The sequence below is a fragment of the Solenopsis invicta genome, chromosome 6, assembly GCF_016802725.1.
Source record: "Solenopsis invicta isolate M01_SB chromosome 6, UNIL_Sinv_3.0, whole genome shotgun sequence".
Taxonomy (NCBI): domain Eukaryota; kingdom Metazoa; phylum Arthropoda; class Insecta; order Hymenoptera; family Formicidae; genus Solenopsis; species Solenopsis invicta.
In genome coordinates, this window is record NC_052669.1 from 6,708,168 (window position 1) to 7,284,883 (window position 576,716).

The window sequence follows — 576,716 nt, forward strand, 5'->3', positions numbered from 1 at the left end:
TTATCCTTATTGTTCACAGAATATTAAACGAAGATAAAATGATACGTGGAAGCGCTCGGGTGATGTTTTCAAACGCAGCTACGGGGCGGCCGTATGGAGAATCCCCCTTCGACCGCTTCGACGAATACGGGCCTGGCGTCGTCGTCGTTGTCAGCGGGGAAGTGCGCGACGGCGCCCTGCGGCGCCATCGTGCCGCGAACGGCGGCGGCGGTGGCGACGGCTACGGCGGCGCAGAGACCCGGAGATCTTTTTCCCGTCTCTCTCTCTCCCTCTCCTTCTCTCCTTCGTGGTCGGATCGGATCGCGATACTCGCCTCCTCCTCGACGCGGCTCCTTGGAAAGGCGCGAATGTCTATGCGCGGCGCGTCACCGCGGAATCTAGAACCCGGCTAGAATCTGGAATCTTTTTCCCCGACCTAGGACAGTGGTATGGTAGGACAGTATACGCGAGATCACGTTCTCTCTTTCTCTTCCATTGTTCTTCTCTTTTTTTCGCTCTCAGGAGCTTAGCGGTATTTGCATACTCCGATGGTTCTTGAAGCCGTTACCGCGCGAAACTCAACCGAAAGTTTCCAAGCTTTTAAATTGTCGCGCAAGCACTTTCGACGCGCTGACGCGTTTGATGCGTAACTCGTTGTCAGCGATACAACGTCGTCACGAAGCGCGCATCAACGTTAATGGAATCTTGTAATGTTTATCGATAAGGCAAGTTTCTCGCGATAAGCAACAACGAAAAAGAGAGAGAAGGATGGCCTTGATATGAAAAATTGTGCTCCACGGAGCGTAGCGTATGAAGCGTTTCTCCGAAGAGAGTGCTCCCTTCGTTCGTTCGGTAATAGTTCTCACACTTGTTTTCTATGTCTTTTCTAGAAGGGAAGCCTGCGTATCAGACTACGTATTGAAGGTTGAGGATTACAATAGTTCAAACGAAACGGGACAAAAGAAGCTGAGCAGGAGCAGAGATTGAAATTCAAGAAGTTGATCGAATTCGAGGATCTTTACAGGGTCGGATTAGCGCCTAGGTTAACCTAAGCTATAGCCAGTGTTGTAAGAGATACATATTTTTAAACAAGATACAATTATAGTTGCTTGAAGGAAAAGGTAACTACGTATAACGAGAGAAACAATATCTAGAGACAAAAAAATTTTATTAAACGCAAAAAAATTATTTACTCGGACGCTAATAGCTTATTTTTACTTGCAGTCGAGTTTAAAATTTCTTAACTGAAATATTTATGTAAATAAAACGAAGAAGTAATTTTTTCTTGCAGTCGAAAATATTTTCTGAACTATTTTTTTACTTAAGATAATCAGATTTTTTAATTCATGAAAACAATTTAATCAAGTTTAATAATATCATTAGGTTATTTATATAATCATTATTTAAATGTAAAAAATGTAAAAATACAAAATTATATACGTAAGGTAATATGTCTACTTAAAAGTGAATATTTTTATTTAAAACAAACAAATACTTGCATCAAAATGATTGTAAAAAAATGTATCTTTTTCATTAAAAAAAAATGTTCTCTCAATGTACAGATATAGATACATATTTTCTACGAATAACTAGATAGATTTACGTATTTTAAAAATAAACTAGTAGTTAAATACTTTACTGGCTATAGCTCAGCAGCATTTAAAAAAGGAATTTCTAAAAAAATGAACTTTATAATTGCGATAATACACATAAAACAATGCGAGGAAGCAACCAACCGAATACTGTAATTTGATTGATTTACATAACGTTATATCTGAGGCTCAAACAAGGGCGGCAACGATTTAATTGCATAAGGGCGGCATGAGTCCTAATCTGACCCTGGGTCTCCGATTCGTAGTTCTCGAGCGTATTCTACACCCGGGGTCCGTGGTACTTGAAAGAGAAGCGCGAGGAGGCGTAACTGAAGGGCGCGGACCCTCACATTTTGGCGAGGATCGAGAGAAGCGACGGTCCGCGATCAAACGCTACGGGGGTGCGCGCGCCACGCTGCGCTTTCGAGGTAACGAACGCGGCGCAAATGCATCCGCTCGCACAGTGCGGTCCGGCCCGGTTCAGCCTGAGACGCGACGTGCGAGCATATACCGCTATCGATATCAGATTACCGGTTAATTGCCGACGGCGCGGCGCGCTCCGCACCGAGGATCGCTGCGCTCGAACAGTAATATTTCACGCTTCGGGAGGGCGACTCTCGCTACCGCCTTCGGGACGACCTGACGCCTAATTACGCGGCGCGATTTCAACGGAGCATGGTGAGAGCAGCGAAAACTTCATGTCTGCTAATACATTGAGAAGAAGACACTTTAAAAACTCATTTGTGGAATATTAATTTATTTCACTGAAATAAATATTTAAATACAGTGAAATCAAATTTTATTCCTAATAAATAAATCAATAAAAAAAATAAAAAAAAATAAAAAACTTCACAGAAATAATGTTTTTACATTTTGTTATCACAAATTTTTTTACAAATCAATAAATATCGAAGAAAAATGTAACATTTGCTTGCTAATCTTTTGACTTTTTTCTCAAATTTTGTTTCTTCATGTAAGTAAATTATGTTTAAGATTATTAAATTCTTTCAAGAGGATTCTTGCTTGTAAAATAATGAATTGTTGATTTGATACTATTTTTTTCTGTATAACAAAATATTTTCGACTGCATTGGAAAGGGACGTGCATGCAAGCGACCCCCCAAAATATTTCATATTTCACGCCGGACGTTTCTTTTCACGATGAAAAAGAGCGTGCGTCTCGCACGCGGCTCTCCCGTGGAAGTGAAAAACAAATTCATAGCGCCGCACCGCTCAGACGCGGTGAATATTAAGGTCCAACAAAAGACGCACTGTTCGCGGGAGAACAAAGCCCGTGGTAATTCTTTCAGCTCCACGGCACGACGCGCGGCCGGCAGCTGCCGGCTGCCGGACGGCGGTCGTCGGGCTCGTCATCACGACGACCGACCGATCGACCGATCGACCGACCGACCGGCGGACAGGCCGGAGAGCAAAACGCGCGCCGGCACGCATCGAGATTAGGTCGACGGGCGGCAGAACGACGGCGACGATGCGGCGGTTGCCCGCGCGTGTAACCTGTTGCGTGTGTGTCGCTCGCGCGTGAAGTCGCGCGAGCGATCCAGATTGAAGCTGCGACCGACCGTCTCGTTTCGCGCGTTAAAGGCGTCAGTCATTATATTTTTAGAGATGATCTTCGGCACTTTTATGGAAAGACGTCCATACGCGCCGATCCCGTTCCGAGACGCGGCAAAGCTGCGCGCGTGTTGCAGCACGCTGGACCTTCTCTGGTGAAATTGTCGCTGATTTTTTTTAACGATTTGTTAAAAATGTCATAAATTTTTATGTATTTTTTAAGTTAAACATTAAATTTAGAGTACATTAAATTTAATGTATTTATAGTTGAAAAGTATATGCATGAAATTTAGTGCACTTTTTGCCAAAAGTAAATGTTTTTAATGTATCTCTCTACTTGAAATTTGCTTCCGTTACAATATATTGAATTCTGCTGCCTATTTTTAAGAGTGTTTAACAAGACTGAGAGTAAAATGTACACTTAGAACAATATTAAATAGAGGCAAATGTTACTTGTGACATGAATTATAAAATATTTGATGAAAGAATATACGTTTCTGTGAAATATGTCTCGTTTGTCTCATTAATTGATACTTATTTGAATGGGATTTTATTTCACCATATATAAATATTTATTTTAGATATAAATTTATATATCACAAATAAATTTTTACGTACTTTTTTCTCAATATAGGAGAATTTCTGTTATACTGATTGTGAGAGAAAAAAGGCAATTATCATAATTTAACTATAATTTGTACATTGAGAAAAAATATATATCCCATTTCTGTTATATATTAGCTAGCAAATGTAACGTTTTCTTCGATATTTATTGGTTTTAAACAAATTTAATTGAAATATTTTTTATGAATCATTGCTCATTTTTCTTATTAATTTATTTGTTAAAAATATATAATATTTTATTTTGCGATATTTAAATATTTATTTCTGATTTTCGATGGTAACTACATATTTATAATTGTTTTAACAATGAAAATGATAGCTTTCAGTTATTGTTACTACGATAATGGCAAGCAAATATTGAAAGTATAGTTCTATTTATGATATTTTATAATTGTTGTATTTATTATATAGAAATGTTTATTTTATTTACATTTGATATTTTACTATAGCAATATTTGATATTATAATTTATATAAACTTATAATAAAATCGCATAGTAAGTAGAACTACTCTGAGAGATAAAATTTCTATATTTTAATAAATATTTATTCGAATAGTACTAATGAAATATTTACTTACAGTACATAAATATCTATTCTATAAGAAGAAAATGATACTTAAATTAAATTAGTATTTTTTTGTATTAAATAAATATATATTTACATTTAGTAAATAATTTATTAGTACTATTCGAATAAGTATTCATCAAAAACTTAATTTTTCCCCTCAGTGTAAACATAAAATTATTATTGCTAATATTGTAGCAATAATTAATATATAAAAATGGAGTTTCTATTGTAACCATAATTATTTTACCATATGCAATTACAATCACAATTTCTTTCCAAACACTTTTTTCTCAGTGTAAATTTCAGTCTCGACGATCTCCTTTTTTAATCCCAGTGTGTTAATGTGTCTGCAGTACCTGAGAAGTCTTTCTACCTGCGTTTAACAGGATGAACACATGGAAAAATACATGTAGGTAAAAGAAAAACACACAGAAAAGGTCGTGAAAGTTATTTCGTCGACTGAACATTTTCGGTGAATTTAAAATGTTCCAATTCTCCCTAACAGCTCGCTTTAGAATTAGTTTATGTTACGTGCAGCGTAAACGCGTCTTTCGCTTTGAAAATTCCACAGTCGCGTTCGCTACGTTCTCGCACCTCTCTCTCTCTCTCTCTCTCTCTTCGTAAATCGCTAATATCGCTTGCGCTTGGCGTTGTCACGTGAGAACGCGTGAACAGGATGACAAGTAGTCTCAGCGATTGACAGTAAATCACTTAACATCGCTATTAGGCGGCGCGGGGTACGCAGCGTGGAAACTGTTAATGCGCGCCCGACTATTTTCTGCTCTAAAGCAAACGGCGGCTCTTCAAGCGGCTCCAATACACTTCACCGATCTTCGGTTACGACGTAGAAATTATTCTAGTCCAGCGTGTACATACTTATAATGATTTGCAGATGCTGGCAAAAGAGAACGCAATAAAAGTTGTTCGCTCGCTCGCTCGCGAGGGGCGTGAAAGCGCCCGTAAAGACGACGTTAGAGCCTCAATGGCAACGTCTTACGCGCAATTTCTTGCAATTAGCCTACTTGAACGAGGGGCCTCGCCTACTGTCGTTCTACCAGCGATCGGCCGGAAATCGATTCGATCCGGTGACCGCATCGCGGAGACATGCGTGTGAGATAATCGTCGCGCGAGACGAATAAGCGTCTCGCCGAGAGGAGAGGAGAGGAGAGGAAGAGAAAAATCAATCACCCGGCCGTGATCTGTCGCGCGTCCGCTTCGCGGAAAAAGTCGCGGCTCGCGCGAAGAAACGATTAATTCGTCGTTTCGTCGCGCGCCGCCTGCGGACAATCGACGACTGTGGCTTTCATTAACGCTTAATTATGAATTATTATAGATCGCCGGAACGTGCGGCGACGGCGGACGTTGTTCGCCGAGAGTATGACCGGCCGAATGAATATGCATCGTCCCGTTCCGCGAGGCGAATATAACGGCCGCGGTTGACTAACGAACGATTGCTAATTGCGGGGGATAATTACCGGCCGTCTCGTTAAGGATATATCGGACATACAGTTCCTGCATAGCAAGTCAAATTTGGAAATGTGTTCAATATTAACACTTCAAAGTGTATATCTAAATATGAAAGTTGTATGAGTAAGATTATATTTTTGTTTAATAACATATTTTGTAGTTTATTTATTCTACTTGTTATTACAAAAATTAAATTGTTTTTTTACAACATTAAGAAAAATTTTACCAAGTACTTTAAGTATTCAAGATGATTTATATATAAAATTTTACTGTGATGGTTGAATTATTTTATAAATGAATAAATGAATAAATTTTATTTTATAGAACTGATTCCTGCATCGCAATGAAGCTTTGCATAAATAAATTGAATGTTTAAAGTACTTAAATAACAAAAAGTTTAGATCTTTTTTCATTATTTCATTATTAATTAAATTTTCATTAAAGCACAGCTACCAATTTGTTTCTATTGCTTTCACACGCAATATAAAACAATCTGTAATTTTTTAATAATTTTCTCAATGTTTTGAGAAATGTCTTATACATCCTTAATTGTCTCCGCGGCAATTCCGACAAGTTTGGGAGGCTGATGTGGTGTAAATGGCAGTGCGCACGACGCTGCATCATCGCGCGGTGATTTCACGACCGTAAACGGATCTACGGATTGCGGAGTGTCATTCTCGCGCCGTTTCTGGCGAGGCAACGTTGAAGAACTCTGGCGCGAGCTTGACCGCGCGGATCCTCTCGCAGTGGATAAATTGGAACTCGTCGTGTCTCTTTCGATTTTATAAACAACCGTATAAAGGGATTTTATGCCAAGTCCCGCGTCGCCCATCTCTTATTCATGAACGCCTCGGGACGGTCATGTCGCGGGCCCCCGAGACCTTTTTAAGCGCCGTGTTAACGAAAAAGGACGAGTATCGCGCCGACAATCCGGAGCTTCGAACCGGATTTCGGGATTAGAATCAGATACCCCTTCTACGAAAGCCGCGTTCGTTTTATACGGGCGAGAGAGCGACGGGCGATCTCGCCTTCGTGTGTACCGCATCACTTGTCCGCCCGGGCTTCGGAGAAGAGCGACAATGGATAACAAAGGAAACCGTCCGCGTGCCCCGTTCCTGCGGCCACGAAATCACGATCCATTCGTCTCGCTTGAAAATATATTATGCTGGCAGGCAACGGACGTGCGAGCTGCCAAAAGGAAGAGAGCTCCGCGGCTTGTTGTGCACGGACGTGACGCGGCGGAACACAATTACCATGATCGGCCCCCGTCGACTTTTATTGTTGTTATTTCACGTCACCTCGAACGGAGGAGAAGACGAACGTTCGGTGCTGTTATTTTTGTCAATCCCCCTCGACCTCGGCAAACACATCGAGGTCTACGAAAATTATTGTTAACAAAATTGCGAGTCATCTCGCTCTTCTAACGTAAATCAAGTCGAGGGACAGATTCTTCGAAGAAGAGTGTATGAAAACAGATGAAAATAACAAATTTTTGTTTTCGTAAATTGGACTTCGGAACAAACAATTGTGTGTCTTAGTCAATTTTAATGGATTTTAATTTGTCAATGGTTCCACTTGAAACTAATTTATTAAAATAAAGAAGATAGAAAATTTTTTCGCGTTGCTTGCATTTTTGCCATTACAACAGAATCTTCGTTTATGCCGAAAATACATTTTCGTTTTAGACGTACACTGAAAAAAAATTTGTTAACTAAAATTTTAAACTTTGTTTAAATTTCTTCAAGTATTTATGTATTTACTTAAATATATAAATACTTGAATTGAAAAGAAGTTTAATCAAGTTGAAAAACTTAGCCAATTTAACAACTTTTTTCCTCAGTGTAAAATCTTGAGATTTTAATTAATGCGAACAAATCTAAAACTGGAAAGATGAAAAGACTTTTATGACTTTGACAAAGAATTTAGAGTTAATTCTAATTCTTGTTGAATCCAGCTTATTTTATACATTGACCGAGTTTCTCTGTATAGCACAGAATATAATACAATTTCAGCATTGTAGAAACATTGCAAAGTTGCAACAACATTGCATTGTAAAAATTCTTAAAAAAAAATTATCCTCCGTCGAATTTATTCCCGTGGATTTCTTTTTATTAGCCTTTAACGGACAATGGGCTGAAATATAAATGAGGGATTTCGAATGAATCGTAGTGATAAATAGGATTCTTCTCCGAAGAAACCGGGTGTGTGCTTACGCCTCGGCGCATTGTACGACAACGGTCGAATGCAGCGAGGTCAGTGAGAGCGAGCGAGATGGTCGGGGCCCGAAAATCCCGATCAATTCGGCGCCAGCTTCGAGGGCCGTTCTCCATAGAAGTATATTTCATTCGTCGAGAAAGAGACGAAGGGGCCTGGACGGCTCAACGGCTGGAGCCACAAAAGAGCGAGATCCTCGTCTGGCAACTAAATGCGCCGTAGCGTCCGCCAGGCCGTTCAGGCCCTTGGATCTCGGTCTCTCCTCTCCTCTCCTCTCTCGTCTCTCTCCCATCCTTCCTCTCCGTACGACATAAACCTCAGTCCCGTACGCTTTACGATGCGATCCTGAAACTTTCAGAAACTAGGAATGAATTTGCGTTCGCCGTATTATCAACACGTTTACAGTTCCTGCGAAACTTTTTGCCAGATACATGTACTGCAAATTTAAACGTCTGTAAAACTAAAGTTAAAATTTCGCTGGAGAAACCAGTTATTATAAATTTACTGCCGCGCGTTAACAAAGGATTGAATAATATATGATCTTTTTTGAGATCACGGGATGCTGGCTGACTCAACGCACACGTCGACGATCATTTGAATCTTCATCGTTTAAGCGAGGGACTATAATAATATATTTTTTGTTTGAGAGTACACATACGCACATACATACACACACATTGTACTCTTTCTTAAGTGGCGGTCAAGATTAGTCGGTGGAAAGTTACATTGGATAATCGATCGTAATTGTGTCTACTTAGCCGAGGGGTCCTCGAAGTAGCTCAAATAGCGAGTTCAACTGTGGTAGCACTATCAAACGTCAAAAAGGAGACACAGGTACAGCAAACGATTGAGATAAGCGGTTCGATGTTGCGGTTTGTAATGCTATTATTAGCCATCGAGTAATTCTAGTATTTAATCGCGCGATAAATGAAAAAATCGAGATAACCGGCAGACCAGGTATATTTCTTGTTAATTTTCTTCAAGGATTTCGCAAAGATTTCTCATCATCTTCTTCTTCTTCTTCCTCTTTTCTCTCATTCTTTCTCTTTCTTGATGCTGGATCTTAATCGACCGTCGTTACCTTCATCATTGCTGTTTGGCGCCGAGATAATTAATCGTCCTGTTCACTACCGCTTCGAGTGGTCGGCGAAGGATGCTGCGGCTGCAGTGGTTTATCACGAAAAAGAATAAGGAAGAACAAGGGACGGAGAGAGGCGGAGGAAGAGAGAGAGAGAGAGAGAGAGAAAGAGAGAGAAATGGTGGTGGCTTCCAAGAGACGAGCGCTCAAATGAATTCGCTCGATGATGCGCGCCGTAAGAGACGACTACCTGCTCTACGATAACATTCGACTTCCTCCGAGTCGTAGGAACGGGACTCGTGCCTACGCAAAGAAGCTGGATAAGGATATCTTTAGAGGCGGTTTTTATCGCTGAGAGTCAGGTGTGAATTGGGGCCACTGGTGGCACGATCAAAGTGAATGCACCGCCAAGTAGAGTCGCGGTCTGGAGAAAACAGTAGCCAGCAAAGATTAATTGATCTCTTTCGTCGATCAGAAATGTTTCTTCTTTAATCCTTTAAGAGCCATGCCCTTGGAGTGATACGCGAACTCAGTGCCACGGATAAAATTTTATCTCGAGTGGAATTCAATTGGTTATCACGAAAGCCGAGATAGATGATGTTTAAGTTGTGATTTCTATGTTCTAGATTTCTGAACGTGCGCGCGCTGCGAATTTGGCGCTACAACAACAGATGTGGAAACGATATTTAATTGCCAACGTTGTGTAGTAACCAGTTAAAAAGTTAAAAGATGAATACACTGAGAGAAAAATGTATCTTAAAATAAAAACATTTTACTTAACACAAAAAAATAATTTTTTTACTGGGTCCTAATAACTTATTTACTTGCAATCAACTTCAAAATTTCTTAATTGAAATATTTACGTAAATAAAACGAAGAAATAATTTTTTATTGCAGGGTTTTAGAAAGTATTTACTATTAGATTATTTTTATATTCAAAATAATCGGATTTTTTAATCTAAAAAAATAATTTAATCAAATTTAATATTATTAGTAAAATCATTATTTCAATATAAAAAATGTAAAAATAATATACGTAAGGCAATATATCTATTTACTTAAAAGTACTTTTATTTAAACAAAACAAACAAATGCTTGTATCAAAATACGATTTTAAGAAAATGTATTTTTTCATTCAAACCAATTTTTCTCTCAACGTAATAAAGGTTAAAAAGTTAATGACTTTTAATTTAACTTAGTTAATTTTAAATTAATTTTTAACTTCAAATAATTATTTTTAAAACACATATAAGCTTTAACTTATTAACTTTTTCCTTAAGTTAAAAATTTATCTATGTAAAAAAAAATGACAAAGAAAAACATTCTCACATAAAATTACATACATTTCTTAGTTATTTTGTATAAACTTAATTTACTAATAAAATCTAAAATTTATTTGACGATTCATATTGTAAATTTAGAATAATCTAATTTTAAAAATTTACGACATACTAATTTAATATAAATGTATAATGCTCTTCAAAATAAACATTTAATTTAATTGAATTCAATCTTAATTTAGTTATAATTTTTTTCATCATAATTATTAGAAATTGAACGATTCCTCTCGACTTTTTTCGGCAACATTTCATTACAAAACGCTCACGCCCAAGCATGAGCCATTACGATGAGGCATCCTCGACTCGTGAGAGCTACGATTTACATTCGATTTTAATCGAGAGTGATGTAATCGAGCGCTTAAGCTAATGAACGAGAACTCGCCGCATTTGGTGCTCCGTTGAACACGCGAATTCGTAACGGCTATATTTAATTCCCCGGCATTGAATGGGCATTGAGATGAACCACCAGTTAATAACCATTTGTTCTCACAACGGAACACTACCGATAATATCAAGAATAACATGAAACGACACGCGTCTTATTAAGATAATTTCAATGACTTGTCAGTATCGACTCTGATTTTTTTTCTTACATTATGGAAACGATCGTAACAATATATTTATTGTTATTCTAAAGCTGCTCAAATTTTAATGTTAGATAATAATAATAATAACATGCGTTAAGACGCTTTAAGAGCCGACATTATCGAATTGTATTATTAATTGAACGTTAACTGGAGATGTAAGGAGCAGGTGTTTTTCTTAGCGAAGTACGGTCCTGAGGCTAGCCGCTTCGTCCTTATAGGCACACGCAGAAGGCGGCAAGCGATATGTGGGGGCTTCATATAACAAAGATTCATTGGGACCGGTTTCGTATGCCACCCTTTTTTACATTCTCCCGAGAGGCCCCGCAGAGCCGCGGGTGTGAAAACCGACACCCACCCACTTGTTATTTTGTCAAACACGAACGCTGGAAATTATAGGAATCATACGCTAACGCGCATCTTCTGAAACACTTTTATGGCACAAATTGCTTCTAATCTCGTGCACTGCGCTTTACATAATTGCGTAATGTGGTACGCACGTGTAATCAATTTTATGACATTTATATAATCTATAGTGTGACTATGTGCGCGTTACAATGCAAAGAATATATAATTTAAACGAGTATTATAAGCACATTATGCACTGTTTCTTTCTTTATAGACAAAGAATACATTTTAAAACGTACGTGTTATGTGTTAGAAGACTTGTTAACTTGACTTAAAGACTTGTTGATTAAATTTGTTGACGTAAAGTTTATACACTGCTGACGAACTTCGCGTGTATTATTTCGAGCGGTACTTAGGCAATTTCTCCTCAAATAGCAACGTAATGCGATGCACAGCACGTCGATCTAATAATAATGTCGCGAAATGATAGGGACACGCGTATTACGACACCTACCCACTTGTCGTTTCGCTAAACACGATCCAGAAAATTATAGGAATCACGTGGCGACGCATCTCCTCTCCGAGAGCGTGGCTCGCGCGCGTCTCACGCCAAATTATTCTCGACTGCACACACGCTCGCGCTACATTTCATAACCGCCAATTAAACGTGACACCGGACAATTGCTGTTTGTGACCGATGTATCCTCCTGTGTAATTGCCGAATGGCGGCGCGAAATTTAGCGGTCAGCCTCCCCCGTACGCTGCCGCATCTCCGTCGAAAGAGAACCGCACGTGTGCCATTCAGATCGTCGATTGTCAATTAAAATTTAATTTTATGAAAAAAAAACTTTACATCTTTTTCCTGCGATAAATTAAAATATAAATAAGCGTACAGAACTTATTTCGAAAAACTAGGATTGGAAACGTTACTTTAAAAAAATAACGTGTTAGCGTTACTGTTACTTGCTCTCAGAGAAAAGTTAAAAGTTAATAAAATTTATTCGATTTCAAGAAATGCCGGTATTAGCAATTTTCCAAAGTAAATAAATTATTTGATTATTTTAAACAAATAATTTTTTAATACATACTGCATTGTAACATATTACGAGAAAAAAAATTATTCATTGCGTGATATAAAACATTCCATGTTACAATTAAGAAGATGATGCTGTCACTGGATCTTATTCTACAATTGCGATTAAATATGAATAATGGAGTGATGATTAATCAAATATCATTGATCAATGCATCAACTTTAAATTAATGATTAATCAAATGTTTAAGAACTCTTTTCGATTATACATAGCGAGATATTTTAATTTTGTAAAATTCATTGCTATTTGATTTTAGTAGAAATATTCCGAATAAATATTTATGTATGGTAAGTATTTTATAAGTATTACTTGAATAAATATTCATTAAAATTTAGATTGGAATTTTTCTCTCGGTGAAGTAACGCGATACTTCCCAACCCTACGAGAAACCCTTATTCTTTCTCTTCGCAAATGCATTCGCCGGAGAGCGATTCGACTTGATAGCGGCGACGCATCTCGGCGCGCTCGAGGGAATCGAAAATTGCAATGCGCGTGAGTAGGTGTACCAATCTCGCTTACAACTCGCAGCTGCGGTGGTTGCGAACGATTCCGAGGCAATTGAACCGAGACGAAATGCCCGTACCGCCGCCGCCGCCGCGCCGGCCACGTCGGCTAACCGCAGCGATCATTCTCGTCGATACGGCCTCGAGAAGGATGTTTTGCGCCGCACCGGTGAGAAAGATCCTATGGAAAACTCGAAATTCACGGTCGGAGAAGAACGCTGTTGTCGGTCCCCCGGCTATCGTCCGTAAGACTCGTTCCATGAAATCGGATTAGCCTCGTGGCATCTGACTTTTCGTCGCGCCGTTTTTTTTACGTTGTCGGCCCATCGTCGACGTTCCTACTCTTTTCGAGCTACTTGCTGTCGTAGACGGCCGTTACGCAGGAATTTTTAACTCGAAAAGGAAACGACGAGATCGCCTTCTAGCCGTCCGGTCACGTTCCGCAGTCGATCGCGACGAGATCGCAGAGATCACGAACACCGAAAGGATGCGGCTCTTTTTTAGATAACATCGCGCGAAGCGATAAAAATATATATTTCCCGTTTTAATTCCTTTTTTTTCTCCCATTTACATTTGACTAAACTTGCCTGCCTTTACGTTCAATCTAATCGAATATCAAACTGTCCCGTTTTTACTTTTAAATAAATTCTTGGAGCAATTTAGAGTTGCTTCGTTTCATAAAAAATATTAAGTCATCTTTTCCCAAACTAATTGATGAATTAATTCATTTCCAAGTATAATTCGCCGAAAGCGTGTTAGCTTCAGCTGCTTGAAAGTTGATGCCAGCCAGTCTTATTAAGAAATAATCGAAAACGGTTTAAAGGAATCATCAAAATATAATACGAAAGAAATAAACAACATTCTATGTATACGCATAAGGATAAGAGTGCAAATATCAATTATACATTCGCCGTTTTCATTTGGTTGCGACGGTGTCGTTCTTATCGCGGGACCGCGAACGGGTTGACAACGGCAAACAAAAATCCGGCGGGTTCTGGCAGTAACATTTTTCAGGACACGGTTAAACGATAGGCGCAGCATAGGGGAACGCCAGGCATTTAATGCCAGCTCGCCGCGCCGTCCGCATTCTCAGGTGACAAGCCTTGCAGCAGCTCTCACCGTTCGCCGACGCGACGTTTCTGCACCACCACCGGTGGTGGAAACTATAGCGCGCTCGTACATTCGGTCCCCCGTCCGTATACGTCTGTACGCGTGGCCAACAAATAAGGTACTTGTTAAGGCGCTCCGAGACTGGCGAGACTCGCAACGGCGCCCGCGGGACGGGTTTTGCGGGCAGCCCTTTTGCCATATGCGGCAGCACAATACCTGTCCGCTGGACTGCCTCCCTCCGAAGAACGTTCTTGCAAGTATATCGCCATACGCGGCGAACGAGTCTTTCACGCGTACGCAATATCTTCGAAACCATTAATGCAATTCTGATTACCAAGCGTTTCGCGAACTTGAAATGAACGTTTCTTTTTCAAGCTTCCAGAGAGTCGGGAAACTTTTTATTCATTTATTCCAATTCATCTTGAGACGTTCTTTAGCGATTCACATTAAATAAAATATAGAGTTAAAACAGTATATTAACAAGAAATTTTATTCGACGATTTAATCATCATTTTCATTTTTGTCATTATCAAAGATTATTTTACTTCGATATCTTATTGATTAGTAAAGAATTAATTCAAAATTTAAATTGTGCAGATTTACACAATATTTCAAATTTATTAGTGATAATTCGTGGCATTGCACGTTTGAGCAATTTTGTGTGATTAATTTTAGACATATCGTATCGAAACGTGCGCCTGTCCAATGCAGCCACGTATACACCACGTGTGGAATGAGTTTACACTCGCGTTTTCTGCGCACGCATTCGTGCACCTATATTACTAACTTGCGTTTAACATTACCTGTATTGCTTTTAAAAATATCTGTCGTAATAATATACTGACAATTTACATATAAAAATATTGTAAATTGAAAAAATATTGATATATGTAAAAATGCGTCATAACTTTTCCCGATAACCTAATAGAGTAAATAGATCAATATAAAAATGGAGTTGTAAGAAAAATTATACATTTAAATTAATACAAATATTAACTGTGGAATTAAGCATTAATTGTACAACTGTCAAGTAGAGATGTGAATTATTAGAATACGAATTGAAGGATGAGATTTGATTAAAAACTCTCTATGATTCAAATCCAATTTGGAAATTTTAAATCTAAGAGGTTTGAATACAAATCACACCAAGCTTGTTCTTTTTCCATATCTCAAGACTGAACTTTTTCGCATGGTTCATCTTCCCTGTTTTTCTTTTCACATTGAAAAGGAAATAGGAAAAAACCGCGTAAGAAGTTCAATTTTAGGATGTGGAAAAAAACGAATGTATGAATTGATAATCTTACAAAATCATATTTAAAATGATTTTACACCATATAATCAATATTGTTTTTTTTACGCAAAAAACTTTTTTATTACCTATATATAAAATTCAATGTAATACTAATTATGTTAATTAAAAGTAACGTTTTAATATTTCAATTTGATTAAATTTTCAAGTAAATTTTATTCATTCAATTCATATTAGAACTAAAACATTTGATTCAACTCTGTATCAAAAATTCTTGATTTGCACATCTCTACTGTCAGTGTTCTTTCAAGTCAATTGGATATACGAGAACAGATAAAACGTTTAACATTTTATCTACTGTATATCCTGGAAAATTCATGATATGATACATCTTCAGGATTTTTTGTAGGATTTTTAATTAAAAAAAGGTCTTACTATATAAATGTCGTGGAATTTGTTCACAGAGACAAAGTCAAAATACAAGTTATAATAAACGAAACATACCGTAATAATGTAGGCAACAGCAGTTTTGCATTTTATTATATTTTATTTAATTAATAAGATGCACAGGATTACTTCTCTGCTTTTTTCGTTTTTGCCGAAGCTTGCTGTGCTTTCATAACCTTATACACGATCTTTTGTTCCTCGATCAAAAAAGCACGCACAATCCTGGAAATTTTATATAGTTGAATATATTATATAAAACTTAATATGGAACTTACTGCATTTTTGCTTATTGAAATAATAAAAAATTTTGCAATTTTGCTTTAAAGACAAATAGTTGCCAGATTATTTAGCAAGAGTATTTGAAATATTCACATTTTATGCTATTGTTGATGCTTGAATACTTTTACATACCTTTCTTTTACACATTTATGGCAAAGCACTCCACCGTAGACACGTTTGACAGTCTTTTTGCGTCTACACATACGTGAACGCTCCATAGGTCTTGCAGGCTGAATACCTCTAAGCTTATCTTTGCATTGCCCACATCTGGGGATCTTCTTAGGTTTCTTCAGGTATTGATAGACTAATTTGCCACCTGGCGTGCGTACGCTACAAACAAAAATTCACCTTGATCAGTTCTCAATAATAATATATATTATACATCATTTAGCAAAAAATTCTAAGACAACTTTAGATATTTTAAAGAATGTAAGCTAAATATTCGCAATAATAGTTAAATAAATGCTAATGAAAACAATAAACTTAATGATTGTCACTGTTCACTGCACGTGAATTTTACGCTTGAACGAAAACATAACTTAACCTCAAACTCCGAAGAGTTCATTACGACAAACATTACAATCGCAACAATGAAATTTCACTGCGAACGGAAATAAATGAATCTCGGCTTAATTTACTATTTACTATTATTCGCATAGATACTCACACACGCCTTCTGTTGCTTTTTGTGTTGTACGACAAGCGTCGTCGATAGGTTAGTCGCTGTACCATTTTGATTCTGCAACATAAAATTATCTCGTCAGCGAAATCGATCTATATAAGATCGTGTCACACAACCGCTTGCCGCAGATTACTGCGGAGCTCGCATGATATTAATGCATCTTACGATTAATACACGCAATGTGGATATTATAAAATTATATGAAAACGCCACGAACCTGTATCAGAATCCGAACGGAAAAGGAAACGGCATACGCCGAAAAGAGACGCTTTTACGCAAGCGTGGCGAGTACACTGTTAATGCCACCTGTCCTCGAAAGTTCGAGTCAATGATAAAGACGTTGAATACCTACGATTGATATTTACAGAGACACAGAGTCGAGAAGCACACGCACGACGCGCGCCTGCGTGGTGGCCACTACAACCACGTCGCTTACTGCGTAGGGTAGCTCAGACGGTTACGGTCGGTGGGTCAAGTAGGACGGCGCGTAGTCGCGGCGCGTTACTGCGCATTTCAACTCGCATTCTTCGTCGTCCCGTACGAGTCTTTGACTCGAGCTAGTGCCGGGAGTGACGAAAGTGAAGTGTCGTGCATTCGTGCGAACCGGAACGAATGAAGTGCCACTCTGGCAAATGCTCGTTTCGGTCGAGATACAATTCGCATCTTCGTCATCCCGTATGAGCCCCGAGGCGTTGATCCTTCGTCAGAAAGCAGATGTCCCGCGTCGTTTATGTATAATATATCATCCTTTATATCCTTTGGGATTGAAACGAGAGGAGGATCGCAGTACTAAATTAACGTTTCGTCGATAACGAATTTGAGACTAATCGGATTGACGCTCTGGCGCCGGCCGCCGAGGGCGCGGAGTAATACGTGAGTAGAATCACCTGCTTTATATGTAACGGAATACGCAGCTTGTCGAATTAATATACTAACGAAGGAAAGGGATAAATATATCGGCTGTTTAATTGCTGGAGTTGTATCAAGCTGTTGCAAGCGGCCTCGAATATATTGTTTTCCGGACGATTCGCTCGGCTGCCGACTCGACTCACGTTGTATCCGCGCGCAGCGTCGGTATGAAGTTGCCGATGTTCGAATCTCTCGTCGAAGGAACGCCATGACCCATCGGTCGTTTCGTTTCGGTAGTGTTCAAATCGCGAGTGTCGTATTACAACAATGAATTCGATCGCGTCTTCGCGAGCGCGTTGCCTTGTGCATGAGACGATGGGGGCACGAGACAACGACGAGGCCCGAGACTCACCTGATTCATAGGCAGGACAGCTTCAATCGAGGTTATCTCGAGAACATTGGTGAGTTTAAGTTTGCAGCAGTACAGTTCGCTCGATTCAATCGGCTGTCGTAACGCATCAGTTGTTTCGTTTCAGGAGTTGTATCAAGCTGTTGCAAGCGGCCTCGAATATATTGTTTTCCGGACGATTCGCTCGGCTGCCAACTCGACTCACGTTGTATCCGCGCGCAGCGTCGGTATGAAGTTGCCGATGTTCGAATCTCTCGTCGAAGGAGCGCCATGACCCATCGGTCGTTTCGTTTCGGTAGTGTTCAAATCGCGAGTGTCGTATTACAACAACGAATTCGATCGCGTCTTCGCGAGCGCGTTGCCTTGTGCATGAGACGATGGGGGCACGAGACAACGACGAGGCCCGAGACTCACCTGATTCATAGGCAGGACAGCTTCAATCGAGGTTATCTCGAGAACATTGGTGAGTTTAAGTTTGCAGCAGTACAGTTCGCTCGATTCAATCGGCTGTCGTAACGCATCAGTTGTTTCGTTTCAGGAGTGTTCATTGCAATGACGATTGTCGTATTGTAACAATTCGAGTTCGATCGCGTTTTCGTGAGTGTTGCCTTGCGAGTGTGCGACGAGGGGGTGTAAATCGACGACGAAGCCTGGGAGACGTCGGGGCGGCTTCTTCGGGGCATCGATGAATTTGAATGTGCAGTGATGAGTGGACTCGAAACGACAACGGTCCGCCTTTTTGTGAATACAGTATTACATCGATGGAATTGATAATCCAAACAATCTGAGGGCAGGAAGAAAGGTGAGACATCGGGCGCCGGCGGAGCAACTTTGCGGTAAGTTAAAGAAAATAGGTCATAAGTTATTTAAAATAATATGTTGAGTCACATTCGAGCTCTGCTTTAATTGCTTTTATTTTTTATGTTACAGAATCAACGTAGCTACGTGGCAGATATAACTCCGCTGTTGCGCATCGAGTTTGTGAGTAATGAATTAATTTTTTATTACATAATAGATGATTTAGGTAATGCACATGCAATGACAAACTGGCGAAATTAGATTCTCATTAGATTGCATTTTGCCGTTTGATCGGGAAATATTCGCTTTAATTTAAATATATCGAGCTGCTCGTCTATCTATACGTTCCCTCATTTCAATAAAAACCTATTGCCGATTAATTATTATTGATACTATCTGGCATATAATACAAATATAATATTATTATCATGCAGAAAAAATAGAACGTTTGAAAACAAAATAAATACTCATCGTTAAAATAATTGTTATATGTAATCAAGGTTGAGTAAATAGATTTTTTAATTTATATATAATTATGTCTGAAAATTTTTTTCCCAAGTATGTGGGAACATATAATTTCTTTTATAATTTTTTTCTTTTGTAAAGATAAATTTTCAATTTAGTAAAATATTAATGAATTAAAGTTTTTATATTTATGTATTTCAAAAATAGTCAAGTTTATATATTTCAAAAATAACTAGTTAAAATTAAAAATTCAATCATTTAAAATTATCTAAGTTAAGTTAAAAGTTATTGATTTGTTAACTTATTTTTAACTAATTACTACTCAACCCTGATATATATATATATATATATATATATATATATATATATTATGTTGAAAAAACAATTTTAATAAAATAGTTAATGTTTTAATAATAGCAGATATTGTTTGATAAGTTAATTACCAGTTAATTTAATTAGAGTTTGGTCGAAATCCTTTAGAAATCAATCAACTATACAAGATAAAAAAAAGTGAAGAAAATGGATAAGTTAAGAATGTATGAATAGTTTCAACTATTTATTAATTAATGGTTGAAACTATTTGTGTAATTTTCTTGCGGAGTAAAATTATAATCTTGGAGTTACCTTACATCGTCCTGATCTTTGTATAAAATTTGTCTCGATTATAACGCAATGTTTGCATAATTATCAATTAACAGATGACGCATCTTTCATTCTGCAACGATTTCTATAAAAATGACATAGAAATATTATTAAGATTTTTTATTTTAATCCGTTAACAATTACATAATTATGGGAGGGACAAAAACTGAGTCGCGATTTACATCGTATAAGGTATATTATTTATTATATCTTATGTACATTCAACATCGTCTTGACAACACCATAGGAAAAATTATTTTTAGACACGTTCCAAAATTTGTCGACAGTAACTCCTTGCTCGCACTTTTTTTCCCCCCTCCCCCTTTGCATTTTCCTTTATACAATTGAATCGAAGACACACGGAGGTGATTCACTTAACCAATTTTGTCTTTTCCTTTATATGAAAACTCAGTTCAGCGAGTGTATATAAATTATCGTACGTGTGTGTATGCAAGATGGTTACGCGACGCGCGTGTGTGGTACGTGTGTGTCTGTCTCTCTCTTTCTTTTCCTTTTTCTCTGTGAATTATGTATAATATATGGGACGGTACCTGTAATGCTTTGCTTTTCCTCGCAGATTTTCGTTTTTCGAAGCAGGTACTTTGACAGAGTTCGCTGTAAAGAGAGTCGTAAGAAAGTAAAAATAAAAAAAAAAACATGAAAACAACGCGCTCGTAAGTCATTTAATTAACGCTTAATTAAAAATAATATAATATAATAGCTGCGTACAGATTCGATACGACGCTCGTATTTATCACTGTAGCTGTTAGCTTCGTTTCATCTTCTTTTTACAAGATAGAGTTTTCCGGTTCTCGAAAACTCGGAAAAATAGGGGAAGAATACGTCGTTCTGCCCTACGTCGTCTCGCCACTAAATAGTAATAGATAACTTATGATAATTAGAACGTTTTGCAATTTAGTCAGATCTCTAAGAAATAAATAAGTTTTTCTTCTTTTAATAAATAGTAATAGAGTTAAAATTGATTACACAGGATTAAGCGAAACGCGAGAGGCGATTTTCTTTCCTCAGCCCCGCTTGTCGTTCTCGCTTCCTCTCTCTCTGTCGGCAAATTGAAAAAAAAGCTAAATGGGCAAAAAAAAGAGTAAAAAAATTCACCGCAACGGAAACATTCGGGCGGATTGAAGCAATTTTGATTTCTCAGACTTTTTCCTGCTGCTCTTTTCTCTCCGAAAGCTTTGAAAGTGTGTGACGCGTAACTACGCTCTTTTCTAAATGAAAAAGAAACAAAAAGAGAAAAAAGTTCAACCTGTAGAACGAGAACCCAAGATTTTTGCGGAGGATCGAGGGAACGAAAGAAAAAAATCGGAGAAGTCCTACGCAACTAATATATTCTCGGTTTCGCGCATTTTTTCTCCCCCTGTGCTTAACACATGGCCGTGTGTGTATGTGTGTTTCTGTGTGATATTGATAGAGCTCTATGAAATCTAAATATTGAAATTAACAGCATCCGCAAAACTTCAGGTTGCACTCGCAGACTCGTCGCTAAAACACAGACAGTTACAGCTTGAGAAAGTTCTAAAGACCTTTTCCCATCCGCCCGCGGAATCCCGGCCGTATTATTATTACCGGAGGTTTATTACAGTCGTAGTCGCAGCGCGAATTCGCCTTGCGCGCGGCTCTCCCATCTTTCGCTCACCCTTTCGGCCGAAACTCCGCGCGCGATCACGCCCTTACGTCTTATCGTACCTTTTTTTTTTGTTTAATCTTTAATACGAACATTTAGGAAGATAGCGCTATCGATAATTAATATTTTCTGAAATTTGTTAACATTCTCTATATAAAAATCTGCATTTGCGTGTATTCACTTATTGCTTCTTAATCATCGCCTTTTTTTCAGTAGCCTTCTCTCTCTTCTTTTTGTTTTTTTTTTCCTATTTTGCTCTCGCCGCGCGGCCCTCCGCGATGCCTTTCGCACTTCCTTTCCGTTTTCTTTGTCTCGATACGTACGCGGAAGAAAGTACGGCGAGTCGAAAGACATCAAAGCGTATCCCGGCACTCATCGCTTGGAGTACGACTTCGAGCAACATTTCGTTTACAAGGGAAGCATCGTTGGATCGCGCTTTGCGATAAAAGCGAGACCGATCGATTTTAATCACCGGTTTGGCGCTTTGCAGACGCAAGACTTTCGCCTCTTCTTCGATTAAAAGGAAGGGGGAGAGCGATAGGTAGAGAATTGGCTAGGACTGCGCGAAAGACGTTCGCTTTGTCGTTGTCTTGTATTTTATCGAGCGCGAGAAATCTCGCCTGCCGAAGCGCGTCTACCGCTTCTGTTCGACGCGATCCAACGCCGCCTCGTTATACGCCGCCGACTACATTACTAGCGTTAAATTAGAAAATAAAAGAATTTCTCCGTGGCTCGCCGGACTCACTTGGAAGCCGTTTTAATCTCACGCAACATTTCCGTACGCAATATGTCTGCCGCTTCGTTGGTCTCTTTTTAAGACAAGTCGCCAGTAACGTGTGTATCCCGGGTGTAAACGTACCGCGACCCGGGATGCAGTCTTTATGATTAGTGAATGCGGATGTAACGAGATACGGTGAAGCAAGCCTCTCGTCCGCCTTCTCTTTCTTTCGTCTTTTAAAGAAAAGAAACGGTTTTCTTTTATATGAATACATGTATATTGGAATGGACGTTGCTTCGCGAGGAAAACTCCTCGGTCGGACTGTGTGTGTGTGTGTGTGTGTGTGTGTATAAAAATCAAAAAGAGCTACCCCGTGGACGCGCGTGCCTCGTATTAGTCGCACGCATCGTCGCTCGTACGTATACGTGAGTATTTTATCTGTGTATCTTACACCATCTGACTTCACGTTTATTCTCTTTTTACGTTATTCTCTTTTTTCCGGCTGACTTTTCTCTTTTCTTTCAGTCGTTCGCTAGAATCCGAAGACTCGAAGATTAATCAGAATAGTTTCGACTACTCTTGAATTCCTTCTCGCGCTCGCGTTGCATCCCGCGATAATGTTGATATGTTAACGCATTGCTTGCTAATAGGGGACGCATTTGAAACCGTTTGTCTTCACGTCACTTCGCGCTCTTTTGTTCTATGACGCGAACAGATGTCTCTTGTGCTTTTTCTCATCGAGAGAGATTTACTCCCGTTCGTCCCTTTTCACAATGTTATATTTGTAACACAATATCTATCTTTATATGTAATAATATATATATATATAATTATACAGAATAATTTCGTGATCACACGCTCGTGTACATACAAATATAGCGCGAAAAATGGGCCGTGACAGATTCTCCTCACTCACCAACGCAATATCACTCGCACTCGCATTCACGCGCTGCTCTCATATTTTTCTCTCATTTATTCCCGTATCACGCAGTCTCGCGCTAAGATAACTTCTGCACATTCGCGTTGGCACATGTCCGCTTCGTTCGTTTCATTGTTTATCGTTATAATCGAAAGGTATACCTACCGATAAACAAGTTTACATATAATCAAATATATATAAAATATATGTTTCACATATTTCCCTTCTTTTATATAATTTACAAAAAAAAAAAAAAAAATGCAAATGCAAAAAATATTAAAAAAATTTTTTAATTATTTTTATTATTATTTCTATGTATATATGGTTAAGACATGTATGGAATTTCTATAATTATATGTATTTATATTTGATTATATGTAGACTTTTTATCGGATATATAAGGTGAGGAAAAGTATGAAGACAAAAAATATAAGTTTAACAAAAAAATGTTTCAGATAAAACTTATAGTGTTTAAAAAGTTCTATTTACTCGACTCATCAGTTTGACCTCGGACGGCGTTGTGTCAGGATAAAATCTAGTTGAATTTTTAAAATGTGATCTCGTGTTTTATTGCACAATTTAATAGCCCTTATTGAGAACACTCTAATAAATTTTCAGAACACTATAATAAAGCTTCTTTCAATTAAAAATTTCCTGAAATATTTTAAAATATGTAATAATACTTTTTAATGTTAAATATCAAATAACTCGTAAAGTGAAGGAAAAAGATCCGGCTATGTAATGCAAGATCGAATAAAGATTCGACCACCTAAAGCGAGATTAGACGAGAATCCGGCCATCTAAGGCAAGATCGGAGGAGGATCATCCAAACTTGTCTTAGGTAGCTGAATCCTAAATTTTATCTGAAACACTTTTTTGTAAAACTTATATTTCTCGAGATTTATCAGAGTTTCCATACTTTTTCCTCATCCTGTATATAGGCCGCGTGTACGACGTTCTTATATAGGTAACGCAAAGGCATGAATCGTAATTCAGCGTAAAGAGTTAATAATGACATCTCGCTAATGTTCGCCCTTGCTCTCGATCGTGTACATTGACGAGGCGACATACGCGTAATAGTGTAATGCACTCGCTACATTCGCTACACGAAATAATGAACCTACACTGTTGCCACGCTACCGATTTCGGGATCTTGGGAACTATTACGATCCGATTTTTGGTACAGTTCTTTCGTGATACGATTCTCTATTTTTCTAATCGTCGTTTTCTCCTTGTCAGATGCGTATTGCTATGTCGATTGTTAGACAAACACATAACTTTAGTACTTAAAAAAAAAAGAGTCCAGGAACAGACATATTCGAACGGCATTTAGGCCGATATGTTCGCCGTTCAATGTCCTATCTATATCGCAGATAAAATACGTATCTACTAAAATGAGCTGCCGTTCAGTACAAAATGTTACAAAACTTAGCAAGCGCGATTATAGAATAGTAAAAAAAAAATTTGCTGTAAATCTCAATGAAAGTCTCCGAAGAAAAATATACAATGTATACAATCCAACAGCTGTCACACAAGTACTTTAAACTAACAGAAGGGCGTTTATTAGTAACGAAAGATTTTTGTGGCAGTGATTAGGGATGGCTCGTTTGTTTCCGTTGTCAGTCTGATCTGCAGGTAGATCGGTCACAGAAACGGCCTAGGAAACGAAAGAGTATTGGTGCTCGTTGTTCGTATAGGGGAGTCTTTCGGTTACGTATTGATCCCGTTAAGAGCCTTTCATCAGCGATCTTTCAGGATCTCTTTGACACTTATAGATCGCAGAAGTTTCGTAATAGTGTGTCGTCCTATGAATACGGTAAAAGTCGTTGCATGTGGCAGTAGATGCGAGATGGCGAATGTGTGGTCCTCGTTTTCCCTCTCATTCCTGAGGGGAAATCGTAAATGCGAAAAATGGCTTTTCTTTCGACTCTCGCTAACGTGGAATGTCTGCAGCACGAGTAGTTTAAATCTCTCTGGTTAAAGTGAGACGGCGTCTCGCTTCGGTGGTATCGTGAAAGCTTCGCCTCGAGTCGACCACCAGTTAGCTCATCGGATCTGTTTGCGCGCGAAGAGATATTCTCTTGAAGACATCGTCGCTCTGACTAGGTAATCACGAGTCCTAGATGATACATGAGGGAATCGTCGTTTCCCTCCTCGCGGAGGCGACGCGTCGGGGCACCTCGAGTAAGCGGCAATTCGTGAGATCCATGGGGGTAGCGATGTGTATTCCGATGTGCCGATCAGCCGATTTCTACATACGATTTAATCTCCGTTTACGGAATTTGAGGTCGCGGTGGCGGTTACACGAGGAAACCCTGTGACGTGGCGGACATTTGCGCCCGTAACGCCGTAACGCTGTTCATGATCTTCTTCTGGTGTCCCACGAGTGTTATGCCAAGGGCCGTGAGCTCCTGGACGGTGACGCGCGCCGCCGCCTCCAGCGTCGTTACGCCCGCCCGCTCGAAGCTCTCCGCGTATCGTGACATCTTGATGGAAGCCAGCCATTCGCCGACGGAATTCAATTGCGTTAGGTCCACCGCATCTGGCGCCAGTGGATTTGTGCCCCTGTCAAAAACAACAAGTTAAGAAGTGTCTTTTTGTACGAATGAATAACGTTCACAGCGGGGAATAATACGAAGAAGTTAGGGTACAACGAGATTTCAGGGTTCCTTAATTGCGTTCCTTTGCTATCCAAATACATTCACATTCGCATAGTCCAAATGTATGTTTTCGATGCTTTGCTCGTTTGCTATTGTCTACGTCACAAGTTAATGACAGAGAAGCTATGAATGAAATAAAGAAGATTATCGTTAGGTTGTAGATCGCTCGACGTTTTTCATCGTCGTTATTGAAGTCACTAATGTCTTCGTTATTTCATGGGATATCTTGGTTACAAAGTATCGTGTATGGGATATCGTTCCATTGTCACTAATATATTCCTAAACTGTGAAATTTAAACAATCACGTTTATGTAGATTATAGCTGTCGGCATGTATTATTGGCTGTAAATCGTGTGGTTTCCTGTTTTCATGTACATAAAGGAAGAAGATATATATACAAATATTTAGATGTGATAAGTATGTACAAATTACAAAGAGGCATGTCAAATATATAAAATTGTGATTAGCACGTTGATTATAGGGGTGGAAAGAATAAATTAAAATTCAGGAATCTAAATTTTAAAATATCTGCGAAAAAATTTTAAAATGGTTATTCAGCTCATATAATTTATTTGACAAGTTTCTAAAGATAATAGAATGTATAAAACGGGCCTTAACTTATATTAAAAAAGAAAATGGCTATTAAAATGTACACCGTTGGCTTCTGAGTTGGTTTTTTTTCCCATGGATTATGTCTAATATTTATCGGCCTTATATATAAATTATAAATTATGAATTATACTTTAGAAAAGTATAACCGATGTCAACGTATATACGATTAATTCGTAAGTTTTGAAGATTTTTTGTACAAGTTATATACAAACGCTACGAAACTTAAATACCAATGCAAATAAAATACAATCTCTGTTCGTCTCAATAATAATAATCCTAAAAAATAAAAATTAAAGTAATAATAATATTTAAGTAATAAAAATAAAATATAATAATAATAATAATAATGATATGTCAATAATAAGTATAATAATAAGATAAATACCGCAATAAAAGTAATACAGCTGCTAGTAATGATGGTAATACAAATGCTTATAATGACGACACAATGGCGATGTGATGACAATAATGAGGATGGTAACAACGCTAACAATAGTACTGTTGACGAGAGCGGATGTATCATATGTAGCGTGTTAGTGATACATGGTTTACAGTTTAGGTGTACGTACACGTGAGTGGATTTACGGTGCGTATGAAGGCAAGCAGTGCAACACAAACTAAGAGGTTTACCAAGCAGAGAGGACTGCTGTCTACGTGGCGGTGATATTTCGTTATTGCGTTAAAGAAGCAGAGAGAACGTGAAAGCACAGTCAGCATAATCGAATCGTCGAAATGTTAAAAGGCGAACTCTGTGTTATCTAGGGCACTGGACGAAAGCAGAAACGATTGCGCTTTGCGATTCTTCTGCGCTTCTTTCTTTCTTTTATTTTCTCTTTTATCCACAAAGAGAATTCGGTGCGTGTGTGTGTATGGGAATGCCGCTTTTGACTCTCTTTTCTTTTTTTTTCTTTACCTGTTTCTCAAATGCACGTTGAAAGTTTCCGACGAGGCGGGTGAGGGTGAGGGTGGAGCACCCCTTTCCCTGATTCTGACAATTGTTAGCATTTGTTAGTGCGATGGAGGTCGTACTAGGTGTGTGTTTCTATTTGCAGGCTAGCTTCGACCTATCTGGCTTTGATTATTGTATTTTATTCTCCTTTCTATTGTTCACGCGCGTGTATCGATGCGAATCTACGCGTTATCCTTTTGCCAATACTACTGAATAATTTTCTACTTTAAATAAATAACAGTCTACGTTCGATTTTAAAATTAAAATAAAATGAATAATATTTAAACGCGATTATAAGAATTTCGGCGAATCGTTTTCCTGTCATTGGATAAATGCCTCACCTCCAGCCTGTAACGCCGCGACAAATATTTAATATAACATTTGCAGCCAATATAAAGAGATAGCTTAAATAATGAATTTCATAATTAATGAGTTACGTAGATCAGTCATTTCTTTTAGAATGGCGTGTCATCGTTTTAGCATATTTTGTAAATATTTTAGAATTTATGATTACGATATCAAGATGGATTTATCGATGTAGAAATATGGCCTAACACTGTTAATCGTTAATTATATCGTCCTTTGTTTAATATATTACGTATAAAAATACTATTCTAAAATGGTCAACCGGTTGCACGCGTGCTGTACATATGCTAATAAATCTTTATAGCTTTCGCTAAGATAAAACCGATGGCTTTAATAAATTACACGTTAAGTACTTATATTCACTTATAATAAATGATGTACGGGGGTGTCGTAAGATTATGGCTGTTCTTTTGAGCAATTTGCAGGCGACTTTTTCCTATTAAAAACCTTGTCTCGTCGAGTTTAAATTGACCAAAGAATTCCCAGCCGAGAGGAATGGCATTATTTTCGGGACACCCTCTGCAACTGTATGTGTGTGATTTTGTGTGTGTGTGTGTGTGTGTGTGTGTGTCCCTGCCGCAAATTTACTTTAGAACACTATAGAAATGTCTCTAGTTCTGAATGTGTTTTTTGAAACAAGCATTGCATATACGGAATGGGGTTCTCTTTATACGACTTTTATAATTTTTAATAAGGTAATACGTAAGAAAAAATAAAAACACTTTTATTATGCAATTCGTTCCCAAGCTATCGATTGAGACTACTCAGAACTTGATCGGTTCAGCCGTTACTGAGATCTGTTAATCTCGTTATGCTTGAACTCGCTGACTCGCGTAAAAAAGGCGCTCGGTCTTTTTAGCTTTCTTTCTTTCTTTTTTTTTTTTTTTGAATTGGCACGAGACACGACCGCGCCTCTTGATGTTCATTACCTTATTAAAAATTATAAAAGTCGTATAAGGAGAACCCCATTCCGTATATGCAATACCTGTTTCAAAAAACACATTCAGAACTATAGACATTTCTATAGTGTTCTAAAGTAAATTTGCGGCAGGGATGTGTGTGTGTGTGTGCCTTTTTTTCTTTATACGTATATCAATGAAAGCTATGATTGCTAATATAGAATTATGAAAACACCTGAAAGACTCTAGCTGCACACGTTTAATCGCCTTTTACTCCCTAAGCTCGCGTTTCAATCTATATTGCTATTCGATGATTGAAGTTATCCTTTATAAAATTTGGAAACACTCTTAAACTCTCAATTTATATATCTCGTTTCAGTTTCAATCGATAATATAACTCTGTACGGTAAAGTTTATTGCTTAGTTCAACGTAGAGAAGTTCTCTGTATTAGCTAACATATATATCTACGCTACATCCTCGCGTTTGTCGATAATTCGTAGTAAAAAGACGGGAAAGAAGATTCTTTTACGACGGTACTACAATTGTACATACAGTCTATAGCACAACGTATTATCGGCTAGATTATATTCTTTATATTCGTCACATCTACTATTCCGTCCGACACGACTTGGATTATACTATTTTCTACTATTTCGCTGGAAGAACGCCTACGATTTTCCTACGACTAGCGCGATAAAAGATAATGCGAATCGTAACGATATAGAATGCAGTCTTTTGAGATTACGTCCGGTTTAAATTCCAGGCGTTAGGTCTGATGGCTAGAAAGACGGGCGGAGATGGTGATGACGATAATGAACCTTTTTCGCTTGTTTTAATTCAAGCATTATTATTCTCAGCCAAAGTGAGAGAATGGGACCCAGTTGGGATAGGTGAGCGATGATTGTTGGTGTGGCATTGCGTGTGTCGCTGCGTGTGTGTGATAGTGTAAGCTACGGCCGGCTCCTGGTGGCATTACTGGAACGGCAATCGCTGACTGGGCTTGTTGATGGGCCTGATGGCCGACTATGTCTACGAACGGGCTCGCCGTGTTCGCGGCCGGGCCTGGTGGCATCGCAGCCGCCGCAGCCTGGGCGGCAGCAGTATGGCTTGTGACATAGTACGGATTGTGTGCAGGCGGCCTCACGCTGTAGGCGGTGGTTGTTGTCGTGGACGATAGTTGTCGCAGTTGCGTTGCAGTTGCGGTAGTTCGTAGTCAGGTACCAAAGGACACCACAAAACCAAAAGCACAAAGAATTAGCCCAAGGGGGGAAAAAAGAGGCGGAACGAAGGAATAGACGAGAAACTAACGAGAGATTTCCAAACGCGACCCATTGGCACAGAGAGTTAAAACGCGAACCGTTCCGCGAACGAAAGATATGCGAAATAATGCAATTATACATATAACGTTTCGTTCATGCCAATGGAATACTTGCAGAATATGAGGGAAGAGGCTTACCCGACTTCATATTGCGATTACAGGTTTCGACTCGTAGGAAACACGACAATTAGACAACTTGCTGTATAAAGAAATTTTTACATCTCGTAGATAGAGTTTATAAATACTCTACTTGATTATGGCAAAACTCAATTTTGTCAAAGGAAAAAAGCAACACAAAGTACAAAATTAGCCCCTATTAAACATAGTGCATTGCATCTTGTAAAGAATAACTGAAATGCGAGCCATAGACTCTTAAGGAGTGTAGAAACGATAAGCGGCGAAAGCAATTGAAAGCTCTGTTGAAGTCGTCGCATAATGCGTGGTCTCGATTAAGTCCCCCGGAACGCGATAAAAGTATTCTACGCAGCTGATGACGTAGACTTTCGTCCATAAATTAATTTTCCCGCCAGCTAACTCTGGTAACCTCGCTCAGCCAAGTGTATTTTGAAGCGTAAAGCAGCGCCCGTTTACAAGATATAGAAATGTGACTCTACGGTATCGAGATAGCGACGTCGTGCGAAAAGTGTATGCTACTGCGAGAAGGAGAAGAGAGAGAAACTCGAATTTTCGAGGTGAATCTAATGATTACTTCCTCTCTCCTCTTCTCGCACGTGTCGAAAAGTAAACGTCGAAGTGGTATAGACACAGTAGACAATTTTGACAACTTACTTAGGGGATATATGTCGAGAGAGTTTTGAGAAATACTTAAAAAAAAAGAAAAAAAAATCAGAACAAGCACGAACATAAAAAGCAAGTGCGTATAATGACAGTCCAGTGTATGCCTGCTTCCAGTAATGCCAATCAGGTCGAGATGTCACGATGGCGCGAGTACGAGTATGCAGACATTGGCCTTCCTTCTGAATACATACGTACGCACGGACACATCATACGTGTACGTGTATGCGATTGTAGGCTTGTGCGGGACGTCATACATCAATGAGCCACAATGCCAAATCCCATTCTAAGTGGCGTGAAACGGATGTAGCATGATCCACGCGTGAGCGTTTCGGCGAATGAATGAAAATAATTATTAGCTGTCGAGAGAAATTAATTTATGGACACGACATATAAGTCACGTAGCATGCGGCGTGATTCTTAATAAGATATTAATGAACGAGCGACGGGAGATAAAATGAAAAGGAAAAAGAACGTTGAGAGATAATGTCAATGAAAACAATGATTAACTATTTGCAAACGTGCGCACGAAGCACTTAAAACAAATTTCATTCGTTATGGGCCGATTATGCGCATTCCGTCGTATTTCATTGATTTACGTTGAACGATGATTATAGTTACATGTTGCAATGATAATTTGCTAGACATTTGATCCGTGAGTTGGATTTCCTAATACCGTTTTTGCGACTAGCAAATCCTAAAAACTCGTTTCGCAATCCTATCACGTATCGACTTGACGATTACAGTAATAATGACAAGTGAATGTAACGGGCGCTTTACCTGTTCTGAGCGATTTTTCTCAGCGTGTCTGGACTTCGTATGAGCTTGTCCAAGGTTTGCGTGAGATTGGCGAAGGTCGGCCGATGGGTGCGCTCTTTCTGCCAGCAATCGAGCATCAGCTGGTAGATAGCCTCCGGACAATCCATCGGCGCTGGAAGCCTGTAGCCCTTCTCGATCGACTTTATCACATCTTGATTCGACCAATTCCAGTACGGCCTCTCGCCGTACGACATCACCTCCCAGCATACGATACCCATGCTCCAAACGTCGGAGGCGCTCGTGAATTTACGGAACGCTATCGCCTCCGGTGCTGTCCACCGTACCGGGATTTTACCGCCCTGAATATAAACGGTAGATTAAGCAAGAAGTTATGGATACATGTTCGAGCCTTGTACATGCTGCTGGCTTTAACACTTTCGAGAAAAAGTCGAAATGAAGCAAATGAAAAAAGCTAATACTAGTAGAGATATTTTTTATATTTATTGGCTATTAAGTTTTTTGCGACGAAATAAAATTTTTATTCCTAACAAATAAATCATTTAATAAAAAAAAATTAAATGCATTTCACAGAAATATTATATCATCATACAAATTTGTTTTATAATCAATAAATACAAAAAAAGTCACAAGTAACATTTAAATAAAAATTTGTTTCAGCGAAACAAAAAAATAATATATTTCACAAGTGAATTTTCAAGTATCTTTTTCTCAGTGTGTTAAGTTTGACTTCGCAAATCTATCGCTTGAATCTGTGTGACTCACCCTAGTCGTGTAAGCTCCCTCTGTGGCACTCTCGATCTCTCTACTGAGTCCAAAGTCGGCAATCTTGCAAACCAGGGCGGCATTGACTAACACATTCCTCGCAGCGAGGTCTCGATGCACGTAATTCATCTCCGCGAGGTATTGCATGCCGCTGGCGATACCGCGCAGCATGCCCACTAGCTGGAGCACTTGGAATTTGCCGTCGTTCGCGCGCAAGAAAGTGTCGAGGCTACCGTTCTCCATGAACTCGGTGATGATCATCACCGGATTGCTTTTCGTCACGACGCCTTGTAGGAATATCACGTTGGGGTGCTCGAACTGGCCCATTATCGACGCCTCCGTCAGGAAGTCGTTACGAGCCTTGTCCGCAGAGCCCGGCTTCAGGGTTTTTATGGCCACGTCTATTTCCGTCCGTCCGTCGGGAGGCAATTTCAATTTCCCTCGGCAGACGTCACCAAACTCTCCGCCACCTGTAGTCGTAAAAAAAAATCATCAAGAGTATAACCGGGTTACCGAAACTGTCTTGTATGACAACAGCTCTCGCGTGATATGATAATGTATAAAATCGTACCTATGATGGCTTCTATCGTGATATATCCGGCGTCTATCTCCCTGGCGAATTCGCGTACCGCTTGATTCGGATCCTCGTAGGTGTGAGGATCCACGTAACTCCTTGCACCTGCACCGCCTGCGCCGCCTGCGCCTGCCGCGGCGACCCCCACTGCAGGTGTGAACAGCGGCGTGGTCACTGCAACGTCACGAAAACAGAGTTCATTATATTAACACGAGGGCCGGTGGTGCGAAATTTTGACAGAACTCTAGACCGCGCGTCCCAACATTCGCTCTATCGCTCGGCCAACCGTGTCAAATCCCGCAAAAAAGAAACACTCACACATTCTCTCTCGTCAGCGAGTTTAAAATTTCCAAAAAACAAGACACAACCAAGAAAGCCAAACGCAGGTGGATTCTAAAATATATCTCTTCTTTTCTTATCAGTCCCACTTTAGTGAAAGAGTCATTTTTTAACTTGTATGTGTTTATCTAGTTTAGAATCTGGTCTGTTTAATGTCGGCCGAACGGCGGTGTCTATGTATACGCCAGGAAAAATTCGCGCATAGCCAATCAACATGCACAAAAAATGCACAATTTTTGCATGCCATTTCACGATTATTGCGATACATCTGAAAAATCCAGCGATTTCTTCCTTTACACCGCTCGTCCCGGACGCTTCAGACGACTCAAACAATTTCCTCTCGTCGGTTTCTCCAATTTTACTCTTTAATTCAACCCAATTTATTACAGTTTCTATTTGAGCCGTCACGGAACATCCAAGTATTTTGCATATATCGTGGTAGGAGGAAAAGCGATCGCAAGGCACGATCGTCTGAAGAAAAATGAAAAATAAGATAAAAAAAAGACTAGATGCAAGAACATGATGCAATTACGTGCGAAACACGGGGTAGCGGCATGCTTTTTATTACTTCCGAACTTTTCATCCATATCGCACATCTAGGACAGTGAAGAAAGAAGAGAACGGAGCGTAGCGTAACTAAAGCTAAACTATAATAAAACGTGGAGAACTCAGAATGAGTGTATACGGGTGTCGGTGCGTTCGATTATGCCTTAGATATATCGTATATCCGGCGTTGTTTTCAATTATTTATTTATTTCTTCACTCGCGACAATTTTCGCCGGAGATTATTTTGGGAAACAAAGGACTTACGCGAGGACTTGCTCTTGTTGTTGGTATGGGTTGTCACAATCGGTGAACTGTCCATTTTGCAGTGCACTGTGAACAACACAACAACCAACATACTAATTGACAAACAGCAAAACAAAAAGAAGCGGCGGGTGGTACGATGATGAAGTCTTTTTTTTTCCCCCCTTTAATGACGTAAAGCGAGAAATGGTACAGAGATATATTGACCTGAATGAGGCCGTTTGTGAAAATATGTAATCGAATTCACAAAACAAAAACTACTTTCGTCATTAGAAAATCAACACGTTGAAAAAGATACGCTTTTTAATCTCTATTTTTTTTTCTTTATTTTTTTTATCGTTTACTTTCTGATATATTTCGTGACATCAAAATCAGATGTAAAAAGCATATACGACATTAACATCGACACACTGAAAAATACGCATGCAACTAAAACGCGAACAATGCAACGCAACAAACATACGCAAGCACAATGCGCACATACGCATAACGTATCTATGAAAACATTAGGTGTCGTGCAAAATTGTTAACGCGCGTACGCGCGCCCGTGTACGTATGTTTGTCGGTGTGCGTGACGTGTGATGTGTGTATACGTGTGTATATGCAAAAGCGTCAAGTCTGATTTAGACTGAGAGTGTAATGCATGTACAGGGGTTGCAAAAATAATCTACACAAAATTGAGTTCCTAAAAAACAAAACTTGAGGTGTTTGGAGAAGACTTACTGTAGGTCACAACTAGTCCTGTAGTAGCAGGCGATTGTGTACATTGTTTCATTGGATTTTTTCATGGATTTTTTCATGGAGGCAGGTTCGATAGATTAGGGGAATCGCACATGAAAAGAAAGAATTGAAAGAATTTAGTTAGAATAATCTGCACTCAGGCAATGGACCAGATCGGTGTGAATTTTGGTTGGAAAGCGATCGTTTCTCTTTAAGTCCCTCTCGCGGACGTATTTCAGAGCCCGACTGCTTTCTCTTCGTTCATTTTCTCTATGGCGTTAACGGTCAGCTATCTCTCTTTCTCTCACTCTCATCCGCAAAAAAATCTTTTTTCTGAGGGGGGTGGGGGGTGGGGGGGTGTTTAACGTATTATCGTGGGTCTGTTTGTATACGGGGTATAGTTTTGATACTTGCTGGATCTAAGGGGGGGTAAGGGGGCAATGATTCCAAAGTTAGTCACAAGACACGAGGGCGCAATGAAACAATTATAAAAGTGACAGCGTTGTGGGCGGGGCGGGTAATAGCAATAATAAATCTTAAAGAGAGAAATTTCGAGCAAAATGCAAAACGTACCTTCGCCGTTTCTGTACTCCAGGGTGTCGCAGTCGCTCGGCTGCTTCTTGTTGCACTCGTCCGAGGCCCTGCTGCAACGAAATCGCATAATATCAGCCGAATTGAGCAAAGCGATTGGAAGAAGAGTCACTCCTCGCGCATAAGTATACGATATAGCTCGCGATACACAAGATATATATATATATATTTAGTATTGAAAATGATTCAATTACCTTCTAAGGATCAGAACGGTCATGATGATAATAATCACGAGAAGTACGACCACAGCAACGATCGCCCCTGCGATTATCCTAACTTGCATGTTGTCGTCTTCGCCGACGTAATCTGCGTGAAATGCTCGTGTTAGAGGCGCGGTATAAAAGAGATTGCGAAATATGAAATCTAAATGCCGCTGAACGCGCTTACCTAGACCCATCGCGTGGGGTGTCTTTTTAAATATCACCGGCGTGTACTCGCCCCAGCCGCGGGTGGTCTTAGCGCGAACCTGTATCGCGTAATCCGTGGAAGGCTTGAGACCTTTGAACGTGGCGGACAGCTCGGACGTTTGAATGACGGTTGCATTAGTGGCGTCGTCGTAGCGCGGGTAACACCTCACTGTACCAGATATCGAGACGATTATTAATCCCTCCGCCACGGCACCTCGCGAGATCGAGTGACAATTTGGAATTGATCTCGCCGTACAATGGCGTAGCAATACAATGTTGTTACGGTTCTTTAGCTTTTTACCTTCGTATCGCTCGACGAGATCGTTGTCTCCGCCAGCTCCGACGTCCGGCGCGTCCCAACTGATGCTGAGCTCCGAGCTCTTGACACTCGTGATCCTGACGTTGCTCACTAGACTCGGCACGCTCGCCTCCGTCGTAACGGTAATGTCTACGTATTCCGATTTGCCGACCAACGACGATACGCCGTTCTCGGCGAACACTTGGAAGCGATAAGTAGTCACCGCGTTCAGGCCGGTTATCGTGATCTTCGTGTCGTTGAAGATCTCCTGTCGCAAAATCGAAGCGAATCCGTGCGTAAACTTTTTGGTCGAGAAATTAACTCAACTACCGCGCAATCTATATATTTGCGTATATAACATACGACTTTTAGGGAAACTCACGGTATTGGGAATGTATTTGACGCCCATGCTGCAGGAATCGCAGTCCACTCTGTAAGTCGTGTCGGACCTGCCACCCTGCATATGCGGCGCGTTCCAAGAAAGGATCACCGTGGACTGATCGACAAAGTTGACAGTCAGGTTTTGCGGCGCCGAAGGTGGTTCTGCAAGAAGTATATTCTTGAAGATTTTCGTGGAACGTCGCCCTCCAAATTCTTTCCGTCTTTCGCTTAGGCCAAACATTCAATTTAGCGTAATACACAACATTATTGCACAAACATTACATTGAATAATTAATATGACGTGTATAAATAACAAAATTCAATATTTTAATTAGACACTAGAGAGATCGTTATAATTTGTTCTTTGAAACTCTTAGACACTGTAGTTATATGGATGATTATCAATTCTAAATTTTAAAATAATGACGAGAATTCATTCTGTCGAAATTGCTAGTTTAGTTCAATTCATACTTACGCGTGCAAGGCATTTTCTTAGGATCCTTTTCCGCTCGATAATAGCCCGGATCGCAACGACACTCCGTGAAGCCGTAATCAGGAGCTTTGCTGTGCTCGGGGCATGGCTCGCAGGTGGTCAAGCCCGCCTCGTGCTTGAACTTGCCTATCGGACACTCCTTGCACTCTTGCTTCGCTTCGTCAGGTTGGTAGCCGGGTTTGCAGTGACATCCACCCGACGCGAGGTACCATTTGCCATCACCCTTGCAGAGATAAGTCGGCTGGGCGATTTTGACGGCGTTCGCGACACAAACGCCGCGCGATTGCTCGATAAGCGCAACCTCGCGACCAGTCGGCGTGGCCGGGAAATGGGCGAAGTTCGCCGAGACCTCGGGGCAGCTGATGTAATACACCTTGATGGCCAGGATCGATATGCAGGCGCCTTGGTCACGAAAGGCGAAGTAGACGCCCTTCTTCGTCACTGGGATCGACTTTACTTCGGTGTTTATCATCACTTCGGTGTTCGTGTTGAACCTACCCTCACCCGGAGCTATACGACCTGCAAGTACGTCAAATCGACGTGAAAAGCTGTTCTAGATATTGAGATTGACGAGTTCAGTCGAGAAATATGAAATTTATTAATTATGAATTATCTATATATAACTTTTTACTTTTTTAAAATATTCTCAGAAATCATTCTTAATGTCTTGTTTGAAGGAAGAAAAACTTTTAGATTTGTTAGTCTCGAAATAATATCATTATCTTATTTCCGAGGTGAATCCTTCAATTTACTAAGCTCTGTTTCATCATCACTCACCAATAAGTTTGTAACTGTCTGGTTCCCACGGGGGTGGCTCCTTGGTGGCAGCGTCGAACTCGTAGTAGAGTAGACTAAAGGTCTCCTTACAGCTGAGAGCGTTCCCGGGGAATAGCGAACAGTCGCGAGTCGTGAAATTGATTTCTATGTACATGCGGTTCGCCGGACCCCTCTCTATGAACGGTGTCCACAGCCAATTGTTCACGTTGGTGTACGCTACGTCGCATACGACGTAACTCCGCCAATTGATACCTTTGTCGAAGTTCGTGAAAGACTCCTCGACCCACTGTAGGACAGATCACAAAGAAAAAAAAATCACGTTAGCATGTGTTCAGGGAATTCCACTTTTTTTCTATTTTAGTTCTTAGTTGAAGTTAATGAGACCGGCGTGGACAATGGTCGAAAAGCGAAACCCTTCAAAGGTATCGAAAAGAGAGAAAGAGCGATCGCATTTCGGGCAGGAAGGCATCCGGCACTTAAAATCTGCGATGCTAACCCAATTTTACCATGTTACCACCAACCGCGACGAAAGCGAGAAAGCACCACCCGTCGTCATCATTGTCGTCGTCGGCCGACATTGGCCGTAGAATCCTCCCTCGGTAAATGACGAGGCGGAGAGGCCAGGTCGTCGACTTGCGACAAACAGACCGCAAGGAATTACCGGCGCGCGTTACCATTAGTTTTATTGCCCCCCTCAGCTCTCGGGCTCGTCCCAAGAGTGACCGCAAAAAGTTCCGACCAGGGCAAGAAGGATCCATCGCCGTCGTCCTCGCCCCGTCACCGGAACCCATCTCTCTCTCTCTCTCTCTCTCTCTCTCTCTCTCTCTCTCTCTCTCTCTCTCTCTCGCTCTCTTTTCTTCTTTCTTTCCCTTTCTCTTTCCTTTCGTTCTCTCTTATCCCTCCCGTTACAATCTCATCTCCTCTCCTCTCTCTCTCTCTCTCTCTTTTTTTTACGGGCCTCCCCGCTCCCGCGTATTTCATACTCGGACCAGGAAAGACTCGGCAGGTAAGGAGTGACAAAAAACGGTAGACCGTGGTAGAGCTCGTGAGCCTCTTATCCAGAAGATTTCCTCGCGGACGTGTTTCCGGCAGGCGGGCTGCAATAAATTCAGCCGCGCCGGCTCTACCCGGTTGCAAAAGGGAGATTATTACGGGGACGATGACGAGGTCGAAAAAATTTCATTAAAGCGCTGCCGGTGGAAAAAAGCTTTTTCAGCGGTCCGCGCGCCCGAGAGCACCAGTAGCCGGGAACCACGGAAGAGCAGCACGGTCCCGCAATTCGCCGTCGTCCGCGCATCGAATTACGATCCGGTACCCTTCGCACGCCGCCGATCGCAATTAATAGTTTTTAGCGGGGTTTGCGAAACTGGATTCGCGCCGCTTTTAAAGTAAGCACGCGGCGCGCTCTTTTACGATAAAATACTCTTGCTCGCTCGCAGTTGTAATTGGATTAATGGATATTATCGCTTTGTTACGCGGATCGAGAATGAGAATTCGAATCTGTCGCGTGCTCTCTTTTATCCTACGGTTATTTTCCCTATTTTCCTGACATTCGCGCGCGGTATTGTTACGTTTCGCCCCCGGGATTATTAGAGAAATGAGAAAACGCGCCACTATCATCGCACAGCGTATTTATTTCGACGCCTCTCCGCCGAGGTTCTTCATCGTCCGGGAAATTTCATTAGGACGGCAAAATCCGTTCTCCCTTTCGCCGGGGCGGTGTCTATGCCTCCTGCTTTCATCCTCGCTGCAAGCTGCGAGGAAAAGACGAAGGAGAGACGTGGCGTCGTTAACGCCGCCGCCGCGCGGCATTTAATTGGATTCGCGTCGAGAGTCGTTCTCGTTTTAATGCGCCGCGTCGATTTTTCGGCGAGACGGATTTCCCACTGTGGGGAACCCATGACGGCGTGACGGATCCCATGAAATTACTCATTGAAACTGAGAAAAAAGGAGATTAGCCACTGCATTTTATCTCATTGCAATCCCACATTTCGCAATCGATTCTGCGTGCACATTTTTCTTTTGTTTTGGCTTACGGAAGATCACGAGTAACTTAGGGTAACTTCGGCATATACACCGCACCAATCAAAAACTCAATTCATCAAGTAGTATTTATTATGTTTAATGAAAATGAATTATACCAACAAAAATTTCATAATGTTTATTACTAAAAAAATTAAAAATACGAAATATTTATTTTTTTTATATTTGGAAAAAAAACTTAAGAAAACCTTCCATTTTTGACGTATAGTCTATCAAAAGTGGGATTCATGGTCACTCATGAATAGCACAATCAAGTTGGACAAACAATACAAGAGCTAACCACATGTATTTTCGTATACTCTATGCTTTGCTATCTCACTTGTGTATCATGAATAAATAATCAACAAACCTATATTTCCTACAAAGAGAGAGAGAGAGAGAGAGAGAGGGGGAGCAATCATTTTAATTTACGTAAATCGTTCATTTACGTAAATTGTAATCGCTGCGCCGCTCATAACATTGACAAATTGATTCAACGCACAATGATTACGTCGTTAATATTAAGAGTAGGAAACTAAAATTACAACACAATACATACATATAAAAGCATATAATAGAGTGGTTGAAAGCAAGTTATCTCCACTACTTTTATTTTTGCTCGCAAATCTCTGGCGCAAATATCGGAGTTACTCTACTTATTACAATTTACGTTACAAGCATGATTTGTAGAAAAAAATTCATAGATTTTGTAATTTCTCTTTATGAATTTTTTAAATTTTTAGTAAATTGTCGAGTTTTCCACGCGGAGTGAAGACTGAAACTATTGAAAGTATATAACAATACTGTGGCCTGATGTAGAAAATATCATTGGGATTAGTAGAATGGCATACGATAAGTTTCTCGGACGTATAGTTTGCATTAAGTATGACCCGTAAAATCGTACATTTGCATATCGCGCGATCGATCGATGGCCGTTCGATGTCGATGAAAACTATGCCGTGGTTAGCGTCTTTGTGGTCGGGTATCGATCGCACGCCCTCGTCTCGCCGTTTTGCAGCAGGTAGACGTGTCTCGCTATTTTCCGCATTGGCGGCGAAAGCACGGAGCGAAAGACGGCACGTGCAAACTGCCAACTGGGTTTTTCTCAGTCCTTTGCTTTTTAGGTGTAGCGACGGATGATAAATTGCAAAATTGTATTAAAGCGTGACATTCCATTTACGTTATTTTTCGTACGCATCCTCACATCGAAGTAAAACTACCCTGACTCTCTGTTTTGTGCATCGTAAACCATTGTCGAAGATCACAGCAAATAGTACCCTCGTTCGGGCCAACTCTTACGACTGTAACTAGCTATTTGTCCCCTTTTTCTTTTTTATAGTTAGGCTATAATTTGCTTGAGAAAAACATGACAAAAGGTAGCAACACTTTGCAAGTCATGTGGTTGACGCGGTCGAAGGTACCTGCGAGCCACCCTGTGGTGCTTTCCCTGTTATGTCGAAGACAAGAACCTCTTGCCAGTCATTTCTCCGGCTCCATTCTTGCACAAAAATCGTGGCAAGTAAATGGATACGAGTCGATGGCACAGAAGTAAAGTCAATAAGCTCAGAATGCGTGCGCGCGCGAGCAAGATGGGCGGAAAAAGAAGGGAACTATTAGAGAGATGGACGTGGGATGCTGCCACCCTCGCGGATCCCCGCACTGCCCCTACGCCAGTAATATCGCCACCATAATCGCAATTCCGACGGCGTAGCCGTCGGATAGGGAGGTTAGCGAGAGAGTCTGTAGGAAGACTTCCACGAGCCAAGCAGGGGAACGTTACGAACTTTTAGATCCGAGGGGTTCGCGGATCTTAATATATATTGAGCTCTCTTCTCGTGCCGGGGGTTAACCCTCACCCTCGGGGTGAGGTTGCATCGGCAGGCACGTAGGGGCTCTCTCCTCCGTCGAGCTACGTGCATCCGGGGGCACTCCTACGGACCGCTCTCGCGACGGACACGTACCGCATTCAGACGCGATCGAGCTTTCCTCCGTTCTTCTTGCCGTCACTTAGCCGACACCTTCGGGAGAACCGAACCCTAATTGCGTTCATGATGAAATTACGTGGAATAAAAGATCGTTATTTCAAACTGTGTACTTAATATTTATTAAAATTAATACTTTCAATATAATTCATATTAGATGTACAAGGAAGAGAGAGAGAGCGTACGCGAGATGTAAACAACGCTATTGTAGTCAGAATTCTACGAATACGAGTAATTTCAGTAGATAAGTATAGAGAGGCGTAGAAGTAAATATATAGTAGCGAACATTCCGTCAATTATCCTCTCGTAGGAAGTTCATTAACTCGAGTACGGTCCGACTCGTGAAATGGTCGTCGCTTTAAATACAATGGCACTGATATCGCCGGCGATATAATACAGAGCCCGGACGAGGGTAGTTCGTCCGTTACGGGCGAACAAGTGCACATATGTGTATCCCCGGGAATGGGTGGGCGTCCGTCATTCCCCTTCCCTCCCCCTCGGACAGGGGTGGTTACGCCACGCGCCAATCGAAAACTTTATGTAACCGTTTATTCCGCGCACCCCAAAGCCGATATAAACCGTATTTCGGGGCAAAAGATTGGCAGGAAGGACGTTTAAGGAGCATTTCCACGGCACCTCGACACTTGACTGAGCTTCCTCTTTCTCTCTCTCTCTTCCGTATATATGCAAGTGCGTGCGAATATGCGTGTATGTACGCGTACGAGGGGAGAAGAAATCGTCGGTGAAATAAGGAAGTCCAGGGAGGGTGAGAGAGAAGATGTCGGGTGAGAATTTATTCCTGGATTATTCGAGCCGGGGAAATGCTTGCGGGGTGTGGGATCTTCCTTCCAGAAAAGGACAAATCGTTCTCCTCCGCGGGATCGAAACGCCGTTGGAAGAAGCAATTTCCAGCCGCGAGATTTACGACGCGAAGATCGACTCCTTGCGAGAAGGGGGAGGGGGAAGGAGCGAATTGCAAAATTCGACTATGCCGATATATCCGATGACCTGATGTTTCTATTTGCCGCGCGGGTCTGAATTGTATCGGGGGATTGGTACGGTGCCTTCGTGAAAAAGAAGAGGTTCCGTATCTTTCTTAACGATAGAATAAAATATCCTCCAATACAGGCAATATCATCGAAGAAGACGTCATTCTACCGCTTGATTTATGTACATATATTGAACGGTATATTATACACGCTTTTTGTTCGAGAATTCGTAATCATATTCATCATAGAATCACATTTCACGACGGGCAAGAATTCAACTTGACGCTACGGCATGAGATTATGACATTTAATGGCCGTGTGGTTATGCCAGCCTCATTTTTCCCGCTGGGATCATCTCCCTAGGATTCAAGATTATTTTAGAGAAACGGGTTTTCGAGCGTGCCATCTCTTTTTTTTTCTTATTGAAATCCGTCGTCAATGCACTGCTCGCTACTTGTCGAGCGGCCGACGACGGCTCGTGTGTCTTGCGATAACCACCCATCCGTAATGAGCTTAACCGTCGTCGTAATATTTCGAGTTAGCGCGGTGCACGTCGTCGGCGTCGCGTGTCAGGGGGGGCTGAACGTCCCTGACGAGACAGCGCACGTCATGCGGTAACGAGAAGGGCCGTACGGGGCCACGTGGACTGAATCAGACAAGCTTGAATTTCCCCTCCCTCCCGCCGCTCGGAAATTTTTCGGAGATTGAAGCGGGCACACACGATAGTTCAAACACAATTATTGGCTATAATGAGAGACATGAAAGAGTTAAAAAAAAATGCGATAAAATTACAAAAGAATTCTCGAGAATTAAAAATTATAATATTTGAAGAAGACTAATGAGAGTCAAGTGTGGTTACAATTGAAAAAAAATGCAAAATTTTGAACCGAAAATCAATCAAACTAAAAATACAAACGTTTTGATTCACTTTGGAGTCTTTCTTAGAGTGGTAATATTGCCGAGATGCATGCCAACGTTCACTCGTCCTCGGTTGAGTCACTAGCGGGTACCATATCCGAAGTGGCATCAAATAAAAATAAATTAATCCCAGTGGAGGAGAAATACTCTCACAAAAGTAACTGCGAATGATAATCGAAACTTTGGATCCTAGTGATATCCGTTAGTGTATTAAGAAGTAATACCGATTGAACCAAATTTCGCAAAGAGACTCGACATGCATTTCAGCAATATTGTTACCTTGAGGATGATTACAAAGTGGAGCGAGTCGAAATGTTCGAAACTTAAGAGGAGCACTGCACAAGGACAGTACAGCAAACTTGTAGCTTTATTTTCTAATATGATACACGTTATCCGACTAAATATCTAAATATATATTCTATCATCGTCCGTAGTATATTGACTCTATCGTAACGCTCTTTTATTACTCTCCACCTCGCGTGATTGCTAGTCAAGGTTAATATACCTAATCGTACCCCGTAGTCGACAACTTTTCCTATCGCCTCGCAAAAGGGTCCGCTCGAACTCGGCGTAGTTTTATGCTAATTCGCACATCGCTCGGGTTAGCAGGCGAAGGGGGCGAGGCGTCAGCTTTATAAAATCGTCACGAATTAGCCGGAGGGTCCGCGCTCTCGTCGGGGGTTGGGTTTAATATCGAAGGACTCGGCGGACTCTCGACACACGCCCCTGGACCTGTCAGTTTGACGTATCGCAGTCGCAGGAATCCATTATATAGTCAATTACTCCTCGTGATAGAGAACGCGGCGCGCAACGGACTGCCGCATCTCGCCCTCTCTTTCTCTTTCTCTTTCTCTCTTGATATTCTACAGTGCATTCACGCCGGAGCCCCGTCGCACATATATGTACATAAATTCGTTCCACGCACGTGAAACACGTCGGTCAAACGAAGAATGCGACCCGAATGCTCGTTGCATCGTGGATGATTATCGCCGAATGGAATCTAGTCCCGACGATTTCAGTTAAAGACGCGAATCGTTCGGCCAATGAACGAAAATGCAAGCTTTGTATTCCATCGTAGCGTTGCACTGTCGTGAATCTGTCAAATGCGGAACAGTAGATGGAAGGTATCTTTCACCGTTCGCGCCCCGTCTACGTCTCACACAGAAAAAATGAAATTAGAATCAACAATCGTCTTCTCATATATAAGCAAAAGTATAAAATCTTGAAAGAATTTGATAATCTAAAAAAGTGAAGAAACAAAATGTTTCATACAAGAAACAAAATTTCTTTATGTAAACAACTTGCGTCTGTTTAAGATTCAAATTCTTTCAAGAAGATTTTTGAGAATATGATTGTTGATTTGGCAATAATTTTTCTTCTGTGCACCGAGAGATCAAGATTTCATTTTGTAACAGTATCGAAATAGCTTTTAATTACAATTTGAAGATTTGAGACAGCTTCTGCTTTGAAAGTATGGAAGACCCAAGATTCCTAAATTGTTCATCTAAAATGATTTACATGGACAATATGATATCTTTGATAAGGTGGGAAAATTTCGCGTAATCTTCTTTGTGAGCGAAACTGAAAAGTGATCGTTTCTGTCACTCAATATAGAAACAAAGAATCTGGGACGTCGCTCCTAGGAAATTCGCTTAGATCCGTCCGGCCAGTCCGGTTAATCCATCCGGTCCATCCCTTGTCTTGTACTTTTCTCTCTTGTACTTTTCTCCGCCGTCTGACATCTCAACGACTGTGTCTCGCGGGGGAAGTTCGGCCAACTTTAATAAGACTTAGAAACAAGCCTCGAATCTCACCGTGGTCGTTTCTTCTCGCCTACCCTCTATTTTGTACCGTCGATATATATTCCGCTGTCTTTCCCCCGAGTCCATTATCTCTGATCCCGCGGTACGAAATTCTCGTGGAAAGACGCGCGTGGCACCGACGAGATTTCAGATGAAAGCGCATTAAGCTGCGAACACATATACACACACACACACACACACACACACACACACACACACACACACACACACACACACACAGTGTACATCACAGCGGTATATAGACACATTCGTACATTCCGCAGACGGTAAACGGCACCAAGGCATCGAGGAGGAAACGAGGAGCAAGGAGCCACTCGAGGACTCGCGTCAATAAACAGAGTCTCGTCTAACGACGGTCCGGATGACGGATATACGGATCTGAAAGTAGAAGAAGGAAGAGTGACGGAGAGTGAGTGCGAAGGAGAAAGAAGGAGAGCGGTTGTGCGTGCAAAGAGAGAGACGGAGCGCGGCAAGAACAAGAAGCGCGCGCGAGAGGGAAAGAGAGAAAGAGAGGCAAGATAGGAAGAGAAAGAAGAGGAGGAGGAGGAGGAGGAACGAATGCGGAGGCAACGGCCTGCAGAGGCCCCGAAGGCCGTTCACATGAATACCAGTCTTTCCATTAGTACTCGAATGGAGCGGAGGAGAGCCCCGGCCCAAGTCTCATCTCGATGCATGATCGATACTCGCAGATCCAATCTTACCCGGGCTCCGCGATGCTGGCTGGACCACCGCGAGATACAATGTAACCGGTGGTACACGCTTAACCCTGTGTGTTACTCTCATTGCGCGTGTCTTACAGGTAGGATATCCGGCGCGGTAACCACCGGCCGACTCTAAAAGATCGTTAAACACGATCTTCTTAAGATTTCTCTCTCTCTCTCTCTCTCTCTCTCTTTCTTTCTCTCGATCCTGGCACCGTCTATAAACGAACGCTTTACCGATACCGATCGAGATATATCTCTGGTCTAGATGGACTTCGTTCTTTGTACGCGATACGACGAGCGTACAACGCGAACTTCTTTACTCAGGTTACACACAGCGGGCGAATATAGCACAGAATTTCGAGGTCAGCAGTAGAAGCGCAGCGAGGCGCACACGTTAAGTAGAGGTATTCGCCGGGGATAGAATCAGGCCCGGTATGCACTCGGAACGATTCAATACGTGAGTATCGTTTCGTTGAAACTATACTTAGAGAAAGATTGCTACTTCATTGATGCGTTCGCGAGATACTTGTACGGAATGATTACATGCAGGGAGCACGTCAAAACTTTATAGAAATCGCATCCTGTGTGGCAATAATTGAAAACGTTTGCAATTACCCCAGCAGTTTTTATTATCATAATTAGTTCCCGTTCTATAAAATCCCCGTAAAAATTCTATCAAAAAATATTTTGTTTTTTTACTGGGGATGATCCAAACCAAGAGACAAAACGTCTGAAGAAGCTTAATTGTTAATAAAGAATTAAATTGAATTGGTACGCACTTGTGTTAGTTCTTATCGGCTTTTTATCTCACTGACTTAGTGTTTTTAGAGCCTTAATTGTCTTAGTAAAAAATATATATATATATATATATAATTGAAAATATCATGTACAAGTAAATGAGATGAGCGACGAGAAAGAACTATATTTTAATATGGAATGTATGTAGAATAAATTTTTAAAAGATCGATAAGAGCCCCATCTCAAGATATTTGTGAGTTCTATCGCATCTCTCTTATACATCTCATCGCGGTGTAATTCCAAGTTCGCTTCCTCAATTTTCTCGAGTTTAGAGTTAGAGCTGGCTTTCGAGCGCGCAACAAGCTGACGTAGACGTAGAATAGCCTTCTCTCCGGAAAGGGAGGGTTCCAATACGTGATGCCGATACACGACGAGATGTCGACGGGAAATCGTGAAGGACCACGCGACGAGAAGAGGAAGGGTCGATCGGCGTTTCTGACACCCGTTCGGACGGAGGCTCTCCTCCTTGCTCGCACCTTTTCTTCCCTTCTTTCCGAGTCGCACAGTCAGGCTTTCCCAAATTGACTTTCGCTCCGACTGTCACTTCTATTCCGCTTCCACCGCACGACCCTCGGCTACCAAAGAACGCTTGGTATGCGCGTCTCGCGCCGAGGGAAGAAAAGCTCGGCAGAATACACCTCTCTCTCTCTCTCTCTCTCGTTGCTGCTCTCGGTCGGTCGGTCGGTCGGGCTCCTTATTTCAGGGCAACGCCGGCTCCCCGGGATGAATCATCGATCCTGCGTGCGTACGTGCGTGTGGATTTTCGTCTCGCGTGCGCGCGCGCACACGTATACGAGCGGCATGCCGAGAGCTCGAGATATAGTTGCTCGGGGTTCTCGCGCTGCTGGCTGGAGGTTCTTTGAGGGGGTAGAGAGAAGTGCACGGATGCGGATCCTACCGTTCGACCCTCCGACAAATTGGCAATCCACCACTGTGAAGAGAAAGCGAGAGAGAGAAAGAGAAAGGGATGAGAGAGAGAGAGAGAGAGAGAGAGAGAGAGAGAGAGAGAGAGAGAGAGAGAAAGAGCTTAGACCAAGGGTCGGTCGATGTTGGCGTTTCATTCCGCTCGAATCGTTATATTTTTCCTTATACCTTTTTGCTCAATGTCGCGTGGTCAGCAATTACGAGGTGAGTTATTAGGGAAGCGCCTTCACATTCGAGATTCCTGCGTATCATCTGATCGCGTAAGAAAAGTTATGCTTCACGAAGTTTAATGATACGACTTGCCGATAAAAGTCTCGGCTGTGCGTCACACCGATAGCGCAATGACATTAATTACTAATAGCGCAGCGTCTAGTACTATGACGGTATTAATTGGCACTAATTAGTAGAAAAGGTAATGTCTGTAAGTAGTAGCCTCCTAATTATTCACGATGATGTGACACAGCCGAAGGTATCTCCGCTACGGGTCTCCCGATGTCGAGATCATTGGATAAGCAAAGGAAGAACGCACGATCGATCCCTCCGGCTTCAAAGCGACACCGTCCCACCGACAATTGACGAATTCAATCCCGGCAACTCGCGACGATTCGTTCCGCTCGACTAACGGACTTCCGGTGCCCGGCTGACTGCAAAGTTTTCTGAGAAAAGCGGTCGTGCTTTGCACGTGAGCTCACGGTTGCTTTAACCGTTTCCCTTCTTTTTCTTATCTACGCATCCTGTATCCATTTATTTGTCGTCCTCTCTCAGTGCGGAGTACAGGGTCGATGAAAGGGAGACGAGCAGGACGAGGAGAGGACGCGAGACGTCGGTGCGCCCGTGACACTCTCGCCGTCCCGCCGTTCATCCTCTTCCCTCCCCTTTCCTGCCTGCCACCCCTTTCTTTCCGCTGTTTTCCCCATGGGCAACGTGGTCACGTACCGGTCGTCATGGAAACCCGCGCCAATCGAGATGGAAACTCAACCGTGGGACGCTCTCCGTCTCCCTCCCTTTCTCTCTATCCCGCTTTCTCCCCCGACATCGCTTTTCGCTCTCTCTCCGTCCCACTTCCTCTTCGCCAACGTGCCAACGTATTCGTATCCCGCTCTCTCTCCGTCGTTTCCAAATTATCTCTCGTTCCATCGTGCTCCTTCTTACCATCCGGCGGCCTCTCTGTCCTCTTCCTCCGATCACCCCTCCCCCTCTTTCCCCCCTACGAAATCCTCACCCTATTTCCCTCGCGCACCCTCGCTTCCCAGTCGCCCGGTCTCGTTAGTTTAACCCACGCGCGCCGAATCGTAATGGGAAACGTACAGATGCATTAGGAGAGGCTTTGCCATCCTAATAGATATCTCGTCGGTAGGCAGGACGCGCTCGGAAAAGCACCGCCGCGCAGTGCCGGTCTCCGCGAAACTTTTTCTACCTATCCTTCTTGCAGTCAAAGGGGTTGAAATTAGTGGTAGAAGTACTTCCATCCATCCACCTTCCATTATATTTAGGTATCTTTTATAAAGATACATATACTTATAAATCAATTTACAAATTTTATTAATTCCATTTTACTGTCGATTTATTGATTAATAACAGATTTATATGCATGTACAAATCCCGGATGGGAATGAGCGAATTTTGCGAACGAGTGAAAAGCACCAGGTGCATCGGTCGGACGAACACATCGCGCAGATCGATAAAGACGGCGGACGATCGCGCGCGGTAAAGAAATGCACGTATGTATGTACGCCATGCCGTCGGCGGCGTACACCAAACGCGACATCGACTATGCAAGTAGAGTCTGCAACCTGGCTCACGTACAATTGGCGTCGTAAAATGCGGCGACGGCGACGGACGAGACCCGCCCGTACATCTTCCGGTCCGCGTTTGACCTCACCGCGGTCGGTGCCACGGCTTCTCGACCTCCTCTCCCTGCCGTATTCCGCACGCGATCCCATTAATTCATCGTGAATTCGAGATCCGTCAAAAGGGGAACGACATCATAAGCCTGGATTTATAAGCGCCGCTGATGCGATACGGCCGAGCCCGTACCTGCGGCGCGCCCGTCTTCGCCTGGGAAACAGATGGTAGCCGCAGATTTCGTATTCACCGTGGCCGCCCGCCTTTATGATTTTAATTCCTAGAAACGGCTTTCGGAGCTCGGGTGCGCTGCGTCTTGCCGGTAGCATCCACGTTTCTCGAATACGACCTGTTCCCGTTCGTCCGGCGAGTCCGCGGCGTGAAAGTTAAGCCGAGACCGACGAAACGCTACAATTTCATCGCCCGGTGACGGTGCATTTAAATGACAGAGGACAAGAATGTAAAGGGACTCCTGAGAGAGTCTTTTTCCCCTCTCAGTCCAAAATAACGTGAGTCGAAGACAATTTTATTGACGTCTCGTTGAAAATTGCCCACTCTGTTCTGTTAGCTACGCTTTCTGGACCACTTTTCTCTCTTTCTCTCTCTCTCTTTAAAGTACGATTGTTCCATTTTATGTGCAAAAAGCGGAGGGTAATGCGACGAAAAAGACGAGATTACTTATGAATCTAGTCGCGCGTGGTAGCATGTAATAATCGGGGAGGGTTCATAGACACGACACTTGTCCCTGTCGCAAGCGACATGACAGCTCGATGACAGTATCAAACGCCTAAATTTCTGGTCGTACAATTTCAGGGGGCGATAACACTGGGAATCAATATTTACACAAGACGATCTATATACAGTTCTCGCCGTTGGACGAGGCTTTTATTAATCCTCGTGAAAACGGAAGGCGACCGGCGATGGAGATTGACACGCGTACATAATGCCGCGCGTGCGCCGGTTCCCAGGAACCGTATACGACTGTTGTGCAGTCGTCGCGTCGGTCGCCGGTTTGTGACCTGGCTACCACTTGGGCTAGGTCAGCCATTTGTCCACGATCTATGAGGGTCCACGATCGATTCTGCAACGATAGGGTAACGCATAACGACCCTAGAATTTCTTTTCTCAAAAAGGGGAAATTTCGCCCGAAAAGGAGCCCGTTAGAGAAATCATTAATCTTTCACAAGAAAGAAATGCACTTTTTGGGGCACTCCATTCTTCATTTCAAATATTTTAGCTGATCGCACGAGAATTTCTCATCCTAGCTCCTCTACGCGGTTTTGACGTTTTCAAATTGAAAACCAAAATGTGCGCGTTATTACACTTGGCGGTTGCAAATATTTGCCCGAATGGTACGAATCATTTGCCCAATCGAATGTAATCGCTGAAGCACATCGACCAATCGTCAACCGGGGGGTTTCAGCCATCTGTTCAGCCCGAAATCTCGCCCCTGCAGGAATAAACACCGCCGGATAGATATTGCGGTCGTAGAGAATGGCAAACGAAGCGCAATCACGTTTCGCAGGATGGCACGTGTCCTGGCAATCATGTAGATTCGTGCAGAGCGAACGGTCGTGATTTAAAAATTAAATCTTAATCGGACGGAATTCAAGCCCACGCGCTTCGCGCTCGTACGCGCGTATAATCCACGCAGCACGCACACCGATGTGCGGGCGCACATATGCCTTCGGACTGCTGTGGATAGGCTATAGATCTCTTCTCGCCCCCCTCCCCCTCCCCCCTTCCTCGGCTTCTCCTCGTCGGTTCACTCACTCGCCTGAAATATCTCAGCCAGTTAAAACGCTATCAGTTCTAATAAACGATCATTCGTCTGCTTCTTCGTCCTCCCGTCGCGCCGCGTCCGCGCCGTCGCGTCGTATCGTTAATGTCGACGAGGTGAGGGTGCGGGAGGGACGACTTTTTTTTTAACCTGCACAGTCACTTCGACGCGCGAGAGAGGAAGAGATTTAGGCAGAGATCGGTCATCCGCGGATGCCGAGATCGACGGCGATGATTCGGCGAGCGAGCGCGATGACGATCATTGATGCGCGGGTTAATGTCACTATCAATAAATAGATAACACCGCGAGGAGGAGCTTACGCGTTTGTCGATGTGAATATCGCCCGAGTCATCCCCGTAGTTAGTAGAAAAGATAATCTCCCGTTATGGGAACAAAGGGAGCGATTATCGACAATCGAAGTTATACGAGGATGCGATATTAACGCGGCTTAATAATCTCGCCGCGTGCACGATTTCTATAGTCGTCCTTATCTTAAATTTAACATAACGCGATTTACAATGGGAGCTCGCGCCGCCTAATGTAATCCAATGAATAAAATAAAACTCTCACCGATCCAGTACCCTTAAAGTTAGAAAAAACTCGGATAAAAGATTATTGATAGTATAAGCTTACGTATCTAATGTCACTTTCATTTTTTTTTTTAATTAACTTCGATAAAACTTTACAGTCTTCGTGTAATAAAATTTACATCACAATTTTCACCCTTCTATGGAGCTTTTATTATTGGAGAAGATTCGATTCTGCCCATAGCCTGTGATAATTTGAGTGCTACACCGCGACATCGACACTCAAATTATCACGGTGTTACAATCGAGGCCAGCTGCCATAATCTCGCGTCATAAAAAAAAAAAAATGACGGTGTCGATTGACATTTGTCAGCACTGGCGAAACTCTGAAAAAAAAGCCCTCGTGAAATGCCTCACGGGCGGCGGCAGGCGGCCGGGAAAAATCGTGCATTATTTGTCAAAGCGCACGGTGGCGCGCTTTCAAAAAAGTCGATAGTAATCCACCCGCGAGGTCATAAAATGCGGAAAAAAGCCCCACGACCGGGTAGGAAAAGAAGCGCACCGGGGGTGATTAATCCCGTGGAAACGGCTCGCCGCGCCGCGCGACTCATGTGACCGATGGCGCGGACCAGAATAATCCAACCTCCATTCAATCATTCGGCCCGTGGGATTAATTCCAAGGGATTAGCATTAATTTCGTTCTGCGCGCGAGGTCACTCGACTATCTCCGAGGTTCCGTCGGGTGGGAGGAGAAAAGAGCACCGACGAAAACGAAAACGGAATTCCGGAGATTTTCTGACCGTTCAGCGCGATGACGGAGGCAACGCGCGGCAGGAATTCCGTCCTCGTTGCCAATGGATTGCTCATGCTATCAGAACTGACTGTTACATGTTCTTAATAGTAGAAAAAAATGCAGATACCGGATGCATTTTTCGTAAAAGAGTAGAATAGTATACGTGTTTGAGCCCTTTTATAAGTAGAAAACAAAAAACAGTATCAAATTAAAACTAATATAATCTTTTCAACGATCATTCATATACAGTGCTGGACAAAGTATTGATACAGCGCAGTAGCTACTGTAAAGTATTTTTAAAGAAGATGTCACTAAACTATTGTTTTTTTTTGTAAAACATTTAATTTTTTTCTTTTACATATAATTGCATGTAGAAAAGAATAAAAATGAACGCAGTTAAGAGTTAAAAATATCTCCGTAAAACGTTTCATTCTTGGACAAAAATATTGGCACAATTGATAAATTATTCATGTTGATAATATAATCTATTTTTTATTAAAGAAAAGAGAAATATTGGAAGTCCCGATGTTCAATTTGTTTATCGTTTAGATTAATTTTTAACCGAGGCGCAGCTCATAATAGACTCAGAAAAGGTTTTTATTTATCTTTTATAAACTTTATATTTGTTTATGTCAATTACGTAATATATTGTCATAAATAAAGCTTGAAATAAACATTTTTACATTTTTCCTAACAAGTAATATTTCAAATAAATTATTTTTTACTACCTTTCGTGCATAACAAGACTTTTTGCTATGTTAATGAGTTCGTCAACGCCGTTTTGTACTTAATGTCGAGGAGAGTGCTCGATCCCATTTTGCGTTTGCGCATACGAAGAAATTTACGAGGCGGATTCCCGAAGGCTCACGATTTTCTGCACGGCTCTGGATAAATAGCTTTCAATCGTCGACAATGAGTGCTGCTGGTAGTAACCGATGAAAGCAAATAATTGGATTGGCTTCCGTATAATTAGCAGGATTTAACGAACACATGAAAAACGCGTCTGGCTCTGGAGAAGTCATACGCAAGTAAAGTTTATTACGTGCATCGCGTTGTTCCACCCTTTGTACCTTCGATCGTTTTTCTCTAATTAGAATCATATTGAACGATTATTTTCTCCCCGTCGCATCGTACGGACGAGAGGTGTACTTCAACCGGCTGCTCATGTTCGGGGCTATTAATTTTTAATAATGGCTGGCTCTTTTTATTAAATACACGAAAAGTGCGTGTAAACGACCTATCGGGTTCTCAGTAATTAATCCAGAAATGCTTAATGATCACTTCGCAAAGAAACTTGGCTTTACGACTCGCGCGTCAATTTAATTTAATGGTCTTATGTTGCGTGATAAATAAATTGGAGGCAAATTTTCTTAAACTATCTGACGAGTGGTTAACAAGAGAAGTAAATAGAAAGAAAGAGAGAAAGCACAGACAAAAATAAATTTACCTTTTACGACGCGGTTCATGTTCACTGGATATGAAATTTTATGATTCTTGCTTTTTATCTTATCAAATTACACGCAGGCCATATATGTCTCGTTTCTCCAACTATATAGCAGCGTGACCTTAATTTCTCATAAATACATGTATCTGTAATTTGCCTTAATAAATTTGTTCTAGAATAAGTGAATTACATTTTATGTATAAAATATAGATTCAATTTAATTATATGTTGGACACTATACATAACTCGATAAATTCCAATTGGTTTTCTTCGTGAAAGTGTTAAAAATGTTACTTATCCAATTCCAAATTCTCTCATACACAGAAAAAATACTATCAAATCAACAATTCATTGTTTCATATATAAGTAAGAATCTAAAATCATGAAAGAATTTATACATCGAGAAAACAAATTTGTTGAAAATATTTAGTCCGATACGTGCAACTAAATATTGAGTTGGTTTAATTAAGTTTTGGTTAAACGTTTGTATGGTTTAATAAATGATATCTTTTTTGTGCAACTAAATAACTGTTCAATTAAGCCAATATTTAGTTTAGATCATATTGGATTAAATATTTTACTACTTTAACCAATTTTTTATCTCAGTGTAATTTTAAACAGACAATTTGCTAATAACGAAATTTTCTCTCTTCACGTAAGTAAATGTTTGTTTAACATTATCAAATTCTTTCAAGAAGATTTGATATTCTCGCTTAGATATGAAACAATAAATTGTTAATTTGACACTAATTTCTTTTCTGCAACGTTCTTTGATTTAAAAAGTGATAATGACACATTACAGTTTTAAATGTTTCGTACAACTTCAATGGACGGTTTTGAGAACATCTTAAAAAACAAAAAAAAAGGAAGAAAAAGAAATGCGTGAGAAATAACAAGAATCTGTCATTGTCATAACTTTTGCGAAATTTGCCGTCGAGTAGCGCAATTAAAAGGCGCAGGCGATTTGTTTCTGTGCCGCGGAGACTCGATGAGAAATCTGTAATCGATACTTTTCGTTCGTTTACGCGAGCCTCGCCTGTATGCAAAAGAGGCTCCTTGATTATACGGGGTGGTCCCGATGCGCGCGGCCCTAGTGACACTTTACGAGGCGGTGCGCGGCCGTTTTGCAATTCGAGAACTCGCCGACACGTTTCCGTGAGAACAAGTTTTACTATTTCCCGCGCGTTATTCGCGCGCTTGATACCTCCTCCGTTAAACGTGCGTGCGTGCGTGTGCGTGTGTGTGTGTGTGTGTGTGTGTGTGTGTCTGTGCACGCGAAGCGATCGCTTTAAGTACCAGAGACATATTTCTCCTTTCACATTACGTCGTCTTGATGCATGCGTAACGCATCGCAGCCACATAAATACCGCGATGGCTTACGTTGTACTACAGGTTTCCGTAATACTTAACGATAAGAATAAAGTGTCTCGATTCTGCAACACCTATTGAATAAATTCGAATCGCTAATACGCGGAGAAAAAGATTGCATTGCAATTAATATTTCCATCTATTTGATTGAAAGTTGTTTCAGTGAAACAAAATATATATGCTTATGTAAAACATTTATTTGTTTGAATAAAAATGTTATTGTTTCATTCGAGCAACGTCTATTGTTTGACAAAAATAACATTTTTATTAGTCGTAAATATTGATTCAAACATTGGTTTGTTTGGATGCAATAAAATTTATTAATTTCAAAGAAATCGTTTTCTCCGTGTACGGAATCGTTAATACGAAATTTCCATTTTGTAACGCGCGGCTTCTCATTACTTGGAACACGGTATCAGAAATATGATTCTATCAACGCGCATACCTATATTGATAAAAAAGATGATTCATCGAAGAAGGACAAATCACCTATACGTAAGACGTTCGACCGCTTTCTTCGTTATCACTCGCACAATGGCGACATGAGACGATAAATCGAGGTGAAAGGGAACGCGCATCGAGGCACGTCTACTCGGAAGAAACGGAAATGCGATTGCACTAGCGCGAAATTGAGGTCTCGATTGACGAAATCACGGTGCACGCGCGCGTTTCCTGCTACGAAAGCCAAGGTATGCAATCCAAGGGGGAAGAGGAGGGAGATATACGTGCAGCAAGTGTGTCTTAAATTTCCGCTCGAGATGATAAGTTCGACCGACACAGGAGAACTTTGTCTCCTTTCTAATCACGATCGTGATATAAACGGGCGATGGAAGAAGAAGCGGTTAGGGGAAAGGGGCCTAATAAGAATCCGGATGGGTGGCGTCACCGATAACACGGTTTTAAATAATCAATCGCGTGTCGTTAATCTGTCCCGTGAATCGTGCCACACCGGCGGACGATGAAGACGTTTTTTATTTTTATTTTATTTTTTTTAAATACTCGTAGACGGATCGTAATGTCGATGCGGGGCGCGGTCGACGACTTTTCACAACAGGCCGGGAGCGAGGGGGAAATAAATCAGGTGTGCTTATCTAGCTAATAAATATTTAGCTAATAGTCAGTTAGTCTATTCCAGATACAGCCCGAAAAGTAACCCGATATTTATTATTGCCACTCGACGTCCGTGGAATGCTCGCAGCTGTGCGTTGACTTTTATACGCGCTCCTCCACACGCACTCGACCGCGTGCTTGCATACGTTCCTTCTTTCCGCGTACACATATTTAGTTGTCTACAAGATATAAAGTACAGATATGCGTGTACAACGTGCCTAATGCCTGCTCTATCGATTTTTGTAGCGTCAAAAACTGTTGCTCCAAAAAAAAAAAAAAACAGACAGATTGAAAAAATTAATTGCTTCGGAGTCTCATAGAATTACGTTACGCATTCTCATCGATGGTGATTAACGTTCTCGCGGGCATCGTGTCGCGTTCTGCGAAGGTGATTTTCTGAGTCCTCGAAGGAGACACCGGTTACCCGAGTCCGCATATCACTATGTGAATTTCGCATTCAGGGAGCGCATTTAGATGCAGATACGGGCGCGGTTAAATAGCCCGAGCCACGGTGAGGAAGAGAGAGAGAAAGAGAGAGAGAGAGAGAGAGAGAGAGAGAGAGAGAGAGAGAGAGAGAGAGAGGACGTCGATGAGAAAGAGGAGCCGGTGGTACGAGAGGCGGTAAGAGGAGAGATAAAAGAAGAACGGTAGAAAAGACGGCTACCGGAGAGTAAGACGACGAGAGAAGGGGGTGAAAGACGAGGATGGATGAAGATGAAGGAAGCGGAAGATGAAACGGTCAGATAGAAGCCTGAGTGCCACGTGCGAACCATGGCGGGCAGGTCTTTTCGTCGGAACTGCGACCGCGATCAGCCACGTTTCATCAGCTGCAGACTGAACCCGGCTTTGCCATGAGCATCCGATGGAAGCGGAACGGCAAGAGGGTATTCTCTTTTTCGGCAGATAAGTTGCCGAATACTTTGGACGAAAGTGGATTGCTGTTCATCGAAAGTTGGATCATCACCGTTATTATTGTATTATTATATTATAAAAGTTTCGCCGTGAGGTTCACTAAGCTCTCTATATCGTTTGCGTTTGTTCTCGCTACGTAAATTGCCATATTACAACACGTATATGTAATCGCGAGTTGTTATTCGACAATTCGAAATTGTAGACGATTTTATTTTAGGCGCACAAACTTTGTTGTCGATTTGCAATAGGGTTTTTCCCAATCGAGAATACCGAGGCCCTCGGCAATTTTCGAATTACAATCAATTGAGAATCTAAAGATCGTCGGGAATGAAGTCTGGAATTAAGACTATCGGTTCTTTCTATCTTCGTAGAGATAAATCTTTCGGCGCACCTATTTGGAACCTATTACCAGTGGATTTTCCCCCCGGTGTCCTCGGTGTTCTTCGACGATATTTGTATACATGCCTTCGGGTCTTCAATAATTTACTTTTAATGAGACATTACACATGAAAGTACACACAGATCAGTATTTCCCTAAATTTGTTCCATTCTTGTTTATTAGACTTTCTAAATGTCGGCTCTTCTCTCTGTCTCTCTCTCTCCCTCTCTCTCTCCTCCTTGCAATCGATGGTGGCGTTAGGAAATGAGCTCGGCTCGCAGTGGAACGACGATAAATTTTTTTTGGATAAAAAGAACGGCGAGATCTCCCGGCGGAGATCCATGGAGAACCAGCAGCATTCGCCTTCGACTACTCCGCCTTCGACGGACACTCGTGGAAGGAAGAGACCGTTACTCTCAATGGACCAATGGCCTCTGTGTTTCTCGCCTTCCTATTAAGCGAGCGCGCGCGCGCGCGCGATCACATCGTATCCCGTTTTCCTATTCATAGAATAAATTTCGACGAAGCGCGCGAGACGAAAATCTATCCGATTTCAGAGTCGTTACGGGTAGAGAAATCCGACTCGACGATTGACCCCCCGCGGAAATATCGAAAGATATCGAAACGCGCGCCCGCTTGCTATGGAAACAGCCAGACCGGAGAATGTTTCTCCATCCAGTTGAATTCTCGAGTCGCACGACTTTATCGAATTTCAGCCAAGTGCAAGTCGATATTCTCAAAGGGTGAGCGAAACTTCTTCATTTCGACGGTCATGATCGGATTACGACTTCTTAAGCATGGAAATTAGCTTGAAGTAAAGTGGCGAGAACGAAATCAAAGAGCGCCGTCGTTAGTCTTTCCTAAGTGGCTCGGAATTTCAACGGAAAGTTTCCCGATTCCTTCTTTCGCTCTATTTTTCTTAAGATCCTACCTATCGATATTTCGATATGGTAAATTCGATAAATTTTATATACTTTTCGAAGCTTAAGGAGAATAATAGTTAATACGATTTTTTAAAAAAGTCAGAATTACAGATATTGAAAAATTCTTTCTCTATTTCTCTCTCTCTTTTTATAGTCCATACTAAAAATCGAGTTACAAGCTTGGGACAGGATTTAAATCAATGTGAAGTAAGCTACGGGGTCAACAAGAAGGACGCGTAATTAATTCCAGCGGAGTACGTTTCCCCGGCATCTTTCATCATCGGAAGTCGTCGTGGTCGGTAGGGCACCGAGATAGAATATATAATACGATGATAAAGCATAGCGCATCTCTTCGACCCTTTATGCGAGTTTTGACCCTCGCCGCCGGCATCAAAGCGTCTTTTCGCTCGGAGCGTTGTCCTCCCTCTGCCTCGGCTTGTCCAAATACTCCCGAGTTCTAATTCCGTTTACTTGTGTATTATTAACAAACGTCCTAAATCATCTTCCCGTTATCAGTTGTAAGGGCGCGCGCTTATCGCGTTTGGGATATTAACGCCGATCGAAGAGAAGAGTGATCAACACGACGGGAGAGAATCGATAAAGTGGTTTGATCGCGATCGCCTTCACTTACGTGTCGTTAAAACGTAAGCGAGCCTTTGATCTCCGCGCTCACTTAAGAGTTACGAGGATGTCTGAATGTCTCTTAAATGATGGATGCGTTTGTCAAAAAACTAAAGTGCATTCAACTGGAAATAATTTCGTACTCTCCTTCGCTCCTCGCACCGCGCGCGAAGCCGTTCTTGCCATTCTGCTAAGTACAGTGAGTTTTGGATACACGGCGTGCGGCTAATTGGACCCGGATCTTCCCGGGAAAATTATTCATCCTCGGAAATAAATTTCCTGTCACGTATGATCGAAGGTAATGGCGTGTGCGTGAGAGGGGCGCGCGCTAATCTCTCTGCCCGAGAAAACTGATTGCGGGGCGAGAGTCGTGGGAACATTCTCGTTTTTATCAATCTTGCTTTCGGACGACGCGACTTCCTTCGGAGTGGATCCCTCCGGGGATGCGGATCAGTACGGACTGACCTAAGAGGATTCTCCACTTTAGTTTGCGCGTATATAAGCGTCGACGCATTCCTCGTGCAGCGCGGAGAACCACGTGAAACGTGAATTCCTCGACCCGGGAAATCGAACATCGTCCACGACCGTCATCTACGACCGTCGGGCAATGGACAAATCTTGTCACCCGTCCGATCGATCTGCGGAAGACGTGTAAGACGTGGAATTTCGAGCGGGCGTCTTGTCAAGATTGAGTGAGGCAGATCGCCGATAAGCGGAATTCGGATGGGCGAAACGTTTGAAAAATCGTGAAACTGTGAAACAGGTATTATTAACGCACGTTTTAACGACTAAACGGTCATCCGTGCCGAGTTTTATTTGTTCAATGTGAAGAAGACGTTCACAGTGTCAATAGGCGACGAAAGTCGTACGGACAGCAACACTTAACGCCGAAAGTGCGCCGAGAATACGAACCTTTGGGCTTTTGGGAGGAACTTTAAAGGCTCGTAGGTGTAACTAATATCGCAGCCGTTTTTACGAGGAGCACGTGCGCTCGAGAGTCCAAGGAAGAGTAAAAGAGACAGAAAGAGAGAGAGGAAGGGAGAACGCGTGTTTGAACGTAGGCACTTCCGACGGGCGAGATGGAATGGGAGGTGCAAAGTGAACTCGAGTGGTTCACGGAGGACGAAGCGCGAGCAGCGAGAGCGTTCTTTTTCGGGTCATTCCTGAAAAAAAGAGAACCGACTCCCGTGCGTGGTCCGCTGACGCAGCTATCCCTCTTCAGTCCGTTTCGTCCAGGGGGAGGGAGAGGAGGTGCGTCGAACGTTTAGCACCCAGAAAAATCAACAGCAGCCTCAAAGAACCTTTTCAAACAGAGCGTTACGCTGGCCGATTAGCGCTGCGACACTAACGATCGACGTTGCGAGAGAAAGGAGAGGAAAAAAAGGAGGACGAGCACGCGTGTAGTCGTCGCACTCGATCGTTTCACGATCGAGGGCAAAAAAGAGAAGACTTTTTGATTAAGCAAACACAAGTAAAAAATAGAAAAGCTTATAGCGATGGCAAGAGTTTCTAAGATCTAATGACGATAAAAAGTGTCTGAATCCTCTTAAAAAGAGACTACCTCTTCTGTTAAACAGCGATACCCTGTACGAATATTAGTATTGAATAAAGATAACGTAGAATAAATATGAGTTGGAAAAAAATTAGAGGGATAGAATAACAGTTTAATAAAAACGACAATAGGGTAGATCGAGGTGAATCGGATCATAGGGCGAATTGGATAATTATAAGTTTTGAAACAGCTGTCATAGGTTTTATCATGCTAGTTATTTCCGCGCGTTCCTCTGCAGTGAAAACAATAGACAACAATTCTGTATTGCGCGTGTGATTCAGTACCAGTTTACGATACAAACGTAGAGATCATGAATGTACAAAGAAATTTTAGAAAAAAATTTATTTATTTTTTTCATTTTTTTTTTAAACTGATGATCCACTTCGCCTGAATATTCTCTTTCTTGATTTTTTTCATTGTGCAATAAGAAATATCATAGTGTATAAAACTCGAGCCAAAGATGTGAAGATTAAGAATTTATAACAAAATTTAATAATAAAATTAGTTTTTTTTTTTAATTATTTTTATCCGTTTTCAAAAATTGATCCGATTCGCCTCGGTGTACCCTATAATATAAGTTGCGAGATGTCCGACGAATCGGTCGAGTCGCCAGAAGAATCGAAGCCACCAGTTTATCGTCATGATCGAGCCGAAACCTCGGACGCGAGATACCCGGCCGACACCCACGTAAGGTCACGGAGGAGGATGTCCCCCGTGCGCGAAACTGCACTCACGGTGCATACGATGTTTAAATAAAACACCGCGTGTCTGTCCCGTTTCCCCTTTCTCTCGCCCGCTCTTTTCGACCGGCACCTCTGCCGTGCCGGCGCGGTCGTATCACTAATTTGTCCGTTCAAACAAAAAGCAATTTGTTACCCGGTCGGACTGACTCACGGACCGAGCGGTGCATACGGGGTCCGGCTGTGGAGCGCGAGGGAGGTGACGGGAGGTGGCGGATGGTGCTGGAGGAGAGAATCGGCAGAAGAAGAGGAGAAAGAGGAGGAGGAAGAGGCGAAACGAAGAGAGAGGTGGAGAGGCTGATTTAAACCTGTCTGGCGGCCCGCTGCGCGCTTAACAACTGAAAAACAAACATGGCGCCGAGTGAGCGCATCGGCCAGCGGGAGCCCACGTATGTGCCGCGCGCGTACTGAGACTATAAAGTGCTTCTGGAACCACCGGAACCCGGCCAGTCGAGTTCCAAAAGATTTCTCCTCTCCGTGAAGGGAGAATAAAAAAATACAGAGAGAAGAAAATGTCGGGAAGTCCTGGAATTTTTTTCCATCTAGGCGTCCCTTTGTTATACGATCGTCGGAGGAGAGAGAGAGAGAGAGAGAGAGAGAGAGCGCTCTCTTGAATCGCGTGCAACGACCTCGCGAGATAGTATTAATTTATGTTTGAGACATTTTTAATATTTTCCTTTGGCCGCGCGTGGAAAAGGATGCCGAGCGTGCGCGCGAGCGAGCGAGCGGAATTCCTACGTCGACGGGAATTTCTCCGTGTTGCTGTTGGCACGTCAAATATTTCCATGGAAATTCGCGATATTTAAGAAATTGTTTCATCTTCCCATCGAGGAGGGGCGGCGAATCTGATTTTACTTTCGGATTCTCGACGCTTGAGGAGTCGAGGAGGATCAGAACCGGCTATCGGAACGCACAGTTTTCTTTCGTATCGAAGAGAAATTTTTTGTTTCGCCAACGTTTTAAGAAGAGCTTAACGCCTTCTATACGCAAGTTGGAAATTTTTCAATGTACTTACGCCAGGAGTGTTAGCTTGAGGCCCGAACGGGTATCTTGTCCAGTCGAGTTTCTCCTCCGTTGTCGTGTCCAAGAGAATAACTGCAATCACAAAAAAAAAATGCGACGTGAGTATGCGCGTGAGATGTCGTCAGTAACTTATATCACAATAATAGATTTCTATCTCTATTTGCGTTTTCATTCATTTCTCTTTTCTTCCTAAACTGTAAAATTAAAAAAATGTATCTAACCTTTTGAAAACCAGTGAAAAATTGCATTGTGGAATTTTTTTAAAATTTTGTTTCTACATTTTCACCTTTCTCGTTACAGTGCGAGCCCTTCCTCTCTCATTTCATCTAATCGCACAGTTACATCTGTCAGATATAATTACACGTTCTAACGTTATATTACATCGTACAAAATTAAAACTATGGCCAGACTTGCTTGACATAATCTGAAGGAAGACAATAAGTACGTGCTAAAGTCACTGTGAGGAAATCGACCCACCGAAGGGAGATGGGAGCATGTTTCCTCTCAAAATGGCGGTTCGTCGAGAGCGAGGGGTGAAAAAATATCCGGAGATGAATACGCAGCTAGATGACGGGAGAGAGGAAGTGAAAGAAAGAGAAAGAAAGGCACGTTATAAGTTCGAAAAAAAAAGCAGGAAGAGATTCCGCCGTGTATCGGTACATTCGCGAGCGAGGAACCAAGTTTCGCGCTCTGTCCTGCCTCGTGCTCGCCGTGGTAGAGGTGGTAGTTGGTGGTAGTGGTCGTATCGACCGGGGTCTGGGCCACCGCCAACCCTCGATTCTCCTCTCTCCCTTTCGTCGAACCGTTCTTCCTCTCTTCGCCTCTCATCCACGTGCCTGGCACATTCCTCGCTTCTCCACCGTCCCATTCGTCTCTCTCTTCTTTTCGCCTCGCGTTCTTTGTATCTCTAGCGCCTTTTCTCTCTTCAGCCTTGACAGCACGTCCGTCCTTTCTTCCTGCATCTCCTTTTCATCGTTCCGTTCTCATGCTCTTTCTTCGCCTCTTCCTCCCTCCCTCCTTCCTTCTCTTCATAGTCACTTTATTCTTTTCATTTTCCTCCATTTCGCGATATTCGCCCGAACTCATGTCGAACTGGATTGGCTGCATTGCCAAATCTAACAACGACTGTCCTCTTATCTAGATACCGAGCCCTTGGCTTTCCAGAGCGCGACGCGGATGCAACACACCCACCCGTCCATCCAACCACCCACTCATCCACCCATCGCCAACAGGCGGTGAATCTCAAAGATGAAAACTGCACGCTGTAAAATCCATTTTTATTTGTATTATTTTTTTGTATTTTTCTCCTCCCTCCGCGCTTCCATCTCCTCGTCCATCGATCTCTCATCCCGCCACCGATCGTTTCGACAGAGGCACTCGCGCGAACTGCAATTATCTCGCTGCATCCAAACCGATGCGGAGCAGAGTGTGAGCGACAGGTCGCGTGCTCGAAACGGACAAAAAAAAAAAAAAAATTGTGCCGAACGTAACTTTGGAATTAATTTGGAACGAAGTTCCGGTCCAGCAGAGACCTAAATAAATTTTTAGGCGATCCCACCCTAAATTGCAAAAATAAAATCCTTCCCTCTGTGTGTCGCAGTGCATACGAGCATTTTTATTTTCTATCTAAATGAAGGAGTGCAACGTACGAACGTTTCACGGGATGCGCGAAAGTTTTAGTAACGGCGAGGCATTAGTATCACGAAAGGATACTCCGTTTTAAGCCGCAGGATCAGTTGCCCTCTAAGCCATTCCATTGTGAAGAGTATCTCGCAGGAGTGGAGTTTGCACTGTGGAGCGTGCCGATCTAATTCGAGTGCTCTCGTGAAGAACTTTGGGATATATAGGCACGCGCGCGTTCGCGCAACCGAATTCACGGAGCAAGATCCAAGAGAGTTTGCCCTTTCTATATCGCGTCTATCGCTCCTAATACACTTCGCGGAAAGCCTTAGTAGATTGACCTCGGGATTACTCTCCAACGTCGGCGAGATTTACTCGACGAATATCCGGACTCGATCCGTGGCTTTATAATCGCGTATTCTTCAAATTCGCATTTTAGACAGCGTCGTTTCCGCCTTCTCGTCGGACGTTACGTCGAAGATATTTATTTCCCAAAGGCCGCTACGTATATACAAAGAAACGTAAGAATGAATTATGGGATGACAAACCTCTCGGGATCGATCTGACGTAGTGACACGAATGAACTTGAGCCACGTAAGAAAGAAAGGAAAAAAAAGAGATGTCTCCATATGGAAACTACCTAGAGTTTACTCTGAACCATTTCCACAAGCAATCTATATATGTACACATAGCTATATCACTGTACCAGCTGTGTTGGATAATTCCGGGATAAGATAACTATAGTTACTGGCATAGATGACCGCGGAAAGAGACGCGCTAAAGTACTCAATAATAATTTCGACGAGCATGACTCCGGCAACAATTTCAATCGACAGTCATGACGCTTTAATAACTATTCAACCGTATCACTATGCCGGCTATTAAAGGAACCGCAAGCGCTGGCCATTTTCATCCTCGTTTAAAAGGCTGCAAAGGTTGCATTTCCTTTTACCCGTCCGCGATCGATTGTAACGGTCGATTTGAAATCAATTTTATGTTACTAAAAATCAAAAGCAAAATTTTATTTAAATAGAGGAGAAAGATGGAGATTGATCGATCGATTGTGCGTTTATTACTGTCCTACGGCAAGCCCTCTGTGAACATGCATGCGTTGAGAAAAAAAAAATGAAAATGAATGCAAATAAAAAAATCATAATTACCAAAAAAAGAATACAATAAAATAACCACGACAGAATAAAAGAAAAGGAAATAAAAATAAAATTAAAATGAGATGAGAATAAAATGAGATGTGAGAGGTGCATTGCAAAAGGGAAATAAAATGGAGAAGAGAAAAATGAAAGAGAGAGAAAGAGCAAAATTAATCTAAAGTTTTAAAAGTGCATGAAATATAAAAGAATTTAGAACGTCCTATATGTATCTTTATATATTCATTACACATATATCATGTCATATTTTCCTTAGCCGTGACACTAGCTTTTTAATACATCTTGATTTATGTATTTTGACTTTTATCCTTCGAGGGTTCATTTTAGGGCTAGCACATAAATTTCAGGACTCTTTGTTCGACTAATGCTGCACCTCGGAATTATCTCGCCACACGAGTGCGTGGCGTCACAACGGGGGAAAGATAACGGTGCGGTTTGAGGGTTCTATGCCGGACGGCCGCATCTACGATGCGCGATCATCGACGCAAAAAGAGAAAGTGCAGCAGCCCGTTGCCGCGCCGCGCCGGTGCGAGATGACGCGACGTACGGCGGCGGTGGTAACCGTCACATGCCGGTGCAGCCGCTACGCATCGTGCGTGCGACACGTGCATTATGCGCCTTCGCCCGTCGGACACGTGTCACATGACGCGAGCCACTCGCGGCGTGCGTCGTCGTGGAATGCTGGGAAGAGGAGCGGCGAGAACGGGAGAGAAGGAAAAAAAAAAGGTTTACGGACGTGCTCTCCCTCTTTCTCCCCCCCGTGACTTGGATCATAACCGAGGAAAATGCGATTACGTACGTTCGGTAAAAGCCTGCAGCCGAGCGAACAGGAAGCACGGACGATGTCGCGACGCCGCCGCGCCGATAATCTCGCGGGCGATGCCAGCGCGATGTAACCGTTATTTTGCAGGATGTTCTGCGGTCGCGGGACGTAAAAGTAACGCGGGCGTTTAAGTATAGTCCATGGTACATCAGATAACTTTCCATTATAATAAAAAAATTTCAGAATCGTGTAACGCTTAAGAAAGTGATCGATAAACAACACGAGTGTTTTTCTCAGTGTAGACGTTGAAATTGGAATTATTAAAGTTTAAGAATAACTTTCCTAGAGAGAGACACGTCCGATTGATTCTGGAGACTTTCCTCGTCGCCGCGCACACTGCGTCTTTCGAGAGCGGTAGCTGCACAATGCATGAGACGCAAGGTGAAAGAGCACGCTCCGATTTTCGGCTGACATCCGAGAGAAAACAGGTTCATCCTGAAAGAGCGTTTCCCTCGCCCGAATTTGACGCGATTGTGGATCGACAGCGACAAGCAGACAAGCAATCATACACGACTCGAGACGACTTCAGCAGTCGTGGGTGGAATTGGGTAGAGCGGAGGGCAGACGGGAGGTGAAAGGACACACGGCGCAGAGCCCCTGTCTCGAATTACTATTCCCGCGTGTGTTTACCGACGAGCGGAAACGACTTAACGGGCAGGTCGGTCGTCGTGAAAACGACGATACATCCTTCCTGCCTTTTGCCTCCCTCTCTCGCAAATATTCCGATTCGTTTCGTCGCACCGGGCGCGTAGCACAGGCCGTCTCAAAAGGGACAATTTGACAACTGCGAGTATTCTACGTGAGATTTCAACGCGATCTCTCCTCGACGAAAATTTTACGCGACACGCCGCGATAATTTTTAAATATTTCAGCACGAGGTATATATCTTGAGGGGTAACATCTTTCCATAAAAATTCTATTACTGTAGGAGCACCGCCGTTGAAACCAGCAAGAAGTGAAACTTTACAATTTGCCTCACTTGCTTTTGCTCGAGAAAACTTGTTATTTTTCAATGTTAAGTAACTTTTAATTAGAGAGAATTTTCATCATAGGGCGTCCAAAACTATTTTGGGGCGTCCTGTATGCACGCTGGCAACGTGCATAGAGCTTTCATCTACGCGCGCGCGCGTGTGTGTGTGTGTGTGTGCGCGTGTGTGCGTGCGTGCGCGCGCGTGTGTAACCGGTGTACAACGTGGTCCCGCGAGAGGTACCGAATTTAAATTTCAAATTTGGAGCGTGTCGCAGGGTGTGACGGTATGCATAGCGTTGCCCGCCGCCGGCTCCAACTCACTCCACCGATGGTGCGTCTTCGACCCCTCTGCCCCTCCTTCCCCCGTCCCTTGTCCTCGCCGCCCTCTCTGCACGGTCGCCCCCCTTTTCTCGAATCCACCCAGTACATACATCCAGCGCGGTTCCTCTTATTCCTTCCATTTATCTATCCATCTCGATTTTTCATATTATTCAAACGAGAGAGGAATCTGATCTTATCGATCGGCGAAAGGAGTTCCCGTTTATAAACGTTATAAACGTTTCTCGTCTGAGATGGTGTACGCCGCGCCGTATCGGTATCCCGGACGTGCGCCGTACATGCACGTGTTTTGAGTTTTCGGTTTGGGGTTCTCGACCCCGTTTTAACACAAATTTGTTTCGATACTGTCTGTCGGGGTAAGAGCCGATTCGTCGCGGTATACCTATGTCACATCTGCTGAAAGTGAGTAGAAACCGTGTCACGGATGCAAAGCCACTATTGAATGGTTTAACTTCGATTAGGTACGGTGGTGCAGTAATTAGTTAGCGTCAGATTTCAAGCTGTTCGCGTAATCTACGACAACGAAACCGACTTAATCAATATAAGCTCGGCGCTTTAGCGGCAAAAGCATTCGGCAAGACCAAGGGAGATTTCATGATACGAGTATGATAAGTTTTTCTTTGATCGCGATACTCTCTGTTTTCTTAAAGGAAGGAAATTAAATGTAGCGTTAAGTATTTTTCATCTGTCAAGAAAATGTGTTAGTGTCACAGAGACTACAACCTCTCGCAATTAAGCTCAGGTAACTTATATCCGTTACATCGAGATTCGAAAGTTCGGTATCGAAGAAATATCGAAATTACGCTTCTGACATATAATAGTGTTTCAATCCCGAACGATCGCGTCGAGTAGTTAACGAGCCAAAAGAGACACCGCGCGGGAGACTCGAGAGGTCCGATCTCCTCTCTCTCGCCTCACAGGTCTCGAAACCTTCGGGGATCTGTCGACCCTGAATGATCGGCTGGTCAGCTTATCTCCCGTGGCTTCCAATCCTAGCTTGCGTAAGGCGTTCTGTCTTTCTCTCCTTCTGTCCATCAGCCGTCGATCGATGCACAATGCATACCTCTAATCAGAGAACGACTCGCGCGCTCGCGCGTTCGCCCTCTCTGTGCGACGGAAGAAATCGTATGCTTACTCGCGACGATAAATCAATAGCCGAGGTCGTCAGAAGAAGGAGATGGATGAGTGACGTAACGGGCCGTTCTTTCCGTACGGTCCACGCATATAAGGAGGTCGTATACCCGAAGAGACGACGCGCACACGATTGAATCGCGAGCGCGAGAGAACCTGTTGCCCGTCACGAGGACGATTAAGATTACGATTTCGTCTTCCGCACGCGCACGCACATACGGAGAGATCAACGAGCCTGATCTCACGACGATATAATATCGTTACCGTTCCGCGGTTATCATTCACCGAAACCCACCCGCGGTGCCGGTTCCCGCTAATGCCCGACTCTCACGAGCGGCAACGGAGATTTCGTACGCGCAGCTTCCAGGATCGTCTCTCTCTCTCTCTCTCTCTCTCTTTCGCCTCGGAGCGGAGCGAGACCTGCTGCCGCCGCCGCCGCCGCCGGTTTCATCAAGATCGGCACGGACACGTAAACGCGAACAGGCGACGTTACGCTCGCCATCCCGCGCGTTTCCCATCGTGCTCGCGCATCGAGGAAGTATTCCAGATTTTGATACCGTTATCCAGATTCCATCTTTATCCCGGGCGATTTGCATTTTGTACGTCGGAGCGTCGGGCGAGGCCGCTCCGTATCTCGCCTCCATCTTCGCTTTACGATTCTTAGGGTTTAACGAAATATCCGGTTGAGACAGTCGGTCTATTCGATTGTACCGCTCGATTGACTTCGACTGTTGTTGCATCTCTATGTGATTTCAACGATAGTACATAACGCGAAACATTTAAAAGTAGCAGCAATGTAAGCCAGTGAACGAGAATATAAGCTTTCAAGTGGAACACGCGGGAATTAAAGAAGCAATCGTGTTTCTTTCACGATAAGTAATTTGAAAAAAATTAAATTACAATTGGCTAATGTTTCTCCCTCTTTCTCGTAGTTAAGTAAATTACATTGTTAATTATCTCAAGTTTCTCTTAGATAGAACATCTTGATTACTCCGGTCGTTGGCCGCAATCGCGACGCTAAACGGTTGGCCATAGCGCCGACGTTGACGAGTTGAATTGCAAATCGGGGATCGCGCGCGCGTCACATACGCGCGGCGATCGATCAGCGGCAGCGAGAGAGAACCGGAATGTGTCCGGACGGTCTTTGCGAGCGAGGAAGTCACGTTTCGCAATTCCGCGCCTCGAAAAGCCCAACTGTGCGCTCACCTAACCGCCGGCATATGGCGCTCGCTCGGCTCGTTCGGTAGATCAACCGCGTGGTACAGACGAACGCGAGAATGGAATGGACGAGCGAAGAAACGAACGAACGAACGAGAATGAGAACGGCGCGACAGGAGAGAGAGGAGGAGAGAGAGAGAGAGAGAGATGGAAAGAAGGACGCCAAGAAGAGAGACCACCTACGTCTTACGACGCGCGCCCAGCGGATATTCACGAGACGGTGTACGTTCGTTCCTCCACTTTATTTCGGCTCTAAAAATGCTGCTACGAAGCCCATCGTGACAAGAGTGTCGCGCGACTCGTCTTTTTCCCGACTTGTTCTTTCTCTCTTCCTCTCGCTTCTCCCTCTTTCTTCTGCGTTCTCTTTTCTCCCTCGTCGAGTATCGGGATCTTCCTCTCTCCTTCAGTTTCCAAGTGACGCCTCCGTGCCTTTGCTTTAACAGCCTTCCAATTTGTCACAATCTTTCTCTCTCCCTCTTCTCTCTATCAATTATCTTTTACCTTGTCTCCTTCTCTCTCTTTCTCTAAATCCACGATCACCCATCCATCCGTATGCATCCCTTCTTTAGTACTGATGTATCGCCGCATCTCGAATCGTTCGCCAGGGTGTTGTTGACTCATCGTGCGAGTTTCAATATGGCCCAATGGGGATCTCCAGTCTAATCCGCATTGCGCAAGAGAGATCGCAATAGAATCAACGCCTTGTTTGATATAGATATATTGACGACTTTTATCCATGACGCTATCTGTGTTCTAGCCTAAATAAAATTACTATCCGATGAATAGATTGAGGAAGAAATCTCAATCTTAGATCAAGATCTTAGATCGAATTTTGTTGGAAATTTTGTTGAATTATGTATCATCTCTATTTAGGAAAATAATTTCTAATAGAGATGAATAAAAGGTAATTTTGATCTTCGAGTCCTTGTTAAACATTAGCATATATCTAATAATTACATGTTCTCTTCTTTCAAAAAACGAATCTGATAAATGAGGCAGGGATTAAAGAAATGTTCACGTATTATAGTCGTCACTTAATGGAAAATTTAAATGTACACAGAGCCTCAATGTATCATATATCAAAATTTCCATCTCGAAATTTATTCCACGGCTTTATTTATCGCGTCAGGTTTCGTCACCCCTTCTTAATCTTTCCGATCGCGGAAGTGGCTCTCTGAATTCGTAGACGGAATTACCCTTCTCGAATGATGAGAGGAGGGAGCGAGGGGGACAAAGTAACGTGGGGACGAGGAAAAGGGGAGGATTCCCCGAGAGAATGAAAAAATATATATGAGGTGCTCGGTAACTTAACCCCCGGTCTCCCGTCTCTGCGGGGTCCCGTAGACCCGTAGACTCCGGCTTACCATCGTGGGTCCGACTGGGCGGCATGAGAAAGGCGACGGTGGCGGCGGGAAGGCGAAGGGGGTACGGACGCGACGCGGATGGTAGACGTGCATGGTCCTGGACTCTCGGCCCACGCCACGGACTGGGCCCAACGTCGCATGGGTGGAATTACCATTTACATAGCGTTATTATGTTTGCGTATAATGTATGTACACATGTTAAATCAATTATTTAGAGAATACAGCTCTCTCGATATTGCGGGAAACCTCGAGAGAGGAGAAAGAGAGCGAGCAGGGTTAGATTATACGATATAGAGTCTCTTTCTCCTCTTTTCTTTCTTCGTTTCCAGCTTTCTCTTCCTCTCCTGCCAGCGGCGCTCTTTGCATATAGATCTTGAATTTCAATTGTGCTTTTCAAGTACGGCCCTCCAATTCTTTTGTTTCCCGTCAGCCGCCTCGGCACTTTCCAAACCCACCCCTTATTCTTCTTTCCTTCCCGTGGTCTCTCCTCTCGAGCCCGTCTTTCTTTTTTCCCACTTTCTCGTTCTTTAGCGCGCTAGACATGAAAGAGAGAAAGACAGACAGACAGACAGAGAGAGAAAGAGAGAGAGAGAGAGAGAGAGAGAGAGAGAGAGAGAGAGAGGAGCGCTTATTAACATTTTAGAATAAACGTTCGAAAAAAGTCATGTGAATAATTTACGTGACAGAAATATGGTTTCTCATAGGTAGTTACACAAGTCCAGATACAAGATACGAAAGAAACGTGGGCAGAATGAAAGTATTAGCCGATTAATATGTATGAAAACTAATGACGTAAATAAAAAAACATAATAATAAATGAATTTCTTGCTATTGTAAATAAACGAAAAAGTTGACGAGAGTTAATTACAATAGTTTAGCTCTCTGAATGTAAATTAGCTAACATATTATCATAAATAAGAATAAAACGAACGACAAAAATAAACGATTAGCGAACGAGAAAGAAAGAAAGAAAGAAGAAAAAAAAATCAGGAGCCAAGTCGTATCAATCATTTGTGTTGGGATAAGGCCAATTCACCGAAATATTTATTTGTTTCCGTGGCCCCACCGAATTCAAATAAATAAGAACCATCACCCTCCCCTCATCCTCCCCTCATCCTCCCCGTCACCCGTTCATAAATTTTCCCAATGGTATTAACGGTGGATGATACGTGCAGCCGTGACGATGCAGCTTTCATGGTGCGAAGCGCGCTTTAATTTATCTTACGACCCCCGTGCTGCGGCGCGTGCATGTGCCTGCGAGAGAACGAGAGCGAGAGAGATAGAGTGATGGGAGAGAGGAGGTAGAGAAAGATAGAGAGCGGTTTCTGTATTAGCATGTAAATCACATCGTGTGAGGCTTTTTGGAATAGAAACCTTCCGTCCCAGACGCGACAGCGATAATCGAATTCTCTAATCTAAAACAACGAGGAGACGCGTGTAAGCGAAGGATTTGGCGACCGTGTGACTACGAGAGCTCGTCTCTCTCCCTTTTGCTACTCCGTCAAGTATATACCTTCGGCCTCTACCGATCTCCTTTCTCTCTACTTTCTTTTTTTTCCTCGCGATCTTAAATCGCGTATTACTATGTAAATTGCTATCAGATCACGATAATCAAATTAATCGTCCCAAACGATCGTCGGATAAAGTGAACCCGTACGACCGACCCGACCGTTTTCTTTGTCTTTCTCACTCTCCACGCTCGCGTCATCGGGGAAGAAAAATAAATTCGTTCGACAACGCGCTTCGGTCCCGATTTCGCCTCGTTCCCGATCATTTCTCGACGTTGAGCGCAGGGATGATACGGTGTCTCTTCCGTGTTTGCGCCGCGCGCTCTCCGTGGTCCGGTTTCTCAAACGGCCGAGAAAGAGAGAGAATCTCGCATCACTATGTAAATTACTGCGTGATCTCTACAAGGAGGCATCCCTATGTCGTGATCGCGATAATTAAATTAATCGGTCTAAATATCTGCCGAAGTACCGTCCTCTGTCCTGTCAGGAGGACCGAAAACGGGAGAGCGAAAGCCGAACCGGACCGACTCCGATTCGGCCGATTATATTTCTCGTTATTCTTTTTAATTGGCCCGGCGCGATCTCGCCGGCGCAGCGCGACCGGCAAAAAAAAAAGAGAATAAATATCTCGTTAGAATCGGGTGGGCCATATCGCCGCGGCCGTCCCGTTCCTCTCTCTCTCCTATGCTTTATTATTTTTCTATCGCATCGTCGATTCGCCGAAGCGATCAGCGAAAATCATCGGAAAATTGCCGCTGCCCGGCTGCCGCCGCCGCCGTCGCGACGCTCTACCTTTATCCGAGATTTATGCGGGTCAGTAATCCCGCATACCGATAATCCCCGCATGCGAACGAGACGCGATCGGCACCTATATATCCGGCTTAATCAACAGCGCCGAGGGGGAACAAAAAAAAAATATAATTCTCAACCGTCGCGGTTGCCCAGGTTGGACGAGGAAATATTCCGGATGCGTATAAGGCAGGAGGGATGGGGCCACGAGAAACATTGCGAGAGACACCCCGATATATTTCCCCTTAACGCGATTTGTCGGCCACCTGTCCGATCGGCAGTTTATATGCGGCTTGGTAATTTCCACATACTGAGAATATTAAATATACGCCGAAGCGTTCCTGCGACACACACACACACACACACGCGCGCGCGCGCGCGCGTATTCGCATGTGTGTTCGCTGTGTGTAGGTGTGTTGTGCCTATGCGTACATATGGTCGGTGCCCGATCGCGACGTGCCACGATTTTGCACGTGTCTTGCACGCGTGCGTAAGCGCACGGACCGTCTTTCTCCCTTGCCTGGTATATACACGTTGCGAGAGCGATTTATCTCGAGAAGGAGGAAGAGAGAGAGAGAGACCGGTTAATGCGTTCCGAGAATCTATTACCGGGCTCCCAATATTATAATTATTTTATTAGCGGATCGCTCATTATATTCCTTTTTACGGGCGAGCAATGGTAATTACGATTATTTTTTTTCCCCGTCTCTTTTTTTCTCTTTGGCGTCCTTTTTTTGTCCTTTTTTGTTCCCTATGCCACTGGCTCTTCCGCGTAACGACAACGTCTTCCATAAAAGTGTCCGCTTTGTCGGAGAACGTATCCTTGGAATTCGGATGACAAATCAGGCTTCAGTCTACAAACGTGTTCGATTAATCGTACAATGTGTTCCAAGGAGGTACTTGTTTTATAAATTATTTTAGCGTGCCACTGAGAATGAATATAATTAAGCGTGTGCGTGTGTGTGTCGGAGGGAGAAAGAGAGAGAGAGAGAGAGAGAGAGAACTTGGAAATGAGAAACAGATAAAAATCAAGATTATCGTTTTGATATATCCAAAAATAAGCAAAAAGCTGCTTAATTGCACGCAGCAAAAAGTCTCGTGCAATAAATAATGCACGGCAATGCCATGATTTTTGCTGACGGCATATGAAATTTTATTAGCGACTTCCAAAATGCGCGGACGAGGAGGATACCGGCGATTCGTAGAAATAATTTATAAAATAGAATCGTGAGATTTCGATTGAGTCACGTCGACGGCCATTCGCGCAGATGTAATTTCCTAAAAAAAAACGTGATATTGATCAGCGCGCGAAGGTTGGTCGGGTTTCTTCGAGGAGTCGTTAATCAGCACGATGAGGGCGATGAGAGGGTTCATTAGCAAAGCGTTCGCTCTCGCGGTCGAAGGAGATATTTGCGGTTTCTCTTTCCTTTCGCTATCTCTATCTCTCTTTCTCTCTCCCTCTTTCGACCGGCCGGCGTTCCCAGGAATCTTTCAATTCCAGCTTATGCGGAGTGGGGTGTATCCTCGCGTGCGTTGTTAAGATCGAGATTTTATGACATGATCCGAAATAACGAGGAACCTGAGTCAGCGGCGCGCATAAGTTATCTCGTTTCATTTCTCGTTCGAATCACCGGTCGAGTTCCATCGACGTTGACCTCGGTGTGGTCCGAACGGTGGAAATGGCGAACGATCTTGTCAGAGTGTGCGCCCCAAAACTCGGGTCATCCGAAGTGTCCTGATGCCTGATAGGCCCGATGATGGCTCGTCGACGCGGTTGTTAAAGACTTTCTCGCAATGCGCCGTACACGAATAAATAAACGGGACGATAAACGTCACGTTTCGCAACTCTCGGTGCATTAATCCCAGATCTCGCAGAAAGTATCGATATGACAACGACGTCATTTTACCTGACGCGACATGAGCGCGGTGGATCAATTCGCGCCAAAGTTTTAAGATCGACCTACGGTCGGATCGGCGGATTTTGAAACACGGCTCTGCGTTTCCGAAGATCTCGTACGCCCCCTCGCCTCATCGGCTCGCTTTCTCCCGCACGCGGGGCACTTATGCTCGCACGTTAAATTCATCGCTAACGTTTATTACCGCGCGCGCGCGCGCGCGCGACATTAAATGCCTTCGTCCGCGTTAAAGGCGCGGGCCCGCGAATGCGCAACCAACCGGCCTCGCCACTGCACCTAAAGTCGCGGCGCAGGCTATTACGCAGTCTTAGAAATGCGCTTACGCGCACCTGATCGTGTTCCGCGCGAATACACGGCACGCTCAAACTCGTTCCGATAGGTAACACACGTGAGACCTTCGTGCGTACCTGATCTGGCCGTTCCGCTTATTCGCTGAACCCGAACCTTATTTAGCCGTATATCACGCTAATGCCGTTCAACTCGTCGCCCTCGATCGCGGAGCTTTTCATCTCGATCAGGAATCGCTTTCGGTATTCGCTTTTGTAATGCACACGCGAGAAAGAGAGAGAGAGAGAGAGAGAGAGAATGTTCTATACAACGCTTCTCGCGACATACATAACTCAAGACTTATCCCGATGATAAGAAACCCGACTTGTAAAGTATAATGAATTATTGAGAATGCCAACTTTTATTCGTTTGACGCGCGCAACCGACTGGAGTCACAAAATTTTCTCACGCCAGTCGTACACGTTCATTTTTCAAGTATCGCTCGCTTTGAAACGAAACGTACGAAACTACGCCTCATACTTTTATTTACGGTGTCATTATAACGGCGCTGGTGGTGCACTGCACACAAAAGGAGCAAGAGTCGACCGCGTCTATCCAAAGGGATAGACGCGGTCGCGAGAAGAGATGGAGGATCCAACAGCGGTGAGAAATCACTCGTTTCTTTTTCCAGCTCTTCCTTTTTTCGCAGGTGCGACGGCCGCAGCAGCGGCTGCTGCTGCTGCTGGATGACGGAGGGAAGTCACAAATTTTTTCATTAATATGCAGCGAGACACTCCTAACTCCCTGCTGCTCGGAAAAGGTAATGTAGTGGCGGGGGCAAAAAGGGAGGAAATACCCGGACTGCTCGCGCGGTGTCCGTGTACCACGCTGATTCCCTCTCTCTCTCTCTCTCTCTCTCTGTGTGTGTGTGTGTGTGTGTGCGCGCATCACTGTGGAGGAGACGTGTTTGCACGCGCGCGTAGGTGTAAGAGAGAAATAATGGTCTGCTAGGAAATGTAACCAGCCGACGCTCACGCCCTCGTCGCGACGCCTCGGGAGACTTTATGGGGATGAAGAAGGGAGGAGACGCACGGAGAAGAAACGAAAGCGCGCTGTTAGACGACGGCGCACACGGGGATGTAAAAACCAGGGAGAATAGCTATATAAAATGCCGCGCTCGCGCCGGGTACATACACCACGCCGATGTACACCACTTTCGACTTTCGAGAAGCAATTCGTCTCGTTCGATCCTCGCATATTGTTCCCGTGCTCGACAAATTGCTACCTTGCTCCCCTGCCTCGTGCATTCCGTAATGAAATTATTGAAAGTAACGTTTCGTAAGATTGGTTTGCTCTCTCGCAGGAATAGCACTGTACCAAATTAAAAATATCTAACCAATAATCGATCGTAGCAACCGAATGTTTTACACGTATAAACAAATTGAAAATTATAATTAAATTTTTTCAAACAAATCTTTTAGTTTTCGGAATGGGAAGGAAAACTTAGTATCAAAATTTTTGAATTGATTAGCAATTTAATTTCGCGATGTTATATTTCTGGTTCTACTCGACAGCTGTGTTTTAAAAAAGTTCGGCAAATGTGCGGCGCGCAGTTTGGGGAAACTTGTAGTAAATGTACATAAAATATAAATCTACCTAGGAAATTATTGTCGAGTATTAAGATCCGCTTTTGATCGGTATAATCACGTTCTTGAATTAAATGTGTCGATACACTTTGCGGTCATAGTAGGATGACTTGATTAAATCTCAATTGATCCTAAATTTCTTTTTTTAACACGGCGTTGTCAGTTTACGTATATTGAACTCGCAATTAATTTTATTCTTCTGTAAAAACGAAACGACGTATCGACAGATCGTTTAGCAATTAATTATCAACAGATTTACATGGACCGCGAAAGAACTGAGCTTGACACTCCTGGCCTACAGCATCGAAGCTCGCGGAAATTATACCGGCTCGCATACCCGTCTGAAATGGGAAAGCACGTAACACGGGGCTAATGCAAGTCGTTCGTCGTTGGTGTACTTCGAGCGCCGCTATTCGAGGCGTTTTACTGGGCGGCATGCCTAACTTCTCTATATATCTCTATACCTGTCTCTTCCTCTTCTTAACCGACGTCCTTCTTTCCCCTCTTCTTTCTTCCATCTCGCTCGCGAGATTTTTCTTGGCAATTAAAATTTATGCTCAGTCGTGTACCCGGTGCGTGCATATCGCGTTTCGTCTCGCGCAATGCTCGTTTTGCGCCGAGTTACGCACACATTTAAAGCGCATTTACACACACATGCAAATGTGCATGTGCATGCATATGTAAAAAGACGTACACATATGTATCGCGCGGTCTCTCTCTCTCTCTCTCTCTCTCGCGCGCGCACGCCGCACGTTTTTCCCGCCTCGCTCTGAGTTTGACAAGTTTATTTGTCTCTGCGGCGCGATCAGGCCGCATCTCGCCGTCGTCGTCGTTGGAAAATCTACGAAGAGGAAACGCGCGACAAAGGGACCACCGATGACGGTTTCCTTTCAGCGGAAGCGAAATTGCGGTGGTCCAGCTGCGGAAAGCTCCGACCCGGTGTATTTATAGGAGTAAGATTGGCATTAAAAAAGGGGTAGAGCCAGGGGGACGAGTGGGGCGCGGTTTCGTCCAATCATCCAACGAAACAAAAACCGTCGGGATGGAAAATACTGATTTTTATTCTGGCAGGTTGTACCGGATCGCGCCCCTTTGTGGCCCGTGCCACAGCTTGGGCCACCGAGAGCAGATATTGCACGTCGCCGATGATATTGAATATTTAAATCGCATTGATATTTCACTAGAGAGCGGGAGAGGGAGAAGGAGAGAAAGACTACACGACAGCGTCCAGTTAAAAATATGAAGTTTTTACGGCGCGCCACAGAGCCGATTTGGAAGATCGACCGACAGTGTGATCGAACGTGAACGGTCCTGTCTGTCCACGGATATCGATCGAATCATCCTGCGACACGATATAAGTGAGACGTCGTATCGAGAGACGCTGACAGATTTTCGATAACGACGCTCGATAGCTTGAATATATTAATTTCTCGAGCTCGCCACACGTTCGTTTTCATTCCTAATTGATGACAAAGTCGAACAGGTGATTCGCGTAATTGTATTGTAAAATTTTTATATCACGCTCGGGCGACGTTCAATTCTACCGCAACGTCTCTTATCGAATCTTATTACCTTTATTTATGGAGTATAACGTTTTCCCTAACGTCTTCAGTCGGATAAACGCGTATCTCTCCGCGTTGCGTAATGGTGCAGAGAGGGGCGCATAACGCTCGGATCGTAAGACGGTCAATTTCGCGATAGATGCATTTTCGCCGCGGTGCATCGATGCATCTGGAGAGATACCAGCGCGAATTCCTCTCGCCCTCTCTTCACCTTTCCCCTTCTCTCTCTCTCTCTCTCTCTCTCTTATTCGAACCACGATGCCAATAGCACTGTCGAGTTCGGTCAATGAGAGTAGCCTACATTCGTCGTGTGATCTTTTCCTCGCGCACGGACGGCGCACACAGGGGGGCCGGAACCATAAGCCTTCGCTTCCACCTTCACGTATACGAAGAGAACCAGGTACAGTCCTTCCCTCTCTTTCTCTCGCGCTCTTTCCTTCGCTTCTCAGACGATAGGGGACAAGTCCTACTCCGTCCTTGTCGGGCCGATAGGATGCTGCCAGGCTTTCTTCGCGTACAGTTGGGGCCCAGGATCAGAGTAGTAGGTTGTACAGGTATGCATGCGGTGGGTTGGCCGGGGGCATTCCTGCGGCGTTGCCGCGTCTCTTACTCACCGTGCCCTGAGAGAGTAAGAAAGAGAGAGAAAGAGGCAACAACCGGGAGAGAAAGAGAGAGAGAGAGAGAGAGTGAGAAAGGACGAGTGAAGGAGCCGAAGGAGGAAAGAGTGGAAGTGGGCGAGCTGAGCTCTCGCACGGCCACAAGCGCAGCTCGAACGAGTCTTTCTGCCTTTTCGCAGAGGCAATCGAGTTTGCTCGGGAAGAGAGAACTGCCTCTCGCGAGACCCGTTCCCGGCTACCGCCCGTCACCGCCGCTCCTTGCTCCCGATATCCCGATGCCGCCTCCTGCACCGGGGAATCGCTAACTTCTTCCTCGTTGCTGCCGAACAGGAAAACTCGTCTCGTCTCTCCCGCGAAGCGCGCGAGACGCTACGAAAGAGCTTCGGAAACTCTCGCGCGTGATGCGACGAGAGACGCGGGACGAAGGATCGTTCTCGTATCGGGATTAGCTGAAATTTAATCAATCTCCTGGAAGGTTATTCGAGAAGAGAGAAGAGTATCGATTAATGCAATTTACGTCAAAGGAATCCGTGGAGAAATTAGCGATGAAACGAAGGACGGAAGACAATTTCGTCTGTCGTCATTTCGATTTCGTCCACTTCTGATTTCGCATTGGCTCTCGGCTAATGTCCACTAACGTGCAACGGAATCGAATGAAAGGAAGTTTCGAGTCTTGGGTGGGGTTTCGCAGTCTCTCTCTCTCTCTCTCTCTCTCTCTCTCTGTCTCTCTCGGCGATCGCATCGTCAGGGAGCAAAACGATGGACTCGCCTCTGCAGTAAATGAGTTCGGAACGCGAGTGGACGGTAGTGGCAAACGTGTTACCGTACAGTCGCTCGTGGGCCTCGCTCCGAGAAAGTAATTGAGTTTCGACTGCCGTATTACGGAATTCGGTTCGTCTAAAATCCTCGAAAGTACTCTCGATCGAGAGCGCACGAGGAGGCGAGACTAAACTACTACTATAATTGGGAGATTTTTAGTAATCTGAGAAATTATGGGGCGTATACCATCGATCTTTTCATTGTGTAAAGAACGCGCGATAAATCACCGATCTCAGTCAGCGAAGAGGGAAGGGATCGGAAGCACATGTGCATTCGGAACTTCGGGAGGTAGTTTAGGAATTCGATCTCGCAAGATGTCACGCGTCGACGAAGAATTTTAAGTCCCAGTAATCGCGAAGAAGCTCTCTCTCTCTCTCTCTTTCTCTCTCGAAGCGAACGATGCTCTCGGATACTACCGGCTGCATGCGTATACCTGTAAAGTTCGGGAACTAAGGTAATGGACGCGCGTCTTAGGGATCATGAGTGCGATCGAAGGCTAAAGTTCGCGGATGTTAGCGGCGGCGATGGCGGAAGGAAGAGAAGCGGGAAGCGTAAAGATATCGCGGGGAGGAGTGGGAGGGGAAGGGAAGGAAAGGGTAAGGATAACGAGGAGCTCGCGTTTCGTGCGAGTCGGGGGAAACGAAGTTAGCCGCCTCCATCGGCAGACATGGTCTACCGGGAACGGATCCTTGGCAAGTTCCATTAAACGCGTTACGTACCGTGGGAGGGGCGGGAGGGAGGGAGGGAGGAAGAACTCCCGAGGGGGGTCGCCGGGGAAATTTGCCGCGGCTAGTACGCGGTGGCCGCGATCGCAGGATGTAACCCGGAGATCTCGAAACCGAGGTAGAGCCGAAATTCGCATTCGCCAAGAGCGAGGAGAGCACGGGGGGAATGGGACCTTAATCGCGATTATTATCTGTCTCGAGCATGTAGAGGATAGCGCAGATGGTTCTCTACATCCGGGACACTTAATGTACGCTAATTATAAATTGACACAAATTATATGTTTCACATATTGTAAGAAATGTATTCTTACAATACATCGAAAGTATATGTGATAGGTATTTGGCTGAGGAAAAAGAGAGAAGGAGAAAAGAGGGGGATTAATCAATGCGAAAAGTTTTATTTTCTACTAATTTCTAGTGTTTAAATTCCCCGCCCGTAATCGAAGGGTTTCAACCGGCCCCAGTGTGCATTTTATTTTACATAAACGCTCCGTATAAAATAAGGCGGGACACCGATGCGCCGCGCCGGCCGCGAGTTTGCTGGCCGAGTTCGTGAAGGCGTCTCTACGTCTCGAGTCGCGCCGACCATCCCCAAAAGCGCGACGAAACGATCCCCTTTTAATCCCTGAACGTTAACTACCGGCACCTCGGACGATCTTGCAATTCGGAAGATTGGTCCGCATTACGAAATTATCGTTATTCCCCTCTACGAAAGGGGGGAATGAGAGGGGCCGCGGAGAGGGCGAGCCATCGGGACGCCCGAGGCGCCAGGCTTTTTTTCGGTTAAAATATGGAAAACGTTCCGGGTAGCCCGCGTGGATGATCTTCAAAAACGCATAATGGGACTGGAAGGCCAATCTTGGCTCCGTTAAATCACGTTCGCAACGATCGAGGACGAGGGCAGTGCACACAGAAGAATCCTTTATCCGAGCAAACAACATCCATCGCCTCGGGACACTGCTCGCAAGAAGGGAAAAAAAGGAGGGGCGAAGAAAAAAAGAAAATTAAAAAAGTGCGTCGCCGTGAATCCCGATGCGACGAGGAATTATATCGCGATTAAGGACAGACGAGAAACAAAGAGCTTAGTTAATGTAAGTGGACCTGAAGTTTCTTCCCCTCGTCCTTCTCTCAGACGTCCGAGCGTTACACTTCGAACGCGCCTGAGAGAGATATCTTAAACTACGAGGAGAAAAAGGTTTCTTAAACACAAGCTGTAAAAAGTTTCGCTAATTTAAACACAGTTCTCTAGCATTAAGGACACGAATGTACGTATCGTGATATTAAAAGAGATGTACGGGAACTTTTAGAGACTTTTGTCTTATTCTCACTGAAAAAATAATTTTCTTAATTGCAACCAGAATTATTTGGTAATTGTGATTGGCAATACTAATATTTTACTTGCGTCAATCAAATTTATAGACAGCAAAATTCACAAATTTGTTTAAATTGGCGCAACCAAATTATTTGCTTAATGCTTTATTAACGTCAATTTAAAATTCGTTATTTAATTATATAAAACAATTTGTATTATTAAGTACTTCAATTTTACACAAAATTTGTAATTATGTTCTAATTATATTAATTCATAATATTTTATATTATGAATTGACGCGCGCGCGCGTGTGTGAATGTAATAATTTTTTATTTTATAAAATTATGAAAATATGAAATTTTTTTAAATATTTTAGTAAAATTTTTTTTGTAAAAATGCGTATTTTAATTTGCAAATATAAGATATGAATTTTGTTACGTATAGTTTACTAGTAACAAGATATTTTTTCCAACACTATTAAAATATTATGGTATTAAAAGATTAATTTTATCGGTCAAATAAAATTGTGGTTTTTACAAATAAATTACAAATAGAAATGACCGAAATTTAGCATACAATATAGTAACTTACGGTTATAAAATTTCTGTTTTACGACTCAAATCTTGAAACTGTGATAATTATTTATCAAATTTGGTAATAGTTGCCAAATCCCTTTTCCAGTATACTAAAAGAGTATTGCCGTCACAAATATATATATACTTGTTTTTAAGAAAAAAAAAAAAAAAATTTGCAGCAGAAACTAAATAGAAGGAACCACATTTCTTTATTGCCGTAATTAAACATTTGGTTGAGCCTTTATTAATTAATCAAATTATTTATCTAGGTATATCAAATTATGATTACAACAAAATTATTTTTTCGGTTTGAGAAAGAGAGAAGCAGGCGGATTATAAAATGACAGTTAAATAACAGTTTATAATGTGAGTTGACGAGGAACTCATAGCCGTCACGTGATCGGTCGCTAGGATAGTCGTGTGGGCAAATATAGCGGCGCGTACGCAATTAGTGTTGTGGCAATTTGGTCCTTCTTTCTCTCTCTCTCTCCTCTTCCTTTCGTATTCAGCGTCTCCGTGCAATAAATCACGCCGCCGCCGCGCCGCGCCGCGCCGCGAAATTACGACCAGAGCGTCAGGAAACGTCGGCCTGATGCGAACTAACGTGTCTCTTACGTTCGCTTCTCCGTTAGTCGAAAGAAGAACCAATGTCTTAGATCGGGACAAAGGAGATATAGCGCAAATTACTCCCAGTCGTATTAAGTTCTTTTCCGCGATTAATTAATCATATTGACTTGTCTTCGCAATATTACATCACAGCGCTCTTTCCGCCATGCAATCTCAATTATTCGCGAAGAACTTTGTTCAAAGTTCTTCGAAGATAATTGAAGATACTTTATATTAAATTATTTCTCTTAACGAGCCGCAACGATTAACGAGATTCAGAAATACTTAAATTCCCGGATCGAAAGAAGTAGTGGGATGCGAAGCTAATTAAGTCATTCACGATTCGAGTTGACGATAAGCGGTGACCGAGGAACTCCGCCTTCTCGAGACGATCGACGGATCGGTCGATCACGGCGGCAGTGAAGGCGCGGGCGATATAAACCGCTTCGATCCTTCGATCTCACCTAGTCCGATACATCTGGCTATAAGTATACATCCGAGAGTGGCAATCGGGCGAGACGTATCGCGACCCGAGGTGTCGCCGCGGACTATCATTTCGGCTCGATTAACAGCATCGGCCCTATACGCAGATAGCTCGGTAGAAGAAGATTAAAGTAACGAAGAAGAGAATAGAGAGACGAGCGAATGAGCGCTTACCATGTTCCGCCGGGGTCCCTCGCGGGTAGATTAGCAACAGCAGCAACGGCAGAAGGCGGGCAGCGGAAGCAGCAACGGCGGCGCAGGTGGCTAGGAAGCCTGCTACCCCCGCCATATTGAAGGGGATCATCCTTATCGCCATGTGGGCCCCACTGCCGCCGCGGCGGTGGACGGCCGCCGGTCCTCTCACGATCCGTGCGAGAGGATGCAGCACACCGGCAGCGTCGTCACTCTCGCCTCCTCATGCCTCCTCTCGCGCTTCTTCGCGTCACGGCAGCCGACGACGACGTGCAGCCACCGATCGCCACCGTCGGATTCCTCCACCCTCTTCGTCGACACCACCTCCGCCTTCCTCAGCGGCCGCTACTTTCCCTGCCCGCTTGTGCTCCAGCTTATTGCTCCGCGACGACCGTTCCTTGTTTATCTTCGGAATTCTTCCACCTCACACGCCAGTGATGCCGATCACGTGCCTCGATACTTCTTGTCCCGGTGACGATCGAACGATAACGTTATAAATTCAATGTTTCTCAATAGTTTATATCACAGAAAGAGAGATCGATATTTCTTCTTTGCTTTACATGGCGACAACGGTTTTATGACTGCTGGATTTCACTAGCTGCTGCGTCTGAAAGAAATAAAGATAAAAAGCTCGTGTTAATTAAAATTAAAACGTCACTTTTTCTGTTTGATCGTGATTTACATCTTCGCTCCCTCGCTACGTAGGCAAGCAACACCGTTTCTATCGCTCACGCGCAAACGGAAAGACTAAACTAGTTGGTTTATTTTCTCTACTCTTCTAATAACATCTTTGAAAGGATGTTGTATCATCTTCGTAATTCTCGTTGTGAGTGAAGCATTGTTTTAACTGTGCGATGTTGCTGGTCTACGTAAAATACTTTTACTATATACTTTTTTAATAGATTGACGCATGTCAAATCATCCGTTGTGTTTTTCGATAATATGATAATATGTAAATAATAATGAAACGACGTGCACATTAAACCGTGCTAAATATTAGTGTATAAAAATTTAAGAATTAAGTTACGATACATTATCCCTCGCATCACTGTCTCTTTAAAAATGCTAACCTTCAGTTACTGATCTAGGCCTAACAATGGCGAGAAAAATGGGTCACACATAAAAGAAGGAAAGTAAACGCTCCGGACGGCGTGTCTCGAGTTCAAGGTCAATTTGCGTCACATTGGCGAAGGGTTCCGGCGGCACCGACCGAAACTCGTTATTCTCCAACGGCCAATTATCGTGTGTGGAAAAGAAAATATGTACTAGTAACGAGAGAACACTAGAACGGCGAGGGGGATAAAGGAAATAGGAAAAGGGACGAAAGCCCCGTACAAAACTTTGGGGTTTATCATGATAGTGGAAGGGTGCCGGGATAAGGCAAGACGGGAGAGCAAGGGGTTCAGCTAGGATCAATACCACGCGTTTATCCATCTCCCTCTCGCTTCTTCGATCTCCGTCCTTCTCCCACACTCGTAGGAAACGCGACACGGTAGGAAGAGAGAGAAACAAAAAGAGAGAAAAAGAGATGGAGGGAGGGTGCGAAGCATCGACCATCCCTTTTCGGCCAACTGCGTCTTTTGCTTTCGCTTCGGTAGATTCTAGGGTCTGGCTGGTGTCTCGCCATTCTTCGACGAAACGAAAGAAACAGGACAGAGGAGAAAAGACAAAGGGTGCCGTCCGTGTACGAGGAAGCGCGGGCGCGAGGCTCAAAGTAAGAACGAAATTCTAGAGCAGTGATTCCCAAAGTGGTCCAGGTGGACCCCCAGGGGTCCACGGGAGACTCGACAGGGGTCTACGTTGGCGTGAAAAAAAAAAATGAGGGTTCACAAGTTGTAAGTGAGAGTCCACGAAAATTTATCTGGTTTCGATAGTAAAGAACAAAAATGTTGGCTTAGCTTTATCTATCAATATAGGCAGATAATACACTACTCAAAAAAAAGTTTCAAATTTTTCGGTGATTTTTGACAGGCTGTATTTCGGTGAAAAATGATCGTAGACTTTAAAAAAGCATTTTGAAACTTTAAGATTCTAATTTTGAGAATATGGTAGAAATGCAGCAGCAGGGGGTCCACTGAAACCAGTAAAATTTTGAAAGTGGTCTACGAGAAAAAAAGTTTGGGAACCTCTGTTCTAGAGTGTCGAAATATAAAGGGGTGAAAGAGAGAGCGAGGGGAGTACGTGTCAAAGAAGTGTATAAAAAAAAAGATAGAAAGAGGGATGAAAGAAGCGAGGAACAAGGATGGCGGGAACAAGGATGGCGGAGGAGAGACAGAACGAGAGAGAAAGAGAGTGGCGGTATAGGCGCGCTTTAGTTCTTCTAAAGCGGGCAAAGACCTTCTCTCACTTTTTCCCCTTCTCTTCGACTCTAGTCAGGTCAGCCAAGATGCATCCGCGAAATTGCAGACTTCAGTGTAACGCCGCCACCGCGGCCGCCGCCGCCGCCGCCGCTGTTGCTACAGCTTAGCACAAGCTCCGTTCAGCTCGGCTCGGCGGACAGCGCCTCCTAGCTCGGCTACCAACCACTGCTGGTTGGTACCACTCGTTTTCTGTCGTTGCCATTGCCCGACGAGCGGTCTCGTCAAAAATTTAAGATGTCCTCCTTCTACCCTGCGGGCGCACCTCTTCGAGTCTCTTCCATCGTCCTTCCTGTTTCGTCCCATCCAACCTCAAACCAACAACTTCCTCTTCGACACGAGCTAGAAATCCATAGTGCACCTTTTCATCCAACCTTCTCTTTTATTTTTTAAAAATAAGACTCGCTAAAGGAATTGCCGAAAATAGCCCCTTTCGTCGAGAAAGAGAGAGAGAGAGCACAAGAGAAAGATAGAAGTGGCGATGAAGGATGGCTGCCCGCGGGCGAGTACCTTTGAGACGCTATTTCCCATTTTTTCCCCTTGTTCAATCCCTGCGCGTCTCGTTGCCAGTTACTTTTTCCTTCCTCCGAAAAAGCAGCAGACGTAAACACGTTGGAGATCGTCTCTCCCGCTAGCGGGTTGTTCACCGGGTAGGTGGTTACACCCACCTCCTTCAAAAGCCTCTCTCTTTCTTTCTCTTTGTTTCTCTCCATCTTGTCTCGCGTCCTCTTTCGGACTAGACATCTTTTCGTGTATCCACCACCCAGGTAGATACGTCAAATTGCAGATTTCGGGAGGTGGTGATGGCTTCCCGCGACTCGAGTAGCTCGTGAAAAGTTTAAGCCCCGCTTCTGTGCGATGTCGCATCTCCACCAACGAGTTTTGCGACACTCGTCCGTTGGATCGTTGCAAACTCACGGAAAAGGGGAGGGAAGACAGGAGGAGGCACAACCGAGAATGCGCCTCCGATATACACATACTGTGTACAATGGCTCTCTTCGGCTTTCGGGAATATCTTCGAGTGCACTTGCTTTCTTTCAAGGTGAAAAGCTCTCCCTCTCTCTCTCTCTCTCTCTCTTTTCTTTCGAGTTTTGCGTTTGCGCTTCCACCCATCCGCCGCGAAGCCCTCCGAACCACTCTTTGCGCACAATCCCGCGGGAAAGTTTCGCCAATATAGCCAGGTTGGATGTTTTTATCCAGATTAAGGAGTTTCCTCCGTCGTCACTGTTTCACGGGACTTATCTCGGAAAAGTTCGTTATCTAAGGGAAAGTCTATCAGTATCTTCGAAACATGATGGATGGCATTTTGATAGTCACGATGTACGGAAAGGTAAAAACACATAGTCATACATAACGGAAGCCTGTCGCTTAATTTATGCCGCTCAATCTTAGAATTCTACGCTCTATAACGGCTCTTTCAATACTATGCTGAGACATCACGTTCTAGCGGGAAATTTTTTTATTCTTATCAATCACTTTTTTTTTTATTAAAAAGTATATAATAAAAAAAGCTGAAAACTTTTTAATAAAAATGATAATGCAGCGCATTTCTGTTTTTAGTCAATTTAAGAAATATCTCTATTCTTATTTTTTTTATGAAGCACATTCAGCTTTTTTATTTTTCATCCAGCTTTTTTTGTTTGTTTAAAGAGGGAGCATTAAAATAATCTCGCGTAGCCACGTGCGAGTTCTCGCTCATCTTCTTCCTCCTCTTCTTGTTCTTCACCTTTCGGCGGCTCGGCAGGCTTTCGTTCGATTCTTCTTGTTTCCTACGTTTCGTCGGACTTTCCTCGCGCCACCGCCGGCTCCCGTGTCCGCCCCGGGACAAATTCTATTTCCGGTTGAATTTAAGACCCCCCGGAATACACGGATTTATTTCACCGGCGTGCCGCGTGCAGCGGGCAGGGATGAAAGGCAGAGGAAAGAAGGGTGGGAGGGGAAGGGGAGAGGAGGAACGACGCGGTTTTACTCCGGATCCGACGAGGCTCGTAAACGTAACAAAGAAAAGATGTATACTCGGGAGACGAGAGAAGCAGCGCAGACACGGACGCAGGGCGAGGAGCGGAGGAGGCCTGCGAAGGGCGTAGGAGAAAGAGTAGGTTCCTCGAAATTATTATACCTTGGACGATCGCCACTCTCGGAGCGATCTGGGCGCTATTATTTTTCCAAAACTACGTCTTCTACCTCGAACCCGACCTCCTCTTTTTTCCCTCTCTCTCTCTTTTTTTTAATTCTTTTTCTTCCTCGCCTAGTCGACTTTTACGATAGTAACGATCGTCCGGTTAACGAGTGACGGATAGACGCAAGAAGCGAGACAACTTCCATTCTTGATAAATGAGAGAACATCGTCGTTAAGGCGGCCATCGCGTGATCGGGTCTACTTTTTTAGAATCTCCGTCCACGATCGTTCTATTCGAGATTTTTATTGCGATGCGTTTGTAGCGATAAGCATTTTAAAACAATTCCTTGAGACATTATGTCATCTCCTTTTCTCTTACGTCTTCTTCCTCTGAATTCTTCTCCTCCTCTGCTTGTTTCGATTAGATCTATTATTTATTTCCGTTTCTCTGATTTATGCCGCTTGCATCTCGTACGTTCAGGCTTTCAGTTTATGTTGGCGATAAAGAGGAAGAGGAGATTGAGAGACGCAGAAGGGAGGGTGGAAAGAGAAAAAATTTTTTTTCAACACATTACCGGATTCCCCTCTTTTCATAATTAAAACTCATAATACCGTCCGCCAAGCGCTGCTTGCAATTACCGCGTAATAAACCTTAATCAGTTTTCTTTTGTTACGAAACTATCGCGCCGCGCGCGTTAAATATTCAAGTGAGAAAAAAAAACTGAAAGCCGATGCGATTTAACTGCTGCTATTCGCTACAAGCCTGTAAATTTCATTCGCCTTCCCTTTATGCAATTATTAGCCGCAGCATCGCGCGAATTAAATGCTCGCGCAAAGCGCGGCCGGACTCGCCGAGAGAGAGAGAGAGAGAGAGAGAGAGAGAGAGAGAGAGAGAGAGGAAACGCGAACAAATCCGCGGTATCGATACACAAAACCGCGAGAATTTCGCAACTAACCTGGCCGTTTGCGCCAGGTGAAAGTGAGCAGCAGCGCGAGAGCTCCCGCAATACCGCAGCGAGCAGCAAGACCGTGGTCCGACCGGGAGACGCAACGCGTCGATTCTCATTCATGTTTAATTAAGATTTCGCGCATCACAGGCCACACCGCGCGCACCGTCATACACCGCTGTCGCGTCAATCGGATTCATTGCGCTCGATCGAATCTAGCTTGTGAGATTCTTTTGTCGTCGTCGTCGTTGTTGCTGGAAACGCTCGTCGCACGCGATAACGCAATCGTTTAAGGATGCATAGGACACACATTTCTCAAAGCATTAAGAAAATTATGAGAAAATTATAGAATGTGTGTTGTATTGCATTTGAAAATGGTAGAAAAAAATTTGGCAACTATTTTATATCTAGATAAAAAATTAATTCAATAAAAAATAGACATGTGCTCTGATAAAAATATAATTAGGAATGAAATAATGAAAAAATCTGAATTTTTTAAAATACTTTAAATATTTAAGACGATTTGTGTAAAGTTTTGTTACGATGCAGATATCGATTCTGTAAAAAATTAACAAAATTTATTTATTTCTAACAATACTGATAATCACAATAAAACTTTAAGTCATCTTAAGTACTCACACACACAAAATTGAGATTTTTTTATATTGTAAAAAATAATATAATTTGTAATAACAAATAGAGTAAATGGACTATAAAAATATGAAATTAAATAAAAAACTTATTCACACAACTTTCATATAATTTATTCGAGGTGTTAACATTAAACACATTTCTTATTTCATTTACTTTGTAGAGACTGTATGTTCAATACATCTTTAAAGGACGAAACATCCGTTCGATTCGGGTCGTTACGACCACGTTGAGATGATTGAAATACAAAGATTGTACGCGCGCGTGTTCAAGATTCGCATGATCCATAAATAGTCTTCGTGATCGAGACACCGAGAGATTATCTAAACGAAACATCCGCGTGAGGGAAACTGATGTTTATGCGAGCGTCTGAAATATAAGAAATATAAGACTCGCCACACATTTATTGGCATTCCGTTATAATCAACGGCGTTGGCATCGACGATTATGTTTTTATGCTTCCTCATTGCTTACAAAGAAGCACACGGAAATGTCTCTCTTTGAGTTTGATAAGCTTATAATATATGTTGAAATCTATAACAAAATAAGGAACACGTATCTTTTTGTACACGTAATGTTTTTCTATTTAGTACTCTCTAAAAACGCGTACACACAATTTTATGTTTCTATTTATTTTCTGTTTATCTGTTTTACCGTTAGTTATAGGCCTGGAGCTTAAAAAGATCTAAAAATTAGATTAAATGAGATTAGAATAACTGACGTAAGATGTTCAAAGTGCAGAAATATATTTTCAAGATTTGTGTAAGGAAAGTATGTACTGTCCCAGATACACAAGGTCAAATTTTAATATTTAATCTAATTTTAAGCTTTTTTGCACTATTTCAAACTTCAAGTCTGATGGTAAGAGCAATAGAACGGATAAATAGAATAAAATAGTTTAAAAGACTACTTTGTATTTTTAAGACGTCTTATACTCCGATTTTAGACTTTGTGTTGCCTGTGGTAGCACAAAAATAAAATAATAAAAAATGAAAAACTTCTTTTCCAAAAACATTTTAGTTTAGAAAGCTCTTTTTAAAAAGCGCGAAACAAATATTGAGAGAAAATATTCTTAAATTTTAACAAACACATTTATTCGAATAGTACTAATGAAATATTTACTAACGGTACATAAATATTTATTCTATAAAAGAATTGATGCTTAAATTAAATTAGTGGCTCTTGTACTAAATAAACATACATTTATATTTATTAAATAGTTCATTAGTACTATTCGAATAAATATTTATTAAAATTTAGTAATTTTCCCTCCTCACTGTATCAACAGTCTCAAAATTAAGAGAACTTCATAGAACTTGTACGATATACGACAAGTATATACGTGAACGAGAGTACGAAACTAAACGGCGCCATCTCCGAACGATATATCGTGAAACTTAGAGAGACAAATACGAGTCATTCGGGCGTAACTGAAAGGAAAACCAGAGGAAAAACCGGTAGGTTTCTTATCGTGTGTCGTCCAGCATGCAACCTGGACACCCGATGATAAAGCTAATGGCCCCCGTGGAGTTCATCAGCGATCAGTCACGCGATCCTGACCTCCATTCCTCTTCCCGTTCACGGGAAAGGATCTGCTTCGACGGAATCTTTATCGCGTTTTCGCCAGGAGGGATAATCGAAAAATAAAGGAGGACGGAGGAGGAAAGCCGCGTATAAAGGGCAAGAGGAATCCCGAGAAGGCAGACAGGAAGACAGAATCTGGGTCTGTCGCCAGGTGATAGCCTAATCCGCGCTTCCTCCGCTTATCCGTGACGCCGTGACAAACGTTCTGTACGACGCTCGCATACGTCAAAATAGTTCGGCCATTAGCGGTCGCCTCGGCTTCTCTCCCGTGTTGCTTCCCTCCCGGCGCAGCAGCGCGATAGAACTCCTTTCCTCCCTCGTTAGATGAGACGAAAAGAGCGACGAGGAGAATATGTGCGCGGATAAGGAGAGAGCCGTGTGCTTACGCCTCGACATAATTTATACGTCTCTAATCTTGACGATAAGCTCCTCGTCGTTACTGCGTGTCCCCGGATTGCATTAAAGTATCGTGAGCGATCCTTCGAGAACACGCACACGCGCGTGCTCGAGTGCGTGTGTGCGCGCGATGATATACTCGCGTCTTTTCGGGCAATGGGCTCCCCCGAGGACGCTCTCGCGTGCCTCGTAATTTTACTCACGGGGCCTCAACGGTTCTATATTTCACGAGAGGGCTCGAACGAAAAACTTTCGGAGTCGTTGTTCCTCGACGTTTCTTCCGCTGCTTCTTTCGTGGACGCACATCACATTTAGGGCCATATGGCTTTCGTTTCCCCTCCCTTCCCCTCTCTATCTTCTCGAGCTGTCCCTTTGTTGGAATATCTCGCGCCCCCATCCCTCTTCCCTCCTTCCAAGTCCTTCTCACCGTTGGAGATTGTCTCTTTCCGCTATATTTAGTTTTATGCTTAGCTCAACGCGAGGTATAAGTCCATCATTCCCGAAAGGCATTATACAAACTATGTTTTTTTTTTCACGAACTAAAGAGAGATTTCTAGATATATTGTTAACTACATAAATAACCGTGATACATCGTCCGGCAAAGATAGGTGGATAAATGTGACGCGAGCGAACGATGGGGGGGGGTGATTCTCTCTTTTTTTAGCATACGCATAAAATTTTAATTAATTTTCATCGTGTTTGAAAAAGGCTTTCGTGAGATCGAGACACGGGCTCTCATCGCGTCTGCTACTTTTTAATAATTAGGGGCATTAATACTCCAAGTTAAATTACAACTGACTACGAAGCGAGGGCGGGGATGGGTGGACGGGAGGGTGGAGCTCGTATCTTCGGCCGTCGTCGTCGTCGTCGGCGAAACGACGCGTACTTACTTTATCCAATAAATAACAGGCGCGGAAGGAGAAGTTCTCGACTGGAAAGTTTGAAGCTTCTCACGGGCTAAAACGCTTTTGTCAGTCGCCGTCGCGTCGCCGAGGCGAGTTCTCTCCCTCGGAACGAAATTATTCCTCAAAGGACTACATCTCTGTTTTGTACCCCGAGGCATTATCAGCCCCCCTCCCCCTCCCCCTTCTCGTTTCTGTCTGGTTGAGGCTGTACGCGAATCCCAGAAATTATCGCTTCCTACTCGAAGGCGACACAATTTGCCGTTCCGCTTCGTTCTCCTCGGTTTTTTTCTTTTGTCCGGGTGATCTACCGCGGGGCGAAGAAGGAAAAGAGAAGAAAAGAATCGCTACGGAAAAAAAAAAATCGTGTGTCCTCCCGCGTATTCCAGCGCAAACTTCCGGCTTATCCAGACCTCTTTCTTTCTCTCTCTCTCTCTCGCCCTTTCTCGCTGTGCGTCTTTCTTCTACTCGAATCTCCCGCACTCCCACAATTCTCCTCACAAGTTTGCGCGGACCGGACCATGCTCCGACATCAGGGTAGCATCGTCCTCGTGACATATGGAGGGTCCCTGAACGCCCTGTTTTCCCCGCGCGATCCCTCGGGGTTTCTCTCTCAGGATGTTCCTCCTAGCTGACCGAGCTGATACTTTACCCTCCTGTCCCTGATGCGTATACGATCTCACACTCCTGCAAGAAATATTTTCATCTGTATCCCGTCTCCGTTTACTTTCTCCCTCCCAAGGCACGCCGGCCGGTTACCAGCACGATTTCGCTCGTATACTGATCCGGAATTTGTACAGCCTGCGATCCTATTGTGACGGTATTCCGAATGAAATTCCAGTTTACTTTAATACTGTGACAAACGAAGCAAATATCTGGGAAATCCCACATATATCTAACAAAGCGAATTTTTGTTTACTCCGTAAATGTACGGGAACTATAGTAACTCGGTGCATTACTCTTCGCATTAGCGCATTGCTGGAACTGGTGCAGATGTCTACAAGAGATCATACCACAGAATTCTAAATATATAAACTCTCTAAATTTAAACTGCAGACTACGGAAATCGTTACAGCGCACATTCAACACAAACTATCATTGGTTTAATTTTTCTTTTGCATAATATTAATAAATGTAATAATTAGAATTCAAGTCTTAAACATCTCATCAAATTACCAGCTCAGATAAATCTTGTTTTCAAGACTTGGTAAAATTCATTGCACCATTTTCGAAATATGCATATGTAAAACAGTGTCAGCAGTTTCTTATCTATTACAGCGGCCCATTGTCCTAAGTACACATCGTGAACAAAAAATATAACAGGTTAAATCATATTACATGATAAACACCGGTTACAAGTTGTTTCCGTTAACGTTGTATCAAGTCGGAACATTACCTCAAGTCCGTAAACAACCAATCATGAAGGAAAAACAAGCGTTTAAAAGTTGGTTTATTTTTCCTAATTACGATACAAAACTAACGGGATCGTGTTGGGAATCATATTCGCGTAATGAGAGAGGAAGGAAGGGAGAGAGAGAGAGAGAGAGAGAGAGAGAGAGAGAGATTCGGAGATTGCTCGAACCGGTGTCGTGCTCGATCCAAAGGAAGCGCAGGCAGCATGGGGTTTCCGTTCGCAACCCCACACACGGTGCCACGGATGATCCTCAATGGGGGAATCGTTCCATTAACAAGTAACCGTTCGTTAGACGTGCACTCGATCGTAATGATCCCGGCGAGGTCCGCCATTTTAGACGGTGTCCTCTTACTACCAGTTTACGAGGGAACTTTAATATAAGGACACAATTCCCCGAGCTAAGATCACCCACGTATCGAGGAAAATAAAATGGATTAAGGATTCATTCTATTTTCTCGCTATAGATGACGAATATATTTAAATATGTACGAGAACATTTTAAAAAGTAGCATTATATGTAACTTTTATTATTGCAATTTTTGACGAAGTTATTATAAACGTTAGGAAGATTAAAGTTGTATTGATCGCTAAATATTTTTTTTTAATAGCGATAAAGCCTAAATATTTCGAAACTTTTAATTAATATTATGGCGAAAATTGATGAAGAAGAGGAGATCGAGTTTCTCGTTGATTGGAAGTTAATTCCTTCCTTTTTCTCGTACGTAAGACGAAACTGGAGGAAACTGAGAAAGCGACTTGGTTAAGCATCCGGCGCTCGCGTCTCCGTTAAGAAACAGAAAGAAACAGAAGGGAAATAGAAACGGCAAACGGGGTGTCTCGGAGGAAATTAGTCGCGAGTGAACTTTCCTTCGTTCTTTCTCAATTTTATCTCTCTCTCTCTCTCTCTCTCTCTCTCTCTCTCTGTCGTCGATGTTGCTGCTGCTCGCGTTCACCAGCATTCACTCGCTCCCTGTAAATGCGGTGTCTATTTTTCTCGTTAACCGCGACCCCGACGCTTCCGGCGTCGCCGCGCGACAAATAACAGTGATTAACGACCTCGATTACCAGTACAATCAGAACGCCGCGCCGCGAACAGTGCAGGGCCAACGATGACGAAGAATGGAGAGACCGGGGAGGACAAAAAGAAACTGCTGAAAAATTCCGAAGGAATGTTATCTAGCTCCAACGTGAGACTGTCCACGTGAGACGCGCATCTTACACGTCGAAGTCGCTCAGACTCAACGTCTGCGACAACGGATATCACTCCGGCCGGAAGATATCGATGAGAATATCGCTCTGCGCGCTTAATCACATCCAGGAACAAAGGTTCGACTGCGCGTGAATAGATGATTAATTTCTCAGGAACGAGAAAGAGGACGTGTACATATTGATACGCGTACGTATTATTCATGAGTAATGCGCGATCGTTCGTAAAACGATCTTGCGGCAGCGACTCTTGGTGGTCTTCCGGACGGTTTTCAATTAAACCCACGGGCCACGGTACGGTTCAGGAAGACTTTCACCGGATGGCAAATAAAACTCTATTACGAGTGGGATCGCTCGTCGATCGCGAGGGAGGACGATGAAAATGAACTTTCACTCATTGATAGGTCGCTCATGAGATGTCGTGAACTCGCGGGACGTTTCTCGACCGCGCCGGGATGCCTTTCGCGTCGTGTGATTTTCATATAATAGAAATTCACGTTCGAATGCCGTGACGTCAAACATCGTTATTTTCTATGCGACCTACATATTGCGTTGCCTATTGTTTCCATTATACAACTTTACACGTCCGAAGGATCGAGGCTAATGTACCTCGGCAACAGTACCATATAATCGTATAATTAACTGCAACTATACGATATTGATTAGCAGCTATTGAAAGGATATATATTATCTAGTTACTGAACGGATTATCGACCATTCGAAGCGCCTTCGCGATAATTATCCCGAGGAAGACGTCATGGACTAACTGAAAGAGAGACAGAGAAGCGAAATATCTATGCGTCTAGTATTATAATCCTTCTATCAAAGGTGCTGTTTCTGAAGAGAGAAAGAGAGCGTACGGAGCTCCTTCTTCCCCCCCACCGTCGTTCTCTCCTTCGTTTCGTACTTTTTTGTACGAGAGTCGCTTAAGACGCCACCTGCTACGCTCGCGGCCGCTTAGTTTATATTTAGTTTCCCGAGTTTGGAAAACTCTTAATGGATTCTTAATGACCCTGAAGGGCCGCGCGAGCGCGCGCACGGCGAGACGAGCGAGAAAAGACAGCCCGGGAGAGCAGAAGCCAGGGGAAAGGGGGAGAGAGAGAGAGAGAGAGAGAGAGAAAAGAGCAACAGCTGATACCTGCTACACTTCGTCGTCTCTCCGACGACTGATGACGGCCGCGATTACTGGGTCGTGACGGGTAAGAGACTTTGCCCAAGTCTCTCACGCGCTCGATACCGAAACGACGACTTCGTAGGACGCGAGTTTGTCATGTCGGACTCGTGTTACGGTTAATCCCTCCATCGAAAATCTTTGGTCGCACGGAGGGTGAGTCTTGAGGGGGTTCGAGAGACGACTAGTCCCTCGGGCGTTTTCTTTTTTATATGTATCCGATGTACCTCAACTTGTTACAAGTTTCTCGACAGCGTCTTGGTTTAATCCGTGGCGGCAAAAGGTGCAAAATTGTTTTCAGATTTCAAAATCAAAGTTGAAAAATATATAGAGTTTTATGCAAAATGCATTTTCCAATTCCGTATGACACGTACGTTGAAAGAAAAATTTCCTAAATTTTAATAAATATTTATTCGAATAACAAATAAAATATTTATTTACGGTACATAAATATTTACTCTACAAAAAAGGGTATTTAAATTAATGGTTCTGTACTAAATACAATTGTTTATTTATATTTCGTAAATATTTCATCAGTATTATTCGAATAAATATTTATTAAAATTTATTAATATTTCCCTCGAAAATTTTTATGAATTAAAGAAATAAATTGTGGAATTGTGTGAGACACGAGAATTGTGGAATTGTGTAAAAGTCTATTATTCTTGGCTGAGTTATTATTTCATTGTTGCAATTCTCTTCAGCGTCTATCCTAATCAATCGGCGACCTCGTTTTCACAGATTTATCTAATTGTGATCGGTTATTCTATTTCACTTTCCATCGACGTCGATCTTACGCGATATATCGAATCATCGGTTACTCGCTGTGAATCGGGCAGCGATGAAATGGGAAGAAAGAGGTGATGGGGGGGGATAAAGAAAAGTGAGTAGAGCGGAGGGTAAATGCGCGCGGTTATTCAGACCGCGATACAGACGGTTAAATAATGCTGGACGATTGACGAGATGCAATTCACGTCGGACGCAGTATCGAGCACGATATTTTTTCCCGTCGCCGAAAAAAGCCGAAAAACCGACTAGATGGCCCAGTCGGAACAGAGTGCCGGTGGGATGAGGGTAGTATAGTGACGGATCGATCGAGCAATTATCGGAAATCGAGCTATCGTTTTGGCGTCGCTTAAGCCGATCTCGAATGCATGGCCGTGCATGGAGAGAGGACATCGAAGAGAGTTTCTCGGAATAAATTACGGGCCGATCATACAGACGACTTCGCGACTTAATCCGGCCCCGGATATGAGAGGAAAAAGAAACCGCGCGCGGATCACGCGACAGCGTATACTCGTGCATTTAAGAAGCCGGGGGGATACGATGGGAAATAATGCAAAGCCCGTATACGTTATAATTTGCAGTTGGAAACGAGGTCACGACAGTCTCGGTCGGGTCCGGTCGAGCGAGCGAGCGAGCGAGCGAGCGCGCGGTTTCGCGGCAATCTGCACGGCTCGATAATTAATGGTTTCCTTCGAAAGTCAGCCCGCCGTTCATTAATAATAAATCATCGAGAGTTTCGCGCGCGAAAAAAATCCGATCGCGTAGCCACGGGAAGCGCTCTCTCGCGTACGCGTGTCGCGCACGTCCCTTTCCGCGATATTAGAGGAGGAGGGGGTAATGTGACTCCCATTTTCATTTTATTGAATAACTTTGTTAATAATCAATATTTTATATTGAAACGTGAACGATTATATATTATATTCGTCAAAGTGTCGTTTAGCAGATTCTAGGCTCAAAGTAATGAAATATCTATTATTTATGACGTGATTTATAAAAATGTGACGCACCGCATAATTGATAGAAAAGAAAAAGTGATGGTAAATGGCTGTCCCAAAAATAAATTTAAAAAAAATGGTTCAATTTAAAAAACACAGTATTTTGTTACAAAAGTCATTTAGAATTTTCTTGCGTTCAGAAACATTAGAGATATAATTTTATCCTTGTTTAACATTAAACAACAAGCGAAAAATAATATCTCTACACTGACAATGCGAGGAAATATTAATAATGTAAATAAATATTTATTTAGTACAAGAACCACTAATTTAATTCAACTATTATTTTTTTTATTGAGTATATTTATGTACCGTAAGTAAATATTTCAGTGCAACTATATTCAAATAAATATTTATTAAACTTTAGTCATTTTTTTCTCTCAATGTAATATTTCTGAATACAGGCTAGAATGACATTCGATTTATTGAAGAAATATTTCGATATAAAAATTTCGCTTAAAAAGCCGTATTAACAAAATCCCGTGTTATTGTTTAACTTTGCATAACTCTAAATGCGTACAGCCGAATAAACAGTTAAATAACAAGAACGTACATACATTCGTGTGATAATACGTTCAAGTTTAAAAACAGTTAGAAAGTACATGTAATTAAGTGCTAAAATGTATTTTTGAAAAAGTTTCAAAGTGTTCCAAAGTAAAAACGCTCTGTAACAATTGTCAACTACTGCGTATTGGCACGTTAGCGGCACTGAAAAACTGCGAACTGCCAAACGAATGATTCCATAAGCAATTGTTGGAATTCGTCACTCAACAACGCAAAGATAAGAGGAGTAGCCGTAATGTCCATACACAGTAGCTAGAGAAAATTGCACGCAAAGTTTTTAACGGCGCGTATCTCTCTCTCTCCGTGAATACCGCTCGTTTGCGGAATTAACATAAACGTGAATAGGGGCCCGATATAGGGGGAGGGGGGTTATGGGACGCGGCGACACAAAGCAGTCGTTGTGTATACGGAAGGTATGCAGAAACTCTTCTCCAGAGGAAAGACTTAGAATTCATCTCCGGCATCCTTCATTACGGATTTCGCTATTTATCGCCGAACTGAATTACGCGGCTGGTTTATGTCGCAAATTTCTTTAGCGCGCGATGAATTCGCTCTTCCCCTCGTTTTTGTCAGGAATATTCCCAGGAGGATATCACCGCGGTTCCGTCGGATGCGATAAATACATTTCAATGCGGGACGGAGCGAAACGTTCGGAGGGATCAAACTTTTCCGTATCCGTCATCGGGGATACGACGCGTACATACATCGGATCGCCGCTAACCTTGGCATCGCGTCGGGTCCTCGAGGACGCGGGACGACGTCGGAGTGTATCGCCCCGTACGCTCCGCTTCTCCTACGACTTATAGAACGAAGGAATGGGAGAGCGTGTCACGCCAATTACGAGAAGCATCGGAAAGAGAAGATCCACAGAGGGAGAAAGACAGAGGAGGAGACGTAAAGGTGCGTTTGCATTATCGCGAATGAATCCCCCTGACTGTCGCTCAATCCTACTCGCGACAATGCGCTATGACGTGAAGAATAACAATTGCATCTCATTCCTCAGTCATAGTGCATATCGCAACTTGATTGGTTTAAAATTCTATTGTATTAAAATTTTATATAAAAAAAAAAATAAAATAAAAAAAAATGTATAAAATCTCGCAACGCACACCGAGGAAAAGAATTGTCACTTGACTAAATTTTTCAACTTGAATTTCTTCAGTTCAATTATGTATTTTAAAGTTGAATATATATGTACACTAGCAAAAAAATTACTAAATTTTAATAAATATTCGTTTAAATAGTTGCATTGAAACATTAATTGGTTAATATTTATTCAGCAATTTTTTTTTCTCTCAGTGTAATTAAGCTGAATATATAATTGTTTAACTGAAGCTCAAGTATCTTAAGTCAAATACATGAATGCACTTGAACTGAAAAAATTTAATCGCGTCGAAAAATGTAGTCAAGTTAACGACTTTTATTTTCTCAGAGCACGAATCTCCGTTTCAAATTTTTTTAATTGGATCGAGAAAGTTACGTTTACTCCGCCGCCTCGTAGAGACGAATCATTTTGATTAAATATAATGCCGTGATATTATAATAATATAAAATTAATAAAGTTAAAAATTAGTTGATACTCAAATGTATAGTTTCAAAGCAATGTACGCACAAACATCTTTTGATAGTTTATCGGTTTATCGCCCTTCTAGGAGAACAAATTGGTTCGCCCTCAATCACATTATCATCTATTCGTGTGCTCGCGTAGTATAAACGCACCTTTAGACAGAAGTAGAGGGTAGCGAAGCCGCAGGAGAGACTTCGGCGAGTCAGGTAGAACTAAGTCGGTTAGTGCGAGAGGGACGAAGAGAGACGGGAAGAAGAGGGTGAAGGAGCGAAATGGGAGAGGAGGACAAGCGAGGAGGAGACGTAAGGGAGGCGCGGCGAGTCGCCGGTCAGAGAGAAGAGATGCTGGAACGCAGCGACGGAGGAAGAGGAAGAGAGGGCAGAAAAAGAGCGGAGGAGCGACGAGGAGAGGAGCTAGGCGGAGGAGAACGGAGGACGAGCGACGAGGAAACGAAAAAAGAAAGGATCGAGCTGCTCCCGACTCAGCGGCTCTCATATTTAATGATATACTCTGCCGTGCCGGAGTCCCGCTAATGCACGGACACTACAATATGCTTCTCTCTTTCCCGCCCTGTGTCCCCCCCTCTCTCTCTCTCTCTCTCTCTCCCCCTCTGTCCGCTATAAGGGACGCGTGCATGCGTGTACACCGTGTGCGATTCTCTCCCGTCTGCTTTTTCCATCGGGCCGGCGTTCTCCTCTCTTGGTGTTCCACCGAGGCAAGTTAACGAGCCATCGAAAGTCGCGCGCGCGTCTCGTGAAAGTACGCGATGCATTATATATTAATTTATGATCCGCGCAATACACGAGAGATCAATATCGAAGGTGCGCGTGCGCGCGCGCGCGAGTGGCGAATGGCTAAATCAGGCATAAAAGCGAAAAAAAAAGAAGAAAAACTCGCCTCTCGAGATAACGCGATTATGATCTGCGCGCTGTCGAAAGATCTTTGCTCGCTCGTTCGCCGTTCTCTCGTTTCACCGGTGCGCCTAAGAGAGTATAACGCAGGATTATATATTCTTATCTCGATAATTATTAATTATTATATCGCGACGTCCGACCTGCGCGCGTACCGAATTAACGGTACAAGCGAGCGAGACAGACATCTCGTACACCTTGAACGGGATTCGAAGGTAACCTTCGGTTACCGGCCACCACCTCCCTCCGAGCACTTTCTTTCCGCGCAATTTCGCGCCCACGGTAGAGCGAATCCCTCGAAACGTACGTTCCTTTTCTCCTCGTGCTCTTTCTTCCGACTTCCTCGGCCCTTTACCTTTCCTGACCCGACGGTGAAATACGTCGAAACGGCCTGTACGTCGAAAGAATAATCCTGACAATGAAGCGCACTCCTCCGGGCGATAATTAAGGCCCGGGATTAGTAACCAGATCGACGCAAAATGTATAAATTTTTAATTACCGACAGCATAAACCAGGTCTTCTCCTTCCGAAGCAGTCTTTCTTCCGCGTCATATACGTCCCTCCAATTAAGGATGCTAGGGCTATACAATACGAGCTAAAAGTTTACGAGCCGAAATTTAAAAACTAAAGACTTGTCTAGGTTTATATATTTTTTGTTAATCAACAATACAAAATTTTGGTCGCGAATGCCTGAATTTTGGCCCTGAAACTAACTGCAAAGAAGAAAACAATAAAAAATTTGATTTACAATGATTTTTGCAATAAAAGTTAATTTATTTTGCTGCAGTTTTAAATAAATAACTTTTAAGCGAGAGTAAGTGGATCTGAATGAATTTTTGCACGAATATTTATTAGAGTTTTATCAGTATATGTAAAAATTTTAATTTATTGTAATTGGTGATGCTACTTCCTCTTCTCATCAAAGCTGCAAAACGCGATTTTACATAAGAATCAAGAGCAAATAAAAAATTAAATAACTTTTAAACCAAGTGAATTGTGCTCAAATGTTATATAGATACTTAAACGTAATATTGTAGAATATTCTATAAAATTTATATATATTTGGTAATGTTTTGAGATACCAAACATACATCCTTAAGAGGATCGATGACCCTCATGCTCGTAAAAACTTCAATATGAATCAAATCATTTTAAATTTATTCAGAATGTTTAAGAACCGTACTTGCGTTGCGTTCTGAGTGTGTTAAATATATATATATATATATAAATAAATCGATTCATTGTAATATCACGGTTGGAGAGAGGGAGTTTAATCGGGAAAACGAGACGAGTTATGTTTACGTAGTTCGATGGGAATCGGAAAAACTGGAGATGGATAAGAGTAACGCATTTCAACAAATTCCGGATTTCAAGTTAAAAAGCTCGCGTTTTCAAATAGCACGATATTTTTTACGATATTTTTATATTTTTATATTTAACATACACTTGATAAATATTTAACGAAATAGCTACTCGTTCCACGTCACAGTGGCAAATTCATTATAAGCTGAAAATATCGCCTTAAAAATATCACATTATCAAAATCTCCTTAACTATAAGTATCAAACTCGCGCAGCAAGCTACAGCTTTGTTGAATCGTCCAATCTACTTTTTCTTCCGTGGTACGTAAAATAAAATATGATACGAAAGCTAAGCAAATCGACTGCTACTCTTCGTCGTAAAGATAACTGTGAGATTTGCGGAAGACGTATACATTTCTGAACGCGTGCCTTCAGAGAGATCACGGAATAAGCGCGTAGAGATAAAATACGAGATTTCTTCGATTAGCACGCGAGAGTCAGCGGCGCTCACGCCGCTACATTTAAGGAAGAAACGAGGCTGGAACGAGAAGGAAAAGTAATCGTAACGGCAATGCGCTACACGGGAGTGCACTTTGGCGTTGGCCGAGGGGGATGGAATTTCGAAAATAGACCGAGTCACCGGGGAGTGATCGCGTATACGTGGTTCGAATTGCCTCTGGTCATACAGATGTGTATATGCGTACACAGTCGCGCCGCCGCGCCGTCCCAGGAGCACTATAAAAGACACTTTTAACGTGTACCCACGAAGAAGCTGATGCATCTGTAACGCCAAAGTTGTAAAAGCGATAGAAAAAAAATCAATGCGCCCCACAACGATGTCGGGCGACGGCGAGATAAATCTGAAGGTATGCGCGGCGCGCATACGTTGAAAAACATTATTTTACATTATGAAAATATTAATCCACTTCATATTTCAATTTTACGTATAAATATAATTCGCAAATATAATTATATCTCGCTGGTGCGCGGAAAATATTACATTATATCGCCGCGTAAAATAAATTTCAAATATTTGTAATATTTGAATGTAATTACGATGATACGCGGGAAGGGGGACGGGGGAAGTGATTAAATTTTTGATGACAAAAGCGGCGAGAATTCGACGTGAGCAGAATTGCGCTTTTCGACGCGAGTAAACCGTGCATTACCGCCGCGCCGCGACGCCATTTCACCGTGGATTCTTTTCATTAAAACGCAAACGAAGGTGGCAGAGACGAGACCGCGCCGCGCGCCACGCCGGTCGATCGTCAAAGCCCATAGTTCGTGGACTTCGTCGTTACGGTTTTAGCGTCGTCCGGGTATGGTTTTTACGACCTTTTACCGAGACTTTTACGAGTCGCGTCGTGCCTCCACGATTTTTCTTGCCGCGCACCACCCGCCGTTTGTTTTCGTTGCACGCGCGTTTCATGCCTCGCAACCGTCCAAATTTTCGACGTACAAGCTCGAGATAGGCGTTTTATACACCGGATCCTCCTATCAAGTTCCGCAGTCACGCGCATCTTAAAACGTATGAAAAGCAATAAAGTACGAAGAAGAGTATTTTGGCGTCCGGGAACCGTTTCCAGCGTCGAAACCGTTTTCCCCTCCCAGATTTTATTTTCTCCCCTTTCGCGCGCACTCATTTTTTGTTTCTCCCCCTCCCCCTCCCATTGAACGCTCTCATTATTCGCTAGTTAGGCTGACACAAGCCCTCGGAATTGCTGGCTCTCATTATTGTCGGCAAGGGGAGATGGAGATCGTCGCGCAGAAATGAAAAACCGCTCGCGGATCATTGATCAGGTGTGTGCGCGCCGGTGCGCATCGTCGCGCCTGGTTGTTGGAAATCGCGGTTGCCCCTTCCCTCCCGCCCCCAAGGGACGACAAGCTCTCGTTCGCAGTTACGGGGACACCGCGCGTATTATACATACATACAATGGCCAGCCGCTTTACATATAAGATTACAGTTCCGATGCGTGACACGCGCGTATCTCGTTGTTTCATTTGGTACCCGACATTGTCATTACGTTTTATTAACTTCCACTCGTTACGGATCGCGGCGCGAGAGATAAATTATTAGTTCGCACGTCTCAGGTAGAAATCCCAGGTAAGGGCGAGGCGAGGTACACATATATATACACGTATATATATGTACCTCTTTCAGACAGATTGTGAGAAAAGAAAACGAGCGATCGCTCGTGTATACCGAAAAATGTGTCGCGTCTCGCACGAATGACGAGAAAAGTGCGCGATCCGTTCGGATGGCGGAGATTATACTCTAACACCGGAGGAGTGGCAGCCGCTACCTTTCTCGCGCCAATCGTCCATTTTTCATTCAAGCTCAATAATTGCTACATTCGCGCGCGGCCGAGTCTCCCGATCGTATTATCCGGGGTACTAACGTCGGGACGGGCGATACTAATGACTCGCGCGCGCGAGAAGGCCGATCCCGAGAGAGGCGAAAGGAAAAAGTCCCGTACTCGCTAGAATTATAACGAGTGTAATCACCATTATTTCTACCAGAAAGCGATAATTAGTTGATTTCGCGCGCGAGTGCGTCCTCTGATGATTCGTGCGATTTCAAGGAAAATCGCACTCCCGATGAGAGAGATAAGCAGTTTCTTTTTTTTTAACAAGCCCATCAAAACAAAGAAGAACCAAGATAATTTCTGTCATGCTAACTTTGTTACTCGTTATCATTCGATGTTTCATTGATATTAAACGAAGAGTGTTCTTTTCTTATTTTCAGATGTACACAGAGAGAAAAAGATTTCATTGGAATTAGCTTCCCATTTATTTGTTTGATTAAAACAATTATACTTATACAAAACGTTATTTGTTTGAATAAAAATGCCGTTGTTTCATTCAAGCAACATCTATTATTTGACGAAAATAAAACTATTATTAGTCGTACTTATTGATTCAAACATTGATTTTGTTTGGACCATTCCAAATAAAGTTTGAATACAATAAAAATTATTAAGCTAATAGAAATCATCTTCTCTGTGTATATGTTGCAAATCTCACTTTACACGATCTATAATTTACAACGGAATTTAAGACAGAATTCTATTTATTAAACAAATAATTTAATTACATTAAAGAAGGCTAACGTCATTTCTTGAAATCAAATAATTTTTTATTTTTTATTTTTATTTCAACTTAAAAAAAAAACAAATTAAAAAATGATCTTATGAACTTCAACATAACTTTTCTCTGGGTGCATGAACTACAACAGCCTGCTAGCATACGTGACAATACTATAATGTGATAATATCTTGATCCCGGGAGCAAGTTACTCGTTTATTAATCAAATATAAGAAATATCTTTGTTAATATATAGTAAAATCAATTACAAAAATAAACACGCTCGTGCCGATGCATTAGAAAAGATTCTTTCTGAACTAAAATATTACTTAAGTAAATCTTCAAATTATTTTTTATTCGATCTTAAAAAAATTTTGATATGCCACTTCGTCGACTAAAAGTTTGTTAAGTAGCTTGTTAAGTACACTTTTTGCTCTCGTTTAATAGGCCATAACTTACACTAAATATTTCTATTACTTTTACGAAGTTTATTTCTACGAGCAGATCTTGTTATAAACGTGGATATTATTGAAACAACGTGATTATTAAAGAATTCTCCATGAGATATACTTTATATTATTTAAATTATATAATACTGGCATGAGTTTCTTAATATTTTTTAACAACTCAATTTTGTCAAAGAAACAATCAATTTGATGTAAAATTCTGTCTTAAAATTCTGTCTCTGTGTTACAAATTATGGATCGTGTAAAGTAGGCTTAAGTATGCTTGCAGTACAAACATACTTTTCATAAGAATAAATATACTTGAAAATTGAGCCTTTGCAATTTTTCGAGTAATCTGTTACTCTAATAGAGTAAAAGTTCACTCTTGCAGAGTAAAAATTAAGTTCGTGCAATTTTTCGAGTGATGTTTTTGTTGCACGAGATTTAGAGTGATAAAACGCCCGATATACGGCCCGTTTCGATTTTTCACTCCGTAAAAATTGAAATAATTATTTTCTCGATCTCCCGTGCGGAATCTCTCGATGCGTCGCCGATCGTGTTTGAGCAACGTGCGGTGCCCCGAGAGAGGAAGCGATTTCGGAGGCCACTGGTAGTCGTCGAGCCGGGCACCCGGGCTCGTGTGATGCGGAGCTCGCACGTACCGATATATACCGAGACAGCTGGATCCGCCGACATTGGCGGGCCTGGATATACTCAGGAGCACTTAACGCTATCTACAAAGGCTAATGTAGCCGCCCGATAGGGGAGGAAAGGTGGACGTGTTCTCTGTATATAACCCAGCCCAGACGGACGTCAAGAGGAGAGGAGGACAGGCGGGGAAAGAGAGAGGGGGGGAGGGGAAACACGCATACGGCGTGTGCACGCTCTTCCCGTACGCACGTTCCTGATTTCTCAATTTTCGAGAGGATCCACTCGGATGCCGATTAAGCGTTTCACTTTGTCGACACGTACAAAGGATCGGGGCTCCCCGTCTGCGTCGAAACTAATCGAGGAGTAAAACAGCTAATTAAGGATTTGTACACTGATTTCGTAATGCATTAGACAGAGAGACCCTCTTCTGCTAATAAACGAGCGTGTATAATGCACAATAATAATGCTATTATCACATTGTTAGATAATTATTTCAATAACGTCAAAATTACCTCAAATTATTTGTAGTATTTTAAACTCTATTACTATGAGAAGTGCTTCTGACAATTTTAGATACTTTTCGCGATAATATTCATGATTTTAATTAGCCCAAGTAAATTTTCATAAAGTCGAAGACTAAAAACGACAACGCAAAAATAGATGACTGACTGAAATATTAGCAAGACCGTGTCAAATACAAATCGGTATCTTTCTGTTCTCATTTATAAAAGCGTAAGGCTCGCGTGCATGCAAATGCGAGTGATTTTAAAGAACACAATCCTCAGCATATTTTAATCCTCTGAATTATTCGTTCCGTAAATAACGAATGCTTTTACGGCTGTAAGATACTTATATTGTCAACGCGTTCGATCGGTGCGAGCAAACGGCGATTGCGAATCGGCACCGGCACGCTATAAATATCAGATCGAATTATTCATGATAAATAAATCACCGGCGGATTATTCTTTTTTAAGGAAAATGTCGCGAACTCCTCGCACAGTCGGCACGAACGCGCTTTTACGCCTACGCGTAAATCATGACGCGATGATAACGGCATTCATAAATCATATTTAACGAAGCGTCGAGATTTCTCCGATGCGATACCTCGATCACGCAATAATTATATTAAACAAATAGAAGAGGGATGCGGGTACCGTTATTGCGATAAGACGAAAGCGCGTGCATATCTAAATAGCAGTCGAGATGTATGCACACAGAAAAATGTCAATTCTATCAGCTAAGAAAATCGTTTACTCATTTTAATTCTTCTCTTCTCGTAAGTAACGATTACCTTTAACAAAAAATACTTTCGTGATAATTAAAATTGTCTTAAATAATATTCGTTACAAATTTAAAAAAAATTATTTATATATAAAAATATTATACTGAGAAAAAGGAATTAAAAATATTTTCTAAGTTCCAAAATAAATTATTTTATACTAATATTTTATTTAAATCGAGGAAATGATTTAAACATAAGAAATTTATTTTTCAGTGTATACAATTGTATATTTTAACTTAACATTCTTGACTGAAATAATAAATTATTAGAACTATTTATTCACAACTATAATGTGAATAAATTTGATATTTATGACAAGGGATTTATGATAGAAATTTATGAATATATAAACTTATAAAAAATATTTGAAATAAGAATATTTACTTACTTCGAATATGAATATTTCTGTATGTTCGCAGAAGTTTATTTTAAGTAAACTTGACTTGTTTCAAAAGTAAATAATAAGTGAATTTTAAATTATGATTAAAAAAATATTCTTTGTTAAGATAACCGTTAAGAATAAAAGAAAAAAAATTAAAGATTGAGTAATCGCTTTTCTTATTGTTAGTAGGGGAATGACATTTTTCTGTGTGTGCGTTCCTTCACACGTACGCGTTATATAGTTTTCTTTCATCTTTCTCTTTGAACGACCTCTGCGAGGTCTGAATCATTAACCTTTTATGAGAATTACCTGTCGATGAATGGCTGCTATCGCAATCATCTGAAGCCCGAGTGTTCTTATCAGACACTGCAGAAAAAAAAGGGATGAGGTAGAAAAAGTAGAAAGAGGCAAAGAGAAGAGAGAAACGCACATAATACGTCTCGGTCGGAGGAAAAATTCAGTAAATACAGCTTTTTAAATCGCCTCCCTTCGGACATTGACTTAACCCACTTTTGCATCGCGCAGGCAGATAAAACCAAAAAAGACGAGAGCGCGCGCGTAATGCCGCGGTCGATCTAACGAACCCTATTTCTTCTCACGAACTGCTTTTCCCCCCTCCTTCCCCTCCCCCCGCCTCTTATCTTTCGCAATATTAATGATAATAAACACGATAAGAACAAGAACCTGATTACTTTGTAATGCCGGTTCTCCGTATTAATAATGCCGCGATGCGCGATACAAAAAGTTGAGTCACCGTTTCTAAGAAAACTCGTGGCAATGAGATACCAATCTATCTCCAATACCGTGCCGATACCCGACTTCAAACGTTGCATCGAGTATCGTTCTTGAACCATTGTTTGACGGGATAAAGAGTTTGACGGGTAGCGATAAATCCATCTCTAGACGAATTTTAATTGAGTACCTTCTATTGTAATTTATGCGCGATTGCATTCCTATTTTATATCTATATACTGATTATGGAAGAAAAAATTTTTTAATGAAAGAAAATTTACATTTTCTTAATATATTTTGATACAAGCATATTACCTTAAATATGTAACTTTGTATTCTTATTTTTTTTACATTTACATAATGATTTGGTAAATAAGCTAATAATATTATTAAACTTGATTTGGTAAATAAGCTAATAATATTATTAAACTTGATTAAATTGATTAAATTTCTTAGCTTAAAAAATCTGATTAGTTTGAATATAAAAATAGTATAACAGTAAATATTTTCTAGAATTGCAAGAAAAAAATTTCTTTGTTTTATTCATCTGAAAATATTTTAATTAAAAGATTTTTAACTTGACTGCAAGTAAATAAGCTATTGGGGACAAACAAGTAAATAATTTTTTTGTGTTGAGTAAAATTCTTTTCTTTCAGTATAACGATATCAAACTTATTGTAACTTTCTTTAGAAATTATTAACATAAAAAGTATTAGTATTTTTTTTCTAATATTTTATATGTAGAAAGAGAATATTATTCTCTTCTTCCAGGTATTTGTTCAGAAATTCTTGTTAAATCCAAAAGATATCCAAGTTAATTATTAAAAAAAATGAAGCACATTTTACGGAGGGAAATCGAGTGTTTAGGAAAAAATGAAGGAGCCGCGGACGTGAGAACACATGGATGTCGGACAGTTAAAATCACACACGATCGATAATCGGTATGTATTCCGTGTTAAACGAGAGGCTCCGATATAACAGCGTTACATAGCGTTTGCTCTCAGCGGGAGAACGTTACATAGCGCAATCCACCCCATGAGCTCTCCAAATCGTGCGGACAAATTGACCCGCCCTCTCTTTATTTCCGATCGGCTTTTACACGAGCGGATGGTCAACGGCTTTCAGCGGACAGAGGTGTCGAATCGGTAGTGTCGTCTTCGAACCCGGAGAAAGAGAGAGAGAGAGAGAGAGAGAGAGAGAGAGACCCCAGGTGTCCCGCGTCGGGGCATAAAGGCCTCGAATGCGATACGTGTCTGCACACACGCACACGCACACGCACACGCACGCATACACGCTCGCTGTGAGGCTGGCATCTCAGCGTCTCTAAACGTGACGCTCGATATTTCCGGACGGTGCACGCGCGTTTTACTGACAAAGGAAAACTATCCGCTTTATCGAGTTTGTGCGTTAAACGATGCTTTCTCACACGCCATCGGCCACTGGGCAGGTGATGGACTGCGGCGATTGGTTAAACACCATGAAATTTTCGGCAATATCGCTCGATATTCCTCTCAAAAGACGTTCCCGCCATGACGCTCTCCTTTCGAGTGAGCGTCAATTATACAGGTCGTTTATTTCGATTCGACGCTTTTTCATCAGTTGCACGTGGTGACCGCGGGATGAGCATTGACTTCATGTATGTTAGATCGCATGAATCTCCTTTAACGTGGATAATTTATCTTTTGGTAGAGCGACGATATATTTATTTAGCAAAAAAAAATTTAGCAAAAAAAACTAGAAAATTAAATTCGAGGCTTTCAATCTTCTCTATTTAATTGCCATTGAGAATGACTTTGAAATAAGCCAACTGAAACGCATCTGGCAGGAAATTAATTCTAATTTATGTATCAGTTGTTAATTATGTACATGTGCGAAATTGCTCATTAAAATCGTTCGACTTTTATAAATCGCTGTTGTCCTAAGCTCTCCCATTTTTATATTACTTTTTGTCATTTTTTTTTAAATTAAATTAAAAGACTTTTAAAAAAATGTTAATGCCGATTTACATGTAAATTTCTTTAAAAAAAAACTTGGGCAAAAACCTTTCGCTTTTTTTCGCAGATAATAAAATAATGTTGCTAAAATCGAACGGGAATAGTGTTATCGTAAGTGGTCTGTTGAACGAGGTTCGAGCCATAGCGTTCGCAAAGGAAGGAGTCTCTGTCCTCTGATTACCAGGTGGAATTTCATAATGAACGGTATCTTTGCCGATCCCCAGTCGTTTGTTCGGCGTTTCGGAATCCCGTCGCAGCTGCGAGCGCTCGCACGTCAAATATTTAGCCAAGGATTCTCCCGAGGTAGTAGAAGCTCAGAAGGTCCAGGGAGAGAAGGTCCAGAAAGAAGGAGAGAGAGAGAGAGGGATAGAGAGAAAGAAAAGGAGGAGGCAAGAGCTGACACACGTTACACATCAAACGCGCACGATTATAAAAAAAGGAGAAGCAAAGACGGTGGGGGCCATCGAAAGCCTTTGGATCCTCCTGTGCAGGCTCCTTTCATCCCGATAGACGGTGCAAACTGGGAACTAGCGGCGAATAAAGATCCCGAACAAACATACGCGGGGTTCCGCCGATGTCGTAAGGATCGATTAACGTGCCGTTTGATCCGTAAATTTACACACTCGGCGGAGGGCTTGCGGAGAGCATGGAGCAAAGAGAGCGCGGCGGAAGATAGATCGCGGAAGAGGAAGAGACGAGAGCGAACAACGACGTACAACGGCGGCGGCGGCGGCGGCGGCCGTCCTCTTCGTCGATCGTGAACATAATCGCGCGCGTCTTACGTGAAAAAATGCCCCGACGTTGCGCGAATCCCGCCGCCCGGGCGGATATTCTTATGGTAAATATTTACGCGCAAAATTACAGGGTATTAAGATGTGCGAGAGTCGAGGTAAATTGGAGCCCTCGTCCTCGGACTATCGTGAACGCGTTTCTCGTCCTTTTTCTTGAAAATCGCGTGTCCAAGGGAGGGAGGGGGAGGAGGGGGAGAAGACGAAGAGGAAAGACGGGGAGAAGAATATCGAGGAACTGGAAGAAAAGGTACGAAATTAATCGCAGGTGCCTGTCGGACGACGAGGAGGTAGAGATTAACCTCGACCCGAATCTTTTGATCCTCTCGACGAGATAACCGTCCGCGCGCGCGCGAGCAGAAGGCCAAGAGGAGGAAGAGAAGAAGGAGAGGAGCACTAGTTCTAACGGTTTCTACCATCTCGTGTGGCCCCGTCCCTCTCGCGCGCGGAATCCTTCATCAAAATGCGGCACGCTGTCGTCATTCTTCAATATCTATTTGCCACTGAACAGTTAGGCCGGTTGGCTATTGGCAGCGCGCTACTATTAACCGTAGACGGCATAAATAGGTAGCCGTTTAAATCTTTCCGGTTCAACGGCTGTGCTCGAGCGTTATATACTTATGGCGGCGATATCTTTTTATTAGAAAATTCAGAAAGCGGAGCGCGATCGCTCGAACGTGCGCGCTCGCGCGATAAAACTTTAAGCTCGAAAGCCCATGGGTCCGCGTAAAGATGCCAAGGTAGATACATGATTTATGGCGGCTCGGGCCTAATGTCACGCGCTTGTGATCGCGATTAATAGGTCGATACGTTGAGTAACGCCTAAGCGGCGAGATTGGTATTTGAGTTTACGCGAAGAAATTAATTGTTTCGCATACAATTCTTTTTGACGAGACAACCATTACGATATTTAGCAAACGTTTAAATAGTCGTTTGAATAATTATTCTAAACAACTTTCCTACACAAGTTGTACAACTTTTTAATGATGTGAGGATTAAGGCTGGAAGAGTAGAATAATTCTTCGGTATATACGTCGCACAGATCAAAAACTTAATTTATCAAGTACTTGTTATTTATTACGTTTAAAGAAAATAAATTATATCACTGAAAACTTTATACTGTTTATACTGCTTTAAAAATATTAGAAATACGAAATATTAATTTTTTTATATTTGGAAAAAAACTTTGAAAAATTATTGTATTTTTGTATATCAAAAGTGATGAGATTTATAGCCACTCAAAAATGAGAATCAAATTGGACAAAGAATACGAGAGCTGGGCACTTGTATTTTCGTGTGCTTCATCTTTTACTATCTCTCCACACTTATGTAATATCATGAAATAATCAATAAATCTTTTACATTTTAAAGAGAGAGAGAGAGAGCAATCATTTTACGTAAATTGTAATGCATCGCTGCGTCACTCATACACACGGAAAACGATTTCTTTGGACTTGATAAATTTGATTGTGTCCAAACAAATTTATTTGGAATGGTCTAAACAAATGTTTGCATCAATAAATTATAGCGTTATTTTCGTTAAATAACATATGTGAATGAAACAGTATTTTTGAAACAAACATTTTGTATATGCTGTATCAATGAAACAACTTTCAATCAAATAAATAGAAATATTAATTCCATAAAATCTTTTACTCTGTGTAACAGTGACACATTGATTCAATTCGCGATGATTTCGTTAATATCAACAGTAAAAAAACTAAAATCGCAACACAATACTAATATGACAGAGTGGTTTTTAAGCAAGTTATCTCCGCTCTTTTTATTTTTTCTGACTTTTGCAGCGTAAATACTCATGCAGTGTAAATACCGGAGTAATTACCATAATACTTTTTGAAGCGACGCTAAAAAAGAGAGTTCTATATGATAATTATACCGAGAAAAAAAATTATTAACTTGACTAAATTTTTCAACTTTATTAAATTTTCTTTTAGTTCAAATATTTATGTATTTGATTTAAGTATATAAAGTACTCGAGCTTCAGCTTAAGCTCGAGTTTATATATTTAACTTAAATATACAAGTACTTGAACTAAAGAAATATAATCGAGCTCAAAAATGTAGTCAAGTTAACAACTTCTTTCTCAGTGTATCAAGAAGGACGGCAGGCGATGTCCAGTTATATTTAAAACTTGCATGATAATTTTTAAAATTCAGAAATTGACGTTACGAAATGAAGGAAACAGTGTAATAGATTTTACGTCCTTTATCGTTACTATGTACAGATGCATTTTGCGAGAGTGGATTCGACTTTTCGAGTTTTAATCATCGCGGCGGTGTTAAGCGAAACGAGTTGCCGCGTGTGTTCCAACGCGAAAATACCTCTCTCCCGTACGACGTATAGAAAACGCCGCGTACCACGGCAGGCGCACGGGCATCTGTGTGTACGTGCGTGCACGGCAGGGAACAGGTAGGGATAATCCGGTCCTGTGCCTGCACGCGCTCGCGCGCGAGTGCAACGTCGTCGTCGTCGTCGTCGTCGTCGTCGTCGTCGGCGCGCATTCTCGGAGAAGCGAGCGGGCCGAAAAGAAGCAAGCACTAAGCAGGCAGGACGGAACACAATGGACCGAAAACCGGAAGAGGTACGCCCACTTCCCCAAAAATGGCCCGTCGCCGGTAAGAAAAAAGCAAAAGAAAAAAAAAAACGCGACCATATGTGCGATGCAAGACGCGCGTAAGAAAGGTAGAGGTACGCAAGAGAGGGCCCACGACCATTGGCCGGATTCCCATGAAACTCGAGCAGCGGACGGACGGAGGAGGCGAAACTCTTCCATTCAACGAGCGAGCCGTCAACAAGAAAATAAACCTAGATCCATCACCCCCGACGAGCGAAATCCTGGTAATTATCGCCGCTAATTTGTCCCGTAGGGTACTTTCCGTTGGCGCCGGTTTTCTTTTTTCTTTTTTCCAGAAAATACGACTCTTCCGGCCTTCATCCTTTCGTCATTAACAAGCCGTACATATCCTATTACACTTTGCTACAAAAGGGGTGTTCCTCTTTTACGACGATGTATAACTTTCCTTCTGCCTTATTCTAATTAATTTCAACGATATCTCTAGTGGAAAATAAGAGCGTGAGACTTAAGTAACGTATTGCAGACAAGCGAGTTTTAAAATGCAATAAGTCTTTCCCTAAAGATTTATCGTTACCCCCGAATTTACGGCGATTCCCGAAATTCCATCCGTCGAAATGATGCCGGGGGATTAAAATGTAAAAAAGGATCGCACCGTTACGTGCGTGGTGCGAAGGACCGCGAACGATATCGATAATCGGAGCCAGACTTCTCCATTCGTCGCGACGGCTGCCACATTTATCTCCTCCAGTGACAGTGCGAAATTTATTCTTCACCTACCAACCAAAAGAGCTCCCCTTCCCTCACCCCCTCTAGAACCGCTATCGAATAATAATGCAACGCAAGGGCCCTCCCTGAATCGGCGATCGGATCTTCGTTTCGACGAGAGACGAGAGTCGAATATTTTTTCACCGAATTTATCGCCAGATCGTTATTTTTTTCGTCTCTCTTATTTAAGAGAAAAATAAGAGTCCGGTGACTCCTTAATTTATCACCTCTAGGTATAAATCTACTTTTATTTCACTTCTTAATTGGTTTAATTGCTCCTTCTTTTTTTCCGGCGCCCTTAAAATAAATGGAATAGACGCAAATATTGTTTATTTTTAGAGAATAAAATTGAAAAAAAAAAAATATATATATGTATACATCTCGCTGACTCTAACAACCTGCAATTGTCAGTTCCAGGCGTAAGTGAGTCTTCACAATGCTTCTGATCACAGTAATCGTTATTAAAGGGATGCGCGCGTGTCGATCGTTAAAGCGGAGAGTTAAAGCGCGGTCGGCCACGTGGACACAATGAAGCCGCGTTTACCCTCGCGAGAAATTCATGAGCGAAAAGAAGGACGCACCGTATCTCCCTCCCGTCGATCTTGCTCGCACTTGGCCGGGGTGACGAATGACTCTTTCGCAAAGACGATAACGATCGCTTTATCCTTCTCCCCGGCGCGGTGCTGGCGATGATCGGCGCGGGAGAAAGTACGATGAATAAAGAGACAGGAGGCGGTCTATCGAAAAATCGGAGATAACGTTTACCGACATTCGTATCCGTCGTCCCCCGGCGTCGTTGTACGTATACGCCGTAATGTATGTAAATGCGAGTTGGCCACGCGAGAATCCGCTTATAAAGCGCTCGAGCGCCGAACAATTAGGTCGACGAAAGCATTTGTCTCGCGGCCGATTTCGCAAATTAATATCGACGGGCACTCGAATATCGGGACGATCGGTAAAAGGCGCCTGCCGCCCGAACGTTTTAATTAAATCGGCCGTCATTGATAAACCATCCGTGAATCCCTAATAATTTCACTGTCGACTTTGCACCCGGGTATATAACGTATATAGGTACACCCGTACGCTAACACGCAGGTATATATACGGTACACGCGATAAGCTTCTTATAGATATCTAGGTGGGGAGACCTTTCACCCCGCGCGGCGCGCGGTGTCGCGATATCCACGAGGAGTTTCGCAACCTAGCGCGCGCGAGTTATACTGTCGTAATTATTATTGCTATATCACACAGGTGCTCTCGACTCTAGGCTCCCGATCGTCGCTCGATATCTCCCAAGTGAACCCGCACTGAGAAAAGATTCGAGTTATTGATTCGACATAATGCTTTCAACTTGTTTGAATTTCTTCAGTATTTATGCATTTAAGTTAAATGTACGTCAATGCTTGAATTATGTATTTAAGTCAAATACTGAAAAAACTTAATCGAGTTTATTCAGTCACTTTTTTTTCTTGGCGTGCCCGAGTGCAGTTTTCTAATTATTTTTTTTCTTTGGCATAAATGTAGAATTATATAAAATATTTTGTGTCTTTCTATATTTTGATCAAAAAGCGGTTTTAAGGGCAGTTATTACCTATTTAATTTTCACCTCTTATTAGCTTATTGTAATAATATCGATCAGTTTAATAGAAGATGAGTGTTTTGATTATTCATCACTAATTAGATGCAAGATTATTCGCTTAAATAAAAGACAATGCTTAAACAAATTAGCGAGAAAATTGAGAAAAATATAGTGACTTATCTCATGTACAAGTTATTCGAATAAGTGATTTTAAACATGGTAAATCTGAAAAAAAAAAACTTATTCCTTGTATTTAAACTGTTTGTTAGTTAGGTATTATTATTCCGTTTACAGGTAATACAAGAAAACATTGAGAGGATAATAATTGCCCATAAAACCGCTTACGGGCCGAAATGGAAAGATTGGGTAAAATTTTTTTCATAGTTTATGTCAAATTAAAAAAAAAATTGGAGAGTTACACTTGAGTAGATTTATTTATTTGTCTGTGGAATCGACTCGCGCCCCATCGTTGTTGCACCCGCGACTCGAGCGATCTCCACCGCTTCGAAGATCGCGGTCCAGCGAACACGGGCGAGCATGAACACGACTGTAATTAACCCACGCCCCGTGAGCATTTCGACACGCTGTGTATAAAAGCCGAAAAATTAACGTCTTTCTCTTTCGACGCTCATAACTCCGCGAGTAAAACTCGGCGAATAAATCAAAATTACGTAACCGGCCGGTACTTTTTCATTCTCCTTTAACTGCATGCGGACTCTTCTTTTTCTTCACAGTCGTCGTCGGATCGTTAACGATGTATGCGCGCGATGGGGAACGCACCGGGAGTTTTGTAAGAGAAATTTGATATCGAAAGCGAGCATTAAGAAAAATCGTGCTCTTAAACGCCGTCGGGAGTATCGAGATAATCGCGTTAATCTTTGATCACGATAAATATTTTTGCTTTAGACGGGAATGAAAATCCCCCTTTCCCCACGATCGACCTTTCTAACGGGACTTATTAATTCCAGCGGGATAATTATCAATTCTCCATGCTGTTGCTTGTGTAAGCGAACGTGTCGTTCGATACGAGGCAGTAAGTCAATTCGTGGCAGATGTTACGGATGTATGCAAATAGCCGTGGGCCTATTAAAAATTCCAGTAGCTATACGAGAATCTCGTGTCGCGTGTAATTTGTTGACTGAAGAGACGAAGAGACGCGGCCACATCTCGGAGACACATTGGCCACGTCTCGTCGACGACTCTTTCGTAAGCAGATAAGGTGACGTTTCTATTCGTCTCGTTTAAACGGCCATGAGGAAATCGCCGATATCAATCATCCAACAAAGATCTAAGCGATCTTTAGCGCGCACACCGAGATCACCGTGAGCGGCCGTGACGTACAATTTTAAACGGCGGGGATTAGCAACTATCAGGGGTGTAATTAATCGTTCAAATGGTATCTGATGACTGTAACAAATGTACGGACGCGTACAGATAATGCTCACACATATTAAATTGTAACTATGCACGATCTTTCTTATTTTTGCTATTTTTTTTTCCCCCGAATGGAACACGGCGCACGAATCTGTATCGCGGATCTGTACGTCTGATCAAAATGTTATCAAAGATATAAAAATTTCATAGAATATTTTAGTATTACGTCAGAGAAATGTTACGGAATTTAATTTTAGCTAGACACAGATCAGCAGAAAATAATTTTAAGCGTTCGACCATTAAAATAATTATATTATAGAACGTCCAAGCACGATAACGTCGATGCGAACGCTTCTGACGTTGTAGCAACCAAGTTGAACATCCTACAGTTTTTTAAACGGTTCGACACAATTATTTTCAACAAAATTGCGCAAATAATCCCATTGGAAGCGCGACTATAGTATTTCGTAGGTAGCGATGTATTATTGAGAGCGCGATAGAGAGGTTGGACATCTCGAAAGTCTTCATAAATATAAATAACCGGCAGACGACCTGGAAAATTGAATTTTCACGGGCACGCTCGTCGGCAGCGATGCGACGCGACGCAACGCAATGCGACGATCTCAGAGATTCTATCTCGCCTCGTAAGTATTTTCCGCGTCCGGTCGAAATGGAAGCCCGCGAACGCAGTAATATCCCTCGAGATGCACGCGCGCGCAATATGCGCACGAGGGCTACGTGCAATCGTCGGTCGCCGGCGACGACCACCAGGTAACCCTAGATCCCAGATGAGCGAGCGAGATTACACGCGGTTGCAGCAGGACCTGTCGGCGTGGTCGGGCATGTAAAGCGAGATTATAATCGACCGGCTGGTCCATGACGACGCATTTCAAGGTTTTGTGGAACTTCCTTAATGCCCCGCATAATCCCGGATTGTTTCGGAATTTTCGAAAAACCACTGTTATTTCATGGATTTATCCTGACCCTTTTAGAGGCTTAAAAGTGGAAAATGAAAACAGACGACGTAAAAAGCGATAATGCCTGTATACAGCGATGAATAATGATGCTCTTATAATAACCATATAGAATCCATGAATAAATAAAAATGTTGTTCACAACAGCGTAATTTTCGGCTTAAACACTTTGAGAGAATGTGATTGCCGTCAAGTGTAGATTAAAAAAAAAAAATAAAAATTATTCGCTTATGGATCTTTGCGCGTTCTTTGGATCAAGCTTTTTTCGAGGGAAGAACAAAACTTTCTTCTCCTCTCAGAGCGTGTAAGAAGTCGGACTCGCTAATTCGCGGGACTAGATTGGCGCGTGCATGCCCAAGGTATGCAGCATATATATATATATACGGTTTGCAGGTTTTCAAAGGACGAGCCAGGTGGTTGCACTACTTTCACTGCATCTACAAGTCCGCGGCGGGTGCGCTCGATCGAGCGACGACGACGACGACGGACGCGAGTCGACGCGAAACGACGCAACGCGACGCGTTTTCACAGGGCCGACGGGAATCGCTTTGTAACACTTTCACGATGCAATTACACCAGCAGCGGCGAGTGTGCGATCGAGCGTGTGCGAGAGAGCGAGCGCACACAGTCCGACGACGAACGGGTCGAGTCAGCGTGTGCCGCGAACGAACGCACATTCACGCGCACGCACACGCGCACGCACACGCGCACGCACACGCGCGGCGCTGCGCCGACCGTCGATAGACACGCCAGTACGCGTCTCTAATAATACCAGTAATCATAATTAATTGCTCCGATCCTCGCCACGCCGACGAGATTGCCTCTCAGGAACGCGGTGCAGTGAAGTATGATGAGAACTCTTCGGAGGTCTGAGGACTGATCACATTTCTGGAGCGTGTGCAAACACGCATAGGGTAATTCCGATATTTACATCGCGCCGGGATTTATGTCGCAAAAGTTAGAAAAAATAGAAGGAGCGGTGACAACTCGCTTGCAACCACTCCGTTATATTACAGTGGGAGAAAAAATATTATAATACGGAAAGAACAATTTACTTAACACAAAAAAAATTATTTGCGCTCGGTGGTTTATTTACTTGCTGTCAAATAAAAAATGTCTTAAATATATCTCGAAGTACTTATGTAAATAAAATGAAGAAAAGATTTTTATTCAAGTAATTTTATACATGGTTTTAAAAAATTGTATTTTTTATTAAAAAAATTTTTTCTCTCAGTCTAACATCGTGTTGTAATTTTAGTTTTTTTACTCTTAATATTAATGAAAACATTACGAGTTGAGAATCAATTTGTCACTGTTATGAGTGGCGCAGTGATGTATTACAATTTACGTAAAATGATTACTCTCTCTCTCTCTCTCTCTCTCTCCCTTTCCTCCCTCCCTCTCTCTAGGAAGTGTAAAAGGTTTATTGATTATTTCATAATATTACATAAGTGTAGAGAGAGATCGTAAAAGACGGAGTACATGAAAATACAAGTGCTTAGCTCTTGTATTCTTTGTTCAATTCGATTATCTCACGCATGAGCATGGTCATAGATCCCCGCCATTTTTTGTATACAACAAAAATGCATGGATTTTTTTAAGTTTATTTTTCTAAATGTAAGAAAAATAAATATTTTGTATTTCCAATATTTTTTATAGCAGTAGACAGTATAAAGTTTTTACTGGTACAATTTATTTTACATGCTGGAGTTATCCTACGTAGCGTGAAAGCTTTAACAAAATGACACAGTGTTGAAAATAGGACGTTTCTCTCTTCTTCAGTTAAAGCGTGATTTAAGAGTGTTGGCGAATTTACATTTCGTCAAGAAAATTATTATGCGAGGCCATGTGCCCGTTCTCGCGTCCTGGCACGCTCTGTCGAGTCTAGAGTCATGTAACAGCAAAATCGGTACAGCGATAAGTCGTTAATAAGAAACGTTTATCCTAATCTTGGATTATAACGCTAATTTTTTTCCATTAAAGTAAATGAGGGGATAATATTTCGGATAACGTTTCGTCTCGAGTTCCAAGTGCTTCAAGAATGTGTCTATATAGTCTCTCGATGGCTGAAGGCTTAGGTTTCATTCATTTCCACGCGATTCGCCCCTGGGAGCGTACGTAAAGTACACAAGTACGTACATACGCAAAGCGAGATGAGGAGCGAGAGAAGAGGGGAGATATGGAAAGGGGGCAATGCGATATCTCAGCGGGGCTCGCGATCGTTTTCGTCTAACGGTTCGCCGACGATTATCGGACAAGATCTCGACGACCGGATAGCGCCACGAGCACGGAGACAAACATCGAGGATCCGTTCTCACGTTGCCGGCGACATTTTCCCTCTCTCCTTTTCTCCGCTCTCCCGACCCCTCTCGCCGTATCTTTGACATGTGAAAGACAGTAGTTACGCTCGTAGACGCGTCTGAGGCGAGAAGACGAAAGAAGATACGGGACAAATTAGCGGTCTTTATTACACTATACGGCAAATTGAGGCTAATCGCGGCGAGCTGGTAAAAGGAGGGAGAGACGCCGAAAATGGAATTACGCCCTAATGACGGAAGCGGGTCGATTCATTTATGAAATTGCGTAAGCTTTGGAGTCACGTCGCCGTAAATACGAGGGAAAACCGGGGGACACACGGGGTAGCTCGCTGCGGGTCGCCTGTATTCTACGTGCACGCGCGATTAACCCTCTGGTGCACCTTGGGGTCTAAAGTCGTTTGGATATACCTTTTGTATAATTACACTATCACATGCATATAACTTTAAAGACATTATGAGTACATATATATTCGTATATATTCATGGAAACTCTATTCTGCTCTAATTTATCAGATTACGGTACACAAGTAATATACGAAGTATATTTGCGTTAGCTTAGATGTAATAAGAAATATTATTATGAGCCGTTCCAAAAAATGTTTTACTGATGCAGGTAGATTTCTACACTGAGTGAGAGAGAGAGAGAGAGAGAGAGAAATTTCTAAATTTTAATTAAATATTTATTCGAATAGTACTAATAAAATGTTCATTTTATTCACTTTATTAGTTTTATTTTATTTACCTTCGGTACATAAATACTCTATAAGAAAAAATGATACTTAAATTAAATTTGTAGTTCTTATCCGAGGGGGAATTCACAACCCAAAATTTTGTACACCAATGCCGATTTTTGGCATTGCTGTAAAACACTGCCGACATTTTTGTACACTGCCGACAATGCTTATTGTTAGTCAATGCCTACAATGCCGTCAATCCTATATTAAAATTAAGGCAATGCCATGCAATTATGAACACTACCGCGTGCCCATTATCATACGCCAATGCCTGCACAAGAATTCTAAAGCTTTCCCGAAGTATTCTACACAATTATACAAAAAACTTCCAAAAATTTTATTTACGAACTGTATCTATACATTTTTATGTAATTGCACATTATTATGTGCTGTCTTATGCATATAACTTCAAACAATAGAACACTAAAAATAATAATAAAAATGATCGAAAAACCGACTCTGAAGTGAGCTCACCACTCCCCAACCACTGACGACAATGCCGTCAATATTATAGGTCACTGCTTACTTTTTTCGGCAGTCCACTGCCGAAATTTTGTACACCAATGCCGGCTGTGAATTTCCCCTCGTTCTTATCTAATAATTTGCAAGTGTTACTAAATTTGATAATACTTGCTAAATATTCAGAAAAGTAAATTTATTTTTGATTGTATTAGCCAAATATATAATTATTTCGTTATTTCAACTCAACATTTGGTAGCTATTACTAAACTCTTTTTCCAGCGTGGGTGTAGAGCATTTAAGAATGGGAATGTGCACGTGATGCACACCGTTTAATGCTTAAGAAATGCGATTCGGCATTTTTACTTTGCTTTATTAATCTTGTTTCCTTGCGATTCGAATGCACTTGTGGATCACGAGGGGCGATTCAGTCGTTACCAAATCGATTACACGATTATATCGCGAAACGAGGCCACCGTCGCTACTTCAACATGCCTGCGAACGAAGCGGAAACCGTTTTGAAACTGTCGTGTTTTACGAACGCGCGAGAGCGCGATATTGCATGTGAGGCCGCTAAATGCTACGAGTATAATGGTTAATAGTAGACGGGTTAATGGTTAATAAACTAGGTTGTCGTTATTTTGCGTGCTGGGCATACCTTCTCTGTTTAGCCCCTTAGCGCTGTGATTATTTTGTAAAACGAGGAGAACATTTTGCTACGGGCGTGTTAAATAATTACGCGTTTTCCATCGTTACACTCGTGTTTTCCTCTGCGCCAGACAGAAATTTTATGAATGTAAAAATACGGAAAAGTTATGTGTGCCACGGCCGAAGATGTAAAAGGTACATCAGTTGCGTATAATTACGAAAAATCGAGATAACGATTCACCCTACCGGGTTGATATTTGCGCGTGAAACTGCTTCTTATTGTATTTTTTTCTAAAGCACAATTCACATTCAGAGACGCAATTGCACTGATACAAGTGAGAACTTTGTTTAAAAATTTAATGACAAAGTAGTTTTTTCAAATATCTATAAAATACATTTATCGATATTCATCAAAACAACTTATCGAGATTGGCTATTCCGATTTTCAAAGCGCAATGCATTTTAAAGAGCACGTACTTTGCATACGTGAAATTTTGGAGTGCACTCGCACACATGGTCGGCTATCTCGCGCTTAGCGCGATCGTCATTGGTGAAAAAACATTGTTACTACGATTCGGTCGCGTTTGAAAACGCGACACGTTCCGCAAACTCGAGGTAAACCTCCGTGTATGGGATTCACGTTACCTAGCCAGGTCAACAACAGGTAGAAGAGCGGAGGGTTTCAGGGCGCCCTCTCCTTTTTTTTTTATCGAATAGCCGAAGAATTACCACACTTCCTAGCTTGCTAAACGTCCACTGTCAGCCGTGCGATAACGATCGGCCGGTTCGCCCGTCGACATATTCGTGATGTGATCGCGTCACGAAAATTCATTTCCCGCCGACCGATCTCTCGAGTATTTACGGCCGTTTTCTACGTCCATTACGTGGATTTATTGGAATTTAAGTTGGTCAACAATTTTCAGTCGATGTAGATGGTATACGTGAACTATTTTCATTCGAGATAAATTTATTGTATTTACATCGTGTTTATAATACTGCGATTTATTTCGAAACGTCAAATATTAAATAGCACAGAATGAGGTCGTGACAAGTAATACGCAGAGAAAAAGATTTCATTGGAATTAGCATTCCCATTTATTTGACTGAAAGCTGTTTGATTGAAACCACGTATGCTTATATAAAACATTATTTGTTTGAATAAACATATTGTTTCATTCAAGCAACATCTATTATTTGACAAAAATAACATTATTACTAGCTATATTTATTGAAACTAATGATATGTACTCGTAATTCAAGACTCGAAAATCTAAACAACAAACAATTGAGAATAAAGCTACTGAGAGTCAGCGCGGATATAGGTGCGCAATCAAAATGATTAATTTTCTTACAATAATTGATTCGTCTTAAGCAAAATAACAATTTTAAACGAACGTTTCGACTCGCTTTGAAGTCATCTTCAGCGTATCAATATAAATCAATAAAAATCGCGATAATATTACCAAACGTCAGAAATTCTGTATCTTATTTTAACTTTATACGTATGACCTTTGGAATTATCGTGGTTTTTATTCTTTATATTGAGACGCTGTGAAGATGACTTCAAAGTGAATCGAAAGGTTCGTTTGAAATTGTTATTTTGCTTAAGATAAATAAATTATTGTAAGAAAATTAATTATTTTGATTACGCACCTGTATATCCGCGCTGACTCTCAGCAGCCTTATTCTCAATTGTTTTTTATATTTATTGATTCAAATATTGGTTTATTTGGACCACACATTCCAACAAAGTTTGAATACAATAAAATTTATTAAATCCAAAAAATCGTATATTCTCAGTGTATAATGTATAAAATCGCATGCATGAATATCTAAAATAAATTCCTCGAATATAACGAGACCAATTTTTGAGCCACGCCCAGAGAAAAGTTTCTTCGAGTCAAAAAATATTTGTTGGAATCAAAAGAATTTTTGCTGTATTATACGATTAAATAAAAGTTGTGTTGATTTTTTTGGTTGTTTCTTTTATTTAGAATTAAAGAAATAGTTCGATCGTGCAATGCAAATTTATTTAAAAAGATTAAAAATTTCTTACTTCAAAAAACGTAATTTCTTGAAATCAAAATAATTTGTATTTTTTTTTAAAGTTGGAAAATTTATATTAAATTTAACATATATCACATACCTCAAACGGTCCACTCAAATTTTTATGTTAATTTTATATAAGATGAATATGTTAGAAAGTAACTAATAAATATTATGTAAAAAACTAAAACAAAAAAATGTAACACTTCGACACAGTTTCGAAAAGAAATATGGAAACATATTTCTTTAGTAAAATTAATATTTATAACATGTTGACACATTTCATTCGTCTATCTTAGACTTTCTGATTTAAAACTACATTATTTTTATGTTATTTGTTTATTAGGTCATAAATTGTCATTTTAACACTAAGAAATATTAAATTTAATTTAACACAAAATGTTCGAATAACAATCGCGCTATGATAAAATAACAGTTGGCTATGTTAAAAATTTAACACAAAAATTTGAACAAAGACCGATTTTAAAATAAATACAAAATGTTTTCTGCTGTACATTTTCACTTCAACTTCAAAAAATCAAGTTAAAAGAACGATTTCATTTATTTAAACATAACTTTTCTCTGGCTGCAGTACTCTGACTTTATTACGTATCCATCGCTAAAAGGTCATCGCTTATTGGCGAAAGATAAAAAATTCACGGTAACGGTCGCGAGGCAAAATTGCTGACAGTGTTTGTCTGACCCGAATCATGAGGAAGATACAGAGGGGAGATTTATCAGTCCGTAGAAAAAAATTAGACTAGGTGGACACACGACGAGGTAGTAACCCTAAACCGCTCGGCAGTGCGACCCCCGGCGCGGAACCGTTTTGACATTTGATGAATTACGTAACGGAACGAGGAAGAAAATCCTCTCGCTCGCGCGCGCGCGCGCGGGCCGCGAGGGAGCGAGAGGGAAACGATACGATCCGTCGCGGCGAATGTTTGCCCGCGTAAAATATTTGCGCGTAGAGTCGAGCTCAAACACGTCGTGTCCTGTCATTTCCCGTGCGGTACGCGGCCGCGTGCATATTTGTGCGCCGCTCGCCGGAGCCGAGGGCGCGTTCCTCGGCGCGTTTGGACGACGGCGACGCGTGCGAAAACTTTACGCTCGCGCTCGCCTATGCACACACGCATATTACTTGGGTATACACGCGGCCATATCGCGTGTCGCCGAGCGACCTTCGCCGTCCCGAAATTTCTTTGCGTTCAGACAGCATCGACCACTTCCCTTCCCGGATATTTTTTCCTCTTTTTTTTTTTAAAGACTGACCGCAAAACGTCAAGTTTCCTTCGCGTTGTTTACTTTGCGTTTGCAAATTATTTTATACTCTCGGTAAATCTTACCGAATAAAGTACGTTGTACTTTATTCTCTGTACATATTGTTTTACGATATATTTTACATTCTAAAAGAGGTACGATCTAAATAGATCCGGACTAATCGGGAAAGTGGTCGAACGTGACCTTCGAAATGGTCGTAGGAGACGGAAAAGTTATGATTGCATTATTAATTAATCGACCACTTTCCTTCCCGGATATATAATATATACATCTTTTTTTTAATTGACCGCTATTATTTGCGTCAAGTTTCCTCCGTTCTTCACTTTGTATTTGCTAATTATTTTATATTTTTAGTAAATTTTACGATTAAAATGTGGTGCGCCCTTGTATATATTTTTATGATATGTTTTACAATCTAAAAGAGATACGATCTAAATAGATCCGGACTAATTGGAAAAGTAGTCGAACGTGACCTTCGAAACAATCTAAGACGTAAAAATCGTAATGATTGCAAGCATATTAATTAATCGACTATTTCTCTTCTCAAATATTTTCTCTACAAAAAAAAAACAGACTGTATATAACACATCAAGTTTCTTTTATTATGTACTTGTTGTTGATTATTTCATATTCTTAGTAAACTTTAAAGTACAATGCGTTTTTGTGCATACTTTCGTGCTATATTTTACAATAAAAAAAAAGAGATACGATATGATACCTAAATAGATCTGGACTAATAGAGAAAAAAATTGAACGTGATCTTCGGAACAAAAAGATTAGAAATATCATGATTGCAAGCGTTATTAATTAATGGATTACTTTCCTTCCTGGATACTTTTTCTTTTTAAAAAATTGCCTGCAATTAAAACGTCAAGTTTCCTTCGTTGTTTACTTTGTATTTGATATGATTATGCTAATCCCTGCAATTAATTTTACGATTAAAATACGATACGTTCTTGTAGATGCTTTTTATGTTTCACATTAGACAATCTAAAGGAGATATGATATCTGAATAGATTTAAACTAATCAGGAAAGTGGTTGAACGTGACCTTCGGAACGATCTTAGAAGATGTAAAAATCACAATAATTGCAGGTTATTATTAAACAATCGATCACTTTTTTCCAGGTATTTTTTCTTTTGAAATTAAAAGATTGCCAAATATCAAGCTTCCTTTATTATTTCCCGTTAATTATTTTATATTTTTTAGTAAATTTTACGATTGAAACACGACGCGTTCTTATATATATTTTTTTATGATATATTATACAATCTAAAAGAGATATGATATCTAAATAGATCCGGACTAACATAGAAAGTGGTTGAACGTGACCTTCGGAATCTTAGGAAATTAAAAATGCTATAATGATTGCAAGCATTAATCACCATTAATTACCGTAATAATTACAAATTTAATACACGACGTATCAATTAAGAGAGCATAAATCAACTCGAGTTAGTTGAATTCGTAAGGAAGGGGGGAAAAAAAGTCAAACGAGAATTAAGGAAGGAGTTCATTAAACGCACTCGTTCGTTCGTCAAAGTGTTCTCGAACCGTTCTAAGGCTTTTTCAATTTCGCACAATAAACGTGTGTGGCGCAACGCGAGGAGCGCGAGGAGCGCGAGAAAAGGCGCTGGAGAATCGGAATTCACAGGACCGACGGTCGAACGAACAAGAGAGGCGAATTAATGCCTTTCACCGTGATACCGATCGTTAATACCTCGCCGTTACGCGAGGTCGTCCCCGTGAACGGCGGAGTATCGCGCGGGGTTGTCTCGCGACTCCGCGGTGCATCTTCACAGTGCAACATCTCGCGTAACGGCGCCTATTACAAAAGCAGCAGCGGTGCAGTTCCACGAAATCTCGGGAAGCCCGCGCGACGGGCTTCTATCTACAGACTACACCACGGGGCGTCACAGATTAACGCGTCGAGTTATCGCGATACTCGCTCCCGATACTCCCGGCCATGGCGAATTATCTATCGCGAGAATAAGAGAGAGAGAGAGAGAGAGACTTATGCTGTCCCCTCTGCTATCGCGCGCACACGAGTAGCGCAAAACACGCGATTCTCGCCCGTCACAGGAATTTATCCCTCCCGGGCATCGTCAAGTATATGTATGTACGGCGATATGTACGACTTGGACTCACCTGGAACTCGCTCCGGATTCGCTCCGCTCCGCTCCGAGATCGCCGTGACCGTGCGATGACACAGGCTCCCGACGATGCCTCCGACACTTGTGCACATACACACGGTGCCCCGACGGGCGAAGAAAGGGGCACGATAGAGAGAGAAAGAGAGAGAGAGAGACGGTCACGACGGGCGCAGCGTCGACGCAGCGTAACGCGACGGCGAACGACAAGGACGACGACAATGCACGACGGGACGGACGACGCGTCGCTTGGCTCCCTCAGAGGACGAAGGGCCGCGGCGAACGGTGGTGCCGACGCGATTCCGCCGAACAGTCCGTCACGGTCGATAGAGGTGCACGGACGAAAGCAAGCGCCATTTTATCCCGTGCACTCGCGGCAACGCGAAAGGTGGACGGACGGCGCGGCGCGGTGCACCGCGCGCGCGGCGCGAGACGCGACGGGGAGGGAGAGAGAGCGTGTGTATACGCGTTCCTCTCTCGTGGTATGTATCTCGCTCGCACTCGCCACCTCCCCCTCTCACTCTCTCGCTCTCCCTCTTTCTCTCGAACGCCACTTCGCGTATACTGTACCGACGCGAGTTGGCGAATCAAGAATTCACCCGAACAAGAATTCACCCGACAATATGCGCCACGACAACGACGACGTTCGACGCGCACTGGATTATCACCACTTTCACACTGCAGACTACTTCACACTGCTGACCGGCGGCGCGACCGACGTGAACGCGACACCTTCTCGCGAACGTTCCTCGCGCTCCGGCGGCGAGACTCCGACGAGAAAGGAAAACAGAAACTGTATACAATATACGTTTACCGTCCCGACGGTTTGTTTATTGGCCTCGCGCACTACGCGTTTTCTTTTCTCACGCGGAAACACACAGTCCGTCGTACTCACCCCCTCTGTCTCTCTGCTTTCTTTCCCCGGGTTTTTTTCCCCTTACTTCTTTTTTTTCCTCTCTTTTTCGTTTCAGTTTCTGTTCCGCGAGACGCGAACGTAGCCAGGACGACGACACGCCGGCGCGACCGCAACCGTCGTGTGCTGCGAGAGGACACGAACTGAGCGCCGGAGCGGCAGCGCCGAGCGGTGGAGGTTGCCCGGCTGGTTTCGCCGCGTACCGCTATTCGGCCGTCTTACACTAGCGCCGCCATCCGAGATATCCGAGCTGCACCCTCGCCGCCGCGCCGCGGCCATTTTCTCTTCTCCTCTCTCCGCGTTCTCGTGCCTTTCTCCGTCCCTTCGCCCCGTCGCGCCGTCGCGCCGCGCGCCGCGGCCCTGCGTGCGTGCGCTCGGCTCGTGGTGTGCGCGTCGTCCGCGTCGTCCGCCGTCGCCGCCGTCGCCGCTGTCTCGACGGAGCGCGTCGCGACGCCGCCGATCTCTCGATCCGAGGTAGATCGCCGAGAGTCGACGTTTGCGTCGTTTATTCGACGACGAGCGGACGTAGCACGCTATTTCGCGAGATCGCGAAGCGCGCCGGCGAGGTCATTGATTTTTTGAGCCCGTCAAGTGTAATCCGCGCACATGCGCACTAATGCCGACGGCGTGACATTGCCGGTCGTTCTCTCGTACTCATCCGGAATGTCCCAGGCCACACGAATATATCCCCGCCACACCGACTTTCGCCGCCGGCACCCGCGATCTCCAGCTGCCGCACGAAATCTGCTCGAGTTTCCGCCGCCGCGACCCACCCCCGCGAGGATCCCTTTGAATCTTCGATAACAGATTAATCCAAAAAAAAAATTGTATTCTCGATTAATAGCTTGTTATCCGTCACACAAGAAAAACTAGTGTCAGACATTAGTATCAAATTAAAACTAATACGTTCTATTGTTTCAAGAACATGATTTGTTGCTTCTATATAAAACAACAATAATCTTGATTATATACAATTTAATCTTCTTTAAAATTTTGATAATTTTATATTTCAGCAAAACATTTCTTTTTGATTTTAATATGATACAAAGAGCATAATATGATCGTTTTGTTAATAATAATATTAAAAAATTCTAATTTTTAGTTTGAAAATCGTTATTTTTATTCAATATTTTTTTCTTCTCAACTCTTGAAAATTATTATTGCGAATATTTTTCTTGATTAAACTATACAAAATTGTTTCACATAAACAAATATATTATGTCTGTTTAAGGTTATTAATTTCATTTAAATATTTAATATTTCGACATTAAAAATGCTTTAAAATAATTCTATTTTATCTATACATATATCTTTGCACGCTGATTATTATTATATTCTACAGTTTTAATAATTATCTAAATATTCATGCAATATTTCTCTCTATCTTAAATAAAAATAAATCTATATTTTAATCTATTGATTTAAATATATATATTTAAATCATTTTTTTCCAAGTTTTTTAATACTAAATATAGATTTAATATAAATTTATTATTGATTTATTATTATTTAAATATAGATTTAGTATACTTAGGGAAAAATTTTAATAAATATTTAATACAAGAACTACTAATTTAATTAAATTATTATTTTTTCTTATAGAATAAATATTTATGTACCGTAAGTAAATATTTTATTAATACTATTCGAATAAATATTTATTAAAATTTAGGAATTTTTTTTCTCAGTGTATAGATTATTATAGATTACATATATTATAGATTACATATAGATTATTATAGATTACAGTTTTAATATTGCTTTAAATATGGATTCTAATTTAGAAAAATAAGTGGAAAATACGTAAATATTGTGATAAGATAAAAGTCATAAATAAAAAGAAATAATTAAATTACGATTACTAGATTAAGGACTTAGGAATGTTCGGGATGTGTGATATTTCAGCTTAATCTCTCATGTCGTAAAATTGATCGGTGGGAATTGCGTCCTACATTTAAATCGGCAAAGTGCAAAGTTTGCATTTTGAGCGAAAAAATCGCATGGACGAAACGCCGACGATGTTTATCGATCCTGCTTATCCACACGATCTTTTCGACAGCATTGTCGCCTCTATCGTCCCTGTAGATTCGGTTAACTTCATCGAAAAAAAACGTCAATAAAAAACGTGGCAATCCTTATCGCTTTTAAAACAGGCGGATTAGAACATCACCCTTGTGTGAAAAATGAACCCACTTGACTTGAGGTATAATGGGCAGACACGAAATTTCGATCATCGTGGCTGTTCCCACCCGTTCTCTACTTTTTCTTTCACCCCCTCCCCCTGCCTATCTATCTTTCTAGCTGCAACTGAATTACAATTTCCGATAACAGAGGAAGATTAGCGATCTCCTTCGATCCCGCCCGATACCTATATTCGTCGGGCACGCCGGAAGCATTAAATTAGTTGCCATAATTGCAGCAGATACGGCAGGGGAAAATTGTAATCGTCGCGGACGATACGAGTTATTAGGGGCTCGTAAATGTTGCCTAGTGATAGCTCGGCGATCGATATAAATGTCGAGGAAAGACATGATAGCTCAGGTAGAATCGCGAATGTTCGCGATCAATGATTGTTGCAAGATGCACTGTGTATTACACTTGTATCATCGATTGATAACACTTTAAGATAATCTGTATAAAAAATGTCCTTCTATTGCGCGATAAAATGTTTACTCAATTTCAAATCATTCTAATTTGTTTCAAATCGAGTTGTTAGTAAGTCGATGGGTTTTGTGAGAGATTAGAATGATAAAATTGACGCTATAAGTGCAATCGATTATTATTTACGTGTTTTTTATAAAATAGATTAATTGGGTTATACTATAAAATATTTTATATCAAATGATTGTAAAAATATGTTGTCTTATTGCTTATTTATTTACTTTTTATTGTCTTACTGTTTGTAATATAGGCACAGGATCTTTAATTTTAAATATCATATAATGTTTAAAAAAGATGAAAGATATAAGGAAATCGTACACAGATCTCTAATTATCGAAAAAGAAAACGAAAAAGAAAATAATACTTCTAAATATTAAGAATTTTTCCTTACTGTATGCTAGATATTAATTTATTCCTATTTCACATGCAGATACAACAAAAAAATTTCGATTTTCGATTTCCATTCATAAAATGGAGCAAAGGATTAAAAAATCTTTCTAAGGAAATAAATTTTGTAAGGAAAATTAAATTGAAAAGCTATGGTAAAAATGTATCCATTTATCATATATATTTGTTAGTCTTATTTTATTTCTTTGTTTCTTATTTTTCTCGCTCTATTTGTATGAGCAATTGTGTCAGAAATTTAATTGTAACGTATTTGATAATAAAATCAGATAAGTAACATTTGTCAGTTGAAGCACTTTTTTATTTTTAATAATATTTCTATATTAGTTATTAAATACATACATATTTAAATTCTATAAACTGTGTGCACTGGGACATAAAATATGCAATCGTAAAAATAATATTAGAAATTGAATTGACCGTCGATATAATAATCATGCTAATAAACACTTTAAAAACCTATTTAAAAAAACCATTTATCAAAATTGTCAAGACCTATTTATTGAACTCGAAAGTGTAACAAATAATATAAAAAAATTATTAAATACCAAGATCCGCTTCGATCAAAAAATGTGGTATTTCTCGTGTTATTTACAGTCGTGTTTACTCACAATCTAATTATCAGTCTAATTGTTAACATTATTAATATATTTTATTTTCTCATAGGATCTCATAGATCTTTAAATATATTTCTGAGAATCATATCTATATCTGTACAAACTATTGATATATACCTGTATCTATCACAGATCCGTTATCTCAATGTAAAAATAAAAGATAGTCTCTTACCAATACGATGCGCAGCAGCGGAATAAACTACATTTAACTGTAAAATACAAAACATATTCATATTATTACAGCGCTTACAAAATGTAACTGTAATATTAAGAAAAAATTATATTATAATTTCATTTTATCTTATAAAAAAATTCATTGAACATGGAGGGCAATGAATTTTTTTTATTCGTCCTCGAATTATTTAGATGCATAACCTTATTTATACAAGCATTGACGGAAGTTTCTTTTAGACTTGACCTCTTTTAAAATTTCATAAACAAAAGTTTTTCTCGAATTCTTATTTAAGTCATCGAACAGTCCAAACGAGAACGGAAAAATAGACTATCGATAATAAATAATTCAACGAGAAATAAATTATTTACCCCGTGGTTGCTCCGCCATTGTTCGATGCCTTCCACACACACACACACACACACGCGCGCGCGCGCGCGCACGCACGCACGCACACATATAAGCCTCCTTTTCCTCTCGGATTTCCTCGTTGCACTCACGCTCGTTCACAAAGACGATTGATTACGCTTCATGCACTAATCACCGGAATACGATGATCGCGCGACACTTTATACGGCGCGTCTCGAGACGGAAAATTAAGTGCGAGGGAGGCATTATGATCCTCTCGGCGTCACGCAGCTTCGGGCGAATGTCGGGCGGCAACGGCCGCAGCGCGGCGTAGGGAATTCGTAAATTCGCGCGGCCAACTTCACGCACCAGAGAGAATTATCGCGGCGCGGCGGCGACGCTACACCTGTTGCTCCTCGCTGCACCTTCGCACACTCCCCGCACTTTAAATAACGTACGTTTTATAGCGATGTATAGACGAATAAACGTACGAGTCGAGATTAAAGACACAATAAACGTACGAGTTGAGATTAATAGACGTTCGTGAATAAAAGTATGCGGAAGTACAATTGTCTTTTCGTCGACTGTTCGCGCGATAGATTCTGGTATCCCGCAACAAGAGAACATGAATTAAAATGAATAAAAATCAATTCGTATCAACACATTTGAATTTGCGCTTCAGATTCTTCGAATCTGAATTCAAAGTATAATAAGGCAGGAATCCGAATTCAAAATATAAATAGCTCTCATTTTATGTGTAGTTCTATTTATGTATCTATTTGAATCCAAAAATACTTCAGGGCTCTAAAGCGCGGACTCGGATAAATTTAAATGAATTGCAATTTTCAATTCATTTAAATTTATTTTTGTTTGCTGGGAATATAAAATCAGACGATCGGACAGAAATTTTCGTATATAATCATATATTATATAATATTTAATAATCACAGCCAGATATCATTACACATGAAAATTTGTATCGGTTATACAATTGAAACTAAATGTTTTTTATATTGTTTAAAAATAATTTTTTTGAACTTTGGAGCACAGGTTCCCGTCCGATCGAGTTGAAATTTGGCAAAGAATATTTTTTTGTAGATTGGAACCATTTTAAAGGATCTCTTGCAAAAAGAATTCGAAAAAAAATTTTGATCAAGAGTAAAATAAGAACCATCTTAATATATATGTATATATAATATTTACATCGAATAAAACCACCGAAATACGCGTATTATTAATGATTATATTATGCATACATCTAAATCGATAGAATGTAATTGCAATTCCAATCATTTTTACATTCTTTTTTTAAATAGTTAAACCGCGAAACGTATCAATTCCGATAAAGTTTTTCTCATCGTCTTAATACATTTACGAATCGTCACAGAAATTTAATTAAAATTCATGATCGCATTCACGCTCTTCTTAGATCTCGTCGTGACCGAGAATAATACAGGCAATGCAAAGAGAGAAAACGAGAACAGAGCGGACGGTGTATCGATTGTAAAGGATCTAATTTTGAATAAGAAATGTTTGAAATATTTTTTCGACGCACTTTTTTTTCTATTTTACATGAATTTTATCTCAAAGAACTTATGATCCCGCACTGTGTATTTATCTTTTAACCAATTCAATTACCCTCTCTCGAAATGTAAAACAAAACGAAAGAAAAGTAAAAAGGAAGTGAATTAATTTCCGTAAACGCTTTTCCGACTAAGACGAGGGTACAACGTCGATATGTAAAAACGCAATTAGCGTCGGATATGTTTTTCCGTGGCTTTAATCTCGAAAATTGGACCCACGGAAATTATACCGGTTTTGACCCGGCGTTGTGAGCTATCGACTCTTCTTTCGTAGCCGAGGCGAGGAGGTAATCGTTCGCGATCGATCGAAATCGGTCTCCCTCCTCTCTCTCTCTCTCTCTCTCTCTCTCCACTCTCGTGTGGTTGCGATGACTGCGGATGTGTTGGCGCGTCGCGTCGACGAGTAGACGGACGACTATTTCCGCATGACATCACACCGCCCGCATTTAGGGAGCACCACGATTTTCTATTTTCTCGACGGCTCGACATTGGTGGCCCGCAAAGGCCCGGCCCCACCGAGATGCGTCCTCCCGATCAGTTTTTATTGCCCCCCTCCCGCACGCCCTGCCCTCCCGACTTCCTCCCAACGACACGCATCGCGTTCGCCGCTCGAAGCGATGTTCTTCCCACCCCGTCTCTTCCTCCTTCTCGGAAGTCTATAATCATTTACCGCTGTTAGGAAATTCCTAATTTAGTGCCGTATGAGATTGCGGGTTTTTAGTTACACCACGATAATGTTAAGTGTTAGATTAGATTGGGTTCAGTTAGCATCGTTATTCATTTTTATTGTCCCATCTGTGACAAACTTTCTTTCTCTCCTCCCCGTTTCTGTCATCAACTCATATTTTATGAAATAACATATTGCCCGAAAAGAATCATGTTTCTAGAACGTGCATCCAGAGAAAAAAATAAAAGTAATTGTAAATTTGTGAATGAATAGCGCCTTAACTATATATTACCTTATAATAAAAACAATAATAACAAATTATAAAAATGGAGAAAATCCAATAATATTAACTATTTATGGTAAAGTTGAATAAATCATAAAAAATACTAATTATAATAATGCAAATGTACACTGAAAAAAAAAATACCAAATTTTAATAAATATTTGTTTGAATAGTTGCAATGAAATATTTACTTACAGTAATATACATAAATATTTATTCAATAAAAAAAAGATAGTTAAATTAAATTAGTGGTGTACTAAATTGTACTAAATAAATATTTATTTTTATTTAGTGTAAATATTTTATTGCAACTATTCAAGCAAATTATTAAAATTTAATAATTCTTTCTCTCAGAGTAGATGATAGAAAAATTGAATTGACTCGAGGTTCAAACTCACGACCCCTTGTTCTCATTCTAGCACATCCAGGGCTCTGCACTGCTCCACATATCATAATTATTTCGGTCGTATACTTAATCGACCATAGACAAACTTTAAGTAATTGTCATAACTTATTTGTAGAGTAAAGACTATATAATGTAATTATAGTTCAGATGCTGTTTCACTGTAAACTAATAATTGCACAAGTATGTTGGTGATACAAACTATTTTATACTTGTTGAAACTAAAACTTTAGTTAACTACTATAATAACTATTTTAAGTGACAAGTGAACCGTATTTTGTACACAATTAAACACAATTAAATCTATATCTTGGCCGAGGTAATATTTTTCGCAACAGATTTTTCATTTTTTTCGGGGTAGGAGAATCTTAAAAGATGTCCTTTTAGTAATTTTTTAATACCACGTAACCAATTTTTGTCATAATTGATTTTAGTACCAGTAACATGAAACTGACTTGTCAATTTAATTCTGTAATATTTATTATTGATTCCATCTAAAGCTGTGTTTGAAACCGAAAGTAACGGCACACAATTCGAAAAAAATCAGAGATATATCACAAAGAATATTATTTTAGCGCCAAGATCCTGCTACGACCGTATATACAGTCCTGTCTCGTGTTTCATTATTTTAAGTGACAAGATTTATACATTAAATTAATGTACACGGTTCAATAAACTGTTTTATATTTTATAATTTTTGTAACCACCACCATCAATTTTTCTCTGAGTGCGACAAATCGCGCAATTTCTCTTTCTATCTTACGACAGATCGGAGGAGATGTTATTAATTACGGAATCGCTTCCGCAATTGGGCAAAGTACTCTAAACGAGACGTACGATGAAGAAGAGCGTAAAACCTCGAGCGATGTGAACATACTTGTCCCGTTAACACACCGGTGATCTAATCTCGAGCACGCCGGCTCGCCTTCCCCTAATCGAGAAATAATTATACGAATTTGTACGGGACGACCGTCGCCGTCGCCGTCGCCGTCAACTCCGCCGAGGAGATTCGTGCGCGTTCGCGCGTCGTCGTCGTGTTGCTTCTTCAAGTTTTTTCTACGCACCGGCCGGAACAATGGAATCGACGTCGAGACAAAGGAGCTGCTCTACTCTTTCTCTCGTCCGGTTTCCTGCGGTACCGTTCGACCGGCGCTAACTCGGTTAGCCATTCGTTAGCGATATTAGAAAAGATCGCGCAAAAATAACGCGCTTTAAACGGGCCGCGGCCGCTTGATTCGCCGACTCGAAACGCTCGAGACGCAATTAGCTTAGGAAAGCGAATGAATATTAAAATGGAAACCGCTCGCGTGAACTACCCTGCCGTCGGATATGTGTAAATATAGATCACACCTGCGCTTTTCTAGAAGTGCGTGCTATACATATAATGTAGACTTTGATTGGTCTATAATTAGTAACCGATTATACGGGGAAAGTGAATGTCTACGTTATTGGAATGTACGTACCTACGTGGCGCGATGCAACTTGTTGGTTAGGGTCGGAAAGGACGCGCTAATTGCGACGCGCTAATTGCGACGCGCCGGGTGATTACGATTACCGCGACACGCGTTAACGCGATTGCCTGTCGTCGAATCCAATACTAGACGAGGCACCTCCGATTCAACCGCGGAAATCGCTCGAAATAATTAAAGCGAAAAAGCTGGAACGCATAGTCGCGAAGCGGCTACTCGCCGACGGCAACGATATGAACTGAGCAGCTGTTTCGCGCGGCGCGCTGCTGACTCGCCTGACTTCACGCGGTTCGAGAAAATTCCTTCGCGGCATCCCGAAAACATTAATGAGAACGCTTTGGTATTTATGACGTAATTACTTACGATATGATGCAGCGATAAATCGGCGCTCAAGTTCAGCTCGTTTCGATATCGCTCCTTGACGAGCCACGACGAAATGTGTCTCTACGTGACGCAACCAACATGTTGGTTAGGTTGGGAAGGACACGCTAATCGCGACACGTCGGGACGCATTAACGCCATTCTCGTCGTCCCGACGATCGCCCGGCACTTCGCACATCACTGGCACGCGACGCGATGAAAGAATAATGCAAAACGTGAGAGTCGTGCGACGGACGGACGACGAACGACAGTCTCGAGAGCGACGGAAACTTTTTGTAAGTCGCGGAGATGATGTTACGCGCCACCTGTCGCGAGACACCCCTACGATCGATAATCGATTACGATTATCGATCGTTCCAATTCGCGAGCGTACGCAATTGTTTTACGTAGGGGTGTCCCGCGACAGGTGGCGCGTGAAATTATTTGCGGACCTACGATAACCTACGCGAAGTTTCCGTCGCTCTGAAGCACTCCGAAGCTCATCATCCGTCTCACATTTCGCATTATTCTTTCATCACGTCGCAGTGATATCGTGACAAAGTGCCGGACGATCATCGCAACGACGGGCAATCCCGTTAATGTGTCGCGATAATTGTAATCACCCGGCGGGTCGCAATTAGCGCGTCCTTCCCGACCTAACCAACAAATTGCATCGCGTCACGTAGGTGCATTTCGTGGCTCGTCAAAGAGCGATATCGAAACGAGCTGAACTTGAGCGCCGATTTATTGCTGCATCATATCGTAAGTAATCACGTAAATGCTAAAGCATTCTCATTAACGTATCGGGACGCCGTTTGCACCTTGGAATTCAGTCGATTGCTCAATGCCCGCGTATAATACTCGAGCCGCGATGCCGGCCATCCGAGACGATCTGTCGACTGGCGACGTATTCCCTTTCGATAGGGCAGATGCAATCCGCGGACCGCGGAAGAGGATTTCTGCGCGAGCGATTCCGTAACGACCGATTACGCCCCGTTCGGCATCCGTCAGCGTCTCTTACGCGTTGTAATCCCATTCATCGTTACCTCGGCTGAACGACGGGCGGGCGTCTCTTATGCGAAGCACGAGCGTCGTCGAGGAATCGTCGGACTTTGCAAAATCTGCAGGCGCATTTTTTTAGATTTTTCAGATTTTCATGTGAAATACGAAAATATCAAGTATACGCGGAAAGAACACGCTTTTGTTGTCTAATAATTTAGCTGGCTGAAACAGAGCTGAAAATAACTTAATTGCGCCATCAAACTAACACTAATTTACAAAAGAAAAATACTTTTTTTTATTATTTTGAACCAAACAAGGTGTTTCTTGGAAATTTTTGAATGATGCCGTAAGCCAATTTTTATTAGTTAGGTTTCCTAAATAATCGAGGTTTAATGTGAAAAAATGGTCTTTTTTTCAGTGTACAAATATATAAGTTTCTTAATTTAATCACATAAAAATATTTGACTCTAACGATTCCATCCTTTGCATAATGTTTATAAATTCTTGGTCGAAAAAATATTTTGCAGATTTTACTTGCAATATCTCCCTTTTTTTTAAATACTTTCAGGTTTTAGAAGCTTTTCTCGGTATATCATTATTATGCATGCACTCTTTGCGAGATTATAATATTGCATTTCCGCAGAGAGTAATCGCAATCGCCGCGGCGCGGTGCAATATTTTCTTTTCGCTCTTGTTCCCTGGTTATTCATGCGTCCCTAATAGCTCGTAGAGTTGCGCAGCGACTGCGATTTTCTTCACGAGTCACGGCCGATAAATGATTTTTGCGTGTTACTCTGTTATCCGAGAGACTGAGCGCGGTTCGAGAGGACAACGACGAACTCGATCGCGGAGCCTTGAACAAGGGAGCGATCGGTCGGTCGATCGATTGATTTTTTCGTCACGGCGTCTGGTCGCACCGCTACTGCCCGTTGCAGGTGGAAGCGACTCTTTGCTCTGACCCGAGAGGCTTCTCAGAGTTCTCAGAAATTCTCTCCAGTCATCGAGACGAATTCCACCGAAATGCGGGGCGGACGATTAATGGCCTTTATTCCTTAAAATCTCCGCCGCGTCACAGATTAATTTGTGTTTTTTCCAGCCTTCGTCTCGTCGGCTACGAAATCGAACCGTGTCATCGTGCTTTAATCATTCGACGAGAAGTTCGCGTTAGTGAAGAATCACAAAGGACTCTCCTTTCTTCGGGAGCTCCGCTTGTGTATGTGGAGCATCGAGTGTTTTGCCACGTAAACAAATGCTCACGTGTTATTGCGATCGGCCGATCGATCGATTCGTTTTATGTAATTATGGTAAACCATTGGGGTAAGCGGAGAAAATTTTCTCTTTAGAATTTATCCTCTCAAAATCATGGTAGTCGTGGGACAACATGAGCTCTGAAAACTATAATTTTAGTAGAATTTTAATAAAACTTTAGTAAAATTTAATTAAACTATTTTATATTACCTTTTATTATTTTATATCAGTTACCTATATTACAAAATAATTTAATTGAATTTTATTAAAATTATACACTGAAAGAACAATTTTATTGCAGCATTTAGAAGTTCAGCTCGATACAGATCAGAAAATAATTTTGTTAGGCCGTCAAAATAATTATGTAGGATGTCTAAGCGTAATAATTTTGCTGCAAACAATTTTGACATTCTAGCAATTAAGTTCAACATTCGATACGATTATTTAAATAGGTTAACATAATTTTCAGATTTATGTTTCAGCAAAACTGATCTTTCTCTCCGCTCGATAAAATTTTTCAAAGTCAGTTTTGTCCCACGACTACCATAATTTTGAAGGTAAATTCTAAGAGAAAATTACCTCTGCGTGCAACATGATATAAATTGGGAAGTTTCTATTGTATTTCCCTGGCGGAAAAAATTCTACAAAATTCCACACAAATTTAGTAGAACTACAAAAATTTATATGAAAATGAAAGAATTGGAATACTTTTTCAAATTTGAAAAAAATTGTTCTACTTTTGTGTGTGATGCGTCATCTTTGCAATTTCTGAGAATTTCTCGGTAAAACTATATTAAACTACAACGAATTACACATTCTAAGTAACTTATCTTGGAGAAAAGATTTCTATGAATAAGTACAAAGTTTGACTAAAAATAATAATTTGTAGAAATTATTATTATTCTTTTTTTATAGAAATATTTGTTTTTTTCGTAGAAATATTTATTTTTTGGTTGAAATATATTTTTAATTATTAAAATTAATAAACTGTTCCCCCCAATTCTAACATTTTTTGTAAATTTTTACAACATTTCTTAAAGTTGTATAGAATTTTGAAAAACTTTTTGATTTCCGTCTAAATTTTTGTTTCAAACCAATTGGAGGCGATGTTGAGGCATATCAATGTCCGACGAATAGTAATAATAATACAATAACGATAAATAATCGTTACAATAACGTACCAGTGACACGGTTTCTCGAATAACCAACGTGCGGACGGGAAGCATGCATCATGCCGAATATGCCCGGTACGCGCGCAAATTCATGCGTTAAGATAATTTATGGCCTTGCGCGTGCAAGGGTACAGAAGTGACTCCACTTCCAGCCATTCTGGTTGTAAAACCCAATGCGGAGAAAGACGAGAGAACGGCGTCCCATAGGAGACGAAAAGGACGGAAAAGGGACACGTCGACCGGTCGGGGGTAGGTGGACGTGGCGGAAAATAAAAAACGAGACGGGCGCAGCGTTACAGCGTTCTCGGGCCATAAAAAAGAAATCCAAAGCGCAGGTATAAACCGACCGATCTACAAGTCCGCGCGCGAGGGCGATCCTAATCTCGCGGGGAGTACATAACGCTTGGAAAACCAAAAAGAATACTGTCGAGATGAGGAGTGAAAGGGAGGGGTGATCGGAGGCCGCTAAATTGCCGGGATTCGTTAGAAAATCGCCGGTATGCGGTGCGTCACGCATCCTGGTGGTAAGAGGAAGAGGGGGCAGGTGGCAGGGGGCGATATTAGAGCCTCCAAGGAATTTCGAGTACACGGCATCGCCCACGGCGTTGAAATCTCTCAACCCTTCGAGCTTTAGAGTCCCGGAGTATTTTTAGATTCAAATCGACTCAAATACATAAGATTGAAATACGAAATACGCTATTTCGTATTATATGATTTTAAATTCAAATGAATTTGAGTCCTATTATATTATTTTTGGATTCAAATAGATTCAAAAAATGAATTCATTTCTATCTATTTTAATTCATCTTCGTTTGCTGGTCCTCAACCCTCTCGCGCGCTCGTTCTTCCTTGCCGTGAGAATTCAAGAATCAAGGACCGATCGCGGATTTCTCCTATGAGGAGGTTCCCTCGTTTGTTCTCCTCGCGCTTTGAAGGCTACACGCGCCCGTTTTCTCCGTTACCATTTTTGGACACCTGTCATAAACGCCGTCGTTGCCTGATACATCATTGTTGATTCATGCTTTACACCGACGTTTTTATTTCCGCCGTTCTACGAAGAGACATATTCGTCGGCGGGCGAGTGACAGTAAAAAGCGGAGAGAAGGGAAAATATCGTTCCGCCATACGTGTCTTACGGAGTAATTAATAAACGTGAGTTCGGTCCGTTCTCGCTCGCCCATAAACCGGCGGCGTAAGATCGTGAGAGACGGTGAGCGAATGACGCATAAATTTCACGCCGCCGCACGCATCCGCGCGTAAGGATCCCGCGACGTCGAGTCGCGCGCGGCTCGAGTTAATGATTTCGAATAATTGAATAAATGCGGAAGACGATTAGTCGCGGCGCCGAGACGCGCTTTAATGAGCCGCCGCGCTAAATCACCGCGCTCGACTTACTGCAAATTTAATCTAGAGTTAATCGGCATTTAATTTAAATACTCTCGCCTCCGCGTAACTAACAGACTTACGTTTCCCATTAGTCGCACCTATCAGACGCTCGATCTAACTTTGCGTTAATACGCAATATTCGGCCGTTCATAGTCTAATGAAATTCAGAGTACGATGACTGCGGAGGTGGGAGAGGGGGGCATTTGCACCGAAAAATGCTATTTTTTTTTAGTGTGTCTAGAACAAATCAGTTTATTGCGCTTAAAAAGAATATCGTGTATCTGCTTATTGTACAACTGTGACGGGCAAAGAGCGGAAACGAACGCAAAGAAAATGGGAAAAAAACAACAAAAAAAGAGCTGAAACGCCTGTGACATTGTATTAGAAAGTGGTCATTGTGTCGATTTTATTTTTTCTTGAATCTGGATTTCTTTGCCGCCACCACGGCGTTGGGTAACTTTGGGTTAGACTGATTTTTGTGTTTCTTGCTTTCGACGTGCTGAGCGAACGTGGTCTCCGAGTTTAACGACAGATTGCATGGCGCACAATAATACTGCCCTGCGAAACAAAAGGAAATTTCATTATTGCACCAGGGTTGCGTTAGTCCTTAAACGACTTTTTTAAATCTTTTTATAGCGCGTAACGATTTCTTACCTGATGGTGTCCGATAAATAGAGTAATCTATAGGTTCTGAGGCGCTTGGCGCGTTCTCGTTTTCGGCAGCTGAAACAGAACGAAAAGGATTAGTAAGCTGATGCGACACACATGTATTACACACAGATCATGTTTATCTTGCTGACCGATACTACCGGATTCAGGTACGGGGAGTCCGTTGAGCCTGAGCATTCTCAAATGTCGGGCTCCGCGCTTATGCGTCTCCAACTGATCTTGACGATTGGCCGAGACTCCGCACAAGTCGCACCGCAACGGCGTGGGATACGGCGGAGACGTGTATATAGATGGTACCGCGGCCGGCGGCGGCGGCGGCGGCGGTGGCGGTACCGCGGTTATATTATCAGATGCAATTGGGGCCACGGTCGGAGCGGATTGCGCGTCTGGCAAGAAGGACACTCCAATTCCGAAGCGGCCTGTCGAATCCACCTGATTGTACTGATTCTGAGCTTGCAGCTTCTTCGATGGCCTGCGGGTCGCAACAGTCTCATTATTACAACAACGCGGCCGAACTCGATTGTTACGCGCGTTACTATATTTTTAAATTAAATTAATTATTAAGTTATATATGTATATATAGGATCGTTAATGTAACTGTTATTAGGGAGCTTTGAATGTAGATTCGTACCTTGCACGAGGCCCGCCATTTGCCGCCCTAATGTGCTTTTTGCCCGCGTAGTGTTGCGTGGCGTCTGTTTGCGACGTAAACCACGTTTTGCATATCTAGCAATGTAGATCGTATGCGAGGTACATTAATATGCGACTTATGTACGTAAATACATAACGGTAGGCAAAACATTGTAGGCCTCTTACATCACAGTAGTTTTGCCAGTCGTTATTGGTCGTACTGCTCACTTGTCCGTCTTCAGTTTTCTGTTTTTTAACGCTCTGATTGAGAAACATCGATACCTTTTTCTGGTGCGGCTTGCCGTCATAGTGCAATTTCGCTTGTAACGTGGAGTTCATCTGCAAAGTACGATATCGTCAATACACAACGTTTATCATTTTTTTCAATATGAGATTTACGATCATTTGGAATGAAATTAAAAACTAGATAAACGGAGAGTAATATCTAATTATCCGGATTATCATTAGCCGGGCCTTACGACTGCATTGCACAAATCACATTTCAACGGTTTCATCAGCGCCGAAAGTTCCCTCTGCGCGCTTGCCACTTTTTCTAAAGAATAAAAACACAGAAATTTAATATTTATACATTAATAACTTTCCATTATTTTACAATTTTTTAATTTATATATCACGCACACCCCGATGAAAAAATTTCCTTAGAATTGGAATACTCTCTTTTCAGAAATATTTATAACGAAGTTTATGGTCCGTACTCAGAATGCGCTTATAAAGATATCGTAAAGCTTTTTTGTCATTCTACTTTTATCATTCATTAGACGTAAACTAAAAATAGAATGACAAAAAGCTCGCTATCTTTATTACATCTTTGTACGCGCGTTTTAAATACGGATCTACATCTTTCTTTCAGAATCTTTCATATATGTGAATTTTGAAGTATTCTAAAATTTGTATAAAAAAATCTGAGCAGTTTTTTCAAAAGTTATAAAATTATGCATAAATTCTGAAATTTACATAAAAATTCTGAGAAAAATTTTTACCGAGGAATTCGGACACATTTTAAGAAAATTCTGTTCTCCAATTTACCTGCATCTTGTGCTGGATCGATGAATTCGATTTTGCGTTTGTAGAAGTTCTTGTTCTTGTTTTTTCCCATCACCGGGGTCACCGCGGGAGATGCTACCGGGGCCGGCGCGGTAGCTGCACCCTTGTAACTCGGATCGTACCATGGAGTGTAAAGTTCTGAGGTATCATTGTCAGTGGGTATCCACCAAGGAGTCGGGGTAGGCGGCGGTCCGGGGGTTTGCGGTTGCATCGTTGGATGCATCATGTACGGATTCGGTGGTACCGAGTTCGGGAAGGTGCCTAGAGTCGGCGGTGGAGGAACCCCATCGGCCGCGATTGCCACCGGTGCCGTCGCGACGGCCACGTTCTCGCTCGTTGTCACCGGTCGTTGATGTTGCGTCGTTGTCGATTGTACATTTCCGTTCGAGGATTTGTTCACAGAAGACAGCGGTGGTGGTGGCGGAGGAGGCGGTGGTGGTGGCGGCGGCGGTGGCGGAGGCGGTGGCAAGAAGCATTCGAGCCCTGTTGCGAAAGAATCGAGGGTTAAACCGGTGGCTCTAAGGCATCCCTGTGTGCTCTCGCATGAGAGAGGCAAAAAAAAAAGAAAAAATTCTTGACCAGACCACAATGGTTGCATATTTGTCTCCTCTTAAGGGACGCACGGGAATTCGGTAAAAGTCGAAAGTTATAAATCGTGCGACACCCCGCAGTTTCATTGCGGTCATTTATCATATCATTGTCATCCTATTGTGTGAAAAAAAACTTCTGTGTCGGATTTACAACATGCTGAAATAATTATGCAGCGATACGCAGGGTGGCCAATCTTGTGAACTAATTTCGGGATATTGATAGGAAATTGAGATTCAACAAAAAAGTCGGGATTTTTTTATTGGTGTATTAGATTAAATTATAAAATATAATACCTTGTAATATTAATGTTTATACATGTTTGTTCGTCATTATTATACATACTTAAATATATTTTTATATATTAAAATTTATTAAATAAATTAAATAAAGATCAGACATATATATAGATAAATAAAATGTTTATTTTGTTTGTTGATCAATTAACAAAATTATACATAATATTACGAAATATAATGAAACATAAAATTGTATTTAATATAATCAACGGAATATAAAATATAAAATTATGTGAAATATTTTGTATTAATAAAATCAAATAACAACGGAACATAAAATATATTTCATATAAAAATATAGAAAATATTTTAAAACTACATTTTTTTTAACTTAAATTTATGTATTTTCATAAACATTTAAGTATATTCTTATTTTTCAGTAAAGGAAAGGTAGTATTATGACTACTCTAAGCATTATGGTTACTCTCAATTATAGTTATTAGGTGACGAATATGCAGTAACGCTAATATGTCAATATACAATTAGCTGACAATTATTATAAGGCATTTTTATTTTCCAGCATATCTGAAACTTTTCAAACATTTTAACATTTAATACATATAGTTCTTCATTATTTTTAAACTTGATGCGTATTAATATACGAATGTACATTCGAGTGTTTTTTATTATTTAACTTTTTATTCGATTATACACATTTCCAGTTGAATTATGCAAAATTATTCGATAACATAACATTTTATTAATACGGGTAAGCCATATTTTCATATCGAAATATTTCTTTAATCAATTGCCACTCTGGGCTGCGTCCAGAAATATTAGAGATATAATTTTATCTTCGCTGTTTAATGTTAAACATGTTAAAATGATATCTCACGTTTCTAAACGCAAAAGATAAAATGATATCTCTAATGATTCTGAACGCAGAAAAATTCTAAACGATGGAAAATTAAAGGTATATAATTGAGTAAAATACTGTGTTTTCTAAACAAAACCAATTTTTTAAATTTATTTATGTCCGTATTACTGTTTTCCATTCCATTCATATGTAGTGTCGTCACATTTTTATAAATCACGTTCTAAATAAAAAAACATTTCATAAATCTGAGTCTAGAATCTATTGAACAACACTTTGACGAATATAACCGTTTAAGTTTTAATATAAAATATTAATTAACAAAGTTATTGAATGTAAATGAGAGTGACATATTATTGCCTTTTTCTTCTACAGTCTGAAATCATTGCTCCTGAAGCTCCGTGATGAATCGAGACAATTGATCGGTCCTACCTATAAGGATTCTTTCGGGAAACCTCTACAAAGAGGAAGAGAAGACCCAAATCAGGATGTCCCGCAAAATTCGGGATGATTGGCTTTATGCACGGACGTATTCTGGCATTATTTATACTTATTTTTGTCAATATCATTTTTCTGTGGACCCTAACGGTAAAGTACAGCGAGGTGAACAAAGGCGGACCGCTGGGTGCTTTTTCAACTTTCGTCAAAGGTGTCGGACGAGTTTATTAGTGCACTCGGACTTACAACGGCGGTAAATACTGATTCGCGCCGTGGCAGAATTTTCACAACGCCGCCGCGGCCTACGAGATTTACGATCGCGATAATGATCGCGAACCAGGTGGGAGAGATGGTTCATTTTTCGGCGCGAGAAATGAACGTACAGTAGATAAGTCGGGCGGCGCCGTTAAAACGAGATACCTATCGTACACTTATAATTTACAGAGGAGTCGCATTTAATTGCACTCGTGCACAATATACACGTCGCGTTATACATCTCGCGCCGAGACAGCGATACGTATTTAGCTTATCACATGTCTGCGCCGCAGCACTGACGTAATTTATCCCAGCACACGCGTCACACGTGCATACTCCGTTTTGTATCGTCGATGTCGTTCGCATATAAGAGACTAATGCGATAAGCGATCGTACTAGTTACATAATCGATATGCTATAAGTGCAAGTTGTATGATGACGGGCAAAAAATTTTACTTCATCGCATTTACCTTTTGAAATATTATTTGAATTTGAGGGGCTGAACGTGTTTTCAGTTGTTCAGAATTATGACGTGTTTTACAATTAACAAGATTGGGTGGTAAATAGTTAAAAAGTTAATAACTTTTAAATTGACTTGGTTAATTTTAAATTACTTAATTTTTAATTTTAACTAATTATTTTTTGAACGCACGAACTTCAACTTATTCACTTTTTTTTCCGAGTTAAAAATTTAGATAAAAGAAGAGAGTTGTAAAAAAAATACATTCAAATATTAAAAAGAATATTTCTTAATTATTTCATACAAATTCAATTTACAAATAAAATATTAAAATTAGATGATCCATATTATAATTGATTTATTATTTAAAGTAATCTAACTTTAAAAATTGCGACAGTAAAAATCAACTCATTTAAAATTAACTAATTTAAAATAAAAAATTAATAACTTTTAACTTGATTTAGTTCAGTTAATTTCAAATGAATTTGATTTTTAACTTTAACTAGTCATTTTCAAAACACACAAACTGCAACTTATTTACTTTCTTTTCCAAGTAAAAAATGTATCTATATAAAAGAGAAAAAGTTATAAAAGAAAATATTCCCATAAAAAAAAAAAAATATTTTTTAATTATTTCATATAAATTTAATTTACCAATATTAAATTTATTTAATGATCTATATTGTAATTGTTTTGTTATTCAGAGTAATCAAATTTAAAAAATTATGACACCCTAATTTTATATTAGTATTATAATGTTCTAAAAATTAACTTTTAATTTAACTTAATTTAATCTTAATGCATTTTTTAACTGAGTTAATTTTTTGTTCATAAAACTTTTAACTAAATAAATTTTATTACCCATCAACTTTAACTTAATTTAGTTAAAAAATCTATATCACTGACAATTAATAATCGCACAGAGAAAAAGTTATTTTTTAGTAAATATTTGTTTGAATAGCTGCAATGAAATATTAACTGATTAAAAAAAATAATAATTAAATTAAATTAGTACTTCTAATACTAAATAAATATTTATTGCAACTATTCAAACAAATATAAATTAAAATTCAGTAATTTTTTCTTCTAGTGCAGTATTTTGTTGGCACACGTTTCCGATCATTATTACGCTTTATTTTATTTTCAGATCAGATATTAATGAACAGGAATTCGTTTCTGTTTCATATAAATATATAAATATATACATCCAATTGTCTTGTTCTTTTACAAAGAAAAAGATGTGCTCCGAAATAAGTACCGACTGTTCCGAAATCGTTACTGTTCCTTTCACAAAATCAACAGAACGCCGACGCTTTATGAGCTCGAGCGAAACGATCAAGCGGAAGGATCAAATCATAGTTTACGACCTGGCATAACATAATATTACAACCGCTCACACGTCCGCTGTATGATGATGCTACGACGTACGCGTCTCGCATTTATACTCGTCAATGTATTCACACGCATGATTCACAATCGTCTCGTCCGGCGAGTCACGCGGGATCCGGCGACTTCCGAGGCTTCGAATAATCCCGATTACATATCGCGCATTAATTGTGAGACGATTCCACAGACCCACGAGACATGGCTCCCAGAATCGGCAGCACGTCCCGCGATACTCTGAAGTACATCTCTTCGCCTTCCTTTTGTTTTCGACGTCTAGTCTTGCTGTCTCTAGTTCCCCCTGGTTTCTCTCTCTCTCTCTCTCTCTCTCTCTTTCATTGTCGTTATTACGGAGCGGACGAAACCCCGCCGCTTCGAGGGAAACTGAAAGAGGATTGTCCCCAGGAGACGACGGACGGACAACTCACCTGGCACTTCCGGATTCTCTATGACTTTAGCGCTGGACATTTTCCTGCCGCTGTGGAGTCCTCACTCAGATGCGCAGTTCGACGCGAGGATCCTCGTCGTCGCGGCTCACGTGGACGCCGCGATTCCGCGTATCGGATTCGCCGCCCTAGTCCTCCTCCTCGTCGTCGTCGTCGTCGACGTCAACGTCAACGTTGTCCCCGTTGCCGTCGTCCTCGTCGACACGCACTCGACACCGTCTCGCGTCACGTATCGGCGCGCAACGTCGCACCGTTGCTCGCACGTCGGCATCGACTGTCGCTTGTCCGAGTGCCGGGGGCGAGGAAGTTTGTGAGGTTAATTGAGGCGAGTTTGACACGAGCGACCAGCCGACGACGACATTACGTGAAAGCGCGTGATATTGACCCGTGGCGCAAGATGGCTGCACGCATCACCGCGCGGTTACCGCCGTAACCCATTACCCACTGCCGTCGTCGTCGCATGTGCATAACACAGAATAACTGTGGGAAAGGTTCGATGAGATTCGATTTTGCTTTACGAGGAGTCTGACCCACGAGGCGATGGAGAGCGAGATAGGCGACGACGAGCAGCTGCTCCAGTGTCTCGAGGAGAAAATCGCCAGCGGCCACAGCATGGTCGAGCGGTTGAAGCTCATGGACAAGATCGACGGGATCGACAAGCTGATACGGAGGATTCAGCAAGAGTTAAAATTCTTGGAGAAGGCAAGAGATGTTAATTCAATTTCGATACAGATACTGAAAGGGAATACGTCTCGGGCGAATCTGTTGATAACGATTTAGAGATAAGCAAAGATCTCAGAGTTGAGGATTAATTCTTCTCCATCTAGATCTTCAGCATGCAAGTTGAATTAGTAGGTTGATAACTTGTGTTTTTTTTTGTAAAGGTGCAATGTACGGGAAACTTGAACAAGAAACATCTCCAGAGCTCGAATCTAACTCATCTCGACGCTATGGTGGCCCGACTGTCTTGTGCAAAGGATCCTATCAGTGTGATAAAACCCTTCAAGTATCAGAAATTGCGTCTAGAGGTTGACATAGTATGTAACGGTGGTGCTTCGTGGGTGAAGGTTATAGCGAGAAATGCTAGAGCTTTGACTCTGATATCCCTTGGTAATGGGGAATATGGACAGAAGTCTGTTCTAGACCAGGCCAATTCGTATCTCGTATGTAGCAAGTGTCATCTGCATCACTACAGGCCACCAGATGTGATATTTCATTTTGCTTATGGCGTGGAAGTTCCATTGGCCTCTCAATTGGAGCAAATGGGTATCATAGTGGAAGGAGATAGGATAGAGACAAATGATGAAAACTTAAACAGTCAGTAAAATTTATCTTTAATATAAATATGTTTAAGAAGACATTTTAATTTAAAGTGTAAAAAAGTGGCCTATTTTTAGGAATTTTTTCAAAGAAAATGCCAATTCTAAACTTTTACACATCTGCGTATTTAGTAGATATCTAGAAATTTTGATATAACTATGTTTTTATTGGTTTTTATGTTACATAAATTTAAAAACATTTTTCAAGTCTGTTGACACAATGTCTTGGAAACTACTGAAACTATCGGCTTCAATTTTTACATATATATAAAATACATGTTTATTTACTACCTTAACTATTAACTAGATTTATCTATTATCTCAATTATTAATGAAAAATATTGCAAATTACTCAAACTGTATGATTTAGAAAGAAAAGTATTGATTTTTTGACAAAACTGATTAAATTTAACATGCATGAAAGAATAGTTAATTTATAGATATTGCAATAATTCTAGTTGTACCAATTATTTTTAAAAACTTTTGTACACTCTAAACTAGAATACCTTCTTTAAAAAAATCAACTATAACACATGAAATTAATATGACACATATATACTTATTTTTTTCTATTTATTTTTTGGAGGTAGAACAAGATGAGCTGGATTTTTCCAAAGAATCTACCAGTGATTCAGAGAAGGATTTGGACCTACAGTCATTAAATACATCTGTACTATCAACCGAAATCAAACTTCTGAATTTGGATGTATCGGCGCTATTGGCTTATGTTACGAATATGGTTAATGGATATAATAATTATGTCTATCGGGAGCCATTGCTCACGCAACAAGCAGAGATGGAAAGGAAACATCCCATAAAACCGATCCTGGAGGATTTGTTTCGAGATAAAGAACTTGTGATCTGCCAAACGGCGTACAACAACTTTATGAATATCATTGATGTTATTGGCGGTCCTAAAGAGACGCAGCGTGCTCAAGAATTATTAAAGAGAGTCCGAATCGTTGATGATGTGACCACCGGACGAATTATGGAGCTGCGTTTAGGCGGTAAAATTAAGGATCGCTCGCGATTGATATTCGCGACAGGCGAAAGTATGAAGAGCATCACAGTGTCTGCTAATGAAGGATTCGTAAGAGCAGCGCGCATGCAGGTAAATATATTTATTAGATAAGATCGCTTTGCCATTCTGAGTTGATGTTACACAGATTTTTTTTTTCAGGGCATTGAATGTACTGTTTTCTTACATGAACCAAGATCTCTATCAGAAATTAAAGAAGGTAATGCAACAAGTACAGAACAATCTTGATATTATTCAGAATATCTAGGCAATTACAAAAAAAATATATACTGGTACTAGGTATTTCTATTGTTAATTTATTATAATTTATATATATTATATAAAACGACGTTTATATATTATTCATCTGGAAGAGAAGCTATTATATTTCATCATCATTGATTACCTGAACGTTAAACTTGTTAAATTGAAGCTCTAAACCTTCTTGAAATTCTGTAAAATGTAAAATAAATTGTTATCATATAAAAAACAATGTGTAAAATTAAATATTTGACAATACCATCGATAAATTTGTTAAAATGAGGATTCCTCTCTTTGGCCATCTGTATATATTCTTTACTCTTCTCTCTGTTTCTGAGATTCATGTAACACTTAGCGCTATTCAAAAGAGCTTTTAAATTTGAATCATTCAGTTTCAACGTCCACTCGCAGTCGTGCAAGGCTTTTTCGAATAATCCGAGATGCATATACGATAATGCACGATTGTTCCACAATACGGAGGAATCTTTACGTTGTTCTAAGGCTTTACTGTAATAAGTCACGGCTTTCTCGTAATCACCTTCTTTAAACGCACCATTCGCAATTCTCTTCAACGTTTCCGCCCGTTCGTTTCTAATTTTGCGAGCTTCGGCACGTTTTTTTGCGTCGTCTTCCATGCTCTTCATGAACATCTCTGTTCAATGATTAAATATTACTGCATCGAATAGACAAAACAGTAGCGGAATATATAAACGAATGTATAATGTACCTCGTGACATTTTGTTCGGATCATTGGAAGGTTCGTCTTCTTTTGATGGGTATTTATTAATTACTGAGCGATTGGTTTTGATTTTCACCTCCCCGTCTTCATAGATTTCTTTTTGAACTCTTTTTTCTAAAATTTCATCGGCCAACTTTTTCCCGCATTCCTGTTCTTTTTCATCGGAGGACGCCAATTTCTTCACGATTTTTTCTTGAATGAGGAATTTCATTGATATATATAAAGCAATATAAATATTGAGTGTCACACTTACCTACTTCGGTGACACGATGCATAAAATTTTGAAACTCTTCTTCTGTCGGATTTCTATCAGGGTTCAATTTATTAACAATATGATTTACCTGTTCTGCTTTATCACAACTTACTTTATTCTTCATATTCATATCCATTTTTTTATGTAAAATCGTAGGAACAATTGTAAAAGCCTTTTATACGTTTTGTATACGTCATAAAGAGAAATATCAAGTTTGCTTCCAAGGAAACCACTTAACCACTATACAATCAAGTTGCTATGGTTTGTTATACTATATCTATTACGTATATACATAATAACGGATACTGATTATTAATTAAACTATCACATAACCCGATAAAAGTTTTTTATATAAAAACATATATAATTGTATAAATATAAAATTAATACATAATATAGATACTATATTATAATACCTATATAAAATAATCCCTAATCTTAATTTTATTTTTTGTAAAAATAATGCAAAGAAACTTTCTAATTATTCTTATTTTCTCTATATATAGAGACAGATATTAAAAAAAAGAAATAAATTGATACATTTTTTAATTTTATGATTATATATTTTTATATAAAAAATTGTTTATCGGGGAAAAATGTACAATATTAAATAATATTTATTTTAATCATACAGGTAGAGATATTAAAACATGATTTGCACGCTTGTGAATAGCAGGGTCTTGTAACATAAACATTGAAGAAATAATGAGTAGCTAGTAAGAGTTTAAAACTGCGAATGTCATGATGTGTCATATAAATATCAAAGTATAATATATGTGATGAAAACATGCATTGAGATTTATATACAGTTCTTTATCCATTCATGAATATTAGAGTCACATTAACCATTTGAATCTCTTCTAGGAGAGAATTCTGTATGAGGATGAGTGTTCTTATTCAACGTATGGACAAACATTTGAGAATAAAACTGTTGCGGAGCTTTACTGCTTTCCTTTGAGTTCTCATTGTCGATTTCATCAACTTCTAGAGGATCCATGTCAGCATCTTCTTCCACGTCCGAAGAGATTTCAATTTCGTCTTTTATGTAAACCATATTTAAATTGTTATCTTCACTCGAATTCTTCTTAAGTTTTCTTCTGTCTAACGGGTCGTTGATTTTATTATCTGACACAGAAGTGGATGGTTTTCCAGGTGTGATCTCTACTTCGTCCATAATGCAACGGACTTTTTGGAAAGATAACGGCTTGCTCGCTATCGTGGATAATACAGTTGGCCAGCTGATCTCAGGAGTGGAAAACTCCTTTCTCTTTCGAGAACATTGCTGCATCGGCGACGTTCTCCGCACTCCCCTACTTGTACTTGGCTCGTTAATGTCTATTATACTGATGCCAGAATTGCTGGTTTCTAGCCGTTGACACAGTTCGCTTATGTTAATCTCCTCATTCTTCGACGTTTCCTGAGAAACTTTGGTCGTCGCTTTGTAAGGATTCATCTTCGGGACAAACCTCGTCTGCGTGGCAACTTTACTCTGTTGCGTTTTCGCGCTTGCCTCGTGCTCCGAGGTGACGTTCTTACCGGGTGCATTCCTGCTTTCCTCCAGTTTCACTCGCGACACCGTCGTCGTCTTCTTCGTCGAGTCGTAGTGCTCCTTATTGTTGGAACCGTCGGGCACGGACGAGGGCGGGATGTGTCGCAGTCCGATAACTTCGAGGATCTCGGCGAGCTTGAGCAGTCTCCTGACTTCAGATTGGACTACCTGTATCTCACCACAGTACATAAAGTTCACGAGAGTCTTGAGATCATCTGCCTCGATGTCGTGCAGGACGATCATCGGGTGCGGATGGTCGTTGGCCAGCAGCAACCGGCGAAAGAAGAAGCTCGAGTTGGCCAGTACCATTTTGTGGCACTTGAGGATCGTGCCGTCCTTGCACACCAGGGAGAGATCGACGAATTGCTGTTTCTCGTAATAGACGTCGAGTGAGGTCATCATATGCGTTGGGAAGCTCTGCCACTTGAAGCTCAACACGGAATCCTCCTTCATCGTGGCGTTTTTAAGTCAACCTTTCGAGTCAGATATCTTGCGGTCAGACGACGCGATGCACTCAACTAGCGGCGTTTCTAACAACAGCACTCGCCATGACACCACGTGCCGCTGTTATCGTCGTCACAAAAGCATCTAGGGATGGGGCTAGAGATGGAGCTGGGACAAATCCAACGAATCCTTACGGCGGGACTTTCTGTACGCATGCGTGAGTGTAACGTCACTCGCACGACGGTCACGTGACAGCCTCATAAGTGCATTTTTATATTAAATAATTTTATTATTTATTAGTGAATAATTATTTAATATTAAATATTTAATATTAAAGTGAAGTTTGCGCAAAAAATGGAGTAAACGTGCCATTTATTATTAATAATATATTTAAAGAAATGTTTATTTCTTTAAATTTCAAAACTGCATAAATATTTTTCTAATATTCCGTGGATATTAAAATAATACCTCAAGAATATTATATAAAGCGGACATATAGCATTAACTTCCACGATATTAAAATATATTAAATAATGTTCTCGGAATATTGACGGTAATATTATTTTAATTTTTAATAATATTTGTATAATATTCTAAAAATATTGTGTGCTTACAGGGAAACTTCATCGTGGATTCTTGTTTTCTGACGACATTTTTGAGCTTTCAAACCTCACGTATATCAAGAGGCGTTTACGCGTTTACCTCAAGATGTTAAGAACGCGTAATTTAATTTCGAAATTCCCGCTCGAAATTCGGAGTCGGGCTGCTCGGCGAGATATCGATAATCGCGCGAGATCGACTTCGAGCGCGGCTCGGCGACGACGACCTCTCGACGGCTCCAATTGGCTTCGATAATTGCAAATGGTCGTTTAATAACAGATGATTGAACGCGTATCGCGGCGCGCGGCGTGGCATTCATCTGTCAAAAGCGGTGGCGGCCGGCCGACGAACGTTGTGATGCGCCGCCGGTTGACGCGCGTCCGTTGAGCGGTGAACCGGCGAGGCGCGGATCCGAGGACCCCACCGGGGGACGACCCTTGTTTTTCCCGGCTTGGCGGCGACGACAACAACAACGACGACGACGACGGCGACGGCGAGCGGTGGCGGCGGCGGCGGGCGAAGGGTACGACGGCACACGACGGCGACGGCCGCGAGAGAGCGACAGAGAGGGCGAGACGCGCGAGCGTGCGTAGCGGGCGGCCTTTGAATAACCGACGCGTACGTTTATTATTATGTGATCGCGGGTCGCGCGCGCGGCTTCACGGCACAGGAAGGCAGAGACGACGACTCTTGGAAGAGAGCCGAGGGAAAATGCGGAGCACCGAGCACGTTTTCTGCTATCTCATCGTGGCGACTCTCGCCGTTCTGCCGACGCTCGGTCGCGCAGGTGAGTACCCACGTTGTATGTTCATTCTCGCGTACACGTCGCGTGTACGCCGGAACGGAACGAGAGAGAAAGAGAGAGAGAGAGAGAGAAAGCGAGAGTATCGTGCCAGGCCCGCTGTCTGGCTGGTAAATTGAAGCTCGTCGCGAAATTGGTTCGTCCGAGCGAGTCGTCGTAGTCACCCCAGCTTAGCCACAATGGTCTTCTTCCGCTCTTTCTCTCTCCCTCCCTCTCTCTCTCTTTCTATCTCTCTCTTCCTCCTTCTGCCTTTCGTCTCCCCTCGGTTACCCGTCGTTCCTTCTCGAAATCACGCATCTGAAAGACGACGAGAGAGCACCCTCGTCCGATGCTACGCGGAATTGTTCGGACCAACCCGCAACACGTGTGACGACGCGCGTCGTGTGCGCTCGTGTTCCTCCTTTCCTCCTTTCTAGCGATTCCACGCCACGAGAGAATCGAACTTCGAAAACAATTGCGGTTTTTCCACGGCGCGAGAACCGTCTGTATCCCGCGAAAATATTACCCCTGGTAATTTGCCGCCGGCGTTACCTTTATTTATTTTTTTAAACATTATTTTTGTACTCTGTAATTACGCATGGCTATTTTTTTACACGCACCAGTTGCGACTTTCATGCGCTTCGCAGAATTGCAGGAAGCACGAACGACGATAATTTAGCAATATCGCGCTTTACGATCTCGTTGACGGTACGACGCGCGATGTGATAAAAATGCAAATAATTGGCGCGACAATGCTGCCGTTTCATGGGCGTATCCAGAAAGAGGGAAGAGAAAGGCTCAAATCCTCTGAAATTTTAAAAATTATTTGCGTGACACACAATGGCAGAAGATCGACCTTGCCAGTTGTGCCCGTTCACAGAGACTTACTAAAGATATAACAAATTGCTTTGAAAAAAAAAATCTTTATATATTATAATTTTTCGATTTTGTAAATTTTACTTAAGGATGTATCGAACATACATTCTTTCTGCAAAGTAAATAAAATTTGGAAGTGTGTTAATTTTAACACTTGAAATAAACTATTTACATATGCAAGTTGTGCGAATTAGATTATATTTTGATTTAGTGACATATATTTATAGTTTTGTTTATTCTATTCGATGTTAAAAATTTAATTATTTTTTACAACATTAAGAAAAATCTCAATCTTTTTGTATAAGTGCTCTAAGTATTCAAGATGATTTAAAGTTTAATTGTGATTGACTGTTTAGTTATTTTGTGAATAAACAAATAAATTTTGTTTATTTTACAGAACTGATCTCTGCATCGCAATGAAACTTTACATAAATCATCTTGAATATTTAAAGTGCTTAAAGTACTTAAAATTCAGATTTTTTTCATTATTTCTTATTTCATTATTATATATACCTATTTTCATCAGAGCACATATCTACTTTTAATTGAAATGACTTTTTATCTAGATAGAAAGTCGCCGACAAATTTTTTTTCCATTTTTGCATACAACATAAAATAATCTGTAATTTTTTCATTAAGAAAAAAAGTTACGATTGGCAAAATTTAATATTTTTTTATAGGAAGTAATTAATTTTTTATTAGAAAATATTAATGGTTAATATGATTGAACTGTACACCTTTTTTGTGCAATTAAATGATGAATCAATGTTTACTTAAAAAAAAAAAAACGTATCGGACTACATACTTTTCGGACTATTTACTTTTTCTAGAATTTTTTTCTCAGTGTATATTGAAAGATATCGAATCGCTCTGGAAACGGAGCACGATATTGATGCAAATTGCGCCCGCGCGTTTCTCTATTGACGCAATCGTCGAAATTTGAAGGTAACATCAAAGTAACGAACAAAAATATACATCGCAGTTCATGTCACCTCCTTTCCCTCCTCCGGCGATCGAATAGCAAATAAATACGCTCGCATCTCGATCTCCGTTGAAATATTTTTCTTCCCATCGTGCTCGCTGATTTATCATCTCTCGCATCGTTGCGTCTAGTTAATTACGAAAGCGAATTTGAAACGCTAAATTACGATGGCTCCCGTGTTTTTTTTCCCTGTAGTAATTGCAACGTTGAAAGGAACGGCGAGGTGCTCATTTACAGTAATATACCGTCTTCTTAGGAATATGTTTTTTATTATCTCGTCACACATTTTTCGATCTGCGCATCCGTGTGCCGATTAACTTCCTCCTTTTTTTTTTTATTGCGTGACATAACCGCCGATAGCTTCGGGGTAGAAATCGGACCGTGACGCAATTAGTGCCGTGTCAGTTTATTACGCGAATATTGAATTGCACACTTTTTCTGCACCTAATTAAATTGCGTGCTGGATATTCTCATTACTTCGTGATCATTACTTGCTACCGAGGGTGAACATTTACGTGTAAAATGTGGGTAATCTACGTCACACGTATTTAGATCAGATTTAGATTGAATCGAAAATAGTGAAAATTATATTGCTTATTTTATTTTTATTATTACTTATTATTACGTATTTTTATCTTACAAGTATTTAAAATTTATATTTGAACTTTAAAGTCAAATATATTAATATTATATATTTTTATTTTATAAGTACTTAAAATTTATACTTAAACTTTAAAATTAGATATATTGACAATCTTGTAACCTAATTATTTTATTCTATATTATATTATATTTATAACAATTTAGAACAATTTACATTGTCTGAATTGTCTGTATGAAAAAGATTCATGTAAACAACGCAAACATACGTAAATAATCTATGTAGACGTAATCTTGAAATGTATGGCAGAACCCTGCTCGACATATAATGCTACGATATATTTACCGTTTCTTATGTTTTACATCGTTTTTCATAAAATTTTCTACTTGGAGAAACTGCTTTGCTTTGTGGCTTTTCCATTTCGTTACTACCGACGTTGTTTAGATTCCTTATGGAGGAAACATCACTTTGCATTCTTACTTCGTTTGGATACCGTAACTTATCGATGATAAAGTTTACTTATCTCGGATAACTATTCCACATTTTTACCATTTCTAGTAGATTACTTTTAATCTCGGTTCGAGAGATTATTTTTTATGCCCTTTCAAAATTCTGAAAATTGGAGAAAAAAAATTCTTCTGTTAAGAGAAGATTACTTAATTTTTTAGTTTCTTCTTTTAAATAATTTTTAAAAAATTTTTTCTTTTAAATCTTTACAAGGATTATATTTTTAACAATAATCTTAAATGCACTTATTATTTACTTGAAATGAGTAATATTTATATAAAATAAACTTTTGTGTACAGAAAAATACACTTATTTGAATTAAGTAAATATTATTTATTTTAAATATTTTGCAAGTTGTAAGCGTCAAATTTCAAATAATAAATTCTAAGCATTCAAAATATATTCCGAATTCTAGTAATTTATTATTTTAATCAAGGGTATTAAATGGAAACAAAAATTTTATTTCCTTATTGTTTTAACTTTTGTTTGATACAATTTTAATATTTTTCGAAAGAGTATAAATTCTTTTTTTCATGTCGATAAAATTTTTTTGATGTGCATTTTTTTTCACCTTCAGACAACTATCAAGAAAATATTCTTTGTGTAAGATAATCGTTACTTGTGAAAAGAAAAAAATTAAAATGAGCAAGCAATCGCTTTTCTTGTGTAATAGAGATTGATATTTTTTTTTTGTATGAAAAATACATTAATCCGAGATTAAAGTTAATTCTATCTTGATAGAAACGAACCGTAGAGGTTTTCCGGAAACCCAAGACGATTTATCAGCCAAGTAATCGTACGGATCCGTCGTAATCAGTTTTACGACGTGGACCTTTGACGTTGTTTCATCTGCTATCTGTTTTTATTGATCGTATATCTGTGTCGGCCGTATCGCGCCGCGGACTCAAACGAGACGAGAGCAAGACGAGGCTCGACGATGGCTGCGAGGCCTCTTGCACGCCGTTCCACATTGCAACGGCTCCGTATCAATTTAAATAACCGGAAGGTTATATAAGCTCGCGCGCCCGAAGAATTCGTCGAAAAGAAAATCGGCAGTACGGTATTCGCGGGTCGAATATATCGGCGCGCGCGTTCCGGAGCACGTATTTTAGCATCCTTCAGTGGGCGATAAAATGCGCAATTTCCTCCGCCTACTTAGCTCCTACTTTCATTACAAGTTTGTTTATTTGAGTTACACGTGCATTGCACGTGGCTGCCCGCCCGTGCATTCTTGTAATGCAATTACAAAGTAATGTACACGGTGTTAATAAAGAAACATATTGTCGAAAATACAAATTCGCTTGGCCGGCATCGGCCTCTGGTTACAGCCTTTTATGGGTTTCCTTCCTCCGCTTTCTTCCCTAATCAATTTCCTTAAAAGGATCTAGATATACTGTACGCTTCGGGAAATCCCAAGTAAAGATTTGGCTGCCTTAATAAATAAACGAGAGACGAGCCTGCGAGGGATACCGCGTTACGCGTTGCACGTGAAATCCTTGGGCGAATTCGCGTTTACGTGGCGAAACTCGGTCGGACGAAATTGGATAGTCGACGCGGAATTGAGCGAAGACACGCAAAGCGTATTCTCGTAGCTTTCTTTTCGAGTAACATTTAGTTTTATGGGCATCATCGTAACGCGAGTTTTCACTCCGAGAATATTGAATCCGCGTCTGGACCTGTTCTATACTTTTTATCGTATTTTTAACAAACTCTTTTTCCCGTATCAGTCGATATTATTTAAAAATCGCGATAGCGATAGCAGCAAGTCGATACAATTTCATATCTTCATATTCGCACAGACGAAGTTTGCGGAATTGCATTTCGTATGCGTTGTTATCGGAACATTTTGTTGATCGCGATGTTTTGCAATAATTATATTCAAGATACCGTCTCATACGATGTATCGGATACAAAATATCAGTCACAATTCTCCTTTCTGTTAAATGCTGCAGCTTTTTATGTATTAATGAACAACAGTTTTAATTATTTTTTTATAAACTTGGACTTTTAATAACAAAGACATTTATTTTTCATAATAAATTTCACTATTCTGGACGCAGATAATTTGGAGCTGCTTCGATCTTAGGTGATCGTTCGTTCGCTATGTTTATACCTAGAGATAGAAAAATAGATATTTCTCTCTTCAAAGTAAAAGATCGAGTAAAAAACAAATTTTTACAGAAAAATACTGAAATAAAAATATAGAATTTATTTTTGTCTAGTATTTGTCATTAATTCGTTTAACGTTATGTTACTTATTGAGTTGATAACGCTTGTTTGTTAATAAATAAATAATAAATACAAAATTTTTTATATATCCCTAGTGATTAAATAAATACAAAGAAAGACATGTTTAAAACAACGAGCTTTGAATTTAGTTTTCATTTCCGACAATGATCTAAGTATTCTAAATATAACTTTAGCTATCGCTACTTAAGAATATATCCGACATACAATCTTTGGAAAGATAATAAAATTAGAAATGTGTTTAATATTAACACTTTAAATAAACTATATATATATGAAAGGTGCGTGAATAAAATTATATTTTTATTTAATAACATATTTTTGTAGTTTATTTACTCTATTTGCCATTCAAAATTATATTATTTTTTACAACAAAGAAAAATCTCGATTTTTTTGTCTAAGTATTTTAAATATTTAAAATGATTTATATAAAGTTTTATTATGATTGTTTGTTTTAATATTTTGTAATTAAATAAATAAATTTTGTTTATTTTATAAAACTGATCTCTGCATCACTTTATACAAATCGCATCTTGAATATTTAAGGTATTTAAATTAAAATATTCAAATTTTTTCATTATTTCTTATTTTATTATATCATTATTAATTATATTTTCATTAGAGCACATGTCTAACTTTTTATTGAAATACCTTTTTATCCCGATAGAAAAAAATCACCGCCATTTTTTTTCTGTTACTTTCAAATGCAATATAAAACAATCTGTCATTTTTTATAATTTTTTTATGCTTCGAGAAATGTTTTATACATCTTTAATCATTATGTTACATTTTTTATTGTTTATCCATTATCACATTTTTTTAGATGAATACAAAAACAGATTTCTACAAATATGACATTAAATGTCGAGAGAAAATACATAATCGGGTAAAAAACATTCAGGATCGAAGTAAAAAAACTGTTTTTTACCGAACCTTTTACTCAAAGTAGTCTTTCTAGTTTTTTTTCTCCCTATCATTTTCATCTTTATTTTACCTCTCAATGTCGCTTCGGATCTTATGTTAGTGAGGAGAAGATTGTTGCATAATCCGAATATAATCTTAACCCGTGGTAGGAATGTCTCTTCGAATGGAATTCTCCTTCGATCCTGGCGCGATTTAATGGCGGATCGTTCGCCGTGGGACTTCATGAAAATGAGATGAACAGACTCTTTGTTCACCCGAACGATCCGATTTTACGACGTTATCGCGGAAAAGTGATCCGTATTGTGTGTCGCAGCTCCACGAGACTGCAATAAATGAATCGAGAATACGATATCTCGAAACTCTGAAACTGTTGAAACTTTATGCCAACGACGGCGAATCTGCCGGTCTGAATTACGTGATTATATTCAACCGCGCCTTACATGATCGGCTAACATAAATTGCGACGGCGGCATTATAAAATCGTATTTACGGCACTGGAGATGCGTAATGCTAATTTTATTTGCGAAAGTAAAATCTTGTCATACGAGAAATTTTTTTTTTTCTTGCAACGATATACCTTTCTTTACGACGAAGTCACGTTACTCTTTATTGGCAACAATTTGTGTAATGACGTGTACATTTCCGCGTGTACTTCCACGTTGATATTGCAACGAGCGGAATCACGTAGGGCGACGTTATAGAATTAATGCCATAGCAGCCATTTAAATCAAAAACAAGCCCCATAATACGCTTGATTCAGCCTCAGTGCGGTTAACCCCGCCTCTCCCCTTTCCTCGCCCCGTATATGCTGTTGATAAAACGAATTCATCTCTATTAACTGATTCAGCCAATCATGCGTCACGCGGGCTCGATGGAGTTACGAAAATGCTATTCATCCTCGTGTCTCTTTGTGTCTTCTATTCTGTATGAGGTAATGAAACGTTGGTCGGCGATAACGAGACGGATAAGAAATATAGCGCGTTCGATTAAGCCTCACATGACGCGCGTAATCATCGATGTATGGCACTCGATGTATGGCACGTAGCATTTGGTCTTGACAATTACTTAGCTTTATCTCCTTAAGATTGTACAGGCAGAGTCGTCTCGAACAAAGAGTCGCGCACAGTCCACAAAATCATTTCGTTCAATGTAGAAATTTATTTATAATATTTTATTGCGTTTTGAAACGATACGTGTTTTTCTAATGCTTTCTTAAAAAGATAAAATAATTAATCTTTTTAGAATGTCTCAGAGAGCGATCGTCCTCCTCTTTCTATTTGCTATCGCAAATTGTTATGTTTATATGACCGGATTAAAGTCTAAGTGTTATCTTATCAGTCATAATTTTGAAATTGCTTGCACTATTCGAATATATTATTTACGATGATTGTGAATTGAATTTAGCATTAATTTAACAGCATTACTTCTTTAGCAGCGAGCGAGCGAGGATCAATCTCTTTATTATTTCAGCGGATAACGCAAATATTTTCGTTTGACTAGATTTAACACGTAAATGCTTTATTGACTTTGGATTATACATGTAGCTTGAAAGTTACTACTTGTGTTGTTGATTTATTGTCTTTTTGTGATCTCTTTATGAATTTTTTCAGCGAACACTTATTTTCCGAGCTGTTTTAAAATATGTCGCCGATATTTCTTTATATATTTTCTTTATATTTTTGTACTCATTATATAGTATGTATCACGAAATTTAATATTCATATGAAATATTTAATGATGAATGTAGTAATTATTATTTCTTGACAAGTTTTGTAATTTTTCACAAATGTTTCTTTACGTCGTGAAATGTTGCATTTTTAATTAATTTGCACGTATAGCTGCAACGTTAAACGAAGATCCGGAGATTGCGAGTTTACCGAACGCAAGTTGAAAGAATACCGATGCTGGATTGACTCGTTCTCGGCGTTTTCATCTCTGAAGTATTGATGGCGATTCTTTTCAGAGACCGACCACGAGGCGCACAAGCCGTGTAACACTTCGGAACTCATCGTGCAGTGCGGTAAAAATGAGAGGTGCCGTGTAACCAACACTGGCATACAGCGGTGCGATTGCCAACGAGATTTTTCTCTTGTTAATGGCGAGTGCATTAAGATTACGTCTACGGCGGCGAACGCAGTCACCACCATCAAGCCGGAGCAGAGATCCGAGGCAGCAGGAGGTACGTTCACACCGAGCGGTGCAACGTATAATGCTCTGTCGAATGTTCGTATGATGCTCTCTTTAGCGAAGATTTTACGACGAACAAATTTGGGACACCTGTTCTTCTATTAGATAGGGTAAAGTTGCCTATTATGAGATACCTTTATTTAAAGGCTTATAATTTATTTAATTTATACTATTAACTCCTGTTTTTATAACCAAATTATAGCAAATATATTTAAGTTTCATCTCTAAAAGTAAGCAATCGATAATAGTTATAGTTTGTTGTATATGAAATTTTTTGCCAAAAGTACCGATTTTGCTCATTCAAAAAAAGGATTCCTAATATGAGACACAAAGGTTTTTATATATGAAATTGATCTTATCGACTTGGATATTACTAGGTTTAAATTAGACTTCAGACTCAAACCTAGTTGGCCAATCGAATAACTCTTTCGATACTCAAAAACTTTTGTACGTTATATTTTTCTCCAAAATCAATTCTATTAGAGATATTTTAAAATTTTAGTGCTAATGCTGAAAGCCATAACTTCAAGCCTCATAATACAAAATTCCTCAATGAAAAACTTTGTTATAGCATTTTGAAAAGCTCTCGAAATCAGAATATGCAATAATAAATAGGAATTTTGTAAGCGTCTCATATTACGAGTTCCACGCTTTGCGGTTTCATGATCACCAAATGTAATATTTATAATTAAGCAAATCATGACATTCCGTATTTTTCTATTAATACGACTTTACTCTATCATTGCATGCAAAATTTATTATCAAATATTTGTTTATTTTATAATAAACAAGGTTTAAAGACTCATCTCAATAAAACTTGACAACATCCAATTTCAAAATTTTTTTTTTCAACGATTGCATGCATGATCTAATAATAAATTTTCTACTAAATAGATTTTATCCCAAGAGTAATAAGTTTATGATGGTACTAACCATATGCGTATACTAATGTAACAGAAACCTTGCTTACCTCATATTAGGAACCTGTCCCATAATAGGCGACTTTACCCTATAGTTTCGATAAAGTCGCACGTTATCACGCTTTCAAGAGACATTTCACACGCGGACGCATAAAATTCAGCCTAAGTCAGCCTTACGCTCTCATGGGCGGTCTTAACTTACTATTATTAACTCGTGATTAGATAACACTGTTTAACTTCATTCATTATTCATTCATTATTCTGTGACGTGATGAGAAAGCGACAGGAAGAAAACGATTAATCCGTCAAAGTTAACGAACAGCGACGGCTAACGCCAGTACCGTTGGCGAACTAAATTCTCAATCAATCAATTTGATTCAGGTAACTCCGTAGCCGCCGGTCTGCTAATACCCACCTTCCTCATAGTAGTCGGTGTACTACTGTATTTTGGTGCGAGACGGTACAAATGGCTACAACGATTTCGGCAGTATCGTCACAATCGTTACGGCAATGTCATAGTCACGAGAGACGACGATGACGACGACGATCCACCGATAGCGTAAAATGATAAATAAAGGAACATAAATTCTAAGGATGTACTGGTCGCGTGTACCAAACGAATCGAATTTGAATAGGTGCGATGTATGCTTGTCTGTTGATAGAACGTAGTTACGAGGCTGTAGTGAACTTTGATACGAGAATACACATATATATATATTCGGTCGACGACGCTTGTTTGATTCCTTTCGGAATCGTCACCAATGTAATTCCCGTGCAAGTATCAGCAGGGAAGTACAGCTATTAGGCGCACGAGAGGCGTGGGACGAAAATGAATTACGAGGCCAAATGTAAAGATGCACTCGTGCGAGTAATTATGCTTTTATAATTAATCCGGAGATGAATTATCAAACGCATGACATTGATTGGGAGCATAACGTACGAAAATTATTATTATTATGACTGCTTAATTGTGCATGTAATTATAACGATTATACACTTACAGTTTCGAGAGATGGAATATTTTTCTGGCGAAATTTTAGCGCTTACTTTATCCACCGAAAACGTAAAAGCGTTGTTACTCTCACGCTAGTTGCCGAATCTATATTTATATGTGATGATTGTAAGAAATATAAAGCATAATGGACTTTATAATAATTCTAAGCATTCACTGAGAGCATAATTTTTTACAATTGATATTAATAAGCTGGTCAGTAAATCTTACATAATATTAATAGGTGTATAATAATCAGGTGATCGTTTCTCTCATCACCATCCTCGCTGTAGCTGAAATCTAGGAAAATTATATTAAATGTTGTGTCATTATTGAATAAGAAATACATTTATTCTCTTTTTTAATAATATTCAATTAAGTAATGTGATCGATACGAATTTATCTTTTAAATTTTCGTAAATTAGCTTTTTGATCTCTGTAAGAAGTATTAAGTATAATTAAATTTAAGTATCGAAAAGGAGATACTTAAATTTAAGTATTTAACAACTTCTATATAATATCTTTTACGAGCATAATATTTTTCTATTAATCCATCACATTACTGATGTTTCAATTAATTTCTGGAATATTTCTGGATTATTTCTGGAATATTTTGTTCTTTGTGCCGTTTGCTTTTATTTATCTGATGAATACCAGATGAATCAAATCATTTTTATAGATCCAAATTAGTACTTACTTAAACTGCAGGAAATTCGGAAGCGATTGCATTTATACCAAAAGTATATTATTTAATCTCTTTCTAATCTCTTCAACATTTCTGTAATAAAGTAATGTAAATATTCTTTATTATTCAGGACTGCATGTTCTTGCCAGCAACAATTTCTTCCTATAATTTAATCTGATTGTGATTTGAAGATGTATTATCTATATATCATTTATGATGGACGCGGGTTTTGTCTCGTGTGAAAGATTAAACAAGTAAGCTTTCGAGAATTATACATATTATATACGTATCCTATTCTTGTACTCTATCATTTTTTGTACAGAACGTATTAAAATCCAAAAAGATCGTAGCAGTTATTCAGTGTATAGTAATAACCTTGCCGTCTAGATTTGATATTTTTATAGTTCGCAAGTACAAATCTGAGAGTGGCGAGTGGTACTGGCGAATTATTATTGCAATAGTTTTAATATAGCGACAACTCACGTTTATTATTGATCCAAAGTATGGCTAGTACTGTCTGCTTGTTTGTTACTATATCAGTACATTTGAATAATTTGACTGAATATCCTCTGTTACTATTGCAGCCACGTTTATACAAAAGCCATAACAGATATTTGTTGAATATTGGCTCCATGCCAGGAATATGTTCAGATGTTCTATGTATCTTTTTCCCGTCGGAAAACGAACTATTTACAACGATTGCAATTTGTGTTTGCGTGGCTCAGTTAAGTTTTCAATCATATCTCTGTGATGTATTTTATGTTATGTGACTGAATCTTTATCGTTAATCGATTGCATTTTTTTAGCACAATGAATAATGATCAAGTATTTTCCGTGTAAATATTGTGTATTGTTGCTGATACCAATGTTCGATACATTTTTATTACTTTATGTACAGGACGTTTCTGAAAAATCTGACTAAACTATGAGCTTATTTCACTAATCTTTAATGGATCTTTATTCGAAAAAGAATATTCTGTTCAAAATTAGATTTTTTAAAATAAATTTTTTAAAATTTACCTTCTGGTTTACATTTAATTTGTGATAGAAATTAAATTTAGATTAATTATTGCAACTAAATTCCGGATTTTTTGTAAACATCCTGTATATATATTTTGCACATTAACAGGCAGTGTAAGTAGCAGCATTATTTAAGGTCATTTGAAAACAATTGTCGCTTTAAACTTTATTACGAAATTATTCGATTGCCTTTACGATAACGGATTTTCTCGATTCGACTTTATAAAGTGTATGAATTTCTTATAATGGCAGATATTTTTTTCGTTGTATAATTTATATGTCTCATTTGTATTATACAGTACAAATAAAAATAAAGGTCTTCAAAAGTTCTACAACTGAACGTTTTCAAGTATTGCTATATTTGCTATATTGCATTACAGCTATCAGAAGGGGTAAAGTGGGACCGAATGAATAACAAGCAAGTATATTTCCTCACTCTTTTTATATCATACGTAAATATCGACATAGCTTTAAGACAAGATATACGCTCAGGAAGACTTATCCGCTAGTAATAAACTATCGAATTCGACGATAGAACTTAATGTATAGATATATATTTTTTTTTCATAAAGAATCATGTATTTCAAATCGCAATTTAATTTGAACGAATGTGCATAAGGTATAGAGTTACACGATTATTTACAAGTTTGTTTATAATTAAGGCAAATGAGGATATCTTTTGCGGTACCTCTGAAACTACAGTGACGATTTCGATTAATATGAATGACATGTATTAATATCGTAAGTTAAACTGTTAAAACTTATCACGTTTTAAGTTCCGTTATTGTATCCTCCGTTCAGAGGAAACGAGTTTACTAAGTAACATTTGCTACACTATTCGTGTAGTGCTACGTCATTTTAAATGGATCTAGTTGTCATTCAGAATTTCTCTAGCGAAAATCTCAGAACGAATTATCTATGATCGGTGTTATCGTTGAACATTAATCCTGCCTTTGCTTTGCATCGCAGTACGCGTGAATAATAATGAGTATCGATGCGTATCAGGATGATTAATATCTTATTCTCTGACTATTGTTATGATTAATTTTCCAAAGGCATGGCGTAGCGCCACTTCGCGATTGACAATAATCTCTCGTCCCTTTTTCAATCCTCTAATTTTCAATAATTTATATCGTCTCGAAATCACGCGAGCTATTAATACCTAACTGAATCGTCCGCAGATTATTTTCTACCCTCAGAGCGGCGCGACGGGTGCGTCGCGCGTTCTTTGGGATGAAAGACACTGATCATCTGATTGCAACAGGGCTAAGGGTCGAACGCGATGGGTTCCGTTCGCGGAAAGCCAGTTTCATAAAAGAACGCGGTGTTTCTCTTCCATGAAAGTGTCTTTCCCAAGTCGATCGGTGGCAGTATAAATTAGTCGTTTAGCGCTCGTGAGGCAAGATGATACGCCTCGTGAAACTTCAAACGCATCCTCGTAACATTCGTAATCGGTACATCACGATGTGTATCTCGCTAGTACGCCGTGTAATCTTGCCATGGTCTCTGCTGTCTGTATTGCGCTCCGCTGACCTGTATAGCCTCCGGCGTCCTGTAATATACCGTTCGGCCCCGATCGTTATTGTTGATGCTCGTCGGCAGGAACTGGGGACTCGGAACGAACGATTTTTGTTGATGTTGATGTTGTTGTTGATGTTGCTGTTGCTGCTGCTGCTGCTGCTGCTGCTGCTGCTGCTGCTGCTGCTGCTGATTGATCGGCCTGGAGAGCTTGTAGTTATTCTCGGAGGGCTGTAACACGGTGTCTCTACCCAGTTGTCTGTGAAGAGGTAGGACAAATCCGCTCGGTAAATTGGCTTCCTGAACCAAGGTCGGCGTCAGGGCATCATTCAAAGTAACGTCGTATTCGCTCTCGGGGATATCTTGAAGCTGATGCGTCACTTCGTTGATCCTTTGTTTTGCTCTGTAGCTGCCTGGTCCTGACGGTTGATCCTGAATGTCATCGTTTCTGTACGTTGAGCTGTAAATGTTCGACGTGGTCTCGACGGAAGGAAGTCTCACCTTGCTGCGGATTGGAGAACCTGAAGATGTCTGCGCATTTGCGTGCTTTTCACTCGAGTAATTTTCTATCCACTTTGGCGTTGGATTCTCATTTTGATGATTACGCAAATCGTATGATTGATTTTGAGTGGAGTGTCCTCTAGACGAGTTCAATAGATCTTCCTGACCTCTCGAGACTTCCTCCTCGTTGTTTTTCTCTATCGGTTTTCGTAGCGCTGGTCTGGATATCGCGCTATCGTACTCTTCCTGGCGTTGTTTCTTCTGAAGATCACTCTGGATGGCTTTGTAAGCGTCATAGGTTTGTTTATTGTCCGATCTCAGAGGTGGCTCTTGCTGATTAACGTTTTTATCGTCTTCTTGTTCCTCTCGTATATAGTAACCCCTGTATTCGTTTTCGCTTAAAGTGCTTCGGTGATCGGTTGTCGTTTCTTCGTCTCTTCTGGGCGACTGCAGTGCTTTGGAGCCGACCGGCGATAATCCCCTCGGATTAGGATTACCGCCTCGAGACGGTAGGAATGGTCTCTTCACGATTCGAACGGTGGTTCGAGGTGGAGGAGGAGACGGTGGCTCTTCCAATGGCTCGTCGTAATACTCGGAAGAGTACTCATCCGGGTATGCGATCTGATGATGACTCTGTTCGTTTCTACCTTCCAGGTCTCTATCTTGATAATCTACTTGCTGAGACGGTCTTTGAGATTTCTCGGACAAATTTCTCTGATAATCCTGAGTATCGCCTACTACGCGACCACTTTGAGTCTGAATAGGTCTGGCCGGTCGTTCCGGATAAGATGGCTTTTCCGATCGATCGGTCACCGTATCTTTAGAGTCTTCATCAGGCTTACGAATAAGCTGTTCTGGTAAGCAAGTCGTTGTAGTTGTCGTAGTTGTGGTGGTGGTGGTACTCTTCTCGGTTGTCCGATCATAAGAATTCGGTCTTCTCGTTACTTCAGTGGTGTCCGACAAATCCTTCGATCTCGAGGAAGATCGCGGTCGTTCGGCATCTCTCTCGCGATCGAGAAGTCGAGGCGAGTACGGTCGCTCTTGTCTGTCGGAATCTGGCGATCTTCCTCGTGAATCGCGATCCGAGGATCTCTCGGGACCACGATCTTTTCCACGATCGAGAGTTCGGTCCCTATTTCGGTCCCTGTCTCGATCGTAGTAACGATCCCTCGAGCGATCCTGATGCGTCCTGAGTCGTACCTCTTCTGGCGGTGAGTGATAACGAGTCCTAAAAGTTAATTATCATTATTATCGTTAATTATGTAATTATTGTCAACGATATGAAACTCAATGATTGCATTAAATCCTTGTGGATAGTCACAACACCCTTGTTATTATACTTGTTACAAAAGCAATTTTAGAATTCCATCTGAAAATTTTAATGGAAAAATATGTTATCAATAACTGTATGTCAACGATATTTTTTTTATTTATATGATTATTAGAAGGAACGTAAGATATAATTAGAGTGATTTATTGTGATATTTCGATATTCAGTCACAATGATAGTTATTCTTTTTAAATGTAGCATGTAGTTGTGAATATGATTTTGTTTAGTAGTTTAGTTCGTCAAGTATAACTTTGTCGGTGTTGCGTACGTTACCTTACCTGAGGGGGCGATCCCGGTCCCGAGTTTCATAGAAGTCTCTGTCCCTGTCTCTGTCCCTGTACGAGGGTCTTCTTCTGAGCGGCCGCCTTGGTCTTGCATCCTCTAACTCGTCATCGTAGTAATCGTCCTCCGCCAAATCCGCTGGTCGCCGTCGTGGCTCCTCTTTAATCACAATTTCATTATTATTATTATTTTTTTTTTTAAGTGCGATTCACCAACTTTCAAATGTCGAAAATCTTTTTCAAATTCTACCTGTTGGTTGCATGGGGGTGGTTTTGTACGCGTATCTATCTTGCTCCGAAAGTGGTACCGGGCGCCTAATCTTCGGTGGCGTTCTTGGTCTCGAATAAACCGAACTGCTGGGCGCAGCCGGCTTCACCAGGCCTTCCGCATTGGACGACGCACTCGCCGAAGGTGCGGCGGATTCCTTATCGTCGTAATCATCTCTATATCTATGAACAGAATATAATATCAGGTTTCGTAAGCGTATATCGCTGCGAACAATGCAAAATCTAAAAAGTGGTTGCTGAATATATATAAGATATGTCGAAGTAGTTTTCGATAGGATCAAACATCAGCGTGTGTTCTCACCTTTTATCGGAATATCTCCGTTCATCGGTATCCCTGTTTCTCGACTCCGGGCGTCTGTCATACATATCTGAATCGTCCACCTCCCTCGAGGTAGATCTGATACCTTGATCCGGGTTCCTTGCCCGAGGTCTCGAGTCATCCTCCAGCGGGTCCCTCGATCTAGGTGGGTCTCTCCTATTTCCTCTTGCCGAGTATCTGTCCCTAGCGACGTCTCGATCCCTATCGTCTCTACCGCGCGCCGGCGGATCCCTATCCCGGAAGTCACGATCGTGATCCCGGTCCCTGAACTCACGATCCCGATCCCGCCTGTACTTCCGATCATCGTACTCGTAGTCGTCTCGGCCGACGAAGTCTCGCGGGCGACCGTACTCGTCGTCGTAATAATCTTCGTCGTAGTAATCGTAGGGTCTTCTTCTCGCTGGAGGTCTCCTCCTGGGTGGAATACGATCACGCGCAGCCGCTCGACTCGTCGGCGCAGTGACCGGCGCCACGGTAGTTGTCGTAGACGTTGTAGTCGTGGCAGCTTGGTAAAGGGCATCGTTCCTGTGCCAATACTTCTTGGAGTTGGCGCAGTCGACCTCGGACACGAAGTGACAGATGAAGGTCTTCTGGTCGAACGCCGTGAAATTGGCGCACAGGAAGTCGTAGCGAGTGCCGAAGAGACAGTGATGGTAGACCTTGAGAAGGACACGCGTGGTGACATTAGAATTATCGCGACGCGTCCTGCCATTACCGATGAGAATGAGCGCGTCGTTAATCGCGATAACGGCGGCCATTAAGAATGACGCGGAATGCATGGATTTCGACGCTGGGCATTTACGAAATCGAATATCGCGATCGATAGGTGAAAGTGGACGGCAAATCGGCGCCGCGCGTCAGACTTTCGAGATTTTTGAAGGTGCCTTCTGGCCGTTTTCCTTTTGATCGTCCGTCGCTCGCGAATCTCGCTCGCGATTCGTTACGTCCGCTCTGTCCTCTCCGAGGTAACGAAACGTTGGCGACACGACGATTTCAGCACACTTTTCACCGCGAACGAACGCGGGCGATCTTGCCGCACGCCACCACGTAGCTTTCACACGGCGGCCGCGTGTGTGCGAGTGCGAATAATTGCACACGGAGTCGCATAAATGTGCATTCTACGGTACGGTCACGAATAAAAAAAAAAAAAGAAGACTCGCGTCTGTGTGTGAGGTCTCGGTGGTATTATCTGGAACGTACGAACGCCGTAGAATTATCTAGGGGAATTATCTAGAATCATTCAGAGCACATCCTTTCGATAAATGTCCGGCATTTCACTGAGAGCCTTGTAAAAAGTAGAAGCCAGCTCTGAGATCCCTCTGCCAATAATAGATCATGAATCTTGCTTAACTCGTTACATGTAAATGTCAGACGATCATCGAACATCTAATCGCGTGTATAACGAGCCTCACATGCATATGGCGCGACGTAGAATAATTTCAGTACAGTTAGAATTATTGTAATTTGACTGAGAAAACAATTTTTTTTTTATTATCGTTGCAATTTATTTTCTAATTTTTTTTTTTTACAATTAAACGTCAAACTGATCCAATCGATTGTTGAACAAAACTACTGGTAGAACTTATTTTAGTGGATCACGTGTACCTAATGATACACTTTCGGAGATTCTGAGCCACGATAGTTTCAACTCTGTGAAGAATTTACGGTGGAAAGTCGGTAAAATGTTTGGCCGAGACTTCCTCTATGTCGAACGCCGGAGAATAGATCACGGTTATTTGCATGAGAGTACCAACGTTAGAATTATTTAGAGCGCATCTTTCTTTATTTGACGAGCGTTTCCGCGTACGATATCTCCTCGGATCCTTATAGCGTCGTGAGATACGTCGCGAGTTATTGTCCCCGCACGTTATACGCCGTTACATCGATCGCGTTTGAGAGTATTAATCAGCAGCAGGGTCATTACAATTGTAAATTTCGCCCGAGGCTGGAAAGATTAGAAAATAAGCCAAGCGATCGCAGGTGATTTCCTGGCAGGAAGCCAGTGGCAAATTAATTGCTCATTTCCCAATTTCTCTTCCGCGACAAATCTTTCGCAAAGCGCGCAGGACGACCGGTCTTCCCTCGGCGCGTCCTTTTCTTCTTTCTTTTACTACGCGCCGCGTAGAGCACGTCCTGGCCGGCGAACCCCTCGTTAGATTTGCATGACAATGCTCCATTCGTTCTCCCGCGCTCCCGCGAAAATGATCGATAAGAAAACGAGTCGAGTCCGGTCGGAAAGGGGCTACTTTGCAATCGCTTTCACAATTCTAGGTGTTCGCGCGCGCACGTGAATCGCGGAACGGTCAGGGACGGGAAGCGTAGCGGACCACGAAAGTCCTCTTCCTCGCCTTCTTTCCACGGTGACCTTGTTATTGCGGCCGGCAAAAGGTTTTTCACTTTCGATATCGGCTTCTGCGTTGCTGCGTTGCTGGCTTTTGCAATTGTATACGCTAGCGAAAGATCAAGATTAACGATGTTTGTTGCTGTACCTGCCAATCTGGCGCTCTTTGAGAATATTGCTACCACTAATCGATATACAATAATACGACGATACGCTATGCGGCAGCCTCGTGTACGTGATGTTGCGTTTATTGTAAATTTTAGATTGATCGTGCAATTGCCTGTTGTACGACTATCATCGAGGTCTATCTTCGTCGACGATCTTCGTATATTATGTACTGCATCAAAACTGTATCAGAAATTGGCATCGCGATGATTCAAATTGCAGCGTGCGCGCGATTTTCTCGATTTTGTATAATAAATATTATGCCGGGCCTCGCGCTTGCCGTGTAATTGAAATAATTACCGCCTTATTACCTACGGTAATTACATCAGGACTGTGCAATTTTGTTCGATTTAGACGACGCGATCGAATCTGTAAACGATGATTTCTTAATCGGTTTGTTTTTACGCGCCGAACCCTCCCGTGCAAAATACCCGGCGCGGGATTCGCGGTGAAACCGATCGCTCTCAGCGATGCGATGATTGGTAAAAGTGTGCTGAATCGATACGCATTTTTTTGCAGTCGCGTCTTGCCCGAGAACTCGCTTTCGTTCGTGGTTGCCCGCGCCGATGTCAACGCTTATCAATCAATCAGAACTTGGATGCCGTCGACCGATCGCTGGAATCGAACAGTTGATCGCCATCTTTCGCGCCGACGTTAGAAATTAGAAGGCAACGCTCCTCGGATCATTGACACCTGTTTATTACGCGAAGGAAATATCGGTACTGGAATCTTTCTTTAGAATTCATTCAGGCGACAACCGATTTCCCTCCTGCCGCGTTAGAATTGTGGTATCCCTTTTTCTTTCCTCTCATCGAACGGATAATTCCAGCCTCGTCTAGCTATCGATAATTCCAGCTATCGTCTACAAATTGCAGCAGCGTCGATGTTTTAATAAACGGACTTTTCAATCGGCGTTTGCGTATCGCTCGTTTGCCGTGGAAATCTACGTTGCTTTTTGCCCTTCCCATCGCCATTATTTTCCTCGATTGGACTACTACTTCTACAAAGTGAAATTAAATTTTAATTACCTGGCACTTGTGCGGCACACTGGCGTAGAATCCGTCGTGCAAGCCGTCGCATTTGAAATCGATATCCTCGGGTATACTATTATAGAATGGATAATCGCTCAGATTATAGCCGTTCAATTCGCGCGGTAGATTCGGATCCCATATGTAATCGATCTGTGGAATTCCCGTCAGAGTGTGCCCGGTCGTTCCGTTGGTTTCGGCCGCGACCGTTGTCGTCTGAAAAAAAAATATAATAATAATAAATTGCAGTTCCTCGCGATACGAAACCGACAGCATCAATGATAGGGAACTCAAAACTTTGAATTGACTTCTTTACTACAAATGTATAACTATGTCGGATTTCATAAAATGGCTTTCATTTCCTACGAGAAACACGAGCCCTCGATTCGATACTGATTTTGCCGTAATGACAGTTTCCGTGTTTCGTGAACGGAAAAGCGCGCGGTCTGATTGACCGGTATCTCGTAGAAAAGTTATTTCACGCTTGAAGAGGCCGCCGCGTCGTGCCATAACGATTAGCGATGAGCACTCGAGTTCGATTTGATGATGTCACATTCGCTCGTTTGCGCGCGAAGGTGAACCTGTCGCTCGGGTGAGTTTACTCGAACGTTAATTGATTTGACGGCATACATTAATCAAAGTGCCGCGGCGCCTCCGCAGATTGTAGGTGCGGATGAGCCGCGATGTCAAATCGGATTCACGCAAGTTTGCGCAGCGCCGTCTTCGTGATTTGATACACGACGCGCGATATTTGTCGTATTATCACGGTGATCGATGCGCACCGTCTCGCTTCCCAAGATGTATTACGGGCTAATTTGTGTCGTGTTGCATTTGCGCGATTCCCCCTTTTATTCGCGAAGAAGCGCTCGGCGAAACGAGAGCTCGTTTGGCACACGATCGTCGTGACTGTGGCATCGATTTTGCAACGATCGACGATCGTGCTTCGCCTGCGTCGTGCCACCTGAACAACACGATCGCACGATTCGGTAAAAAGACGTTACCGGTGTAATTTCAGTTCGATAGTTTTGATAGAAATGCGCAAGTCGCATGAAGCACATTTCTTTCATTTCCGTCTGTAATATCAAATATTAAATTCATCAGAAATTATTGATTATAATCGTTCATGTAGAATCGGTCCAGGATAATGCAAAATTAACTGTGCTTAAATTTGAGAACACGATATCAGGATTCATATGATTATTGGATTATCGAAGGCTATTGAATAACGTTTAAAAGTCAATCGTACAGATTTGTAATCTATTTTAAAGAACACGACAGTCTTTTCCACGTACCTCCGAATTTGCCTGATCATTTTCTTCCACGTGAGGCTCCTCGGTCGTGGTAGTCGACGTCGTCGTCGTCGTCGTGGAAGTTGTCGCAATCTTAAATTTTGGCCTGGCCTTGAGTGCTGCGGAGACTGCGTGGGCCAAGAGTATTCCTAAAACGCGTCAAAGAGCGATTTCGTTATTGAGAATGTAGGAATCATCGATTTAAAAATCATTAGGAAGCGCGGATCATGTCTTCCCACATCTGTGTGACTCTAATTACGTTCGAGATAAATATGGTTCGGTTTCCTCGCCCGAGGACTATCGATGGCCCCGATGAGTCGTCTGATACATTAAGGAAAAAGGCCATCACGTATCCGCGGATTGCGTAAATCGCGAAGAAGCGTCGGCGTTGCAAAACTTAGACGAGGAGTGTGGTGAGAACTCAACATAAATGTTGCAATTTTCTCTCGCCGAGCGAGCGCATTCGGTTGGGTAATTGTTCTTAAACGGATCAAGGCTGTCTATTGATCGTTTCCTTTCCACGTTTTGTTGATTTACGATCTACAATATATGAGCCACATATGTTCATATGCGGTAAGCTCGTAATACGCTGCATTAAAAGCCTCGGTCAGTCACAGACATTTCGTTTTTATTCCGTAGGTTCTTGTACGTACGTTTTTCTTTCATTTGTTTCTATTTATGGCTTCTTTAATCAAACGTTTTGTTTGCATCTCACATCTCATATCAATCTCGTATCTTAAAATAAACGAGAGGGAAGCGAAATGCCGACTCCGGTTATTAATGGCTCCGTAAAGCCTTGCTTACTGAATCACATTTGCGACCGTTTTGAAGTAGTCCAAGGTTATTTTGAGAACTAGCAGCTGAGGAAATTAAGACGCGAGGTGTGGACAGTTCGCGAAGCGCGATTTAAGGATGTATGGGTCATATCTTAAAACATTAATATTACCAAAAGTATAAAAATTTTATAGAATAATCTAGTCTTACGCTTGAGTATCCGTGTAAAATTTCAGCACAATTCTCTTATTGATTTAAAAGCTATTTAATTTTTTGTTTACTCTCGATTCTTACGTAAAATCGCGTTTTGCAGTACTAATATTATATTATTTATATACTAATATATTAATAATATAATTATACAATAATATTATATATATTATACTTATTTGCAAATTTGATGGGAAAATAGCATTTCCATTTAAATCAAAATTTTTACACGTCCTAATAAAACTCTAATAAATATTTGTGCAAAATATCATTTAGATATCCACTTATTTGTTTATAGTTATTTATTTTAAATTGCATCAAAATATAGTAATTGTCGTTGCAAAAATTATTACTTGTAAATTAAATTTTTTATTACTTTTTTTCTTTAAAGTTAACTTTAGGTCCCCAAAATTTGGACATTTGCGACTAAAATTTTTTGTTGCTGATTAGAAAAAGAAAGAATGCACTTCAGTTTTTTAACTTTTAGCTCAAATTATAGAGCCAAAACATCCTTAAAGCAGAGAGAGATTGTTTCTCGCTTTTTACAAGGCTTATCTCCCGACGATGTCTATCTTCATGAACGTGGGTACAATCTGGATAATTTCACACGCCGCGAATGTATTCAATTAAGTTTCTCGAAGAAAAAGAAAAGTGAGAATTAATATACATTCTATTGCTAACATTTATCCCGATTAAGCAAGTAAAGCTCATAATGTAGACAACGGTTGCCAGCCAGGCAATCGACAATTAAATTACCATTTCTATAGGACTTACAATCGCCGTTTTTACAACCGTGTCTCTCGCTCCCGTTATTTTCGACACAGTTCTCAAGCGTGGTGCAAGATACATACGGAAAAACGCGTTCGCGCCTCGTGTTGAATCGATTAGGGTTGCGCGACGACGAACGTGAGCGCGGCTCGTGGACCGGAAAGTGGATGTCCTCGAAGGTGATGTTGTAAAATGTGTGCACAGTAGGCCCGGTAGGCGATCGCATAACGGGATTATACTTTTCTAGGCTGCGATCGATAAAGAGCCGGGTCGGCGTTGCATAAAAATGAATTATGGGAACGTGCTCGCATTCCGTTTGTGGGAAATGTTAACGTGGGCGTACCTCCCTCTCCGTGCAAACGTTGTACGATAAATCGGCTTTCATGACGAAATCGTCGACGTTATACTGCTATTTCTACGTCGGTGTACAAACAAATTGCCCCATTCAATTGTCTGTCGGCGACGCGTGGTCTCGATCGAATGGGAATGACCTGACATTTCCTTCCCTCCGAAGGGCGTGACGGAGCCTTCTTTCGCCTTGACGAGGCGATCTTCATTAAGGAATTATGATGCGACGCGAAACGCATTTACGTGCACGTTTTACGCGCGATATCTACGAGGTGCGTAATGATGATCGGACGTTAGTCGTGAACATCGCGTACATCCTCGCGAGATTAATATAGCGTTGCTAATTGTCGTAAAAGTTTTACGATACCGTAAGAGTAGCGGTGAATTATTTCGCCATTTTTTTTATTTTTTTTATTTTTTTAATGGGTTTTCAAAGAACGTTGCCCAACCGGCGAAAATGTCAGAAAGCATTCTAAATGCTAACACACAGCGTCACGTGACTGATGTAAATCGCTCCAGTGAGTATTACAAGCGGTGAACAGGTCGATAGCGACTTGAATTCGTGTGCAAATAGTCAGCTCGGTCTTCTCTACGGCGAGCCAGCTCACGCCGGAATTCCGTCTTTTTTGGATCCGGGCTTTTTTCCGTCGCCACTCGTAAGGTGGATGACGTTAACACCCGAGTTGTGTTTGCCGAGTGTCTTATCCGGAATTTTCGGGCTCTCAAGATTAAACGTTTCATGCCTTCGTGCGACGAGACAAAGGAAGCCTCTTGGCATTCGTGACAGGTCCCTCTTTCTTCGTGCAACTTTTCTGTAAAGCATTTTTGCAATATCGCACGTAGCCGTGAATCGCAATGCGAATACCAAATGTGTGTGTTCGATGTAATTTTTAAAGATCTCTCGTTTCTCGGCTGGAGACGGTACAATCAAAATTACCGTTTTGCCTTTTGTATACACACATATATATATATATATATATATATATACATAACGGTCCGTGAAATTTTATCTTTTACGAGCTTTCAATTAATATTCATGACCGTGAACAAAATGTGAGGAAAGAGATATACGTTTTACAGTTTCTTGATTTATCGCCTCTTCTTTCGTGACACAAAGTGACAAAATATTTTGAGCTGCTGCCAAGTTTTATCTATGCTATAAATATATCAGTAGAGTTGCCGTTGCATTGTCCTGTACAATTCCGTTTGTCCGTCACGGGAGGTAGCCGCTGTTTTGCATTGTAGGTACGAGGAATCGCGTTGAGATTCGATTTACGTGCGCGACGTAAAATTCCCTGGGTGTAGAAGGTCGTCCACTGTCTCTTCGGCATTCCTCCGTGGCCGTGGAAAGTCCAAAAATACTAAGGACGCGGCATCGCCGGGCGAAGAACCGCGAGATGGACAAGGGGAGAGATTCTTTCTTCTCTGCGGAACGGTAAACAGGATTTCAAGAAATAGTAGAAATCGAGTAAAAGTCCCGCGCTCTCTGAGAGACAAGCTCCGTTTAGTATTGGGGAATCATGGATCGCCGAGAAACGAAGAATCATCGGATTTTATAGAAATTGCGCTTACCGTACAGAGCGAGCAGCAGCAGCCATCGTTTCTCCCGCATATTGGCACTGTAACAAATAAATCGATTACATTAGTTATGCAATTATTTAATCAATCCAATTTAATTTTAGGGATAAAATTTGAAAGGGGAATTATCAATTTACTGTTCCATTAAAGTGTCTCAGCACGTAATTTAAAAACAATGAATAATTTCATTGAAATTACAATACTTATGTGCATAGAATAATATTTAAATATGAAATCATGTAATTGTTAATATATATCCAAGGCCTCGATTTCGCGCGAACGTTTTTGGAAACGTTGTCCGTGTCGTCAGTTCTTTTTTTTTTTTCTTGCGCAAGACGTTTCAGAGGGCAAAGAGGTTCTCCACGGTTGCGAAATGCTAGTTGAATTCCTCCCCGGGGTGTTGAATGACAATCGCACGGCACTGCGGATCGGCGAGCATAATCAAAGCGGAGTGCCGTAGCACCGCGCGTAGACTGTAGAGTCGAGGTGCCCGAGCATATGGGAACGGATAGGAACTTTCTCTGTGCTGTCACCACTGCTAACCATATAATGCAAGGATAATGCGGGTGTTATATAAATGCGCGATCACGTAATATCGGGTGTGACTTTGTAGTAGCGATTGCGAATGTCTAATTATTAAAGTCTGCCGATGCTCCTCTCGCGCGGCTCGGGTAACGCTTTTACAGAGTGCACTTGCGGCATCTTTCGCGGTAATCTACTAGTTCGATAACTTATATGTTACAGGCCTCTTCGCGCGAGCGAGTTGCTGCATTCTTGCAATAATAACGGGTTCGCATTCTTATCCCGTGAGGTTCACGTCGCCTTATCACGTTCATAAGGTCTCACCACGTTTAGCTTTTGCACGTGACGCGTAGCATCTTGAGCGTAGTATCGCGACTTTTACTCCTGCGAAGTTTATCGGGCGTGAGCTAAATTCGCCGCAAATTGCCACCTCGTAGATGTAATAGATGGCCTTGATTTTTCCAGAGAGTTTTCACCATCCTCGATATACGCTCCGCGCTTCGTAATATGGCATCGGTGCTTTTAAGATTTTGTTTCTTTTTTTTCCCCTCCCCGTCGCGCCTGGTGAAAGTAACCTTGCAACCTTCCACTACCAAATTAGATTACCAATCGCGGACTTGATGTAGTTACACGCCACGAATGTGCCGTGCTGGTCACATGTACACTTGTTACGACTTGTACGGTCACCAATTAACGAGGTTTGAGTCATCGGATCTCTAATCAATTTGAGAGGCTGGGTTTCATCGTGGAGCATTAAGGTTATCATTGTACGCCCAGTCTTTCATTAATGCATACAAATTAATCCATCGCGATGATCTAAGCACAGCCGAGATGTGCAACAGGATACGAATTCTTGCCTGTCGCCTTTAATTAAGCGGAGAGGCGGCACGTGATTTTTGAACGTAAATACACGCGATTGCTCGACGTTCCTCTCAGTTTTCCGCGCAGAAATGTACCGTATATGCTCGCATTAATTAAGCGCGCTATCGCGCTCCAGTTCCCAAATAGATTCTTATCGTTTCTGTAAAAGTAGGAAAGAAAGAGAGAGGATACCCTCCCGCACGATGCAGCCGTACATGACTGCATTATTCAGTTACACAAGTTTTCGTAATTGTTCCTTTTGTTCGTGTCACAAGGAGTGAGGAACGAGTTCTCAGGCGGCATGGGAAGTCCTCCTCAGATTTCAGATCAGTTTCATCCGGAAGCTGCGCAAACTAGGCCTGTATCGTAACAAAATTTATGAATTTTTTATTCGACACGCGCAAGTTCCACCCAGCAAAATACATTACTTGCCTGCGTTTCGTAATCGCGTCGTTATATAATCTACTGTTTATTCTTTCATCAGTATTTCTTGTATTTACCTACTTCCTGCGGCGTATATCTAAATAACTGACAGGTATTTATTTAATATAACATTTAAATTTAAATGTATGTAATAGCCTTTGGCGCTCGACGGAAGATTATCGCGTTGCCAGAAGGCTCCAATTTATTAATTATATGCACCACGAGAAATCGCGCGAGATGCGATCTGAACGTGATCTGCATGCGGTTCTCTTATCGCCTATCGAAAATTTTTCGAGAGGATCCTCCTTATCAAGATGCACGCGAAATATGTTACGGTAACGTTACCTTACGGTAAACTACTTTATGTTACGACATGCAAGTAACGGTCATCCACACCCACTAAAGGTCACCGGAAGTGATGGCCTGTATCGCCGGTTACTCAATTAATATATTCGTCTTTTCGTTCGAAGTTTGCACGTGTCGTAGAAAACATATTTGAAAGATTCTCACTATTTCTTGAATTATTAATCATTCACTTTTTTTTTAATTTCTTGAATTATAAAAAAGTTTCCAGATAAAATATATTAATTTAAAAAAAAGACTGTATAAAGATATGGATTTGTATTATTTTTTAAATTCAAAGAGAATAATGACATCTTAAAAAAAAAGAAATACGTTTTTAAACTTTGAATTAATTTTGTAAAATAACTTGTAAACTTTAATGCATTTTTTTTACCTGTAACAAACAAACTTTAGCGAATGGCACTACGGATTGCGTTAAGGTGTGGTTACAAAAGTCGATAGCCTTCAAAAGTGTAGTATGCCGAAACAGCAGGCTTTCATTTCCTCATGCGTGCTATTCGAATGCGCGCTCCAAGCCAGTATTATTGAAATCGTCGAGAAAACTATCCATCGATGTTAACTGCAACGCAACGCAACGGGAGAAAGAGTTAATTAAAATACGAATGCATGCTGTGATAACACGGAATTCCGATAAAGAAATATTTTTCTCCCTTTCAGAATGTTGTTCTTTCTCCCTCGTTAACGAGTATTATTGAGTTTTCAATAGAAATAACGTGAGATTATATTTTATGCGCATTATAAATATACAATCTTAAAAAAAGAAATGCAAATTAAATAAGATTGCATAATTAATTTCGCGATCTAATGTATTAATTTTTTCCAACGCCATTCAAAGCTGAAATTTGCATAAACAGCGACGATTGACATTTGTGGAGACACAAAGAGAAAGATAGAAAGAGAGGAAGAGCGAGAGAAAAAGAGAGAAGGTAAGTATTAAGAGGCACTGAGATAAAGATATATCTTGTGAATACAACTCTTTGGCGTTTGAAAAATTTCCGATGAAAGAGGTAAATAACTCATACATTCTGTGATATATTGAGGCAACAAGTTTTTTTGAAAAATATACGGTATATTTTTAGAGCGTATTTCGCCTGTTTTCCCAGAGCAGTGAACAAAGACAGATTAGGTCAGACACGCCTCGCGTATTCCAGTGCGATCCATAAAGCAGATACGCTTAAAATAGATGTAATCTGTCGCGATCCGTCAGATCAGCGGATCGGTCACGAACACTTCACGCTTCCCGCTATTTTAATCGTGCGATCCGTATATAATTGAAAAAGGGTATTTGTTGCATGTAGTTTACAAGCATTGTTTGCCTCGTAGGTAGAAAGTGTGCTATTGTGCAAGGCAAACATATGCAGAACAAACGTTAATAATCGCAATGTGAGCTGTTGGTCATGCGTGCGCGTAAAAAATATATAAATATATATACATGTGTATATCTTTCGCAAATTAGATTACTATATGGTTGCGGAGTATGAAACGTTGAATTTGCTGGACGTACGCCAGGGCCGCATCGGGAAATTTTTCTCAGCGCTACGAGCAGAACGAAATTCTGCACAGCTGTGTCCAGAACGAAGTAAACACGTATCGAGTCGACATTTTCCTTCGCGTATTCATATTTAAATATAGGAGCGCGTCTGAACATGCAAAAATAATTTAGAATCTGGCATCGTGTTGGAGCAAGTGCTCTATAAAGCAAAATTTACAATGCTATCGTCAGAAATGAATCGAGGAAATGCCATAGCATAAAATAAAGTTATATTAATGACATTTTTGCTTATAATTGAACCATGATAATTTTGCTTATACATAATTTAATCTCTTTTAAAAAATTCGATTATTTTAAATTTCAGCAAAATGCATTTTTATTTCAATATTATAATACAAAGAAATTAAAATTAATTTGTAAGGATACGCTGTTAAAATATATTTTTTTTTTAACAGGTAACTACGGAGTATTATTTATCTAGAGTGTTTCTTCTTTTATTCTATTGTTTCTTAAAAAGATGATGGATTTATTTAAAACGTAATAATTTTCATTATCTCCCCAGTACATCGCGTTTCCATATTTCCAAGCTTCCGTTTCTGACACTAGAACGATTTCTCCTATTAGAATTTAGAAATTCTTCCATATTCCATTTACGTGTGCTTTCTGCGAGGGTAGCGTTTCGTTAATTTCACGTTAATTTATTATTAATACCCGCAATAAGAGGCGTATTAATAATTCACGTTAAAGTTAAGGAAACGCGTCTAACGTTCTTCCTCAAGGCGAAATAAAATTTAATTAATAGACAGACAAAACACAAATGGCTTACGGTCACGATAGACTATTCGGAAATTAGCTCTCAACACCTGCATTCCCGAGGTTTAACGTACGCTCCAATGACCACGGAATTGAAATAATCGAGGTCGTTCGTCGTATAGAATAGATCAATCGCTTTCGCAACAAAGCGATAATAAATAATCGTCGTTACTCCTATCGATTAATTGCCGCGACGACCAATTTTGGCACGCGCGAAATGCGTCTTTGAATTTCGACGAGCCGATCGAAATTCACCTCGTGCTTCTTTGATTAGGAATTGTCATTGGGCAACACTCAGAATTCGTTGGATCGAGTCGATCAGAAAGCGTGTTTCGGCCGTTCTTGCCGTTGCTCGAGACGAGAGAACCGGCTTCGGAATAAATGATTTCACTCTCGGCTGAGAATTAAATTTATTCGACCGTAAAAAGCATTCGGTCGCGCAGATTTACCGACTTATTGTGCAAGATTTACTCTTATCGACAAAAGCAAATATCGGCGCGGACGGCGGCAGCTGAAGAAGAAAATTTTGCGAGTTGTCCCCAAATTAGCGATGCAAAAAGTTAGAACGTTTCATAGGTTCTCGGATGTGTATCAATTCCACGGATTAACTATTAATATCGACGCCATTAACAGCCCTGCATGCTTCATTACGAGACTTTTACGTAAGCGCGACGTGCGAATAATGTGCGATAGATGCCGTTTTGATAGCCGAGGCGAAACTATTCGAAAGTTATTATTTAAGAGCGGGCGGAGAGTGAAAAATTGGACGAATCCGTCTCCTACGGAATTTCTCCCTTAAGAAGAGGCCTGTGCTCCGTGTATAATTAGCGCGATTAATGTGTCGTGAAGCCGGTGCACCGCCATCGTCTTCCTACTCTTCCTATTCCGTGCGAACGATTGTTCGTTAGACAGGAGAGCACACAATGAGGGGTCCGTTGGGGTCCATATGAGAGATATTTTACAGTATGACGCTTCCTGCCGCACTGTAAATTCTATTGTACAAGTTATACAATGTCGTTTATTGCTCTCTAGAACAATTCTTCGACCTATTCGTATACGTAACTTGACATCTGCAGCAAAACGAAAGGTACTTTAAAAACTATCGGGCGTTACGATGATTACAATAGGAATGTATCACACTTGTTGCTCATATAATAATAATTACAAATTATTTCATTATTTTTTGTAACCCTGAAATTCTGTTTATAAATTAAATGAGTGTTTATCGAAAGTAAACTCTCGCAACATCGTCGTGTAAAGGCGTTGTGACATACTTTTTACTTGTTGACACATTCGATCGTCGGTCTGGTTATCTTACTATGAAAGTGCTGATGGTCAAAATTTCATTTTGTCCTCGGGCAAAACGTTACGAGCTTTCAAAAGTCCGCCAGACTTCTGCCAGACAATTACTTGTATGGTTCATTTTTCAAGTTTGTGTAAGGTTGTGTTGTTTGAAATAGCGATAGAAGTACTTATATTCGAATTTTATAAACATCAAAACAATCCAAATAGAAAAGAATAATTTATCAATAATTACATTAATTGCAATAATTTTTATGGAGCACACAAAAAACGCAAAATCAGTTACTAATATCACATTAAAATTAATATATTCTCTTTATCAATTATGATGTTTCATATACATATATGCCAGAAATTATATTTTTGCTTATAATTAAACAATGATAATTTTGTTTATACATAATTTAATCTTCTTTAAAAAATTCGATTGTTTTAAATTTTAGCAAAATACATTTTTATATTTTAATATTATAATACACCGAGAAGAAAATGCTGTAATATGAATTAAAACATAGTAATTTGATTTAATTAAACGTCGAATCACTAATATATGTAATTGATTCAACTAAATTTTATTCATTCAACAATATTTTGCCATTGTCTTTCCTTTTAATCTTTTTGTTACGTACTGTTATATAAATTAACAAAATATTTACAATTAGGCTGATGCTGTTTATTCAACAGTATTTTTTCTTCGTGTAATCATTCAAATAACACAATATGATTTTTATACATAAAATTATTTAAAAAATTCTAATCCTTAAAAATACTGTTATTCTTTCTACACAGAAAAAAAATTAATAATAAATCAACAATTCACTGTTTCATATATAAGCAAGAATATAAATCTTCTTGGAAGAATTCTTAATCTTAAACAGACATAATTTGCTTACATAAAGAAAATTGTTTTTCTTTATGTAAGCAAACTATGTCTGTTTAAGATTATAAATTCTTCCAAGAAGATTTTGTATTCTTGCTTATACATGAAATATAGAATTATTATACTGATACTAAATTTTGTTTCTGTGTATTTGATTCTTTTTCCTCTTAACTTATAGAAACTGTTATTGAATAATAAGAATATTTTTTTCTTGATAAAACCATACCAAATTCTTTATAGAAAGCAAGAGAGTTATGTTTGCTTTCTCGTTTATATATTGTATATAATTTTGCATATATACATTTATATAATCTTATTTTAATATTTAATATTTTGAAAATATAGTATTCTCACAACACAAGAATTTTTCTTTCCTATGCATTTATTAAGTTTACGCATATAAAATCTACATCCAAATACGGTGATTATACGATCACGTTTTAGAACGATCCTTTTTTCTTGATAGGGATTAAGGATAAATTATTGCACGTACCGTTACTCTTATTTGTGTGCTGCTCAGAGGTACGTACGTATACACGTTCTCCGAACTTATACGCCTTCTCGCCCGGGCTATCCTCTCATTTATTAATTCTCCTCCCCGCGAATGCGATTATCTTCCGAGAGATTATTTACAGCGCGACTTGCCGGCGGGTACAAGATAATAAAGTAACAGTTACCGTATACCCCGAGACAGTTAAGACGCCTAACGCCATCGTTGGTGATTAAAATTTTATTTATCCCCGCTCGTAAGCGTATTCCTCCGTGCAATTATCCCCAATTGAAGTGTACTTCAGTAATTACTAAAGCGATCAAATAGAATACATTTTATTGCCGCTTCACTTTTCCCCGAGCGCATTCTAGCTTCTTCACGCTTCCCCAGCGTGGATCCGTCCGGCATTAATGACCGATCGAAAACGGAATTCTACTCGCTCGATTATCATCGCGAGTCACACGGATCAGCCGTAAAGCTATCCGGGCGTTCGATTATGGCGAAGTCGTTCGTTTATTTTTCCGCCGGCGTATCGGGAGAAAGCCGACCACCGCTCGCCCGCTTGCCCGCGACGACGGACGTCGTGGATTATGTCGTAACGTCGCGGCCGCGGTGCAACATTGTTTATGAAAAAGATCCCGCAAACGGACGAGCACGTGCCGCTGTCGATGCTGCCGCTGTCGTCGTTGCTGCTATCGCACCGGTCCATCCAGCAGCGACGCGACGCGCCGAGAAAATGGGCCGGTCGCGGGCCCTCGCGTGATTATGAAACTTTTTTAATTACGTAACGACGAAGTTTGCGCGCGGCGAAAATTCTCGCGCGTACCGCGGTATTGCGGGTATGTTTACGAAGGCATATGGATGTCCCGTGGTCCTTACAGCAACGGAGGGAGTGCACGCGAGTTTATTAAATCGTGAACGGTTGAAGGATCGGTTGATCTTCGTGGTTTCCGTCAACGTCTCGATTTTTCCGCTTTGAGAGGGAGCGACGAAACTGCGCGCTGCAACGTGTTTTTCAAGCGCGGTACACTCGAGTCACGAGATAATAATTGAAAAAAAAAGAGGCGAGTTCGATTGAGAAGAGCTTGGCAAGGCGTGTCGCTTCTAACGCGTTCGCCTCGTGTAAATTAAATTCACTTTCGAACGTGTATACAATCGCCTCGCGGAATCCGCAGATTGAAAGTGAACGTGGTGGACGCGTTAGAACGTGCTGGACGGAGCGAGGCGATGAATTACACGAAAAGAGAGGCAGGGGAAAACAGATAGAGAGAGAAAGGTTGATTGGGGTTCCGTTGAGGTTACGGAAAACTTACTCTTAATCGATAAAGTGGTGTCGGTTGTACGAGGTGCATTCTTGATTTAGATAAACCAACAAGGAGAACGCAGCAAATGCGAATGCTATCGTGACTCAACTGAAAGTTAAGGCGCTGAGAAATGTCTTGCCCTATAAATCGATGACTACTATATACATCCGTTCGACCATTGTTTTCTCAAACAGGTTGCGGTTGTCGAGAGATTGAAACGGTTAATGTATTATAGAATTTATGTGAGAAAGACAGAGAGAAGGGAAGGGGACGGTATAATTAATTTTTTCGCTCGTCTTTCTACACTTCGAGAAAAGTTAGAGATTTAAATGGTTGAAATCGTTTTTTTAACTTAATTTTTTCAAGTTGAAGTAAATATCTTTTTTTCTCTAAGAGAGTAAAGAAAATATTTTCTTTTTGAAATTAGAACAACTAAATTAATTTTACATTTATGTCAGTACTTTGAATTAAAAAAATTGTTTGTTTTTTAATAATTTGAATAAATAATTTATTTTATAAAAGACTAATAACGTTATTTCTTGTGAGATCAAATGAAATATTTTTTTAAAACCAGAACTACTAAATTAACTAAATTTTATCAGTGCCTTAAATTAAAAAATTAATTGTTTAATTAAACAAATAATTTTGTAATTTAAAGTACTGACAGAAATGTAAAAATTAATTTAGTTGCTTTGGTTTAAAAAAAAATATTTTTTTCACTTAAAGAAAAAGTTTATGTTGCACTATTTTTTTAATTCTAATAAAGGGACAATCAAAAATTTTTTCAAATCAAAGAAACTTTTCTTTAATCGTTTAGCAATGAACGAATTTCTTTAATTTAAACAAAATTGTTTTGTTCTGAAGAAACTTTTCTTTGCACAGAAAAAAGTAGTATTAAATAAAAACATTCATTGTTTTATATATATACATATTAAACAGAAATATAAAATCTTTTTGAAAGAATTTATAATCTTAAACAGATACAATGTGCTTACATGAAGAAACTAAATTGTTTTCACGATTTTATGTTGTTATTCTTGTTCTTTCTTATTCTTGTTTATATATACATGAAACAATAAATTGCTAATTTGATACTAATCTTTTTGTGGCTGTATCTTCTCAGGATCATTTTTGAAAGCATTTTTTTCATGTGGTTTTGTAGCTACGAATGATTTATTTCCTGCTGGTGGAACGAATAAATTACCATAAGACCGACGAAAGTTTCAATAAGATTCAAGGAGCGAGCGTGCACCGTGCGTACCCGATGCGTGCGTGCCGTGGCTCGACGTGTGCGTGAAGGATGCATGCGTGTGTGCACTCCGTCACACGTGTATACGTCTTAAGCCGAACGAACTCTCTTCTCGTTACTCGCGATTCCCGACGAGCAGATTAGAAATTCGTGACTTCGCTGGAACGATATTCGCTCGCGACCACTATAGCGATATGTAAAAACGTTGCGTAAAAATGGATCAAAATTGCGTTATCGCGCGTGACTTTTGGATGGAATTTCTCGCGGACCCTTTCGATTTTGCTCCACTCGCTCAAGTGGAAAGTAGCAAAATATTCGATGACAAAACCAATTCGTTCTCGTTGTCATTGCTATCGAGATGCAAAAACGACAGGGGCAGGAAGACGCGACAAGGATGCGACAAGTAGCGAAAGTCCTGTCTTTATTGCGGTCTTCGAAGCGACTCGCTTTAATGCTCGCGTTCCTCATTTTTATAGATCCTTTTCTCTGTGCACTCAAATGAATCTGACTCATCAGTCGCGTATTACTCGTGGCAGTATCGCTATGTTTATATAACTAATACACATTGGAACATATAAAGATAATTAACTAAATATTGGAATACATAAAGATACAGCATTCTTGAATTCGCCATTTTTCAAAGTAGGGAGTTTCTCGAAAAAGAAGTCATTTTTTTTAAGCTACCTGGGATCGACGTGCACAAACTGTCGCAAGAGAGCAATGATATTTTGACTGCGGGCTGGAGCTGAGGACTCCTTCTAAATAAACACTGTGATTAGGGTCGATGGGGCAATACAAATTTCATTAAATTCGTCGAAATGTCGTCGCGCTTCGTTTTCTTTGCTTTCGAACAGCGTAACGCGCACAGATATATTCCGATATAACGCTCGAAATTAATAAAACATATAGATACACTGTGCGTTTCACCGAGACGGATTGAAATGTTTTTCGAACGAGGCAACGCTCAACGTTACGTTAAAATTTCGCGAGTATCAACGAGCGAGTCTTGCTCCGAAATAAAAAAAAAGGAAAAAAAAAGAACTGAAATCCATGTATTTTTGAAAACCGTACGGGGCCTCCTCGATTACGCAGCTCCGGAGCGAGAGTGGAGAACGTAATTTGTGCAGCGCGCAACGCAAACAAAGATGAAAAGGCGATCAAACCTGTCTCTCTCGGCTCCGCTCGTTTTTCGCTAATCCCTCATGAAACCCACCGTCCTCACATCGACTGGCACTTGAAATGCAAATTCACAAGTATATCGTGCGATTACGAACGAGAGAGGTACGAAGCACCTCGCGTCGAGCGAAACTTAACGGTGACGTGCGGCCGGAAAACGCCCGCCGTGTGCGGTTTTCGGTAGGACCGTGCGCGCTGGAGACGACGGTTTTTCGTGCGGGTGCGGGGCGAGATCGCGGCGTCCGGTCCGGCCAGAAGACTGCGCGATGGAAGTGGAAAAGCCACCAGCAGGAGCGTTGCGCTCCGACCACCATCGTCAGGTTGAGAGCTTTCTACGACCGACGATGAGGCCGGAGGAGGGAGTCGAACGGCGCATTGGCGTCTTCGGGGCCCGACCGGGGCATAGGCGTAATTCCGCTTGGAGACTTAAAGGAGACCCAGCGGAGACCTGGCGGAGAAAGGCGCGTGAGAGAGAGACTGGGCGCGAGCAGACACGCGGCACGTAGAAAGACACCTGCGTCGCCACCTGACAGAACGAGACGCTCTCGTTCGCTTTGCACGCTCTCGGGCTCCCGAGAGCAAGCCCGGGATTCGATATCGATGCTGTGCCGTAAGGTCATTGCTGCGTGCGGCGACACGCAATCCGTGATATTTGCTCTCGGCCCGCCTGCGATAGTCATCGCCGCGGATAGCTAGTTCGCTTCGCAACGACCCACCCAGACGTATAATTATAATGAGCCCGACATATGTGAATGATTACAGTCGCGATCCGTTTGATTTCAATCTATGGCAATTATGGGTGGCGTGCTGAGGACTGCTCGAGCTTCGTGAAAGATCCAAGCGCGATTGGATGACAGGTAGGAGTGGACGAAGTCGGTCGAGGATCGGTTAAATGAATAGTTAAATTTTTATGACATTTGTAACAGGCGGCGATTCGACACCTATTGTTAACACGACAGCTCCGCGTTGTATTTTAGAGGACGGGGCGGAGGAAACGCGTTCTATCAAAGGTCTCTCGCTGCCCGCAGGGTAATTCCGTATATCCGTCCGCGGTCCCTTCGTCGTCTGTCACTGACCTGAAACCTAATAGCCGGTGCGCGCACACCGCGAAGGATATACGTATGAGAGATCAATCAGAGGAGCCGAGTGAAAGTGGAACGTCGGGCGTTAATATCTTGACAAAGGATGCCGCGAATAGTCGTAGGCGACACGCATGCCCCCCGGGGATGTTCCGAGCGATAATGATTCCGCGTATAGCGACACCGCGGCGAATCCTGGTGAAATGTAGGAAGCTGCTTTTCCCCCGCGTGACCGCGGATCTTTCGTAATCCTCGCACACGGAGACACTCGCGCGCGCGGCCCTCATCAAGTTTTCAATAAATTATCTTCAGGGTCGAGCGCGCGGATCAAGTGGATAGCGTCGTCGTCGCGCGCGATCACCAAAGGGAGTAACCGGATCTCTCCGTGCGACAATCGCGCGCGACTAATGCTCGACGCTAAACGCGCGGAATTTGCGTGCCACTTGTCGACGACGAGTGACATTTGAAGAAAATAGCGATACGTCATCCGCGATACAAGTGCGAACATTTCTACGGGAGAGTAATAATTATTATACAAAGTGGCTGTGAGAGATTGTCATACTCCCGACGTTACGTCATGTCGCGCCAAAGATCCATTCGTCGCATCACGATGAGCGATGAAACGCGTCTGATCGTTAATTTATCTCGATGCATATCCGTATAGCCGTATATCACAAGATTTACTATTTATTCCGCTGGCCGAGTAGAAAAAAATTCTGACAGCTCGCAGCTTCTCGTTTATTTGAGATAAATCGTTAATCGGTTGCTGCGATTGTCCTTGTTGCCAATTGCCGGAATCAAATAAATAAATTACGAACGCTGAAATGGGTTCCGTTGGTTCTCGAAGAATTTGAAGGATTTCATCAATAGTTCTCGTCAATAATTTTCATCATTAGCGAAGTCGGGTGGAACGTTGGTTCCGCTTGCTACAAAGAAAGGAGTGGCCTCGTGTCACAGGTTTGCCCGCTGTACGTACGCGAGGTCCACGCCGCTTTCTTGACCACTCGAGAAGTCGTCGAGTCCTTTCTTCCTCTATCATCAGCCACCAAGGACGACGCTTCGCGCTCCTCGTTTTCTTCATTTTCCTCTTTTTTTGCGACTCACCGCACTTACTCGCAATCATGGGCTCGCTTTCTTCGCGCGGAAGGTCGAGCACGTGAAATCGAGTTTAGCGTTTTTTTTTTTTTTTTGTATCGCTCGTCGAAAGGTTGTCGTCCTTAATGATTTTTACGGTTGAATTTGATTTATTCAACGCGAGAGCGCGGTATTATCTCTCACAAACATACCGTGCGCTTTCCACGCTCCAGTTATCGCAGTTCGATATAGATCTTGCTGCACTCCACTGAGTTTTAATTTAATACTTTTAATTTATGCTTTTCCTATTTATAATTTTTGGATTTTTCTTCTCAATTTACAACAAGGTACAACCGACTGGATGAGGACGTTATAAACAGCATATTAAACATAGAAGCTGATAATTTTCCCATCTTTTTTACTATCGTCGTCGTTAACATTGTTTGCATTTAACGGAATAACATTTGATCGCGTTATCCTTGGAATTCTATAAAAATGCGTTTTTTTTATGCGGAAGAATCTATAATTGAGTCCGAAGAATGGCAATAAAAGTTACATCGGCAATTTAATGATCCCCAGAAGTATTCGCATAAAACAATTGCGCAAACGTGACGAGCTGTAAAGTCAAGCGTATTCCCGGATCAATGAGTCGAAATTACGAAAGAGGCTTAAAGAGCTGTGGGTTGTTCCGCGTAACGAGACACGCATGCAAAGTGCAAACGGAAAACTGTAACATCGAAGTCAGTATCCGAGAGAGAAAGATAGAGAAGAGGGTGGGGTTTGGCTGGTCAGTCACGACGAGCTCTCACTTTCTATTGTCCGATCATGCCAAGAAATTGTTAGACATGAATTGGATTTAACACTCTTGCGATAAACAATGCTTCTCCAGTCGCGACGCGATTTTGCAATTAATTTTTCGATCAAATGGGATTTGCACTTTTTTTAATTTACGATTTTTTTTGCGGTACACATTTGAATGAGCACTTTTCAGAAGTTTCGTGCAAGATGTAGCGTTAGGAATGTGCGGTTAAAAATAATGCGTCTTTTCGGTTTCATGAAAATCATTCACTTTATAGAACCGTAAACAATTTCTAATCCTTTTTTCGCAAAATCTATTTTATTTAACAGCGACAAATACGGCAGACATCCTTGTTACTTTCCTGCATCGGCAAACTAGGGATTCGCGTATTATTTTCACCTACCTTCACAGCAAGTTATACTATCGATAGCGTTACGCGTTCGCGAGAAGCTTATATTATATAAAAGAGTTTATTAATGTACATACAATTATTTATATTATTTATATAAAAAGTATAGGAGTCGTTAAATTTTATTTCCATTCACGTCTCTGTAAAGCTCGTCGTTGTTGCCGTAAAGTCTCGGTGAATCGTTGCAGTCGACCTGTAAAATTCAAATTAATTAAACGAGAGAAAATTTAATTCAAGATAATTATGCGTCTCTAAATGCTTGCATATTATTAATAATAATAGTTGAGGTACCTTAAACCACCAGTCACAAACACGAGTAGTTTGACTAAAGACTGTACCGTTCGGGCAGAGAAAACTAAACTGACGTCCGTTTGGCAAGCACCAGTGCCATACCTTGAATGACAAAAAATATCAATCTTATTATATAATTAATAACTAATAACAAAATTTTCCAATCTACCACAATTTTTTAAATTTATGAATAAATCGTAAATTTATATTTATCTTCCCCCAAAAATATTTGATTAATAATTTTGTAAGCCAAAAATTGTTTAAATTATAAATTTATAAAAGATTTACGAAATATTTATAACAATTTTTTTTAATTTATGAACAAAGCGTAAATTTATATTTATCTTCCCCTAAAAATATTTGATTAATATTTTGTAACCCCAAAATTTTTTAAATTATAAATTTCTAATAGATTTACGAAATATTTATAATATTTTAAATATTTTAATAATATTTACCAAAATATTTTATAAATATTTTTGTGATCTTACATTGAACAGATTAATTAAAGATTTATAAAGATTTATAAAGATTTATTATATCACACACACAAATCTTTATAAAATATTATTATAAACATTAATTTTTTTACTTACTATAAATGCCGTATAAAATATTTAGTATTTATTTTGACAACATATTGACTAAAGATTTTTTTTTAATATAAAAAAAATTATATAAAATATTTATATAATATTTAAAAAAATAATAATAAAAATTTGTGAATATTTATTATAAACATCGCATATTGTCAGGAACACTTTTTAAAATAATCAGCAAATTGTTTAAAAACAATTTAACACATATCAGCTCTCTCCTTTAATTCATTTTTTAATGAGATCAATAAAATCTGTTTAACTACACATTCAATTAATGTGAGGTAGTACTACAGTATTTAAATAATCTCGAATATTGAAATGAGTGTTTGCTCGGTAACCATATGGACGCACCTGACATCTGGCTTCGGGATCGGCATAATATCCAGGTAACTTCCCTCCACAGGTAAACGTAAGTCCGAACGGCACCGAATTGTAAATTGGATAGTCTACGCCAGGTGTGTAACCGTCCACTTGCTGCAACGTATAAATAATTATGCGTGTTATAGATAACTATCGTTTTTTAACAGCTGTTACGGATTCTCTTTCTCAAATCTCTCGTTTCCCTCGGTGAAATAATCCCTCATTATTACGATTTTAATTTTATTTTTAGACAGATTACATAATTATCACACCGTATTTGGAGCACGTACTAATTCTAATTTGCATTGCAAATCTCGGTGGTTGCATCGAAACAATTAGGGGAAAACAGTGGAACTTGGAGAAGCATAACCACGCAGAGCCACTGTTATTGTTCTGTTGGAACAATAACAACACGTTTCGACATACATCATCTCGACAATGGAATATGGCATCAATGTGGATACATGCCGCAAATCGGACTTCCTCTCTCTTTAATGCGAGCACGCAGCACGCATGTACAGCCTTAATTAACACCGATAAATTTCATAATTCATTTCCTTACATTAAGTATTACATGCAAAAAGTGCAGCGAACATATAAAAGTGTTCCTTTAAGTACGCTCTATATTATGGAAGCTGTTCGTTTTGAAACACTAATATTTTAATGTTTTAATGTATTAATTTTCCTGCAAACGATATCATCAATTAATTGGCATTAATTAATATTATTTACAATGTTAATACGTCAACGTTTTCCGGGTCTTCACTTTAGATGCTAGAAATAGAACGCGGTAGTGGATTGTTTTCGTAATTGGCCATCATTCAAAATAAGAAAAAAAATAAAGAAGCAGTTGCGACACGAGACGCGTCGACTCGAAACCGTTCAGTGCGTGCACGTGCCAATGTTTGACCGGAAGTCGGGTTACATTGTTCCTCCCTAGCGGATGCGCATCTCCGCGGCTTTGTATGCGATCTCTTATTTACGATTTCACGTGTACATACGTATGCAGATGTATGGGCCCTTCCTTCTCCACGCGTGGGATTTAACTTGGTGATTCCAACGCTTGGTAAGAAGGCATCGAAAAGGTGATTCACCTAGTCACGTTGCATTTTTATACTTTCGAGGAACGACATGTGCCAAAATTGAAGCAAGTTGAACATTCGTAGGCAGCAAAATTACAATTGTGTATAATTTCGAGAAGATACGATAAATTAAATATTCTAATAATGTAATCGATACCGATGAATGAATTTATGAATGAATTTTGTTTGAATGGAAAAATATCATCAAGTATTTTATTGTTATAAAATAACGCCGTGAAAAATGCATTAGTCGAAGCAGGATAGTGCAAACATTGCATAAATTAATTGAGTGTCTTATCTTTCCGTTTGTTAGCTTCGTGGCATTGAAGCTGCGTTTTATTTCTCGGCTTATTATTCTCTATCCCGATTTTCATCGGTTTCGCGTCCATCATTTCCGGTGAAATATGTCTTCTAGCTGCTAATTGCAGGATCGGATGCGACGAATTCGAATGCTTATGCATTGTTTTCTTCTTTTCATTAATATTAATCAGCATATTTCATAATATTTTACGAATATAAAAATATTTAATATATTTATTGTTTAATATTTTATAGTAATCGTTGAATGGTTTTGAATCAAAATAAAAACAAGTACGCGCGGCTAATTAATCACATGTTACTTTTTTTTCTAGAAAGTTCCTACTATTGTAAAGCAACACCGAAATCACGGACTAAAATTTCGGCATTGTGAAAATATTCATGAGTTGCATTTAGAATTAAATCTAGAATAAGTTTCATCTTCAGCAAGACTATGAGGCGCGAGAAAACACGCTCGTGTAACACGGATTAATTAATGAATTACTTCATGTTACCACCTTAAGAGAAAGATGATGCGTGCAGGCATGGTTCACTCGCAGTTATTGTTACGCGATACACCGTGAGAAGCGACGATGAAAATGATAATTTTAATATACCGCGTAGGTTTTGTAAAAGTGGAGTATTTACGAAATTTTTCCGCCCACCACCACGCGTCACGCATATTGCACAGTTATTGTGCGATAATGACATTGTCTCTTATTAATTAATAAAAAAATATTTTTGCACAACCGCAGCATTACTTTTGAGTATTGAAAAACGATTTGCGGGAGGAAGAAATTTCAACTTACCGCCATTGTTTGATAGAGTAAAACCGCACCAAGTAGCAAGAGAGCGCAGATTACCTGGTACCTCGAAATCATCTGAAAGATTAAACATTTAATTATTTGATAATATATCGGTGCGTATAAATTAAAAGTACAGGAAAAAATATTTTTTATCTCATAAAGGTAAAATTAAATTCACAAATTTCATTATACAGCTTTAAACTGCTACTGCGGATTATTTTTGGAAATAAAAAGTAACTCAGAATTAGCGAAAGAGAGATGAGATGAAGAATGGGTTTAAGGGATGTGCTCACCTTTCCGAAAAGTCTGATCCCCTTAGTCCTTAGTGTCGTGCTGCGTGGTGATCATTTATCTTTCCGTGTTTCCGTTGTCTTTTCAGTTTTTTCGTGTACCGCACTTACTCGACTTGCTTCTGGTTCGTAAGGAAGGCGATGCTACTTCCAAAGTATCTTTCTTAAAGGATTGTTCCACGAGGTGGTGGTATATATATGGCTTTAGACATCAGTCGAGCAAAAAGGGGGGACTCTTGAGAGTCTCTCTTTCTTGGGGCTCCCACATCAGACGAACGGAGAAAGAGAAGATCCCAGAGCGAGGTAGAAGGAGGGATGTTCTTCTGTGGTGCAGCAGATTCCTCTCTTACGCAATCGCCTCGTGCTCTAACACCCGTGAAAATATTCGTAACCATCGTACTTGAACCGTTGTGATACCTATGCTCTTCTTTCTGCCTCCCTTGAAATAGAAGGAAGTCCGAACAGTCAATAAATATTCTTATCTTTTTTACATTTAAATTTTCATAGAAATTTGCTAAATTTTTATAAAATTTTATTTAGAGTTTAGCTTTTGTGTATGAAGCAAAAACAGTGTCGAGACCTCTTTTCTGAGAAACGTTCCATTTTGCAGAATTAAATTTATTTCAACAGTATAAGAGGAGACTCGACATCTCACTCGATCAAGATGCTCTCAATAAATTAGCTACTTTTACTTGGGAGTTATGTGTCTAATTATTCTGGCTGTTGTTAGAATTGCAAACGACTAAGAAAAATGCCGGTTATGCAAGTAAAAATATAGTTCGCAGCTAAAGATAACAAATTACGATAAAGAATTTGCAATTTAAATTTCAACTAGTAAGAAATTAACATTTTTTTTTTATTAATATTACAGTACAGACTTTAAATTGCTATATAAGTATAATAAAGAAGAGAAATACACAGTAGAAAACATTTTGTATTTGCATTAAAAACGCATTTTGAACGTTTAACGTGGAAATTTTTAACATATTCGAGTGTTAAGTTAACATAGTTAAAATATTTAATATTTTCTGTTAAATTAATATTCAACGTTTTACAAAATTACATTACTTTGATGTCATTCGTTCACTTTAAAATAAATGTCAAAATAAGTTTTAAAATAAAACGTGTCAACACGTTATAAGTGTTAATTTTACCAAAGAAATGTGCTTCCATAATTTGTTTTTAACTTGTTAAAGTGTCACATTTTTTGTTATAATTTTACACGTAATATTTGATTTACTTTCTAACGTATTCGTCTCGTGTTAAATTAATACAAAACTTTAAGTGAACGGTTTGGGACGTGTCATACGTGTTAAATTTAACACAAATTTTCCAACTGCGTATCGACTTGCCTTTGTAACAAGTATTCAACGCTTCGTTAGAATGTGATTGACGTATCATTTTGTTACATAAGCGATCGAATACTCTTATCTCGCGGCGATCGTATCGTTAATTACTGTTTTGTGCGGCCACGCTGGAAGGGTTGAGATCAGCGCGTTGATCTCTTCAGTCAGATATGATCTCTCTTTTCTTCCTTTTTTTTTAGATTTTTCCTGCAAAACGGAAATTCCCATTAGCAGGTCGGACCCCGAAATGATTCGTTCTTATCGTACGAGATATATCCAAGGTCGCGCTGTCGCGCAACGCTGGTCCGTCATAGCACGATTCAACGAATATGAATTCATGTCGTTCTGCCTCTTATTGCTCCTCAAAGTTCTCGCGGTGTACAATCGCGATGTACGCCATTCTCGTTTTGGCAACTAACACTTTCACCCCAAATGACACAGTCCCAGTTATCGCGACCTGCTAACGTTCTAATACCGATATTTCCTGATAATTCTTTAATGGTCGCTAATGGACATCGATGCTCGCGATCTATCGCAATGCTGCAATTGCGCAATACGAAGAAGACATTTCAAGATCTTTAATTTCTAAAGTTCTCTTGGGAGGGATGGGAGGGGAGAAGAAGCAGGGTTGAATGGGTCGGTTTTTTTACCTGTGGGATAGCGATGACATTTGCGACGATTCGTCGACGAGCGCGCGAATGGCTGCTTCAAAAAGATATCTTTATGAACTCATCGAAGACACGACCTTGTGATACATCGCAGAATTAAGAATCGCGAATCGCATCTCGCGCGAGGTCGAGCTCGTTCATTTGCATTCCGTTGCACGTGTATCTTCCGTTCCGAGCCCCCTAATTTTCGAAACGCCAATTTTCGTGCCAATTAACGATAGATAATTGACACTTTGTAGTTTTTCCTGATTGACTTGTGAACTCGAAGGAAAATTGGACATCCGGCAGTTACGGATCGCTGATGACTCACGCAAACTAGTGTTTTCCTATAGAAGCAAGAAAAACTTCCACGTATTATAATCGTCTTAGATTTTAACATATTAATTATACGTTTTAATTTTTTAATAATGTACATGTAAATCTAACTAAGAGTTTATTGAAAAGAGGAAGTAACGTAGTGTAAAGAGGAAGGAGCATTTTACGCCGTATGGAGTAACGCTTTAATCGCGTGCGTTACGTTCTGTCGATTTTATATTATTAAAACATTGCGTCACATATATAAACACACAATAATACGGGTATTTCAAGAACAAACAGGAAACAAGCACTAGGAGAGCGCCATCCCTTCCCCTCTTACGGCCAGATTTCACACGGATCGTATTGCAATTCACATTGCGTATGGATGCGTGGTTCCACAGATCGCAAGCCCGAACTCTTGTTCCTAATTAAATTATCTCTTCTGCTGCTGGTTAATTAGATATCGGAGCGATTGCAAAATAAACATGACAATCGTGGGAAAAACTGCTTATTACTTTTACGCACGAACGAGATCGCGGTGAAAAAACACCGGCGAGAAAAACGTCTCTCCTGTTCATTGAATAACCTGTCATTAACACATTGTTTACATTGTAAAATAATTCTGATCTAAATTTACTGAGAACTCCTTCACTTGAACCGCAAAAGATATGAAACACGAGGAAAGATTACAATCTATTATATTATAATCACAGGATTTCCTAAAAAAATGTAGGTCGTGAAAAATTCTTCACCGATGAAATTAAAACTAAATTGCAAAACGAGCTACAATTATCAAACTCCTCGCATGAAAATAATTTAATTATGATTGATGTCGATTGATCAAAGCTGTCATCAATGGAACAATAAGCGCATTCTTCACATCTTCATTATGTATTAGAAGAATAGATTTACAAAATTATATTCAATAAAAAATGAAAAACGTGTGCGAAATAATGTGATATAAAAAAGTAGTTAAATAAATAATTGATTTATCACCGTCTGCCGTGCATTTTTTCATGTCCACCAGTTAGATATTTACCTCTTTATAAAATAGGTCGCGAGCCATACAAGTTTAGGAAATTCTGATCTAATGAATAAAATGAGAAATAAAAATTAAAGTCCGTGATACAGAAAACAATTAAATATATATTTTTTAAAAATTTGTTGCTCAGTGATCTTTTGAAATTGAATCAAGAATTCCCCGTATTGAGAATAGAAACGTTCAGAAAGGTTTTTGCATTTCTTTCTGACAATACATATTTGAAGTATTACGTTTGTGAAATGTAAGAAGATATATTTCGAAGGAATGTTTCTCGGCTCTCCTTCGCAGCTTCTTCGCACGATACGCTCTAGAGTACGTATATAATCCCCTGCAATTTCATAACGCCTTGACTTCCGAGCGTCTTCTTTCCTGTCGCCGGATGCCAACAAAAGAGAAGCATGAAAGTTATTCTCACGTTTTTACCGCTCGCCGAGCATCAAATAATTCATTGCGGATCGGTGATAGTTTCTGGAAGAGAATCCGAGAGATTCCTGGAAGATTCGTTGATCGCCGCCCCGATAAACCGGGTGATATAACAAATAAGTACCTTGTGTATTTCGACATGTATGCCTTTATTAATAGTTAGTTTTAGCTCTCGAGAGAGAAATGTACTCGCAGCAGAGGCATTGTTTCCATCTATGCCTTGCACCGTTCTATATTAATTGCAAATGTAAACGCTCATTTAAATTGTCTCAATTAAATTAAAAAGCCAATTTTGCGTATGTTTTATTGCCTCATATTACGCAATACGATTATGATTGAACGCGTGAAATCAATTCGATACAGCATAGAAAAATTATTCTAAATATTGCTGCAATGTTTCAGCAACATTGCAGCAACGGTAAAATGTCCGCTTCAGAAATATTGATTCGTAATGTTGCGGCAACATGTACAATATTGCATTTACATTGCTGCAAAGTTACGTATCAATATTTCTGAAGCCGATATCTTTTTGTTGCTACAATATTGCTGAAACATTGTAGCGAAATTTTGCAATGTTTCTGCTATTTTGTGCTCTACAAATAGAAAGGAAACGAACCGAGGGAGATACATGAATTTGATGAAGAAAAATATTTTGGACACTGTTAAAAAACAGTTTCGCTTCTCGCGCTTAAAAATTTTCGACACTATTGCGTATTGTTTTATGATATATCGCGAGAATTTTATTCCACTGTAAGAATAAGAATTACAATGAAAAGTGAACGTTGGGAAGTTGCTCTGTAACAGCGTTAATGAGTCCCACTATTGCTAAATTCTATACGCAAAAAAATTAATATTAAATCAACAATTCATTGTTTCCTGTATAAGCAAGAATATGAAATCTTGGAAGAATTTATAATTTGAAAGAGACATAATTTGCATACACAGAAAAAAATTATTGTTAAATCAACAATTCATTGTTTCATATATAAGCAAGTATATAAAATCTTCTTGAAAGAATTTATAATCTTAAACAGACATAATTTTACATAAAGAAAATTCTTTTCTTCGTGTAAGTAAATTATGTCTGTTTAAGATTATAAATTCTACCAGGAAAATTTTATATTTTTGCTTATATATGAAACAATGAATTGTTAATTTGATACTATTTTTTTTTCTGTGTAGAAAAAAGAGTCTTTTTTTATTTAAGCAAATTATGTCTGTTTAAGCCTATAAAATCTTTCAAGAAAATTTTATATTCTTGCTTATATATGAAACATTGTATTGTTTGATACTAATTTTTTCTGTGTAATGAAGGCGTAACTTTAAATACTGTTTGAAAATTTAAAATGTTATTATAATTTATTAATGACTGTATCTACTAATTACTATGCTCTCTATACATGTATGCGCACACGCGCGCGCGCGCGTGTGTGTGTGTGTGATACACGATACGTGACTAAAGCAAATATTTCGTGTGGTACGCACTCTGTGATAATTCAAGATCGAAGCTCTCGATGTTGCAACACCGCATCGATAAGCTTCCTCTTCCCCGTCACGATTGTGACGGTTAATCTTAGCGACATCAGGCTTCATCGCCCGTGTTTATTGCAGGTGTACTAGCCTCACACAGAGTCATTCGCGCGTACGTAACGTGCGTACGTGTACACCTATCGCGGCGCGTTCCGTTTTATCAGTCAACGCGATTTCGAACGTACGAGCGGCGCGGCGTGCTCGCGCTGTCCTACATTTTCAGTCGCGCGTACACGACAGTGCATACCGCAGGTGCCTGTCAATCGTTCTCTCCTAGATATTCCGGTCTTGGATCCGCGCAGGGAGAGAGAGCGCGAGAGAGAAAGAGAGAAATCCGCGGATCCGTCGTGCAGAGTCGCGGCGAGCCTCGTTGCACGCGGATGCACCGTCGCCGCATCCGCGTCGTCGTCCTGCTCGACGCGACGATGTTTCCGGAAGTGTCGGCTTTTTCAGCCGCCACCGCTCGCCGCAGGTGCGTCGAACGGTAAGATCGAGATCGGCCGATTGCACCTGGGTGGAATGCCCGTCACACCGAGTCCACCTCGATTTGGAACGTGCCGTGCGTACACGCGCGTATGCGTGTACCTTCGTCAATCATGCCAGTCGTCGCCGAATGCGGAAAAGTCATGGTAAATTGTTGAAGGTAATTCTCGCTTCGTTTTCGGTACTTAATGCTCCGATCGGTTTCGGATCGCGGCCGCGAGTGATGGGATTCCGCGCGATCTCGCCGCGCAGATCAATCTTTTCGTCCGAATGGATTGTGATCCCCCCCCCCCGATAAAGAGCATCGCGTTTGTGTTTCGCCGCGCGTTGCGACTTGCCGCAACCCGATTTCGATCGGGTCCGACGGCTCGCGACGATCATTTGTAATTAACATGCGGCTATTGTTTAAATTAACGATCGATCGCGCCGCGCTCGGCCGCGATCGTGGCTATCGTAAATTCTTCGCGCGATAGTTTCGCTCCCGTCTCGCTTACGCAATCGCACGCATCCCTGCGTTTGCGCCACCGAAACGATAAGTCGCTTTACGTTGAACAATTGCGCGTGCTTTCACGTTAAATATTTAACAATGACTCGCTTGTAAATCCGCGATACCTGGCCTGTCGCCTTTATCGCGCGCGTTGATTGTGTAAGATATGATAAAAACGTTCGGTTCTCAATAATTACGACGACGCGGCTTGTTATTGTTTAAAAAAAAAAAGTAACAAAGTACAAAATAATAAACTTTGAATCGATGATCGATGAATCAGTCGAGCGCGATTGAATGACTCGGAAGGATTTCTTTTCAACTTCGCATTACTACGTTAATAAACTATCGTTACGATCTCAAAGTGTCTCTTCGCAAGCTTATCACGCTTTGATAACGTTCTCTATCTAAAAGATAACGTTTCTCTGTCTAAAGTCTAATTTGCGAAACGCCATGTTTTATCGCTATGTTTTATGAGCCGTAGCAAAATAGTTTTAATTACGAAAATAAAGCTAAAAAGGAAAAACAAGTGGAATCCACGACGCTGAACGAACGTTTCGTTCCATCCGAGCTACCTCGACGGCCGTTCGCATATCGCATCGACGTAATGAAGCATATAAGTACGCAAATGAGAAGTACTCCAGATAATTTTTATCGAACGCCATGTGGAACGATTTTTTTCCTACGAGTCTACCGGCTTGCTCTATCAAAGATCTCGATACGTCGTGATAAAACAAATAAACATATGCTTGTATTTGGAGGGACTCGCGATAGAACGATTTAATCGTGGCGCGACCACACGGTTTTTCCCCAACGAATTCAATCCGCCGCGCCGCGCCGCCGCCGCACCGTTCGAATTCCGTGAGTGCGTGTGTATGCGTGGCACGCATCGTAGAACTCCTTCGTGACACGACCGTAATAGCTTCCGGTCAGGCATCCAGCGGTGCCCGTTTCCGGTTTCCCACCCTCCCTATCACGTGTACGAAAAGGGGAATGGGTTGATTTTGCGTTGTCAGATATAATCGCCGTCCAAATATAACGTCGCGTAATATTTCCGCGGCGTTTGCGACTTTGTCCTTTCGACTGGCGCGGAATATCGCGCCGATGTCGGCGAGAATGTACACGCGCTCGCCGTCGTGCAACGGGCCGTGCTATACGGGCAGCGCGATTGTCCGCGCCATTAGAATGTTTCGTTTCTGTTTTTTTTTCTTTTTTTAGTAATCTTCTTTATTATCTTTTATTATACAAGAGCCCGGGATTCTGCGAGGTATCGTCGAGGAGTATAACGGAAATCTAGGAAACCGTAATAACGAGCAGCGATTCCATTTCATCTGCTAAGGCTACCGTTACCGAGCGTCCAGAACCTTCTTCTTTTTCTGCTCACGCACATGCACACGGGTGCTAATTAATTATCGAGGTGTCTTCTAATTTCTCGATGGTATGCGCGATAATAATAAGTTTAACATGCAAACGTCTGTTTTACATGTAACGGCGAGTCCGTCCCGTCAAAATACGAGATATCTGTGTAAAATGTATATTCTAGAAAATCCTGTTTTTACATGACACCCGTTGAGTAGTCGCTCTCATTAACAGTCTTGCTATTGTACGCGGGTGTAATTCGACGACAGGTGTACAGATACAGCCACGTATACGGCGTCCCATAAAATACGTGCCTCGTTTGAACACTACCTTTTCGTCCCAGTTTTTTAGATTTGTTTTTTTCTTTTCTTTTTAAATTTCTGCTGTGCATAAGTAACGACTGTAAAATTCCACTTACTTATGTCCGAATATATATCTATTTGCAGTAAAATTATTTATAGTAAGGATATTTTTTTTAATACATATTTTGACTTTAATGCATATTTCATTAAAATTATTTTACTGAAAAAATATTATGAAAGAAAAAAAAATGTGTGAGATTTTATTTACAAAACTTTTGTAACGTAGTGATTCGCGCAATTGACTACGTAATTTGTAGAATATTAAGTCTGCATTTTTTTGCACGCACTTAGATAGTTATTACGCATTCTCCAAATAATGCGGATGCTCTCGTAAGCGCGATCGACGCTGAACAACAGAAACGCGCCACACCTGTAACCGACGGAATACGTTAATGAATTCTTCCTCACCTGACTATATCGGCCGCTCGACTCATTTCCTGTTGACTGAAAGGACCCCCGGTACGTTTTAAAATCGTCGATACAATTGCATCCCGCGCATCCGCTGTCGGGATGTAATCACGGGGACGCGAACAAAAACCCGTCATTGTCGCTACGAAGAGAACAGTGTATTGCCGAGTATTGCAGAGAACAGTGAAAGTTAAAACAGTGAACGTCCATCCGTTGTAGATTTTTTTTTGTACGTATATTTATTCATAATATATTTATTCATAATATAATAAGACATTAAAATTATAGCACATAAATTAATGCACAGAATATATAAAAAGAAATGTGGTAAAGTAATTACAAAGAAAGAGAACGAATGAGTATACAATTGTAATATTGTAAGAAAGAATTTTTTTACAAACAATAATAATCGGTGTGTAACATAAATCTATAAGCAAGATAGATTTATTTATCACAGATTCACATTTCACGTGCAATATAATATTTTCAGAGTGTATATAACAATTTGTAAGATATTTTAAAAAGAAAGAACACGACAATGCAAAAAAGAATAAAATCGGAATAATAAGTACGATTTTTATTAATTCTCTCATCGTGTTATAACGGAATAAATAAAGGTTCTGTCTGAGCGATTTTACTAAAAATAGCACAAATACATGGTTCGGTGCAGTGAAGTGGAAGGAAGGAAGGAAGGAAGGAAGGAAGGAAGAAAGAAAGAAAGAAGAGGAGGCTTCGTGGAACCAGTACGATGCAAGGTGCAACACGTGCTGCCCGACAGCTGTTTTCCGGTTTAAGTTTGGACGTTAAGCCCATTTTTAATTTTGCGCCCGGGCGCACCTCCAAATAATAATAATTATAACGTGACACGGGGGTGAATCCTCCCCGTCTGCCGCAAACTCGCGAGCCATTCATCGAAACGCGCGCGATGTATTCATGTGCATAAAGGTCGCATTCCAGGGAACGCCATAAGAGTCGCAGACATCTTCTTCTGTATTCCATTGTTTAAGGATAATGTATAGGAGCTCCGGACGGAACGCGAGAGAATAATGCGTCCTGATCGGCAAATTATTTGCAGGTAGTCTGTTATTTCTGTCCGATGTAAGAAACGAGAGAGAAAAAGGCAGGAGGAAACGGTGGAAGCGGCAAATTTTGTATTAACCATCTAGCCATGGAGGACGAGGACTTTGGTTTCGCGAAGAGAACGGACAATGTCCTGAAAAAAGTCTTCACCGTTAGCAATGAACAAACGCACAAGAATACAGTTCATAACGTTGAGCATCTAATCTGTTCTCCACCCAAGGTTGGTTTCTTACTCGCGTTCGGCGAGAAAGAATTTTTATAGTATCCCATTACGAGCAATAATAATCAATGTCTAACATAAATCCAGGCGCAAGATAGATTTATCTATCTTGAGAAAATTTTCTCGAGATTCACATTTCACGTGCAATTTGCTCATAACAGTTTCAGCGTACATAACACATTTTAAGATATTTCTAAAAAAAAGAAAATGTAAATTATTTTTATTTTCTATTTTTTTAATATTAAAAATTATTAAAAGAGATAGTATTTGCTTTATAAGCGTTACAATATTTCTAAAATATAATATTTTTTAATATTATAAAAATATTATGTTAATGTTATATGTCCGTTTTATATAATATTCGTGGTATATTATTTTAATGTCCGACGGAATGTTATAAAAATGGAATGTTATAAAAATGTTTTACGAATATTACTTTTGTTTAAAAATTAATGTGAATTATTATGCATAAAATATTCATAAATTTTATAATTATTACATTTAAAAGTTATAATATCCCTGATAATTTACAAGATTGAAGCAAACAATGTGTTATTTACTTCTCATATAATATTCACATAATATTATCAGAAGTGGACATATAATCACTATTTTTCATATTAAATAATTTTTCTGGAATATTATTTAATATTAAATAATACTGTAGCGCTTAAAGGGTGAATACGTTAACAAATAAAGATTCCAGGCAGATATAATTAAAGTAACGTATGATGACAAAGAGGGCATAAAATTTCGATCGCATTGTATAAAAATAAAAGTATAGACTGACGTTTACAAGTTAATGAAATGCAATTAGACATCGGAAGTCGTTGGTGGAGGTGGATCAACGACACCAGCGCCTCTGATCGTGGCCGGAAGCGAGGGCCCTGAACGCGCGTCAACCGCCGCTAGCTCAGTCGTGCCCAACACGCCGAACATACCGAACGTGGTGGAGTACCATCTTAAAATCAAGCCTAGGTCAACGACAAAGTACTGCCGGCTCGATAACGTTTCTGTGAGTAACGTTTTAAGGCTCTCCCGTGAAGAACGTAGATAGAAAGGCGCACTCAGGATTATTGGCTGCGAGAGGATCGATTTGCCGTTTCCATTAACGTTATTTATCATTAGACTGTTTGTCAAATACGAAGAGTAGTCGTCCGTTGAAAATTATCCCGTTAGTCTACCATTCCGTGTTTTGCCTTCTTCTTCATTTAAATTCACGGCGCATTCGCATTCTTTTGCTGTCCTTTAAAAACTTTTAGTCGTCGGTTTGATTAGATTACAAATCTTGTCGTTTCCGGACATTCAAAATATTGATTTTGAAAAATAAAATAATCGCGTGAATCCGCGTGTTAAAAAAAAACGTGAATTTTGAAACAGAAGGATCAGCCTCCGAAAGAGATGAAAAAGGAGAAGAGTCCGGTGTCTTCCGACGATAAGAAGAAGGAACTTGTGTCGAAGCTGTCGCGCCTGTCTATCGACAATAACGTTTTTGAGGGCTCCACTGATCTGCCGCAAGTATTTCAGGTACAATTTTTACATTAAAAGATTTTGAACTTCTCGAGAGTCTATAATATTAATGTTGACTCTATCTGTTCCAATTAAATACAATAATATATTTGCACTTGTGTAATTTATACCGTATACATTTTTTTTTATTGTGCATAACGTAATAATTTTTTTAGAAAAGAGAAAAAGATTTGTGCAGAAATCGTTGAACATTAAATTAAAAGCTCACCAGGTATATTAATTAGCTTTTCAAATGTTTAAGATGAAGTAAAATATAAAGTTTTAAATTAAAAATTAAACTCTAAATGAAATTAAAATGAATTTGCACAATTCACGATTAGTATTGTAATTTTTCAAAATCCAATATTTTTAGAAAATGTTAAAAAAAAATAACGCGTTATTAAGATTTCAAAGCTTTGTTCGCGAATTTAAAAAGACCGTTACGCATTCAGGTCTTTTTTTTAAGCGAACCTTGTTTTCAGGTGAAATATTTGGGGTCCCATGATGCAAGAGGCCTCTGGGGCATCAAACATACGAGAAGGCCCGTCGATAATATGGTCTCTGCCGCGAAGGCTTTGCCGACTAACACAATGCTTCCTCTTATCAAGCTGGTGGTCTCTAAGGAGGGTGTCGCCTTGCTGCCGCTAGACAAGAGGAAGCAGGATGCCAATTTATCCAAGATGTATCCTATCGAGACGATCTCGTACGGAGTGCAGGATCTCATTTACACCAGGGTCTTTTCCATGATCGTCGTTCGCGAGACGGAGAACTTCAGAAGAATCTCGCCGTTCGAATGTCACGGTTTCGTCTGTGAGTCAAAGTACTATGCGAGACAATTGACATACGCCCTTGCTGCAGCCTTCGAAATTTACTCTAAGAACGTGAAGGCTCAGGAGAAGCTGACCGGAGTCATTACCGGGACCAACACCGCCAGAAAGAGATTCGCGATCGATCTGAGGAGCCCCGAGGAAATCGAGGCGGATCTTACGATGGACTCCGAAGCGTAACTTTAAAATCTATTGTTATTTACTGGTTTAAGATGTAGATAGATATAAATTTTTAATCGGAAGAATTTATGAGAGGGAGGAGAGAGGTTTAGGAGAGTTCTAAATGATTGAGATATAAAGAGTTTGATAACGATGTAAATAAAGTTGACGTATATTTCAGAAATCTATTTTGAAATATATGATTTCAAGTATATTTACATAAGGCGATGTAAAATAATTAAATTATTATATACCTCAAATATATATATATATTTTTTTTTTTTTTTTTGAAAAGGACAGTACAGGGTAAAAAATAGTTTTAGGTTTCCAAAAAGGTATCTTTCTTACGACAAAAAGAAGCATTTATATCACTCAAGAGATTTTTAATTTTCCAAATGTTTTATAGTTTTTGCAATGTTTAAAATCAAAGTTAAAGAAATATATATATATATATATATATATATATTTTTATGATGAAATGTATAATTAATTCGATATAAAGAAAGAAAATGATATTTCTTGTTTGCAAATCGATTATTGGAATAATTTAATAAAGATATTACTTACGAATAAATAAAAGAATTAGATAAGTTTATGTAAATAATTGTAGATATAATCGTATTCAATATCGAGTGCATAATTATTTTTATATCATGTAAAATATTTCATATTATATTTCCGGAAAGAAACAATTATCGTTACATGAAATATATTTCAGTATCTAGTTCCTTTTTATTATAAATTGATGATTTCGATTCATTTACTTAATATTCAAAATTCCATCTATGTATATATTACAAATTAGCCAATTCGAGAGAGAGAGAGAGAGAGAGAGAGAGAGAGAGAGAGAGAGAGAGAGAGAGAGAAAGAGAGAAGTTGGAAAAATATTTATTGTTAAAATGTTATTATATGACTATGTGTGTTTGTATAATTGTTATTTTATTATTTTATCGGCATTGCGAAAAGTTAGGTAGGTCTCGACGATTCGAGACATGATAGCTAGCTATCCAAAGATATCGATTAGAAAATGATGGAACGCGAGAGTTGTGGATGATATTTCAAGCGTCGCGACTTGTGCGATTTCATGAAAATTTTATGATGTTTGAATCGGACGATGATTTTGGATCTATTTCTAGCTGTCTTACGTGCATGTGTGTTTCTAATTTAAGTTCATTACTCTAAAATTGCATAACATCATAACATAAGCGGAATCTATAACAGCAACAGAAAACTTATTGTTATTTAATGCACTTTTTATATTTTTTTAAGTTATTTTATATTATGTTTACGAAAGACCAATATCGATACATATCAATCATTGTAAATAGATAGTGCTGCCAACATCATCTTTTTACTATTGTGTACATATTGCTAATGGTCTAATGCTTTAGAAATAAGTTCGATAAGTTTTTTCATTGATTCCTTTTAATACGTTTGCGAAATTATCGCGTCACGATTTTTATATATTTTAGGCTTGGGACAATCGTGTAACGTTTTTTTTGCATAATCGTGGCTTTTATGCTTTAGCTATCAGCATTAGATGTACATTTTGCCTTTAATTATAAATATTATTAATCATAAAAATGTATTTACATGATTTTTACCTCAATTTACAGGATCTTTCATAATGATAACTAATGTACGTGTGTGTGTGTTTTTTCGGAATATACATACAAATGCAATGAATTAAAAGAAATTATTGATTTTTCTTCTAAAATTTTTTATTGTGTTTTATGAACAATTACATGTATGAACATTTAATATATTTTTAACATATTTTTGCACATAATTACCTAATATACGCTTTCTGTTGTACTTGTATTTCACTAGCACAGAACTTTTATTTTACACATATGCGTAATTATGTAAAGTGACATATTTTACACAGTACGTGTAACAATAATTTAAATTTTGACTCTACGTACGATATGCCATTATGAAGGCTCTTGCAAGGCAAGTTTATAAGCGATCTGTAAGCGATTACCTTAAACAGTAAATGAGCGTAGTCAACTTTGCGAGGCAAGTTAAAATTTCTTTTATACTTCAACCGAGATTGGCTAACCGTAATAATCACCACATTTTATATAGCGATCCCTTTTAAATAGAGCCGCGAGAGAAATATACTTTTCTTAACGAAGCCTTAGCATTCTCGAACTTTTCGAGGATGTCTTTTTCGACAACGTTTCCACTTCAGGTTCCAAAATCTTCGTCGCATTTTTCTTCCCTCGATCTTGATCCGCCTCCTCCTCCTCTTCCACTTCCTTTCCAATGTCCTCGTTCAGAGCGTAATATTTTTCCGATTCCTCGCATGGTATCGAGTTTTCCGTGTGCGTGCATACGAATGTCGCCTGTAAATAAATCAAGGCATTAACATGCCTCTGATTTAAGTCAAGCGAGAAATAAATTGCTACTGTATCAAATAACGAATCAGAGCATTACTTGATCCTCTCTTGTTTTCTTTTCTTCATTCTTTGCGAAAATATACTTGTGTTACTGATGAAATATTGGTTTACCTGATTGAAAACTGTCTCGGCTGGGCAAATGAAGCTCCATCTAATTGAGCCCCTCGTTTGCGGCATACACACGTGAAATAGTTGGCACTCGTTCTCCATATCGGCGTAATAACCGTAAATTCTGTCCTGGCACGAAAACGTGTCGACGATATTCTCGCGAATGAGCGTCGCGTTGTCAGGAAGACGCAAGCCGCCAGTTTTAGATACCTGGAAAATTCGATTAAGAAATTCGATTATCGCGAATCACGCGAAGAAGTTCGTCGACGGGAAAATGTCGACGTCTCTAAGGACCTTGAATACCGGAGTAGGCCTCTTGGATTTCGGTTGCTGAGGCAGACTCAACGCTATCGCCAGTAGACCGAGAAGCAACACGGCAAAAAGTTTATCACGCGTCATTTTAATGAGGTATCGCGGAATAAGCGTGTCTTCCTGCTTCGAGTGCCGGTGGTCCCTCGTCACTTGCCGCTGGTTCCTCGGCAAAAGCTTTTATTGTAGCACGATGTTCGGAGATCTTGAGGAGACTGATGATGTGATCCGCAGAAGGGTGTTATATAGTGATCTGCGCGTAAGGATCTTGAATATTGTATGAATGACCGTTTCTCGGTACATAGAAATTAGTAAATCCATCACGTTTGGTCTACCAATGACCATCGTCAGACGTCCACATCATCCTCGAAGGCCCGATGCAAATGCCGCTGCTTACGGCCTGATGATGGGCTTATTTGGCAATTTTTATTTATATTATTCGCATAAGCATAAGGAAGTACTTTGCTGCATGGTGGGGACTTTACATATATGATAATTTTTTTTTTTTTCAATTTATTTTAAGCTTTTTATTTTTGTACCGCTGTTATATATAAATTAACCGAGCATGGTATTAAATTCTCGAGCGTTTTGCCAATGCATCATTAAGATTATACAAATGCCTTTGCACATTTAAATTTGCGAATTTTTTTTTCATAATTATATTAAATTATAATAAATTTTTTGTAATTATACTAAATATATTAAACATTAGAAAATAATTACGTTAACAAAAAACGTTGAAATGTTCGCAACAAATAAAAATTGTCGATTGACAGTTTATCAAGACATTAGCAGTCAGAGAGAGATCCTTCTTCTGAGAAAGGATTATTTCTAAAAGGAACCAGGTGCGTTGAATCGTCTATGAGGGTCCTGAGGAGACGTGCAGCTTGAAGGCTGGATATAAATTACGCGTCAAGCGGACAAAAACGTGCCGAAATTCTTACGTGATGGTCGATTCAAATTTCTGGCTTCGTAATTCTTCGAGCTCACGGACTTGTCGTCTATATACCGTAGTTACCTATTTTACCCCCAAACCCGCGACACGTTAGTCTCAATCCGCGATTGGCTGCGTTCCAATCGAAGCTTCGACGACGGGACGTCTTTCACGCAAATTTGATCGTCGAAATTCGAGGGCAGTCCCGGCCTTACCTTTGCTAAGGCCACGTCGCGAACGGCGATTTCTTCGGGATGTGAATACTTAATAGTAGCAAAGAGATAAATGTATTCCATTATGAAATCGCACCTGCTTTTGGTAATCGATGATATGCGTAAAAAGATTCTCATGTTGGTAATGTGATCTTTTTCTAGAAAAAGCAATAGAGTCTCTCTTCAATGGAATTTCTACGAAAAAATATGGCCTTGCATTTTTATTAATCAAGTCAATGAGTACAAGATAATATTAAAAAATATGTAAATTGAGGCAAAATCTTATTATCACTAGCGTTAAGTTTAAGAGAAAAGTAAACAATTTCACGTCTAATTTCGTTTTTTTCTTTAATATAATTAAATTTTCAGTAATTGTCTTGTATTATTTCAGACGTGTAATTTTCTTCTCTCGTCTCCTTTTAATTTTTATCTCAATTTTTATCTCAAATTTGCGTACAGGTAGCTTTTCCTTATTCTTTATTTTAAGATTTCTAAAAAAAAGATCTGATACATATTTATTTCATAAGAAATTTCTTTCCGCGGTTTATGGCACATCGACGCGCTGCAATCGTTGCACAAATCTCGCGCGTTTATCATTGAAACGATCGGTAGCAAGGTGAACACCCCGAAAGTATCGCCGCTCCTTAAGGATTCCAGTCGCATTGTCCGTCGTGCTATGACGAGGAATACAAAGATTTCAGGATGGTCCACTGGTGCGACTGAAGAAGGTCGTGCGATTCGTGCATCGGAACCGTCAAAGTTTCTCTCTGAAACGACGGCGACGTGACGATTTTTCATCTTCCTTCAGCGATCAACGTAACATCTGCAATCGTGTCTTAAAAAAACCCACTTAAAAAAAAAATTGTATACTCGTATAATTTATTATCAAAAATTTTAGTACGTACATACATGATTTTGTAGAAATTAATTAATAGCTATTACAAATTATTATCATCTCTTATAAAGAAATATTTTTTTAAAGAAATGTATAAGTTTTCTATTATTATTACATATATTTGTATTATAATAAATATTTAGAGAGAGAGCAAGAGCATTAAATTTAGGACTATAAGATTCTAAGTTTGCTGAGTCACGATACGAGTAATAGCACGTTCCTTTAATTAAAATAGTTGGTCCTAAGAAATTTTCTCGTGGCGAGATATAGAACAGGTACTCGTAAGTAACTTTGGTATGACTTATAAGGCGATTAAGGAGAACTATTTTTATATATGATAATTGGAGGTCAGAGTAGAAATTTGCAATCATCCGTCATTAATTAAAGTGAAACTCAGGATGATCGTGTAACATATGCCGGCGCACACGATGCAACGAACTAAATATATAATAAATAAATACTATACAATAAAATGTCGCAAATATTTCCTGACTTTCGGACTAAAACTGTTAACTGTAAAATTAATAAAGGACGATAGAGACGGTAATCATTTGGCGACGGAATTTTCGTCATTGTTCAGTTCTTTCTTGACTTCTCTCGCAAAATGATCGTCCCCTCGGTTAGATTTATCCAATCTCGATGTCAGTTCGTCGGTACGTAACCTCGGTACGCGATTTCCTGAGGCGTCTCGTTCGACGATCTTCCCCAGTAGCCGTGATCGTCGTGATCGTAGTGATGCTGGTGCTGCGCGTGCTCGTAGTAGATAACTTTGGAAGGGTGATTCTTCTTGATCTCTATCCAGAACCTGGCGGCGTTCAGTATCAACGAGATAATGGCAATGATGAAGAACTTGAATTGGAAGTGCGTGCTTATCAGCTGCAGCAATAGGCTGAGTTTCGCTTTCAGCAGCATCGCCAGTCCCAGAAGTTTCTGTAGATGCTTCAACTTTTTCTTACTGAACTTCTTCTTGCGCGCCTCTTCTAAAAAAAAAAAAAAATGTTACGTATTCCGTTACATTGTACAAATTATTTTTTATGGCAAGTTTAGGACAAGAAGTAATTGTAGAACGCGAGAACGTGGTGGATAATTGCAACCGAAAACGAATAGGAAAAGGAAAGCGTCAGACATAATAGCCTTTTATAGAGATGCGATCGTGGGACTTTGGTGAAAAGTTGCTTTAAATATTCACGATGTAGATTGATCTTAATCGTGGCATGCAATCTGGCAAACGTAACACGAGGATCTCCATGCAAGTTGACCCACAAACCTTAACCCGGAGTGTATTTCGTCTGGCTTGCGCGCCACGTAATCGTCCGCAACCGGTACAACTTTCTTAAAAAAGAGTCACGCGGATCGCTTTCGCGACCGAATTTTCTCACAGTAGAGAAAAATGTCTCTTCCGCGTCCTGCAACGGTCAAGATATCCGCAGAATATATCAAGCGAGATGTTGCCATTGATATCTAGTTCTACTCTTGCCCGTCGGCGAAATGTTAAATCGATATGAATCGTCGCGAATTAGCGTAATGCCCGTCAAATTATTCAATTTGTCGTCGGCAATTTACGTCGGAAGTACCACACAGTTTTTGTACGCTCCAAAAGATAACGAAGATAATATTCCCGGTACCGTTATCGTTCATCAACCTAAAGTTTTTTTCTTTTTCTTTCGTTTTTTAGTAAGTCCGACGATTGATCGATCTCGTTAGAGAAACGATCCTAATACAATCGAGTGACGTTCCGTCGGTTCTGCAAATTTAAAATTTTCATTCGCAGACCGATGTTCCTTTTTTTTTTCGCCGTCCTATGATGTCTGTTGACTTTTGCTGGAAAAAATAGCCCAGAAAATGGCGAGTGATGCGATCGGTACCGTTACCGTCGATTTGCCTAAGCCGTGGCATTAAATTAACGTAAGCTACTTTACAACGTCGGCGACACGCGCACACGAGCACAATTGCGTGCAAAACATTTAAACGGCTCGCTAGTGACCCATACGGGAACTTTGTGGGCCCGATCGCGCGTTAACTTGCGGTTTGCCTTGTCTCTCCGTGACGTTAACTATAATGTTTATGTTTCCATTGACACCCGATCGGCGGAAAGTCCGTTCACATTTATGATCGCAATGCACGCTTCCCGAATCCGTGAAACTCGCTCGCCTTGCCGGTGCGATTTACTTTCTCGCTCTCGCATTGATTTAAAATACGTACAGTTGAACGTCGTTCATTCATAGATCCCATTCATAATTACTGTTGATAGTACTTTCTTTTTTATCGCCTCTGTTTCCGATACTATAATTCATAGCTGTCATTTTTTGTATGCTATTTATGTAACGTTATCGTGTAATGTGGCATACAGCGTCGGAGTAATAACTTAAGAAGTTAAATAATAAAATTAAAAAATTAATAATTTTTAACATAACTTGAGTAATTTTAAATGAATTAATTTTTAACTGTAACTAGTTATTTTTAAAACACATAAACTTCAATTTTTTTCCCAAAGTTAAAAATTTACCTAAGTAAAAAAAAGAATTGTGTTAAAGAGAAAAAAGTACATTTTAATATAAAAAAACTTTCTGTTATTTTATATAAACTTAATTTACAAATAAAATATTAAATTATTATTTGAAGATTTATATTGTAAATATTTTGTTATTTGGAGTAATCTAATTTTAAAAAATTACGATACTTCTAATTTAAGATTTTTCAAAATTAATTTTTAATTTAAGATAATTTAATTTTTTTTTAAATTGAGTCAGTTTTTTGTTCATGTAACTGAAGTAATTTTTCAAGTCATTTACTTTAACTTGGGTTTAAAATAGTATTAACTTATCCAACCCTGACATTACATTATGATGTTAAAATCCGTAAATGAAAAAGTTTATTATCGCTGATAAAATTTACATCAAATTTTTTTTTCACGTGCGTTTTCTTATTTTATTTGAGTATTGATTATAATGACACGGTTTCGGGACAACTAAGAAAATAAGGTGCGTTACGGCGAAGAAAATCGGCATGGTAATTTTCAGTGCACTCAGATGAACTGACTTCCTGTCGTTTCATCTCCAATGAAGGAGCCGGTTACGAGTTCGGAAAGAGTTAACCGACTTTGTTCAACAGTGCCTCTCTTGAGAAGCGCGAAGGAAGATACGATGTGCGTGGACGACCTTACACTCGTTCCACGTGCCGTCTCATCGCGATTAGAAATCTGTATTGCAAATCGTCGATCTCGATCTGCGACAGCTTAATTACGCTGCTGACACACTATTTCAGTGATGCCTTGTTTGTACGAAAGTTAGCGAAGAGTCTGTATTATTTTTAGAACAATAAGTGAAGAATTGAATGTCATTACACAGACATTGTGGCAGGAAGAGTAAGAAAATTCGAAATAATTGATCGAATGGAAAGGAAGCGACAATAAAAAAATAAATATGTGTCATGAAGAATTAGAAGACATTGAAAGTTATCTCTTTAGTATAATGATATTCGATTTCTAATTTTCACCTATATTGTCATTCCGAGAACCGTCTCCCTCGACGATTTCTTCTGCGCCGTTCTGCAGGTCATCAACGACTTCAGCAACGATATTGCCAGCCTGTTCAACCACCACGCTCATCGGAATCTCACTCTTCTTCCCGGTAACTTCCAACTCGATCCGGTCCAGGTCACGGGCCAGTCGTTTCCTGAGGCAATTCCCAGCGTTGTCCGTGAATATACACTCCAGGATACTTGTGCCATCCTCATTTGGCTTGTTCTCCGTTACCGCGCAATGGACGTGCAGAACGAGTCCGAGGACCAGGAAAACTGGCGTGGCTATTCTCATGGTTACCCGTCTTCTTCACCAAATTTGTCGATCCTCACCGTTTGGTTCGAAGCGCACCGTTAACACCAATTGAAAATCGCGCGACGGCTTTCCCGATAGCTGGTTACCGCGCCTATCACCCTGTCGTACGCCGTTCTTTTTCCCTCTGAACTTGACCGTCAACCGTGGCCTTGGACCGCGTGTCACAGACTCGAAGTGGTTGTGAAGCGTGCGTGGTCGAACATATATGAGACCGGTGTCCCTTCCAACTCAACTTCCGCCAATAGTGGGTTTGGTTTCAGGTGAGCTTCGCGGGTAATACCCCTCCACCGTGGTGGGCCTTCGTGGGCGCCACAACGAAACGCGCGACGTCGCTCCAGCGGGACTACGGGTTCGCGAATTATTAAACGGGAATGAGCTCGTAGAGTGGGAAATCACACCTCTACACAAAGTGGCACTAATACATAGCAAATGATTCATGGAACGGCAACGAAATCGTGGCAACTTTCATTCTCGTTATCATATGTCGCAAAAGTTGCATTTCTCTCTTATTTTCGTATTCTATCTAACTCGTATCTTTTAATATTCATCATCCCGCTTTCATTTTTTTTTTTTAACCTAAAAGTAGTACAAGTGAGAAGGATAAAAAAATGTACACGTGTACGGTAGATTCGTTAAATAGAAAAAATATACATGGTAATTTTAAACGTTTTTTTTCTTTAAACGATCAAAAAATGAATAAAATATCGGATTATGTAGAGTGTAGCGATTTTAAAGTAGTCACGAGCGACTTGGCACACGTGTTTAACAGTACATGGACCGACGATAAAAATTCCGTTTGATCGACTATACATTAACCCAATTCCGGCTTTCATTGTTTCAAGAATGAAGAAGATGAAGAATATTAAATCGTAGTAAAATCGTTATTTTTAGAGAAACACCTAAAGTATGCGTTCAATACGTTTCAAATATTTCTAATATTCATTATCTCTCCGACGTTTATTATCTCTCTACATTCTTTAAAGCGAGATCTCACTGAAAAAAATTTTGGGATAAGAACTCAGCCACTCTTTCAAGAAGTGGTTGAATTTTCGTTATTTAAAATGAAATTCCACTTTAGAGAATTTACAGAGAACGTTCCGCGTATTCTCATCACGTTTTGATTTATCACATTTAATTATCTCGCGTACGGTGATACGCTGTTTGTTTAAGTCTACCTTGCCTAGAGGCCTTTCACTGAGCAAGATTGAAATATTACTTAAACGTACGTTCAATTACCATAAGACTGGTAATCTGCATTTCAGGAGTTCAGAGCCTCGTATTCGCGCGCCGAGCACGTGTGAGCACAACTCGACTGTCACAACACGTCTCAATGGGTTTTTTTGTGCCCGTTAATTAACACAATACCGAAACGCGTAGCCGTCGGTTTCGTGAACTATGGCATCAATCACCTGGGAATTTTTGCCTTGCCTTTCACCATACGTATAATGATTATATTCGCCCTTTCCGCATTTTGCTCGCGTCGCCGTTTAATCATCAATTACACACGATGTAACAGGCGTTGTGACGCGCGAATATCATTATACGATAAGTCGCGTACACGTTAGATCGTGTGGAACCTGTCATAATGAAACGAAATACGGCATGAGGGTCTGCTCGCGCAGCAATAATTTAGTACGTTTATTTTTAAGTTTCGATTTTTCTCTTTTTTTTTTCTTTTTCGAAGAGAAGTATCCCCCATGCAATGTCTACATGCGTAACTCGAACAAAAGGATAACCGCAAACTGATTGTGAGTGTAACCATGCTTTGTAGAACAGAAATGCTAATATCGTGAGCTTTAACTATCGTTACCGTTATCTCATTACTATTTATGTGACAGTTTTATCACGTATTTTCTATCTTCAAAGATGAATTTCGAGTCATTCTAATAATAATTTCTGAAACATCTGGTCGATGTAAGTACCGAATACTTGACCCAACAACGAGCATAAACAATACATTTATTATTACATTTGTGTAACTGGGAGTATGGAGCATTAGTTAGTTTCTTTGTAAAAAATTTTAAAAATATGTAAATTTAATGATATATCTTTGCAAATTAATCCGACTAATTTTATTGGTCCACCTACATTTTTGCTTTCGCACCGTTTTCAAACCTGTTAGAAATTTAGAAAAGGATCACAACCCATTTTTTAATACTCGGCAAAGGTTTCATTTTGCATAAATCGAGAGAAATCGCATAAATTAAAAAAAAAATTTATTATAATATTTTTGTCATTTATCTCAAATGTAACTTAATCTAAATTATATTTTTATAAGTGCATATAAAAAAGGCCACGTCCAGGAGATAATTGAAAAACAATGAACGACGTTACATTTTCAAAAAGAAATTATTTTAAAGGAGAATATTAAAATATATATTTGTATTTTATAGCAAATTATTTTTCTCCCACCAAATTGTTTATTTTTTTTTGTTTAAAGCGTAGTAAATTATTTCGTTTTTAACGATGATAAACTTTAAAAAATCGAAAATTGCAAATCTCTAGACTTGGCATACGTTACTTAAATAAGTGTTAGCATATATTCTGTAATAATTCTTGATTAGAGTAAAATCGGCATTACGGAAAATCGCAAGTTTACAACCAGTACCAACGAAACGAGTATCCTTTGAGAGCGGACTCTTTGTTAGCCGCGTTCGTCTGCGGAATCAACGTGATGTTGGGCTGGTGCCCGAATTCGTTGGACAGATACCTCACCTGCGTGTCGGTACCGTTTTCGTTTTGAGATCGATAGCTACCATCCTTCCTTCCGTTGCGATAACCGTCCTCGTGATGGCCGTGCGACGTTATCGTATAGTTAAACTGATAGTACAAATCATCGTTCACTTTATCTTCTTCGGACAGCAACTTCTTCGCATTCCGTACCATGCTTTTAGTGACATCTTCCTTCTTGATAATCTTGTTTTTCTCCTCTGAGATATTCTTGGCAGGCAAGTTAGCTGCAAAGTTAAGAAGAGCGGAAAAATTTCTAGTTCTCCAGTTACTTTAGTCACTGTGAATTCCTCTGTCGCACTACCTGATAATATCTTCATCCGCTTCAATATCGGCTCCTTTCTCTGCGGCGGTATTTCCGTGGCTGGCTTTGGTTTCGGCCGATCGTCCTCTTGCTTTATTGGTATTTTACAGCCGCCGCAGGCCCTCATCACGGCTTCGATTAATTTCTTCGCCGCTTCCGGCCTATCCTTGAATATCTCTTGCGCGTCCTTCACTTGTTAAGTCAAGACGAAACATTCAGAGACGTATCGAGAAACCGAGACACGTAAAATTTAGGGTTAACGTTTTAATAATAAGCAACTCACAACTCGTTATTTTCCGGCTCCTCTGTCTCGTGATAATAAAATCCCCATTCTTGTCGGTCTTGTAGCCAGTCTCGTGATAAACACCATCGGCCGTGATAAAGCCGTATTCCCCGGTAATGATCCCATCGGCGTCTCGACGAAGGAAATGGACAAGAACGTCAAACGTTTAAATCGCATTATTTGACGAGAATTATTCGACTAATTAATTTACAATAACGAGACTCTCGCTCGACACTTTTTTCTTCGATCGCTATATACCTTTCTTCTCAAATCTGTGTTGAAAATCGACGATGTTGAAGGAGAACTGGTAGGGCCTGATATCGTCGGCGGCGGCCGCGATCAGGTAGCACAGCAGGCACAAAAGATCGCACCATCTCCTCTGCAACTGAAAATCGTGGCTGCTTTATCTATCGTGATAACGAATATTTTCCTTCGCCGGCCTTGGGTCCTCACCACGAAGGACGACATCCCGCGGTGATCCCTGCGGCTTCGAGTACGCGCGACTGAATGATGGCACGAGCGAATCCTCCGTGCTTGTAGCGGTGATGTAATAAGCGAGAAAAATGTTCTCGTCTTCTCCGCAAATTATCTGTGAAACGATCCGTCGACGAGAGAGAAGAGGAAAACGTGAAAGGGGACAAGAAGGAAAAATCGGGAGGCCTTTGACGTTTTTCTTAGTGCATAGACGCTTTCACACATTTTGCATACTTGGCTGGTAGATAATTGCGCGGGAATCATTAATGGTCATAGATCCTCGTGGATCGAACGTGCCGTGTTGATAGATTGCATTCCGCGCTGTAAGATTTGCTATCTATGACATAATATTGAATCTTATCAACGACGTTCTTGAGAGAGTTACAAACGACACAAATAAGTGGAAAAAGTGGCAAATATTTATTTAGATTCTTAGTGTAAATCATTCGGTGAAACACAGTAAGCTTTTTTTTATTATTTTTATTTAAATTTTCAATTTTCTCAGATATTCCATTTTGCTTTTTGTCTTAAAAATTAAACCTAACATTACAATATATTGATTAACATTAATATTTATTAACAAAAGTGTTGAGATCTCCTTTAACAGAATGTATAAAATTTAAATAATAAAATTAACACAGGTTAATTTATTATTTAAATTTTATTAACAATTGTATCGAAATTAATTCAAATTTGCTGCGCAGGATTAATTTGAATTATTGTTGACAGATGATTTTAAGAGACAGGATAGTGCTTTTTTTTCTAACGGACAAGCTCGAGAAGAGGCGACATTTACATTGATCATGATAAGCCTGTATATATTAGATGACCTTTCGTTTTATTTTCTTACTCTTAACGCTGTCGGATCGATGGTGGTTTCTTGTTAAGAAACGAACGCTCTTAGGTGTGCTGGACGACGCAGGATTATAATAAATTAATGCGCATAGGTCAGCTAATCGAACACTGTGAATAATGTCAGCAGAATCCTGCAATTTTTAACACCATTGTGTGAATAAGCGTACGACATATTCTAGGAAAATCTTGTTACAGCTGATTACCGTTGATTAGCTTCACTTGATTAAAATAAATTGTTGGGAATATCGTGAAAGACCTCGCGATAGGACGTACAAAGATTATCTTAATGGGAAAATGTCTTGCTCATTTTTGGGTGCTTCTATGTAAATGGAACAGAACGGTAAAAATAGGAATGCCAAGGCCTTTCGCAGACGATTCCTCTCAATTCGGAAACTGCGTCTCGAAAATCTCATTTAAATACGCGACGCACTGGACTTGACAAGATTAGAAATCGCACGATCATCGAAAGTGGCACCGTTATAACCGTCTGGTCATGGTGAGCTACAATCTTGGAAACGCAGCCCTGACGTCGAGTAGTTAGAACTGCGCGACACAATCAGAGACGTGTAGGGAGTGTCAACTCTCGCCATTAATGTCGAAGTAGCGAGAGAAAATTCTCTTTGTTTTTCGTAGTTTTCGTAACAATCTAAAAATGCACATTAGACAGATATTAATACTTTTCCAGTCGTAAGACTGGAACTTCGTGTCCAATAATAAAATATTTCTTCAGCTTAACGTATTCGTCAAACGTTCGACTTTTCCGGTCCAATCTGGAACAGGTTGGAATTAGAAACTTTGTTATGCGGAATATCGAATTGCTTCGCGAATCGGCGAAAGAGATCTAAATTCCTCCACGTAATCGCATGTTTACGAGATTCAAGCAGGCCGCGATGAGCGAACGTTTAATTCTTATTTGTCGGGTACGCGCGGTGCATCATGCATTTTGTAGTGCAGAAAACGGCATGCCGATCTGAATTGTGTTGCGAACTATCGATTTAGGAACAGCGCGCGGCGATGCTCGCGGCATACCAATAGTACTCGCGGAAGGTGGGTTTCTAGCACGTATACGCATCACGAATATCGACGTCTCGAAGATTTACTTCGTCATTGACGAAACCTCCGAATATTTGCTCTACAATTAGTCTGTATGTCCTTCTTGTTCGCGCACGGGAACTCCATGCGCGGTTCCGTTACGGGATTTTTTCTTCGTGATCAATGAGAAACACGTTGTAAATCTAATTTCGATTTCGATGTCGAATTTAACGAGAGAGAAAACCTGAATGAATATGTCTGCACGCGAATGTGAGAATCTGGACCAAACTGCCGTTATGTGAAGGCCCGAAGTGGGTCAGCCGACATCTTGATATCGGCACTCCGCTTAATAGGAAGCAAAACGCGAACAGTACGCAGCCGAGAGACCAATAATATATTTTCTCGGATACTAAGAATAGCATTTCTCATAAATAAAACAAAAAAAAAAAATATATATATATGTAACATTTGAAAAGTGATTTAATTTATGTAAAAACACGTAAATAATTTTAAAACTTAATAAATTAATTTTGCATTACGCACGTTGCGATCTCTATATCACAGGTGTTCTTCGTATAATACTTTCGAATGTGTCGCTTGTCGGAAAACCGTAGCCGCAGCTGGCTAGATCTGCATCACGAGAATATATTGTTCTAATTGTCACACTCGTTCGCGTATTTCATCTACCGAACCATTCGTCCTCGACGTTGTCGGGATAGCCGTGGCTATAGTGTTTGTGATAATGCGGTTGATGGACCACCACTACATCCGAGTTCTGGGAGCTCTTTATCAAATTGTAGATCATTATTGCGATAGCTAGTTGCGCCACCATGATACTCCTTAACAGTGATATTTTGATTGTCGCTATGGCGCCCGGTAAAGAGAGTATCTACAAAAAAAAATGACAGGTTTTATCATTCCTTCAAGTGGGAAATGCTAACGAGAACAATAAACACACGATAAACCTGCATAATAAATGGCGTCATCATCATCATAAATCCTAGTCTCTGTAAAGGATTCTGCTTCTCCTTTTTCTTTCTTGCCTGTACTTCCGTCTCTGAGAAGAAGAGAAATCTTAATCTTCCTCTTCAAAGGTAAAGTGCGAGGGTAAATAATATACTGTCAATACCTTGCAGTAAATCTTGAACTCTCACATGAATATTGATCTCGTCCAAGAAAAACTTGATTCCCGGAAAGATTTTTAAACTTTGGCTTTTACTAAAGCTGATTTGGGAATTGTTCGACCTCTCCTCAGCTCGAATTGATAATAGTTTTGACGACGTTACTAGCCAGACGATAATATTGCAAACAAAGAACTTCGACCCATTCATGTCCTCGATTTTACAGTTTTTTTTTTTATTGCTGACTGAAATATACGTATTGAGAATCATTTATTTTCTTTCAGAATAAAAGATATATCTCTGACGATTATATTCATCATATTTATTCACAGTGTTAAAGTAAACTCACAAAATAAAGAATCCATACATTCTTCATAAATATCTCTACGTACAATTAATAAATTTGATGAATCAAGATTTATAGCTCTCATTCCTAAATTACTTTAAACTTACTTCACACGTAAATATATTATTTTGTCTCGTGAAAAAACACGTGATCATATGATGCTAGATCCACACTCATGTAACTTTCACAATAATCCATCTATCCACTATTACTAATTCAATCCGATGTGTTACCAGCGATATTCCTCGCGATTTGATCACAGCTAATTAAATATTTCAATTGAACATATCACAAAAGTGCTAAATTTATTTAAAGACTTTTAATTGTGCGATTTTCTTTCACGCACTGTGCAACGCGTCGTGCTCCTATTAGCTTGCCATGTAGACTGCACTGAGTTACGCGAGGCACAGAGATATTTTACTTTTATCAGATACCCCACGCCAGGTTAAGCTTGGAAAACTGGGTCTCGTTTACCGGAGAATGCTATTTACTCCGGAACAGACTTTATACATATAGTAATGCGACTGCGCTTGCTCAGTGATTCGCTACACTGACTGCGTCAATGAATATTAATTTTAGAAATCGGTAAAAGAAATTCCATAATAATCGTATTTCCGATAATATTTAAATTCGATTTTTGCCGAAGTGTAAATTATTTTATTGACTTAGACAAAGTAAATAAAACATGAATGAATAGAAAATGTACGTGTGAAGTATTAACAAATGTATACATGTTTGAAAGTAATTATATATGTGTATATATATACATATATATATATATATATATATATATATATATAAATTATAAATATACAATAAAAATTATGAGAAGTATTACGTTGTTATGTAAAATACATCCTTATTAATAACATGAGGTATATGTGTAGTTAATACTTAAATATAAATTCTTTTTGTACGAAGAAATGTAGTTCTATACATTACACATACTTCTTATTATGTAAACAAAATTAATATTTTCTATAATAGATTCTATACGATTCTTATTTGGTGCAGATATAGATATTACATTTTTTCTTTTCAATTCGTCTTGCCATGTGCATAAGACATTATCATCTCTTACGTATTTTAAAGGTGCGTAGCGTGGCACATCTCACATGTGTAACAAATGTTATAATAATTTATCAATAAATAATTACATATTTATTGCGTTATAAAAACGCTACTTGTATTTCCTTCAGTAAAGGAACTTTGTGATTGTTTATACTCTGCGATCTTATAATTCTTACTTATAATTATAATTATAATTATAATTATATGTAATGTAAATAATATAATTATAATATAATTATAATTATTATTATAAGTTTGGGAAATTCCTTTGGTATCTTGTACAAATTTAATTTGCAACAAAATATGCGGAGAAATCGGTTAGTATGTCACAGCATAATTTACCTCTAATACGTTACAATCTATTCGTTATTGGTATTTTAAATCTTATTTTTTGCACGAATAAGCGCTACCAATAAATAGCATCTGATGCAGGAAATACAGACATTGTAAATATTAATATCTACAGCCATAATGAGGACTTAACATCATCAGAATAAATTAATGGATACGAGGAAACGAAGATTATCTCTAAAATTCTATAAATAATGTGGCTTCTGTTGACTACGACTATCACGTTTCATCATGACCTTCTTTTCGTTAACAGCTTTTCAATAAAAATCTCTTGATCGAAATAACATGCAATTTATATGATTTTTATCCTTTATAATATGGGTAATATTGGTCCTCCGCGGGACCACTCGCCTCCCAGTTTTGGTATATTTGTGGGTGCATGTGTGGCAAAGTACTATGAACATGCACGTGAACTGGTTGCGGTGAGGGCCAAGGCTGCGGTGTGTGCCATCCGGAATGAAATTTCGCCAGAAAGGTGCTAAGTTTAAGTACCAGCACCATGAGGCCTGCAAATAAAACGCACAATGAGACTTCGGTTTCGTGTTCAAACAAGTCTTAAATTTTACGGGAAAAAATTTTAAAAAGAATGAAAAAACTTAATACATTTTAAAACAACAAATTTAACAAATAGATAAATTAAAAAAAACCGATTTTTGAAAAGTTGTAATAAAAAGTTTTTTGATTACAAATATCAATGAATATTTTTATTTCATTCGTTATGTTGAATAATAAAGATAAATAAATTATTGATAAAATAAACAATGAAAAATTTGTTTAAGTAAAATATTATATGAATAATAAAAAATACTTGGACAAGTAAAATATTTTACATGAAAATACAAAGCTTATTTGAATACTGATCTTACATGCCAGTAAATGGGTCAGTAATGTCACCTAATCATGTATGCAGGTTACGCCGCAAGACAACTACAAGACCGTTATACATTTGTGCGGGTGACACTTTTCACTGTCTGTACAAAAGTAATGATGCTTACCAATAAGAAGTCCTTTCGCTGAGATCGCTGTTATCACCATTAACATAGTCATCATTACTCCCATTTTGTACATCATCGGCATCAGCATGAATTGAAGTCTTTTTCCAGGTCCTCCAAAAGTGCGAAACTCCGTAAGTTCAATTTCTAATAAATAAATATCGATATCAATAATAATAATAATAATAAGTATCAGTATCAATAATAATAAATATCAATATTAATCATAATAAGTATCAATATCAATATAATTAACATTATACACAATCCTTATTGATACATATTGTAATTTTTTAATAATTGTATAGATTTTCTTTTTAATAATTAATATAATCGCTTCAGTAAAAAAAAATTAATATTTAAAACATACTATCGAAAAATAACTTTTTCTACTTTAATTTTTCTAAGTTATATATAAAAACTTTTTATTATTATAATAGACGTAAAAATCGAATTGTTGCCTACCTTGAACTGGTTTGCTTCCGAATGCGTTAACCAGGATACTTCGAAGACCATCGACGTCTGGATTCAGCGGCGCTGGTTTCGAAATCAACTCCAGTTTTGTAGTATTACATCGCGCGATTTTGTTACTGTCCCTTGAAAATTTGACGTTCGCGGCACTCGTTGCATGCACTTTTTTCGTAAATGCAGCTGCCAATAGCACATACGCCAGGATCCGGCCAATCGGCTTCATTCTCAGACCGGTTTACCACCACCCGGACTCATCGACACTGACGATCCTTTTTCTTTCGACCAACCTTTTTCACTCTGTCTTCTCTTGGACCTCCTATGTGAGACTACACGAAATACGTGTTATTCGGACCCGCACAAGCAACCGTATGATTTCCCTCCAACCAACCGAGCGGTTCGAACTCGAAAGAGAATTGCCGGCTCGCTGCGCGCCGCCTTTCTGCGCACCTCTTTCGAATTCCTCGTTGGTACCGATTTTACAAACATCTCGTAGGATCCGGAAAACGACCCGAATTCTAATATTAGAAAGCATTCTTTTGATATATCACATCTATCATGATAAAATTACAGCGACAAGATCCGTCGTAATTCACAAGTGCTTGGAAAACTTGGAAATCTTTCTGATGACTAATGATAATAAAAATTTATGCAAAATTTTTTAAAATATTTAATTAATTAAATTTCATTTCTTAGCACATTTTTTAAAATTTAAAATATGTTACACCTTTTAAAATAAAAGTTTTAGAAATAATCCATACCTGCCGTCTTTCACTTTTTACGTCACATCACATCACTGCCACGGTCATCGTGCAACGACCGTTCACGCGTGGCCATCACCTTGAAGAGGAGTGGCTGAACCAAAGAGTAGTTGGAACGCATTGCTCCACAATTTTCCGATGAAATTCTCCGCGATACGTACACGCGCTCACGCACTTGTATAATTCTTATTCAAGAAATATTTTACTGTACGGAATTCATTTGCGTACAGTATGTAGACACATTTTTTTAAACTAGTTTTCTCCAATACACCTTATTCTTCTTAGATACTGCCGCGTCAATCACCTAAACGCACAGCATCAGCTGACACTTACATGCACAATGTTGCCGCAAATAGGTGTTCTTAACGAATGATGCACAGCGCTTCCAACTAACTTAACAGCTGCTGACTGACCTCATAACGAGACATTACAAGTAACATTATGCTTCATAAAATTCATTAACGGTCTGGCGTCGGTAAGTAGCTCATAGGAAAGTCATGGTCGATGATCGACGTAGTTTACCTCGATACGCTTGTTCTGAAGCCGACAGATATTGCTTCATCTACAGCTAGTTACGTTCTTTTCAATACCATCTTGGAATAATGTATAAAATAAAAGAAAAAACCGTGTAAGATTGTTATCAAGAAATTTGTTCTTCATATCTCTTTCTTGCATCTGTAGGAAAAAAACATTAATAATGTATGGAAATATCTGACGATAAAATTGCTAACGAGAGTAGAATCGCACGAAACGACGCCGAAGCAGTAAAATAGCATTAAACGTTGTGGACGCACCGTAAGCAAGGCAGACGGTAAAGAAAGGCAATACAGGTTTATTGCATCGTCTTTGCGCAGTGAATCCAGTACGGAAGGAGCGAAGAGAAGGAAGAAGTAGGGAGCATCGTGCCGACCATCTTGGAAAATAAAATTCACTGTAAAAATGCATTACTCTCCGTTCCCCACCCCAGAGAATGCTTCCCCCCTTTCTCCTGGCCATTCCTGCGAGTCTCGATTCCTTCAAGGACTAAAAATTCGACCCTTTACACAGGCGCGAGCAGAGACTGCGCGAGCAAGACTGCATTAAATACGAATGCGAAACCTGATCTTTATTAATGCAACGCGTTTAGATCTACGGATTACTATTTCCTTTGCTACTGTCAATTTTCTCTTAAGAACTATGTTCATTGGTCATTCATCGCTAATTAATTTTTTTTTGCATAGTAATCATCGTATCAGCCGTGAACTTTTTCCTTTTTAAGAAAACGTCTGTGATCTCTTATCGATAGTAATCAAAATATATATTTAGACGAGACAGACGATAAGACATTTCTTTCCCCAGTTGAATATGAGCTATTATCAACAATAATTTTCTCGTAATGGTAAACAGCTTACAATCGACATCTATTATATAAATTTTCTGTTGTATAAATTTTTATGAAAATGAAGTGTGAGAGATTCATAGGAGACGCCAAAAGTATTTAATTATGTCCTGGCTTTATATTTTATACTCTATTTCTCGGTACGTCCGATGGCGTGTATATAAATCGACTTTCGCGCTGCAGAAATATATAAGCCGTGCACTTAGCTAAGTTTATGGCGTTCCTCATTCTTTTTTCCTAATGTATTGCTTTTTGTACTGAGAGTGCTTGTAAACCATAATTGTCAAACGATCGGGGTAAATAAACTCCCTCAGCTTCGTGACAAGTAAGTCGTAAACATGATAACGCTCGAACGGTACGGCTTATTTGTACGATTAATTGCGGTAAGGAAATTGCGTGTCGGGATAAATCAAGTGACCGATGCACCTGATGCCATTGCCATTTCCGCGCAGGAAACGCAACCGGTCGGCCACGGCGAACTCGTTAGCTAAGCTCGTTACCCCGCAACCCCGAAGTAGGCGCGTAGAGGGGCACCGCAAAAATGGAAATGCCAGGCTGTTATTCATCTACAGGTTCGCTTCTTCGTCCATGAGCTGGCTGCAGTCGGCGTGCTTTAAGCGATGGTATGTGTATCACCATGCGTGTGGCACGCTGCTGACCATAGGCCGGCTCAGAAGTGGCCGAGACATTCGCCTCTCGACCGCGACCATGAGAGCACTCAACTCTCGACGCCCACGGTCAACATCGAGCATCCACCGGCTCGTACCTCGTTCGACTCTCTGCTTCTTCCTTCTGCTTTGCGTCCTTCACGCACGAGCGCGGAGTGTGCCTCACGATGAAGGCAGCGTCATCGCGGACCAAGTGCACGGCAAGATTTCGATAGAGGTGAGTGACTCCAATTCTGATGTCGTAGACGAGATAGCTCAAACGCAAAGCTTGCCGGAACATGATGGTGACGAAGATGTTAGTCGTTATGAGGAAAGGACGAACCCAGCGGAAGAGATACTCGTCGAGGATCCTGAAAAGATTCAGGCGGAAGCGATTGGTGATGAAGGTAGTGTGGCAAAGAAGAGACGACGGAACGACGTGAACCTTTCCGGTAAGCCTATGTTGCAGGATGGCGAGAAAGACGAAGGTATTCGACGATTTGACGCTCAGATCGACTCCGACGAATCTGAGGAACCGGACCAACGAAAGGTACCAGAAAGTATCACGGTGGATAGCCCAGATTCGCAGGAAGATACCATCGAAATTAATGTCGAGCACTTGCACGCGGATGTAAAAAACGTGAATGTGAACGGCGACGAGGATGGGGCGGAGCCGGAAGAAGAGACGTACGCAGACACTTCCTCGAATATTGGAGAGAATCTGAAGGACGTTGTCCACTTAAAACAGACAGAGAAAATAGATTTAAATAATGAGGAAACGGGGCAGAACGAAAACTTTGACGGGGCGGAACATAATTTGAATGAAGAACGAACAAAGACTATTGAACATGTGAAGGAGGACGTACCTAACGAGCTTAGGAGCTTGCAGCTCGCTCAAGCGGAAGAAATTGAAAGGAATCAAGAAGAACACATCATCGAAGAGGCTTTGAATAACGAAGAAATCAAAGTCGGTGACAAAGATCTGGACTTGAACAGAGAGAATAGAGCCAGTGTTCCAGGTAAGTCTAAATACAAGAGTTCGACTGTCTATCTGAATGCTGAAGAAGGTAGTTTGCCTGGTCGCGAGCAAGAGTCGATTGTAGACGGTCAAATAAAAAAATTGATATCTATACGAAATGACGCCCTTGAAACTGTCCGTAATAACGCGAAACCGTCGGGAAAATTTAATGAAGAAAGTCTTCTTTCAGAGAAATCGATTGAGGTTGACGCGGTTGCTGTTGAAAAAGATGAAGAGATACGTAAGCGTAGCAGCGACGAGAAAGCGACACTGACTCAAAGTGAGAATCTTGATGAATCATCTCCAACAACGGAAGCCGATTTTAATCGCTTTCAAAAGTGGAAGAGTCAAGCCGCGTTTCTTCAGGAGCAAATTAAGAACAGAACGTTCCTCCAATATTTGAGGGAACAGGCAGTCGAGGTGCTCCCTGACATTCCGAAATTCACAGAAATTCAGTTGCTGGATACTTTGAAGAATATCGTTCTAACGCGGAAGTTATCTACGAACGAAACGTACTGGAAGAACTTGGATGCGACTGAATTGACCGAGAACCAATTGGAAATAATAAAGTGCGCCGAACAATTGGTACATACGAGGCAGCGGCAGTCATTTGTGGAGAACATGGGGGAATGTATTCGCGGTCTTAGCGTCTTCAATTGCATACGCATCTTCGTCTGGCCCGTCGTGCTCGACAATCTTCCGGAATCAATCAAGCAGTCTCTGAATAATGTGCCGATCGAGATAAATTTGATCGACCTTTTTCAGGGTAATAGGGCCAAGTCTGCGAGGTCGGAGAGCAACATTCATCCGAGGCTGCTGACGCCCGAGTTCGTTGTCTTCAATATTCTGAAGGGTGCTTTGGAATCAAAAGTCACCTACGATTTGGCGCCGACCTTCATCGATCCAACAAACGAAACTCTGAGGGCACTGCTCACAAACGGTCAACTCCAGATCTTGCAGATGGCTGAGAGACTTCTACCTGGTGAGATACGTCGCGAATATTCCGACAGAATGTTCTCGTGCGTGCGCAGGTTCGAATACTTCAGCTGCGTCAAGTACTTCGCCTGGCCGATGGTGAAACAGTATTATCCGACGCTGCCGGCTTTCCCGGATTATCAGAGTTGGTATCCGTCGATATTATACCCGCAGTATCCCATCGTTCCCTTTCCCAATTTTGTGGGGACCTCGGGTGAGCTTCCCGAAGTCGTTGAAGCCGACGCTACGAGAATGCGAAAGCCCAAGCCGGAAGCGGTGATCGTGAACATCCTTGAGAATACCCTGAAGGAGCACGCAAAGGCACCGCCTCTAGTTCATGACACGGATTCTTACGTCGCTGTACTCCCTCCGGAACAATTACTGTCAATCCACATGGCTGAGCAGCTACTTCCTATCTCGTATCGTCCAGAATTTGTTGAAAAAACGGTTAAGTGTATTCAGGAATATAATTACGTGAGTTGCATTAAATATTCTACCTGGCCGACGGTCAAGCAATTTCATCCTACTCTACCGGATATTTCCGAATGGATGCCGGAATGGCAGTCCGCGGTCTTTAATTTCCCGAATTTTCAGTTTCCCGATTTTTCCTCGTTTTTCCCTAACCTACCCCCGTTTTTGGGAGGGAGTCAACCGACTACACCGACTGCACCGACCACCGAAATACCATCGGAATCCGGCAATTCTACTGCAGAAGAATCGTCCGGTCGTCTTGCTATATTATTATCTCGCCAAAGTGAAGTTTCTTCCAAAGCATCCAACGAGTTAGAGGACAAGGTTACGGACGTTTTAACAAAGGTACATGATTCTTTGAAAGCAATACCGAAAAGTTTGCCTTTGGCTATCAGCGAAAATGTGATTGTTTTGACAACCATAACCGAGAAACAACTTAATATACTGCGATTAGCGGAGAGCCTGGTACCGCCTCAGGCTCGGGCTCCTCTTGTCGCTCAAGTTATGTCTTGCCTCCAAGCGAACAACGACTTTCTCAACTGCACCAGATATGTCATTTGGCCTACGGTCAGTCTTTATGTTGCTAATTTTCCTGAATTTCCTGACTTAGCGCCTACTCAAGAACCAGCAAAACAAGAAGATCAGAAGTTAAAAGATAAGAACGCTTTGAACCAGACTACTAAAAATCAGCAGGAGTGGAACAAATCACAAACGAATTCCAATGTAAAGATTATCTCCAGGACGAAATTTCCGCAGAATAACGGACCTGTGATTAGTGTTACTGGTACTCGATTTGTGCCGATATTCACAGAACATCCCGAGTCGGTGATACTCAACATTCTCAAGGCGGTTCAACTGTCTTCGCCAAATGTACGAGAGGATCAGAGTGTCAAAATCACCAGCACGCAACAGTTTGGCGATCTGCTTAGCGATCAGCAATTGAATATTCTTAAGATAACAGAGGGTTTGCTACCCGATGCCGCTCGTCCTGCTTTCGTCAATCGGATGATAGAGTGCGTTCAAAAGGGCAACTTTCTAGGATGCTCGAGAAGCGTGCTGTGGCCGAGTTTGCTGGAACATTTCCCCAGGCTGCCCAGTTTCCCAAATTTCGGAGGACATCCTCAAGCGTCAAACACTAAGTCTACATTACCGCAGAATGAGTCTAAATTACCTCTGACTGACCCATCGCCATTTTCGGAGACTGACGTTAAAGTTGGCCAACATGGAGACGCTACCGTTACCATCACAGACACTAGATTTTATCCGATTTTTTCTGAACATCCAGAAGGTGTCATTTTAAGAATTCTCAAGGCTGTACAGCATTCTACTCCAGATGCCCTTACTTCGATGGTTACTTCCAAATCACCACAAATTTCGACTGTTTTCACGGAACGGCAAAGTAATATTGTTCAAGCCGCAGAAACTCTGTTGCCGGAATCAATAAGACCAGTCTTCGTTGACAAGATGCTTACTTGTGTTCAACAGAATACATTCCTCGAGTGTACGAGAGATATAACTTGGCCAACTGTTGCACAATTTTTCCCGAGACTGCCAAATTTTCCTAATTTTGGAAGATTTCAGATCCTACCAAGGACAAAAATCGATTTATCATCAGTTTTGCTGCATAACGTTTATTCCGATAACCAGACATCTGGTGAGAAGAGTGAAAATGCACCGAAGACTACCATAGAAACAATAGAAGATAAAATAGAGAGTGTATTGAAGGATCTGCTGAACTCGTCACCGCGTTTGGACAATTCTTACTTGGATGTCAATAATCCGGTAATAGGCTCTCTTCTGACTGCTCGAGAAATGAACATTGTCAGATTAGCCGAAAGAGCAATACCGGATTCGATACGCAGCGAATATATAAATAACATCCTGGAATGCGCGAAAAGTAATAATTTTCTAACCTGTACCCAACATGTCACTTGGCCGACCTTGAAGCAATTTTCGCCGACTTTACCAAACTTCGAAGAATTGTTCAGTCAGCTTCCCGGAGCAGGTCAAATTCCTGGTATCAGTCAGATTCCAGGCATCAGCCAGATTCCAGACATTAGCCAGATTCCTGGTTTTGGTCAGATCCCTGGCTTAGGTCAACTTTTTGGTACAGGTCAGATCCCTGGCTTAGGTCAACTTCCTGGTGCAGGTCAGATTCCTGGTTTAGGTCAACTTTCTGGTGCAAGTCAAATCCCTGGTATAGGTCAACTTCCTGGTGCAAATCAAATTCCTGGCATAGGCCAACTTCCTAGCGGAAGTCAGATCTCTGGTATTGGTCAACTTCCTGGCGGAGGTCAGAGTCCTGGCATTGGTCAACTTCCTGGCGCAGGTCAGATCTCTGGAATAGGTCAACTTCCTGGACAGATTCCTGGTATTCCAGGATCGGGAAATTTTTTCGTCGAGAGTCCCAACTTGCCACAGATTTCTATCTCTCAAATTCCTATGCTACCGAGCGGAATTCAATCTGGCATACCTCAGTTTCCAGGATTGTCTAGCTTTAGCGGTCTAAATTATCCGCAATTTGAAATCTTGTCGGACGCGCCGCAAGAGCCAAAGTCACAGGAGCCGAAGCCGAAGCCTCATCAAGAGACGGTTCAATCAAAGGTCGCGCACACAGTGGAGCAGGTGAACCTAATAAATGGAGAATCGAGGGCTTCGAACACTGCGTCAGTAGGTGAATCAGTCATATCCGTTAAACGCAGACTAATTTTTCTTTTTCTAGATGTTCAGTTTACTAATTCTCAATTTTCTTTTATTTTCCAGGCGAGCAAGGAGTAGTCTTCGGATATCTTGGACAACCGTCAGACATTCTCATAGATATTTCCAAGGAGAAAGTTCAGTTGCCTGAACATAAGCTACAACGAAGTCCATTGTCGGAATCTGTTCCCTCAGGCACATCACCGAAGAAACACGAAAGAAGACGAAGAAGTACTGATCAATTATCAAATACTTACTATGAGACCGAGGGAGAAAATAAATGGCCTTCGGAGACGACGATGGACAGTATGTTCCCTAACATCACGGAATCCGACTTTCTTCAGCTTCTAGTTAATATTTCAAAATCCGAGAAAATTTTAGAAAAAACCCCCGAGGAGAATTCAAAGCAGTATTTCGTAGATACGTTAAATTCTACAATAAAAAATTCTCTAACCGCCGATCAATATGAGATCTTGAAACAGGTGGAAGATTTCAACCAGCATACTGCAAATCGTGGTTTCATGTCGCAGGTAGTCCAATGCGTACTTAGCCTCAGCTTTATCAGATGCATGGCTATTTTCGTCTGGCCATTAATCACTAGCACCGTGCCATCATTGCTCGGTTTGCCGTCTTTACCCTCGTTGCCTCTTCTTGGTATCATTGGAAGATCGACGGAGACCGAAGTTCAGCATTTCTTCGGCATGTCTACGAGCGATTTTGAGAAAGAAATGTTAACGAGAAAAGAATCTATAGAAAATATGCTCCTGGACTGGTACAAGACAGCGATGGAAGAGAAGTTTCAGGTAGATCTAGGTTTCCTGAAGCTCAAGGGCTACGGAAATGGTGAAGTCGGCATTAGCTTCGGTGGTTTCCGCAAGGGTAGAGCCACGAAGATCAAAGACAATAAGAACTTGCCGAGTATTTTGACGATCATCAGCGACATTATGGAAGAGGTATTAGATCAGCGGCCAGACCACGAGAAGCTCAAGAAAGAAAAAGAGAAGAAAGAGAGAAGCTTAGATTTGCAAGAAGCGAACTTTCAGCTTTTGCAAGAGAGCGACGAGTACGCAGATATTAAGCGATCCATTAACGATGATCAGATAATCACTATGTTTCTAGATAAAATCAAGGCCAACGCGACAGATTTTGCTGATGGTGATGTTACTCAGTTCCTCAACGTTGAGAACGCTTACAACGCTTTCAGCGTACTCTTCGGGACCCGTTTGAACGAAAAGTTTGCGGACAGATTCAAGGCTTTTACCGAAGAACATTTGAAGAAAGATAATCCCGAGAAGCAAATAAAGAACCATAATGCGGAGGAATTAAAAGTAATACCTTTGAAAGGAGAAATGACTTATGAGCTTGAGAAAGAATATATGGAAAGTGATGAGGAACGCAAAAGAGAACACCGCGCAAAGAACGAATTCAGATCTCTGCTGGATGAGTACTCAGAGAAGTTAGCGAAGAAGTCGGAAATTCCTCCTACGAAGAAGCTCGAAGATCCAGAAAACGAAAATAGGATCAAGGACACTGAATCATCCTCCGACAAGAGTGTACGTTCGGAACTGAGGATTCAGTTGCCGCTTTTGCGAGAAGACATCATGTCCAGGAAAATGACAAACGCAATAATGCATTTCGGAAGAGCGATGAAGACGAAGATGAGCCATTTGATGCCTGGAATCGGTTTCATTATAACTTTCGTCGTTCAAATGGCCTTGGCTCACGCGAGAGCGGCAGCTACCATGGCTGGTATGATTAGCAACATGGCCCTTATGTCAGCCATGTTCGGCATGTTGCGACAAAGTATATTCGGGTCGGAAAATCCGGAGGTTAAATATGTGTACGACAATTATAAAACGGGTCCGGGGATTACTTGGCCGCATCATCACAGGTCATATTATCATTATGAGAAATAGAACTTTGATTCGCCTGATCAAGTCTACTAATCACTTTCGATGTATACTGTATTAAAACGTTTCTCGTTAAGAGCTTTATATACGTCTCTGTTACAGACTTAGCTCAAAGTCTGAAGCAAATCAGATTATATATTGGGTTAGCTTTAATTTTTTGTATTAATATCACCGTGGTCGCGTTCATGAAATGTAGTTTTGAGATAATTAAAATAAAAATAATAATTTTGCTAAAATATCTAAACATTTAGCTGGATACAAATCTGAATAATTTTGTTAGACTATAAAATAATTATGTAGGACACTCAAACTGATTATTAAAGTATCAAAACTTTTTGCATTTCTAATCACCTTAAACTCAATCATCTTTTAATCATCTAATCATGTTTAAACAGCCTTCATAATTATTTTAATAGTACAATAAAATTATTTTCAGATTTGTATTCAGTTAAATTTTTAAATATTTTAGCAAAACCTTCTTTCCGTGTACGGAAATGTATGCTTATGCTAATAACAGGTGCTATAAAAAAAGTTTTATCCATTCCTGAAAAGATACTAATCGAAAAGTTAGATAATAGTTTCTCTGAATGCGTCCACGTTATCTCTCATGAAACATTTTACTTATATTTTAGTACACAACACGGAATTCGACAAGAGTATATTTTCAAAAGTTAGAATAGATAATATTTAGAATCTGAAGAAACGGTATTTTCGTAGATGGTTTATGGAAACGATCCCTCGCAATTTAATCATAAAACACGCGCCATTTCGCAAGAGATATTTATTTCATTGTCATGGGATTTTACGGTGGTGGGTGACATTTCTTCATATTTTTTAGAAAAATTATTCTATATAATACAAGTATGGCATTACAAATTATATATCATACAGTCATATTGACAGAATATTGAATTAATAGCATAGATCTTAAGACTGATATACTCTTTAATTATATCGTATTAAAAATAAATGAATTGTACCTATCTTGTATAATTACTGTTGTCCCTCCAAACTATTATTAATTAATTTTACTGAGTAATTTTATTTTATAATACAATAAACGTTTTAATATCAATATAGTTATTGCAGAAGTTTTGCTGAAAAGTTCATATTATAATTAATATAATTTTTGAGAATATTTAAATTATTAAAGCTTTTAGAAACATATATTAAACTTGACTTACGGAATTCAATAAAAGAGATAAATAATAAATATAATAAAATTGCATGTGTTTTCATCTTCTGCATTGATATCGAAAATACTGGCGCTACAACTTTCAAGAACCTTGAGAAGTCAACAGGAATAGACCTGAGATTATTCTGGACAACCACGTTGAAGGTCTTCTCTCTCTCTTTTCGAGCATATCTTCCTTCTTTTATTTATTTCGCCAGTTTTATGCGTTGCATGCAGCAAAAGGTGTACTGGGACGCAACAAGAGCACAAAAGAGACCGGAGTCGAGATGATGATACTACACGCAATCGTTAGAACGTTGAACTACTACGAAAGCAAAATAATATTATCTTAGAATCTTAGAAATATTATTTTCTGACATTCCTCACTGCGATTAAACTTTGCAATTTATAGATTTCCATTGATAAAATAGAGCATCAGAGAGAAAAATAAAGCAATCTTTTTCAAAAACCTGACATGGAAAGCAATTAATTGTTCATAAACGCAACTTCGTGTTAATCAGAAAAGAGAAAAATAAAATAAACTAATTCCAATCAAACCCGTTTGATGCATAATAATTTGATGTGTCGATTTTTTACTCTTGTAACGTAATATAAATGTGAAATGCGTACAGCAATATATAATAAATTGTAAGATAAAAAGAGTTTTAGTCAATCATGAGCGGCAAAACGGAAGGCACTACATCCTCCTCTTGAACCACTTTCGATTTGTCTTCCTCTGTGATTTCTTCTGTAATCGTTCTCGATTCAATTTCTGCAGAATAAGTTAGCTCATTCAAGTAGTACCTGCAACAAATAATTATTAATTCTCATACGGCACCGAGATTATTATAGAAAGTTTTTAGAAAGGTTTCAATCTTTTATAATTTTACGTGCAATAATTCCAGAAAAATTTTACCACATGTTATATGAAATATTTCTAAAATCTATTATATATAGTAAATTTAATAACATATTCAAAAGCAGAACAAAAAATCATTATGACGTCAAAATGATTAATAAAAGTTATCGACCAATCACGATTCATTTTTATATCATTTTACATCGTTGTTGTGACTTGTTGCTGTTCTACTTGGGTATGACTTATAATACCAGAGCAATAGATTGATACAGTTATACGTGTTTTGTATAACTATACTATGGACAATAACAGTACTAATGGATTAGATAGTGCAGTAATACACATGTTAAATAGCAAACAGCATTTGTTTTAATGCTTTACGTTTTTTTTTTAATTTAGAAAAGTTTATTTTGAGTTCTTTTTTAAGAGAAAAGTTGTGATAAATGTTATTCAAATAAAATATTATTGTCTTATGCACTTTTTTGTTGAACATATAATATTTCAGATATCATATTTGTATTTATTATATTTTCAATAAACTTTTAGCAATTTTTCCATAAGGTTCTAAATACAAGAATCGCGAACATTTTGCTATTCCAAAGCTGTCTCAGAAATATTTCAGATATATTTTACAACTTTTATAAAAAATCTTTCATTTTTCAGTTGAAATTTCTGAGGTATTTTTTGAAAATTTCGGTGTTGTATGAGTTACATATATCGCAAAAACACTCATGATTTTCAATTCATTTAAATGTCATAAAATATACATGCCATTCATAAGCGTGCTGACAATCGATATTTTCCTCGTCCGTGCATATCCGCTGTTTCTGATCAAACACTGTGTCGTTAGCGCAAATCACTGGGAAACCACGGCCGGAATTTTCGCAAACATGAAATATCCTGCAATTGTAATCTACATCGGCGTAAAAACCGGATGGCATGTTCTCGCAAGTAAAGCGGAACGTTAGATTGGCGAAGATATCGGTATCATTTTGCTCACTAGAAATCTCCTCGTAGGTTTCCAAATGATTTCTTTCCTGTACACAGCATAATAATTCAAAACGTTTAACTTTAATCACACAAAACGCAGTAATATATTATAAATATATTTCCAGGGTAATTTAAAAAGAAATGGATTCTTACGAAATGACCCAAAGTGAATTGATTTGTCACCTTCGTATCTGTATAAAAATATATACATGTATATAAAACAAAACAAAAATTTTAATTTTTAAGCAATTTTCAGCATCACTGAAATTTGATAAAATTAATTGCGAAACTTACTCAATAATAATGAAAACTTGAGCACATATATTACAAAATAATTCATGTTAATCGCAATTTTTTAAATAGTAAAAATTTTTAAATTCTTGAAGTTGTACTCGATATCGGCGGACACTGTCACTTGATTACTCGATGGATAACGCAACCGACTGCGCGACTACAAGCTCTTTGAAACTGCAAAACTTGAAGAGCTCAATGACCTTAATAGCCGTGTAATTTCTGAAAAGGTTCGTCATTCTTTCTCATTATCGTTTAAATAACGCTTAACTGTCACATCCTGCAGTGTTGAACGACGTTTTCGAAGAAGCGAGAGAACATTCTATGAACAAAAAGATTCGAGTATTTTTTGTATGAAACGATTAAAAGATGCTTAACAAATTTGTAAAGAAAAAAAAAGAAGATAAATACAAATGTGTTATGAAGATCTTTTATTGAAATTTTTTGGTATAAGAGAAATAATGCAACATATTTTGCTTAAACCTTTTAGTTGAAAATGTATATTTAAATTAATCTGAGCACCAACAGATGTCGGCTTCATGCTATGAATCGCGTGACTCAGTTGCGTACCAAGGTAACTACACGAAGATACTTTCACTATCCTCAACCAATCCTGAGGTGATGCTCGACTTTCTTCTACACGAAGCTTTGTCAGGATCGTATCACTATACCAAATCAAATACGTTATCTATTAAAATTGCATAAAAGTGTCATTTATTCATTTGTGTAATGTAATTTTTAAAAAATTAAAAATGCAAGAAGAAACAGAAATATAAAAAAAAACAAAAAGACATAAAAAATGACTAAAAAAGAAGCTGTAACTCTCTATGACTCTTTTCATCAATTATAACTTTCATAACTTTCTTATCATAAAAAAAATTAAAATCGTATAAATGTTAAGATTTTTCTATTTGTTAAAATTCGATATAAATTTTTTACATTATTATTATTATTTTTTTCTCATTTGTCAGCTTAACAGAAATTTTTGTCAGATCATTAATGCAGCTAATCAGCCCCGACCTTCGGAGATACGATAGTATTTTATCAAAATGTAATCACGACGGGTCTCTCCTTTTTTTTCGCAATGGTATAAGGTGGGATGTTCGCGAAAGGACAGCGCGTATCAACTGCCAATGAGGGAGGCCTTACTTCTGCGGCTGCCTTTCTCTTTGCCTTCGTGCCTCGGCTCAGTTTTCACGGCAGCTTCATCCAAGAACCACATGCAGAATGTCTTGAAGACACGCGGCGAAACGTGTATTCCTTTCTGTTCTTCTCTCTCTCATCCTTTCCGTTTTTCTGTATGGTGGAAAAAAAGGACAACCCGCTCGGTGGCGAACATGTAACCCTGAGGATACCAGCAGTGCATCCTTGAAGAACGTCACAACGACCTTCGTGCTTTTGAGAATTGTCGGGCAAAGCGAGGTACTACGACTTTTTTGTGACAGATAATAAAATTGTTTTGCACTACTTATCTCGACATAAAAACATTGATAAAAAAATGCTTGAAAATATTTTTTAAAAATTTCGCAATTCGTCGATTAGCATTGAAACAAACACAGGTATGACGTTGACGTTTTGTATTATTGATAAGAAACGACTTGTCAGTGCATTAGGATTATAAAATGACGCTAAATTTCGTAACATTCGCGGCTAGAGATCCACGTGTGCTTAGGCGCGTCAGCGAACGGTGACTTTAATGCGCGCATAGAACGTTACGTTTCTACGTTACCCGAACTAACTATCCCTAATATCTAACTAACTCATGAAATTTCACACGGTTATTTCTGTTTTATTTGTAGCGATAATATTACTTTTAATAATTACTTAATGTGTACTTAAATAAGAGCATAAATTAATTTAATTGGAGCGTTCGTTATCTACTGCAAGATTTTTATTTCTATTTCATAATTTTAATTTTCAGGTTATAGAATTTTTTACAATAATTTTATAAACAACGTTGTTCGTAAGTTACAGAATTTTGTAGAATTGAGTAAATCTTTTATTTAAAAAATTTTTTCCAAATTATCATTTTTTTTTTTTTTTAATTGAGAAAAGGTGTAACGTTAACTATAAAAGAATGCAGGCTTAGAGTGTTATACTGTGCGGCATCCGCAAGGACGACTGGTGAAACAAAAATATTCCCACCTATTATATGTTGAAAATATGGATGGAAAAGTGCATCTCAATTCAACGAGAGAGTTTCTTTTATAATGAGATTTAATTTTAGTACTTAACTGTATATATTACGAGTTTGTAGTGGTTGCACTTTTTTTCTTTTTTACGTAAAGCCGACTGCCTTTGCTACGCTAACACAATAGCTCTAATTGATAGACTTTCAGAAAGTGGAGCGTGGCGCAAGTTCTTTTTCTCTCCGCTGTCGTTCTTTCCGCTTTCGAGAAGCGGAAGTCTCACGTTTGGGAAAGCCTATTCTTTATTGATGGCCCCCATTGAGTTTCTAAATATTTTCGAATCGGTATACAAAATATGACTAAAGGGTAAACGAGTAACCATTCGAGTTTTGATCTAAATAGTTCAATGCAACAAATCGAGTATTGCCGATGCGTGACGTCCACGGTACCAGTACACGTTCGTTTTTCTTAGATCCGATACGAGTTTGGCGTCACGAATGACCAGCGTGATTCGGTCCAGTGGCTAGTTCTTGATTTACAAGGTAGAAAGATCAACTGAAGTAAGTGAAAGGCGCGTGTGTTTTTCTCAACGTAGATTTTGCCTATGAACGCTATCACCTCATCGCTCTCAGAGATTCGTAGATTTTCCCGATGACAACTTAACACTACGCATAAATCCATAAATATACTTTTACTCAGCATGTACCGTACCTTGCATGAGGTAAGAACGAATCTCCCTCGTTCATAATGCAGATGCTACAATTTTTTTTCTAACGTATCGTGCACGTATATATTATATTGCGAGCGTTGTATACTGATGCCTGAACTAGATCACCGTGCCTTTCTTCGTGCCTGCTTGAATTATTAGGGCTGTAATAAGGCACAGTTTTCCATTTCTCAGATCGGCGAATCCCACGATTACTTTAATTATACGCTACCGTTAATTTTGCAGGGAGATTTGCTGCGAGGATCTTGATCAGTAGACATTGGAATATATCAATATAATTCAAATTTTATTGTTAAAGCATAATTGTTAATTACACAAAAAAAATTAATAAATAGGATAAAATTAATTACACAGGAGATTACACAAGATAAAATTAAACAATTCATTGTTTCATATATAAACAAAAATATAAATTCTTCCAAGAAATACCAATTTTTTTTTCTGTAATGTGATAAAAATCAAATATTTTTACACGGTCAAATGTGCTTTTTATATACGTATAATAAAAAAAATGTGCTTAGATTCAATCAAGGAAACATTGGAGATAGGAATAAATAGTGGCATCAAAATATAATTAGTTACTAACGATGTTAATTATATCCTTATTCACGGTTGATTAATCTTTTCACATCGACCCACACCGATCGTGCAAAGACTAGATGATGATCTTTGAAAGGAGGTCAGTTGTTAGACGAAGATTATATTTGCTAATCGTTCAAGTTTCGAAAGAAGGACAATCAATTCGTAATAACTTCGGTGCAGCACCGTTGCACGCAATCTTTAATATTATATCAAAATTTCATGCACGGTTACGCAGGTAGCCCATCGTTTTCACGATAGTACACAGTGAAAACGCATTGGTCTAATTGCGTTAACATTTCCGGATGGACAAGCCGCCGCTTTCGTAATTTTCTTTTGCAAGATGCGCAACACGAGGCAAATCGTGATTGACGTATGAGTTAAACGTCTGTGGGATAGCTTATAATTTGCGACGTGACAGAAAGCACGATCGCCGGAGTTGCGTGCCTCCTTTCTAGAATCGCGTGGGAGATCCTATCGCTGGTACACGAATCAATGAATTAATTATGATTGAATAATGAATCGGCGATGCGTGATCCACGAGAGCATCATCCATGAAATCTTTTTTATTCTTCGCGGCGTGTTTTGTTACGCATCAGTGGCCGGTGCGTAGGTCGCATCGTGCGTGGGTCGCGTCGCGTCGTCGCGTCCACTCGCCTCGTAAAAAAAGTAGAGTCTCATCTTCAAGGACGTTTTTGGGCTGTAATCTTAGCGGTTAGTCACCTCTTCGCGCCTAAGTATCGAGAGATCGCGGGATCTCGACAATTCGCGTGGGATAATAGACGGCGGAGATCGAATCGCGGATTGAACGACTGATGTAATCGCCTCTGCTTAAACACAGACAGCGGACGTCGAAGGGCCGTTTAACAATTCGCTCGCGAAAGCAATTGCGCAGAGCAATTGTGATTTCGAAGCAACTGCAATTTTACGTGCATAAGCTGCATGGTTATCGGCGTATCGATCTGTTGCGTACGCGATTAACCAAGGGAGTTCACGCAGCGAAAACTTTCCCACATTTCTGACGAGACGTGCGTTGCATCACAAAGTGACTAATTCAAACGTTGTTCATTCAAAATAAATGTATCACGAGTTTGAACCTTGTCTGTAAGATAAATATTATTAAATTCACAACAGTTATCTGTCTGTGCCAATTATGTTATTTCTGCGTGAGTTAAATGTCATAGAGAGAGTGATTCTTATAAATAATAAAGAGTAACTGTAGAATCATATATAGTTACTTGAAGAGTTACACTTTTGAAGCTTCGAAAAAAATCAGGTTCTTCCGCGTGTGTGTAATTATTTTCCTTACAAAAAGAAATAAATATGGCAAGTTTTACGAACACAAGTGAATTTTTGTATCTTTGGGAAAGACTTGAAAAAAAAAAAATGGATTGAAACTAATTTTTTCGGAACTTCAAAATTGTGAAGTAAATAGCACATTTAGTTAAATAGTAAATCATCAGTAACTGGAACAAATAATAAACATTAAAGTCAGATTCTAAAAATTACGTAAAGCTACGAGGGATACTTACGTAAAATAAAAAATACATTAATATTATTGTTGTTTCTTGTGTTATATAAATATATAGATTTTTCAACGTAACTTGCTCTTCATTTCTATTGAAGAAGGGACTATGTAGATTATTCCGTGCATAGTTTTTATAAGCCTCTTTGAGGAAAATTTAATGTTACATACACGCACTTAGTTATGTAATTGCAAGATGTTATAAGATGTTACAGGAAGTATATAAGATGTTGTGTAATTAGGAAAATGTTAAATAGATTTCTTTTCGTTTGTGCCTCTCGAGCAGGGATTAAAATGTTATCGCCGCTATTGCTATTGGGCACGGTCGTGTCCATAATGGGTGGCTACGTGCCACCCGGACCGAGGTTCAGGTGCCCGAAAGACGCGATTTACATTTACCCCTGCACTTGTCTTCGGGGTAGTGACAGAGGATTATACATACGCTGTGAGAATACAAATCTGGCCAGTCTCAGCCTAGCCTTCACGAATCTGGGAAACGAGGGCATGCCGATCGAGGAACTGGTTCTGTATAAATGTAACATAGGTGAGTCAAATTAATATCACACGTTCTAGAAAAAAAAAAGAGAGTACGTACAATATATTTCTGCGGAGGATGACGAGATAAGTGAACGGTTAAGTGAACAATTCGATTTTTGCAAATCCACAGTACGATTTTATGGCCCCGCTCTGTATCCGTTGGACGTGCGAGTGCTCAAGTTCGTCGACACGCCGCTGAGAGTGATCGAAGAGCACAGCTTCCTCGGCGTGAACCGAACTCTTCAGGAGCTCTACGTGATAAACAGCAATCTAGAAAAATTTCCACGCGAGGCACTGCAGGTCCTTGGCAATCTCAGTCAGTTAAGCATCACGGGGCATCGGATGTCTACCTTGCCGGGAAATAGTTTCGGTGAAAGCGCGGTGGCTGCGAAGATGGAAAAATTGGAGATTAGTAACGGTAATCACAATCTCATCGCGAGCTATCATTAACAGGATATGCACACCGTCCCATTACCTGCGTCGAGATTTTAAAAGCGATATAATTCCACGACCTCAATTTTTTTTTTACATTGCGCATACAAAAAATATAAACTTTAATTAAATATTAATTCTATGTTATAGATAGGATCTCTGTATAACATTGTAATCAGAAAATATTAAATTATAATTCTTGACCGACTTTTTTACATTTTTCAGGGACGCTCTCCTCTTTGCCTGTGGAAGCACTAACGCCATTAAAAAAACTGAAAGCTCTTGATCTTCACGGCAACAAGATAAAGGATTTGAAGAGGAATCAGTTCAAAGGTCTAAGGGACACCGAATTCTTGGACATCTCTCATAATTTAATCGACAAATTAGACGCGTCTCATTTGGCCGATCTCGTCAAAATGGGATGGTGCAACATGTCGCATAATGCTATTGCCGACTTGAAAAGGTTGACAGGCTTGAAAAAAAAAATATAAGAATCATCTGTACTTTATACAGTAAAAAAATAAAATGTTCCAGAAAGTCTACTCTAAATTTTAAGTTAAAATAACTCAAAAGTTAAATTAAAATAACTGTTATTTTAAGTCATTAAGTTAAAATAAGAGTTATTTTAACTTGAGTTTTGAGTTATTTTAACTTGAAATTTAGAGTGGACTTTCTGGGACATACAAAAGTGTTAAATTAGCATTTTATTTTTTTACTGTGTACATACAATACATCTAAGATCGTTTCTTTTGTTTTAGAGGAACCTTTGCCCGAAATTCCGTCTTGAAGGTCTTGAATTTGAGCCACAACAAGATCAGAAAACTCGATTCGAACACATTTCGCGGCATGCGTTTTCTCAGACGATTGTACTTGAGTGACAATCAGATCGACGATGTAGGTCGTGGAACTTTCAGTTCCATCACCAGGATCGGCACCATCGATCTCTCTCGGAATTTCATTAAGAAAATCGACTTCCAAATGTTTAATCAGCTGCAATTTGCCGAGGTATATTTGATAAACTATGTCTATATAATTTCTTACACAATTTTTCTTCAATAACGAATTCGTTGGGATAGCTTTTAGACGTTTCCGAGAATTTCGTGACGGTCGTGGAGAAACTGGCGTTCAAAGATATCTATCTGGCGAAAGTGAATCTGTCTCACAACGAAATTTCGAAAATTGAGCCGGTCGCTTTCGAAAATTGCGCAAATATCACGTTATTAGATCTCAGCCACAATAAGCTCGAAAATATCTCGAAATATTCTTTCGACAGTGCGTCGTACGCTATGGAGTTACAACTTAGTTATAATCTAATCACGTCTCTAAATCAGGTGAGCAAAACTTTTTTTAATGCGAATGATTAAACGATTCACGTCGTATCATTAAAGTATCATATTTATTTTCGTTACGTTTAGCATCATTAAAAAATGAATTTCTTTTTTTGACAGATACCAATGCACAACATGACGGGGCTAAAAATATTAAACGTTTCCCACAACCTGATACACTCCGTTCCGCGACAGACTTTTCCAAAGCTGTACGAGCTCCACACGATCGACATCTCGCACAATAACTTGTCCGAGATTCATAACGCCGTATTTCAGACGCTCTTCAGCTTACGGTTCTTGAACTTGTCGCATAATTCTCTGGAGAAGATAAAACCATCGACGTTCGGGCCGCTGCCGACCCTTCTGGAACTCGACATGAGTTATAATCAGCTAAACGACGTTGCGCGCAGTAGTCTCACTAGATTGGCCAGCTGCAGGTGCGTCACATTGTTTGTTTATTAATTTATAACTTGAGAAATGTTGCGTTTGCAATATATGACGCGTCTGTCATATTTTAGGAGCTTAACGGTGAAAAATAATCGTCTGACGAAAATTTTCCAATTACCAATTTCCCTGGGCTACTTGGACTTTTCGGAGAACCTACTGGAAGAGATCCCGACTACCGACGTCTGGCCTGCAATGAATGCGCTACTCTCGCTGGACCTTTCGCGGAATCGGCTGGGCGATAACCTGCAAGAAGGGAGCTTCGAAAACCTGCTAACCTTGAGAATCTTAAACCTGCAAGCGAATAACATCACAAAGCCGCCCTGGCAAGCGCTTGGCGGTCTGAGCAGCCTGCAGTATCTTTATCTACAAGTAAGACAAAAGGAATTTTTACGGGGAAATCCGTTCCCCGAGGATCAGCAATCTTTCGGATTTTTGCAAGATGAAAATATTTCAGGATAATCACTTGACGAAACTGGAAAAAGCCGCCTTCGGCCGTCTACCGATAGTATTCGAACTTAACTTGGCGAACAATGAGATAAAGAACGTAACGAGAAGGGCGTTCGAGGGACTATTGCAGCTACTGACGCTGAACCTGACGAACAACAACATCGGCCACATACCGAACGGCGCGTTTCAGGGTCTGGTGTCTCTACGAACCCTCGATCTATCGCACAATAGATTGGAGAAGCTGGATAATAAAACTCATGGATTGCTCGACGATTGTCTGTCCCTGGAAAGGCTCAACCTTAGCCATAACAAAATATCGTTTATTACTCGGAAGACCCTGCCGAACGATCCCTGGATTCCTTACAGGCTGAAGGAAGTCGACTTGTCCTACAATACAATGCCGGTCGTTACCTTCGAGTTCATCGCCGGTGCTAAGAAGATTCAGTACTTGAATCTCTCTCATAATAACATTAATGAGATCAGGAGATGTGAGTAGTAAACTGGCAATGTCGCTTTTAACGGCCCCGACAATTAATCGGGTAGCCGCGTAACGGTCAGTCGGCTCGCGCTTCCTACTGTGGATCGTCGTTTATTTATTAGAACGTTACTCTATTCCAGATGTAATCGGGAATTTAACGGCTTTGCAGACTTTGGATCTGTCGCACAATGACATAAGTGACATGTCCGAGCAAGATGTTTTTCTACCGCCGTTAAATTTAACCAACTTGCACTTGAGTAACAATCATTTAAGCCACGTGCCTCTCGACAGGATTCTACCGCTGCCGAATTTGAAGGTTCTCGATCTGGAGGCGAACGAGATCGGCGTTTTTGATGAGAGGTTCATGAAGATTATCAAGAATGGCACAGTGCTCAAATACTCTGGTAAAAAAAAAAACAGCTTAAATAATTTAATGTCAGCAAAGGATAATTAAAGAAAAAAGATTAAAAAACTTACATTTATGAGTAGGCTTATCTTTATTATCGATATTTAAAAAAAGTAAACTGTATATTTATGTCTCAGGGAATCCCATGCACTGCGATTGTCATGCGCGACCATTGAAAAGGTGGTTAAAGGCTCAAACGCAACTTCCGTCGGAATGGTCAACCGTGATGTGCAAGAGTCCGAAGTACCTCACAAATAAATTTATCTCGGAGGTAACCGAGGATCTTATGAACTGCGGCGAGAGAGACATTCAGGAGGAGCCCGAACTCGACATCACGCCTGATGTGAAATATCGAAGCATTGACTAGTACGTATCACTTTAAATAGATATATTACATTATTAAATTTTTATTATAAATATTCCATCCGAAATTTTCTCACAAAACCTTCGGGGATCACTTTATAAATCACGATTTTCCTTAGCAACACCGAGGATAAGAGTTGGAAAGCGACGTGGTACGTGACGTCGCGCGAAGACATCGGCGACTTCTACGTGGTGGTTCGAGAATCCGGCAGCAGCAAATCCATGATCGAGAAGGACGTCGTTTACAGCGAGCGATCCTTCAGGATCCACGATTTGAAGGAGTCGAGCACGAAATTCGAGCTCTGCGTGCTAGCGCGCGACTCCGAGGGTAACGTCAAGCACTATAGAAATTCGCAGTGTCAGATTTTGAATCAGCATGACCTCAGCTCGTGCGTCAGCCTCAGGGCGAACCTGTACTTCGTGATAGTCGCCGCTTCCTCCTGCATCCTTATGAGATTTCGTTAACCTGCCGAAACTAGTATCCACAATACTTAGGAAGCGCTAGCTTGAGTTCCGTGAGAATGGTAAAACGAACAAACGAGGAAGTGTCTTCAAGTATCGTTAACTAATGAAATATTTCCTTTTTTAGACTTTCATCTATGTCGCGTTGAAGCGCGAAGAAAGCGATGTGATTGTACAATAAATTAATATATTCCTTGAAAAAAAAAAGGGTGATACACTGTGTGCGTTGTACATAGATCGTATTGTATTTTACTCGGAAGTAGGGACGTTGAGCGTCGTGTATTTATTTTTGTAAATTGTAAAATATATATACCTTGTACAAGTCATGTATATATTGCTGTCATTTGCCACTCATATGGATTAATCAGGATTCGGCGCGTAAAGAAGACGTGCCTAACGGCGGCGAGATCTGTGAAGATAATTTGCGATTGTTAAGCGAACGAGAGGGACGATTAGTCGACGATCAGTCAGGACGAATCTTCTTAATAAGGACCGGTTAATCCCACGATATTAAATTGCCATCGCGTTGCGCAGCCGTCCTGTTCCGCGACTAATAAAGCGTTCGCGACCCGCTGAAAAAATTCTCAAGGAAGTCGGCGGTCTCTCGAGCTTTGCCTAGTAAGATTATTTCATTATCTCGCGAGGAGACCGTAATTAGTATCCACGATAAAGCGCGCAGTGCGTCTCGTTGCACTAAAAAAAAAAGGAAGAAGAGGAAGAAGGGGGGTCTCTAATGAGGGCGAGAAATAAGTCGTTGTTTCCGCGAAAGAACGTACCACTCGCGAATTTATTAGCGTCGTTATTGAAGGCGCGCCGATCATGCTCGCTCGCTCTCTCGCTCGACGACGACGACAACGACGACGAAGACGTTGGGTTTTTCCATTACTATTCGCACTCTGTTAACGCAGCCGTTCGATTGGCAATTATCGGTTAACCCCGCGTGATCACGGTATCTTGAAAGAGACAATGCCCCTGCGCGCACGCGAGTTCGGTGGATTAACGGGAATTTAAATTACACGACGCACGGCGTATTTGATTAATATAGCTTCGGTTGGCATACCGGAAAAAACAATGCACACACGCCTCTCTCGCCGTTCTGCTTGGCGGCCTGCTTGGCTGCCTGCCCCCTCGATTGGGATTAACGTCGGTTTAACGCTTAATTAACGGAGTATTCTTCGGCAAAAAGCGTCGATCTTAGTCGCTTCATCATAGTTACAGGCATGATCTCATGACGGTTATGAATACATTTCTGAAAATCTCACTTGATTAATTTTATTACGTACTCATTATTTACATTAGATTTAAATTGTTCTCCCCTCCTTTCACATTACTTTTATTTGCCATAAATCATTTGTAAGGTTATGAATCGGCGGAAGTGGAGGCAGAAGGGATATAAAAAAAAAGAGGTAGGAAGATGTGAAACGTTAAAATAACGCTGTTTCAGAAATTTTCTGTGCCTCGCAATTGTCGAATCAGCGATACTTGCAAGATACGAGATTTCGTTTCGATATTGATATCTGGTTACGAAATCACTAGTCGGACACTTTCACCATAGGCCCAATAATGGCTAAGAAGTATCGTGCACGAGTGGATACGAGTTCTCACGAAGAATCACGAAGATGGTATCCCCGTGGGCCCCGCGGGACTGACATCCGCTCGTCTGGGCCTTGTCGGGAGACCTCGAGGCTCTTGGACACGAGTAAATTTACATTTGTCTCTCCCATCGTCGACATTATTGGCCGCCATCGTAAAAATTGCTGACTCAGGAGAAGACAAACACATTTAAATTTTACATCAATTACTTATCGATAAAAAAAAATTTCGTACGCCTCCTCCTCGCTGACCTCGTGTCAGCTTGCTATCATTTATTTCCCAACTTGTCAAAGTGGTATTAATTCATCGTATTCGATAAACGTCGTCGTTAGACTTTTAATGCCGTTTTTTCTACCCGCGGCGCTGGTCGCCACACAGCGCCTGAGCGTATGAATAAAGTAGGCAGAACACATTTACATACGCCGCTTTGGGCAGTGACTCACGATGCATCCATGTAAGGCCCAGAGCGAGAGGTGCCGTTGGCCCCACACGCCTACGTTTAAAACGTTGCCCGCCCGTGCCACGAAGACAAAGGGACGAAAAAAGAAAGAAGAAATAAAAGATAACCCGTTCTGTAAAAGGCTCCTCTGCGCGATATCGAGTCACGATTCGTCGACCCCCGATATCGAGACCCCGCGTCTGCAGGGCCGAAATCCTGGCGCGGGGATCTCGCGATCGATTACAGGATGGCGGGACACGCCTCTATCTGGAATACCTCGATGAATCTTCCTCAGCCTATAAATCAATTAGCGCGAGGGACTCGTTGCTATCGTTGTATGTACGTTCCCGCAGTTATTCCGGTTGGCCCGCAAGCTCATTCCGGTTACCAGATAAGCGCGTCGCATACATACGTACACGCGAGCGCGGACGCATACGTGAGATCGTACCTTTGCGATCGGTTCGCGGCGGCTGCCACTTTCTCATCCGTGTGTGTCTTTTGTTTCTCGATGACAGTGGCGTACGGGTTCATGCCCGTTACCGGCACCGATGCCAGGCTATAAGGCAATTACTATAAAAACGATCGATTTAACTCCGGATAAATGGTGCTCCGACTCGCGAGGAGATGACCGAGAGAGAGAGAGAAAGAGACGTGGTAGCTTCCATTTTCAATTTTTTCCCATGTGATAGAATTAAACGAAAAAAAAAAAAATAGCTGTAATGTGAGAAAAATTTTGATTCAAGGAAACATTATCAGTACAATAATCTTCACGCGTTACAATGATATTCACTGTGACGTTTGTTCAAGGTTCTCGGCCTGGTTCACCAGCCTGGAGTCGAGTGAAAGAATCGTAATTTGCGTCGATCATTTTTGTCATTGGCTTAAAACTGCGTAAAATCGTCTCTCATCGCGACGTCTGATCCACTTCTACGCCACTGCGTCGATGCTGCAGTCTGGGTTTGCTGGCGGTTCAAACTCTCCCGCCACTCTCTTGTTCCGTCAGTGTCTCTCGCGTGTTCGCACGGGGAACATCGCTCGCGCGCGTCTTCGCCAAGGCCGATTCTAGCGAGTCCTCGGGCTTTCCATTATCGTCGAGAATAATCGCGGTGTGAAATTCCGCATTCGCGGTGAGAAAGAGAGAGAGAGAGAGAGAGGAATCGCGAAACCTCCTTTACAATCGGGCCGAGCCGCGTCGTCCGGCTAAATGAGAGACCCTTGCGGATAATACGAAAATATTCGATCCTCTTCTCTCCCATTCCTTTCCTCTTCCGCGTCCGTCCGTCCGTCCCTCCTCCTCTCTTCACCCCTTTGTTCACCCGTTTCCCCTGACGCAGATCGCGAGTACACGATCCGCGGACGTTTCGCAATTATACCCGGAGAATGGACATGGCCGACCGTTTCTGGAGACTGGCCCTGTGCTGGATATGCATCGTCGGATTCGCAGGTGCCAACGGTGAGCGACACGTTTATCAATCACGATAGAAACGTTCTCCGCGACGACCGTCGCGATTTTATTTAACACGTTAAGCGGGAGAAAGTATAGGGAAATGCGTGAGTTGAGAGAAGAAATCCCAAGTGTATATATACGCAGGACATAGACTACATTATAAGCGTACACCGCAGAGTCCACGCTTATAGCGCTCCGCGGCAATCAGTGACGAGGTGGAAACATGACATGTCGCGAACGAAAGTGACGTTCCTTTGTCCCCAAGTCGATTACGCCGACGATCGGCGGTCGCGACGCGGCATAAATAAGCAGCGTGACGCGTCGCAGAATGCATCGTAAAGTTTCGAAGCACCTGCCGCACGCGCCTATCTTAAGTAGGATGTCCTAGATCGCGGTGCCTACCAGGTATCGCATAGCTACTATCCAAAGCGCCAGCCAAGGTTGCTACGTTCCCTCATGCGACGCGCTCGTTATGACTGACTTTAGGCTCGTTACTGTTGACGTTGGTAGACGTTTTTTTCCTTTCTTTCTTTTCCTCTCTTCTACTCGCTTCACGGTCCGGCTATTTATGAAAATGGCAGTGTCCGACAACGATAGAACAAACCGACAACAAGCACGCACGCACGCACGTACGCACGCAGGCACGCACGACGCGATGGATACGATCATCGTTTTGCGATTCGCAAGAAGCTCCTTCCCTCGGCACCGACGTCTCACGTCTGCCTCGTCGAGCTTCGAAAATCGTTAAGGCACACCCACCCGATGAGCTCACTCCAGCTACGTTTTCGGATCACGTTTAGCGGTCGCGAATTCTCCTCGCGCCATGTCACGCAATATTTACGAGGCATACGGAGTGTATTCTTCTCTCCGCGGCGTTTCTCTCGGAAGTGAAATTGCGAGCAGTGCAAACAATGCGCGCGCTCGCATGGCATCATCCTCATCGCAAAGTGCAATTAAAGAATAACTGCAATCAGGGAACGAACCTTGTAATCGCGCGACACTAGCAATTAGGACGAGGCGGAGGATAAAAGGCTAATTATCCGTTAAGGGCCGCGCACGTCTTGGACAAACGAGAAGGAAACGGAGCGATGGTGTATCGGAGGATCACTGAAATTCGAGTTAATCAGATTTCATTTTCTATTTTCTTTCTTTATCGCGCGTCGTTACATGTCGGTGGAAGCAACCAATTTGCGAGTTCAATCGCGCCTTGGAAATCAGGGTTGCTCCAATTGTTCCGAGCTTCCCTTCGTGTTGACGTGCGATTAATTAACCCTAATAGCAGCCAGATACGTCGAATGAATTGTATGGTTTCGCAAATGTGAAATTAGTGCGATTGCGCGCGGGATTGTGTAAGAGGGAAACACGTGCGTGGAAAATAATTACTCCGCGCGCTGGCTCTCTCGCGCGCGGAAATTCGTGCACACGCGACGCGCATCGTCGTGTGTGAGTAATCAGACGTTGATGAATCACGCCATGACTCCATCGTGATCTCGTGTACGTTTTACCGCGGCTATATTTGTATTGGAAAATTGTGCGAAATTATTACGTAAATTAGAACGGTCGTTAAAAGAGTGTCTGGTATAAAAATAGCACGTAAGAAACCTTGCAACAATTACGTCACGCTTCTTTTTCGCGATGTTTCAAAGTCAGTCTTTTTATCGAATAAAATGTAAAACTGTCAACTGCAAGGAAAAAATGATTTCGCTGAAATATCTAAAAGTTTAACTAAATATTAGGATACATTTCCTTTTAACTAAATTAAATTAAAGTTGATGGTTTATAAAATTAATTTAGTTACGTTAAGTTACACGAACAAAAAACTAATTAGTTAAAAGTTAAGAGTAAATTAGGTTGAGGTAAATTAGAAATTAATTTTGAAAAACATTATTCATATTAAATTACAAAATCGTAATTTTTTAAAGTTAAATTACTCAAAACGATTATAATACGGATCAACAAGCAAACTTAATATTTTATTTGTAAATTAAGTTTGTATAATATAACAAAAAAACCTTGTTTCTTACACGGGAATGTATTTTTCTCTTACAATTTTTTCTTGTACATAGATAAATTTTTCACTTGGGAAAAAAGTTAATGAATTAAAGTTAATGTGTTTCAAAAATATAATTAAAGTTAAAGTTAAAAATTAAGTCATTAAAAATTAACTAATTTAAGTTAGAAGTTGTTAACTTTTAGCTCTTTAACTAGTTACTACTCAATCCTGCTAAACACAGATCTGAAAATAACTTTGTTGAACCATCAAAAATTATACAGGGCGCTCAAACGGATCGCTAGAAATCAATGTCAAAATTTTTCAGAACGTTGATTATAATTATCATACTTAAGCGTTTTATTTCAATTTATTTTGATAGACCAACAAAATCATTTTCTCCCTCTTGCATTTGGCTGAATTTTTAGATATTTCAAACATCTTCAGCAAAACCGTTCTTTCCCCGTACATCAATTATCAGTAATTAAATCATTTTATTCAAATCTTTATAATGGAGAACTTTCACGACGTTAAGGAGAAAAATTATTGTTTCCTGTTGTTTGCTCGCTGCAGCTTCGAGTTTTCTTCGTCAGTAGATAGATCGCAATCGACTTCCTTCCCGGTATCATTACTCCATCGGGGTGGTTACGTCGAATTCTCATTGCCAGTGGGCAAAATTGATTCAGGGGTTCATATAATGGGCATAATTGAGCCGACTCACAATCGCAGGGAAGGCAAACGCGGGAGAGAAGAAATTAGGATTCTGCGATAATCGCGGAAAGAAAGGGAAGGTGAACGGTAATGCAATTTTCTACGTTTGTGATTGCGCATGAGTTCCCACCTGCCCTTCGTTCTCTGCTGGAGAATCCGCAGAAAGATCTTAACGTCCTGGAATTAAAGGGAGAACCTGTGAACACAATGTGAGCCGTCTCCCGCACTAATGTGTCCGTAACGGGAAAGACATGGAGCCAACGATCGAAGATTAAATGTCCGTCAAATATGCGTTGGTGAATCCTCCTTTCGGAGTATACATCTGCATAGAAAAGGCCGAACTGACGCGAAAACAATTTACGACCAAAAATGATTTATGAAAATGAAATAACGCCAATTATTGTATTTCTATTTTAATGACATTACCGTTATCAAGATATTCGTCTGTATCACTTACGCTTTACTAAAAAAAATCGCAGGGAAGGTATTTGAATAATATTTCTCGCGTATTTCCGAGACAACTTTATGTGTAAAAGCACGATTAGTTTTTTATAAGATAGAATTTGACTCAAAATGATGGAATTATTATTATTATTTTTTTTTTTTATAAAATTCTTTATGTGAAGAAGATCGCTTTTCAGAGCAGGGTGCTGAAACGTGTCAGTCCATGCTTGTAGCGAAGGGACGTGCGAGTGGGAGAATCATGAGGAAAGAGAAGGTGAAATTCGATCTAAGTAGCTCACCGTTGTTGCGCGCCTTGCGATCCGTTCTCTTATTTTACCGCCATTACGCCTATTAACATCATACTTAATTGCTAGACCGCAAATGTGCATTGCAGGTATATTCCGTTCCGTCCGCGGACGGAGCCTTCTTATTGTTTTTCGCGTGTGGCCGCGGCGCGTAACATCGATGGATCGACGATAGATAGAAAAAATCGACAATTGACGAAGAGAATGGAGTCATGCAGAAAATTGATGCGCGCTCTGTTAAAATGAAATGTCAGGCCGCACTCGCGCGTGTTCAAGGATAATGAGATTTCTCGCGGTTTTAAATTATTCGCTTCCTAACGTTCTTATTTTTTTAATTTATTTGTTTTTTTTTGTACGATCGTTCTTTAGAGGAATTTTTCTCATGCGCGCGGCTCATGAAGGTCGATTTATTCATTATCCAGCTTGGAAACCGCACGGAGTTTTACGAGAAAGCGAAAACGCTCGCCGAGCGGAAAAGGGATAGGGCAAAACAGTTCCACTGACTCGTTCGTGCTCTCCATAATCGCGCTCAAACACGTGGCCAGGAATGAGGAATAATGCGAGTGCCGAGGAGGCCAGTTGCGTACCCAGGAAGTTGTAAGCCCACCGTTGAAATATCGAGACCCGTTCGAACGTTGAGATGAAAGATCGACTCAAAGAAATAGGAATGCTCGCACTTTTACGTCATCGTTATAAATTCTACTTTACGAGCGCTATAAAAATGCGTGGCTTCCTGATGATGAGAAAATTAAGTTCCCTCGTTACAATGAAAAAGATCTCTCGATTAAATCGAGAAATTGTTTTTCCATCCGAATTACTTTTCCAAAGACAATTTTTTACTCTAATAAAGAAACTTTAGTTTCTCGTCGGGAAGCCACATATTTTTATGTCGCTCGTAAAGTAGAATTTATAACGATGATGCATAAAAGAGCGACCCTGTGAAAAAAGTTGTAACGCGATCGCTTGCAATAATTATGAATAAAATTTAAACACAGCTGTTTAAAGAAAAAAATACTCTGTAGTAAAATTATTTTTATTATTTAGTCAATTTTTGGTCAGAAATCTTCAGTAATAACTCTTCTTTTAACACTTTTTCGAAAATATTAAGAAAACATTGAAGAAGAATGTTAAAATCAGAAGATTACACGTGTTATTCGATACGATATTCTCATGGCAAGATACGTCGCTAATTATTCACATCCTCGGAAACATTAGTTTGAGGAGAGATGTAGGATGATGCCGCAATGTTACAGCACTGTGAGGGATGAGGATGCGGGGTGCGAGGAGTGCACAGGGCTCTGGAATGGGAAACAGAAGTGGGAGTGAGAGTGGGAGTGAGGAATCGGTTGGGAGAGGCCATAGGAAAACCGGTTGCCAATCTGCACGGACGCGTTGGACAGAGCGCTGGGGAGATCATCGACAAAAGGCCAAAAAGGCTGAGCTCCGGTTTCCAGTAAAGCGATCTGACTTTTCCCGACTCATGGATCTTTAGATCGGCTCGCGTTTACCGACGAAGTCCGCCGGAAAGAAGGGAGACATCAAAAGAGATCAAATATTATTCAGATCTTTCTTTTAAATTCAAATGGTATATACAAAATTTAAAAAAAAGGTTTAATTAATGTAAACAGAAATTTTGCAATGATGATAAAGCGAGAGAAATTATATTTTTTAAATAACGTCACTCTAATATCTTATTGATAGACGATAAATAATTCTCTTTAAAAAAACTTAACAATGACGATTTAGAGACTCTCAGATCGGTACAATGCGGAGATAAGTAACAGAAAATTAGTAAAATAAATGCCTGAAGAGATGAGCGTGGGGCGACTGCTCTAGCGAAAGGGATGCACGAGCGTGACTTGATCTATTAAAATGTCATTAATCAAGCAAAGAAATCGAAGTCTCGAGATGACTATCTCGAGATCGATCGCCGCATTGATGTACCAGATAATCGATGTTGCACTGTCGTGCGTGTTTGACGTAACGGCAACACTTTTTTCCGTCAGTCTATCCAGACGTGCTATCGGCAGGGATCTTTTTCCTCCGTCGCCTAGACAGAACCTCCCGTGCTCGGTTTCTTCGGCATTTAACGTATTTCCTTCTCGGCACCACTCGTCACACCTCTCAACGTTCTCTCGCTCGATGACCCTTGTTTCACGAGCTGTTCGCGAACGAAACAAACATTTCCCGTGTAATTATATCTATGCGCGAAAGATAATCGCATGCATTCTGCCGCGGGCACGTTCAGATGCCAGAGAGGAAGTGATCGAAGGTCAATGTGGCATATCGAATGCGCTTGAGGTGGCAACGACAGTAAACGTTCAATTTCTCGTAACTCACAAATTAAACGACGTCTTGAACAGTTATCTCGATGTGGCACGAGGAAAAGAACGTGGATGGATAATGAACCCTGACACGTCATTTTTACGATAGTTTTATGAATGGCGACCCAACCCATCGAGAGAGACGAACCGTCCGTCATACGTTTAATGATTTCAACATATTACAAGCCCCATAAACTCGCCATCTTTTCGCCAATTATTTTTTTTCCCTGGTCCTGCGCAATGTAGGAACGTTAAATTTCCTTTCTAATTGATACTTTGGCGCGTTCGCCGTTAGCTACATCATAGACTTTTATCTATTAAATGGAACGTAAAAAAGTGTCTAATATATTTTCAATTTTAATTATGGCTTTTTAATCAAATGCTTTTAACAAATCTTAAATATACAAATCTTATAGAATTTTCAAGCATTAAATTACAGTGTTTAATACACATTACAATGATGATTCTTCTTACACCATCTGATAGATCAGTTGGATATGCTTATAAAACTACTGATGTTATACTTTTTTTGGAGATACTGCCGAGTTATTGCCTCGGGGAATATCGTATCTCTGCGTCGATATCTTTCGTGAGCATGACCTCTTCTCCCAGGAGTTCCTATGTTTGTACTTTACGCGCGCGCGCGTGTGCGAGTGTGTGTTGTGTATGCGTGGGGCCCAGCCAAATATGGCGGATACCGGTCGAACCACTTGCGTGCACGCGTGTCACCCGGTACATGCGTAGCGTTACGGATTCGCGCGTGTGCACGCATCGTGCGTATCCCGAGTGTCCGTGCATGTGAAGAGATACGATCGGACAAGGGCGCGCAAGGGGACAAATTCTCTGTTTCATGTGAACGGTCACGCTTTTGCGATCTTCGGCAGTAACATGATCTTTTACTGCTTCCTTCCATTTAAATAATTTAAATAACGTGCACGGTTGTTAAAGCAAGAGATTACGTGCACAACATTTTTCAGAGACTGATTGATTCCGTTATACACTAATTAAATTAATGTTGAGCCAACTGTCTTAAAAATTCTTGAGATTTCACGATGATCTTATAAGAAACGGCGCACGAGCGCAATTCGTCGTATATTTTCGTTACAATCTATAAATAATTTATAAATACAATTTTTCGCTCTAACGCCGGAGTTATCAGAGAAACAGCACACCCGAATGGAATGGCTCGATCGGTCGAATCTCCAGAGGAATTAATGAAACAATGTTTCTTTTTTTATTCATTAGCATTAACAACGTGACCTCAATGTATCCAGTTGCCAACAGGAAACGTAAAGCAAAGTATTGCAAAACATTTCCTGGTAGCAACTGGATACGTGCCGGTAGGACCGAAAAACTTCGATTTTACGGTGTTCCGCGTCCGCGGAGCATCAATCGCGATGTAACGAATGATGCGCGGAACGAAATTGTTTGCTCACCGAACTTGCGTCATTTATCACGAAGTGTTATCCTGCTACTTTCCTCTCGGTACCGGTTCGCTTCACCTCGGCAAAAGAACTAATTCGTATAAATCGCTGTTTTCCTTACGCCCTGTGCTCTCTTTCTCACTGTCAGGAGCGTTCATTTTCATGATTGATAATGATCCGGTGAGCATTGAGCCACAGGTTACACGCGAACTTCGTCATTAGACACGTGTAGAATCAGTTAATCATTAATCACACGTGATCGTTTTTTTTTTTTTTTTATTTGCCGGATGCCACCAGGCCGATGATCCGCCAAATCTGTTCACTCGCACTTTATTAATAATCACATCTCACTGACAAATTGAAAGTACATTCGCACGAAAAAGTCTCGGTTATAATCTCCGATTAATTATCAAGGATTTGTTAACATGGAAGGAGGGGATTTCCGGTTATCTGCATGGATTATGTTAATCCAATTACATTATAATCGATGCTCGTGCGTACGTGAAAGCAACGAATGAAAACTCACTAAGCGGTTGTGACGGTTTACGGAACAAATTTCAGAGACAACGTGTTCTGTGATTTTGCAGAAGCACGATTGCTTAGCGCAAGTGCGCTCAGCCGCAAACGTATTTGCGACTATTTTCAATTCAATCGTTTGATAACGTTAATCGAAAATACATGCTAATGCGGACGAATAATCGCGCGGTGCTTTATAAGGAAGGTAGCTCTCTCGTAAAGTGCGAAATAATCTTAACAAAGTAGAAGTAAAAGTTGAAACTTGCAAATGCGCGAGGAGAGAAGCGAACGCTTGCGCTCAAGGCCGCACGAAACGCGCAGCGATTATCGATCGTTCGTGAAAAACGATCGTTGTTACTATAATTGGGGAGAAAATTGCAAAATGACACAACCGAAGCGGGCACCCGATTTAACAATTTAATAACAGCGTCGAGAAGACAATGCCGTACACACGGAATCTGTTTTTCACGAGGAGGAGGGGGGGGGAGAGATCATCGGCATTGCATATTGATTATTGAGCGGCAGATAAAAGCAAGAATGTGTGTCCCGCACGGACGGTGGATCGTCACAGTCTGTCATTTCAGTTTATTACCTGTAATTACTCCTATCGTTCGTCATTTGCACCTGCTCTGATACAGCAGCAACGTATTTACGCACTACGGCCATGCTACCGCGTACCGCGATTCTTCCCCCTTTTCTTCCCCTCGTGTGACGTATTCGTCGTAATTGCAACATTTTTTTATATCTCTTCTCATAACTCATACTCCATAATTATCCCTACGTCTTATCATTATTCCATCAGACGGCGCGGCCTTCGTATACGTTTCATCCACGTTCTAAGTTCAAGTAACGATCGTAGCAATCAATTAGACAAGCGTAATAAAAATGGCTGTAAAATGTTGTGATAAAGTCGTTTCTTTTTTTTTCTTTAATTTTAATTTGTGCAACGAATTATTCTTTTTTAACGGCACTTCTCACTTCGGATTCAGAAACATTTCAGTAGTTCAGTAGTTGCGAAGCGTGAACAATATATCGCAAGGAATATCATTAAACGAGATGTCTATATACATACGTTGTCGTTAAAGAGGAAGAGTAACGAGGAGTGCGCGCGGATTTTTTTATCAGGTGAGATTTGTATTATATTTTATATAATGCATCCACGTAGCATCCACACGTTACCGCGCACTCACTTGCCAAGCAGCTCCGCGGGAAAGAGGGACTCGAGGAAACAATTAAATCCTGTGATCAGATAGCGCTGCGAGTATCCTCTGGAAAATGTATTCCGTGCTCGGGCTGCGTCTAGCACAGTCCGGATAACAAAGCGGTCTGCCGGAAGTCAGATAAACTCGAGGACTCGATTCGATACCTTGGAGATGACAGCCCCGCGCGCGCGCGCGGAAGCAGCCAGGATAACAAAGAATTCAACCCCATTCGAGATTCTATCTCGACCAATCGGTTTACTCTCGAAGAGTAAATCGATTTTAAATGAATGAATATCGGGTGATATTTGTCAGCGTAATACCGACAGTCATTCTAAGATTATAAAGAGAATTGATTGTGGTCACAGTTGCCGATTATATAGAATTACATTGCTTGAATAGAATTTAATCAATATTTAAAAAAAATATATAAAATATATAATAAAATAAAATATATAAAAAAATAAAATAAAATAAAATACTAACAAGCATGATATGCGAAATCGAAAAATCTGAAATATTTGCAAATATATACTCAAATACTTGTATCATATTTTTATGGTTTATGTTTACGTGAATCATTTCTTTTTGCAGTACGTTTTATAATATGTAATTTAAAAATAATCTTACCCTGATAAATAATTGATGATTTCTGCACCACGGAATATCCATGAATGAAATGAAGGAAATTTCACGGGAGGAAAGTTTACATAATTCGTTGCGATTAGCGGATAGCATCTGCGGAATCCGGATCTAAAAAGTGCACAATGGACTATAAATAACGACACGTGCGAGCGCTTTATACAACGCCGTGCCGAGCCATAAAGATTGTTTAAATAATCGCGCGGCTATGCGCCGCGGGACGTCGTCGGCTTAATCGTCGTCGGGATTACCGAAAACGCATGTATAACGGTAATCCTTAGTAGCGCGCATAATTTGTATACCGCGTGACGTTATAAATAATTCATCACTTTTTCGCAGCATCCCGCACCGACACGCTCCGGGAGGTAGGAAAGCTTCAACAGGAAGCAGAATATAAAACATGTTCCGACTGTTACCTTAATTTAGCTTTAATATGCGCGCTTATCTAAAGCGCATCTAATTTCTATCAAAAATATTGCATTATCTAGCAGCAGGGAAGAGTTACTGAATGAGTACCGGTCTCCTGAGTGGTGCATCTTCAATATTTTATATTTTTAATTGACATGAGTAACATTTAGTGACAAAAATATGAAGCAAATGAGAAATGAGTAATATAAGCAAGAATTTACATCCTGTTTTATGTATGCTAACAACACTTTGCACAATCAAGTACAATGTTAATTTCTGATAAATTTATATGTCATCATAAATAATGTAATTACGCAACTTTATATTGAATTTTTACATTTTCAGAAAAGACAGTTTATAGAATATTTTACATTCATTGTACACATATTTGCAATTATTATAAAGAAAAAGAATCGATATTTTTATAAAATATATCAAGTTTTCTCAAGTCACACCACCACACATTTTATTATAATAAGTGATAACAGTAAAGCTAATAATTGATTTGATAAAAAATAAATTCAAGCTAATTTTATCTCGACGTCCTTATCTGTTCATTATTGTTATTTATTAATTACTTAAATATTATTGATCCTTTTTTTCGATAAATTATTAATAAAATTAGTATTGGTTAATGTCTTGAAATTTTAATTACTTTAATTCACATTCGATATTGAAACCATCAACAAGAACGATTTAGACGACTAGTTGACTAAATCGTACTTTTCGCAGCATGTTGCAAAAAGGCTTATAACAAATTAATTTGTTATTAGTGAAAGATTAAATTATTGTAGGTAATTAGATACTTGGAACATCGAACTGCAATTTTCAAAGTTCATTTACATACAAATCAGTAATCCAAATGGAAATTATTAGTTAATAAAGAAATAATTTAAGTTATACGCATTCGGCAACTCTTCCTTACGAATCGTGAATAGAACGTAAGATTTTTCCACAGTTGATTTCTTATAAGTATTAAAAAAACATAAAAACAGGAAGATTGGTATAATTAGTAAAATCAATCATCGGGAAAATGATGTTTCCAAGCGAGCTTGGAAAAAGGTTTGAAGCTTCGCTTCTTGGAGGTTTCTCTGAATCATTCTACCTGCGTGTGACTCGTCTGTCTTCTCTTAACCGTTCAGGTTCTTCAGAAGAGTCGCTGCTGGACGTGATGGACGATCGATCGTTCCCGCGCTAGCGATTACCCGCGACGGCGACGTACGGTAGCGCCGATATTAACGACGCCGCGAGATAGACACCGAATTCCAAAGGCGACCGTCTCTTTTAAAGGAAATTCTCTCCTGCGCGATTTGTAGTCATTCGGTCGATGCTCGCGATGCATGCCTCTTTGGCTTGCCGTGATATCGGATTGCATTACTGTCACTGGACGCACCTCGCTCATGTCACGCGATTTTCCATGCCTTTCGCGTGTGGCGTGTCCATTTTAAAAATAAAAATTGTAAAACACGCGATACCACTTGCAAATTCTACAGATCAGCGGAGTCGCTGTCTTTCTTTGGAAGGGATTGCGAAAAGGATTTGATTTCGCGGTAGGCTAAGATTTTGATGTAGAAGAGAGGAGCAAGTAGTCGAATAAATATATAACCCTATAAATTAGCAATGTTTAATATTAAATAATATTTCTAAAATATTAATAAAAATGATTATATGTGCATTTCTGATAATATTGTATGAATATTATATGAAGAAGTAAATAATATTATTTACTTCAATATTTTTAATTATCGGGAATATTGTAACTTTTAAATAGGTGAATATTTTGTACATGATAATTCACATTATTTTTTGATCACAATTCATAAAATATTTTCATAATATACTACGAATATTACGTAAAAACGCACATTTAACATTAACACAATATTTTCATAATATTAAAAAAATATATAATAATATTCTCGGAATATTGATGGTAATATTATTTTAATTTTTAATAATATTCGCATAATATTCTAGGAATATTCTGCTCACGGGGAAATAATATGATGCACGTATACTTTTTGCTGGAAAAAAAATCATGCAGTCAAGAAAATTGAGATTGCGATTAAATTAAACTGTTCAATAAATGTCTAATGCTAAAATAAATTTTGCTGCGTTAGAATCTTTTATGGTAGTTATTAAATTAATGTTTAAATCAATCACCCACGGAACTTATTACATTATCACATTTCTCGAATGATTTATCTCGTAATTATCATTCGCAGAGAGTTTTGCCTTGCAAACTGTTGGTATCGAATCATCAGACCGTGCCAATCCGATCGTAACCGAAACATCATTCTCCCGATGGGCATAATAGCCCAGTCGGGTCCAGGAAGTCGGCAGAGAAAGTACGGAGGAAGGCACTAACTAGATATCCATCGACGTACGTGCCTCATCCTCCACGTGCTCTAATCCCCGGCGATCTGTACCCGGTCGTAACCGGTCCCCCTTGCCGGCGATTCCGTCGTTTCCTCGAGTTTCGATCGACAGAATTGTGGGCCACTAATGATCACTGATGATCAGTGATTTACCGTGCTGGCGGCCCTTGTAATCGGCGTGCGCGCACTGCCGCAGCAGCCAAAGCAACCGGAATGGAATCACCGTTACCGCGTGTATTCGCCATGGCTCGCCTGCGCTCCTCTTTTATCATCCGACGTAACTTACATTGCATTGATTAAGAACTTTCGATCCTGTTATGCAGCCCCCTTTCCCCCGCTTACGCGCCCTAAAGTCCGCGAACGATAACGCAAGTGATTCATTCGAGTTTATCTGATTTCCTAGTCGACGAAGAAGTTTCGGTCGTTAAAGGCGTTACAATCGGCGATTGAATTTTATCAAACAGCGATTAACGTACGATTTGCAGGTGATACCCACGAATTTTATCGATTTAATTTTATCAGTATATCAGTAAAGAATCTTTTCAGACGAAGGAAAAGAAAACACTCGTAATGTTTGACGAATCGCGATTAAAGTTAATGAGATGGAATATATAAAAATAGGAAATGAGATCCGGTATGCGATTACGTGATTTTTGTGCTTAACTTAAGCAAGGCCGTAGAGAAGAGAATAAATACAAGCGGAGTAATAGCGGTTGAAAATTATACCGTTTAATACGAAGCGTAATTGCACGACGAGAAGGCGTATCATTCAACGATTCGCGGAGTCTTTATGCTCCTTCGCAACCTATATAAACCACAGATATATAACGGGAGTAAAAAATAAGAAATAAAAAATAAATAAATAAAGATCCAAAGCGTTCGTTCTACTCACAAAGAGATTTGCGCGTTCGCGGAAATTAAATGACAAGCTAACGTCACTCGCCGATCCGGTATCACGGCGAAACAGAAAGATAATCGTACTTGTATTCGTAATCTCTCTCTCAACGTACGCAATACACATTTCCTTCATTACGGAAATCATATTTTTCCCAGTCGTTATCACATTTCTATTTGCGTACAGCACGGTCGCTTTTCTTTTTATGCGATACCACCGATCCGGTTCGCGATGACGACCGGCATTTAATTCACAATAGATAATGCTAATAGATAACGTTTATAGGATGTGTCACATTCGTACGAGAATTTCATGTGTCACCGTGTCGCTTTGCTCGTACAATGCGCGAGCGAAAAACTTGCAGCGCGCAGGTTTCGCTGTCCACTTTTTTTTTCCTCGCTCCGATCATTCGGTACTGTTATCCGCGGCCAGCACGCGATAACTCCCCGCGAATATTAATTGATTACTGTAATGTACGACCGCCATGTTTACCGTTGTTCGGTTTGTTCGCTTTCGTACGAGAAAAAATTGGCGGGTCGTTTTAGTATTACGCGACTCAGCTGGTACAACGAGGGTAATTGCGAAACGCGCGAAGAAAAAGAAAAAAGATGAAGAGACTGCGTCTTCTTGCGCGAATATTTGTGTGTTCTGGGACCAGCCAATCCCGGCGTTAGTGTTATTTGAAGCTTAATTGCTTCCGACAACATCGAGGTATTCAAGCGTAATAGGTAGGCATGCGCGTTGATTTTTGCCTCCTCGCCGTGGAAAGCGGGAAAGATATTATTGCACGCAGGACCGCCAATCCTGGTGCATGTTCGATCTCTTCGCGGGAGCCCGAACGCAACCGCGCAGAAGCGTAATTATTCATCTCGGTTCTCATCATAACACTACGCAATAATGGCCGCAAATTATTGTAATTCCGGCGATCGTAAATTAACGCAATTTACTCAGGCTTCTTCGCGGTGGCCGCTCGCGAGAATCCCGCGAGAATACGCCGAAGGAAAATAAAGTGTCATCGAGACGGCGGCGGCGGCGGCGGAGACCTGGCACTGTTATCAGCAGTGAAACCAGTCATCCGCCAGTACGAGTTGCTGGTTTTATAACTGCGGAAATATCAAATGGAAAACGACGACGATTCTCGTCGGAGTCGAGGAAAAAGGATCCTAAATCTACTCGGTACTCTTCTTCATGATCAAGTCGTTATAATTTTTACCATGGAAACGGCCCGAGGTTGAACATAACGCGGTTGGTTTTACTGCGCGATGGACTCGTTACTCTTGAGAGGATTTAGGCGCGTTAACGGGAATACAAGAACGAAAGTAAAGTGGCGGCGCAGTAAGATCGTTGGGCAAAAACCGCGTCGAAGATAATGGAAGCGAGCATAAGACAGTGGGTCGCGTGAACCGGGTCACGAGTTCGGAGGAAAAATTGATTTTGGCCCTGCGAATTGAACGACGAATCGACTTATGAGCGAACGTATGTACGAAAAGCGGGAGCCCGCGCGTTGATGGCGCACGAAGAAGAGAAGGTCGAGGGTCGCGAATCTTCCTCATCAGTCGGGAGGTCATTATCGGTTATCTTGCGGAAATCTTAATCTCGCGAGCTGAAGGAGGCGCGTCGAAGTGCGCGAAAGACGACGGGGGGTGGCCGGTAGTAACGTACGGCAAGCACGTTGTAAAGGCGAAGGAGGAAGAAACGGGGGGGAGGGAGGGGAAGGAAGAAGAAACGGAACTCTCCCAGGATCGACGGGAGGACCGGAGGTAGTACGTAGTGCCTTCTCGAGTTTAATGGTGGTAGAAGAGCGCGCAGGAAGAAGAAATAAGAAGCGTCGAATAATAAGGAAGGATGAAGGGGCGCGAGTGCGCGGAGACGTGGAGGAAGGCGAAGGAGGGTCAGGTTCACGGACCTCGGGCTTCGAGAGATCGCTGGGATTAGCGAGTGCACCACATTTGAAGCTGATAATTACGGCCGATAGTACGTGAACGCGGCGTCGCGAATAATCTCGGGCGGGGTAAATGCGAACTAGTAGATCCGCGATGATCGGGGCGGACAGAAAATAATGCGCGAAGAGATTCTAGCCTACCCTGACATATTTTGATTGATTCGGGGCTAACCTCATCAAGGCAGGTTAGTTTCAGCCTCGGTTTAATTAAACCGTCACATCTCTTTGAAGCTAGGGATTGTGAAAGGAGAGATGAAGAGTAAATTGAAGTACGCTCTTTTTTAAACTCTCGAAAATTTCTTGTGCCAAGAGAAGTAAAAGGTAGAGGTAACGTCGCTAGAAATTTTTCTGTAACGCTGAAACTTTCTTGTTCGAAGATATTTTCCCTTGCTCATCGATCGTTTCCGATTCAGTAGCCGATTTATAGCTTTCTGGCAAAACAATGCTGACGCGGAAGCGTAATAGTGGATCGCCGCGCCGCTTTGGAAGATGCGGTGACCACGCCGCGCCGCGAGGAAAAACTGCACGTTGCCGCGGCAAGCTCGGGAAGAAGGGAAGAACAGTGGGTGAAGGAAGATAAAGAAGAAGAGGAAGAAGTAGAAGAGTGGTAGCTCGGCGGGGAACGGCGATCGGGGAAGGGAAGCTAAGGTCACGGACCTCCTTCTCCGAGATCGGCAGAAGATCAGCCGCGACTCGCGCCTTCGCTACCTTCGCGAGAACGCTTAAACTTGCTAATGGAAAAGACCGCCGTGGCTTCGTAGGGATGTTTAAAAGCGACACGCTGCGCAGTCACGTAATTTACGCGTTAACTGCGCGCGCGGGACGGCCTGACTGACAGACGTTGCATAAAGTCCGCCTAGATAAGCGCCTGTGGGAGACGGAGGCAAGGGTGACGACTGGCGGAGAGTCATTAGCGGGAGGAGAGGAAGGGATAAATATTCGCGACACGTTTTGTGTCAGAGGTGACGGCTGGTGACGGTCTCTGTCGAAAAGAAAAAAAAATGAAAGTCGCTCTTTCCGCTGTGAATACGGAGAAAAATGCGACGCCTCGTCGTCGTCGTCGTCGCGTCACGCTGCTGGCCGTCGACACCAAGCGAGTATGCTGATGAAAACGAGTCGGCGCATATTAAGCGGACAGAACAATTTCAACGAGTCGAGAAGAGGAAGTACCCTTCGACCGTCCTCGCGGTGGCCGTCCTCGTGCGTGACGCGACTGCATCGCGTGGATAAAGATGAGAGACGCTCGAGATTCGAGATAATCTCTCCTACGTTCCGAGAAGGCCCGCGCGACCTGGGACCGAGAGACGTATGGTCCCGTTAAAATACCCAAGTGATTTCCGCAGCCTTATCGTCGGTGTCATTTCGGTCCCTTCCTCGTCTCTCTCTCTCTCTCTCTGTCGTCGGCAACGACGCGCGGACTCGAGGACTTGATCAACGCCTGTCAGATAGTACCTGCTAATCCTCCGGAGTGTGCTGCGGTCCGAGCGCAGCGAGCGCGGCGGACTCCCGACCGGCTGCTGCCGCTGAACATCAATTTGTCTGCCGAGGAAATAAAAGAAAGCACCAGTCTCCCCGTGCACTTCCTGATGCGCGCGCTCGCCTACAATGTATATTAAACATTCTACCGGTCGTTCAGCGTCTGTCAGCCGACGTGGCGCTTGTTTATCTTTGCCTCGCGAGCGAGACGACTCCTGCAGACCGCGCGGAACATGCGTGAAACCCTCTTCTCTTTCCCTCTGAATTCTGGTATCGTCTCGAGCGATCAAATAAGCTGCTAAACTACGTAAAAATTCAGCTCGCGGGTTATTTCTCATTGAATCATCTCGGCTACTAGTTGTATTATTTATCCTTCCATTATCGCTGGCTCGCATTGTGTTCCGCGAAAATGTATAGCAAGTAACTTAAACTGTATGCGTATGCGTGTGAGGATTTTCAATAAAATAGAAAAAAAAATAAAAATAAGAAAGATAAACTTTTAATTTATAATTGGCTTGTTTCGAGCCAGTCGAATATCTGCCTGAAACGTCCAGTAGAAAATTAATGATACCAGAGCGACGTTCGCAGAGCGTTATTAAAACGTCACAGCTCGCGATTGTTCGTTCCGTCGTTCATTATCGGGAATCGCGACATGATGGAGGGCTTGACCGGTGGTTGCGAGAGGCCGACTGCTTATTCCGGGCTGCGGCCGAGGGTCGGATGTATCGCGTGAAACTGCATGGATCGCCCTGTCGTGAGGGAACGTTCGCCACGTTTCCCAACAGTTGCGCACGTGACGATGATACCTCACCGTGAATTATTGCCCGATGCGCGCCGAGCTCGCTGCGAAGCGCGCGTGCGTTAAGTGCGAGGAAAATATCGCCACCTCGCGTATCCTCCGAGATTAATGTTGAATTATACCCGCGACGATATCCCCGGGATTGTTCTCACGTCACTTCCTGCTTTGACGCTCGCGAGAACGCAATCTTCGACGGTATTACAGGTTGTTTGCAGTACCCCAGCGGTTAAGGACTTTTTTTTTCCCGAAGTGGTAAAAAAGTTTGTATAATGTATACATCAGAGAAAAGTGCGATAAACTTGAATCATATCGTAAAAATTATATAAACTTTCTATTCCACATCTTTCGACTTGAACTTTCCTCAAGATTGGGAAGCGTTCCTCTCGATATATACGCTTGACGTCATCCGGTAACGGTGAAAGTATCTATCATGGTATTCCGCGAATAAACAGGGTCTAACCCAGTGGGATATACATCACCGCGTATTTCCCGAGCGCATCGCTGCGCTCTTCGCTTTTCAAGGTCGAGACGTTTACGACTTTATGGGGCAATTACCGTGCTATACGGTAACTTAGTTTGCGGATACGGCTAACTTCTGCTCAACCTTCCATAAAGCAAAATCGTAAATCATCTTGAAAATTTCTCCCCGATCGATTCGATTAATACCAAATGAGCTGATTCCGCGTACGTACATAAAGATCGCAAAGTGTAGAAAATAGCAGAAAAGTTTTTATACCTTGAAGAAAGACCAATTCAATCGTATTTATATTTTTTAAATCAAAACGTTGTACATAATTTTTCTCATACGTTCACCGTGAACTTCCTCGAGAACGTTTTGAACCATTACACATTTTGTAAAAGCCTTTCCATGTCTCTTACAGAATATTTATGCTTACATTTCAGTGCAAAGTAAAGTAAGATGTACCAAGCAACTGATGGAGGTGGATATAGTGAGGAGTAGTCCGCAGGCGAAGATTTATCTTCAACAATTCAAGCACTTTCCGGGTGAGAATATGTTTAAACGTTTTACGTTAGGATGCTCGAGCAATCAAGCGCCTGTAAATCAAAATTATGATTTACATCGAATTTCTACTTTTCCAGACGAGGCCTGCAAGCCGCAGTTTCACGATGGCGTAGCCACCTTTAAATTATCGTTGCTGGAACAGGACATGTTACGGTGCGGCATTACGAGAGTCGTCAACAAAGTCACGGTAAAGACCGTAAATTTTATTTAGAAAAAAAAATACCGACTTAATTCCGGATTGTCGCGTTCATTAACGTGCGTTTCGCTTCAACATCGAAAACACTTCTCGCGTTTTACACAATGCGGGATATAACGTACCGGGATTATAAATTTTGATGACGCAGGGTCAAAAGATGTACTACCACCGGGTAATAGTGGAGGAGCCTGCGGATTCCAGCAAACACACGTTCACGGTGAAATGCGTAATCACCGAAGTTGTCGTGGAGCCAGAAATCGCCGTCGCGGCCAATCACACGGCGGTAAGGCGGAGCGTTCTTCCGGCGGGCTTTCAGGAACCTGAGTAAGTCATCAATCATTCGACATTAAGGCGTTTGATATTACGACACGAAGTATCCGGCATCCGTCATGACGCGAACGCAATCGCATTCGCTTTGTTGTTGCGATAAATATGCGTAATTCATCGCGCGGCGCAAGTAATAACACGCAATAAAGTCGGAGATTGTGAGTTCTGGGTAACGTAAATAGAAGAAATCGCAAGGAGAGAAAGAGAGAGAGAGAGAGGCGCATCCTGCTAATGAGCGTGATATTTATCAAATCTATTAGATTGACTTAGCAGTCCCGGGAGAGTCCTCTCGGACCTCGCGCAGCTTTTCATTTCTCGCCAGTCATCCGACGGTGTTAATCGCGTCGTACCGCGATAGACAAGGCTCTCACACTTCCCTTGTACGAAATGACGATCCCTCTCGGCATGGGCAAACGAGTGGGTTTAATTACCCGGAAGTCGCGCCTATCGCGCGCGAGTGTGAGAGAAAAAATTCTCTCCGTACGGAAGCCCCTGACCTGCCTGCCATTTTGGCGAACGCGACAATCGCATCCTGCCGGATCAGCGAGCATAATTCTATTCGTCGCGCAAAAAGCGGCACTTCTTCTTCTTATTGACTCTAATCATGATTTATTAGCAGATAACTCGAAGGAAGAAAATTCATCGCGCGCCACATTCCTTTTCTTTCCCGATCGATTTCTTTCTCGCTATAAGAAATAACTATGTTTGCTGAATGTAAAGCGGGAATATAATTTGCTAAGTGATACACGCCTTCTTCCGTTCGTCCCCGAGACAGAAAAGTTGGCAGGAGCGGTTCGTATCGCCTTTACATATCACAACGATGATGTGTAATAAATGATTTTAAGATCACTGAGTATAATGAAGTGCAATTACGTCGTATTCCACACGCCACCCAAATGGATGAATACAAGCGTTATCGTTTCCCGCATCATCGTAAGCGTATAGATCTCGTTTACGCCGTTAGTTTCGCAGAACGGGTATTAATACCGCGGGAATATCGTATCTTATTAAATTTGCAATCAGCCTATCTTCTGGAACATGACGAAAAAAAATTTTTTTTTTTTTCAATCGGCAATACGGGCAAGACGGGGTGAAAAAGTAAAACAGGTCGCCGAGCCGTACATGCCTACAAGACAGATATGGCGACGCGGACGGTGGTGGGACTGTTTATCGAGGACGGCGAGATCGTGTGGAAAATTCGATGATTACAAAACGATCGAGCGGCCGATCCACATTCGAGCGAATAAATCGTCCCACCTGACCTGAATACGCACGCAGAAGCGAGCAGCCAGCAGCTAGACCACTGCAGGAGTCATCGTCGGGAGTTCGTAATTTGCAAACGAGTCGAGAGACGCTGCCGCGTCTGATTTATTTGCACAACGGTCGAACGCACGTTGCAGCTGCTGGAAAACCAGTAGCATATTTTAATCCGCGAAGCCTAATCGACATTCCTACTTGTTCCTTCTTCACCTCGAAAATCGCTTGACGGGTCACTCACATCCAGTTCGTGCGAAGCTATTCCAGCCGGTCTGCGTTTACGTGCGGTTCGACGTACGCGAGCACGCAGAAATGGGCGAGAGGAATGGCTGGCGATTGAGATACAGGGAAAATTGCATCGAGCACGGCAAAAGAGACGTTGCGATTTATGGCTCGGTACGGGAAGATGGAAGGCATGGATGGAAGGAATAAACGTTGATTATGGAAATGAGCTTCCGCGACATGTGATCAAATAACAAATTCTTCCTTCAGCCTCAGATTTAAGTGAATTCTATAATTGTATACCATTTGAGCGAATGCCAAGGAATTTGAAGCTGAATGCTAAGGAGCCGGGGCGCAAGTGACGGTGACGGTTTCTCTCTCTCTCTCTCTCTCTCTCTCTCTCTCTCTCTCTCTCTCTCTCAAAATCTCTCTCCGAAGGAAAGACTGACATTAAAAGTGCTTAATAAGCTCGTCGAGGAACTTAATAGCGGAACATCCTGTTGTATATAGTTGAGACACGCGGTGACATTACGAGAGTTGATTTTATGATGCGATGAACGGCGGAGCAGCCAAGTCCATTGCGCAACGGTTCCTTTACAGATGGTGGAAAAGCCACACGCGGCATACGTGAGCGTGAGCGATTTTAGCACGTTGAACGAAGTGCCGGGGAATAAAGAGAGGTCTGCCTGCTGGCAGATCCCTTGCCTTCTCCCGAACGAAAGTCGCTACGCCAGTCGACATTCTTCAAGTGCCCTCCGGGGACGTGCTCTCGAGAAAACACAGCGAGGAATTTTTATCGCGACCGTCGGCCGCCAAGGTACTAATTTATTGGCGTTAATCGAACGTACACTTCGGCGGATCGGTACCTCGCGTGAATTCCGTAGATCCTCGCTGCATCGTCCGTTACCGGCAGGCCGCGAAATCTTTATTGCGTTAACCCTCGTACTCTGTTTGGTCTGGTACCCCTTAATCTTATGTTGAGGATCAAATTTATTCTCGTCCAAATGTCACTACAGAATTATTTTTAATCATTTTTCAGATTCTAATGATACAGTTTTCTTAGCACAGCAAAGAAATTTATGTTTATTTAAAGCAAGGAAAAACGAATTTTATAAGTGTTTATAGTAAACAAAATTTTTGTAATTTTGTAAAAATTAGCAAATCGTAAAAAGAAAAGAAAAAGCCGTAGAGATTTGTTAGCAACTAACGTAAATTTATTGTGCCAACAAAAGCTGTGAATCATTATAATCTTAAAAAATTATTAAATAAAAATAATATTCTAGTGCCATTTGGATACAGGGCAAATGGAACCCTCAACACAAGATTAAAAGATACTAAATTAACAAAGTATGAAAGTTAACAAATGCACTGAGAGAAACATTTTAGCGAGATCAACCAAAATTTGCAAGTTAAATAGTGATCAAATAAACTTTGTAGTTTCTGGTACCAAAAACTTAATTATATTTAACGAAACATTTGATAATTAGTTGTATAAAAATAATTGTTTGGTCAAAACAATTACGTATTTAATAATTGTAACTATAAAATTCATTTGATCATTATTTAACTAAATTTTGATTAATCTGACCAAACATTTTTCTCAGCGTGATATCGCTGTGACTACCTCGAGTTCGAGCTGCACGACACAAGAGCACCCCATTAACTGTTCCTGAATTGTGCATGTTTCCTCCGAGATGAATCTACTTATTAATTCATGAAGGATAATTATTCGATTAGTTCTGTTCTCCCCCGAAGACAATTTGAGTCGCGGGCAGCGGGAAATGCTAAGGATTCCTCCAGTTAACAACGACTCGGACACTCAAGTGAATTCCCCTGCCCCCCGAGCATGCCTGATACATTGCGTGTCTCCTTCAAAGGAAAATAAGTCGCGTAATTAAGTAGTTTTTACACAGCCGTTGTATCGCGTATACGAAAGGTCGTCACGCGTCAGAAAGCGACTTAACAAAGCGCGCTCTGTGTCGGAGATAATGAAAAAGGAAAGAACGATGGGGCAATGAGGAGGGAATCGTGTAAGGTAACACGAGTCACCGTCATAATAATGACTAATGGTTCCCGATGATCGGACCCGTCCCGATATCGAGCTTGTTATCGAACTGCATTCGTCCGTACGCGCGTACGCCTTTTATTTCAGAGCTCGATCCGCCCGTTCTAACTCGCTCCACTTTGCTCCGCGTTCGGGTTCTTCTCCACCTGGCAATTTCACGGTCTAACCATTCTGGCAGGCATTCGTCTTCATTACTTCGTCTGTCACCGCACGTGATTTCGCCGCAAGACGATCTACCACGTCTGCCCGCCTACCCGCGTGGTCCATGACGTCGCGGAAGCGAAAGATGAGTCTGCACGAACTGGAGCCGGCTCGAAATTGATTTGCGTGTTCGACGAAAAATGCAACGAGCACGCACGAATGGTGCGCCGTTCCTTTTTTTTCCTCATTCGATAAAATATATGCTCGAGTCGCGCGCATAATCTTCCGCGATTTTGCATAAAACCGTAAAGTGGGTCGAATCTTCCTACGGAGATAATTCCTGCGGCGGCGTAGTGCGCAGGTCGCCGTGATGTTCTTACGCTTTGGTGTGGCGTGTACAAACTGCCGCTGGTTCGAAATTGCGTATTTGGATACGCAACATTGATCATCGCACTGGCCAGGTGCTCGCCCCCTTGACTTCGTTTTGGAAAGTAGGCGAGTGTGACCTTGCGGTTTTTTTTTCAATTCTGCCCGTTTCTTGTACAGTTTGTTGCGGATTCGATAAATTTAAATAATCCAATTGGACGCGTACGTAATTCAAGGCGTGACACATTTCACATATATTTTTATTATATGTCATACAAGCCCAGAAGAAGACAAAAGTTCAAAAATTTTTTAAAATATTATTCGGAGTTTGGAATCAGCTCCAAGAGCTTTTAATTATAAATATCATTTTTAATCAACGTATCCGTTTGTATGCACTTCGTAAAGTTCCGTTTTTTTTAATCGGATTTTAAAAGAATTTATTTATCTGCTTCAGAGTGATCGATATACGTGAGGAAATTTCACGTCAGGCGCCAGTTCCGATCCTCGGCGTCGGAGTAAGGCAGGGTGGAGTTTTGGTGACCGGCGAGCTCAACGTCAGTCCCGGTACGCCGTTGCAGATGGAAATATTTTTGGACAACGCTTCAGCGCCGATCTACGGCCTGCTGGTGACTTACATGTTGGTCACCGATACCAAGACGCAGGAGGAAACGATTATTATTAACGGGTAACCGATATCGATGCTGTTACAAGTGTAATTGAAGAAAATATCGTTTCACATTTTACATGCCATGCAATATCCGCATAATTTGCGCGCAGGTGCTCCGTCGATCCTTACTTGTTCGAAAACTTCAACACCGTGGACGGCGATTTCCTGACGGCGAAATTCCGAGCCTTCAAGTTCCCTGAAAGCACCTATGTTCAGTTCCGAGGCACCGTTAACGTCTGCTTGGACAAGTGTCCAGGGGTATGGCTTCATTCCGTCGTAATGCACGATTATTAAGCTCCATTTACGTTTTAACTCCATTTACACGATCGTAATTCTTTAATTTTGTTTCTCCATTGGACGTCGCTTCTTCTTGTCCCACCGGCAAATTTATTATTTATATGTGTGCGCTGGTTTCAGATCGAATGTAGCAACGGTCAAATCGGTTTCGGCAGAAAAAGACGAGCCATTGAGATGTCAAGCGCCGACAAGAATAAATTGTTCGAGGTAACCATGTCGACGTTCATCAGGGTCGATTCCACGGATGACGTCATGATCGATCAAGGTATATACATCTTCAACTCGAAGTGAATGAGCATTTGAATAATTACCGTCTATTCATCATGTTTATGGCTCCTGTTACGATGTGTACATCTCTTTCATACTATGTTATTAGTGCTTTCGGGATTCATCAGGAAGGGAAAGAACAGAACGCATACGAAGGAGAGGGCAGTGATCGCCGAAGAAGTCAGGGAGCAATCCGACCCTACGACAATTAGGACGCACGAAAGAGCGTTCCTCGCGGAAGAGATAAAGGAACAGTTTAAATACAAGGTCACCGAGGTGGTACTCAATGGTTCCTCGTGTAGTACGCTGAGCTTGTCTCTCCTTTTGGCCCTTGTTTGTTTCTACTTCAAACTCTTGTAGAGAGACTTGCGTTTCCTGACAAACGATTGCTAATTGTAAATAAGACGCAGTCTGAGTTACAAACGTGAAGAAAAATAAGAGGAGTCGTTTCCTGGATTGATAGTTAATTTGCTCACTAATAATCGAGAGATTTCGATCGTCATAACAGCAGATCACTAATAATATAGATATAGTGATCATAGACTGTGTATAATCAAAATATGTCTAGAAGAGCATTGATGAAGGAAATTTGACTTGCCGACGTTTCCAAGTAACGTAATTTTTTTCAAGAGGAAACTTTGTCAATGCAAAATTGCCGTTCACAAGTACTTTATGCGTGATACTAAAAATTTATTTAATGGGAATAGATTGCTAGGCGACGAATTCGATAAGAATTAAACTATCGAATTTGTGAAATCCGAAGAAAGCTTGGATTGAAAAAAAATGGATTAACTATCTTAGCGCTAACATAATAAACAGTAACATGTATAATTTCTCCGCTCTGCGACCGCCGAATTTTCAATCACGTTTCAGTTTTTAGTTTTATTATAACTTTTTTCTTTAATTATCTCGTAAGCAACTGCCGTATCTCTTGATAGAGTAACTGCCAAAAGAAAATTGGCCTTTGCGAGTGGAGAAAAAACGAAGACCTAGTCGTGCGACGAGGTGTAATATTAAAATGCGACTTAATTACTAAGTAATTATTAATTACGTATTTGTAATCTCAGTTTAATTATTACGTTAAATAAATGTAAAATAAATAAATCGACAGCCGACGCAGCATAGTGACTATTTTTTAAAATCATAATTACAATTATTCCCTAATAGTAATTAAAAACGAACTCTAATAATAAAAAACGCTTTTGAAAAATTTTGGCTTATTTTAAAATATAAATATATAAAATGTTTTGTATTGTTAAAAATTTAGCAAACTTTTGTCAGGTAAGGTAGGGAGATGCATTCGGGAGGAATTATGAAAGAAATTGATATTATATAAATCATTAATAGTATGAAACATAAATATAAATATCAAAAATTTAGCAAACTTTTGCGAGGTTAGGTAGGGAGATGCATTCGGAAGGAATTACGAAAAAGATTGACATTATAAATCATTAATATTATAAAATATAAATATAAACATTACAAATTTTGCAAACTTTTGTTAGATTAGGTAGGGAGATGAATTCAAAAGAAATTATGAAAGAGATTATAAATTATTAACAGCATATATTTAGAATATATATTTGGAATGTATATAACAGAAAAATATTTTAAAAAATATTTCTAACTTTTTGATATATGTATATTGTTTGCATTTATATAAATATAATAAAGATATAAAAAATATGTAAACTTTAACAACAATGCAGGATACTTTCAAGATGTACTTTCATACGTTTTTTACTAATGTTACATTCGGAAAATTCCGAATTTAGTGTCAGGTATAGGCGCGTTCAAACTCGCTGACAAGCTCAAGCCGAGCACGACTCGCGTGTCTACCGGATTAATTACACCATCATCCCATATTCTAAAAGATATCGTAATTTTCGTAAAACAAAATAAATATATTTTTTTTTACGCAACAACAATAATTTACCTAGCACTGGAGTAATATGGACTACCTTCCTTTTCAAATTGTTTTATAATCGGATTCTTGAGATTCTCTTCTTCTTCTTGAGTCCACTACAAAATCGGAATATATACTTACATTTGCACGTTGAAAAAGCAAAAGTTAAATCATCACCTGTTTGCCTTCTCTAGCGCGTTGATCCTTTGTGATTTGCACTAATACGCTCGCTGCTTGTTCTCCTCCCATTACAGATATTCTAGCGTTTGGCCATGAATAGAGAAAACGTGGGGAATAAGATCGACCACACATCCCTATTCAAATATTCGTATTATCTTAAAAATGTTCTTCCTCTTCAGAAAGAAAATATTAAAAATATTAAGACAACTAAAAGACAAATACCGTAATTCCCAGCTCCATAAGACCCCCCAATTATTACTGTAATCTTTGGCACCTGCGCGCATGCTACCGCTGTTACCATTTTAGCACCATTTTTAGCGATTCCTCCCGATTCTGCATCTCTACCCACCATAAACCCTATATTGAAAAATTTGTATAATATTACATAACGCAAATTTTAAAGTAAAATAAAGAATTACTTTTTTTCATTTATCAAATACATTATGTGCAAATGTAGCTTTTACAAAGCAAAGTTATATATCTTTATGCACAATGCAATTGATTAATCAGTGAATTATGCAAAATTCGTCGTAATTATACCTGTGATATTTTGCAGAAAAACAAGAGGGATTTTTCTTTGAGCGCAAAGCTGCACAAAATGAGCTCCCTTCAGAGCACTTTCAGAAAATAATACACCGTTGTTTGCGACTATGCCAACAGGATAGCCGTAAATCCTAGCGAACCCAGTGACCAAGGTTTCGCCATATTGCGCTTTAAATTCATGGAATTTCGACCCGTCCACGATCCTCGCGATGACCTCCTTCACATCGTACGGACGTTTCAGATTCGTTCCGACGATGCCGTAGATGTCATCGACGGCGTGCACGGGCAGCTCGATATTCTTATTGATGTTTACATCCATAGGTGGTTGCAGATTTAACTCTTTCACAACTTGACGCGCAAGATATAAGGCATGCGTGTCGTCTATCGCGTAATGATCGGTTACGCCGGATTGTCTAAAATTGTAATAAATGAGTACTTACGAACGTAGTCAGCATGGCGTTTAAGACAATTACCGACAATGAAGCGCAGCTCCTCCCAAGTCCTCCGCTGAAACCTCTTCACCGGTCGAAGCCTTTACCAGTGGTGGACCAGCCAGAAAAATTGTACCTTGATTGGCAACAATGATATTTTCGTCCGCCATAGCAGGAATGTATGCACCACCTGTAACATAGATTACAAACAATAATGTAGGTTTGTATATAAAATAAAATAAAGTAAATGTATATTGATAAGAATAATGACACAAACCTGCTGTGCAACTTCCCATAACCACTGCGATTTGAGCTATTCCTTTGGCACTCATGTTTGCTTGATTATAGAAACTCCTGCCAAAGTGCATTTTGTCAGGAAACACGTCAGCTTGCTTGGGCAAATATGCACCACCACTGTCAATTAGATATATGCAAGGTAATCTATTTTCCTCTGCAATTTCCTGAGCTCGTAAATGCTTTTTGACTGTGACTGGGTAATAAGTACCACCTTTTACAGTAGCATCGTTTACAATTATCATACATTCAGTACTGGAACAAAAAGAAGATATTTGATTGAAACGTTGATGTCAAAAGAGTCTAATATATTAATTTTGCCATTAATTTGAAATACCCTTCTATTCTTCCAATGCCAGTAATAAGTCCACCTGCTGGCACTTCATCCTTGCCATACATATCGTAACCTGCTAATTGCGAGAACTCTAAGAAAGGCGAATTCTTATCTAAGAGAGTGTTTATGCGTTCCCGAGGTAACAGCTTCCCTTTGCTTACATGTCTGTCCTTGGCTTTCTGTCCACCGCCCTGGACTATCTTCTCCACAGTGTTCTTTAGTTGATCAATAAGATTTTTCATTTGCATGTAATTCTCCTGCAATGTTAAAGATAAAATAATTGCATTACTTATGTAGAGTTTAATTTATTTATATTACAAAATTAAAGCAAGAAACACATGTTCAACATCAGCTAATTATTCTCAATATTCACAATCCAAACGCTGATTTTTATCTACGTTTTACGTATTTATATAGTTTTCGTTTTTAAATTGCATGTTGTATTTCTCAGAAAAGTGGCATAAGTACAGTTTTAAAAAAATAAAGGAAAAACAACAGAATGCACACGTGTGCATTCCTAACCTGATAAACCGACGAGCTGGTATCCGGCGTGCTGCCGATGACGGACCCTTCCTCGTGATAAAACCTCACGAAAGGCCGAAAATATCTCATCAAGTGACGACTTCTGTGCAGCATTGTGCATAAGTATTTTTTACCGCCACAGGAAAACTGACGATCGACAATAATCGATACGTTGTATAATGTGCGCGCGGGAGCTCTCGAGCCTCCTGAGAGTCACTGACTCGCACGGACGATCGTTCGTAAGTTTTGCAACGTGTTTTTCTCTGACGATTCGGGCTCGCACACGCACACACGCGCGTACGATTAAATACACGAGCATGCCACATGGCTGAGCCAGTCAGGCTAGCGCGTACATTTCGCATTATTCGATACATAATCGATACTTAATCAGCTGTGTTTGCGTCTACTTGCAGGCCATTGTACAGGTTAAGGGTGCGCTCACATGAGATGCGAATTGGCGGAACTGCGGAACTGCGGAACGACTGTTGAAGGCGCATCTGGCGAAGGGAGCGCGTAGTGCGCGTACACGAGCTTCAAATCGTTCCTGTTCGTTTCTAACTGCTTTCGTGAGATTGACTGGTTCGTCGTACCAATGATAAATGCGCGAACGCAATGAGGACGAGGCGCGAATACCGAATTGTAGGAACAATGAACAGTAGATACGAGTGCAAATTGACTCACCGCTCGCCGCTAGTCGCTTCGTTCAACTCCGTCTCGGCCGCAGCTCTCGAACGTTCGAGATTCAAGATCTTCCTCACGACTATTCGTCTTGATTCACACTTGGCACGAACGCGCGACCCTTCGTTTTCGATACTTCCTTGTACTCACGAGCGTCGGAAACTCAAAATACGAGGCAACGGAGAAGACGCAAAACATGATTGAACGCGACACGACTTCGCACCATGCATCGTATCCGACACGACGACGACGGATATTGGCACGAACGCCCGACATTTCACTTCACTTTCGGTTCTCTCAAAACATTCATTCGCGTCAAAAACTCGTACGGGACGACGAGGATGCGAATTGAAATGCGTAGCGACGCGCCACGACCTTCCGCCGTCCCGCCTAACCGACCGCCCGACTGCTGGCACTGCGTAGCGGCGTGACTGGCGCGTGGCCGCGCCTGCGCGCCGCTGCGCCATTACCGGCGCCGCTACGCAGTAGCAGCAGTCGGTCGGTTAGGGAGCACGGCGTAAGGTCGCGGCGCGTCGTGGCGCTTTTCAACTCGCATCCTCGTCGTCCCCTACGAGTTTTTGACGCAGCGAGTGTTTCAAGAGAAACCGTGGATTATCGAAAGTGAAGTGAAATGTCGGGCGTTCGTGTCAACGTTCGTCGTGTCGCATTTAATCGTGTTTCGTATCTTCTCCGTTGCCTCGTTTTCCGAGTTTCCGACGCGTGAGTACAGAAAGTTCTTTTTTTTTATTTAAAATAATATTAAAATAATATTCCGAGAATATAATATTTTTTAATATTAAATCTAATATTTTAGGAATATTATTTAATATTAAATAATATTGTGTTATAGGGTATATGTTTGTGATTTCCGATCATCAGTTTGTTTCCTACGTCCCATAGAGCGGAACTTGTAAATGCGCAAGCCAATATGACAAACACTATTCCGACAGATCTCATATAAGTGATCTAAGGCTCTTGCGATTGATCAGTGCTCATTGCGCATTCCGTAATTTCCGCTCAATGGGACATAAAAAAATATACCTTAGCGAAGCGGAATCGGCGGAATAAAGCCGTTACCAATCACGAACGTTCCGCAGTTTCGTAGTTCCCCCATTCCGTATCCTATGTGAACGCACCCTAAGTCAACCAACCGCGCGAAGTTTGCTCCGAGTCGACGGAGCAGTGTGAGCACGACGGGGTCTCTGAAATCTCTTGAGATCTCGCAGGCGTGCGCACTTCGATAGATTTTGAAGCGCAATCGGTTACAGTTTCGCGTCGCAGCGAGTGCCGGTGTATAGTCGGAGTGCTCCGTGTTTCTCGCGATCGTTGTCGTTCGAAGATGGGTCTCGCCTCATCTATATCACTCGCGAGCAAAGCCTGAGGTGTCGAGCGTTCGTCGTAGCGTGTCGAGCTGTGTCGAACGCGTCGAGTACGATCACCAGGTACCGCGATTCCGAAGTTGTGGAAGCGTTCGGGAGCGATGCTCCTTCCTTAGCGCCAATCTGGCAAAATGTGGCGAAAATGTGACGAATGCACAGTCATCGCCAGGTACGAATACATCCATTTACTACACACCAACGTCGTGATTTCAATATCGACAATCCACTTGACGTATCGAAATTGGTTGAAGTCTTTTGCGCATTCTGTTCTCCTCTGTAGCAGGAGCCTGTAATTCTTAACGATAAGATTGGCATTGTTACAATACCATTGTGCAGCTTTTTTACTAAATACAATATCTGCTCAACGGCAAGATACTATCGTTAAGAATTATAGAATCTCATTGAATTTTTTTCATCAGGGTCGAATTGCCAAAACACAGTCAAAATGCGTTTGGTATTGTTTAAATTAATTTGTTTGGTGAACCATATTATAATTGTTTTTAATAATCTCATTTTAAAAGTAAATTTTTAATTTTTTAACTTAAATTAATTTGTTTGTTCATGTAACTTTTAATGTAATTATAACATAAATTAATTTTATAGCAGTATTTGGTTGTGAAAATTTTAGTTTTTCCAATTGTACGAATTAAAATAAATTTTATGAATTTTTGTGTAACGGAGCAATCGCGTTAGATGGCAGCATCTGCCGAAGGCGCTGCTGCCCAGCTGTCAGACGCAGTATGCATGATACATACATACACTTCGTGTTGTTACCAAATCGAAGTTGTAGGCGGAAAAGGCAGATTAGATATTTCTTTGTCACCCAGAGAGTTATTTTTTAATCGCATCCCATATTATCAGACTTTTTTACCATTATTCGTATAGAGGTTACTGTCGCGCAACGAAGATGCCTAATCTAGCCAATTTATCTCATTTTCCTTTAAAGGTATGTAAGCGGAGTGTTAATTGTGCTCTTTCTTGTTTCAGTGTGTGCGTTTTTAATGTGTTCATCGACGTAATTATAATGTAATATTGCATTCTGTTTCTATGCAAATGTATAGACAAATTGACGCTTGCATGTGTATCTGAATTTGCAATTTCTTTGTGTTATTTTCAGTAGTTAAAGTTACAAATGTTTAAATATAATAACGATCAAACAAAAACAGAATGCTATTATTTATCATTATATTTTTTTTCAGATTATATTCACAATTCACTTGATACTCGTGACATGGTAAGGACAGCTCGTATTCTGCCAAAGTGGAGAGACTTTATCTGTGTATATAATAATTTTGTGTCTTTATAATCCGTATCAAATACAAAATATGTTACAGGGGAATGCAGGGAGGCTGGTGTCCAAAGTCTGTATTGTTTTATAACTTGCTATTCTTTGCCTGTATATTTTGGGCTGTTCATAATACTGAATCAGATGAACCACTGCAATTTGTAAGTCATTAAGGAAGCGGCAAAGGGGAACTTATTTTTTTCATTTGAAATTGTTTGTGATTACATATATTTTGTAGGCATTTTTCATAAACATACTCTCTATATTTCTGGATGTGATCACCTTGGCAGTCTACTATCCGTCGGAATACAACCGTGAGTGGTTAGCAAATATATGTACATACGTATACATTTATGTTTTCTCTATTAATAGTGCAAAAGAGGAAGGAAAAAAATACAATTACAAATTGTTTATTGATTCTGCTTATTGACTCTGTGCAAAAGATATATCTGTCTGATTTCATTAATTTGTAGATGCATCTGATAAGTTTAGCGCAGCTCTTATGATTATAAATTTGATTGTTCGTCCTATCTCGAGTATATATCTGCTGCGAATAGGCCAGGGGAGAGGTGGCAACTTGGCCACGGTATTCGCACCGAGTCCTGCCATGGGTCAGTAAATCACAGTACTGGCTACACGTCTACGCTTTTGTAGTGCGTCACTGTTTCGACGAGATCTGATTTTAAGTATGTGCACGTATGCTTAACTGTAAACTGCAGCTATTCCATGCATTATTAATGATGGACGATTTAGTTTTATCTAGGTTTCTACTTCAATTAATGCATTTCTCTTAGAACTGCTTTTCGCCTAAATTATGTTGCATGAAAGTGTAATGTGCCGCAGCAGCAGTTCTTGCTTCTCAATGATTGTATAAAATTAGAATGTGCAACTATATACTATTTTGTTTAAATTATTTACAGGTTATGGCAGACAAGACTATGAAGAGATTTCTCATCCTGTTCCACAGAACTCTGATTTTGATGGCGTTTAAAATTGGATGAAAGTTTCGGCAGCTTTAAATTTATGCAATGTACTCGTGTTTGTAACATGATATAATTTCGTAAGATTATTTGTCAATGCTATATTAGCATTGATAAATAATCATTTAAATTAATATAAGTTGCCTTGCATATTTTATATTTCAGAAAATCAAAGATTATATTTTTATTTATTACTGTTAATTTTATATTTTTTGGTTGATTTTTTTGCAATATATATACAATCTCATAAAATATAAAAATGTATGTTTATATATTTTATTACATATATAAATATACAATATTTCCATGTTTCTATATTTTAAATAATATAATAATATATAATAGCAATACAATTAGGCTTTGCGCACAATGGAGGAATATTAGATATTAGGAATAAGAAATTAAAGTTTTAAAATTAATTTGCTCAATGGATGTAACGTACACTGAATATTAATAAGATATAAGACATAAATATTATTGCTTATCTATGTATTTATTGAAGAATCTGATTCTAAAACTCTGATTCTTATTCCTAATATTATTCTCCCATTGTGCGTCTTACAAGGGCATAAGTTACTTTAATTAACTGATAATGATATTTGTGAATAATATTATTTTTATTATCTATTTAGCCAATTAATCGAATACAACGATTTAAATCTCATATATCATAAATTTCTACGCAGGTCGTTGTGTGTACCTAATATTTTTAATATATTCAGAATCTATTCTGTATAACAATTTCTACTATTGACTTGTGAATAAAAGATTTTAATGCAAACATCATCATCGAAGGTAAATTATACTGAAAGAATAATTGCGACAAATATTCTTGATACATGTTCCCTGTATTCGAATCCCTTAAAATTCCTTTTTAGAATTTTAATTACTTGTGATTTATAATTTTCTCTTCGCAAAATCGAATGCCAAGTTACTGCAAAGTGTACAATGCATATTTTCGTCTTTGCAGTGTGTAGAATCGAAGTCGTCGGGACGGTCGTCGATCGCTGCACTTCGAAGGCGGCGCGCCAGCAGCGTCGCGGCGCTCGGTCGCGCATGCGTCGCGGCGCCAGCGGCGAGGGTATAAGAGCCGCGTCCGTGAAGCGGCGCAGTTCAGTAGTGTGGGTGATCGTAGCGGGAGGAGGGTGGCTCCGCGCGCGGCCGCACCGCGAAACCGTGCCCACTCGCCTCAACCACGGAACGTCCACTCGTTTTCACGTCTCGTGCGAAAACATGGCGGCCAGCGACGACGAGCCGATGCATCTCTACGAGGTCTTTCAGAACTGTTTCAACAAGATCGCCAACAAGCAGTCTGGTGAGTGTGCGTCGTCGGCAGTGCCGTGTCTCACGTCGCGCACGGGATACCTCGCGCCGTGCGTGGCCCCTGGTGGAGGATAAAGCGACGGACGTCTCTCTCACCTCCGTCTCCGTTTCCTTCACTGGTGTATCTAGTGTCTCTACCCGGTGCGGCGTGCGTGTGTTTAAAAGCCCGTCTTGGCGTCTCGGCCGGTCGATCGAGGCCGCGATCGCGGCGAGGAATCGTCGCGTCGGACGATCGGTGTTGTCGGCAGCCGCCAGGGCTACCTCTCCTCGCTCTGTGTTTTGGTTCGCTTGTCAGTGCCCTGGACAGTGCTGCCCCGTCGACGGGAACTAGCGACGGGAGCAACGGCTCTCTGTCTCGTGTTCCCCGCGTCCTGGTTACCCTCTTCCGACGCCACGATTTTCTCTCCGTCGGCACGGGCTCCTCGTCCCCCGCGTGCATCGCGTCGTCGCGCCGGGATGCAAGTAACATAACCTAGTCGCGTTAAAGAGACGTCCGTCGCCGTTTGCTGTCATGTGTAGCACTGTTGAGCGATGGAGTAGTATACGTGTGCGTGTGTGTATATGTTTGTATGTATGTTGTGTACATGTGTGTGTGTGTGTGTGTGTGTGTGTGTGTGTGTGTGTGTGTGTGTGTGTGTGTGTGTGTGTATGTTATGCGTGCTCGTATGAATGCGAGGGTGAGCGCCGATAGGGAGGCTTCCGGGAAAAGAGATGACCGCCGTCGCGATGCTCCACTCGTCTTGTACGTTCGCGTTACGTTCGGTAACCACGTGCCAGGATGCCACCGCGATTCGTACGAATCGTTAGTGGTTAATCGCTCGGATGTAATGCGAGAGTCCATAAATCGAATCCTTTTTTCCTCCTTTCTCGAGCCTCTCTTCTTTCTCTCTCTCTTTCTCTCTCTCTCTCTATCCCTTCCTCTCACTTCCTCGGCAGTCAGCCTCCGCGAACGCTGTTTTTCTTTTATTTCTCGCTTCATACACCTGCCAGAGAAGCAGCCACGGAGCGATGCGCCGTTGCGTGCCGCGGAATCGTGCGTTACCTCTTGAAAGCGGTTCTCATCCTTCGCGAATCTTCGATTATCGTGGCACGTGACAAATTTTAGCCCCCGCTAATTTTTTAATACCTAATATTTGGGCAGATTATCTGATCATTTCTACCTCCCTTGTTTACCGATCAAACAAGCACTAAAAAAAAAAGATTTCAAACGCTATTATGATATTTCAGAATATTACATTTAATTATTTTTGAAAAAAATATGTGTAGAAAAATATTGATAAATCTTGATATCTGTTTCATAATTAAATATTAACCTTGTTAGAATGTTACTATGAGTGATTTTTCACTCAGGTGCTAATTCAAATTTAATACAGATTTATATTACAACATTTTGATAATTCAAAATAAATATTTAATAAAATTTTTTTTACATAAAAATAATATAGTTTAGTTATTCTAATACTTTACAAACTGCAAAATAGAAGAAAAAATCTAAGAACAAATTTTAATTATGTGAATAAATTTTCACAATAAAATTAATCCTTTATCAAGCGTGTGGATCTTTCAAGATCAAGATTTTTATCTTGAATTATTTCGCCTTAATTTGGACACGTATAAAGACAAAAACGTTTTCAATTAAATAATTGTGCATGCAGAGAAAAGTTATGTTTAAATCGGTGAAATCGTTTCTTTTTTAAGTTGACGCGATACTTTTGAGGAACGTAATTTATTTGATTTCAAGAAATCGTGTTAAAGTATAAATAAATTATTTAATTTAAACAAATAATTTTTTAGTTTAAAGAAAATATTGGCAGAAATGTAAGAAATAATTTTGTTGTTTTATTTGGTTTTAAAAATATTTCTTTTATTTAAAAAAAGAATTGCGTTGCGCCACTATTTTATTAATTCTAATAAAAGAAACTATCAAAAAGTTTCTTCAAATCATAAAAGCTTTTCTTTAACCTTATAAAAATACACAAATTTTTTTGTTTTAAATAAATATTTTTTGACTCGGAAAAAATTTTTTTCTAGATGTAAAAATTATATTCCTAAATATTGAATTGAGTATGCGCCAGAATTTTTTCATATTTTTTCAGCTCAAAAAAGAACAATAAGCAGTGAAATTTATTTTGGTATCTGCGGAGGGTTAATGTTAGAAAAATATGAGTAATAGGATTAAAATTCGTAATAAAATAATTTAATATAAGTAACTCTGTAGGGTTAAAATTCGCATTAAAATAATTTCAATACACCGAGAAAAAAGTTATTAACTTGACCAAAGTTTTCAACTCGTTTAAATTTTTTCAGTTCAAGTATTTTATGCATTTAAGTCAAAGGAAATTAAATATACAAATGCTTTAATTGAAGTTGAGTATTTTATGCTTTTAAATCAAATACTTGAACACAAATACTTGAATTTTAGTTGAAGCATTTATATGTTTAATTCTTAACTACATATACATTTAACTTAAATACATAAATACTCGAACTGAAAAAATTCAATCGAGTTGAAAAAAGTCAAATCAACAATTTTTTTCTCAGTATATGATTAATAGTCTGGGATTAAAATTTATACTAAAATAATTTAAAAAAATTCAATATTTACACTTGTTTACTTATGTCAAGCCTGCAGCTACACTTTTTCGATCTGTTTATCAAACGATCGTAGGATTATTTGATCTTAGACGAATTATTCTCAATACTTTTGCAATACTTTTTGAAACCGCGAGTTTCCCACGTTAATTATCGTTTGTAGGCGCACAAAGCAATTATGAAATCACGATTCAGACAAGGGCACGAGACGCTGTTGCACGGCATAGTTGGTAACTAAGTCTCAAGCGTTTGTTTGGTTTGAGACGCTGTTTGGAAGACGACGGTGCTATAGGCCCTCTCGCAGGCTAAGTTCGGCGCAGCCGAGCGGCTCGGAAAGACCGCAAAAACTATGTTTTAGACGTCTCGTCCGAGGCGTTCCCATATTCCTTTGAAACGTTGCGGGAGCTCTGCGCCCGGCTATTCGGTTAAATATAATTTATATCGCGGCATTGCGTTTGCCATGAAACTTTCTAGGGCGGCAAACAAGACGGGGCAGAAAAGGGCAACGTTTCGCAGCGTCGAGCTCCCCCCCGATCCCTCGCACAGCAGTTTACAAAACAACGTCCCGCGTAATTTTACGACGCGCTCGAAACAATGAACACAATTATATCGAATTACCTTTCGTTACGCTGGAAAAAGAATTTGTCGACAAACTAAAATATTTGGTCCAGTTGTTCAACTGAAAATTAAATATTGAATTGGTTCAGTTAATTTTTGATTAAAAAGTGTTAATATGAATTTTGAAATGTATGAACTACCTTTTTCAATGCAGTTAAATAATTGTTGAATCAGTTTTAATGTTTACTTGAGCTGTGATTCAACAATTATTTAATTGCACAAAAAAGAGGTGACTGTTTACGTATTGGTTGGAATATTTTAGTTTTTCTATACATTTTTTTTCTCAGTGCAGGTATTGCAAACAGATAGACTGCCACTATGTTTTCAACAATGTTAAATCAATAGTGAGATATTCGATATCGCGTTTATCGAATGTCCCCACGTCGGAAGCATTTTAATGACGGAAGATTAAACAACTCGGGAGCGATCGAAGAATCGTTGCGGCGAAGAATCGATGGGGTTCATTATTTACATTCGAATGTTTCTACCGGGTGTCAGATTCGCCGAGTCTGGTTTCTCATAATTTGATAACTGATGAGACGGTCGCCGGTTCGTTTTGGGCCGTTAATCTCGACGATTGTCGTTTCGCGTCGAAGAGACCTTCGTCGCGGATCTTACTGCGCCACGCGGTCGTTATTAAGGCTCGTATTACTTTGCGTACCATACTTAACGAGCCGTATTACGATGGTCGCGAGCCTTCAATTCACAGCACGATCGCTATTTTGCAAACAGTTCGTATTAAATTTCGTGGAGAATAACATTGCAAAAGCAAAGAAACATTGACAACACTTGTTAATCACATTGATATAAAATATTAATTCAGTAATGAGCGACAAATATTATTTATTATCGAATTAATATCTTATATCAATGAAATAATAATCGGAAATAGCGTTTTGTCACAAAAGTATCATGTAATGCAATTTTCTTGTGATTTTGTAGAGATGTGCGATCGATTCGAGTGCGAATCAAATTAAGTAAGACTCAATTTGATTTGGATTTGAATTTTTATCTGAATTCAAATATTCGAAAATTTTAAATCTAACATGCTCGAATCACATTTATTGACAATTGTATAAAATCATATTTAAAATGATTTTACATCATACTCTCAATATTATTTTCCTTACATAGTAATTTTTTCATTATTTATTTTAAGTTTGAAACATAGTTGAACATTTTTTTCGCTGTGTATTTTAACAATGCACTAAGGAAAAGAAATGATTAAAAAAATAAAATATTTAGTCTGATGTGTTCAACTAAATATTGAGTTGGTTTAGTCAATTTTTGATTCAAAAAAATGTTAATGGTTGACACGAACTATATTTTTTTGCACAACTAAATAATTATTGAATCAATCCAATGTTTACCTGGACGTATGGAATATTGTAGTTTTATAACTTTTTTTTCAGTGCACAGAGAAAAAGATTTCTTCAGTTCTAGTATTCGTTAGGTTTAGTATTTATTTGATTGAAAATTGCTAAAAGTTGTTTTATTGAAACCACATATGCTTATACGAAACATTATTCGTTTGAATAAAAATTTTGTTGTTTAATTAAAAAAAAAACCTCTATTGTTTGATGAAAGTAACTCTATTATTGGTCGTATTTATTGATTCAAACATTGGCTTGTTTGGGTCATTTCAAATAAATTTGTTTGGATACAATAAAATTGATTAAGTTCAAAGAAATCGTTTTCTCTGTGTGTAATTATGTTATTAAAAAGTTGTGTTTCAATAATTCGGTTTGATTCGGGTAAAAATAAAATTTTGTCAATTTGGATTTAAATAGAGAAATGAAATTCGATTCGATTTGGCATCAAAAACCTTGATTCACCGAGAAAAAAAGATGCTTCAAAATTTATTTGTGGAATATAAATTTATTTCATTGAAATAAATCTTTATTTAAATACGGTGAAATAAAATTTTATTCCCAGCAAATAAATCAATTAATAAAAAAGATGAGATATATATCACGGAAATGTATATTTCATCATCACATCAAAATTTTTTTATAATTAATAAATATTGAAGAAAATCACAAGTAACGTTTGCTTAAAAATTTTTGTGTGGAATATAAATTTATTTTGCTGAAACAAATCTTTATTTAAATACGGCAAAACGTTATTTCCAGCAAATAAATCAATTGATAAGAAAAGTTAGTTACATTTTACTGAAATGAGATATATTTCACAGAAATGTTTCGTCACAATTTCATTACAATTAAATTTTTTTTAACTAATATTGACAAAAGTAACATTTGCTTGCTAATACTTTGACTTTTTTTCTCAATGTGACATAGTGTAGTCGGGGATCGTTACATAGGATTTAATTGTAAGAATATCCGAAACTAATATCCATCCTACTTACCGAAAATTATTCTCTCTTCCGATATTCGTTTTAATTCCCTCCAATCCAAAAAGATTCGCCCGCTTTGATTTGGCTTCTTTCCCATTGCGCATAATTGACCGATCGACTGAAATTTTATCAGACACGCAACATAGTAACGTACATAAACAGAGATAAAAGACGGTGGGAGAGATAAGCGCCTCATTGTCCGTCCGTGTTTCGTAATCCGCCGGCGAAACGGTCGAGAATGATTTCGCGCCGCGTTTCGCCGCCGCCGCTGCCGCCGTTGCCGCGCGCCGGCGACGAGATGTGGTGCATCCCATAGAATGCATCGGCGAACATAAACGTTCGCGCCGGCGCGAGAAAATAATCTGATTTGAAATTACGCGTAATGCAGCGAAAACACACACATATATACGCGGTGTGCCGAAACGCTAACGGAATCTAAAATTAGTCGCGCACGGGTGTGACTCACGAGTAAATCTACCTGGGGCACTAGAGTTTGTTTCAGGAAGTGGCGAGCTCGATAAAATATAGTTTAACAAACACACACGTGTGATTCATGTATAACGTTCACGCATATCGAACTGTTCGAAATGTTGTCGCTCCACTCGCCCCGCCGCCGCGCCGCGCGCGCCGTCGCCGCTTCGCGCGCCGCGACTCTCGGTCGCTAAATATTCTTTATCGGATATCCGTTTTATACTTCGGTGTTTCGAGTTAAGAAATATCATTTGCTCGTTTTCTTTCTCTGGCCAGCGCGCAATTTCCTGTATGAAACAGGATTGCCTGCCGTGGACGAAATATTTCAAGCGTGATTCTCTCTCTCTCTCTATCTCTCTCTCTCGCCCTGTCGAACATATCTCCAATAACGTCGTTTTTCGCGTCGTCTTCCTCGATCGCGAGATATCCCGTATCGTCGTGAGGCCGCGAAGGTTGCCATGCTCGACATTCCGGCCGTGGTCCGCCGAACCCCACCGCCCGGCGCCATTTTCGAAACTCTCCTTCCTCGGAGCGAGAGTTTAACCGAACGACCATAAACGAGCTCCAGACACAACACTCGTGACTTAGGTCCTTCTCTCTTTTTCTTTCTCCGGCCACCGCCATCTCTCTTCCTCCTGTTTCTTTTCTCTCTCTCTTATTCTCTCTCTTTCTCTCTCTCCGGAGAATTATCGAGGGAGTGTCACCGTGATGCACCTGCCTCTCGCTCCGTCTCTCTTTCTTTCTCCGTTTTTTTTTTCTCGCTCCCGTACACCGCCGCCTCTTTCTCGGCCTTTCTTTTCCCCGTCTCGCGTGCACGCGCCTCACGCGCGCGTCCTCGAACTTTATAATGGCTCATGTCGAAAACCCACATACTTAAAATATGGAGGAGGGTGCGTCATCTTCCGCCGGCGTCGGGAAAATGTACACCCATCGCGACACCGCCGCGCTAACCGAGATCGCAGCAGAATTTTGCCTCACTGTCGCAATTCAAGTCTGACTGGTTTTAGTAAAAAGAAATCTCTTCAAGTTTTCCAAAAAGTTCTCTGAAAGGATCAAGCGTGTTGCACGGAACGAATGGTTTTGCTAAAGTTTTTATAAATTTTAGCTCAATACAGATCTGAAAGCAATTTTATTAGGTCATCAAAATAATCGTTGTCGGTTACTCAAACTGAATGCTGGAATGTCAATTTTTATTTACAGCATTGTTTATCACGCTTGCACATCTGTCATAATTATTTTGATGGTTCAATAAAATTATTTTCAGATCTGTAGCCAGCCAAATGTTCGGATACTTCAGCAAAATCGTTTTTTTCGTGTATTTGAATCTTTGAAAACTTGATGCAACATTGATTTTTCAAATATCGATTTTTTAAAAATGCTGTCGAGCCGTACGGTAAGAAATGAAGATACACGATTATCTGCAATTAAAAAAACAACTTCTTCCTGCGTGAATCCGCGATATCCCACAGTCAGATCCGTCGCTTTTCGTTTATTAATACTGAGTAGTTTATTAATACTGGAACGGTGCAATTTTGCGAGAGCGTTTACGCGAGATGCAGGCAGATTCCGCGAAGAAGATAGCGGTATCGCGGTTATAAATATATTCTGGCGAATTTTATCCAGAGTCGGCGGCGGCGGTGGCGGCGGCGGCGGTCTCCTTGGACGCTTTTCAATCCTCTCCTTAGGAAAGGCCAAGTCCAGAGTGCCGTTCACGTATGCACGCACACAAATTAAGGGCGCGGGCATAATCTACATTTACAGCGGGGACTCGATGAGCATCTGCTTCTACCCCTCTCGCCCTCGACCGTCCCCGTTCGCCCGTCGCCCTAAACTCGATCCCTTTCCCCGCCAACGAGCATTCTCTACCAACCGCGCATTCTCCCAATCACGATCGTTCCCTCCTCGTCCGTTGTATCGGGCTACGCTATCCCGCTATCTCGCTCTCTCCCTCGCGTTTTCTTCATATCTCTCCCTCTCTCTCTCTCTCTCTCTCACGTTCTCAAACACACGAGCGAACGCGTGCAGTGGTGTCGATAGGTCACACGAATCCTTGCTTCGAATCAATCGCCTTATCTCGGTATTATTAATATCAATTTTATTACGAAAAGTTTATAATTACGTCCAGTTAAGTTGCATCATTGTCATCTATTTTTGTTACATTTATATAACGGAGTAATTACAGCTCAAATTTACGAAATAAAATTTTAAATTACATTTATGTTAATTGCATAATGAACATAGAAAATACACTGATAAAAGAGTTTGGTAATAATAATTATTAAGCCTAGATGATAGTTCAATCAAGCTTTGGTGAAATAGTTTCAATTAAATATTCAGTTAATACATGAAAAAATATTTTGTTGAAGTATCGAAATATTTAGCCGCATGGATACAGATCTGAAAATAATTTTATTGGACCATCAAAATAATTATGACGGATGTTCAAACATGATGAGTAATGCTGCAAAAAATTTTGACGTTTTAACAATGCAGTTTGAGAATCCAAAAATAATTATTTTGATGGCTCAATAAAATTATTTTTAAATCTGTATCCAACTAAATTTTTAGGTACTTTAGCAAAACCGTTCTTTCCGTTCTGATCAAATATTTAGTGACTGTGTAATAACGTTTAGTTACTATTATTATGTGCGTTTGCTATTACGTTGATAAATATTTGGTTACATTAGTCAAACGTTTAATTGAAGTTGCTTCACTTAAAAGCTTAATTATTGTTACCAAAATCTTTTTTTTTCAGTGTACGATATTGCTGAATGCTCTCTAACAGATTGATAATTTAATTCATGAACATTCTCCGGCATTGCCTCATGTATCAAAATGAGTTTTTTTTCTCAGCAAACTGTGCTGGAGAATAAGGCGTGGTGCACAATTCTCACATCGCCGCGTATCGCACTCGATATCATCACCGTTACTTTAGACGGCCAGGAACAACGGGCGGCGGAAGCCAAACGACGGAAAATGGAAGACATTTTAAGGCTTTTTGCGAAAAACACGGGCTCGCGCCACTCGAGAATTCCTGACTAATGCAAGTCCCTCGTTACCGAACCGCGTATACGCCATTCGCCTCGCTCCTGTTATGGTCGATATGAATTTGCCACTGCGTGAAACTCGCGCTCCGGGTCCTGTCTCTTTCTCTCTCTCTCTCTCTCTCTCTTTCTCCTCTCCGCGGCTCTCTCGTTCTCGTTTTACTTTGCACTGCTCCGTTTCTTCCTCTCCATCTTTCTCTCGCAGTCATACTCTCTTCCCTCTTCAAAGTTCCTTTCTGTTCATCTCTCTGTGCGCCCTCCTCCTATCATCCTCATTTCCTCTCCGCAAATTTGCGATGCTCCACGGAGAAGAGCAAAAGTCCATTAGCCGCGACGAGAACTGGGTTACAGAAACGAGCTTGGTGCGATAAAAAAGATGCCGGATGATCCGCGTATACGATTCGCCGATGTGTATACGTCGATCGCTGCCGCAGTTTCGCAATCGATTAGTATGCATCTGACGTTTTAAAGACTTGTAAAAATCTCCTTCATCTCCCTCGAATGCACATTTTGACGGTGATTATACTTTACCGTTAACATTTGACGTCGCGGCTCGTGAGAGGGATACAGTTATATTTCAGGATTGACGGTGGACAAAAATAAAAGTTCATCGTGTCTTCGAAAATCTTCTCATCGCGATGCGATCGAATGTCATCCTCCGCGAGGACAAATACCTATCGTCCTAGAGTGTCGTGTCTTTTACCAGCTTGACTGAAAGCACCACCCTACAAGGGGCACCATATCCTGGTATCCCCTTGCTCCATTGGCGTAGCCTTAGCGGTTCTCAACCATGTTTCATCGTTACACCGCAGCGAAACGTAATCGTAACGTTTAATAATCATAATAGATTGATAGGATCGCTAATTTTAATTACAACCGAAGTGGCTCAGCTTCAATTTTACTTTACAACGAATATTTATAAGGTGAACGTACTCGTGATACGTACACGGAGAAAAAGATTTTATTGCATTTGTACTTATTCATTTGACTGAAAGTTGTTTTTCATTCAAACAACATAACGCTATTATTAGTCATATTTATTGATTCAATTAATTGGCTTGTTCCGATCATTCCAAATAAATTTGTTTGAATACGATAAAAATCATCAAGTCCAAAGAAATTGTTTTCTCCGTGTATATGATTGCACATATGACTAAATACTTAAAAGTATTAATCAGTTAGTATCGAATACGTGAATTAAAATTAATTTCATTAATCCGCAGTTCGATAGAAAAAAGATGATGATAAAATAAAAAAAAAATTATCCGCACTCTTTATTCGCTCTATTGTATGTACATACATACGTCGACGTTTCGAGTTATCAGATTTATATCGACGACAAAAATGAGGAAGAAATGGTGCAATGCCACCTGTGAAGCACCAACAGCAGGCACGTGCAATCCGATAGAGAGCGAATCTGGCCACAGGACCCTGTGTACGGGAATGCACGCATGCACGCACGCATGCACGTACGCACGTACATATAATACGTGCGTAAGCGCGAAGCGCATATGCACTGGGTGGGTTTTCGACGACACGCGGCACCGACCTGCGTCACGTTCGAAATAGACATCTGGCCAGATTTCGTTAAGTTTGGCCCACATGCAGCCGAGGCGCGTAGTGCGTGCACGTTGTACCTACCACGCCGTGCGTGTATGCGTATGCGCGACGCGTTCGTCCACGCGACCGGGGTTCGGAACAACAAATGTGCACTCGGGGCTCTCTTCTGACGGCGCCGGCTACGAAAAAGGGGCTCCGATTTTTTGGCAGGTGCCACTGTCCTCGAGCGCGCGACGTCACCTTCTGACGTTCAATGGCCCGCACGAAGCTCGGAGGAATGTCACTTCTAATTGGATAAACGATCACGAGATTCCGTTTTGAAAGAAACGCCAAACGCATTAAATCTTTCTGTTGCCAAAGATTGTTACTCGAACACTCGACAGAATCCTTCTTTCGGTCACTTTTCAGAAATAAATAAAATACGATTGAAATGAAATGAAATGAAATTACACCAAGAGCTTTTGTATCGTGGGATCTCTTTTTATACAATCAAATCCACCTCGCCATTCTCTGTGAAAAGAAAGAGATACGCGTCCTTCTCTCAATTGGTTTGAGCTTCTCAAGCTTTATCACGCTCGCTGCTGCATCGCAGAAGTAAAAATGGCGTCGGAGGTGCCGCGAGATCACCTGTTGAATGTATACCCCCGAGGGCAACCACCAAGATTCGCTCTCCTACCTTCGGATCTTCATCCTCGTTGCCCTGCCGCGCGTTTCGTCGTTCGTAAAGTCGTGTGAATGAACACGCGTGTCGAGAGCGTCGCGTATGAGGCGTCGCCGGTGAGTGCGAGCAAGATCAAGAGAAACCAGAACACGTGCGTGCCACGTGCCGACGACGGCACGCGCGCGCACGCACTCTGGCCACTTTGGATTCTCTTTCTCTTTTCCTCTCCTTGTTTTCTCCCTCTCCCCTTCTCTCTCTCTCTCTCTCTCTATCTTGCCCTTCTTTTTTTTATACGTACAATTTTGCACACCCGCCTTCCCCGTTTTCACCGATCGACGGAATCGGCGACGGGTGTACTTTTACTCGCCGCGAATCGCCATGAGCGATCGATCCGATCTCTTCTCGTTTTCGATCTAATATTATGCGACGATCGAGAATGTAAGGAGCGTTTCTCGAGTACGTGGTAAACGTTGCCACGTGCAACGTTTACCAACAAGCATGATGCAACTTGCGTTTAACCCACATTCTCGAATACTTGAATTAAATTCAACTGTTCAACGCGAAACTGGATCTCATTGACGACATAATTGCACAAATTTGTTCGTTTTTGTAATATAAATTAATCTCGTATCTTACAATTTATAGTCTTTAGTTTTCTAGAAGAATCGATGTCAGTTTAAAAAGTGTAACGTAAGTATTACATGTAATCTTGCATTTTTTTGGATTCCTGAATAGCACTTTTAGCCATCTAAATCCGTAGAAAGATATTCAAAGTTTGCGTTAAAGGAGTCATTTTTAATTCAGTTTAAGTAATATATTTTATGTCGAAGTCTCTTTGAATTCTGATGACAATGAATAAATTCATAAAACGCTATATCATATACAATATAATATAAAGAAATAGGGCTCTAGACGAAAGTCTACCTTAAAAATCCTTTTTCTTCAGTGATGTGGAGTCTATCATTTTAACATACTCAAAGCTGCACAATGCATGCAGATGTATGATACATGACGAGACTTGAGATTTTCTTTGAATAAGAAATAGGCTATCTTTTTTAATTAGATTATATTGATTTTGCCATGTCAGATTTCGCATTTTTGAAGTATTTTTTTTTAGCGTTTTCTTAGCTTTCAGCGAAAAAAATTATAAAAATATAATTAAATAACTAATTAAATAATTATAACAGATCAAAATCGTTACTAACCGAATTAAAATAATTCTCTTGACGCGAATTTTGATCACTTTTCCACAGATTTAAATGGTAAAAAGTGCTACCATTCAGCGACTTAAAAAATACATGATTACATGTATAATTTACGTTACATTTTTTAAGCCAAAATCGGTCCATCCTTTATCTCTAAAATTAACAACCAGGAGACACAAGAATATATATTGCCAAAGAAATATTAAATTCTCTTTCCCTCCATTTTCACGTTTATCTATAACCTCTTGTGATTCTTATTAACCATTCAGTATCTTATTATTGGAACGGCATGCATTCTACGGCAAAGATTCTATGCGAACGTGACACATTGTCCGGTTATTTTAGTAGCGACAGGTTGAGATGCACTGGGGCCCCCGTGGTCTGCGCCAATGTCCTCCAGTGGGCCCCTTCTAGGGTAACACGAAGGGGGGCACTGGCAGCGACAGCTGCTGCTGCTGCTGCTGCTGCATTTCCCCCTTTGCCTCGCCACCTTCCTCCTTCCCCCTTGTCTCCCCGTATACACACGCCCGCCCTCTCCTCCCCCTCGGCGGCCCATGATCGCCTTGGTCCCGCGGGCCCCTTGGCACGCCGGCATCCCCACCATGGGGCCCCATGGTCGCGTGGCAGGCAGCCTTCTCCTCCACAAAATACACCTTCGCTGTTCCGTTTATTCCCGAACGGCGCAACGGACGATACCTCCTCTCGCCGCCCGCCCTCCGTTTATTCTCTTTCTCTCTTTTTCCCTCCGCTGCAAGTTCGCCGACTTTGTCACGCTACCACTTTCTTTTTGCTGTTTCGTTTGCTCGCTCGCGACCGTGACGCTCATGCGAGTATCGGTATTCAATATCGAAGTTTTCGTAATCTCTAAACATGTTTTTATAACCCTTTGCGTTTGACACTAATTTCACTAATTTCTACGAAAATGCTTTCAAAATACGTTTTTACTATCGCCCATTATTTATCGCTTCTCTCACATTCTTACCTCTGCATATAATTGACGAGAAATTACGAGGGAAATCGATTGAAGGAACGGTGCGTTACATACGGAATCGTTGAATCGCTTCCTTATTGTGATCCGTGTAACATGATATAAATGACTTACTTTTAATACGTGAGATAATACGTAGGAGAAAGTTATATCAGATAGCGGATATTTTTTAAGAGCATGTACATTATTTTATATTACTTATTACTACTATTGAATACAGAATTCGCGTGAGAGAGAGGAGTAGCAGGTAATCCTGTTATCCTCTTTATTCTAAATAAGAAAGGCGTGTGTCCTAAGTAAAAGAAGCTCAGCGACGACAATCTCACGAAACAAAATTCTCCGGTTCTTCCCCCTTCCCCTCCCCTTGTGCCAGTTGCGCTCTTTTGTACTCTCGCGGCCTCCTGACGGCACACGCGACGCGCTTCTTTCGATTTCGGCTGGTGGGGGAAATTGGAGCGTGGCCAGAAGTTCGTCCTCTCACAAAATTTCTGCCTCCTGGAACACCGCTTCCTCCTCGCTTCCGCGTTGAGCCCCGTGGGACTCGGGGCCGCGCACTGCGGTTTTTCGGGACCTATACGGAGATCACTAGCGTAGGTACGCCGAGACGGCGAATACGACGAATGCCATGCCTGAAAGTGGAGCCGTGCACGCGTTCTTCTCGAATCTCGATTATTCTCGCTTCGACGGTCTCACTGTGCATCCGCGATTTGGACCTTTGTTGGTTCTTAGGGCCGTCGTCTAACGGACATTGCACTTTTTGCAGCTACAAAAATAGTCTTGCATCTTTAAAACATTTTAAATAGTGTTCTTGCTTTGCTTGAAAGTCCGCTGTTTTTTTTTTATGAGCATTTTGATAAATCAATTCTCAAAAATGAATTCGTGAAAAAATAATTTTTAGATATCTTTAGGTTGTTTTTATCATTTTTTTTTAAATTTTTTAGCGCTATCTTTGCAGCTAGTACGTACTGAATTCTTTGTAATAATTTAGGGTTAATTGACTTGTGGGATACGTAGTATAGACTTTTATTAGAACAACTCAGATAATAGAAATCGTGAGGGTCCGGTTGAGCACCAATGGCTACCTGAGCCTTTTTCTACGTTTTTTTCGTCTTTCTCGTCTGATTCTATTCTTTACTCCCTCGGTAAAACCCTATACTCCACCTCTTTTCGGGGTCGTAGGCCCCGAGGGTGGTAGGGCCCCCGCTACCGCCGTTTCTGTATACCTCAATGATCGTGGCTCCTTTTCTCGTCGCTCCCCTTCTCGTTCTTACTTGTAGAAGCCTCGAACACCCTTTTGGGTCGCGTGGCACTATGCACTGTGCGATACACACGTGAATTCGAACGTAGGGTCGATCCAGTAATAAAGTTAGCGAGTGCGGATCCAAGTGCAAAAGATTAATAATGCAAAGAAGTCGCTTTAAATTTGGATTACGTGCATTAAATAATGTTTTATATAAATATATTACGCAAAACGTTTATAAAAAATAAATATTATTTAGATATTATACAATCATGACTATTAAAACAAAAAGAATCATTTTACGATTACAGAATCTCTTTTATTACTAGAAAAAAGATTTAAAAAATTTTTATGTTTAATTATTTCCATTTGGAATTAAAAAGATACACTCAGAGAAAAATTATGTTTCAATTGACGAAATCGTTTTTTTAACTCGATTTTTAAGTTAAAGTGAAAATACTTTTGCGAAAAATAAAAATTCATTTGATTTCAAGAAATAATGTTATTAGCTTTTAGATGTAAATAAATTATTTGTTTAAATTATTTATTTAATTTAGACAAATAATTATTTAATTCAAAGAAAATACTGACAGTAGTGTAAGAAATAATTTAGTTGTTCTAATTTAAAAAATATATTTCTTTTATCAAAAAAAAAATTTGCGTTGCATTATTAAACTATTTTTTTCAATTCTAACAAAAGGAACAACCAAAAACTTTCTTGAAATTAAAAGAACTTTTCTTTAATCGTATAGCAACGCACAAATTTCTTTGAGTCAAACAAATATTCTTTTGTTCTCTTTGGGTGTAGGTTTTTAATGCGTGGGCTCCAAACAATTTCAGAGTTTTTTTTTTAGAAATTGTCATTGAATAATTGAAGAATTGCATGATTTTGCTTTAGCTTTTCGTACTTGATCTCAAAGTTGTTGCATTAAAACAACATTTTTATTCCGAAATATCAACGCGCGGAGACTGAAGTAGCTGGAGATATCTGCGACGTCGCCCGGTCGCGTATCCATCCAGATTTACGTGAGAGGCCTCCGCAAAGCCGTTTGTAAAATTTACATCGAGTTCACAAAGAAAGTGTCGGGCATTTGTCGGGCGAGCTAATTGAATTAAGCCCGCCTTGGTGCGCAGGTGTTCAATTATTTCCTTTACCGCTTTACGAGCTCCGCCTTTGCCGTGATACGCCCCGCGAGATTTTTCTTGGCGCTAGAGCGGCGTGTAACCTGCGTGCGGCATGCTCGGCTCTCGGCAGGTGATCCGGCAGTGGATACCGCGAGAGACGATAGAACGGCGATTCTCGATCGACGCGCGAGATAACCGACTGAATTATTTTTTGGACAAACATGAAAACCGGCTGCCGCGATTCACCTGTGCGCCGTTCGTCTTAACATGAGCTGGTCTCCTTGAGTCTCATTACGTCTGAATTGATCCCTGCACTTCTCTTTCTCTTTCTCTCTTATCTGCTCATTATTCGTTCATTACTTCATGATTTAATAAATTTAACGTTCTTATGTAGGGTACTTTTTCTTCAAAATTATTTATCGCGATGTATTATTGCAATATTTTTATTAGGTTAAAAAACTTCTTAGAGAACGCGTAAGATATCTAATATTGAGAGACAATTTGCATCAAAAAATAATTTGCTGACTTATCACATGATATTAGAAAGTATTTCTAAATCTCCATTAGATTAGGCTGGTTGAATAGATGATGGAATATTTTTTAATGGAAATTCTGCGACATAAAATGAAGAGTCCAGAATCTTTGTGCAACTGTCTCCATCTTATTTCTAAAAATTTAGTTATATAATTGGTAGAATTTTGATTATTTTTCTCTTAGAATTTTAGAACTTTTAATATATACGTTTCAGAAAGTTTACAATGACAATTAAGTATCGAAAATGGGCTACATTGTACAGAGTCCAGATGGTCATCTAAGCCAGGAATGCATTAAACACACTCGATCGAGCTTTCTCAATACGACCCTTACGTACTCCTTCGTGCACGCTCTGTATCCTCAAATTTTTGCCAAAGTCGTACACGGTTGGCTTCCCGTCGGTAACTCTTTCTGCGTGAACGATTCAACGTGTTTTTCCTGTAATTAGTCGTTAAGCCTAACGGTAAGGCCTAATGTGGCTGAAATCCTCCTCGAGTTTCCTCGTTCATTACGCTGCGACATCAAATCGCGAATTCTCTAGCAGGAAGCTACATTTTTGCGGCCGCGGAGTGCAAATCTCTCTCGGTACTTCGATGCCGTGGCACGTTCACGCTCACGCGTGTCTATTTGTCGCACTCGCGTTTTCTGCTTTTTTTATGCGCGCACTTTTGTTACGGGATGCCGCGCACTCCACATGAACGAATATACCTCTTTTTTTACGAGATCGTCAACGTTGAAAGTGTCCGGCAGTTTTGGCCTCGTCGCGCAATAACGCGGCGTGATACTCGACTTTTCATGTTTCAGTTTTTATTCAAATGTAAATAACTCTGTTATGCTCGGTCGTTAAAAGCTGGGCTAAAAGCTTAATTTAGCTTAATCAAAAAATCGAGGGAGAAGAGAGCGAGGAAAGGAGAGAAATAGATTATGTGTTTAATTGTAAATTAATTCCGCACTTTTTGATTTGATTAGCATTTTTTGTTTATTTTTTAGCTTATCCTGTAAGCTTTACAATATATTCCTAGAATATATGAATATTGTTAACAATTAAAATAATATTAAAATAATATTCCAAGAATATAATATTTTTTAATATTGTAGGAATATTGTATTCACGTTATATGTTCGCCTTATATAATACTCGTGATATATTTTTTTTTAAATATTATGAAAATGTTCTTCGAATATTATTTTTGTTTAAAAATTAATGTGAATCATTATGCATAAAATATTCATAAACTTTATAAGTATTACATTTAAAAGTTACAATATTCCTGATTATTTAAAATATTGAAGTAAATAATATTATTTACTTGTCATATAATATTCATATAACATTATCAGTAATGGACATATAACCACTTTTTATTAATATTAAATAATATTTCACGAATATTGTTTTATTTTAAATAATATTGTAGCGCTTATAGGAGGTGAATCATGTAAGGATTTAATTATTTTATTAGATATCTCATGAAACATAGGAATAAAAAGTTACACAAGTGTATCTGAGTAAATCTTGTTACGAGTGGTGTAATTTAATACAACTGATTATAATAATTAGAATTTGAAATATCGACAGTTAATTTTCGCCTCTATATATCTTCTATAACGCGATCGGTACTTTGCGGATTTTCAGCGGAGCAAAACACGACCGACACGCCGTGGTCGCGTGTCGTCCGTCGAAAATTGCTCTCTGTATAGCGGTTTTCGAGGTCGTGTCGTGCGAATCGTGAGGTGTAATATCGAATTAATGTCGCCTGAAAACCATACTGATACTATCGCATCACCGGTGCGCATTGAGTAGCAAATTTCGCGGAAACGCTTGCCACTGCCCGTTCTCTTTCTTTTGCTCCTTATTATCAGACCTCCTCTTGTTCTTTCGTGTAAAAATCGCATTAATCTAACACCTCCGGCTATCCGTTCGGTCGAACGTGTGAGAAAATCCAAACGTGGAATAAAAAAAAAAAAGAGAAAAAGGATCACTTGATACAAATTTTGACCAAGAAATTTAAACGTTAATATTGTGTTGTTTAATTGTATATTACCTAACTACATGCTCGATCGAATAAAATTTATCATCGTTGAAAATCAGTTACTTTAAATTTGCAAACCTGGCGTGATACGTATGTAAATGTATCCGACGTGTAGCCACCGGCGGCGGATTGCACGCAATCTCGCGATCATTCCTCGACGTCTACGTACGTACGGTCCAGACCGAGGGCGACACCCGCAACCAGCATTCCCGACTAATTCTTCATCGAACAATTACCGAACGGATGACGGCGGCAGAGGCAGCGCGGAAGACGAACTAGTCGTGACATGGAGGCCCGGCGCTCAGCACTACGTCATAACGGTCGAGCAGGCTTGCGCCAGCTCTGAGGATGACACGATGGACCATGGTTTAGCTTGTCCTTTGATGCATGATATTGCGGAGTCGGTGCCGCACGCTTCGGCAAACATGTCACGAGCAAGCCGAAACTGTTAGGATTCATAGTTATCTCGGGCGATCGTGTGCCGTCCGAGGACACTCGCCCTATCGTCCACCCGCGACTACGCCCCCGCCTCCCTCCTCCCTATAATGTAATACGTATACACCTGCGATGCGTGCGCGTTTTCGTACGAATCTCGCGGTACCGCTATCCTGCGAATTTCAGAACACGTTACGTCGTTACGGGATTTTCTAAGATAACCCCGGCTGTACGAGAATCTGGGGGATATCTTTGAGGAAAGGATTAATAACGTCTTTTGTTCTGAATATATCGTAATTTCTTTTTATATATTAAAATCAGGATGGTTGTGTTTGACAAAATTTTACATTTTTAAAAATAAGACCCATGCTTGTAAAAATCGGACAAAAATATACAACAGAGCTTTTCTATTAAAAGCGATAAAATAATAAACAATGAGAGAGTGTTGTCAGTTGAAAGAGACTTTTCCAATTCAAGCTTTATAAAGTAAAATAAATCCCGTAGCAGATTAGCAATCAACGTAGGAAATAAATTAGTTTTTCGTTACAAGATGTTGAACGGTGAATGCGAAGCAGATGCCTATACACAAAAAAATTAATATTAGATTAACAATTTATTGTTTTATAAACAAGCAAATGTTTAATTCTGTTACTATTGTTATTAAAATTAAAATGAAATTTTTAGTAACATTTATATCTCCGAAGTTTTTGTCAAAGAGAAAGTATTTCACAAATTAATTAGAATTAAAAAGACTTTATTATTACAAAGTTTCATTATCATTAGTTCGTCACTATTGATTTAATTTTTCATTAACGATGATCATATGACTTACTAATTAAAGTAAAAATATCTTTTTGCATAAAATTATATAAACATGTTTTAATCATTTTATTTATCGTTACATATTGTTCATTTTTTAAATTTTTGCTAGTTTATTCTATTGGATTTCTAAACAGCAAAAATCAAAAATTTCCGTGTCTTTTTTCATTCATTGAACTTTCCGGCCAATCTCGATCTTAAAGGCACAAGAAGGGATACAAGATGTAAAAAGGCGTATAAAATGTTAAGTTTGGACTATGAATAGGTTTAATTTTAATATGACGATGGAGGAGAATACGGAGAAGCTACGAACAATACAGAAGAGTACTTGCCAGTGCGTATCTCTTGTCGAATAAAAATTAATCTCGATGCGGCAACGCGTCGTCCTACAATTCTTTCCGGGCGGTTTTTCGAAACGTAAATCCAGCCGATCCTCATAAATTCTCCGCAAGACACGGTGCGCCTCGCGCATAGATTCGCGCTCCTACGGCGGTATACGTGTTACGGGATGGGCATTAATAACGGATGAAGCCCCGGACTGCGGCAACATCGTAATGTTTATCTCGTTGTTTATTCCGCGTGCGTATGAGCCGCAACGTGGAAAACGCGCGCGTATACATATCTCCCCCGCGTGCGGATTCTTAGCGCGATCGCGATTTTGATTTATAAAGACGCATCGCGAATTTATGCCCGGCATTAATTTTGCATCGACTCTCCTCCCGAGAGGGGAACTTTCTTTTCGCTCCCCCTTTCGCCCCGACGACTCACGCGCCAAGAATATTGCGGGCTGCGTGGGGTTGCGGGATATTCTTTTTTTCTAATCCCCTACCCGATACTGCAGATATTTTGTCAGGTATCCTGTTCCTTTGTCTTCCTTTTAGTATAGCGCGGCGTCTGTTGTTTTATTTGCCGAAGGATTACGCGCGAGCAGGATGCGGAACGTTGAATTTATGCAAGAGCTTCGTATGTGTGCCATTATGATTCACACTTCCGTACAATATTTGATATAATTTACACCGTCGTAATATATACACAGAGACATAATTTGCTTACATTAAGAAACAAATTTCTTCATATACCTAAAGCAAGTTACGTCTGTTTAAGATTATCATCTTCTTTCAAGATTTTTTATTCTTGCATATATATGAGGAAATGGTTGTTGATTTAATAATTCTTTTTCTGTATATGTGTATATAAATCTTTTGTGAACTAGATGGGGAGTGACATACACTCCAGTAAGATACTCCTATAACTTTTTATTTTTTTTATTTTCTTGTTTTAAGGCTCCTGACTCCTCAGCCGAGAACTCCGTGTTGACGGTAGCGACATTTCGTCGCGGACAAAATTAGAACTAATACACGTGAAACGTGACAGATTGACGATGAAATGTTATCGTGCATGTCATTTTGTTATTATGTGTTTCATTGTAAAAACATGACTTGTCTCGTATTTACCAAATTCGTAAAAATGGACCGCGAGTAAAGTTTCTTTGAATTTTATACATAAAAGTACATTTTTCACTCCTTTTAATAGCTATCCGTGTGTTTTCCTGTCTGAATAGACGTCACTTTTTACGACTATTTACTGACTGCTAGGCGAAAAAAGGATAGTCGTGACCGATATTTAGATAAGTGTTTTAAAGCCATCTGATTAGTCTGTTTTAATCAAACTGCATTATTTAGAAATGGCACGTCGGACAAAATTATGTGCCCATGTGTTTTCCTGTTTCAATTGCTTCACTTTACATGCTTTTTACAACTATTTACTGATTGTTAGGCGGAAAAAGGATAGTCGTGACCGATATTTAGAAGTGTTTTAAAGTCATCTGCTTAGTTTGTTTTATCCAAATTGGCTTTATTTACAAATGGCATGTCGGACAAAATTACGTGTCATTTCACGCAATTTCTCGCTTCTGACGTCACGACTTCAATATGGCCGCGGCGAGTACTCAGGAGCCTTAAAAAATTAAATATTTTATTCTCTTTTTTATTTTTGTACTTTAAAGGACAAGAATCGATGTTATGACAGTGAAATTACCGTCGTACTAAATTAGTATACTTATGGTGAAATACAGCACAGGTAGCATGGGGTATGAAATACCCCGACATGGTTCGCCATGATTTCGGTTGGTTTTTTTCATCTGGTTCGCGGAGGGTTGATGACCGACAGTTTTTACGAAATTTGTAGACTGTGTACAATGATACGTGAAGCGTTTAACAAATTTTTCTTTATCCACTCAACCTCTCGACAAAGAGCACATTGTTGGAGAATCGATCTTCATAGATTTGTCTTATCTGTTTCAGAAAAGCCAGGCTTTCAGACGCCGTATGGCCCCACGATAGACAACGGAATGGTGAGTGATCTTTTGGTATTGACCTTCGCGCCAACAATACGAATCGCAGCGATTTCTTTGCGCGCGTAACGCCCTTTGTTCCTTCCTTCCCCATTCGAGCCGAGCGACGCGACGGCGCGAGAGAAGTTGGAATATTCAAGATCTCTCCCTTTGTTGCAGCGACTTGAACCTCTAAACGAGGCGGGATTATGTAAGAAATAGGACCGTAATAATTATTGCAGTCGTAGAAGCGAATTTATCTGAGAAAAAGTTACTCGTTCCGACGTCGCCCGACTCCGCGCCCTCCCTCCGGCCTCCTCCTCTCCCCGACGTAATCCCAAAACTTTACCTCGGACGATATTTTCGGAAAGAGGTTCTCATTTCTTGTGTCGCGAAAGGTATCCTTCCCGGAGAGCGTTATTATTTATCGGCAGCGATAGCGTTAATGCAACGTGAAAGTCAACATGTGTGTTTGACTGGCTCGTCGTTAATCTTAATGATATAAATTTATTCTCGTGACTTTGCTAGTTGTGAATTAACTCTCATTCATTTATCATGCCGATATCAATCACCTTAATTAATTAACAATTAACATACACAGTATATTATACGCGCAATGGCAATGTCGAAGAGCGAAACGAAAAATATCGTGTCTTCTCCTCGGTTCCGACGAGGAGGCTGAGTGTCGTCAACCTTCCACTTTAATATCCGCTTACGCTCTTTCTCATCCATGGCGACGTATTCGATGCATCAAGTTACTCGCACGTATTTCACGAGAGAAAGAACTTGGGGTATTTATTTTTCGTGTCGTTGAAATTAAAAAGATTGCCGCAGCATTTGTGTTCGAGTCACATCCACTTTTCGAAATTTTCGGAATTACAATGTTTTTTTGTCACTTATCGACGATTCTTGCTAGATAAATGGTATAAAAATTCGCTGCAAAATTGATCAAGTATACATTATTTTATATTTAATTACGACATATAATATTCAAGTTCTTAAGTATAGAAAATGTTTTATTCGTCGCAATTCTCAAAAGCATAATTCAATCATTGTTTCTGCAAACGTTAAATGACAGCGGGAACGATGTGAATACACTTGAACTTTTTGAAAGCGCTGGAGAGAAAGATAGAAAGCGAGAGACTAGTATCTAATCGACAGTCGTTAAACCATAGCTGATAAGGAATATTGATTTCGATGGATGATTTATTGAAGCCGCCTCCGAGTTATCGTTGTCGCATTTCCTCCATTTCGTATACTCCCCCCGTCCTCATCCTTCCTCTCCTCTTCCATAACTTGTGACAGTTATCCGTAATCAATGCGAAATGCAATACTCTTTTAATTGAAGTTAATTGAACTTGGGAAAACTTCGGTTTAATTAAATAAAAACACTGTACTTTTATAAACTAAAAGATAGTGCTTACGCAATACTTTAAACAAAAAAAAGTATTATTACTTGCTGGAATATTTTTGATATATAGATCTTGCGCAGCGTTATTATATCGATAATTCGTCGTTGCAATATCGCGATTATAATTGTCGCGACCAGAGGCGAAAATGGAAAAAAAAATAGAGAAAAAAAGGATGCGTTTCGGTTTCTGTTTCAGGCGTACAGCAGTGGTGCATTCGGTCCTACGGCGGGTGGACCGGGCGGGGGCCAGGCGGGGGCGGCGGTGGCGGTGGCGGGGGTGGTGGTGGCGTCGAGGGTACCACATACCCCCCGGACTCGCCGTACTTTCCGTTCGGGACCAGGGGTGTACCGGTCACTGTAGGCACCGTCACTCCCACCCCCGTCGTGAATCCGACGACTCCCGCTGGTACCAACGGCACACGGTTACCTAATCCCACTGGCGGTAAGTCCTTTGTTATCGTATTATCTTTATCGAGGATCAAGATAATGAAATATAAGCGAATGCGGAAATTGTGTGTGAGAGAGAGAGGAAGAGACAACCGAAGAGAGAAAAGATATTCAATTTCCATAAATTATCTATATTTTTACACTTTATAGAGTTATTATCGAGAAAATGTTTTTATCAGGATTATTTTTTGCATTATTCATTGGTTTTTTTTTTTTAACAAGATTTTAAATATGATTTCAGGTGCTGCAACTGTGAAAAGGAAGAAGGATGTAAGTACCAGATGTTACTTATTCTATTTTTATCGTGTTGAAATTAATTACTGTTATACTGAAGATGTTGATCGCGTAATTCTGGATTTACTTATTAAATAAAATTTGTCGCGATCAGTTTCGTTCTTCTTCACGGCACCGTGTATTCCAGAGGCGTCGAAAACAAGCGTGACTCATTCGATCGAATGATTAGGCAGCTCTTGAATCTCACGATCGATAGCGGCCGCGTTTAGATATTGCATTCGAACACCAGCGCGTCATACCGCGATCACGTGAACGTATCTTTCGTATGTTTCTGTAACGTTTTTTTTTAACAATATTTTCAATTTGTTTTCTCTGCAGAACCTCGACGGAACGGAAGGAGAGGTAGTAGCGACGCAACATTGGGTGAGTGTTTTAAAAAGAACAGATATATCATATCACGACTCATATGCGTAAATTAGATTAGCTCGTAAATTAAGTTTTTGCCCACGTCTCTTCGGCGTCTGACGTGAGCGAGGAATATTCGGATGAGCTCAGGCAATGCTCACGATCGTGATCTTTACGAGCGGCGTTATTGAGGATGATGATTTTACCATCCCATAGCAGCCGGCACGAAACGCCGACGTTTCGACATTTTCCCCAAGAGCTTCGAGTTCGTTCGGAATGTTTTATTCCTACGAACACGTAGGAACTAAAAATATTTGTCGTTTAAAATAAAATTGCACACTTTTTATTTATCAGACGATAAATATCAGTTAATATTAAAATAAGAGTATCTCATAATTTTATTACGTAATATTTTAACGACGTATTCTGGAGATTAGTTAGGATATTTTTATATAAAAATATTAAAATTATTTAATAGCTTTTTAATTATAATATAATTATGTAATTAAAATTAATTAATGATATCACGTAGAATTTACATGTTTGTAACAATTTTTGTACGATTTATCAGTCATTAATTTTCACAATTCGAATCCTCGATTTGTATAGCTCAATGACTTTACTGCACATTGTACTAATGAGTTGATGTTAACAAGTTAATTATATTCATAGCAAATTTTAATATGCTAATTACTTTATTCTTTTTCAATTAAAAAGAATTAATTAAGCATTGCATTTGAAATCAATGATTAAAAATTTGATGTTAATATATTCAATCAGAAGAATAAAGTATATTTTCTACGACCGAAAAATGGAAATATTTAATTTTATTATTTTTTTTTATTCAAGGAAATCGGAATTTTATAATTTTAATAAATTAAGAAAAAAATAATCGCACTTATCAGCGTTTTAATTTTCTTTAGCTTATTAAAGCTATAATTTTCGATGTATTAAAATCATTATTATTTCAGATTTTATTCCAGAAGAAAGAATTAACAATAAATTAATTAGTGTAAATACGTTTTTGATCAAGATAAATTTCATTCGTTTGAATAAACGTCAGACTCGGTGCGCAATAATTTACAGAAATTAATTTGAAACGCAAGAGGACGCGGGAATAGCCTGTGCTTATTTTGCAATAGACACATTAAATATTTCATATAATGTATGTGCGTGGCGATCGGTTGGCACATAGCGCTCGTTTTTTTGCGACGTACAGCTTATACTATGTTGTGACACGGTCACCTTGTTTACATTCGCGTGGCGAGACTCTGAGCCGGCGAGCGAGCGGCGTGAGTCGCTTCGTGTGTCTTATTATTATCTCTTGAAGACGCGTTCGCGACAAGTATCAAAAGATACCAAATGCTATCACTTTCCACTGCTACTTACTGTTTATCATTTCGCGCGATTTACTCCGGCAATTAACGGCAATTGCAAGCATAATGAGGCGACGCTTGGTTAACGCGAGGCAAATTATTTCGCAAGATTGTTTTTATCTTAAAGGCGTACAAAATACTGAAAGAGACAAATTTTATAATCATCCGTCTATTTGCATTTATTATTATTCTTATTGACATTTTTGACATAAAGTAAAATTGGTAATATTTTGTCACGAAAATGAAAGAAATTTTTAAATTAGCTGAATGATAAAAAAAATCATCTAAATTGCAAAAATAATAGATGACAGACTCGTGCACGTGTACTACAGTTGAAAATAAACATGTGAATTCTATTTATTATCACTGATCAATTTTGATTGCCTATCCAAAACAACATAGACGTTTCCGTAGGTAGATTACGGAATAATAGAAAATGGGAGCGTTAATTAGCGCACGGGGCAACAATGGGAAAACAACGCGACTAGTTTTTTTTCCTTCGGAAATTTGAACGGCCATAATGACTATCGATATGACGTCACGGGATCTAGCGGCGCGTCGGTCAGTTAGTTGGCCAACGTCGCGGCATTGTTGTCGCGGGGAGGCGTCATCCCGCATTTCGCACATATTTTTCCCCGTAAGTTTCGTGTTGAAAGTGTCGAGGGTATCGAATTCGGCGACGGACGATCGTGGTGAGGTATAAAGTCGGTGCGTACATGAAGCACAAAGTCGTTCCGTCGGCCATTCGTGATATCGCTGTCGCTAATTGCTCGTTGTCGTTCTAGTCGCGTCAGTGTGAAGTTGTCTCTGTCTCACGAAGCACTCGGTGTAGTGTTGGCAGGATTTTGACGACGTACGATCGTGAAGCATAAAATCGGTGTGCATGGTCGCGGATCAACTCGTCCTTCGCGATTTCAGTTGGATCAGTTACGTGTTACATTCCGTCGGACGGTCGCGACCCGCCGAAGAGGTTAGGTTCCAGCGTCGCGTCGGCGTGAAATTGCCTCTATCCCGCGAATCGCTGAATTTCAGAGTATCAGAAGTGTCGAATTCGATCGTCGTGAGGTATAAAATCAGTGCGTGTGTGAAGTATAAAGTCGATACGTCCCTCGCGATATCAATTCGAACACTCACATTCGCGACCCGTCGCTCGAGCATCGGTGTGAAGTTGCCTCCGTTTCGCGATTCGCCCGGCGTATCTCAGACGCATCGGGAATGTCGCGAATTTGATTGTGATAGATGATAGACCACCGTCGCGAAGTATAAAATTGACACCGTGCATCGCGGATCAATTCGTCCCTCGCGATTTTAATTTCGCCAGTTGCGTTCCGTCGGACGCTCGCGGCCCGTCGCTTGAGCGTCGGCTTGAAGTTGCCTGTCTCGCGAATCGCTTAATAACGCTTTCAAGGATTATCGAGAGTGTCGAATCCAGTGGTGAGCAATCGGTGAGCAAGCATAAAATTAGCGCGGATCAACTCGCTTGTCGCGATGTCGGTCTCGCTAATTGAATCTCGGCGTACGTCTCGCGGCCCGTCGGATAGGTTATGTTCTAACGTCGGCGTGAAATTGCCTCCGTCTCGCGAATCGCTTATTAACGTTCTCAGACAGCCTCAAAAGTGTCGCGAGTGTTGAATCACCAGTGGCGAGCGATCGGCGTGAAACATAAAATTTAACGCGTACGGTCGCGAATCAATTCCATTCGTCGCGATGCCGGTCTCGTCAGTCGCGTTCCGTCGGACGTTCGCGGTCCGTCGCTTAAGCGTGGCCTTGAATGAAGTCGCCTCCTCTTCGTTAATTGTTCAACGTACGTATCTCGGGCGCGTTGGGAGTGTCGAATAGAATTACTAGCGATCTGGCGAACGCTTTACGAATAAACGCATCGGATGCGGAACTCGTCCTTTTTCCACGATGTTTCTATTCGGAGTCTCGCGACGCTGAATTTTTCCGTCGGCAGAACTGCCTCGTCAAACACTTTGCGCTTACAGCGATCGAGATCGGGACGACTTCACCTTTGAAAATACGTCGCGTTAAATTCGGGGGTGCCGTGTGAGTGATAATACCTCGCGAGTATGGTCAGCTACGGCGTTGGAACAGTGGCGAAGTTAACCGGATTGTATCGACTGGTGAGTAAAGTTTTTTACAAATTAAGGTAACTCCCAGAAAATTGACTCGAGCGCCCGTCGGTCTCCGTCAAGATTTCCGTATTATGATTTCCTTATTTAATGCGTTAGACATTTAGTGAAAATCTCCAGAACACGCCATTATTGTACGCTAGCGCTAGCTTTGAAATACGTGCTGTAAATAACAAAGCAATAAGATGAAATTTTTTTTCGACCTCCGTCATTTGAAAGAATGACGATTAACAGATTATTCGGGTAAAGAGAGAGAAAAGAGAGAACACTGTGCATTGAAAATACGACACCCATTACGGTATATGATTACAGGCGGCAGTTTGTAATTCAATATTTCACCTCGCGTAAACAAGGATTCGTGAAATTAAACAACAATCGAGTCATGCTGGCGCGTTCAAATTTGTTGTTTAGAATCCCGTGTCTCAGCGAGCCGCTGCAGCTTGTAATAAATGATTATACATGAATATTATACATAGGCGCGCGCGAAAAGAGAAGAAAGAAGGAGAGAGAGTTCTCTCTCTGTCAGCCTTTCGCAAACAGGTATAATGTCGGTCGATCGTAAGAAATTCAATATTTGTCATTTGCTTTGCATGACTTTCGCTCAAAAAGAAGCAAATTGTCTTCCGACGCGATCAAACACGCTGTCAGCTGTGTAAATCCACTCGATGTAACCATTTAACTGATTTATTAACGGATAAATCGTAGGATCGTCAAGGTCCCCTCGTTTCACTCTACCAAACGCAAAAATCGAAGACGTCATAATCTGCGAAATATAATACAAAAATAATTTTTTTTGTTTTATCTAGATAAGATTATTGTCCTGTTTGCATTGTTCCGTCTGTCGCGCAATTGATTATGCCTAATTACTTTTACGTACCTTCAAGGATACGTTTTATTATCTAAAAAAATCAATAGAATCTTTTTTTAATCTATACAGTTGGAAAATTTGTGTTAAATTTAACATATATCTCATATCGCAAACAATCCACTCAAATTTTTGTGTTAATTTAACATAAGATGAATATGTTAAAAAATAATTAAAATGTGTCAAAAATTAACACAAAAAACGCAATATTTTAACAGTTTGAAAACAGAGTACGGAAATATATTTCTTCAGTAAAATTAATATTTATAATTCGTTGATACATACATTTATTTTAAACTTTATATTTTAAAATTACATTATTTTTTATGCAATTTCTTTATTGCCTCATAAATTGTGCTTTGGTTTTAACGCTAAGAAATATTAAATATTAATTTAACACAAAATGTTCAAATAACACAATGTTATGTTAAATTAACACTTGGATATATGTAAAAAATTTAACACTAAACTTTTAACAAGGACCGGTTTTAACGCACTGATAAAAAGTCTGGTTACAACTACCAAATGTATAATGAAATAGTATCAATTAAATATTTTGTCAATATAACTAAAAATAATTTTATTTTTCTAAATATTTAGTATCATCAAATCTGGTATAAGTTACTAAATATTTAGAAAAGTAAAATTATTTCTGGTTACGTGGACCAAATATTTAATCTCTATACACTTAGTAGGTATTATCAGTCTTTTTTTTCAGTGCAGAGTTACAAAATGTTTTTTTATTGTGTACAGAACACACTGATAAAAAGGATTACTTGATTTAAATAAGTAGTATTATTAATTATTAATAATTATTAATAATTATTAGTACTATTCAAATAACTTATTTACATCAACCAAGTAGTAATGTATAATATATTACTTGTTTGTAGTTAATATTACATCTTTGAAGTAAATACTGATTTGAGATATGAATTGGTTACTTGAATAGTAATAACATATTTACTTGAATCAAGTAATTTTTTTCTCTCGCTGTATCTTCTGGAATTATTAATCTACATATTATTTAATAACAAAAGAAAGAAGAGTTCTGTAACCGCGGGAATGGAAACGATAATAAATAAGGGAGCGGCGTCGTATCGGGAGCCAGGATAAATCCACTAGTGTCCCAACGAAGATCGTCGCTAATCCACGCGATATACGGCGTTCCCTCTCGTTCGCACAGGCCCCTCCGCGATAATTTATTCAACGGTCGAAACTACGCGATTACGTTTCTATTAGGATATAGGCATCGACGGCGTCCTCTAGGGTGCTGTAACCACTGTCCCAAGTGGCTCCTACGGGAGTTTCACTTATCGTTAGCACCGTCCGCTGTCCCCGCGCTCGTTCTCCCCTTTTTCGAGCCCTCTCGAACGTGTGGCCATCGTCGTCGTCGTCGCCGCCACCATCGCCGCCGGTAGAGATGTTAAAAAAACATTTCGCGCCATTTCCGAAGGGAATAAATAACCCTCCGTGCTGTCGAAAGGTCGTCCCGCAGTCCGCCTCGTAATTTTCGGGCCGACAACGGGTCACTGACTCGCGTAATCAACGCGTCCACTGCTGCGTTTGATCGTATGTATCCTAGCTATCGCAGTAAATCTATACACGTTGTATCGGAATCACCGAACGACCTCTCGGCCATAAATTCTGCGACGAGTATGGAGTCAATCTTTTTTTCGTAAAGAATTTTTAATTTTTAAAGTCCAAGCACGAGAAAGTTGATGAAATTTCTCATGGCAAGTAAGAATGATTCGCTCTAGTTTCTAAATCGTTTCAGTTGGCGCCGTAATGAAGGAAACAAGTATTTTTTTTTTATTATTTTATAACTTTTTTTATTTGACACTTTTTTTCCTCGGATACATATTTATTTTTAACTCAGAAAAGCCCTGCTTTCTTTTCTGTTCTTTTCTGTTTTTCTTCGCCAGTATCTTCGGCTGAAAGAACATCCGGTGGTTCGGGGCACCCGTGCGTCCGCATACATTGTTCTTGATTCTCTGGGAAGAGTTTTGTGACGGGGGGGGGGGGGGGGCACGTTACGAATTTCCGCCGCGCCACCGGAGGTCGAATCCTCGGGGCGTGCGTCCGAGGATGATGCACCGGCCGATTCGGTTTAGGATCCCGCAATTCCGCGAGTCTTTTTCGGGGGCTTCGTGAAGAGTTGAGGCCCCTCCTGTGCTTGTGTGCACGGAGGTCACGGCAGACCATATGGTGTCGCGTGCTGCGGTCACCAGACCGTGCAGCAGCAGTCGGGGCCCCCTTCCCCTCTCTTCCCCTTTCCACTGGTCTTTCGTATCCAACTATGGACTACGTGTATAGCCCGTGCATCGCGCCCGGCCCCCCGGGCGTACCGATGGTTTCACACTAATTCGTGGCTTCGTGGAATTTCCTGGAAGCCTCTCGGCCTCCGATCCGATAGCGAGATGCTGCCGTGTAAGTGGCACGAACTTACACGCGTCGTCGGTCGGCCGATCGCTGCCTGTTTCCCCTCGGTGCACGACGCGATGGACCGCTTTTTTTTTTCCTCTTTGCACGCGACGTTAACGTTTAATACGGCCGTATCGTGTGGCCGCGCATATTTTACGCGTTGCCCTTATGGTCCGCACGCATTTCTGCGTGATTTCGGTATTTCGCGCTCTGCCGGACTTATTATCCGCGCTCGAGAGAACCCGAGTCGAATTCGTTCGATGTGACGTAGCATATATATTTCGATGCTTACATATTTGACGCTTACGTGGCGCACACGCGGTCGTCGCAGCGTGTATGGCAGGTCCGAGTTAATTTTGTAACGTGATAAGCAGAATACTGGTTTGACCGGAGGGCAGGTGTTTGTTTCAGATAGTCATAATTGCTGGTATTTTTATAAGTTCTTTACGCGTCTCTCTTGCTTATATCATTTATCTCTCCTGCTTGCATCATAAATATACTATATAATATATGAGGTAAGAGCTTATTCATTTACGGCGTCCGTCGCGCTATGATAGCTCGTTTCATATTAGACGAGGCTGATAAAATTTGTCTTTTATTTGTTTTAATTATAGCAACAGCTCGAGAGAGAGAGAGAGAGAGAGAGAGAGAGATTTTATTATCGTGTCTGTTACTTTCTCGTGTTATCTATATATATATTATTAGAGAGCTTGTCTCCCCTCTTCGTGACGCAATATGTTTCGATATACCGTTTAATTAATACCCGGGTATTTACGCCCTCTCTCTCCCTCTGCGAATGTTTTGGATTAGTGAATTAATTAAAGAGTTTTTAAATACGCTTTCAAAGTCAAATTACCGGTTTTACGTTTAATTGCCTCGTAAGCTCCACGATCCCCGAACGTTTACTCTTGTTGTTGTCTCTCGGCGTACAAAACGAAAATGTCTTTGACGATAACTTCCGGGGAAGGGGGGAGCGGGCCGTTCACTTATCAATTAATAAATAAGTCCCTTAAACAGTTTTGACTCTTTATTCCCTCGCGATTGCACCGACGCGACGGAGTGTTTTGTGCGTCAGGTTAATTACGCGCCGAATTTCGATCGCATTTTATTATCCGCGTGTTCCGTGAAGTTCTCGACGAAAGATCTGCTTCACGTCGACCTCTCCTTCGTCTCTCGCTATAAATTGATGTTAATTCGCCGAAGGAATTTGAACGAGAGTTGCTCGCAAATTAAGCAGACTTTTAAACACGCACACGTAAAGTGCTAACCAGATAATAAAAATTAACTCTTTCTCTACTACTCTGGGTATTTTGTGTCCGATTGATTCGTGCAAGTTTTTCGATTACTTCGACTATTAAAATTATATGTTACATTTTTTATTATTTTCTAAAGCAAAGTTTTAACATTTTGTTTTCTAGAAAATAAATATGTTCGTGAATTTTTAGAAATTTTTTTGAACCATTTTAAATAGGTGAAAAAATGAACAAATTCGAGATAATCGAGAATGGTAGGGATGGAAAGGCACCGTTCTAGGAGAAATAACAGGGATTGTAAATTTTGATTATAAATTCATTGGGTATGAAATTGCTGTAATAACGGAAATAAGTTACTGTCATTCGAGTTTCTTGACTTGATGATTTTTTTTAAGTATCTTTTTTCAAATAGTACTACGCCGGAAAAAAATCGAACGATAAAAGCTCACTGTGGGAATAGGTTTAGGGACGCAACCATCGAATTTTGGTGTTCGGTGAATTTTGTCGATATCTATGTTTTCACGCTGACGTCGCGACGAACGGTGGAACGCCGTATCATTTATTTAATCGCGCACCTCGAGCTTTGTAATAATCGGTTGCGCCCATCTCGAAAACAAAGTTGAGCCCCGTTTAAGAGGCGCCGCGAAGTCCGACGTTCCGACGCTCCCGCCCTTTTATGAGATTACACGGCTAATTTTTCTTTTTTTTTTTCTTTTTTTTGGCGTACATAGTATTCTTCGAGGAATCTCAAATTATAGGTTCTAGTCGAAGGTCGCTTAATGCATGCATGAAAAATGGGAAAGTGGCTCCCCGTTTTACGTATCGATTCTCGACGATCGAAACATGAGAGAAGGAAAGACATTCACTAATATCTTTGGAACATCTATTTTTTAAAGATAAAATTTAGAGATGGAACTTTGAGATGTTTCTATTTTTCTAATGGGTTTAGGAAATTTTTAAGCAAATTTTAAGCGCTACGCAGCAAATGATTTTTGAAAGACCGGGAAACTTAATTCGATACAGAGCGAAAAACCCGTTGAGGGAAAGTGGCTCGTAAGTGGAGTTTATATGTAACATTATATGTAACGGGATATCTGCGTTTAACATTTTAAAGCGAGAGGAGACCGATTTTATTCCCCGGCGACTTCGTAATTCGCGCAGCAGGAGGAGATAATCGCGATGATTGCGTAACATGAAGCTGCGCGTGATGCGCGGGGAATTTATTTATCAGTGGCCTCAGGAGCGAGATTTATCGAGCGTGAAACGGCGTCGGCGAACGGCAACACCCTGGGATCTCTCTTCGCGAGAGACGTGTATCGCGCGCGCGAGGAGATCCGACAGGAGTATGTCCTGTCTCGTCAGCGAATCAATTATCGAGAATCGCGTGCGAGGCGAGCCCGGCGGAAGAAGGAGAGAAAGAAGAGGAAGGAGAGCGCGGGGCGGAAAGAGAAGCGGCTCGCTGCTAGAGACGTTGGTTGAACGTTGTTTGACGGGCACCTGTTGCTGGTGGCACACCAACGAATATCTACCTCTCCTCTCTGCAGTGTGCACTCTCGCCCGACCGCGCTGTTCCTCTCGCGTCCTCTTTCTCCTTCTCTTGCTTCGCTCCGGTCCTTTCGTGGCGCACGCTACTTCATCCCCCTCCCCTCTCCCCCTGCGTGCCGTTGCACTTGTTTGCTCGCGTTTTACCTCGCGTTTCTTTCATACACGAGGAAGTGAGAAGGACTCGTCGCGTTAGAGGAAACTGTAAAGGAGAAATGACAAGTTTATAATTTGTACGAAATCTAAAATGGATCTTACGAAGAGAGATCACGGACTCACCTTATCCTTGCGTTTCCCGTTGCGATTTATGTTGTTAAATTAAGTTACGACTATCGTTGCTCGTGGAGAGATTTAGTATGCTTTTTAGCTGCCTTCATGCGCTATTATCGGAAATAGCGAGTGACGTAACGCGGGTAGCGTTTGCGCGCGCGCTCATGCTGGGAGAAATCCGACTATTTCTTTTTTTTTCTTTTTTTTTCTTTTTTTTTTTTATTTCCGTAGCGCTTGTTTCGTCACGGCAATAGTCGTGCCGAGGTCGTAATTTCGCGTGTTGAAACCGTGCGAGTGCGTTTCGCGATCAATCGGCCGGTCGCTTATCGGAATCGGTAAGTGGTTCGGCGTCGTGGTATTGTCCGGATCCTTTTGTGCTTCGATCTCTCTCTCATCCTTCTTCCCGTTTTTATTTTTTATTTTTTTTACTGGCTTCCGCAGCGGCACGTGCACGCGCTCTCTTTCTCTAGATACGCTGACAATTTTATTACTAGCTAGCTAGAGACTAACTGTAAGCGCGCCGCGATTACAATGGGCCATACATGTCACCGGTCTAAGAGATAAAAATTGTTTCTCAGTGAATGCACACGAAGAACGCAGATGCAGAACGTACTAAGGCTGTTTTAATTTACTCCAATTCCGCGCTGTGCAATTGCCGACGAGAAAACTTCTGACGGTACGCGAGCGAGTAATATCTGTAATGATATTTATCGCATTCCGAGGAAAAAATTGTTAAATTTTAATGAATATTTGAATAATATTAATAAAATATTTATTAAGTATATATTTATTTAGTACAAGAACTATTAATTTAAGTATCATTTATTTCTTATAGAGTAAATATTTTATTAATACTATTCGAATAAATATTTATTAAGGATGTATTTAAGCAGAATTCACTTCTTGATTTAAAAGTTACTTAATTTTTCATTTATTCTCAATTTTTTTGTAAAATCGCATTTTACAGTTTTTTATTTGCAAATTTAATAGGGAAGTAGCATTACCAGTTAACTCAAAATTTTTACACATTGATAAAATTCTAATAAATATTTTTGCAAAAGTTTATTTAGAGCCATTTACTCGTTTAAAAGTTATTGATTTAAAACTGTGGCAAAATATAATCATTTTCGCTGTAAAAATCATTATAAATCAAATTTTTTATTATTCTTTTCTTTGCAACTAGTTTTAGAGTCAAAATTCGAGCATTTGCGGCCAAAGGTTTTTGATTAAGAAAAAAAACAAATAAATCTAGAGTATCCTTAAAATTTTAAAATTATTTTCTCTTGATGTAGGAGATAGGGGACCTTCCTACTGAATTTAGCACGTTGAAATCGAGATAATGCGGGCGAGCTTTATGCGATCTCTCGCGAAGAAGTATATTTGCGTTTAATCACATTTTATTTGCGAGCCGTGGAGAGAGAGAGAGAGAGAGTGCGTCATTCGCATTCCGATTCGGAAGGTTGCAACGGCACGCGAGATACATACGGTAAAATGCCGCGGAAGCTCGTCATTTTGTACAAAGACGTAATTTTGTTGTATTACAGTGCGTGGCGGACGAATCAATACATATATTTTTTTTTTTCTTTTCGCAGAAGGTACCGTTACATTTCAGAAAATTATAGCTTTCTGTAAAGTAACCTGCGAGATATTGATGCCTCTGCCACTGTTCGCGAGAATACACGGTTTCACTCCCCGTAATAATCTTCGAATACGTATATGTTTCAGTTATGACAGACCTTTCTCTCTCTCTCTGTCTCCGTCTTTTTTGACGTAACGTGTCCGATGTATCAGAATTTTTTTTGTCGTTACGTCTCGTTCTTTTCCAAGCGTGAATTTTCTCAACGGCGAAATCACTTTATTCGCAGCTCTCCTACCATTATCGCGGCTTTTCCGTCACTCATCTCGTCCTTCTTGCACGCGCGCGTCTCGTGCAAACTCGCCGCAGTGTACAGAGTACACAGAGCGCCTCGGGTTTATGGAGTGAGTTGTCGACTTACACCGGGTAAACCACCCGGCCGACGGGTTGACGGTGGTCGTTGGGGCGGTGGGATCGGGTGAAGTGCCAGGCAGGAGAAAGAGAGAGAGAGAGAGAGAGATCGCGGATGCGATCTATACACATATTTTCTGCCTTCGAGCGCGACGGTATCACGTACGCTTGCCATTGTTTGTCCGCACGAATTAATTCGCCGCTACTGTTGAAACGCGTCGCGGGAAAGCGATTAGTCGCGGCGTAGTAAATCGAGAGAAAATAATAAGGGAGACTTTGTCTCGCGTTAAGAAAAATCCGTCATTATCTTCGCATTATCTTGAAACGATTAGAAACTCTTTTTACGATTCTTTAATGTTTCCATTATACGTGTTTGTGCATTGTTACGAGTCAAAGATCGATCACATTTAGCAAGTTTCATGTAAGTATATTTGATATTTATATCTCTTATACTAACAATAAGTATGTTCGCTAATTTATCAGATATCCCACGAGAAGAAATTCTCGTTGACGATTACGCAGGTTTCTATTAATAAATCTTTTTATCGATTCCCCACTTGGCGTGGGAGCGTAATTTCAGGCGGGATCGCCCCCGTGCGCCGTTTGTCAATGCTTCGTTACACACCAAAGTGAATTTTATTCTAATACGGAAGGATAGCCTATTGTAGCATTACAGATTACAGCGATGTACCATACATCGGCGGCCGTTGGGTCGCGGAGTATGCGAAATACCGTGCAAGCCGACCAAAATACACGCGTGAGCGATAGTTTACGGTCATTGTGGGATTATCGCGATAAATTATTGCATGTATCGCAACTGCGCTTATCGGTATGCCGATAGTATTAATTGGGTCGTCGAGATTATTACTGGGAATGTATCAATAATAATTACTAGCTCGCCAGGGTGGAAAAGGATTTCCCTCGCAATCACGATCGGCCATCTTCGAAAAGGAATTTTCATGAATAATCTAGAAAATTATGTTTGTTCATCGAAGCTCATCAAATTTTACTGAAGTTTTTAAGCATTAAAATTCATGAGATATTCATAGTAAAATGCCCGATACATTTCAAGTAATTGTTTAAAGCGATGTTATTCTTTACCCAGAGAAAGGTTTTCTCGAGTCGAAAAATATTTATTTTGATTCAAAGAAATTTATGCATTGTTACATGGTTAAAGAAAAGCTTCTTTGATTCGAAGAAATTTTTGCTTGCTCCTTTTACGAAAAAGATTGATAAAAAAAAAACTGTGAAACAAAAATCGATTTCTTTTGATCCGCGCACGCGTTAAACTAGACCTCCTTAATAAAAATTTGATCAGTATAACATGGCAATGAATTAACCGATTTAATATAAAAAGTATTGTCAGTGTCAATATTTCTTCCTTCCATGTTACACATTATTCTCACGATTAACATTCGCTGGTACGAACGGCGTAGGTACTTGCTAAAGGTAGTGAGAATTTTTTGTGGTGTATTATGGGGGACATTAAGAGATATCATCGCGCTACGCGAAACGTTGCGTTGTGCGAAGGGTTGAAAAGTGGCCCATACGGCCGGTCCTATATGGCTGGCTGAGTTTTTCATGGCGCGTACAATATTTAATGATCCCGTCCACTTCTGCCGCCCTTTCATCGGCCACCGACGCGTACGATTAATCTATTACCTTCGACTAGCACGAAATTTCGAGTGGCCACTATCCACCGCCGCCCTTCGAAGGGTCACGTGGCCCGTACGCGGGGGTTTTCTACTCTAGTGGGTACTCGTCGTGTATCCCGCGATCGTTTTCATGGGGGATTAACGACCGCGGTGAGAACTTCGAGCCAATTAACATATCAATGACATTAAACGGATTCTCTCATTCCGATCTTTTCTAGCTTGTTCGTATCAGCGTACAAATATATTTCTGTACGAAAGAATCTCTGTTGATTTATCAGCTTTTTATTAATATTTTACCTTTGTACGTATCTTATCAATTTTATCGATTCCACATTTTATTATGTGCAACAGTGATTATCGGAAGATTGATAACTTTGAATACTCAAAGTTCAAGGCATTATCCGGACGGTCAATATTTCATTGTGTTCTTTCGGTTGAGGAGACTTACTCAAAAAGAGAGTCCACAATATGTCACATAAAATTATTTCAACGTCAAATTAAGGAACATACGGCGTGAGTAATTTTTCCCAGGAGGGAATAAGCTCTTTTTTTTCGCGAGCAATTGAGGCGTGCGAAAATTTCGAGGTATGGCTTCGTACATCCATATATCTCTTCATTGACCGTGCACACCGAGTCGCGTGTGTGTGTTTGTTCTACATGCGTGGCAGTGTTTGCTCGTTGCGTAGAGCTCAGCCGAGGGTGCAGGATGATACGAGCTAAATCGAGCACCACCCAAGTGTGCTTCATTTGTGGCGTAGCGGGCTGTGAAATTCGGGGATAGCGCTCTCGTTCTATCTTCAATCGCCCCTCCCCCGTGCCGCCACCCCTCGATGGCTCACGATGATTTGTCGGCTGTCTGACCAGACGTTATCGAAAATTCGCGGGCAATCTTGCGCGATGATACCGATTCGAGTCTTGCGGAGCTTGCGAGATTATGCAAAGCCCGGCGTGTTACGTGAAGCGAATTATTTGTATTATGTCAGGTATATTACTCGGGCGTGTACGAGTACGTATCGGTCCGACATGTACACTGGAATTTCAATGAGTTCCGGATAAATGCGTTTGTTATATTTCGCGTAGCGGATATGTAGATGATGCAGAGTTTCGTTTGTAAATTGCATTTATGCGTCAACAGCTGAATATTCCTACAAGTTCTAGCGGATCAGATTCCTCTCTAAAAATACAACACTTGCGACTAAACGAGCAGAAATAAAAAAAAATAAATAAAGAATAGACTCGATGCCGAAAGGTGGGAGGAGCGAGATGGTGCGAATTTCAAGGTAGAACTGTGTAGGTAGTCGTACGAGTAATTAAGAGTCCAGCAACCGTAAAATAATCGACCCTTTCGACTGACACGGCTTCGCAGGTTATAATCCGTCGGAAAATATAAAATGACAGCTCCGCCGGAGCATGAAACCAACAGGCCTGGGGCGGAAAGGTACAGGTCGTCCTGAAAATCGAATATATACGGTCGCGGTGAACGGACCCGCGGGGATGAAGCACCCCTCCCTTCTTTCTCCACCTCCACCTCCTCCTCCCCCAGGGAGGTTTCGTGCCGGCGGAAAGCCGCGAGATCGTGTGTGCAAACAGCCCCCAGAGCAAACAAGCCGTGCACCCCGTAGCGAGCTTATATTATCTGTTTCGACGTGTACTTAAGGGATGCCGCGTCTCTTAAATCTTTCCCTAGTAACTGCATTTGCGTTACGCATTACGCGTTTAATTTCCTTTTGCATACATCGCGTTGTGTTACGTTAAGGATCTAATCTATTCGAATTACTGCAACATCTTAGTCGAGAGAACTCGAAAGCCCCAATAATTTTATTCGCGGAAAGAAAAGATTTTATTAGCAAAAATCTGTGTATGATAGCTAAGTTTTGGCTACACTGAGAGAAAAAGATTTCTAAATTTTAATAAATATTTATTCGATTAGCACTGATACAATGTTTACTTGCGGTACATAAATATTTACTTTATAAGAAAAAATTATATTTAAATTATTGGTTTTTGTTTAATAAAATGTATATTTACATTTAGTAAATATTTTATTAATGTTATTTGAAGAAATATTTATTAAAATTTAATTCTTCCTTCAGTGTATATGCAACTAAAATTTAGTTATCACATACAGATTCTTACTGCTGCAACTAATTCTTTTCCTCCGTATTTGTTTTTTTTTTTTTTTTCGAGAGAGGCGGTCTCCGTCAGATAAATAAATTTACCGATATCATAAATTTTTTTATGTCTTGAAAATATATTATTTTTAAGCTTTTTTTTGAAAGTTTCTCTCGAAATTAGATGGACTTTTTTCCCGTTAAATACCAGACATAGGTCAACGGCCTAGGAAATGCCGTTTCCATTTTTTGACCTGTATCCTCGATTAATTTCGAGCTCCAGACGAAGATATGCGGTCTCATCTTTCCCTTCCCATCTTATCCTTTTCCATCGATGCGCAGTGTCACGCCTACGGGGCCCTTGAAAGCTAATCCTCGCGAGATACACGGGGAAAACTGATTAGAATTTTATTATCGCGAACAGCGGCGAGAGGAGAGGAAAAAAAAAGGAGGGAAAACCTACTCTCGAAGGGCAGCATATGGCGCGACTAGCGAAGCCGCTCTCTCCTACGGCTTTTGAAGTTTCGGGGATGAAAGAGGCCGCCGTTCTTGAGTTTACTTGACTCTTGTGCCTCCCCTCTCGGCCCCGAGGATTCTCTTCGAGGATACCCGCCCCTTGCTCCACCTCTTCCTTCCTCCTCCTTCCGTAGAGACCTTACTCACGAAACGAGCTACAATCCCTCGTTCTATCCCTCCGGAGTGCCCTGGAGTTGTCTTTCGAAGTCTCGGAACGACTACCGTTACGGAAGACGTTGGCCAAACATCCGTGTGAATCCTTCGGTCGAACTGGAAGTGCTACGAGAATGAACGAGCGGAAAAACAGATTTTTTTTCGAAATGTTTGTGCAAATAATCTCGTTTTGATGTCTCAATAAATAATTGTTAAGAAACTCTTACGTATAACAATAACTACAAACTGCGCTGAGATATTTTTTATTATTACATTTTTTTTTTTAATCTTTGTCATTTACTTTCCACATTCGGATACAAAAGAACAATGAGGAATTGACTCGACGAATTAATCAAAATTCCATGTACGCGAGAAATTCGTCGAGACGATGTAACGCGCGTTAAAATATAGATATAGATATCGTTGATCCTTGTAGCCATATTACAAGAGCGGGGAAATGTTTTAGTAACAATCGGGGTCTCTCGAGAGGGACAGAGATACGAGCTTGGCCCTGGTAACATCGAAGGGCTCCGAGCGTATATATCGAGCCGCAGGAAGTTGTCCCGGGATTCTTTCGCGTCGCTCCCCCTCGGTAACTTAAGGGTCCCATTTCGTGAAGTGGTTTCCTTCCTCCCCCTTCTCCCGCGCGCTCGAACTAATAGAAATTTCGGGGCTCCGTACCTTCGCATTCGGGTAATGCACCCTAAGTACTGCCATACAAGATAACAGTAAGTGGGGCGAACCTCGGGACGACGGATAACGTCTCGCCTTAACGTCGCGCGGTTTTAGTCACCGTGAGTTAATGCGTGTCGGGCGTGTTTAATAATTTAATACACGCTCGCGCGCGCGCGTGCGGGCGTTTCCGGAATCAGGGAAGAACAAATTGGCAAAATTGATGGATCCGCTCGGCGACGGGTTGCTCCTCCTTCTCATTATATATCAATGGCTTTCGAGCTGCGATATTACTTCCGTTTGCGAGAAACACCCTGCGGTTGTATCATAAGCGAAGACTGATATGAATCGTCGTGGATAGTGTTTCGTGGTGGTTTGGTATTTCTCTTCCGAGTATCGACTATAGTTCGACTCTCGGGACATGCACTACGTACACTATACACAGGATGGGTAGACTAAGCGACGGAGGTTGGTACTAAATCTCACCCTAAAGCATCCCTACCGAGCCACCCCTAACTACGCTACTAGTGCTCCTGCCGCCCCTCGTTCAGTGTCTCGCATTGGCGTAGGGCCGGACGCGCTTTGCTGTTATATCAGGATATCGATATAATGTAATATGATCATCATTTTCCGCGAATTATTTCTGCGAATTTTTTTTTTTTTTTTCTGGAACCAGAGACAATGCGACTGGTGATTTAAATTGTGCCTCTTGTAAAAATCAGATATCGATTCAAGTGCATCAACTATTTCTTAAGCGAGGAATAGAAAATTTAGTGAGAAAATCTTATTATAAATTACCTGAAATTTTCCAAAAATGTTTAGAGAAAAAGGAAATTGTTAGTGTAGGAATTGAAACATAGAAATAGCACCGGTACAATCTTTCTGCAGATTGCCAACCGGCGAGCAAAGAATCGATCAGGTAAGATACTTTGAATAGAAACGAGATGCGCGATAAAAGAAAGAAAGAAAGAAAAAAAAATAGAACGCTTGAAGCAGACATGCGTATCCCTCGATATGGCACTCGGCTTCCGTCTCCTTTTCAGGACGTTTTTCACAATATGCGCACATGCATTTGATACATCAGTATGCGACTCTACTGCAGGCCGTTGTTGCGGCCACGTCCCGCAGTGATCGAGATTCGTTAGTTGATCTATATTTGGACAAATCGATCGACGAGGCAATACACCGCTTTCCAGCCTCTATTAAGGCTAATCGGGATTAATCTCGCGAATCTTACAACACGAGAACGGTCGCTTCTGCTCATGTCCGTTCTCGTCCTCGAGGAAATTGAATGGAATTAATTCGAAGGATTACACGTGGCAAACCTGCTAATGATAAACCGCCGAGTTTCTTCGGACACGCGTGATTGGTCGTGAAAAATCTACTCAATTAATTTTGCTAATTAACCCGGCATACCCGAATGTTTTTGTAAATAAACTTTTAACCGAACACTTTTTCATATTAAAAATATTTTATTTCATTACATTTTCTAAGTACATGTATGTACAATTGAAATTAAATCAATTGAATCGAGACAATTGCCCGATTAGACTCGGAGAATTTTCAGCAAAAAAGCAAAAAAATGGAAGAAGAGAAGTCTTATCTTGGATTTGTAATATTCACACAATATTAGAGAATATCGGAGATAGAGCGGAATATTCGCAGGGCAAAATTTCAACCGCCGCGTTAAGTCCGATAATTTCCGAAGGAAGTACTCTACAACATGAAAGCGTACGGGGTGTTACTTCCATTACGCCACTTGGTTAACAAGAGGTCAGAATTAAGCCGTAGCTACTCGTCGCACGCTCCCGAGAACGATTTCGTTTTCCGTTCGGCTTACGCCAGTGGTGCGGCCCCAACCCACCCCTATATACCCCGTCGCCCTGCAGTTAATGTGTTCCAGGGTGGAACCCTGCCCCTGCCCCCCTCCCACCTTCCCATCCCAATTTCAGTTCTCCTTCTACCACCCGCTCACCCTCCTCCTTCGCCCCTTCGAACTCACCGAACCCGGGATCTCGGCTTTGCCTCCATGAGAGAACGTTTCTCTCTCTCTCTCTCTCTCTCTCTTACTCTCTCGCTTCCTTCGAATCGCTCGTTCATCTCTCCCTCTCTGTCCCTTTCCCCTCTCTCTCTCTTTCTTTCTTCGTCCGTCTCCTTCTCCCGCTTCCGTTGGCGTGCTACGATCCGCGACTCTCTTTGTTTTAGAAATTAGAAGAGGATTACCGGATCCCCCTTTCAGCTGCGCTGTTATTAACTATTACCTTTTAGCCATTCACCCTCGGACACGATATCCACGAAAGGGTTGTGACGGGGGAAATTAAATCGGTTTCTCGCGAAGGTTTTGCTTCGTCCGCGCTTTTTACCGCGTTTACCTTTCGGCGAAATATCACCCGGTTTCGCTTCCCCTCCGCCGTGTAAAGATTATCGCGTATGAGTGTAATTATTTCCGGCGTTCTCCGAAATGGTTTTCAGTAATCCCATGCCAAGTTAGCATTGATTGGAATATTATTACTTTCCACAAGTCTCATCCTTAAAATGGTGGTACTGGCGGAAATTAATTTGCTACGCGAAAGAGATAACCGATCTCAAATTGCGAATTCATGCGACGGGCTCTAAATAAATTTGCTTGCGCGCAATTATTCGTTTAGGTTAATTTATAGAGATTTCGCCAGTTGCATCATTGGACGTATAATGACACACCAGTTTCCGAGCGTTTGAGCTCGCGCGTCGTCGTAACGCTGCTGCTGCCGCTGCCGACGACGCGGAGACACCGAGTTCCGTTTTCTTGCCGGTCGGCGTTTTTGTCGTGTTTCCCCCCGTGCGCGTCGCATGGGAGAACGGAGAGTAGACGAGGAGAGAATCGACCTCCGACAGCCACGATCTTATTATTTTTTTCACGCTCTCTTGAAAGGGCGGCAGGGGGCGGGGGGGGATCGTGCGGCGGGGACAACGGCGCAAAGAAGAGAAGAAGAGACGTCCGGGTCGACGACTCTTCTCCACCTTTCTTCGTCTCTACTTCTCCCGCATCTTCTCTACCGCTTCTGCGTCTTCGGCTCCTCGTCCTCTCCCTTTATTCGCTTCGTCGTCTTTACGCGACCTGATAAGGTGTAAAAAGAGCGGGGAAGACGGCCGATACCGTGGTGGAGGAGGAGGGGGCGCAGTTTACACAGTTGGCCAGGCGAGGTTACCTAATTATTTGTTAGCTGTCCAATGACGAAACGCCTCGAGGTAACGTCGTGTCTCTCCGCTCCATTTTTCTCTTTTTTTTCCTATTAATTTTTATTATTCACGCGTTTCCTGCCGAAGCGGGGAAAACATTCTTCGCGATGCTACTACTGTACGCGTGACGTCGCTGTGAAACAACAAAATTCTCGATCGCTTAATATTTAGGCGTTAATACAGTACGTTGATCTTTTTCTATCTAAACTTTATTAATAAGAAGAAAAAAAAATGCGAGGAATTTGGTCTTTCGTTCCGAAAAACGTTCCGAAAAAATTGCCGTCTTCGTAAAGCATTTTCTTCACGTATCCTACTTCTTCATCAAAACCCCCGATATTATCGTGCAGACCGATCCGACGATGGGCAAAGCGCTTTGCGATCCGATCTGAGAACGCCATATGCCACCGATCCTGGGTTAACCGCGCGACACAGCGAATGTCTTTCGAGATTTACAGTGACTAGTATTAGTGGCGGCCAAGGGAGCGCTGCGGATGTCATCGGGATCTCTCGGCTCTGGCTGCTCTTCGCAGCATCATCGCCGTGAAATTCTCAAATGCGTCGCATTAGCACGTCGGTCGCCAAAACTTGCGGAAGGTAGGAAAACTCGCTCTCTCGCGCGAGACCGCGACGCGATGATCGATACTCGAGTCCTCTCCTTATCAGCGAGTCGGCAAACGCGAACGTTGCGTAATTATTTAATTAAAATTGTGTCATTATTTGCTATGGCAATTCGGTGGCTTGTTCATCTTCTTAGTATTATGCTCCGATTCAGAATAATTCCGATCGCGGAATTTCGAGCCTCGCATTTCTTCATTACTCTTATTGTGACAATAAAAAAATTTTGAAATAAATTCAAAGAGGCGTTTGTGAAAAGGCGTAAATAGAACTTTATAGACAGACGTATGAATCTGTGACTGTTCTTTTGAATTTTTGAAAGAGGAAAAGTCTCTTAAATACAATAAAAAGTGAAAAAAATTACAAAAAAATAATTGAAGTAAAAAAGGCGTTTTAAAAATGCATGAGTCATATCTCAAAAAATTACCAAAAATATAAAAATGTCAATGTGAAATATTCTTGTACTACATTTGAATATTTGTGTAAAATTTGAGCACAATTTATTTATTGGTTTAAAAATTATTTATTTAATTTTTTTGTTTACTCTTGATTTTTATGTAAAATCGCGTTTTGCAATATTTATTTGCAAATTTGATGTAAAAGTAGCATTACCAATTAAATCAAAATTTTTACGTATATTAATAAAACTCTAATACATATTCATGCGAAAATTCATTTTAGATCTACTTACTCGTTTAAAAGTTGTTTATTTAAAACTGCAGCAGTGTAATGTAAAATGTAATAATTTTCGCTGCAAAAACCATTATAAATCAAATTTTTCATTGTTCCCTTCTTTGCAACTAGTTTCGAATATTTGCGATTAAAATGTGTTATTATTGATGAGGAAAAAGAGAATAGATCTAGAGGAGCCTTCAGTTTTACACGAGAAACTTTTAAATTATACATATAGTTAGAACGTCCTTAAAGAACACTTTAGGATTTTGAGAGTTCCGAAATTAGTGGGTCTTTAGATCGTCATCGCGGTCGAAAAGATGAAGTTTTCTCGTCGTTCCTAAAAGTGTTTCGAAAAGCAGGTACAAACGAATCTCAAACTACGCACTGACGCCGTAGCACCGTGCCGGCTGTCGTTTTGCACATTATTTTACTGTCATTACCAGCTTCAAAGTAGCGAGAACTTCTTTATACCTGCACCGTTTCGACAGGATAGTCATTTATTTCGACTGTTGAATGCTTCCTGTTGACTGTTTGTCGACTGTTACTTTATAGCTCATTACGGCGACAAGTGTGCTCGCACTTTGTCACCTCTCAGGTACGAACACCTCGTTGCATTTACATTTTATTTCGTTCAGAGCGAATTTACTTTAATGCGTTACGCGTTTTTTTTTGTTTTTTTTTTTACGTTGAAATTTAAGATGACAAGTACACGCGCTCTCCCTTCGCGCTAATAAAATGCCGATTAACCTGCGCTATAAAAATTGATATTGTTCGCTCGCCTCTACGCTCGTGTCTTGAATCGAAATGAGATCAAGTGTCTTCAATAAAGCGGCCGTCCGCAAATTGATGTCAATCGTCACTACATTGTAACAGCAAACTATTTAGCTACATATAAACGCAAATACTTATATTATGCCGTTCCTGCCATCGGAATTTAATTGCCGGCTTACAGTCGTCATAATCGTTCTTATAAACGATCGTATCGCGTCGTTAGGTCCGAGTAAAGTCAGGTCAGATATTAATTGGAGGCTCGTCGACAATTCCCGGTCGATCGACTCTTTCTTCTTTCTCTCTCTCTTTCTTTTTTTAACGACGGGCTTCGCCCGACGTTCGGTGAGAGGAAAACTGGAACTCTCGCTCGTTTGCCAAGTGGGTTAGATTGGGTCGGGTGAGGCTAGGTAATTATAAACCTTCGGCCAGTCGCGTGGGTACGACACTAAAATTACTCACGAATATCCGACTAACGAGGCACCTTTGGCGCCACGAGATATCTCGTTTGTCCCCCTCCCTGACAGATTTTCCGAAATCGCGCGCGGTCATTACGGGGACCTTCCCCTCTTTTCGTCCCGCGAGCTCGCACTCGCGCTCGTGCGCGCGACGAAATGAAGATATTCTCGGCCGCGATATCATTAAACTTCGCCGGGCGCGGTAAACAACGCCATTTAACTTCGCGCAAAAGTTAAGCACGCCACCTTAAAATTCGCCGACGATCCATTATACACCGGCGAGGCTCGCGCCGTGCTTTTAATTAACTGGGCGTCGGCGAGATCGGACAGTTTTGAAGAAACTCGCAGTGAGACTCGTTACAACGAAATGCCGCTCGCGAAATTTTCCGTAGCTTCGGAATGTTTTACGAATCTCGTGAGCGGTTCTTGCATAATTTACTTTTTTATTCGGAGCAGATTTATACAGAGTCGACTCGCGAAGTCAATTGTAACTTGGATAGTATCTTCAATCAAATCTTCGATGTATGCGAGCGTGTAGGTTTCATTAATAATGAAAAATATGTATTCTATATAAGAGAGTTGCCAAATGCGTACTCTACATAAGATACTTTTTATTATATTTTCTCTTTAGTATTGATTTATACGTAAATCAATACCAAAAACATACGTTCGGAATTGTAGCTTGATGATTCAGGTATTTATTATTATAACAACCTTTTAACAATAACAAATTAATGTAAATCTTTTGGCAACACGCTGCAAGACATACGATTTAAGCAATCAGTCTCGTTTAAATTATATCGTTTTTCAGTACCGAATTTATGAATTTAATTAAAAATATAAGGAATTATTAATGAATGTATTTATTTTATTAATAATAATTTATCAAAAAAGAATCAAATATTTTATAAGTAAAAAATAATAATTGAACGGTAGGGATGTCGAAATAAAACTTGCTTGAATTTATTTTTACAATTATATATTTTATTCATGTCAATTGTTAATTTTGCTATTATCATTTGTTGGTTTAATACGTAGAGCTGATTGTTCCGTTTCCGGATAAACAACGTGGTAAATTATCTAATGGATAAATGTCCATGCCTACACATTCATTATACGTCTATGTGTAGACATGGACATTTATTCATTAGATAATTTACTACGTAGTTTGTTCGAAGTTGAAACAAGCGACTCTTATTGTAATAAATTTTGATGGTACGAAAACTCGATAGATTTTATAAAAATATGAATTTAATCTTTATTACGAATGTGTACACCTGGACAAAAATTATGTTAAATTTGATTAAATCGTTTCTTTAACTTGGTTTTTTTTTTAAGTGGAAATGAAAATACCTTTGAAGAAAATAAAAATTTATTTCAAGAAATAATGTTATTTTTTAGGTAAATAAATTATTTGTTTAATTTAAATAAATAATTGTTTAATTCAAAGAAAGTACTCAGTGTTCATATTAAGTAAAAATATAAAATATTGATGAGACGATTTAGGCGGCCGATACGCGTTCAGCCACTCTCCTTTATTTGTTTTTCTCTCATATCACACATCACACGTATAACGTATTCATATACTTTGGTAACATTAAATGTATTGTTGCGGGGAAATTTCGCGAGTGGCGTGTCGGCGATTCGAGTGAAACGCGATAATCGTGAACGGAGACGGAGGACGGGCAGTCGACTCTCGTCATAGAGATCGTCGGCGTGTAGTGGCGCGTCCTCCTCGTGCACGGGGGGCCGATCCTCTTTGTTTGCTCGTCGTTAGCGCCGCGAAGCTTTTTATCTCGTATGCCACTTTTCCGCGCTCGTACGCATACGCACGTACGCACGCATCCACCCACACGCACCCGTCCTCTTCGGGATTCCATCCTGCTCTCCTTCGCTCGTTCTCTTTCCGACTCAACAAGTGGACCGATGTTTTCGGCATGGTGCATAGCCTGCGGACAAGAGGGGAGCGAAAGAGAGAGAGAGGAAGAAAAGGAGAGAAAGAGAGCCACCCACACTCGTTCTCGCGTTCGCCTGTCGTCGGTACACAAACGCGCCTGCCTCTTCGCAGGCAAAAACAGTGGCCCTTCGCGTTAGGGGTTGCTTCCTGCGAGAACGGAGCGACGGCAAAGGGACGAAAGGAATCATCATCGAGTGAACGAACGAGATGCGAGCGAGCGAGCGAGCGGGCGCGCGATGCGCGCGAGCGATCGTACGGCGGCGCGATGGCGCGCGGAGTGGGGCGCCGAAGGAAGGGATGGGAACCCTTAGCGGCGGGGGTGGAAGGAGCCGTTGCGATCGCCTCCTCGCGACCGCGACGCGTCGTTAGTCTCGTCGCGTGTCCCGTGGAGAGAGGATCTCTCGCTCGCGTCCGCCCGCCGTTCTCGATTCCGTCGCTTCTCCTGCGCAGCCAAGTTGTATCTCGCGACCAAGTGAAATTCGCAGACACACGCCAAGTGAAACGAAACGCGATCCGCGCTCGTCGTCGTCATCGTCGCCGCCGCCGCCGCATTCGCAGCGCGCGAACAACAACCGATGCGGTGCGCGCGATAGGACGCCCCGCCAACGCCGCCACCGACCGTCCGTCGGGTTTCTCTCTCTCTCTCTCTCTCTCTCGCGTGCGCGCTCTTCGCGTTCTAACCTCGAAAACGACGGCGACCCCCGACGCCATGCAGCTGGTGGAGCGACGACAGCGATCGCGCGCGTGTGCGTCCTGATGCGCGTGCACGACGTGCGGTGACGTTCCCGTGCCTGCACCACGGACGATACACCATCACGGCGCGCTCATGACTCCGCGTGTGGAACCGCGACGAAGGGGACAACGAAGATCGGGCAACGATATCGACGGCCGGCGATAAGATACCCGGCGGACTTCCGGCGCGCGTCGCGCGTTCTCTCCCTCTTCCCTTCGTTCCCCCCTCACTCTTACTCTCTTTCTCTCTCCCCGATATACATATATATATATATCTCTCTTTTGTTCTCTTCCTCCCTCGCTCCTTCTGCTCTCCGTGCACGTTCTCGAGATCGTGACAAGTGCGTGGTATGTTCGCCCTGACGGGGACGCGATTCCGCACTCCCCACGACCGCCTACGTTCCCGAGCCGCGAAGCGGATCCTCGTCACGTGACGACGACGACGACAACAACAACGCGTCCTCCTCTCGGTCCTCCCCGTGCTCCTTTCGTGGTGACGATTTTCAGCGACGATGACAACGGCGCGGGGTCGTTCGCCGCGCGACGCCGACGTCGCTAGCTCGGTCTGACGAGAGTGAGAAAGAAAGAGCGTATCGGTGACGCGCGCTCGAACACTCGCTCGCTCGCGGCGGATCGTCCCCGCGAGCAGCCACGCACGTGCCCGTTCCCGCTGGTTGGTATCGCCGCCGCCGTCGCCGTCGCCGTCGTCGTCGTCGTCGTCGTCGCCGGTCTCTCCTGCCCGCGAGTTATGCAGTCCAACACGATACTCCGTTCCGACATCGGCAGCACGGAGAAACTGATGGGCAACAACAATAACCTCAACAACAACGGCTCGCCGGGGGCGGATATAATGTTCCAGATGGAGGACGAGGGCCTCACGCAGTTGGGCAGCGTCTTTCAGTCGGCCTACCAGTCGATCGTGGGCGGCGGTCCTCAGGTAAAAGATCGAGGGGTGCCCTCATTCACCGATCCGATTACTCTCGGGGGAGGGGGAGGACGGGGACTTTCCGAATTCATCTTCGACGTTAGAGATCTATCTGTGCGGGAGGGACTTAAATTATTAAAATAAGTCGCATAAATTATTTTGTATTTATAGCACATCGAGGAAAAGATATTTAAAAATTTGTTTTTCGAGATATAAATTTATTCCATTGAAATAAATATTTAAATACGGTGAAATATATAATTTTATTCTTAGCAGTTAAATTAATAAGAAAAAGTGAATAATATTTCACAGAAATGTATGTTTTATCGTCATAATCATATTTATTTATAACTGACTAGTATCGAAGAAAATGTCACAAGTGACATTTATTTTTTAATATTTTAACTTTTTTCTCAGTATACTTATAATATAAATTGAGAAAAAAGATATTTAAAAATTCATTTGTGTGATATAAATTTATTCCACGAAAATAAATCTTTGTTTAAATGCGACGAAATAAAATTTTATTTCTAGGAAATCAATCAATTAATAAGAAAAATGAAAAATATTTCACAGAAATGTATATTTTGTCGTCATAATTAAATTTGTTTATATTTAACAAGGATCGAAGAAAATATCATAGGTAACGCTTGCTTCCGAATATTTTGACTTGTTTTTCAGTGTATTTATAGTTAATTTAGAGAAAGATATTTAAAAATTTACGTATGGAGTATAAATTTATTTCATTGAAATAAATTTTTTTCTATTAAAATACGCTGAAATAACACTTTATTTTTAGCACATAAATTGATTGATGAAAAAATAAAATAAATTTAGCAGAATATTTCTTCACAATTGAATTTTATGACTAATAAATATCAAGGAAAACAAGTTACATTTGCTTGCTAATGCTTTGAATTTTTTTTCAGTGTACACATTAAGAAAAAAATACTTATAAATTTATCTGTGAGATATAAATTTATTTTATTGAAATAAATCTTTATTTAAATATGGCAAAATAAAATGTTATTTCTAGCAAAAAAAAATTTAATTAATAAGTGAGTTATATTTTACTGAAATATATTTGATCATCACAATCCAAATTTTTTTTTAAACTAATAAATATTGAAGAAAACATGACATGTAACATTTGTGCTTGTTAATATTTTTTTGGCTTTTTTTCTCGGTGTATCTACTTTTTCTTCTCGAAAATTACATTCTCGCAATTTTACCAATCGAATTTACTGTGCTCTGATTTTTGTACATTTCGCAGTACAATGAGGAAAAAAAGTCGTTAACTCGACTAAATTTTTTAACTTGATTAAATTTCTTCAGTTCAAGTATTTATGTATTTAAATATATAAATACTCAAATTTAAGTTCACATATTTTATGTATTTTAGTTAAATACATAAATTTAATCAAGTTGAAAAATTTAGTCAAGTTAACAGTTTTTTCTTAGTGTTCGTAGCAAAATGTACTGCCACCCAAATAATTTGGAAAGTCGACAGGCGTTTGATTCGTTCGCATAAGCAACGATTTTCTCCTTGATAGACATTACTAGCAATATCGTTTTCTCTTTAATATCGATAATATTTTGCTCTCGAAACTTGGTCCGTAGCAATTCGAAACCGGCGCTTCTGACTCGTCGAAATACGATTGCGTTCGCGTCCGATGTAATTTAATCCGTGCGATATCAGCCGATGTGTGCGCGTGTATGTATAGATATATATGTGTGTATGTATGTATACATATATATAATATATATATTGGGGAAAGTACGAAAAATCGTATATCGCGAGGAATCTCTTCGACAGAAGAGGCGAGCGGAACTTTACGCGGAAAATCTAAATCCCCTTCAAGATCCTCGGCGACGTCTCGGCGCGGGAAAGACGTTTTCCCCAAAGCGGATTGCGCGTCAATCGTGAATAGGGGTGGATGGCGGCGGGACGGATTGGAGAGGGACCATACACGCTTTACGATTTTCCCCGTGCACCCGGTGGAGCGTGCGGAGCACGCTATCGGCACAATGACGTCAGAATTACGTCACGATATGGCCGCTTTCACGTGGGCGGGCTCTCTCTCTCTCTCTCTCTCTCTCTCTCTCTCTCGACGTTCTGCTCGGCTCTTTTTGCGTCCTTCCCGTGATCGTGTACAGGGTGCTCTAGAAATTTTTACGACCCCGGCGTACGGCGCGACGAGAACCCTCCGCTGCCGTGAAAAATACAACCTTGCGTGGAGCGGGGCGACCTTTCGCGAAATATCGGACGCACAAGCTCGCGCGTTTCAATTGAAATTGATGGTACGCGCTAACTTTCGAGCTGATTTGAATAAACGACGGCTTGGGCTTTCTAAGTTGCGATATCTAATATGAGAATGTCAGAGAATCCTTGAATGTCAGAGGGCAGCTGACCGCGGGTTTCAGCCGCATATTGTTTCGGGAACACTTTTCCAAAACCGATAGGTCGCAAGACACCGCGCGGCGAGTGTCGCGCTTCCTCGAAACTGGAACGAGCGATATCGTTCTGGAGATAGGATAAAATCCTACATCCTGTCTGAGATAGCGTATCCTTTCTCGCGCTATCGACTAATACTGCTCGCTCCAGTTTCACCGTGCAATCTGCTCGCCTTGTACCGCCCGGTCCTCGTATTTTGAACGCGCTGTATCGTCGGGCAGGTCCGTGCAGCTCCTCTCTTGTCTAATTATAAAAAAAAAGTGCGTAACCCCTCTGTGTCGGATTTACGAGAGTATCGGTTAGACATAAAAGAAGACCGGACGCGACGTGATCTTTTGCTCAACGTGTGCACGAGGCTGACAGGACAAAACATATAGGGGAGGGTTGCCAATTGCGTACCACTTAGGCAATTTTTTATTATATTTTGGTGCTGTTTTGGATGCAAATCAAAGTTCGAAATTCTAGCTCGATATTTCAGTCATCTATTATTACACGTATTATTACTCTCAGTAATAATAAATTAATTAAATCGTATCGTCTCCGTACATATCGAATTTATGAATTAAAGTAATTAAAAATAAAAGAGACCGTTAAGTAATATTTATTTTATTAATAATTTATCGAAAAAGCGATCAAATGTTCAATAATTAATAAAAAGGTAAGGACACTTGCAACTAAAATTGACTTGAATTAATTTTTGTACTGACATATTTTTACTCGTGGTTTTATTATTAACACTTGTCAATCTTTGTATCATTTCTTTATATTAAAATTTGTGATGGTACGAATTAGGAAACTTGATAGAGTTTATATAAAACAAAATAAAACTTGTTGATTTTTTGTCTATATTACTTATTACTTATTTACTTCTTATTTTTGTCACGAAATATTGATTGTACGAAGTAGAAATGTAAAATATTGAATAGGTACGTGTCAGAAGACCGGTAATACGCATTCAGCGACTCTCGCCTACCATAGCCAAAATATACACGCGCTCGGCGACGCGATAACACGACCGGCTTGTAAGAATTGCGCAAAATCAGAAATTCGCGCGAGGGGGAGAGGGGGGGGAGAGAAGAATATCGCGTCGAGAATGCAGCCATGGAGCAGAGGGACGGGGGAGAGGGGGGCAATGTCTATTCCGACATTGCGAGTCAGCGCGTATACGGCAAAGTGACTCATCATCCCCGCATTGTTTCGTTAAATGGAATTTCTATCTAATTTAAATGCGGCTTAGCTAGAAATAATGCGATTATGCGTTAGCTTATTCTGTTTGTTAATCTCCTTTGCACACCATTGTTACCCCGTCGGCGGGCAAGGGGCGACACGGGGCGGCGGAGGGCGACGCGAGGAAGGGAGACGGAGAACCCGGCCCTCCCCTCTCTTCCTCACTTCCCCTCTTGCCGACTTGCCGTTTTGTACGGCACTGTACATTATTTCAGTACAGTCTACACAGCCGCTAGATCCTCTCTGGCTTATGGACTGTTCGCAGCGGTTCTCCTTTTCGATCTGCGACTGCAAATTTAATCTGCCTATCCAGTTGGATTTTCTCCACTTTAGCGGGATTATTCTATGGAATATTTAATTTTATTTTTTATTGCTTAATGTTTGTCGTGATTTCGGGCAAAAAAATTTTGCTCGGACCGATTTGAGAAATGCAACATGAATCGATCGCCGTTGATACAATTAATGGAAACTTGACACAATTGTCGTAATGCCATTTTGTCTTCTGCGATACAGTACGCAACACGCTCGCCGGTTTCTAACTGAATTACTGACGGGCGATAACGCACCAATTAAAGGCGGGGGTTGCAGCACAAAGGGATCTAATTGAGTGCTCCGTTTTTAGAATATCGGCATTAGGTCTAATGGCGCGATCTGTAATTACTTATTCCTGACTGGACGACCTCTTTTTCATCTTCCTCTCGGGCCTTTGGGACCGGCTCGATCGGACGACTTATTAACGCTAACGGTACAAAAGCATTGTAATTATGCCTCTCGCGTTATGCCGAGCAAAAGACGTATTTAATGACGCAAAGCGTTACGAGACAAATGAGATCGAGTAGGTCACGCATTTACGCTGTGTTAGATCGACAGCTGTTGGTCCATTATTTCAGTATCTTCGTCGTCAATTTCAATTCGCTTAATTGCCGCTTCTAAGAAAATAAAACGACTAATAATGACTAATCGATGGAATCGGAACTGCCTTGTGAATTTCAAGTTTTAGACACGTCGTTCTAAATGTCGCTAGTTATTAAAATAATTGAAGGAATGGATCATATAATTATATCGTTAATTTTATATACGTTTATGTAAAAATTGATGACGGTGTGAAATGGAAACAGATAAAATTGCAAACGGAACTGTCACTTGTAGTTAATTTGTAATCAAAATTGATCGCTTTTTTTTAAGGATGTATAGGACATTTCTCAAAACATTAAGGAAATTATGAAAAAAATTACAAATTGTTTTATATTGCGTGATGGTAGTAGAAAAAATTTGGCATCAATTTTCTATTTGGATAAAAATTATTTATTATTTATTATCTTGAGTACTTAAATATTTTCGTGCTCACAAAAAATTAAGATTTTTTTCTTAATCATGTAAAAAATAATTTTTAATAGAATTAACAAAATTATAAAGATATGTTGTTAAGTAAAAATATAATCTTATTTGCACAACTTTCATATGTATATAATTTATTTGAAGCGTTAATATTAAACACATTTCGAAATTTTATTTACTTTGCAGGGACTGTATGTCCGATGCATCCTTAAATGGATCATCGCGTCTGACGGACTTAATATTTGCAACTTATTTTCCGCGATTGTTTTGATCATGGAAACCGCTTCGTCGTTCGAGGGAGAGAACTGTACACGGTGCGTTGCAACAAGAATTCCCAGGGCCGTATTTCGCGGAAGTCACTCCGGATTAACTGCATTAAAGTTTCTCCGCGGCTCCCTTAAAATATTGCAACGGCTTAAACGTTTTTTAACGCCGAAACTTTTGCCTCCCTCGATTTATTCGAGAGCGAAATTATCCGTTATTTACCGACGAGAGAGCGGTAGGAAGAAGGCGGTGGTGGAGGTTGTTCTCTCTCACTCTCTTCTTCTCCCTCTCTTTCTCCCTCTCCCTCTCTCTCTCTCTCTCTCTCTCTCTCTCCGTTTCTCACTTTTTTTTCTTCGCTTCCCTCATCTCTCGACGGCGCTTTCGTATGTCTGGCGAAACCAGTTTTTGATCGCGCCGGGTTAAGGGCGGCCATTTCCGGTCCGCGCGCGCCTTCCTCCCTCCTCCTCTCCGTCCCTCTCCGCGTCCCTCATATCCGGTACGGCACTTGCAACGTTTTAAACCCGCTGCTCTCTCTGGTACACTCGGACGACCTTTTTTTTTCCCCCCCGAGAGCTTGTCGGGCGTAAAATCTTCCCCGGCGCGGCGTCGGGACGGCGAGAGGGTCGAGAGGGGAGACGACGACGCTCGAAAAATAGGCAAAAAAATCCACCTTCATTATGAAACGTTATCTTTCTTTACGTCCGACTTAATTAGCTCGCCGCGTCCATTTTGGGGTATTACAATGCGCGGACCCGGGGACGACCCCGGGCGAAAATTAAGTCGCTCGTGCTGTCGCACGTGAATCGCCTTGATAGATTTAAGCTGCAATGATAAAATTCAATTTGATTCTCGCCGCTGTCACGTAACGCGACTTTATTACGCCGGCTCTCGATTTCCTTTCTTTCTCCCCTCAAAAAGGACTGACCGTTTCCCGAAGAAATTTATGTGTAAATGCCTCGGCTAATAAGTGGATACGTGCAACAGACGTTTGCATTTATCCGGTCGTTTTACGACGTCGCGCTGAGACCTGCCATTTCGACGTTATTAATGAAGATTCATATTACGTGCTTCGCCACGATGGCGCGTTTCTCTATAAGCTCGTTTCAGCCGGATACAGAGGAAGATAGAGCTAAGAAAAATAACACACATCTACCTCGCCGCATAATAAATGGCTTGTCATAACTGCTCCCATTTTTGCATAATCCTATCATGGATTAATGAACTCGATTTCTTTTTACTCGTGTCCACGACCGTGAACACGATTCGGAAGCCGCGCGCGCGCGTGGTCCTTACGTATTCGCTGTATCTCGTGTCTCTTTTCGTATTAAAAATTCAATGGCTCTTCGGAATAAAATGATTAATATATGTAGAACGATCGAAGCATATCTGGATTTCTCGAAACAACAAACCGCAATTCGAGAGGCGAATTGGGTAGAAACGGGAAAGCGAAAGTGGTCGCCGATCGCGGTGGTCCAATTAAGATGAAAATTTAAGAGGATCGCGCGCGTGCACCGGCCGAGCCGGTGAGATTGTGAAAGCCGCCGCGCGCCGCCGCCGCCACCGTCGCCGCCGTCGCCGCCGTCGTCGTCGTCGGCACCGAATCGTCGTGGCGTTTTACGAGCGCTCCACGCGCGGCGATCGTCAGAAAAATAACGCTCGCGCGCGAGCTCGCTTTGGAGGTCGATGTAATTGCCTCGAGAAAGAGGGAGTGGAAAAAAAAAAGAATCAATGAAACCGATAGGTCCGTTACGTCGCTCCGTTTCACCTGCCTTCCCACGGCGCGCGCGTTACCGGTGCCGACCAAATTTACTCCGAATAAAACGTGGCGAACGTGTCGACGTGTTGCGTGTACGTGTTTGGTCGCGTGTGAATGTGCTGTGTATCTGATATTCTCCGTCCTCTTGAAACATACTTGTGAGAGCTGAATCTAATTGTCGGGCGTAATTAATTTTTTTAAATTATACGCAAATGGATCTCGGGCTTTTTTCATTCTTTTTTTTTTTTGTTTTTATTCGATTTTTCTCATCGGACCGCTGGTCCGTTTTCATTTTGAGAAATTGAAAGGAATGTCGTACAATACTTTGTTGCTCCGTAGAAAAATGTTGGCGATGAGAGCCACTGATCGCGCGAGTGCTAGGTTAAAAGCGGCAATGAATAGAATTGATATAAATGGGACGGCGACCTGGCTTCGGTCTCGAAGTTGATTGTTTTTTCTTTCCCCTATCGTCGAATTGGTCGACAAGTGCCACTTTATTATCGCGACGAGTTCGTTACCGTGCTTTTACCAAATCGTTGACACGAGCCGATTAAGGTAGGAAAATTTCCGCTCGCCAAATACACATTAGCCTCCTCTCTATTAATGAATACGTGTGATTTTCTAATCAAATAATTTCCGTTTGTATTATTTTAATGAAATTTTCACAGTCCGCTATTGTTCAAAATTACTTTTAATCTTTCATCCATTATTTTACATGTAAAATAATAAAGAAAAAAATAGTAATAATTTGGCGTGAAAATTCGCCGTTCCCGAAATTCAGTGAAAAACATACCGTTATTCTTGCAAATTTTGTAAAATGTAAATTGGTGCAATATTTTTCGCTTTAAAATTATATCTGCCTATGAGATATATTTATCTCTGCGGTGGTCGACGTCTATTTGAATGAGGTGAACACCCAGAGAAAAGTTTCTTCGCTTCAAAATATATGTGTTTAAATCAAAGAGAGATTTTGCGTTGCTACGGTTAAAGGAAAGTTTCTTTAATTTGAAGAAATTTTTTAGTTGCTCTTTTTATTTGAATTAAAGAAGTAGTTTGGTTGTGCAGTGCAAATCTCTTTTTTTTTTTTAAATAAAAGAAATATATTTTTTTTCGAACCGAAACAACAAAATTATTTCTTACATTTCTGTTACTTTCTTGGAATTAAAAGATTATTCGTTTAAATGAAACAAATAATTTAAACAACTGATATATTTTTTTTAAAGAAGCCCAACAACATCATTTCTTGATATCAAATAAATTTTTATTTTTCTCAGAGGTATTTTCACTTCAACTTAAAAAAACCAAGTTAAAGAAACGATTTTATCAATTGAAACATAACTTTTCTCTTGTGAGAGAGATGGGTTCCGCGCGTGATGCTGACCGCTCGCCGGAAAGCTAGAAACTAGGAGTCGCGGAAATTCCATGACGGCGGCAGTTCCGGTCGATCGTCGCCGCCCGTCTCGTAATCTATGGTTGGGATTAGCATTAGTATCCCGACACGTATGCGTAACCCATATGATCGCGCTTGTAGCTACAAGTTGCGCCCGCGCGCGTTATTCGTATACGTGCACATACACACATACGCTCGTGTATACATACGACTAACATGTACATTGCTCTTCTCTCTATCTAGACACCCACCGCTATCCACAGTTTGAAGCACAATATATATTATATTATATGTATGTGTATATATATACACACACACACACACACACGTATACACACACATACATCCACATTACATACATACATATACGCGTGCTTAAACAGATACGATAGATACGGCAGCTACAAACATATTCGCGCGCGACAGCGCGCGAGGTATAATTAGACGCGGCCTAGAGCCGTACTAATAGCGGTATCCTAGGACCCCAACACACGTCCACCGATATATCCATTGCTGGTAACCATTATCCCCGGGCTCTGTTTGCACGGATACGTCGCCTCCGGGACACGCGTACTCCGCACATACACATACACATTTGCGCTCGCACGTGCGTCTCTCTCTCTCTTTCTCTCTCTCTCTGTCTCTCTGTGCGCGCGTGTATTTGCATGCGCGCGAGAGCGTGCATTCGTCCCGTACCTACCGTTATATGCGTTGCGCATATTCCGTGTCCATGTGTATCCTGCTTAAGTCAGCATACGCGCGCGCATTTGTGTGCGTGTGTACGTGTGTGCGTATTTACGCGTGTGTACGCGCAATCCTAATGAAGCCGCGCGCTCTGCGGGATTATGACAATTAGCACCGACGAGATCGAGCTGGTCGAAAAATGAGAGACAAGGATCGTCGGGACCTACGTGACGACGACGACGTCGATGATGACGACGACGACGACGACGACGACGACGACGACGATCGCCGACTCCGTTCGCGCGCTCCCGTTTGATGTATATTTTCGGTCGGCTCGCGCTATAAATGCGGAATGGTATATAATCGTAAATTAATACCCGGGCAGTTACGGCTGCGACTCTATTCCTCGTTGCACTCCGCGCGCTTATAAAGTATTCAGGTACTCTGTTTGCCCGCCACTTTCAATTCCCGATTAATTTCGATGAAACTGGTAAACCCTTCCGAGACCCGATATTATATTTCTAGCGAATTTTATACATTGTTATTATTATTGTATACACATTTTTTTTAAACTTTTCTATTGTTTCTATGTTGCATATCATACGTAGTGTTCGTATTTCCTTTGAAAAAATAAAGGAGAAATCTGAAAAATTGGGATTTTTCTCCCACATGTTTCCAAACCAGTTTGAACTAAGCAATTAAATTTATCAATTATTTTCGTAAAAATTTCGTTAAAAAAAGGTTTCGAGAAAATAAATCTGAAAGACAGCTACCCAAAATAACTGTCCTTTAGAGTAAAGGACGTAATTTATACTCAAAAATGATGCAGCTTTCATTTGAAAAACAAGACTTTAATCAACCGGTCAAAGTCGTTTAAACTTATTCGATGAAAATCCTTTTTATATTTATATCTGAATGGGGAAGTGTCTTCAGTTTGATGCCTCGCGTTACACACCGTCGGTCGCACGTCATCGGATAAATACTTGATGCCGGAAACTTTACTTTCCCGAGTTTCTTTCGTACTCGTCAGACATTTAATATACACCGGCAAAGTAGGACGGCGGTACGACGACTGGAAACGCCGCCATTAGGAAGTAACTACTCCGGCGGCGCCGGATATCTCGATTATCTTCTAACAATCGTCCTCCCTCCGAACAAGCGCGTGTACGCGTACTCGTGAACGCGCGTGTGTACACGACGAACATACGTAAACGTGCGGGTGTGCATCCATGCGTGCGTGCGTGCGTGCATACACACATACGAACGCATTTCCTCGGTATATCCACCGGCGTAATATAGGCAACGGCACATACGAGCCGCGTATACCCCGATCCTACAGGAGCGTATGTGCGCGTATCTATACGTCCGTATCTGTGAGTACTATATGGATACCATATATACATCCGATTATTAGTGTGTCACACACGCTTGATTTGGTAGCGGGCTTATAACGCCCGCTATAGCACCGAGAGGCGCCAGCTGGATGTGTTTCGAAACATATCCGCCGACGTATTCCCCAAACGCGAACTTCCCTCTCGCTCGCGTCCTCCGTCGATTCTCTGTTCGCGCTGATGATGATGACGTTGATGATGACGCGGCTTGCGACGCCGCGCTGCGCACTGTGAAAAATCGGCGGCGGAATTCGATGTAATGTAACGGAAGCAAATTTCAAGCAGGTACATTAAAAACGTTTAACGTAAATTTAATAATGTTGTCAAAAGTGCACTAAATTTCATGCACCTGCTTTACAATTATAGATACATTAAATTTAATGTGTGACATAAAAGTACATGGCATTTCATGAAATTTTTAACAGTGTAGACCGCGATCGCGATTTTCTGGGGAATTAAAGTTTCGCGTTTCGAGGACAAGAGGATACGAAGTCTCAGGTGATATGACCGACTGAACTCGTGTCACGAGTCGCGCCTCCAAGTATCCTCTAATAAGCTATACCGTGTAATTACACGTAATGGAAAAAAAATTGAAAATTAGATATCAATTCTGATTATTTTTCCAACGGCAGCGCACGCAATTTCAGCGCGGAGGCGATGTTCATGAATTTTTTATATTAATACGAAGCAGACCTGCGCGATCTCGTTAATCGAAATTAGAGACGTGGCGTACAGCCGTGCGCGCATTTTAATTATCATTCGCAACGGCACGGAATTTATAGTCATGCTAATTGTGTACGGCATCAGTATTGATACACATCGCGCGACGGCTTGCACGATCCGCGTGCGCCAATAACACGGCGTGGAGAATTTATTAACGTGGACGGGAGGAGGGGGGGGGGCAGGATGGTGGGAATACGGGGCCGTTTAACGGCGGTAGCCAAACGGTCAACGCGACGCGGGAAATTAGGCGTCGCGATTAGCGGGTTTCCGTCGACGGCCGCCTGCGTGGTGGACCGCCGATGTGGGTCTCTCATCTTAATATCGCGCACAAGTGGGCGTCACCCGTGGCGACACGACCGGGACAGTTCGATGGTGTCCAACTGTCTGTCGTGCTCTCAGAGATTTCCGTCGGTCAGCGAACGCGTGAACATACTCATAAATCGCCGCGTTGCGATTACATCGCTTCGCGGCGGTAAGATATGTCTTCTAATAACGGTCCCGTTCTCTTTCTGTTTCAGGTGAGTTAACAGTTCCTCTCTCCATCGTACGCCGATTAGTAGCCGTGAGCGTTCGCATGCCCGGTGAGAGATTTACATCTATATTTCTCCGTTGCGGCACTCTTTTTTTTTTCTCGCGTCCTCTCATTTCAACGATCTCCGCCGTGAAATTTTTAATTTCACGCTCTTTCAATTTTTATCCCAATTCTCTTTCTCTCTCTCTCTCTCTCTCTCTCTCCATCGCATCTGATTATAAAAATAGGATCTGTAGTTAGCTTAATGTTACGGACACGAGTATCCGTGCTATATTTAACACAATTGTTTGTCCTTAGTTACCAAGTTGTTAATTAAATTATTCCCGTGCCGATGCAGTTAGATTGAGAGCGAGTTAAAACACGATTTCGAGGCTTTCTAAGGCTCGAAAGGAAACACATCGTATCGAGAGCTCGAGTCGAGTCGACGTGTGTAGCGCGAGACGAGGGGGAGCTACCGTGAAAAAAAAAAAGAAAAATAAAGACGCGTAGGGACCTGAGTCCGCTTCGGGGCGAAAGAAAACGATGGAAACATGGCGACTTTCGGGCCATATGGCGTTTACGGGTGCCCAAGCACCGTAAACTTTCATGGACGTAGTCTAATCTCTCTCTCTCTCTCTTTCCCCCTTCTTCTTTCTCTCTCCACCGTCAGCCCTCTTGCTCGCGAGAACAGAAGCCTTAATCAGCGACCGCCAGACTCTTAAAGGATGACGAGTGGTTTCGGCTGAAAGTCACGGGAGCGAAGGTTCTTCGCCCTTTGCGTGTCTAGGTCGGGCTCGCATTGTTCCAGAAACTATTTTATTTCCCGACCTCGTTCGATCCGCGCTAGATCTATCTCGCCCCGGTTCTCTCTCTCTTTCTCTCTCTCTCTTCTCTCTCTCTCTCTCTCTTTGCCTCCACTTTTCTTTTATGCGATTGCACCAGATTCTCTCCGTTCGAAGCCCTTTAAATTTTTCTTTGAATTCCGTCTCTAGCTGTTCGCGATAAGGAAATAACATCCCTATCAATCACGGTGCGAGATAGACTGAGCGATCGATCGAGAGAATAACGGATTACGATACGCCAGTTCTACATGGCCTGACGCAAAATTAACGCCATCAATGATTAATTTTCATTTCGCACGTTCGCGGGTTTTCAAGAATTGACTACCGACGAAATCCTGAATATTTAAGTCAGTCGGAATTATGCGGAAGCATCTCCGGCATTAACAAACGTTTCAATCGTTATTCTAAAGTTTCTCTCACTCTTGCATGCGCGCGCGCGAAACGTACATTCCGTACGTACATACACGCGGTAGAATACACAATGTGCCGATTCATATGCGCACACACAATATCCACACGTACACACGCCCGCGTGGGTCGCAACATCCACACGCGGGAATTCTTGCCACCGAAACGGGCTTCACCTTCGACCCGAGGGATCGATCTGCATAGCGGGTAGCTCTCGCATAATCGTGCAAAACGCGCCCGGCGGACATGCACATGCAGGCGGACGGCCGCCGGGTAGGAGCGTTCGCATGCACACAGGTGTGCATGCGTAAGTGTGCGTGTCCAGTGTGTGCCGGAGCTCCATAACGCGAACATGTAAGCCAGGTTCGCCGTCCCAGGGAGGGTAAAGCTCTCTCGCTCTCTCTCTCTCTCTCTCTCTCTCTCTCTCTCTCTCTCTCTCCATATATATATGTCTCTCTTAGTATGAGATAGAGCTTAGATTAGGTTGGCTCGAGCCAGTTCCGATTTCCGTGCTGATCTCGCGATAGATCGTGCCTGTTTCCGTGCCTGTCTCCATCTTTTACACCCGCAATCTTCGTACCTCCGTCAAATGCCTCATTATTATTTACGATTATGTTATAACTGTGATATCGTCTCTCGTAGCGATGTATCTCTCGCTTTTCATACAGCATTAATTAGGTAGTGTTTAAGTTAGCACTTTGTTATAGGAGAGAGTTGCCAAATGCGTACCACTTGAGCTATTTTTTTATTGTATTTCGCATCTGGTGCTGTTTTGGATGTAAATCAAAGTTTGAAGTTATAATTCGATGTTTCAATTATTTATTATATTACGTGTTAAACTTTTCATTAATATCAAATCAATTTGTTATAAATTTTTTCCGTATAACTAAATATGTGTATATACAATGAATGTAAAATATTCTACAACGAGCCTTCTTTTGTGAAAATTCAACAATTTGAAATAAAATTCCGTAATTACTTTATCATTAACTATATAAGTTGATGAAAAAAATTTACATCAGATGTACCCGATTTTCTAAAATGCTGACAGCATGCACAAAACAAAATAAAACTTGTTAAATTTCTGTCTTTTATTTTTTTATTTATTTTCTATTTTTGTCACTAAATATTGCTTACACGAAGTAAAACTGTCAAATATCGAATGTGTACGCTTTACAAGACCGGCACACATTCAGTAACTTTCCTCTATGATTATAAAACTTTAGCCTAAATTTTTAATAGCTTGCCGCTTCGATGTAAAATGATTCGACTTTCTTTGCTCGAAAATATACGCGGCAACCGAGCTTCTTGACAGAGTTTATCGTAATTCATAATTCGCCGTTCCGGCATTCGCAAATCCAATTATCTCCGGATGAAATAAAACGGGCGTTGGTACGAGTTATATCGCATCGGGGTGCATCGGGGCCCGGAATAGAAGCGCGCCCGAGCCAGTTTCGATTTCTGAGGAGATCACTCGGTAGATCGTGCCTACCTTCGTGCCTGGCCCCCAGATTACTTCCCGGTGATCCTCGAGCGAGCGGGTTTACGTCTCTACGAGCGGCTCTTGCCGTTGTTGTTGTCGGCGTCGCTGTGCCGTAGCAACGTCGTATATTCAACGAGTCCGAAACTTTTCGCGACTGTGCACACGACTGACGAGGAAGTCACGAACCAAGTTCTACCTCGGGGGACGCGTTTAGCACCGTTGCCTCGCTCGTACGTTTTCCTATCCGGCGGCGATTTTACAACGACCATTAAACAGCCGTTGAAACAAACCGATTCCCAATTCCGACGATTATTTCGTCGAAATCGAGCGATACCTCTCGTCGTTGGCGCGAATTTATTAATTTGTGCTCAAGATTCATTTTTTTACGTGCACTGAGAAAAAAATGTATTTAAATACTTGCAATGACACAATTTAGTAAATAAATATTTATTCAATAAAAAAATGACAAATCACGTTAGTGATTCTCGTATTACACAAATATTTATTAAAATTTAGTACTTTTTTTTTTCTCAGAATGGATATCGCGCCGCGAGATCTACGACGAGATACTACGTGATCTCGGCGTCGATCGCCAGAAACGACATCTGGCCTTATCGCTGCGGGATTAAAGAAAAAGTTCTTAAATAACAAAGTGCTCTATCATCGCGAATTTCCTGAAACTTTCAGCTTATCGCCAAAACAAAGATTACCGAAGCAGATCTTTGTTTTCGTACGGAGGAATGCAATAATCGACGTTCTCGGAGCGCGTGGATGAGATCCGTGCCGATCGACAGCACACCTGGCCTTGCGAATGACCGAGGAATTAAGTGTCCACTCATTGGGACACGCGATAAGATAAATTTCTACGCGCGACGATCGACTTGATGAAACGAAACGATATCATCCCCCCCGGATAGGAATGATTTCTCCGCGACAATACGCTATACTCGGTGATGCATAGATAGGATAGACAGCCACGTGTACGTCGCTCGCAGGCAGGCCCGATCGATCGCTCCGGGATTACCTTACAGACAATTGCTCGCTCGCGGACTAATTTCGCGAAATTGCATCGTTCCGCATCGCCCGGGTGATAATTGTCGTCGATAGACAGACCGATTCCGCGACGGAGACTTAGCCTCGAACACGATTTCGCGAGTTCGATCCCGCGTTATACCGAGTGACGGGATAAAAACTGCCGCCCGTCACTCGTCGAAGTCGCGCGAGTCACTCTCCGCGGCGACTCTACTATAAAATTATTGACTTTTGCTATAAATATATCGTTTGCCTCGCGGACTATAGCCGGGCGTACCTTCGAGATAGCGATTCTTCACCTTCGAGCGGGCTTTTCCGAGAGGTTGCTACCAAAGAAGTTTACTTATACGTTACGAAACGGTTGCAGTGAAGAGATTAGTAATTAAACTAAATAATACGATAAGATAACTCTAAAAGTGGAATTACACGGAAATTCGTTTTATTATTTGATACCATGGTGTAAATTTTTGAAATGGTTCGAGTCACGGGTTCTGCGAGGCACGTCGAGAGACTTGGACGTTCCTTGAACTTGGGGCCAATCGATACGCAACCTCCTCTTCTCACGCATTCTTCTTACGTTCCCGGAGACACGGATTTTAATTCGAGCCGCATGACACCGGCCCCTTGAAATTCGATCCGAAATTACGAGACACAGTCCTCGTTCCGTGTTCCGGGCCGATGGCAACGGGGAGAACGGATGGGTGTGGGGGGCGGAGTGAGGGGAGCCCTCTCGCCTTCTTCCGCACAGTCCCATGGAATTATGGTTTCGTTGGTCAGAATTATGGTCGCGCCCTGCGACCATGACCGGGTCATTTCCTGAGCGCCGCGCCGGCGTGTTCGTCCGTCGTCTTTCTGTCGTCTTTCTCTCTTTCCTTCTCTTCTTTCTCTCTTCCCATCACTGAGTGTTCCGTTTCTTATTTTCTTTTCCACGTTCCCTTTTTTTTTCTAGATTCTCAACAGTCCTTAATATGCCTTACCCTCACTCGTCCATTCTCTCGGACGAGAGGGCGTCTGAGTGAGAGTGCCTCTCCAACGAAGGGAATTACAGTTGAAAAAAGAAGCATGGGAAAAAATGTAGTCCTCCGCCGCAGGAAAAACTGCTCCCTCTCGGATCTCGATGATATACACGGTCTAGACCGGAATGACTTGGCGTCGCGACGCCGCGCAGCACGTTTCTTTTTGCGAGCATGATTTAGATGATAAATCGTTTACCGATGTTGGGATCCGCGTACGTAACGCTCACACGGCGAAGGCTGAAACTGGTTACCGATACACGCATTACCGGCGGAATAAGTAATTCGATTTTCGGGGAGATTAATTCGGCATAAACGATAACCTTGATCACAGTCCGAAGTGATATTACGGCGATAAGATGAATTTTTTTTTGCGCGCTTGTTAAAGAAATTTCTGCGATAGATGTTCAGTTTACGTTGTTCGAGACTTTCTCGTCGATTATTTTTGCGTACTTTCTTTCTTTGTATTGTTAAGATAAGCGTAATGTGATAGGGAAAACATTATACAACCGAGCATTCCAAGTTTGCTGCGTCGTTCTCTTGACACAGGTGCGCCTAATTCGGGCTTGTCTTCGACTATTGACGATCAAATTGTGCAATCGTTGCGCAATAACGGATACGTCACCGCTCGTCTTTAATTATGGGATATTTTTACTCTTGTTCAACAGAATATTTTCAGCTCTGTAATTATGGATAAATATGAAATTTCGCGTATCTGTGATAGAAAAAAAAAAATCAACACGGTACAATTTCCAATTTTCCATATTTTAGCATTTCGTGAAAAGCTTGCGAAATTTTTTTATTGTACTTTATTTTTTTTATCCTGTTCGAAGGGTTGACTCGAATTGATTGAAAGAGTCTTAATCACGGTGTCATTGTTTCCGAGGCATGAAAGCTTATTATTGTTTGCGAAAACAAGAAGATTACCAAACCGGTCGGAAACCGGTTGTGTGTGTTTTTTTTTTGTTTTTTTTTTAACCCATAATCCTAGGTGGTAGGACATCCCTGCTGGGACAGTGTACCGTCACACGAATTTGTAGGCGAACGAACGAAATCCCTGACTCCCCGCGGCTAGCTCACCCCCCGTGACTATTGTTTCCGATTCCGACGTGGTGCGGCACTGCCACCATTCTCTATCTGTTTCGGAAAAATCACCCGCTATCCCGGATTTGCCCAGATGTGCCACCCGAGCGAAAGGAATGTCATGGTTTTTCCAACACGGTGAAGGAACTCCTTTCGAGAATTTTCCATTCGTTTTCGTAAACGATTAGACGCATTTCTCTCGAAAAATTTATTATAATCCTGGAAACTGGAGCATCGCATAAAAATAATATTCGGAGGAGTTCGGAAGAATGAGAGAACGCCACGTTACGGACGTTTCGAACAAGGTGCTATCAAACATCGCAGCCTCTGTAACGTAAACTTCCGTTTTAGTTGTCCAGCGAATGAATTCCCGAATTTAATATCGGCGCTTTTGCATTTAAATGTATTTTTGGTTCCGCGCTGTTATCGGTTGCAATTTCAAGCACGTTATTTACGCGCGTACTTGCGATTGCTCATATTTATATTAATATTGACAGGAGAGAGCATAGTATTTGCTTACGCGTACGCGTTCGCGCACGCAGGCCACGCACGCACACGGACAACGCGGGGCGCGTGTGTACACGCGACGGCGACGTGAAACGATGACGGTACGCATGTGCGCGTGCATTCACGCATATATGCGTGCTAACGGCGCTTACGCATGCGCATACGTCGTCTCCGTAGCAGCTGTCCGCCAGGTGCGTGGCACCGTCGACCAATCGGAGGCCTCCCCTTGACCGGGGGGTGCTCAACCTTCTTCGGCGTCCTCAATTACCTGCGTCCTATCCTGCAGGGATATAACCTGCCAAGGAGGCATTGTCCATCGAAATAAATCCACCCTCGCGAAATATCCGTTCGTGTGTAAAGAAATAAAAAGGACCATCGATGTATGGTGAGATTTTTACAGATGCGTCGTACCCTCCCCTCTCTCCGGGCGGCGGGACGTTGACGTGTAACGGGAGTAAGCAAAAGCATTGCTCTTTGTCACGAGCGCGATGTGATTTCTTTGGTAAAGAGCAAACTTTGAGAAGAGAGAGAGAGAGAGAGAGAGGAAGAGGAAGAGAGAGGCTGCAGGTGGCGAGAATTAAAACATTTTCAGAGAGTGGTATTTATTAAAACGATTTATTCAGTCAGTGTTTTACAGACGTTATTTTCACCATTCAGGATATCGAAGATTCTGGTTTTATATAATTAAAATCGTTATCGCAATATAATGCGATTAACGTGATTTATGTGAAATCTTTGAGTAACAAAAGTTCGATAACCGCGATCTCTCATTACATTTCGACGTGTGCCTCGTCCAATTATTAACGGAGAACGACTGTGATAGCGAGTTGCGCGCAAATTATTTTACCAAAGCGGCATTTAACGGTGGATTATCGATTTCTCTCATAGTAACGGCGTACCGATATTGCATATGTAACAGAGAACCGTCGATTCCGGTCCTTCGCGTCACGGTACTTCTCTCTCTCTCTCTCTTTCTCTCTCTCTGTTTCTCTCGGCGCTGTATTCCCTACCTCAATTCCCGGCATCGCGCACGGCGCAAAGTGTTACCGTTAAATAACAGCAATAGCCGCAAATTGCTGGCATTAGACGGCCGATCTATCGCGCTCGGGGAGAGCGCGTAATATTCGCGCACGCGTCTATGCACCGGCACGTTGCAATGGGTTGTAACAGCAGCAGCAGCAGCAGCAGCAGCCGCTGCCGCTGCCGCTGCTGTTGGGTACTTTTGTTCCGATCGCTCGCGGCGTTTTCTCTCCTTTCTCCTTCTTTCTCTCTCTGTCTCTCTCTTTCTCTCTCTCTCTCCCTTTCGGGCGTGCACGCGATCGGAATCCGCAGCTGTACGAAAAGTCATTTTCGTGCCTCGCGCGCGGACGCGCGGCCGCGCGCGTCCACGTGGCCGCTTGCGAAAGCGAGCCCACCCATCGAAGGGGGGAACCTACCCACCCGCGCGGTGGGTGCACGCATACGGATCCGCAAAGTTTGAGAAATCGGGTTGCGTACGGGAGCGAGCCATTAAAGGAGATCGACGCCGCCTAACTCCGTGTCCGTGGCGAATTTTGCCGCACTCGCTGTGACAATGGCGCGCAGGCCGCCTGTCCTCCTCCCCTGTTGTCGACTGGGTTATAAAAGTGAAATAGAAACTGGCGATACTATTGAACTCTCCATGCATCGTACAACGCCACGTCGCGGATACTAACGAGCCGCGATTTATTAGCGTGCGTCGACGACGTTGCGTCACGTTCGTCGACGATTCGAGATTGCTACATCGGACGGTGACTTTGATCGATCTCGATGCTGAGTCGCGTCGATAAATCGGACGATTTGCCACATGAAATAGAGGAAGTGTATTTCGTCGATGAAAACGTTGCGGTCAAACGAGCCAATGTATACATAATAAAATAATCTAAATTTACTTTGTATTCTAATATACAAGATAAAAGAGTCAAGTAGGCAAATAATGTAAATAAAAATACGCTGTGTGATTGTTACTTTGCGTGATAAGACAATAGAATATATTAGAGTCATAAAGATAGGAAATAATTAATGCTAAAATGATAAAGAGCGTGAGAGAGATAAAGCGTCAGATAGAGGAGGCGCACTGTTCTCGCATTTTCTTGATAATACAGCGGGAGTTTGCCGCTTAGGGAAAACGTCGGCTCCTTTGAAACGCCCGCGCAAGATCGCCAAGTGATTTGCCGCGGAAACGTCGCGTGGAAATGTCGCGCACGTGCACCGCGAGGTATAGCCAGTTTAGGGCACAGGCCGCGCGCGGAACGATTAATGGCCGACGGCGGAAAACACGGGAGAGAGAAAGGGGGCCCCGGCATCTTGCGGGGAAATGACATTTTCCTATACGTCCGCGTGTGTTTAACGAAACGCAAACTGTGAGAACTGGGAGAATTGCGGAATCGCATCGCGACACGCACCGCGCCTTCGGTGGTCGGCGCGACCAACTCGCTGCGTATCGAATGCGATAAATTGAACAATGAGTGCTCCAAAGATTCGTTAGAGGTGTTGAGAAGGTCGGGAGAAAGTCGAGTGGATAGCACGTTGAAGTTGAACCCAATCTTGGGTAAGGATGTATTAGAACATTTCTCAAAACATTGAGAAAATTATAAAGAGTTATAGATTGTTTTATATTGCGTTTGAAAGTAATGCAAAAAATTTGAGAATTTTTATCAGGATAAAAAAATATTTCAAGAAGTAGGCGTGTGCTGTAATGAAAATATAATTAATAATGAAATAATGAGAGAAAGGTCTGAATTTTTTTTATTCAGATACTTTAAATATTTTACATGATTTATGTAAAGTTTCATTGCGATGCAGATTGCAGAAATCGGTTCTGTAAAATGAACAAAATTTATTTATATATTTACAAAATAACTAAACAAACAATCACAGTGAAACTTTGTATAAATCATCTTGAATACTTTGGTATTTTAGAGTATTTATATAAAAAGAATTGAGATTTTTCTTAATGTTGTAAAAAATAATTTAATTTTTGATAACAAATAGAGCAAACTATACAAATATGTTATTAAATAAAAATATAATTTTATTCACATAATTTTCATATATTTATACATAGTTGGTTTATTAATATTAAATACATTAATTTCCAAATTTTATTTACTTTGCAGAGATTGTACGTCCGATACGTATGGAATGAAAAAAAAAGTAATATCTATATATGTAGCAGAAAATATTTTGTATTTATGTTAAAAAAGGTCCCTGTTAAAATTTTGTACATAATGTTTGTGTTACTTTCTAACATGTTCACCTTATGCTAAATTAATACAAAAATCTGAGTGTACCGTTTGAAACATGTATGTTAAATTTGTATGTTAAATTTAACACAAATTTTCGAATTTTGCATAATAAACCGAATCTGTACGTTTCCCGATTATCCGTGACTTTAATTTTGATGTCGGAGACTTTGACGGGTTAACGCAGTCGATTTCTCGTTACCTGAAATTCGCAGCAGCTTTCGTCTTCAGGATTGCCGAAATTGAAGGATAGTTCACCCGATACAGGGGCACTCCGATACTCCGAGTACAAACATTCGAAATCTACAACGAGATTTCGATTAGGAGTGCGTTATTGCTTTATGCAGACCGTTTTCGGGTGTAATCGGCGCAATTTGCATCTCCCTGCGATTTGCACCGTGAAATCGCTCGGTTTGCTATCAAACGATCAAAACGTTTCGCGCATCGTCGACCATAGCCAGGGAGATTAATGACAAGCTTTGATGCGTACCAGCAATTATTAATTACTCGCATTACGCGACGCCGCCGGACTCGACGTACGCACCGTATGATGCTCAATCGCGTTAACTGTTAGCCTTAATGCACCAGGAAATGAACTTGCCTTCGGTGATCACGTGGTATCCGTTCGACGGCCCCGATGTAATCGACTGTTCAATGATATCTGTATCGCGCATCGAGGAGAGGAGAGGGGGGCTGATTTGTATGAAGTGTACAAGATATGTATATTTTAATTTGATGCTTTATTAGTCGAGACATTTATTAGCCGAGACGGCTGAGCATTTGAATTTGTAGTGAGGAAAACAGGATGATGTAGAATTCATACGTGCCCTACATGTTTGACATCTTGATTCCAAAACACATCGGTTTTGTTCATTTATTCATTTTTCGTTTTTCGTTTTTCGTATTTTTTTTTATCGTTTATTTTTCATGCTTCGCTAACAAAAGAACGGTTTGCCTCGAATTTCCGGTTGTCATAGCATCCGTATAAAATATAAATGCACCGTTGTCTATTACAACGCGAGAGAGAGAGAGAGAGAGAGAGAGTAACGGGAGTGGGGGGAGGGGTTGAGTTTATTCGATTCCCAGTTACCTGCAGGATATATTACGTAAATAAGTGACGACAAACCGTCACTCAAGGTGCGCCGTCGTTGTTGCTGGAAATTAATTCGCGCATTCCGCGCATTGTGCCATCCTTTTCACCCGACCGAGTTATGGAGACCGATCCGTGCAACCGGATGTCGGAATTATTCAGCAGGCCGCCGCTTTATTGGTCCTCCTTAATTACCGTCCAATTATTTTATCCGCGCGACTTCTGGTACTCACTGTTAGATTACGGAGTGCTCGCCGCCGACCCGCGAGCACTCCGAGCGGAATCGGCCGATGAATTATTTATCGCACGTTAGACGGGTCAAGGGTACTTCACCGATTCTACTTCGTGCCAAAAGCCATTAGCTCGAGATGATTGTGGTAATTTCTCTCCTTGGCTTGCATCTTTTTTCGATCGCTCCCTTCATATTTTCGCTTTTTCCTTGCCGCGGGAAAAAAATTTCACAATCTTCGTTCTTTCGGTAGCTTCCAATACCGCTTTCTTGTTTCTTGGCGTGCAGTCACGAAACTAATTGTTTGAACGCAGAATATCGGAGGCGAGGAGATAAATTGAAAATATTTTATTTTCATAATCACCAAATATTATAATTTTATGAAGAAATCTAAATCAAAAGTGAAAATTCTTGTCAGTAATGCATATTTGCATCAGAAATTTGTGTTCAAACTGAAAAAAATTCACAAATTCTGTTGTTAACAAAATCAGATTGAAATGTGTATTCAAATAAAATTACGACAAATCACCGATTCTGCTTTTTTTTCATCTGTTTTTATCGAGTTTGGAAATGTGTGTGAAAGATGGTAAAATTAAAATAATATTAAATAAACAGTCTTATTTATTGTAACAGATAATTTTTTACTTCCAATCGTGTTTCTTAAAAAAAAAAAAAAACCAAGCAAGTAATATTTGGTGAATTTGTGGCATGAAACAGACTTCCATATCTTGCGTCCGGACAATTAGTTTCGTGACTGTGCATGCCATTGAACGAAATAGCGTTAGATCAGCAAAATTGTATGATTTTTATTCTAAAATTGCATTGACATGGTAATTTTACTGAAAATGCGACAAGTAACTGAACGATTCTCCGATTATTATATATCATCGCCTGTCAAGTGTGAAAATGTGCGCGATGGACTCGAATCAATTCACCATTCGCATTTTCCGCTCTCTTTTGTAAGACAACGGAGTACAAATGGAAACGTTTTTCTTATCTTAACCGGGCCGGCCCGTTGCTTAAAACGTCGTTTCCCGCCCGACACGTTTCGAGGTCGGAATCGATAAGAGAATCCTTTCTCCGGTCGTACGTGCAATCCCATCAGGATTTCAGCGTGGTGTCTATATACCCGGTGTCCTTAGGGGATCCGTAAGTACGAATGAACGACCGATGCCAAGGAGACTCGCTGGGGGCCGCCCCGAGGGGGTTGGCACTGACTACTTGACTGACAACCAATTATACGAGCGAGTTGGTCAGGCAGACGCCGTTTATATCGAACGAAAACCTCCGGATCTCCTTGGGTTAATCCCGACGAAGGGAAAGAGATGGGGAAAGGGAGCTCGGGAGAATGTCTTAAGGAGGATTATCCGCCGAATGAAAGAAGGACAGTCACGGACTGCACGCGAGACACGGAGATCTCTGAATACGTGGAAAACTATCCGGGGCGATATATTTATTGATCCGCGTGAACTGCTTGTTTACGTAAGACGGGATTAGGAGGACGCACCGGCGAGGGGTAGCTTTGACTGATATCGGAAATAAGAAGTCACCCGGTAGTAGACGGTAGAAATTGATCATCGAACGAGCGGAGAGATCGTCCCGGCGGGCGTTAAACGACACCGTCACGGTCCTTTATTCATTACAGCGGAATCCAGTAGCGTCTTATCATATTTGGAACAACTTCTTTCGGCAAGGCGGTTTCAATCTCTCTCGAGTGGTCGGAGCTACTTAAATCGGGGCGCGCCTTGTACGCGACGGCCGGATATCGGCAGGCTTTAATGCAGCTCTCGGCTTATCGCGAAAAAAAAGTCCTGGAGCTCGGGAGAACTGTGTTATCGAAGTGCTTTCACGGTATAAGGGATAGGCGCGAATAACACGAGGCAGTAATTAGCGGCGCGGCAATCGTCGGCGGGTTCCAAGAAACGCGCCCCGTCATTTTTTTCGGCGGCGCCCATCTCTCCGCTTCGCTACACTTTGCCTTTGCCTATCTCTCTTTCTCTCTCTCTCGTCGGTGGATTTAGAATCGCTGTAGGAGATCGGGATGAGGCGACAGAGAGAAAAACGAGAAGAGAGAGAGAGAGAGAGGGCGAGGGAGAAAGAGGAGAAAGACGAGATAACCCCGGGGTGCAACGAGATAAAAGCTCTGCCTGCCGTTTATTTTAATGAAAGCGGCTGATAATCACGGGTCACCGAGGAGCGCCATGTTGTCTGCCCGCTTATCGCACTTTTCGTTGCTTGATTGACGCGCGACAGGAAGAAGTCGGCGAACGACGATACCGAATCCGTATACACTCTTGTCGCGCCTCGAGCTCCTCTTTCCTCTCCGCGGAACGACTTTTATATACGTACGCCTCTCTCATCGCTCATCGTCGTCCGGGAGCAAGGGTTCGGGATCGGCAAAAATTCGGTTTATCGCGACGCAGGAAATGCACGGCGCGATAAATCCGAGCGGGGGAGAAGACGGCTTAATAAGATCGCGTAATCAGTTTTCGCTGCGTCGATTCCGCTTTCGAATCGCGTGCGTGGCTTAAAAAATTGATTTCGCTTAACGCGAAACGCAAATGTCGACACGCTCGAAATGATTACGTAATTGTTATTTGCACCGGGCGTGGCGAATTAAAGCGGAGTATCGCGAAAACGCGAGCCGACGGATGGCGCGGCGGGTCGCCGAAGTGTCCAATAACGAGGCGGCGGTCACTCGTCCCGGGAAATCGCTCGTAATTCTCGTATCGGTGCAAACATCATTTTTGCGCCCTGGGGCTTCTCAACTCTCGCTCGTCCGCCCTCTCCCTCCCCCATTCCCGTTCTCTCTCTTCCCCCCCTCCCCTATTCCCCGCGCAAAAGCGCGCTGCGATAATAATCGTCCGCGCGAATAACAATTTTTCGCCGCAGTTTCCACCCTCGAGCGCGCGTGTACGACGGCTCTAAAAAATGGTACAAAAATCGTCGAAAAAGAGTCGATACCAAAAATCCTACCGCTCGCAGGCGAGAGCTTTCCGCACACCCGCGCGCCACCGCCGCCGCGCCGTACGCAAAAAGCGTCGAGAGCATCGCGCCGGCATGTTCGCGGGGGATTTATCGCGTACATTATTATTTCCCGCGGAAAGAGAGAGAGAGTAATTATGAGAATCGAAACGACGCGAAAATTTTTCTCGCTGTTTGCGTTAAGATCACATCATCGCCAGCGTCGCCGGCGGGCGGGCGAGCGGTTCTTCGACACGCACGCACACACACACGCACACGCACACACACATGCGGAGATAGTAGTCGCCTGCTCGTCGCCTGGGCGCATTAAAGTCACTTTTCTCGCGGGCCAAGCCTAATTGCAATTACTATTATCCTCGCGGCGCGCCGTGGAAACAAATAAATGTGGGGTTAGCCTACCGTGATCATCGCCATTATCTCTTTATCGTCTCTCGCATCGCATTACCACTCTCGTTTGCATCGGATGCATGCCTGTTCATTACTACGATCCGCGATAAGAATCGCTCTTATCGACTCCCCGCGAAAGGAATATATTCCGGGGCCACACGATCGTATCCATTATGCAGAGATAGATAACGTTTCTTACCTGGCGCGTTACGGGGGAAACTTTCAATTTCCCATAAAATTCCCGGGACCCCCGCATTTATCTTCCTCCGATCGAATATATGCACATTGTTCTGCGCGTATGTAGATCGAGAGCAGCATTTCTCCTGCCCTTTCGTTTTCTTCTTACGCTCGAACGTAATTGTCTGAAAGAAAGTAAAATTACAGAGAGAAGGGAGAATTTCGATATTAACAATGGATTCGACTCGCGTGTACGATGCGGTATCGCTCTGAATCGGCTTTTCCGTCGTCGGCGCGGTTGGAAAACTGTTGTCTCGAATTATACTCTCTCTCTCTCCTCTCCTCTCTTCATTCCGCGATGCATTGCGACGGCCGACCGGGATTGCGACCCCGCGACACGCGCGATTTACATATTTCGGCGTGCGTTTGACCGATAATAATGTTTCACCCCGTTTTCAACGAATGGCTCCATTACCGTGGGCCGAGGCATCGTGGAGTTGACTTTCCGTTATTATGTGCTTTGAAAAATCAACCGCCCACGCACGTGAGAGCGGAGCGGCGCGCGTATCGTCGTGCACACAATGCAACGCCGCGCTCGCATACAGAATCGTTTCTTTTGTGTCGCCTCACGCACGCACGCACGCACGCACACGCGGCACGGTAAAATAGGGGGACGACTGTAACTTTTCACAGAGGCGGCGAAGTCTGCGCGAGCCATTGATCATCGGTCCGCCGGGTATATACCCGCGTTGAGGGGTGGTCGTCGGTCGCCAGGCTGAATTTTGGCTATTTTTCGGTGGTCTGATGTTTGTTAAAATGGATATTTTATTGTCGTTTGTGCCATCCACGGCCACTCCATTCTTCCGCTCGCCCGCGAAAGCATCGCGCGCGTTTTCGTTAAACGATAAATCAATACCATGCAAATCCCATAAAGCGCTGCCGCGCGCGCTTTCTCGGCCGGATTTCGTCGCGCGGCGCGCGAAATCCGCTCGCTCGCGCGCCAACGGGCAAACGGGGTCTGCGCGCAATACGTTTAGAAAGAAAGAAAGAAAGTAACGTAATTCTGCTTTGATACGCCGTCATCGATACGCGTTAACGCTTAGGGTAATCTAAAACGGAGCTTCAGCTCCGCATTTACATGGAAATCGGTAAAGCAGATCACGTGGAATCGCTCTGTTTCGAAATATCGTTTAATGTTTTAACAATGATGTATGTGTATTGAGCGAGGGAAAATCAATTTTAGCGCACGCTATTAAAAATGTCACGAAATTTATTTTTAAGACGAGTATTAAATTTTCAGTGCATTAAATTTAATGCATCTATAACTGAAAAATATGCGCATAAAATTTTATGCACTTTTGACAATATTAAATGTTTTTAATGTACCTGCTTGAAATTTGCCTTCCATTATGTTAAATTTTGTTGCCTATTTTTAACGGTGTATCTAAAATATTTATTGTGCACAATGTAGCAGAGAGAAAAATGTAAATTTTTACACACACACACACACACACACACGCACGCACGCACGCACACGGGAAGAACGATTTTGCTGAAATATTTAAACATTTAGCTGGATACAGATCTGAAAATAATTTTATTGAACCATCAAAATAATTATGACGGATTTTGAAACATGATGAGCAGTGTTGCAAAACATTTTGACATTCCAGCAATCAATTTGAGTGTCCAACAAAAATTATTGCAATGGCTTAACAAAATTACTTTCAGATTTGTATTCAGTTAAATTTTTGAATACTTTAGTAAAACCATTTTTCCCGTGCATATATCCCCTTCGGTCACTGTTAAAAATCGGCAGCGTTTAATGTAATGTAATGGAAGCAAATTTCAAGCAGATAAAAATATTTAATTTTGTCAAAAATACAGTAAATTTCATGCACATATTTTTCAGTTATAGATACACTTTTAAATTTAATGTTCAATTTAAAAGTACATTGAATTTCATGACATTTTTAACAGTGTACATAATATTTCTAATAAAAATATTATGTACACTGTCTTGGAGTCATTTAGTTTTAAAAATTGCGATGTAAAAAAAATCAATTTTTCTGATATCCGCGAAAAATCCAAAGCACGACCGTAAAGAACAATATTAGCGGAGAGACGAAAGGAGCAACCGCGAGGCATTCTTCCTTGGCCTCTTAATAACCTCGGGGAGAGGAAGTAAGGATGAAGGAGAATATAAGTTGGGGTGGCATATTCTCGCAGGGCGGGGAGAAACTTCCTCGGCTTTGGTTAAATATTTAAGTAACAGGGTATTTCACTCCCGAGAGTGGCGTCGTGAGACTGCCATCGGGGGGATCATCGTCGAAGGGAACGCGACGAGACGCCGGCGACACCTCGGAGCGCCTCGTCGTATTCCCTTTCCCTTCTCCTGCTCCTTCTCTATCTTTATCCGTAAGATATCTCGCGAAGGCGGCGAGGACGACGACGACGACCCCGACGACGAGGTCCAATCGCGGTTTTATTGCCCCCTCTTGGAAGGCGGTTTAAGTACGTTTCTATGTCCCGCGGAAATTCACGGTGCGAGAAAATGCCTTTTGAAAATTTCGACCTCTGTCGCCTCGCATCCTCTCCTCTCCTCTCCTCTCTCCCTGCTTATCGGTTCTTTTGTTTTCTCCCGCCCTTTGTGGTCCATTTTTCCTCTCGATTCCGTCTTTCGAAATTGTCGAGATTAATTCGCGTCTCGCCGCATAATCTCGTTTTAATTAAGCCAATTAGAAATTATTGAAATTGAGACGCGATAAGTTACGTTAGAAATTTATGACTTGGAGCGAAGCTCTCGATCGATTAAAACTATCGTAATGAGTACACTCGTGTGATTAAAACTGACTCGCTAGTTCGGACCGTTCAACGCGAGAGATATTAACCCGCTTAAATAGCCGATGGGTAACGGCATTTAAATTAACAAACGGCACTTTTATATACACGCGCATTTAATCATATTAATAATTCAAAGTTACTGTACCGAAAGGTTGCCGGCCGTTAAACGCTGCTTGTAACTCGCCGTGTAATTCGCACTGCTATCGACACCCGTCCCGCCGCGTGCGCGTGCATTACGCGGATAATTTACGGATTTGAAACGAGCCGCTAGGCGTTACCTTCAATTAAAAGCGCGTAATTCCGAGAGGCCGCGACGGGGCCACTCGAGCGCGCCGAAACAGTTGTTGCTTCCCGATGTGCGAAGTGTCGTTGATGTTTCAAAAATGATACTCCACTCGATGGCGATGGTGTATAATTGAAAAAATCAGTGAAGCGCCCTCGACACCGTTGGCCGCCGCGCCGCGCCGCGCTCGTCGAAAAACGCACCCTCGCACGCGGCGCGTGCACACTCGTGCTCGAGTGCACTCGTCGGTCGATACCTCGAATTGTTTTTCCTCTTTGAAAAGCTCCTGTCCTCATAGCGTTTCCGCTCCCCTCCCCCTTTCCCCTCCCCGCGTGATTTTTAACTCGTTCGTCCAACATCTTCTTCCTCGTAATAGCGTCAACCTCGTGTTCCGCAAATTAGTGCTGAACCAGACCGATTAATTCTCGCTCTCTCTCCGCGAGATCAACTCACCGTTGATCGCGCGGACGAAACGCGGCGTTACATGTGGGCTTTGAATACGAGACTCTGAAAAATCACGGAAGGCGAGTAAAAGCGACGGAAAATACGGGGAGAAAATAATAAAAAGAGATAAATAAATAAAATAAAAGGGACCTTTGTGTGCTCCTAGCAATTAATTATCCACTCTATATGCTAATCGCGCATTCGTTCGTTCATTCGTTCGTTCGTTCGTTCGTTCGTTCGTTCGTTCGTTCGTTCCGCAGAGGCGTGCCATTGTCTCCTGAAAAATTAGAAAGCCCATTTACGGCCTCCTATGCGGTCTCATTAATTTGCGAAAAAATTCGCGCGGTGCCGGTTGAAATAGGATCCCCTATGTAAATCGCGCGAGCGCTGCATCCGCGCGCGATCCATAACGTGTCAAGGATGATCTACGCTCGTGTGTAAGTGCGCCGTGTCGAAAAGAAATTATTTACAGGTGTGTGCGCGTCGTGTTTATGCAAATAGCGATGCCGCGGCGTGGCCTCTCGTGGTCGGTCGGAACACGAATGCTCGTACGGCTCTTCGCTTCGCGTATTAACGAGCGGGGCATCGACATTCGTTAGCCGCGGATGCTAAAATCGCAATATCATAATGCCCTTCCGTTTCGCTCGCATCGGGGGCGATCTTAAAAAAAAAAAAAAAAAAAAAGAGCGCGGTTCTCTCTGCGTTCCGATACAGGCGCGACGCGACGGCGCGGGCGGGACCGCCACGGGACAAATGTTCGGGCTATAAATCGCGCGCGCCTCGCGACCCGCTGTATTTTCAATTCGATCGCGAACACACAGTTCCCCGAGCTATTTTGCCTTGTATCGGAATGGTTAAAAATACTGAAAATAAATTTTTTTTTTAACGTAAGCCTTGTTTTTTCTTTCCTTCTTTTTTTTTTACAAAAATGCATCCGTCATCGGGCTCAATTAATTAATAATTATAAAGGTTGAAACGGATAGCAATTATCTTATTTAATTCGATACGTTTTGCCGCCCTCGAGGGCGTATTTAAATCCTTTTGAGCGTTCCAATTACATGGCGCTTTGGCGGCCGTACGGATGAGATTTTAACAGCGACGAATATACCCCATCGCGATGATCGACGTAATCAACTTTCCAATGGCGTTAATAAATAATAAAAATAGGAAGCGTCAGAAAGAAATGGCGAGTCACGCTCGGAGCGGTAATATTTCGGCGCGGCACCGTGCCCCGGATTGATCGGTCTGCACTTAACATTTGCGCAATTGCCGCAGGTGCGGCTACAATTTCACACGTCATTATTATTTGTTATCATTTAATTAATCGCCCGGGCAAGCATTTATTTATTTACGGTGCCGAAGCGCGCGCGTCGCATCGATCCCTCTCTCGCCCGTCTCTCTCTCTCTCTCTCTCTCTCTCTCTCTCTCTCTCTCTCTCTCGTGTTACGCGAACGTGCACATCGAGAGCGAGAGTAGGAGAGAGAGAATGCGCACCAGGCGAATTAGCACGGCCGCGTCGCGACCGCATTAATTATTAGTACATGCTGAAACAAAATTAGGCGCTGTCATAGGCGTAATTTAATCGCGTGCGGGAAACGGTGTAATAAAGTCGGGGGAATCGTGTCGATCGATCTCCCGCGGGGAACAATTATCGGAAAAATTGGCCCGCTCGTTTCGCATTTCCTTTCTCATTTCTGCTTTTCAAACGTAATCACAGTGTACATACACGCTCGCGAAAGGACACGCTTGAAAAATTTTTGTTAAAAACGTGTATCGCATGTCCCAAACGATCCACTCGAATTTTTTTGCGTTAATTTAACACAAGATGAATTTGTTAAAAAATAACATAAATGTTATGTGAAACATTAACTTCGACATAATTTGGATACGTAGTTCTTCAGTAAAATTAACATTCACATTATGTGTTGTCACGTACATTTTATTCATTTATCATTTATCAAAACTACATTATTCTTATATTATTTATTTGCTCATAAATTGTGTTATTTTAACATTAAGAAATGTTAAATGTCAATTTAACACGAAATGTTCAAATGACGTAATCACATTGTGTTAAATTAGCAATGGAAATGTTAAAGTTCAACACAAAAATTTCAACATGACCATTTTTCTGTAAATGATTTCGCTAAAAGTATCTAAAAATTCATCTGTAATAGATATTGAAATTTGAAAATAATTACTGCGCCATCAAAATAATTAGGAGAAAAGTTTTGACATTTCTAATAATCAACTTGAGCTATTCAATTATTTTGATGGTCCAAAACAAAATTGTTCTCGAATCTGTATCTAGTTAAATACTTTTAAATATTTTAACAAGAAACTTACGTGTGCTACTTGATATCTTTGTACTAAAATGCATCGCTGCAATTATCAGTCCTCGCGTATTAACCGTTATTACTTCTGATTCAATTACCGCGATGCGACTGTTAATTTGACGTTTATCTAGGTAATGTTCCTATAAATTTGTAATAAGCTTTCAGAGGAGACTAGTTACGGACTGGCGTTTAAATGTATCTACTTTTTATCTGCCGTTCGATTCTTCATTGACTAGAAAATATCTTTAAATAATGGATAAACCCTCGGAGAATCGGGCGGAGAAATTCTCCGATATTAAGGCGGCACAGCGGCATTAAACGACTTCACCGTTAGTTTGAGCAACAACTTCCTCGTCTCGAGGGTTTTCATCGACGCCAGCTCGATTCGATTTGAATTCTGGATTCCGGTTCGGTACTTACGATCGGCGCGTTAGCTCGGCATTCCAAGGATCGACCCTTTCGCTCCGCTCGGCTCCGAGTATCGATGTGCGTACAAGGCGATAGGAGATGAGGTTACGTGCACGCATGCGTGCGTGCATGCGTGCGGATTTATACGCGTACACGCAGTATATCGCGGCGAGCGAGCGATTTATTACGTTTTTGCGGCGGGCTCTCGGTGCAATACCTCGCGTCGCGGTAATTGAATATCTGAAAATGTCAGGAAGCATATAAGTCTCTTGCGGAGTGCACGGTACCGGGGGTCATTGCGTTCGCCAAGTGGAACGCCATTCTTACGGGACGCCGCGTTTCGGACTCCTCTATCGCCTCTATCGCGTCCCCGTTTTCCCGATGGTATACGCTAGTATACAGCGTCGAAAGAACGTGCCTCATTTCTTCTTCTTCTTACAACGTACGCGTCGTTATTATCGTTCCGCAGTTGTCGCGCGCAAGGTGTTTTTCCGCGTTTCTACGCGATAGCCGAGAGAAAATGGGGAAAAAAAAAAACAAAAGGCAGAGTAACGTACGATCGGCCGACACGATCGAGAAAGAAATTCAAATTGCGATCCCCGGCCGATCGCGCGCGCGGCGTGTGTGCGCGCCTCCTCATTGATCGACCGCGCGGATTCGAGAGCGTCCGGCGCACAAATCATCCTTCGATCGTCGGTCGGATGCACCTTCTCGGTGGAAGCAGAAATTGCCGACAATAAATAATAAACCGAGCCGTGTAATTTGAGGTAACGGGTTTTCTCGCTCCCCCTTCTCCTCCGCTCTTCTTCCCCGGTTTTTTCCTCCCTTTGCTCTCCGCACCTCGCGCACCGCCACGCATATACACGTGGACATGTTCGTGGCGCTTCGCGTGGAGACGCGTGCTCGACACGCACAGGTGCAAGCCCGAGATTACACGCTCTCCTCCGTGTAAACCACGCCAGAAGAAATATTCTCGCGCGGCAGAAAGACGTTTGGCCGCGGAATTGAGATGAAGAAAGGCATCTTAATCTCTGCCGTATAATACTTAAATATTTTCGCTTGTCGAAAGATCGCTCGAGGGAAGTTGTATGTCGGAATATGTTACATTGCGCATCTAACAGATTTCAGAAGACGTCAGCAAAATCATACATGAGAACATTATGAGGAATGTTATTAGAGGAGGCAAACTAAAAAGTATGATCGCTTCGACACGAGTTTCTTAAATGGAGCTATTGAGCCTCTTGAGTAATTTTTATATTTTCACCAAAAATAGTAAAAAAAAAGGATATTAAATCAACAAATCGTATTCTCATATACAATGAAGAGTATAAAATCTTGAAAGAGTTTGATAATCTTAAACACATATAACTTGCTTACATGAAAAATTTGGTTCTTTACGTAAGCAAGTTATGTCTGTTTAACATTGTCAAATTCTTTCAATAAGATTTTCTACTCTTATATGATTGTTGGTTTGATACTAATTTTTTTCCAAGATATCACGATTTATTTGTATATATACATACAACGTGATTTAACGCTCGTAAAATTATTTATACCTAGAGAAAAGTTCCTTCAAATAAAAAAAAATTTGTTTGAATCCAAGAAATTGTGCATTGCTGTACGGTTAAAGAAAAATCTTTTTGATTTGAGAAGTTGGTTGTTCCTTTTATTAAAATTTAAAAAAAGTAGTTTGGCTGTGAAACAAATTTTTATTTAAGTGAAAGAAATATATTTTTAGAACCAGAACGACTGAATTATTTTTTACATATTTGTTAGCACTTTTTTTAATTAAAAAATGATTTGTTCAGATTAAACAAATAATTTATTTACTTTGAAAAAAGCTAATAACGTCATTTCTTGGAATCAAATAAATTTTTATTTTCCTCAAATGTATTTTCGCTTCAATTTAAAAAAAAAATCAAGTTAAAGAAACGATTTTATCAATTTAAACATAATTTTTCTCTGGGTGTAAAACGATCACGAAAATAAAATTATTACACTGTAGCGCGGTTAATTACCGCTGTCATCTATATTCCGGCTAATGATACAGCGTGCCCGTAACTCTCTCTGTCTCTCTCCCGCGTTATCCAATAATGCTTATTAACCGTAAAATTGTTCGCGTCGTTTTAAGCTGTGCAACGCGGCCGCGAGATTTTCTCTCGGTCCGTCGAACAGCGCGAGTAAGCCTAACGCACCTCCGGTTGGCGCGTAAAACGCGTCTGCGAGCTCGGGTCGTTCGCTCGCGAAAAGCGCGCGCGAATCGCGCAGCCGCCCATCCAAGTCTGAGTCTGCTACGAGAGGGTCAGAAGATGGCGAGGAGTACCGAGCTGTAAGATATTTATCTCGTGCCCACACGCGCCTCGTAAATTCGCGCGTCGCTGAACTTTTATACTTGGCCTTTAATACACTTTATGCGGACGGCCTCATCCTACTTTATCCTTTTCCTCGCCTTATCTTAGCGATTGGAAGCGGTATAATTCCAGCGAGACCGATTTTCGACGCTATTTACGTGGAATAATGCATTTCACACGCGCCGATCGCGCGCCACACGTTACCACGAATAAATACTGCATTTATTTATGGGTCTCAATAGCATTTAAATCTGGATTCACTGAAATTATACCGGAATGAATTTTGCTGTCGAACATAAATTTATATTAACGCGAACTTTATCATATCGCGTTTATATATTTTGCGATGGTCATATAGGTTTATAATGGATTTAAACGTTAAAATACGTTTCAAAAACAATTTGAGAATTACAGCTCGGCGAATTTTTGTTGGCAAATCACTTCGATTGAACCGTATTGCTTTTCCGCTGATTATCGAAGTGACACTCGTCGTAATGCGCGTTGCGTTTTCCGCAATTGTTGTCATCGTTTCGGGCGCATTGTTCACCCGCGCGCGAGCGCGGGTTTCTTCGTCGAAAAAGCGTCTTGCGCGCCCGACGATAGCGAAATAGCCATTAATTACCGAGAGTCGGCAGTGGCCTTCTAATTAGCTCGAAAACCCGGTTTTGCTTTCGCCGTTCCCTGCCCCCCGTAATCCGCGACTGCGCCGCCCTTTTCTTCGGCGTTTCCTCGAACTTGTTAATTTATGAATGAGCGAGCTGCGAGTTAACGAGCAACGAAAATAAAAGTTGCCGCTCGCCGAGTGAAGTATAGTCGCTGCGCCCGGACACATTTTAATCTCGTGCTCTCCTCTCTCCTGTCTTTGCTTCCTCCCTTTCCTCGACCTCGTCGTCGTCCACGAACGCGCAGACATCCTTCATATTTTTTGCAATTGTATATTTTTCGAAACGTCCTCGTGCGTCACGACGGCAAACGCGCGCACGCGACAGCATTTTTCACGGGGCGGGAGTGTACATCATTTTTACTGAAGGGTTATTTATTACGTGCTTGGTCAGTTTCTTAGGAGCGAGCGCGCTACACTCCGCGTATCGAGCGGAAAAATACAACAGAAGTAAGAACGATCGGCGCCAAAAGGATTGTCAGATAACAATGAGGAACGGCGGCGGGGGCGAGCGAGGCAATTTCCGACACCGTGTATAATGCTCGGGGGTGCGGCGGTGCGTCGCGGTGTGATCGGCTTTGTGTTCCCGTTCCCCTCTCGAAGAAGGAAAAGCTTTTTTTCGCGCTCCTTCTACTAGCACCCTTTCCACCGCGCCTCATCCTGTTTCAATCTAAATCCGCTTCGACGCGTATAATTCTATCGACCGATCAAATAATTGAAACGCTTTAATTCTCGGCATGCACCCCCGCGTCACTCGCCCTGCAGTCTCTCCTTTATCCGTCCTGTACATCTCGAGGGGTGGTACCAATATCCATCGTTTCAAGGTTGAGGGCAGACGACGGGGTCTGTCATTATTGCTTCGAAACTTTTCAAATTGGGTTTGTAATGCTCAAACGATGATAATTATTTTTTTATTGCGTCATTGAAAAGGAAGCAATTTGTATAATTTTATTATAATTCATTTATTTAGCAAGGAATAAATAGAACGAGTTAATTTCACTTCCTGATCAAATTTATATCGCTAATCAGTTCGAGATACAGCATTCGTAACAAATATTTGTTCAAAATATTTTGTTATCATACGAGAGCAAGTGTATTCATTAAATGAAACGAGAGTATTAACGCGTGTGCACATGATGGGAAGAAAGTAAAACCTCCGAATTTACCATCGCGCTCCGTTTTCAATTAACGTCTCCATTGTCGGTTGCGCGGTGAGAGATCAGCGAGAAAGGACGGCGACGTCGCGCTCCGGCGAAAAAGAAAGCGAGAAGAGAAGGATGGAAAGGGGGTGGAGGGTGGAGGGGGGACGGTAATGACGCGTATTTCAATCCCGAGGGCGCCCTGGCCCCTCGGCAGAGGCGGCAGTTTTCGGGGGCGAACCTACCTACCCCCTAGGCCCGCGTATCCACGGAGTATACAGTACATCGAGCGTGTAACGTCCCACTGTCAAGCCGACCCTACCGGCCTCTCCACACATGTTCACGCACGCGTGCTCGCACGCACACGCACGCACGATTTACACGCGCGCGGAACACGCGCTCGCCCCGAGTGTGGGTCTGCCCTATGATTTGTAGCAGCGCTATAATGCCTCTAGCCGGCACCCTCTGCTTCACCCTCTCTCGTTCCCCCTTCATCCTCCACCCCTGCTGCCGTCGTAACGCTTGCCACCCTCATCCTCCTCGAACACGCTAGTAGAACGGAATACATGCGCAGCTTTGCCCCCCTCGCGCGTGTAGTGACATGTAGAAACGGTTGCCGTTTCGAGAGCCCGACTCCGAAGCCAAGCAGAGAGAGATAGCCCCGGGCTCTCTTTGACCACGCTTCGGGAAAACTTTCAAGTTGGAGTGTACCTTTTCGACCCATATTCTCTCTCTCTCTCTCTCTCTCTCTCTTGTTATTCAAAATATTAATTTTAATTACTGTAATCGTTAAAACTTTCATGTGTTTTATTTAACAAGCAGCTTTTGGTACATTTGTTCAATTAAAATTTATGTTAACGCGTGTATCACGATTTACAGTATTTTACAGTGATAGCAAAAATTTGTAGCCTCTGTGTCGGAGCGATGTACACGGAGAACACGATTTGTTTGAACTTAATAAATTTTATTGTATCCAAACAAATTTATTAAAAATGAGCCGAACAAACCAATGTTTGAATCAGTAAGTACGACCAATAGAGTTACTTTCGTCAAAATTATATATGTTTTTTTGAATTAAATAACAAAATTTTTGTTCAAACAAACAATTTTTCGTATAAGCTCAATAAAACAACTTTTAGCAAGCTTCAGTCAAATAGATACTGAACCTAACGAATACTAAACTGAAGAAATCTATTTCTCTGTGTACTCGTTAAAATTGCGGAGCGCCCAGCGGAACGGAATTTTGGATCGCGATTGCGATACGCGCGAGTCCATCGCTATTCGAACGAAGCTCATTCGGTGACATTATCATCGTCGACGCTCGTCCGGATGAAGAACGGAACGATGACACGCGACCGTTGCGATTTAATCAACGTGGAAAATTAACTGGTTGCATAATCCGAAATGCATAACCATTTTCGTGCGCGCATCGTTATCAGGGCGCTTGTGCGCCGTGATTGCGCGACGATTCGTCCAGATTTGACGCTGATATACGCGCCAGAATGTGCGACGAGTCGACGAGTTCGTTATCTTAGCCGACTGACGAATTCATGGTTTCTCTCTCTCTCTCTCTCTCTCTCTCTCTCTCTCTCTCTCTCTCGACGTGATATTTAAATTCCCCGATCCGATGATTTAATCGAGCCGACCCCGTTCGCGGTAATTATTCCGCCGATGAATTTAATCGGCCGCTATCTCGCTGTTGCGCGATTAATAACGGAAAAACGTGTTTCACGCGTTTGCGAATCTCGCGCATAAAATTTCGTCGGGCTCGGATCTGCATCTGTTCAACGGGAAAGGGATCAACGATGACCGTCGCGGCTGTAATAAAAATCCAATTCGACGCGAATAATTGAGGAACGCTTTTATCTTTACGAGGTTTATTTTGACGATCAACGGCAATCATCGCCGGGATTACGGTTTAAGGAATGAGAACGGGAACGCGGACGATACTCGATTCGTAAAATCCTCCGGATGCCGGCGCGGCGGCGTTTAGGTTGTAAATGTAACGCGAGCCCGGAACTCGAGGTCTTCGACAGTTTGATCCGTACGACAAACGCAGGACGGCGAGGTTTCCGTTTATTGGTACACCCGACATACGGAGCCGTAAAACTCCCGAAGATCAACAAGGAGACGAATTTATGGCAGTTTCGTAGCACGACTGCCGCGAAGAGGAGAGAAGGAAAAGAGGGCGAGAGCGAGAGTGTGAGGTTGTTCGGAGAATGTTCGTGAGAGAAGTTTCAGCCATATTGGAGGAGGCCAAAGTCGCCGACTATCGGGTGTCCCGGGATTGAGACACTGGGCTCTCTTCCCCTCCCCCCATCTCTCTCTCTCTCTCTCTCTCTTTCTAAAGCGGGAACAAAATTATTGAATTTAACAGAAACTGATTACGCAGTTTGAGCTTAAGGTTGAAATAGAAAAGCGGCAAGAGGAGTTTTATTAATTAAACTGCGATAACATTCTCTTAAGCACTTTCGCGATCGCTAGAATAACTGAACAAGTTCATTTCGAAATATCTGCTCTCGTATATTATAGGACGGAAATTTATTTCCAACGGAATTTTTTATGATACATCCATTTACCGGAAATCGAGTTAGGAAATGAGACGTCCCGTAGAGGAAGCGACGGGGGAGCGAGAGAGAGACGGCCAGGGTGAGTTAAATCGCGAAATGAAGATGGCTTTACTGTTGTTAAGCGAACAACGGAACGAAAGAACCCGATGGTGGCCGCGTGTAAAAAGGAGATGAATGATACGGTGATACTGTTACGGGACAAAGATGGCCATAATTCGAAGGTACGCTCGTCAGTGTCTCTCAGTTTGTGCGACGACAATTTTCTTGTACTATTCCGATACTCGCGACTCACCGAACACATTTTTACGCGATATTTCGCTCGAAGAACGGCCAATATTTGTCTTATCTATAATTGTGTTTTTATCGTCTACACATTCATCCGAAATAAGTTTTGTTTTCTCGCGGCTGCAAAGGACGGGTAAATATTAGTTTTATCTTGCAATATATATTTTTTTTGCGGCTTTTACTGTATTTGATATAGTTTCACAGAGTACGGGACTTACACAATTTAATTCTCCTCGATTACAATTTAATGGGTTCTGCGGAGATGGAAAGAGATATTTTACGTCAATTTCCGAAAGTGTGCAAGATGCATTGAGTGTCGCTGAGTATCGCGGCGGGCTTCTGGATTTAAAGGGATTCTCCACCTCCTCCTCCTCCACTTCTTCCTCCTCTGCTCGACGAATAGCTACGTACTTTACCAACCGACCAACCGAGCGAGCCGAGTTATTAAATTTTTAATGTGTCTAAGTTGGTACAGTCTCTCCCTCTTCACCCTCTTTTATCCTCGTTTCTCTCTCCGGCGACTCGACCGGGCAATTCAACCCCCCTGGCTGAGCGAGAACGAGTATCGGGGAGTCACGGGGGAGGAAGGGTCCGTAGAACGAAACGAGAAACAAGGAAGGGCGGTGAGCGAGGAAGGGAAGCCGAGAGAGGGATCTGTGTGTTGTCTGTCGCAATAAATTTATGAATTGTTCCGAATTACACGAAAGCTCTCGGCCAATCGAGTTAACGCACCTCGCGTTTGGTGGGGGAAAGGGCGGAAGGGGTGGGCTCGAATTTTTTTTCAGTCTCTGGATTTGTCGGGCACTCGATACCATCTAAATTAACAGGCGCAATTGAGATTCGAACAACACACTTTCGGTGTTACATTAACGGCAGAGTTTACTGGTTCAAGCGGCGCGGAGTGGAAACCGATCGTTTAAGATTGGCGCGTGTTTTGCTTAAATTTTACCTTCAAAAACAATAGGGGTATGTTTCTTCCGTATCAGACTTGTCGCGTAACTGGATAGACACGAGATATCCCACCTGATGACTGTGCGTTCGCGTGAAACACTTGACGTTGGTGTCAAGTGACGGCTGTCAAGGATTGTTTGCGTGTCATCTACGTGGAACCCGCGAGCGCCTTACCGCCACCGCGATCGTCTTCGATGATAAATCGATAGGAACGCGCGTGCCTCGGCACACATTGAATAATAGCTTCCGGATGTTTTGGAAATTCTAATCGTCCCCGCTAAATTATTCGCCGGAATAGGAGAAGGGTTATCGATTATTTAAGGATTATCGGTCCGTCGTAAGTTGACGCGAAGCTATTTCTTGAAGCTACCACCGCCTGTCAATTCCGGTAATTGGCATCATGATAATTCGCCCATTCGAAATGCGAGCCGAGCGTTCGATTCGTCACGGGCGAATTAGATTAATTTCCGCTTTCCAAGATTCGAAGCTTTTTAAGCGCGCAAAAATAAGTAAATGCCGGTTAAATGTGAGATCACATCTAAAATAGACGTTACAAATTGCGAACTTATCTCCTCGCTCTCGCACCGAGAGAGCCCCACGAGTCTCATCCGAGCATCGTATACATCGCGATAGCGAGGAGGCACGCGATAGAAACGCGGCGGACCGAGGGTGACGTCAGTCCGTCAGCAAGAGAGTCGTATATCTCGGCGGGCGAAACTTCACGGGAAAGACGACCGTCGCATCAATTCGCGGAAGTCGCAGTGAGATTCGACGTTCGTCTATCTAAATGACACCGTCAGGGTCCACCGGAGCGGCGCGGCGGCGGAGTCGGTCCTCGCGTTGCTCGGCATGCATTTCTCGACGGACCCGAGGCTCGAACGAACCCTGTCGCAATTTTTAACGTTCCGCGCCTATTTCACCGGCTATTTAATTACGAGCGTGAACTGTGGCACTTAATTCGGACGAGCGGAGCCGAATTTGAGCGACGAGGGAAGGGGGGGGGAGGGGGTAACGGTGGCGACCACTGTTAAATAACAATTACAGCGACAACGGAGGGAAAGCGGCGGCCGAAATGTCCGTGTAACGTCAACCGGCGGTAATTTAACTGCCGCCTCCATAAACAATCGTAGCCGGGGCCATAATTATTATTGTGCAGCGAGCGCGGGCAGCAGGAGGGACCACGAGCGACTGGAGCACATTGTATGCGCGCTGCGCGCAGCGACAGTTAAATCGCCATCGTTAAATGTCCGGCTTTACGAGTGTCGTTGAATCGACGTTCTGTTCGTTATCGCCGCAAACTGCCCTCGCCCGCCCATTCTCTCTGCCTCCTCTTCCTCCACCATCATCACCACCGCCACCGCCCCGCGCTCCCCCTTTTTTTTCTTCTATTCTTTTATCGCGAGTACTTTTGCGCCACCCGTTGCGTGGGAGACTTCCGGCCGTCGCTTTAAAGTGTCACGTCGCGGAAGTCCGTCCCCGGACGCGTCTTAACTTACGATGGACGTGGCGATTCTTCGAAATCTGTCAAGTGAAATCTTTCTCGCGAGATGTCGAGTGAAAATTTAAAAAAAGATTGAAATTGATGCAGTGCCAGTGTGTGCGTGTGCGGCACTTGAAAGAGACGTTCCACGCTCTTCGGACCTGTACAAGTAACACGACGGTAAAATATACAAATATGCAGAAGCAGTAGGTGCGGGGATATAGGCGAGAGATAGAGGTTGAGGTAGAGACGAGGTTGGCCTTACGAAAATTACATTAGCGACGGGAAACGATCAACGTGTGCTACCGGGAAAAGCTCAACGTTTCCATCTTGACGGGACGAAGGCCTCGTATACTTTTCTATACGCGTCGCGAGGAGGAACAAGGAGGTTTTTCTACCTTCTGCTTCCAAGTCGTGGGTATGACATTGATTGTTCTCGTTCCAGGGGCGACGATATATATAAAAAGTACGTCCACGGTTCTTCCAAGTTCGGATACGCGACGATTCTCGGCCTCTCTCGGCAGAAGTTGCTCGCCGTGTACCTAATGAATCTTTCAAAGTACGAAAGATGCTCGCGCGTCGTCTTTTCCCTCGCGAATACCATAAAGGGGTCGGTTCTCGAGAAGACAAAAATGGCCTGTCGTCGTTGTCCTGTTTCGGAAAGACTAGTCGTCGCAAGTCATGCGACGCGGTGGAGTTAAGGCTCATTTACACCGATCGATTTCTAAATGATGTCGTTACGCTTTTACAACGACTGATCAAATAATTGAGATATTTGGTGAGGGAGACGACAGTACTGTTCCAATCTGAAATCAATATTCATAATTTATTAATTTATGAGTTAATGATTATGTAGTAATTTTATAAGAATTATCTTCTTAGATGTTACTTTACGAGGCAATCATTAGTTACATTTTGTTTCTTATATTGTAATTAGCCACAAAAGATATTGAGGCGATAACAAAAAAAATTATTTTTAAGAATGTATAGGACATACTGTTCTCGCAAAGTAAATAAAATTTGGAAATGTGTTTAATATGAACCTTTCAAATAAATTATATACATGTGAAAGTTGTGTGAATAAGATTTTTATTTAATAACATATTTTTATACTTTACTCTACTTGTTATTAGAAATTAAATTGTTTTTTTGTTTTTTTCAACATTAAGAAAAATCTCTATTTTTTTGTGTATCTTAAGTATTCAAGATGATTTATGTAAAGTTTTATTGCGATGCAGAAATCAGTTATGTGAAATAAAATTTATTTATTTAAAGTACTTGAATTAAAAAATTCAGACTTTTTTCATTACTTTATTATATTATTAGTTATATTTTTTTTAGCACACATTCACTTCTTATTGAAATAATTTTTTATTCAGATAGAAAATTACCTTTAAATTTTTTTTTTCTACTACTCAATGTAAAACGATCGGTAATCGGTAATTTCTTTATAATTTTCTTAATGTTTTGCGAAATGTTTTATACATCCTTAAAGAAATCTCCACTCTGTGATGAGTGTGAATCGTCGTGAAGCGCGATCGAGTCACATGGCCTTGATGAAGGAAGAGCGATGCATTCTGCTTCTCTTCTCTTTGTTAGTTCACGAAGTCCCCGATGTCCGTAGTGAAGTCCATTCTCCAGGGACTAACGCCATCAATCGTCGAGTGGTCTTCGCGTAAATGGCTTTGCGTTGCTGTTTTCGACCGCTGGAAGCAGCGCGGATGAATAATTGACACCTTCCATAGATAATTAGTTCCGCGAATATTTCACGTAATCTCTTTTGTTACTCCATTCTCTTCATACTTGTTTCATTTTCTTATTGAATATATGAAGGAAAAATATTTTTCTTCAATAACTAACGAAATATATTCTTATTAGTCAATAATAATTTTTATGAATTGAAAGAAGAAAGAATCGAATAGAAAATATTTTTAAACCTATAATTTTTTAATATGTATTATTATTATCAAAAGCAATCATATCGATCTCTTTAGGAGACTGACGATATTAAAATAAAAATACAATATTTTACTGAAATTTAAAATTATCAAATATTTGAAAAAAAGGTTAAGTTACATATAAACAACAATATAATTTCTTGTTTATACATATATGAAACAATGGTTGGAGAGAATATATATTAGTTTTAATTTGATATTGATATTTGACACTGACTTTTTTCTGATGTATGATATCAGTATTAATTAATGAAGTAAGATTACATTTTATAAAATTACTGTCGTCGCTGATTAATTTTTGTCTTTTTTGTTTCAGGTAAGTCCGATGTCGAGCGACGAAAAATGGCCAGGCCACTTCCGGGCGAGAATCGCGAACGCCAATCGTACTCACGTGAGTCCGTCCGCTTGATCCCCAACGTGAGCGTGAACACGTGGGCAGTCGCGATCGTAAGCACCACCGGGCATGCTTAATTCATTCAACTTTCTAACAGCGCGCCTACCCGACGGAGCTCGTCGTTTTCCGCGCGCGGGCGCGGAAATATTTGTCATTCGCGTTTATGTCGCTTCTTTATACAGCTGTAATGCGCAGCCATTTTACGTGTTTACCTAGTCAGCCCATTAATCTTCGACCGCGCCTCGTGGAACGATCTGTAAATCTCGCCGGGAAATCGTAAGATTCCTCGGCGTCGTTGAGAAAGTCGCGGCTTTTTACACGCGGCGGCCGGGCCCCTACATTTATTACGGAAGGTAATATGTAATGTGTTTACGAATGTCTCGTGGGTTTTATAGACGTAACGCGCGACATAGCACAGTAAATGATCTTTAATGTCGATCGTGACGAATATCGCGAGCTCCACCATCACCATCGTCGTCACTCTTATTTTTTTATTATGATATCATTTAATTCTATATTTTCCCTAATTTTCTCACGACTAATTATACAGCTAGCAGAAATCTATTGATCTCTCTTGCGAAAGTTTATATTATATCTCGCTTTCCTTTTACGCACGGGACGGCCGAATTGATTTCCGGGTCGGCAAGCGCTCTAAATCGATAATCTAACGGGCACGCGAGATCGTGGGTTAAATATCTAAGCATTGTAACTCTACGCAAGTGTGCTTATCTGCATTGTGCTGATCCCTTGTTTCTGTCGCGCTTTGTTCGCGACAGATAGGATCGTGGAACGATGAGATCAACGGTTGGCGAAATTCACGTTCAACTACGAATGGTAGTGACAACACTATTTTTTTCTCTGCGGTCTGAAACTATTTGATTCTCGAATAGATCGCTTAAAAGCCGGCTGGCAGGTCTGTCAATCAAAAAATAGCTCTTTGCGCAATCTTGCTGTACAGGGTGTTCGAGAATCCTCGCTCTTAGCTAGCCATAATGACAGGCTCGATCGGAATATACTTACGGCATCTCAGTCGTTCGAAATAATGAGACGTCCCTTACATTTGAACGGGAAGGAGGGAGAGGGGGGTAAACATCCTATTTTAATATGCAAATAATAGATTGCGTTTCATTAAGCAAATTAATCATTGCTGAAAATTAGTAATTAATGATCGTAAAGGGCCGCGTTATCGCCGCGTCGTTGTTCCCTTCGAAAATGCGGCGAACTGTTCACGCGGGGTACGTCAAACGCAATGTTCAGCGCGCGTGAAATTTGCGGTAAATAACATGTTTATTTTATGCAACTGGTGTACAACGAATTATTTGTTGCTCGTGTGTCAAGACGTGGCGGGATAGGTGGGAGTGCCTTGATTTTAATTACGCGTTTATGCAAAATCAGTGAAATAGTCAAAACGGGCGGAATCTCGATCGGGGTATTTGGGGTAAAGGTTATTAACGATCTGATTGTAGGTGCACAATGCGTTCTCTCGAGGGGACTATTTTCAATGGGGAAAGGTCTCTCTCTTTCTCTATCTTTTTATCTCTTTCCCTGTCTTTCTGTCGCCGTTTTATTTCTAGCCAATGTTATCTTTTGTCTCGTTGGCACGCGAACGCGCTCGAAAGAACGACAGGCAGGCCGCACCAGTTTTGCTTCTCGTTGACCGACCCTTCGCTTCTCTCCGTCGACGATAGCATTCTCTTACAAGCATTTAGCTAAACGTATATATCTACAAGAAGTGCACGTTACGCATAAACGCGTCGTACGACCGCACGGAGCGACCAATGCGAGTCGAGCTCCTCCGGATTCCGCTTCGTTCCGTGAACCTGCCTATCAGTTTTTCTCTCCTGCCTCGTCCCTCGCCTTGCACCTTTGCTCCCCGTCTTGTCTTTCTCTTTGGTCTCTCCCTCTTCGCTCGTCTCTCCTCCGTGCGTGCCGTGCGTAGTCGTTGGCGACAGGCCGTCTGGCTGGTTCTCGGGTCTCCTTCCCGGTATTATCGCATTAGATGCAAAAATCGCGAGACAACTTGAACGCCACCATCGCGGTGCACTCTACCGCGAAGAAACGTCCACCGTGTCGACGCGTGATGTGTCTCTCGGACAACGTTGCGTCTCGTCCTACTCGCACGTTCGATCTTAACTTGTATATCAATTTCTTCCCTTGTCCTCTCGATCTCCTTCACTTCTCTGTCTCTCTCCTTCATAGTAGATTGCATTACGTTGTGTCGGCGGCAGGCAGTCTGGCCAGTTTACTCTTCAGTGGCTAGTTCCCTCCCTCTCTCTCTCTCTCTTTCTCTCGTTCTCTCTCTATTCTCATTCCTTTTCTAGCCGTTCATTCTTCTCTCGCGCACCTTCACCGTCGCCACGCTACCCACGGACACGTTCCGTACCTGTCCCTGTCCCTCGCGCGTGTGCGATACCTGTCTTGCGTGCGTGTGCGCTACGTTCCTCGGTTCCGACTGTCTCCTTTAGCCAGCCAGTCCTTTAAAACCGGTATACAGTACCGATAGAAAATAAAAAAAATATATATATATGTCTATATACATATATCGCCACGAACACGCCCTTTCGCCGTTTAATCGTTTTTCCCCTCCCTCCATCCCTCGCTCGCGGACGGCTAGATCTCGGCGCAATTAAGCCTCGAATTCCTACCGCGGCGGAGATTGATTAAAGCGGACGTGGAAGTAAAACTCCATTCTTAAATCTTAATCTTTTTTATTACTTTCTATAATACAAATATGTTGCAAAACGCGGACGCGTCGCGTAACTGCACGATCGTTGCGCAATCGCTCTTTTTTTTCGCAAAGTTTTATTTCGCGCGATTCATCGCTCGCAGGATCATTTCTCTCTCGCGGAGAGAAAGAGAGACAACGGCTCGTTTCGCAATGCGATCTCTATGCTCGATCATTCCGCGCCGTACAGTCCGGCTCGTTAAAAGTGAACGTTCTTGTTCCGCCTGTTTCCAGCGAAGTCGTATACGCGATTCGATGACGACGACCACGATTATATGTTACGCTGAGCCTATATGTAACGCACACGGCGGCTAGATTGAAATCGGTACGGAGAAGAAACCGAGCCGAACTGGTTGCCCATGAATGGGACCATAATCATGCGGGGACGAACGAGTCGCATACGCTTAGAGGGTCTTTGAACCGTCGTCGACGAGAGAAAGAAAACTATCTTTCTCTTCTCCTCGTTTCTCTCGGCCGCGATATAAATTCACGCCCGCTTCGAACCGATCGAGATTTTATCCGATCGTAAATGTTGGCCGATCTCGCCGGCGCTCTCACGTCAATTCCGCGCGATCGCGGATCTGAAATCGTGTTTTTGACGCATTCATCATTGAATTACGTCGATTACGAACGAAACTGAAGGAAGTGAAACGCATCGTGCGGAACTCATTTGCGGAAGAGAAAAAGAAAGCATCAATTGAGAGAGAAAGAGAGAGAGAGAGAGAGAGAGAAGTTCTCAGATTTAATAATTTTGCCCTCTCGGCTCAGAATGCGGAGTCTCTCTTGGGCTTTTGTCATTTTTTGTAATTTTAACAAATTATATATATATTTTTTTTTTTTTCAAAAACGAATAAAATACAATTCTGTGTGCACGATGCTGAAAAATACAAGAAAATACAACAGCGAATACGTGTACATATACATATAGTAGAGAGCAATTACTTTTTTCTCTTTTCTTTCACCTCGAAAATATCTCTGGGATTTTACGTCCGCTAGTATGCAATGTTTATATTTAATTCAGAAATGTAGATTAAATCTTGTTTTTTTTTTCTTTTTAAGTAAGTCCGCAAGAATTTTCTTACTTTTCATTTTGCAATCGGCAAGTTACAGGCGAGTGAATAAACATACGCGTGTCTCGAATGAAAATATAATAATCAACGTCATCGACTCGCCGATACTACGTTACGCAATCCACATAATATTTCATCTCGATTTTATCGAGATCGCTCGAGTCAGTTTTGACTTCTTTATTATCGCAATTTGCGGCGAGTAAAAGACGAAAAAAAAAACGCTCAACCTGCCAGTGACGTGGTTGAATTATTGCACGTCGCTGCGACTCGATTCGAAAGGAGACATATCGTCGCCGTTGTTGTCATCGTCGTCGTCGTCGCCGTCGTCGTCGTCGTCGTCGCCGAGATATCTAGGTGAAGGTGTGCGATTAGGCACTTCGCGGACCGCGGCAATGGTTACCAGTTTCGTTGAGCAACCGGTAAGGCGCGCATTAATCGACGGCAGTTCTGTATCGCCCGCTCGCTCGCCTCGTTGCTCGATTTGCTACCGCACTTCACCTCGCGATCCGATCCGGATCGATGGTGAACCACCTACTCGTTACGTACGTGCGCGTTACCGCATCGATCGCGCGATTAGTGTGCCCATTATATGCGGATAGAGGAAAAGGTAATAGGGAGTACGCGCTTGATACCCCATTATGTCATTGAACCGTAAAATGCGACGTTTAATTCTGTGGCTTTGAATTTCGCCTGGCGCAATATATTCCAGGGATATAAACACATGTCACTCCGATCGTGTGTCACGGGTTTAAAATCTTCATTTCGTTTCCGAAAATTGGCAGCTTGGAGTTTTCCAAATATCTCGATTGTCCTTTCCACTTTCTTTTATCGTAGCGGATCACGTTGAAAGTTCCGTACGGGAAGGGACGATTATCACGATCGGTCCTCTTATTGCAATCGATCTCAACCCTCCCGTGACGTTCACCTTGACTCAAATCTCATCGGAGAGGTGAGATTTCGTCGTTCGCCGTCGCGCTGCCTGCCTGCCTGCACTCTCTCGCGGCGTCCGCAGTCCGCTCGAGCGCGGACTTGCAGCACCGAGCCTCTGCCGTTGGCTTCCCTACCTGTTGCACGTCGGACCAGGCTGGTTTTTCCTTGGATTTACCTCCCCGTTTCCACTTTGCGTCGTCGAGGAGCTCAGCTGCTGCGGAGACACCGGAGTCGCGTCTGGTATTGTGGAGGCTGTGGACATCCGTTTAATCGCACTCGCGTGTTTTTTTTTCCTTTTCCTTTTCGAGCCAGTACGAATTCCCGAGATCTTGAACGCCCCCGTGCGATCCCCGAAATAATAGGTACCTCGGGGTTGTTGTGCCTCAGCCATTTCTCGAGTGTTATTTTTACGTTACTTTGCTAATCCGGGATCCGAGCTGGATTTCTCCAAAGAAAACTCGGGCGAAATGAAGCGAGATAAATGCCATATCAGGGTGTAAAATAACAATCCGCGTCCAGTATTTGTTTGCAAAAATTACAAATTAATTAGTAATGAAAAAGTAGCGCGTGGTATGCTTTCATTCCATCTGCAATTGCGTCTAAAACGGTAGATCCGATCCCCTTTGTTAACGTCTCGAGTTACGCGGCATTGTTTATGAAAAATCGACCTCGATCTCCTCTCTTTCTCTCTCTCTCCGGGCGATTCTCTCTCAGGTTAGGTTCTTTAAACGTTCGCACGCACGAGAGAGCGAGCGATTCGTCGGACCTTGACGCCGCCGCCGCCGCCGATGCAGCAGCCTGCAGCAGATTCCGCTCGCGGAGAGAATCGATTCTGTGAGCCGCGGAAGTCGGAACAAAGGAATCGATTCACCCAGTGGCGGCCACCTAATCCTCACAAAGCGCCTCACGTCGCCACGAAGTCGAAGTTTACTTTTCGTGCTCAAACATAACTCGGGGGCTTTCGGAAGCGCGTTTGCGCGACGGCGAACGTAGTAGGCGAGAGCGAAGCGGAGCGAGGGGACGAAAGCTGGGACGGTGAAGGGAGGGCGAGCGAACCGGGGAGGGTTAAACACACATAATCCACCGTTTTCCGCTGTAACTCGTAACTCCCGCTCGTATTTTCTGTCGTTTCTCTCTCCGGCTTGCCTTTCCTCTTCTCTTTCTGCCTCCTCTCTCTCTCTCTCTCTCTCTCTCTCTCTCTCTCTCCCCCCCCGCCGCGTCTCGCTCCATTCGGCCTCCTCTCCCAAAATCCCTCCGCGGATAAACTATTTCTGTATTCCCGCGACGGTGCCCGACGAGAGAAGCGGAGAGAAAGAAAGAGAGAGATGCAGCGGCGTAATGCAGCGAGCTGCATCTTGGAAACTTCGAGAGAATCGAGTACTGTCGGTGGCTCGATGGGCGATGCGGGTTCACTCTTTTACGAGCTAGTAACGAATTAATCTTGAAACAAGAAGACTTTTTTATTTCTCCAAGAGTCCGCTTGGGCGAACACGATGCTTTCCTAAACTCAGTGAGATGTATCTCGCTCATCTTTTATTTTAATTCTATCAAGCACGAAATAAGGATTTTAAACGTATTATTATGCAATATTCAAATGTTACTGCAATAATAGTGACCGTCCGGGGACCGCTTTGATTTTTATAAATGGATTTTATTTTTATTCGGCGTTTGTGTTTACTCGCTGAAAAGAAGGAATGGTTGCGACGTTGCGAAATTATCCTTCGATGTTGGGCGCAACGCAGATTGGGACGGGCGAATTTTTGCGATTTTTGATACGGGCGAACAATCAAAGATTAAGCGTTGCGCAAATCCCGACGAGAGTCGTGTCGATTGCGAGAAACGGCGAATCGATAGTATCGCATCGCGGCTTGGAAATAATGCTCCGACGATGCTGCGCCGCCGCGGTATTTGACCCCTCGTAAAAAAAAAAAAAAAAAACAATGAAGCAGAAAGTAATAGGCGATTAAGATATCGCGCCGATCCACGATTAATGATCCGGCGTGAAACGAGGGGCAGATAGGCACTGCTGTAAACAACGTTCGCCCCCTCGAATCAATATCCGATTCGGCTTACACTTTTCTATGATCTACATTATTATCGCCGTTGCGCTTACTATTCGGGATATTATACGAGCTTCTGCGGCACGATTTCGCAGTAATCCTGAAAGCGCTCGCGAGTTTAATTACGTCGAAAATCGATGAAGGGGAAACGATTTGCGGCGCGCAAATCCCATAATTTGATCAATATCGGAAACTTAGAGAGGGATCGTAACAATTTATATCAGGAATATAAAAATGCACGATTCTCTTTTTCTCTCTCTCTCTCTCTCTAGACGTCAATCATTCTAGACTTTATTACGTTATTACGCGACAAATCGCAGCTGTATCTTTCCGACTCGGATTCTTCCGACGCGGCGCGTCCCGATCTTAATTCCCACGATTTTTTTAGTGCGCAGACGTTACTCGACTCTCACGCGGAGTGCAACGCTTGCATTTCGTCTGCGGTGGAGTGCATACGCGCGAAAGACTGCAAGCGTCTCTCGTGGGGCCGAGCCGAGATAAGTGGGAGAGAAAGAGAGAGAGAAGAGAGCGAGAAGCGTGCATACACGGAGCGAGAGTGCATCGGTGCACACAGACGCGTAAGGGACTTGTACGTACGTACTGTGCAGGGAGAGAGAGAGGGAGGGAGGGAGGGAGTAAGCACACTTGCTCTGTGTATCGTCTGGTGGAGGGGTGCACTGCTGGACCCCAGCCTCCTCCGTGCCCGTGTGCGGTGTGTAGCCTATGAGTCGGGTAACACAAAACCAGTCGTCTCTCTACTGGCTAACCAGCTAGCCGTTGGCTTCTAATCCTTTCTCTCTCTCTCTCTCTCTCTCTCTCTCTCGATTGTTTTCGCCGTGGGACGGTTTCGCGTGCGAATGCATTCCACGCTCTGCGTGTGGTATAATCTCTGTTCGAAATTTCGTATATTCGGTAGAAAAATCTGTAATGCGGAGAGTGCAGCAAACCGATCGGGCGCGGGGACGTTGCACCGCGAAAACCGTGTGTTGTGGCGGATTCGTGTGTGACACCGTGTGATGCAATTGCATTCGCGTCAACGCGAGTCCGCGTATTACGACGGGGGCGAGATTCGACTAACCCACAAAAATGTCGGGGGGGAAATCGAGTGCGCGTGTAGACACGGTCGATATGCTTCGTAAAAATAGCATCGCCTTTTCCTGGCGATGCGTCGCGATTCAACGCGTTTAATTGGCACGCACGCGGGATTCTGGTTGAAGACTTTTCCGTTCTCGATACTGCAGTGAATAAGTTCGATTCTTTTTTTTTTATTTTTATTTTATTTTATTTTTTTTTTTGATGATAATTCGTTATCGACGCCCGCCGCGGCGTCGAACGTGCCAGGGGCGCAACAATTCCGTCGTTCGACGACGGACACGTCGTCGAGGTGCGAGTTCAAAGACGATTCTTCCAAGCGTCCCGCCTCGCGACTTTCACCAGTGATTAACGATTATCGCGAGCAAAGAGTGTAACAAAACGTTACGCCGATCCGCAATAATCGCCGCTCGTTACAACGCGTCGCAACCTCCGATCAAGCGCCGTGCGCGCGCGCGAGCGAGTTCTCGAGTTTCACTAAATGTTAATTCGTCGTCTCGTGTATCTGGTGGCGTGATAAATAGCGGCCGTGCCGCTCGACGCAAGGTCGCCTCGTTGGTTACTACGGTCACTATTTGGACGGTGACAGAATCCTCGCGACCACCGCCAATAAGCGGCAGGGCAGTGAAAACTCGACTCGCAAATATTGGAAGGTGTTCAAAGGTGTATCCGTTTCGGAACGACGTATCCGCCGCCGTCGACGAATCGCGGATTGGAAGAATCGACGACGCTGCATCGACGCTGGATCTGTGTCAAGGCGGCGAGCGGTGCGCCGCGATCCAGTGGTGAACTGTCAAACGTATCGCCGCGGCAGTCACCTGGCAATTAATTTCATCTCTCACTTCACTTAACGCGCCAGTCGTTGGTCGCCAACCGAGAGATCCCTCGCGCTCGTACGAGAAAACATTTTGAGCGACGACGTGTAGCGCCGCGCAGTAACGAACTCGCGGTTATTCCACGTGATTTATAAGATCGTGAATTTTGTAATCCAAGAGAGGACAGACAGCTGTTCGCAGTCGAGTTACATTCGCTCGGCAAAAGAGAAATTGCACCGACTTGCAAGATGGATCGCAGTTTCAAGAACAACGCGGACTTCAAGATGAACCAACAGAACTTCAAGCTGAGCGATTTCGGGATCGATGTGAAATCCGGTCACGAGCCAAAGACCGCCGCCGCCGGTAATCAGTGTAAGGTTCGGCGAGGTGCTGGTCAGGTCGGCCAGCGGTACGTTCACGCGGAGAACGCGCCGCACGTGCGGCAACAGCAGGTCGCGACGATCGGCTCGGGTCGACTCGCCGCGAGCGGCTCGAATCTGCTGCAGGTCGCGTGCAATCGTTCCCGCGGCAGCCCGTTGATGACGTCCAACGACAATCATCAGCCCGGGAGCAGTCCGAGTCAGCTCGGACAGTTGCAGAACGCTGCTATTACGGCGGCGGTGGACCGATTTCAGACGCCCAGCCCGAGCAACCTGTCCGGAACCGGTTCGATCATGCGACTCGGCTCGTCGCCCGTTTATTGGAAACAATACGGGGGGCAGGAAAGCGGGGTAAATATAACGAGAGGTATTGAAAGGAGCGTGCACCATAATAGCGAGTATCGTGGGAATGTGAGGCTCTCTCGGCCGCGCCGCGCCGCGCCGCGCCGTTCGGAGCCCAGAACAATGCGGAGCGATTCTGCTGCCTGATTATCTTCGTTGTTTATTAGACTGGATTGATTACGCGATCGTCAACGTGTGAATATTCGGTGCGATCGGGTGGCGTGCTGCGCATCGGTTACATAGCATCGCAATAGCCAAGACGCGTTAACCGTTAACGATAAATTCCTATCGATTTTGGCGTTGCCGAAATCGTGTCTGCGAGCGTGTCCGGCGCGTCTCGGAAATTTCACGGTTCGTAAATCTTAAAGGGGAGGGGGAGGGCGACGTCTCGCCACGAACGCACTCGACATCCCAGCTCAAGTTTGCGTGATATTTACCACTCGACCGCGAACATTGCGTTTACGACTCGAACACCTGTTACGGAGGGGGGAAAAAGATCCCTTTATCCTTTAATCTTTAATTCTTGAAAGAATTATTAACTTGCTACTTCTATGTGACTTCGAGTTGGTCCGCGCCTTTTATCACACACTTTTGTATTTTATCGCGGGAAACTGTAAGGGTAACTCTCTTTAAATTTATCTTTTAAATAGAACAACGTATTCTCGCGACTGCTTCTCGTTAATCGGAAGAGAAAGCGGGATGTTATTTGGTCCCGGTAGCGTTCGTTGCGACAGGAAGTGTCTCTCGAGGTTCAGCCTCGACCTCGAGCACCGTGGCTCTCGTATCTAATGTTTGTCTCACTCTCCATGTGGAGTTGTATTCATGGCGCGTTTCGCTCGCAGAGCTAATTAGTATGTGCCGCGACGCCGCGTATTAGGCGGTGGTCACAGTTGCATACGAAAGACACACACGAAGGGGAACGTCGCCACCTGTGAAAGAACATTTCCACGAAATTCCAAGAATCTCCCGCAACTCGCTCCTCGTCGATATCCGTTTGTTATTTACATTTCCGCTATCGTTTGCAATAGCGGAAACCTTTTTGTTATCTACGGATATCATTTCGGCAGGAATAATCATTCTTGCCGTACAAGTTGGCAAAGTTTTCGTGTTGGATGAAAAAAAAAAGAAGAACTTTGAACAAATCAGAAAATCAGCTGGCACTGATGAATCGAATTGTGTCGCGCTGTCGATGCCCGTTGTCGGTGCGTAATTGAAAATTCTTTTTACGACGGAGGAGCGACGTATCATCGGTCGAGCATCCGGTTAATTTACTGTAAGCGGATACAGCCCGTTATCGCGATTCAATCATAACTCATCCAGCGTATGTATCTTGTCTCTCTCTCAATTAATGGGAATTAATTGATCACTGCGAACGTTAATGCTAGCAGGTGTATTCCACTACCAGAGTCACAAATAAATAGGAGCAGAACTCTCTCTCTCTCTCTCTCTCGCTCGCTCGCTCTTTCGCTCTTTCTCTCGATTGGTGGAGCACTCCGATGCACGTCGTCCTCGGGACAATTATATTAATTAGATCGTGAGATCATTAAAGCGCCCGCGATACCTTTGTGCGCATTGTAGAGACATTCTCCTTATCTAACGTCGACGTTAAGATTTATGGCTGCCGTCGAACCGCGTACAGCGTTTGAATAATTATGGTCTGGGAAATCAGAAGAAGCTAAGTGTTTTCAAGATGAGAGTTTCGAGGTCTTTTCAGAAGGAAATTATCCCGATATCGCGCGTATAAAGAAATTGCCTAATTACTAGTCTCGGGCAAAAAGGAATTATGCTAATTGTAAGAGAGTTAACCACAGCAACACGTAGAGATTATCTGTGAAATACTCTAAACGGCGTGCGTTATCTCTCGCAAGAGAGTCTCGCCTTTCTCATTTCTTTCTCTCGCGATTTGAAGAAGGGACTCCTGATTGGCTTGCTCCAATATATCATATGATATTAAAATTGTGAAAGTTTATTAAAATTTAGTTCGCCATAAAGAGGAACGATAATGTTCTTCCGGCACGGCCGCCGGAATTCCCTTTTATGATGGCAAATATTTCAATAACTTTAGATTTTAAGTCCTTTGAACCACACAACCTGTTTGCAATACTAATTGAAGCCATTAGCGGTTGAACGAAAATAAAACGCCGGATGGTAAAGCATGAGAGGACAGGCGCAAGCGTGAAGCTCGTAGTGAAGTTTAAATACCGGATAATTCCGAATGTCGACGCGTTTGTAGGTAGGTACGAAGGATTCGGCTTGAAGGACGGCGTTGGCAGCCTCTCAAGACTGGTTTCCGCAGTTAACGTCGGGCTTTCGCAGATTTCCGTCTCGATAACTGTAATCGTAAAGCGAGCCATTACGGTAATCTTGGCCTCGTTCATGCGGATTTGCTTCTCGCCGCCGTCGCGTCGCGCCATTCCGATGAGCTTAAATTCTCTCGTTCGTGCTTCCCAGACTTTACGATGCAGGAATTAACGACGAGGGACGATCGCGAATTTCTTTTGTCCGCCTTTTACGTGTACCTGTGAGTTTTGTACATAGCGTTACACATTTTTCGATTTATTTAATAATAAACGAAGGGAAGACGCGACTATCGCTCGGCAACCTTGAAGATATCGCCACGTTCGACTGAACATGGAAAGACATTCTGTCGTCCAGTTAACATGTCGAAGGAGCTATTGTAATTACGAAACGCTTCTGGCGGATTGTCGGTCACGGAAAAGCGTTAACTAATTATCGCATAACTAGGGCTGTGCACACTCCTTTTTTCTCTTTCACTTTTTTTTCTTTTCTCTTAAGGAAATTCTAAAGCGAATTACCTACATTTTTTTATTAGAAAATACCTTTGAATTAGTTTTACGGAATTCTTTTACACAATTAAAGTACGCACAAAAATTCTAAAAATTTTACTTTAATTTTTAAAAATGTTTAATGAGTTTAAAAATTGTTTTCCATGATTGTTATATGAAAGAAAAAATATCTTAAAATAAAAAATTTGACTAAAAGACTAAAAAGAAAAAAAAATCATTGTGCCAATAGTTTATTTACTTGCAGTCGAGTTAAAAAATTCTTAATTGAAATATTTATATAAATAAAATGAAGAAATAATTTTAGTCAAATAATTTTTTCTTGTGGTTCTAAAAAATATTTATTGTTAGACTTTTTTATATTTGAGATAGTCATATTTTTTAATCTAAGGAAGCAATTTAATTAAATTTAATAATATTATTGGTTTATTTAAAAAATAATTATTTAAATGTAAAAAAATGTATTGATACAAAATTATAATACTCAAGGTTATTAATAAGTCTATATATATATATTTTTTTTTACTTAAAAGTAAATATTTTTATTTAAACAGAACAAATGTTTGCATCCTACATGATTTTAAGAAAACGTATTCTTTTCATTAAAAAAATTTTTATCTCAGCTTTTAATCGTTGAAATCGCCCTTTGCTCTCTTCATTTGTGTCAGTGTTTCTAAATTGTGTAAGAGAATTTGGAATTGTAAAGTTAATTCGAATTTATATTTTAATACAAAAAAATGTCGGTAATTCGTGTCAGGATCTCCGAATTGACATAAAACGATCTTGCAAGCTCGCATTCCCTGCGGCTTTGCGTCTGGAATTAAATTAAATTATTACAGAAATTATTAATTTCCGATATCTATGTACTTCCAAGTCATATCTGGAATGAGTCTGTGAGCATAATAGAGTTAGCTGCTTCTGCACCGAGCATTTAATACATGCATACACGTAATAATGGCATAGCTGTACGCGTCCTCTGTTTCGAGTTTGACATTACTACGTTAGTCGCGGTCACGTGGAGGAATGCGAGCTGATCTCGTTCGCGACTCGCGACGTCCGAGCGACATCTCTGTTGAATGGCCGCGCGGATATAGGCGATCGTTCGGTATTCTCGGCACGGTAATGCGGGAGAGAGGGAGGGTTTTTCGTTCCTGTCGACGTATCCTATTGAACGACGGAACTGCGTGCCGCTTGTAATTCTGCGCAACGTTGTCTTTTATGCGAGGACTTAAATCACATTCTCGAGAAGTGACTCGATCTCTCTTTCTCTCTCTCTCTCTCTCTCTCTCTCTCTCTCTCTCTCTATCTATCTCTATCTGTTCCCCGTTGGTGGTGCGGCAACACGCACGCGTTCGATGTATATTCTCTATTGCGGGTGATCCGAGAGAGAAGCGGCGAACAAGCGGAGCTCGTGGTCGCGCGCGCCTAGAGAGGCCGATTCCACGGATTTGATCCTTTTGCGGTGGCCTGACTTTACATGGGATCAAGTCGCATTCTCGTCGTGTGAGTCGACGCAATATAGCAGTCGAGAAAGAAAACCCAGCTCGCCCGCCCGTTCTCATTGTTCCCTCGCGAACTATTGTTTCTAACATCGGCGAGTTCTTCTAGCACTTCTTTGTTCCCTAAATTTGTAACAGAACTTGTCGCCTGCTACCATCGATAGTTCTGGTCTTGGTAATAGTCACGCTGTTTACAATATTAGTCAGGGTTGAGTAAGTCGATATATTTTTTTAACTAAATTAACTTGAAGTGAATAGTTTATAAAATTAATTTAGTCACATTAAAAATTATAACGAACAAAAAACTAACTCGGTTAAAAGTTACGTTAAGATTAAATTTACTTAAATTAAATCGAAAGTTAGTTTTGTTAAGTATTATTCATATTGAATTAAAAATTCTCATGTTTTTTAAAGTTAGATTACACAAAACAATTATATGGATCATCAACAAATTTCTATTTTATTTGCAAATTAAGTTTATATATGAAATAACAAAGAAATTATTGTTGTGAGAATGTAAAATTTTTAACTTAGGAAAAAAGTTAATAAATTTGTGTTTCCAAATTAATTAGTTAAAGTTAAAAATTATTAAAAATTAACCATTAAAAATTGTGCTAAAGGTTATTAACTTTTTAACTTTTTAACTATCTAACTTTGGTATTAGTTGTTGAACAATTAAACTGAAAGAAAGCTCTGAAGATGCTTCTAACGATATCCAATTAACAAAATACGATTAATAAAAAAAAACATGAATATTATTTGCAGCAGAGTTTTCCGAAAAATGTGCGATAAATATCATCATTATTATTCAATCGAACGACAAATCACTTTGGAGTTCGATAATATTCGATATATTCGAGCTTGGTGCACCGATCTCGGAATGATAAAGTTTTGCAAAGTAAATAAAATTAATCGCACAAGTTGCACAGCGATCGGGGCGATGATAGGCGAAGCGAGAAAACGTGTAGACGTAGGCAGATAGCGTTTGCTCGTTAAAAAACTCACGTAGCGCATATCAACCGGCTAATTGTTGATTATGCGGCCGTTTGTCTTGGCTCTCACCCGGTGTGTATGCGCGTCGACGATACGTCTAATAAATAATGTAAACCGCCGCGGATCTCTGGTCTCTTTTCACGTGCTGCTGCTGCCTGGCCGGTGGTGGCATCCATACGGAATTACATATGCGCACCTGCCCTGATGTGTTATAACGTTGTAAACCGGCGGCGATCGGCGATGGTGTTGGTAAATGCTTGCGGAGGCGGGCGGGCGGGCAGACGGGTCGTACCCGTCCCATGTAAATGGCCTTAAGCCTCTTACGTCAAGTTTCCACGGGTGGGTACCACTGATAATTAACAATTAGTGGGCACCAATTAAAACGAGGCCGACCGGTTACGCGTCCGCGATGATCTCGCCGCCCCGTGTTCCGAGATTTATATCTTTTTCGCGTGGAACTCGCCTCACTGGAGAAATTTAAGTATGAAGGGAAAATTCGGGCGAGAGAATTTCAAATTTTTTTTTTTTTTTAGAAACTTTTTAAATGAGGCAATCTTAATTTTAACAACATTTTTTGTTCTTCAGCGTTAATTTTAGAATCATCATGACTTACGAGAAAAAGTTTGCGATGTGATAAAAGCGACGGAATCGCTTCTTAATTCGCATATCATTGCTTTTTCGAAATACACTCGATTACATTTTCGCTGTTTGCACAACTGGCCGGGCCGACTCGATGACAATGTGCATAATTTTGGCCGCGATTAATTAAAAAAAAAATAAAATAAAATAAAATAAACGACGTCGTATCTAAATGAAGCCGCTTTGTCTCGAGAGATATTCGGGACAGCTCAGCGAAAATTACACGCGACTGCGCGTTTAGTCATCCGACGATTATGGCGTGCCGAAGCGTGGCGCATAAAAATATCCTTCCACAAAAACCATGGGCTCTGCGGTCCTCCGATGTAACCGCGCGGAAGACGTACACATCAACTTTCAACGTATTCTGCGAAATAAATTGTTGCAGAAATTTTCAAGAATAACGCGCGTCCCGCGATTTATCGAGCACGTCCATCGAATCCGTGAAATGTACGAGAATATTCTCGTGCGAAATACGCGAATTATAATCGATAAGACGAGTTTTATTTTGATTGCCGCTAAATTGGCTTCTTATCGTCTCTCTTCGGCTAGATAAATGCGAGGTCTTTTTCGTGCCGCGACGTAAGCACAACATCCGATCGGGTGACGGATGAAATAACGTTTGCTAAACAAAACTCAAATATTGTCGTGACCATGCATCGTCGCTCAGGTTCTCATCTCTCTCTCTCTCTCTCTCTCTCTCTCTCTCTCTCTCTCTCAGGTCGTTTTCTCGGTGGTCGCGATATCTTGATGCTCGCAGTGATACGATAAGTGCGATTCTGTGAAATTGGAGATCTTAATAGGTTCTCGCACGAGGACATCGGATGATTTAATGTTACATCATATAATTTGATATTTGGCAGCGTCTCGAAATTATGAAAATTAATATTTTCAGATTATAATTTCAAATTAGTGTAATTAATATAATTTCTCAATATCGAAATTATAGCTAAACTAAAATATTAATTAATAAAATAATAATATTCCTAATTTTAGAGATTTGAGTAAGAAGAAGTAAATTGTTTGCATGTAGAGAAAGGTATGGTTTTGTATGGTTCTCATTTGAAAACTAAAATTTAGGATGTCGGTATGTTAAGAGCTCTTGTGAAATAGTTTTTCATAAAAGTGGATGTGCATGTTTCTCCATTGTTAGCGCGACGTAGACGGTATTGCATAATTCAGCATGTGTTTTAATTCATTTTCACCTTCGGAGATTATTCAAGGCATAACGTCTTCGTAACAAGTGCAAGTGTTCGTTCGGAAAGGAGACGTTTCAATTCCTGGCAGCCGTTCGAAATGGCGCAACCGGAAGTCGTCCCGTGTCGTGTACATGCCTATTCCATCTACGGGTATTTCCTTTACGGCCGCCCGCTTCTTCGCCATGGGAACCCATCGCTATCCCGTAGCACACGGGGGAGAGACTGTAAGAGGCATAAATTTAAGAAAAGAAGAGACAGTCATTACCATAGCGTGCTAAACAGCTTTTATCGAACCACGAAGTTCCCACATTTCTCCCTGCCGTCTTATGAGCGCCCCTATGGGTCGTCGCGAATTAAGATTTTGCACGAGCACACCCAGCATGCCAACAACGAAGGAAGTTGGGGCGGCGACGTAATATTACTAACCGCCGTGTGCGCACTGGAAAAAATTTATTTCGTGTTTAAATAAATGTATTTATTTTAACATTATTTCCTTTGTTCAAAAAATATTTTTTGAGTTCAAAAATAAATTATTTTACGCTAGCTAATATTTAAATCAAGGAAATGATCTAAACGTAAGAAACTTAAGAACATAAGAAACTTTTTGTTTTATGTAAACGCCACATCTAGAGAAAAGTTACGTTTAAGATGAAATCGTTTCTTTACCTTTTTTTTCTAAATTGAAGTTAAAATACCTTTGAGGAAAGTAAAGATTACTCGATATCAAGAAATGACGTTATTAGCCTTTTTTAAAATTAAATTAATTATCCGTTTAAATAACTTTTTAATTCGAAGAAAATGCTAACAGAAATGTAAGAAATAATGTGGTTGTCCTGGTTTTATAATAAAAATATATTTATTTCATTTAAAGAAAGATTTGCTGTGCACACTCAAACTATTTCTTTAATTCTAATAAAAGGAACAACCAAAAGACTTTCTTTTACTCGAAGAAACTTTTTCTCGGGGTGCAAACGTGGATTGTGAAAAGTCCTTGTGAATGAATTTTTTAATTGCATTTTTAAATTGTAAAATTGAATATGCGCAAATGTGTCGAAGATAATTTTGCGATTGGTCGTAAACATGGATGAAGGAATAAAGTAAATATTTTATTACCTCATTTTCTCGCGAATAATTTGCAAGATGATTCTGTTTCCGACGTACGTACATAAAAGTTGCGGCGAACGGCTCGTAACTCGCGAACATCGAATATAATTAAGCGATACAAGAAACGGAAGAGCGAAGCGAGTATTCAGAGTAAATCTTTTCAGCTGGCGGCACACTTCGCTATCGATTCGTCCGCTCGAACCTCTTATCGCACGGTTGGACAAATTTCGCCTCGAGTTGTCTGAATTATTCTCTATTGCCGATATCGTCGGCCGTACTTCTGCGTGACGCCGGTAATTTGTGTGGGGGGGATTAGCAACACGCGCGAGACGTGACGAGAGCCGGTCTCCGTACGCTCGCGTGCGTATGTACACGCGTGTATGCAGGTCGGCGTGAGGCTGTTGACTGAAATTATCTCGCCGTCATCTACGACACACAGGGCCCATTAACTGCGAAGACCGTTGCACCTATTCCTTCTTTTTTCTCTTTTTTTTTTTTTCTACAAACACTCCTCCATTAACCCATTATGCCGACAAAGGGGAAAAAAGTGGCGTGTAGCGTGGCGGAATAAACGGCTCCGCCGATAAGGCTTATCGATTCGCCAATTACACGTCGATTTATTAGCGAGGCGTAAAAAAATAATAAATCCGGTTTCTGTGCGCCGAAAATTAGTAGCGACGTCGAATCGAATCGATTTCGACGACGTTCTCGTAACATCCTTGCGCGAGACGGGAGATCGTCCGCCGATAGGAGACGTCTTTATGGGAATTCCCAGGGTCCAGCGGTTCGACGAAAAAGAGGGAAAAAAATTCATTACTTCGTTCGGCGGGGCACCTGGTTTCGTCTACTCACTCCTCGACAGGCAAACGTCTCGCCGTAGTAATTAATAAGGGGATAATCGGCGATCCATTATCTCGTTGATAGTGACCCTCCGCCTTTTACATCTTTTCCTCTGTCCTTCTCTTCCTTGCTCTACCTCTGCTCTCTCTCTTTCTCTCTCTCCGCCTCTGTACCGTCTCGCCTTGACTACCCTTCAGCTCATTTCCGCCCACGTGTACTTAATAACGGTCATAGGGAAGAGCGAGTGTGCCGAGAAAGTAATCGCTGTTGTCAGCTTCAGAATTTTTAACGCATTTGTTGGAATTATTATTTTAGAGCTTGATTAGCGCAATTATTCTTAATTATTATCTTACTTTGTCATTAATTATCATTATATCGTAATCGTGTTTTGATCTTGCGACGTGTAAATACACCGAAGAAAAGATTTTGGTAATAATAATTCAGCTCTTTGGTGAAATAGTTTTATATAAATGTTTGATCAATGTAACCAAATATTTAGTAACATTTATCACAATAGTAAACAAACATAACAATAGTAAATAATCGGTTATTAAGCAGTACTAAATACTTGGTCGTATTAATTGAATATTTGGAAAGCTCGATAACTTATCCAAGTTTGATTATTATTATTATCGAACTCTTTTTTTTTTCAGTGTTCAACGTTCTCTTTCTCATAGTTAATAACCGAAATAATTGAAACAGGTCGCAGTGGTTAAGTCCGTTTTAAAATCGGCTTGTACAGTGTAGGATTAAATAAGTCGTGCGAGTCGAGCTGTGAATCACGGCTATCGATGTAAAATTTCCGGAGTATATGCGAGGGATGAACAATGACGTGGACGGTTGATCGAGAACGTGAGGTGGCCATCACGTGCTCAATTTTCCGAAGGTTTCATAACATCCGTCTCTCGGAGAGGGTGCGCGGTGCCGCACCCTTCTGTCCTATTTCAGAGCCTCGAAGGCTAATTTCCCTGACAGAGACATTTTCGTTCGGTTGGTCCAGTCCGAGTCTCTCTCTCTCTCTCTCTCTCTCTTACATTTCCAGCCACCGCCGTTTTCTCCGTCTCACCCTCCCGATAGATCGTAAGACCTCACCGGAGAAAGGGGGCTAGGAGGGGGAGAACTAAATCAATGTAGGACATTTATATTGGCTGGAAATCGCTGACTCTCCACGGACCACCGTGGACATCCGACCGGGACATATTAAGATTTCTGATCCGCCGCGTCGACCGCGGCGACATTTTTATCATTGCGTGTCCTTTCCTTTCCTACACGTCCTGTCGCGAGGAGGAAATAAAACGTGAATTATTGTCCACACGGTGTCTCTCTCTCTTTCTCTCTCGCCGTGGTCCGCGCACGTGGTCCAGCCCCGGGTCTCCGCGGGCCCGGGTTAAAGTGGCCGTTACGGTTTTCGGTGAATAATTTAATGGCCCGTTTAGTGATGTCGGCTCGTGAATATCGAACGACGTCTTGCGCGCGATACGCTTAGCAAACATTTTTACTGAATTTCGTTATTGATCCACGGCTAATCGAGGTAATTCGAGTAAATGTTTGGCGATCGAACGCTATTGTATAAATGGGACGATGCGAGCGAGAGACTGTGAAGACCTTCTATGAAAAATATATCGTCAACTGCTTTAAATTTTTAGTTAAACATACATAACATTATTTTCAGTTTTCCCCTTTGCTCGGATTATCTCGATTAATTTTCGAACGTTTTCTAAATTTGTTTATTTTCAATTGCAATTTCGTTTGTTGCTGTGCTGCGAATAAGAGGAAAAACGAAGAGAGACGAATAAATATAAAGTGCGCCCGCGCGAGATTAGCTGATGCCGAAATTACGCGTTTGACCGCGGGTGTCAAAGCAATTCATTTAAATTAATAGAACCGGGGCGCATTAATGCTGAAGCGCGGCTTATCATCCGATTAATACCAGTTTTAACCTCCGTTTCCCGGTCGGAGAAATGTTCTTATTTGTAAGGCCGTTATCGACCGGTTTCGCTGATAAAGCTCGATACTCTTTTTATCGGGACGCGATTATTCCTCTATCTCTCCCAGATACTCCGGTGCCAGCATTGCACGCTCTCGAAAACGATTTCATTTGTCACGCGTGTGTCAGCGATAGCGTCCGTTGCTCTCCCTCTCTCCCCCCCCTCTCTCTCTCTCTCTCTCTCTCTCTCTCTCTCTCTCTTTCTCTGTCCCATTTCGTATCACATCGGCGCAAGAGAGGAGACAAAGACGAAGCGCGTACGGCTGTTTTCCGTCGGCGAGCATTACGGATCGGCCGCCAACGCGATCGTTAGCACCTCCGTCCTCGAGTAGCTCCGTCTCTCCGATTGAATGCGCCACGATGAGTGGACGCGCGTTTCTACTTGTAGAATTACGCGTTTACGAGTCGCTCGTGACGGACTTATCGCGCGGACAGGGCTCCCATGTGCGGCGGCAGCACAGTTCGGAGATATGACACACAGGAGGAGAACCCTCCGCCACCGCCGTTGCGCTTCTTCTTTCTCTATGCGAGCGCCGCCGCCGCCGCCGCCGCGACGATTGGTTCACCAGCGTCGCTCCCACTTCGGCCCCGCGCTTCTCGATCGACGACGCTGGTGAACGCGCGATACCACGGCCGACCGGGCCGACAGTCGCGCGTAGTCGGCCGCGTCGCTCGGTGTCGTTTCACGTTTGAGTCGAATCAAGTGGAGAGTCTCGTCGTCGTCGTCGTCGTCATCCTCTCGCCTTGCCGAAATTCGCACGTGGTTTCACGCGACTATCGATCTATCGCGCCGCGCGTAAGCGTAGAGTTGCAAAGTTCCGACGTCGGCAAAGTTGTACGATTCTTTCATGGCCCGGAGAAGGCGTTAAATTTCGGCCTGGCGCCCCATAGTCCTCGCGTTAGCGGCCGAAGTTTATTTTACCGCCGCCCTCCTCGCCCCGCTCGCGAAGTGGGCGCGCGGTACTTTTCGACGTGCTGGAAAAGCCGGGTCGAGAGAGCGAAAGAGAGAAAGCGCCGGACGCGGGAGGAGGGCCGGCGGCATCGCGCGCCAAAGTTTTCGGCGCGGTGCAAGCGGATAAGGCAGCAGTGCCGTGGAATATTTTAACATATATCACGACCAGAGAGGGAGAAGGAGAGGAGAAATTGGAACGTGGGGTTGTAGTAGAGCGCGCGATAGCTATCTTCCTCTCGTTCCTCTCCGCTGGCCGGTGCTCCTCTCTCTTTCTCTCTCTTCCGCTTCGTCTTCCTCTCGTTCGCGCGGCAACCAAACTCCTCCGTCGCCCGGATCAACGTGCCTTTGTGGTGGTGATGTGCCGCCCTGTATGACGTGACCCGTGCGCGAGGAGACGGAGTCGGTGTATCGTCGAATCAGCGCGCACACGTCCCCGCCGCCAGCATGTTTGTCTGTCACACGGACTACGGCAGCTATAAAATGGTAAATTTACCGAAAACGCGGACTACGTGAAGAGAGTCCCTCGATGGTATCGGCGCCACGATCGATAGATCCCCCCCTTATTCCTGTCGCATGCACTGTCTGTGCATCATCCTTTTACATTGTCTTTCTTCCACGCCGAAGCCTTTCGCATCTATCTCGATTCAAGGAATAGAGCGATGGGAAGGGAAAGGAGAGAGAGAGAGAGAGCGTCAACCCCATAAATCTATAACTTGGAGCTAAGAGCACGAATGTTCTGTATGTAACTCGCGATCGCATAATCCGTCTTTGGCCCGTTGCGACTTCTCTCGGGGAGAGAACTTTTCCCGATCTACGTAGTCTTGCGGGGGAGACGTTCCGACGTCCATAATGGATGAGTAATCAAGTTATATTGGGTAACGCCGTTCGCTGGGTAGTACGCTTCGTCCCTCATTAAAATGATTGGAGTGCGATATCGAATTAGACAATCGAGGATTCTTTATCGCCTGCGAAACTACTTCCATGCTATCGTTACCGCTTTACGTCACGTCTTCGATATACAGCTATATGCGACGAGTTTGCAATTCCAATAAGCTTTGAATAATTAACCCATTAGGTTCCAGAAGGCCCCTATGTGTTTTTCTTTGTTTTAAATCCTTGACTCGTGTCTCAATCACAATTGGCATTTAGAAATAAAAAGAGGCTCTTTCTCTTCGAAAATCTAGTCGGCGACGAGATGAAATATCTGAAAGAAGAAAAAGATGTTGAAAGTGGAAGTAAAAAAGAAGTAAGAGACCCTGGCCTTTTTGTTGACACAAATGTTTAAGAAGGTATAGGATGTATTTTTCAAAACATTCAGAAAATTATGAAAAAAATTACAAATTATTTTATATTGCGTTTGAAAGTGAGAGAAAAAGTTTGGCAGCAATTTTCTATCTAGATAACAAATTATTTCAATAAAAAAGTACGTTTTCTCTAATAATACAAATATAATTAATAATGAGATAATTAAATAAGAAATAATGTGAAGAAAATCTGAATGTTTTTATACAAGTACTTAAAATATTCGAGATGTTTTAGTGTTTCATTGCGATGCAGAGATAAGTTCTGTAAAATAAACAAAATTTATTTATTTACAAAATAACTAAAAACGGATACAATCTCGATAAAACTTGATACAAATTGTCCTGAATACTTAAAGTATACGAAAAAAATTGCGAGAATCTCGTGGGGTCTTGATGGGTTAATTTATCATCGCTTTACTTCTTGACCTTCGCCGCGTTCTAAAAATTGGAGCAGCGTGTATCCACCGAACAGATCTCAGTCCCGCGATACGAGACGACGCTTGCATCGTCACTGGCATTTTCAGCACTCGAAGTTTTAGTTGAACGTTTCTCTTTACGAAGAATAAAATCGTCGTATCGCCGTGGCGAATGTCGTCCATTAAATCGAACCTACCGCTCATTCCTATGAAGACTGACGGCGGTTAATTGGATCGAGGAGGACGACCTAATCTTAGATTTTTATTGATGTCCGCGTTGCGCAAGGATAACCCCGCGCGCCCGTACATGTATATGTGCAGCCGTTTAATGACGCCATCATACCGATTTTCTCTCTCTGGAAGCGTGCACGCGCGCACGTTCCTCTCTCGCGTCTACGTCGTTGAATTAATGACTGTTCTCGCTACGAGCCACGACGTCGCTCGGTGTCGTAATACGTCGACCGGGTCTATCGTAAGATCGATGAAGAGACGCGCTACAACACAATGCACAATGGTGTCGCAAGAAACGGAGATGCAACATCGTGCTTGTGTGTCTGCCCAACAGCCGGTGGTGGAGACCGCGTGTCGTCGCGATTACAGTGCAATTTTTCGCGTTACACCAGAAATGCTGAAACGCCGATTGACGAGGTTCGGCTAAAGAAAAGTTTCGCGGCTCGCGACGCAGCGCGACGAGAAAATTATACGCGCCCCGTTTCCGTTTTGCCGTTTCAGCGAATCGCCCGTTCGAACGAATCGTTGGATGGATTTCCCGTTTCCTAAGCCTAGATAAACGTTTAACTTAATACTGAATTCCTAATAATGAACATTCGCCTTTTTTCTGTTGCAGTATGGCTCGGATGAATTCGGGCAGGACTCGCCGAGATACACGTCGCCGAAGGGTGCCCTTTACGCGGATTCCTATTACATCGGTAAGTGAAAACAAAAGTTACACACCTGGAGAGAAGTTGTTTGAATTGATGAAGTCGATTCTTTAACTTGGTTTTACTTTCAAATTGAAGTGAAATTATCTGTGACGAAAATAAAAATTTATTTCGTTTCAAGAAACGATTAGTTTTCTTTTTTAAAGTGAATAAAAGTTTAATTTAAGTAAATGATTTTTTTTAATTCAAAGAAAAAGTGAAAAACCGATGGAAATGGAAAAAAATAATTTAGTTGTCCTTGGTTTTAAAAATATATTTCTTTTATTCGAAAACAGATTTGCATTGCACAACCAAACTGTTTCTTTAATTCCATTGTAATAAAAGGAACAATCAAAGAATTTCCTCAAATCATTGAAACTTTTCTTTAACCATATGGCAGTACACAAATTTCTTTAATTTAAACAAAGTTTCTTTTTTTTTTTTACTCGAAGAAACTGGCTCCATTGCACAGTAATAATAAAAATGAGAAACATCGTACGATACACTTATATCTTTATTTTAGTGCCTCCGATAAAAAGACGATGGAATTTTTATTCTTGAATGAATCATTGCATTCTCAAGATTCTCAGATAAGCAGCAGGCACTGCACGGCTAAAAGAGAAAACGAAAATAGAGCGGCTAGTAACAGACTCCTTTTATCGATTACAAATTTCACGAAAGTAGTTATGAAACAGATTATACAGACTTATATCTGTTAATAATCGATATCGTTGGACGTGGAGGTAATTAAACGAGATAGTGCGAACCTCCGGGGAGGACGGGGTCCGATAGATCGATCGTTATCTGCAGATCAGCAGCCATCGGCCATGGGCGCGCGCGTATGTGCACGCGCTCGCGTACGTACGTACACGTACGTATATATCATTTGGAAATCGCATAACGATCCGAATGGACGATAAAAGGGATTTTACGAGCGCACTAATATTCAACTGTTTAACGTTCGCTCGTAAAATTTGCCGCTCTGCCTGTCGCGCGTAAAAACAATAACAATCTCGTTATTTGTTCAAGCGGCGCGGCGCGGGGGCGTCGAAGTTCGTCGCTGGATTTCGCGGATATATCGGGCGCGCCGCCGTCGAAAAAAAAAAGAAAAAAGAAAAAAATTCTACGGGAAACTTCGTCGACGAGATATTGCCAATAAAAGCAATTCTCCGCCGCGCCGCTCGCTTCGGCACCGGCCATCGGCGAATCGCGCTACTTTGTTGTCGCAACGAATTTATCGAAGCGCCGGCGTCTTAGTGTCGCTATTTTAATAATTTTTCGTCGCTCGCGGAAAGCCTCCTCGGCTCACTCTTTTTCTTTCTCTTTCTTTTTCGCAATTCTCCTCCGTGATATCGATTCGTTACTCCAAAATTGATTTGCGCCGCACGATCGTTCGTGGATCGTCGGAAATAATTGCTGCGTCGCGCGTGGAATTGCTCTATTAGCCGCCGCTCATTTTTGCAGAGCTGTAATTGCGGTTTACGGTTTATTTTGTAGATATATTATAACGGATCTTGGAAAAATTATCGTCATCTCGCGCGAGGCAGGTGCGACGTACACCGTCACGCTCCATGCACACGCGCGGGTACTCTTAGGAAGCAGCAGCGGCAGCAGCAGCAGCAGCAGCAGCTCCCGTCTGCAGACTCGTGCGGCGCGGCGGGCAATCGTAGGAAGCTTTACAACATTTTAAGTAAAAATAACAAGGCATTTGTTTGATTAAATCGCGAGCACGTTAAAGAAATGTAGAGAGCGAGCGCGGGTACAGTCGGAGAAAGGGGTCGCGAGCTGATGATACGATTGTATCCGTAGAAGAATTCCGCGTGCTTGAATATGCAAATATTTCAGACGAACCGCGCGCGATGATAGATCTATGAAATCGGCCAAGTTTTCGCCGCAGGGCTCGTTATTATGGATCAGATGAGAAAAGTAGCAGTTTAAGTACGCTTTCGAAATACGTGTCGGCGCTCGTGGCACCCGGTAGCTGACCGGAATGGCTTATAAATGGCAGGCCACGACGAGGGGGCGAAAAAGTTTTATCAGACATCGAACACCGGTAGTTGGTAGGAACGCCCGAGTAGTTTGGCTTAGTTTCCGTTTTCTCGTCGAGGAGCGCCCGGCACGGGAATTATATCAAGCAAAAGTATCAAGAAATACGTTCCCGAAGCTTATTGCTGTTGTTTTCAACTGAAATAATGGTCCGCGCCGGGTACCGCGTCTATTGGCCCTTATACCGGATGTGTGCGTGTGTATACGTGTGTGCACGTGTATGTGCGGTTCCACCGCAAACGACGCCCCGGGACCGAGTGAGACGTTAGAAAGCGCGAAATTTCGACTTGGCGAAAGTCCAGGGAAGTTGTATCATACCGCGGACTCGTTCTCGAAATAATTACTGCGGAAGGAATGACATCGCCGCTTGATTAGGAAGTTTGGCTGGCGCGGCGCGCGCGTTCGAAGCGGAACGTCGCCGTCGTCGTCGCCGTTGCCGTCGTGTTAATCGACCGAAATTGTACAAACATTATGAAGCGGAGGCACAAGGCGTCCCTGACGAGTGGGGAAATTCGATTAAACGCCGCGAGGATGCATTTTAACTCGATTTCGACGCTCATTATCCGGGCACGTGCGCGACATTCTCTGCTCCCCGTGAACGCCACGTGCTCTATTATTTATTATTTCCCGCTTCAATGACGTAGAAAGTGCCCGGGTGATCGACCAGATTCTACGTCGGTATTCTACATTGCGATGCTTCACTTGCGTCGAGCGAGAAAGAATTTTTACGAATACGACGAGCGATGCCGGGTCGAAAGGAAAAACTTTTGAAAGATTTTTTTTTACACAGTAAAACATTTAAATTAAACACAAGATGAATATGTTGGAAAGTAAAACAAACATTATGCACCCAGAGAAAAGTGTTGTGAGAAAAGTATGTTTAAATTGATGAATCGCTTTTTTGTTTTTTTCAAGTTGAAATAAAAATACGTTTAAGGAAAATAAAAATTTATTTGATTTTAAGAAATGACGTTATAAAGTAAATAATTTGTTTTATTTGAACAAATAATTTTTTAATTCAAAGAAAGTAAACGTCAAATGTTAAGAAATAATTTAATTGTTCTGGTTTTAAAAATATTAAGTAAAATTTCTTTCATTACAAAAAAAAAAAGAAAAAAGATTTGCGTTGCACAACCAAACTATTTCATCAATTCTAATAAAAGGAGCAAGCAAAGAATTTCTTTAAATCAAAGAAACTTTCCTTTAACCGTACAGCAGCGCACAAATTTCTTTGATTCGCCCAAATACGTGTATTTTTTGACTCAAAGAAACTTTTCTCTGAATGTGTAATATGAACACTGACACAACTGTGGAAGCACATTTCTTCAGTAAAATTAACATTTATGACATGTCCTATATTTTATTCATTTATCATAGAATTTACATTTCAAATTTTTTAAACACATTTCAATACTTTTTTCATTTATCCATAAATCATGTTATTTTAATCCTGTGTAGAACATCAATTCAATACAAAATATTCTAATAACACAGTCACATTTTATGTTAGATTAACGAGTAAAAGTTGTTAAAAAGTCAACAGAAAAATGTTAACAAAGATCGGTTTTAACGCAAATACAAAATGTTTCTTGCTTTGCAATAACGCAAAATTCTTATTCAAATTTCATAATTGCGTTTGTATTATTGAGATATTGTCAAATCTCGAATTTTTTCGAATGTAGATGCTCTGAATCGATTATTTAGGTCTGGGATGTTCGAATAATAATCGAATGGCACATGATTGATGAAAACGCGCCTTTCTCTTGTTGCAGATGGTAATACAGGAACCGGTCCCGGTGACCCATGGACGGGTGGCGGCGGTGGTGTCCAACCCCCATACAGTAGTGGATACGCACCCTCTCACCTGGCGCAGCCAGCCTATCCCATGCACCTACCCCACGACCCCATGGTAAGTGATTTCTCCTACCTCGCTCTCTCTTCCTTTCTGTCGTTTCTATCCCGACTATCCCCCCCTGCCTCGCGGCCAAACCCGAAGAAAACGATCAATCACGCGTGACTCGGCTGCTGGTTCCTACGGAGCCGCCGTCGCGAGAACGACGTCTCCGGAACTTCGTAATAGACACGGGGATATTCCTTCTCCCGTATTCCCCGTCGTCGAACACGTGAGTTCGACGAGGAAGTCGACAGATTAAAACCTAAGCGTGCGACCTAATCTCGGTGCTACGGAAGATCGATGTGCCTCCCGTGCAGCGTTTGGTACTTTTCTCTCTCTCTCTCTCTCTCTCTCTCTCTCTCTCTCTCTCTCTCTGCTTCGAAAGTCGACGAGGTCCGACGCAAACCTCGATGCGCGCAATCGACGTATAAAAATTGAATTCGACGACGCGAAAGATCGATTTTTCGAACTCCGGAGAACTCGAGCGCGATAATTTCACCGCGAACTCCCGCGTATCGCGGATCAGTCGCGGTCGCTGAATACAGCTCGGCCGGGAATTCCGCCAATTCGCAGACTTTTATTCCGTCGACGTCGCTGTACGTCGAAGCGGACGGACGGACGGTTGTTCGAAATGCACTTCTCTCGGACGAGATTCCGAGAGATGCAGGATTCTCGACGTTCCCGACGTTCCCGACGATCGCGAACATTCACAAATATGCAAACTTCTCGGGGATTTATCGCATCGTTGATGGCTTTCCGTGAAACGTAATAAATTCCGATCGCGCTAAATCTCGCGAATTCGCGCGAAGCGCCAGGTCGTCTCGAGGACGAGCCGCGCATCGCCTCCCGGTCGGCCATTACTCTCCGACCAACCGGCGTCGCGTCGCGTCGGCTCTAATCCTCTTCGTCAACCGTGATCCGACCGGCCAGCTGGTGGCCTCTTCTGGCTGTCTTATTTCGGACCACCCGGTTGATTGTCGCGTGCGCGCGAGGAGAGACGCGTTTCTCTCTTCATCGCCTCGCCATGGTTGAGAGACACTGTTGACAGTGCTCCACGTACCCGGAGTAACGTCAAATGACTCACTGGCGTCTATATATAGCCCCGACCCTCCCGCTACTCCGTGTTTCTAGTCAAGTGCAGCCTTCGTTTGATTTACGCCGTTCATGGTTACCACGAAATCCTCCTCTTCGTGGCACCTCGCAACCGTCTCTCAGCAGCCCCCATCTCTCTCTTTCTCTCTCTCTCTCTCTCTCTCTCTCTCTCTTTCTTTCTCTCTTTGAGACGACTGTGAGGAAGCTTCTGCTGCCGGCGTACGACGCGACGCGATCGCGACGTCTCCGATTGGGAATCGCCGATAGCTAATAAACAGCGAAAATCGTCGACTTGTACATTTATTTTTGTTAAAACATCATCTTTTTATATACATGTACGCAATAGATTGCCGTAAACTTCCGGTGCTCTCGGAGCATAAAGTCCGGCTTTTAACGACTGTAAGACAAACCATTTTATTGTCGTTCGCGTAGCTACAGTGAGGTCTTTTGGCCTACGTGATATGACAAGAAACGTCGTAAAGGCGTTGTACGATTTAGGGCGAACGCGCCCAAGAAAGATGGAGCCGAGCGTCACTGAAGGTAAGATTTTCTTTCGTTTACCAAAGATTAAACATTTACGAGCTTCCAGTTTAATGACCCCTTCTTCCGAGAACGCCGTCCATCATGCTTCCATCGAAAGAGAGATCCCGCTGGGTGTCTCTCTAGGTTTTTCTAGCGCATATCCGTCTCGACGTGTGCCGAAATCCCTCGGCCTCCTCGTCGGCCGAGACGTTCTCGCTTCTCATCGCGAGAGCGCCGATTGAAGGCGACGCTTTACGCGCGGGCACGTACGTCTCTGTAGGCGTCCCGACCACTCTAATTTGTTGATAAATACACTACGCTCCATGGAGCGTCGGCGGTGGCTTAAAATTAGACTTTTACGAGCGGTTTCAGGAGGTGCGAGAGAGCGCTATCCCACGCTCGACGTATCCGATATCAAAGCTGGTCGGGGAGGGATCCATTATAGCCAGAAAGACGCGTTTGAGACAATTGTACATATCGCCGGGGCGCCACGCGGCGCTCCCGGAAATCACTTGGGAATTCTTGTGACGGAGACCTTTAACTGTTTGTAACCACACAGGATAAATGAAATTCGATGTTTCGCGCACGCATGCACGCACGCACGCACGCTCTTGAAGAAGACATCCTCTCCCCGAATCCTCTCCCTAAACATCATCCCACCCGCAACGAAATCTCCGTCTGCGAAGATGACGACTGAGATGCATCGATTGCGTCGAAGAAAGCACCATGGATTGGCGTCATCTTCCCATTTCACAAACTGAACGATATTCCTACAAACCCAATATAGAAATTCCTTCTACGACAGAGAACCCTACGATTGGCAGAGAGATTCCAATATACCGGACGCAAGTTCGATAATTAACGTTGAAGACGTGATCGCGTATTCCCACGACTTCGCCCCGAGACGGTTACCACAAGAACCGAGCGTCGAACCATTTGCGCTTGGCGGTTTCAGGCATACTCGGCGATGTCACCGAACGGTGAATCTGCAGCGCCGATCATGGGCTCGGCGGTGACCAGTGCGGCTTCCCTGCCACCAATGTCGACATTCCGGGGTAGTGCCGCGGTCGCGGCGAACAGCGGCACAGGGGCGCCGTCGCCGGCATCGTTGCAATATAGCCATAGTCCTGGTGCACCGACGACCGCGCCTTCCGCGCCCAACACTGCGCCCACGACGAACCAGCAATCCACCACGGACGACACCCTCGGCAAGACCCTCGCATCCGTCGTGAGCACCCGAGTATGTGTTCGTCGTCAAGTCGTTAAGTTTTTTTTTATTTTATTTTTTTTTATTTTATGTTAACACGCTAATAGAGATAAAAATTATTCGACGCAGACAAGAAGGCTTATAAAATAACGGATGTTAGATGAGACGAATACTTGAATATGATCTGAATAAGTTACGCTTAGCGCTTAGAAACATTAGTTTTTTTTTTTGCAACATTTAATGTAACCATTTGTCGCGGCGCTCAGATATACTAATCTCACTTTACGACGCGACGTCGTTACTTCGCGGATGATTCGGACGATTCGTACTTCGTAATGTTGTGTCACGACTGCGTCGTTATCGCGACGTTTTTCACAGATTTATCCCACGGACCAATCAGTATCCAGTTATAGCAGTAATCCATCTACGCCCGTCAGTTCGCCACCACCTTTAACCGGCTCGGCGCCAGGTTGGGCACCTGGAGCCGCGCCAGTCTCTCCGCATTTTACGGCGGACCCCAATCGTGGTATTCACATGGTACGTATCGAGGTGCTATCCCGTATTTCTACGATTACTAATTACGACGAGTATCTCACGGCCCGTCTCACGAGCCGCAGCTAGGATCTTTTCAACGTTGTCCATTTACGAATTATTCGATCGGTTCACCAGTTTAACAGTTACTTTGTTGACCTGATCATCGCGATATATGGGACTCTGTCGAGATGTAATTGATCACCGAACACCGTTGAAAGGTTTCTTGAACGCGCATATAGTTTTAGCCGCTTCAGAAATACGCACGCGGAATAATTTTTCACTTTTACGAGCGCTATGAAACACCGACAGTCACGTTTTTTCTGACAATATTTCGCTATACGTACGCTAATGTAACGGTATTATCAATTATCATTCGCTCAATACTTATGTTTTTTGGAGGAGGGGGAGGATTGTTACGAGCAATGGAGGAGCTCCACATACGAGCGGAAATTTAATAAAGAAAGGGTGCCGTTTTGCTCGTGTTTGTCGAAGATTTATTTTATTTTTTTTTATTTTTTTTTTTTTTACAAGAAATTACGATCGCTACTCGCACATGATCACGCAGCACTGAAATTGCACAGAGTGCATGATCGCGTTTGCACCGAGAAATCACCGTTTGTGTGCTTTCCTTACGAACGGCTGTTTATCTACATCCTCCCCCGCTCTCGCCCCCTTTTTTTGCGTAAAAAGTTATTAAGTTGTCCCTCCCGTTCATTTGATGACACATTTTTTATTCATTCCGCCCTGTTTGTTGTGAACGTTGTGTTGACTTGGTTGTTTCTCTCTTTTTTTTTTTGGTTTTGTTGTTGCGTTGGTGTTGTGTGTGAAGCCGGCGCCTGAACAGCAGAGGCTAGACGATGCCATCGGCTTCCTTCGCGACCACGCCGAGGTGAGGACCGCCGAATTTCAGTTTTTTTTTCCTCCTTTTCCTCCTCTCTTCATTCGCCACCCTTCTTTTCCATATTCTTTTACGCATGTTTACGCCACGATGACAAATGCCAAGACATGTCCATTGCACTTTTTGCTGATTACGCTTTTAATTAATTTTGATTATATATTGTGATGAGGTCTTCATTGTGCACAATGTATAATCGTAGCTTGTACTTTTCTATTAACAAAAACGCGTCTCGACAATCAGTCGGCATTAAATTGCATTAAATCCTTTAATTAATCTAATTGGTCGGACTCTTTTTTTTTACATATATAAAACTCTTGTAATTCTACCTTCCTTTCGAGATTCACTTCTTCGATTAGCAGAACTATCTTTTTACCGTGGAACATACAAAAGCGCAATAAGAGATAATTCAACTTTGACTTCTGATTCTTGCTCTTTGAAATTCTTGTAAGATAAGCTATAAGAATCTAAGGAAAAATATCTATGTATAATAATAATTAATGGTACATCTTCCTGTAGCATTCCCTCGAATAATTACGTAACGAAGCAGTAGACAATCTCGAACTATCGGTGCGTAATCGAGTCGTATTTTCGGTATTCTGTTGGTACAGGGGACACGGATGGAGGAGCGGTTAGACGATGCCATAAACGTACTGAGGAATCACGCCGAGAGTCAAGTGGCCCTTCATCTCGGCCCGGTCGGTCCACACGGCGGGATATACTCGCATACCTCACCACCGCAGCTGGATCATTTGGTAAGGGACTTCTCCAATCAGCGTAGTCAAAAAAATATCAGGGCGAGAGAACCCCACGCTTAGTTCTACCGCTCACTACTGTCATTCTTCCAGGCGAGTCCACATCCTGCGGTAACGGTGACGCAACCTCAGGGTTCCTATCCCGGTCTTACGCCTACGCCCGACACGGATGGTTCCATCAAGATCGAAAGGTTACCTGTGACGAATGCCAGTAAGTTGATGCCCGATGTGACGTACAGGACGAGTGATATAATTTGCAACGCAGGAGAAGCCAGCCCGCAATCACGACGACGATCCTCGTAATAAATTCTCTGATGACTCGATGGTGTATCTTTTCCTGATTATCTTAAAGACGTCCGGTGTTTTTTTTTTTTTTCCAAGAAGAATTATGATAAGAATCATGTTTACGACGCATTACTTGGCGTCGATCGCGACGCCGTTCTATTCTCGCATCGTCGCATCATCGAGCAGTCACTTTTCCCATGAATTCTTGCGAAGGAGAGGGAAAAGGGAAGGCGCTCCCAGGTGTTCCACACAACGGACTCGCGGGCCGAATAAGGAAATATTAGATAAATCACGCGAAGTCTTTGCTGTCCGGCGGTCGTGCCTGCATTATTCCTGCGAGTACGTTCGGTTATCTCGCTCTTCGTTTCTCTCTTTCTGCCTCGTTGCGTCCGTTCCTTTCGGGCCTCCCGCGCTCTTAGCGTCATTATGTCGACGGAGAACATTTGGTATCCTTTTACTACGGATTAGGAGATTCTGCGTTAGCCGGTCGAAGGAATGCAGAACATTCTTGCGGATTTGGAAACTGTTTACGCGCTTTGTACCGTAGGAATAGATGGAAATTCATGAAACCTCATCTGGGATAACTTCCGCGAAAAACAGCGCGTTGAGAACTAAACGGCTCTCGAGTCCTTTAAGGAAATACGTTCAATTGCGCAGATATTTGCACCGGGAACGTTTCGTTCGTAGCTCGGGTTGCCGGTGCGTCACTTAGCGCAATATAAAAGTGATCGCACTTTCGCACACAATCACGCGCGTCTGATTTATCCGCCGCGAGATTGTCGCACTGGAGGACTTTTAGAGAGAAACACACGCGAGCTAATACTTTCGCGAATCATCAGGCGAAAAGGAAAGAGAGAAAACATTTAAGGCGATCGGCTGAATCAGGGCGAAATCCTATAAAATGTTTCCTTCTCCTAATTGGACGCTTTTCACGGTTTCGTGACTAAGCCTCCTTGCTTAAAGCTCCGGGATAATCGAAGATCGTGATCGCCGTCTTCGGCGAAGGTCGGTCGCGTTTATTCTTTCCTCCGTTTCCGGATAAGTCCGTGCCATTTTTCCGCGGCTGCATCAGATAATCTGCCGACAATGCTCGAATGAGGCTACTGTCATAGAGTCGGCTTTTTTAAAACTCCCTTGGGATACGTTTCACCAATTACCTTCGGAACCACGAAGAAAGGAGAGACACGCGTTTCGGGCTGACATGAATTTTATCTGGTTTTTTCTGTCTTGCAAATTATATGCGCAGGGTGATCTCTAAGTAAATAGAAAAAATTGCACAAAGGAAATATAGTATGTCTTGGCTTATTTTAGGAAGAAAAGGTCCCATAAACATAAATACATTTGTTTATTAAAAATAACTTGATTACTTATATGCACGCACTGAAGAAAAGATTTTAGTAATAATAATGAAACATATGGCGAAACAATTTCAAATAAATGTTTGATTAATATAACCAAATATTTAGTAATATTTATTAACTATATTAATAGTACATAGACATATTAATAGTGGCAAATCGGTTACTAAACGATTCTTATTGTTACTATCAAACTCTTTTTCCAATGCGCACATCAAATTTGAATAAAATATCTCTAAATGTTTTCCAGATTTTTAAAATTTTTTTATTTTTTTTCTTAATTTTGACACTTTGTATTTTGAAAGTGAAACAGTTTAGGACATCTGTTATATAGTATTTTTTTCTTTTTAATCCTTTACACCACAAATTTTTGTATCAGACCGATTTTGTTAAACTTTGTCAGAGATTTTTCAGAACGCTGTGAGAAGTTACTTTTTTTTTTACACTTGTGTACTACAAAACTCTATGAGAACAAAAGAATCTGTACTTAAAGTCAAGAAATTCGACAAAATAATTAAAAACTGAGCGGAAAAAGGTGGGATTCCAAGAGCATGTCGAAAAGAATTAAAATAAGCCAGAGAATCTATCTATCAGTTCTTTGCACTTGAGAATCACCCTGTATAACAATGCAGTTGTCAAGAAAGTTTTAAGCGGCAGTATTAATAATGAGCAGAATACATCCCCTTAGAAAAGAGGAAAGATCCGCCCGACAGCAGCGGCGGCGAGACGAAGCCTTCGAGCAGCGAACTCGCGGCCGGTGTAATCGGGGCTGCTACAGTCAACTCGACGTCGCAGGGAAAGGGAACGAAACGATCGCGCAGATAGTAAGTATCTCAACAAATTTTTTTCAGAAATTAATTCCCAAATAAATTCCTCGACGCATTAGACGTGTCGAGCACAATAATGATAAAAGTAAGAGAAACTAGCAATCGACACACGCGTACATCAACGTCTGTCGTTTCGCTCGGAGTCTCATCGGACGTTGGAAAGAAAAAAATAATGTAGATCGTTCTGTATAAACTTGAAAATTTATTTATTGAAAATTTATTGGAAACGCGCTCGCAACCGACCTTTGAAAATTTATTCCCCGAACTAACTTGCTGTGTCTTTGAACAACTGTTGTTCGAGCGCTGATGAAGACTGTGACGATCCTGGCACCAAAGCGGTGCGCGAGAAAGAACGTCGCCAGGCCAACAACGTGCGTGAAAGGTTAGTGAACACACGCAGTACGCACTTCGTTGCATCTTGATACAAACAAAATTCCCTCCTGCCTCCGTTCCCGCTCTCACAATCCCGATAAGACATGCACACGTCGCTTACGATGCGGATGACGTGCGTCCGCATCGTCAGAGCGTGACGTACGAGTAAAACGACTCCACTGTACATTTTCTCGGGGAAAGTTCCTGGTCCACCTTAGTCGTATGCATGCCTAAAAACGAGGTGCTATTTTGTGACGAGCAATAAACCATCGAACGATTAATTCACATGTGATCAAGGGAGGGAAGGCGAACGCGTGGCATGTTTACGACTTTGTTACAACATGAGTACGAGTGTCCCGCAATCCAAAAGCTCCTTTACATCCGTTGCACTGTATAAGGCCCGTATTCAGGCGTGAACATTAAAATGTTTCTGGTTAAGGACATAAATGAGATGAGACAAGAATGTAATGTTAACAGCTCTCTCGTGCGTACCTGCAAATCAGTCTCATTTTAATCTCAGCTGAGATTCGGTCCCTAGGCATGCTACTTCGTTTTAGAACATTCCGCACTTATTTTGCATTACTTGAACGTTGCATCGAATTGCTCAGTTGTATAGATTTTTCTCTTTTTACCCCCACAAACGCATTTTTTTTTTTTTACTATTTTTCTACAAATGAGAGAACATGTCGTATTATTTGTAAACTAATCGTTTCACTATGTTGGTCATACGTGTCACATAAATTTTTATGAGGGATTGTCATATATTCTTAAAATAAAAGTCAATCAATATTTGTCTTTCAACATGTACACAATCAAGTATCTATTTTGATGTTATTTATGTATTTTTAATTTTTTTTTTTTTTTGTGTATATCGTCTTATTTTCTTATTATTTTCAAATTCTTTCGAATTATGTTATCCCGACAAAAAAAATCTTTACTTACAATTGTATAGATGTCATCTGCATTCTCTAATTTTCTAGGTAACAGCATCAAAATAGAGGATCTACATTTTTCGATCACTGTCCTTTGACGTGATTTATATAATCGCCATCGATTGTTTGTTCTGTGCAAAGAATATGGGCCTTTAAATTCGTAACCTACTTACATTATCCACGATTTCAAAATTACGAAACCATCTGCGTGTGTTCATTATCATATCACTTGTCTACTGCAGTAAGAAACGTATGCGTATATACGAAATCCGCTCGAACAACAATTAGGTGATTAGACTCCAGCAAGTCAAGAGCAATTTTCTTGCAATTTCGCGACTGTGTCGCGCGCGTGTCGCTCACGTTAATAATTCGATTGCTATTAGATAATTTAAGCGATATAGGCTAGAGTAAGTTGTGACGTAAACCAGGTGATTAATCGCGTATTGTTATTGCGCAACTGTTGTTCGAGCGCCGAGGACGAGGATGATGATCCCGACATGAAGGCGCAAAGGGAGAAAGAGAGGCGGCAGGCAAATAACGCTAGGGAAAGGTAAGATTCATGATGTACGCAGCGGACGAAAAAAAAAAGATTTTATTTCGTTCATAGTAATAGGACAATTCTGGTCAGTAGTAACGGCGGCCCGTATTCTATGTATATGTGACATGACAATGTAACATAAATACTTCAAAAGTATTTTTCGATGACGATGATAATAAATGACATGTTTTCCCATATATTTTATGTTTCACAAAATCGGCATGTTCTTGTTTATGCATGAAAGATTTACTTCTATCACATTCTTATACAATTGTAGTTGTATTAATAAAGAATTAAAATATATACACATTGTGGTACAATTGCGTTTTTCATAATTGGCTCTGCTATTAACTTTTTCCACTGTAAATGTACGAGAAGAATATTGCTTAATACGATGAATGTGTAAGTAGATGTTAAAAGTTGTAACATTATTACGAAATTATTCCAGTAGTATAACTTAATTAAGCTTATTCCGTTTTTTAACATTGAAACTCAAAGAAGATACTCTCGCGTCTTAATAAGACAATTATAAATGCTTAAATTTAATGTTTTATTATAGGATACGTATCAGGGATATCAATGAGGCTCTAAAGGAACTTGGTAGGATGTGTATGACACACCTGAAGACGGACAAACCTCAAACGAAACTCGGTATTCTCAACATGGCTGTTGAAGTTATAATGACACTCGAACAACAAGTCAGAGGTGTGTATGCCAACATATTTTATATTAATCCGCATAAATATTTATGTATTTAATCTAACTTTCTTTTCTTTATCTTTAGAGCGGAATCTTAATCCGAAAGCTGCGTGTTTAAAAAGAAGAGAAGAGGAGAAAGCCGAGGATGGCCCAAAATTACCTGGTCATCTTGCAGCGCACATAGCACATCCGCATTCTCATCCACACGCGCACTCCCAACCGCCCTTTCCCGCATTACCTGTAAGATTCTGTCAAAATTAACTATTTTGAGATTACTTTGGAATGCATAAATAAAATCGTACATCTTTTGTTTTAGGGTCCACAACCTTCCCTTCAGCACAATCCACCACAGCCGCAGTAGCAGCGGCTCAGTGGCGGTATCATTCTGTGTTAAGGGGTAGATACATCTTAAAATCGACAAGAGACAAGTGTATGAACATGACTTACATACCCATGTAGGATTTTTTCTGCTCTTACGAGTTGTGGAAATGTGCAAAAAATTGTGGATATTATGTGGTGCGTTACATTAGTAGAGGAAAGAAAGCAAGACAAGAAACACTTAATTGTTAAAATATCTTCTATATTATTTAATATGAGATAAATTATTTATATATTAATCAGTATTTGAATACTTTTTTCTTTTCCAAATTGCTTTGGACAGATACATGTTAGAGAGAATCTATCTATTAATTTAAAAATTAAAGATCAATTTAAATATATATTTTGTTGCTATAGAACAAGAGCGACACAGAAATAGCCATAATTTTTTTCACAATTTTTCAATATGCAATTAATAAGGGAAGAAGTTCTGTGCGCGCTCACCTCAGCATAGGGCAAGTAGTTTTAAGAGGCATCTACCCCCTCAAGGCGGCTTCAAATTATTTTTATAAATAGCGAAAAGAAAAAAACAAAGGAATATGGTTCCTCTTTCGAGATATATAATGTGTAGTACGATCGAGGTTTTATTAACGATCGAACTTCGCTGCTGACTCATGTTAAATTGCCACTTCTGTGTATACACTACCGACACGTTTACGTTATAATGCGCAATAGTTAGGAAGAGAACTCGAGTTAGCGAAAAAATGGAGCCATTGACTAAAGATGAAGATAAAGGCAGCATATTTCCGAATTTGATTAAATATATTTAAATATACTTTTTGATTACATAAATTGACAAAATCAATAAATCTTGATATTAAGAATTTTTTATTCTTATGACTTATCTAATTTTGATGAAATTTAAATATAGCATATGGATGCTAAAATGGCATATGGATTATGTCGCCTTTATATTGATCATTAGACGTTGGCAATATTGTATATAGAAATTATTATTTACGAGCGTTCAGTATGTGAATTGAAGATGCTAGCGGTTCGTTCACGCTCGCGAGAACACCATTTGTAACTGGTTCGCGGTGTGATAAGAAACTCACATTCCGATGCTTGCAGCTTCTTTTCTGTCACGTACAACTTGATTAAGGAAACAAAGACAATGAGAACTTTAAGCATGTCATTTGTTACAAGATTTGCTTCTCTAAAGATATAGAAAGATTAAAAAAAAAAATTATACACATATATATGTGTGTGTATATATATATATATATATATATATATATATATGTATATATAATACATGGTAGATATCATTTACACAAATGAATAAAAAGAAGCTGTAAGGAACGTATAAATAATAATGAATTCTTATTACACTGCATCATTTAATAAAATACTCTCATTTTTAACATCAATACTACTATCTCAGAGAAAGTAAGAAAACGTGGCCGTGAAGATACCCTACTTAATGAAGTTATCAGCATGTATTTATTTTACTCTATTCTTCAAGTATTTTTTACGGCTAGAATTTGATCATATATGCCATTTAAGTGCCATCTTTTTTAGGACTCTCTTGGTTTTGATATCGAGGATATTAATGCATTCAATTCTAGTTTATATTAAGCATAATTTATATACAAATCACATCTCATTTTTATTACAAGCCATTTTAATTATTTCGGATTTTGTATAACATATTTTTATAGTAACTGTAGGAAAATAGCGTGAACGATCCGTGTCCAAAACCGAAAGCGTACATTATAAGAAATAACACTATAAGAGATAACATTTGCATTACTTTCAACAAATAATTTGTTAATCATTTTATTACACTGATCGTTCGAACGATCTTTAATTTAAGAATAATGAAGGATTTTTAATTTAAGACATTTTAGGACATTCTTGAATTATATATTAATAATTTTTATGTATCATGTCTTTTATTGTTCGTGTCTCATCACGAATATAAATTGCAACTCCGACGAAATGGATTGTCCCAAATATTATTGCAGCATTAAGGAAAGCATTGAGCTAATAAAAATACAAAGCAAAAAGAAGGAATCAAGAGATCTCTCTCAATTATTGATTCAAATCGCACGCTTGTCATAATAACTTACTATGAAACATTGCGTTTTCATAACGATTTGTTATGCAACATTGCGTATATTATCAAGAATTAAAAGGCAAGAATTTAAAAAGCATTTACACATGCCAAGACATGCATTACGAGAAATACTACAACGCTTAGAAAAAATATGTTTTTGTTATGACATATAACAATGTTTACAGACGCATTTCACAAATATGCGTTATACAGTGCTTTTCTTTCACGATGCTGCATTGCTGGAGAAAAGACGATCTTTCTATGGCATCGACTGGTTTTGGTACATCGTCGAATCACTCTGGACCTTCTCAAATCTTCAGGGGGCTCCTCTTCCTGCGCTACCTTTGCCACCGATCAATCGGGCAAAAACTTTCTGTACTTATATACGCGGTGAAGTGGAATATAGATTGAGCGAACGCGAAATAAATAAGCTTCATAAGGCGTGATATAAGGTCGTTATGAACACGATTTAGCTCGCACTAGTACGAGAAGAGCCAAACCAATCAACCTGTCATAATCATGATTAATTATTATTAATTATTATTATTATTATTATTATTATTAATTATCGTTGATAAGATCTTTCGTGAGAAGTAAAGAACGGGACATTTTTGTTTTTGAACAAAAATATAGCTCAAACGTATCTGTACCCAGTTGCCATGTATTTTAATTTATTTAGATTCTTATAAATAAATTTTATTGAAAAAAATGAAACCAATGCAAACGCATCGAGTGCCCGTGTTTATTTCGCCTCTTTTCTCTCTGTTCTACTTTCTTTTTCTTTTCATCTACCGAAAATATTTTCTCTTGCACATAAAACGTATATCTATATCTATAGCTATATTTTTCTTCAAAGACACAACAGTATTTCATAGAAATTACGCGGAAGATCGTACGAATGTTATATACTTGCTCAGACTCTGTGGCAGGCTTTTCCTTTACCAATTTTTAAGATTTAACTCATATCAAAAATATGTCAAACATATCATATGTATATTTATTATAGGAATCTGCTATATATTTTCTCTCTTTCGCTCAATTTTCAATTAGACTCAATTTGAATATTTTATATTAACAATGTTTTTCTAACCTACACATTTTTATTACCATGCAAAATTACATTTAGTAATAGTATTTATTATCATATTTAAATTATATGAAGAATCAGAACTTTTTTTTAATACTTTATTAGAGCAATTTTTTTCTTTCATATATTTTGTAATTAGCTACAAATATTTGAATTATTTGGATATTGACTATCTGCCTCAGTTGTATGATATGTGAAAAAAATATTTTGAAAACACAGTTGAACACTTACGCATGCATGATATAAATGTAAAATAAACCTTTCTATGATTACGAATTAGAATGCGATCAGCCAGTACTAAGTACTGTTAATACTCTGTAATATTTGATACAATATTGACATTATAAATATTTTAAAATATTTTATTTTCCAAATCAATAAACAATACAGGACACAAGAAGAATTGAAAAGATTACCCCAACACTGATTTTTATAAGCTGTAAACTTACATATTTTCACTAGATCGTAGACCTATCATAAAAACACTTTTGTTCTCGATCAGGATCTGTAGACTATATAGGCAATCTGATCGGCAAGAACTCGCACAACCTCGCTCCACATTTAATTAATAATTATTAATCATGCTCCGTTGCTTCGGCGACGCTTTATAAAATTATATTTAACAAATAAAAATGGAGAGAGCGAAAATAGGAAGAGAGAACGTAACGATAAATGTACATTGCGATAAATTTGCAAAAAAAGCCGCTCACAGACACTAATAAAATACACGATCACATCTGTATTCGCGAAGGTAATCATGTAAAATAATAACGACAATAAATAGCTCGTAAGCCAGTCTAAGCTAGACACGTGTCGATAGTCGTAGATAGTCAAAATGAAGCTGAAGAGCGAAGAGGTCTACACAGGGGGTCGAAGTCGAAATTTATTGGCGTAGTGGCCCCTTCACACAGACCTTGTACATGAAACGAAATAATTATGCTCTTGATGATAACATTGTTTTTAAGTACGTGCATATCGATGATACCAGGGCATCGCACTTTCGTTTGGTACGAGTTGGTTGTAAACCCTGATTTCAATTTATGATTACTGTTAAGAGCAAATATCGATGAGAGCGTAAGAAAGTCTATTTGTTGCGGTCTAATTGTGTGTAAGAATTCAGTTATTGGTACAACTGCGAATCGATAATTATCATATCATATAAGAATGTAACTATATTAGATATATAATATTGTATAATATGTAATAAAAAAAAAAAATTAATGCGTAAGTGGGTTGTAGGCAGTTTGTGTGAATGGGCCTAGAGGATGTTGAAATCGATCTCTTCGACCTTACATGCGATTAAGAAAAATGCGATTATTAATATTAATGAAAAAAAAAGTACGAGATGAATATAAATATCTAAACTGAATAAAAAAAGAGAGAAAGTGAGTGAGAGAGAGAGAGAGAGAGAGAGAGAAGAATAAACGGAACAATGCAAGAGAGGGAGAAAAAGAATATGAGAGAGTGAACAAGTGTATCGATTGAGAAAGAAAAAAAATGTAATTATATCATTAGTAATATTACTACACTAATATAATAAATGTGCCATTTTTTCCATAAACACAGTGTCGCCTGACGTGGATCTCGAGCGATCCGTCAAACGTTTCTTTTTGTTTTCTCTAATATAATTTTAATATACGCGCTACATTTGCCATTATTTGCTTTTTTTCTTTCTCACTCGTTATTTTATTTGTATATTATACTCTCAGTATTTTAGATAATATTTACATTACATTTTACGTTTTGCTCCTATAATACGCATACCGATTTTAAGTTTCAATTGTATTTCATTATACGCTGAATAACGATTAGCTATACGTATGCACAGTATGTAGATACTTTTAGACATTAACAAGTACAGCACGCCACGATACTGTACTTGCTCAGTTTTAATTGAGACGCCGCAAAAATTTACAAACTATCGCAAGCATTTATAGTCCATATTTGAAGTTTATATTTCTCGTACCTCATGTTACATACAAGAGACAAGATCATCGCGTTACACTTTTGATAAGTCACCGATCATATCTCTTCCCGAAGAGAAAATGCAGCGGAAATAAACTTATTAATTTAATCTGCGAAATCGAATTTGACAACAATATTGTTATTTCTCCTGATCATATTAGCGAAGGTAATTTCATTTGATGGTGAAAGGCTATTAATTTGACTATTTCACAACTCCTATTGCATGTGCACTCTTATATAATATTATTACGAAATTATGTTTGCACGACCGCAATATTAACGGTCCATCATAGCTCTCGGTCTAACGTGAAACACGTGGTTAGCCTCGGTTAAGAAATCCTACTGCAAATTCCACTCGATGGATTTTGACCTACGACCTGCTATGTCTTTGCATTACCTAACTGAATGAAATATCTTTCGCTTTTAGTTTTATCACTTTATACTTTTTACATAGATATGAAAAATGTAAATGTGTGTATTGCCCATAGTATTGTTTAGAATGACTTTAGAAAAAATCATTTTTATCGCGTAAAACCAAGTAATTTATTTGAAAGAATTTCAATATAAAATTCTTATAATAAATTGTGAATTATTTTTCGTTGATGTTATATTGTTATGCTAAACATTTCTAATCTCGAAATTATATTATATCATAATATACGTTATACTTGAACATGTGATATTTTTTCGTCGACGATAATTAGCTTTCTACCACGTGATTAATAATTCATTGAATGATACAAGTCTTTCCGTGTTAATTTTAAAATAATTTTTTAGACCTGTATCATTCAATGAATTATTAATCACGTGGTAGAAAGCTAATTATCGTCGACGAAAAAATATCACATGTTCAAATAACGTATGTTATGATATAATATAAATTTCGAGATTAGAAATGTTTAGCATAACAATATAACGACGAAAAATAATTAATTTTTTTAACCATGTACATTCTTAAATAGTAATTTATAGTAACGACTTGGGATGTTACGCATACAAATGTATGTTTACTAAAATTATCATTGAAGTAGAATTCATGAATGCAGTTCGCAAAAACTGTCGCTTTCGCATAACGATGAACAATTGTGTACAAAAATATCGGAGAGGTAGCATGTTTATACACGACAGAGCTTATTTTCATGAGCTGCTATACGTATATAGCAATTCTAATACTATTAATAATCTGCTTTAAACGTATTTTTTAAAAAATGTGACGGTTATTAGCATATAAAAACTTAAGGAAGATTATTACAAATCATCGAAACGCAATCAAATTTTTAGATAATCTTAAATTACAATTACGCGAAATGTTTACGATGATATGTTCGTCATCGTTCCAGTATGCGCCTCATTGAGCACGAGTGTGAAAGTATCGTCGCACACTTGGCGTTCACACAGTGTCACAGTTCACTTTCTACAACCGTACTCCATCCTCCGCATCTTATCCCGCTGGTTTGCATTAGATCAAGTTAAAAAAAAAGCGACTCAATTATAAGCGTTACTTTTACTTCCTGCTGCACATAAGTTATGTAAGCATTTTTTCGTTGCAACCAACGTCTCGGCTCCTTAGAAACCTATTACTGTCTTCTACCTTAAGACTTGGCGGAAAAATCTTACTGCGAAGAGATAAGCTACACTATATATATAGAAATTATCACTACCTTCTATTTTTAAGTCTTGGCGGTAAGATCTTACTACGAAGCAGTAGGCATACTATGTTGTCACAGCCATACTGACATTACGCAAATCTCTTCTAGTATATTTTGCAAACACGTTTTTACAAAATGTTACGACAGCGTGCTTCCTCGGTAATCTTCACTACGAAAGTAATGCAGGAGTTTGCTTACAAAAGCCGGAAGAATCTTTACGCTTTGCTTTAAATACAATTGTAATGTCTTTATCAGCAGCATATGAGATCTTCATACTTTCGAAAGCTTTCTTTTTAATGATATATAAGTCACGATCCGAGTGACCACGAACCAGGAGATCAAGATGGCAACATCGATCCAAAATGAGAAAGTGGCCATATGCAGCTCTTCTAATAACATTGACGGTACTCGATAATGACAATAATCAATGTCAGTCGGACACTGTATCGTCTCTCTTTGAAAACCATAAATCGCCTGTACTATGCCGTCTACAGAATATCTGAAGTAATTTATGTAGGTAACGTAGTAAACGAACCGCGGCATGTGATTAAAGTATGCCAGAACGCCGCCTAGTAGCAGCATCAAGCATGAGACAACAGACCCAAAAAAGGTGCCGTTAATGGGATTGAAAACTGTTCCTAGACCCAAGCCTACGCTCTCCGAAGTGAAACTTGTCAAGATTATAATGAGTACAACCCTCAAGAACCGAGACCATTCTAGAGGTTGGTTGGTTAGCAGGTAAGAAATAAGTACGAAAAAAAAGCCGGTACATATAGTGAACGGTATACCAATCACCATTGTGGCTATATAGTAAGTCCTCAATTGGTACCAGTTATTAAAGCGCTCTTTCTTCAAAATGTCTATCTCCAAAGGGAATTTCAACACGGCCGGAATTATATTGGTGTAGACGCAGTACAACACAATTACAAAAATGAAAGTTACGTTATTGATGCTTTTGCTAGCATCATTGCCGGCATGCTGGTACAGCAAGCCCAACAGGATAGAGACGAGCAAGGAAAAACTCATTTTAAGATGGCTCACCGTCCAATCTCGATGTGTTATAAGGGCGTAACGGTATATGAGTACCTTAAATTTCGCGATTTCTGAGGGTGGGGCCATCGCTATTTTTATTTTTTCGTCGTAGAACGAAGCTTCCCTAAATATACGCATCTTTAGAGACGTCTCCTTTCTCTGGCAATATTTCTTGGTCGCCGCAGCCAACTGATCATTATAATTTCCGTACTCCTGACCGACCACCTCCAACATGTAATCCGCGGGATTGTGATACTGGGGACACTGAAGGCCTTGCTGGGCGAAATAGTTCACTGTATTGTCAGGCGTGCCGGCGTATAAGCATTGGCCATCGACTAGCAAGTAAATATAATTGAACAGTTGATAGAGCGCGGCGCTGGGCTGATGAATGGTGCAGATCACCGTTCGGCCACCCTTTGCCAGAGTCTGCAACGTGGTGATGCACTGTATGGACGCCAACGAGTCCAGACCAGTGGTTGGCTCGTCCAGGAACATTATTGGCGGATTGTCAATCATCTCTAAAGCAATGCTCAGCCTTTTCTTCTGTCCTCCACTAAGCCGCTCGACTTTTGTTTCTTTTGCAATCGATAGTTTCAGCGTCTCCAAGATGTTGTCGATCAGTGCCTCTCTGAACTGTTTTGTCGCGTGGTGGCCGAGCTTCAAATAGGTCACCATCATCATGCTTTCCTGAACGGTGAACAGTCCGTACAAATTGTCCATCTGTTGAATGTAGCACGAGTGCTTTTTGTACATGTTGCAATTCTGCCTACCTTCGCTGCTAATATACTCAACCGTGCCTTTCAAATCTCCCTGTTGAAATCCAGTTAAAATGTTCAGCAGCGTGGACTTCCCGGAACCGGACGGTCCCATAATAGCCGTCAGTTCCGCAGCCTTGAAGATTCCATCGATACCCTTTAGAATTTGCTTCGTGTTCCCGCGATATCCAATTTGAACCTCATACGACAGATCCTTGAATTGAATATCGACCATTCGAGTACGCGATACTTGCAGCGCTTTTGTTGCACGCCTTCTCGTCGACATGACTTACAGATTTGATTGACCTACTGAGAATATTTTTCACACTGGCTTATCTGCCACACGCACTTTCCTCCTATCACTTCACTCACGTTTATCGACTTATCGGGAACAAAAAAAGTGCTGTCTGACTGTTGCGTAGGTCGGGTGAATTATGTGTGTCTACTGCATGTGCGATTAGTCATTAGCGGTTACTTATTGTTGTAGTTGCTTGTTGGAAGAATTATTAGATACAGCTAATATTAGATTAGACCCTGTTCTCGACAATTTTATCTTCGATCCTCAATACTCGATGAGTATGTTAGTACGTACGTGAAAATAAATGTACGTAATCTTCGAATTTTTACGTTTTTTTTAGAAACGTCAACTGTTTTAGTTTGTGACCATTCGAATCGCATGTAATAATTGTTCCATTAACATTATATGTTATCCTCTTCGTGTGATTGCCTTCTATTTATCCTACACTTGGATTGCATATACGATTTCTTGCACAAGCTGTTCTCACAGAGTACTTATTCGAAACAAAGACTTCTATTCTTCGTGATATTTTTTTCAATAATTTCCGCTCAGATTGCTTCGTGTTCCAGTTTTCTCTTACGAGATTCTCTCCGTCTCTTTTGTTCACCTGCAATATAATCGTTATATTATTCTCTTTATGTTTTGATTTGAAAAAAATGATAATATTTTGCGACGTGATACTTAAATGGTAATATAGCTGAAGGACTGGTCAAGTGCGTCGTTACGCGACTATTAATTTATTAAGAATTGAGATTAGCTGGCATGAACCGGAAATTGTGCAAGTGTTGATTATTGCGTAAACGGTTGTTGCTTGTTTCTTGACTGATTGAGAAGCATCTGAATGGGAATTATCATTTACGAAATTGCGCAAATTGCACGAATATCTTGTCGATTTGTACAGTCTCTTCTTAGTTAGGCTTTCTTAATCAAACGATTACGAAAGTAAAAATGGGTTGATCTAATTCCTGGGGTGATAAGTAAAAACAGTGTCTTTTTGGAGTGCTAAATCAGATTTTGATTTGTAAATAATATTTTCCAGTTGTTTCTTAACTGCTTTTAAATGCATTTTCAGATATAATGATATAACAATTAATTTGCCGCGTTATGCAAGGATTATTTGCAATTCAGTAATATTGATAGTCATCTATTGCAAATGCAGGCAAGAGATAATTATATATAAATGGATTATAAAAAAAATTGGGAAGCAAACTACTCGTAAATCTGAAACGATAAAATCTCGCAAATCTGCGTAATCACATAAAATGAGATTCACAATAATTTATTACATATTAACGAGCTTTTTACAGCACATTAACAAGCTTGTTATTTCCAGTTTTTTAAATTTACGAATCATTAAACACGCTGACAAACCTGACATGTATTGTATTACACATTATAAGACATTAACGTCTTATTTAAATGACTATTTATATGAGGCTAATGTTAAAACGCGACGTAAAAGTTACTCAAAAAATTATACGGAATTACTCAACAAGTTTTATGTGGATTGGGTGTGAAACAATCCACACATAATATTTAGCTTGATGTAAAAATTTACACCCAAGAAATCCAAGAATTTAATTTAATAAAGTAATTCTCAAGTCTGTGAAAGGGATAGTTGAGTTTATTGAAAAGTAACAAAAGTGCTCCTTGAAAAATGAAAAGAGGAATCTTGTTCCTGAGTTTACGAAATTAATTTGACTAAACCGACGATCCTGTGCTCTCGCGTTGTGTATATTAACGGTGAGTTCTTTTTTTGCGTTAAACTGCATAAAAACATGACCACGAACACTCAAATGGGATTGATCAATTTGGTCGTCTTGCATGTTAATTTAGCGAAAGACATTGGCGATAAACTGAATAAATTGGCAAATGCATAAGCAGGAAGCGATAAAGAACTTTCACGTTTGCAATTGTTAAAGTTGCAGATAACTAATAACAAAAAATTTTGCACTTCGTAATTTCACTGACTACTCTCCCCCTCCTTTCTTCCTTATGAAACGAAAATTTCCATAACTACGTGCGATACAAGTTGTTGAATTTAATTATTGATATATTCATGTGTTTTTTTTTTTTTTTTAAGGATATCTGTGCGTCATGGTAATAAATCAGTAAAACATTTAATCAAATAATATTATAAAGGTGCCGAAACGTTTATTGAGTTATCGGATGTCAAATAGTTTTTTATTACACGACCTTCGAATCCTTAAAATATTAACAAGTATTATTTTTTATGCACATTCTTAGTTATGACTTCTTCAATCCTGTTTAATGTATCGTTTTTCATCTTAATGGTTATTTAAATACTTATCCTTGTCAGATCTCATACTATTTATTAATTCTGTCATTTAATGCATTCCAAAAGCTGCATCATTATTAAGAATTATAATTATTTCTTACGTAGTTAATTAAATTCGATCAAAATAATTTGTCCCGAAGAAGAGCGTTCGAAACGTACATTAGTTAAAGTTTCTTATGTATATTATATAATCGAGATATATTAGTCTATTTTTAAAAGTATTTTGCGCGCAAAAGATACAAGGTTTTCAGTAATTAAATGTTGCACACGTGTTACGGAATGCTATGTAGATGTCTACTTAAATAACATTATTAATTTATTAGACAGCTGAAATATTTCGCAAGAGATATTTATCAATGTTCTTTACAGGTACGAGTAGTGCTTCTAATATTGCGTGCACAAGCACGTGCGTGACTAAATCGGCATAAATTCTTATGTCATAATAACGCAAATGTTGAGAAGAATAACTAGTTGAACTTCGAAGTGCTTCCAATAATTCTCGTGTTGATATAATTTCATTACCTTTTATTTTCATTGTAAACTGTGCGTAATACAAATTATGTTGCTTGCGATTACGTCGATTTGCTACGATATTATCTGCGTCTGATCGCATCTATATGACGTGATGTAAAAATTCTGTACTACTTTACATTCTTATTTTTATCTTCTAACGCTCTATCGTTCTCAGTATTATACCGTGGGAATTTTTTTATATATTTCATTTTTATGCTACAAGGTGATATTAATTATCCTCTTTCTTGCGTGCACAAGTGCCACACACACACACACACACACACACACACACACACACACACACACACACACACACACACACACACACACACACACACACACATATATATGTATTGTACTTTGTCTATCGCTTCTAAATTACATTTTTTCAAGATAGATTATAAGGTAGTTAACAGTACTTCGTAATTTTGTGCCAGCATGCGGTGCATTATGCGTCTTATATAACAATAATAATACAGCATAATTTGTAGTTAGAAGCGAACATTAGAACTGAGATGTTGTTTACATTATATCAGGTCTGATGATCTCACGTCCATGAAAGATAGAAGAAAATGTTTCAGTTAAGAAAATGTAAATGATATACTGGTGTTAAGAAAGACGTATTAAGAAAGGAAACTGAAATGCTCAGGTTATTATGAAAGACTCGACATAGTTGTTAAAGAAAAATAAATATCTTCACGCTTAAAGAGTAGTTCAAGGTATATTTGTATACTCTCATGTCTTCACTTGTCGCGTGACTAATATTTCGATATACACATTCCTTTCCAGCTAATGTCAACATGAATGTTAATTAGAGCAACAAAAAACTAACATATAGTTAATAATGGGCCGAGTTAAACGAGCGAGAGGATGTTTTGACATTGCAATGTCCTCTTCGGTCATAGTATCGGTATGCCCATAATTCGTTTCCCCTTCGAGAATTAATGAAGTCCGAGACGATAAAATTCTTAAATTGTCAGTATACGCATATTTAACCCGTATAATTTAAAATGCGCAAATATTTATAACTACAATAACGTGGACGGAAATCTTTCCTGGTTTACGTCTTTTAAGGCAATTTAGGTAACACTTTGCTATCAGGAATATCTTTAAATTGACTTTAACACACACACCAAGAATTCCAAATCCTTTTATATAATTAAAATACGCATAAAAACGAAGAGAATGATTTCATACTAATAATGGAAATTTTTTCGTATATATTAATACGTGAACATTTTGTTTATTGTTTACAACAAATCGCTCTTTGCTTTTTTTCATTTTTGTGCGTATTTTGATTATGTAAAATAATTCGGATTTGATTATCTCTCTGTAAAGCCAATTCAAAAATGTCTTCTAATAAAACAAAATGTCGATGATTTGCTTTAGAATCTCCTAAGCATCCAACTTTTATTATTTATGTTTCTCTTCTTTTTACATTTACGTATTACTTTATTAATACGAGTACAATGGAATATTTTTGAAGAGTTTCCTAAAAATCAAACAAGTCCAAAATATTGAACTATCGGGAAAATTACTACTTACTTGGGAATTAATTAGTTAAGTAATTTTTCGCCGAATATACAATGGAATAAAATTGTGTTTTAATTAATATTTTGAGAATCTATTTAAAAGAAAAAAAAATAAAATAAAATACGTTTGGGCTTTGGTTCTTGTGGGAATTTTATATTTATTACTTATTTATTCTATAATATTTTGCATTTAATCTTTCTTCACAACATTAATAAAAAGCGAAGAATAAAATATTATGCAAAATATAAAGCAATAATTTTTTTCACTTTTCATTTGCAAAATTTTACGTTGTTTTCAACAAAAATATTCTTTATATTTCTCTTTGTACAAATAATTTTTCTGTGGACATGTACGCAATAGGTTGTACGAATAAATATTTAGATTTCAGGATTAATATTTTTAGGAATCCAAAAAATAATAATAAACAATTCTGCACTTGTTTGGTTTTGGCCGAAAATTTTATATTTATATCGTATTTAAATTTTTGGCAACTAATTTTGATACTTTTTAAGATAAATTTTTTAAAATGTATAAATATTAACCAGGCATATTCAGAAGCGGTTTATTCGCTTTTTATTTTAAGTATAATGTTCTAAACACCTAAAAGAAATATGTTCGTATTATTTTTACTTTAAAGGTAAAATTAACATGATATATTTGTTTCTGTTGGGTCTTTTGAATATTTACATTACCTTTATAGCTCAAAAAGGATTAAATCAATTTCACTCCTTTGTTGAAGAAAAATATTATTATTGAGAAGGTACGATTTCAAATGGATCTCTAAATCATTGAAATATTCTTTCAGATCTAATAAAACAATTTGGAATAGAAAATATGAGAGAATCTTAATAAATCTTTCCAGAATACCTTTCTCTTCCAATGCAGAAATGCTATATTTTACTCTTTAACCTTCATGAAGTTTAGCTGCAAGGTCAACTAGTACGACTTTTATCCCTTCGTTGTCTGAGTCAATGTTACATCCTACTTGACGCACATTCAATAGCCTTGTGTTATTTAATTATTTATTTACAGTTCCGCAACTATTTAAATGTTAAATTCTATGTTACAGGACTTTTTATAATAAACAAAATATAAAAAGAAAAGAAGTGTGTGCAAAAAAAAAATGATTAATGAGGATGGTTAATGAGGATATACATGTGTCACATCTCTCAAAGCATTACTAAAGATATAAAAATTTCATAGATTATTCTATTATTAGAAGTTTCCTCAAATTGAGTGCCGCATATTTGCCGGTCTTATAATGCAGCCGGTAGAACGAAATCACATATCACGAAATTACATAATTAATCAATTAAGTAATTTTTACTGACAAACATCTTTACGATCTTCTTTTTTTTTCAAATCCTGGCCGAAGTAATACTTCTCACAACACATTCTTTACAAATTCACAAATTTCAGGATAAAAAAGGGATACCAAAAATTATAAAATTAATTAACACTTGTTTTTAATGTGATATTACAATTTTGGTTCTACTTATCGATTACTCTTTAAGTCCGGCAAACATGCGGCACGCAACTGGAGGGAAATAAGTGTATATAAATTCACCTAGGAAATTATTACTGAGCCAAGATTTGCTTTCGATCAGTGTAGTCATTTTTTTTTTAATTGAAATATGTTACACTTCCCGATCATAGTAGGTTACTAGTATAGTCATAAATCGCGTTGCATAAGTTATTACAAGCTAAATTATTCATTATTTTTTGTAATTGGTTTCAGAGCTAAAGTTTGTCAAATTTTTTGTCACTGATTAGAAAAAACAATAAATAAATTTAGCAAGCTTTCCGAATTAAAATTTCAAAAATATCTTTTATGGCACACATGGTGAAAGAAAGAAGATTATATGATAATATTATAGCTAGCAATTCTCATTACGATTTTACAATAATACACAGTAAAAAATTGTGAGTCCATATGTTAAAATTTCCTTGTGTTACCACGTTTTGACTACTATTTCAATGTAAAATTAACATATCGTTGATATGTTATTTGTATAACATTTTCATGTGTTACATTTGTGTTAACTTTATAAATTAACACTTTGTGTATGTCTCTTAAAAATGGAATATTACTTTGAGTATTTTTAATACAATTATTTCAAATAATCAAAACATGTCTCAAAGTTAATTTAACACGATTATTTGAAGATTTACTTCAACGTCTTTTAGAATGTTAAAAGTGCTCAAAATAATATTCCATTTTTGTGAGTTATTGCAACTACTCTTCCGTGTAGTTTTTAAATAATTTATATGTAACATAATTTATATATACATCACATTTAAAGTCATAATAACATAAATAAACGTAAAGTATTGTATTAATTACTTAACACTTTTAGTTTGTCAATAAGTAACACAATGAATAAGAGTTATTTTAACAAAAATTCAGAATGGACTTTCTGGGACATGCAAAAAAAATGTTAAAATTAGTATTTTATTTTTTACTGTGTATGAGTAATTGAGAAAGAACAGTCATCGAATGTTTTATTAGCAGTTTGAAAGTCAAAAATTGCTATATATATTATAGAATATATATGCATTACGAAAGATATTTTTTTCTTTTTTAATATAAAATTATAAGCTGAAGTTTTTGTTGTATAATAATATTTACAAATTACTTGCAAAAAAGATACAAAGTTACTACATGACACTTTAATCATCAATGCATCTCTATGTAGAAAAATTGTAATCATGCTTTTTTTAAAATATTTTTTCACTATTAGATTTAATTGCTTTCACAAATTTACAATTTATTATTGAAATAAAAAAACAACGTACTATGTGAAAAAGGTGTCTTTCATCTCCTTTCCGATGTGTTCTCGGTTAAGGATCACCACTAAACTTCAATTGCATTTCACAACTTTTCTGGCACCCGACCAAACACTCGGACAACTGAACTGGCGTGGACTAAGCAACGATTGTTTGCTAGAATTATATACGGTTGGAGTCACGAATGAAAGACGCTTTGCACGAGTGTAGGTCGACCGAATCCGCGAAGCAAATGATCAGAACGCCCGATGCAATGTGTCTCGCAGTGGTGTGTGGCCTCTGCACTTTACGTTACATCTGTCCGTCAGCAGTCCCCCGCTGCAAAATAATCTTTCCTTCCTATCCTCTCTCTTTATCCTCTAAAACCTTGTAAGGCTTAATAGAACGCCTACAATGTCAGGTTTTACGAAACCTGTTTAAATACTGCGCCTCTTGATTCGATTTTGTCAACAACCTAGGCCATGAAATTTGTATGTCTCTTTTCATTCGGCCTTGGATGAAGGTATTCAAAAGAAAAAGAATAGACGCTATTTTGAACGTTCCCCAATCCGATCGGTTAAAAGAATTTAAGAGTGTTGAACCAACTAATCCTATATTCTTTACATATCATTTTTATATTATAATATTATATAATAATATAAGATACATAAAATTCCTTTTTATTCTCATTTTTTTATGTGATGCAATAAGTATATTGATTAATTATTATATTATGTAAAATATTTACATTATAATATTAAATTGTGTCTTTTTGTGTCAATTGTTTATAAATTTGGATTACAAAAAAAAGGATTACAATTTGGATTGCAATTTAATTAAATAGTATATGTATTAATTATCTACTACATGACGTTGCGAAGAGACGTGTGAAGAAACAGGGATATAATTCAGTTTCCTAGATATTTTATTATGCAATAAAGTTATAAAATATAGAACATTTGTAAGAAAAAAGTGATTACTGAAATAAGTAATAAAGAAAAAGGGAAAAAGAATACTAATAATGGATAATAGTGTACTTAAAAGTCATTCATATTACAAAAATACAATTTACGTATAAGAATTAATTAGTATTAATTATCGTGACATTTATAATTACATGTTGCCGATAGGTTGCCGATAGGTTAATGGTACATGATTAAATCTTATTAATCACTTTCAATTTTATATCTGTTTAACTATTATGACCAATGCTCCAATTCTTAATTCTTACATAATGCAATCACGTAATTTGTCGCTCGATAATGTCAAAGTTACAGTAAAGAATTTGTTGCATATATCTTGATACATTATTCTTTAAAGTTTTACAATATTATAAAGTTTATAGAACGAGATAAATTAATTATAAAGGAGATGTGCAGTGAGACTCGTTGAAACACGTATACATAGGCGCTTAAAGAACATGTTGCATTGGAAACTGATTAATTGCATATATATCGATAATGCATTCAAAAAAAGTCTTTGTATCAGCTGAATCCTCTATAAGTCTTAAAGGATTTCATTCTTATATGGCCTCAAGAGAAATCCTTTGAAATTAAGAAAGAAAACTTTTGTAATTTTATCTTGCATCTGCAGTACAAGTCTTAGTATCAATTTCCTCTTATACAGATTATATGATATTGTTTTAAGAGATATTGCATGCCCTTGAATTATATATATACTACTGGATTTTTTTCTAATAAAAAAAGGGAAAAATTATGAAACTTATTTTTTGATAAATACAATCAGAAAGATACCAGAGAAAATATATACTCGATAAATTCCAACTAACAATAATGTTATCTTACTGTTAGCAACTGCAATTATTAATTAATGCAATCTTAGTATTAACTGGATAATAACTTATTATTTTATTTTTCCTCTCCTTTAATCTTTGCTTATCCTCCACAAAGAGGTTATTCACAAGACAAAATCGTGGCTTCACAACTGTTTTGTTCTCTTATACTGCGCCTATCTTCTTGCGCACACGTAGCGTGACGCTTGATTTCAAACAATACCATACACGACAGAATGCAACGATACGCATTGCTTTTCGTATTATTCGTAACTTACGTAAAGAGGCACAGGCGGTCTCACGCCGTACACATTCACTTGACAGGGGACACTACTATGTCTTGATCCACGGACTTAGGAATAGATATCTATTTCTAAGTCTGTGTCTTGATCGCATGTAAAATGACATTACGCTTGAAGTAAACATACTCATCTTAATACAAGAGGAAAACCGTTAGAATAATATCTAATACATGACTAATTTTTATGACTAATTTTCATGAATAATTTTTTTCATGACTAATCCACTTTATTGAAAGAGGATTTCCTTTTCCGTGAAAGTTTTTCCTTAGAATATGGGATTACAAAAAAACTTTACTTTATAACAAGAATACTTTTTTTTGAGTGTGGAATTATATTTTACAAATGCAGGTTAACCTTGATTATAATGAAATTATTTTTACTACAATTTATATACTAATTACGCTTGAGAATAACTATTTAAAAACACGAAGAATTATTTTGTAATTTTCCAAGCACACGAACAATCTATTTTGTTTTCAATTTTATCAGTGGAAAAATTGTGCAATATAATGTTACATTAGAATAGAATTCATAAATAATATTAAGATACATAAATCAAAAAATAAAAATAGACTGATTTACATATATCGAGATTGTGATCAAGAACGTTTCGTTGTAATAAGAAAGCATTTATTATAGAGTAAATATTTTATATTCTCATCTTGATCTTTCGTTATGTCTGTCATGAAGAGACAATAAATAGTTTCAAAAACAGTATTAAAACAATAGTAATATATAGTAAGGAATAATATGTAATGAAATATTGTATATAGTAATAAAACAATTGATTAATCTAAAATTCAGTAAATTTTTATTGAACATTAGTAAAACTAATCAATTAATTATATGTTAATACATATATAACAAAATTGTTCTTATGCACATTCCGCTTGAATAAAAGAAAAAATATAATGACTGTATTATACATGATTGAACGTTAACAAGGTTGTACATACAATCATATGCAGTTATGAAACGCTTTTACACTAGTTTTCACGCGTTTTATTATACTCTAACAATTTGTCTTCGTCTTACTATGGGAATGTTGACGTCATCAGTTTTATCGATTGTGACATACATACGATTTATGAAATATTAACAGATCTCTTCGTACTACTACATCGAGCTCTCACGTATACACATACACACAATTTCAACAGTGTCAAACATATTCTCTTAAATTAAGCTTCTAAACTTGTAATTAATTGTAACGCAAAAAATTAAAAATTACTAAAATTCTTCACGCTTGAGCATAGCAAAGCACAAATCTACATTTAAGAAAAGTCGACAAATAAGGATAAAAAACCGTTTATAGAAAGTGACAGAAATTAATTATTTATTCGTAACTGTCATAGATTATAAACGAGACTTTATTATCATCAACTAAAATCAAGTAACTGATTAATTACAATTAGTGACAATATATCGTTTAAAAGAAAAATGAAAAAGAATGTAAAGAAATTATAAAAAGTAACAAGCTATATAATACACCAAAGGTTAAATATAGCTAAGTGCGGTGAGCATACTTATAACATCTAATTTTTCTTTTATTTTACTATATTGATCTATAAAATCTCGTAAATTATTTTCATAGATTTTTTTCATGCTGAATTTGAATTTGATTAGTTCATACTTTTCCATCGTATCAAGTTAATTATTCTAACTTAAAAATGCTTGAAAATAAGCCTTGGAACATTAACATTAAAATATCTCGAAAACCTGACGTGATGTGGAGCAATTTGGGTTACAGATTTGGTTTTAGTATACAAAAACCTTCAGAGTTACATACTGTCGTTTCTAGGTCGAAATTCATATAGACCTATGTAATTGTCGCGTTGTAAATAATTTTCAGCATTTATTTCTTTTTTTTTTTTTTTTTTTTTTTTAATATAAAACTTAATCATGGAGACTAAAATTATAATATAAAATTCTAAACTTTTAAAAAAATATAAATATTAAACAGTCGATATAAATATTAACTTGTTAATAATATTCCAATGAATTCTATTTGTGTCAGAAAATAAAGTCGTAAACATTAGTATACGTATTTTAATCGCGTGAATTAAAATTGTATGAAAAAATTTATGATTCTGTGAAACCAATGCAAAGTATTTTGTTTAATAATTATGGTTTTTTGTCGGTAAAACAGATAGTATCATCATTTTAATATTAAAGAAAAGCAAGGCCGCAATTAGTGTTTTCTTTGCGCAAATGAGTTCTCGGTAGAATGAGATATTCTGAAGTGTTGTAACAATTGAATAACGCCTTTATTCTTTAAAGTTTCTACGGTAGAAATAAGTAATGAAAGTGTTCTGTATTTAGTTTCACAAAAAATTCATTTTAAGTTTAATTATATTAATTATCAGATACGAAAGTATTTAAAACTGAATTGCGAAAAGTGCAATTTAGCCACGAAGTGTTTTTACCTTTTTATCTTATCAATTTCTCGCAACTATGTCAGCGAACGATAAGGATGTTGACGTTGAAATATTATGCTTCATTAAGATTATTTTCGTATTAACGAATGTTACACATGTAGCAACGTTTATTCACTTTATTTGGTGGCCTAATTTATACACAATAATTCAATAAACAAATTGGCATACAAATTGATCTCTTGCGATAATGCATCTCCATCTAGCATCTACGACTTGAACCTGTTAATTTCTATGGTGTCCCAAGATACACTGGCTATATCAGTTAGATATTCTGCAATGTAATTAACCGTCGGTTATAACGTTTAACATTAACACGAAATTATTTATCTATAATTTTTTTTAGGTTATAACTTATTTGGATAATCTACATTAAACACAATTTAATTACAGTTTTTCATTAAAACTGTTTTTATAAATTTGAGTAAAAAAAATAGTAAATTGAAATATAATAAGATAATACTTCAGAATGTTTAATTTTTAATAATTAATAAATTAATTTACCTCAACATGCATTATTTATAATGTGCTATCTATACTTTTTCCTTCATTAAAATAATTTACGATAATAATGATGTAAATATTTATGACTACGCAGTAATAAAGATGATGATTTTTTAATACATCTTATAGGAATAATCGGGCAATAATATTTTAGGCGCAAAAATTTCAGAAAGATTTACAAAACTAAAATCTATCGATCTTGCTTTATTCTTTTCTTCTCAATCAGGTGAACATTTGTCTTTTACTGAGACGAATAGGGACAGAATTAAAGATGGCGGTACTTTTTCCATTGTTTTAATCCCTTATAGCTACCCTATCTTCGGTGCGTTTCTTTCGGAGGGTGGACTGCGTTGGTGGGAGCGAAAAATGGCCGGGAATATTTTCAACGGAGACGAAAGAAAGGGGCGGTCTCACTGCCCTTACCGAAGAATCTTAATGTCCTCCAACATGTCGGATATCTCTGAAAAAGAAAAGAACAAGATTTTAAATAACATTTGAAGATATTATGTGAAAAATAATTCTATTATCTCAATTAACATTTAGAATAAATGTTAACAGTATATGATTCGCGATTAGGCGCGTTTAGATATTAGGTGTTTGTCCGAAAGATAATAAATATGATAAAATTAAAAATTATATGTACTGAAACGCGTTTTATATGAAATATCTTCTATTTTTAAATATCTCTATATACACCGTCGCGTTTAAATGGTTTTTTATTTTATTTTATTTTTAATTCTTTCAGACGTATTAACGGCATATTCCGCGACGTATTTCTTAGTTTAAGATGGAGAAGTTTGCTCTTGGGTTTTTGTTTTTATTAGAACTACGGTAAGGTAAGCGGGGAGAGCATGCCAAAAGGAAAGAAAAAGGAGGTAAGATGTATCGAAGGGGAGAAAAGCGTGAGACGGATAGAAGATTCGTGGGTGGGAAAGGAAAGGTAAACGAGGGGATGAGGCGAAAGGGAGACGAGGCCAGTAATGCGGAAGGTATGCAAGAAATCGCGAGTCGTCTCTGTTCTCTCATTCTCTGCGCTAACCTTTTCCTATCTCCTTGTGCGAAAGCTAAATGCAAAAACTTGACGACGATTCCGCTCGTAAACGAAAACGACTGCAAATATAAAAGGAGATCGTCGATTGGCCATGTTCCTCCGTCTGTATCTTTTTGAAAATTTTCAGAATAAATTTTTCTTAATTCCGTCGAATGAGCGAAGATTCTCGTTTTTTTTTTTTCCAAACAGTACAAGAGAGTTCCAAGCAGCATATTTTAAGATTCATGTTAAACGCAAAGGTATGAAATACATTTTAATATCCCTTTTTGTGAGTCTTCCTAATTTTTCGAATAATTATTTCTAAACGCATTTAGTCCTAGACGAAACATTAACAAACTATTATAAGTTTATACATAATGCGAGTTGGAATTTTTATAAGTTTTTGACAGTGGTGCATTCTGATATGAGAATTTCGAAATTCCGTATCTTAAAATTTCTCTTAAGATAATATTTTCGAAATTATTATCTATCACTTATTTTTTCTCGTCTCGTTTCGTTTCTCGTCCCGTTGTTTCTCTTTATAAATCCATGTTAGACGTAAATAACATGCTACCTCTTTATAAAAAGACAAATAAGACGAGAAGTTGATACTCTCGAACATTTGAATAAAAGATTTATGAATCTTGAGAAGTGGGTATCTCAGCGTGAAACGAGAAAAAAAAACGAATTTATCATTTTTTAGTTCATCATTTATTCAAGAATAAATCTCGGTATCGATATTTCCTCATCTCGCCTTGCTCGAATGCATCACTAATGTTTGATCAATAATTCATAACTGATAAAATAAAAAGAAACATTTGCAATTGGCAACTACCGCTTTTAACAACTTTTGACCGCATTTAATAATCCATTTATCTCGTACAAAATTTCGTGAGTCATTAATTTATTTAAGACAAATGGACGAAATAATTTCTTAATAGCTGATTAAAAATACTTGGTCGCATTGTTTTTATGGATTAGCGAAGTGCTGTGAAAAAATAAAATAACATGGAACCCGACGAATGAGTAAATGAGACATCAGAAGTAATAAAATAATGGGATTATCGCAGTAAATTATTAAAATGTCGCGTCTGATATTTGTGAACAACAACGGCATAATCAAGAATATGCGACAATTAAAATGTAATGCATGCAAAACACTAAAAAAATTTCCATAGTACTAAAGTTAAAAATAGAAATAACCGTTATTCACAAAGTCGTAGATAATGAACTGCTCACTTCTTTCTTGCGAAATATTTCGCAGATCGACAAGCGCGTAGGGTATACTACGAGCATCTTCCAGATTAATGCAAATTATACAAATTTAGATAATTCGACGATCGTGTTAATGAGACGAAACGCGCGATTACGCAAAACGAGCCGAAGGCTTTCCAGGCGCGCGCGGCTGGAATTTAATTAATTCGCGCATCAAGTCGCTCGATCGTACGATCTGCGATCGAGGGGATATTAAATTACGGTTGCGGGTAAACGCGCGTACTACGTACACGTGACATGACGCAAATACGAAACGCTACGTTTGGGATCAGCTGGCGAGCATGATTTTCCGGCAGGCGTAAACACAATTCGATCGTTCCCGTATCATAAACTCCACGTTTACATCTGCATTATTCTGCTTTGCCGAAAGACGACGTTCAGTTCAAGTTGGAACCGAGCCGGAATGATGATTTCAACAATGAGTGTAATGGAGAAGAAAAACATGCCGTATATATAAGAGTTTTAATAGAAATAAAAATAATATATGATAATAATATACAAGACACACGTATACATTCTAAAATTTGTATTTTTACCTCAGCGATTCAATGTCAATGGCAGATTCATGAATAATGTCTACGGTAGTTATGAATAACGAAATTTCAACCTCTGCTTACTCAGCACGTTTAGTAATAGTACGTATTTTCCAGGTCCGTAATTATTGTCGTTTCACAATTACAAACTAGATCGCAACGACTACTTTGAAATCCAGACTTGAAAATAAATATGTTGAACGATTAAAAAAAAATCGTATCGAATGATTATTTACTAGAATGTTAAAAACTGGTTTGCTACAACATTATCATCCTGATGACTCAACATAAAATTATTTTCTAGCAGCTACGTTTTTTTTTGCAAATACCGCTGCGGTAAAAAATTATTCTTTCCGCGCACGTTACAATGTTATTAAACACGTTGAACAGATCATTTTTTTTTTTCTTCTCGATAAGTGACTAAACCGACTCCTTTGAAGGACGCCCGGATGAACACTGAATTCCCAGAAGCACGTCAAGATCCGCATTCACGTTTGGAGCATGACCGTGACATCGGCAAACTCGTTTGACCAGTATGTAAATCTTACCTGGCCAAACCATCCGAAAAAGGTCCATCTCTATCAGTATCCGAGGGACGACATACCGTGCAGCTGCTCGCGGTAGATCGCTTTGTTCCGCATAACGGAGCGGCCGCTTTGCCTCTCCCCCCCCCCTTACCGCTCTCTCATATGTATATATAAAAGATACTTTGGACGATATTAGATTACGATGTAATATGATTGTTTCGTTTGTCAAAGTGCATGTGTCACAATCGGTATTTTTTCGATCACGTATATCGCTCGGTCTCGTCCTTGTTGATTATGTATTCTCATTATGGGCATATCGTGCCTATAATAGCACATTTCGGAGATATACGACATATATAAATATTATATATCGATTGGATCACACGCGGAGAGACTTTGAACATGATCGTGATTTTCCATTAAAGCGCGGGCAAAGTGAGCGGAATGACAATTTAATAGCGTAATTGTTATAGCTCTTGATCACCTTATAATGATTGTGAATATAATTATAGTAATTGGTAGTATTATTTCGCGTGACTAAGAGAAAAAGAGAGAGAGAGAGAGAGAGAGAGAGAAAGAGAGACTCGGTTGCGGAGACAGGGATGGGAGCGTAAACGGGAAACTCGATAAGCCCTCTGTATGTGAGAACGCTATAGATCGAAATAGTTTTTCAATTTTCACGGACGATTGGTCACCCTCCGATCGCAATTTTCCCGTCGCTTAGCTTTTCGATTATCCGCCGATCGCCTACACCGTGATGGAAGCATGCCGCGAGAGTAAAGAGGAGAAAAGTCCGCTGCTCCTTCGCCCCCGCATTAATTAAGAGACATTTGCATTCCGCGATGCTATAATGAATTACTCGATACAGTTACAATAACGTAACAAGCTATCGCACGTATCATTACAATAAATCGATTTCAATTCAAATTAATGTAATTGATACAATAGTATTGTTATGCTAAACAAGATGTCCCGTCTTTTAATTTGCATTTAACATACATACATCACGCGCTTTCCGTTTCGATTTAATTATCCTGAAAATAGGATCTGCGAGAATTTTAAGATAATTCTTCATTTCAGTTCATAACACTTGTAGATTGTAATCTTTATCTCTTTTTTTTTCATCTAAAGACAAATAATTCAATTGTATGCCTCATGTCTGTGCATATTGATTAATCTATTAGAGCTACGTTATTCTTTCATGAACTCGGTGAATTACGGTGACAATGATTAATCGATAACTCCGAGAAAAAAGGTTATAAATCTCTCGCTATTCCGCGTTTGGGAAACGGAGGGACGGGCGAAGATCTCGTTCTTTTGATAATGTCTTGAAAGGGACAATAGTCGGCTGGATAAATTATGACGTCATAAGGCAAGGCAGAGGGCAAAAACAAAAGATGGCGATGTGGCATCACTGGGAAAATAATAAAGACTTTTTGATTGTACCATAAATTTTAGAGCCTTTGTTTTTAAGTCGTTTGAGGCTGCCAATGTATTTTATTCTGATCACGTTTTTGTTCGTCTTTTTCACGATCATCTTTCTTGCGATGAAGTCGTTTCAGAATGAAACAACCAGAGAGTATCGCGAAAAATATACGCAAAATGTTCATTAATTATGCTGAGTGGAGACTGAATCAAATTAAAATTCAGATTACTTAAAAAATATACGTATAAAAAAGTTTATGCAAAAACGATTTATTTATCTCTTCGAAATTTTTTTTTTTAATTTATAGTTTAAATTAATAAATCCCATTATGTAAAGATTTTTATTGAAATGCCATTTTGATGAAAGCAAGGTAAATGTCTATTTCGTCACTGCGAGCGCATGGAATAAAATATTTCTCAGGAGTCCGATAATTTCTTACCCTAGAGGTTACTGGGGCAAAAGGGCGAGAGGGGTCGACGCAAAGGGGACGAAGGCGGAAGAGAAAGGGTTGAAAATTGGACTATCGTAAAACAGGTTTCGCAGCTCGGACACCCGGAAGCCCTTTCGGTCAGCATTTTTTTTTTTACGAATTTCTAATCAGCGGTCCTTTCAGAGGTTACACAAAGCGGCCTGCGCCCTTTCGCGCAGCTTCAAGCGTGGCCTGGAAAAAACACAATTCTTCCATACAATAAATATGTTACATTATTGGAGTGTAAATGTAGCGAGGAAAAATCATGCAAATATATTCTTTTAATATCTTCATTCGATATACTGCGCATGCAATCTTCTCAAGGCATTTAAGCAATCCCGGAGCAAAAGAATTCGAATGAGGTCTGTTCTCTTGTGAATCAATTTTGCAAAATTACGTTGCAGCTAACTATTTAATTATATATTCCGAGAGGAAAAGTATCGTCAGGATAGACCGATGATGGATTATTTTACGACAAAATAGTCGAGCAACGCGCTGGAAATATTTTTAATTAAGCGGACGCTAGTGCGCTTCGACTAGTTTCAGGCTCTTACGAGATAACTACCCCCGCGGGTGGACGTAGATCGCTACTAAAAAGTCGGTAGATTTTAAGCACCATACGGTACTTTTACGTCCTTCTAAAAAGTGCGAGCGATAAAGAGTGGCTCCGGAGGGCAACCTCGTAAAGTCGTCGGAGAGCACGAATACAACGAAGGGGAGGGGGGGGAGAGACAGGGGTGGGTAGGTGGGTTTAAGATCGGTCCAGTCGTAAAAAGGCAGACGGGAAAAGCCGAGAATATCGTCTGCAAAATCCTTAGTAGCTGAAAAAACGACGCAACTCCATCTTATCTAGTTATCTTAATGCAAAAAATAATTGCGCCGTAAGAGCCGAAGCACAGACTCTTGCGTAACTCACAATGTATAACGCGTAAAAAAAAAATCAATCGGAATCGTGTATTTCTCTGCTCTACAAGATGAAGATGAGGTATTCTAATTGGTTGATTTCTTTTATGCGTTATACAAGAGTCTATCCTCCGGCTTTTAAGACAACGCAACGTCAAATTTCTGATAGAATTTTACATTTCATTCAAAGGACAAATTTTTACTGGGATTTAACTCGGGATTTTATTTAGTACTATTTATTTATTTTACTGGCTCTCTGTCGCATTAAAATTTAATGCCGCATTAGTCAGAGCATCACGATTTCTGTTCTTCTAACATATGAATATTACTTATCTTCAATTATTTGTAAGTTATATTTTATTGACTATATATTTATAAATTACACATTTTGCTCACATTTCTTTCATATTTATAACGTTAACGTCGTCGTGAAAATTTATTGAACGATGTATCGTTTCTCAACCGAGGGGAGAGAGAAAGAGAGAGAGAGAGAGAGAGAGAGAGAGAGAGAGAGAGAGAGAGAGAGAGCTCAGTATCTAAATACATTATTATATGGCTGGCCCTTCTGCTTCTCCCTTCCGCGATCTCCGCTGCGAGGGCAAACAAACCCCTAAAAATAATCGCGAGCTTCCCCACTACCCGGGTCGCCCCCACCCTCCCGATCTTTCGCTTCTTTCTGAGCTTTTTGCTCCTTCCGTCTTGAGAAAAGGAAGCGAAGTCGGAGGTGGAGGTGACCCACCTCCTCGAGCAGCCCGAGGGAAGAAAGACTGCGAGTGCCGCATTGGGGGCGGACGAGGAGGAAAGAGGATGGCGAGCGAGGCGAGTTGGAAAAGCGGGAAGAAAGAGCGAGGAACGACCACCCTCGCCTCTCCCTAGTATTTCAGATAAGAATAAAGTAAACGGCGAATGGGGTTGCCGGAGGGGTGGCTGCTGCAGCGCAGGGGTCAGCGGGGGAGAAACGGGCCAAGGAGAGTTGTTAACGGGGCGGGGGGAATGATGCTTCTCGGGCCGGGACGTATCAAAGCGAAAGGGGAAAAGCAAAAAGTAGTCGGCGCGATCGATGCTACCGGCCACGCGGAATACAATGAAGACGCTTCATTTCGGTTTTCCGTCTCTCCGTATCTCACGAGTATCTCCGCGAGTTTCACAAGGCTATTCCAAGACGTGATTACAATAATGGTTACACTTGATATTCACTTGATGAGTAATGTGAATTACGCGCGTTGACACTGCTAACGTACTATAATTGACGTTATCTGAATGACGCATTTAAAAAATGTCCAGAAGCTACTTAATATCTGAAAAATTATTTTTAGTTTGAGCTACTGTTGCATCTTAATGTAGTTCGTGATAAGCGAAAAAATAAGCAGCAAACAATTTATCGCTTATACATGTTGAGATGACACACTCGATTGAGAAATAAATCAAACCGTGAATATGATAACTGCTTTTTAGCAGATACGTGTGGAGACAGATACATTAAGGATGTTATTACATTTATTTTTAAGACAATAAAAACTTTTGAAAAAATCGTATTAAGACCAATACAAACAAAATTTAGCAGCGATTTTCTACCACGGTCAAAAGTTATTTAAAAAAAAAAAACGGTATGATTTTACCTATGCTCTAATGGAGACAAAGTTAATATAAAGTCCAAAACCAGGATATACTTTTTAAAGACGCGTAAAAAATGTTTTACAGATATTTTTACAAAAAAAAAAACGTATCCCCATATTTTAGACTGTGTGTTGTAAGAAACACATGACATTACATATGACAAAGGGAAAAATATTGGAAGACGCTATGAGAAAATTTGCATTTTTTTTATAAGTTCTTTTAATACTCGAGAGGATTTATAGTTTATTTACAGTTTCATAATGCCAAATTTAGTTCTTTCGTAAATAAATAAAATTTACTGAAGGTTGAAGTCAATATCCTACTATTTTTAAATATTTAACGCGTTAGCGCTTTCTTTAATATCCTTGATTCAATTATCGTAAAAAGTTTGTTGCACTTACACTTTAATTTCTTCAAGATAAATTCAGAGCATATTCACATCCAAAATTTTCCATCGAGAGTATTATAAAAATGAGAAATAATAGCAAATAAAGAAAAAAACTATAAAATTATGTCGCTAGATATATCGACATTATTGAGCTTTATATATGCACAACTTTTATTTTTGTACGTAAAAGTGTAAATATTGACACATTTCCAATTCCAGTCATTTTTTGCAAAGACTGTACACATTCTTAAAGAAATTCGCTCCGAGAGAAACAGTACAAAATATTGTGCTCATTGATATTATTACCAAGAAAAGATTTGGAGAATGAGTATCAAAATTCAAAGATCAGCTAATCGGACGAAAAGCAAAGAAGCCTTGAGACGCGTCGATAGCGGGAATAACGACCGCACGAACGTTATATAGCTTAATAATTCTGCCCACAATACGAATTTGTCGAAATAATATTATTATAAACGATAATAAATGAGTGTAAGACCGCGATGAAATTGTCAAACATAACTTCTGAAAAATGTAAATACTATTTTGTATTCTCTTCGAATTTTAATGTAAAACTTATCAATATATTATTATTCATGCTAAGGAAGATACCGTAAAATCGAAATGTCGCGCATCGTCCCGTAGACACTTATTATGTAATATTATTTAAATCAATACCTATTTGTTTACTCGTTTTTATTTGGCTTTATATAATTTATTTTTTCTGTTGTAAGGCATAAATATGAAAAAAAATTAATCTCTGGTCTTGCAGTAATCTTCCAGTAAGACAAGAGGCAAAAAGAAAATATAAATATATTATAATTATTCTCCTATCAATTTGCTGCAAACTCCCGAAGAATTCATTTAAATATATACAAGTTAATTAAGTTGTTAGTTTTTTTTCTTCCACAGTCGTCAGAAACTAAAAAGAGTGACGCAACAAATAACGATTTTTTTCTTTTTTTATGTAAGTAGTTCTTTGAATGCTAATATCTAAGAATACTTAAATAATGAAAAGAAACCCAAACAATTGATTGAAACGTATATCAATTATTTTGACCGCAATGTTACTTATCTGCAAAATAAATCACCAAATAATTTATCTTCTTTTTTCATGAAACGAGCAACATGAGAACGAAGGAGCTTGGCCGCCTATTTTACGATCGAACTACAGCGTAATTACTTAATAACGCGATCGGAGAAAAGTTCGCCTCGTTATAAGTTCGTCGTAATTTTCGTTACTGCTAACTGGAAAAAACGATGACCGTCGTGCTTTTTTGTATCCCTTTCAACGGGCCGTCACCTCTCTCGCCGTCGTCGCCGCGGCGGTCGCCGCCGCCGCCGCCGCTCATGGGGTTGGTTGAGCATAATAGAAGCGAATGGGGGCGGTGGGATGAATTTCCTAATTAAAACTCGCGCGAAACTATTTAAAACTTAAAAAGGAACGAAGCTAGACCCAAAGCAACTCGGGCCCCATTATCGCCCACGCCAGAGGAACTTCGGCAAATTATAAATTTCATCGGACCTGCCTCACTCCACGGCGAATCTTGCCCTCCCCTCCCCTCTCCCTCCCCCTCCCCCCCCCGCCTTCCGTCTTTCTTTCCTCCCGTTCTCTTGCTCTACGCGCAATTCTTGCTTATCTGGTTGTATCGATTACATAATTCGATATTACATAAAGGAACATTTATATATTTTTTTGTTACCTCTATTGAGAGAAATTTGATTAGAATGTAACAGAGATTTTTTTTATGTTAATGCTCTTGTAATAAAAAACAATTGACGTAACTGTACGTAATCTTTTTTTATGGAAATTGCGCTTGTGACAGCATAATAATGTTCCTCGTGCATTTGAAACTCGCACGCGGCCGTGCTAACATATTTAATTTGTAATTAATAATTACCACTGAAGTAGTGACTATCAATCTCGATAATTGGCGAGCCATTTCGCGCCGGAAGCGATGCAGACGTGACGGAAAATCGTTCAGCTTTTTGCGATAATTAGTCGCATTAAAGCCTCGGTTGCTTCTCCTCCTTCTGCAACCGTTTAAGTACCTCGTTCTTTACCAATCCCCTTTATATTCTTTTCTCTCCGCTTTTCATTGTACGAACGCGTTTCTAGCCGAGACTTACTTTAACGGCCTCCGGCCGGCGTGCCGGCACAATTAGAGGTGCCGCTTTTAAGCCGGGCCATAGATTTTTCCGCGTAGCTACTCTGCTTAAAGCCAGGAAATTTAAGGGCTCTTCGTACAGGCTACCTGATGCATGTGCTTGTTGCAATTCTCTACAGGATTTACCTCAACTTGTTCTTTTGACCTTATTTTTTCACTTTAACTTATTTTTTTTTTAATATTTAAAATTATATGTAGTGTAGAAATTTGCTCAATCAGCGTTTTTGATATTTTATTAATTAATTAATTAAATCTCAGTTTCTTTCGGAGGTGGAACTGTAGATCTCTGTCGTATCGATTCAATGGAAATTGCAGCTCGTGCCATCTACTACTTGTACTCGGAATTTTGCTCTTGAATTACAACAGAATTTAGCAGAATCGAACAAGGTGATTCCTGTTTTATTAACAATAGACAAATGGTAGAGGGCGGTATAAAAAACAAATTTGATACTTGAGATCGTATGGAAGCAACCAGATCTTTATATTTTTATAACAATAAAAAAAATTTGGATTTATGCGTTCATGATTCAAACTTATATTTAAGATAGTCTTAGGATAATTTCGAAGTTCTATATTGTCATTTCACTGATTGGCTAATCTAAAATTTTAAGATTGCTTAAAATTCGGTAGAGATAAAATTAATTTAGTGTCTTTTTTGACGTGCTTTTATTTTTCTTTACAAGTAATAATTACGAATTTAGACTTGTTTTAAAGATAAAATAATTTTTAGACATTAGAAGTTTAAAAGATAATTGTTTAAAAATATTTTTTTACGTAATAATGTTTAATTAATAAATTAATAAATTTAATTAGTAAATTTACAGTTTGCGTCTGAATCAGTTTGATTCCTACGCGAGTGCTTTACGGGTTAAATACAAGTTTGAACTTTGAATATTGTTCTATAGGCGTTTTTTTTTTAAAGATAAATATTTTAGAAAAGTGCTAGCGAAATCTAATTAAGAATGAAGCATAATGAGACTAAAGACAAGTCATTTACGTTTTATATAATAAGAGCAAAATTTTTTATGCATGCATAAAGTGTGTTTGTACATAAACTTAAAATTTTTTATATCCTTTACATAATTCGAAAAAAATTTATAATAAAAAACGCAATTACCATTTGTTTTCCATCTATTTTAGCTAATAATTAATTAGAAATTTTTCTACAAGTTACCTAACCACATGCTATATCATTACAATAAATTATTGCTCGAAGTAAAAAACTGTTTTCTTTTTAGATAAAGTATTACATTATGCGCCATAATCGTTCGTTTATTGCGAGATCGTTAATTTATTAAAAGTAAAAGTGTTTATTGTATACAATGTCATTTTTCGAAAACGAGATGAAATGTTTGTTTCGAAATTGTAAACACGATCAACACGAATGCAATTGCACAGCACGTAGAGCTCACGCGAAATTTAAAATGAGTTTGTGGACCCAAATCGTTTATCTTCATTAAATTGATTGTAATAAATATAATTATAATGTGACTACCATTTAGCGGTAATGAATTTTTGAAAATGCTTTTATGCAGCACGTAAATTTGGCATTTTGCAATAAATGGTTGCAGTAATCCATTCTATGGTGCACTATATTATATTCATTCGCGATATAATATAGCGCAACGTTGATGCGATATAATTCATGATAACTCGATTACATGTAGCAACTAAATGCAATATTGCAAGAGCATCTCGCATCGCATTCCGAAGCGACGACACACTCGTGACGCTTTACGTAAATTAATCGATTGATCAAAAATGAAATTGAAAAGCGGCATTTTTTGTCAAAGAGGACGTCCTCGCGGGAGTTTTCAGCTCAACCGACAATGAATGCGACCGTCTCTCATATATCGCTCGCGCAAAATTATGGAAATTAATTAATAATTATAAATAGTATGAGGCCACAGAGTAGAGGCCGGTAGCCAACGGACGGTCCTTTCGCAGAGTTCAAAGTGGTTGTTTAGGCGAAAGTACGCCTCTTAGAATTTTCGGCGAAGAGCCTCGGCAACCATTGCTAAGGGTTCCCATAAAAATCTCACCCCTCCTACCGTTACTCTCTCACTTTCCGGGCGAGCGCCCTTCTTTCTCTGTCCTCCGGCCCTCGAGCTCGCTCTTACTTGCTTCTCTAAGCACGGCTAATTCAAAATGGCGTCGCCGCCCCTATATCATTCGCAACCCTCTCCCGCCTCCGCGTCACCCCTCGTCCACCCCTTCGACCCTAGGCAAAACGGCACGTCAGGGGTGGGGCCGCCGAACTATGGCGCCCCGTACACCCTACGCCGCGAGCACGTCTCGGAACTCGATCAACAAATTGAAATCCCGCATTTTCCATAGGCCTAAGCCTAGCCGTAGCCCTCGGCAACTTCATATGGTTTATCGCAGGGCTTCGAACCTTCCCGCCCGACGATATTTTCCGACAAATTTCGAAAGATCGCCGACGGTTCCGGATGAATAACAATGTTAAAAATACTGTTATCGTTATATTTTGGGAAGACTTAAATACATATTACAACGAATAAAGGAGTCGAGCTCAGCGAACATGTAAAATCTAGTCTGACATTGTCGTGATTAATCGATCCATTCTATCTAAAGTTAGTTTCTTCCACTATTGTGAAATTAATATCTGCTTCATCATCTGCTTTAATAAGATGATATTAGAAGCGATTTTACACCTACATCTCAAATATCTATCGTGAAATTATTAAATGAGGGAGAAAAAGGGGCAGAGCGAGGAAGCGTGCAAAATATATATAGCTCGTATTATTGTTTGCAAGAAGCAGATAAATTTATCTATTTCTCCTCTGGGGGATGTGCATAAATCATTTTATTTATTGCCTATGATGCGCAAATAATTTTCTATTAACTCAATTAATTTTATAAACGTTTCCTAAACGATTACGAAACATTAGAGACGTTCACTGAGAAAAAAAAGTTATCAACTTTTGATTAAATTTTTCAATTTAATTAAACTTTTTCAGTTCAACTATTTATGTATTTGAAATACGTAATTAAATACATGAAATACTTGAACTTTTTAGTCGAAGCATTTAAATATCTAATTGAAATATGTAAATGTTCGAACTAAAAAAATTCAATCAAGTTGAAAAACTTAGACTAATTAACAACTTTTTTTTCTCAATAAACGTTTAGAAAACACGTATAAAATATATATGAATTAAAATATTGGGGATAAAGAGAAGCACGATATGAGATAAATTATTCGGTGTAAAACAAATGAGTAATGAGTCTAAATATAATTAGCTCCGTCTAATGATACAATAAATAGCACACACACACATACACTCACACACACACACAGTCTACCAAACTTCCTTGAAAATAATACAGAAAATGCGTTAAAATATTCTGTGCCTTCCTCTTATTTTCAATATTTTCTTCAAAACATTGACTGAAATTCATTAGTCTAATCTCGATTTATTAAGGATGACAAATTGTTAGCACAATTAAACATTTTCTCGAATGAGCTCGTAGCTCGTGGAGAATTTTCCAGCGGACTGTCACGCATCAACTGTCCGCTCAGGAAAATCGAGGTGAGCGGAATTGGTTTGGCCGACACAGGGCGACAAAAGGGAGAGAGGGAGGAGGAGGAGCAGGAGGAGGAGGAGGAGGAGGAGGAGAAGGTTTGCAGAGGGGGCGGAGGGGCGAGAAGGGGGATAGTTTGGTGCGTCGGAATGCGAATTCGGACAACGAGGGGGCGACATCGGGGGCGTAAAGGGATGGCGAGGACGCCGGTTCGCGCGTCCGTCCCGCAAATTTCGACGACCACTGAGATTTCGGTGTCGCCGTCCATATAATCGCCGAGTGCTCCGAATTCCGACAACGAGATAGTTAGGACACTTGTGGCCTACGGCGGAACTTTTGCACTTTCTTGCGATTTTTCTGTCTTCCTTCCACACCCCGGGTGTCGCGACCGGGCCGGGCATATTTCGCGAAATTGCAACTGGGGGATTGCATTAAACCCCGATGGGGTGGCGGGGCCGACCGGATGTCGCGTGCCGCGGTGATGTCGGCGCGGTTTTCGCGACTGGCGCGATTACGCCGTCTGCCCGTCGCGTCGAATATAAAATCATAACGTCGCTCTCGAATTCATGAGGTTTTGGTAATCGCGGCGCGGCGCAACGACGGCATGCGAGGTCCCCCTTTAAACCACGAATTTCGCGCGGTAACGCAAACCGATTTTGGAAGCTTCTGTTTCAACCCTTTCGCGAACAATTAGATATATCTTATTGATTGCACGCTGTGTCTCCTCGTAATGAAATACCTGCTACTATTCTTCACATAAATTAATTAACATAAAATATGATATAAAATAAATTAAGAAAGAATTGTTATATTGCAAAGTAATTGTTTTTTTTGCGACAAAAGAATTAAGTAAATGTGTACGTCTGTACGCCGTATTTCACATTCATGAAATCTTAACCGCAACTATTAATCTTAGTTTTCTTCGGCAAACACACACACATACATTATAAATAACGTATAATACCAGATAATTTTAAAACACGCGACATTAATCATTGTTTTCCCCTTTATCCTTTGTTTCCCTTAAAAAATTACATTTGTCAATAAACGCGCGTTTAATTCACGTGTCATTGGAATTGAGTTCCAACGTTGACATGATGAAAATTTAATGCGCGTCTAATATTTGCGTAGTTAACAAATATCAAATAGTATGATAAAACGAAATGTAATTAATGTAATTGGAAATCAATGACGGCGACACAACATGGTGACGGTGTTTCTCTCTTAATAAGCGGTTAGATGCGGAAAAATCGGCAAATTGTGCCAATTTCCTTTTTGAATTGCGCGTCCATTGAAAACGCGAATTATTATTTCGCCCGGTATCGATCAATGAAAATCACAATTTCGATGTAACATTTGTTCGCGAAGTATTGTACGCGAGCATTGTTTACGACTGCATGCTGCGCGCGCGCGCGCACACATACGTGTGTGTATGCGATTACCTGGCTATGATTTGATGCTGTTTTCATTAAGAAGTAATCTCCCGATTCGATTTGTTGTCGAACTAACTGGATACAGAAAATCCAAAGTGCACCGGAATTTCAACTTGCGGACTCTAGCGGCATGAAAGCGCAATGGGGCTTTGGATTTAACGCGAATTTTTCCGCGGTTCGCGTCCGACTGACCTCGCCCTTATTTTTCAGCCCCGTTCTCTCCTTTCCCACCGCCTTTCCTGCCCTTCGACCACCCCACCTTCACCCGGCTGTGGATTTTTACGATTCTGCGCGTGGAAAAATTCATCTTTTTCTTCAGCCCGTTTCGAAGAGACTGCGCACTGAGTGCGATCCGATCGTACCGCGAGTCTTCCTTACAATTTCTCATCAAAGTCACAATGCTGACGCGTTGATTGTTATTAACGAACGCTGGGACTTTCTTTAAAATCGATAGCGTTGGTTTGTAAATGGAAAAAGTTTACGGAATATTTTTCTAAATAAAGTTTACAAAGGACAGCTGTGAAATGTTTACATGGCAGATTCATTAATAAGTGACGCGCGTATCCCAAATTATCTCAAACTTATAACACGTTAATCGACAGACGCGTCGTCGCGGGGTCTTTTTCGGTTTGATTAAATAAATCAGAAGCCGACGGATTTAAGCCGGCGGGATCGCGATTGGCGAACGCAGATGCATCATGCACGTATACGTGCATCGTCCAATCAGCCGCGACGAACCGCAGCAGCCGGTGCCGGTGAGACGAGGCAAGAAGGACGACTTCCCGCGCCGGAACTTCGGAAAGGAATTCCCGCGGGGAAATCTGAAGGAGGTGCGCGCCGCCGCCGCCTTGAAGGAGGGCCGGAAGAGGACCGGGTATAGAAATCAAGCCTCGCGCGTACGCCAGAAAGAGGGAAAGAGAGAGATAGAGAGAAAGAGAGAGAGAGAGAGAGAGAGAGAGAGAGAGAGAGAGGCCATAAATTCGCCCTTCGTTTCGAAATTCTCTCCGTCGCACACGCGCGCACTACCAAGCTTGTACACACGTTCACCCACACGTGCGCAGGGTGGGCATATAAATTCGCTTCGCGGAATAAGGATCGGCCCCTTTCAGACGTCGGGTGGCTGGCGTACTCGGGTGGGTGGGTGGCTGGCGGCGGTGGCGTGGTGTAGCGTGGTGTGGTGTGATGTGGTGTGGGTACCTCTCGCGTCGGAGGTAGGTCGGCGCGAGTAAGAGGGTGGGTGGCACCTTCTTGGATCAATAAATGATTTAACATTCACAAAATGGCGGGTGAGCCCCCGGCAGGGGCGGAGAAATAATATAATCTACCTTAGACTCTCTCTCTCGCCTTCCTTCCCACCCACCACCCCCGGTATCGTCGTACCGAGACGGAGGGTCGTGCGGGGCTGCGCGGGGCAACGCGGGGGGGTCTCGCCGGGTGGCTGAACGAGGGTGGGCACGTCCCCCTTTTCCAACTTACCTCCCCGCGTACCCGCCCCCCTCAGCCCCTCGCGTCGTCGGCAGGATCCTGCTAGAGAACTCCGGCAATACCTACGGTTCCGCTTCCAACGGCGGCGTTACCACGTAAGAGAAGAGAGCCCGAGCGCACACAGCCGGCACGGAATCGGCGAGGATGACGCCGTGAATTTTGACTTTTCAGATTCCGCGAATAGTTAGGGAACCACGTCGCCTTGCGCGCGCGATCGCCGATTCGCGTAAGGGTTAAACGTGCGCCGCACGTTTCCGAGTTAAGATTCCGACGCGGAATGTCATTGTGCTGAATTAAAATATGAGCGGGAAATTGGAGAGAGAGAGAGAGAGAGAGAGAGAGAGAGAGAGAGAGAGAGAGAGACGAGCAGACGAGGTAAAGAAGAATATATGTAGGAAAGACATTTAGAAACTATGAAACAGTTAGGAACTAATTCCAATTTTTCTTTCATTCATGATAATGATTTCATTTCAGATACTCTTTATCGTTTAAGAAAAAATTTTTTTTAAATCCGATTTGCTCCTTTAATTTCTTATTTTTATTAAAGTAACGACTATTCTAAAATTATCCTAATAAATTTTTACCGGAATATACATAGAATTTGTTAAAACAATTTTAGAAAGACTTAAGAAGTTGGTATTTTAATGGAGAAAATAGAAACTTAGACAAACAAATCGAAGATAACTTTTTCAGGCGATGGAACAGCAGTTTATTAAATGTTATCGAAGACGCGCATAACTGTGCACAGTTTCTAAAAATCTTTTGCGGTAAGCAGACATGTTGGCTCTAAGCCGGATATATTTTATCTTAATGGGAGTAGTAAAGTGGATTTTAAGAGGGAATGGCGGGAGGCGGCGGAGAGGTAGGTGCTTCGGCTCGAGTCTGGCAGACGTGCAAGATCCCTAAATATTAAGGGGGCATTAACGTGGTCGGCCATTTTGCAACCCCTCGGAGCGCGTATAAGCGAGCCTTCTCTAGCGTATATTATTATATTATAAGGGGGCGCCAGGCGCCTCCCAAGATTATGGAAATCGCGGCGGGTATTAAGGGGGCGAGGCGACGGTGGTGGCACGACGAAGACGAGTGGTGGGATAGTGGAAAGGAACGCGAAACACACATACCCCGCACACCTTCCTCCGTCGTCGATTCTCCCGACCAAACTCCTTCGAGATTGGACCGGCAAATTGATTTCGTGATATAATCCTTCGACTTCTTACAGCCCTCCCGCCCCACCCGCACACGCGGGATATGATTTATGAGAGCGGCATTTTGAGAGAGGCATTACGTGATGTGCTTCACAATTCCTCTCTCTTTGCTCGAAAAGCTCGACATCCTCGAACGATTATGGGAAAATAAAGGAAATCTGATTTAACGATGATACAGTGCCAAAAATATTCTTAAACGCAAAAGTTCCGAAAAGATAGAAATAAATGTTACACCTTTTATTAAAAAAAAAAAAACTTTTCAATTTTCACGATGTTGGAATTTTATAAGATAATTGCAATAATTTATTAAAATAACAAAATAATTTAATACTTTCACAATATGATTTATATCTGCACGTTCATGAATCACGCTATTTATTTACAAAGTTCAAATTAACCCCATTGTGCGCGCGCGTATATATCCGCTTTACGTGTATATAAATCCACGTGTTTGTGTGCAGTTGCGTTGTCCAAATTTACCTATAGTTATTTGATGTTAAATCGTTCGGAGATAACGAAAAGCTGCACGGAGGACATCTAAACCAGCCAAGGAATTCCTCCGAACTGTCTGCAAATTATTGTTTTATTTTTGAAACTCGCGTCTGTGCGGGAAGGATATACGACGAATGTAGAGATTCGGCGGTTGGTTCTGTCACATATCTTCATTAAGGAGGTGGTAACTGGCAGGACAGGAAGGTACTTAGTTCGCGGAGGGTGGCGAGGAGGGTAGGAAGGAGGTAGTAACTACCGTCGGAGAACCAGCTTCGGAGTTCCTCCAAGTTTGTTGTGTGAGAAAACAGGGACTGATTTGAATTTATATTACTTGGCCTCCCCTCTGAATACGTTCCCGGCTAAGGAAATTTCCATATATCTGAGAAAGCCCCGGCGCCGTACCCGCAAAATGAATGCCCCTGCTGCCAAATTCGAATTTTGAATATGGCGGGATTTTGGTGCACGCGAATTCATCGTGGCGTACAACGTTCATATGTTTAAACCGCTTTATCCGAGCTGCCTCGTCGTTATCAGCAAAAATAAGGAGATTAACGTGAAACGTAACTTGACATTTTTGATGTGCAGTTTACATTGTATCGTTTAATATTTGAATCGCGTGCGCTTTGAAAATGCTCTCGATTACATCTTGGCATCTCATTGCTCTTTAAGAACATTAAGAGTAAATTAAAATTTATAATAATACTTTCTACAAAGAAAGAACGACGCAAGAAAGATGTAAATTTACTATTGGACGTTTTTACAATATTAATTGCATTTAATTGTTAGAGAAATAACATGAGAAATCTATTTTTATTTTATTTTAATTATTGAAGATAAGGACAAATATTATTAAATTTCGTAATAATTCGTAATAATTGGTTTCACTGAACAATTAACTTGAATTAATAATTTAAATTTTCTACATGTGTTTTTGACGCGGGGCGAGGACAGAAACAGAGACACAAGTAAAATTAACTAAACGAATTGTTGCGAAAATTGAGGCAGTGGAAAAGGAGTGGAAAACGATTCGATTTATTCTTCATTAATTATCCGTGCGACTTGGCACGTAGTCGATGTAACCCGATCAAAAGGCAAGGCGAGTGGTGGTTGAATGACGCGCAAACGGCGGAAAACATTGAGAAGCTCATTTAATTTACTGGCAACGCTTTCCTCTCTCTCTCTCTCTCTCTATCTTTCTCTTTTTCTCCGTCTGCCTATCCTTCTGCCGGCGCTTAATTCTCGCTTAACCTCCGGGTTTTTACGCTAAATTTTCGCCAGTCTCACCCTCGTTACCGCAACCGACGGGGGTGAGTTAGGTGGCCGGCTACGCGCTTAAGCACTTTTTAAACGTCCCGTATATTTATATCATCCCTCTCGCCGGGGCGATCTCGCTCTTCTCTCCCACTCTCCACTCTCGCACTCCGCACGAAAAGCGGCGAGCACGAAACAATTAAAACGTCGAAACGAGGGTCCGGGTATTCCGCGGCGAAACGTGTTTTCGCACCACCGTGCTCGGTTCATCTCACCCCCGCGAGCGTGGTTATATAATCCGGAATGGAAAAGAAGGTGCCGGACGAATTCCCGCTTCGCACGGATTCTCGTTTACCGTCGGATTTCGCACCGCCAGAAATGTTTTCACGATTTTACCACCGTATACCTTCTCGCTTACTCTAAAATATCACGAGAACGCTAATTCTTTCTGTGAACGATGTGAATAAAATGTCGCCGCGTTATATTAAATGGCACTGCGGTATTGCGTCGTAACATATGTATATTTTGTCTAGAAGAAAAAATTTTTAACACTTGAAAAATTTGTTGATCGATAAACGATCGACCCGATTTCTTTTGACACGAAACGGATGCGAAGAGAGTCGCTTCGGGCTGCGACAACGCTCGCAATCGCGAATAAAGAGCCCGAAGTTTCCTCGACTGGAAACGACACGAGACTGGTTACATCCGTATCTGAAATCTTCCTCGCGGACGTCTCGCGACGCGATCTCGAAGAAAAACCTGTTAGGCACCCCGACCCCGGTGACCGAGTCGTTGACCAGTCACGTGAGAATCGCAACTGCGATGGCTCGACGCGCAATATGAAAACAGACTCGCTTTCCGCGGTCAACGAATGTAGGACAGCTCGCAGGATTCCCACAGGACAGGTCCTGGCAACCTGCTGTTGCTCCGGCCACTCACGTAGACCGCGAGAAGACGCTGACCAGTCGTCGACCGGTCAGTCAGCCGATGCTCCCGACGTATTAATGTAGCCTGTCTGACCACTCCGGCGAGGGTTGGATCAGGATCGATCGTGTGATTTCTCTTGACACGAGAAAGAGAGAGAGAGAGAGAGAGAGAGAGAGAGAGAGAGAGAGAGAGAGAATTGCGTGTCGTCAACTTGCGACAAATCTCTAAATCTTACGGAAACAAGTTGTTAATCTTTTTTTTTTTCAGTCACAACAAAGAAGATCAACGTCTACCTGTCATTGGATACATTATAATCAGATTCACAGTTACGAGAAAAATTTAAGAGAATGTTTGCGAAGATGAAATTGATAAGCCCGAAGGACATATGAGATTAAAGCCACCGATTCTTCCAATCGTGTCGGCCATTTTCCGACGGCGCGCGGCGTTCGCTTTATAATACCACTGTGCAGAAACTGCATTAGAGTTAGAAGCCGTATATACATTTGCCAATGTTATTTTCAAGCTTCATACGTAATTTTAAGATGCACGTATTTTATCTTCGTATATTTTATTTTAATAGAATAAAAATCTCTCTGCATATGTGTATATATATATATACACACACACACACACATATTGCTGAAAAATTTATTTTACTTCCTAGCTTGCTCTAGCATCAAAGAATAAAATTATCATACCACGTGGTCGTTAAATTCAAGGCAGCTGAATGCATGCCGCGTAAATATTAATTAGTGAGTTTCTTTGTCTTACAGCGGGCCATTGTTATGGAAATAATCCTTTTTTTTGCGTAATTTGCAGTGCGATTCGTTTCTGGTTTCGCCGGTGGGTCTGATATATAGCCGCGTGGACACTGGAACGTCCACAAAGGACGACAATGCTCATTGTCGTGCCCGGAGGAGAAACTTAAGTTCTCAAAGGCGACAAGTGTACAATTAAGTCATTAGGGGCACTTCCGGAAACTTGGACCGTGCAAGTTTTCGCACGGAGAATGGACCTAAGCGGCCGTTAAACGATTTGCAAATTGCAATTTCCACGCGTTTCTACCTTCCGACGCGGGTCCCCGCAGGTGGCAGAGAGCTTATTTCTTCCAAAGTAGTAATAAAAAAAACCAAAAATGGAAATCCATTATTTCACCGATTTTAACGTAAGATCTTGCCTTCCAATCATTTAAATTTCGCGACACGAGTTGCACAAAACACGAAGTTGTTTCAATATCAAGGGAGGCTGCCTAAACTTTTTTTCTTTTGAGAAAACAAAACTTTAGAATTAAAAAAAATTCTAATAGAAAAATTTTTTTAGACTTAATTCTTGACAATAACAACTTTATTGCTATTTGCGGATTTTTTCCCAAAAAGTTTAAGGAACGTGACTTCTTCATCTAACAGTAAAATAGGTTCTCTAACCTCCGCCGATTGCTTGTTACGTCAACGTTGATTTCGAACTGAAATGCAAATAAATAGATTACGCGAAACGAGTCGATCGTGCCAATAGACGAACGGAGAAAGGCACCAGGGGCCAGGGCGAAGCGTAACGGCCTCGGCACGCCGACGAAGTGGAGAAGGTTGAGAGGGTGGCTCGCGGGTGGTGGCTGGATGGTTGGTAGAGTTCGTTCGATTCGATATTCATCTCGAGATTCAATTCAATTTCCCCGCAGCTATCCCGCTCTCCCGGGCGTCGCAGCGCGTCGAGAATCGCGACTCGCGCGATGAAGGGGGTGGAGAAGGTGGAGAAGGAGGAGGAGGAGGTGGTGGTTGGCGTGGGCGGAAAATAGGAAAGCGGGCGGCTGGGTGTAGTGCTGGATGCACGGTGCAGCATTGAAAACCACCGTCAGCCATCCTCCTCCCGTGCCACCCCCTTCGCCTTTTCCCCCCGTTCTCCTCTTCCTCTCACGCCTCGCCATCTCGAAGAGGAGATAAAACGAGCTGGTGCACAGAGGCAGACCCTTATACCGCCGACCCCCGCCGCCGACGCCCTTCTGCCAACCCCCCCATTCCCCGCGTCGTCGCGCAGCCCATTTCCAACCTTCTCCCCCGATCCACACCTCCCCGACACGCTCGCGATGGCAGAAGGTACTACGCCGTCTCGAGAAACTCTCCCCCGTCAAGGGAGGTTTTGGGGTGGTGCGGGTCGGCTGGGTGGATGGTTTGGGTAGGAACGGGGGCTGAAGGGGGTGGAAACTGTTTTCCACTCGGTCTTACTGTACTAACTGTACCTAACCTACGCTCGTATCATTAATTATCTAAATTGAAGCTGCCACAGCGCACCCGAGTGTCTTACATCGAAATTCTCAAAGGAGCTCTCCGTACTCTCCCTCCCCTTTCTCTCTCTCTCTCTCTCTCTTCTTCATCTCACTCATTCCCCTCCGTGCCCCTCCCCCTTCCTATGTCTTATACTCCCCCCCGTCTCTCCCTGTCGCTACTCCGCGCGTATCTCGGATGGAAAATGGCGGATGCTCGCGGGTAGAATAAGGCTGCGTCTCTTCTGCGAATTAGAGTACGTCGTGCTCTCGATATCGGCGTTGAAGATCGGCGAACGAGCGCGAGACACGAGTGCGAAACCCTCGAGAGTATCTGGAGATGAAAGCGATATATATGTGTTTCACCCCGACAGAAGGACTAGTTTGTTACTGGGAAATATACGTCCGGCCATCAAGATAATTAATTATTTTGAATTACATGTTACATTTGATTTACTTTTAGCACTGGATTAAAAGAAATCTTGGAAGAATACTTTTACAGAAAAAATTAGACAAGATATCGCGCATGATCTCTCGATCTTTTGAACGTTACGTCATCTTGCGTATAATCATCTTTTGTTGGAAAAATAATTCGTATTTGCATATAACAAAACAGACGGAATATTCATCAAACTATTGAAAAAGGAGATAGACATAGATTGAACAGATCTTAACAACTTTGGTCTAGATTTCCCCGTATTTCATGTTACATGCTGAGCCAGGCAATATACCTCATAACCCTGGTCGATCCCCGAAAATAAATATTTCCAAACCTCGGAGGGTGATGGGATCGGCGACCGGACGACGAGCAGAGAGGCGAGGGGATTTCTCAGGTCGTCTCATATCGACGTATTTTAGGCGTTTTCCCCGGGATCGTCTTGCCCAAACCTAGACGGAGGGTCGTACGACTCTGTGTGTACGTGTTTGCGTGTTTGTGAGTGTAAAAGCACGAGTGTGTGCGTGGGCCTCTGTATGGGTGCACACGAATCTCCCTCTTTCAACCGGCGGAGTCTCTACGTTCTCTCTCCCTTCCCGCCGTTCGCCCTCGCTCTGCCCTCTCAACCCTCGACTTCCCCGCGACTAGTGAGTAACGATTTTCCTCCATCTTACCCCGATTCCGGAACACACCCTTGGGGCACCGCGTCTCCCTCCTCCCTCTCTTCCGAGCACCATCGCCGGCCTCCTTCCATCGGCGCCACCCTTATTCCGGCAAGCTGGCGCTGCCACGTGAGACGAAACCGAATGGAGATGCGATGGAAAGAAAATTCTCATGCGGAAACAAGTTTGTCAAGTTTTCCAAAGTTTCTATGTCCTTTTGAAATTTAAATCGGAAGTGACAAAGGTCCTCTACATTTTACGTCCGCCTAGCAGCTGACACGCAAAAGATATATATTTCAAAATGTTAATTAAAATACAGTTTATTCTCAAATTTGTTGCTGAATATTCTGCAGATAATGATAACGTATCTGTCGTGGGTGAAAGATTACGATATAATCATTTGCATTCACTGCTATTTAGGAGGCGTTGTCACCTGGTGAGATTGACATTAATATCAATTTGAACGTTGAAATTTATGTCGGCATACTCAAGTCGCAGTTATGTAATGGTAATTGTGGTTTAAATTGGAGGGGAGAACATATAAACTCACATCGCCGCGCGGCACGCACATATCCTCCCGTTCTTCGTATCCGCGGCGACTTGACCCGCAAGCGCTGGTAGGATGAGGTGAAAAGCCTAGAAGGGTGGAAAGCGAGGAAAAAAGCTGGGATTCGTCGGTGGAAAACGAAAAGTCACACCCACGTGGAGACATCAACGCCCGGTGCAACGACTGGCATTCTTTTTCCACTCAGCTTTTCCATGGCTTTGCGAAATCGCGTCGCATCGGAAAGAGTGTGCTTTTACGAGTAAACTGCGCCTCTCACGCGCCTTGCCTTCGGATTACTTTCTCGTGAGTCATTTTTAATTTGACTTATTCTCTAAAAGTGTATTTGAAGATTTTTGCAGTCAAAATATCGCTAGTGCTATCGCGTAATGTTTGCTATAATTTCACGTAACTGAAGAAGAATTTGCAATCTCTCAACCTATCAAACTTCTCAAAGATATTACAGCCCCGCCTGAAATTTGCGTCTGATAACAAATTAATGTTGCCAGCGTCAAGGGGAATCCGGGAACTCGGTAGACTTTCGGGTGACGTTGCCTCGTCAGAGACGCTACCGCTGGAAGAGAGTGACGCAAAGGGTTGGTACATCATCATGCCGGTGGTAGGACTGGGGGAAACGTGCGGAGGAATGGATGGAGACGCGAACATAATCCAGGATCTCGTCTCGAGACAACCGGCAAACGAGGGTGGATGCACGTAAATACATAGGCACGTCATCGTTGATACATGCGTGTGTTCTCCTTTTCCGACTCCGACACGTCGCGCGCAAGAGTACGCAAGCACCCCGAAAGCGAGAGGAACTTGTCTCTCTATCTTCCTTTCCCCCATCTCTCTCTCTCTCTCTCTCTCTCCGTCTTCTTCTTGCGGAGTGTCTCACAGCCACGAAAAGCGGCCGCGTCTCTGCTGATTACATGGGACGAGTCTCATGAGTAGTGTTGCCGGTTAGACTTGAAGCTTCCTTAGCAATGAAGGCTATATTCGGTCTTAGCACACTTCCAAAGACCTTGCCTCCACATCGTCGGATAGCGTGGACGAGGATAACGGAACATCAGAGAGGTTGAAGGGAACCGGGTCGACGTGTCTCTCCCTCGCTTTCTCTCTCTCTTTCTCTTCTATGTGCCTCTCATTTCATTGTGACCACTACTGATGGAAACTCGAAGATGCGCCTTCGAAATTAACGTAATGAACATGGCCGCACGCCGAAACGAGTGATCGCCTAATGCGATCGCGGGACTTGGAGTTTACGCCGATGGCTGGACGACGATTAATTACGGACGTTGATCTGAATCACGAGGCGTAAAGTTGCTAAAGTGTGATAGGAATTTCACGATTATTATTGCAATTATATGATTACGAGGTTGTAATTGACGCATTCAACAAAAATTGGTGATACCAGTAAAATAATGGTCGTACAAAAATTTCATATAGATCCAAAATTTTATGATCGCAAGGTAACGTATATTTCATTAAAATAAGACGATCTAGTCTTTGATCGCGTACTCCGAATGTATTCCGGTCTTAACAATTTCTCAGATACGAGGGAGCATTCAGTCTTAGCGAGTAGTTCTTCGGCGATGAGGCTGGATGAGAATCCGTTCTGTCTGCTAAAGAGGAGTAGGAACGGAGCGGGAGCGAAGGAAGAGAACGACGGGTAGGTCTGTTGGTTGGCCTCTCATGTTTCTCATTTCATTGTGCAGAAACCTCCCTTAGAAACCCAAAGGTGTACGTACATGTGGATGGTTCGTGATGGGACGGGTTTCGGGGGGGGAGGACGGGCTGAGAGGGTGGGTTGCGATACCCCCACGAGAAGGTGGCTGGCTGGAAAGGAGGATGAAACGTCGGATGGAGGGTAGTCTCCGCGCTCTTGGATCTCATACATACATTAACGTCGCTTGTCAGGCGTACCGAGCCACCCTGTAAGACTTAAGATACTGCTCTGAGAAAGGGGGAAGTTGCCTGCTTGCCACCCTCTCCTCACTTCTCTCTCTCTCTCTCTCTCTCTCTCTCTCTCTCTCTCTCTCTCTCGCTCTCTTCCTCCGTCCCGTTTGCGCAGATTCCTCTCTGCCGGGTCTCTCTGCACCTTGCCTTGCCGTAGTCGTTACTAAAACCACCCACTATCTTGGGAACACCCGCTTTGTTTCCTCGAAAATGGCTGCCGCGAGCTCGGATTCCATTTGCATCTGATTATACGTTTTACGCAATCCTGGCCCAAACGTGGAAATAATTCCCCGTCGCCCGCCTGCTTGCGCCAACGCGAAGATTGTTTGCACGCGCGCGTTTGCTGGCGCGGAAGCTGATTTGCGAAACCGGCGAAGCGACGTACGCTGCGATATGGCATCCGGTGTGTCCTCTCGCCTGACTTCTAAATTATCGATAAAAGGAGTTAACTGTCGCGGATATTAAAGATAATAATTGATGGCGACATTCATCTGGCCGCGCCTACCAAATCTAATATAACTTAATGATCTAAATGACTTCATTACAAAAACATTAAATAAAAAGATATCTGGTGAGCGATCTTAAATATCAATGACGACTTGAATATATTGAATGGAGAATTTTGTCAATGTCAATGATAAAAAGAATTCAGAATTTTTTTATAATAGTTAAGATCGCCAACAGTTGAAAAATAAAAAAACTCTCAAAAAATTTGCTGGAAGAAATCGTGTTCTTCGTTGCTTTTCGAGACCAAAGAAGGGTGGTAGCGGCGAACGTAGCAAAAGGGAGCAGGGAGAGTCGCGAGGAAAGCGGGAAGGGTGGTCTCAGGTTTACAGTGCAGCATAATATAAAGGCAGTTTGTGTTGGAGCGCGTAGTGGTGGTGTGCTGCACGCGTCTCCCCCTCGCCAGCCCCCGCCACCCCCCCAAGACGCCCGAGCGGGATCTCTGATTGGTCGACATTATTCAAAATGGCGTCTTCGCCACATAAGATCCGTTTTATTAGCATACCGGGAAAGGAGACGTCGCCGGTTCTCCTGATGACTAGCGAAAAATTTCGCCGCGGCGCTGCGACCACGAGCGGGATCATCCCGCGACTTCCGGCGGGACGCAGACTCAGCGGCGAGACGCCGCGATCGATCTGTGAACGATTGCGAGACACCGGACGTGACCTTGAGGATCGCAGCGAGGGTTTAGCTTCGCTTCGTTGGACAACACTTTCCAGATGAGGGTTTTAAGCCGCTACCTCCTCCTACGAGGGCGGCGAGGGAACGAACGAGAGATCATAATGTTGGCTCCCGGGAGACTCGGATGTTTGTTGGAAAACTTTCATTACCGCGTCGGAGCTGTATATTTATCGTTTGTAGCCCTCTCATATCCCGTTGCCTACTGGAGCGAGAATCATCGATTAGATAACATTCAGATTATAATTTCCTTAAAAAATCTCAGTCTGTTTTTGTTTTTCGATTGCGAGACATGAGGAACGAAATAAATTTAATTTAATTTCGCGTAGCTCTCTTTCTGTTAGACGATCGTGCTATTCGCACGCAAGATCTTTCCTCACATCGGACATTCGATGTGACAAAGCGTGTTCTCACCGCGAAAGAAGCGGCCGCCTTTATTACCTTTATTTCAAGGAGACAGGATACGAAAAAGCCTATCGCCCTGCAAAGAGACGAGCTACAAGAAACGATCTGCTTTCGTAGAACTTGAAGAACTCGTCCTGAATGCTGCTCGCTGGTTGGACAAGCAAACGCGCGGTTATTGTACTCATTGTCGCGGGCTCGAGGCGATATCCTTTCCGCAGGACCTCCGCCGTAGCGGACCACCGGGTTTCGTGATAAACCTGTTTAACGTTGCCCCACATCGACGGGAACGAAAAGTCACTTTTCAGGATCATGGTCTTCGAGACTGATCGCAACAGGTTTTCTCAGATAAAAATGAATCGCGCGGTATTGTCCGGAAGACGGCAACTAAATTCATTCGGAGTCGTGGGAACGCATGCCCAATAAATCTCGACTCAGAATTAATATAAAAGATTATCAACTACCAGAATAATCGGTGCAATTTTTTTTTCAATTTTCTCAACTTTGATAAATTGACAAAATGGTTTTCAATGACCCCAAAGGAATGAATAATATATTTATCTATCAACCATAAATATCGTGACATCTGATAAACAAATATCGTACGTCACATTTAGATACATTTTCGATAGTCTTTCTTTCTAAAGAAAAATAAATAAAATTACAGATGAGTTCATACAAATCAATTGTCATACAAATAAATTGAAATAAAAAAAAATACTATTTAAGCCGGTGTTAATTGATATTACATATTATACAAAAAAAAGATAAAAGATCTTTAATGTGTATCCTGAAAAGTTGTGGTAGTCGGGGACTCGTTTGGAACCAGTAATACCGGCGAAGAAGTTTCCAGGAGAGCACACGCGGCACTTTCCCACCGCTGACCAGCGGTCAAGCAACATCAGAGAACCTTAAACTGGCACGTACCATGGACAGTGAGGGAACGGGGAGAAATTGTTGCCGGAGGTATCGAGCTTTGCGGAAGCGATCCGGTGGGATTGTATCCAAGATAGCCAGATTGACGCGGCAAGGAAAGTCCGCGACCGGTTCGAAGGGGGAGAGCGTCGCATACAATATTTTTCTGCTCTATCACATGGAAAGTATTACTTGTGAATGGAAAAAATTTAATACAACTTACGAATTATGTTAATTTTATTAAACTGCGATTGGGACGGATTATTTTGTAGTATTCATATCACGTACAGCCTTGGTCACAAATGTTAGACATTTTATGTATTTTTAAATATTTTTAACTAGAAAAATTTAAACAGAACTTAAAATATGAATTATCCTCTGCTCCAAGAATTCTTTAAACTTACATATAATGTAATCAATATGAAATAATGAAGATAAAAAAGTTGCAGATAAACGATGAAATATAAATGCCCGATAATTTTGAACAAGGTTGTATTATATAAAGTTGTATTATATAAAGGAAGCCCGCGAAAAAACATTTTTTTCGATAGATTTTCCGATCAATTTACAATCCGTCATAAATTTCCGTGCGATATTTTCGTTCTCGCTACAGTTAGTTTATACTATATGAATATTCGACGCTTGTCTTTCGCAAATCTTCCTAGTGGCAAATGTATTTGCAGAATACGGACGGATTGTCACAGTCGTGTTACAGCCCGAAAATCCCATTCGGACATTACAGAAGTTCGAGATGCCCGCGCGCCGTAGAACAACAAACTCTAATTACCGTAATTAATCCCGTTTAACTCGGTAAATCGGATTTTTCAGTTAGTACTGCAACTACGCTGGGAAGGCAGCAAATCCCGAGGTCCCTTCGTGCCGGCCATACGGAAATGCCAAGAGGCAATTAGTCTGCTCCGAAGGACGAGCGGAAGTTCGCGCATAAGATAAATGTCGCAAAAATAACTGTTAGTTCGTTTTCGAGATTATTTTCAAGATACTTGAGATATTAAATTTGAAACATTAATTCTTACAAAGTTCCACTTTTTAAGGGGAAGGGGTTGTCAAGTTATTAAAATCAGAGATTTATCCATCTCTTTTTTTTTCACTTTGCAAGAGTGGGTACGTGCAAAAGGATTTAAATTGTGATCAGAAAAAGGAATAACTTTAATCATAAACGCAAAGATTATAAAGGGCGAGGTATATATTTTCTTTTACCAGATCAATATACCGAGATGGAAGATGAGTGGGGAGGAAGCAAGTTTGCCGCCTTATCTTTAATTAATCTGGCCAGGCTGACATTAAGCTCTACCGACGCTCTTCCGCGACCAGCCGCGAATCCATTAAGGAACAGCGATGTCAGTCAGCGATCATGAATTCTTCCCACGTTACCATCATAATCCATCTCAGCAACTACTTCGCTAACTACCTCGACTTGCCCGGGGTAGGTTCTTTCAGGCAGCAACGACGATCATCCGTGTGATGTTCCGTCGTGAGGAAGGAGGCGGGGAAATGCAGAAGGGATCGGGGAGGGGGAGGGGGAGGTGAAAGGAGGACTAGGTGGCGGCTGCTTTCGGGGCACATTAACGTCAATTTCCATCCAGGCTCTCCGAGAACTTACTTGCAGTCCAAGTTCCTCGCAACTAAGACTACCGCCTCTCGCGTAGTCGCGGAGGGGGCGAAAGAGGAGGACGACGGGTGCTGAGGGAGCGGAGGGGGGAGGGAGAGAAGATGCTGCAGTATGCTCTTCTCCGGTATTATTAATGTTACGAGACACGTGAACGCGCGATAGAGGAATAGAGGAACGTCGGCGGAGAGAGTTCGGGCGCGGGCGATGGTAGCGGAAGCGGTGGTGGCGGATAAGGCGGATTTAGGAAGAGAAGGTAAGGCAAGATACACGGGGGCGGCGAATGGAGGAAGAGGCGGACACACGCGAAGGAACACAAGAGGAAGGTGCGCGCATGAGGCTCTCTCGCATCTTACCCCCCTTTCTCCTTTGGCTCGTCCTTTAGTCTTCCCTAATTGTCTCGAAGAGACAACGTCTTCCGATGCTATCCCCGCGACTGACAACGTCGCGAGGATAAGATTACGCCTCAGACAATCGCAATTCAAAAATGCGCAGCTGTTACACGCGACTCGAAATATGACGCGTTTGAATTTAATCCGGAGCTCCTGCGACCGTTGCTAGACGGAGAGAGCTTGATATTGAAGTCGAGAGCTACGAGCGTTCTCGGAGATGGCTTGAGATCGTCTTCTCTAGTAGAATCCGAAGCAGTCTTAGGGTGCTATTACATTTGTCGTACGACAAATTTTTAAGCATTTTGATTGTAAAATAAAGAAATTCTTGAGTCTCTAGAAATCTTCTATCGTGCAACCAATCAACACGCTTAAAAAATTTGTTCGTACGACAAATACAACAACACCCTAAAGCTGCTTCTCTGTGAAAATTCGGAAAACAAATCAAGACAAAATTTCATTAATGAAACATTCACGATGAAAGAGTAAAAAATATTTTGAAAAATCATAATCTTTGATAACTTTACGCGAAATTATAAAAAGATATACATATGAATGTCGTGAATAATTTTAAGGACTTTCAAGTTACAAAAAATTCTTATTTATATTTAGTTTTATCTCTTGTAAGGAGATAAAAATCTCGAATAAATATGTTCCAAATACATGTCTTTGGAATGTTGAAAATACTTTTATAAAATTTTTGTTAGAGAATTATATTTCTTGTAACACACGTTGAACATCTCTGTTATTTTTAATGATACAAAAAAATATACCAAAGATAAAAGTTGTTTATTTCGAAGGGGCAAATATTAATAGGTAATATTTTCTTCATGTTTGTTATTTCAAGAGATTTCGAGATCACCAACATTTTTTTTAATGAGATGGCATGTTTTTATTAATGCAGTATAATTCATGAAATTCAACTATATAAGATATGTTGATGTTTAGAGGCTCTCAAAATAAAGAATCTATATTTTTTATTTAAGATTTGTGTAAAAAAAATTATGTAATCTTTTTAACTCTTAAACACAGAATGGGGTCTGAGAGGCTCTCCCCAAAAAAAACTTTATTTCTATACCATTTTATTCTAGTTGAGCAGTGAAATTGATCAACCATAGCAATCGATAAGGAAAACTTGAAATTTTTTTTCGCCCAGCTTAAACCTTTCTTCTCATTTTTTCTTCACACAGCAAGTGATCCAAATTTCAGGATAATTTTCAATACTGTATTTAAGAATTTAAGTCATTAAAAAAATATTGATGTCTAAATGATCGAATAACAGGAAACAGCCTATTTAAAAATTCTGTTAAATAATAAAACTGCTAACTCTTTAATCAATGTCTACGTGGTCCTAATTAGAAATAAAAAAGATAAAATATGTGACTGTAAAATTGAATAAATAAATAACAAAACTGTCGGACACAAAAAGCACCCGGAGCGAGTTCAAGAGAGTGTAGAAGCAGTCCGCGTGCCAGGAGAGGAGACTCTAACTTATCGATTACTCGGGGTCGCCTTTCGCGGCAGCAGCGGCGTACCATTGGCCCCTTAAAGGTTCCTGAAAAGCGAAGAAAAGCGCCCGGGCCGGGCCAATGGCCGTGGCGCGCGCATACCACCCTCACTCTCGTCGCCTTTTTCCCGTGGATTTTTCCGCGCTGTCGCGCCTCTAAGAAAGCCACCGGCAGCGAATCGTGGCCGCGCAAAATCCACCGAAACCGCCGTCATTGGCGGAGCCGCAGCGTCTTGACGCCGCCCATCGAGGAACCCGGCACCCGGGAAAACAGAGCTCACGTTCGTTCCCTCTCTCTTCCTGGTTTTTCCCGCCTCTCTCGAGCGCGCCTCTCGTTCCCGTTTTCTCTCTCTCTGTGCTGCCGCTTCCACCATCCCGTCTTCTTCTCCTTCTTCGTCGTCAGCGTGTTCTCGCCCGGCTCCACCTAGAACCGCTCTCTTCTTATCTCGCTTCTACCTCGGTTTCCCTTCTCCGGGACGGGACGACGACATCGTCGTCGTCGTCGTCGTCGTCGTCGTCGTCGTCGTCGCCGTTGCCGACGTCGCGCTCTCGCTCCTCGCCCTCTTTCTCTACTTTCACCCTGTCCTCCCTGCTCTTTTGTTCTCCCCCGGCTGCCTTCCTTCCTCTTCTTTGGTGTCGGTTTCGTCGGAGCGCCCCCGGCGCGCGCCCCGATCATCCCCGTGTGCGCATCATCCGAGACGGTCTCTCTCTCTCTCTCTCTCTCTCCTCTCTTCTCCTTTTCCCTCGCGCCTCCGTGTCTTGCCACTTGCTACCCTGACTGCCTGCGTTACGAGGCGCGGCATACGGCGACCTGGAAGGAACCCCGCGCGCCCGGGGAGAGGCCGTGTGCGAGGCCGAGGAAGAAGAGGAGGAAGAGAGGGAACGGTAGTCCCGAACTGTGCGACGGCGCTTCCTCAGATATTAGATTTTACAAGGAGCGTGCTGGGATTTTAGAGGGGTCACGGGACGGGTGGACGGCGGGTATAGAGACGGAGGAAACCGGGACCGCCGCTGGATCCGCGCCGCTTCCCTACGCCGGGGGTGGGATAAATATTAATTACGTTTCTAAGGGCCGCCCGCGGCTACGTGTACTGGTTATACTTCCTCGCGCTGTATCCCGGGTCTTACGTCTCCGGGAATTTGCGGGCGCGTCTTTGCGGGACTAGCTTTCTTATTGATCGTCGGTACGGCTGTTCCTATCTGCCTAGCTGTTTCGACTCTGGTCCCGCAGGTTTGCGGATTCTTCGGCGAATTTCATCTTGAATTTTCAATCAAGATTGTACTGCGTCAATTTTCTCACTGACAATTTCGTTCGACGTTAAAGAAAGACGAACGTTTTATTTTTTCGTTTATTTTTTTTTTCCTGGTCGCACATCATAATATTTAAAGAAATCCTTTTTATAATTACAAATAAATATTTCTAAAAAAAGCCGGAAAAGTATTTAGATAGAACACGGTCATCGTTTCACTAATGAATTTTATTTTTTACCCCCGTCCGTTCAATAGACACGTGCTATTTGCTGGCCGATGGCGCCAAGTGCGCCATTGAATCACACGCGGCAAAGTTTTATTAAATACCATAGACGCGTGAAATGGCAGCGTGGAAAAAACACTTCGTCGACTCGACGTGCATTCGTGGCGCTGCTCTATCTCCCCGCGTTAAATTGATTCGCATTATTAAAAGCAGCCGTGAATTGGCCGTGAAAGTTTTTCAATTTCCCCGGCACTGTCTCTGCCGGTAAATTGCACTGATAAATTGCACAATACGACGCGGTTCGGAGAAAATCACATTCAAAACTACGCGTGTCCCTGTGTCTAGACGCGACTGTGTATCGCGGATTAGTTGTGTGTTTCATCCAGAAATGTAATAAGTGGTTTCTAGACGAGTGGTTAAAGCGCGATGTAACAGCGTATTTTTATCTTCATTACGACCACGTTTGGACGGGATACAAATGGTATCGAAGATAATCATCGAATAATTGTCTTTATGCTTGCATTGATAAATATGTAAAAATCAATTTTTGATATATATAATATAGAATGCTATTTTTTTTTAAATCATTTATTTCCTCTCTGTATCACTAGTTTTGTTATTATACAAATTAAGCAAATTGTTTCTTAATTAATTTGCGATGTACTACTTTTGGATACACGATATTGTATTTTTTCAAAATATATCTTACAAAGAAGTTTCGGAAAAAATTATTGCTTCCACTTAAGATTCGCAATTTATCATTGACGTGAGATTTTAATTGTATTTTTTTTTTTTTCCATATCAGGCGGCTGATCGCGTCAGGTCATTAAACTGACCGCAACTCGCCGGCGGCATTTGAAGAAGGGTCGATTTATCGAATTTGCGGAATAATTATGTGGGGGGTGCAAACTGTGCGGTGGCGATCGCATGATCTCGTGGGTACGCGTAACCGATGATCATGGTCGATTATCCTTGGAGTCGTTTACCGCTCTTCGGGTAACGAAGCAAATCATCCCGACTCGCTGGAAACAACCCTTCGGGGGACAGGGATCAGGGGTGGTTGGTTCGAAACCCGGCTGAAGTAGGTAGTGCTGCCGCGCAGTGGTGGTGTCGAAAACTGAGCCCGTCTAGACACCCCTCGCAATTTAATTTTTTATTTATCCAAATCGTCCTATCACGTTTCGAACAATGACACAAATACGTAAAAATATTTCTCAGCAAGTTGACAAATATCAGGAAATGTAAAAAAAGTTATTAAAAAATTCATTAGTTGATTGTGAAGTGTGCAAATCTTATGCGATATAATTGTCTTCACTTCTTATTTAGTTTCCATCTTTTAAACGTTCGTCATTAATGTAGAAATTGAACAAATCAAGAGAAAGTTTATAATATAACGATATAATAGAATAAGAGAATTAATGACAAGGAAATTAATGATTTTTACAAAGTTTATTAAGCTCATATCTTCATGATAAGTTTGTGTTATTTGTTTCATTTCGTTCATGTATCTAGTTACGGATACAATTTCAGCAGACGCAATTTTGATTGAATGCCACGATTATATTGCCGTAAGACGGCAACACCGAATCTGAAACTCGTCACTCCATGAGACACGATCGATCGACTTGTCGGTTGATCGCGACATCGATGCATCCCATGATAGGGCATTAGATCGCTTGGCTGAGGTCAGCTATTAGCCGCAAATGACGTACTTAGGTGGCCGGCGATCCCTCCCAGTGATTTGATCGGATGCGGGATTCCTTCAACAATGATTCGGACAATGATTCCGGATTGAGACCCGCAAGACCACATGAGAGAGAGAGAGAGAGAGAGAGAGAGAGAGAGAGAGAGAGAGAGAGAGGGAGAGAGAGCGCAGCAAAGGGATTCACAGCCCCGTCTTCGTTCACCCTATTGATTTTCCATTCGGAACAGCTTCGGCACTCTCGAGGCGCCAAACGTCGGCGCGAAATGCCCGACCGATTGACCGACATTCGATTGCCAATCGACATGGTTCGCACCGGTCGATCCGCCGGTGACAATGATTGAGACACCTGTGACTCGTTCGCAGACAAACGATCGATCCGCTACGGAATTGCTGTTAATCGTAATTTTCGTGTTAATCGTGTTTTTCGTTTTAAATCAGTCTATTGAAAGAAATATATGAAATACTAAAAAATAATGTGAAAAATATTACAAGAAAAAAATATAGGAAATAAATATAAATAATTACAAGAATGCAACCTTTTAAGTTGCAAAAGCTAATAAAACGGTTAATATTTATTAATATTTTACAAGCTTTTTAAACTTATTACATGAATATATATAATAATCTATAGTACGTTAAAGTAATATTTATATTACAAAAATTGATTTAATATTTCTTAACAATCCCAATTATTAAACTAATAGTGCTTATAAATTTATTACTTGATTAAAGTTATACAAATGTTTTTTGTATTCTTTGATATATTTTATATTGCTTTTTCGGATACAAAATGATCTCATTCTTATAATGTAATAAAAGTATGTATTAAATTAGAAAAATTTTTTTCTAGTTATACATATAATTTCCCAATACATATGTGCTGCAAATAGTATTAATAATTAATAATTTAGAACACAGTTCACAAAAAAGGATATTTAAGAACATATCACAACTGCTTTAACTATTCAGCGAACTATAAAATTCTACAATAATTTTTATTACAAGAGATACATGTGACATTTAGACGTAATTTCAATTAATAATCAGATACTTAAATAATATTTTTCTCAATTTAATATATTATTTATCTGATTCAAAATAAAAAAAATTATCTCAATGTGCACATACACTCATGCAATCTTTTCTAAAAAATCATTTATTGAATCACGAAAAAAAAAACTTGAACTATACCTCATGATAAACATTAACTGAATTCCTCACTTGAATCATGATTTCAAATACGACGAATATGTCACGAATACTAAATTGACTCTGAAAACCCAACTATGAAATCGTGTCACGTCTCAAAACTGAGTTTAACTGAGTTTCTTAGTGGGATTGCAAATATAAATTAGCAAAAACTTTAAAGTTGTTATTTTTTTTTAATACAAAAACGTTTTTTTAATTCTTTTTTGCGCCCCTTTAAGAGGAGCATATGCTAAAATAAGTATCGATGTTATAATTAACGGGGTAATTTACGATTGAGATAGTTCGCGGTATATTCTGGCGGTAATTAGTCGTGCTGTTTGATTTGGACGACGGTGGAAGAGGCTCGCGTGGCTCTGATTGGATGAAGCCGGCGTAGGTTCGTCTTCACTTTCCGAAAGGAAAGAACAGCCCGGGGCCTCTGGCTCCGGGAAATGACGAGAAGACGAGATGAGACAAGACGGGACCCGCGAGTTAGGAACGACGAAGTCGTTGAGTTCGGATGAGGTGGGACGGAACGAGGGAGAAGAGACGACGAGATGAGATGAGAAACAGCAATGTCGCAATGAGATATTGCCAGTATGCGAAAGTGCACAAAGCTACCCTAGGATCTGTCTCAGCGCCTTGTAATAACACTGTGCGTTAAGCTATCAGAGGACTCGCGTAGCTTGATGATTAGCTTTAAAAAAAAGTATATTAAAAAAAAATAACAATCTCACTGTTACCGCAATATAATAATATTAATGTTTTATGACTATCAAAGATACATCCAACAGACACGTAAACGTTTGACAAATTTTTGTAAAAAAAAGAACATTTTTATAGTTTAAATTCTTTAGTACTTTCTATCTTCCTGATTCGCACCGGCAAAAAAAAACATTTTATCTCTAATAAGAGAGCAATATATTAAATTAAATATTATAATTTGATATTAAGCTGAAGCTCGGAAAAATTTAATTTTCCAATTGTCTTTTTTATCCTGCCATTTCAGTATATTGATAAGAAATAAAAAAATTATTTCTAATAGTGAATTCGGACCGCGTTCGAACTTTTCCGGTACTACATATTCGTTTTGTCCCAATGCAATAAAATCGTCGTGTTTGATTGGATCGCTATTATCATCAGCAACTTTTGTATTTGACGAACAAAAGCTGTTGCATAGTACCACCGCAATATGCATTCGGACAAGCGAAACAAACTGGATAAAGAACTTTTTTTACGTTGAAACTTTTGACAGCTTTTTTTATTAGTTGATGACATCAAGCAATATTGAAAAATTGAAAACGCAGATCATAAAACGCTTGTTAAATAACTTGTTAGAGACGAATAACGGAAACAATAGAGAGTAAATTATTAAATCAAATAAAGAAAAAAAAAATAGTCGAAAATAAGTTGCTGATGTCGTGTAAAATATTACTTATATAAAGATATAAATAATTCAAGGCAGCTTTGCAACAGAGTCAGTGCACATCCGCTGAATTCACTACAAATTGCGATGATAAATGATGCATCAGATATAAATTCGCGCAGATGTAAGGAAAATAGGACGTTCGGGTACCTTTGTCAGGAAAAATTTTTTATTTGTGTACCTTTGCCTTCTCAATAATTCTAAAAAAATACATTACATACATAACTATTATACAATATATATTGAATTATATAAGAAACATATTTAAATATATTTCTACAAACGTACGTTATCACACTTACTCAATTATATTGTTAACCGAGTTTCGACATTGTTTTTTCTATCTCAATCCAAGACCCGCTAATATGCATTTTTCTTACTATTTCTCTTTAATTTCATGTTAACAGTAAAAAGTTTATATGTCGTATAATTTTTATTGTCTATAATATACGTATCTGCGCGTCCGGGGCGGATTTTCCGCGAGGTATGAAGATAGGGAAGAGGGTGGAAAAGCAAAAGGAAAGGAAGGTGCCCACGGTGCTGGGGGGGAGACACGGGGTGCAAGATGTAAGACGAAGGAGGCGTGGTCTCGGCATTGATCCAGAACCCCCACTCCCGTGCTTAAAAGTACAGCCCTGGCTGCACCGCTCTGTGCTCACCCCCGTCGACCTGTAAGAAACCGGCAAGAAATGAATATTCATGAGCCATCAGTTTCGCTGCCTCTATCTTCCTGATTCGGTCACCGGCAAAAAAACATTCTATCTCTAATAACTTGGAGCAATATATTAAATTAAATATTATAATTTCATATTAAGCTAAAGCTCAGAAAAATTCAATTTTCTAATTGTATTTTTTATTCTGCGATTTGTCAGTTTACATTGGAAAAAAGTTACTTAAAATTTCCTTTTATTCAGCGATTTTTTATTTGAAGAGACGATTTAGTGTGAGGAAAAAATAAAGAAATCAAAAATCTGTACACTAAACACGAATTAAACATTTATCAAATATTTCAGGCTAGAATGATAAATGACGATATCATAATTGCAAGTTTATTAATTTAACTCTCAATTAAAAAAAAAAAACAAAAACAAAAACACTTTATGGTAAACGCTGATCAATACACGTTTAACTTGAATTAATAACTTTGATCGTCTCGGAATCTGAAATTGTCAAGTAGATTCTCTAAACTCTGCTCTCAACGCGTGCTTGAATTAATTGTGGTAATTCTATTTCTATTTACTCTCACAGGATATTGCTTTATCTAATTGCTAGCGATACGCGAGCGAGGGGAAAATGCCGGTAGTCGTAACATTGGATTGATCGCCAATCTCGATGTTGGCAGAGTACCGCCACGTACCGGAATACCGAAATTCGGCTAACAATATAAATTATTTTTACTGTACAAGTTTTTGCTTCATTAAACGTCTGACAATTGCGTTAGAAATATGTCCGAACACTGCGTTTTGCAAAATCAAACTCGCTTTTATACATTAAGCGAAAAATATTACAACGTGTACACTTGAAAATGACAGACCTGCTATAATATCGCTGGGTCCTGTGCGAGCTTCACGTTGCATAAATCGCGCGGATACTTACAGACAGAGGGAAACAATGGGACAGGATTCATTGTCATGAATATTTCATTGCTGGTCACTGACCAGATATAAATAATCTGAAAGTTTCGGGGGCTCGATCTAAAATTTTCAACGTTTCGCTTCTCTATTCAAGTCGAGTATGCAAAATTGAGGGGTGGAGCGACTGTCCGCGGATGCACTTCGCATCGCGAACAAAAACGCGGCGGCTCCCTTCTTCACCTGTGGCTACCCACGTGCGTTTACGCTTACCGCGACCGATATTATTTTATTCAATTAGGCAACGTCCGAAAGGATACGTCTGAGAGGAAGAGGGTGCAAGGTTGGGTGGTTTGGTCGCGACGTTGGCGGATTGGTTGCCGGCTACGACGGCGTCTCCCGGAGAGTATGTTGCCGGGAGTTTGTTCTAACTTGCAGTCGGTGCCAGTTCTCCTCAAACAGGCAGCTAGATTATGCTCCACATCTCTCCGCTTTCGTTCTCCCGGACTCGGGCGAATTCGCGATTCGCGCGACTCAACTCGCGCGCGTTTGTTTGATCTAACTTCGACCGCTAAGCTCTCAATCTCGTTGATTGTGAAAGAAGCGCGGCCGGGAAGAGCCTCCCGGCGAGACGACGATCCCGTAGTTTCCAGTCTTACTAGGGGTGCGAGAGACACGGGATCGTCCTCGACAGCGACAAAAGCTGCTTCGCGCTGAATACTCCAGAGCTTGACGATCGAGATGGATCGATCAACTCTCGCCGCTGCGGTTGTTAATAATGCATTGCTATGTCTGGCGGGGGGGCTTCTTGCTGCAATCTGCATAGTTACGCTGCGTCGTTGTACACGGGAAAGTTACGTATATCTCATTTCTCTTAGCAAAACGTACGTTTCGCGAGGAATGTAAGAATGGAATTGATTAGAGGTAGCCGTGACTAATTTATTATGCGCAATCTCGAGAGGCATTTAACGGTAAGCTGGCAATGAAATTGTAAAGAGTACTTTTAAACACACTTCTTCCACGGGTTTCGATTTTCGTACCCAAGACCGAACTACGGCGGGCCGTCGTCTTAAATTGTTCGACGATACGCGCCGCATTAAACCTGAAATGGTCCGGGCTCTGATTTACGAAGCTGTTAACGTATCCGATAAAATACAGCCTTCGGTTTTATTGCGCCCATTCAGCGCCATTTTGGAGAACGTGGATTTCTCTCCTCGAAACATTTCTCCCCGTTACTCTTACTTACCTAGCCACTATGTCTTCCCGCGTTTCTCGGCGCAGTAATTTCAATTGGCTCGCAAGGCGTGCCTCGCATAATTTATCTGCTTAAAGCCGGCTCTTTTTTGACCGACGGCGTATTCTAAACATGGTAACGCGAGCATAAGTCTCACCCTCGGCAATTTAATTTACTTTGATCGCACTCGCTTGGATCCGACAGATGAGATTACTCATATTTCGTGAATCTTACATCAGGATAATAATACGCGATTTCAGCTTCGTTGGAAACAATAATAGCAATAAACTCACGTTTTTTTCAACCTTCTTTCATTAGCGCATTTTTTTCAATCTTTGCCTTTTTAAGAACGTAGTTGGTTCGCGCGCAATTTGAAAGATTACAAAACGAAATGTCACAGTTCACGATATTTTTGTTCTTCGCTCCGACGACCTTTCGAGTTTCAAGCGTCCCTCCCCGAGGACGGCAACTCATAGACCTGAGTGTCACGATCCTTTAAAATATTTAGAGGAGGTAGTCCGCGCGCGGGGAAGGAGAAGCGGCGGGTAGGGGGGGGGGGCAGAGGAGAGACTCATCCAAGTTGGCAACTTTCGGTCGTATTAGCTTTTGTATATATATTACCTCATTTGCGAGAGGAAAGCTTATACTTCTACCCCCTGTAGACACTGTATAGATATACCATGCACTCATACCCCACCCTACCTCCCTCCACAATATACTCGTACACGTGCTTTGGCTATATTCCGCCGTCAGTGTGACACTTCACGCGACGAATCGTCTATCCAAAAAGTTTCCGCAACCTCGACGAGTTATGCGCCACCGTAACGCTCGGAAGATGCGAAGAAATGAAATGTCACGATTGTTGAACTTAGTTTTCACCCGTTCGAAATGCCAGCTTCAATAGCAAATGAAAGGAAAGCATTGCAAACAGAGAGAATGTAATATTTTTATATTTCTTCGATAAATCTGATGGTGTGACGATGCTACACTGAAAAAAATGTATCGAAAAATTAAAATATTTAGTTCAACACGTTCAACTCAATATCGAGTTGGTTTAATTAGAAGTTTCTTCGTGTAAAACTAAATAATTGTTAGACCAATATTTAATTGAACGTATCGGACTAAATATTCTTGTTTTTCAACAAATTTTTTTCCTAAATGTAACACAGTCAACAATGAAACTTTAATGTATTAACGAAATTTTGACATCTATTTCGATGCAGTAGACGCACTTAACTATTTCTGTCGAAAGGTCAAAACACCCAGGATTAATATTTCCTACATCTTATCTTTTTATCAATAATACTAATTCTTGATTAAAACATTTTATTGATAACAAATTAATAAAATATACCATTTTTTTCTGGAACTAAACAATTGTTAAATCAACGTTTGGTTGAACGTATCGGACTACCTACATCTTATTCTTTTATCAATAATATTAATATCTCGTCATCATTAACAGACAACACGAAATTAACTATGAAGACGAGCCAGACGAACGTTATGCATCGTTATGCATCATTTTCCACATTATCAATGCGACAAATAATTTAGTTTGTTACGCTTCGCAAATGTATAATATTCTCAAGCCTCAAGTTTTTAAGTTTCCCTCTGCTTCTTAGCCGACTATAAAATCTCAGTTGATTTTCATTAAATTGCAAACGGAAATTTACACGTTTTTTTCTCTGTCTTTATTCACGTAAAATGATATCCTCAATTTTGAGATTTCCGGACGAGCCTGGAAGGAACATAACAGCGCGGTGCGAAAGAACGGATTCATGAGGCAGCACGGTGCGAGGCGACGATGCAGGTACACCCTCGACGCGGGAAAACAGACATTTAACCTAAAATAACACACGGACAATGAATACAAAACATACGTCAACACGAGCCGTAACCTTCCCCACTTCCGTTGCGCTGTTCCGATTTTAGTTCGCGCTCGCGCCCGTGACATCCGGATGAGCCTGGCGTAAAAATAGAGAATAGGAAACGGAAAGCGCGATGGAAAGAGGACGAGCGGGTGGAAAATGAAGGAGGAGGAGGAAAAGGGAGGGGGAAGAGGGGAAGGGGTGTAGGAAAGCGACAAGGGTGCGAAAAGCATCGGCGGCGCATCGCCTTCGAGCAAGTATCGCCCGGCTGTCAGATGGTAGGTAGGGTTGGCGGAGAAGGAAGGTACCCTACGCGCGAAGGTTAGGTCGGAATATAGTTTAAGCTAGACGAATGGGCTGGTGGGTGGTTCTGGAGGCAGAAGAGTGAGCCGAGGCGGGTAGTTTTGCCTGGGTACTGCCGCACCACCGTCACCCCTTCGCCCAACCGCCGGTCTCCCGCCGTGCCCCGGTCCCCGCCAGCCCTCTGGAGGCACCCCCGGTTACTACTCCACCACCTTCTCCACCTCCTCAACGACGCCATACCCTCGTTCATAATATCCTGCACGTCAGACTTTGAAAACTCCAACAATTTCCTCCTGCCGCCTGGTTGGAGAGCGAAGAGGGGAGGGGAACAGGGAGGAAGGGGATGGCCGGGGCTCAGGGGGTTGGTTCTACCCGCCGCGTGGAGATGGTTCCAGGTTGCTGATGCTGGTGCCGCTCTCTTCGCGTGGCGTGTAGTAGTAGCAGTAGTACTAGTAGTAGTAATAGTAGTAGTAACGGTGAAGGTGGCGGTGGTGGTGGCGAACCGACGGTGCGAGGGAGACGAGTTTCGAGTTTATATAAAGTTCGGGCCACATCAATAATTATAAGTAGAGAGCCGAGGCAAGATGGCGCACCCGACTGGCAAACCCCATCCCCTCGCATGCCAACCGAGTCATTATTCAAGGCATCCTTACTTCCACCCGCCTGCCCGTCCGATTGATCCTTGGTGTCGTCTTGGGGGAACGATCGACGCTTTTCCGAAGAAGAGCGGAAGATCACCTCCTTGATCCTTAATGCATCCTTGTCGCATTCTGACTTTCATACTAATATTTCACGTTGTACAACATTAAATTCTATTCCACTCCATATTGATCAATTTATAAACAATTTTTAAAAATAACTTTTATTCGGAAAGAACGATTTTGTTGAAGAATCTATACATTTATCTGTGAGTAAGGATCTGAAAATAATTTTGTTAAACCGTCGAAATAATTGCGTAAGATGTTGTCACATTCTAAAAATTTTTAGCAGCGTTACTTATCGTGCTTGAACTTCCCTTATAAATTATTTTCATGGTTCAACAAAATTATTTTAGAGATCTGTATCTAGTTAAACTTTTAGATACTTCAGCAAAACAATTCTTCTTTCAACTGTCATATGTATATATGACAATTACACATTTAAGAATGTATAGAACATTTCTCAAAACATTAAGAAAATTACGAAAAAATTACCAATTGTTTTATATTGGATTTGAAAATAGGAGAAGAAAATTGGCGACAATTTTTTATCTGAATAAAAGATTATTTCAATAAGAGGTAGAAATAAGAAATAATGAAGAAATCTTTTCGTTTAAGTGCTTTAAACATTCAAGATGATTTACGTAAAGCTTCATTGTGATGCAGAGAGCAGTAAAATAAACAAAATTTATTTATTTACAAAATAATTCAACAGACAATCACACAATAAAACTTTGTATAAGTCATTTTGAATACTTAACGTACTTACACAAAAAATTGAGTCTTTTCTTAATGTTGCAAAAAATAATTTAATTTTTAACAAGAAATAGAGTGAATAATATAAAAATATGTTATTAAATAAAAATCTTATTCACACAACTTTCGTATGTATATAGTTTATTTAACCAATTTTAATTACTTTGCAGATACTGTATGTCAGATACATCATTAAAGATCTTTCACTTAATAACTCTTTAATGATTTTTCTATTGCTTTTATTTCTTGATAAAAAGTTAAAGCTTCATTAGTTTATAAAGTAACGATAATTCTCAAATATACTTTGTACGTGAGAAATATATACGAATTAATTATATTCGCCGAAATATAATTTTTAGAAAAAACATTATTCTCTGACTCTTTCTTTAGAAACGTAATGAAGAGTAGGATTATTAAGGGAAGGCTGGCGAGGAGGAAAAACACGAGGGGCCGAGGCGATAGGGAAGGGTTGGTTGGTTTCCGGCAAAGATGACGGTTGATTAATGTTGAGGGTAGTTTCTTACTCACACCTAACCTGGCGGGATAGTCGGCTACAATGGCGAGCGGCACCTTAGATAAAGCGTCAAAATAACAACGCGCGTAAAGCAAGATAGCTGAAATTCACCCAAATTTAACATTCTTTCATCGCCTGTGCGTCTCAGATAATACTTAATTTTTCACGCGAGATTAATAACAAGATCTCACTTTTTTTTTTTCTACAGAGAAACAACGTTCTCATTTAGCTAAAGTTAAATTAACAGAGTGCTCACATTCGCTCGGACATCCTTCCTAATTGGAAAAGGTTTAACCAGCGATGTTGAAAAAACAAGTACACGGAATGTACGGACGGACATTTACGTGGGAATCAAACACGGGATCATCCCGACAAATATTTTACTTTCGCGAACTGAGCCGGCGGATCAACCGGTAGTTTCGTTTGACTGCGTGAAGCAATATTTTTCAGCGGCGAATCGGTCTCCTCATGCTCGGTTCGGCCGGCAACGTGGACAAGCATACATACACACACACACACACACGCGCGCGCGCGCGCGCACCACACAAAATATTCGCACACACGCACACATATGCAGCATCAGGTCCAGTGCACATGTACGGGCGCTCGCGCGAGCACTTGGCGTGGGATCGGTTCGAATCTGTCCCTAACGTAGTTTCCAGTTGAAACGCAGATCTGGTGTTGCCCTAACTCGGCCAGGGAAACTCAGAAATCTAATGCCAGGAGGACACACGGGCTGTACCAGCCCGACGTTAACTTTTAATGCACGGGATTAGTGCCGCGGGTGCACGCGGGGACCTCGGCCAAACTTTGCGCTAATTTGTTCGTCTATTAATCTCGCACTTCCTATCTGCCCGCGTCGCTCGAAAGAAGCCGAAGCCGAAACACGAAGAAAACTCACCGCAACGCTGAGCACGTACGGCGATAAATTTATCCACTGAAAGAACCCATTCGCTTATTAAATACAAAGTGTTTACTTAATATTTATTAACAATCATAGTTTTTAAGTGCAGATGCAGCTATCTAGATAAAGATTAATCTTATCCCGTATATAAAAATCTTTAATAGTTGGAAAATTTTTTCTCATTTTTTTTTTTACAAATGCTGCGTTTGTGAAAATATTTCTGAAATAAACGTCAATTTTATCTTTTAAACAAAATGTTAAATTTCTTGCCTTTCGGACATTAATACATAATAATTCGTGGTATAATATATAAATTATTCGTTCTTTTATACCTGACATATTAATTAAAGTGCTTTTATACGCTCCTTATAAAATAACGAAAAATAAACGCAAAGGGGAAAAAGAGAGGTGGGACGTGTTTAAACGTGAAATCTGGGTCGCAGCAGCCGCTCGGCGAGATTTCTCGTAGCAAAGTATAAGGCAAGGGTAAACGAGGAGTGTAAAAAGCGAGAAAAAAGTCCAGAGTAACGCGCCGCAGAAGAGAAGCGGAAAGAGGAGGAAGAGTCCGCGCGCTCAATTTACCGGTCGTGTAAAAAAGGAACGCGGAAAAAGATGGGAAACAGCTTAACGGGGTTAAAACCACCCCTTCGGGGGCTCGGCGGTAGGAGGTAAAAAAGCTAAGCGGCGTTTTATAGACCCAACAAGCGGCCCGCGTATACCTACGCGGGTGCCAACCCCGTTTTTACACCCTCGTTGGAAATTAGAGGCTTTTTGTGCTAAATATACCCCCGTCCCTCACTTTCTCTCTCTCTCTCTCTCTCTCGCTCTCTCATACGCAGCACGCCGCGCGCCAGTGAATCTCATATTAATTTTAACTACACGCGAACCTGACCGCGCTTCAAATTACTCGTCTACAATCTTTTTAATCTTTCTATTACGCGAAAGAGAAAACTTTACAATGAAACACTTTTTTTTTTCCAGCGAAAAATCGTTTCATTTTTAATATGATATTTAGACTGTCCGGATGAATGGAGAATTTCCGACGCATTGAAATTCGATATTTATACGCGCCGTGTGTATCGGGCGAGATTAAACTCGTAATAAATTAATGTAACGCGAGCTTTTGAACAATAATCCGCTTTTTGTTAAAGCGAATGAAATTCTCGGTTATTTTTTTAAACTGACATGTATTTTAATTCAAACTTCTCGTCATCTGCGTAATTGTATGAATCGTTGTAATTGGTATTTTTTTTTACAAGGATTCTTTTATATAGTTAAATCTTTAGAATTTGAAATTGACCAATTTTTCTCGATAAATTTCACGCGCGACTCTAAATCGAGCGATAAGTCTGCAATTTGTAAGAGGAAATCGTAAAAGCGGTGCGGGACAGCAGGATTTGAGAGTCTTTTCTGTGGTCTAAGTGAAAATAAAACGCTCGGCCAGCCGGCCAAGAGGGTGTGAAACGAGGGTGGCATTTCTCTCACATAAATTAGCCGTCGGGGGCAAAATGCAAAACATCCGTTCAAGCCGCAGTTCAACACAGGCGAGATTGGTCACGTTGTGGCTTTGTCTCTCCCGATTCGCCCGCAGGTGGGTTCACTCCGTCGACCCGCTCTTGATCTTTAAACTGACATGATTGTATACAATTTAGAAAATAAGCGTTCCGTGTGCTAAAGGAGATTATCTTTCCGTCATCTCGTCATCGAAAATTTACGTTTGCCTCGAGAAAAAAAAATTTTTATCCCTCGAATGGTACCTTGTTGTTTCTTATATTTAATTTGAAAGATATTTAAAAAAAAAAGTATGATATTCGCTACATTGGGTTACGTCGTCTAAATCACGCTTAGTCGATCGCATAGAACATTTCCGTATTTTTCGAGCAGTATCGAGGTAAACCACGAAGCTGCTGAATAAATTATCGCACCGCTCGCAAACCGCATTCCGGTGTAGTTCGACCCGATTCGCATTCGGAGTCGAATCCGAGTGGAATTCGCGCTAGGAAAAAACGGCGTGACATATCGCATCGGCATGCGATTACCAACCCCTAGCGTCCTTGCAATACTCCGGGGCAACATCGAAGATGCAACCACCTGAAAATTCATGGCTGGCACGAAGGAATCGAATATCGTTGTCGCATCGGAACCGATGTGTCTCCCCAAGTTATTCCCGCGGGGCGAATCGAAACGGCGAAGGTCGATGGTGTGCTCTCGAAGGCGAAACGTTTCTCTAGGCATTCGAAACGAGCGTCGCGCGCGTATATCTGGCGGGGTAGGTGGGCCCCAGATAGCGCCCGATTTCCAGCAACGACTAACGGTGGATATAGGTACGGGAAAGGTGGTGGCGAGAAGAGCGAGAGGTGCGGCTCGGTCGTAGGTTGTGTGTTAGCTGAGGCAGTTCGCCCTCTCCCACCTACCCTCTTCACCCTCTTCACCCTCCCCCTCCTGCCACGCTTTTGGCTTTCGAGGCAATATAACTCGAAAATGGTGGCTGGCTTGCGAGTGCCGTTATCATTTCTTAGCCCGGTATCAGCCCGCCCTCCCGGTTATTACTGCACCCCCGGGGCTACGCCATGGACTCTTAGATAAGCCACCCACCGCGAAGGTGTATTGTGTGTTTCACGTACCGTCGCCTTCTATACGCTTCTCCTTCTCCTCGCCACGTCTCTTATTCCATCTTGTTCTATCGGGCTCTCTTACGGCGTTTCTCTATATTCCTGGCTGTCTCATTCGCTCTATCTCTCGTTTGCTTTTATGCCTCTTCTCTCTCTCCCTCTCCTTCTCTCCCCTATCTGCCTCTTTCTTTATGGCGCGCTGCGTCGTGCCCCTGCGGAAAGTGCTCTCTTCCCTTCCCCCATATCCCGGTTTCAGCCACTTCCGACACTCCGAGATGTATAGAATTGTTTGAGAATCGCCCGAAGCGCCGCGAGATTACTTGGGAAAACGGATATGTCGTTCGCCGCCCGGACCGATAAGTCCGAAACGCGCGCCCCGTCGAAAAGGACCTCATCCACGGCTGGTCCAGGCGCTCGATCGATGCTCGTCCGCGGGCAGGTGCACCTTCTGGATCGCCCTATCCGAACATCCTTCGCCGGACACGACGAAGGTTCCTGCCGTCTCTGTTTTCTTAGGATTATGGCGGCAATCGTGCCGCGCCGCGCCGCGCGCGCCGTACCGCGCGGGCACCGGACGGGTTATCGAAATCGCCGCTGCTAATCTGACCGCGCGATCCGGAGATGTGCAGCGGAAACTCTCCTCTTCCTCCCCCGGTTTGGTCAGGCCACGGGAACCGTGTTTAAACGTTACTCTCTTGTTACCTTAGTACGAATACATACGTATACATTGTACTACTCCGCTTCGTTCACGAAAATGATAATTCTGTGACTACATTTCTCGTTGGACACAATATAGTTTTTTTAAAGAGAAGACAATAAATATATTTCTATACTTGACTCTGCCCCCCTCTGTCGAAAATAATATCGTAAAATGTAAATAATAATTCGGCGGAACCCTATATCGTCTAGACTTCACAAGTGACTGTATTTTTCTTCAGCGCGAATTCAGCGCGAGTTCAGCGCGAGTTCAACGGTGGTCTCTACCGGTGGACGCGTGTTCAAGCGGATGGTTACAGTTGCGAACGATTTGCGGACGTCGTGCCCAAAGTCGAAAGCTAGGTTCGAATGCGAACGATTCCAAATGAGGTCGCCCCCGACTGACTGATGACGTCATTACTGTCAGGCTTAATGAAAATTTCCGGAAAGTTACCGCTCGCCTCGACTGCCGACACCGTGTTACCTTCAGCTACACAGCGAGACGTGGGCGTTTCGGCGAGGGGAAAGGGGACGCGTGGGGGGTGTCGGATGGGGGTCCGTACAGAGGGGCGGTGGAAAGGAGCGCGGGGGCTGCTGGAGCCCGCGAGCGAGCGAGAAATTTTACGAGAATTTCCGAGACTAATTTCTCCGGCGCTTTGCGCTCGAGGCAGGCGGGCGTCGTTAATTTCTGACGTTAATTGCTAAACCTGAAGTTTCTAGAAATTTCCTGGGCGCCCCTAGCCTCGCTTCCACTGCACCAGTCTATCCTCTTCCTCTCCTCCTACACCTCGTTTACGTGTGTGTACGGGACCCACCGTCATCCTACCGCTTCCTCCCTCCCTCCCCCCATCCCCCTTCGTCGGCGTTTCCTTGCAGTCTCACGCGGCTGCTTCACCCGGTTTTCTGATATGAAGATTAAGCATCATTTATTCAAGACAGCCGAGCGCGGCCCCTTCTTGACGAGACCTTTGAGGCTTGGACACCGGCCGGTTCGGCCGGACTTACGAATAAATCACTTGTGATGAGACATAAGCTGGTTAGACCGTACCGTTGTTACTTTAAGAAATTTTCTTAAAATTTTTAAACTGCTCCTTTCGACTCTATTCCATATCCCATATGCAAAATTTTTACGAAGCATTTAGTTGAATCCAGTCACAATCTATATTTTCTTTCCAACAGCAAAATGTGGCATCGAATTTTTCTTATTTTATTTTACAACATATTTAATTTTATTGTAACATCCGTATATTTTTTTCCACTATGAAGTAATGATTAAGTCTGATAAAACGCGCGTACGTGTAAGTGGCTCTCGATTCTCTGTTCAGAATGCGCACGATCGTAGAATCCCGAAATTCTCCAAAGCCATTGATGCCGCAAGAAGTAATCGGCGATTAAAAAAAAAAAAAATGTATCCATCGGTGGCCGCACACCGCAGAAACCGCAACTACCGCCTGCCATCCCTCGTTTTCAGCTCCCGCCCACCCTCTCGAAGGATGCCGGCGTGTAGAAACTCGGTAGGAAGGGTCGGGCACCCCTCTTCGATGTGCATGGGGGTCAATTTCGTCGCGATAAAAGGGCGAGCGAGAGTTCCTTGCGCCCTCGCCTAGTTGTTTAGTTTTCCGCCATCTTTGTTCGCGCTTAGGTACCGCGGGGGGGTAGGAGGGATTGGGGGGGCGACCGTTCCCGGAGAAAGAGCGAGAGAGTGAGGGCCCGTGCGGGAGGTTACGCTGGAATGAGAAAGAGCGACGAGAAGGAGGGGGTTGGGTTAATAGCGGGCTCCGGCGGTTCTGCAACCCCGTTGAGGCTTCCCGGGGAGAGAGGGGGATGGAGGGTCGAGGGAGGATGAGAAAGAGAGAGCGAGCTCGACGAAGGAGAGGTATAAGGCGAAGAGAGAAAGTGGAAGGCTCGCGCAGCTTCGCCGGAGACGGAAAGAGAAATAGAGGAGGACCAAGATGGATAGAGAGAGTAGAAATAGACGCAAAAGACGGGGACGAGAGCGAGCGGCGGCGGCGGTAGCGGCGGCGGCGGCGGCGGCGGTGGCGGCGGTGACGGCAGCGGGCGGTACGAAAGGCGGGAAGGGAGAGATTTTACTTACTTACACCCCCACCAGAGAGTGGAGGTCCGCGCGCGGTGAGACCGGCTAATGCGAGGCCGGGTGCACGGGAAAAGGAACGACGACAGCGGCGGTTAGGTATTTCCCCCGTAGCGCGCGCGCAAAAGGCACCGTAACGATTTTCTGCTCCTTCGAAGGAATATGAAAGGCGATATTTGCGCGAACCCAGCACACCGGGAGAACGATGGGTAGAGTAGGGTACGGAACGCGCGGTGGAGAGGACGGGCTGGAGAGGCGGCGGGATGAGGACGGGACGGCGCGGCGCGACGCGGAGAGGAAGAAGGTGGCTGAGATAGAGGGTAGCTTGGCATCGTCTCGCTCTCGCGCCCCCATGTGTCTTTCCCGCTCTCGTTTCCTCTAATGATGGAAAGCGAGAGGCCGGGTCGCCCCGGCAAATACCGCTCGGGTGGGATTTAAGGGATGAAAAGGGGCAGGAAGCCTTCTTTGCTGCCTCCGGGAGCTCTTTGATGTCACCAGACGTGCCGCCTAATTTTCAGGCCGGATCAGCGTCGCGCGGCCGTAGCTGTCCGGGAACGAAAAATTATTATCGCGATCACGGCGGCCGGTCCGCGGGAGACTTTAAACTTCAAAGCAGATTCTTGAGAAACCGTAGGGAAGATTATCAGAGTTTCCATTGAAATTCTTGAGTCGATGTTTGGAATACCGTAAACACGTTGCACACCGGTGCATCAATATTGTTCAACTATGAGCTTTATTATAATATTATTGGTGCACTTGTTCTAGTCGAAATTGCAATCTTGCAATTTGATCGACTGTGCACGAGTTGACTACAAATATAGATTAAAAAAAGAAAGAAACAGTTGATTTTTTTTCAACCATGATTTTCTTGAGACAATATAATTATGAAAATTCGTTTAATCAGTGGCACGCTTCATTAAAACTTGAATATTAATGGACTTAATTACTAATAGAACTAACAAATCCGTAAAAAACTCTATTATTCTTTTGCACGTAATTTTATATTTTTAACTAAACTGAACTAAATTATTTTCTACAAATGGTAATTTTAAAAGAAAAACTTAGATAATACAAATAAATATCTTATTAATAAAACATTAAAATAAAAAAATATATAATACAAAATAGTCATCGAAAAAAGGCTCAGGAAGGTAAGTCGAGGACTCTGGGATGGATTATTATTTTTCCATCTTCCCTACGAAGCACGGCGATGCCACAGCCAATGCATTCTCCGCGTCGTTTAAGACAAAAGCTCGCGAGGATGGTTCGAGGGGGTGCGAAGGGATGGCAAGAGGTAGGTGTATGGATGGCGAAGAAGAGGTACGCCCGGGTGGGAGCTGCCTCATTCCCGGCTGGAGACTTAGAGTTGGTAATTAAATACAAGGAACCTTGCTTCGCCTCGTCTCACCCCGAGTCAGCTCGTCCTCTTCTTCCATTCCTCCTCCTCCTCCTTCTCCGCCTCCACCTTCTTCTTCTCCTCTTGCTGCCACCCACCTTCTGTCTCTCTCTCTCTTCTCGTCTTCTTGCGTCCCCTTTCGCCGTGCCCAGAATACAGAGAGAGGGCTGTATTTAATTCGAGACTTCATTCGATTTACTTCGAGTCGCGGATTACGCGTCGTCGAACTTCGAGCAAACGACCGGCTGTCTGCGCGATTGGCAAAGTCCATGAATAGTGACGGCGCGACGCAAAAATAAGCGCCCGGCGTCGCGACGCGCGCATTAGAAACTCATAGCATCATCAGCGTAGGGTAACTTTTAACATAAAGATGACATGTCTCTAACTCATACATGCGCGCACATACACATACGCTTAAGTGACTGCTGTTATTTGCCTCCACTTGTACAATTTTCACGTAAATCTGATGAAACCGTAGATAGAAGATGAAGAAACAAGGAACTGTTTCCTACGCAATTTCGACAAGACTTCTGCAACAGCAGACGAAGATAATGAGCAGCCTAATCCTTCTAATGTTGCAAATGCGTATGGATATCCGACATGTCTGCCGCGTTAAATTTAATACGTTCGAGAATATTACGCATAACGTATGCGTGCTGTAGAAAATTTCATAGAGAATTTATTCAATTCTCCAGATGCGAAAAGAGATTAAAAGCGATCTAATATCTCTGACGTTAGATTTCAATGCTGCAATTGTGCAAAAAGAAATGAGATCTTTAAGATCGCACGAGAAATATCAGCAGTAAGGTCAGTATTAACAGTCGAGTCTTTCAAGACCCTCTCAAGATACTAATATGGCTTTCTGATTGGTTGACGACATCTAAAGATTACCATATTTTGGACGATTTTAAAAGAATAGATTATGAATATCGAAAAAAAACAATTAATAGTTTTATTTAATTTTAACTATACACAAATAAAATTTAGCTACTACGTATAGATTCTTGTTGCTGCAACTACTTTTTTCCCGTAGATTTAAAATCTAGCTATAACAGTTAAAGCTTCTTGGTTATTAGTATGTGTGTGTTCACATATCGATCTTGGTTTTCTTATTGGTATTAGATTTTTATATTTTCATTATTTTTACACTGAGAAATATCAAAGCCAGCCAGATTGATTTGAATCCCTCGACTGTGTTCGACAGACGTCACGCCGAATTTCTAAACGCCGCGAAACGTCGGCATTAATCGGTCGACGCTAATTGATCGCGTATTCACAACGGCTGCGGCAGTCGATAGCCGTTCGATGACGGGCGTTTCTTTTCGTAAATCAATTTCTCGATCAGCCGGCGAGACATGCACGCGCATAGTCGTGCCATTATTGGCAATAACAGTGTTACACCAGCCCATCCAGCGAGCGGAGATCTCTTCTCTCTCGCTCTCTCCCTCTTTCTCTCTCTCTCTATTCCTCCGTCGCTTTCTCCGGCGTCTCGCCAAGTCTCCTCTCTCGCCAGGCCTCTCTCGCTCTCTCGTGGCGAAACTCAATTCCCCAGGCCGTGCAGAACGGAGAGGGTGTACACACTTTGCTTGCTCCTGCTGCACAAGACGAAATTTCATTCCCGCCCGCGCCCATCCTGTGCCCGGTAATTGTGCACGTGAAGCAACCTGAAACCTGCATTTGCCCCGTAGGTTCGCAAAGGAGGTTTCCCATCGTCCTCTTCACCATCCTCCGTCTTCCTCATCACGGCGCTATCCTTTCCGGCGCTACAAGATACAATCGCCCGAACGACGAAGACCATCAGCGTCCTCGAGGAAAAATTCCGCCGCGCTCGGCTGTGTTATAGTCGAGCGAAATTGATTTACCAAAGGTAACTACTACGAGAGTACTCGGGGTAGTTATCAATTAATGGCGGAGAATACGGTCGATCAAAAGGAATTGCAAAACTGCTAAATAACATGTATCAAGAACTGTGTGTGTGTGTGTGTGTGGATTTATAAAATATTCCTCTGAAAAGTCTACTTTTTTTTCTCATTATTTGAAAGGATAATTTTCGCAGTCTACGAAGATGAAAAGACTTGAGATTCTCGAGTAGTGAAATTGATTGGCCCCTAATAATATCGCCAAGTAATTGGAAACTTATATAAAAATAGTGAGGGATGAAAGAAAGCGCTTAACATTAAAATGTACGTTCAAAGGGCATCTCGCGAGATACTTAGTCGGCGACAAGTGAATCGCGTTAATTACGATCGGGCGGAATAAAAAGCGGACGGCGCGGCGCTCTCTCGTAAGGAAAGGAAAATAGCGGGCGTAGCCGGGCAAACAGTCGCGCTAACGTTGTTGGGAAGTTCAGCGCGACCGACACAATAAGACGGCTCAATGAAAAGCGTCCTTTACTGCGGCTGCACCGTGAATGCTTATATGCCGTACCACGGAGAGCATTCTCTTTCTCTCCTCGCCCAAACCTCCCTCTTTCGCCGCGGCTTCTCTCTTTCTCTCTCCGACTCGTCGCGCACGACGTCGCTATTTGCGCGATATCTCGCTCGTTGGCCGCCGGCTCAGCCAATGAAAGCGCGCGGAGGCGAGCTTTTACGGCGTTCTTACGGCATGGCGGGGGTTGCGGAAGGTTGGGGCTGCTGCCTCCGCAACGTTCTTATTGTTTCAGCCACCCCAACCACCCCGCCCAACCCCCCCGGCAACCACCCCGGGCGCGCAACCCATCTACCCTCCTCCCGCCTCCGCCTCTCCCCCCGTCCATCGCACCGTTGGCGGTACCACTCCATCCCGAGTTTACTTCCTCCTCGTCGTCCTCTCCCCCTGCCCCTGGTCCCGCGCGCAAGAGAGCGCCCGACCGCCGCCTCCTACGGCACTGTGCTTAGAATTTTAATGGACCGGCTTAGAAATTGTTGGCGGAATTAGATTTTAGGACGAGATTAGGCGGGGCTGCTCGAAATTACTGCAAGGAACGGGGCGGGCGAGCGAAGTGGTGCTCTCGCGCGCCCAAGCCGGAGGCCTTCACGAATTTATGCCGCTGCGGAAAGAGCACGCGGTGAGGTGACTCTCTTTCCGTCTCTCTTTCTCTCTCCCCTCACCCTTTTACTCCATAGCCCGCCCTCTCACCTCCCGAAACGTGCATCTCGGGCTACCGCGTTGAATTTCGAAGAGGGTGCGAGAAATTTTACGATCGAACACGTCCGGTCTTCACATCATTCTCAAACGTGCTACGGAAGCACTTTTCGGTTGTTCGCCAAATCTCGTGGGCCCACCAATAACCCGATATATCTCGCAATTCTGCACGTCTTAGATCATAATCCTCCTCTCTCCTTTCTCCACCCTCGTCGCGATACTCAACGGTCGGTCAAATCGGCTAAATCGCGATATACGCGTGTACCTTCGAAATCCCATCGATATCCAGTCGACGCACGTCGCGACCTTTTCTCGGGACCATTATCGTCGCCGCGCTCTCTGTCATCAAGGACGAACGTGCACACACACGCGCGCATATACGCGGGGCACACACTCGCAAACACCGATGTAGACGCGCCGAAATCTCAGCCATCCTTCGACACCCCTTTCCCGACGTCCTCCGACGTCCTAACCACCCGTAACCGGCAAAATACGCGGACGCGGAGGCGCGAGCGAGATGGCGAAACGCAAATGGGGTGAGTCGACCCCGCGCTGCTGTTTGAGTTTGAAATTACAGTGCGAGAGAATTTATATGCCGGTGCCGCCTGTTCTTGCGCGACGCACTAGAAGTTTCATTTATTTAAGGCATCTTGTTCTCTGGGAAAGGGGCGCCCCGGCAGTTTCAAGAAGCGGGGCCCGAACCCCTCGTCGTAACGATATGTTCCACGGGCGCCTTGGAACACCGGAAGCACGGTATTCTCGCGAGATCTCGTGTCTTTCGCCGCGTCTCCGCGCGCAACTCCGCGTTAACAGTCCCGGAGAATTTCCAGAGAAATGCCAGCGGCAGGAATTTCCCAGCGTATTAGCGAAATTCGAGGGGAAACAAGCGCGATTTTCTGAGAACATTCCGAGTTCGGTGTCTTTTTCATCCGCGGCAAGTGCGGTCCATACGTAAATTACAATTTTGCCCTAATTGTCGTCGGAACTAGTCACCCCCGAAGTTACGTAATATTCGTACGTGAGTTTCAGCACGCCGCAAACTTTGTCCAGCTTCACCGCCGCGCTCGATCCGTGCAGTAATAGCAACCGCGATGTCTGAGGAATAGATCAGCGACGTGAAGGATCTGTTTAGAAAATTTCTTTCAACGATCTTTTTCACAAAAAAATTTTTTTTTTAACGGATATTATAAACTGTTTACGTTCTTGACTCGATTAATAAGTATCTCTTTCTTCTATCTTATTTGCATTTTCAGAAAATGTAACCAAAGAGTTTATCCTATCAAGTAATATTAATTCATTTAATTTTTCGCATGTTCTTCAAAATTGAAAACTTGTATATATATATATATATAGAGGTAAAAAATTTTGCATTTTACGTTATTTAGATTCATGTTATTTTAATCCTCCGCAGACTGTTTTACACTGCTGAGTCAGACTACCCGAGTCACTGATAAATAGTTGTGTTTTTCAAAGTGCTCTGAAAGATGTGAAAAAATTCTACTTTTATTTTAACATTCAGAAATACGATTTTACAATTTACATAAACACAATTTTTTTATTTTTTTCTACACGTTTCGAATTTGAGACTAGATCAATACAACTCAGATTAATATAAAGAAGCATCGAGTCAGAAAATCTTTTTTAATCCCTCGTTATCATTTCATATGCACGGTATCCATCGTACAATTTCAAAATTCAATCCGAGATGAACGCAAACGAATTGTGAATCGTCGGTAGCCCGTCAACAAGACCGAGTAGATGTATTTTATCTTCCGTTAAGGCCGTGTCTTCGGTTTACATTGTGCATACAGCTCTAACAGGGGTCGGCGATGAAAAGGAGCCTGCAGCTACGAGGAGGAGTCACTTTGAGGTCCTTCCGCGAGAATCGACGACGGATCCCAAAGTTGTGGGTGGTATCCACTCTCTCCCTACATCGAAGCATCCACCTCGCCGTCCTCTTCCATTTTCAAGCGACTTCCCACCCCCGCCTCGCACGCCCGTCCTAACCTGCAGCCCAGGTCCTCGTCCTCAGTGGCTTTGTCTGCAACTTCAGCCGGGTGTTTCGCGATTATAATTTAACGACGCCGGCAACGAAGCGAAGTTGGCCCCAGAAATCAATGCGCGCTCCAAGACAAAAGCCAGCGACGACAGAAAGTCAGCGGGGGTAGTCGCGAGGGGGCCGCGGGGACGGAACGGGGGAGATCGCGAGCGAGCGAGAAGGCAGGGTTTGAGGCGGGTTGTTTTGAGGGTATATAAGGGGGTCGCGTCTAGAAAGGCGAGAGAGAAAGAGAAAGAGAGAGAGACAGGGAGGATGCTTCGAACAACTATGTACGTGCGAGGGCGTCATAAGTATCCCGGCGCTGGGGTGTGGGGTCACGAAATTCAGCCGTATTTTCTTGCAGGATAACAATCCCGTCTCGCGCCGTGTATCGATGCCTAAAGTTAGACCGTGAAAATTCTATAGACCCTTCCGACGTGAATGTAGAATTGCGATCGCGTTCCAAAATCTCCCCGTGTTCGTCCTCTATATTCATCTGTCATCGGCGATTTATCGCGCGGGGAGGGAAAATTTTCTTCGATTTCCCGTTTACTCTTGTTTAGGAAATTTAATATGAAAATCTAAATATTAATTTATTATGAAAAAATTAATAAGACAAGATATCATCGTTTGCTTCCTCCATTTCCCTTTCCTCCTTCTCTCTCTCTCTCTCTCTCTAGATTCATGTACCACCACTGGCGCGAGAGACTACCCTCAACCTCCGTGCGACGAAGGCACAAACGCCAGGCATTTGTGGCGGGTATTAAGAAATCTCTGCGGACGTTTGGCGGTCGGCCAGCATTCTCGGCGAATTAAAATACCGTGCCGAACGTGCAGGGCATCTCACATTGCCGAGGTTTTCGCCGGCGCCGCAAAAGTGCCGGACAGTTTGTTCTCCAGTTCGCCCGGGGTCTCGGCGAATTTAGAACAAGTTGAAAGTTGCGCCCTCGAGATCGGAAAGACAGAGCAAAGAACACTTCAACCGTTCAAAAAATATATAAAATAATTCCTGCCTGGAGTTAAAAGGTGGAGAGAATATCCACCATATTCAAACAGTTAGAAATAATTCTCAATAAAATGGAGAATCCTTAAAATTACGAAAGAACAATGTGTTATGTGTAGATCTTGGATGTACAAATTCAATCGAAATTTAAAGCTGTTTACTCATTTCTACATTCGACGGAACGTAGCTCAAGCGAACGGAACAACAATTAAGAAACACTAGGACGTACTTGGAAGGCGAGACGTATATCGAGATATTTTCTGCAGCCGGCGTGAGCGCGGCGCGGCGCGCGCGGCGCGGCGCGACGTTCCGGCAACGGCACTCGAATAATTTCGACGAGTGACAGAAGCAGAAGCGCGGGCGCGGCGTTTGTCGAGATTCGAAGGCCCGCTGCGCTGAATCGGGTACTAGAAAGCGACATAAGGAAAGCAGCACAGGCGGCGGCGCTCGCTTTTCAAGGTATTGCGGGGGTATCCTGGCAGTCACGGGACTGGAACGTTTGCAGACGCGTACCCGGTGTACAAAGTCGTAGCTCGCGGCCCTTTCATTTGTAAACGAAATTACAGAATAAGGTTGAGAGGGAGAAGGAACGGCTGCCTAGGACGCGCGCGAGAGGAAGAGGGAGTGAGAGAGAGAAAGAGAAAGCTGGCGTCGGCGTCGAGGTGAGGACGGTTATACGGCGAGGCTGGTAAGGGACCGTCGTGGAGCAGCTAGAAAGGTGGATAGAGTAGAGGGGCGGGGAATGGCGGAAAGGGGGATGGATTTTACTCTGAAGCAAACGGCTCAAAGGAAATTAAGGAGCATTCACTCCACGAGAAGCTTCTACGGAGAAATATCGTCTGTGAAGTGAGAGAGGCAGAAACGCGCGGAGGACGGTCTAGGAATACGAGAACTCCTCCGAAAGCCACGCAAATGAAGCGGCAGATCTGCTTTTCTGCAGAACCTGGCGGATCTGAGAAAAAGGCGACAGCCGTGGGCGATCCCATCAGGGTAGCTCGCTGCGCAAGTGGCTTATCAAGGGGAGAGAGAGAGAGAGAGAAAGAGAGAGAGAGAGAGAGAAAGAGAGAGAGAGAGAAAGAGAGTATCGCGTTACAACGAGAAATCGATTCGCTTTGATCCCCAACATCGATTCTAAGATGGAAAGCTTTCTAATTGAGTCAATCGTGGATAAGGCACGTCTTATCTTCCCGTTAAAGAAGATGCAAATACCTATAGGACAAATTTTACGAAAATAAAACGCAGCAAGTATATTGTCCAATCTATTGTATCGTAATTACAAATCGAAAAAGAATCGATCTCTCATCATCCCTTTAAACAAATTTTTCTTTAAATTGTGCACGCACGTGTAAGTTATACATAAGTTACGAGCAATTCTGCTTCATTATGAAGAGGAACGTGCCGGGGAAGGCGAACCCCTTACGAGGTGCTTAAAAATTAATTACCTCGCTCCAGTGATTTTCTAAATTCTGACATTTACGGCCGATGGGGCGGTAATATCAGCTCGGTGGAGGGTGAATTCACGGCGAAGCTTTCGTAAGCAAGGCGGCTTGCTTGAACGTTCGTAGGAGCGCAGTTGCCCTCATCCTGTTTTTCATCCCTTATTTTGCCAGAGGGGTTAGAAGAGGGCTGGTAAGACGGGGGTGGCAGTATGGCCGCTTCAACCCGGGACTCCGCCCTCGAGTGGCTTCCCTCGAAAGGGGAGAGAACTTGGAAAACCTGACGATCCTACGGGGTAGTACAAAGTACGTACTTACGGCCTGGTATGAAATGAAAAGGGGATGAAGTCGAGGGTGGTGGGGGCAGCGACACCATTCTCGCGCTCGCGCTTAATCTTTATTCCTAATACACCTATCACAAACGCACTTCAATCTCAATGATAAACGTATGGAACGCGTTGCTATTATTCTCGCTTAATGGAATAATTTCTGCCGAGTAGAAATTTGTTAACATCGCTAATCTTTAGTTCGAAAAGTGCTCGAATGGTAAATACATCTCATCGATAACTGATATTGCGCAGACACAAAGATTATCGTAACAAATAATTGCACTAACTATACATTTCTTACGTAAAAAATTAAAGTCTTAAAGATAGAATTTTTTTTAAATATGAATCAAAAAAATGTGATGTCATAAATTTGAAAAAAAAAATGCTAATTAAAAGATACTTTTCCAAGAAATTGGACATTTTTTCTTCCGTTGTGATTTTTAAATATTTTTGTGTTCTTCAACAGAGAAATTAAGCAGCGTACAAAACATTTCAAATTAATTGATAAAAACATTACCCTCATTTAATAAAACTTTGAGTTATCCGATAATCTCTTTAAGCGTCCATGTATTCTGAGCCTCGATTCACCCTTTCTCGAATATCTCGACGTAAAGACCGCCACCGGCGAGGACAACGATTTCGAAGGTTCACGCACGCGGAACCGTCGAACGCGGGATAAAATCGTAAACTGACCAAGGGCGAGAATCGCGTCCAGGAACTTGGTCAGTGGTACCCCACTCTTGTCTCCCCCCGAGTGACCGACGGCCCCCGGATATGTGGGAAAGAAAACCAGTTTCGCACCGGATAGCGTGCCAAGGAAGATGGACAATCGGCTGTAGGTCAATCTGATTCGGACTTGCAAGCCGAAGGAAAAAAGAAGCGACGGAGACAAGACGTAAACCTGTTCCGGGTCAGTCCGAGGGCCCCGCTGACCCAGAAAAGGGTCCGAGGTTCTTGCCCCATCTGTGTGAAAGTTGCATCCTCTCCCGTCACAGATTATAGCGAAATATCCAAATTGCGATATTTATATTTATAATTAGAAAAATGCGATGAAAAACTATTGAAAAATACGATTAATTTTTTCTTATTTTATTAAATATTTATATCAAATAAATATCGTCTTGAGGCAATCTCTATCTTCTCATTATATTATTATGACAACGCTACTTCAGCGTTAAAAATATTTTAATTGCTGCGATATAATTAATATGAATCCCATTAAAAAATACGTGTAACGTCATTCGTAGCATCTGCAGATAGCTCTTGTGTAAAATAGCATTGCGTCAACGAACGATGCGAGTTCGTTTCCCTGATTTTTATTACGCTGAAAGTATCAAAGCGCTAATTCGAAAATTGTTCGTTCGGGATGACACATTGTTCGCGAGGCATCTGGTACGACGCGAAACGAGATCGACCGGATCTGCCGGACAGCGGCTTTCTTTGGTGTCGACGAATCGGCGTAACGTCCAGTTAGACCAGTTTTCAAACATTTCTGGGACAGGACAATGTCCAGGGTGTACAAGCAGATGCGGCGCCGACACGAGGGCCGGCCCTCCAAACGAAATTTACCTTTCGATTCAAATGTCTCGCAACGAAAAGGATTTATCGCGGACGTATCGGCCGCGACGTTTCTTTTTCTTTTTCCTCTTCTTTTCCTTCTCTCTCCCTCCTTTCTCGTCGTCCTCGTTGCTCCCTCTTTTTCTGCGGCATACGGAAGATTTTCTCCCTTCGTTCGAATAAAAACGGCACAGCTTCCGACGAGCCGTCACGCCGACGGGAAGGTAACGACGGGTAGCGCTACCGACGTTCATTAAGAAACTTTAATTAAGTTCCATCAAGTTCGGCGGAACGACGCATGAATAAGTCCCGTCTGTGTTAAAATCGACACAGGGTATATACGTATATACCGGGGCCACGTCGTACACGTGATGCATTAAATTGTTGCCGGGGCTTCAATATTTATTATAGACCGTATCATGACCATAATAATAATATTAACCGGATTCCGTTTGCTTACCTATCGATAATTCAGCCCCGGCCCGTAACCAACCCACCCGCAAACAAAACGCGTTGCCCGCGATGTATTGATTCATTACTTTTGTATGATCAATAATATTGGCGCGCTGCTTGCACACTTCTTGATTCGCTTTTTGACTCGGGCTCGGCCGCTCGAATTAATAAACGGCCGATCCAGCCGATTCGTATTATTGTTACGCGTAATGAACATTATTATTGTAACCTTGAATAAAAAGAGTTCAGTTAAACAGAACGGGAAGAAAGGCCGTTTAATAATGCCGCCGCGTTGGCCGGCGTTTAATATTCGAGACGCGAGAGAATAAAAATTTGCAGCGGCCGCGCCCTGCCCCCTGATTTCACAGCGAGCGGATGGCAATCGGGGCGAAAAAATCTCGCGATCAGCAGCACAAAAAGGGGATCTCCCTCGGTTCAGTGACCACTGGTCAGCGTCTTTTCTTCGTCGCGTCATTAGCCGCGCCGGCGACAATACAACTAAATTTCTCGCGTGCGGTCAGTTGGTCATTAATAAGCAATTATTCGACACCTCATTAGAGGCAAGATTTTGCGCAACAAGAGGTCGTCGGAGTGAGTAAGATATAGAGGCAGAGAGAGAGAGAGAAAGAGAGAGAGAGAGAGACGGTGTGATGAGAAGATGAGGACGTGTACGTGCAAAACGGTGTATAGATGCACACGGTCAAGTTCTATGCGCCTTTCTATTACAGTGCAGTCAGCGCCCCGAGGCATCGACACCCCTCTGTCCATTTCCGCTACCGGCAACGTAACTAGTCGCTGCTGGTCAGTTAACAGGGTGGACTCAGAGGAACTGCCATTGTCGCCTTTTAACAGAATATTCTAATCTAGAAGCCGAAAAAGTTTATCTGTTTTTGGAATTTTTCTTTTTTAATACGCTACAAATATTTTTTTTCTACACTTTTTACAGACAATAGACAAAATAATGTGAACACCCTAAAAAAAAGTACATTATATATTAATAAGAGACAACATCACGTTTGTAACTATTCATCGTTCACCCAGAGAAAGGTTTCTTTGAGTTAAAAAATATTTATTCGACTCAAAGAAATTTGTGTATTGCTATACGGTTAAAGAAAAATTCCTTTAACTTAAAGAATTTTTTTGATAGTTTCTTTTATTAGAATTAAAGAAATAGCTTAGTTGTGCAACGCAAATATTTGTTTTTAATAAAAAGAACTTATTTTTAAAAACCAGAACAACTAAATTCTTTCTTACATTTCTATCAGTACATTCTTTGAATTAAACAATTAGTTGTTTAAATTACACGAATAATTTAAATAAATAATTTATTTACTTTAAGAAAGATTGATAACATTATTTCTTGAAATCAAATCAATAAATTTTTACTTTCCTGAAAGATATTTTCACTTCAATTTAAAAAAATCAGATTAAAAAAACAATTTCATCAATTTAAACATAACTTTTCTGGGTGTTGTACGATTTTATTTCAAACAAAGAATAAAATATGTATTAAAAATGAAGAGTAGATTTCCATCTTTCACGTTAATAAAATATCTTTTATTAATCTTTTATTAATAAAACATGTAATATATTTCTTCATAGGTGTTCACATTATTTTGTCCTGTGTCTATTTACCTTTACATAATTAGTAAATATGTACAAATTTTGATATGGTTAAATATTTACTAATTTTTACGTTACGTAAATTAAAAAAAAAACAAATACATTTTTCAAGCTGGTTGACATGATTTTTCAGAAACTACTGAAGCAAACTTCAATTTTTGTGTATATGCAGAATACATGTCTATTTAGCATCCAAACTAGGATTACAATAGTTTCCTGTAAAAAAATACTCAAAAGGCCATTTTATGCAATAAAATAAGTTTCTATCTATAATCACGCGTGAATTTCACCGAAAATATCGACGACACTTTCTGATACGCAAAATTAATTTTTACTGTACAGAAATGAAAGTAAATAGTCAAATAAAATATGTTAATTAATCGCAGAACCAGTGAACGCGTCAACGAGAATATATATATCAATTAATAGGTAGATACGTGCTTCGGAATAAAATTCCCAAACAAAGTTATAACGTTGGGTATCGCGTTTCAAAATCGCGGAAAACGCTGATGATGTTTTTGATATATCTCGAATTACACATTTCTCTTTGGCGAAGAAATTGAAGAGTATCTCGTGACGGAACAGATGCAAGAGGGAAACGTGCGAGGAAGAGGGGGGGGGGGGGGGGAGACGTGGATGATTGCACCAGGGTAGGAATGGAAAGAGATAGCGCGCATGCGGATGGTAGTCGCGAGCATATAAGTAAAGTTTGTTCGCAACTTATAATAGGGACGCTCCTCCCCCGCCGCCCTTTCCTCACCTCTTTCTCCTCCTCTGCACATCGCGGGAAGGATGAGGTACCAAGGTTTGAAGCTAGCGTTACTCCCGCGGACGAACTTGCACGGTAATAGACCGTGTGCAGGTGCAATCTACGGTAGCAGGCAAATTGCAAAGAGGACTAGCGCAGGCAGGACGTGGTTATCGATGCTTTGTGCGCTGTTCTCGCAGTCGCATTTCCCCGCTGCACTCATGCACGCGCGTAGTCGTGACGCCTCCATACGTGTGTGTGTGTGTGTGTGCGTGGCGTGAGAAAGCGCAGAAAACGCGATTATCATCGCGGCCGATTCCCGATGAACGTTCGGGATGAATACTAGATGAGTGAGCCGCTTCACGACCCGCTTTTCGTCAAGTCAAAAGATTATCTAAAGAATTATCTGGAAACGGTAACGCCCTTCGTTCGTGGGCACCCTTCCGCGACAGGCCCATCGAGGCCTTAGGCGGGGCCTACTTGATCCCTCGTGAAATCAGCGGCGTGCTAAAATATGGACGATGACTGAACACGGAAAAAATTTATTCCAATGTTTGCGTTTATCGCAATGATAATTATTACGAGATTAATCGTATAAAAATTGTTTTTAGAAAAAATGATTATTTTCTACCTGAATACACTTCATAAGACTCGAAGGAATTTTTTAGGAGGAAATTGGGAATTGAGTATCTGATAACTAAAATGGTCCAACGAAAGGAATCAAAATTTACGAGCAGTTTAATGGTCGAGTAATAAAAAAAAAAATGATAATCGTCAAGAGAAATGAGCGGTAATGCTTTCGTACGCTTTATAGACCATTAAGTGACCCTAAACCTTTCGAACTGAACAGATAATGCTCGAATGTGGGAAAATCTGCGAATTTCCTCGTCAAATTTGGCTTCCATCCCCCTTTAATAGCTGCGACTTACGTTCTTCGCTCATTTCTGCAATCATTTACAACCATTTTCAGTAGTAATATTTATGCTTCAGTTTTTCTGTTTTATTCAGCTACATATACTGAGGTTGCTGAAAAGGGATAAAAAAAAATCTCTTCTCGGAACACTTAATTATTTTTAATAAATAATTGTATCAACTTTTTGTAAACGGGTGTACGTGTAAATAAATAAAATGCATTTCAAAATATATCAAATAACAACAAAGAGAGAACTGTTTTAACATTAATCCGGTAGTCGGAAGTGTAATTAGTCTCTAAAAAGATTTATATCTTGTAACAAATACAATTTTTTTCTCCTGATACAATAAAGAATGTATTTTGAACTCCCATACACGCAGTCGATATTAAAAATTTTTGACGTTTTTTCCGAGCTACTGTAGATGCCAGCTTGGTATAATTCTTGTCGGTAACTCGGCACGGAAGGGTTGCAACGAGAAGCGGCAGATAGCGTCTCGATCACGTTACAAAAAACTTCGACGAGGGGTGGCTGACACGAGGGGTGGCCGACGAGAGGGGTAACTGATGAGAGGGCTATCATTTTTTTTCAGTTTCACCCTTATGATGTTTATGGTCATCGGATTGCAAAAAATTTCATCCCCCAGTATTAGATTCTGTTTCGTCCCGTTTTGCCACTGATCGTAATCAGGCGCTAATAAATAAATACAGGTGGCATTCGTCAAGTATTAATTTTTGTTCAATACACACACAACAAATCATATTAAACAAAAACTGTTTCTCTTGCGTTATAATATTTTTGTGTAGTATTTTATAACGCAAATAATGTATATTTCTCTCGTTTTTACGTTTTCCGATTTAAACGTTTGCCCCTGTGCTATAATAAATATAATCTTTCTTAAAAATTTAATAGAGCAGACGCGTATACATTCCGTGCAAGTATGCGAAAGATTCAATTGATATCACCTCCGTCAGATTGCAAAAAGCACTCTCGACCCCACAGCAATTATTCGCCACCCTTCGCTCACTTCCCAAATTCTTCCGTACGTCTGTACGCGTCCGTTCGTCCCCTCCAGTCGGGAGAATTATTAAAACCCAGATTGAGACGAGAACGATCATCCACGAAATTCTCGCTCGCGGGCACGAAACGAAACCAGGCTTGATTCGCCCGCTAATCAGACCCGGCATACCCACCAGCCAGTTTCCTACGCTTTCCGTTGCGCGGAGAATCGCATAAGCTCCCAAAAACCAAACATTCCAAACTTGACGTCGAAAACTTCATTTCTATGCAAGTGGAATAAAGTAGGCGCGCAAAGTGGACAGAAGAAAGATATTTTGTTTTGTACGCGTGTGGGAATAAAAAATATAAAAAATAAAAAAAACAGCAATGTATTTTTTTTTTAGCGACTCAATTTCCAGAAATAATTTTCGTGTCAACGCAATCGTCCGCAGCAATATATTTTTTTATGTCAAAAATTGGTCAAAGGATGTAAATAACTTTGTTGTGGAAATACCGAGGTATATTATCCTTGTTTCTTAATAAGCGTTTCCAATAAATCGCATCCTAACGCGAAATCCCCCGTCGGGAGCGGGCTTCTTTGACGACGCGGTCGGCGTGGAAGGTTCTTGCGATGGGCAGGTTTCTCTCTTTCAAGGCCACGTCTCGCGAGGCGTCGATTTCACGTTCTTCGTGCCTTCTCTTGGAAAGAGCAACAAAAGGCTGACGCCCCCGACTGCTCCCTCCCCCGTATAGTTATAAAACGCTTGTTACTGCCGCTGGCTCTCGCAATGTTTAATAATTACAACGGCCGAAGGGCGTCGCGAGGCGAGAGGGACGGAGGGGTGGCAGTAGGATAAAGCTAAGGGAGAAAGAAAGAGCGCGGAAGGGAAGAGATGAGAAGAGAGATAGACAGAGAACTGAAGGAAGAGGAAGGAGGGCGATGGAAGGAAAGAGAAACGGAGTGTTTAGAACGAAAAGAAACGGACAGCAGCGAGGCTGTACGAAGAGGTTGAAGAGGGTGGTGAAAGTGCGCGAGGGCAGAGGCGAGAGAGATGAGGTTGAAAGAGGACGTCGGAGGGAGCAGCGAGCTCCGCCGACGAAGGTTAGAGGTGGCGAAGAAGGTTCGCTGTGGAAGAAACGAAAGCTAACGCGAAGAAGGAGCGCGAGCGAGAAAGCAGAAAAAGGAGAACGAGAAAAGGCAAGGGGGTGGTGAGATGAGGGTAGAGAGGAGGGAGGGAGGGAGAGAGAAGGGAAAGAGAGGAAGCGAGAGGCGATCCACGGTTGTTGGCGAGAGAGCGAGCTAGGGAAGGAAAAAGGGGGGAAAATAAATTGAAAGCAAAATTGTACTCGCACAAGAAAATGGAATTATTCCTCGACGCTGTTCCACCGAGATACGAAGAAAAAGAAGGGTAGCGGAGGCGGGAGGGTGGTAAGGTTGTCCGAGATGGATTCGGGCTCCATTGTGTTCGCAGGAAGAACCGGAAGAGGAGGCAAGGCGGCAGGGGGTGCTACGGGGGAGGGAGGGGTGGCGCGGGGCAGAGTCGGAGACGGGGGAGGGACGAGCGGCAGCGGTGCCGGCGATGTCGAGGTAGGAGGGTGGAAAATGGCGGTGGGAGGGACGGGGGTGGTGGCGATGGCGGGAGAAAGACCTGCGTTTCTTCGAGAAATTTTCTTACGGAGGGTAGCGCTGAGTCGGGGCGATAAAAGAAAGGCGCACCACCATCGCCTGCGCCGGGCTTTCTCCGGTCTCGCGGTCCTCTCATCGGCCAGGAAATACGTCGTGCATTTCCTCTATGCAACGCATAATCGCTCGCGGAGCCAATTTATCACCATAGTCTCCTCGCCATCTCGCCAAACTTATTGCTATAGAGGCGACAAAGTGCGTTCATTTGCTGGACGATTTAACTCTCCTATAGTTTCACTCCGTTACATGCTTCTAGGAGCAATTCGCCAACGAGCTCGTCTTGGATCATTACATTTCTTCAAATGCCACTAGATTGACCAACGTCCCCCGCGGGAGTTCTGCCATTCAATGTCTCGTTCCGCGTTCGATATAATCGCTTAATTAACGGGGCAATTTCTTGTCCCGGCGTCTAGCTAGGAAAGCGAAAGATGTTCTAATGACACAATGGCCAGTTCGAGAATGCGCGCACGTTACGAGCTATGCCTGTCAATATCGCGAGAGAGAGACGCCAATCGGCCCGTACGCGGTCCGTTCTTGAGGGTCTTCCACCGGTAGTAGCGGCAGCAGCGTCACGGGGGAACGCAGCCTGTAACTAAGTTCCGCCGATAATAGCAATTAACGGAAAACACACAACTGAGGTAATGATATTCCCACGCGTATGTCGTGGCGCGCGTCGGGGCGTTTGTTGCGTGCGTGCGTGAGCGTGCACGTGTACGGCACGCACACGACGACACTGCCGGTATGTCGAACGTGCGGGGAGGCGAGAGGGTGATTTCTATGTACGCGCGAGAGAGCCTACCACCTAATAAGGACGCTCGCTCTTGGTCTTTTGAACGCGACCTCTGCATGCTCCCTTGTACGTAAGGGTATCTATCTATCTATCCATTTATTGGGTGGCAGCGGGTGCGTTGCGGGGGGAAGGGGACGACGGCGGCGGCGGCAGTAAGGAGGAAGAAGGTGGATACTGGTGTTGGTGCGGGAGGATGGTAGGTACTTACGTCCTCTCAGCATCGCTAATTACCGAACGATACTACGCCGCGCGCGTGTACATACGCGCGTGCGGTCGATGATGGAGAACGCGATATATTAAACAAATGTATAACAGAAAAATCAACTCGATTTTCAGATGTATGGATATTCGCCCGATGCAATAGCATAGAGAACAGTATGTTTGAAATACGTTTGAAAATATTTGAAATGAAAGGAGTCTTCTTGACGCGTCTTTACAATTCCGATATCAATTTTGAATTATATTCGATTAATTTTCGATCGACCAAAACAGCGTTTGTAACTGCAATTTATTAATAACGTCGGAATTCTTTAATAATAAAAATAGAATTTATTTTTATAGTTTACACGAGAATTTTTTAATCTCAAAAAAAAAAAATGATGATGTTGCCGGATTGGCAACAGCCATTATTATTCGACACGGCTGCTACATTAGGACATTCGAACGGAGGGTGGATCGACTAAGCTTCATTTCCAAGGACAATCGTTGTTTCAGCATCTTTCCTCCCCCTTTTTGTTTTTCTCGCAAGCTTCGCTTTTCTCTCTCTTTCTCTCTCCACTCATTTCAAATCGAATAAATGGAACCCCTGTGCCGAGCTTACTTCTATAATTAGAATTAATTCTACGATGATGGCAAAGTATAAGAATGGCTCCTAGCTTAAAAAAAAAAAAAAAAAAAAAAAAAATTAATCCGCTTCTTATTATTGAAATTAAAAAAAAAAAAAAAAACACTGTTTTGTACATCTTCTTGCAAGGATTGTGTCTTTATTATTAATAGAACTGAATGAAGTCTATTAATGTTAACTAAAGTTTGCAGTAAACTGTACAAGAGCGGCTTTTACGATAATTACGCTGTAAACGAGTATTTTGCGTTGGTGTTATATTGGTGACAAAGCGCTTTGAAAGAAGCCACAAGAAACACGTAACAGCTAGCACGTGGCGTCGATGCAGCAGGCTTACTGTACCTTCAATGTTGGAAGCGCTTTATTTTGCAAATAATTCTAATTAATTTATATTATCCGCACCAATATACAACATAAAACATTGAGCGCCAACAAGTAATGAAGCTACTTGACTACAAATCCCGCTGATAAAATTGTGTAACACGTGGTAGCTGCCATGAGTGGTGTGAAGGCATATTAATATTTTCCAGAGAGAACATTTTCTCTCTGCTGGCAGCGTTAAAAGGAAAATAAGAAGAAGAAGAAGGTAGAGGAGGAGGAGGAGGAGAAGGAGGAGGAAGAAGAGGAGAAACGAAGGCTAAAAGGAAGAGGCAGTTGTGCCTCGATGAGAAAGGAAAGCAAGCGAAAAGGATATGAAGCATACGGAACAAGTCCTTACGGAATGAAAAGCGCGAGCGAGATGAATTCGCAAGCAAGAGTGAAAACCACAGGGGTAAGACTCCCTTAAAACATCCGTGCAGCTTCCATCTTGCCGATATTATTGACGTTTTTTGCCACCCCTATTTTTCCACCTCCTCCTCCCCCTCCTCCGCCACCCATCGTCACGGTGGGGTCGAACGGGGTGGCCCAGGAACGAAGAAGTAGCAGGGGTGAAGGGGATTGCCAGCTAGAAACGAGAAGGGGGATGAGGATGGCTGCTGGATGGCGGTAGGGGGAGAGAGGGAGAGTAAGACGGCTCTTATTCGCGCGGGCTTTTTAGAATACTTTATTGACTGAGCCTTCGTGGAACGAGGTGGCTGCGGGGGGTGGCCGGAGGGTGGTACTGTCGGCGGACAAGCGGGGGCCCGCGGCAGGAGGAAGGAGGTGGCGGTGCAAGGGTGGCGGTGTGGCGCGGAGGTTCGCTTCGAAGGAAGGATGAGAAACGAGGGAAAAACATTAGGAAACGCCGCGAGCGAGACGAGGACGATGAGAAAAGAGAGAAAAGGAGTCGGTTGGCTTGCTCTCGTTTTTGAATTTAAATACCAGACCGTAAGAGACCGGAGAGGAGCCTCGGGTCCCCAGGAGCCCCTGCAGCCGGAAAACCCCCGTGACTCTGACACTGTCTTTGCGAGAAATTAATGAAGCGAAGTGGGTACCATGGCCGAGATGCCGGCAACGCGCGGCAGCCTCCTTGATCTCTTTCTTCCCCTTTCTCGATTTCTCTTTATTCCACGCTGTCGCTGTCTCGTAGTTTCTCCACTCGCGAGTCTGACACTCGCGCACTTATTCAGGCGCAATATTTAATGTGTAGCGACATGCAAACTCGGCGTACATAACTTACATTTGTAGTCCGGCAAAGTTTTATTTGATAGAGATTAATTATACGTGGCAGAATATTTCGCCAACTTCGCGATAGTTGTTGATAAAAACTAAACAAGATTCATCTTTTGATAAAACAATATTTTACAGCGTTCTTATCTGCTTTGTGAAAACGAAACGATCCATTCTTAAACGTTAACGTTGAAGAACAAACGATTCATATTTTTATACGTTAAACAAATTTCTCATAGACTCTATTAAAAATCGCCGAGAGGCAAGTTTCACTAAGAAAAATATATGTTCTTTGTGTTACGCGGCAACGACTCTTTTTTTTTTATTTTTTCTTTTCTCCTCTCTCGTGGCTGCGTGAAGCGGAGGAAGAAGAGCGAGAATAAAAAAGGCGTGTTCGCGAGAATTGTCCGAAATCAGGAGGGGATTAAATTCGTGCTGCGTAATGCGGGACCAGGATCTGGGCCATATGTCGAGTGACCCTTCGAGCTGACCCTACAGCCGTAGCCAGGAACCATTTGCTCGGTACCTTCAATAAGATCGCGGGTACAGTCCTGATCACAAACTCCTCGAAACTGCCGTTGTGAAACTTTATTCAAGTCTCGCTGAAAGTGCATTGTTTTGGTGCGCTTTTAGACAAACCTCATTTGATGATGAACCGCGCCGTATAATACGAAGCTATAAATTTCGTAAATATTATTTTACGTTAAACGAGCCATCAAAGTATTATATATACCAATTTTTTTTTTTTAATTTAATATAAATAGTGATATTACTAATTCTTATTCAACATGCTGTGTTATGAGCGAAAATTAATTCGGCGCACATTCTGGTTGAATTCGGAGAAGTATATAAAATCACATAAATTTTTTTGTTTTCGTTGCTAAGCGAAGAATTTATCAAAAGACCTGACGATTTTCCGTGCGTAAAGTATTATTGCGCGAAACGAGAACGATTACGAAGCCGATCTTAATTCTTTTCTGAATAATTGTGACCGGAAAGGACACCTCGAGCTAGCCCATCTTTCTAGTGTTAAAACAGTTTACGAGCGTGTAATTGCCGCGTGCTCCAACTTTGCTAAGCTTTCGCAAACATCATTATCCACTCTTCGCCTCGCGAGAATGTAATTAACGTCTTGCTTACGTGGTGACGTCGCGCCGTGAAAAATACATTACGTCCGGCCAAGTGTCGCGCGTCAAAAATTCCCCGAGTCACGATCCGATTCATCGTCGACGACGTGGAAGCCGAATTTAAGCGGGTTTGATCGGGAATGATGAATTCCAAGGGTAATGAGGGTCGACGGCTCTCGGAACTCGGATCGAAGTCGATTTTGATTTTCATCTCCCTTCTTTGAGACGCGGCTGGTGGGCTCTCGGCCGCGAGAGAAAGGGCTCGACGAGAAGAAAAGCGCGGGAGGAGGAAGGGGAGAGAGGAAAAACAGAAAGAGGGCGGCCAAGAAGACGGGGCGGTGGGAAGAAAGCGAGACGGAGATCGAAAAAGAGGACGATGCCCCCTTCTCCACTCTCGGTTCGAGGTGGAAAACTTTCTAATCGAGAATTATGAAAGTTATTTGCTATGCCGGGGCTTTGGAAGAAGGGTGGTCTGCCGGAGAGAGGCGAGACCGCGGGGAAGAACGCAGAAGGATAAAGGGAGAAGGATGAAGCTTAGCGGACCCGAGCGAAGAGCTCGGCAGAATCGGAAAAAAGGAAGGAACGCCCAAGGCAAATCGGTAATTTCGTTCTGCGCGTGCGGCTATGATATTTCCAACCGTTTGCCCCCCGCGCCGACCCCGCTATTCTCGCCCCCGCGCGCCGCCATCCCGTGGCCCGCTCTTACCCCTTGTCTTCTCTATACCACCCCTCCGGAGAAAGTAGCTAGACTCTCGAGCTCTGCAAAAGACAAGGCCGGGTGGGTGGTAAGTCGCGGGGATGGTGGGTGGTCGGATGGGTGGATGGGTGCGAGAGGGGCGGGGGGGGATGCAAATTAAAATCCTCGCCATTTTCCCGTTTCTTATTTTCCACGGTGGTTCTCAACTGCAGCGACCACCGTGCCCGTCTGATTATCGAATCTGTAAATGCGATGCGCAATTGCGCGTAGAGAACATTCGAAAATATATGGTAATGCCTTGTGTAATTATGATACATCGAAACATCATTTATTAAGTGAGAAATTTGTCAAGTTATCACGTATGTAAAAAATGTATTCTAATAAAGAATTAGAAACGGCAATAAGAAAAGAAAACACAGTATATCCTAATTTATATTACGATAAAAAGAATATACAAATTTTATGGTAAGTTCTTTTCTTTTGTAATTTTTGTTTCATTATTATTAAAAAAAATCAAATTTTATAAAAATATAATGGTTACGTCCGATTAAGAACGCTCTTTTTTCACTTTTAGCCTTAACGACGTCGCAGGTTTATGAATCGAGAAGGAACGCTCTTGCGTTTCGCTTGTATCTACGAGAATAGAATTTTTTTTTCATTTACTCCGTGATTCCGCGTTTGATATTTCAAGACGAAGGTATCGAGAGCGTATTCGTAACTCTCGCGAGACAGTCGTCGCCCGCGACAACAGTTGCATTTGACAACCCCGCGCGGCTCCGGACTAAGACAGATTAAGTATTTTAAATTGAACAGAGGGAGACGTTCTGCGGCGGGGGCACGGGGTTGTCGGAAGGATTGGTGGCCGGACCGAGAGAGGGTGGACGCGGGCCGCGGGGAGCGGTAGCCGTCGGAGAGTTGGGGGCTTTTTCCCTCCTTATCTGCCTCTCTCTTCGTTCTCTCCTGGCCGGAGGGAGTTCAGTTTTTATAATAAAGGACCGTAATTAATGCCGCCCTCCTTCCACCACCGTCTCCATCCGCCTTCGCCGTCTCTCTTCCTTCGTCAACCCCCGCGCTGGCCCACCCACCCTCGTCAGTTCTCACCGGCTCCATGTCCCGGGGAAGGGGAATCGAGAACCGCCCTGGGCTCGACTTTTTCTTCCCTCGGAGCAAACGGAGCTGCGAAGTGTTTCGCCGTTTTCCAATTTCTTTCGCCGTAAATTTTCTCGATGGCCGTGATTCCACCTACAATATGTAAAGGCAAGTCAAAGCCAAACGAAACGCTAAATTATGCGCCGAATACAATAATCCTTTAAGTAACTTTGAGACGCAACTTTGAAAACACGAAACTAAAGATTGAACTTGAAAAAATTACAGACGAGATCTGAATGTAAATAAAGAAAATAACGCAAGAATTGTCGATATATATTTTATATTTTTTTTTCGTTTTCACGCGCGCCTCATTAGACAAATTTATTGCTGCAAATATTCCTATCGCGTTTCCGCGTTTTCCAACGATTCAGTTTAATGCGCGCGATTGTTTACGTGAATGCAAACGCACCGCCGTCGATAATGCGGCGTGTAGACGTAAGCTAAATCGGCCGTGAAGCGTGGTAGCGTACGAAGGTTGTCGTTCGATTGCATCGATTTAATTTCACATCGCGCGGTAACGCCGCGCATTGTAGCAACGCGGTCGCTGTACCTAAGTCCATTACCTTCACCGGGTCATACCTCATCCGCCCCCGCCGCCCGTCGATCCTCTCGAGAGATTCCTGAACTCTGGAAACTTGAGTCTCTGACACCGAAATGGATGCTTTTGATACGCGCGATTTATCTTACCTGCGCTCCCCGTCGCTGTCCCGCCTTTCGACGTACGCTCACCTTACCTCGGAGGACACGTCTTACGAGAAAACCGATTGTCCATCTAAAGTCCGTAGATAAAATATCTACGCACGAAGCGAGCTGTCGCTTTTACGATAATGACGTATTTTATGATTTGTAATAGGCTTTTCCAAACTCTTATATGGATTGCGGTTATTTTTGAAAATGTTTCATCTTACTTTAAAGATTAAGAAAAAGTGAAGGGGGGGGAGCAAAAGAGTAAATTAAATATATAATTTTATATTCTTTTTCTCTACATCTCTTTCGAAAATGTATGGTGTGAAGGTTTAAAGAATGCGCTTATTTTTTATTTCTATTGATAATATTTTTTATGTCATATCGAAGCAAATTATTTTCATGTACAAGAAGTTCAATAATTGTAGTTATTTGATTTCGATTTCTATCTACCCCTGAAAAATTTTTTGCCACCGTCAGTAAGAACAATTTTTCACCTATGATAGAAATCGAAATCAAATTTTGAAACAAACTACAATTATTGAACTTTTTGTATATGAAAATAATTCAATTCAATACGACGTCGAAGATATTATCAATAGAAATAGAAAATATAAGCGTATTCTTTAAACCTTCATGCCTCATATTTTAAGAAAGAGATTTATACATTATATACTTTATAATTAAAAATATCATCGCCATTCATACTTTGAAACTTTGTATTCTATATCATTGATCTTTTATAGGCTACCTGATAAAAACGAGACGATTTCTTTCTTTTCCCCGGTGAAAATTTTCCTCAGAATTTTTGTACGAATTGGAAATATTAAGTCCACATCTTTTCTTATAAAATTTTACATATATGGAAATTCTAAAGTAAGATTCCAAGATTCGTACAAAACGTTTGAGAAATTTTCTAAAAAAGTTATAAAATTATACAGAAATTCTAAAAAAAAAACATTCTAAAAAATTCTAAGAAAAGATGCAAACTTTCTCAGTATTTTTGAAAAGTATTCCAATTCGTACGAAAATTTCGATAAAAATCTTCATCAGAGTTTGCTTTTTGTTTATATAAACTGTTACTGCGATCAGAAAAATTCAATATTGTCCAACGAGATTGTACCAGACGATAGTTGTAGGAATGTCGAAATAATGTAATTATTCGGTTCTCACGCAAGTATCGCCAAACGTTACCGAGGGAAGAACACATGCCGGTCACGTTGAAGCGTAACGACTCGGCGCTCGAGGTAACGCGTTTACCTGAAGCCTCATCGTACGCGTTCGTACGCACCCGGTACGTTCCTCGCGCGGCCGTTAAAACGTCCGAAAAATCCCGGGGAAGCGGGAACCGGTTCCGCGATTTTTATGGGGTCATCCGGGGCCGAGAAGGGGAGGTCATCTCTCATTGAGGTCAGGCCAAAGGAGCGGCGCCCTTCCCTTTACTACGGCGCAAGCCGGCAGGCCGGCCGGGCATCTGGTCATCGGGAATTAAAAAGTGCGAAAAAACTTACCTGACCAGTTCTACTCAGGCCCCCTGGCATACCGGCGCACACGTGGACAAACCGTAAGGGTTATGCTAATGCGGAAAGGGCCGTTTGGCCCGCGCGTCCTACTCTCTCCTTCTTCCTCTCTCTCTCTCTCTCTCGCTCTTTCTGTCCCTCCGACGTCGTTTCTCCCTCCCCTTCGGCCGCGCTCCGTTACCGCCAGGTAGGGTCACTTTTGAGAAACGGGTTTCTGGATTTTTTCGCGACGATCAAAGGGCCCCGCAGAAGTGGAACGGGGTGGGGAATGGCCAGTGTGCGCCCTATATCGAAGACGAGTTAGAGTTTACGCCGTGTCGGACATGTGCGTACAGTCTCGCATCCAAGGAACAACGGGTATATCGATTCGCCAAGTTCAGCACGCGTCGCGCAGTGAGAAGATCTCGCGAAGTTCGTCAGTTCGTCGACGTAGAAAAGACGATCGCGAGGATGAGCCGAGAGGCCGCAAAAATTCGCGACGGCGAGCGTCGGAAAGTGCGAGACGGCGGCGGCGAGATGCTTTCACCGAAATTTGAGTTCGCGCCAAGTTTCGTGTATATATGTGCGATCGACTTTAAAGTTTCACTTGGAATGCGCAACAGTGCCGCTTTAAGCTCCCTTCGGTAGTGCTTTGATTCCGTCCGTCGTTTGCCGGATCGACGGGACGACAACGCTCGCGCGTATTACGGCCGGCGATCGTTGATCCTGTCGCCGAGTCCGGTCACGTTCTTTGTAGGAAAACAGAGAGTCCTCCGTGGCTTACGCCTGACGAAATCGACAGGATGTCGTTGTGCCGTGACTCAAACGTCGCTCCGGACGTCGAGGCTAAATATTTATCTGGCGAACGAGCTCTTTTCCGACTCGACGTTTCGTTACGTATTGCTGATTACAAAAAGATATTTGTTTTCACGGGATTGGAATTGATCATACATAGAAGTATATTTATGCCGCTGAAAGATCTGCCGGCTATCACTGGTTAAGAGAGATTTTTGAACGAAATATGGATGTTTGATATCTCTTAAATTTTATAATCGTAGAGTTTAGAATTTTAGAGTTACCAACGAAGTAATAGGACCAATTTTTGCTGAGCGGATCGTCGTGACCTAGGCTTGTTTTCTCTCGTATCCACGCCACGGTTAAGCGAGACGAGCGATTAAGGCAAAATTAAAATTGCAAGTTTCGAGGAAGCCCCTTAATCTCAAAGTAAAACCGAACTCCGTAAAGACGCCGCCTCTCGACGAAGCCCGAATCGCGTCTTATAAATTGACCCGGTTGAATTCCATGAAAATGAACTCTCTGTCTCTCTCTCTCTCTCTCTCTGTCTTCTTCCCTATCGAGAGAGAAAGGAGCGGAAACGTTACACGGCCATTTTACTTGGGATTTACTTTTTTTTTTTTTTCAAAGAGCACCCCCTTCTCCGTAGCAAGCCAGCAGTCATCGACTGCCATGAAGTGGACCGGAATGGCGAAAAGGGGTTGGAAAAGCCGGGGGTGGAAGGATGGCTGAATTGGACGAGGGTGGTTTTTCTGACGTCGACTCACCCTCGACTACGGATCCACCCGCCTCATCCCCGACCCTCGACGCGCGGCTCGGGGAAATGAAAGACGAATAAAATGGCCGATGGCTCGCTTAATACCTAAAATATACACGACAGAAATTGAACCGCAACAAAATAGAATGCTCACGGAACAGCTCGAGGATTAGATAATTCGATGTCGATTTGTATTTATTTCTATTTCTATTTTCTGAGCGTGCTAGACATTTATTTCTTCAAGATAATTTATTCTAAATTCTTTTAAAAGAAAGAAGGCAAAAGAGAAAAAGAGAGAGAGAGAGAGAGAGAGAAAGAGAGAGAAAGAAAAAACAAGAGAAAACAATATATAAAAATAGATTAAAATTTACCGTTTTAATTAAAGTTAAAATTTTAAATTTCTAAAAAAACAAACGAGAACAAATGGAAAATAATATTGCATTAGAATTATATATTAAATTATATTTTTATATATTTTCATATCGATGAGACATTTCCTGGAAGCTTGCATGATGAACTCGGAAGAAACGGAAATCAAATTTATCATCTTTTCCATGAGCTGGCAAAGTTTGAAATCGTTTCTATATTGAATTACTGATTAGAGAAATCCCTTCTCAAGACTTGATCGTATTATCGTATATTATTATCGCTTGATTTTCTGATGTCCATTGCATACACTTTACATATGTAAGTCGATACATATATGTAATGTACGTGTCGCGTCTTTATAAAAATATCGCGAGAATTGAAATTATTATTTAATTTGAACATTTAACTTGAAATTTAGCATTGGGGCTACATTTATTTATAAAATTTCTGAATTTATATAAATTAAACTCGCGATATAATTTTATACAGAGAGCAATGTACTCGAAACGTTTACTCGCATCTTTTCAACATCAATTTCTCAAAGAGGCTCTAGAATAAGCTAAAATAAAACTTGGCGTAATCAGATTATAACACTTATAACATGACGCTGAAAAATATTGCTCGCTTTTTGCCACGGAATAAGGGCAATTAATGCGCGAGACGTTGGTTATGCAACGCGGGGGCGAGACAAAGTGGGGGAGGGGGAGGCGGTTAGAAAATGAATCTCAGTCCTCGGAAGGGATGCTTTTTGTCACTTGAAATATGCCGAAAGAGGGGTGTATTCGTCTGGCACGGAGGCGAGGAGTGATAAAATGGCGTGCTTGGAACAAAGGGCCCCGGGATTTTTGTCCCCTTCTTTAATGACGTCAAGTCAAGTTCTGGCCAATTGAGATTTTCGCGCGTGGCAACGCCACGGTTAAGAATTACACAAGTCAATGGCAACAATTATGTAACGAGTAAAAGCGCAATCTTATTCAAACATCAGCCAATCCTCACTTCCAAGATATGATAAGGCCGCGCCAGTCTTTATCAATTTTTAAGCTATCTTTCTTCGCTGATACGTTATATACTTTTATTCTAAGAAAATAGTTACCTTCAATATGATAAACCAAACAGGTTCCCGGAATAAAGAAAGGGATATCTAAGTTAAACAGAATGCATCTTCAATCTTTTCTATTTAACGCTGAATTTGCACGCCGTATTGAAGTTCTTACGAATAAATTTATGCCGGCATTTCGCGAGTACTTCCAAGTATTCCGACTTTTCCATCTGGCGAAAATCTTTCACGGCACGAGGAAGGAACAAAAGAACGTAGCGTCGGATGATTTGCCAGATCGCGAGGGTGTACGACCACCGAAACAAGAAGGGCGAAGGGGGGAGGGATACGCGCAAAGGGGGTTGCCGAAGGAACCGGAGATGGGAGAGCGGGGGCGGCGCGGTGGCAGGGTCGGCAGTCTTCGGAGGGGTTGTATTTTAAGATTCACCCTCGGCTATCTCGCCCGTTCTATCGGCAAGGGGAAGGATTTTTCCATGGCTCGCCTCGAAACTGAAAGAGACGGTGGCTCGGTATGACGAAACAAAAATTATTTATTCGCCTACATCAGTCCTTAACGAAGCACGTTGCGCTTGAAGCCATGAAGAGTATTCTACAATATATAAATATAAATTAAATTATTTGCTACAATCCACGCTTTATTTTAACAATAATAATAATTTTCACAAGTAAATTCAATAATTCCGTAAACTTTTTCAAACGTGCTTGATCTTCGAAGCTGTTAAGATTTAATAATACTTTCAATCTAGCTTTAATCGTGTGACGACTGCCATCATCCTCGCGTTACTTTTTCTTGTTACAGGACACACGTGTTAAGACGGCACGTGTAATCGCGAGGACTTTCTTACCCGCATGTAGACGCTAGTCAAACATCTCGCGCCGCCTCGCCTTCTCCGGAATGCTTCGACTTACAAGTATTCTCGACTTGAAGGTACTTTGCACCGACTTGAAAACGACACGAGGGTCGTCCGAGGGACTCGCTCGCCGCCAAACTTTGAGCGCTGTTTGCTGCGAGCAACACATGCCACGACACTTGAGGATGAAGAAGACGACGAAGAAACAATGACTACCACTTGAGCGAGGCTTTTAACTAGTTTTCTATCGTGATTAGTTAATCCAATACTTTCTGACCCGATGACCGTTTAATGTGATCAATTTATGTTAGATTAGTGTATGTAGTATGTAAATCATTTTAGCGAGAGTAGATATGTACACATAAACAAAAAAGGTACGAATAATTTATACTTGTGTTATTTTAACGTAAACGGTATCGTTCTATGTATTATCAGTTTTTCAATAAAAATATTCTTCTGTTTGAAATACATTCTTATTTACAGTGAAAAAAATATTTATAGATGTGTCCGCGTTTTCTTATCTTATACTTGATTCTTTTGCCCACGTTCATTGATATGTAAGTGTGTATCTTATCATATCAAGATTAAAAAAGTGATATCAACTATATTGTATATGTTTTTATTCTCAAGAAATTCTTGACTTTTATGTTACATAACAAAAAAACGATTTTGCTGAAATATTTAAAAATTTAGGTAGATACGAATTTAAAACTAATTGTGAAGTAAATAATTATAATAATTACGAAGGAAGTTCAAACATGATAAGCATGCTGCAAAAAATTTTTCACATTCTAGAAAACAGCTTGAGCATCTTAGGAGACGGTTTCCAAATGCGTACAGCTTAAATTATTTTTTATTGTATTTCGCATTTCGTGCTGCTTCAAATGCAAATTAAAGTTTAAAATTGTAGCTCGATGTTTCAGTCATCTATTATTACATGTTAATTCTTTCATTAATAGCAAATTAATTTGTTATAAGCTTTTTTATAACATGATGCAAAAAGTGTAATTTAGAAAACTAATTGCCTACTAAATAAATAAAAAAATCTAAGGAATCATTAAACTAATATTTATTTTAATAATAATTTATTTAAAAAGCGTTTAAATATTCAATAATTAATAACAATAATGAAAAGGTAAGAATTAATAAAACTGGTTTGAATTGATTTTTATAATTGATATTCTTATTCATAGCAATTGCTAGTTTTACTATTATCGCTTATCAATCTTATATTAGTGTCGTGTTTTTTTTATAGTAACATTTATGGTGATTAGAAAACTTAATAGTGTTTATAAAAATATCGATTTAACTTGTACAACAATTGTAAATGTGTATGTACAATAAATGTAAAATATTCTACATCAAGTCTTCCTTTATAAAAGTATAATTCAAAATAAAATTACATAATTACGTTAATCAGCTATATAAGTTGATAAAAAAACTTACATCAGACGTAAATTTTTCCTTGATTTTTAAAAATGTTCACAAAACAAAATAAAACTTGTTAAAATTTTTATCTACATTACTCATTTCTTATTAATTTTTTCTTATTTCTGTTACTATATGTTGCTATAAAATAAAAATGTAAAATGTCGAATAGGTACGTTTTACAAGATCGATACGCATTCAGCAACTTTTCCCTACGTAATTATCTTAATGGTCTAACAAAATTATTGTCACATCTATATTCAGCTAAATTTTTTATTCTGGGGCATAACCGTTCTTTCCGTGTAATATAAAATATACGTATATATTCGTGAAGAGCGCATTTCCTTTTGCATGCATAAAGCTCAGCTTGGTTCGCAGTTTCTCCTCTCCGTTAGGCGGCGAACGAAAGGATCTGTCCGCGCGAGCGGTATCCCGAAGAAGAACACTTTCGTATTTTTATTGATTTGCCCGGTGAGGGGCAGTTAAGGGGCGCCAACCGCCGGTCTTACCCCCACCCCTGTTTCAGTACCCGCGCTCTTGCCACCCCTTTTTGCGAGAGAGGCCGAGATGGTGAAAAGAGAGAGAAAGAAAAACTCTCCTTACCCCCTTCTTCTTCTTTTCCTTTCGACTCCCCCACCGCCGCGCGCACGGACTTCTCCACCCTTGGCTTTTCCGACGGACGCCGTTAAAGAAAAGTACCTGCGGAAAAGAAGGAGCGCGCTCGCCCCTACCGCGTGTCACCCCTCGTAGCCTTTTATCCGGCGAGCGAGCGGAGAAGATTTCGTGGTCTGCGGAGACCGCGCGAGCAAACCCGGCGTGGAAAGTGAAAAGTTTTCTTTCATCTCGCGGCGGCGGCGGCGGCGGCGGCGGCGGCAGTAGCTAGAATACGAAGACGGAAAGAAGGGAGGAAGGGGTCCGTTTTCCAGCGCGGGGAGGTTAAACGCGGAAAAAGTTCCAGCCGAGATTTCATTTGCGACGGGGGTGCAATCTGCCCGGCTGGTAATCCCCGTCTTTGTTCTAATGGAATGGGATTCGTCCGCTGCTCCACAATGGCCGCGTTTTTCTCTTAACGGCCGCGCGGCAATAAAGTAATAAGATCTTGGCGGACGTACTTTCTCCCGACGCGTGCGATCCTCTATCGAGCGTCTTTTAGCGTTCGCCGCGCCTTTATGCAACTTTATCGTATATCGTCCTCGATCTAAGATCTTAAATTCTTCATCGGTTGTAACGTGGACATCTCTTTGTCGTACTCAATCGAATTTTTTGATATTATCGTAGGTAGATTAGATTATTTTTCTTTCTTTACAGCTCTCTAAAATTTAATAACTTCCTTTAGTAAAATCTAAAATTATATTAAAATTTTATTCGATGCAAAGAGGGACATGCGACATGTGAAAGTTTAAAGGACAATATACGATATATTGAAAAATAGCTGGCATTTAATTGGCTCTCTGTCAGGCACCCTGGTTGTTCCAAAAGTATCCTTATTTATTGCCCACCCACGTACTCGTGCTCCCAGCGACATTACGCGGTAGTGCGTTTCTACGCTGTCGCTTTTTATGCTCGTCGTGTGCGCGGTAATTAACTTTTCATGCCACTTAAGGTCCTCCTGCGAGGAAAACCACGGGGAAAAAGCGAGACGAGCAATTTGCGGACAGTGTACGTCCTCCTTTTTTTCCCCTCCCTCCTACCTCTCTTTTTTTCCGCCGTCGTCGTAAGGCGGTCGCGTCGGCCAGTTTATGACCTTTAATTAAGTGAAAAAGCGTCGACGCGGGGACAGTCGGTGGGAGAGTGGCCGGCCACGGTCCGTGGAAAATGAATAGGATACCGATGCGAAAGCAGAACGGCGGATAATGGGTGCACCTGTAAAAAAGCAAAAAAAAAAAAAACGCCGGGAAAACAGATGCGCGGAGGGGTGAGAGAGGGAAAAAAACGCGGCCGTGGGCCACCACCTGTTAGAAAAAGCAGCCCTCCCGTGGAGGGTGATACTCCGGGGCTGCGGTAGTGGGTAAAAAAAAAAAGAAAAAAAAACCAGGCAGGCAACCCGGACACATGGATACACGCGCGCATACACACGTACACGCGCGCACGCATCGCTCACCCGACACGGGAAATTTTGCGTACCGGTGGCACGCGGCACGTGCCAGTTAGTCCAGGAAACGTTTATGGACAAGTTGTACACGCCGAAAGGGAGAAAGAACGCGCGTGGAGTGTCAAGTGGGCCGCGCTGTTTTTTTTCTTTTTTTTTTTTTAAAGGGCCCCAGGGCAATCTCAATGCAACGGCAGGAATGCGGAATGTTCGACATTGTTTCACATGCAACCGTTAAAGTATCAACGATCTCTCGATGATGTTGTCCTCTCTGTAATTATATTTGCACTGCACTTAATTATGCGTGCGATAAAACGCGAGAGCTTCATTAATCGTTTAATTAAAAGTCGTCAAGCATCAATGTCGCGTTGCTGTAAAATACACTTTTCATTCTTATATTTCGTTTCCACTTCGGAGGCCCCGCGTGTAAAACAAACTACCGTGATTCGTTTGTATTTTTGTCAACCTTGAAACTAATTTATTTAATATGTTGTATGAGGGAATTAACACCATAGAGAGAGTAAAGGGTATACCGGAAAAGGCACGAGATAAAGGGATATATAGCATTTCTGCAGTAAAGGGGGTAAAACACGAGCGGTCGTAAAGCTCTAGGGAATTGGATGATAAATTTAAAACTCTGTTAAAACGCTTCTAATGAAATCTGCACGGTGGATAAGCCCGCGTTTGCCCTACAAAGATGCGAAAAAGCAGTAAAGCAGTTACCTTATTAAAAATGCATCCACCCATAATTTTTATATCTCGTTTACAATTCATCAAGTTATACATTGTGTAGCTGAACGAAGCGAACGTTGCGTCTTATTTAGGGCTTAACGGCAAAGGGTTGCGTTAAAAATTAACTGCAGCGAGGACGCGAACCACTGGATGAGAGATTACACCGGCAACGACATCTTCCCAAGATGGGGTGAACTCGTTAGCAAAGGAGGTAACTTCACACGATCAGCGACTCGTCCTCGACGAGGAATATTTAAGAATAGCTGTAAAAGCGAAGTATTAAAAAATTTGCGCCTACAGTTAAATTACATTACATATTTATATTTACCCTATCATAGTTTCTTTTTTATTCATTGAATTTCTAATCGATTGATCGGAGCGTAATATAAACGTTTCAGATTATCAAAGGAGTATTGCAATGCTCTATTATTATTGTTAAATATAAAAATGCAGGATAAAAGTAAATCTTGTGAAGAATTAAAATTGTATGTAAGAATATAAAAAAAAATTAGGTTTACACTTGTAAAAATTGATTGCACGCAATTTCCTCTTCAAAGATTAATTTTTCGTTCAGTTCGATGCAACGTAAATCGATAGCCCGTTCGCGCTACCTCTCGCGTCTCTATTTTCTCTCGTAGTACATCGTGTCCTCAATTACCAAGAGCTCCCTTGCAGCAGCGTCCCTTGCAGCCGGGCGGCCGATGAATCTCTATGAAATGTCCCCGACTTTCTCGCGAAATAAAGGGCCGAGTGTCGCACGCGGCCCTCCCGGTGCGACTTAAGCGAAACAAACGCGGCGACGTTAAATCTTCATGGAAGTCTGGAAGACCGCGTTAATGTTCGGGTAACCATGTAAAACCGTGCTTACTTATCTCCGGGAAAACAGCCCTTGCGGGTGGCCGGGAGGGGCAGGGAGGGGGGCCAGGGGTTGGCGTGAGCCGAAAGGGGATGGTTCGGGAAGAACCGCCGCGCTCGCATCCGCGCGGCATTTGGTTTTTAACGAAAATTAACGGCGCCGGGCCGAGATTCTGCAGATGCTCCGGTGTAATCTAATAGTCGACGAAGTTACCGAAAGGCGGCTGGCGGCGAAGAAGGGAGCACGGGCCACTCCCGCGGCTTTTTCTGATTTATTATTTCGCCGCGCGGACCGAGCGTCGTTTCCCCAATTACGTCGCACGAATCTCGTTATCCCATCGTTCTATTTCGATCATTTCGAAGAATTTTTAGAATTTGACACACAATAATCTTAATCATTTGTGTCAGCTCTTTTTGGATAAATGCATTATTATTTTGGATTATGCCCGTGTTGAGTCAGTCGGTGCAGACGGAAGAGAAAAATTCAATTCGGTATAATTAATCAGCGCTGCTGCAATTGGAGCTGGATATTTTACCAACGATGAAAAGTTATTTACGTATTTGCAAATTGTACGTACACAAGTGTGCGTATATACACAAACCGATCCTTTTCCACGAGTTTATTCGCGTCACGAGCGAGATTCCACAACGAAGCCGCGCACCGCGTCTCCGCGATCTAATATTAGAGCCGATAAGAATAAATCCTGTTTAAATTGTGACAAATCGCGACTAAATCGCGAGAAAGATGCGGAACGAATTTTGAGAAAAACAAAGAGTTCAACGATCTCTACGCGTCAAGAGGACGTATCGAGAGGCGAAGAGACGAATGGCGTGACTGGCAGGTACATTGCAAATCCAAGTGTGCAAAATGTGCAGTCACCTTTTACACATTTGCATTTTTTATGCATTAAATTAAATTTACGCGTGCAATTTTTGCACTTGTTCAACGCTTAAACGTGTATCGATATTAAATTACACGTCTATGCGTATAAAAAAAATTACACGTACGTAAATGCGTCAAAAAAGTGACGACATTTTATATACACTTGAATTTGCAATGTAGTGTCGTCCCCGAGACCGAGTCAACGGTTACGATGTACAGGAAACGGCAGTAGGCATGAGTACCGATACATTTCAATTGTAAGCCCAAAATCACAAATCTTGCGGTGATGTAAAACGATTAACGAGATACGCGACGCGAGTGCGTCGCGAACGACTGCGAAAGGGGCAGGGATAAGTACCCTATACAGAAAAAAATTAATATCAAATCAACAATTAACTGTTTCATATACATATAAGCAAGAATCTAAAATCTTCTTGGAAGAATTTACAATCTTAAACATAGTTTGCTTACATGAAGAAAATTTTTCTCTTTATGTAAGCAACTCGTGTCTGTTTAAGATTATAAATTTTTCGAAGATTTATATTCTTGCTTATGTACGAAACAATGATTGTTGATTTGATATTAATTTTTTTTCTGTGTACTGTCGTTTCTTACATATCATAATCATTTTCTCGTAGAGCGCGACTCGGTCTCAGGGATATCACTATATTGCAAATCCAAAGTTAGATTCCAAAACGTCCTTTTCGAGGAAAACTTTACTCGAAATACATAGTACATGTAACTGTACTTATACTGTACTATATCGAGTAAAATTTTCCTCGGAGAGGATGTTTTGGAATGTAGCTGAAGTATGTATTTTTGTGTGTATAATTATGAATTTTTACGTATTAATATTTATGCGCGTGTAATTTTTTTATACGTTTAAATATGTAATTTAATATTAATACAAGTTTAAGCGTGCAAGAAATAAACAAAATTACACGCACAAATTTAATTTAATGCATAAAAATTACAAAAAGTGATAGCACGTTTTACACACAGAAAAAAAATTAGTATCAAATTAACAATTCATTGTTTCATATATAATAAGCAAGGAAATAAAAGCTTCTTGGAAGAATTTATAATCTTAAACAGACATAATTTGCTTACATGTTTTTCTTCATGTAAGCAAATTATGTCTGTTTAAGGTTATAAGTTCTTCCAAGAAGATTTTATATTCTTGCTTATATATGAAACAATAAACTGTTGATTTAATACTAATTTTTTGTCTGTGCACACTTGGATTTGCGGTGTATGCGGAGGAAAAAAAAGTCTCGACGCAAGCTGACCTTTCATTCATCGGTACTTCCTACAATCATCTTTTTGCGCACCGTACGCATTCGACAATAATGGCACAATTAATAAGCATCGCCAATCATCGAGATGTACGAGTGCCGCGACAAAGGCGAACGGTATTGTCGTCCGTAACTTCGTCGTGCCATTCATCTCCGGAGATTAATCAAAAATTCATAGCTCTCCTCCTGCCATCGTACACGGGAGGAATTCGTAAAGAAAGGAATCGTATTACTCTTTTTGCGCGAACGGCTGCGCGGTGGAACGGAGTTGCTCTTTCCGGTCTCGGTTTTCTTCCTTTTTTTTCTACCCCTTTTTTTTCAGGAAGAGGGAATGCCGGGTCGCAACGAAGACAGTATGTTTTCACTTAAAGGGCGGTTTAGTTACGATATTCCCATGCGCTAACCCCGGGACGGAGTCCCGGGCAATTTTTCACCCGTTCCAACCCCCGCGACGGGAGAACGGACGTCGGCGACCACTTCATAAAATTACTTTATTACTCGTCCGGCCCTTGCGGTGGCCCCGGGTGTCCCTTTTCCGAGGCCATTTTTTACCGCGACATATGTCGAGGAGGGCTTGGCCCTCTCCGAAGAACGGCCGGCCCGTACTTTGCCTTCGGACCTTCTTTTTGCCACCGCCAACCCTTATTCGCGTGGAATCCACCTTAAGTCTCTCTGTCGTTTTTAATTGAGTTACATCTTCAATAATTCAATATACGAAAAGAACGGCTTTACTGAAGTATTTAAAAATTTAGCAAGACGCAGATCTAAAACAATAATCCTGTTAGATCATTAAAATAATTATTAAAAACATGCAGCAATGCTGCAAAAGGTTTTGTCATTTCGGCAGTCGCGACTGGAGAGTGCTATAAAATTATTTACAGACTTATAAATAATTCAGCTACATTTTTAGATTGTATTTAGCAAAACCGTTCTTTCCGTCCAGAAAACAATTTCCCGCAGACATATAATTTGAAGAATCATTACATGATATTACATACCTACATTTCGAAGAGAAGTGACACAAACGTTCCGGAAGTCTCGTGACAAATCTAAAAATTAAAAAGAAAAAAAGTTTTTACGCCAGTAACTTGATTTAATCTGCCTCTGTTTTTATCGTGACGCCTGGTTTGGTGGCGTGCGATAGCGACGCATTTGCGCTTACGATTCTTGCGACACGCTTAATCGAGCGAGGCGATGTTGTCCGAACGACGGGTATAATTAAACTTACGAGAGCGAAAGAGCATTATGGTTGTCAAGCACGGTGGCTCGATCGATAGCAACGCACCCCGATGGATGAACGGTGCCATTGTCGATGAATTTATCAACTAAATGCAGCGTCACGGGCTACTTGGCGACCGACGGTAGTCTCGTCTCTTAAAATATCAGTGGACTTTACGATAGTAAAATCATTCAGAGTGTAGTAATTACGTAGTAAAGAAAAGAGACGGCGGGTAATTTCTTTAATGCGGAAGAAAGACGATAGAAAAATGCCCGCTGCAAATTATATATATTATTTCAAATATTAATGATGTTTGCAGTAATTAACATACCGTGTAATTTACCATCGCGGTGTAGTGGGTTAATTACGCTAAACATCATTAATACTTACGATGAAATATTTCCGAAACAATGGTATAATTTTACTTACAGTATGGCTGGTTAATTGCGGCAAATATTATTAATACTAATACTAAATTGCAATTCTGCCTGCTGCGCGAATACCGCGATGCGATTGGAAACGGTCGAAAATCTTTTTATCTTCGAGCAAACTAGTTCGGAATATACATCGCACGTATAGGGGAAGGTGGTGCTCCTTTGACCCGTTATACCTTTAACCATGCTAATCCTGTGAAGCTACTATTGGGTATTCGCGAAGGTAAAAATAGTTTGCACGTTAATTATCAAAAATGGTTTATAAGCTGCTATTTTAATAACAATAAATAGAATAAAATATGCTATAAAATATTTGAGACGTCACTTTAAAAACTACATACATAGGTCCTTAGTTATTACTTTTCTATTTACGTTACTGTTTTCACTGCTTATTTCAATAATACCTGATGAAGACTCGGTGTAGCGCGAAACGCGGAAATTCTTTTATATTAATATTCGGAGATTACTTTTATATTAATATTCATTTCAAATTATTACTCACGGAGTTTTGTTATCCTGTCAATTTTCTTTTCAGATTAACTAAAAAAAGTTTTATGCTACTTTCATCGTAATAAATATGTAGTGATTTGTTTACCGTTTATTTTGCTCGTTTTTTTAACCTTTTATCTTGTTATTGTCAACTACATACACGAGCACTTTGTCTCATTATTTTAAAACTTTTTATTCGAACAGTAAAATGTGTTTTTTTTTTTAATTAATCGTTCAGCAAATGAGAGATATTTAAAAAATGTATAAAAAAATTAATTTCATATTTTTTAGTTACATTTTTATATTAAAATTATTAAAAATATAAATATTCTTTGAAATTATTTTAACTTTCCTTTATGTAAACCTTTTATATATCGCTCATTGGCTACAATACAAAAAAAAAAAAATCACAATTTTACAGTTTGAATATTTCGAGTTATTACAATTTTGTAATATCATTTTTAAATACGATTTCGGTGTAACGATTTGATTTACTGATTGTAGAGGCGTAAAAATACCATTAACTTTTTACTCAGTGTATTAAATTTTCATCAAAATTTTGTTTTTTTTTGCAGATAATTTAAAAATAACAATTCTTAAATTATATCATTATTACAGCAAATAAGCGATATATTGATTAAAGATACATCATGGATGTTGTACCTTCGACAAGAATTCAATTTTTTTTCTAACGTTATATATGAAAAAAATAACAATTTAAATTTATAAAAAAATAGATATCAATGTTAGCACTTGAAAGAATATTTTAAAATTGATTTTGTACTTTTAGACATCACAAAATAAAACTTACGCATTAAAAAAATATTAAAATTAGTCGAAGGTACACTACCTTGTCCTACCTGTCAGTATCATATTTATACAAATGGCATTAAGTAAACAGTATTTTATCCGTTACTTGAAGCAGCATTGGAATGCGGAGGTAGGATAAATCTCGGAATAGATGAGTCGGAAAAGAAGGTCCGGGTCGCTTAGAACGTACGGCACGTGCGTGAATTTAATGATACGCAGTCGATTCAATTTATCCGCGGTAACCAAACCCATTCTTCGGCATCCTCCCCGCGATGTGCGTCAATCTAGCAGAGCAATGCCAAGACGCACGCTTCGGAGATACGACGAGTAATTTCATTGCATCCAGCCCAATAATACGCCACCGCGATGTAACCGGTATTGCACGTGGTGGCGACAGACAGCTCGTATCAACGCTACATAAACTCTGCCACACGCAATATTATTATTCCGTCCAATTATTTTTAACATCACTATTCGAGAAGCCGCGAGTCATAATCGGAGCTTCGACAAGTGGCTAACGAGGTTTACGTATGAATTTGATTTCTTCCAAACAAATGTTTTTCTGCTAATGATAAAATGTTAACTTTAAAGTAACAAGTGATCATAGAAAAAGCCGTAATTAATGGAGTAGTTAACGTATGTAAAAATAGCTATTTAATAAAAAAAAAAAAGAAATAAAAATAATTGAAGGATTTCCTACTAAATCCTAAAAACCAAACAAGTTTATTTTTTAAAATCTTGATTGCGGCGTCAATTATTTTTTATCAGTAGCGTTACGCCATGAATCATTTTGTTTTAACGAGAATCAACAGAAAACAAGAGATATAAAATAGAAATACTTGCTAAACAGAGCGGGTATTTAATTTGGCGATTTGATATCTTTAAATAATATCAAAAAAGAAATCTTTTAGTACCAAGTTTGCCCGAGCACCCAATTTTTTTAAGATGACTTCTTTCTTGTGAACCAACCGCGCAACCGGCTTCTAAGTTTTGTAATATACGTATATTTTTTATTTATTTTCATTATTTCTTGAAGCACTTGATTCTAACGTATTTATTTGTTCGTTTATATAGTAAATATATATTTTTTTTGTTGAAAGGGAGGGCTAGCTTAACGTTAACCCTTTTTTTCAATTTTTGTGCCAAACGGTTCGAGGTCCTAATTTCAGACTTTGGCACCAAGTTGACACTTAATTTTAACATATTTTAAAAATAATTTTGCGCTGGTGGATGGATTAGCTTAAATAGAAGTAAGAAAGACGTGGGGAGTCACGTGTCGCGTAGCTTCGATCGGCCACGTGTCGTCGAGTGCTATAATTAACAAGACATCCAAATATCTCCCGCGCAATGTCGCGGAAGCGCGACGCCGTTTCACAGGCTGTTGCGCGCGTTTCCTAAAGAAGTAACGACGTCGCAAGACCGGAGAATATCGATCACACCGACGTCGTTCAGAGCGAGCGTAAACACGCGTCGATGTGCCGGGAGCCGGACGGATGCCGGGCGATGTAAATTCGCTCGTGGTGATGAAAAGAGGCTAATCTACGGGCGCGTATCCAAGCCGGTTAAGAAGGGAATGGTTCACGGAAAAGACGGCGACAACGAAGAACGACGCCACTCCGGTCCGGGACTGGAATTCTCACGTTTTAAGCGCGCCTCGCGGGCGAAGTTGGCGACTTAGCTGAACATTTTTCGGGGTTATCTTAATCTAGGCGGGGATTAGCCGGCTGCCGTAGCCGCGCGCTCAAGTAGAGAGCGAGGGAAGACGAAACGAGACTAGAAACAAACGTGAGCGCTTCCCCGCACAGTATCGCGCATCGCCAGTGGCGTCTTCCAGCATGGGCAAACGTGGATTAGTTCCTCTGAGCTACGAGACTCTCGGCGATTCATCCGTGAGCGGTACAGAATCTCTAATCAGGGTAATATTGCGACAGCGAAATAAACACCGTTAAAAATAGGCAACAGAATTTAATGTAATGTAAAACGGAAATTAATTTCGAGGAGGTACGTTAGAAGCATTTAGCGTTGTCGAAAGTACACTAAATTTCACGCACACGCATATTTTTCAGTTATAGATACATTGAATTTCGTAACATTTTAACAGTGAGAACTTGGAGAATTTTCGCGACGCGATTGGCACAGATGTTTCTTAATAGTTTCCCGACGTGTATTTACGCTTGATAGTTCAATGTAACTTTCAATTACTGCGTGCCGTTATTCAGTAAGGAAAAAAAATGTCAATAATTTAAAGAAAATTGAGCATTATTATTGATCAATGAAGCATGACAAAAAACGAATGTCATTTTCTTCAGTCTACCCATACTTTTTCGGATTAATTAACATACTAGAGTTTCACACGTAATTTCGCAGCAGCAGCAGCCTTCCGGAGCTATAAAGACGGCGCCGCTGCATCCGGTGCACGTGTGCACGCGTACGTGAACGCTCCTCGCCTGCCCGTGTGCGACTGTACGTGCGTCCTTCCCTTTTGCCATCCTCGTCACCGTTCTCCACGTGTGTCCTCCCTGTGTTAGCGTTTAACGTGGCCCCGTGTACACGGCTCCAGCCGAAAAGTTCGTCTCCGTGGGTATTGCGGACTTTGCATAGTAGCCTTTTCGAAATCCGCTCCGGAAACTTCGCGGAAGTCGGAGCCGAATACGAGATAAAAGTCCGCGCGCACACCCGAGGGACTTGTTGCAGCGGTGGTGTAGCGAAGGAGAGCACCCGCGGTACGAACATATGATTCTTTCATCAGCAAGCTCAATGACGTTTTCTCATTCCTATTAATCAGACTTTGACGAAATCGTATCTTTGCGAGAAATTGATAGATTATCGCAGTCAAAAAAAAAAAACAACTTGATTTCCATCGATGAAAGAACGTTTATTTTCTAAATGCAAAAATTGTTTTTATTTTGTCTAGCGCGCATCGCAATCATGTTTCGTTTAAAATAAACCTCGCCATTATTTATTGTAAAATACGATATTAAACGATAAAATTTTTATCTCGTTTTTCAATCAAAATAAATGTGTTTTTTTTTTTTATTTACGCGCCCTGTCTCGTGTCCGAAAAAAAACATGCATTCAGCAAGGCACCGCAGACAATCCAATCAGAAGCGGATGATGGGTAACAAAAAAAAAAATCTGTTCTATAAAATCCCGTTACGCATGCCACCAGCACGTCGAGAGCGTTTGGGATTTAGCGGTGGAGGGAATAAAATCGAACGACAATTTTTTTTTTCACCCAGCGGCAGAAACGATCTCGGAGTGCACGGGAGTTTGGGACATCGACGGGCGGATTGAGGGAGCAAGGGAGGTTGGGTGAATTGCGAAAGGATACACGCGGTGGAGTTCTGTATCCTCTCGTTGGCGGCTTGCGGTTTAAAGCAACATCCCTCTACCTACCGCAACTCCCACTACGCGAAAGAGTGCACGAGAGAAAGAGAGCACGAGAAAGAAGGAGAGAGAAAAGAGAAGACGAGTGGGAAGGTACGTGCGGGTGGCCGCTCGTTATTTTTATTGGCTGCGTTTATCGGAGGGCTCTCGGGTACAGAAAAAAAGAGGAAAAAAAAGCGAGGGTCGCGCGGAACGAGCAGGAGCGAAAAGGCGGGAGAGAAAGAGAGAACGGGGAGCGTCGAGTGAGTCAATCCGGTGATTTTTTTCCCGCCCTGATTTACGCGGGTGGATGAGCGCCGGAAAAATGGGCCAAGTTTGCCCCGTCCGACACGTCGCGGTTTACCCAAGCCGCGTGAAAGCTTCGGTTTGAAAGCTGAAACCCCTGCCGGGTAAGGTAATGGACTCTCAATTGTGGTCACTCGAATATCATGTGTACGTCATGACGTAACAAAATACTTAATGCTAGTTCCGCATTTCATTAGCACAGATTAATGAACAGCTTTACCCGTAAATCAAAAAAATGAACGTCAAACATACGAAAAGAATAAATTTGCTGTCATCTAAAAATTTAACTATAATAGATACAGACTTAAAAATAATTTTGTTGGACCGCCGAAATAATTATGAACGCTCAAGTATGATGAGCAAAATTGCAAAAAGTTTTGACATTCTAGTGTGAGAGCGTCCTACACAATTATTTTGATGGCTCAACAAAATTACTTTGAGATTTGTATTTTTAAAAAATTTTTTTAGACTTAGAACTCTGTTACATAAGCTACTAATTTTAGATCAATTGATAACAAAAATTCTCATTTGTTATAAAAACACATTACAGAATTTTACCGGTAATAACTAGAACTACTAGTTCAGCTACTACAGCAAAACTATTTTTTCCTTGTATACTTAATTCTTTGCATCTTCTTACTGAACTTACCGTTGGTTTTGATTGATAAAAGATAGCGAATCGAGAGATAGCATTATAATCTTAGCAAATAGCGTATTTAGTAAAATCTAGGACAGAGTGTATCAGTTTGCGCGACAGTTTCGAAATAATTGTTCGAATTAACAGGGCAGCAAAAGCAATTGGCGAGCAGAAAATAGGTGGATGTCGCGAGGATGCAGAAGCCATCTTGGTACGGTCGAGGCGGCGCACGGTTTTTCCGGCAACTTTCTCAGCCATTTTCCACGGACTATGCGGAAGCACTAAATAATGCGGATGCTCCTGGATGGTCCTGAAAGGACGGCAAGAAGGGGGACGGGGCTCCACTTCTCGTGGGTGTGGAGGCGAGCGAGACTGAAGTGGTTACAAGGGGCGGTAAGGAAAGAGGGGGTGGCGGTCAGGGGTGGGGGTCGCAGGACGAGCTGGAGATTTTGCGCGTAGAGTTATAGTGAAACTTTCGAGCATTTATTTCACGAATCTGCATATTACGTCCGCCGTCGTGGCTGCCTCGCAAAGGAGGGTACAGAAGCGGGGTGGACGGGGGGATGGGGTGCAACGAGACGAGTGTCCTCGGCGACGTACGTACGTAAGTACATGCACGAAGAGAACGGGGGAATGGTGGAGGGGAGGAAGCGAGGGAGGGTGGTTGTGTGTTTTGCTGCCGTCCAGAAAGGGGTTGCAGGAGACGACCGACTTTGTGGCTCCAGCCACGTCCGACGTACGACGTCCGCACGAGGTAGTAAATACGGATGGTGATTTGTAGCCCGATCGTGCAAATTAACCCCGCGTCCCTTTCTACCACGAAACCTTTCTTCGCTCGAACGTTGTCTTGGTGGTTTCGATTGAATTCGCACCAATGCCTATTGTCAATAATGACTGACGTTTCGTAGAATTTTATTTCGCTCGTATACGGAAATTAGTCGACTATGATTACGACGACCGATTACGCTTATCCGTCTCCCTTTTTCCTTCGTAATCGCGGAGCAAGATTGATACGATAACCGGCGGCAAATCGCGCGCGAACTTACCTTCGACGCGATTTTTCGACAACGCGCGCTGCATTATCGCGCGCTAGCAAGTTCGCGGTAAGTTTCGCGTGGAATTATTGATAGAAGATGGTGGAAAGATATGTGTGTGGCGCAGGCGAGCGTTTGCCCGCGGCCTTTCCAACGAAGGCCCCTCCGTCCTCCTTCGCCCCCGTTACCTAACCGGAACCATCCTGCAAGAGAAAATTTACGGCCACGCGAACTACCCTCTTAAACTCCGCGAGACCAACCCCCGACCCTTCTGCCAACCTACCCCGACGCCGCCGCCGGGCCCGTGGTGCGCCGCCATCCTTGAGAACTTTCAAAATTCGGCCCATAAAACTTTTCGAGAAACTACGCTTGGCCGGCAATTTCCCACCCCGTCCTATTATTGGATTTCGTGATCAGATTTTCAACCTTCGACCCTTTGCTCGTATTAACTCCTCCCCCTCCCCTCCCTCCAGCGTAATGTTTCTTGAATGTCACAGAGTGTGACACAGTCGAGGAATTTCGAACATTCGCACTGCGTTATAATATTTTATATTATATATGTACTTTCGTTGAATATCATATTACGAATTTATCTATCATATTAAGAAACCGGTTAAAATAAAACGAAGAATGAAATTACTTTAGTCATTTACTGGTTCGTTTGAAGTTAAATTGTGAAGAATCTGACGTCTTCAATTTAGTGATTATTCAGTGGATTTCCAATCAGTTGAAGACCTGTGCATCGGTGATTCATTGCGAAACTAGAATTATTCTGTCGAGAATTGCGCTTGGCCTCTTGAATGCACCTCAAAGAGCTGGATAAAATTCATTCTGGTATGTGGCTCGCACCGTCAGTGTCAGACGATCTCGGGCGAAGTAGCGCCGGGGCGAGGATGACATTTTTGAAGAGGCCATTAGCGTACGCGTGTGTGTACGCGTGTCTCTACCTGACTTCTCTCTTTGCCTCTTTTTGGAGTGGAAACGATTACGTTACAAGGGTACAAGGACGCGGACCGGAGCCACGAAGCGATGTAACGTGCATACATTCGCGTTTCATGAAGTAGCGCGAACGAAGAAAGAGATCGTGCACGCGTGTGAAGACGAAAGAGAGGAGTACGGCGAGGGAGCAAAGAGAGAAGCGGCAGAGGAGAGCGGTTGACGCGGGGGCGCGAATACGGGGTACTCAACCGAAGGGGCGGTAAAGGGGGAGAGATGGGCGAAGCGGAGGTGGGCGAGCCGCATGCAACCCCGTCTACGCGAGCACAGAGGGATGGGTTAAGAGGGTGTATCACTTGTTTACTACCCGACCACAAACCGCCGACAAAAACATTAATGTCGAACGTTAGCGGCGATAATGCGAGCGACCCATTCTCCATCCGCGATTTATTCACTCAGAATCGACGTTCCGAAGATATGTCAAAGCGATATCCGATCAGCGGAAAAGTGTAAGCTTTCTTTTCGCAAGTGATGAATTGTTTTACGGAACGGCGATTTATACGAAATTTTAATCCATACTTCAGTAATTGAATGTGTAATAAATTTGATGATCCAAATATCTTTAACGAATAGTTTGTACGTATCTCTACTATAATAGAAATCACAATTTAAACACGCGCATGAAAAATATAAATATAGAGTTACGTGTAGGAGAGAGTTGTCAAATGCTTATCGCTTAAATTATTTTTTTATTTCGCATTTTTGTGCTATATTGGATCAAATCAAAATTCGAAATTGTAGCTTGATAGTTAGGATCTATTATTATATGTTAAACTTTTCAAACAGTAATAAGAAATTAATTTGTTGTAAGTTTTTCTGTAGCATACTGCAAAAAATGTGATTTAGAAAATTGATCTCCTAAAGCGTAGCTCTAATCTCTTAAATTGTACCGTCTTCGAAAATATGAAATTTATGAACTAAAGTAATTAAATATATAAGGAATCGTTAATTCTTATTTTATTAATAATTTATTGAAAAAGAGATCAAATATTCAATAATTAAGAAATAATAATAAAAAAATAAATTATATCGAAATACAAAAATAGCTTAAATTCATCTGTATACTTGATATTTTTATTCGTAGAAATTCATTATTAGTTTTACTATTATTACTTATCAATCTTACATTAGTATCATTTCTTTATAGTAAAATTTGTGGTAATTAGGAAACTTGATAGAATTTATAAAAATATCGATATAATTTTTGTAATAATTGTAAATATGAATATAATGTAAATATATAATAATTGGAAATATGTATATATATACACACAAAAATGTAAAATATTCTACAATAAGTTTTTTTTATAAAAATATAATTATTTAAAATAAAAGTGTACAATTACTTCAATCAGCAATATAAGTTAATGAAAAATTTACATCAGATGTACCTGATTTTGTGAAATCTCGATAGCATGCACAAAACAACATAAAACTTGTTGAATTTTTGTCTACATTACTCATTTCTTTTTACTTTTAATCTTTGTCACTAAATGTTGTTTGTATAAAGTAAAAATATAAAATATTGAAGAAGCACGCTTTAAGAGACCGCTATACATATTCAGCAACTCTCCTCTATTTTCTTATATCGATAATAAAAAAATAAAAAATAAAAAAATAATCAAGTAATTTCCAATTTTTACATGTTGCAATCTTATTAAGAAGCCACGTACATTATACTGTCATAAATTTAATCGCAAAGATATCTCGATCGTAGAAGCTCCACCGCGATAATCGGAGGACCGACCGCGTAACTCACGACAGCCTTAAAAGCATCCCGTAACACAACACGTGCCTCGCCTAACGGCTTTATGAAAAATGGTAAGTACCTTTCGGTAGAGCGAGAAGCTGGTTTGTCGGAGAGTATAAGGGGCGGCGCCGACTTCTTCGCTGATGTCGCAGCATAATTTCGTACAGAATGTCCTCGTTTATCTGAAAATTCTCGCGCGACTCCGTCGCCCGGGCCGGGATGGGTCGGACGAAACTTTGCCCATTTTTGCCCCCTTCCCACCCCCTATCGCGCACCCCCTTCGAAACCTCGAGCCACTTTACCAAGCTTCCAGCGGTACCATCTCCGGTAACCGCCGGTAACCGCCCGAAGGCACCACGGTTGTTCTAACTGTTGTCGTGGAAGCGGGCGGAGAGAACGAGAAGGATAAAGAGGGTGGAAAGAGAGCAGCGCGAAAGGGGGAGGAGAGAAAGAGAGCGGACGGCGGCGTGAAGGCGGAATCGTTGCGGCGACGGGAGCGGCGGCGGCGACGGCGGCGGACGGCGGGTGGGTCGCACAGAGCCCGGGCAAGATGATATTTTCTTATCTTCTCATTACTTAATTTTACGATTGCTCCTGATAGCACGGGCGTTGCCATGGCTACCCCACTTAAGTGCCCCATAAAAAGATGAATGGCAAGCCAACCATATTTCCCCGCGACTCGAACTCTCTCGGCTTCTTCCGCTCTCGTCGCGGATACGCGTTTACTCCCGAGAGCTCGCCGCCGTTTCGCAAACTTATCTCAGGAACGTTCTTTAGAATAGCTCATTGCGAGCATTGCGACGACCCGATTAAGTTACGTTGCCGCGCTGATCGACCGACGCGTCCCTGATTCGTAATTACGCCGCTAATTCGTGCTCAGTCCTATCAAACTGTAGCAACATCGATTGTCGACATTTTTGGTTTTTAGAATATAATTTGCATAATAAATCTTAAAAATATTCTTTTCGGAATAAAATCATCAATGCATTAAAGTAAATTGATTTTAAGAATAGTCTTTCCTAATAATTACTAATAATAATTCCTAATAAATGAATTTTAAGAGAACGCTCGAATATATTGAACGATCATCCATCCGGTCGTTTCAGTCACTTTGAGATTCCTATCCCTCCCCTACGTTATATAAGTATGAACGATACGTATAACGTCGTGTCCTAAAACACGTGGCGATCGAAAGCGATCAACCGCTTCACCCGTGAATGACGCGTCGAAGTAGCCCTAAATCTTCGGTGGCGCGCCAACGTCGGGGTAAATTCGGCCGAAGAAGGGACGGAATTGATCGCAGTGCGCCCTGGAATGATGCCGCATGATTAAACCGACGTGTCGGAAATCTTCCGCGCGATCAAGCCCTCTTCTAAGCTATTTCTTGCTGATCGCCCAGCCAGCCAGCCAGCCAGCCAGCCATCCAGCCATCCAGCCATCCAACCCCTGCACCCCCCCGCTCAATCCCCTGCGTCTTTCCTGCTCGTCGCCGTCGTCACGGGTGCCTTCCTCCAGGCTCCTTTATCCTATAGTATCTATCTTCATTTTCTTAATCGCTCCCAACCACCCCGCCGCACCCCCGTGACCCACCTCACCCTCTTTGGTGGCCAAGATGGCGCCCGTTGACGAAGACGTATTACCCGGGACGTTACGCAGCGACGCTGGCTGAAAGGGATCGACTGCGGGTTTCTAAGAGATTGTATACTTACGGAAATATACTCAACTTATTCTTTCCCACGTTCCTCCGGAGGATTATCCAACGATAGTTTCCTCCTTCCTCCACCCCCTCCCTTCCCCGCCCGTGTCGAGAACCGCGTCGTTACTCGAAAAGGGTTTACTACGTCGACATTGTAAGCGCGATTACCGTTCGCAACAGGGCGTCGTCAGTAACGCGAATTTCGCCGCGTCGATATACCGGGGATATTTCACGCGAGTACTTTCTACGAGTTCTATATAAATGTAAATAGGGGAACACACTGTATTACCTGCGTTTATCATAATGGAAATTGCATTTCTGCATCGACGTCACTGATGCATATTTATTGAAGCAAATATTAAATTAATCTGAATTTCTATATCGAGTTAATTAAATTGAATCAAATAGTAATTCTATGTTGCTTGCATATTAATTGATTCTAACTGCCGTAAGGGACGCGCTCGCAAAAATTCATGGCGCGGCGCAAATAAATAAAATCGCGAATGCCCTTGTTGAATGAACAAAAGCGATGAATAGAGAACAGGATTTTACCTTTTTAATGACCGTTACGAGCGACAAGTAAATCACCGTGCGGCGCGGTGAGTAAAAACTAATTACGCGCATTTACACCGCTTGGCGTGCATCAATCCACTTTCATTGCACAAGCGCGTTAAAGCGATTTAAAAATAATTAACTGCAACTGGTTAGGAAGGAGAGATTTTTCGCGGCCGCGGCCGGCCGTATCTCGCGATCGCGCACATTGAAAAATGCGGCCGTTCGCCGTACGATAGTTATAATTCGATCGTCGTAATTAATCTCGGTCGCGGAACGCAAAGTGGCGGCGCGCATGTACACACACGTGGGCCACGTGTGTTTCACGTCGTCGTCGTCGCGCGGCACGATGTGCGGCTCGAGGTAATCCGTAGACGAGCAAACGCACGCACGTACGCATGGTATAACTCTCGCGCTCTCTCACATACACACGCACGCACGCACACACGCGTGCCCGCATTCACGCGCCACGCACACGCACACACATACACACACACGTGCACGCGTACACCCGCGCCGGAAGAGAGTGTGCAGAGAGCGAGCCCGAATGTGGGACAAACTCATACCCCATTCATCCGAACCGCGCCGGTTGCGTTTGCCTCTCGCACGCGAAAGTCACGGAGGGCGACGTCATTTTTTATTCTTTTCGTGAAAGGACGACACGTGTGCTTTTCTACGTTCGCGCCTTCCTTCCTCCTTTGCAATTCACATAGCGGCGGCTATGAAATAAAAATAACGCTCACCAGATACTCCTCGGGCATCTTTTATTCCGAGTGCCCTGGCTACGCTCGAGGAGACCGGATTTCTTATTAATGACACGAATCTATTCGGAACCTCTAGCTTTCTTTAGTCAAAGTGATTCAACTTTAATTTAATACTTCCTCCAATTTCTTAGATTCATTTCCTTAGATTCTGTTACTAATCGCATTAATTATGAAGCGAACGTATTATCCTTGCAAAACTTTCAATTTTTGGAAAAACGTGCAATGTAAAACGACATATGTTACGTAGAAAAGTTCGCAAAAGGCAACGCGAAATCCTTTAGAGGAGAAGGATTAATATTAATATTAGCTACATCTGCGTGAAGCCACGCAGTCATCTGCGACATGCGTCGCTGCATATGATTCGAGATGATAAATTTTTAGCGATCGACGTAGAAGAACGACAGACAAAATTGTCCGTGCGTGCAACGACTGAACTCGAAGAACTCCAACGACGAGCGAGCCGCCAACGAAGAAGCTGCCGTTGCCGAGGTGGAAAGGGGGAGGGAAGAGGGAGACGAAGGCGAACGAAGTTGCCGGTGAGAAAACGAGTTTCTGCCCGGAAAGTCTGGCTGGCTGCAGCCCCTTCGCGAAGGTGCGGTGCACTCCTACTACCCCTTGGTACCGGTATCAAGCTTCCCTCCGCCGCCCCGCCGGCCCACCAGTCCTTGCCACCGACGTCGGCGTCCATGTAGTACGTGTCCGTAGACGCGCGTGTACGCTCGTGTCGAGAGAAGAGAGAGAGAGAGAGAAAGTGTAAGAGAGTGTGCGAAAAAGGGAGAGAGAAAGATGAAGGGACGAAGGGAAAGGAGCAAGAGAATGGAACGGTAACACGAGAGGGGTGCGAGAGAGACCCCAGCTTTTCCTTAGCTCGCGGGTGGGGGCGGCCATTTTCCCGAGTTCTTAATATTTTCATGATGGCGGCCGGCGCTGGCGGAGCCGCTTGGAAATGGAGAGTGGGTGGCGGGTGTAGAGACGGGGGGAAGGCAGGCGGGCAGGGGGCGTCCGGGGGTGGCTGGATAGGAATGGGATGGGGTGGCTGGATGGAAGAGGGTGGGCAAGCGGAACGGAGTACCAGAGGCGGGCTGAGGGGGCAGCGCGGGCCGAGAGGGGAGAAATTAGAAAAGGGGAGATTTAAATATCAACCCCCGAGGGGCGGACCGCGCGCTCGCTGCCTCTATCTCGCCTCGTTCTTCCTCTCTCGCACCGACGACCCTCTGGCTCGCGCCCTCTCTTTCTCGGCGCCCCCGCGCTACACCACCCTCTTTACCACCCTTCGCCGTTCTTCGCTTATGCACACACACCGAGAGACCCGCACAGAAAGATATGTACACAGACAGACACGCTCACGCACACACATCTATCGATCCTCGGCCAGAGAAAAGACGTCTTAGAGCCGTTCGACGATGGAGGACGGTAAGGCAGTGCTACGTGCTAATTGGACGGCCCCTGCCGACGCTTTTGTTCTTCACGGACCGAGCGAACTTTCTTCATATAATGATAGCGCGCGCGAGTATGTGCGAGTACGTGCGCGGATATACGACTGCATACCGTGCGTATCGTGTGCGGCTACCGCGCTAGTACCGGTAAGAATTAATCCGAGAATGAATCGCGAGGATGGTCCTCGATATTTCGGCAGCGTTGTCTGATCTGTTGATCGTTGCTTAACGCGACCGGCGACTCGAAGCGCTAAGCCGGCGAAGGTCGTTCCATTTCGGCATACGCTTAATGAACACCGGTCGCCGGGCCGTTGCAACTGCAACGTGCGCGGTTGAAATCTGCCAGCAGGTTGCGGAACGATCCAAGTCCCCGTGCCGAGATAGTCTCGTTAAAATGTAAGATGTTTTTAATTTAATAAACATGAAGTTTTCTAATTAAAATCGCATCTACGCGGCTACCCTGTCGTACGACGGACGTAATTAAAAGTTAATGGCAGATTTGCTCGTTCGAGTCGTAAAAAGAGAGAATTGATAATGTTAATGCAAATTAGATAATATGTACATGCATCCTTGTTCAATTTTTAAATGTAAAAATATGCCAAGCCCAAGCGCACACGTCGCACTGATAGTTTTCGCTATCAATTACTGTACAATTGGACGTATTATATAAAGAAAAAGAAAATTAAACATTTTGGCAAATATCTGCAACAAATTTCTCTGATATGTATAGCTAATTATCTATACTTAATAAAATTAACATACTAATGCTTTAAAATTAAAGATATTAATAAATGAAATAAAAATCGTAAAATAATTCCGAACAATTCTCTGACCCTTCACCGGAGATCGCGACGCAAAAGCAAGGAAACTTATGAAAATCTTCGCGAGAGGAAAATTTTCAAGCGTAAGATTCTCGAAGGAGAGGGCTGCTGGGAATTACTGAGTGCTTTGAGAGAAGGGTACGGGGCGCGAGAAAGGGATAAGGGGGAGAGGGCGGGGGGGTGGAGGCAGAGACCGGAGGACAACGGGATAGAGAGCGAGGAGGAAGACGGCGAACTCGAATTCGTCCTTTGAGAGGCCGACAGCAGGCGCCAGCCGGAGGAAACGGAGTAAAATGTTCTGGAAACAACGAAGTCTTTCGCTGCCCCACCCGCCCCAGCCCCCAACTCGCTCGTCCTCCCGCAGCCTCCGTTATCCCGCTTTCGTAGCTACAACTCCCGCTTACATCGCCATGAAGAGCTCTCGCCCACCCTATATTTTCCGTATCTGGAATAAGTGCACCGGGAGGAGGGCAAGGGGGGATTGTAAGACGGTGTTCCGCCTCCTTCTTTAATTACGTTCAGCCGCCCCTCGCGGGCGAGCAGACCTAGAGGAGGTTACCACCTTCACCTTTCGGCCACCCTCCGCCGCCTTCTTGGTCGACTCTTCTCCCTTCTTCCCTTCTTATCCTTAGCCCTCCGCGCAACCCGCTAAATTTTGTTTCATTCATTCAACCGTCGTTCTCCTCTGTTTCTCGAAAAGAACATTTTAATTGAATCCAGAGACGTACGCGCACATATACCATTTCTCTCTCTTTCTCTTCGCGATGTGTCATCCCTCCTGTCTTCTTCTCCTTCATATCATCGTACCCTCGCTCTCTCCCGCGTCGCTAATCACCCTCACTCCCACCTCAGTCCTTACGCACGAAATCAACCCTTCGAACGTCGAATCAACCCTCGACGCCCACGATTTAAGATGGTACCGATAATCCAATTATTGTCGTCGTCTTCTACTCGACAGCAGTTGGACGCATATTAAATCGATCCGATTGATTGATTTCGTTCCTTCGCCATCGCTTTTACAGACCGAAAAGCCAACCGAAAGATTGATTAGATGATTAGAGATGAGCGGCGGTACGTGCAAACCTATTATCAACGCGTTTACGACATTTCGTAGAAATTAACGATTAGTTAATCTGGAAACTTCAATTATGGATTTATGCATATTTCCAAGTATCCATATTGCCAAGAACACACGTGGTAACAACTGAATTATTTTCTGCTTAATTGCGAGATCAATATTTACGTGGCGTAACGAGACAGCTGTCTCAAGGTGAAAATCTCGATGATTACTAGTCGTGTGAGTATATGGTGAGAAAAAGTTGACGCTCGGAAATTAGAAGGCAGAAAGCGCTTAATTAAAGATGCGCGCGTGTATGACGCCACGTACCGCCACATCTACCCCCGCACAGTGGTCCACGAGACCCCTACGTGTATCGCGGCAAGGCATTCTGTTTACTCTTGAAATAAGTTGATTATCCAGCATTTGTTCAGCCTCGGTTGTCTCCTGGATTTCCTTTAAAAGCGAAAGACATGGCGAAACAATAACGAAAGAGAAATGCAATGGAGATTTTGTCAGAGAAAAGTTATTAAGATTAAGCTAAGTGTAAAACAAGACACATTAGATATTAACGCTAAGGAGAAACGAACATTCTAGTTACGTCAAACCGCAAAAGGGATCTTACAATTTTCCAAGAATATTATAGGAACCTCTGATGATAATAGAACGTGGATAAATTACAAAACTGTTCGTTTGTGGATGTGAAACGACACGTAGCTGGAGATAATGTTGCGGTCAGGACAAAGCGAAAAGAGGAGAGACGCGAGAGAAGAGACGGCAAGACGAACGCGGCGGTGGCGACGGCGGCGCGGCGGCAGAGAATTGATCCTCGCGCGCAAGCGAGACAACGCGGATGCTGCGACAGGTGCGAGGGAGACGCGAGAGGAGACGAAGAGAAGGAACGGGCAAACGATAGAACCGCTCGATTGAGTCCACTGAAACAGTTTGTGTCTGCGGTCCACCGAAATTGATCCGGCAACACCGCGGCAACTGTCTCCAACACTCTACGGCCCTGCGTCCTCTCTCGCATCCCTTGCTCCTCTCTTTCGATCCCTCTTTCCACCGATTCCACCACCTTCGTCGGCAACCACCACTACCACCGCCAGCACCGTACCCGCGCTTCCGCTCTGACCGTGCGGACACCTGTGGTACGTCGTCGAAGATCCTGGCGATTACGAGCCGCGGGATGATCTCCCGGGATCTTGGCCCTCGATGGGATTTCGCGATTATGGGGGGAACTAATAGCGAGTTGTTGGTAGTAGGATAAGGGGGAGAGGGGAGAGAAAATCCGTAGTACGAGTCGAGGTTTTGTCCGAATGGAAATGGCCTCTCCATCGCTGAAAACTCGTTTCTTTTTTCCTTTCCTTTGCTACTTGGACATTTTTTTAATTATTCCATCCGTTAAAGTTACAAGAGTTTAACAGCGATAAGTAACTTTTTGACACGAGTAATTTATAGCATCGAATATAATCGAAACAGACTAATAAATTAGTCGGAACGCATGATAGAGTTAACGCTACAATCGCGTGTCTAATTCGTTTCCGGAAATGACGAGAAGATGCACGAAATATGTTTAATCCTTTAAAATGTCAGTAACGATGATGCATAACCACCTTTGTAATCCCACTTTTCCCAATCTGGCATAGTGGTTTTCTTTGACCGCCGCGGCGTTACATTCAGTAGCCACTAATAATGATGGACGAGTTCAGCTTCTTTATGTTCATTGGTATTGTATAAAACATAGCAATTGTTTAACGCTTCATCCAAGATTTATAATTGGATGATGTGTGTATGTTATTAAAAACAATAATTAAAAAAAAAATATATCTATCGATGCGATTACCTAAAGACAAGTTTATTTCTACGCGATAGTTAGCTGCCATCTCGTCTCGGCAAGTGCGATCTATAGAAAACTACTGAAATATCTCGAAGAAAGAGAGAGAGAGAGAGAAAGAGGACAGGGGCGCGTAAGGGCGGAGGAAGGGCGCCGGATAGACGGCACACGCCGGTAGGGAGGGCAGGGAGGGCGGTAAGAATAAGAAGAGGTGGAAAGACACCGTTGGAAGCGGCTCTCGTTTCCAAAAGGTCGAGCTCGCACGTCAGTGGGCGAGAGAAGCGGGCAAGAAAGAGTCAGAGGGAGAGAAAGGGGGAGCTCGGCGAGGCAAGACGGATGGAGGTCGTAGGACCTACCCCGGTGGATGGAGGAGACGAAAGGAGAAGCCGGAGGAGAAAGAGGAGATCGAGGTGAAGGGTAGGAGAGAAATAAAGATGGCCGCTCCCGCCTCCGGGGTCGACCCACCCACTCTTCCTCCTCGCGGTAATAAAAGGAAAAAGGGGAGAAAACTGAGGAGCAGCGCTGAAGGTGGTAGGTCGGCTTGTAGGGGTGCCACGAACGAGGCGACGAACGGGGCGACGGGGAAGGGGGGAGGGGAGTGGGCCGAGGGGGACGGGAGGGTGGGGTGGACGGGGATGGGTATTCGCGGGGGAAACAGTTCTTATTGATTCAGAGGAGCCACCCTCACGGAGGAGCAAGCCTGGTGGACCCGCTCCTGGACCTCTCTCCTTCTCGCTCTGTCTCTTTTCCGCCCTTTCTCTCCCGGTCTCACGTCATCTCTCTTTCTCTTTCTACATATATATATCTCTCTCTTTCTCTTTCTCTCTGTCTCTCGCTCTCTTCTCTTCTCTTCTCTTCTCGCCGCGCGCGAACCTGGCTTCTGCGAACAAGTGCTCCTCAGCTTGCCACCCTCGACAGTTATCCGTCGTACCCTTCTTTTCCCTCCTTTCCGTCGCATCGGAGGACGGCTTCGAAGTTCCCCGATCGATTCGATCTCCGTCTCGGTGTTCGAGATCGATCTTCTCGCGCACGTGGCCCGCTGCGATCCGACGCGATCAAATGTCTCCAAATATTCCGAATTACGTACAACGCATCCCAGACGAGTATAATTAACACGATTCCCGCTTATAAACTTGTCCAGTTTATCCTTCCCGAGAGAGCGGTATCCGCTTGGCGAAATATCACTTTTTGCTTGTATATCCGTGTCACCCTTTCCGACGTGTTCGCGTTAACTGCACAGGGATGCGAACGGTCAGCGGAGCCCAGGGGTCAAATTGACTCTGACTTCCCGGCTCTTGTTTCACGTAAGAGACCCGCGTTTTATGCCAGAGGGAAAAGCGATTTCAACGAGTTTTTCTAGAGTGCTTGTTTACACACGCCGATTCCGCGTCCGTAGATACATGCATATGCTTTACAAACGCAATGTTTGTATAATTGATTGCACTGTACTGAATAACAATGTACATTCGATGCCACGACACCAGAAATGTAGCGTTTATTTTTCGTGCTGATAAAAAAAGAACGGTGCACGTTCTTTACCATTCTCATCTTTTTCTACACACCTAACAATATTCTTCTTCATATTCTATTAAATTAATTTATTTACATATATAGTATCGCGCATTATGAAATATCGATTACATCCTCAATTTCCAATATAGCACAAATTTTTATCGATAAAAAAATTTCTATGAAACACACGTATATTTCTGTAAAGACTTAGATTATTTTATAATACTACAGTTCCAATTAGCAATTTACTCCTCGTTGAACTTTGCACCTCGCGTTTCGTGGCACGAGGTGCTTTAAATTTCTCGTGATCGTGAACGTCTCTCGGAGGTAAGCAGCATCCCTGGTCACCGTCGACGTCGAGCGCTGTACCCGCCCCGGCGTGGGCGTTACGCGAAAGGAGAAATGCAACGTCGTAATTTTGTAGGACTTTTCCGACCTGTACTGGTAGTCGAGGCTCTCTCTCTCTCCCTCTCTCTCCTTCCTCCTTTTCCTCATTGCTAAAGCATCGTTTCTCTTCCTCGTCCTCTCTCCTCCGGCTCTTTCTCGCTCTTTCCTTTCGCCTCTCTCGCTCCACGTCGATCTCGCTCGTTCGCTCAGCTCTCTGGGCAAATTGACTTTTCCTAATAAACCAACTCGCGAGGCAACTTCGGCGAAAATCATTTAAAACTTTGCCAGACTCGAATTCGCCTCTCGTTTTAATGCGGAGGCCCGCAGAAACCTCGCTGTGCGTGCATCCTCGACTCTCTTTCGTTCTCGACTCATGCGAGCTCTCCGCCTTGCCGTCCACTGCGCCATCGCTGTCGTTATCATCGTCACCGTTTTCACCTATTTTTTTCCTTTTTTCTGTCCGTTTACGTTTTCGTACAATTTTCGTCCGTATTGTCCCGCATCTATCCTTTTTACATCAAGATAACTGATGAGTTTAACCACGAAACGTCCATCGGAAATTATTTCGCGACTGAAAATGCTTGAAAAATTCGTAAACCACTAAAGAATTGAAATTGCGATAAATATTATTAAAACGTAATTATACGCGTCCGCGATACATAATAGCGTGTTGTAGCGCGTCGCTCAAAACAAATATGTTAATTGGAAATGTGGCGTTTCTTAGGTTTTCATTAAAATGCAAAACTCATCTTGAGATTCGCGACGAATTCGCGAGGCTTAACGAGCCGCGAAATCGATGAGGCGATATCCGAAGAATATCCTTTCCACCCTGGCCGACCGTTTTTGCATTAAAATTGCATACAAACCTCACTTTAACAATATTTCATCCCCGTGAATAATTCAGCGGGCACTTCGCGATGGCTGCTAACCCGCTATAGAGCGAGTCGAGTCATGGGATGAGAGAAAGGGAAAACAAGAAGCGGAGAAGGAGAGACGGAAAGATCATTCTTCGCTTTCTCCGAACGAACGATTATCGAATTAAGCCAAGGATCGCCGATAATAATTCAATTTTCACACCGTAAGCGCGAGAACGTCACCCCGTAAGAATGGTCGGTCTCTCCCGGACGCAAAAATACCGATAAATTATTATCGTCAGAATTCCCTTGCGACAGAACGAATTCGAGACTCTTAGGTATTCTTTAGGGCTCGCACGAGAAATAGAACTCCTGCATAATTAATCCCCCCCGAGAGATTTTCGCAATATTATTCGACAACGCCGTTCATCTTGCTTTATTATACGTAAGATTCTCACTTTTATTCATTGCAGCATCTAACGTCGCGATTATCCGGGCTCATTTTGCTCCGTAAATAAATTTACGTTCGCAAATATTTGGGCAAAACTTTACACGGGGACCTTTTAAGAGACATAATTACGAGAATAATTTAAGGATGATAAATTTGATTTAGAAATATTTCGTCCTCCGCGCGCGCGAGGTGCGCAACTCCAGCCCGCGCGTTTTTCTACTTAATAATAATCGTCGCCGTTCCTCTTTCTCGAATGCACGGGAGTAATATTCTCGAGTTACGTCCGGATAATATTTTTGCGCCGTATACGTTATGCAAACACTTCGACCATGCCGCTACTTTTTCGACGTGTATATGCGAGAAGCTCCGGTGGTTTCTCGTCTCTCGGCTTGTTATTCCTGGTTTATGGGTTCTCACGTCGTATGGCGTGAGATGGTAGTTGTGGTGAGTTCGCACAGGATTCCGTTACTATTTATTTCATGGCGCACACCTTGGTCGCTTCGAGAATGAGAGTACTACCTAAGCGACGCAAGTTACAAAATTCATGACGTAGTACCAAGTAAAGCAATCTTTCTTTTCTTTTCTTCTTTTTTTGTTTAACGCGTTTCTCTATTTCATATCAAAGCTCTTCTTCCCCAGTGTAATAGGAATTACATCCATATTAAAGAAACTACGTACTATTAAATTTATGGACACGATGCACACGCGAAATTCTACTTAAAAGTTTAATTCCCTCTTACTTTATTGACATGTTATTTATTTGCTTTCGGTCTTTTAAATCCAATAGGCGCGTTTTATATTCGCGAAACAAATTACGAACAATATAAACGATTCCCGGAATTACTAAATTTATTATAGTCTAACGGGATTAATAAAGAGTTTCAAAATATCATCATGTTCATAGTTTCCAGTATTATAAAATTGGTAGAGAGCGACAAAGCGACGATGTTAAAGAGCGCTAAAACCCAGCGGACTATTCATTTCATCCGTTGGGTAAAACCGTCTCGAGATAATTACGACTCGTTCGTTCCTTTCGTTCCGTATCCTCTTTTTCTCGGCGATGATACACGCGCGGGGCCGCGCGCGGTCTCGAAAAATTAATTATATCTCGAAAGTTAAAATCGAGTTTGGGTGGGGAGGGGCGCGTTTGTTTTTGCTCGGCGTCGTTCCTCGTCCCTCTGCCCCTTCTCCGCCCCACACTCGCGGAACGGCAGAAATTTTAAACGAAAGTTTACTAATGAAGGCGACTTTCCGCGCACTCCTCCCCGCCGCTTTCCCGACAGGAGGAGGACGAGATGAAGGAGGAGCGGAGGACGCGCAGAGGAGGCTACGAAGAGGAAAATCGCACGGCGCTTTTCCGCAGCCGTTTTCCGCGCTTCATCATCAACGCGCGGCCCGAGACTTTCTCGGAGTTTCGTCTCCTTTTTTTTTTTTTTTAAATCTCTCCAACTCGCACGCGTGAGCGAACCGTGGCCGCGAAAAATGAGATACCGCGGTCCCGGCAAAAATTTTGCTTCCCATACGCTCTGCGATCGTAATTGCTTTAGAAGAAGTTTTGTGAAACGCGTTCATTCCCGCGGCCAGATTTTGAAACTATAACCTATCCATGGAAAAAGTAGCACTGATGCCACCATTCTGACTGCCGAGTATTCTTTCACGAATCATAAGGTCTTTATTTTTGTAATTATTTGATTAATGTTAAAGACTTGAAACAATTGTAAGAAAATTATCCCCTTCGTCTATCGTTCGAAAATAAATCTTAAAATTCCTTTCCAAAATTCTGCATAAAATATGTTTCCTTCTATTTTCTTCCTGACAGAAGTCTAGTTTACGAATCAACGATGTGCCCTCTTTTCAAGGAAAATTAAATATAGGCGTCTTAAATTAAAAAAGATTATCATTACACTTTCATTAGTTTACGTATATTTAAGGATGACGTATTTTCTGAGATAAAATGATTAAAAATCAAGGCAGAGAAAAAGAATACATCGAATACATTGTCGCGCGCTTCTGTTGACGATCAAAGACCTCGACGGAAACTCTTTCTCCTTTCCATATCGCGTGTCCCGTTTTTCGGAGATCGATAAGGGAGTTCTTCGAAGCGTATAGAGAGACCGGTGCCAAGGGACGAGGCATAATAGAAAGAGATCCCTCCATTTTGCCAGCCATCTTTCGCGCAGGACCGACTAAACCACCCCCGGACTACAAGTCTTTCTCTTCCGTCTCCCCCGACCGCCCCGCCGCCCTTCTCGCCGTACTGCCGAAACAAACCACCCCCAGGTTTTCTCGCCGGGGTAAAAGCTGCGGAGAAAGGGCTACGACGAGAGTACCGGAGAAGAGGGTTCCTACCGAAAGTAAGGGCTTAAAAATTCCCCGTACTCCGCGCCCGCCTTCGCCCGTCCGTAGAAAGGGTGCCATTCCTGGCAACCCCCAAAAATCATTAAAACCATCCCTCGCCAAGGACTCCTCTCGACTGCGCGGAACCGTTGGACGGGAGCAAAGGCGCGGGGGAAGGAAAGAGCGAAAGGGAATGCCACCCTCCGGAACAATCCTCGAGGAAATTCTTTCGACAGAGAAGCAGCTGGCGTCAGCGAATTTTCGCGCCAGCCGCCGTCGCCGGTTTCTTCAGGATCGCGTAATGACCCTCGTCGTGTTCCACCCCTAATGCCTGTAATTGCACCCCCCCCTCTCCTCCCCCTCCTTTCCTACGTATTGCATTTAATGAATTCGTTTCTCTTCGTAGAACGCAAACGGACAAGATCCAAGGAAACACGGCCGCAACGTGCCAATCACAAAGTACGGTAACCGCGAGAGACGTGTTATTCGCGCACGACAATTGCACGGGTGATTCTTTCGCGTGGCTCGCGCCGACGCCGCGCCGCGCCGCGCGGGGGTGGAACCGCCTCCCGAAGCAATTTAACGTAATTTCAGTACTTTCATGGCCCTTATAGCGTAGGAAGATGGTGGAATGACCATGGCTGGCACGCGAAGGGGTCGCTCCCCATCGTCGCGATGAATGCTACAAAGTTACCACCCTCCGTGTGCCGTCTCGGTAGAAAATTGTCAAGCCGTTTCTATCGTGACTTATTTACGATGGGAGCGACGACACGTGGCAATCGCGACAGAGCGACGACGGAGGCGGGACCATCATCCGTGCGGAGACGACAATCATCGCTCTGCCAGTTCGGCCGAGGTAGCCGGGCAAGGTGACCGGAAGGACGCGGGAGAGGAAGTCGTGCTGAAAAATCCGGAAACTAGGTGAAAAAATCACGATTCATCGGAGGAGGCCAGATGTCGCGTCATGTGCACGCATGTACGCCCGCCGCCTTTCGCTCGCATACGTTCTGGGAGGAAAAAATCCCACCACCCGGTGGCCTCATTTCGATGATGACCGGCGAGCAACCGGAAAGTCTCGCAAGTAATCGGACCGTTACTTGTACGATATTTACGATGGCTATAAATTATGACAGATTGCAGGACGCTCGTCTTATCCTATCTTACAAGCATTATTCCGAGGCTGTCTTATAGTCGTTTGATTTCACTTGGAATAAAAAATAAAAATTCAAATTTTATGAATCATCTCTCTCTCTCTCTCTCTCTCTCTCTCTCTCAGTGTATCCTGATATACATATTATATTTGTAAAAAATCTTATCGATATTCTTTTCGAATTTCTTACAGAATTTAGAATCTAAACTCAAAGGAAAAAGTTGAAGATAGCAAATTTCATAAACTGATTATCTTTGAATACATTCCATATTTAAGAAGCAAGATTAATGAATGGAGGAAATCCAAACTTCGTCGCGAAATCCAAGAATCTCCATTTTGTCCAAAGAAGGCGAGTTCCAACCGTTCGGGGAGAGAGAGGGAGGGAGGGGGGGAGGGGGAGGGTGCCGCAAGCGATTTTCCCGGCGAGCGATATAAATTCGTCTAATCTAAATCGAGGTAGCTTCAATTTCAGATCTTCCGGCCGTGCCCTCTCGCCGCGCCCCCGCGTAACCGCGCGCGGCAATCCTTTGCCTCGGCGTAACCCACCTCCCTTATATTCCTCCCTCCTCCTCCTTCTCGTCCTCCTCCCTCATCCACCCACCATCGCCTCGTACTCGCAAGTCCTGTTATTCCAGGATTCCTTAGTTGCCTAAGACGCCTTCGCCGACCGCAGAGTAAAGTATGGGGCCATACTTCACCCGCGGGGGCTACGTCTCCCCCTGCCACCTCCTGCCGCCCGGCGGCGTCTAATGAAACTTTGAAAAATCACCGGAATTAACCGAATTTGAATTACACCGAGCTCCTCGGAACGGAGGAGCCCCGGGGAAAGTGGGAGAATCGCGCGAGGGTGCATGGATGGAGATCGAGGAGTCAGGAAGAAACTCCAAGAACCCTTTTTGTCTCTGTCGCGAGTTTCCACCAAACTTCGGCCTCATTCGCCGCTTCCTTCCGTCTCGAAGAACAAGCAACAGTTCGAACGAAACTCGCTCGAATATCTTTCTCGATAATAGCATCTTTTCTTTCTCAGATTTTTCGCCACTAATTATCTTCTCAATTATGTTGTCTCTATAAAATTGGTTCAAAGGACGTAAGTGTAAAAATCAACGAGAGATTAAATTGGACGTTTTAATTCAAGCACCAATTTTGCGCCATTTCGCGGCAACATTCGCAACAATCTATAAAGTTTCACGAGAGCACATATCACTGTCAAGAAGGACACCCTTCCGTAAAGTTCGCGAAGAATCCAAAGAAGTCGCACTTTTCGTGACACGATCGAGCGCCCGATCGTCGCGAAAAATCGTAACTATGGCCAGTGTCGTGTGTCCAATGGGAACTGACCGACTGGACCCTGAGTCGAAAAAGTGACCGGCGCTGCAGTCCCCCCCGTTCCCTGACGTCCTTTTCTCTTTGGGTCCAGTCCGCTCGGCGACCCTACGAGCGCGCAGCGCGGAAGGAAGGAAGGAAGGCCGAAGGAGCGAATAAAGGTGGAAACTGGACAAACCAGTTTACCGTTTTCGAAATTAGGCTCCCCCGGCCAACGGGACCACGGTTGTCCGATGTCCAGCGTGTCCAGGGGTTGCGCATGCATGGGCCGACACACACACACACACACACACACACACACACACACCGGTCAGAACGATCGTGAATGCCCCGCTCGCAATGCCATTGCCAAGCCATTCTACGACACTGATTCTTTTCTATTGTTGCGCCGAAATAAAGGACTGGTGCCCTCCTCCCTCCCTGCTGTCCTCTTGCCTCCCCGAAAGCGCAAGCATCGCGATCGAGAGTGCGAGTGCGACAAAAATCGTTAAATGTCATCTTTGATAATATTTCAAGCGTGATAAAATTGGCATAAAAAAAGTGATGCATGTATATACGTATATATATTAATATACGTTAACTTTGTACGTTTAATTCCACGGGATCTTTTGCTATTAAACTGGAATTGTCAGCGATCGCGCATAAAACGTCAGTTATTAACTCGAAGTTGAGGAAATCATTTAATTGAGGAATTTCTGTTTTATACAGAACGAAATTATGATAGCTATAATTCAGGAAAGTTTTATTTGATTAAATTTCGCTCGCGCGGTAACTGCAGCTAATTTAGATTTTTGGTCCGCCGTTAACTCTACCATCGGCACGTTTTATCCGAGATCTTTCGTGTGTTCATTCAAGCCGTTATTTGAACAAAAACATTCATTCCATTTTTGGTAAATAATGAAGGGAGCGAAATGCATTTCGTAATCTTAGCTGCGGAGATTATTTTCTTGAATGATTTTCTTCCTTCCTCAATCCTATTCTAAAAAAGACAATTAGATGCGCTGCGTTAAGTCAAACGTAAAATTGAGGAAAACGGATGTCTACGTCTCGCTTTAAAATTGAAACGTAAAATGGAAACCGAGATGGCTCATTCGATTCAATGTAACGGACGTCGGGACAACCTCACCGGTCTCGATACCTCAAATCCACGAGCGTGAATTTCGCGCAGTTTTACGGTGTCTGGCAGACAGGTGGAATGAAGCAGTGACGCCGGTGTAGTGTCAGCCGGATCTCGAAGAACGTCGCGCGACGCGCGAAGAAGGATTACGAAAGACGAAAGGGAGAGACAGAGAGAGAGAGAGAGAGAGAGAGAGAGAGAGAGAGAGAGAGATGAGGCGGCTGCGAAGGAAGAAGCGGCGCGTGTAGGTGGAAGGTGGCAGCGACAGCGGCGACGGCGGCGGTGGCGGCAGCGGAGGCGGTGGCGGTATCGCGGCAGCGGTGACGGTGGTGGCCGGAGGTGGCGGTGTGTACCGTGCCGTCGTATACGAGGCAAAAAGGGGGCCGCAGCATCCAGGAGAGCCCCGGGGCCGGAGCTCGTAAACACGGCGACAGAGTCTCTTGTTTTCTTATCTACGGGCGGCAACAATGGACTCCCAAGAAACAAAAGACGAAAGACGGGCTATTTATTTCGGTCCATTGTTCCCGCGGCGTAGCGCCGTAGCGCGGAGCCAAGCTTGCGAGAGAGAGAGAGAGAAAGAGAAAGCCCGAGGTTGAGGACCGGTACGCGGGGGCGGTCGGGAGCGAGCGGGGGGATGGAGGGGATCCCGACGACGAGCTACCTACCTCGAGAGATGGCTGCAGAGAACCGCACGCCATAAAGGCTAAACGCTATGAAACGCTCCGCGGGTCCTCTTCTACGACGTAGGAGCCGTACATTGCCTTTCGCCAGAGCCGAGGGTCTATCGTGCCTTTCGCGGAAGATAACGAGCTTGCGAGCTTTAATACGACGCTGAGATACTTACAGCCGGCACCGTGAGTATCGCCGTCGTAATTATGCGGCGCGTCGTTTAAAATTAATAAATTGCATTTATATCAAATGTAATTTATGCAGCTTGCCTTGAAAAATCCGGAAAATCCTGAGAAATTTTGCCAACTTTTCATTTCAATCGGACTTACTTGCTTTGATATTCAAACGTAACGAATTATCGAATATACCCGACTTTTGTTGCACTTCTTGTGCATTCTAAATGCACGCAGTTGTATTCAGCATGCACAATCTAATTTAATTCTTCCGAGAAAATATTCTAATGTTTATGTACATTTATTAAATGTACGTGACAAATATATTTAATACGAGACGAAAATAGATCAAAACACGTTATCCAGTTCGAAGGATAAGATCAAATCACCCCTCGGATGTTGCGGATGGAGTCTAAATCTTGAACGCTGCGACAACGTGCTCGGCGACGAATTAATTAAAATTTTCGCAGTCACGGCCGAGATGGCTGGGCGGTGAGGGGCCAATTTTCCGGCAAGAAAATTCTGATTCTAATTTCATGCAAATGGCCGCCGCTGCCGCTGCCGCTGGGGTACGGCAACACCACCATGCCGGTGGCGGTGGCGGTGGCAGCGGTACGAAGGGGGTTGCACGAAGGCACGGCGCGGTGGTGCACGAAGGGTTGCGTGACGAAGGTGGGGCGAGGGTGGCCCCCGGAGCCGGCGACTCGAAACTCCGCTCCAAGGATGGGTGGGCCAAGAGGGGGGTAAGAAGAGCGACAAAACAATAGAACGAAATTTAAATTATGCTCCCCGCAAAATGGCGATCGTATGCAAAGCGATGCTTATCCGACGGGGGAGAAAGAGGGCGGGCGCCGACTTCGCAGACGCCGCCAGACGCGAAGCCGTCGGTTTCTTCTTCTTCTTCTTCTTCTTCGCCACCGGAATTGTTTCTTCCCCCTTTTTTTCCCTCTCTTTTATCGTCCATGGTCCCTCCGACTGAATCTCGTTCCCCGACGCTGCGCCGCTTTTTTACGCACCTTGCGCACCGTTTCGCCTTCTCCACCTGTCGGCCCACTTTCAGGACGCTCGTCATACGCCTTCTTCTTCCCTTCCCTCTCTCGATTTATCTCCGCGTTGTATTTATTGCTCGTTTCTCGTACGGACGCCGTAATTTGATATGATTAATTGCGCTACTCACGATGTCATCTCGCAAATGGCACACGCGCCACGACGGATAAGTCATTATAATCGGCGTAATCGAGGTGTGCCCCCCTTTTTACGTGTTCCTTGAGATAGAAGGAGGAAGCCGCGAGGACGATACTCTTGTCCCGGGTGGTTTTCTCTCCTCTTGCGAGAGGGTAGCGTCGGCGGCAGGGTGGAAGGAAGGTAAGGGTGGAAACGGGCGATGGCGGGAGGCGGGAGGATGGATTCATTTATCTTTCTCGTAGATCTAGCTTATATTTCACCGCCCCCCGAGGCAGATACTAAGACGAATGGTCTCTCGAGCAGATCTTACAAAACATCACCCCCAACCACCTCGCCCTTCTCTGCCGCCTCTCGCCACCGCCTTCCGCCGCCGCCGCCGCCGCCCCCGCCACCGCTTCCCGCGTCTTGCCATCGAATGCAAATGTAAAACACTGAAGAGGCGAGCTAACCTTCTCAACGTCTTGTCAGACGTGAAATCGCGCGCATTAGTTTCGGGCACGACGACAAAAAGTGGCGGGCATCGCGGGGCCGAGTATCAAGATTAATGGCGACGTGGAACGTGTTAATCCCGTGCAGCTGAAAATTCCGCCACGGGTATCAAGTTGTAATCAAAATAAAAATTCGCAAGTTTGATCTGTCGCTCGTTCGATCTGAAAATTATTTGGCGACGAGCGGTTGCCATGTAAAAATACGTAGCCCTGGGAAAAATTAAATAATTGCTAGACTACAGAGAATTTAATTAAATCCTCACTGTCGAAACTATCAAGCGCGGAGAGAGAAAGAGAGAGAGAGAGAGAGAGAGAGAGAGAGATTTTATAAGGCTTTATATAGACTGGCACGACATTCGAATTACTTGCGATCGAGTTTATTTCACTCGTTCGGCGCTCTCGAATAAAAGCCATTAATTACCGAACTTCCCGCTTTCATATATATTACCCATAAAATCAACCGCTCGTATTATGCGCGGTGGATATCCGGCTGAATATTTATCCATATAAGTTTCGATTTAGTAATGCGATAAGCCTGATTAATTACAGGTGAAATAGGATGTGGCTCGAAAAATCAAAAGTTAAAAGTTTTTTGATGTCATCGATTATACGATAAAATACATTTTCTCGACGGTCATCGAGTCCCCCCCCCTGGTAATGTGGAAACCATTTTCCCATGTGCAGTATCAAATATACAATCAGCAAAATAATATTACTTTTAAAAGCTGCTAAAAATATCCACGTTAAAATCGATGAGCCTATAGGTAGGAATAAAAACGTGACAAAAGATTCACGAAGCGCATTTACGTGCCCCGCAAATCGTGCCGCGGAATTGAGAAGTATAGCGGGCCATCACGGAGAGGGAGAGGAAGGGGAGTTAAGAATGACCCGGACTGGGGTGGCCAGGAAGTGACCACCTGGACACACGTTCGGTCGACTGGTCGAACGGGTTCGCGATAAAAATTCTCCGGAAAAATTGCAGCCGTACGCGCGCGCATTCGAAAAACCGGTTCTCATAATGCTGAAACGGGGGTTCGCTGACCGTTGGTCTATCCTGAAGGGTTGCCCACGGCGAGGGTTGCGTAAGAAAGGGTCAGGTCACGATAAATAATCGCGAGCTACCGAAGGCTTTCCCACGAAACGTCTTTGCCGAGTTTCTTCGGCTCCGATTCCAAAGATAGATACAATAACCGCAATTATGTTACGGCATATATATCAGAATATTAATTAATTTCTATTTTAGTAAAAACGAACCGCTGCTCTCTCTCTTTCTCTCTCTCTCTCTCCCTCTACGCATACCTGTAAAGGGTTATTCTTAGAAATTTGCCCTTAAAATTAAGCACACCTATCTACACGAGCTACGATAAAGAGACGGGGGCAGCGGGGCGAGATGATGGCTCTAGCTTGGTTCAAATTGGTAACTCTAGAAGATCAAGATGAAAAACGAGCCGAACGCCCCTTAGCCCGCCCTCACTGTGGTCCTTCACTCCCCACCCTCGCCCTTGCCGGTTAGTACCTCGACAGAGCCGTGCACGGCCTGAAACACCACCGCCACCCTCTTTGAAACAGCCCTCGCGAGGCTACGCTCCTGTTTTAATATTAATGGAAAGGCTGATGGGAAACCTGAAAGGAAGGAAATTGAAGGAAAATAAAAGGAGCGGCGTCCCGACGCGCGCCACCCGCGCACTGAAAGCTTAGGCATCGCACGTGCATTGGAAATTCCTTCGGGTATCCTTTCACACCGGCCAAGATCGTCGTGCGGATTGCGGAATAATGTCGCCGCCTCGCGCTGCGAGCCTGTCGAATATTTTGGCGTCCTCTCAGCCTTCTTGACAGCGAGACAAAAGTGCAAAAAAAAAAAAACATCTTTTCACGTAGCGAGACTTTTATTCGCGGTCGGATGAAAGAAACAATGAGACGTTTTCGCCGAAAGATCATTTCGCACGATTATTAATTGGCGCGAGTTATTGATCGGCTCAAAATAATTACAATTATTACAAAATAATCACGAAATAATAATAATACTTTAGCGCCCTTAAAGCAACGATAAAAATGGTGCGAAGGAGAATATAAACGGGCGATGCGCGCCGCTTTACGCGAAAACGATGTTAACGAAGTGCGAAGTTGACTGATTACGAGAAACGACCTGACGCGCGCGGATGAGCGATGATTTTATGTTCCACTCTGTCATTCGCGTTACATGTTTTCGTTTCATTTGGTCGGGAAAGGTGTCGACGGTGTTTTCTCGAGCGGGGCGGAAGTGTTTTCGCCAATTCGGTGCAGTATTTGTTCGTCGGGTATACTCGTCATACACGAACGAGAGCGCGGAGCCCGCGTTCTATTGAAGAGACCGTGGTGATATGGCAAGGGATGCTAGGTTGCCACGGCAACCGGATGTGATTGATAACGGAGTATATAATTAATTTTAAATGCACCGAACTATATAGGGTTCGATCTAGAGGAGTGATCGGCCGCCCGAGCCAAACCGCAAAAATACTTGCAAGATTTCGAGCATTGCTAATGCGATTCGCGTATTTCATTGCGGGAAAGGAAAATATTTATTATATTGCATGGAATTTACTTCATAATTCTCCGATGTTATACTCATCATTCATTAAATTTGAGAAATTTGTTGAAAATTATTACGTTAATTTAAAATGTCACAATACGATGATATAAAAAGTAATAATTAATCTAGATTTAATTCAGTTAGAATCATAACAAAGATCCTTCATTTTCTCTCATTTTTAAAATTTATTTATTTAAAGGAATGAATAATAGAGCAATCGAAGACAGAGCTAATTTGTTTGAACAAAAAAAAAAAAAGGAAAAGATATTGCCGCGTACCAATGAAAATAATCGACACACTTTTCGGTCGGTCGACGCGGCGGCCACGCCAGGATTATCATCAACAAAGGACTCGCGTCGCCGACACGGCGTCCCGCGTAACGTGTACCGTGGTTGCCAAGGGGTGACGGAAGAGCGCGGGCCACGCCGGATCATACATGAGGTTTCATGCGGACGTACAGGACACACGGAAGGCGAAAGGATCCGCGACTCGTCTCCAGGAGCGGCTTTCGTCCTTTTATCTCGAACTGCGGGGCCGCTCTCTCGCGCCGGGCAAGCCGGGCGTCTTGGAGCGGGCGTCTCCTGGACGACGCCTCGGATCAATACCGACGCCCAGCGTCTCATTGGCCCCTTCTCTTAGGTGCCGTGGAAAATCGCCCCGGAGATGACGGCCAGGAAGAGGCAAGAGGGCGACGGAGGAGGAAGAGCGGGTGGGCCGAGGGGGTGAGATACAGCCGAGCGGACCTTCCTTCCTTCCTTCCTTCCTCCATCCTTCCACAGCCTCCGGCCATTCTTTGCAGCTCCTTTCGCCTTTCGTTTCCTCGTTTCGTTGTTCGTTCCTCCGTCTCGACGTCGTCGTGCGACTTCTTTACGCTCACGACGACGTCGTGAGACGCGACTTCTATTGCAGCGGATTGTTATGCACGTAACGAACAATTTTACTGTGCAAAAAAATTAGCTAGATACAGATCAGAAAATATTTTACGTTGGACTATCAAAATTATTACGTAAGACGTTCAAATATGGTGGCACTGCTTCAAGAAGTTTTGACATTCTAGCAGTAACCAACTTAAATATAACTTTCAATATAAATTTTTAATATAAATTTTCGATATAACTTTTTCAATAGTTTTTAATAATATTTTTAATCGTTTTTATGGTTTTTAAAAAGTTCATCAACATAATTATTTTTATTTATTTGTATTTCAGTAAAATTGTTCTTTCCGTGTGTACTTGCGATCAATAAATTTTTATTAAGATTATTTAACTTCGATTACCTAACTTTTTCTGCATTTTTTTAAACTTTCAATTTGAGTAAATAATTGCCATAATACCTATAAAATCTATTGTATTGTATTTTATTTACCATACTATCAATATTATTACATTAATCAAATATACGTTTTTCTTCAAAACATTTTTTAATGATTTACGAATTTAATCTCCGAAAAAATTGTAATTTTTCAATGGTTTTTAATAGTTTTTAATAATTTTTAATAGGCTTTTAAAAAGTTTTTCAAGGTAATTATTTTTATTTATCTGTGTTTCAGTAAAATTGTTCTTTCCGTGTGCACTTGCGATTAATACATTTATATTAAAATTATTTAACTTTAATTACGTAACTTTTTCTGCATTTTTTTAAACTGCCAATTTGAATGAATAATTGCCATAATACCTGTAAAATCTATTGTATTGTATTTTATTTACTCTCAATATTATTATATTAATCAAATATACGTTTTTCTTCAAAACATTTTTTAATAATTTACGAATCTAATCTCCGAAAAAATTGTAATTATCTAATTTACTTTTTATATGTCGTAGAAAGAATTTAAATCTTGCCAAGAATTTTATTTCACGACACATTCTCCCTTCTCAAGTTTTTATTTTTCTCATTTATTTTATTTTATCCGCGACGATTACGAATAATCGCGTTGCGGCGAAAACTTTTGCGGAAATTCCCAATAATAGAGAGTTTATTTTACGCTCTACTCCGCTGCGAAGTCCAGCCATTCTTTCCCATCCTCTCCATCCTACGTATCTTTCTACGCGCGAGCCTGTCTCAGAAATATCTACAATAGCGAGAAACGCGCGCGCGCGCGCTTGCATCACGGGCGAGGAAAATGATTCGCCGGGACATAAATTCCTTGTTATAAAGGATGTAATCGAGACTGCGTCTGAAACATTCATAATTGAAAGGTTTCCCGTCCTCTGAATATATCAAGTCGTCTTTTTGCGCAAGTTTTGCGTACCGTGCATGACTCGATATTTCGTTTGTATCAATTTCAATGTCGAGTTTCTACGAAATACAATTTCATTTTATATCAACTGCATAAGCTTTATGAGGTAACGAATTACATAAATCGTATCCGCTTAAAGCTCTCTAGATGTTTTTGATGCAAATGCAAGATTCAAAGTAACCACTTGTAAAGAATAATTGTTATTCAGAATCTTTTATCTTTACAATTAAATCCTATTAATTAAAATCTTTAAAAAGTAATACAATTCAGTAATTATGATATTAACCTATGCGATTTAATAATAAATTTAATTCACTCGGGCATTTTAATCGATTTCTTGTTTCTATAATTATTTGCGTAATTTCAGTCAACTGCTGAAAATAGAAATAAAATGTTTTAAAACTTTAATATTTAAAAAGACGTGGGACAAAGACCTGTCATGCGTTTCAATCGGACGGGATAAATCCGACTACATTTATTTTTCACAAGATCGAGCAGTGATGTTTGACGGAAACTTTAGCGTTATACACAGAGAGCCGCACGAACTGACCGCATGTCCACATGCCGAGGCGTCAGGTCACTTCGGAAAGCCGAATCGTCGTTTTCGCAAACTTTCGCAGCCGTCGAGAGGATCGTCCCGATGAAAGGATCAGAGCGGGGGTGTGCACGCGTGCCGAAGTGATTTTTTGCGCCGTGGACCCTCTCTTTTTTTTTTCGTCGACCGACCATCTTCCCACGCTGCCTCTCGATCCTCTCTCTAGCCGCCTTTTTGTCTCCACCCTCTTTATCCCTCGCCTAAACCTTCGCAGGCCAACCTTTTTTCCTCCACGACCCTTTTCCGTCTCTCTCACTCCCTTCCTCTTTGAATCTTCCTCCCTCTTCTATCTTGCCCTGTCGTTCCGTATCTACGCACGGAAGGTACGGCACGCGGCACGAGACACATTATTAGCTTAATAACTCCGGGGGACCTTTTTTAATCCCGCCACCGCTCCAGGAGAAGCTGCCTCCGTGGAAGACTTTAATTAAAAAATAAACAAGCCGAGCCGGCCGGTAAACGTGCGAGAGATTTAGAAAGCCCTCCGGGGAGAGAGACGGTCCTGGGACATTTGCATTTCGATTTTCGGTCGAGTTCTCGGCCCGGATACATGCCACAGAAGCCTGTCACTCTTAACTCACTCACTTAACTGTCACCGGGATTATTCTAAGCGTCGCTAGAAGCGAGGGATTTTTTTTTATTCGCGAAATTCATGTAATTCAATATAGGAAAAAAGGGAAATAAAACGTTCACCCCCAAACCACCACTTCACCGACAGCCAAACAAAAATTGCGACTGTGGCCGACGTTAATGGCCATCCGATATAAAATCGCAGAGATATAAATAAAAAATTGTCCGGCGCTCGAATTTGCGTATTTCTGTCGATAAGCGGGCCGGCACGGGCAAAAATCTGTACCGTTTAACTTTTCAGCGCACACAAATAATTAAACGAAACGGCTAACGAAATTTCATGAACGGAGGCGTGCGGTTCGCGAGCGGCCGTCTCCCGTCGATCGCGATATATGTATATACGCCAAACATTTGCGACGCGCGCGGTTTACCTTTTATTCTGCGGGATCAACGTTGATTATTCGCGCATGCATATAATTATCATTTAACAGGCCGGTATCGGCAAGGCGCGCTCTCTTTTTCATGCTAACACCGCAAACAAATCAGAGTTAACTAGAAAATAAATATTTTAAATCGTTAATCGGTCGTGCGCTGCCCGTCACGTAATTCACTTGCCAAGTAATAAATAAATATGTTAACGTTGCTGAGTTAAATTATATAACGTTTACCGTGTAAAGTATACTGGAAAGGCGCGGACACGCAATTCCATTAAATGGATTTATCAGATATTTAATGCAGAAATATTGTTTTTTTTTTTTAAACATTCGAAATAATTTCATGTAAAAGGGATGATTTTTATCGCGTTAAATAAATATGGTCTGCGCGTTGCTATCTGCGATAGCAGGTGCTTCGTGAAAACGTCATCCTTCAACGTTCCTTGCCATATCTTTTCTCGACGAATTCTTTAATTTATCAACATTAGTAAACTTATAAAAAAATTGATCTCCAGAAATGAAAATAAAATAAGGCATTCACCTATTACTTACAGATGCTTAATGAATAATGTAATATTTCCTGCTTGCATTACTGTTTGCCACGTTTTCGGTAGGTCCGAGATGTTGTAGACTTTACCTGCAGATTACGAACGACCAATCGTGGCCTAGGTAGCGAAGACCGGTAAGGTGTCCGGCCGCTTATTTTTCCTCAGGGGGTGAGACCTCAGGGTAGGGATAAGTCGTGGGGGTGGGAGGGTGTATGGGATGGCCAGCCTTGGGCGAAAGAGGGGAAAAGACGGGAAAGTGGGGTAAAATAGGCCGCCGAGTGGGGACGAGGAGGACGACACTTAGATGGTAAATCGCGGAGAAGGGGCGAAACGAGCGTTGGTGGGCTAGGGGGGCCCAGAACCCGAGGGGGGAGGGGGAGGGTGGGCGCCCTGATAGGCGTCCGAGCGACAGAATCTACACTTCGTTAACCCATTGCAATGTTATTTAATTTACAGAGTACACGGCGGCGAGACTCTGCCTCGGGTAATTTTGAATTTTCAGCGAACGAAGTGGACGTTAAGACAGCGACGCGGCTGCCTGCTGCCTTCGTGTTGACGCGAACGGATCGAACGGGATCCTCCTAATCTTCGCGAAATGTGGCTCCAAGTAAAAGCAAGGAGATAGGAAACGCGCTATTGATTAAACGTCATAATTAGCAAAACGATATCCGATTATTTATTACATAATTACGTCAAGCCTTATTATCTCCCATTATCTCGATAAAGACGTCACGTTACTTTAGAGCTCCGATGAAACTCGTGCACTTTGCAAAAGCGCACCTTGTTCCGAGGGTTAACGCGCAAAAAAAAAAGCCTGCAGCCTCCCTTCGGAGCCGCGACTTCCCCGGGCCGGTTTTTCAGCCAGGTGGATGAAAATCGATAGCCAAAAAAAAAAGAAAAAAAAACGCAACCTGCCATCAGAGAAAACCACCGCGACCCTCGAACCCCTTTTTTCCCCTTTCTAACTAACCCCCCGATCATGAACACCCTTAAGTGGCTTTTTTCTAGGATACCTTTTTTAGGATCCGTTTTGTCGGGGTAGACGCGTGTGGCGGTAAGAGAGATGCAGCGACATCGAAACACGAGATAAAAAGTGCTCGCCCTCGCCACTGTGGGGTGGTGGTGGTGGTGATGACAGGTTCGTGTTTATATTTATATGCGCACGCTACCAGACGATGATGATTTATCTGCGCGAGCGCACACGCTCTACTGCAATGTTAGGTAAATATGAGATCTCGCCGTTTGCCTGATGACTGATGATAGTAAAAACTCGTTCGCAGCGCAAATCCCGTTGCATTGTTGTGCAAAATCCGTACGCTGTACCCGGCGCAACGATGAGGGTTTCGCACGGGCTCAATGTCACAAAATTCTGCGATATTAATGGGACCCTGTCAATTTCCTGGCAAATCTCCCCGCTTTGCCGTTTAGTAAGAATATCCGTTTTTATTTATTTAGCTCGGATTGTTTCCATTGTTATCTAAATTTACCTACGAGTCCAGAGTTGGAGCTAATTATGCAGAATAATGAACAAATAAAATGATTAATTTTTCACAGGATAGTATTGACAGTCTTATAAAAAAATGTTTTAATAAACTGATTACTATATCAGTAACTAATAAAAAATTTCATCAATTATTGATACAGTCTCTAACAGCACAAGATATCGTACGAATATTCTAGAATATTCTAGATATCGTACGAACATTCGCACAACATCGTGATATCGTGCGTATATTTGTAAAATATCACAATATTCGTTCGATATCTTGTGCTGTTAGGAGTATCATCAGTTACTGATACATCTAATCAGTTGATTGGAACACCTTTTCTCAAGGGTAACCTAATGTAACACAGTAACGAGACTTGAAAGTTGTTACTAATTGAACGTATCGCTAAATTCAAATTTAAACAATATCGCAATGAGAATGAATAGTCGGGAAGCGAACCATCTGGAATCACGAGCAGATTCAGCTCTACCATGTGTCAACTGTTGGTAGCTAAAGCGCTATCGGTCACCATGGCTCCTGTAAAACGACGTCGATAATGCGGACTGCGTCTGGTTCATGTCTAAACTGAGGTCGTTCGATCTTTGCTCCCAACCCACCCACGTTCACCTCTCACGGCCTCTCGAGCCTCTCTTGCACGCGAAATCCTTTCCACGACCCGCCACTCGATATCCTCCAAGCCACGCACTGAGCCATAAATTCAGCTCCGCGTACAAGAACGTTTTTTCTTCTTTCCTCCGAGGTGGGGAAGATATTCAGCATCACGTCATGATCTCAAATGGCTCGAAATACCCTGAATGATCGGAGCGGTAACAAGCATCATCCAGAACAAAGGTCTATAGAACATAGAGGTCAATTACGTGCAACGGTTAAATTATCAGGACGTATGCGTTGTTTAGGGAACGTTCGGTGGTGTTAAATCGTCGAATAGATAGGCGGGTCCGGAGAAGGAACAATCGAAAACGCCACGACCAAGTTGCACGTTTTGAAGGATCCCCTCTGCAGCGAGACTGCACTTTTTAACTTCACGTGCAAGAGGTATGGTCAGTTCGACGAGTTATTTTCATCAAGGTCGACGTTCTCTCTTTCTTCCTCGCTCTTTTTCTGCTCTCTTGCTCCCTACTCTCCCCCACGACTTATATATTCTCTCTTTCTCTGCCTTTGGATGGTGCAACCTTTCATCCCTCTCCCCGGAGCTCTTTTAGATGCAAGGTCCACACGCGAACGAGACTCGACGAAACGGCGGGAAGGGAACTTATTTCTTTTCGTTTACGATCTTCTCTGAAAATCCGACTGCGTCTGGCTTGCAACTTGCGTCAGAGATGAATGATGATTCGCATCGTCGATAGAGGGAAAACAAAACTATGAAGCATCCACAATATACGAACGATTCCGATTTTAAAAGTAGACTCATAATTCTGCGCTTCATGTTCATTTTTTAAAAACTATAATGCTCTCGTGCTAAATAAAAATATGAATTGTACGTCAGTTTATCCTATCGTATTCCCTAGTAAGCAAAAAACATTATAGTAATATTTAGAAATGCTGACTTCACGCGTACTTAAAAAAAAAAACAATATTAAAATAATATTGTATAAACATTTTAAAAGGATTATTTAATACATGATTTTGTCCGAAACATTGTTGAAATGTATTGAAAACATTATCTTCAAGTCACGGGTAAAATTCGTTCATATTATTGTTATACAACATTAAATACGACGTATTTGAAAACGTTACATATTATTAAACATTGTTGTAATAATATAGTACTAATGGATTTATGTATATACTGGGTATTGCATGAATTAAAGGCCTTTTGGCTCTTTTAAGAAGAACAAAACAACGTTCCGTGTTCTTTCTTTTTCACTCGATTACATATTACATATTAT

The 576,716-nt window shown here is 41.3% G+C and overlaps 25 protein-coding genes and 2 long non-coding RNA genes across 65 annotated transcripts; 10 read left to right on the plus strand and 17 right to left on the minus strand.

Moving 5' to 3' along the window:
- Positions 1-15,753: 15,753 nt before the first annotated feature.
- LOC105194210 (60S ribosomal protein L34) lies at positions 15,754-17,065 on the minus strand. Its single transcript, XM_011159016.3, has 4 exons — positions 16,948-17,065; positions 16,716-16,787; positions 16,181-16,378; positions 15,754-15,991 (listed from the first exon to the last, which is right to left on the minus strand). The coding sequence occupies exons 2-4, from the start codon at positions 16,778-16,780 to the stop codon at positions 15,895-15,897; spliced, it is 360 nt and encodes a 119-aa protein (XP_011157318.1). The 5' UTR covers positions 16,781-16,787; positions 16,948-17,065; the 3' UTR covers positions 15,754-15,894.
- An 82-nt stretch (positions 17,066-17,147) lies between these two features.
- Positions 17,148-19,283, plus strand: LOC105194211. Of its 2 annotated transcripts, XM_039450950.1 has the most exons (4): positions 17,151-18,040; positions 18,116-18,451; positions 18,527-18,824; positions 18,919-19,283. In XM_039450950.1, the coding sequence occupies exons 1-3, from the start codon at positions 17,947-17,949 to the stop codon at positions 18,559-18,561; spliced, it is 465 nt and encodes a 154-aa protein (XP_039306884.1). In that variant the 5' UTR covers positions 17,151-17,946; the 3' UTR covers positions 18,562-18,824; positions 18,919-19,283. The 2 variants fall into 2 exon arrangements, with proteins under 2 accessions (XP_039306883.1, XP_039306884.1); XM_039450949.1 differs by having other exon boundaries at positions 17,148-18,040; positions 18,116-19,283.
- A 787-nt stretch (positions 19,284-20,070) lies between these two features.
- LOC105194212 (ephrin type-A receptor 4) lies at positions 20,071-139,591 on the minus strand. Of its 20 annotated transcripts, none has more exons than XM_039450931.1 (16): positions 129,682-129,882; positions 84,512-85,136; positions 62,874-62,953; positions 37,705-37,990; positions 36,910-37,446; positions 36,436-36,596; positions 36,057-36,321; positions 35,736-35,924; positions 35,543-35,654; positions 35,331-35,401; positions 34,761-34,778; positions 34,041-34,106; positions 32,889-33,065; positions 32,318-32,787; positions 31,556-31,893; positions 20,071-25,740 (listed from the first exon to the last, which is right to left on the minus strand). In XM_039450931.1, the coding sequence occupies exons 2-16, from the start codon at positions 84,651-84,653 to the stop codon at positions 25,476-25,478; spliced, it is 3,177 nt and encodes a 1,058-aa protein (XP_039306865.1). In that variant the 5' UTR covers positions 84,654-85,136; positions 129,682-129,882; the 3' UTR covers positions 20,071-25,475. The 20 variants fall into 20 exon arrangements, with proteins under 20 accessions (XP_039306865.1, XP_039306878.1, XP_039306876.1 ...); XM_039450927.1 differs by lacking the exons at positions 20,071-25,740; positions 129,682-129,882 and adding exons at positions 28,767-29,807; positions 139,568-139,591; XM_039450932.1 differs by lacking the exon at positions 20,071-25,740 and adding an exon at positions 28,767-29,807 and having other exon boundaries at positions 32,889-33,038.
- Positions 139,592-140,044: 453 nt separating this feature from the next.
- Positions 140,045-154,148, plus strand: LOC105194215 (UPF0415 protein C7orf25 homolog). 2 transcript variants are annotated; one of them, XM_039450946.1, is made up of 4 exons: positions 140,045-140,326; positions 152,304-152,736; positions 153,329-153,849; positions 153,919-154,148. In XM_039450946.1, the coding sequence occupies exons 2-4, from the start codon at positions 152,370-152,372 to the stop codon at positions 154,003-154,005; spliced, it is 975 nt and encodes a 324-aa protein (XP_039306880.1). In that variant the 5' UTR covers positions 140,045-140,326; positions 152,304-152,369; the 3' UTR covers positions 154,006-154,148. The 2 variants fall into 2 exon arrangements, with proteins under 2 accessions (XP_039306880.1, XP_011157330.2); XM_011159028.3 differs by lacking the exon at positions 140,045-140,326 and adding an exon at positions 151,863-152,121.
- Positions 144,594-151,622, minus strand: LOC105194216 (ras-associated and pleckstrin homology domains-containing protein 1). 2 transcript variants are annotated; one of them, XM_011159030.3, is made up of 8 exons: positions 151,402-151,622; positions 146,719-147,219; positions 146,151-146,224; positions 145,858-146,010; positions 145,673-145,767; positions 145,182-145,513; positions 145,027-145,095; positions 144,594-144,930 (listed from the first exon to the last, which is right to left on the minus strand). In XM_011159030.3, the coding sequence occupies exons 1-8, from the start codon at positions 151,439-151,441 to the stop codon at positions 144,779-144,781; spliced, it is 1,416 nt and encodes a 471-aa protein (XP_011157332.1). In that variant the 5' UTR covers positions 151,442-151,622; the 3' UTR covers positions 144,594-144,778. The 2 variants fall into 2 exon arrangements, with proteins under 2 accessions (XP_011157332.1, XP_011157331.1); XM_011159029.3 differs by having other exon boundaries at positions 145,173-145,513.
- On the minus strand, positions 154,060-155,417 carry LOC105194214 (tetratricopeptide repeat protein 12-like). 2 transcript variants are annotated; one of them, XM_011159027.3, is made up of 4 exons: positions 155,010-155,417; positions 154,745-154,948; positions 154,277-154,669; positions 154,060-154,209 (listed from the first exon to the last, which is right to left on the minus strand). In XM_011159027.3, the coding sequence occupies exons 1-4, from the start codon at positions 155,143-155,145 to the stop codon at positions 154,139-154,141; spliced, it is 804 nt and encodes a 267-aa protein (XP_011157329.2). In that variant the 5' UTR covers positions 155,146-155,417; the 3' UTR covers positions 154,060-154,138. The 2 variants fall into 2 exon arrangements, with proteins under 2 accessions (XP_011157329.2, XP_039306882.1); XM_039450948.1 differs by having other exon boundaries at positions 154,060-154,669.
- A 191-nt stretch (positions 155,418-155,608) lies between these two features.
- On the minus strand, positions 155,609-157,209 carry LOC105194213 (protein abrupt). Its single transcript, XM_011159026.3, has one exon. It carries the CDS (start codon positions 157,009-157,011, stop codon positions 155,851-155,853), a length of 1,161 nt encoding a protein of 386 aa, XP_011157328.2. The 5' UTR covers positions 157,012-157,209; the 3' UTR covers positions 155,609-155,850.
- Positions 157,210-157,861: 652 nt separating this feature from the next.
- On the plus strand, positions 157,862-170,652 carry LOC105194217. 2 transcript variants are annotated; one of them, XM_011159032.3, is made up of 3 exons: positions 157,862-158,389; positions 166,484-166,817; positions 168,009-168,187. In XM_011159032.3, exons 1-2 carry the CDS (start codon positions 158,314-158,316, stop codon positions 166,810-166,812), a joined length of 405 nt encoding a protein of 134 aa, XP_011157334.1. In that variant the 5' UTR covers positions 157,862-158,313; the 3' UTR covers positions 166,813-166,817; positions 168,009-168,187. The 2 variants fall into 2 exon arrangements, with proteins under 2 accessions (XP_011157334.1, XP_011157333.1); XM_011159031.3 differs by having other exon boundaries at positions 157,867-158,389; positions 166,484-166,699; positions 168,009-170,652.
- Positions 170,653-170,748: 96 nt separating this feature from the next.
- Positions 170,749-194,254, minus strand: LOC105194218 (zinc finger CCCH domain-containing protein 13). Of its 2 annotated transcripts, none has more exons than XM_011159033.3 (8): positions 193,924-194,254; positions 183,056-183,102; positions 179,387-179,532; positions 178,095-178,310; positions 174,543-175,219; positions 174,204-174,403; positions 173,951-174,113; positions 170,749-173,570 (listed from the first exon to the last, which is right to left on the minus strand). In XM_011159033.3, exons 2-8 carry the CDS (start codon positions 183,093-183,095, stop codon positions 171,800-171,802), a joined length of 3,213 nt encoding a protein of 1,070 aa, XP_011157335.2. In that variant the 5' UTR covers positions 183,096-183,102; positions 193,924-194,254; the 3' UTR covers positions 170,749-171,799. The 2 variants fall into 2 exon arrangements, with proteins under 2 accessions (XP_011157335.2, XP_039306859.1); XM_039450925.1 differs by lacking the exon at positions 193,924-194,254 and adding an exon at positions 185,604-185,625.
- Positions 194,255-197,144: 2,890 nt separating this feature from the next.
- LOC105194219 (U-scoloptoxin(01)-Cw1a) lies at positions 197,145-205,696 on the minus strand. Of its 2 annotated transcripts, XM_011159035.3 has the most exons (5): positions 201,026-205,635; positions 200,736-200,807; positions 198,539-198,661; positions 197,589-197,690; positions 197,145-197,490 (listed from the first exon to the last, which is right to left on the minus strand). In XM_011159035.3, exons 2-5 carry the CDS (start codon positions 200,805-200,807, stop codon positions 197,413-197,415), a joined length of 375 nt encoding a protein of 124 aa, XP_011157337.1. In that variant the 5' UTR covers positions 201,026-205,635; the 3' UTR covers positions 197,145-197,412. The 2 variants fall into 2 exon arrangements, with proteins under 2 accessions (XP_011157337.1, XP_039306886.1); XM_039450952.1 differs by having other exon boundaries at positions 197,145-197,690; positions 201,026-205,696.
- A 731-nt stretch (positions 205,697-206,427) lies between these two features.
- Positions 206,428-213,961, plus strand: LOC105194220. Of its 6 annotated transcripts, XM_026136343.2 has the most exons (6): positions 207,924-209,653; positions 210,072-210,179; positions 210,500-210,724; positions 211,542-211,739; positions 212,105-212,251; positions 212,716-213,961. In XM_026136343.2, the coding sequence occupies exons 3-6, from the start codon at positions 210,593-210,595 to the stop codon at positions 213,238-213,240; spliced, it is 1,002 nt and encodes a 333-aa protein (XP_025992128.1). In that variant the 5' UTR covers positions 207,924-209,653; positions 210,072-210,179; positions 210,500-210,592; the 3' UTR covers positions 213,241-213,961. The 6 variants fall into 6 exon arrangements, with proteins under 6 accessions (XP_011157342.1, XP_011157345.1, XP_025992131.1 ...); XM_011159040.3 differs by lacking the exons at positions 207,924-209,653; positions 210,072-210,179 and adding an exon at positions 206,428-206,971; XM_011159043.3 differs by lacking the exons at positions 207,924-209,653; positions 210,072-210,179 and adding an exon at positions 206,428-206,957.
- A 1,044-nt stretch (positions 213,962-215,005) lies between these two features.
- LOC105194222 lies at positions 215,006-216,266 on the minus strand. Of its 2 annotated transcripts, none has more exons than XM_039450232.1 (3): positions 216,033-216,266; positions 215,733-215,939; positions 215,006-215,567 (listed from the first exon to the last, which is right to left on the minus strand). In XM_039450232.1, the coding sequence occupies exons 1-3, from the start codon at positions 216,126-216,128 to the stop codon at positions 215,349-215,351; spliced, it is 522 nt and encodes a 173-aa protein (XP_039306166.1). In that variant the 5' UTR covers positions 216,129-216,266; the 3' UTR covers positions 215,006-215,348. The 2 variants fall into 2 exon arrangements, with proteins under 2 accessions (XP_039306166.1, XP_011157347.1); XM_011159045.3 differs by having other exon boundaries at positions 216,024-216,266.
- Positions 216,267-218,206: 1,940 nt separating this feature from the next.
- Positions 218,207-222,491, minus strand: LOC105194223. The gene is made up of 2 exons (XM_026136341.2): positions 221,575-222,491; positions 218,207-219,059 (listed from the first exon to the last, which is right to left on the minus strand). Exons 1-2 carry the CDS (start codon positions 221,891-221,893, stop codon positions 218,722-218,724), a joined length of 657 nt encoding a protein of 218 aa, XP_025992126.1. The 5' UTR covers positions 221,894-222,491; the 3' UTR covers positions 218,207-218,721.
- A 1,622-nt stretch (positions 222,492-224,113) lies between these two features.
- LOC105194224 (protein lethal(3)malignant blood neoplasm 1) lies at positions 224,114-225,816 on the minus strand. Its single transcript, XM_026136356.2, has 5 exons — positions 225,685-225,816; positions 225,490-225,616; positions 225,232-225,363; positions 224,949-225,140; positions 224,114-224,871 (listed from the first exon to the last, which is right to left on the minus strand). Exons 1-5 carry the CDS (start codon positions 225,697-225,699, stop codon positions 224,510-224,512), a joined length of 828 nt encoding a protein of 275 aa, XP_025992141.2. The 5' UTR covers positions 225,700-225,816; the 3' UTR covers positions 224,114-224,509.
- A 561-nt stretch (positions 225,817-226,377) lies between these two features.
- On the minus strand, positions 226,378-229,804 carry LOC105194226. Its single transcript, XM_026136340.2, has 4 exons — positions 229,167-229,804; positions 228,722-228,958; positions 228,558-228,649; positions 226,378-228,481 (listed from the first exon to the last, which is right to left on the minus strand). The coding sequence occupies exons 2-4, from the start codon at positions 228,921-228,923 to the stop codon at positions 228,272-228,274; spliced, it is 504 nt and encodes a 167-aa protein (XP_025992125.1). The 5' UTR covers positions 228,924-228,958; positions 229,167-229,804; the 3' UTR covers positions 226,378-228,271.
- A 297-nt stretch (positions 229,805-230,101) lies between these two features.
- Positions 230,102-234,599, minus strand: LOC105194227. Its single transcript, XM_011159049.3, has 3 exons — positions 231,939-234,599; positions 231,477-231,620; positions 230,102-230,987 (listed from the first exon to the last, which is right to left on the minus strand). The coding sequence occupies exons 1-3, from the start codon at positions 232,165-232,167 to the stop codon at positions 230,785-230,787; spliced, it is 576 nt and encodes a 191-aa protein (XP_011157351.1). The 5' UTR covers positions 232,168-234,599; the 3' UTR covers positions 230,102-230,784.
- Positions 234,600-234,653: 54 nt separating this feature from the next.
- Positions 234,654-242,477, plus strand: LOC105194244. 2 transcript variants are annotated; one of them, XM_039450229.1, is made up of 3 exons: positions 234,654-235,746; positions 235,936-239,865; positions 239,955-242,477. In XM_039450229.1, exons 1-3 carry the CDS (start codon positions 234,669-234,671, stop codon positions 241,802-241,804), a joined length of 6,858 nt encoding a protein of 2,285 aa, XP_039306163.1. In that variant the 5' UTR covers positions 234,654-234,668; the 3' UTR covers positions 241,805-242,477. The 2 variants fall into 2 exon arrangements, with proteins under 2 accessions (XP_039306163.1, XP_039306162.1); XM_039450228.1 differs by having other exon boundaries at positions 234,654-239,865.
- Positions 242,478-243,548: 1,071 nt separating this feature from the next.
- Positions 243,549-245,099, minus strand: LOC105194245 (U-scoloptoxin(01)-Er1a). Its single transcript, XM_026136328.2, has 2 exons — positions 244,603-245,099; positions 243,549-243,776 (listed from the first exon to the last, which is right to left on the minus strand). Exons 1-2 carry the CDS (start codon positions 244,770-244,772, stop codon positions 243,638-243,640), a joined length of 309 nt encoding a protein of 102 aa, XP_025992113.1. The 5' UTR covers positions 244,773-245,099; the 3' UTR covers positions 243,549-243,637.
- Positions 245,100-246,162: 1,063 nt separating this feature from the next.
- On the plus strand, positions 246,163-255,298 carry LOC105194228 (insulin-like growth factor-binding protein complex acid labile subunit). Of its 2 annotated transcripts, XM_039450230.1 has the most exons (12): positions 246,163-246,534; positions 250,359-250,616; positions 250,740-251,027; positions 251,267-251,504; positions 251,800-252,046; positions 252,118-252,372; positions 252,490-252,806; positions 252,888-253,185; positions 253,271-253,751; positions 253,882-254,145; positions 254,285-254,513; positions 254,630-255,298. In XM_039450230.1, exons 2-12 carry the CDS (start codon positions 250,367-250,369, stop codon positions 254,973-254,975), a joined length of 3,213 nt encoding a protein of 1,070 aa, XP_039306164.1. In that variant the 5' UTR covers positions 246,163-246,534; positions 250,359-250,366; the 3' UTR covers positions 254,976-255,298. The 2 variants fall into 2 exon arrangements, with proteins under 2 accessions (XP_039306164.1, XP_011157352.2); XM_011159050.3 differs by lacking the exon at positions 246,163-246,534 and having other exon boundaries at positions 250,289-250,616.
- Positions 250,201-288,023, minus strand: LOC105194231 (methylcrotonoyl-CoA carboxylase beta chain, mitochondrial). Of its 3 annotated transcripts, none has more exons than XR_005574964.1 (9): positions 286,944-287,576; positions 286,425-286,678; positions 286,071-286,342; positions 285,836-285,983; positions 285,360-285,775; positions 285,042-285,176; positions 284,817-284,953; positions 250,668-250,994; positions 250,201-250,597 (listed from the first exon to the last, which is right to left on the minus strand). XR_005574964.1 is itself a non-coding variant. In XM_011159053.3 (9 exons), exons 2-9 carry the CDS (start codon positions 286,667-286,669, stop codon positions 284,483-284,485), a joined length of 1,557 nt encoding a protein of 518 aa, XP_011157355.1. In that variant the 5' UTR covers positions 286,670-286,678; positions 287,625-288,023; the 3' UTR covers positions 284,284-284,482. The 3 variants fall into 3 exon arrangements, 2 of the variants coding, with proteins under 2 accessions (XP_011157355.1, XP_011157354.1); XM_011159053.3 differs by lacking the exons at positions 250,201-250,597; positions 250,668-250,994; positions 286,944-287,576 and adding exons at positions 284,284-284,600; positions 284,670-284,755; positions 287,625-288,023; XM_011159052.3 differs by lacking the exons at positions 250,201-250,597; positions 250,668-250,994 and adding exons at positions 284,284-284,600; positions 284,670-284,755 and having other exon boundaries at positions 286,944-287,574.
- LOC105194229 lies at positions 258,009-283,853 on the plus strand. Its single transcript, XM_011159051.3, has 8 exons — positions 258,009-258,457; positions 276,808-276,909; positions 277,006-277,115; positions 277,273-277,448; positions 281,957-282,187; positions 282,280-282,427; positions 282,587-282,731; positions 282,843-283,853. The coding sequence occupies exons 1-8, from the start codon at positions 258,385-258,387 to the stop codon at positions 283,091-283,093; spliced, it is 1,236 nt and encodes a 411-aa protein (XP_011157353.2). The 5' UTR covers positions 258,009-258,384; the 3' UTR covers positions 283,094-283,853.
- Positions 288,024-289,693: 1,670 nt separating the features above from the next.
- LOC105194233 (type-1 angiotensin II receptor-associated protein) lies at positions 289,694-292,046 on the plus strand. Of its 2 annotated transcripts, none has more exons than XM_011159065.3 (6): positions 289,694-289,946; positions 290,200-290,234; positions 290,335-290,446; positions 290,524-290,599; positions 290,759-290,896; positions 291,206-292,046. In XM_011159065.3, the coding sequence occupies exons 1-6, from the start codon at positions 289,908-289,910 to the stop codon at positions 291,274-291,276; spliced, it is 471 nt and encodes a 156-aa protein (XP_011157367.1). In that variant the 5' UTR covers positions 289,694-289,907; the 3' UTR covers positions 291,277-292,046. The 2 variants fall into 2 exon arrangements, 1 of the variants encoding a protein (XP_011157367.1); XR_850637.3 differs by having other exon boundaries at positions 289,696-289,946; positions 290,759-290,971; positions 291,206-291,429.
- A 38-nt stretch (positions 292,047-292,084) lies between these two features.
- On the plus strand, positions 292,085-428,920 carry LOC105194232 (protein daughterless). The gene is given in 18 exon segments (XM_039451196.1): positions 292,085-292,580; positions 314,573-314,622; positions 316,209-316,257; positions 316,260-316,454; positions 316,701-316,729; positions 317,072-317,116; positions 411,741-411,822; positions 415,632-415,768; positions 418,323-418,607; positions 418,953-419,111; positions 419,938-419,997; positions 420,606-420,758; positions 420,852-420,969; positions 423,090-423,225; positions 424,996-425,082; positions 425,630-425,775; positions 425,855-426,009; positions 426,086-428,920. Coding segments are annotated over 18 exon segments (2,298 nt in total). The 5' UTR covers positions 292,085-292,213; the 3' UTR covers positions 426,131-428,920.
- Positions 428,921-429,628: 708 nt separating this feature from the next.
- Positions 429,629-442,484, minus strand: LOC105194246 (ATP-binding cassette sub-family G member 1-like). Its single transcript, XM_039451198.1, has 2 exons — positions 442,134-442,484; positions 429,629-435,599 (listed from the first exon to the last, which is right to left on the minus strand). Exon 2 carries the CDS (start codon positions 434,978-434,980, stop codon positions 433,178-433,180), a length of 1,803 nt encoding a protein of 600 aa, XP_039307132.1. The 5' UTR covers positions 434,981-435,599; positions 442,134-442,484; the 3' UTR covers positions 429,629-433,177.
- Positions 442,485-446,334: 3,850 nt separating this feature from the next.
- Positions 446,335-462,931, minus strand: LOC120358077. The gene is made up of 2 exons (XR_005575047.1): positions 462,458-462,931; positions 446,335-447,596 (listed from the first exon to the last, which is right to left on the minus strand). It is a non-coding gene; the product is annotated as an uncharacterized LOC120358077 (long non-coding RNA).
- Positions 462,932-484,039: 21,108 nt separating this feature from the next.
- Positions 484,040-509,018, minus strand: LOC120358078. 2 transcript variants are annotated; one of them, XR_005575049.1, is made up of 3 exons: positions 508,572-509,018; positions 507,732-508,014; positions 484,040-486,147 (listed from the first exon to the last, which is right to left on the minus strand). It is a non-coding gene; the product is annotated as an uncharacterized LOC120358078 (long non-coding RNA). The 2 variants fall into 2 exon arrangements; XR_005575048.1 differs by lacking the exon at positions 484,040-486,147 and adding an exon at positions 502,769-505,295.
- An 18,023-nt stretch (positions 509,019-527,041) lies between these two features.
- Positions 527,042-528,701, plus strand: LOC120358074. The gene is made up of 2 exons (XM_039450778.1): positions 527,042-527,893; positions 528,184-528,701. Exons 1-2 carry the CDS (start codon positions 527,483-527,485, stop codon positions 528,244-528,246), a joined length of 474 nt encoding a protein of 157 aa, XP_039306712.1. The 5' UTR covers positions 527,042-527,482; the 3' UTR covers positions 528,247-528,701.
- Positions 528,702-576,716: the final 48,015 nt, after the last annotated feature.

Excerpts from the sequence above, each read along its gene's own strand:
- LOC105194210 (XM_011159016.3), bottom strand. The coding sequence starts at position 16,780 with ATGGTACAGCGACTAACCTATCGACGACGCTTGTCGTACAACACAAAA. Across the intron at positions 16,379-16,715 it reads AAAAGCAACAGAAGGCGTGT|CGTACGCACGCCAGGTGGCA; the intron begins GTGAGTATCTAT and ends TTTTGTTTGTAG. Across the intron at positions 15,992-16,180 it reads CATAAATGTGTAAAAGAAAG|GATTGTGCGTGCTTTTTTGA; the intron begins GTATGTAAAAGT and ends TAAAATTTCCAG.
- LOC105194211 (XM_039450949.1), top strand. The coding sequence starts at position 17,947 with ATGAGACGATGGGGGCACGAGACAACGACGAGGCCCGAGACTCACCTG. Across the intron at positions 18,041-18,115 it reads AGGTTATCTCGAGAACATTG|GAGTTGTATCAAGCTGTTGC; the intron begins GTGAGTTTAAGT and ends GTTTCGTTTCAG.
- LOC105194212 (XM_039450927.1), bottom strand. The coding sequence starts at position 84,653 with ATGGCGATAAGGATGATCCCCTTCAATATGGCGGGGGTAGCAGGCTTC. Across the intron at positions 36,597-36,909 it reads TAAGAAAATGCCTTGCACGC|AACCACCTTCGGCGCCGCAA; the intron begins GTAAGTATGAAT and ends TACTTCTTGCAG. Across the intron at positions 33,066-34,040 it reads CAACAAGAGCAAGTCCTCGC|TGACCACGCCGCTGTTCACA; the intron begins GTAAGTCCTTTG and ends GTGACGTTGCAG.
- LOC105194216 (XM_011159029.3), bottom strand. The coding sequence starts at position 151,441 with ATGTCCAGCGCTAAAGTCATAGAGAATCCGGAAGTGCCAG. Across the intron at positions 147,220-151,401 it reads AGAGAATCCGGAAGTGCCAG|GGCTCGAATGCTTCTTGCCA; the intron begins GTGAGTTGTCCG and ends CTTTCGCAACAG. Across the intron at positions 145,096-145,172 it reads ACCTGAATCCGGTAGTATCG|CTGCCGAAAACGAGAACGCG; the intron begins GTCAGCAAGATA and ends GTTCTGTTTCAG.
- LOC105194215 (XM_011159028.3), top strand. The coding sequence starts at position 151,960 with ATGGAGAGCGAGATAGGCGACGACGAGCAGCTGCTCCAGTGTCTCGAG. Across the intron at positions 152,122-152,303 it reads AGTTAAAATTCTTGGAGAAG|GTGCAATGTACGGGAAACTT; the intron begins GCAAGAGATGTT and ends TTTTTTGTAAAG. Across the intron at positions 153,850-153,918 it reads TAAGAGCAGCGCGCATGCAG|GGCATTGAATGTACTGTTTT; the intron begins GTAAATATATTT and ends TTTTTTTTTCAG.
- LOC105194214 (XM_039450948.1), bottom strand. The coding sequence starts at position 155,145 with ATGGATATGAATATGAAGAATAAAGTAAGTTGTGATAAAGCAGAACAG. Across the intron at positions 154,949-155,009 it reads GCATCGTGTCACCGAAGTAG|AAAAAATCGTGAAGAAATTG; the intron begins GTAAGTGTGACA and ends TCCTCATTCAAG. Across the intron at positions 154,670-154,744 it reads TCCGAACAAAATGTCACGAG|AGATGTTCATGAAGAGCATG; the intron begins GTACATTATACA and ends ATCATTGAACAG.
- LOC105194213 (XM_011159026.3), bottom strand. The coding sequence starts at position 157,011 with ATGAAGGAGGATTCCGTGTTGAGCTTCAAGTGGCAGAGCTTCCCAACG.
- LOC105194217 (XM_011159031.3), top strand. The coding sequence starts at position 158,314 with ATGCGGAGCACCGAGCACGTTTTCTGCTATCTCATCGTGGCGACTCTC. Across the intron at positions 158,390-166,483 it reads GCCGACGCTCGGTCGCGCAG|AGACCGACCACGAGGCGCAC; the intron begins GTGAGTACCCAC and ends GATTCTTTTCAG. Across the intron at positions 166,700-168,008 it reads GAGATCCGAGGCAGCAGGAG|GTAACTCCGTAGCCGCCGGT; the intron begins GTACGTTCACAC and ends AATTTGATTCAG.
- LOC105194218 (XM_011159033.3), bottom strand. The coding sequence starts at position 183,095 with ATGCGGGAGAAACGATGGCTGCTGCTGCTCGCTCTGTACG. Across the intron at positions 179,533-183,055 it reads GCTGCTGCTCGCTCTGTACG|GAATACTCTTGGCCCACGCA; the intron begins GTAAGCGCAATT and ends GACGCGTTTTAG. Across the intron at positions 173,571-173,950 it reads GACCGGGATCGCCCCCTCAG|GACTCGTTATCACTCACCGC; the intron begins GTAAGGTAACGT and ends ATTAACTTTTAG.
- LOC105194219 (XM_039450952.1), bottom strand. The coding sequence starts at position 200,807 with ATGATTTCGAGGTACCAGGTAATCTGCGCTCTCTTGCTACTTGGTGCG. Across the intron at positions 198,662-200,735 it reads TACTCTATCAAACAATGGCG|CAAGTGGACGGTTACACACC; the intron begins GTAAGTTGAAAT and ends TATACGTTGCAG. Across the intron at positions 197,691-198,538 it reads ATCCCGAAGCCAGATGTCAG|GTATGGCACTGGTGCTTGCC; the intron begins GTGCGTCCATAT and ends TTGTCATTCAAG.
- LOC105194220 (XM_011159040.3), top strand. The coding sequence starts at position 210,593 with ATGGAGGACGAGGACTTTGGTTTCGCGAAGAGAACGGACAATGTCCTG. Across the intron at positions 210,725-211,541 it reads TAATCTGTTCTCCACCCAAG|ACATCGGAAGTCGTTGGTGG; the intron begins GTTGGTTTCTTA and ends AAATGCAATTAG. Across the intron at positions 212,252-212,715 it reads ATCTGCCGCAAGTATTTCAG|GTGAAATATTTGGGGTCCCA; the intron begins GTACAATTTTTA and ends CCTTGTTTTCAG.
- LOC105194222 (XM_011159045.3), bottom strand. The coding sequence starts at position 216,128 with ATGACGCGTGATAAACTTTTTGCCGTGTTGCTTCTCGGTCTACTGGCG. Across the intron at positions 215,940-216,023 it reads GGCCTACTCCGGTATTCAAG|GTATCTAAAACTGGCGGCTT; the intron begins GTCCTTAGAGAC and ends CGAATTTTCCAG. Across the intron at positions 215,568-215,732 it reads CCGAGACAGTTTTCAATCAG|GCGACATTCGTATGCACGCA; the intron begins GTAAACCAATAT and ends ATTTATTTACAG.
- LOC105194223 (XM_026136341.2), bottom strand. The coding sequence starts at position 221,893 with ATGAGAATAGCCACGCCAGTTTTCCTGGTCCTCGGACTCGTTCTGCAC. Across the intron at positions 219,060-221,574 it reads TTCTCGGAATGACAATATAG|AAGAGGCGCGCAAGAAGAAG; the intron begins GTGAAAATTAGA and ends TTTTTTTTTTAG.
- LOC105194224 (XM_026136356.2), bottom strand. Across the intron at positions 225,364-225,489 it reads ACACAGATTTGAGAAGAAAG|ACGCCGATGGGATCATTACC; the intron begins GTATATAGCGAT and ends TCCTTCGTCGAG. Across the intron at positions 224,872-224,948 it reads GCGGATGAAGATATTATCAG|CTAACTTGCCTGCCAAGAAT; the intron begins GTAGTGCGACAG and ends TTAACTTTGCAG.
- LOC105194226 (XM_026136340.2), bottom strand. The coding sequence starts at position 228,923 with ATGAATGGGTCGAAGTTCTTTGTTTGCAATATTATCGTCTGGCTAGTA. Across the intron at positions 228,650-228,721 it reads AGTTCAAGATTTACTGCAAG|AGACGGAAGTACAGGCAAGA; the intron begins GTATTGACAGTA and ends TCTTCTTCTCAG. Across the intron at positions 228,482-228,557 it reads TGACGCCATTTATTATGCAG|ATACTCTCTTTACCGGGCGC; the intron begins GTTTATCGTGTG and ends TTTTTTTTGTAG.
- LOC105194227 (XM_011159049.3), bottom strand. The coding sequence starts at position 232,167 with ATGAAGCCGATTGGCCGGATCCTGGCGTATGTGCTATTGGCAGCTGCA. Across the intron at positions 231,621-231,938 it reads CGGAAGCAAACCAGTTCAAG|AAATTGAACTTACGGAGTTT; the intron begins GTAGGCAACAAT and ends TTTATTTATTAG. Across the intron at positions 230,988-231,476 it reads AGCGAAAGGACTTCTTATTG|GCCTCATGGTGCTGGTACTT; the intron begins GTAAGCATCATT and ends TTTTATTTGCAG.
- LOC105194244 (XM_039450228.1), top strand. The coding sequence starts at position 234,669 with ATGAGCTGGCTGCAGTCGGCGTGCTTTAAGCGATGGTATGTGTATCAC. Across the intron at positions 239,866-239,954 it reads TTCGAACACTGCGTCAGTAG|GCGAGCAAGGAGTAGTCTTC; the intron begins GTGAATCAGTCA and ends TTTATTTTCCAG.
- LOC105194245 (XM_026136328.2), bottom strand. The coding sequence starts at position 244,772 with ATGCCATCCGGTTTTTACGCCGATGTAGATTACAATTGCAGGATATTT. Across the intron at positions 243,777-244,602 it reads TGTCAGCACGCTTATGAATG|GTACTACTTGAATGAGCTAA; the intron begins GCATGTATATTT and ends TATTTGTTGCAG.
- LOC105194228 (XM_011159050.3), top strand. The coding sequence starts at position 250,319 with ATGTTAAATAGATTTCTTTTCGTTTGTGCCTCTCGAGCAGGGATTAAA. Across the intron at positions 252,373-252,489 it reads TAATCACGTCTCTAAATCAG|ATACCAATGCACAACATGAC; the intron begins GTGAGCAAAACT and ends TTTTTTTGACAG. Across the intron at positions 254,514-254,629 it reads AAATATCGAAGCATTGACTA|CAACACCGAGGATAAGAGTT; the intron begins GTACGTATCACT and ends GATTTTCCTTAG.
- LOC105194229 (XM_011159051.3), top strand. The coding sequence starts at position 258,385 with ATGGACATGGCCGACCGTTTCTGGAGACTGGCCCTGTGCTGGATATGC. Across the intron at positions 258,458-276,807 it reads CGGATTCGCAGGTGCCAACG|TGCAAAGTAAAGTAAGATGT; the intron begins GTGAGCGACACG and ends CTTACATTTCAG. Across the intron at positions 277,449-281,956 it reads GCGGGCTTTCAGGAACCTGA|AGTGATCGATATACGTGAGG; the intron begins GTAAGTCATCAA and ends TATCTGCTTCAG.
- LOC105194231 (XM_011159052.3), bottom strand. The coding sequence starts at position 287,057 with ATGCTGCACAGAAGTCGTCACTTGATGAGATATTTTCGGCCTTTCGTG. Across the intron at positions 285,984-286,070 it reads TATGGGAAGTTGCACAGCAG|GTGGTGCATACATTCCTGCT; the intron begins GTTTGTGTCATT and ends TCTATGTTACAG. Across the intron at positions 285,177-285,359 it reads TTTTCTGCAAAATATCACAG|GGTTTATGGTGGGTAGAGAT; the intron begins GTATAATTACGA and ends TTTTCAATATAG.
- LOC105194233 (XM_011159065.3), top strand. The coding sequence starts at position 289,908 with ATGCCTAATCTAGCCAATTTATCTCATTTTCCTTTAAAG. Across the intron at positions 290,447-290,523 it reads CAGATGAACCACTGCAATTT|GCATTTTTCATAAACATACT; the intron begins GTAAGTCATTAA and ends TATATTTTGTAG. Across the intron at positions 290,897-291,205 it reads CGCACCGAGTCCTGCCATGG|GTTATGGCAGACAAGACTAT; the intron begins GTCAGTAAATCA and ends AATTATTTACAG.
- LOC105194246 (XM_039451198.1), bottom strand. The coding sequence starts at position 434,980 with ATGTCGACGAGAAGGCGTGCAACAAAAGCGCTGCAAGTATCGCGTACT.
- LOC120358074 (XM_039450778.1), top strand. The coding sequence starts at position 527,483 with ATGCATCTTCAATCTTTTCTATTTAACGCTGAATTTGCACGCCGTATT. Across the intron at positions 527,894-528,183 it reads CTGAAAGAGACGGTGGCTCG|GACACACGTGTTAAGACGGC; the intron begins GTATGACGAAAC and ends TTCTTGTTACAG.